Source organism: Chionomys nivalis, chromosome 5 (assembly GCF_950005125.1).
Source record: "Chionomys nivalis chromosome 5, mChiNiv1.1, whole genome shotgun sequence".
Classification (NCBI taxonomy): domain Eukaryota; kingdom Metazoa; phylum Chordata; class Mammalia; order Rodentia; family Cricetidae; genus Chionomys; species Chionomys nivalis.
In genome coordinates, this window is record NC_080090.1 from 69863056 (window position 1) to 70439771 (window position 576716).

The window sequence follows — 576716 nt, forward strand, 5'->3', positions numbered from 1 at the left end:
AACTTCAAAGGCCTTGTGCTTGCTTCTGCCTCTCTTATCCTAACCCTCTGAGCAGCCAGCTTGGTCTTTGGTTCTGTCACAGTGGATTCCCTGAAGCTGCTGATAGCAGGATCGGGTTTGCAGATGTCACATTAAGAAGACAGGGAGGCTAAAAGGTGTGAATGTATCACCTTAAGTAGGTGAGTCATTGTGGAGGAGATAGAACTTTAGGATGTTTCTTAAACATTCAATGGATTTTTTTTTTTTAAAAAAAAAAAAACTTCATTGAATTTGGTCAGATTTGATATAAGACAGAAATACCCCGGAACTCAGAGCAACTTATTAGCTTGTCCTAACCACATAGTAAGTATGAACATTTTTATTGCTCTTGGAAGAAGTCTTATTATATGAGGACCAGCATGCAATTCACACCAAAACTACTTTTCTTTTTAAGTTCAAGTTTATTAAAAATTTCATTTGCAGTTTTATTCTGATACCCCATATGAGTGAACAGAACTAGCCGGAATCAGCTTCTGGAAATGGAGCCTCAAGTACCTAAGAACCAAGTTGTCCGATTTCATTGCACCACTGACTTTCTTCTTCAGAGAAGTTACTTTTGATGGCCTGGTTGTGCTCTGTCAAGAGAGGATAAATTTCTACAGGGATACAAAATAGAAATTTTACTAGAAGTGACCCAAGCGTAACTCCCCACCCCCAAACTTGCTTGTTAAAATGCTCCTCTCTGTTATTGTTTGATGGCTAACGTGCTTTGTTTTACTATTCATTTATTCTCTTTAGCTAAAATTTTGTCCATTGTGTTGGGAGTGCACACTCTGTGTTGCTGCAGGCGGATTATAACTTGCCCTTTTAACTTGTCTTCCGTTACTCAACAGTGACTCTTTTCTTACAGGGTGGGAAAGGGAGGGGGTAAAAAAAACCAAGGCGATTCAACTCCTTTCTCTAGTTCTGCTCTTTTCTCTTTCAGGTGCTCTATTTTGGCCAAACTGAAGGTGGCACGATCCTGGGATTTGAGGCGGCCTCAGTGACTGGGCAGTTTTTCTTAGGAGCAGCAAATTATTGAAAGATCATTCAGAGAAAGACATCAGAAGTAGCACAGGGAAAGCAGAGATGCTGTGGAGGCAGAGACAGTTGCTCCATATTCAAGGAGATTTGTTCTGTTTCTGTGTAAACCAGCCTTAGGCTTAGCTCTTTGTCATCAGAAAGCGCCTACTTCTATAATTACTTTTCTCTGTTCATCAGGGAAGCTCTCGAAGAGGAACAAGAAGAAGTAGAGCAGGGAGGAGTGCTGGAAGCAAAGAATAAAGATAAAGCCTGGGTCCTGTCCTGGTTCATGATCTTCTGTTGCTATAACAAAATACCCACGACTATGTAATTTATATATACATTAAAAAAGAAAGTTTATTTGGCTTAAAATTCTGAAGTTTTGAGGAAACCAAGGGTGTGACATTGGCATATGCTTGGCTTCTGGTCCGGTGAAGATTTTCTTGCTGAGGTTCTCACAAGGCAAGATAATCCAGAATGTGTCTACCTGGGTTTTATTTATTTTTATCTATGTATTGTGTCTCTTGTGGGGTTGTGTATGTATGTGTGTGTTCATGTGGATATCCACATGAGTGCATGTGTTGGTGGAGGTCAGAGGTCAATGTTTGGTATCATCCTCAACTTTTTCAGACAGACTGGCAACTGATCTTGAAGCTTATTAATTTAGCTAGTTTTTCTGGCTATCAAGCTGAAGGGGTTCTTTTGTCTCCTAGTCCTCCCCTGTGCTAGGATGCTATGCCCAGCTTTCTACTGGGAGAGGTGCTGGGAATCTGAACTCAGGTCCTTGTGCTTGTGTGCAAGCACATTGCTGAATTAGTCATCTCCCCAGCTCCTTTTCTCCTCCTCCTCCTCCTCCTCCTCCTCCTCCTCCTCCTCCTCCTCCTCCTCCTCCTCCTCCTCCTCCTCCTCCTCTTTCCTCTTCCTTTTCTTCTCTTTCTTCACATCACTAATGCCATCAGCAGGGCCCCAACCTCATGGACTTATCTAATTTACCTAACTCTCAAATACCCTTATCCAAATACTATCAACATAGGAGCTTGATGATTAAATTAACAACATTTGAGACTTCAGGGACTTGCATTTTCTGATTAGAGGGAATCTGTGTATAAACTTAAATGAGGTTTGTTAAAATCTAAGTTAAAAGACAATTTTATGGGACCAAATTGGTGACTTTGGTCAGTAAATATCACATTTTGGAATTTGTCATATTAAGACAAATTCAGAATTTCTGTGATCTTTTCCATGCTGTGAGAAAGAAGGGTCTTGGGCTCCAGTTTTGAACTGCATGCTTTACTTGACTAAGATGGTTGGAGAAGCAGATGAGACAGGACAATTACAATCAGTGCATCCATAATCAACTGTTTGTTAAAATTGGGTATCTACTTTGCTTTTAAACACAAACTGAGCTCATGGACCTTAGTGATACCCATTGCCTCCCTGACAGCTTTTCCTGGAAGTCCTATTGTAAACTTCTTGCTAGTGTGTGGCAGAGTTATGCAAAGCAGTAGTGTAAAATTTTGTGTATGACAAGTTCATTATTTATGACCAATTTTATGCCCATTTTGCCCAGTTCTTATAGAGTGATTTATCAACCATTACCTGCTAAGAGATAACCTGTTTATAGTTAACGTTTTTCTATGTTTTTTTAAAAAAAAGATTTTAAGTGTGTGTGCATGTTTGTGCAAGTGAGTGCAGTGCTTTTGGACACCAGAAGAGGGCACCAGATTCACTGAAGTCAGAGTCATAAGTGAATGTGAGTACCCCAGTGTCCATGCTGGGAGATAAACACAGGTCTTCTGTAAGAGCAGTATGCACTCTTGATGGCTGAACCACTTCTCCAGTCCTGTGTTTTGTCTCTACTTAATTTAGTTTTTTTTTTATTTAGCCCTTGAGAGTTCCCATGGTTGACTGAGAAGAAACAATTATTTTATTTGCATTGAGGAGGAATATGGTACACTTGTCCACCACAGCCAACCTTCTTTACCTCTGTTGTAAAGAATGAATCCACCTGAGAGTGTTAAAAACACTACTTATAAGTATTAACATTCCCTTTTTAAAAAAAAAAAAAACAAAACAAAAAAACAAAAACAAAAACAAAACAAAACAAACAACCCCCCCCACACACAATTTCAGGGGGATATAATTTTCTGGAAGGTACAGGGATCCAAGATCAGCAAGACTTTTATGGAAAGATGTGTGATCAGTATGAGACTAAATGATATAAGAAGGGCTGGGTATGGATGTAGACTTGGCACAGAAACAGCAGTAGACAGGTGTTGCCCACATCTTTGCATAGAATGTTTTTTGATGGTGTGGGAGTTTCTGATGAGAATAGCTGGCCACCACCGGCACTGGGAATACAGCAACGTCTGCACTGCATCAGAGAAGAAAACCTACAGGCCCAGCTGTTTCCAGTGGCGACTCGGAGTCTGTAAGCCCCGCAGACAAGAGCTTCTTCATCTTTTCCATTCCACTTACATTCACTGTAGCGTCTTGAATGTTCAAAATAAGCTGAGAGCTTCCCCGGAATTGTTAAAAACATCACCAAGGGCATTCAAGCTTGCTACAAAACCTTGGGAAAGTAGCTAATTCCGAACAACCCACCACATGCCAGTTGTGACTCACTGAGGGGGAAAATGAGCACCAGGACTCAGGACTTGGGTGTCTTAATGGGTAGACTGCAGCGCCCCAGGCAGCAGGAGAAAGCAGAATCTCAGAATGCAATGCCGGATGTGGAGACTAGAGGGCGCTGGTGAGTACAGAATGGCTGCTTCAAGGCACATCACAAAGGACTTTTGGACAAGTCAGAACACAAATTTCTTTCTATTCCCCACATCTGGCAGGTCTGTCCTTCCACTGTTCGTCCTTTCCTTCACTTTAAAATGGGAGTTGACGCGGGACAGAAGTGAGAGACTGGATGGAAGTGTTTCAAAGTCTGTAGCTCATTGATTGCAGGGAAGGTGGTATAATTCTCCACTTTTGCTTAGTTGGAAAATGACAGGCAGGGAAACAAAGCACCCGGCTGCCTTTTCCAATAACCTCCTTTGAAATCAGTAACAACTTTAAAGCGGCAAAACAGGGGCGGTTACACATACATGCTTACTCTTGTTCCTGGCAAGAAAAAGGAGGCTTAATACTGTGGACAAATAGTGTCCGAGCCACAGACTCTCTTTCTCCTCTTCTCAAAATGCATCCGAGGTCACGTTCACCTATAGTTCTGATTATAGAGAAAGAAATAAGGAATTTATCTGGGAAGGCAGAGAAGAAAACTCTGCAATATCCATTATGCATCAAGAATTTTCCAGAACACACATTTCCTTTCGTATCCCTAAGAGAAGGAGGAAAAAATATTTTATAGATGACTCGAGGAAGTGAAGTTTGCTCCCAATGCATAGCTGGGTATCAAAGCCAGGACTGAGATCCAAATCTCTTAGAGTCGAAATGAATACCTGCAAACAGAAGTGGGGTACCAATAGCCCCACAAATGCAAACGTCTCTCTGCAGACTACCAGCAGAGGGCAGTATTAGTTTTCGCACGTTCCTTATGCCTCCACTGGTCTTAAAACACCGATTTTGCAGGGGCTTGTTTGGTAGAACTCTTGGGCTCTGCAACATTTTTACTGTAGTCATCCAAGAGCAATACCACGAGCAGAGGAAAGACAGGTGGCAGTGAGGATTATTAAAATTCCAACATTTTGATAAGAATCAAGCAGATTGTATTTATGTAGTTTCTGTGTGATATATGCACACGCTCATGGGGGTGTTTATACATGTAGACAGGTCAGAAGTTAGTGTTGAGAATATTTCTCAGTCATTCTCCACCTTAGCTTTTGAGATACGGTCTCGCAGTGAACCTGGAGCTCACTGATTCAACTCGCTGGGTTATAGGTAATGACTGTCTGTACTTGGCTTTTATGCAGGTATGAGCGGATCTGAACTCGGGCTCCCATGCTCGCATAACAGGCCTTTCGCTAACTGAGCCCTCACTTCAATTAAGCTTCTTTATTTTTATTGCCAGGAAGGATCAGTTGATTCTGATGTTGCTGCAGAGTCCCAGCACTGAATAACTTCTAAAGTGCTTATTGAATGTGTGCAGTTAGTGGGGAGGCCAAGGGAAGGATGGAAACGTGCCTTTCTAGTCCAACGGGTCACAGGGGTCACATATCAGGTATCTGACGTATCAAATACTTACATTATGATTCACAATAGTAGCAAAATGCAGTTAAGTAGAGACAGAAATGAATTTTATGGTTGGGTTCACTAGTGCATGAGGGACTGTTTTAAATGGTTGCAGCGTTAGGAAGGTTGAGAACCACTGGTCTCATCTCATTTAGAAAGCACTTGTTTCTGCTCATGGTTTCACCAAATAATTCAGACAGGATCCTTGAGAGTGTTTTCTGCTCTTTCCACTAACATCAGGGCAGTTTGGTCTCTATAGCTTTGCCTTCAAAGAGGCGAATGCCATTGGTTGGCTTTCTATTGCACAGGCTAAGGCTTCCTGTGCATTGGCGACTATATTTGGCTAGACTGGACTTTTGAAAAGAGAAATGAAAACAATATTTATCAATTGTTGGTCGAGTTATATAAGTCACTTGACAAAACTAAAGTCAGGAAAAGGCTGCGATTTTTAAAATCTGAACTAGGAGAGACGTAACAGAAATTGTTACTGGGTATTTAAGTGTGTGCATGTGTGTGTGTACTTGTATGCATTGTGTATATGGAGGCCAGAGGGGAGCCTTTGGTGTTATTCCTTAGGCACTAGCCATTTTTATTTATTTGCCTTTTGAAATAGGGTCTTCCATTGACCCCAAACTTGATAAGTTGGCCAGGTTGCCCAGTAAGTCCCAGTGAGTCATATTCCTGTGACTGCTTCCCCGCCCCCAAAGGTTTGGGTATCCAACTCATGTCCTCAGGCTTGTAAGATCAGCACTTTACTGACTGAGCCATTTCCCAGCCCAATTAAAAAAACAAAAGCAAAAACTTATTTTTGTTGATTTTAAGTTTGTAATTATATCATTATTTTATTATTATTTTGTTACATAGGTTGATAGCAGCAACACTGGAAGCTTGCATTACTTGGCAGGATGCCTGTTTCTTTTCAACATCTGTTAAATATGTTTCTAATTCTATACTCTCAGTTTCAGGGTATAGCTAAATATTTGGCATTCAGGAATGCCCATCAGGGATGGCTGAATGGATTTTAATGCCAGCACCAGTTCACTGTGCGTTTGTTTTGAGAAAGTCAACCTTAAGGCATTAAGTACAACACGAGTGGGGAAATCCCTTCCCTAATACACTTCTGAAGTTTCCTGGTCACCCCCATCCCCTGCAGCTTATGAGTCTCAGCTAAAGAAATTAATGGAGGTACTTTGACTGTATATCACATTGTCTCCCAGTGACTTCAAGTGGAAGACTTTGGCTGAAATTAGCTAATCAAATCATGCTGAAGTTTTCTGACAAGAGCCATGCTTGGCTGCCTCTGCTTAGGTTCCATGCCTGGGGTCATGCTGGTCAAGTTCAGCAAGGAAAGAGCACCCCTCAGCTCCAGCATAAGCTGTATTGCTTACACAGTTTCTCTAGGAAGGGTTTGGGTCTATGCCGCTTTAGGTACACTTCCATGCTGCACTAACAGTTCCCAGGCAAGGGTTAGTTCTCAAATTAGATCCCAAGACCAAGTTCACAGCACAGAGGGACAGAGGGCAGGGAACAATAGACAAAGACAGGAGATAGAGGATGGAAGGGAAGGGGAAAGGAACAAGGGAGGGGGGGAGGAATATTTGGATATTTGTCCAGGGCAGGGGGAGGAGGCAAAGGACTACCTCTGGATAGAGAGGAGACAGATGTGGCTTACAAAGGTAAAAGGAGGTAAACCCTGTGTTAGAATGATGTGTTTAATTTTTGTCGGGCAAAAATTTTTGTCGGGGGCTTTAGATTGCTGGACTTCAGTACTTTGGTAACTGGATCTTGGTAGTCAGCCTCAGGAGGAGGAAGTGGCCAAATAAGAAACTAGACCTTGGTGATTAGCTTTAGGCTTTAGGAATGTAATCTATTTTTTTTTTTTTTTGCAAGGCAGAGGGAGTGGGGGAAGTGTTTGCCATACTTGGGCTGGCTAGAGACCCTTCACTGAGCAGAAACTTATATCAAATATAGTTGAACTAACTGAATTGCATGCTACTGACTTGAGTCCCATTAGCAATCTCTCTGAGTAAAACAGTTGTAATTTAGGAATATATATGTGTATATACACATATATATGAATATATTTAGATATAAATATTAGGAATTAGAAATATATTTATAATATGTATTAGGAATATATAGATATAGATATATAGATATAGATATACTCTCCCGCATCAACCATCACTTAAGAAAACTCAGCACAGCTTGCCTGCAGGCCAATCTGGTGAGGGCATTTTCTCAGTTGATGCTCCTTCTTCCCACATGACTCTTGCTTGTGTCAAGTTGAAGTTAAAATGAGCCAGTACAGGAAGCAATATTGATCCATCATCATTAACCAAACATTATGATTTATCTGTATTTTCTGTTTCGTATTTCATTCAGAGTGTTACATTGCACACTAAACTTCTTTAAACAATGATGAGAAGCCTTGGGAGTGTTCTTGGAAAGAAGACCAGAGACACTTTTTTCTACAATATCAAGAGGAAATACTATCAGGATGAAAATTCACTGCTGATTTTAATCTCAGTCATCTGTCAGAAGTAGCATTTGCTGGATTTCTCCCTTGAAGTATGGTTCTTCCTTTTTCTTCAACACATTATTTGGGAGCAAATCCATCTGTAGTGTACACTTATGGGGTAGATAGTTATTCCTTATCTTCTTGAGCAGGGAGAATCTTGTTATAATAGTTGGATTTTTCCATGTGGGAGATTTTTTTTCTAATTCATTTCCTAAATTTGCTAACTATTTGAGAAAGGTTTTATGTGGTCCAGGGTGATCTCAAAATTGTTTTCTAGCCAAAGCTGGCCTTGAACTCTTGACTTTGCCTGGCTTTGCCTCCTGCATTCTGGGATTTACAAACAAGTGCCACCATACCCGTTAGCTTTATTTCTATTATTTATTTATAATTTTGTGTTATAAATTATCTCATTAATTTTATAATTAAATGCTGTGCTATTCATTTGATGACTAGAAAGTCTTTTAATTTTGGTCTTTTTTCTTTCTTGTTTTGATGACCGGGAAGTCTTTTAATGTTTTTCCCTTGTGATGAACTCAATTGCATATAACTTTTAGAAAACTTTCTTAATTTCTGACCCTATAAGATGCACCAGGTTCATGTCATATGTTTCCTGTCCCAGCCTTAGAAGAAATCATTTCTCCAAAGATACTGCTTCCTTTCTCATCACAAACAAATTTTTGTCATTAAAAACCAAGGTTTGGACTCCTGGTATGCTTACTCATGTGGGGAATTTTTCAGCTGACTGAGAAAGAAAACACAGGAACATACTAATGTGCATGTGTCCATATAATTATATGTACCTCCATGAGTCCATACTTGTTGCAACATGGTCCAGGAATGGAGTCTTGTGAGGGGAATTCTGAGTGCTTGCGACAAAACTAGAAGAGAATAAGACAAGAGTCTTGTGACCTCAGTTTCTTCAAAACACGGACTTGTTCTCGGAGCGTGCTTTTGTGCCCCTCCCAGGTGTAAGGGATAGGAGTGAGGATGCTTTAGATTCTTCATTACGACAGGCTATTGCTATGTGTCAATACGCCTCCACAGGACATCTTTTTGCCACATGTGGCTTGTTCTTGTGATTGGACAGTTTACTTGTGCAACTCTTAGCTCTGAGATGTAAGTTTAGTGACGCTCTGAGTAAAGTTAGGCTATTGCATGAGACTTTAGTCTGCTTCATTTTCAGGCTTCACTCTCCCAGGTTCACACCCCATCCTAGAGCAAAACAGTAAACACTACCCACAATTCAAACTCCACTTAATCACCGCAGAATCATCCTTCTAGCTCCCTGGAGACAAGTTTTTACTTAAGTTTTTTTTTTGTTTTTAACAGTGTGGATTGAAAATCAAAGGGAGGGAAGGAGAGAAGAGCAGCCGGTCTCATGGTATAGTTCCTTATTTCTTCAGAGACCCCTGGAGTTATTCGCTGTCTTCATTAATGTGATTTAGACAGGACCGAGCTCTTTACAAAAAAGTAAAGGCAGTTGGGATAGCTCCAGCTCATTCCTCCTTTCATTAATTAGTATGGGGGAATAGTGCAGGCTGTAAGCATCTGTCATTTTTCTGAAAACAGAGCAAGAGGAAAGCATTTCAAACAGCCTTAGAAGAAATGCAAGGAAAGCTATTCTGATAAAGAGCTACCGAGAAGTGGAATGTAAGACACACAGGTAGGGTTTCTTCAGTTTTTTTAAGTTAGGCTAGGTTCCCTGCTGGCGAGAATAGAAGTATTCTGACTTTCCAAGCCCCTTTCTGATCACATAAGACAAGATTTTTGAGAACACGATTAAATTCTGAGTCTTGGAAGAACATTGTTTTGAAGACACAGAGGTAGGGTCTGCAGAAAGAGGAGAAAAGGGGGTTATCCTTTCAGAACATATTTGAATAAAGGCGTCGATAGGAAATGGGTTGTATACCATTGTATACCACTGAATACCACTTGAATTCAAATCACTTTCCATAGTGTTTAAGGAACAGTGAAGAATTCATATTGTAATATATTAATGCCTTTTAAAAATAGACCATGTAATCCAGAGGCAGTGGCATAGGTTGTAAGGATTTGCCCCTAACAGACAGGTCATGGGTTCATGCTATTCTTTCATTTTTCCTAAGAGCTTTCATTTTAATTTTAGTATATTCTGCTAAATTATTTTCACTTCCACAGCCCATTGATTATCTTCTTGGAGGTAAGTAATGAGGTTTCTCCTAAGCAAGGTAATTTAAGCAATTTCTCTGTCCTTAAAATGATCAACTTACTCTTTGGAGTGTTTGGCTTTACAGGAATTTCACAGACAACCTAATTATAAAGTCATCTTATGACAATGCATTGTTCCAGTGATCGTACTGAAAGGCGTGGGCTCTATTTCTGGCTGTCCACATAGCACTGATGCTATCTTGGCATCCTAAGCATTGTTTGTTTATATTCAAAATGGTTATAGAATTACTCATCGCACAAAGTTATTGGGAATATTTATGTATTTATTTTATATATATGAGTGTTTTATCTGGATGTATGTCTGCTCACCAGAAGAGGACATCAGATCCCATGGGACAACAGTTCCAGGTGGTTGTGACCTGCTATGTGGGTGGCCAGGAATTGAACTTAGAACCTCTGGGAGAGCAGTTAGTGCTCTTAACTGCTGAGACATCTCTCTAGTCTTGTTGGACATATTTGATGTGTTAATGTACAGAGTTACATTTATATCTAAGATGATGATTGAAGTCCTCACATGAAGTTATTATTGTCATTGCTATAAATCACAGTGAATTCAGCAATCTTTTAAACAACCATTACCGAATTCCTACTATGTTAGAACGAATAAAACGCAGCCCTCATTTCAAAGGAATTCATGGTGTTGTGGTCAAAAAATAAAATTAGCTTTAATTTATAATGAATAAGAAAGAGGACTCAGAAAAATGCTGAGCAAAAGGAAAGGTGCAAAGTCGAAGACCACTTCATGAATAATTTATACAGCAAAAGAAATTTAAAAAGGAGCATCGTTTCCTCCCGATAGGCTGTGATAGGGCATAATGAAGCCCTACAGTGTCATAACAAAGTGACTGTATATTCTAAGTTTCACCACCAACACTTTCAATTTTACAATGAAATGACAGGGACAATCTAGCCTAGAGGCAGGAAATGAAAAATGATGAGAAAGGCAAGCTGTGTTAAGTTGGGCAGGTGACCTAAGCACTCTATGTCCTTTTCTACTTTCTCTTATGCAGATTAGTATTGCGATTACCTCCTAGCTCTGGAATATAGAGGGAAAGTGGTCAAGTTTGCCCATGTATCAAGCTCAAAAATAGTGCCTGGGTTGTAGTTAGAATTTAACAAGTGTCCAGCAGTACTTCAGGGGCGGTGGGAGACTGACAGTCACTAGGTAACAGCAAACTTACAGCGCTGTCTCAAGTATCTCTTTTTGGATTCTTAGGCAAATCACTTTCTACACCCCAGTCCTCTCTCTGTTTAGTGAAGGTCCTTTGTTAGCTGTCTGTTGCCATGACAGAGCGTCTGAGGCAACCAATCCAAAAGGAGAAAGATTAATTTTAGTTGGCGGGCTTGTGGGTTTCAGTCCACTGTTGCTTGGCTCTGTTACTTTGGGCCCCAAGTGGTGCCACAGCTCATGTAAGAACACATAGAAGATACTGATCATCCCAGTGCTGCCAGGAGGTAAAAAAAGAGAAAGGAGAACCCAGATTCTCAGGAGCCTCTTCAAGGGCACCCCTTAAAGACCTAACTTCTTCCCATAATACACCACCTCCCGAGGTAATGCCACTGTAGGCTGGTGACCAAACTTTTAACACACGGGCCTCTTTTCCTCATTAGACATTGAATTAGGCTTTATAGGATTCTTCCTGAAATACTCTGAAAACAGCCTGTAGATCTGTTGGTCTTTATTTCCAGATGAAGGGAAGCAAGAGCTGAGTCCCTACAGAGCAGGCCGTAGCTGAAACAACCATCAGAGTCACAAGCCTTAGGGAACCAGGGTTTCAGTCCAGCCACAGAGGACAAGATTCCAGACATTTGCTCCCTCCCACCCTGAGCCCTTTCCCCATTCCTTGAGGCAGTACATTTCCTGTTCCGTCACTGGAGAGAAGAGTTTTGTCTTTATAAGGTCTGGAAGATTAGACCCCCTAGTGTTTCTCCCCTTTGGCCTGTTCTCCTCCCTGACCACAGACTTTGTGGCTTCATTAAAAAGAGTAAAAGCAAAGTGTTACATTCCTCAAAGTACGCCATGACATAGCTATTCTGTGCTTTCTTCCCTTGACATTAGTACCCAAGGAGAGCAAGAATGTAAACATCTGTTTTATATAAGCCCATTCCAGACTTATAACTTGATTAGTATAGAGAATATTTGATGTGATTAATTTTCCTGTTACAACACATACGATGGCTTTCTGTCCTTTTATTACCTTATTCAGGGAGACAAGAGAAAGACAATCCTCATTTTAATTAGTGTGTATGTGTGTGTTTGTGTATGTGTGCAGTGCCAGTTATAATCATTATGGTCAATACAAAAGTCTTCTATTCCTAATTCAGTGGTAATTGTAAGTGACTTACCTTGTAGAAATGTGCTAAAGTAGACATAAAACAATGCTGGGCCTCCTTCCATAGAGGAGAAGACATTTTGGGAAGGACCACTGAGGACGACATGAAGCCATAGTAGGGAGGTTTGCAAAAGGCCTGAAGACTCATTCACAGCTTTAACGAAGTCTCTACATACCCAAGTCAGGCTGATGATTCCAATTAGACAAGCATGTAAAAGATTTAACCACCAAGCAGCCTTGTCTGCTTCAGGGCATGCAGAACAAGCTCAAGAGTAAACCCAGAATGGGAGAGATCTTTGTATTGAGTCCTGTAAACGTGTATGACTCATTAAGAAAGTGATGCTTCCTCATATACTTTATTCCCCTCTCCCTCACGTAGAACGTAACTAATGAGAATATAGGGAAAGACCTTTGAAACTAATTTGGTAATTGTTAGCAAGAGACTGGCAATGGCCAATCATCTGCTGCATGTTCTGGCAAAATCATAGCTCATCTCCATTCTCACCCCTGCTTCTGGGACCTCTCAGAGGGTCTGAGGTATATTTAGGATAGATAAACTGAGACATCCTTTTTATTACTTTAAAAGCTGCAAATAATTTTGATATTGCTGTCATAGCCTCTCCTTGTATCATATATGACTTAATAGCTCATGTCCTCCTAAGATACCACCAGAGGGCTTGGCATAGGAAGTTGCCTCTCTATAACCTTGACTTAGGCAAGATGTCAAATTCGGCAGATCTTAATTTCTTGAGACAAAGGATGTTATTAATACTATGGGTGCAACTTATTCTTATCTTGAAGACAGATGCTAAAAAGAAATTCAACACTAGCTCAGATTTGAGTATAATAAAGAGTTATTTATTTAGGGGTAGACTCACAGATCACAGTCCTCTGCTCTAACAGGAACAGCAACCAAATCCCGCAGCCAGAAGAGAGTCCGGATGTGAGCTTTACATCGGCATTTATAGTATAAGAGGGCATGCCCACGTGGGCGGGTAACTTAAAGGCTACTGGTAGTAGGAATTCTTACAGCACATCCTCCTTTTGTTTAAATAAGAGAGTTCTAGGCCTAATACAAAATTATATACAATAAGAACAAATATCAGGTATAAAAATTAGAATTACAGCCAGCATAAACAGTATCAAGCAAGAAACATGTGATAAATGTTTCAATAATTATCCTAAGGAGTTTAAGTCTTGTATTATAAATAACTTGGTCAAGTCATGAAAGGAAAGTAATTACAACTATCTAGTCTTCAACCCCATCAAAGACCTGAGAAGGGATATTATTATATTACTTGAGTAAGCAGGAAGTGCAATCAAGCAACTTCCAAAATGTACAACAAATGACAGAGACAACTGGCTACCTGGGTAATCACCCAAAGTCTCATTTGCAACATTAGAACAACCAACTCTGGCTAAGGCCTAGAGTAATTGACAGACCATTTTCAGAGGCAGGAAAATTTTCAAAACCATCTTACCCTGTCTTGGGCAATATTTGACAGTTTTTTTTCTTGTATCCTGCTTGTCCTGTCTGGACATCGTGCATTTTGTCAGTGGTCAATGCATGGGCAGTTCCTTGCCCAAAGGCCAGTTTTGTCAAGAAGAAAACAAGCTCCAAGTGGAGTGTCTTTAGTGCTTAACATTCTCTGGGGAATAGAACGGTGCTGCCAAGAGCATCGTGTCTCATGTCAACAGAATCCTAAGTTATTTAAATTCCATATTCTACAGCTCTTTGCAGAGGTTGAAGATTACCTATCTATGCAGAATATAATCTCTGTGTATCTAAAGATCCTGATTAGTCTAACTATAAGTATGACAAACATGAATGACTATTGACCTATAATTCTTAATACCTATATAACTTAAAGACTAAGACTTCATTTATATTAGAATATTAAACAATCTTTAAAAAAACTGTGCAACAAATAAGGACAATGACCTCAAAATGTAAACAATGTATAAGTATCTTGATCAGAGGTAGAAGCATGCATGCATACAATATGACAAAATAACTTTGCCCAGATATACAAATATTATAGATGAAAATAGGAACATATTCAATATAATGTAAGTTTGTATCAATATACAAGAATCTATAGCAATGTAAATTGCCTATAAATCATAGCTCACAAGTATTCACTCTATTACTCACTATTATTATTATTGTAAGATCATACTAATCTATTATCCCATTCAAATTCCCCCTTTCCCCCAAAGAGATCCCTGAGCTTACATAATTTCCTCCTAGCCCCCAACCCTATAACAATTATAATCAAACCCTAAATGGTGTCCCTAACCCTGAGAAAAAAGCTTTTTTGGGAGAAGGGACGTCGTCTTCTAGAATTACTTCCAGCTGTCATGGGGGCGATATTCTTTCTACGGGATCCTGTGAAAGCAAAATGATGGTTAAGTTTCAAAATCACTGTCTGGTATAATTGCAAATAGTCTCTGAGTATTTGGTAGGATTTTTAAGAGGTTCCTATTTGGAGTTCTGGCCAGAATGTTGTAAAAAAAAAAAAAGTGCACCATTTTAGCTAACCAAGTTGGAACCATCTTGAACAGCTGGTACCCAAAACAGGTCTTATAGTAGCGCTCTCTGGACAATTATCTTTTCCTCTTTAGGCATCTAGGTCTCTTGTTCAGGGTCTCTTGACTTTTTGAAGATGAGTATTTTTCTGCAAAGACAAGAGCAGAGTCCTGCCCCAAGCCCTATGAGGTTTCCTTACCACCTGATTAGTTGTCACGTCTATGGATAAGCCGTTATTTCTCTTTCTCAAGAGATTTCTCTTTTTCAAACTGAATCTCTAATAATTTTGATGGTATCCATAACTTTTCTTCTCCTATTGAAACAAGAACAAAACTCCTTCCCCAACATAGCACATCTCCTGGCTTCCATTGTGAGGTCAACACATCCTTGAAATACACTGGCTGATTTAATTCAGAAGACTTTTCTATTATCCAATGTGTCTCTGCTGCTGTTGTCCCTTTATCATTAGTGTTAAAAAATTCAAGGTTAATAAAGCATTATGTAATCTATTTCTGGGAGTATTTTCCATCCCTTTCAGTTTGTTTAACATATACTTTATAGTTTGATTGGATCTTTCTATAACTTCATGACCTGTAGGATTGTTTGGTATACCTGTAATATGCTTTATATTATAATAAGCAAAAAACTGTTTCATTTTCTTAGAGACATATGCTAGATTATTATCTGTCTTTATTTGTGCAGGTATATCCATGATGGCCATAACTTCTAATAAATGTGTGATTACTGAATCAGCCTTTTTTGAGCTCAAGGCAGCTGCCCATTGAAAACCTAAATAAGTGTCAATGGTGTGGTGTGCATATTTTAATTTTCCAAATTCTGCGAAGTGGAACACATCCATCTCCCAGATTTTATTCTTTTGAGTACCTTTTGGGTTAGTTCCTGCAGGCAACAGTGTTTGGTTATAAAAAGAGCAAGTAGGACATCTCTTTATAATCTCCTTAGCTTGTTACCAGGTAATAGAAAACTCTTTCTTTAAACCTTTGTTATTGACATAATGTTTCTTATGAAATTCTGAAGCCTTCTATGCACTTCCAATCTGTAATCGATCAATTTCCAAATTACCTTGGCTAGAGGACCTGGCAGACCCATATGGGATCTTTTCTTTTGTTCTTTTTTTGAGACAAGGTTTCTCTGTAGCTCTTATAGACCAGGCTGGCCTCGAACTTACAGAGATCTGCCTACCTCTGCCTTCTGAGAGCTGGGATTAAAGGTGTGTGCCACCACTACCTGGCTTCAAACTCTTTCTTAAAGATATAATATGAAGAATAAAACTGAGTCCTAATAGTCAATAAATGGATGTATCACAATAACCATACAAGCCTTGCAGAATACAATCTATAGTATTAGCAAAAAAGTTACTAAAATTTTCAATGGTAATGTTGTCAGCAATTATATAACTTTTAAGTTTATTGATTTATTTATTAAAAATATTTACCTGTTATGAGGTCCAGTAAATTGTTTTAGGTGTAATAATCTCTATTGTCCAGCAGGTGTCGTTGTTGCAGAGTTGTGACACAGTCCAGCACTGCTTGCTTTGGTGCTGGTTAAATACTGAGAAATATGCTTTGCTTGACAAATTAAAAGCAATTAAATAAATTCCATTCATGGAACAAGAAGCCCAGAACTCATGAGCATGGAGCACAAACCAGAAGCTGTGCAAGTTGCCATGTGGCAGGGAACACGGCAGTGGCTGAGGAAATGTGTGCGAGTTTGGAAATTTCCAAGTTGCCGCTCACACTTTGCTCTGCTACGGTGGGTGTTTTACACAAAAACTGCTTAATAGGTAAAAGCAAGTCAGGCGGGCAGGGGTGAGGGACTTTCTGAGCTGTGGACTGGTTAGGCCTTTAAGCTGGTCCACCCAGTATGTGTGGAGTTTGGGTCCATGTGGGTGCTATGGATGCTAAAAAGACAGATGCTAAAAAGAAATCCCACATTAGCTCAGACTTGAGTAAAATATTTAGGGGTAGCCTTATAGATCACAGCCTTCTGTTGGAACAAGAGCAACAACCAAATCCCGCAGCCGGAAGAGAGACGGGACATGTGCTTTACATTGGCATTTATAATATAAGAGGCCACACCCACATGGGTGAGTAACTTAAAGGCTACTGGCGGTAGGAATTCCTACAGCATTATCTTTTTTCTAATTCATGTCTCTTATTCCATCTTTCAAAATTTGAGTAATTTGCTCAAATCTGATTAAATATTTGTTCTTTAGCCTGAAGTCCTTCAGTGTCTTTATATGCCTTCAAGATGTAACCCAAACCTTCACAGTTGATGCTCGATGCTGGGATTCCTGTTGCTATTGTCTCACATTCCAGTCAAATCTATAGGAAACGTCATGCCCTAACTGATGCTGGTGATTTCTACACTTTCTCCACATGCCAGCCTTTGGGACAGCTGTCTGACCTGCTTTTCCTAAGTCAGGTGCCTGCCTGACACAAAAACTGCTGGATTTTATCTCTCAGAACATCCTATACTTTTCTCTTCTATACTAGACTGTTAAGTTCCTTGGGGACAGGGAATGGATATTCTTTGTCTAGTAGTTTGCATGAGTGTGCACAAATAACAACTTCTAATGATTTTCATTTTTTTTTCTGCCAAACAGCCCCCCCCCCAAACTAGGTAGCTCAGGATAACCTTGAATTTATGATGTATTTCAAATTGGCCTCCAACTCATTGCAGTAATCCTACCTCAGTCTTTTGCGTGTGAACCATTATGCTTGACTTTCAATAAATTTCTTGACAAATGGATAAGTAAACCACCAAATAAAACCAAATAAAACTTAGAGGCCATAGACACAGAGCTAGGTTCAGGCAGTTTACTATGCTGTCAAATAAAGGATAATATTGGATAATATCCAAAAATTCTTTGGGTTAGGTCATCTTATTGGTCACCTCTTACCATTCCTTTTATCTTTTTGGCTTCATCTGACTTCCCATGGTTCTACTCAGGGTCTGATCAAGTTCACATAGGTATACTTTGACAGTTATTTTTGTCTCAGCCTTCATTATAAGCTTATTGTACCATCCTGTGGGAGTCCCCTCTGTGTGCTGTGATTGCCATTAATGTATAAAGAAACTGCCTTGACCTATTGCTAGGGCAGAACTTAGGTAGGCAGAGAGGATTGGACTGAATGCTGGGAGAAAGAAGGGCAGAATCAGTAAGAAACCATGGATCCCCTCCTGGAGACAGACATGCTGAAACTTTGCTGGTAGGCCATGACCACATAGTGATATACAGATTAATAGAAATGGGTTAAATTAAGATGTAAGAGTTAGCCAATAGGGAGCTAGAGCTAATTGGCCAAGCAATGATTTATTTAATACAGTTTCTTTGTGATTATTTTGGTTCTGGGTGGCCCAGATGAACAAGTGGTTTCTTGTAACAATCCCGAGTTTGTCTGTGATGACAATATACTGCCAGTTCTTACCAGTTCCATCATTCACCATCAGGTCACATTAAATAATTTCTAAAACTATTTTAGCTTTCCTAGTCCCTGAGAATATCACTCAAAGTTCCTCCAAAAGCAAAACAAGTTGTGGTAGGCAAAAAGTACAGAGGAACAAAGCAAGGAAGAAACCTATATGTCCCTCAAAATAGCCAGGTATCTAAAAGCCATTCTTGAAGAAGAAAGGTAAACAGGTAGGGTAAAAAGGTGATCTATTCTCGCTGATTGTGATTTGTAGAGTATTGGGCAAAAGACAAAGATCCTTTCTTAGTTACAGGTAATGATTAGTTCTAGACTGAAAACTGTTTTCATTATATCTAAAAAGTTAAAAAACAAATTCTGGAAAAGATAAAACTGTTTCTTAGCTCTGTCCCACAACAAAGTTCAGGAATTGATGTGGGATTCACTTCAGTATATGTGTTGCTTTTATTAGTTAACAAATAATGAAGCTGCTCTGGCTTGTGAGAGGGCAGAATAAAGCTAGGTGGGAAAACTAAACTGAATGCTGGGAGAAAGAAGGCAGAGTCAGTGATACGCTATATAGCTAGCTACCTTAGGATACAGATGCTCTGGAACCTTGCTGCTAAGCCACAGCTACACGGCAATACACAAATTAATAGAAATGGGTTAATTTAAGCTAGAAGAGTTAACTAGCAATACACCTAAATGATGGACCAAGCAGTGTTTCTGTGTGATTATTTCGGGAATCTGGGTGACTGGGAAATGAATGAACAGCCTCTGCCAACAAGGAATAGTTACGGGAGTCCTGAGATGCCTAGAACCCACCAAAGTAAAACTCACAGTGTCTGATATCTCAGGATGCTGAATCCTGAGAAACCTCTCCCTGAGACAGGTGTTAGGGTTACCAGCTACTGTACCCAAAAAGTGAGACATCAAAGGCTTTAAAAGGATCTTAATCAAATTCCTGGAGATGGATGAAAACTGCAACACTCGAGAAGGACCACGGGTGTATCAGACAGTAAAGAGCAGACTGAGAAAAACCTGAAGAAATAGTATAGAAACTTTCAAAAAGTGAAACCAGGAAAAAAGTAATAATTAAAGAAATGAACAGAATATTAGTGAGCAGTGGAACCAACTTCAAGTGTTTCTTGTACATGAATCCCTGGAGGTTCCCAAAGGAAGGTGAGCTAGGAGACAGAAAAAGTAACAATGTTCCATAATAACCAATTTGATGACAAGAGATGGAAGAAGTTTAAAACCTCTAAGTACAGGAAACACAAGACAAACAGTATCAAGGCACATGATCAGAGTTATAACAACAATGATAACAATAACACAACTCTTAAAGTCACCAAAAGGAAAAGACCTTGTTCATACAGATGAGCACATATGAAGATGACAAAGATTTCTCACTGGAAATAGAGAGAAAGAAGGCACCAGAAAAAAAAAAAAACCCAAAAAACAAAACAAAACAAAACAAAAAAACAACCAAGGATAGAAAAAAAAAACCCAAAAAACAAAACAAAACAAAACAAAAAAACAACCAAGGACTGGAGAGATAGCTCAGTGGTTAAGAGTATTGACTGTTCTTCCAGAGGACTGAGGTTCAATTCCCAGCACCCATCTGGTAGCTCACAACTGTCTATAATTCCAGTTCCAGGGGACCCAACACACATGGCTAAAACATCAATGCACATAAAATAATAAATAAATAAATACCATTTCAGCTAAGAAATTCTACATTTTTATGTTTTTCAAAAACAAAAGTTAAATAAAGACTTTCAAACACACAAAAGTGAGACAATCAATTTCTAGTTGAACTATATCATAGAATCTACTGTGGCCGGGCGGTGGTGGCGCACGCCTTTAATCCCAGCACTTGGGAGGCAGAGGTAGGCGGATCTCTGTGAGTTCGAGACCAGCCTGGTCTACAAGAGCTAGTTCCAGGACAGGCTCCAAAGCCACAGAGAAACCCTGTCTCGAAAAACCAAAAAAAAAAAAAAAAAAAAAAAAGAATCTACTGTGGAACTTAAAAAGTACCATTTTAAATTAAAATAGGCACAATAATAGCAAAGTAGCCAAGGATGGGTCTCTCTCTCTCTCTCTCTCTCTCTCTCTCTCTCTCTCTCTCTCTCTCTCCTCTCTCTCTCTCTCTCTCTCTCTCTCTCTGTGTGTGTGTGTCTGTCTGTCTGTCTCTCTCAAGTGCTAGAGATCAAAACCAAAGCCTCCCACATGTTAGGCAAGTGATGGAGGAAGGTCATTGGTTAATTAATAAAGAAACTGCTTGGCCTCATAGGTTAGAACATGGGTGGGTGGAGTAAACAGAACAGAATGCTGGGAGGAAGAGGAAGTAAGCTGAGATGCAGGGCAGCTCCTCTCAGAGCCAGACGCCATTTCCTCTCCTCTCTGGGGCAGACACGATGAAGCTCCGACCCAGGATGGATGTAGGCTAGAATCTTCCTGGTAAGCGCACCTCGGTGCTACACACATTAATAGAAATGGGCCAGGCAATGTTTAAAAGAATACAGTTTGTGTGTTGTTATTTTGGGGCATGAGCTAGCCAGGCGGCCGGGAGCTGGGTGGCAGGAACGCAGCCCGCAGCTCCTATTCAACAGACAAGCACTCTACTTCTGAGCAATTTGCCCAACCACAGTCTGAGGTTTTTCTATATGAAGTAATATGTAATACGCTTGAAGGGAAACTGTGATCAGTTAAAGATATGGATTAGAAACCCTAAAGAAACTACTAACCAAAAGACAATAGTTAACAATCTAGCAGTGGAAATAAAATGAAAGTCATCAGTCAATCCAAAATAAGGTGGAAACTAGGGAAAAAACCAAGCAAATAAGGATAGACACCAAACAGAAAGGTGATTGTTTTAAGTACAACCATATTGTCCATCACACTGAATGTAAATGGACTAGCTATGCTTATAAAAAGGCATAGATTATGCCGGGCGGTGGTGGCGCACGCCTTTAATCCCAGCACTCGGGAGGCAGAGGCAGGCGGATCTCTGTGAGTTCGAGACCAGCCTGGTCTACAAGAGCTAGTTCCAGGACAGGCTCCAAAACCACAGAGAAACCCTGTCTCGAAAAACAAAAAAAAAAAACAAAAAAAACAAAAACAAAAAAAGGCATAGATTGTTGAGTTGGAATTTTAAAAAGACTCAATTTGTGGTGAGTACAAGAAATACATTTTACATAAGGCACAACTAAGCTAAAAATGAGGGAATAAGAACATGCACTATGGCAACACTAGTGAAAATAAAGTTAGAATGCTTGTATTAATATTAGTATAGCTCAGAGCAAAGATAGTAATGCCACTGAAAATGAAGCTTGCTTCATAACGCTAAAGATATGTTTACCAATCAAGAGGACATAATACCAATTGCATTGGCTACAAAGCTTCAAAATGTACAAAGCAAAAACTCACAGAACTCCGAGAAGACAAATCCACTGAATCCTCTATTTCAGTATCTATCTGTCAATATCTATCCTCAATAACAGCTCGCAAGTGGGCAGAAATCAGTAAGGGTATAAAAAACCTTGAACTCCATTAAAGAAATTGGTTTATCATTTTTTAGGTTAATTTGCCCAACAGCGCTTCTTTTTTTTTCAAGTGCATCTGGAAGATTTATAGATCATTTAATCCCGATTAGATGAGTGCCATCATTTCCATTTACAAGTGAATAAAAGAAGGCAGGGAAAGGGTAGGTAGCTTGCTAATGGCCACAGCTATTAGGCATCATGCAGGACTTAGCACTCGGCTGTACTCACCCACCTCCCTGAGCACCTGGAATAGCTCAGGTCTCTATGACCTAGAATGAAGTCCTTTTAAAATAAACAAAGGAATGGACTACTCAAATAGCATTCAACATTCTCTAAATACTCCTTGGAAAGGAAACACATTCTTCCCCCTCCTCATATTCCCACCCAGCCCAAATGGCCCGTGTGCTTCCTTTAAGTGACATGACTTATAGGTATCATAAACTCAAGTTCCACAGCTGGTGGGTCTGAAGGGGAAGACAGTTACGGAGCATAGCATAAAAGGCTGGTGGGACTGGCTCTTCCTCAGGCTGCCCTGCTGTTGGAGGGTGGTCTCACACACACTCTGTCCCAGTACAGAGCTGCTCCTGTGCTCTTTGTGTGCTCGCATGCAGACTATGACCCCTTTTCCAGGAAAAAAAAAATGTATTTATTAAAGCTCATGACTGGTTTTCCTTGCTTACCTTCTTAAATCTGTTAATACGGCTATAATGTATATAATGATTACGACTTGGAAGAACACAGTAATGTTTTCCACGGTGAAGTTCCCTTAAGTATTGGCAAGAAAATGCCATGGAAGGGAATGACGTTTTTGTGGATCTTTGCTTGAGATCTGACTCATAGTTGTACAAGAGGATATGTGAAATGGGGGATATTATTCTGCATAACTATGTTTCGCAGTAGGTTTAGATAGCTCAGCAAAGTGAATCTTGATAATGAAATTACATCTCCCCCAGGTTTCTAATATGCATTCAGTTATGTCTCGCTTTTTTTCCCCAGCCACTCCACTCTTTCTGTTGGACGTCAATGCTTTATTGATACCCAGCTTCTTTCTCGAGTCCCTCAGCGTAGCTAGTGAGATCTTGATGTTGCTCACTTTCCTTCCACCTCATTGAATTTCCTCTTGCCTCCACAGCACTCCTTCCCCGCCTTCCTCTCAGCTGAACACTCCCCAAGGGAGATCAAAGAAGCTTCTCCTGGCGGCAGCCCGGAGGAGAGAATTTTCCAGCTCCCTCTTCTGGCTGGGCTGAATGGTGGGTTGAGGGACTGGAAGCTGGGTTGGGGCGTCTCAGCTTCTGGGGTTGGGGTGGGGTGAGGTATTATGAGAGAAGTGTCTGAAACAACGTTGCACACTTTAGGAAGAAAAAAAAGTACACCAGTTCCCTTCGTGCTAGCTAATGCGATGCCCCCGAATTTGGTACTGGGCCACACATTCTTGAAAACCATTGTTTAAACCTTGGGATTTTGGAAGTTGGGGCTAGCTCTGAAGAGAACACAGGAGCTGACACAGCCAGCGCTTCCCCGGTACCGCAGTGATTTGGAACTCACAGTGGGGGAAAGTCGCCCTCCTGGGTGGGGGCTCCCGCAGAGGAGGGACGGCCGCTGGCCAATCAGAAGGCGAGGTCGAGCCGGGCTTCGCTGCCGAGGGGCTAGCTGTGGAAAGTTGGGAAGCTCAGTCGCTGGCTTGGAGCGCGGCGGCGGAGGCGGCACCGCAGGCTCGCAGCGTCCCCCGGGGCATGGACCCCGCGCTCTGCCCGCGCTAGGCTACTCGCAGCGCCCTGCACGCGGCTGCCTAGAGCCCGCGACCTACCCAGCCGGACAAAAGGCGCGGCATCCCTGCGCTGCCCAACCCAGCCCCGGGAAGCAGCCGGGCTCCGGGCTGGTCCCCATCTCATTCTCCGCTCCAAACTTTGCGTTAGTTGAGAGACTGCAAAAGGCTGATGAGGCACCAGAGAGGAAGTCCTCTGCCTGCTGTTGAGGAGTAAGCACAGTGCTTAGGAGCTTGGGGCAAAGAGCAAAGCAGCGAGCAAACAAGGGGGAAAATGATTGCCTGGGAAGTGGTCCACACAGTATTCCTTCTGGCTCTTCTTCGTTCCTCCCTAGCTGGAGATGGGACCCCCGAGTCGGAGAGCAGGGATGAGGAGATTCCGGAGGGGGCATCCACGTTGGCTTTTGTGTTTGATGTGACTGGCTCCATGTATGATGATTTAGTTCAGGTTATTGAAGGGGCTTCCAAAATTTTGGAGACGTCTTTGAAAAGACCTAAGAGACCTCTTTACAACTTTGCTTTGGTGCCCTTCCACGATCCAGGTAAGGGAAACGCTCTGTATTTGTTGTAATTTATTATTACTTATGCTAGGAATTTGTTTTATTGTCAGAAAGTTTCAAAAGCGTTTTAAAAAATATGCAGCTGAATACAATTGTAACAAAGAATTGCTTGCTGGCATCTGGTTTTGCTCTCATACCTTAGTGCTCTGCTAGGCTTAACCATGGAGTAGATGACTTGTTTAGGGAGCTTAACCAGTGGTGCCCTGACCTGGAAATGTGGTCCCCTGAAGATTAGACTCGGGAATCTGCAGCTGCAACAGCAGCAAAAGCAGAGTTAACTGGTTTGCATTTTAAAGCTAAAGGCAGACTGGGACAGGGACGTGGAATTCCACAGCAGGTCACTAGATGTTAAGGGCAAGCACACTCTAAGGAAAACCTCACCCGGGAGGGAAACAAACCTGCCTGCCGAGAGACACAAGGGCAAGTCTGTAAATAGTAACTAGGCGTGGAACTGAAGGCATAAAAATGAAAGACAGAAGCCATTCATTTCTCAACTGGATCTATTCATCTTTACACCGGGTCATCATTAGTGAGGTTCACAGATGTCTGTAAACAGTATGTCCGCGTCTCAGGCGGTACAAATGCATGCAATTTGCTATGTCTGTGCTCTTGAAAGGTAGTTGGCGGAAAAATAACTTTATGTTGTGCCCTGAGGCTGTGGGTTTCTGCTGCTGCACTGTAACGTGATCCTATTTACTTTTTCCAGTTTCTTTCTAAAGCAGCACCTCTCTGTGAGGCTCCTAGGAGTCCCCATTGTCATTGGTGAGGGTAGCATTACAGGGGGAGCCCCGAGGCTTGCTGTCTTGTGTCCACCTGAGTTTCATTAGTGCAAGTAGCTGCTCAGTGGAAGAAATAAAACAGTGGTTTCTTAAAAGCCCTCCCCCACTGCTCTCCCACATCCCCCCTGCCTTTGAAATGCTCGCTACACTAGACTTTGGCATAGCCTCTTTCACAATGAGAGCATGATGCTGAAGAGCTCAGTTTTTTTCTCTTCCTTGTGCAGCTACCAAACGTATTAAAACCATAATTACTACTAGTTATTAGATGTGGTATATTTCAGCTATTTAGAAAGATGTCATTGGGATAAACTGAGAGGGAACTAGAACTTTCTGGAATTGTCTTGTTCTTCAATGACCACATTAAACCATCTCTCCTATAGCGCACACATACATTTCAACATTGATTCAACCTGCTTTATCGTTTGAATCCAGAGTAAGACAGTCCTTTGCTGTGTCTCCTGTCTCAGTAAGACACCTCAAATGGCATGATGTTTCAATTTATAAGATGCCACTAAGGATGCAGTCCAAGGTTTTTGTTATTTTGGAATAGCCTAAATATATATCTTATATAGGGATGAGTCTGAAGTTGGCTCAAATATAAAGTAAAAACTAATTTTGCTAATTTGTACCACAATTTGTTTGCCTCCATCCAAAAGACATTGTGATTTTATGTTGCTGAGAAGCATATAAAATATGTTTCATTGCATAAATGGAAGCTGAACTATCATAGTTTGGAGTGATGTGGAAACATTTTGTAACAAACTGTATGATGTGCGCTGCCTCCCAACTGTTATGCAGTGAGAAGGTCTGCACACTGTTGTAGCTGATTTTCCTATAGTTTAGCAATTGGAATTCAAAGTGGGGGAAAACTTGGAATGTTAATTGCAGATTGCTAATAAAATTAGAGCTTTATTGAATTAAATTGTATGAGAAAATAATTAGTAGTCTAAACTTGTTTAATAAAATTGTGTTTATAACTCGGTATCCATATTGATTATATTTCCATTATGATTTAAAGTGGAGCATTGTCAATAGTTTATATTATCCAAGAGTATCTAAACTTCAAATTCACTTTAGAAGATTATTGCCATTGTGTAATTTTCCTGATTTCTTTTGTGTGCGTATGCGCGCGTGCACACATGTGCGTGTGCATGCACATGTCCATTGAGAATTTTTGTTTCTCTTTCAGTTGATGATCAGGATGTAATGACAGAAAGGACCTTGAATGGGGATTGATTATTTTACTGACATTAGGGAAATACCAGTTTCCATTTTTTGAAGATGAGTTTCAATATCAAAGTGAGAGAACTGGATTTGAACATACCTAAGGACACTTCTAGTTGTGACATTTTGTAATTCTCTACTTTGCATGTGGCTATTATTTTTGTAGTATCTAATGCCTATTTGTACAGTTGAATGAAGCAACTAATGTGGAGAGAAATAACATATAGTACTGAACCTAAGTGACGACACTAGAGACCTCAGTGCTTGCTCTGTTGATATCGACCACCCCGTGTAGCTAGATTAAATAATGGGTGAATTTGGGTACATGGTCTGAGGCTTTTGAATAAAGCCTTTAGGTCTTTGAAGATGATTAGTCTGTGGGTCCATGTAACAATTCAGGGAAAGGTGTGTGCCTCCAGGGGGCGATAGTTTGAAAACACATGGGAAACATAGATCCCAATCCTGGCCAGTGTAGTAATAAAGCTCATTAGAAGGTATTTATGCAGGAAAGGGCAGGAAAGATCCAGTAACATCAGATGTGCTTGGGGGAAGGGATATAGCTTCCCTAGAATGCCTCAGGTCTTGGAGGCAGAAGCCAGCCTTTTAATGATAATTAACTGCATTGAAGGACTTTTTTAATCTCCAAAGTCATGTTTCCGGTATTAATTTTAATTAATTAATTTGCTTTTGAGACATGGTTTTTTATGTAGCCCTGGTTGACCTGGAATTTACCATGTAGGCGAGGCTGGTCTTGAACTTGTGGGTGATCCTCCTACATCTGGTTCTTTGTGCTGGGATTCCAGGTGTGCACCGGGACACCTGCCTGCTGTGAGTTGGACATAGCTTTGTTGAGAGGCACTTTCTTTACCTTTGTCATGTATAACTTAATGATTTCTATCATGTTCACTGATAGATGACACTGTCAATTGGTTTTAAAATATTTTCCTTACCCTCAAAGAAGTTGTTTACTGCTGGGCAGTGGTGACGCGTGTCTTTAATCCCAGCACTGAGTTCAAGGCCAGCCTGCTCTACAGGGAGAGTTCCAGGACAGCCAAGCCTACACAGAGAAACCATGTCTTGACTCCTCCACCACCACCAAGAAAATGTCCTATACCATTTAGTTGGCAATTTCCTAGCCACTGATTAAAATTTTCTTTTTCCACGTAACCCACCTTTCCATCTCTCTGGTTCTCCTGTTCTGGATTTATACATTATAGATATTGTTTATAATCCTATATGATCTTCTGTGACTGGATTCCTTAGGTCAGCATAATACTTTCAAGGTTTATTCGTATCGAAGCACGTGACAGCTCATCATTTCTTTCTACAACCAAATTATATTCTGTAGTATAATATACAACTTATACTGTATGCACTGGTCCACAATGGAGATTTAGATATTGCCTACTCTTTTGAGAATAACTTATGAATACCCACATACACATTTCTGTATAGACATGCTTTTCTTTATTCTGAGTGTATTATTTAGACATGGGACCTCTAGGTCATGAAAACCACATGTTTAGGGGCTGGAGAGATGGGTCAGCGGTTAAGAGCACTGACTGCTCTTCCAAAGGTCCTGAGTTCAATTCCCAGCAACCACATGGTGGCTCACAACCATCTGTAATGAGGTCTGGTGCCCTCTTCTGGCCTGCAGGCATACACACAGACAGAATATTGTATACATAATAAATAAATATTTAAAAAAAAAAAGAAAACCACATGTTTAATTGCTGAGGGGTGGCAAGCTACTGTCCAAAGCAGTTATGACATTCTATGATCCCACTGGCTGATGAGTGAGATCCAATTTCTTCATATCTTCATCAACATGTTATCAGTTATTAGAATATGTATTGATTTTTGCTATTTTTAATACTACCCAGATTTCACTCCTGTTTTCCTCTGAATGAACTGGGGAGAGCTGATGACCTTTCCTGACTGAAGGCCCTCTGGTCACCTGGTGTCTTATTTCCCCCTTCCTCTGTGAGACAGGAGGAGTGAGAATGGGCAGTGTGTTTTAATGAGTCGGGCATCCCCTTCTTCTCTTGGATAATTACATTTCACCCTCTGGAATATCTGCTACTGGGCTGCGTTCCTTGACCACTTGCTCATTCTTTTTCAGGCATTACTTAATGCACTGAGGAGCCAAAAGAAAATAACACCAAAGAGAGGGCTCCTGCCATTATAGACCTTGTTCTACTGTGGAAAGGATAACACTGGTGATAAAGGATGTGACTAAAATGCCTATGGTTGCTATGGAGAAAACAAAAAGCAATAAAAGGGCATGCGGTGCTCAGGGTGGATGTGAGGGTGTTAGAATTTTAAATATAGTGACTGGGGTCCTTCCAAAAGAAGAGATTTCATTTTGATAAAGTCTTGAAGGAGGGAGCATTGAGCATATCTTTTATAGGCAGATGAGCAATCAGTAAAACATTCTTGTAATGAGAGTATCTTGACATTTTTAATGGCAGTGAGGCAACTGAGTGTCTTTGTCACAGAAAGTGATAAAGGGGAATTGGCAAACGAGGCCTGACCAGTTCAGGAAGGAATTCATAGTCCCCCTAAGCTTTGGTTTTTACTGTGAACAATGTGGAGAGAGGCTTTAGAGTTTTATTTATTAATTTATGGATATTGGTGTTTTGTCTCCATGTGCACTATCTTCAGGGCATTGAATTCTCTAGAACTGGAGGTATAGATGGTTGTGAGCTGATATGCGGGTGCTGGGAATCAAACCCATGTCCTCTGGAAGAGCAGCCAGTGTTCTTAACCACTGGGCCTTCTCTTCAACTCTCAACTCCAGAGTTCTAAATGAGCCAGCGACACAATCTGGCATACATGCCTTCAGCATCATTCTATCATTAGGTAGTAATGGAAAGCAGATAAAGAGTAGAAATGGGTCAGTAGAAGAATGTGAATTCCTTGTGTGCAGTCGATAGCTACTGGTGTTTTGAGAAACAGTGTTTGTTTATATTTTGAGTAGGAAACCAAGAAGACTTGATGAGTCACTGGATGTGAATTACAAGGATAAAACCAGAAGATGAAATGGGTTCTGAGAACTTGGCTTGAGCAAATAGACATGTGGCAGGTGGAGAATTCTGAGATGGAGCAAAATAAGAGAGAGAGAGAGAGAGAGAGAGAGAGAGAGAGGTTTCAGAAGGTTTTCGTTTTTGAACACGTGTAAACTTGAGATACCTTTTGATATTGGTGGAGATGGAAGAAGACAGTCATATAATATATATGACATTCAAGTTCAAGGGGAAAAGGCAGACTGAGAGATATGAAATTCAGACCCAAAGGCATACATGAAGATGGTGTTTAGGGCTGTCAGACTTTGAAACTATTGAGGGACTGATTGTGCTTGGGGAAGAGAGAAGGTCTGAGGTCTCAACATCAGTTGCAGAGATGCTTGACTAGAGAGGTGACAGATAACCAGCGAAGCACCCAGGGAAACTTAAGGCAGAGAGGCTGAAGAAACTATGTCTTAGGGAAGCAGACCCATCAACTGACAGGAGCTTAGCAATGTGGAAGCCATTGACGATCCAAGAAGACTATTCCAGTGAAGTGAAGTGATGAAAGCCTGTTTGCAGAGAACTAAGAGAATGGAGAAGAGAAATTGAAAATCTTTGTAACTGTATTTCTGTGTCCAACTACTGGAGTGGTTGCCTTATTCGTGAGACTAGATATGAGTCTAGTTGAGATAAATTATTCAACTGTTTTTTTTTAAATGTAAACATCATACAATAGAATGAACATCCATTTGGTAATGGAAAACTTATGTGCCTTTTCTTATTTTTGTCACTGAAGAAGATTGTTTAATAATCTTGACAGACCTCTGTTTTGCTGTCTATAAAATTAATGCATTGTCATTACCAGACAATGAGTTTGACTATAATTTTTTTGTCATAATACAGTGAAAGGTAAGTGAGTTTAAAGAGACTAGAAATAGAAAGGATTTTATTCATTAGCAGAAATACCAACATTGCATGTCTCATATTTAAGAGTTTCATGTTAATAAAACCTATAAACCTTCAATGACTTTGCATGGTTTGGTCAGACCTGTGCAGTGTTAGGAAAACACCCCAGGACTTTTGTAAGATTCTTAGAATATTTTTCTGGCGAGTAGCAGAATTACTGTAAACCATAATGAGCAGGAAGATTCTTCGAAGGAAAGATAACATACATTAAGACCCTAAAAATTTAGTTGCTCTTACATGAACTGAACCAAAAGTTGAACGGTTTCCATTTCAGTGAGTATAGGAAAACAAGAAGCTGCGAGCCTCTAATACATTGTGAGGGCAAGGATTTTCATGACGGTTAGGAAACACACACACACACACACACACACACACACACACACACACGGGAGAGATAGATCTGATGAACTGAGGAAATTGCACTAACAGTTAAGTGAGGGTTTTGGTTTTTTTCCCTTTTCAGTTCTGGTCACCTAAGACAAATCTGTTTCTAATCTCCACTCCTTAGCCCAGAGTGAGGGGCTTTGAGTGAACAATGGCAATTTGTTTCTCAGAATACAATGTTTTAAGATGAGGTAATGGACCCTGCTTCAGTGGATAGTGTTGAGATAAGGAGAGATGCTTTTCCTGTGCACAATGAAAGCTCCCACAAGAAGATAAAAGAGCCTGGGGCTGGAGACATTGCCCAGTGGTTAAGAGTTCCTACTTCTCTCACAGAGGATCTAGGTTCAGTTCCCAGCACTCTCTGTCTGGCGGCTCACAACCTGCCTTTAATACCATCTCCATGGGATCTGGAACCATCTCCTGGCCTCTCTGCGCACCAGCATGAATGGGCTCATACCCACACAGAGGCACATATCTGTATATACATAGTTAAAATCTAAAACAATGGAAAGGATAATAAGATAAAATGATAACAGAGAGTAGACTTTGATAAGCAAAGGATTTTCTCAGGTCACCGCAGAATGATGGTATTTTACTTTTGTTTTTGGTTAGATCTGAGGACAAATCTTTTACTTTCTTGCTAATAAAACAGAATTGGGCTCTATTTGATTTGTTCCTGATCAAAACATAATTTTTGGTGTTTTCCACCTAAGTGCTTCATTTATCCCATAGCCCCAGCAACTCAACAGATACTTGGGAAATATTTCTTCAATGGATGCATGGATGAATAAATGCATGAATGTAAAGAACAGATGATTTCTCTGTGTACTTTTAGCCTAGCCAAGGAAGCAAGTGCTTCTATGAGTATTTAAAACTCGCCGCTCACATCTGTGAGTCTATTTTTAAATCGCGTTACTAATGGGACCAAAACTTCCAGCATATTTACTTGTCAATTAAATCTTTCAATGATAACATAGCTCTCTTGTAAGCTTTACTAAGAAAGAATATTGTGATCTAGAAAGCATTTGATTCTTGGGTGGTTATTGAATGCTTGCATACGCAATTGATTAGGCTGGGGTGTGTGTGTCTGTCATGTGGAATGTCTCAGCGACATGGCCTCAGGCAGCCTGATCACTCTCCAATTCCTGCTGGACCTACTGATGGAGTGTCAGAGCAAAGAAACTGATTTCCAAGGAGCACTGCACAAACAAAAGATCCACACCATGTTTTTATTTTCACAAGTCTACAGGGTTTTCAACTTCAATTTTGTCACTTATGGTGAGCTCTGCTAGGATTTTCTGACACTGGCACCGTATCAAAGTGCACTATGTCAGCTCTCTTCATCCTAGTGACATTATCTTGGTTAAATAAAGCAGTACTTATGTAATTGTCTTAGAAGCACTACAGAGGGTCGACAAGATGGCTCAGCAAGTTAAGGCATTTGCTGCTAAGCCTACCGTGAGTTCAATCCCCAGGCCCTAGATGGTAGAATGAGATGACCAACTCCTGAATGCGGTCCTCTGACCTCCACACAAAACCATGCCTCACCCCTTGTAAATAAGTAAACAGATGTAATTTTCAAACACCCAATTTTAACAATAAAATGTACTATAAAATGAATGTCTCAAAGCCACATTGCTTTGTAAAAGCTGAAGGAGAAAATGAAGTTTCAGGAGAAGTGGAGCAGTGTTTATATAGTAAGAGGAGAGGACTAAGGGATGTCTGCTTGATGATTTGGCTGCAAGTCAACATACAGGCCAAGGACAATTCAAACCAGTCCTGCCTCAGCTCCATTCTGTTAAACTGAATGTTTGAGACACATGAGCTCTTTGTTGCATCGTTCCCCTGGTCCCACACCACTAACATCATCACAGAGAAAGCTGCAAAGAACTAGAAATACTCCATTATCAGCCTTTCTATTGTTACTCATTCACTAGCCAACAAGCTTGTCATTGTTTACTAATATCAAGGATCGTGGTAGGCGTGTTGATTCAAAAACAGTGAGACAAACTCCAAAGAGGCTTATGGTCGATGGGGAGGGGTGCAAGGGAAATGATTATATAATATACTAAAGCATATTCTGTAGTGGAACGAAATGCAAAGTATTCTACTCTAGTGAATTCAAGCAGGGGTGGCTAGCGAAGGTTTTCTGGAAGAAGTGTCATCTGGGCTGAAATCTGAGGAAGTTCATGAATACAAGCAGCTTAATCAAAACGTATTAAAGGTATTTGATTTCACGATGAAAGCTCTTGGGAGCTGGAAGGGTTGCAAGGATTATCATGGCATCGCTGCGTTTCCAATTTAGAATTTTATCTCTTGGCACAGTAGAGCAAGGGAGTCTTCAGAGCTGGGAGATGAGAGATGAGGCCATGTTAGAAATTCAGAGAAAATCCTGAGGGCCCCATGAGGAGACCTGGGCACCAGGAGAAAAGGATAGATTTCTGAGTTATTAAGGAAGCACAATGGACTTGAGTTGGTCCTGTGAATATAGGAAAAATAAATATAATTACCTACTAAAATTCCATGCAGTAGGAGAGAGGAGATACGATGCAATGTTTCCTCCCAGAGACAATGTCATTCCTAGGGTAGTGAGTCTTGATTGCAAGCACTTCATAGATTCACTTGTCTGAAACCAACATCGACCGAAGAAGTTCATGGGTCAGCAATGAAAACTCATTACAGAAACATATTTGAGCAGTGTCCAACCAAGTTCTAACTTGGTTATAAGATAAATTCAGTGTATTAATTTATGTTACACTTGAGTGACCGGGATTCCACTGTGGTGATGGACTGTTTTTCCTTATAACTATGAAATGATGTCATTACACATTAGTGCCATACAATGAACTGTCCTTGTTCTGGATGTACCATTTAAACAGTTCTCTGATAAAGTAACCTCATGTCATTCTTTATGGGGAGAGAACGCTCCGGTCAGACGGACACATACATCAGGTTCAGCAGACAGTCATGTTCTTTGTGGGTAACTCATATTTTGGCATACCAGTTGTATACATCAGCCTTCCTTGTTTAAAACACTGTGACAGTGTCATGCTCAAGTTTCTGAGCTTTTAAAATCTGAGAGCCAGTGATGGCGAATTTATCACAGTCCATGTTTCCCTGGTGCGTCTGTTTGGGTGGCCTGTCTGTCTCCAGGTATCACTCCCAGCATTCCTAGCTGTCAGTGTTAGCTGGATGTGCCAAGTTGCTGTTCTAGCCATTTGAAGCTTGTGCAGATGACAGTGGAAGCCATCAGAATAAGTGAGATCACCCAAGGAGAGTGCAGACTGAGAAAAGAAACTGGACAGGGCTGTGGGGTATGCAAACATTGAGAGAGCAGAAGAAAGCAAGCTCATAGGGGATTCCGAAAAAGCCCATGAAAATAGTAAGCACCAAGATCAGAGGTTGTAAGCAAGCTTTTAACTCTTAACATTTATGAAATTATTATTATTGTTATTCATTATCCACGAAGGTAAAGGTCAAATAATGTTAAGGCTATTTTTAAAGACATCTCATTGGACTCGTGGATCCAGAAGGTAAGAGAACGAATCTAGTGAGTATAGGTGTTTCTTTTATTATTATTATTTTTATTGAGCTCTACATTTTTCTCTGCTCCCCTCCGTCCCTCCGTCCCTCCGTCCCTCCGTCCCTCCGTCCCTCCGTCCCTCCGTCCCTCCGTTCCTCCCTCCCTCCCTCCCTTTCCCAAGGTTCCCATGCTCCCAATTTACTCAGGAGATCTTGTATTTTTCTACTTCCCATGTTGATTAGATCTATGTATGTCTCTCTTAGGGTCTTCATTGTTGTCTAAGTTCTCTGAGATTATGATTCATGGGATGGTTTTCTTTGCTTTTTTATCAGACATGACGCAGTAGGCTTTGAGCTTGATTTCTAGCTTGGAAGCCTGGCTCTTCCAATGGTTTGCTATATTACCATCTCTGTCCTCAATCTGATGTGCTTTTTAAGGTTTATGTGAGGGCTAACTATAATAAATGTCCAAAGTTTCTTACACACAGTAAGTTCCCAGCAGACGTTGGGTATTGGATCTTGGGGTTGTGTAAAGATGTTTTGATTTCGGATGGTAAAAAGGAAAGAACATTTAAGTACAGGTGAAAACTTACCCACAAAGCATTGCAAATGACACCAGAGAGACTAGGCAGCGCATGGAACCAGAACTTCAAAGACGCGAGAAGAGATAGATTGCAAGGAAGGATCAGTTGTTGGCAGGTAAAGACCTTTAATTCAGTACGAGAAGAGAGAAGCAGAGCACAGACAGGCAGAGTTACAGACAAGTGGTACACGAGGATACAGGATGTGGCATTCTGTGTCATGGATTCTTTTCTGTGCCTTTGTGGGTAAAATGGCAGCTCTTTATTTTACATTCCATGTAACTAAGGCTTATATGACCTCACAAACTATGCTATGTTTTTTGAAGAGAAGCAGAAGCAGATTTTGACAAGCTGTTTTTTTTTCATGTTTTGTTTAGATAAATGTGTGAAGAAAAGATATGCTCAAGAAGGCAGGGCAAAGTTGTTTCCTAGAGAGCTTGTAACAGTCACGTGACTTGGTGACTTGAAAAATGCAAATTTACCACCACGGTACTGAAGGCTGGAAGAACAATATTCCAAACTAAGGGGTCAGTAGGGTTGTTTACTTCTGAACACTGTGTGAAGTCTGTGCCATGTCTCTCCTTAATTTCTTGTGGTTTCTGGCAATCTTAAATAGTCCTTAGTCCTTAGTTTGTAGATTCATTAGCCAGACCTCTGCCTTCATCTTCATGTGATATTCTTTCTGTCTCCCACTTCTTTTTTTTTTTTTTTTTTTGAGGACACTAACTAGTCTTACTGGATTTTGGCCCACCATACTCAAGTATGATGTCATTATAACCAACTATTTATGCAATGACCTTATTTCCAAATACGGTCAAACTTGGAATGTCAATATGGTCAATTCAGAAGGATTTCAGCACAGGACTTTTTGGAGGACGCTGTTCCACCTTTAGCGGATTTTTTTTTTTTTTTTTTTCCGAGACAGGGTTTCTCTGTGGTTTTGGAGCCTGTCCTGGAACTAGCTCTTGTAGACCAGGCTGGTCTCGAACTCACAGAAATCCGCCTGCCTCTGCCTCCCAAGTGCTGGGATTAAAGGCGTGCGCCACCACCGCCTGGCTTTTTTGGTCTTTTTTGAGACAGGGTTTCTCTGTGGTTTTGGAGCCTGTCCTGGAACTCCCTTTGTAGACCAGCCTGGCTTCGAACTCACAAAGATCCACTTGCCTCTGCCTCCTGAGTGCTGGGATTAAAGACATGCACCACCACCGTCCGGCTACCTTTAGCAGATTATCCATCAATTAACATTAAAAATTTAAAGTACCTCAATGTGTTTTTTTTCTAGTGACACTCAGTTTGTTCTATAAATTCCTTAAACAACTGTTGGCATCAGAAGGCATCTTGGACTCTAGAGTCTGATCCCTTTTTGGATGTGAGCAGAGTCCTGATTGGCAGCTGTGGAGGGAAGCAGTAATCACGAGCACAGGATTGCTTAAACCCTTGAAATAATTTTCATTAAGAAGGCTGTGATGATTTTACTTGTAAACCATGACATTTAATAAAACTTCTTTTGATCTTTTATAAACAAATTTTAGAAATTTAATTTTGAAATGGTGAAGGTGGTATAGGGGCTAGGCGTTCTGGGAATTGTGGGTAGACCCCCAGAGTATTTTGAGTTTGTATAACCCCAGATCTCTTTCTTGGAAACTCCAAACACACTAATTGGAATATTTTGCTCGTGTTTTGTTTTTGCATTAGTACCACATCTTGGAGAACTTCCTTTTAACACTGTTTTACAACAGGTAGGAGGATTACCTGATGTTTCAAGGCTGGCAGGCAGATTGCCACCGAAAATGTCTCAGGGTGGCCCATAGCTGCTCTTACCGAGATCTGCAGGGAGAGGCTACTTAGATGAGCCTTTGGGTGCTGGGTAGCTACAGACATGGGAGATGCCACCCAATATTTAATATGTTTGTTATCAGGTAGGAGGTCCAGAAAGCACATCATGTCACCTAGCATTACAGAGCAAAATTCTAAGCACAAAACTGTACTGTGTTGGGAAGTACATTTTTGAGATTCAAAGTAGAATCTGCTTTGCCTTTTGTTTAGTTTGTTATTTCTGGTTCACAGTCTTTTGCCAGAGCACATAGGAAACCTCAGTTCTATTGTCTTCCTGGTCCCCAGAGGCCCCCTCCTGCTCTTCTTAGGTGTATATTCCCATTGCTGCCTTGATCAGGTCCTTATATTTTTTGCCTTGAAGTTTTCTCCTTAGCCACATCAGAGAGACAGTCTCACAGTCTCCCCTACTTAAGGATTCCCCACAATTTCATGTCCCTAAGGAATCACCCTGGAGTATTAGCAAAGGGTATTTCTTAATGTTAAAATACTTCTTTATATTTATTATATCTACTTTGCCCATAACAACTTCACTACTTTTTATTTCTTATACGGTATAAGGATAAGGAAAATTAATAGGAGGAGAAGATCAAGAGTGGGGGTGGGGGCTAGAGCAAACTGTGCCTGGCAAGTGAGAACAATAAAGGAGCCATCAGCTAGAAGTGAAATAAAAAGACCATCAGAATGGAGAGCTGGAAACCTGCCTTTGGATTTAAAAGGATCCTTCTGGCAGCTCTGGGGAGAATACTGGAGGGACCAGTTAAAGTGTCTCAGGCTACAGGACATCAAAAGGCATGAAAAGTAGCCAAGTTATCTCACAAACTAAGTCCAAGAGATTTTGTGAAGGGATTATATGCGGGGTGTGAAGAAAGAGAAGTCCTGGGTAGCTCGAAGGGCTTTGCCCAAGTGACTAAGAAAATCCTGGTGCGTGTACTGAGATGGGAACACTGGAGAAAACAGAAACACACGTGGGCTTAAAAGGAGGTGCTGGTAATTGTGAGATGCCTGCTGGGGGCCTTATGGAGGTTTAGGTAACTGTGAGATGCATATTAGGTACCTTTTGGAGATTTAGGTAACTGTGAGATGCCTACTGGGTGCTTTATGGGGGTTTATGCAGAGAGTACCTTCCTCCTGTCTCATTGTGTTAGTGCTGATCAGCATCTCTTGGTGTTTGCTGTTTAGATTTCCCAAAACTGTCATTCAGTGCTTTTGCAATCATGGGGCCTTTCTCCATGGTCTCTGCTTCAGTTTCTGCTCTAGGTTCCTGCTTGATTGAGTTCCTGCCTCAGTGTCTCTCAGTGATCGACTGTGACATGGGCCTGCAAACCAAATAAACCCTTTCTTCACCCAAGTTGGTTTAATAAAGATTTTATGACTTTGTTTCCTGAGGCTCTCAATAAATGTTAATGAAAATTATTTCATTAATATTTTGTATTTTAGTTAAGTAGCAGAAAGCAGCCTAGGTACAAGTAGGAAATCGCTTTGTTTTTTATTTGATAATTTTGAATAGTGCCTTAATTCTTTTAAAAAATCCTCTTATATAATATATTAACATTTATATTAATGTATACATTCAGAGTCATTGCTTTTTAAAAGCCTGCTTTTCTCTAGCAAATTACATGCAATAAAAATAAAGTCCTCAAATTTTAAGTGACATATTTGATGAGTGTGACAGATCTCTGCAACAACAAAGTACATATCTTTTTTGTTAGGCCTTTCTATAGCTTCTCTCTCAGTTAATCCTCCTTGTTAATGCTCTGACCCCAACCCCACCCCACTCTAAGCTTCTTTTACTTGGAATGATGAGTTTCAAACTCATCTTTTTTTTTTTTTTTTTTTTGCATACATGCATTGGTACTTCCTTTTCCTTCTGGGTAGTTCTTAATGGTCACAATTTCCTTATTCATTCACTTGCTGTTAATGGATATTTGGTTGTTTCCAGTTTGCAATTGTTAAGGATGGAATTGCCCTACGCATTCACCCAGGAGTGTGGCATGGACTTTTCTTCACTCCTGAGTTAAAGAAATGTTTAACTGTATAAGAAACAATTGAATTATGCTCCAAAGTGGTTGTATCATTAAATACTTCTGTCAGTAACTTTTTAGGTATTTTAGTGGTTCCATATCTCACATGACTTGACACTTTTAGCCTTTTTAATTGTGACCAATCTACATGGCATGCAGCAAACACTTCATGTTGGTGAACAGTTAGCTGTAGAATGCTGAACTTCACATACTTGTTTTAAAACTTTTTTGTTGTCTTCCCTCAGGCTAATTTGATTATTCCTTTTAAGATAAGCTACAGTTTCTCTATTGTTATTTGTTTGTTTCTTTGTCTTCATGTTTTTTTTGCAGCTTCTCTGTGTGTAGACATAGACTTGATTTTGTTCTTTCTGCTTTGTCTTCCTAAATTTTCATAAAATTCTTATATTATGTAGATTTGCCACAAATGCAAATAAAATCCCCAACATTGTGCTTTGTGAATTCAAATATATTTGGACCATGTACTTAAGTCATTTAAGGTTATTTTGTGATGACTTTTGTGGTTTTGTTTTGTTTTGCTGTCTGGACCTTAACAGTCAGCTTAGTGTTGTCTTATTTCCCCTTCCTGTGATGCCTCGGGTAGGAGTTTCTTTCAGGGCATAACATTTGGAAATGTATTTATTACTTGATGTGCCTGATTATGCAGAATAACCCTCGATTCACTGTGCTTGTCAACGACTTGCCAATGCCCTCCATGGGATGCCTACTCTTTCTAAAGCAGAATTTGAGCAAGATGTTAATTTATTTGCTTTAATTTTTAACCTGCTTAGAAAACATTTTAAATGTTTCTTTCCTATTAATATAACGACTAATTTTGGGAAATTTTTGATTCAGTTAACAACAAAATGTACTTTTTAATTTGTTAAAAAAATTCTTGAGGTTCTCTTTCTTCTTTTTGGTGGTATCAGAGGTAGAACCCAGGGTCTTTCTTGTACATGAGTACACACTAGATAAGCATTCTATCACGGAGTTCCAGACAATTCTTATCTTCTAAATATTTCCTTTCTTGTTTCTTTGTGATGCCCCCAGTATAAAATCCTGTTGCTTTTGGATATTGTTATTTTATTTTCTAAGTTTCTTTACCTTTCTGTGTATTTTCCCCCTTTTCTTCTTCCTTTTCCCCTTTGCTGAATTCTGGGTGATTTCTTTAAAATTTTCTTACACTTTGTTTAAGTCTGTCCATTTTTTTTTCTCTTAAAGATTTAGTTTTATGCATGTGTGCACGTGTGTGTGTGTGTATGCACGCATGTGTGTGTGTGTGTGTGTGCATTTCTGTGTGTATGCTATATGCATGCAGGTATCTGAAGAAGCCAGAAGAGGGTATTGGATCCCCTGCAGCTGAAGTTGCAGGCCATTGTGAGCCTGACAAATTAGGTACTGGGAATGGTGCTCAGGACTCTGAAAGAGCAGTCAGCATCATTAGCTGCGGCTCTTCAGCTCCCTCTCGTCTTTTCTCCGAGTCACCCACCGAGTTTTCAGTTTCTATAACCATTGTTCTTTATTTGTGCTTCTTTTGCTTTTCACATCTTTGTTTTGTTTTTTATCACATGCTAATCAATACTATAGTCTATTTCATATTGCTCTGTTGTTTTTGCTTCTTCAGAATAGGCGCTGATTCTCCCAGTTGTTGGGTATGCTGCTGTTTCCTTGAATGGCTGCTAAGTGTTGACTGTAAATGCAATCTTATCAAGGAATTAGCGCAGCCTGGATGGCTCACTGGACCGCTGTCTCTGTTATACAGTTTACAGACAGGATTGCATTTGCTTTTGAAGGCATCCTAAAATTAGTTTGTGGGCTAATTGTTTTGGATAATGACTCATGCAACACACAGGATTTCAGTTTTGCTTAGGAGATTTTGTTTTTCTTTAAAGACTTGGGCAGGTGCCAAGTTTTCTTGCCGATTTTGTGGGCTAGTAGGAGGAATTTCTGCTGATCCCTATCTTACCGGTAAGGTTCAGTCTTAAAAGGATACTCTATAATAGCTCTCTGACCCCGAGAGGCCGTGACCATAAAAACTGTACCCATGTGGACATTAAAATGTTAGTAGCCAAGTCTTGTATCAGGTTTTTGTGCTGCCATGGTAACAACTGGTGTTTATTTCTGGCTTGAGTTCCCTTATTATTTCTGGCATCTGGGAGATTTCCCTTTATTCTTACCATCAAACTTGGCTATTGATTAAAAAGAAAAATTTATATTTTGTCTAGTGTTTCTGTTTGGTGGAAGGAAGATCTTTCATGTCCTGTAGTCTGTCATAACACCGAAGGCCATGCCTTACAGCTTTGCACATTTCCTTGCGTCTGTATTCGTTTCCTATGCCCAAATTTCTCCTATTAAAAAAAGATCTTTGTTGTAAAATATCTTCCTGCAAAGCAGCCCCTAGGCCCAGATGACTTCTCAGGAAAGCACAATCAAGGAGAAATAGTCACGGTTTTACAGAGGTATTTCTTGGCACTAGAAAAGAAGGGAATGCTTTTCATGAGGCTAGCATAGCTCCAGTGTCAGCTTGTGATAAAGGAGACTACGGGAAGAAAAGGCCCTTCATAAATCTGTATGAGCGAATCCTCAAGTGAGTTATAGCAGGCCAATCATACAATATATAAAAAGGAGCTTGTGCAGTGACTAGGTTGTTTTATCTTAAGAACCAAAGATGACTTGACACTGGAAAGAAATAATTGTATTTTAATATTAGTGAATAAAAGGAGAATCAGTTCAACACACACACACACACACATGGATATATATATACATACATACATATATATATATATTATTTGGTATAATTATGGACATTGATTAGCACACAAAGCACCAGCAAAATTAGGAATGCACATTATTGGTTTGATCTGAAAAATACCTCCAAAACTCAAATTAATCATAATATTTAATAATTAATTATTTTGTAGTACAGTGAGGATAAAACACCTTGTGAGGAATAAGCAAGTACATTGAAATAATGTCTTAGGTTTTATCTCTTCTATTATTTGTGTTTCTCTATTCTCATGAGCATCTTAGCTTTGTTTTTCAGTTTTAAGGAAACTTTGTGAAGTTTTTTTTTAGTCATCTGATTTTTTTTGTTTTCTATTTTAAGTTTTGCCCCTAAGTTTTTATTGTTTAGCTGCTACAGTCTTTAGTTTTTGTCTGTTGTTCCTTTTTAACTTGCAAAAGTCAATATTTTTCTTTCTCATTGTAATGCAATGTAAGGCTTCAGCTTTAACACGCTTATTTTCATGATCCATTTTAGTTGTAGCTTAATGATTTCAATATCCTGTATTTGTGTTATCATTTACTTCTAAATAGTTCATAATTTATACCATAACTCTATTTCCATGATCTGCTCATAAGCATGTTTATTAACTACAGTAAGATCTTTTTACACTTGACCAAAGAGCTTTTATCAAAATGATGAGAGATAACATGTCTTGGTGAAAATATGGAACAAAAGGAACTTCTGCACAATTTGAAGGCAAAAAATAGCCTAGTCCTTCATGAAAACTATGCTCCACAGAATTACCATGTGTTCTAGCAATCTTACTTCTAGGTTATTTGTCCCAAGGATTTGAAATCAACACATTCAAAAGACAGTTGTGCTTCCATATTTCATTCAGTATTTCTAAAAGGTTACTTATAATAGGAATATTATTTTATATTATATATAACTTGTTTATAATATGCTATATTTGCATATAACTATTGTTATGATAAACAACTTATCTATAATTTCAGCATTGTCTATAATATTTCATTATGTTAAGTGAAATAAGCTGTGCACTTAAAAAGAAATACATAACTCTTAAAGAGGCAAATTCATAGATACAAAGAGTAGGGCTGGAGGGAATGGGCAGACAATGGTCAAATGCTACAGGGTTTCAGTTATACAAAAATATTAAAAATATATTTTTGATTTTTAACAAACCAGGCCATTTAAGTTAAACTTCCTATCTAAAAATTGCTATTTCAATAGATATTTATTTGAAAAACATTGCTTTTAGATTTTAAACAATACTTATTTAAAAAATAGTCAGGAGGCAGAGGCTGGCAGATCTCTGTGAGTTCAAGGCCAGCCTGGTCTACAAGAGCTAGTGCCAAGACAGGCTCCAAAGTTACAGAGAAACCCTATTTTGAAAAAACAAACAAACAAACAAACAAACAAAAAATAGTTGAGATTTCTTAGGTGTGATGGTGAGTTTTGATTGTCAACACAATCTTGAATCTCCTGGAAAGAAAGTGTCAGTGAGAGATTGTGTCAGTCAGACTGGTCCATGGGAATTCTGTAGGGAATTGTTTGACTTCCAGTGATTGGGGTGGGAGAACCTGTTCACTGTGGGCGGTGTCATTCCCTAGACAAAAGATCCTGAACTGTGTGAGTGGAGAAGGCAGGCAAGCTGAGTGCCAGCACACATACATCCATTCTTTCTCTGCTCTTGATTATGGATCTGACTATCTCCTTCAAGTTTCTTATGCCTGCCTTCCCTACCATGACAGAGTGGAACCTGGAACCGAGAGCTAAAATAAACCTGTTGGAGATGGCTTAGAGGTTAAGATCACTAACTGCTCTTCCAAAGGTCCTGAGTTCAATTCCCAGCAACCACATGGTGGCTCACAACCATCTGTAATGAGATCTGATTCCCTCTTCTGACCTGCAGGTGTACATGCAGGCAGAATACTGTATACATAATAAATAATAAAGAAAACATTAAAAAAATAGATCTATCCCCTCCTCCAAGTTTTGAGATCTATTATCTCAAAACAGAAATGAAATTAAGGCAACCAAGAAATCAGTTTGGCTAATTATCAGTTTATAAACATGTTGGTTATATTTGAAAACACATTAATTTTCTAAAAAGTGCATTACTTTTTCTGAAAAGTAAACAAGTGTCTTTTCAGTCCAGATATAGTACTAAGGACATCAAGAAACAATCAAAATTCAACACAGTGAATCAATATGTCTGTTGAAGTTTATTATAGGAGCATGGGTGAGAGATTACTTAGAGGAGCACCAGGTGACTCAGAGATCAAGTAACATAGTTTGTTAATCATATTGCACAGAGAGGTGACATAATAATAGTTAAGAACACAAGCTCTGGAGATAATTGCATAGGTTTTTTTTTTTTTTTAAATACTTACTGTATAGTTAATTTGGTCTGTAAATGTGAGTTTAACCTGTCTTCCTTATCTGTTGAATGTATATTCTGATGGTATCTCCTCATAGAATATTTTTTCAGGTTTCAGATTACTAGTAAAGGACTCAGAACAGTGTTTAGAACATACTAATGGCATATAATATCTAAATTGCCATTTCCCAATCCATATTTGTTTACTTTTATTTTCTTAATGCATTAGTTTGTATATATTTAATCCACTTACTATGATATGCTTTTTAATTGATCTTTTAGTTCACTTTTGTTAACTGTGTTTAAAGGTGTAATGTGTACATATAGTTATAGTACTTACTTAGTGTATATTCATTTTGCTATTACATGCTAATATCAATAGAATCCCAGGCCTCTTCTTAATCTGTGTGGATATATAAAGTCTTATTTTTTACTACAAGCAACTTGTTTTGTAACCTGCTTAGGAAGCTACTCAGTACAGCTTATGTATCCCAAGACATCCCTGGTCCAGGGTGTGTCTGGAAGGTTGTCTTTTCTCAGCTCTCTACTGTGGTGTGCCACTGAATCTCAGGATGTAGTGAGTGCTAAGGTAAGGCTCAAAGAGAGTTTAGCTGCTGTGAGACTACTGTGAGCGACTGGGGTATTCCTGTAGCAGGCCAGGAAACCTAGATGAAAAGCTTCAAATATTGGCTCATTAGCTGTCTGAGTAGATCCAGCTGTTCCAGAATGTACATCTGGAGTTCAGGTGTGGGCTGAGGAATTTGGAAGTCAGGCATACCTGATGAGATCAGAGGGTATGGAGAATCCTCAAGGATAGGGCTTCTGAAACCAGTGAAGCTCCAGGAAGAAGGAAATGTGACTGAAGGTATTTCTCACATGGGGAGCAAAGGCATCCAAAATTCTGCATAGTCCAACAGCCTTAGAGAGCAAGGGCTTTTCTAAAGTATTGCACAAGATGAGAATAAAATTCTCATACAAAGTCAACAAGGTAATGTTAACAAGTTGAGGTGGCAAAGCCTGGAGAGACTCTACAAGTCAACAAGTTCACAGGGTAACCTTGGTGTAATTCTGGAAGCAGAGAGAGTTATTAAAGAATGCAGCAGGTTAACTTCTAGTGAATTCCCTCTATACTTGTAGTCTTCAGTAAGACTGACTGACCTCAAAATCCTGTTCCATCCCCAGCCTTTCTTAGGGCCCAGGGAAAGAGCATAAGTCAAGAGATGACACAGCTTTGAGTGAGAAGAAGCCAGATCTGGAGTTGTCATCACCAAGTAGGGACTCTGTGGGAAATTCGCTTACTCTCCTCTCTATGGGTGTGTCCATCTGTCTCAATTTTACCTCTGGAGCAAAAGGATAAAGGGAAGGGCACGCACAGCATACTTTTCTGTAAGCTGTGGCAAGGTTTAAGAGAAATAGAAATACTGACAGCATGTGACCAGTAGCTATCAATTATTCTACCCCTTTCTTCTTTACTTCTCTTCTTTATTACTTCTCTAAATTTTCAAGGCCAACTGATTTCAGCACACACACACACACACACACACACACACACACACAGAGAGAGAGAGAGAGAGAGAGAGAGAGAGAGAGAGAGAGAGAGAGAGAGAGCTTTGTTCTTTTTATTTCCAAGTCATATGTTGAGTAGGTCCAATCCTGAGTCTCTGCTACCATTTCCTACTTGTCACCATTTTCTTAAATTCTGCAATTAGCTTTTCTCTTGGTCTCTGCCAATCTTTCTTTCATTGAAATAGTCACTATGGATATCTAAAAATATTACCTACAAACTAGGAACCTTTCAACAGCATCCCATAAGTTTTGAGTTCACATGAATTCTTCCCATGAGAAGTCCCATGTGATCTCTCCCCTGAATACCCTTGTATGCTCTCTCTCTTTCCTTCATTCTAGTCTTCTTCTAAATGCTGTTAGATGTATACCATTCTTGCTACAAGACCTTTGCACTTGGTCTTATTCTTTTTACAAGAGTGCTTCCAGGTTTTAGCTCAAATGTTAAAAATTCAAAAAATCTTTCTTGTTCAGTTGTCTGAAGTTACCTGTTCTACCTCCAAATTGTTCTTCACTAGTTTACTTATTTTAATTTATTAAAAACATTATAATGATCTAATTTGTTGCCATATATGCTTAAGCATGTATGTTTAATTGTTGTTTTCTTCCTTTAGAGAGTATAAATTTCATCTCTTTTGATCATTGAAGTGTTTCTAACTTTAAATAATACTTGACACATGAGCAAATATCAAAATATATTTACTTAATGCATGGATGAATAAATGAAGAAATAATTTCTTTTGGTCTTTTGGAGGTCTTTTCTGAGTACTTCAATTCCTCATCTTTGAAATCTCCATTTTATTCAGAATGCAGTTCTTTTAATATTATCATATTCCTGGCTTTTTTTTTTTTTTTTTTTTTTTTTGGTTTTTCGAGACAGGGTTTCTCTGTGGTTTTGGAGCCTGTCCTGGAACTAGCTCTTGTAGACCAGGCTGGTCTCGAACTCACAGAGATTGGCCTGCCTTTGCCTCCCGAGTGCTGGGATTAAAGGCGTGCGCCACCACCGCCTGGCTGCCCTGGCATTTTTTGTATATATTCTTGTGTATGTTTTACTAGACTATAGGATATTAGGGGACAGAATTAGAGAACAAGTGTTCATTAAATATTTGTTGAACTCATGGGAAAATCACACATGATAAAATTCCCCTGATCTATTAAAATACAGATAGAAGAGACCACACTAAAAACCTTGGCTCACTGCCACTTTTCCACATGTCTTGACAGTTGTAGTATTTGGATTGAGATGAGGTTTTTGAAGACTAGGGATGGTTTCTAGGACTGTCTCATGTTATCTCAGCTCAAGGTTTATAAAGAGAACTCATTCTATTTTCTTAGAGACAGCACTTCAAGGAACCACCAGGCAATAACTTGGAGAAGGCTGCGGTAAGGGTGGTGAGCTTTTGAAGCCACATCACATTTTTCCCATACTCCATGACTCAACAGTTCTTCCATTGTCCTGCAACATTTCCTTTTCCTTTACTCATTTCCTCCTTCTTTCATTCTTTTTTTGCCTTCTCCTATTTTCCTTCCTCCCTGTTGTCTCACCTTTTGTGTCTATATTTGCTCATTAGCTTTCTGTTATTTTTTTTCTTAAAAAAGTTAACTTCCACACAAAATCTATTAACTAACTGTATTTTCTGTCTTCTCCTCACTCCACCCACCACTACCAGAATGACATCTTCATTTTATTTTGTAGGTATTTAGAGAAATTCAATACTGAATCCATGATCTCTGCAAGTGATGGAGATGGGAGTCATATCTTCTTCTGCTCCCCATAGTGTTGCTTGAAGTTGTTTTACTATGCAGAACAGACACCATTCTGATAGGCCTAGTTACTGATTTAACAGAATGTCCTTTTGAATATGTCCTATGTACATTTAAGGAGATTTAATAGAAACAATAAATTCTATTACTTCAGCAACTTTTCTTCCAGGCCAAGTAAATAGCACTCTTAAGGTGAAGAGCATGCTTATAACATTATATTTTTTATTTCAAATATATGTTAACTTAAATTTTAAATTGCTAACCTGTGCTTGTGAAAGCATGGATTATGATTTATTCATTTTTACATATTTAACCTTTATACTAGTATATGGAAACCACAGGACCAGTGAAATTTTTTATAACAACTATCTGTTGTATCATCTTTCATAGGGACTGCTGTATATCACTCAATGTTTGTATCATTCAATGTTTGTATGAAATGTTTTCTGTTAGATGACAGAGACAATGCTAAAGGATTGTGATTGGAGAAGATTCTTTAACATCAAAGAAACCACACAGGGAAATGATCATTACTATACTAATTTAAGTCATTACTAACATTGGTTGTTATTGTATTCTTATAAAGACAAAATTAAAAACTAATAAAATTAAATCAGATCTTCAGATTTTTTCAAAAAATTTTATGTGTATGTGTATGCCTGGTTGTATATTTGAGAATCACGTGTGTGCAGTACCAGCAGAAGTCACATGAGGGCATTTGATTACTTGGAACTGGATTAATAAGTGGTTGTGGTTGTGAGGGACTGTGTGGGTGCTGGGCACTGAACTCATGTTTTCTACAAGAGCAGTAAGTACTCTTAAGCAGTAAGTACTCTTAAGCCCCATGATATATTTTTTCCTTAGATCTACGACATTTATAGGCAGAGCTATTTTTGACTGCTGTATTGCTGATTTTCTTACTTATAGATGGGGATAGGTATAGACTACATTTTTAGAAGCATGTTTCTTTTAAGTGGTAAGCCAAGAGAAGAATATTTCTTATTTCCTAAGTACACAGTAGTACAAACAGTTCTGAAAACAAGTCCAGACATTCAGTAAGTATAAGAATCATGTAGTTTAATCTAAAAGCCAACATCAGGTTATAGAGAAGATGTTTTAACAGCTCATTCAAGTAAACTATCTTCAAGGGCAGTGCACAGTGGAACTCAGCATGGAAGAGAGGGTGGGGAGCCTCTAGAGCAGTGGAGACCTAAGGGTGTGAGTGGAGGATATGCCTGCCACCAGGGAGTGGGGTTGTAAAGACACAGAACCCATTCTTCCAGTGGAAGAATAGAGCTATGATGAAGGTAACAGCATTAACAGTGTTTCACTTATTCTTCTGTGCAAACACAGCCTTGGTAGAAGTAAGACTTCTCTAGTGGTTTGGCTGTTTTATTTTTCTGATCTTCAACTTGAACCCCAATATCTGTCTCTGGGTTTTCATACTCGTGCTACAAAGAATAGTGCTAAATAAGAATTCATGTCTGAAATTGCTATCCATTTTTAAAATGGACCACATATAACACTGGTTTCCTGGCCTGTCACTGCGTCTAAACAGACTTGCAACAGACATTCTGGCTCTTCCGCTGGTTAAGCGAGCAGAAGAACTTTAGCGTACTTTCTGTAATTTGCTCACTGGCAGATGGAAAGGAGAGGAATATTTCAGAACAACGATTTCCTTTGTTTCTAGGGAAGGTCTTACACTCTGCCCTCCTTTGTAGTGCTGCTGGGAAGGAATAACGGACATTATTATTAATTTTCAAAAGGGGCTACTTGTATAATTTTAAGCCAGAGCTCCCTGAACTTTTGAGGGTTTGGAAGAATTATAAACTATAACCATTTGTATTAATGAAGCTGGACCTTCATCCAAAAAAGGATTCAGAAGTTATGTAAGACTTTCATTCATGGGTACCAGCCTGTGTTTGATGCACATCCACTGATGCTGATAACTTGCATGAAGTTTCACACTTTTCTTGGGCTGGCCATAGAAGCCAGTGATGGCACACACCTTTAATCACAGTACTCAGGAGACAGAGGCAGAGGACTCTTTGTGAATTCAAGGCTACTCTGGGCTACATGAGATTGAATCAGTCTAAAAGACAAACAGAACCAGGCAGTAGTGGCTCACACTTTTAATCCCAGTACTTGGGTGTCACATGCCTTTAATCCCAGCACTAGGAAGGTGGAGACAGGAAGGGACATGGCTGAGTGGAGAGAAGAATATAAGGCAGGAGGAGACAGGAGCTCATGAATTCAGTCTGAGATTTTGTAGAGACAGGAACACCTGTGTAGTCTGAGGATTTGGTAGAGCTAAGAATTCTAGTGACTGGGCTGCTCTGCTTCTCTGATCTTTCAGCTTTCACCCCCTAATGTTTGGATTTTTATTTGATAAAACCAATTAGAATTCATACTACAGTGGAGAAATATGGATGTATCACCAGGCTAATCAGAGAAAGAAGCTGTGTCCTTCTGAGTTATGAAAATCAGGTAAAGAAGGTGACAAGACAGCTTAGATGGGTGGCTCGCAACCTGTGGTCAACGACCCCATCACAGAGGTCATCAAAGACCATCCTGCATATCAGATATTTATGATTCATAACAGCAGAAAAATTGCAGCCATGAAGTAGCAATGAAAATCATTTTATGGCTGAGAGTCACCACAACATGAGGAACTGTATTAAAGGGTCCCAGCATCAGGAAGGTTGAGAACCACTGGGCAGACTGACTTTAGCAATACTGACCATAAGCATAAGCTACGTCATCAATGGATCCGTTTCACACTGACTGTAATAACAAATGTATCACTTACCAACTTGAACTAAAGGCTTTTAGTACAGAAGAGAGTCCAGTGTTGCTTAAGATCAAAGGTTGATCATAGGCCTTTTAACACTAAAGATACTTCTCAAATGTTTGCTGTTTGTAAAATACCTTTAAAAATATATGCTTGTCTAATCCTCTTTTTGTCTTCCTCAAATCATAGATGCATGTTCCTTGACTAACTTCATGTCCTTTCATTTATACTCCTAGAATTCAGAGGTCAAGAAACAAGGTCAAATGTTAGAAGGACAGAGATCTATGCTGTAGGTAGGAATGCCTGGAAAACAGCACCGATTCTAAGTGCACTTAGGCTCCCAAATAAGAGGATGCTGATGTATTGGTCATGCCTGTATTTCCTGTCTCAGAGCCTTGATGAATTGAAGCAGACACTTGAGATAGGCAGATGAGCACAAAGATGAATTGAGGTGTCAGGATATTCCACAGGTAAAGTTGGTAGTCAACAGCTCACAGGAAGTACAGAGAAACAAAGTATGACTCCAAACACGAGGCTTCAGTGATGGAAAAAAATAGCATCAAAATAATCATGCTGAAGGGAGAGACATAAGGATTTTTTTTTTTTTGTCCAAAGTGACGTTCTTTACTGTTGCTCCTTCTCTGGCCGAAGGCTGGCTCTATTATTGTAGGGACATCATAGTATCTCCTCCTAAAAGCACATTTTATAAGACCCTGGCACCTATTATGTGTTATAGACAAAAGGAACAAAGCATCCATTTCAAAATCCAAACCCCAGCCAGGGGCTTATGTCCATCATCTTATTTGAGTCTCATAATCTTGTTACAAGATGGGCAGTATCTTGTATACCCATTTTATAGTTGAAAAGATAAGGTCAAGAAATTATATGAATCACCTAAAGTTATTCATGCTTTATTTTCTCTGTTATACAATGATTTGGGCTCTGTTTTATGTGCTATAATATTTAAAACACACTTAATTTACACAATATGATCATCCATAATATGAATACCTATAGACAGTGGATCATGCAAGTCATTTACTCCGGTCAGAAATAGAAGGAATATCCTCTTAGACCACTGAGACTGCATGTTGATCCTGAGATAGGTCCATGAGGATGTGAGTTCATAGTCATGATGGAAGGAGCCAAGTGTCCTGAGTGGAGAGTAAGTATCTTCATTTCAAAATAATTTATAACTCCCTTAACTAACTTCTGGATCAACATATAGAATCGAATACAATAAACACAGGAAAGGAAAGCATATTCATAAGCAGTGTGCCAAGGGACATTTTGAGAAGGGAAATATCCAATTGTCTACTTCTTTGCACTGTGAAGTGGAAGGTAAGGGGAAACACTGCACCCATGGATGATATATTTCAATGGTACAAAAAAGGCTCAGTAGAGATTTCATCCTACTCATATGAATTTATAACCATTATTTATGGAAGAAGTTGAGATTGTGGTAGCTAATATTTCAAGATGATGCTTTTAAAAGCACACATTTCTATAGAATTATTATCCAATGCCATCTTTGGAAAAGATTGTCTACCATCTTGATCTATTATTAATATTACTGTGCTCTTCATGTTTATGACACAAACTTTCTTCTGAGCACCACACTGCTGAGAAGTATATATAAATTATCCCCTCTTTTCTGTTTCCTGACTGATGGGTCTAATGTTAGCATAAAAATATTTAGTCAAATTTCATTCTACAGTGTGATGAATTCCCCACCGTGGTCTCCTACCACTCACTTACAGAAGTGCTGTGATACTTACCGCTGACAGGCTTCCATGATCTGACCATGTGTGAAACACATAAATGAGAACTCAATCATGTCTGATTAAAGTCTGAATGAGTTATATGTAATTTGATACAAGGGGATTTGATTATGACATTTAGCTCTAATGCAAACAGACGAACAATGTTTATTTTTCAGACCTACAAGCAAAGCTCATGGATGTGTCAGTCATGGTATCTACCCCCTGCTTAGAAATCTCTAAGTGAACCATTCCTATTCATAGACACTTCTGGAAGACAGCTTTCTGCAGCCTCTTTATTCCTCTTGCTTTCCATAAAGAACATGAGCATTGCTGATTGGGCAGAGCAGATGCCTCAGGCCTAGGGAGGCAACTTCATGGGCTGCTGGGTGATCTGTGACTTGGCATTATACCAGAGGACAAGCTGGGCTACTCAACTTCATGGGCTGCTGGGTGATGCTGTGGTGACTTGGCATTATACCAGAGGACAAGCTGGGCTACTCAGGTTGTCTTTTGGCAATTTATACTGAGAAATATTGACATAATTAGGGTACCATAGCCATTAATCAACTCAAACGATTGGAAAGAGATAATCCATAAAATAAAGAGAGTTATGGTAGAGCTGGTGAGATTAGCCAATGCATACTGTGCTGGAGTATTTTAAGCATAAGAGATGGTGGAAAAGCAATAGGGAGAGAGATATGGGGGGGGGGACTGATAGTAATAACAATAATAGTGGATACCACCAAGTGTTTTAAATACTAGACACTATTCAAAGAATTCTACAACTCCTAATTTATTGAATGTCAACTATGATGGTTAATATTGATGTCAACTTGGCAGGATTTAGAATCACTTAAGAATCATACCTCTAAGCACATCTGTGAGGAAGTTTCTGTGTTGGGTTCACTGAGGTAGGAAGCCTCATCTTAAATAGAAGCATCATCATCCTGTGGATGGTGATCTCTAAAAATAAAAAAGGAGAAAGGGAACAGACACCAGCATTTATTCACTCTCTGCTTGCTGCCTTTGGACAAAGAGTGACCAGCTGAGCTCCTGCTGCTGTCGTCATAATCTCCCTGCCATGTGGACTGTACCCCGGAACTGTGAGGCAAATAAACCCTTTCTTCAGTTGCTTAGTCAGATATTTTTTTTTTCTCGGAAGTGAGAAAAGTAACTAATACATCAATGTACCCCTTGAAGAAAATCCTGCCATTTTCCCAGTGAATTAAGTGAGGAGTCTGTCTCAACAGGATGAGGAAAATGAAGCAGAAGATGCTGTGATGACGCATCTAAGTTCACATCTGTATCAGGTGGATTGTTAGTTGGCAGCTCAGTAGTAGGACTTCAGAACCTTCTTAAGCTGTGACGTAGAAGAACATGCCTGAAAGCCACCATTTACACCAAGTTACAACTCATTATGAGCAAAATTTATAAGCCCTGCTTAAGTCTTGGAGTGGAGCCCTGCAGTCTATGTTAACAGCCCTTCAAGTAATTCTGACTTTACCATCCTACCACATGAGTGCTGCAGCCTCTGCCATTTCCTTCCCTTCCTGTCACTTTGTGTCCCTTGATAAAAAGCACCTACTCTTCTAGTAGCTTGGAATTTTCACCTGTTTCTGCCATTTTCTGCACCCACATTCTTCCTCCACCTACATGAGTGGTTTGTGCTATGCCTGTTACTTGAAATTCAGACAAGCACTGAATACTTGTCATGTGTTTGCTATAGAGGCTTATTAAACCAAGGCAAGTGCTAGTTTTGGAAATACAAGAGGCTAGCATTCTCAGGCCAATCTTACTACTGAAAATGGCTGAAAAATCTGGACTGAAGATATATAGATATATCAAAAGCAACAGAAACCAAAAGCCTGGTAATAATCAGAAACCATTTGGCCAAAATCTCAGAGTAAAGTAAGAAATCATAAATCTTGGAGGAACATATTGAAGCCACTTTTGTCAAATATTCATTTAGTTTGCAGAGTCTGGTTATCTCAGCCAAGGGCTTATTTGGAGTCTAAGAGGAGACATAATCATTGAATAAAACTAGGGTCCTAATGGCTACTGTCTGAGGGTGAGACAGAAGTGCAAGGCAACCCTTCTTCCCTCCCATCCTCATGGGACTGCAAGAGAAACCACTTTAGTAAGCTGGGTGTGGACATACACACTTTTAATCCCAGCACTTAGGTGGTGAAGACATGTGAATCAAGGCTAGTCTTGGATACCCAGTTTGTTCAAGATCAGCCTGAGCTACATGAGGTCCTGTCTTAAAAACAAAAGTTATTCTAGCGCTGAATAGAAGATGACACAAAAATCATACTAAATGAAATAAATTATTGGGAACTTTTAGCCAAATCCTGACCCCTATGTGTGTTTGGCAGAGGCAAGTGATAATTCTAGGCATCCAGTAACTTATAAAGACAGTTCTGTTGACAGAGGTTTCTGTCCTGCCTAATATCACAGCTGTTCAGCCCCAAAGAATCACACAGAGGTCTACATTAATTATGAACTGGTTGGCCTATTAGTTCAGGCTTCTTATTAACTCTTACATCTTAAATCAGCCAATAATTCTTGTCTGTGTTATCCATGTGGCTTGCTACCTTTTATAAGTGAGGTGTTCTCATCTTGCTTCCTCTGTATGTGGCTTCCTCTGTGTCAACTGTAGACTGAACCTTTCCTCTTTCCAGAATTCTCCTATTCTGATTGCCTGGCCTATACTTTCTGCCTAGCTATTGGTCAACGAGCATTTTATTAAACCAGTACAATTTACAAAACTTTACAGAGTATAAGACCACTGTCCCACAGCACTCTGCTTTTCTGCCCTCTTTTTTTTTTCAAAACAAGAACTCTGAATGGACTTTCCTTTGTTTAGTTTTTTTTTTCCTGACCATTATCCATAACAACTTGCAACCAACATTCTAAACAAAGACAAACATCCATAATCCATTTTTTTTTTTGAGAATGTGGACATAGTTTTCTAGGCTACTTCCTGCTAATTGGAGGTGCTGATAATATCATGGGGACCTAAAGAAAATTGAGAATTATGATCAAGTCCTGACTGGAGTATACTGTGAGGCGTGATCATCTCAGGTAGCAGTCTTGAAACTGTTCTAGATGTAGAACTTAGACATCTGGGTCATATGTTCCTATCGGAGATTTCTCAGGGGGTCTTCCATGATCAAACCTGATTTTTTTTAACCCAGAACAAATCCAAAGCCTCTCATTTCCTGTGGAAATAAAAGCAAAACCTCTTCTCTAAAGTAATATACCTTTTTACTTAAATTTTGAAGTCAAGGCATTTTCAAAATATATATTTGGATTAATCAAGCAGCATTTATAATCAAATGTATTTTAGCAGCTGTTGCTCCTTCCTCAGCCATCAAACAATATAAAGACAACACAACAACATATAATATTCAGGTTCTCTGTATTTTTCATCTTTATGTGGCTTTATTTTAAACTCTATTTTTTTCTTTTATTTTTAAGTTTTGGGTTTTTTAGAACAGGATTTCTCTATGTATCTTTGGCTGTTCTGGAACTCACTCTATAGACCAGGCTGACCTTGAAATCACAGAGATGTGCCTGCCTCTGCCTCCCAAGTGTTGGGATTAAAGGTGTGTGTAGCCAAACCCAACTACTCTCTTCCTTTTTTAAAGGACTTTATCTTTTTTCTTTTCTCTCCAAAGCCTACATATATTTTAAACACATTGTGACCCACTTAGATGTTTTCATCATCTGAATCTATCTTTATTGTATATTTCTTTTTTTCTCGCCACATGAGTCTTTGATCTGCTAAGTGATATGACTAGGATTACAGCTGTGGCTTTGACACCTGGATCCAGCTCATTCCTTAGCTTTCAGAGAGTTTAGCTGCATGAGGGAGGTACTGGCTGGAGCCATATTTATTGCCACAAGTCTATGGAGTTTCAAGGTCTTTGCCACCACCAAAAAGCATGTGATCAGCTATTCATCAACACCATTTTAGTGTTTTGTGGCAGGGCCTCTTAAAAGAGCTGCAAAACTTTTGCAGCTAAAGCTAAATCAGGAAATCTCTCTCAAATGAGACATGCTTGCCTCTAGCAAACAGAACCCACCCAAGAAAATGCTGCTACCAAGAAGTCATGGTTAACTCTGTTCTTTTGTGTCTAGAATTACTTCCCAAGCTTTCTCAGGTTTTATGTGGATTAATTAATTTTGGAGGGATTTCAGCAAATAGATCACAGGGAAGTATCCCATACCTGGTATTGGGATTTTCACTTAAAAGCTTGTGGTTTCCAACTGGGCGGTGGAGGTACATGCCTTTAATCCCAGCACTCAGGAAGGCAGAGGCAGGCGGATCTTTGTGAGTTCAAGGCCAACCTGATCTACAGAGTGAGTTTCAGGACAGCCAGAAACTGGCTGATACACAGAGAAAACCTGTCTTGAAAAAACAGAAAAACAAAAACAAAACAACAACAAAAAACCCTTGTGCCTTCTGGGGGCCCCATTGTCAAACAATGCAGGTTGTAATGTTCAACCATCAACTTTTTGAGTAGAATTTTGTGAGGTATAATTTATATGGTTACCTTTAAAATTCAAATTTGTTGGACATAATGGCATACACCTATAGTTTCAGCTACCCAGGAGGTAGGAATATGAATTGAGGGATTACAATTTTAAGAATGACCTGGGCTATAGAGAGATCCTCTATCAACATTAATTATAATTATAATTAGTTAATTATACATTCTAAATTGCCAATATATAAAGATAATTTCAAGTGCACTAGACATGCAGTATATTTGTCTTATTTGTCTTTCCATATCCACTTGAAATATAGACACAGATAAGTAAACTGAGCAAAAGCTTTTAGCTTGTTGGTCTCTATGTCGTGAATGCTTGGATTTTGAAGGTGAATATTTTAGTCAAGTGTTGTCAGTCTTCTGTCTTATTTTATGAGCTCCAAGTGTTTGAAAGGTATACATAACTTTGGGAAGAACACAAAGATAAGACAGTAGAAATGAATTTGGAAAGGTGCATGTAACACACTGCCACTCAACCCGTGCCTCTGGAAAATCACCTCAGTTTTCTGAACTGGTAAATTTTCAGCTGAGGCTGAGTATGGGGGAAGGACAGAGCCATTGTGTTCTGACTATGAGTGAAGGTATCTGCAGATGTTGGCTATGCCATTTCCAATTCATCCCTGGAGATGCTAATTATGCCTTAAGAATGTGGTAATGAGGTGAAACACACTACGTGCCAGCAGGCCTAATAGATCATATTTCCTATCACTCATTTAAATCAGTGCATTAATTTTCATTACAAGATAAAGTCATGATAGAAGCAGAGGCAAACTATGGGGAAAGTAGAGCCTAGCAAGTACAGGCAGCAAACCACACAATAGTTGGCTCTTGAAATGCTGATCTCATTAACTTGTAGCCAGACTTGCTGAAAGATGGCTATCAGAAGAAAAACAAAAATCCCCTGGATGGTGCAATATTCGTGTTACTAGCTTTTAGCAAGGAAAAAACATACAGTTCAAGTCAAACGCCATAAAGGATAATTCCTTTGAATGCAACATTAAGCCAGAGGGAGGAGTTACAGTTTCCACTTTTTGCTTGATTGTTCCTCAATATTCATTTACTGAGCGCCCATCATGTCGAAATAGAAAGGAAGAGCAGACGTTTTTCTGAAAGCTTACAATTGGTGTGACTCAAGGCCTGGGTGGATTGGGGGGATCTTATAGCTGGTGGAAGGTGGCCTCTTAGACCTAACTACCTAACGTGTTGGAATTTTGATTCCCATGCTTTGTCCCTCTCTGTCTACTTCAGCTGTTGGTTAGAATACAGTCTGGAATACATAAGTGGGTTTAGGGGAGATAGCTGATTTGTTCTCCAGGAAAATACATACGTAGGAGAGCAGCGAGGAACTGGTTTGACCCAGTCTTATGACCTCTGAGATGGGGAAAGTGTCAGAAGGCAGAGCTTGAACATTGGCATACCTCTCAGGGCTTGAGAGTCGGTGCTCGAGAAAGGGCTGGGATGGAGCGCTGCGTTCTTCTGCCACATCTGCCACTTGAATGGGTGGATGAAATAAGGAAACACTTAAGGAGTTTGCTCTGCAAGTCACTGCCAAACACTGAGCTGAGAGTGTTAGGAAATAAAGGGAAGTTAGTCACATGTGCTTGGGCGACAGTGCGATTGAGACAAATTTTAGTGGGGAAAACCAAAACAAACACCTCCCCTCAAAGAAAAAACCACCACAGGCTTTATCATCAGAAAGAAATGAACTTGAGTGCCACCTTCGAGAGCCACCGACTTTTGACCTTGAACACTATAGATCAAGTCCACTTGAGAAAGTGAGAGGGAGTGGGCAGATGTCGGGGTGGGGGGAGGGCAGGTAAAGTGCCTGCCGTGGAAACACAAGAGCCTGAGTTCAGAGCCCAGAAGTCACATCAGAGCTGGACGTGGCCTTGGAGTGCATTTTGGAGAGTGGAGAAAGGTAGATCTTGAGGGTTTGCTGCTGGGAAAGATCAAAGTTCAGTGAAACACCCTGCTGAATAAGGAAGGAAAGAAGGGAGGAAGGAAGGAAGGAAGGAAGGAAGGAAGGAAGGAAGGAAGGAAGGAAGGAAGGAAGGAAGGAAAGGAGGAAGGAAGGAAGAAGATGGAGAAATAATTCAGGAAGATATCCCAGTATTGACTGTTGTCATGGATGAGCACCCCCCCACACACACATGTTATACACCACATACGTACATACACATGCAAACACACAAATGAAAAGAGAGATAATTGCAAAGTGTTTGACACATAGTAGCTTATTATCTTGAAGCGATAGTAAAGACTTATTTCAATATTATATGATTGTATTAATGTTACCTTAAATACTTTATTATTGGGGAAATTTCACTCTTTTGATATTGTATCACTTTTTCAGAGGGACAGAGCCAGCAGAACGTAGGAATAATTAAAAGAAGAACTTTATTGGATTGGCTTATATGATTACAAGGTGAACGATCCCACGTCTGTAGGCTGGAGTGCTGGGGGACCTGTAGCTAGTTCAATAATCTGGAAGCCTCAGAACAAGAAGGACCAATGATGTAGCCTCAGCTCAAGGTTGAACTATGCAAGCCCCATGACTGGTCTTGGTACAGCTCTGCTTTAGGGACTTAAGAATCTGGAGTCTGATATTTGTGGGCAATAGAAGCAGGGAAAAAATAGCAAAATAGAGTGTGGTGTGAAAGTGGAGGGTCCCTCTTCTTAGTTGTTCTGTCTGGGACCCCAGCCTATTGGATAGCAACGCCTGCAATTCAGTGATTTCTCCTGCTGCTTGCTGATACACACGCTGGTCATTTATGGAAAAGACCCACCTTCCAGAGAGCATGAATATTGGAGCCATTTTCTTGCAGTGTTCTAAAGCACATTGTCTTAGCGCACCGTGGAGAAGGGCCCTGGAAGGTGATGTGTTTCGTGGCTGGACACTGGAAAAGTGATCAACAAAGAGTTAGTGTTCCTTTCAATCAAAATGAGTCATTTAGTTTTAAGGTTTAAGCTTGATGAAATATTAAAACAGTTAGCTAACAATATAGAAAAGCTCAGTGAACTACAGGAATATGTTTTAAAATGATTTTTATTTCATTTATTGATAGAGAGAGAGAGAGAGGGAGGGAAGGAGGGAGGGAGGGAGAGAGAGAGAGAAAAGAGAGAGAGCCTGTTTTGCCTGGCAGACTGCCTGTGTGTGATAACAGCATGGAGATATGCCTTATCCGTCCTCAGAATTTATACTCTATGTTTCCACAGGATTCATTTGCTTCCACTGTGGAGAAATCATTAGTGGGGGGTTCAATTATTCTATTCCAGTTGATTGGCAGGGATCAAAAATAAAAGACATAGTTACTGTAGAACCTTGTAAGGTGATGTTTGTGCTCGGCAGCACGCTAATCAAAGCACACAATGACGCCACACTCTGGCCAGGCCCTCTGACCTACTGTTTCCTCTTTCTCGGTGCTTGTAGCAGGTTTTGCCATTATTGCTGAGAGCTGATCCTGGACTGTTGCTGGCAAACAAGGCTAAATAGAAACCCAGAGTGCAGAGAGCTCAAGGCAGTACAAGGACATCCATGCACAAATATCTCACATTAGACACAACATTTAACAATGTGGTTGAGGCACTAACAATGCCTGTAATATCGAAGAGACTGATTTATGTGTTCTTAAAATGAAGAAGTCCCTGGAACTAGAACATTCTGGATTACTGACTCTCTTGTACCTTGGCCAATAGGCTAATATGTTTAAGGTTCCCTATGGTAGTCCAGAGGGTATGTAGGGTGTGGCTCCTGGCTCAAGTACTTTTCACCCTGTTTTGATAAGGTAAATTGTCAAATAATAGGGCTTTCTTCATGTTGTGAGAAGCAGCACGTTTTAGATATTTTAGAAGTCAAGCCTCAGAAACTGCCGTAAGATAATCTCTGTTCTTCAAGATAATGCCGATGAGGCTAACAACTACAATTGTGAGTTGAGCTTTGAGCTTGTGGGACTTCACAAGAGGGCAATCAAACTGAGCCAAATGCATCTGGCCTGCTGTGTTGGCCCTTCTTTGGTAGCAGTGTGCCCAAACAAGGGCGTTCTCTGTAGGGTGGCTGCTTATGCCCAATGCATGTGGAAATGGCATTCATTTGAAACACTTCCTTTCTTGCATGCTTGCTGACTTGAAACAAAACTCTAAGCAGGAAACCATGATGCAGAAAGTGTGGAAAATAACTAAGAGGTACAAGATTTAGAGATTTCTAATGTTTTAGCATAAATCTCACCGAGAATATTTTTTGTATATTTAGGTAGTGCCTTCCCACAAGTAATTTTTCAACTTGTATAATTATAACAGGAATACAATTTGCTAATATAAACATTTTAAGTGTAACTATCTATGTTTTCATAGAGACGCTGCATAGTTTTCAAAAATTATCCTATCAAGTAAACATAAAAAAGCTGTGCTAGTCTTTCATGTCGGACCACAGGTCATGCAGAAACATCTTGCATACTTCGTTTGTCTTTTGATTATTTGTCTAGCAAAGATTTTCAAATGGAACCTTTGTGACAAAGAGAACCCACATCTCTATGAAACAACACATCAGCTATCCACGAATTGCACATTGTTTTCCCAGTTTATAGATAGCCTGTGCCTTGAAGGATATGGAAACAGACTAAAAGCAGCATGCATCCGCTAGTGACACTCCCCAGATGGTCTATGCACCTTGACCTGTTTATTTTGCATTCAGTTTCTCCTCTGGACTGTCAGTTTGTGTGTGTGTCCCCCTGCACAGACACGTGTGTGCCCTCGCAAATTCCCCATTTGTCTTTTGGACATATTGCCTTGGCTTAGTTTCTCATATCTGGTTGCATCTCTTGTTTGTATCTCTCAGGTCTGGAGGTATTCCTACAGCATCTCCTATTCTCAGACACTTCCACACACTGTTTAATACTGGAGAACTGTCTGGAGCAAGCTGCACTGTGTCTAGAAGTACACAAGTGTAGTAGCCCCTGAATCATGCAGAGAACTGCAGATATTCTGGCTACAGTGGTGATGGAGAGATAAAAATCACTGGATGTTTTATAGTCTGTGCTGGTCAGAGCTGTTGATGTCTGGTCACAGGCAATAAAAAAGCATCAAGATGACTCTAGAGATCTTAGGGCTCATGAAGTATTTAGAGAGAATTAACTGATAACAATCTAGAAGAATAAATATCCTTTTTGTTTCGACAGCTTAGTAGTCAGTATTAACTACTGATCTTAAGAGAAGTCCATTTGTGTTGTTTAACAGAATGAAACAGAATGAATGCTTTATAAGAACAGGCATTTCTTTTCTCAGAGTGTTGGAGGCTAGGAAGTCCAAGGCCAAGGTATTGGCATCTGGTGAGTGATGTCTTGCTGTTTTCTCGCATGGTAGAAAGCAGAAGGACAAGCCTGAACAGACACTGCACACTAAGGCAGAAAAGGAAGACAGAATATCTTCCTATTTGGCAGTTCCTTCTTTAGGGACAGTAATCAACTCATGAGAATGAAGCTCTCTTGACCTAAACAACCCCCTGCCAAAGGCCCTTTGTCCCAACACTATTGCTCTGGGAATTAAATTCCTACATCTGAGTCTAAGTCCATAGCAAAAACTCTCATTTCTATAAGTAGGGTATGTTATTAGCAGGTAACACAAAGAGGTCAGAAAGTCCCTATACATCTATGTTGCATGGCATAACCCTCCATGGCAGAGTTATCTGCCCCCAACTGTCATTGGTTATAAGTGTAGAAAGCCCACTATACCGTAACTATAACAGTCACATTTTATTTATTAATACTTGGTTTGGAGATAAGCATGGATTCACATCAGTGGGGCTTCTGTAAAGAATTTCTCTTAAAGGAAGCAGTGCATTTCTTTCTTTGGTTGATGCTATCTCTGAATACGGACACATAGAACCATTATATCCATCTTGCCACCATCTTGAGAATGAAAGAAACATACAGACTAAAGAACCAAGAAAAAGGAAGAGAAAAAGGCGCTGAGCTTTGATGCACATCTGAACAGTGTCTATGAGCTGCTGTAGTTCTTCTTAGAGGAACTGCAAATTCATACATGGCCTGAAACAGAACTCAAAGTGTTTTTCTATCCCTTGCACCCTAAGACATCCTATTGGAGAAGGTCACTCTGATTCAAAAATGAGAACACTAAATAAGGTGTTTGAAGTGCATACACCCATTGATAGGTGTAGCCATGGCACTGATACTCTACTTCAGATAGAGGGGAGAGAGCAAGAGGGAAATGCAGGAAAAGCAGAACATTAGAGTAAGGCTGTTGAATTGTGAGACTGAGAGGAGACATGTTGAAGGATCCACTTAAAGGAGTCAGGCAAGCTGTGTGTGGCTGATGGGCAGTATGGAGTTCCGGGCAAGGCGCACTCTATGAGAAAGTGCTTTCTCACTTCGCCCTATAGAGTAATCACTGGGATGAAGTCGCTTGACTGCATTTTGTGGATATCTCTAACCCTGAGAACTTGGGAAGCTTGAGCATAGACTCTAAGAGTCAGGAGCAGCAGATCAACATAGTGGAAGACCACATTGCTAAGGGAAATCAACTGAAGATGGCTGTTTGGAAGGGCATGAAAGGCTGCATTCATTGAAAGGATGCAGCTTTTGAAAGAGGCAATCCTACTACCATTTTGTACAGTGTAGGCAGCAAGACAGGAAGGATGTATATGATATAAAAGAAAGGAGAAGCTGAGGGCTGCATACCGTGAGGCTTTCTTTTCTTCTGAGGGTTGACTGCTGAGGAGGAGGCATGCCAAAGCAGGGAGTCTAGTGCTTGGGGTGAGTGATCAAAGCTGGAATAATTATGTTTAGGCAATTGAAAGAGGAACAGGAGAGAGATAAATAAATGGGTTGCTGAGCAGCTGGAGTTGAATCTCATAAATTTGTGATGGAACTAATTAGAATATTTATGTGATTTTTGTCTTGGCAAAAAGCTCAGAGACCCTTTAAAGGAAATAGGCAGTTTTGCTAACTCTAACTGGGATTTGAAAAGAGGCAGGAAGCAGAAGGTGAACTGACAAGGTAATTACTGAAAGCACTGGTTAGAAGGCTGCAGAGATCACTCAGCACTACATGGCCAGAGAAATACACTCAGGTAATCTGGAAACAGGAGACTGAAGAGAACACTGGATAGTTAGACTGGATCGTTAGCCATCATTTAATCTTGTTTGGGGAAGGAAGCCTAAGTGTGAGTACGGACTGAGAACTCACTTAAAATGATAGCAATACTGAATAAAGTATGTTAGAATGTCAAATCACTTATCTCATGATTTTCATAGTTATTCATATATATTTAAATATTATTTTATTTGTTTGTATACAATATATTTGAACATATTTACCCCCCCTAAGCCATCACTTCTTCCAAAACCTATCATACTCCCTTCCCAACTTTATATCTTGTTTTTTTCCTTTATAACCTACTGAGTCCAGTAATTGCTGCTATATATACATAGGTGTAGGGTGCACTGGACCATGGATAATGTGGTGGAGGCCCAATGTGGGATGCCCCTCTATATGCTGTGAATATGTTTTATTACCATTGAATAATGAAGAAGCTGCTTTGGCCTGTGGCAGGGCAGAATATAGCTGGTCAGGAAATCCAAACAGAGACACAGGAAGAAAAAAAGGCAGCATCAGGGAGATGCTAGTAGCTGCCAGAGAAACAAGATGTGAGATAACAAACCATGAGCCTCGTGGTAAAATATAGAATAATAAATATGGGCTAACTTAAGTTGTAAGAGCTAGTTAATAATAAGCCTGAGCTAATAAACTAAACAGTTTGTAATTAATATTAAGCCTCAGAATGGTTATTCAGGAACTGGTGGGTTGGAGAGAAGTCTCCAGTGACATTTGGCACCCAACATGGGGCCTGGGTCCACATAAGACATAAAAAAGCTTTAAAAAGATTCTAAACACACACAAATGTAGCTGCACTCAGTTTCCTAGTCTCTTATGCTGACTGAGGTGCAGAGACACATCTCTGGATAGCTGCCTATGAGATTGAGCCAGCCACCAAACACCATGAGTTAAGCAACATGGCAGATTCCCATAGCCTCTTAAAAGGGCCTCAGTACAGAGAGGTTTTCTGAGCTAATGCCTTTGGACTTGAGCTGTGGGCTTGAGAGCACAGTTACACACTGCATGGTAGACTCCGTTGGTCTCTCATGGCCACAGTACAAAATGACTTCTCCCACCCACTGCCTGTGAGCTTAAGAACACAGCCTCAAGCCTAAGAGCACAGCTTTACACTACTTAGTACTGCATCCCAGACTTGGGGTGGTGAGCATGACTCCCAGAGCTGGCAGTGAATGTACCTCTACCTGTTGAAAAGCTGAATAGTGTAGAGCCAACAGTCAAAGCCGTGACAGCACTGATCCTAGCCCATGCCCATGCAGCATTTTAAAATTTCTCCTGGTCAGAAAATGATTATAAATATGCAATAAAAGAAACCTGTAAACGGTTTACAGTGTTTAAAAAAATACATATAGGCTTAAGAAAGAAAATGGGTATAGGCAATTATAAAATAAATAGATTAAAAAAACAAAGTATTTAAAGAGGCAGTAAAAGTAATATAAAAAAACCACATGAAGATGGAAAATACAGAGAATCTGGATTGTGTATACTATTGTGTTTTCCTTAAATTTTTTGACTGTTGAGCTAACTACAGAGAGATATTTGATTGTGGAGGCTAGTAAGCTAAACCAACATAAAGGTATCTTGACTTCAAAATTTGGGTCTAGAGATATGTTTCTTTGGAAAAAAAATTCTGCTTTTGTTTCTACCGAAGATGAGAAACTATGTATTCCTACCAGGCTAATATGGTTTGATCATCTAAGACCCCTGGAAGTCTACCATAGAAGCAATGGCCAAGGTGATCCAGTATCCAAAAGAACATCAAGGCAACTGGCTGAGATGATGTAGTTTTATGGGCTACTACAGCCAAGATTTAACCATAATTATATTTTTTCTTGGGATCCCCCTAAGATTACCAGTGCTCCCAATCAGCAGGAAGAAGTATGGAAAATTATACCCAAATTCCCCAAATATTGTTTATGAATGTTTGTTTTCATTTAAAGAGGGTTGGTTATAAATGATTAATGGTCATAGTCAATCTCTTTCAAAAGCAAAACAGGGGATATGATATGGAAATGAATATATTGGTATGAATTTTGATTTACTGATACAAATTTAAGGTCAATTTTCTTATAATATATACATATATATAAGTGTATTTCTACTCTTGTTTAAGGTATTATTTTTATGTAGCTTATTTAAAAATGTAATATATAGTTATAAATACAAATTATTAGTTATCTATAATAGTCAAATTTATAGTCATGTTTGGTTTTATAAATATGCAGAGATATATTTCAAATGGATAGGTAATCTTCTAACACTTCAAAGACCTACAGAATTTGGCACTTAAAATGTTTTACTAACTTAGACTTTTCTTGACATAAGACACATCTGCTCCTGACAGCACCAATTACTTCAAGAGGATGATGGACATTGAAGAAACTCCTTATGGAGTTCGCTTTAAATGTGGCAGGCTAGCCATTTGGGCAAGAAACTGTTCTTACCTGAACTGCTTGATAATATGCTGCATAAACTTGACCTGCAGGATGCACAGGAAAATGACTGCTGAACTTGCTACAACAAGGTGGACAGTCCTTCAGGGCTCCTGCTTCATGAAATATTTTGTCAGACATTCTGCAGGGTACAGAAGAAAGCTACTGATAAATTTTGCCAAAATAGGTGGGACAACCCTTCAGATTTCTTGCTTCACTGAGAAATCTCTCAGACACTCTAGGTCTGTTGGCTGAAGATGGATGCCCCAATATTATAGAAGAATTTTGGCTTAGGCAGTCAGATATCTCTGTCATTTCTAGAGTTTTGGAGGTTGCTTACAATGCACCTATTATTTACTCAGGTAATAGTATATCTTTCTGGGGTCTTTGATGGAGTTGAAGACTAGATAGTTATAGTTTTCCTTAGTTATGATAAAAGGTCAATTAGATATGAAACTTTAGACTCACAAATATAGAATAGGTGATTGAGTATTTTATTTTGTCAAATACAAATGATAGATGATTATTTGTATTTTGTCAGATACAAATAGACTATTATAACTAATTCTTGCTTGATAATTGTTTTGTTATATGTAGTTTTACTATGTTAAAGTTAAAATCTTCCTTTTTAATTAGTTAGAAAAGGGGAGATGATGTGGGTTGCTTCTATGTATGCTGTGAATATGTTTGATTACCATTTGTTAATAAAGAAGCTGCTTTAGTCTATGGCAGGGCAGAACACAGATAGGCAGGAAATCCAAACACAGATACAGGGAGAAAGAAGGTGGGGCCAGGGAGATGCCAGCAGCTGCTAGAGAAGCAAGATGTGCGGTAATAAGCCTTGTGGTAAAATATAGAATAATAAAAATGGGCTAATTTTAGTTGTAAGAGCTAGTTAATAATAAGCCTGAGCTAATAGGCTAAACAGTTTGTAATTAATATTAAGCCTCAGAATGGTTATTTGTGAACTGGTGGGTAGAAGAGAAGTCTCCAGCTACAGAGGCCTCATCCTTGAAGAAAACTTACTTTCCCTTTCTCAGTAGCCATCAGCTGCCAATTTTTCTCAGGTAGAGGTGAGTTTCCCTACTCTTATCTATGCTAAATGTTGACTGTTTTGATCTTGTGAGGTGTTGGGAAAGCAATCACAATTGCTACGAGTTTATAAGTGCAATGGCCCTATCATTTTCAGAAGACAGTATTTTCTTGCAACCCATCTTGATCACTGGCTCAGATACTATTTCAGTCCCTTCTTTCACGATGGTTCCAAACCTTGGGAGTGTTGTTGTTGTTGTTGATATATATGTCCCATTTGAGGTTGACATGATTACTTAAATCACCCACTGTTATGGTTTGGGTATCAAATGACCCCCAAAGGCCTTTGTGCATTAGTTGCCTGTTGTAATATTAGAACATAGTGGAACCTTCATTAGGTAGGGGAAGGATATTGACTCATTTGGGTGTGTGACATTGGAAGAAATTGGGACGCCAGCCCTCCCCAAATTCCTGGTACCCATATAGAGAGTTGACCATCTTATATCTCGATGTTCTGTGTCACCACAGCCTCAAGCAACAGGACCAAGACATCATGAACTGAAGCCCCTGAAGCTGAGTTCAGTTGAGCTTACCATCCATGAATTTTGTTTACTTAGGATATTCGTTACAGTGAAAAAGAACTAGCAACCAGCATTGTAAAGAGAGAATGTATATTCCAGAGGTGGTAAGAACAGATGTTAAGGTCAGATGGTCATTTTAGTGCTATCTAGATTAGAACCAGGATATTTTGGTTCTGGGCTGATCATGTAGTTCTGAGATGTGTGAAAAAAAGTACTTTGTAAAAAGGCAATGAGCAAGAAAAACGAACCTCCTCAATTAAGTGAATGTTTTATGAATGCCTTCGTTGGTCTGGGGAGTTATTCTGAAGACATTTCTCTATTCACCGTATTGTGGAGAATCTCTATGACTGCCTATTGGCTTCTAGGAAGGCCATGCGTGTAGGGAATCTGGCAGAAAGCCAGGTGAGGCAGTTGTTTAGGAGTCAAATAACAGAGTGATAAAAAGTCACTGGAGGGAAACAAAAGGGGGTTTGATGTAACTAATTGATTGTGAATGCCGTCTGAAGCATGTGTATTGGGGGAGACCTTCACAGTCCACTGAGCCAGGGGATGTTTTAATCAAGAGGTTAGTGTTCGTGTGAGTCCTGCTTCTCTTTTGAAAGGGGCTTATTCATTGGGGGAGTTATTGAGAACATGTGTTTATTGGGCTGCGATGGAGAAAGCTCTAACATTGTTGAAAGAGATCAGCCGTACTTCTCAACCACTGCTGTACTATGTGGTAGGTGACATTGCCACTAATAGGAAGTGATGGATAGAGAGGTTGTGGTTTTTCACTTGAGGTTTGATTGACAGTTGTATACGGAATGTACCACTCTGAAGTCCGAGTTTCTTTTTATGTGGGACTCCAGTCACGGCTCAGAGTATGAGGTTTACTGGGTGATAAGCCATTGGTGTTCATTTTTATTATTTTATTATTATTGATTATGTATTCTAGTTTACTATTTTCTTATTTAAATACAATCAGATTATTCTCATTTTCTTCTTGGAGATTTCAAAATTTTAAGTTTTCTCTCATGCTCAATTATGGAAGAACATAGATGCCTTTCTGTTTTACTTCACTTGGGCTCTGTGGGGCCTTTACTTCCTGGATGAATGCCATTTGTTGTAGTTGAGCTTCCTTACACACTTCAGGTGGTGATTAATGTTCACTATCAACAATGGTTGTATAAGCTTTTTTCCTCTGGGCGAAGTATTAATGAAAATAACCACATAGTGATGTGGACTAAGTTCAAGTAACTATGTATCATTTTTTTAAAAAGCAATTATGTTCTCATGACTTCCTTTTTCTGTAATTAAAAATCTCCCTAAGTTAGTTGCTTCACTGGGTTTCTGACAGTGATAAACTGTTCTGAAATCTTGGTTAACTAATTAGGGCCATTGTGAGAGAGGGAAAATATAGAAGCATTTAGCATCCATAGGTACTTCATTGAATTTATGACAGCTGAAAGCTTGAATACGTAACAGGCATACCATGAAGGGCACATTGCTTTTGGATTTGCCTATTTAGGCAATTGTTTATTTGGGTTATTATTTTTCTTTCATGCCCTTTATGATTGTACAGATTCTCTTTCAATGACTGCTATTTTCACTAGGTGAGCTCCATCTAGTTGTTTGCTAAGACTGAGTTTTGCATTGCCTTTGAAATGAACTCAGCTAAACAACAGCCACTACAAAAGAACGCAGCCACAGTGTGCTTTACCCTTTGGATTTAACCATTTACGTGCAAAAGTGAAAGCACTGGATCAATACCAGACATCTTAGTCACTGTGCTGGATAGTTTAATGTCAACGTGATATTAGCTAAGGTCATCTGAGAGGAGGGAACCTCAATTAAGAAAATGCCTCCCTAAGACTGGGCTGTAGGCAAGCCTGTAAGGTATTTTTTGATTAGTGATTTTGTGGAATGGCCCAGTCCATTGTGTGTGGTAACATCCCTGGGCTGGTGGTCTTGGGTTCTATAAGAAAACAGAATGAGTAAGGCATGGGGAACAAGCCAGTAAGCAGCACCTCTCCAGGGCCTCAGCTCCTGCCTCCAGATTCTGGCCCTGTTTAAGTTCCTGTCCTTACTTCCTTCAATGATGAACTATGATGTGGAAGCCTAAGCAATAAACCCTTTCCTCCCCATCCCACCTTGGGTAATGGAGTTTCATCATAGCAACAGTAACCCTAATTAAGACAGCTACCATAGCTTATCTGCTTGGTTTTCAGTGTTCAGGAGCTGCTGAAAATTTCAGCACCTCTTTCCTTCCCTCCTTTCTGTTTTCCCACCAGTAAGTTGTGTAAGGAAATATACAAGAATGAAGAAAAGATAATGTTTTCTGCTAATTCCCCTCCATCACTGTCTGTTTAAAGACATAAGCACAGAACATTTAAACTTCTTATACTTGGATTAGTCATTTACTGGTTATACTTAACCACTTATGTTCCATGTGCCATAATGTTACAAAAGAATCTGCAACTTCAGATGTCTGGCCCAATGGGAAGGTTGTATTATTAATTTACTGGGATTCATACTAACAAAAATCCTGAAGCCTGACGATGTTTTTCCAGGTACGATTTTAAGTGAGATGTAGGCAATTCTGTTGTCATCTAAGGTATTACTGATGAACTCTTGCCTCTAGCTGCTTTGAGGTCTGTCATGCCTTTAACCTTCCTGTAGGATTCAATGCATTGGATATTCAATATGCTTTAGTTTGTGATGACATCATGTGGATGGGGGAGAACAGAAGGTCAAATAGGTTTCAGTGATTGGACCACCTCTGTTTATCCAGAAGCCATTAACATGCAAGAGGGTCTTATGCTGCACTCACTTGGGGACTTTCTTATTCCTGTGGGTTTCAGGAATGCTCTGGAATCAAGGTCTTCCTTGTGGAATCTTTGGAACGTTCACTGCTTTCAAAGGCAACCAACCCCAGGTGTTCACGTGCTGTGATTTATCTGGAAGCTTTTGTTTTTGTCATCAAGGGGAAAACCGTGGGTTTTGTCCATAACCTGTGAAGAGGCGTGGAGGCTGCCATAGCGATCGGTGGTGTATTTCCTGCTGAAAGCTGCATGTTCTCTTCAGTAACCCTGTCTGATTTTCATGTTCCTTTTTCCATCTCTCAAATCACTGCTCTTTATGGCTGAATGTTTGGTGGGTTGGTTTCAGTAGTTCTGCCTTCTCATCTTAGCTTCCTTCTTGTCAGCAAAAGATGAATTGGATAGACTCAGTGGGAATGTCTGAACGCGTGACATACTGCGGTAGAAGGAAGGATTTACTACTCTCTGAGAGTTTCCATGTCTTTTGCCTAGACTGTCTACTTACCCTTTTAACCTACTGTATATATTTATATGTAACAAAATTTGCACATTTTAACGTATGATACATTTGACAAATGGGTACACTCCTGAAGCTCAAGCTAATGATAGAGAATATTTCTGTTCTCTGACACATCTTTTCTATACAAGGACCCATTGCTTGATATCAATTACCAAGGATCAGGTTTGCATTTAATCAGAGTCATGGACTTTACATTTCTTTGTGTCTGATTTCTCTCATTCAGCTCAATGTTTTACCTAAATTAATTTCTTTTAGTTACTACTAATCATTTTATCAGCATGTCTCATTTGTGTATTCTTCTGTTGAGGGGTATTTAGGTTGCTTCTTGGTTTTAACTATTGTGAACATTTTTGAATGTATATTTTTATTTCTCTTGTTTAATACCTGGGAACACAATCACTTGGCTATTTTTAGATATGTTGCTTAGCCTGATTCTGAAAAAAAGCAACTGGGGATATTGATAGAAGATCTAGGAATTGTATCCACTTTTCTTTTATATTCTGATATATATAGAATATATATATTCTAGTATAGACCATATATATATATGGTCTGTCTTGTGATAGCTTCTCCTTCATAGAGTATTATTTTTATTATCTAATGACTTTTTCTTAAGAAATTGATGTTAGGATTGCACCATATTCTTTACTTTTGTATTTTTATTGATTAGTTTTGCTTTGTTGTTCATTTCTACTTTGGGAGCTAATTAGGGATTCTGACAACTACGATGGGATTTTATTAAGAGTTTTTAGGAGACCTATATTGTTAGACTCACTATAATTATCATTAAATAAACAAATCTTGGTTTAGTTTTGAGAAATCTTCACTAGTGGGATGTATAAGGCTCATTCTTCCTAAGAGATTTTGAGTGATTCTCTTGTGAACAACATTGCTCCTTGGACAGAGGCATGTTGCATAAAGGTGGTGGTCCAGCATGAGGTCCTGTCTCCTCATCTAGAGTTGACAAGCCATTGTTCTTTCTGAGTCAAGTCTGCAGTCAGGGAAAGGCTGCATGAGCATCTCTGCAGATCAACAGAAGGATGTCTGTAAGACATTCCAAGATAATCCAGAAGAACACAATTAGATTTTATAACATCGTGTTGATGTTGTTATTTATCAAGCTCCAAGGAGGCCTCTTTTAGTTTCCTATTTGAAGGCCCAGAAATAATTTTCCCTATCGTGAAGGCTTCCCATGGAAATTCAGAAATAGCATTTGGAACATAGCATTTGCACAATGCACATTCTTTCATGTTCTCTGTGTGAGCCCATAACTTTGTATTTAGCCTGATCTCCACCCCTCCCCTACCCAATTGTGTCGATATCCCTTCTGTTGTTTTTTATCTTTGGAGGGCTCTCACTATTTGGGGATTTAGAAAAAATACATTTTTTTTTTTTTTTTTGTGGATGATAATACATATAGACAAAGAGAGGCTGGGCTTTGTATTAAACACGGCACCTTGCCTCTCTTTGCCTCGACTGGGTTCCCCTGGTATCTTGGCTTTCTTTAACTTCTTTGGGAATCTGTTCTGTGGCTCAGCCAAGTTCCAGCAGGTGTCATGCAAACCCTTGCTAGCTACAGATACCCTCTTAAAATGTATTTAATCACACATTTAAATCTGCAGTATTAATGTTAAAACTATTTGAAGACACATATCCCTAATTAGCTCCCAAAGTAGAAATGAACAACAAAGCAAAAACTAACCAATAAAAATACAGAAGTAAAGAAAATGGTGTAATCCTAACATCAGTTTCTTAAGAAATAGTCATTAGAGAATAAAAATAATACTCTATGAAGGAGAAGTTATCACAAGGCTACAAAGCCAACATGGAACTTTTACACAAATAAATATGGCAGAACCAAACTAAAACTCTTGAGTTTCCCTTAGTCTCTATGTTTGGGTCATGGAAATTGCCTGATATTTGATTTATAGTTATCATCATTATTTTCTATATTACATGCCAACATTGCATAAGGATCCTTTTTGCTCTTGAGGCTTGCTCTAAACCAAATAAACAGTGAAGAGACATACTTTTTATATTTGTCTTCAGTATGAGATAACTCTCAATGCTCTTTATCCATCTTCCCCATCTTCATGCAATTTAACAAATTAAATTGTGTTATTTAAAATCTGAAGTTAAGTTAAATGTGTTTTGTGTGGGTGGATATACACGTGTGTGTGTGTGTGTGTCAGAGTGGGAGACAAAAAACTGAGTGTGCTACAGTATGAGTTTTTGTGATGAAGAATTATTCAATGAGAGAGATGGAAAACATGTACCTTTTGGAGTTCCTTCTCTACCAGTAATAGATGGGGTTAGAATGAAGCTGGACTTGACAGCAGAGAATGCACTTGGTAAGGGTTGGGAGAATGAGAACCAGCAAGTGCAGCCGCAATGAATTAGAATCTGGAGAGGTTGGCAGGAGCATGTCAGGCCTTCGGGATGCCAGTTGATGAAGGCGTGTTAACATTGCAAAACCCATTGCTATGTCGCCTGAAAGTTCACAGCAAACTGTGTGAGGAAGGGAGTCACTATTGTGGGAATGATGAGCACAAATGCCCATAAAACTCCAAAATACTTCCATCATCACTTTCCAGCTTTTCCTGCCAAGTCTCTTCTTCCTACAGCACTCAATTAGTAAAGTGTAAAGAACTGGAATATGTTTTGGTTCTACATCTCAAAGTAAAAGGAGCAATTCTGGAGAGGGAGATGGAAGGGACACCTCTCAGTGCCTCTTCTCTTTATGTCCTTTAGAGTTATTTTAGAGATTTACTTTTTCTTCTATTATATTAATATGTCAATGTGTGTATGTAATATTTAGTTTGTGTTTATGTTTATTTTCACACATTATTTATTTTTATTATATTACCAATAGTAGAACAAAGTAAGAAATAAGCTAAGCAGATAAGAGAGAGTCAGGATTTGGGATATGTGCTTGAATTAGTGTGTACTATATCTTTCTCTTCCACCTGCCCACTTCCAAATACTGATACTCTGTGAAGTCCATTTGTCTAAATAAAATTTACTTTAGTTTCTTTTTCCCCCATAGTATAAAACTGTTAGTTGATAGTGAGTTGAATTGGTTTTCAGAACAGCAGTTTAGCATATCTGAGATACATGGATATTATTTTATAATAGAATTTTTGTTTTTAAAAGATATCAGGGTTGCTGCAATATTCTCACATTTCTCTAATGTCAAAACAACAGACACAGAAAGAGGCTGTGGTTTCACCAGCACTTTTATTAAGTGGTTTTGCAAACACACCCGGTTTCACACATCCTCACACGTATCTGTAAGGTGTTGTGTTCAGCCTTCTCCTGCTGTCTTCCGAGACAAAGCAGAAACCACTGAGAAAGGTGTTGGGGTTTGGGTAGCATTGCATTAGAGCACACCAAAGTTTCTTTTTGTTTCTTTCCAGGCAATAAAACATGTGGGTCTAGGAACAGCAGAGAGGAAGGGAGGTCCTATTGACAGATAAATGCGCAGATTGGGCTTTAAATGATAGGCTTTTTAAATCTGTGCTTGAGGTTGGTTGGAGTTTTGCCATATTGTTTAAATTAGCCCAAGAGATGAGAAGAGGCTCTTACAGGAAGCCATTGTAATTTTCTGCCCTTAGACACTAGCATTTTTATGAGCTGAAGTTAACTGTCTCAAGGGACAATGGAATCCCTCTGAAATGCTTTCTGAGATTGTTGAACAGTCCATTGGTATTTCCTAGCCTGCATTTAGAAGAACAGGGACTTTATTTCATTTTGTGATGACACGGCGCTGTCCCTAAATGTCATTTTTCTTTACTGTGATTTTTTTCAAAACAATATTCAGAAAAAAATTCTTCAACAAATTTCTTCAGTAGAGGTGTTTCATGATGACTTTGAAAAAAATCATAGACATTTAACTATTACTTGGTTATTAATACCTATGTAACAAAGCAACAGATTAAAAAACTACTAACACTAGAACTTCTATGATATATAGAAAAGTATAATAAGCATTTTGAGATAGATATGAAAACATGAATTACATTTGTTTCTATTAAAAATTATTTTGTTACTTTTTACAAATTTTAAATTCATGTGTAGTGTTTTTATAACTTTACCATCATTGATATCTATAAAGCAATTTTCTTTTAACAGTGGGGCTTTGTTGAATGTGACTTGATAAACATTCAGTGTTCCTTGCTTCTACAGTTGGGTCAAATGACAAGCAGGGTGGAAGGCATTGGGTGTGAGAAAACAGGATGTTGTTGCGCTCACATTATGTCCATGTGATTTGTGGGGTTGCTCAGTAGGAACCATTGAGACACTGGTGAATCAAACCAAAGAGTTATGATGACAAAGATTTCTTTCCTGTCTGGTCACACAGCCATTCAATCCCAAAGAAATACATAAAGGTCTACTATATTAATTATAAACTGGTTGGCCTAGTAACTCAGGCTTCTTATTAACTCTTATAACTTATATTATCCCATAATTCTTCTCTGTGTTAACCATGTGGCTTGGTATCTTTTTTTGGCAAGGCAGTCACATGTTGCTTGCTCTATGTCTGGCTTCCTCTGTGATGACTGCAGACTGACCCTTTCCTCTCCCAGAATTCTCTTGTTCTCCTTGTCCCGCCTCTACTTCCTGTCTGGTTGCCCCGCCTATACTTCCTGCCTGGCTACTGGCCAATCAGCACTTTATTAAACAAGTATAATAAACAAATCTTTAAAGGGTAAAACGATTGTCCCACAGCAAAGTTAGCATGACATACTATGGAAATAGTGGCAAATAGCTCAGCAGCATTTGAAAAGACCACAACCTTGCTATGATGTAATAAAGAACGAATGTTGGGTTGCTAAGGAAGCATGTCGCATATTGACCACACTGCCACTTTTGTGCAGCATAAATGTTCTTATTAATTTTACCTACATTTTGCCACAAATTACAGTAGGCTCAGAGAAATGACAGAGGACACGGCTCTCCTCTCTGCCACATGCCTCACTGAGTTCCTTTCTGTCACTGTGCTAGAATGCCCTTGTGACATCTCTGAGAATTCAAGTGCCTCTGTCCTGACTTCTGTCAGAGGCTCCTGCAGTCATTCCTTCTTTGTTCTTCTTGCTCAGATGCAGAGTGTTTGTGCCAGGGTCACAGCTGACTATCAGCTTCCTGCATCTTGGAGCAGGCCTGAGGGCTGTGATTCTTTTCCTCTCCTCTCTGAGCTTCACCTGGGCAGAATGGGAGAAGTTGCTCAGTGTCTTGGTGTGTAAAAACCTTCAGCACTTGAATATTCATCAGATTTCTTCCCCGAGTGTGTGTTCTCCTTCCATTCTTTTGAGACACTTTCCCTCAGTCAGTCTTGATTGGCACTTGCAAAGAAGTTATCACGTTATTTGTGAAAGGCACATACACACATGCACAAACATGTATACACGCACACTCACATGCACACGCATATGCTCTCTCTCTCTCCCTCACACACACACACACACACTCACATGCGCGTGCACACACACACACCATACAGCTTCTCCCTTCAAATAATCTCTAAAGTAGACATAAACAATAGGGATACATATTTGCTTCAATAACTTAACTGTCTCATCAAAGCAACATGCATCCATTCATTGTCAAATTTACTCGAAGTACATATTAAGTCTACTTGTAATCTATAGACCCAACCAGTCTTACATGTGTACTCCTGGTGATGGAGGTATGACTTTTCTACAGTTGCTGCAGGCCCACACCGTGATTGGTCAGTAATTGTGTAATTGTTTTTTGTTTTTTTTTTTGGCAGCCTGTGCTAACCACTCAGTTCTTTCTAAAATGCCATCTCTGTGCCTGGATTTTCAAAGTATTGCTTTATTTATTATCTATTATCCTTATTTATTATATTTCTGTTCTTTTCCCTTTCACCTCTGAGCAATATAATAACAATGATAATAATAATAAAAATAAAAACCATCCAATGGATGGATCAGGGCTTTGCAATTGGACTTGGTATGAAACTAATTGCACCTTCTGCAAACAGTACCTTACTGAAGCTCTGAGTCTCTGGCTCATGAGACACTGCGAAAAGAATGGAGAGGAAGTGTTTGATGCCACAAGGCCTAGAGCAGTGTGTTTTATTCAATGGAGCCTTGTTAGTATAGGGGTGGGACAGTTCTTCCCAAGAAGGGATCTCCCAGGCACTGCAGGGTGCTCTGCATCCCTGACATGCAGGCATTGACTGCTGGTTACATCCTCCATTGTGCCAGCCCCAAACTGATGCACACAGTCATTCCCAGATGTTCTGTACAGGGCTGGCGCACCCCTGTGTTCAGAGGTAACTGGGGGTTATACACCTTTCCTCTGATGCCATTTATCCTTCATCATTGCTATTATTTTGAGAGAACAATGTGATGTATTCATTCTGGTGTTGTTTATGTTAACCCATTCCAAAGTGCACATCTCCCATTCTCTATGCCCTTAATCATATGTTTCCAAACAATTCTTCCCCCTTCCAGGGCTTTGTTGAAATGAAACTTTAGTACTTAAAGAAGCTCTGTGTCACCTTTCAGAATCAGTTCAGACCTAAACCCCTGGGCTTCTAGGTATAAACCATCTCTATGAGCTCCTAGATGCCTGAGCCACGGTTATCACATTGCAATGCACCGTGTTTCATGTCTACCGTTCAGTACATGTGAGAAAAGTTACCATTTTGATTGTGCCAACAGCAGTGTGTAGCACGTAGTAGATTGTCAAGAAATATTTGCTGTTGTTTAAACAAGAAAGATGAAAGGTATCGTTAAGGAGGGAAACACTTAGGAAAGTAGAAACATTTTATGTCAGCTTGCCACACTGTAGAGAACAGTGCTTACTTTAGTCTTCCTGCGTGGGGCTAATGTCTGTGCTCTCTTGTGCAGACGGTGAGGGACAGTTGACAAAGAATAAATGGCCTGGGTTAGCACAGGTGACACCTGAGGTTAGAAAGAACATTTGTTTTCGTCAACTTTCTACTGAAAAGATTGTCAAAAACCCGAGAGTGAGATTGAAAGGTGACAGGATTATGATTATTGAAAATAATTTCAGAACATTTGGATCGGGGAAGGATGCAAGGTTGAATTCCCAACAAGAGCAAAGTCAAGGACTAGACAGCAAGTTATACCTCAGCACAACTGATAAAAGTTGAGAATTTCATTAGCTGAACCACTGAAGAAGCTTTCTAGCAAACTCCAAGTTTAGAAGGGCTTTTTCTACTGTTTTCAGCAGTCTTATGAACAAGGCTCTAGTTCTCTTTCCTTCCTTCCTTCCTTCCTTCCTTCCTTCCTTCCTTCCTTCCTTCCTTCCTTCCTTCCTTCCTCCCTCCCTCCCTCCCTCCCTCCCTCCCTCCCTCCCTCCCTTTCTTCTTCCTTCCTTCTGTCCCTGTCCCTCCCTCCCTGCCTCTTTTCTTCCTTATTTTCCTTTCTCCCTCCCTCCATCTATTTCTCTCTCTCCCTTCTCTTTATTCCACCTCCCCCTTTTTTAAACAACTTCTTACTTTGTAACCTTGGCTGGTCTGGAACTGACTCTGCAGATCAGGCTGGCCAAAAACTCATAGAAATCCACCTGCCTCTGCCTCCTAAGTGCTGAGATTAAAGGTTTGTACCACCAAGGCTAAGATTTTGTTGCTGTCTTTACAGGGTCTCAGTGCATAATCCTAGCTAACCTGGAACTCACTATGTAGGTCATGCTGGCCCTAAACTTGCACTAATCTCTTGGGTGCACACCTTCCAGCTTTGGGATGACAGGCTTGCAGTACTGTATCCTTCTCTCTCCATTCACTTTAACCTCAGCAGTTAGTGCTAGTCACAACATGATCTGCATGATCTGTAGGCAGCTTTCTGTGCCCCTGAAGGGAGAGCATGTGTGCACCTGCTGCTGTGCCTCTGGCCTTAGACTGCTCTGTCGGTGCTAGTGAAGCTCTCCCGAGGGTCAGGAGCCAGGAATATGATTCGTTTTCTCAGAAGTTCTCTATCATTTGGTCATTGACAAATCACTGACCAGAGCTCTTTGTAGTTTTCTCATTCTGTGGCCCAGGAAGTTGGAAAAAAAGATGCTTACTTTGGTGTAGTCTTGCTCATTTTATATGGATGGATTTTTGTTTAAAGATAATCTTTTAGCTAAGCCTTAAAACCAGAAGAGATCATTTTCCCCTTAATGTTTTATTTGATTTTATTCAGTTTATTGATTTGCCCAAGAGTACATTTCTGACTTTGTTTATTAAAAAACAAGCAAAAAAGACATAAATAAAAGTCTACCAACCAACCAAACAAACAAACAAAAAACTGCTGTGTTCAATTGCTGGTTGCAATTGATTATAATCAGTAAACATATTCAAGTTAAATGATTCAAGTTTTAGCCTGTCTCAAATGTGTGGGACAGCCCTACCAACTTGGATAAACCCAGGCAGATTGTGAGCTTGTGAAAGGTGATTTTCCTGCTCTTTGCTGCAAGATTCGCTTCACTCATTTATGAGCCAAGATAAGACCGAGGGTCTGTGTAGGTAGACTAATTGGAGAAACAGCCAGGATGTAGAGATAGAGGAGACAACAAATATTGTCCTCAAGAGATGAGCCATCTGGAGGAGGAGCTAGACACAGCTGCAATAAACAATGCTCAGGACATTGTAGAAGGGGGCTCTGAGGGAGGGTTAAGGATAAGAAGGAATGGTTTGCCTTGGTACCATCACTGAGCCAGTTAATGGGATTATTTGTTCTCGAACAAAGTGCATAGCGTTCGAGGACTCCAGAGCTATAAATGGTGTCTCCAGTCACAGCCTTGTGGTGAGTGAGATACTGAGGGAGAATTTTGATGGACAGTGTGAATCCTTAGAACTATGAGGAAAGCTGTTTCAGTCATCTGTCAAGCTTTCGCTGGGAGTTCAGTGTCTTGTGAGTGAAGATAGTTTCCCCAGGACATGCAGGGCTGTGTAATCAAAAGACCTGTTTCATGCCCACGTCTTAGCACCAGAGGATACTATGTCAAGCATAAGCTGGACCCACCCAGCCTCAGTCGGCTTTGCACGTACTCTGAGAAATCATCATGTTCACCAAAGAATGCACTTATGGAATGTTCTTCTTTCTTAATGAAATCCATGACTGTAATTTTATGAGCTAAGATAATAAAATTTTCTGTCTAGCTCACTATCAACTCATGATCACCCCCAAGCTGGATCTCATATTGTTTCATACTAATTCATGTTAGGGTGCCGTGCTACCACCCACAAATCATCAGTAAGCCATCACCCTCATATTATTTTGTAACAATTTCATAATTTTTTCTTTACTTTCTAGTTGATAGATTCCATGAAAATTCTGGCAGAGCTCAATTTCTTAATTCTGGTCATTTCCTATCTGCATTGCCAAATTGCCACAAATTTAGTGTTCTCAAAAACAGTCATTTGTTATTTATTTGTTTTGAAAGTTAAGGTCCAAGTATCAACATGTCCAAATACAATAGCTACCCTTTTTCTGGAAGCTGCCACGATCCACTCCTAGCCTTTTCCAGCTGTTGATCCTTTCCAGGTTGCATTGTTTTGATACAATCCCTTCTTTGCATTGTCCCCAACTTCTGCTTTTGTGTCTATTTCCCTCTCTGACTTTCCTTCTTTCTTTTGTAAGTTTTTTTTGTGTGTGTGTGTGTGTGTGTGTGTGTGTGTGTGTGATTAATCTAGTGTCTGGGCAATTCTTCCTATCTCAGAATACTTCTGGGATCTGGGTGGTATGGAAGTCCTGGGCGAGGGTGCCTAGTCTGTTTCTGGGGGGGGGGGGCGCAGATGGAAACCTGGATGTGGATGTACTGGGGGAGGGGTACCTGGTTGTGGATGTACTGGGGGAGGGGGACCAGGATGTGGATGTACTGGGGGAGGGGGACCTGGTTGAGGATGTACTGGGGGAGGGGGACATGATTGAGGATGTACTGGGGAAGGGGGACCTGAATGTGGATGTACTGGGGGAGGGAATCTGGTTGTAGATGTACTGGGAGAGGGGATCTGGTTGTGGATGTACTGGGGGAGGGAATCTGGTTGTGGATGTACTGGGGGAGGGGATCTGGTTGTGGATGTACTGGGGGAGGGAATCTGGTTGTGGATGTACTGGGGGAGGGAATCTGGTTGTGGATGTACTGGGGGAGGGGATCTGGTTGTGGATGTAGTGGGGGAGGGGGATCTGGTTGTGGGTATACTGGGGGAGGGGCACCTGGTTGTGGATGTACTGGGGGAGGGGGACCAGGATGTGGATGTACTGGGGGAGGGGGACCTGGTTGAGGATGTACTGGGGGAGGGGGACATGATTGAGGATGTACTGGGGGAGGGGGATCTGGTTATGGATGTACTGGGGGAGGGGGATCTGGTTGTAGATGTACTGGGGGAGGGGGATCTGGTTGTGGATGTACTGGGAGAGGGCTCATAGTCTGCTACTCCCAGGTGCTTTCAGTGACTAACAGTTCCATTATTATAGCTAACATTTTAAGTACTTATAAGTGTACAAAAGATATACAATGTTTCCAAATATCTGAAGCAGGAGATGGGCCCCCATCTTGAGAAGCATCCAGGCTTCAGAGGGTACATTTGTGAAGTAGTATGAGCCCCTGAAATTTTGCATGTGTTCTTTGTGAGGGGTAAGGTCGCAGCATTGCTATCTCCCTGAATCTGGGAAGACAGAATTATAATCTACCTGCAGTGAGCGGCATGGGAGATTGCGATGCCTTGTGTAGGTGAAGCGTGCAAGACATAAAGAGCATCTCTGGGCCAGTGAATTCTTTGTTAACTATAAGGAGGTCTGTCCACGAAGGGTCAATGTAGGCTATGCCCCTTTCTTTCAAATGTCAGTGATATCGGACTTTACCCCCAGGGCTGTCCCTGATTTCTGTGAGGCTCCTTGGTAAGTGGGAAGCTCTGGGGAATGTTACAGCTCACTTAATTATGCAGTATCTGACCTTTACTTAATTGCTTCTTTTGCTTTTTCTTCCTCTGTGTGAAAAGACATATCTTTAGAAACATTGTTGAAATCGAGAGATGCACACTGACGAGTATAAATGCAGCACATTCTAGGCCCCAATTGCACAGTTAGCTCAGTGTTATAGAATGGATGCGAGATACTAGTTTAAAAAACTGTCGTAGCAATATTGGCAAAACACAGATTTTATAAGAAATTGAGCCTCTATATTTAGAGCGTTTCTACCCCTCACTAACATTTCCTGTCTCTTTCTGGGAACAGAAGAATGTGTGTGTGTGTGTGTGTGTACATGTGTGTTTGCGTGTGTGTGTTTATATGTATATATATGCACAAGCCTGTGCGAGAACCTTAATGAGTTCTCTGGGGATTGTGGAACTTCAAAAAGAGGCTTATGTTGTCGATTCAAGTGCTAGACTTTAAAGATAGTCATAGTTAAGCTTATGGGATTCCTTTCCCATAGTAATTGGCATAGCTGACAGAAGCACTCGTCCCTCTGATTTACTCATTTCTTTCAGTTGCCAACTTAAATATTTCAGTTGCTCAGCTGTCCAAGAAATATACATTTTTATATTATTATTTCATATAATCACTAAGTCCTAAAAAAATAGTCATTTTGAAATCTCTTCCCAAGAAATGCCGCCTCCCCCACCCCCCGCGGCCAAAGAGTTGTATGTTGAGTCAATTGGGTCCCAACCCATCAGTTTCTGACTGTTGAAATGACCTCGTAGAAACTCACTAGCTTGGTGCCCTCCTGCCAAGGACGCAACTCAAGGAATTGCGATGAGACTTCTGGTGCCAAACTGTACTTAGCAACTCCTCGAGGGAATGTCCTGAATGTACACACTTGTCCTGAGAGCTGAACCTTCTCAGGAGCAGATGTGATCTGTTTACACTGGGAGGTCATGAGGAGAGCCATGTCCAGGCTATGAGAAAGAGGATTTTTTTTTTTTAACCACTAATCCTAGACGATAGTTACTTAAGGAATCAGCCATGGGGTTTCCTTTTTAAACTTTGACGCTGCTTTATTCCCACATGGGGTTCAAAAGATGTAAATGACGGTAAACGGCTGTTTCTGTGTTGTTCAGTGTTGCATCCCACAGTCTAACACATAGTAGACGCTCACTAAAGAAAAGCTGATTAATTAAATAGTATTTGTGGTGCTTGTCCTAGTTATGTTGCCTTTTTATTTTATATTTAAGTTTACTTTTAAGCAATAAATAAAATCAAAAACAAATATGGCACACCACTGTAGTACACAGACACCTGTCTACAATGCACAGTGTAATTCAGACTAAATACATCTATGCTCTCGGCAAACATTTATCATCTGTCTGGGAAGTTGTCAGATACCACCTTTCTTCTAGCTCTTTTGGAATGCACAAACATTGTTGTGCTCTGTAGACACTATTCTATGCAACAGTTCACGAGAACTTACTCCTGACTACAGTTAGGAGCCACTGACCTGTGCTCGCTCTTCCTCTCTGCCTCCTGCTCTCCCCGGCCTCTGATAGGCGTCATTCTACAGTCTCTATGACTTCAACCTTTCCTATCTATCTATCTATCTATCTATCTATCTATCTATCTATCTATCTATCTATCTATCTATCTATCTATCTACTTTTGAGACAGGGCCTCCCTGTGTGACCCTTCATGTCCAGGAACTCATTAAACTCATTATAGACACCAGACTGGCCATGGACTCTCAGAGATTTGCCTGCCTCTTCCTCCCAAGGGCAGGGAGTAATGGCATATACCACCATGCCTGGTGACATCAGCTTTTGAATCCCATATACAGGTTGAATGGGATTATGTTTTTTAGTCTGGTGTAATCTTATTTGCCTGCTTCCGCCTTTGTTTCCTGTGTTTTGTGGGGGGCCTCACCCCCCTGTCCATTCCAATGTTCTCAACTAATCTTCCTGTGTTTTCTTCTGTTGCTTTCATACGTTCAGGTCTTCTTCCATCTATGTTTCTAATCCTTTTTTTTTTTGTTTTAGCTGCTCTTTATAACTAATGTAAGCTGGGGTCCCGCATCATCCTGTGCCTGGAGATGTTTGGCGTCGCCCGTGCTGCTTACTCTCCAATGACTGCTCTCTCTCCAACGCCTGTTCTTAGCACCTTTGTTGAAAAATCAGGCGACTGCACCACATTTATTTTCCAAAGATCCACACAGAAAAGGCCTCAAGCCTTGTTTTAATTCCAGCCACCTGCTGAATCTTTCACATTTTCAAGCCTCAGTGTCCAACTCTGTAACTTAAATAAGTGTAAGTTGTTTCGAAGGCTCATGGTAAACACCTAATATATAGGATGTATTTACTAATTCGTAATTATAGTTATCAGTGAAGCAATCACAATCATTTCTAGTTTAAATTGTCTTATAGATGGATTATATATTTTAATAGAATTTCTGTATCTACAGTTATTATGTTAATCATGAATCAGTTTATGGATGATATTGACTATGAATTCTTTTGTGAACAGAGAGAACAAATTCATGCTGTAGGGAGTATGTAGGATACACATGAGACACAGTAATTTGACAACAGCTTTTCTGTTTTGTTTATGTGGAAAGTATTTAGAAATACGCACTTGTGTGTCAGCTAGGAAAATCAATGACTGCTTCCAATGATTTTTATTAAGAAATGATATCCACTCTTTTTGGGTCACTGCTCTAAACTTCGAGGGGTTTAAAAAATTGTACAAGGTAAAAGGTGAGTTACTTTTAAAAAGTAAAATAAATCTACGACAATGTCAAAAAATATAAATATGCTCAGTTATATAGCACCTCTTTTTCCTCCTCTTCTTCTTTCTCTCCTTTTCTTCCTCCTGTTTTACCAAGTAGGACAACATACTCCTTGCCAGAAGAAAATTGTACACTGCTCTTATGAAAGGTTTTCATAGTTAGGGCTTAGTCAATAATTTAGAATGATTCATGTTAGTGATGAGTGCTGAAGCAGAGAAAAAAGTCAATTGGCTAGGATATTATCACTTGTGTGCTAAGAAAAATAAATGTTCTAGAAAAATAACAGCCCAAAGGACTGGATACATTCTTCTTTTGTTTCTTTCATGGGGTCTCCAAGAACTGCAGGTTGTTGTAATGGCTCAGCACTCTGAGTTTCGAGTTCCGTCACGTGCTCCTTTATTCAGCAGACCCTGAACTTCTGCAATGTGCTAGGCACTCACTTGGCACTGTGGTGGCTGAAAACGAAAACCAGATGTCGTTCCTCCCCCCTTTGGCTAGCAGTCTGTGGAGAAAGAAATTGATTAAATAGTCAAATTAAACAGTTGAAAATATAAAATGTAGCTTGGAGAGTATGAATTAGTTGAGGGAGGCAGGCAAGGCTTCTTCACAAGGAGGGAAGACGAAACTAAAAACCTGGAAGAAACAGAAATGAATCAGGGGAACGGCAAAGGAAAGACCAGCTTAGGAAGAGACGCAAAGAACATCCTATGGGATAAGAATGTGCAAACCAAGTAAGAGAAAAATAAGACAGTGAGTTTTTAAACGTGGAAACCAGACTGTGTAGGCCAATGTAGCCTGTGCTTTGGAGTTTTATCCTAACATCGGAGGGATCTAATTGGTTTATGATGTAATGGTGCTTACGTCCACTTTGTTTTCAGTGAGCAACGGACTAAAGAGAACTTCATAGTGTCTTAAGAAGGGACTGTCAGGGTCTCCTCCCATAGTCTGGATTCTTTGGAAACTGAGGAAATGGAGGTAGGATCAAGGCTGTAGTGGAAGAGATGAGAAGGCACTGGAAATATTTAAAAAGTATTTAGTAGGTAAAATGGGTGTGGTTTGGTGGTGGTTTGGGTATGGGAGGAATGTGGATGAATGTAGGTTGAATAGTTACTGCCTACATTTTGAATTTGGCTAACTGGATGGACATAGATACTCTTTTCAGAGATGACTGACAGGTTCTAAGTAAGAAAGAACCAGATTCTAAGGTAGGAGGAAGAGTATGCACTTTTTGTTTTGATGTATCATTGGAGACAATGCAGGACACTTTAGTAAAAATGGACCAGACACCATGACAAATGATACCATAGTGAAGCTGTCTTAGATGAAATGTGTACATGTGTGAGGCCCCATGGTGGGACATGAGGTCTACCATTGTAGTGACTATTAACTGAAGGCTCTGCCAAGGACGAAATCACACCGGAAAAATGCGACTAAGGGTGCCTGGAAAAGATCCTCTAGGAACTACAAGATCTTTATTGACTCAGCGAGGAAGAAAGAGTCAGCCATAGAGAGACCCAGACACCACCATAAAAGAGGAGGGGGGAAGCCAGGATGATGCACCAGCAAGGACAGAGACCATTTCCGGAAGAGAGTCTAGTGCCAAATGTTGCTGGAGATCACAGAGATGGAGACAGAATGGCTCTTGCTTGGTGTAGTGTCAGGAAGGTCACCCGTGACTGACTCTAAGCAAAGTGTTGAGTGCCGAGGCCAGATTTGACACCAGTTGAGACTTTCACGTGAAAGAAGAGGAGCTGATCATAGACACATAGTTTGATGTTTGTGCAAAGAGGAGACAAGAGAAGGGGTGACAGAAAGGAGAGTTAGAAGAGATGTTCTGTTGTTTTACTGTCGTGTTGTTAGGTTGTAGAATCTGGAAGGATTTGAAAACTAATAAAAAGAGTAAATATGCACAGTAGAGAGGTCCTGTCATCGGAAACCAAGGCGCCAAGCATCAGGTGTGTAATTGGCCCTTCCCTTTGCTTCCTATATTCCGACTATTCTTTTGTACCAACCTGTCAGGAGAGGGATGCCAGGATTCTCTGTGAACTTCTTGGCTCCCTTCCACAGTAACTGTTATTGATGAAAAAGAGTCTTTATTAGTGTTTCTATTGAAATCCACAGAACCAAAGTCAAAACAAGGAGGTTAGGACTTCGGGAAGTAAACACAGGTGAGAAACTGTAGTAGGAAGTCTGCTCGTTTGTTCCGGGCAGCTCTGTCTCGAAATACACAGAAACTATTATTCACAATATTGTTTGACCTATTAGTTTGTGTGTATTTCTAGCTCACTCTTATATCTTAAATTAACCCATTTTTATTATTTTATATTTTACCACGAGGTTCGTGACCTACCCACAATGCTCCTGCTGGTGGCTTGCTTTTTTCTCCTCTGGCAGCTCCATGGCTTCTCCTTGACTCTGCCTTCTTTCTCCCAGAATTCAGTTTATCCCGCCCCCACCCCAAATTAGCTCTATTCTGCCCTATGCAGCCCCCAAACAGCTTCTTTATTAACCAATGGTATTTACAGCATACAGAGGGTAATCCCACATCAAGAAACATCTTAATTTCGTTCTCTGGACTCTTGCGTAGTTACAGCCTCTTCATAAACTCCCCTAGTAAATCAAGTCTAAAGACACAAACATGGGTATTCATCTGTGGTTTTCGGCCCCCATGTGGTCATGTAAGAAGAAAGATTCATTATGTTTTGTCTAACAACATTTTTTTTTTTCTGTCCTAGTCAGTTTTACCTTTCTAAAGGATTTGTGGTGGCAGGGAGATGGAACTGAAATGTAACTCTCTAATGAACAATGTTCTTCCAACATTAAAAAGGGGGGTGGGACATGAAATAGGATGAGATGAAGAAGCAGTTTGGGAAAATGCTGCCTGCTTAGGAAGAGAGAGTCCGCTCAAGCATAGTCCTAGCTTTTTTTTTTCTTTTTAAATCTCCTTATATACATGTTGGATATCACCTTTTAATATGCGCTTTTCTCTTTGGTCTCCATTAAAGTTTTCTTCTTGTCTCCTGTAAGAGTAAATTGTGTAGGCTTGCTAGAAATCAGCTCCCCAGTTTTGCTGCGTATAAGACAATGTGATTAGAAATATTGTATTCATATTTTCTTCCTGATTTAGAGTTCAAGGATTCAGTAAACTTTGGTCATTTGCTTGCTGGTTCTCACTCTGTGGTCCTCAAAGCAAATCCTTGTGGATTCCTATGTTGTCAACAAAAATATACTGTATTTATTTCTCGAGCATCCACTTAGAGCCCCAGATGTATGAACTGATTCAGAGAAAAGAGAAACTGACTGTAAGCCAGGAACCTAAATCTCTTCCTTTCATACCTCTAGTTAGTGCTTCACTGACTAAATGAAGCAAAAACAGAAAGAAAGAAAAAAGCCCGATTTACCTCAGATTTACACAGTGGAATTTGAACCTATTTAAAATCTTAGGGTGATCAATAGTCTCACACATCACTAGCTTTAGGAAATTTTATGAATCTTTAAGATTTTTAGAAATAATTTTGGGGCTTTCAGGTCAAAGCCTTTGCGTATTCAAATATACATTCTCTTCTTTTAAATTTAAATTCAAGGTGATACATAACTTTGTCATAGACCAAGCAACTGAACCACACAGATACAACTTAGTCAACCTGTATTTCACCATCAAATTAAGAAAAAAATCATCATAAGAAATGCATTTTTTTCTTTTTTTTGCATTACAGATAACACGTTTCTCCAAACCCATTACCTAAACATATGCTTGTTTCTGACACCATCAGGACTTTCTTAACTATGTCTTCATTTGTCATGTTTCTGTGGAGACTCTTATTTATCCTTAATTGTCTCCTGTCGTGACTGTAGCAGTTCTCTTTAGAGTCTTTTAAATCCTCACCTGTTAAACTTCAGAGGGGCTCAGAAGGTCCTGGCAAGACCATGGTCACTGTTGTTGTAGTGTGCCTTCTTTTGAAGCAAACTGTAAGGACACAGTGTGAATTTCTCAATAAATGCTGCTGTCTCCCTATTGACATACTGCAACTGCTTGGTTAGAACACAGTTGAGATTTGCTTTGGGAAGGATGGCACAGCTGAAAGATGCAGGAAACATACCTTGCATCATTTTAAGTAATTTGAGGGCAGATTTTCTGTACGTTTACGGTGGTCATCTATTAAAGGTTCATGCAGTTCACTTTAGACAGGGGACATGATACGCTTTTGAAATGCAATTGCTTCTTTTATATTCTGAAGTCCTTCAGATGCTTTTCACACTTATGATTATAGGGACATTTATCCCCTTTTATATTATTTCTATAGTATTTTTGTATTGGTCACGCAATTCCCAAATCTTTATAAAAGGAATATCAAGTTTTGCTCCCAACCCATGAGTTATCAGGTGAAGAGGCTACAAAGTTCAAATATTTCCCTTCTGGAAATATTAAAGAACTTATAATCATACAATGACATTTATGTAGAAATGACACCTTTTTACTGTCAAATGAAATTCTGATGGGATTGGGATTTCACTCAGTGTTAGAGTCCTCCTTTCGCAAGTGAGAGGTACTGAGTTTGGTGAGGTTTGGGATTTGATCGAGACATCTGGATTTTGTGGGACATAATGTAGAGCTTTTATTAAACCTTATTGTAAGCAAAGGAGAAACTTTGTGTCTTCCTCAAAAAAATCTTTAAGCAATCTTGTTTTTATGGAACAAATATTTTAAATATTTGTTTATTTATTTATTTATATTTGCAAATTTACTCTGGAAAGCAGGATATTGCTGCAGCACACGCTTCCTCTCCCCCTCCCCTTTACCCTCTGCCACTGTCTCTGTCTCTTTAACGTATGTCTAATACTGATCTTTGAAGCATAAGTTCTTCTGGGGATTTTCTGGGTAGCATAGTATGTCAGCCCGGTGTTCTGCCTGAAAGGCTCCTAAAGGGCCAGGACTTCAACTGATTGTGGGGCAGGTAAAACACAAGCTCTAGTCAATTCTATTTGAGGCTACATTTATAGGTGGGGCATGGCTCATAGTCTACCAAAAATGGGTCAACAAAAGAGGATCCATCCGTTTTCTTCCTGGAGAAAATGTTTCTCATTAGAGCAGGCATGCGAGCTGAAGAAAATAAGAGCTGACTGTCCAGTGAACCCAAGCGTGTACCAGTGACATATTGATAGTATTAGCAATGAATTGATTTTTATTAAAAGACTGTCACAGCTCCAGATGCTTTTGTTGGCTAACGCATTAAATGTGCCATGATCTGATGAAGTAGTTCTGATATTGCTTTTATTTTACTAATGAAGAAACTGTTACTAAGGAGTTAAATGCTTAGACAACCAAGAAGATACAGAATTGAACGGTCAAACGCCAGAGCCCGCATTCTTAAGCAGGAAGCTCTCCTGTCCCCAGTGCAGAGGGCCTTTCTCCACTTGGCCTCTCATGCTTGAGGAGTTTTATCCAGAAGCATCCTTACAAACGTTTTACAAAGAGATGTCCTTTTTTGGGGGGGAAACATCTTTTAATTTGAATTTAAAAATTCAATGTAACACACTGTAAATATTTGTATTGATCTGATATCATGAGAGCAAGCATAAATTGCCCACTGTGTTTGGGTGGTGTTTAATTTATTTAATGCAACTGAATGTAAGTGACACACTGAGAAGGTTTAATGAGCCTGGTTCTGAGGCGCATACCAATCTCATTTCTTGTTTTAGAAACATTTTTTTCTTAATTCGTCAGTGATCAAGATAGAGCATTTCTCAGTTATCGAAAATATTTAAAATTATGCTCTTTACATTATTAGTGTTTTTGAAATATGATTGTCACAGCAGTTATCAAAAGGTTGAACTGCTTTTATGTTGGTAATTTAAAAATAAAGCATATTTCCTTTTGGAGTCTTTAGTCTATTTAAGAATATTCCAAAAATCTTGAATGATAGGAAAACATTTCACATTTAAGCATGATTTTCCATGTCAAAAGCTATATAAATCTTGAAAAAAAACACAAAAGTCATATTTTAGACTCAAAGTATCAGACTTTGTATGCCACATTTCTTGTCCTATATAATATTTTGACTCTGCAACACATTCTTCATCATTTAATAGACAGTTTTTAGAACATGCAGGAGACCACTTTCTAAATACAACCCCAGTAGCACAGACACTGAGAGAAACAATTAATAAATGGGACCTTCTGAAACTGAAAAGCTTCTGCAAAGTAAAGGTCAACAAGACAAAATGACAGCCTACAGAATGGGAAAAGATCTTCACTAACCCCACAACAGATAGAGTTCTGATCTCCAAAATATACAAAGAACTCAAGAAATTGGTCATCAAAAGAACAAATAATCCAATTTAAAAAGTGGAGTACAAACCTAAACAGAGAACTCTCCACAGAAAAATCTAAATTGACTGAAAGACACTTAGGAAATGCTCAACATCCTTAGTCATCAGAGAAATGCAATTCAAAACAACTCTGAGATTTCATCTTACACCTGTAAGAATGGCCAAGATAAAAAACACTGATGACAGCTTATGCTGGAGAGGTTGTGGGGAAAAGGGAACACTCCTGCATTGTTGGTGGGAGTGCAAACTGGTAGGGCCTCTTTGGATATCAATGTGGAGATTTCTCAGAAAATTAGGAAACAACCTTCCGCAAGACCCAGTAATACCACTTTTTGGTATATATCTAAAGGATGCTCAATCGTGCCACAAGGACATGTGCTCAACTATGTTCATAGCAGTGTTGTTTGTCATAGGCAGAACCTGGAAACAACCAAAATGCCCCTTCACCGAAGAATGGATAAGGAAAATGTGGTACATTTACACAATGGTGTACTACACAGCAGAAAAAAAAATGACATCTTGAAATTTGCAGGAAAATAGATAGAGCTAGAAAACATCATTTTGAGTGAGGTAACCCAGATCCAGAAAGACAATTATAATATATACTCACTCATAAGTGGCTTTTAAACATAAAGCAAAGAAAACCAGCCCACAAATCACAATTCCAGAGAACCTAGACAACAATGCGGACCCTAAGAGAGACATACAGGGATCTAATCTACATGGGAAGTAGAAAAGGACAAGATCTGAGTAAACTGGGAGCGTGGGGACATGCAAGAAGGTTGAAGGCAAGGGGAGAGGCAGGGAGGGGAGCAGAGAAAAATGTGTAACTCAATAAAATTAATAAAAAAAAGAACATTCAGGAAAAATATGATTGAGGAAAGAAAGCTAGTAGCTTCATTTATGAGCTTGTGCACGTGTGGGAACACATCTGTACACATGTAGGTTATTACTGTACACACACCCACATTCACACACTCATAAATACAGTATACACACACACACACAAACACACTACTCATGTGCTCAAATACACACATTTTTTAGACAGACCAATTCTGGCTCACAGCTTCCTTTGGCCAATTTTGGTTGGTGTTGAACTTCTTGAAAACAACCTTTTGACATTATTTATAACTTGTCATAATGAGCCATGCATTCCTGCTCCTAGGATCACGTCCTGACTATTTATAAATGATGTATTTCTGCTTTGGATTCTTTCTGAAAATTCTTTTATGACAAGAAGATTTCTTTTCTGCGCAATCTGAAAGATAAGAGATAACAAATTAAGTGGTATAGCTTACTAACTTTCTAAAATGGAAATATTTTGGAAACATTATGTTCAGTAAAGCAAGTGAAAAAATATCGTCCTTTAAAAACATTTAAGACCTGGAGCTTTCTGATTTAATTTTGGGTGGAGAGACATAGTTCCTGCTTGGTGATGAAATTTCCAAATAATTATAAAAATATTTAATTAAAAAATAGCATGAAGCCTGCCAAATTATCTCTGAGTTGCCTTCCTTCTCGTATTGTCATAAAGTGTGAGTTTTTTTGAATGGGTTGTGGAGTTTCACACAGAGTTTTCTTTTGTGGGGATAAATCTATGACTGTGTTTCATATTATAGTTTGATCTTTATAACTTGATAAGCTTCATGAAATAAGGATTTCTTTAAAGATATTCCATTTTCCCTACTCCCCAGGCGTCTGCATGATATGAGAGGCTAGCTATTCCGTTTTCTTGGCAGATCAATATTTCTCTCTTTGACTGTTAATGATGTGATGGCATCCAACATGGATCTGTGGGCAACTCTCACAAGACTCAGAAGAATTCAGAAGGGAAATAGCAACAGGCAGTATGTAATGGATCAGCTCTTTGGAATAGAGAGCTATTAATTTATACCAGACCACTTTTTTCAAGGTTTTTACCGACCTTCCTCTGTGACCCAGAGCCAAAGGATTCTAAGGGGTAATTATCTTTTGTCCAACTATGTTTTGACTTACCTTACAGTATAGAATTTTATCCCAAGAGACATAAATGTACTTTATTATTATGTCTCTTATTTTTAATATATGTGTAAGAAGGAGCTAGGAGCCAAGTATTTTCATTTACCATAGGAAAACCCCCATTTTCCAGACAGTGCAGTGAGTACTAGACTATATTCTGGAAAAATTTGTGACAGTTTTTCCAAATCATTTTAGTTTGAAAGACTTTGTTCTACCATGATTTATTAATAAAATATTTTAAATACTCATAATTAAAAATAGTTTTTATTTTGATACACTGAATTAAAATAAAATAAATACATATGAGATTGTACACATATAACCTCTATAAATATCTAAGAATTATGTACTGAAACATTATATACACTGAGCAGGCTATATTTAAGAACATATATGTATATACATATATTAATGCAATAACAATTAGTGAAGGAAAGCAAAAAGAAGTATGTGGGGCATGGGAGGGAGAAAAGAAAAAAAGAGAAATGTAATTATAATCACAAGACAATTTTACATATATGCATATTTTTCATAATTTTATCTGTCTACCTTTATTTTGTGGGTTGATGAAGACAAGAAGATAATGTCCATAAAAAGATGAACTTTTCTCATTCTTAGGCAACAATTCTAGAGGTCATAATAAGTAGAACACAGGTTAATTTTTGGTATTGGAATTGTAGGGTCATCCAGGCATGAAGCACCCAGAGACTAGTTGCATCTACAAGATTTAGTGAATTACTTTGCTACTGATCACCCATGAAGGTTATGATACTTCTTAAATCTGAACACGCATCTCTGTCTGTCAGAAACTTGAAGGTTCTTGTTGCAGAATTTAGGTCCTCTTTATGGAGTTGTCCTGTTTGGTATCAGCATTTCGTTTGCAATCTGGGATTCCTCTGGCTCTTCTTATGGACAGTTCTCTCTAGTGAGAAGATGAACAGCAAGGAAATCATAACTGGACCAGGCAAGCACGGTGGCACTGTTTACAGGGATGATCAGTTTGCAAAGTACTTTGACACTTCACACTATATTGTACACTTTATTCAAGAGAAAGGACCAGATGTATTTGAGCCTTGATCTTATTGCTAAATAAAGGAGAGACACACTCTACAGTTAAACTTTTATACATGAACCCTTCTCATTTATCATGATGAGATCACTTATCTCTTCCTAATACAAAGAGTAACTTTGTCAAATGAAATTTAGATTATTATCCCTTAGCAATTGAACAGTTCCAGGCTGTTCTAGAATTCTTGGCAATCCTCCTATGACAACCTGTCAAATGCTGGGTTACAAATGTGTGCTATCAAGAATGGCAGATCAATTTTGCATTTTGTTAATTATGTAAAGATGGACCCAGACTATTGTATATAGTAAAATAGACTATTGCATCCATAATTAGTTTACATGAAACTTTATACTGCTAAAGAATGATGACAATTGAATAAATCCCAATTGTATGTGTATATCTTAGATATACACTACATGGAAAGATCATGAATTCTTCCCATAACTATTTAAATAAAAACATATGGGAAAGAAATAAAAATGTAACAGATACATTGATCAGAAATATCAATACATAAATTCATTAACAGTAGATTGGTAAATTCCAGTTTTCAAAGTTCATCTGGGTGGTGATTTCATGAAAAAATATTCAGACATTTCAACATTGTTCGCTTATGGAAAACATTTGGCAATTGTGTTAGCAAAGAGCAGTGTCAAAAATCTAAACGTTTTCCCCTCAACATCTGCATTTGTTTATTAAAAAACAAATCCACCCCACGCCCCCATCTCTCAAACAAGTTTAGTTTGTCAAGGAATGTTCTTCAATTGTCATGAAATTCAATCCCAGATTCTTGTATATGTATGAGGTTAGTTTATTTGTTTATTTCATTTCCACATGTCCTGACATCTGAGACTTTAGATAGGAAAGTCTTATAGCATTAACTAAACCTCACAAAACTAGGGAAAAAGAGTCACTTAGAGTTTCAGTTTGAAGAAGGGCTATTAGAGAAACTGGAGCGACTATGCTTTATAGTCGTACCAAGAAGCGTGTATCCTCTGTCCTCCTGAAGGTGCTCCAGCAGCTGAATTCAATGCATTTATTTAGTGCACAGCATATGCTACACTCTACACCCCAGTCTGCTTGAAGTGGAGAAGCATGTTTTTGGTAGAACTATACGAACATGTGCTTGTATAACCTGGTGTTCTCATTAAAACTAGATGACTGGCTAGAGAGAAGGCTACTGCTCGTTCTTTCTTTAAAAACATACAGGTGCATGTATGTTTGTGTTTTCACTAACTTGTTTTAACTTTTGTCTAAGAGAATGGTGAATACACTGTAACAATTTAACTATTTCTTCTTGACATTCTTTTGTAGTTCTTCATTTTAGTCACTGAATATCTTGAAGTTGCCTTAGTTAATGGCACTAAGTATTTTCTAGGGCATTTCCTTGAAAGGTGTGAAGCAGAAGACTAGATGTAAGCATCAGTTATGCTCATAAAGGCCATCCCCTTTCTTTTAAGGTGAACCCTGTCGACTCGGACTTCATAGAATTTAGCCAGTAGCAAAGAAAATCAGCACCTGTGCTACATGCGGTTGTTGCAGGCAGGCAGTTTACATCTGTAGTGCAAATTTCAGGCCTCATCAGAGAAGCTTCTGTGTGTGGTGGGAAGCAATGAATATTGAGACTCAAAGATGGACAGCATGCAGATAAGAAGTGGCCATGGGGTGTTCAGCCATAACTGGTACATCCTTATCACATCTCTCCCCGAGGCTCAGGGACACCAAGGGAGTGGTGATGGAAGATGGATAGGAGTCAGAGGTCATGGGGGACTGCTGTGAGTCTGTTGTCTGGATGTGACAGAGCCATCACACTCATGAGCTCACAGCAGTTCTGTTTACTTGCCCAAGGCCTGCACAAGATCAAGTGGGTTGGCACTCTGGCATTGATGGAGAAGGGGCAGGCATGTGAGACCTTACTCCTCACGGAGGGCATAGTCACAGTTGACAGCTAATGGGGAAGGAGGAGTCATTTTTCTTCAGGGTGTGGCCCCTGGTGGGTTATCTATACATCAGTGGATGGCCTCACTCTCATGCATATGCAGGCACACTAATTGGATGCAGTGGGTTAAAAACTAACCAACAAACAAAAAATCCAAAATAAAACAACAACAAAATGACTTGAAGTTGGGAGGAAGATGTGTTGGGGCGAGTTCAGGAACATCAGGAGAGAGGATGGATATACTCAGAATTCATAATATCCATCTACGAAACTCTCAAGACATAAAAAGTGCTAATAAATTTAATTTACTTAGTAACACTAATTTTTAGGGAGAAATTGTGATGAAAAACAGAAACAGCTTGCTGCACTTTGTCTAGGCTGTTTGACTAATTTCCTCTCAATAAACATCTTGTTACTGCAACACTAATGTTCGTGTTCCATTTGATGTGTTTTGAAAAATTTAGCACAAGCATACAATCATGTACTCCAATCAATGAGAACGTATAAAACACTGATTATCTTGAAAGCTGGTTGACTCGGGGGAAAGGAGTACATCCTAGCTCACTGTACTGTCTTATTAACCAAGGAAAAGGGACTTGCTGTGTGCAACTCCAAGGAGAGTGAGAATGATTTATTGGAAATAGCTTTTATGTTGTCATGCTCTTTGGTTGTCTGTTGACTATATGACACACAGTATTTGTAGAAGTAAGAACTGATCTGTTTTGCATTGGCGAAGAGAGCCACATGGGGAACTCTGGCTGTTGGAGTCCTGGGCTGGAACTCAGGCCTTTGTGCTCTCAAGAGCACCACTCCCGAGACACGGCTCATTTTGTGAGCGTTTAGAGTTAAATATTTAATACAGATATTAGGTTTTTGGAAAAAGTGCTATTTTTTAAATATAAAATAGGAACATTGAAACAGCTCACTAAATAATTGAGGGGGAAAGCATTGAACATGACTTTGGCAATTTAGCTGTCCAAGGAATTGCTTCTAGGTTCTTAATTATCCCCGACTTGACATTTGCTTGGAATCTAAATACATAGATTCACAAACCCACATGTCCATATTCTCTTCATTATGGGAATCACGATCAATAAGATGAAGTCTGGACTCCTCCCTTTTAATGTAAGAAAGTGTATAGCGGTTAAGTTTCCATGCTTGCAAGAGTGCGGTTTCCCAGGTCTCAGTATTGCACATTTTCTCCATAAATGTACATGAGTGAAATTTTCAAATGCTTTTCTTATGAGAGCATTTCCTGATGACTTCCTCACTGCATCTGATTGAAGTTTATAGCAACAACCTGAGTAGGCACGTGTTCAACTTTTCTCCATAACTACACTATAAACACTGCATCGGCCCTGTCAGCTCCACTTCCCCAAGCCCAGAATGGAACTCGACCCAGAGTAGGCTCTTAGCTGATATCTGTGAGCGAAAGATGAAGAGGTGACTACATACCTACTTATGTAGCTTTAATTCATTTATTAAAATTAAGAGAGTTTGAGGAGTAGGGTAAATTAATTTCTGGTGTTTTATTTGATGGTATCATTAAAAGATAAAAATATAAACTCTCTACATCGATATTCCTTAAAATTTTCTAGTTAGTAAATGCAAAATTATAGTTTGTGATGAACTTTTATCGAAGAGAAATTGAGTTCAATAGCAGATTTTCGCATAATTTTACTTTAAAAGATTAAAAAAACAACTCTTAATTGTTTCTGGAAAGTATACTTCTCAAAGTGGTTTTTGAATAAACAGTTTAGTAAGACTAACTGGCCTGGGAAAGGTTTATAACATGGATATAGAGGTACCAGCAGGTGGCACTGCATTCCAATACTGAATCAGAAATGCTGTCTTCAGAGGGTGGGCTCATAGGGGAAAACCAAAATTCTATCAATAATTTTATAAGAGAATTTGTATATCACGCTATGAAGCATGTCCATTAACTTCACATGTACTATAACAATCATTTGATATTTAATAGGAAATGGGAATGCTTTTTTGTCTTTTGCGTTTGTTTCTAGACTTCGCTCTGTTATTGTATACATAGGATATAACTTTACCAGAATATGTTTTATTTTCTTTCAGTGAATACCAATAAGACACACCAGGAGCTGTAGTTGGTATTCCTGCAAAGCCAAAGTTAGACTTGGCTTGGAGGAAACATGACCCATGGTGGGTGTATTCCACATAGATCAGTAGGGATCTTGACAGTGCATTTTATTCACCTGGAAATGGACTGTATATTTTGCTTTGAGTTATAAGTGGAATTCCAAAACATTACAAATGACTCTTTCATTTTCATTTTTTCTTTTCTTGATGAACTTGGAAGTTCATCAAGAAAAGTTTTGGATATTGATATATCCAGAAAATATGACTTATTTTCTATCTTCGTGGGATGAGTTACTGGTCAGAGAGGAAGGCTGAAGGCCTGGAAAGAAGAGCAGAGTTCGGGCAGCTCTGACAAAAGTCCATCAATCTACACGCTCAGCTGCCTTTGTAAAGTGAACAGTGTTGTCTTCTGCCATGTTAACATTTAAAGAGCAGTCATTGCATGTTGAAACCCCTGGCTGCCTGTTTCAGCCCTTGTAGAAATACTCGTTATGTATTAATTGACAAAAAGCTACCAGAATTTCATATTCCTGGGTCTGCATCCCAGCTTCCAAGCCATGATAGTGCACGTCCCCTGGTAGCTTCTGATGTATGTCAGTTAGCTGGATCCAGGCTAAGAGATTAAAACAGTTTATTCATCTTTACTTTATCCATCATAGCAGAAGTTTTAGATAATGATGTATGACTAGGATGCTCATGTCATCTGTATCTCATTAGCATTAAAGGCAGCTTGGACCATGAGGTGGAAAAACCAGTGGTCAGCATTGGGTAACATCCTAGCAGGAATGAGTCAGGACCACTACCCTGGTGTGTGGGTTGAAGTGCTTAAGTACGTCTTGTCTTAGGATTTTTGGAAGCGTCACTAGAGCAAGCACCTGGAATTGGTTTAAGCTGGGGAAAGGTCAAAAGACAGAAAGTGAAAAGTAGAGGGGACTTTGGCGCTGACACCATAAGGTTTAAGCGGAGGCTGCCGAGTGTGAATGCTGCAGGCTGTCTTTCTCATGTTGCTGAAGGCTGAGTCTCTTTTTGGTCTCTTGCTGAAACCGTCCATTCTACGTGGAGGAGTCACAGGGGAAGATTGCTGTTGTCATCTTATTTTATTTTATATTTTTGTTCTTTGTGTGTACATGTATGTATGTGTGTATGTGTGTATATATATATATCTTGCATTTTCAATGTCCAGGATGGTGAATAGTAAACAGTAGAAGCTTGGTAAATTTGTGATTACATTATTGAGATGAATTTTCAGAAAGACTGCTCTGTACAAAGTGTTTTACTAAGTGTGATGGGGAGGAAAATATAAATGAAAGACTCTACTTAGCCAGACAGATTCCAACAAGGAAGACATGTATGTATATAAAATTTATAGCAGAATATTCCCAAGGGCTGTGGATTCACATGGCACTTGAAGTCCTTCTAGTTGTGGCGAGGGGGTGGACTTGACCAATAGCGCTCCCCAGAGCTAATGAAACCTAGCTTAGATCTTAAGGAATATGGTCTATAATAGCATTGTGGTGTGTGTGTGGGTGTGTGGGTGTGTAATGTTGGGACATAATTATAAAAGATGTGGAGAGGGTGGACTTAAGGTAAGGTACGTTGAGGGGGCCATGGTAGGAGAGAACGTTGATATGAGAATCAGGACTGATCTATAGAGAGCAGGCAGGACCAGGGTAAGGCCGATTATCTTTTAGCCAGCAGTGATTTTTACAGAGAAATAGTAGTTTGTATATACACAAGAGTCTGAATAGTAGCCAATTCTGAAATATTAAAGGATCCTGATTTTGGCTTCTTTGCATGCTATATTACTTAGAAATTGCTGATTTGATTGTTTCAATTAAAATTCACAAGGGAATATGTAATGTTCTATACATGTTTCACAAAGAAGTCTAAGAAGGGTCCTCGCCTTTCATTTGTTTGCCAACATGCAGGTTTTTATTATTAGTATTTTCATTTAGCTTTTGTAACATGCAAGGGAAGATTTACAAAGTACTCATGGCCAGACTGTGCCATGAACACCAAAGTCGTTTTGGCTCCCAGAATCTCAGAAGTTGGGAGGAAAATTTAGCCAGCTTTAAAACTGCTAGTCTCTTGTCGCTGATACTTTCTTTCATGTTTGTTCTGTAAAGGTCTCACACATTTTCTCTGTCCCTTCTCTATCATGGGTCCATCTCCCATCTAGTGTTTTCTTCGGAATTCCAAGCATGTGTTCATTACCTGGGACTTTACAGAAACTTTTCTTCAACTCCCTGACCCTCACTCAGCCAGGGCACGATCCCATCTGCACTTGGTTATTCACGATTCTTTCAGAGCATGGTAGTTATCTTTTATCATAAGAAATGATCAATCACTTCAGCCATTGCTTGTCTCTATAGCACTGGTGAAATTGATTCCCTAAGCTCCCATATGTATTTGGAGGGATAGAGGGTGGGCTCATCATAGGATTATCAAATGTTAGAAAATGATTTATTGTATTGAATTGAGTTCTTTTTGCTTCTTTTACCCAGTGTGCCTTCTGTTCTTTTCCTTTGAGATGTCATGACTGTTTACACATAGTTACTTCATTGGTGATTTTCATATGAGTACTGACTTACAGATCAAGATACTTCAAGACCTAATAGTGCTTTTTCTATGGCTTCACTCCATTGAGCACTTAACTTTTATAGCCTGAATAATAAAACCACAAACATACATATTGGGGTTCAACCTGAACATTGGAAAAACAAAGCAGCCAGCCACTGGCTCTTACTGCTATCTCAGACTGAAATGGCGATTCTGCCTCGAGGAATCTCAGAATGAGACTGAGCTGAGAGCTGTCTCCTCCCATTTTATATTCCTCTCTAGGGCTGGGATTAAAGGCATGCACCATTACTGCCCGGTTTCTATGGCGAGCTACTATGGCTACTGGGATTAAAAGTGTGTGTTACCACTGCCTGGTCTGTATGACTGACCGGTGTGGCTGTTTTACTCTCTAATCTTTAGACAAGCTTTATTTATTTAAATACAATTGAAATATCACTACAAACTTTTCTCAGAATGTATAATTGACTGTGAATTTCTAAATGTGATTGAATAGATCTGAAATAATAGCAATGAATCACCGTCCCTGTACTTTTGGAAACTGAAATGTAAAATATACACTAACCCTAACAAAATTACAGTTTTAAAAACCTCTCGTTAGGCTAAAATTTCTCAGTCTCAGCACAAGAAAACTTTGTGTTTTTTTCCTCCCAAATCAAGTTACTTCATGTAACTCCTTGATCATGCTCCAAGGGAGCCATGTTTGAAAGAGATACATTGCTAATTTGATGTATTTTTGGGTTTTATTCACATGCTATAAGTAGTCCAAACTAGGCATCCTATTGAGTTTAAAATTAAGTTTACCAATTCTCTCATGGTTTCCCATATGTACTCTTAACTCCTTTGGGAAAATCACATTTTCATATCTACCTTTATCTATATCTCTTATAGAATACCAACTCGCTATATGTGTTCTACCAGATCTCCAGTATTACATAAATATGTGCCCTTTGGTATCTGTTTAGGAGCAAAAATACGGTTCAGTAAGAATTGTAGCTGGGTGGTGGTGGTGCACGCCTTTAATCCCAGCACTTGGGAGGCAGGCAGGGGGTTCTTTCTGAGCTCAAGGCCAGCCTGGTCTACAGAGCAAGTTCCAGGACAGACTCCAAAGCTACAGAAAAACCCTGTATCAAAGAAAAACAAAAAAAATGCAGAAAAATTATCTGATTCAAATTAGCTGGTGTTTCTTCCTGTCTTTTAAATGCATTTTAAAAGACCTACCTTACTGATTATAATGATTGTTTTTTTTTTTTTTATAGCTTTTGTAATTGTCTTTAACACTTCATCCTGAGAATATTCTTTCTTTGTTGCTTGGAAAGAAGTGGGAAATGGAGCAGCTTTTTTTTTTTTTTTGGTTTTTTGAGACAGGGTTTCTCTGTGGTTTTGGAGCCTGTCCTGGAACTAGCTCTGTAGACCAGGCTGGTCTCGAACTCACAGAGATCCGCCTGCCTCTGCCTCCCGAGTGCTGGGATTAAAGACGTGCGCCACCACCGCCCGGCTTGGAGCAGCTTTATAAAGAATTGCTCCACGTATTTCAAAACTAGAGAAATCCACAAGAAAGGGGTCCTACTGCACCACCTTGACAAGATCAAACAGCTCAGCATTCTGATCGTGAGCCACCATGCTGAAATCTAGTTTTAGTTTCCTAATGTTATTAATGAGTATACCATGCCTCATATCATATTTAACGTGACCTCTTAAAGATGTTTCTAGGCACAGTGAGAAACAAAACAGAAAGGGCCGGAAGCAGATAAAGGATTTCTTAGAAAGACTAATCACACTACAGTGCTCCCAAACCAAGTCCCCAGTGATGTGCACAATACTCCTAAATCAAGTCCCCAGCGATGTGCACAGTGCTCCTGAACCAAGTCCCCAATGATGTGCGCATGCTAACTAGTCTTGATTGGAAACTGAACAAGGGAGAGTGCTGATGTCATCATTCAAGTCGCTTAATCCTTATCCTCCAAGAAACAAAAGGAGTTTGGTGGCGTGGATCCCAAGTTACAGTCACCTTCCTTGACACTTTGCCTAGACCTCACCGGAGTTCACAATGCTGGATTTTGTGATGTCTATTTCATTACTTAAGACATTCTTCCTTTGCTTTCTCTAATCTTGGGTTTGCAACCAGGAAGCAGAGAGATCCCCAAATAGTAGATATCCTTAGCTGGTAGAAAGTGTGACCTGTCTGCACCAGACTAGTCAGGATGGATGACAGACTTGGTTCCCATGACTTCAGTTTCACAGGAATCATCTATCCCCCGCCCCCAATCCAGATTAAGATAGTTATTTTTAGGAGTCCATTAAGTCTATAAAAGTCAATTTTAAAGCATAATCTGAAGAAAATATTTAAAATTATGACTGATAATCTTTGCAGCTACAGTTTATGGAATGGTTATGACTCAGACAAAAATAAAAACACGTGGTGCAAACCTCCTGAACTGCCAGTGAATGCTTTGTAGGAAATCTTGTCAGTAAGATATATAACATTTCAATACTCAGCAGTGGTTTTGTGCTGACTGTGGAGCACTTGCCATAAATTTTGATTGAAATGAACCGTTTATAGCCTTCAGTTGGATAAATATACTTGCTTAGGTAAATATTGCATGCTGACTTTTACTTGTAAACATTTTACATAAACATTTTCTTCATTAGCCCTGACTGACAAATTTTATCTTTATAAAAATCAAATAACCTAATTGATATTATATTGAATGTAAGCCTAGAATAAAAATATATTAACTCATGATTCACATACATGCTATTTTTCCAATACATTGTTAGCTTTAAAACATAAAAATTGGGCTGGGTAGGTAAGGGTGCTGCTGCCATATCTGATCCTCTCAGTTCTATCCTCTGAAAGTCACACGGTAGTGAGAGGAAAGAACGGACTCCTGCAAATTGTACAAACACACACACACACACGTGTGTGTGTCCATGTGAGTGCATGCGTGTACACACACACATCAAATCAATATGGAAATCCACTCCAAATGATGCGTAATTGAAATAAATTGATACACACATAAATTTCTGCACACATTTATTTTTGTGTATCTTTTTGAGATTTATGTATTGCATGCAGTGTTCACCAATATAAAGGTTGCATCCTTTGGTGTAACATAATTAAATACGCACATGTTGGAAGGGATTATGAAAAAGTTAGCTTCAAGTTCTGTTTCGTCTCATTTAAACGCATAGCAACCATATGTCATTGACATTTGCTGGATCTTAGAAAACAGCTTATTTTATGAATACAAAGGTTTACAAAACATGTATACTCACTGTGTCATGTGTCAATCTAATCAAGCTAAGGGCAGCCTACTGCTAGCCACACTGACTTGTCAACAGCAAGGGATGATTTTGTTCTCCGGGATTAGTACATGTAATTTGCAAGCAAACTAACTTTCTAGAAAGCAATTCATTTATCAAATGTGTGAAAACCTGATGACAATTCTACTCCATGTCTGATTATGTACTAAATTTCGGTTCTGGTCTGTTTCAGCTTTTTCCGCCTTCCTGGGAGCCTTTGGGCCAACTTTGTTGTATTTTTATTCTTCGTGCTAATGAGAATGTTTTAGAAGCAGGGCCTAATCATGATCCTCCTTTGGTTGGCAGACTTGAGCTTGAAGAAGGATCTGGAAAACTAAGAAAGACAGGCAAGGAGAAAAACGCCTGGTGAGACCTACATGACTCTGCAGGGCTAAGAGTAGTGCACCCTGCTCTGCATGCTGAGTTGTTGTGAACTCATTGATCTGCTGTTAAGAAAAGTTGCATGATGTTTAGAGATCGTTAGTGCATACTATTAACTAAAAGATTTGTGCTATTTAGGAAAAGCCAAAATGAGAGAAAAATTAATAAAGATTGCCAGTGGATGGAGGTGGCAGACAGGGGAATCTTAAGGCAGTGACAGTATCCTGTATGATGTTGTAGTGGTAGATCCTTCTCATTACACACTTGTCAAAACTCATAGATGCATAACATTATGGGTAAGCCTTATGGGAAACAATAAACTCTGTATGGTTATAATGAAGCAACACAGGTTTCTCATTTCTGAAAAGAGCACCATGGAGGATGTTGGTAATTGATGAAGCTGGGACTATGTGGGTAAAGAGGTGCGGGGGAATTATTGGTATCTTTCCTGTGAACTTGAAGGAGCTAAAAATTGTCTTAGAAATAAAACAAGCATGCTTTCCATCCTGCAAGGGAAGCAGGAGGCCTAGATGTATAGAGACTGGGTTGTTATTTGCCTTCCCATCACTGCTATAGCAAATACATGAGGTCCTCAGTTTGCAGGAATAGTGAAGCCTCGGAGGCTCCAGGTCCTGATGGTGTGACTTCACTGCTGTGGATCTGTAGGGGGTAGGAGTGCATTGCAGAGCAGACATGCTCACTCATGACTGCCATACCAAAGGGAAACAGGAAGGGGAGTCCCATTGTGTTCTTTAGTTTAAGCCCCAGGCATCTAAACACTTTCTACTAGTCCATGCTTTCCAAAGGTCCCATAATTTCCCAATAGTACCTCAGTGGAGATCAAGCCGCTGGCTTTGTGAGGCATTCCAGACCTCTGTAGCTCCCACCTGACCAAAGAGCATTCCCTTGCAAGGCAGAGGTATTTGGTAATATCCAGGGTGAATGAATTGACTCTTCCATATAGCTACATTGATGTATGCAATTGAGTTTGCTATCCAAAAGTATATTCTTCCTGTCAGTAAGTGTTTGGGTCTAAAGGGTCAAAGGTTTAAGATGGTTTTGGGGGGTCATTCTACACTGGTCTCAGAGAGAGTCAATGGCATGGTATTAATGCATCCAAGGGAACAATTTTCTTGATGAGCACATAGTCCTTCCCACTTATGACTTAATATTATGAGAATTTGTAGAAATTTTTCTTGATTAAGAAAAGCAAAAGAATACTTCAGATTTAAGAAATTTCATGTGCTAATGGAAACAATTTATACTTAGGTAGAAAACTAGGACATTTTATAAAAGTGGGAGGAACAAACCCAAATGAGCAAATTTCTAACAGTCTCACTGTTAAAAAATTTAGTCCCTTCCCTATCATCCATCTCATTTTTACTTTGTGTCAAATGGTGATTATCTTGGATAGTTTATTTCATATTTTAATTTTTTTAATATATTGTACCTTAAAATTTTTCATAAGGCATTGACATCCTTCTAAACTTTAACAAAAATGATACACGTGGACCAACACATCACTTTTTCCAACATTAAAAATATTTTAAAATGTATTTTAATTTTTAATTACATGTATGTGTGTGTCTATATATGGGTATGTATATAAGAGTGAAGGTGCCTGTGAAGGCCAGAAGTGAGCCCTGGATGCCCTGGGCCTGGAGTTACAGCTTCTTGAGGACTCTCCAGTGTGCGTGCTGGGAACTGAACCTAGGTCCTCTGTAAGGGCAGAGAATGCTGCTAGCCACTGAGCCATCTCTCCAACCCCAAACTTTTTGTCTTGAGTAAAAATTTGATTAGATATGATTATTTTGGAAGCAAGTATTCTCATCTTGAGGGACACTATTCTATGGGAAAAGATAGCTATTTTCCCATCAATATTAACTAAACTTTAAGTCAATATACTGATCTTTCCATAATCTTTTTGTCATATCCAAGGCAAACAGGGAAAACAAGTGTCAGAGTGGAATTCAAGAGGCAGTGTAAATGATGTTTAGTGTGAATTCCATAGTCATACATCATAAATATTTCCTGAGATTTTTTTTTCTTTGCTCTGGTTTCCTCAATTGACTGCAATTTTGATGCTGCCTTGAATTTGAAGTTTCTACAGCTTTCTGGCAAGGATTCTTATTCTTATGACCGATGGGTCACAAGTCTCCCAGGGGTCCATCTCTTGGCTTTGTGCTTTTAGTGAAATCCAAGTTAGTACCATTGAGCGCTTCACATGACAGAATGCCAGAAGATAGAACTGAAATAAAATATCCTGTTCTGGAAAAATAAGTCACCCGAAGGACTTGTGTGTCTTTCTTTATTTCTTTCTGTTTTTGACTGAAAGCTAAAATGTAAGCAAGAAGCAATATTTTGAATTTAAAACTGAAACAATCCAGACTTCTAGACAGAGTAATTAGATTACATAAGTTTATGGTTCAGTCTAGTGTGTTTTATTTTTATTGCTTTTACTATGCTACTATTTCTGTCTTTTTATTTCTCCCAAACATATCTGAACACCTTGAAACTAATTGCAAATAAAATACATTTTATTTGTTTGACTACCATAGTCAGTCTCCTGTGGGAAATTGGGGCAGAATATTTTTCCTGTAAACAGAATCTGTGTATATAGATCTATCCTGTGTTTTGTGAGAAACTTAACTGACGTTCATGATGCTATCAATACTATATGTCCTGAATATTGGACTTTATGATGCGGCTGGATTACTTCTGAAGAAGCCCACAAAGGTATTTTTTTTTTAAGAGAGAGGCCTCAGAGGCTGTGTGGTGTCTTTTAGTATGAGGTCATAAATACTTGTGCATCAATTCCGACCATAGGCTAGGCCCTGCTCAGGCTTGGGGGTGAGAGGACATATATACTAACTATAAGGATAAGTAGAGCTGGAAAGATACATGGGGTTTTAAATGGAAATCCTCCTATATATGTTGTTTTATTTATTTCTCCCCATTTGATTCTACCCAGTCTGTCAGATTATTGCAAAAAAAGGCAAGCAGACTCCAAAATACAGAATATCTTCTTGTAGTTAGTACATGGGAAAGCCAGGATCAATATTTATGTTTGCTTTGTTCCAAAAAAAGGTATAGACTGGCTTTGCTTCCCAATGTTTTTATTCCATCAGAGGTCTTTGTTAAAGCACTAAAGTAGCACAGAAAGTTTTCTAACTTACTCTCCAGCCACCTCTTGCTTCTACAGTGGCCAGTGGCCCTTGAGAAAAAGCGCTAGTTTCATTACCACTGTTCAGTGAGGAACTCAATGCAACAGAAAGGGTAAGATGATAACTTTGCATATATTAGGAAATGTAGAACTAATTTTATGCAGGTTTAGACATAGTAATCTAATTACTATGTCTAGTAATTAGCTGCACAAAAATGAGGGGGGCTTCCTACCCAAGGACATATGTTACAGACATGAGAATTAAGTAACATCTCCAACTCTATACTATCAATAGTGTACGAGTGGAACACAAAACACAGGTCTTAATTAGAGTACAATACTCTTTCTGTTACAACTTGCTCCAGTGCTACCTTTAAAGCTTATCTGTGAAATTTTAATAAGACCTTATCTTGAGTGAAGAGAGTGTGTGTGTAGGGCTTACTTTGTTTTGAATGCTAAGAAAAGTGTGGTAGCAATTTCATTTCTATCTCTAACTCTCAGAAATGCTCAGTGTGTCTGGACTTTTTGTATATACAACCAGTTCAGCGTGTGCATGAAATAATTAAAATTAATCGTGCCTTAAGCAAAGCATTTATTTGTAATCTTGCTTAATTTGTAACTTGAATTCACATGTTTGTTCTTTATGTTGTGTTTATTCAAAGTTTATTTATTTATTTTGTTTTAGGTAGAGGATGTATCAGCATTCTTAATCTTTGTCAAGTTCATTGGCAGGCAAATTTATAGTAGTGTTTGGTCAGTTGCTTAGGGGACAGAAGCAAACAGCATATTGGTTGTGTTATGTCGGGCTTTGCGGTTTTACAGTTTAGGAAGTCCAGTCTTTGTTTAATAGCATGCAACCATTTTTGTTCCCAAAGTTTCCTTCTATATGGAACTAGTGGTTTAAAAAAATATTTGGAGAACATAATTCTAGACTCCAAAACAAAGAAATAACCCCATAGTGTAATCAATTAGGAATTATTTTGTTTCCACAACAACTAAACATTTAAAAATTATCTTTGGAGAACAGAAATCTGCTTGAGTGTGATTCAGAGTGAAGATCCTAAGCCTCAGACTCAGAGCAATTTGTGTGAAAATCTGAATTGTGCTTTTCACTGTTCGTTCGCAAGATGAAGAGAGTAACAGCCAAGGTGCTTGGCTGTCCTGAACAAGGTGCAGTAAGATCATAGATAGTATGGTGGGTGCAGAGATAGTAGGTGGTGAATGGTATTTCCTGGTGCTTCCAGCTCAGCTTCTAACTTCAAACACAAAGAAGACATGCGTGCTTTTAGGATATTCAACTAAGGTTAGAAATAAGAGTTCAGGGAAGGACTTCCATAGTGAATGAGATAGTTTAAAGCCACATTATCCCGTCCTCTCTCCAAAAATGATCACAGCCAACGAGGTGAAATGTCACACACAAGGTGAATAATGGTGTTTGGGGAAACTTAGCTGCTAAGTCTCAGCCTCCCCAGAAGGCAGAATGACTGCCCCAACTGCTGGCTACAGTAGCTTAAGACATGGAGACAGAGCTGACTTAGCAGATCCAGCTGAGAGAGCCATTTTCAACATGAGGGACATAGGAGCAGTGTCTGAGCTCTCTGTTTCTAAAATGGCAAATGGAATACGCCCCAGAGCAGCTTTCTTAGACCTGCTTTGCTTCTAGCAGTGATGAAGGAGTTGATCGTGTTGAATCAGCATTTCAACCAGCAACCAGATCCCACTGTAGTGGACGGACACACACACACACACACGCTCCTACACAGACGCCCTGTTCATCTGTTGAGGAAATACAAAACAAAAAGCACAATGTTACACATCATGAGAAAAATTGCTGTTTCTTGGAACATACCTCTAGAGCAATCGTCATATGGTCCAGCCACAGCTTGCTAGGGAATGAGTATGGACTTGAAAATTGAGGCTCAAGAGATGGCTCAGTGGTCCAGCGCTGGGACTGCTCTTGCAGCAGAACTGGAATGCAGGCTCCCGGGGATCTGATGACTTCCTCTGGTCTCTGTAGGCATCTGCATTAAATTGCATGTCCTTTCACACAGAGCCACACATACACACAATTAAAATAAGTATTTATATAAAACACAGAAAGTACCATATAATGCAGCCCTGATACTCTGTGTATATGCCTAAGACCCTAAGTCAACACATTCTGGAGATACTTACATATCTGTCTTTACTGTTGCATGATTTGATAGCCAGGGAATGGAACCAGCTTAGATGTTCATTAACAGATGAGTGATAGAAACTGTGGTCTGTATACACAATGGAATTTCATATAGTCATAAAGAAACGTGAAATAATGACATCTGCAGGAAACTGGTTGCAGTTAGGAAGCATTATGCTAATCCAAACAAGCCAGATGCATTAAAGAAGTAATACATGTTTTCTTTTATATGTAAAACTTAAATTTAAAAGTATGTGTATTTGTGTGCGCATGTGTGCACACGTGCACAATGTAAAAACAGACATTGTGAAAGGAAAGGAAGAGATCATCTGGGAAGGGTGAAGGAGAGGGTAATAGAATTTATGTGACATTGAAAAAAATGGGAACTTTTTATGGACATAAAGGGGAGAAGCAAGAGAGGGACAGCAGTGCAGAATGGTGTTCTAGTTTCACCCCTGTTGCTCCAATAAACACTCTGACTGCAACAAATGGCGAGGAAAGAGCTTCGGTCTTCTTTGGTATAGTCCATCACTGAGGGGAGCCAGGGCAAGGACTCAAGCAAGAACTTGAAGTAGAACCCATGGAGGAATGTTGCTTGCTGGCTTGCTCTCCTGGGCTCATGCTTACCTTGCTTGCTTGCTTTCTAATATTTTTATAATTCATTTTGAAAAATAAATTTTGATATGATATATCTTGATTATGTCTCCTCCTCCCCAATTCTTCCCAGATCCCCTACCTCCCTACCCACCTAAATTTATAGTTTTCTCTTTCTCTTTAAAACAAACACCAACAATAGCAAAACAAGAAATAGCCCTCCCCCAACAAAAATCACAAAGATTAAAATAAAAATAAACAAGCAAAAGATCAGCAAGACCAAAAAAAAAAACAAAAAACCCAAACAATACAAAGCATTATAGAAAGTCCATAAAAATACCATTGAGTTCATGTTGGGTTTTCCAATTATCCATGGGCATAAAGTGTGCCCCAAAGTATGATTAATATAGCCAGTGAGGCGAGGCTCCCGTGCGCAGGCAGGCCCAGGCGGTGGAGGCACCAGCAGGCAGGCAGGCCCAGGCAGCGGGGTGTGCAAGCCAAACGGCAGAGACACTGGCGGATGCGGGATAGTACAAGCATGAAACAGTGAAGCCCACATTGAGAGCAGATCGTCCCACTACAATTAAATCAAGTAGGTTTTTTGGGGCCTGGTCTGCAGAGGGGTAGGCCTTTTATTGGCGATGTCCACAGGCAAACGGGGAGCCTGGTCCTGTCCCTGAAGACCCCCCAGAGTAGGGAGAGTATGCTTGCCCCACAGCTGGACACAGGAAATGGAGCAGGAGGGCTGGTACCCTCTGCTGGAGCAGCTCCTCCTCTACTGCTACCTCTCTCTCCCTGACCCATCCCAGCTTGAGCCCAGGGGCCTCCTTCACTCCCCTTCCCTTCCATGGGGCCGCGGGATCACCCAGTCTAGCCTGTTTGGGCGCTGGGTTGGGAGCTCAGGGCAGAGGGCAGCAGGAGTTTCTCTGTTTTGGTGACTGACCTGCAGAGGAGTAGGCCTTTTGTGGGCAAGCTCCCTGGCTAACGGGGATCCTGGTCCTGGCCCTGAAGACCCTTCTGAGTGATGAGAGGGATCTTGGCCTGCAGCGTGAGCCAGGAAATGGATTGAGGGCATTTTATAAGCGGGGGGTCCCCTGGCCAGTAGGGAAACCTGATCCTGTTTTAAAAGACCCATTAGATAGCATCAATAGGAGGAGATGGGCAGACGCCAAGGCAAGAATTCACCCAACAATCTGAAAAACAACATGAAAACACCAGAACCCAATGATCTTACAACACAAGGACTTGAACACCCTAACAGAGAAGAAGAGGAAAAAATTGACTTTATGAAAGCAATAGAGTCCCTTAAACAACATGTAAAAAACGCCCTCATAGAAATGGATGAGAAGTATAACAAAAAGTTTGAAGAAATGAGTAAATACGTAAATGATACCCTGGGAAACCAAGAAAAAACGATCAAACAGGCAATGAAAACAGTTCAAGAATTGAAAACTGAAGTGCAAGCAAGGAAGAAAACACAAACTGAGGACCAACTGGATATGGAAAATCTAGGTCAACGAGCAGAGACTACAGAAACAAGCATAATCAATAGAATACAAGAGATAGAAGAAAGAATCTCAGATTCTGAAGACAACATAGAGAAAATAAACGGACTGATCAAAGAAAACACCAAAACCAACAAATTCTCATCACAAAACATTCAGGAAATCTGGGACACAATAAAAAGACCAAACCTAAGAATAATAGGGATAGAAGAAGAAGAGTCACAGCTCAAAGGCCCAGAAAATATTTTTAACAAAATTATGGAAGAAAACTTTCCCAACATAAAGAAAGATATTCCTTTGAATATTCAAGAAGCATACAGAACACCAAACAGACTGGATAAAAAAAAAGTCCCCTCGCCATATAATAATCAAAACACAAAATATACAGATTAAAGAAAGAATATTAAGAGCTGCAAAGGAAAAAGGCCAAGTAACTTATAAAGGTAAACCGATCAGACATACACCTGACTTCTCTATGAAAACCATGAAAGCCAGAAGATCCTGGATAGAGGTACTACAGAAACTAAGAGAACATGGATGCAAACCCAAACTACTATACCCAGCCAAGCTATCGTTCACTATCAATGGATAAAACAAAATATTCCAGGATAAGAACAAATTTAAACAATATGTAGCCACAAATCCAGCCCTACAGAAAGTAATAGAAGGAAAATCACAACCCAAGGAATCCAACATTGCCAACACTGCCTACAATAACTCAGGCATCTAGCGACCCTTCACCAGCACAACTCAAAGAAGGGAAACACACAAACTCTTCTAACAAAAGCAATAAGAATAACCGGAGTAAACAACCACTGGTCATTAATATCACTTAATATTAATGGTCTCAATTCACCTATAAAAAGGCACAGGCTAAGAGACTGGATACAAAAACAGGATCCAACATTCTGCTGTTTGCAAGAAACACATCTCAACCACAAAGATAGGCATCTACTCAGAGTAAAGGGTTGGGAAAAGGTTTTTCAAGCAAATGGTCCTAAGAAAAAAGCAGGTGTGGCCATACTAATTTCTAACAAGACTGACTTCAAACTAAAATCAATCAGAAGAGATCGAGATGGACACTTTATACTCATAACAGGAACAATTCAGCAGGATGAAGTCTCAATCCTGAATATCTATGCCCCTAATATAAAAGCACCCACTTATGTAAAAGAAATATTGCTAAAACTCAAGGCAGACATCAAACCACACACACTAGTAGTAGGAGACTTCAACACACCTCTCTCACCAATGGACAGGTCAATCAGGTAGAAAACTAATAGAGAATTAAGAAAATTGTTGGAGGTAATGAAGCAAATGGACTTAACAGACATCTGTAGAACACTCCACCCAAATAGGACAGAATACACCTTCTTCTCTGCAGCTCATGGAACCGTCTCGAAAATTGACCACATACTCGGAAACAAAGGAAACCTCCACAGATACAAAAAAATATCAGTGTCCACCTGTGTCTTATCAGATCACCATGGATTAAAGTTAGAAGGCACCAACAATGCTACCCCCAGAAAGCCAACAAACTCATGGAAACTGAACAGTCAACTACTGAACCACACCTGGGTCAAGGAAGAAATTAAGAAAGAAATTAAAGTCTTCCTTGAATTTAATGAAAATAAAGAGACAACATACTCAAACCTATGGGACACGATGAAAGCAGTGCTAAGAGGAAAGTTCATAGCACTAAGTACCCACTTAAAGAAAATGGAGAAAGCACACATTGGGGACTTAATAGCACACCTGAAACCTCTAGAAAAAAAAGAAGCAGACACGCCTAGGAGGAGTAGAAGACTGGAAATAATCAAACTGAGGGCAGAAATCAACAAAATAGAAACACAGAAAACAGTCCAAAGAATCAATGAAACAAAAAGTTGGTTCTTGGAGAAAATCAACAAGATTGACAAACCCCTATCCAAACTAATTAAACGACAGAGAGAGAACATGCAAATAAATAAGATCAGAAATGAAAAGGGGGACATAACCACAGACACAGGGGAAATTCAGAGAATCTTTAGATCTTACTACAAAAGCCTGTATGCCACAAAACTGAAACATGAAAAAGAAATGGGCACTTTTTTAGATAAGTACCATATACCAAAGCTAAACCAAGACCAGGTGAATGATCTAAATAGACCTATTAGTCGCGAAGAATTAGAAACTGTTATCAAAAATCTCCCTTCCAAAAAAAGCCCAGGACCAGATGGTTTCAATGCATAATTCTACCAGAACTTCCAAAAAGAGCTAATACCTATACTCCTTAATGTATTTCACAATATAGAAACAGAAGAGTCATTGCCAATTCCTTTTATGAAGCTACTGTTACCCTGATACCAAAACTACACAAAGAACCAACCAAGAAAGAGAATTACAGGCCTATATCACTCATGAACATCGACACAAAAATTCTTAATAAAATACTGGCAAACCAGATCCAAGAACACATTAGAAAAATTATCCATTATGATCAAGTAGGCTTCATCCCAGAGATGCAGGGCTGGTTTAACATACACAAATCTATCAGTGTAATCCACCATATAAATAAACTGAAAGAAAAAAAAAACCATATGATCATTTCATTAGATGCTGAAAAAGCATTCGACAAAATTCAACACACCTTTATGATAAAGGTCTTGGAGAGATTAGGGATACAAGGGTCATACCTAAATATAATAAAAGCTATTTACAGCAAGCTGACAGCTAACATTAAATTAAACAGAGAAAAACTCAAAGCCATCCCACTAAAATTAGGAACACGACAAGGATGTCCACTCTCTCCATACCTCTTCAATATAGTGCTTGAAGTTCTAGCAATAGCAATAAGACAACATAAGGGGATCAAGGGGATTCATATTGGAAAGGAAGAAGTTAAGCTTTTGTTATTTGCAGATGATAAGATAGTATACATAAGCGACCCCAAAAACTCTACCAAAGAACTCTTACAGCTGATAAACACCTTTGGTAATGTGGCAGGTTACAAGATCAACTCTAAAAAATCAGTTGCCTTCCTATACACTAAGGATAAGGAAGCAGAGAGGGAAATCAGAGAAGCATCACCTTTCACGATAGCCACAAATAGCATAAAATATCTTGGGGCAACTCTGACCAAGGAAGTGAAAGATCTATTTGACAAGAACTTTAAGTCTTTGAAGAAAGAAATTGAAGAGGACACCAGAAAATGGAAGGATCTCCCCTGCTCTTGGATTGGGAGGATCAACATAGTAAAAATGGCAATTCTACCAAAAGCAATCTATAGATTCAATGCAATCCCCATCAAAATCCCATCAAAGTTCTTTACAGATCTGGAGAAGACAATAGTCAACTTTATATGGAAAAACAAAAAACCCAGGATAGCCAAAACAATCTTATATAATAAAGGATCGTCTGGAGGCATTACCATCCCTGACTTTAAACTCTATTACAGAGCTTCAGTATTGATAACAGCTTGGTATTGGCATAAAAACAGAGAAGTCGACCAATGGAATTGAATAGAAGACCCTGACTTTAGCCCACAAACCTACAAACACTTGATTTTCTATAAAGGAGCTAAAAGTATACAATGGAAAAAAGAGAGCATCTTCAACAAATTGTGCTGGCAAAACTGGATGTCAGCCTGTAGAAGAATGAAAATAGATCCATATCTATCACCATGCACAAAACTCAAGTCCAAATGGATTAAAGACCTCAATATCAGTCCAAACAGAGTGAACCTGATAGTAGAGAAAGTGGGAAGTACTCTACAACACATGGGCACAGGAGACCACTTCCTACATACAACCCCAGCAGCACAGACATTAAGGGCATCATTGAATAAATGGGACCTCCTGAGACTGAGAAGCTTCTGTAAAGCAAAGGACACTGTCACTAAGACAGAAAGGCAACCCACTGACTGGGAGAAGATCTTCACCAACCCCGCAACTGACAAAAGTCTGATCTCCAAAATATATAAAGAACTCAAGAAACTAGACCGTAAAAGGTTAATCAATCCAATTATAAAACGGGGCACTGAGCTGAACAGAGAATTCTCAACAGAAGGTCAAATGGCCAAAAGACACTTAAGATCATGCTCAACTTCCTTAGTGATCAGGGAAATGCAAATCAAGACAACATTAAGATACCATCTTACACCGGTCAGAATGGCTAAAATCAAAAACACCAATGATAGCCTCTGCTGGAGAGGTTGTGGAGAAAGGGGTACACTCATCCACTGCTGGTGGGAATGCAAACTTGTGCAACCACTTTGGAAAGCAGTATGGCAGTTTCTCAGGAAATTCGGGATCAACCTACCCCTGGACCCAGCAATACCACTCTTGGGAATATACCGAAGAGATGCCCTATCATACAACAAAAGTATATGCTCAACTATGTTCTTAGCAGCATTGTTTGTAATAGCCAGAACCTGGAAACAACCGAGATGCCCTTCAATGGAAGAATGGATGAAGAAAGTATGGAATATATACATATTAGAGTACTACTCAGCAGTAAAAAAAAATGATTTCTTGAATTTTGCATACAAATGGATGGAAATAGAAAACACTATCCTGAGTGAGTTAAGCCAGACCCAAAAAGAGGAACATGGGATGTACTCACTCATATTTGGTTTCTAGCCATAAATAAAGAACATTGAGACTATAATTCTTGATCCTAGAGAAGCTAAATAAGAAAGTGAACCCAAAGAAAAACATATAAGCATCCTCCTGAATATTAACCTTCATCAGGCGATGAAAGGAGACAGAGACAGAGACCCACATTGGAGCACCGGACTGAAATCTCACTATCCAAAGGAGGAGCAGACGGAGAGAGAGCACGAGCAAGGAACTCAGGACTGCGATAGACAATGGGGATGTTCTATTGGGAACTCACCAAGGCCAGCTGGCCCGGGTCTGAAAAAGCATGGGACAAAACCGGCCTCGCTGAACATAATGGACAATGAGGACTACTGAGAACTCAAAAACAATGGCAATGGGTTTTTGATCCTATTGCACGTACTTGCTTTTTGGGAGCCTAGGTAGTTTGGATGCTCACCTTACTAGACCTGGATGGAGGTGGGTGGTCCTTGGACCTCCCACAGGGCAGGGAACCCTGATTGCTCTTTGGGCTGATGAGGGAGGAAGACTTGATTGAGGGAGGGAAATGGGAGGTGGTGACGGGGAAGAGACAGAAATCTTTAAGAAATAAATAAATTAAATAAAAAAAATATATAGCCAGTGAGACTCCAGTGAGGAGAACTTATTTTTCCTTGTGACCATTGATTTTCTATGCTGAAGATCACCTGCCCTGTATGGTCTTAACTAATACTGAGCTGGGCCCTCCTACATCAGGTAACCCCATCCCCACTGTCAGACATGCCAATCTGATCCAGGCAATTCCTCAGCTGTTGCTTTTTTCTCAGATGATTCTACGGTGTGTCAAGGTGACAATTAAGCTAAAAGGGAGATAATGACACATAAGTATGAACATGCCATAAAGAAATTCACTACTTTGAATGCTAACTTTAAAAAAAAATGAAAAAGAGAAAATTTTAGGTCATTCATATTAATGCAAATAACTTCTGAAATCCTAAGTAAAATATTGACCAACAGAGTATATAGCACATAGTAAGAAAAAAACACCCGAAACATCCTGATTAAGGGTATTTGTTGCAGGATCCTAAATAATTGTTGAATAAAAAGAAATCTGTTAAATATACTTAAGAAGAACAAGTGAATCTATTAAGGTATATAAAAGGAATTTAACAAAATTTAAAATTTATACTTGATTTGAATAGGAAGTTGCCAATGCAGTATTAATAGGTGAATATCTTTGTAACCTGATAAGGAGCATGGACTAATTCCCCAACCGAAAACAAGCAAAGGCACCCATTATCACCATTAATATATAACATTGTTCCAAAGTACTAACCAATGCAATTAGACAGGGGGAGGTCATTGCATGCATCGGGGCAACCTTAATTGGTATCAGTAGGTGATATATAAACAAAGAAGAGACTATGAAGTTGTGTATGAAAGGATGTGGAAGTTGGAGGGAGGGAAGGAGGGGTGGATCTAATAAAAATAAATTGCACTTTTACACGAAATTCTCAAATAATAAACACACTTAAAGACACAAGGTAATAATTATAGCTTCCACGATCATATATCATGAAGACAGAAACATCAGCTGAAATATCTTGCAGGTAGAGTTCTGGATAGTGGTGGATGAAAAAAGAATGATAAAAGATCAGTAGTTTTAACATATACAAAAAGACATTCAGAAGACAAAGCTCTACCATCTCTATAAAAAAGAGAAAGCAGTTATCATTGAACCTACCAATAAATGTGCAAAATCATATATGTAAAAGCAACTTAAAACCTTGGAAAAGCTCTGAAGTTCACCAAAGAATGCTGTAATAACTGAAATAATGCACCATGGCATTTTCAACATGTTGTCAGGGTCTCTTAATTCTTTATATAAATTTATACCATCAGGAAAAATTTGGATCTAGATAGGCTGCTTTTAAGTTAATATGGAAAAATATGCACACATGAATGGCCAGGAAAAATCATCAAAAGGAGAGTCAAGATGGGGGGCTAGCTCCACCGGATATTAAAACATACTGTTAACTCTGAGTTATTAAGAGGATTTAGTCTGGGCATGAAGTGAAGATTAGTGGGATAAAATATAGAATACATATGTGAATCAAAGTAGCCTGTAATATGCATGGGAAAATGTGATTTTTCAAGAAGGTGTCAGCCAGCAAGCTGTCTTGAAAATATAGATCCATGCCTCAGACTTTACACTAGCATAATTTCCAAATCGGACATAAATGAATATGTAAAACATAAGCCATAAAAACCACTAGAAGACATCATAGAAAATTCTTTTCAGTGTTATCATGAAGAAACGCTTTCTAACTATGATTAAAACCAGGGACCGCAGAAACTAGCTAAGTCTTACTACATAAAAGAAAACCATTTTTTCACAGCCAAAATCACTATAAGAAACACCATGGAGATTCCTTTCTCTTTTTTTCCAGTTTATACTGAGCATAAAAACTAACCTACTTACTATATTTAAGTTTTCAACACTTTGATATAACAAAACTAAGAAAAGGTTCTGCACATGTATTTTACACAAAGGAAGTAAGCTAGCGTGTCTGCCTTGTCTATGTCATGTGCAGCAGTGACTTGCCCCATTGTATTGGAATTGATAGTCGACTTATTTCTTTAAATTTTTGAATGAATCCTTTGGGGTTTTTATACAATGAGCTTTGATCACCTTCATTTCCCTTCTCCATCTCTTCCATATCCACCCTGTTTTCCCACAACCAACTTGATCTCTCTCTCTCTCTCTCTCTCTCTCTCTCTCTCTCTCTCTCTCTCACCATTAAAACCAATTTGCAAGGCCCAGTTATTTTTGGATATGTGGCCCAGAGATTTTTGGATATGTGGTTGGGCATGGTCAATTTGCCATGAGTCTACACTATCAGATAAAACTGACCTTCCCTCTCCCAGCAGCTAGCAATTGTAAACAGTTCCACAACTAGGGGTGGGATTTTAGTTTCGACTTCCCTTGCAAGCTGGGATCTGGCCTCACTTGGGTCTTCACAAATGGTTGTGACTTCTGTGTGTCCATATGTACAACTTCCCTGCTGTATCCAGAAGACACAGCTGCCTCATAGTCCGCTACTGCCTCTGGTTCTTAGGGACTTCCCAGTCCCTCTTCTTCAATGATCCCAGAGCCTTGGGAGGGAGAGCTGCAGGGTGTATTTTTCATGTGGGGATGAGTACTCTGCAATCCTTTCTTTTCTGTAACTTGGCCAGTTGTGGGTGTCTGTGTTATTTAACATCTATTGCAAGCCGAAGCTACTCTGATGAGGCTGAGAGGTGTATTAGTTTATGACTATGATAAGTCATCAGGAACTGGTTTAATACTGTGCCTGTCTAGCAAGATAATGGTAATAGGCTCTCATCTATGGTGTATGATCTGTTTAGGCCGTAGTTCCTGGTTTGATGCCAGATATACATTTAATTTTGTGAAGTAGGACTTAAATCTTAAACTGCCCTTATACTTTGCCTGGGCAACACAGTAGAATTGGCCCCCAAAGTGTAGGTGTGGGACAACTCACCCTGAGGATGTGAAAGTAGGGGAATTGACTCTGTCCCTCACTCTTTGCTGCAAGAGATGAGCTAGCCAGGACAATGCTGGAGAGCTCGCCCTGGTCGTGAAGACGGGAGTTCTGGAAGGCTGACCAACCCTGCAACTACCCAGGCCCAGAACCAAGGTTAGGTGTTGGCCTACCCCAACATCCACCCTATCTGTGTTCTGCTAGAGCACACGTGTGTGTGTGTGTGTAGTAGGTCCTGCAGACCCAGTGATGAAGGATTTCCAAGACACAGGGCAACAACAGGATGTCAAGGAAGAGTCCCAGTGAGGGCACAGAATCAATGGTGTAGCAGGGACCAGGGGCCTTGAACCAGACCATGATTCTTTGCCATGAAAGCCTGCATATAAAAACGCATAGATAAGGGGTTTATTGCATGACCAGCTATGTCACACTGCAGCTTCCAGGATGAGGTTTTCCCCTTTTCCCTTTTTTCTTTCCTTTTTCTCTTAAATTTTATTTTGTTTTTTCCTGGGTGGGAGAGATGGGTGGGATCAGAGGCGTGATGTGAAAGACACAAAGAAAAATAAAAAAAGCAAAAAAAAAAAAATCATCCATGTAGATCAAACAAATTTATTTACTGAGCTCCACAGATGGATTGATATTACAGAATCAACAACAAACACATTCACCAAGGAACTGGGCTGCATGCAGTATGAACCATCTTGAGGCTTTCACCAGCTTCAAGCGCAGGACACAATTACCTCATAGGGATTTGGAAGTGGTTTATTGAATTAAAAGTATTGGAAGAAGAATGCTTGCCATTAGAGATGTCAATTTTTCATTTTTTCTTTGGCAGGGCATAGAGCTTCATTAATAACTTCTTCAGAGTTGGGAATGCAGTTCCAATTGCTTTGAACTTCCTTTGCTTCTTTCATCTGTGTCTTTGATTTTTAAACTTAATTAGCATGATGAGATGCGTAGGGTTCATTAGATATTATATGAATGACTTCAGTATCCTAATAATATTCTCTATTTCTCTTAATATTTTTGGGATTAAGTAACTGGCACATTGTAAGAGGTCTTCTAACTGTGTTTGTAGTTTCCAAGTTATTCTTTTAATATGGCTATAATAATGATTTCTAATTTCACCACATACCAGTTTTCACTTCTTTAATTATTTCTTCAATGTTCCCTTCTAAAGACATTGCTTATGTGTCTGTATCTTCCTAATATAGTGGTCAGTTAGGTATACCCATATGACCATATGTACACATATTTTCTCCATTTGTAAGTTATATTATGACTTCCTTTCTAAATTGCTACAATGACTACCTTAAAGCAGTGATTTGTGTATGCTGTTCAATACAGTTCTCTGTGTCTGGGAGTTTATCACTGAGGGCCACATCTATTTTTGGAATCAAAATGTCACTGTTGCTTTCACCTGAGCCCTTAGTAACCCACTGCAAGAGACTGCGCAGATATGAATGAGGTCATCCGCTGCACATCATTTTGTATTTCAATACGTTTTCTAAAATAATTTCCAAGCAGGACTCTTTAAGAGGAGAAAACATTTATTACTGGATAGATTTTGTGAGGTGAGGATGTCAGCATAACTTCGTGGGTTCTCTGGCTCAGCATTTCTCATAAGTCTACAGGAAAGTTGCTGCCTGGACCTGCAGTCATCACAAAACTTGACAGAATAATGGACCACATCCCGATTTCTCATCTTTTTGTTGATAGGACTGAGTGGTCTGTGAGCTGCTGGACTGTGTACCTCAGGCAGCGCTGGCTGTTGGGTAGAAGCTGCCTTAAGTCTATGTCATGTGACTTTCTCTGGGTGGGTAAGAGGGTAGCTTGCATAGCTATTTCTCATGCCTGGCTTCCATCAGAGGGCAAGGATAGCTCACACAGCTATTTGTCATGCCTGGTTTCCATCAGAGGGTCAGAGAGGGAATACAAGACAGAACCCATGATCTTTTAGTACCCTGGTGTTGGCTATGGCATCACTTTGTCCTATTCCATTAGAAACAAACGTCCAGATCCAGTCCAAAACTAGTGGAAGCAAATTATCCATGGTATCCATGTATCCACGGAGGTGGGTACTACTGGAGACCATTTTAGGCGCTGCTAACCGCACCTAGGAAATCCTCTGCAAGTAGCTCAGAATTAATTCAAAAGAATGATCTTCAGTTCGGAGAAATGAGACAATCTGGAGGGTTGTCTAGATGGGTTATGAGTTGAACCATAATGGAAAGTTTGGTAGGTAAACGAGAAAAGCAGCCTGTACAACAAAAAATATTTTAAACAAAAGTAAAGGGGTAGCCATTTTCTACAGGGCATTGAAGACAGCAACATAAGACATAACTGCAAATGCCCATTGAGTTTCTAATTCTGCTGCTCTTGTGCACAGTGAAAACACTATTTAGCAAACTCAAGTCAGATGCTGATTTTTGCTACATGGTTTTACTTCCTTCCTGCTTGAGTATTTCTGATATTTACAAATATAAAGTATAAATGAAAGATCAAGCCATAGTTGTGAAATGCCTTATCATCTAATGTTAAATTAGAAGATCTGATTCAGTGGCAGGCTGGAAGATGGTTTACTGCTTAACAAAATTCATTTTTATGAAAGCAAGAAGCACAGTTTCATTTATCTAATAGCGCCAATTGATCACAGTCTGCACTTTCCCCCTCTAATGTACAGTAAAAACGTACATTTTTTTTTCCTGAATATAATTTTCCTACCTCTTTTCTGAGTTAGAAATTGTAATTCAGTAAATGCTCTCAGGCATTAGGTAACAATTTTTCTAGCTCCAGAAGTTAAGGTCCCCCCCCCCCCCCCCCGATATGCTGTAGACAGTTACTCAGGAGCTATAACACCATCACAACACCTTCCTGTGGAAACTACTGGAAGCTACAGCAGCTGGAGCCGCACTTCCACCATGCGCATGCGCGCAGTCTATCTCGTCACCGCGCCACGCTCTCTCTCTCCTCACTAGCGCTCATGTCAGCCCTGTGGTGTAGATGCAGCGGTTCTCAGGTAGGAATACTAGAAGAAATTTGACAAAACTTTGAAGCAAAATTACTTTGTGCAGGGTCTTGATTTCTACTGAAGTTGCTTAGATTCCAATGAGAGGATAAGCAATATCTTAGCTTAACTATTTAGCAAACGAGGGGCGGGGGAGGAGGCGGCCTGTGAGATATTGCGGCAAATCGTACGAGCTTTTTCGGTTGGATTCAGTAGGTTTCCCGTCAGGTTGTGCATCAGCAGCAGTCTAAGCCACATTTTTCAGTTTGGTTGGGAGCTTTTTTGGCCCACTCACTCTTTTGGTGTTGGGAGCTTTTTTGGCCCACTCACTCTTTTGGTGTCTCTGTTAATTGTTATTAATGGACGCCTGTGATGCATAAATTACCAGAGTTTTGTTTGAGTACATAGTGTATAAGGAAGAAAAGCATCTCTTGCTTTTCGGAGCACAGGTTTTAAAGGGATGGCTTGATAGCATCAGTCAGTGGGAATGCTCTTTGGCGTGAAGGAGAGAAGTGTGGGAACTGGGAGCAGAGGTACTGAAACCTTCATGTTCATTCGTATCGTTTGGTAGCAGAGGATCGATGGCTGTGATAGGAGAGAAAGGCACAGAGTGCCCCTTGTTTCCCCTCTAGAGCTTTTGAAAAGCCTTGGATATTCGCCACTGGCATCTGTGGGGACACGCAGGCCTCTCTCTGCCACTGTAGCAGGGTGTTTTTTGGTGGTTTAAGAGGACCTAGTGGATGTGTTCTCATTATCCCATCACGGTGACACTCAGTTTATCTTAGACTGAACGCCTTTGGAAAAGATTCAAACTAAGACAATGGAGAGTAAAAAGGAACAAAGTAATTAGCTTACTGACCTTGAAGAGACTTAGGCAACTTCCAAATGTGGGCTGTTTTAAATCTGCTAAGATAAATATTCTGAACCTCTTCATGTTAGAAGAAAAATTTAAATTTAACATGAGTGTTCATATAAATAATTCTGTTTTTAGTCAGTTTTTACAATTATTCTACCTATTTCATATTAACTATTCAATGAAGATACAAAAGTAAAACATCTGCCTATATAGACACATGTAACTGCAAGAATATGCAAAAAAAGATAACATGAAGGAAAAGAGCTCAAATCGGGTTGTGTTTGGATTTTGGTGTTCTAAACCTGAGTATTATTTTATGTCATTCCATCAACAGAAATTCTTTGTATTATGACCAGAGACTAAGAAGGTAACATTGCAGACAGGTGTGCCCTTAATGAGACAAAAGAGAGAAGTGAGGGTATTGGGAGAGAACACTGTAGCTTGAAAATGACTGTTCTCATTGAATTCTAAATATTTAAAAGGTTTAAACTCACTACTACTGTGGGATAAAGCTCTTGTACACTGTGAGGATTTGTCAGTCATATTAGTTTAATAAAAAGCTGGTTGGCCAATAGCCAGGCAGGAAGTATAGGTGGAGCAGCCAGACTAAGAGAATTCTGGGAAGAGGAAAGGCAGAGATGCAGTCTGCCAGCTAGACACAGAGACAGCAAGATGAGAATGCCTCACTGAGAAAAGGTACCAAGCCACGTGGCTAAACATAGACAAGGATTATGGGTTAAGTTGTAAGAGCTAGTTAATAATAAGCCTGAGCTAATAGGCCAGTTTCTAATTAATATAAGCCTTTGTGTGTTTCTTTCACACTGAATTGCTGTGGGACTGGGCAGGACAGAAACTTCTGTCTACATACAACTTTAACAAATGATGCCTCGAATTAATGCTTTCTTTGTTACCTTGCCTAATGCTGAGAGATATCTTTGAACTTTTCAATAATCATTATAAACAAATTAATAAATTCACACAGCTAATAGTCATAAACATGACCTCAGCTTGTAGCCAGTAAAGTGAAATCTCTGCCTTCTTAAGTTGTGAGTACAATGATTAGAAAACCTTTAATGTGTGTATGTATGTGTATGTGTGTGTGTGTGTCTGTGTGTGTGTGTGTGTGTGTGTGTGTTTGGTACAAGTGTCTATGTGCATGCATGTGAGTATGCAGTGCATGCATTTATGTCTGTACATGCTGAGCCCAGAACTACTTGGACCTGTGACCCCAGCACTGGAAGGTAGAGACAGGCAGATCCTGTTTTCCACCTTGTTTCCTTGAGTCAGGGTCTCTTACTGAACCAGTGGCACACTGTTTTGGCTAGTCTAATTGGTCAGAAAGTTATCTTCCTGTCTCTGCCTTCCAGAGGCAGGGAAGTCTTCCTGGGGCTCTAGGCCCAAGTACCCATGCCCAGCTTTTACATGGGTGCCAGCAATTTAAATTCATGTCCTCACACTTGCATGACAAGCGTTCTTATATTGAGCCATTTTCCAGCTCCTGATCAGAAAAATTTGAAAAGTAAAAAAGTATTTATTATCCTATCAACTCCAAGCATCTGTTTTGTTAGTGTTACCTTTCAACATTTATCCTTATGTCTCTGTGTTTTTGCAGATAATTTCAATTAACATGAGCAATTCTATTGGCTTTTTAAATTTCATAGATAAACATTGACTTGTGCTTCCTCATGCAACAATATGTAGTTACTGTCGACATTCTTCAGAAAACTGTGCAGTTTAATCACTTTTCAATTTTTGACCCTGCTCATTCATATCCTGATAATCTCAGTGTCTTTTTATTTCCAGTGAGCTATAACAGGAAAATGAGTTTGTTACAAGCACCTTGATGACTTATAATAGCTCTAATACACAAAAGAGTGATGGTAACTATACATAATATTACCAAAAGTACAAACATTCTAGGTTCATCATGACACTGGTTTGCATAATAATTAAAAAACTGTCTCCCTCTTGCATGATGTGTTTCAGACGTGCAGTTTGCATCCCGTTCACACTCACTGCATGGCAGTGTTGTTCATGTCTTCACTCTTAAGCAAGTCCTCCTTCCACATGTTTGTTAGCGTGTTGCTTCCTTTTATCAATTTGAACACTTTCCCCAGTGTAGAGTCTAACTTATTTTAACTAGTAGAAATGTTGTTTGCAAATTTTATTTCCATATCTTATTTTGGTTTTTAAAATTCATTTATTTTTTTAGGTATGCATATCTATAATTATTTCTCCTTAATTTATTATATTGCCTTGCAATGGAGAATGCAATTTTTCATATTCATGTATGTAGAATCTAGATATATATCCTAATTATAAATTCTAATTTAGATTTGGTTAAATAACTATAATGATTATTGGGCTGGAGAGATGGCTCAGCCATTTAAAGGCTAGGCTCACAATCCAAAATATAATGGCTATATTTACCCAGCTAATTAATTTAGAGATTATTTTGCTATATACTTCAAAATATAAATAAAAGTTGTAATTTAGAACAATTTTCTTTATTATGTATTTGTGGGGTGTGTGTGTGTGTGTGTGTGCATGCGTGTGTATCAAAAACACACCTGCCATGGCAGGTTTGTGCTCAAAAGACAACTTCCAGGAGTTGGTTCTTTCCTGCTGAGTTGGGGTTCCAGGTTCTGGGTGGCCAAGGTTTTTTGAAAGCTCCCTTATGCTCTGAGCCTCCTCACAAGTCCAAAGTTAGATATTTTGAAAGTGAAGACTTATTTTATCTTTGTATGTGCATTTACTTGTAAGCATATCCACCCTATCCCATAGTTATTTGAATGCAGCTTTCCTATCTTCTCACTTGTTGGCAGGTGTGATGTCCTTTTCTGTTTTCTTTGTTGGTTTCATTGATCTAATTGCCTTTCTGCTTTAAAAGTAAATTTAAGAGTAACAGTGATTTTTCTCAATTACAGCACAAAGTTCTTAAGAATATACACTTAATAATATACTAAATCAATAAAGTAACTTCAGAGTACAATACTTTAATATTTATCTTTCTTTTATGTTTTCCTCTTTATTAAAAATGGTTTATGCCTTTTCACTGGGAGTTCCACTTAACATAATTTCATGATAAACCTGGAATGCTCATACTATTGCTAGGATTATAAATGGTTTCGTCCTCAGCATTCCTTAATCTGGCTTGTGTTTGTCTCTTTTGGATAGCTGCAGACGACATCTGGGATCGGCCACAAAATATGAATTGTGTAATTTGAGTAAATCTGCATACCAGTTAAATGCTCTGATATTTGCATTTATTCCACAAAATAAGGATGGATGATAAAAAAAAACCATGCTGATAATTGAAACCAGATTTTAGAGGGTTGGAAGCAAAAAAGAAAGCCTGTACCTTCGGGCACAGGTCCTGCACCAGCAACCTGGTGCACATGGGTACTTCTGGGTTTAAGTGAAGCATCATATGACCACTAAAAGGTTCTTTATCATGTGGGATGCACTTGATCCATGGCATGTCTGCCATGTGAGGTTACCTCTCTTCCAAGCCTCGAGACCCATGTTCTGTACCTCATTTGTGCAGTGAGTGAAGCTGAGGCAGAGGTCTTTCCCAAGAGTCCCATCCTTTGATGAAGAGGCAACTCACAGCAGTCTTTAAACCTGGGCACCAGAGTATGTTTAGATCTGGAGTATGTGAAAGGCTTGAGGGAGCTTACTCTCAGCCACTGTTGGAGTTCTACCGATTCAGAGCAAGTTTTACATTCCCCATGTGCTGCTCCTTGGTGGTGCAGGGTGTTTGAGGGCCCTGAGGCTTGTGCTCATCCTGGTCCTGGTGGCGTTGAAATGACAGCTGGCTTGAGTTGATTGGGCGGCATAATCTGCAAGTAGAAGAGTCTGAGGCTGAGAACCTGCTCTGGAAGGTGGTGGGAAGCCAGACTCAGGCATTAACCAGGGCTCAAAGCCCTATCGTCTAAGTCCATTATTCTATCCAACTTCATTTGTAAAACGAGTCCAAAGACAAAAGTAATTTCAGAGCAGTGGCTGTAAAGCATTAAATTCTAGGGCGGGGCTCTGTTCAGAGCCAGGCTGTGTACAAATGCACTGGACATAAATCCATGCAGCTGCCTAGGCACACCCAGATATTTCTGAGCCTTCTAATCAAGACTTCCTTTAAATCATTTGTTTGCTTGTGCTTTTGCCTGACAGTTGAGCCATCCTCAAGGTTGTTGTTCCTATTGCTTGAATGGATATGAGCATTTAGGGAAAATCATACCCATCATATGCTAATGTATCTCCTGTATTTTTTAAATAAAATACTTGCAAATATGGGTCTGGATCACTAATTACATTTTTTTTCTTGAAAACACAATTGAAAGGCTGCATACATTTGCTTGATTGTTATGGAAGCAATCAAGACTGAAGTCTAGTCTATTCTTCCAACATGTGGAAATCTCAACAATAGGAGATTCTTTTGTAAAGACTTGAAAATGCATAGTTTTTATTCTTAACTGATGACTCTTTATTTCTTAATAATTTTCCTTTTCATTTACCTTTAGCTTATTTGTATATTTCTTTGAAAGGATGTAAATGTTAAATAGTTGTCTAACATAGCAATTTGTTGTTACCTTTTCTCTTAAAAATATTAGTTTTGAGAATTTCATATGCAAATATAATGTGTTTTGATCAAAGCCATCCTCACTTCTTACCTTCCAACTTCTTTCGCATCCCCTACCACTTTTCTCTTCCAGCTACAGTACTAATTAAGGCCACTGAGTTCATTTAGGGCTGCCAATAGGTACAGGGATGAGGGGCTAGCCATTGGAACATGAGCAACCCATCATAGCCTCATCCAAGCTCTTCTGACTTCCCGCATCCATCAGTCATCAGTTGCCACAGCTCCTCAATGAGAGGTGGAGGACTTTGTGAGCCCTTCTTCCCCCTTCATGCTGGGATGTGGTTATTCCGGTCTTATGAAGGCAGTCACAGCCAGTGTGAGTATAAAACATTCCTCTCGTGGCTGCAGAAGCCCGTTTCACAGCCGCCCTTTACTAGCTCTGGCTCTTATTTTCTTTCCACGGCTTCTTTCACGATGATCCCTGTCCTCTAAGGGGAGGAGGATGATACACACATTCATGGACGACTAGGCGCCCAAGGTCACTTATTCTCTCTGCCCTAGAACCTGCTGTGAGTGAGTCTCATAACTTTAAAATGAAATCCAGTCATTTTTGCAAAAAGTTTGTCCTCAATGAAATTTTATGTATCCAAAGAAACTCTTGACAGGAAAGAGACGACCTTTGCGGAGAGCACTATATCCTATGTGGGGCAGCAGATTCAAATGCAGGGTCTGCATGAGTCCCTGAAACTCAGCAACAGATCAAACAGCTTGTTTCAAAGATGTGCAGAATACCCGAGGAAATATTAAAATGTTTAAAATTTAAAATATTAAAATGTGCTAATGTCCAGTGAGTATATAAAAAAATGTCCTCAACGTTTAATTGTGGGCAAAATCAAATATTGTAAGATACCACCACACATTAGAATGGCTAATATATAGAATAACAACAAAAAATGAAAAACAATAAATTATGGACAGATTTGGAGAAACTAGAAAATTTATGTACAGCTGATAAAATGTAAAACTTGATAGCATTGAGGAAAACAGTATGGCACTTTTAAAAACAAGTAAAAATAGAATTACCATGTGACTCAGCAGTTCCACGTAGTTTTAGGAAATTTCCCATCTCTTTTCTTTCTTTTCTACTTTTATATTTTGTTTTTTTTCAAGACAGGATTTCTCTGTGTAACAGTCTTGGCTACCCTGTAACTTGCTTTGTAGACCAGGCTGAAAGCAATTCCCAGAGATCCACCCGCCTCTGCTTCCTGAGTGCTAGGATTAAAAAGGCTTGAGATACCACTGCCTGGCTCGCTCTTTCTTTCTTTCTTTCTTTCTTTCTTTCTTTCTTTCTTTCTTTCTTTCTTTCTTTCTCTCTCTCTCTCTCTCTCTCTCTCTCTCTCTCTCTCTCTCTCTCTCTCTCCCTCTCCCTCTCCCCCTCCCTCCCTCCCTCCCTTCCTTCCTCCCCCCCCCTCTTTCTTTCTTCTTCTCCCTCCCTTCTTTCCTTCTTTATTTTCTTCTAGCTCTGATACAGGGTCTTGAGCCTTGCTATGTAGCCCAGGCTATGCTCAAACTTGAGATTCTCAAGCTTCAGCCTACTTCTAGCGGTCTGCCCCCAACGAATTAAGATCACGATCTTGCCGTGTGTGCTGACATATGCTTATATTCTCAGCATTTCTGAGATTTCAATATAATTTAGTCATAGTCATCTTCTCTTTCTCCTAACTACTCCCCATCTCCCCATTCCCTAAAACTTTTTTTCTTCTTCGTTTTCAACCCACTGACTTCTAACCTGTGCTGCCTATATACTTAAAAACATGGGGCCATTTACAGGAGTATAGTTGACCTCCTGGAAGCTGCCAGCTGTTACTCCTCAGTTCGGGGTAGAGGCTCATGATCCCTCACAGATCCATACTAGAAGGTGGATGGCTTGCTCTTGTGTGGGCAACACAGCTGTTCATGAGTGCCAAGGTCCTACAATGTTGAGAACACACTCTTCTGCTCTGGTCCTCCCTGGCCTCTGGCTTTTCCAGCCTTCCTGCCCCCTCTTCCACAATGATTCCTGAGCCTTGGATGTGTGAGATAGATATCCCATTTGTGGGTGAGCACTCCACTGATGTTCTCTTCAGTTAGGCCAGTAGTGAGTCTCCACACTACCCACAGTCAACAAGGAACCTTCCCTGATGAGTTCTGAGATCTGCACCAATCTATACATAAAAGGTACAAATTTGGAGTTTGATACTATGTCCACTTAGAAAAATAATAAAAGTGTGCCTTAAATCCAATCAGCAACTGTTTGATTAACATCAGACTACTTGTGCCACTATTGTTCCTGTGGGCACGTTGGCATGATGCCATGTTCGTTGTTACTGAAGTTCATAGGGTTAATAGATGGGTAAGAAGGCTAATAACATTTTTTTCCACTAACCCTCCCAGCACTGGTGCTGTGCAAACCAGTCACCATGAAGGAAGCTTCCTGGTCAGTACCAAGTTGATCTCTCGTGTCCCGTGATCAAAGTGTATAATGTTTTAAGCAATGGTGACTTACCCTAAAGTTCTGATGGGCAACCAAACTCAGTGGCAGTAGCCTGTTTGTTTAGGGGGTGACTATATGATACTTGCAACCAACAACTCAAGGCATAATCACCCACACCTGGCACTGGGCTTTTTATTTGGCAACCTATGACTTCTGGGATGAGCATAGTCCTCTGTATAGGATAACTCCAATTAAACCCTTTTATGTGAATATACAGGTGATACAAAAAGGGAAAGCTGACTAACGGAGAGGGAGGTTTAGAGAGAAGAAAGAGAAGGTCTGGCAGAGGATAGGGCGGGTGGCTAACACTAAGCATGTTTCAATAATCCACATGGAAGCCTGTTTTTGTGTCACACGCACTCATATACACACACAGTCACGCATGCATACACTCACTAACAGAACAAACATACTTACATAATACTTACTCATGAATACACGCCCATAGCCATGCAGTCACTCATGCACACATACACACACACACTGATACACACACATACACTCACTCACAGACACAGGACTCACTTTTAGCACACACACTTACTCACACACACACAAGTCACTCATACATACACACACTAACGCAACATACATACTTATATATATATACTCACTCATGAACCCATACACCCATACACACTCAGTCACTCATGCATATATACACTCACTCACAGACACAGGACTCACTTTTAGCACACACACTTACTCATATACACACAGAGTCATATACACTCATACAAAAGATTTCAAAATTTTAATTCTAAAATTTAAGGAACATTTCTTTATAATAATATAGTTATTTAAATTTGAGAAGTATTCTTGGAAATGACATTTGTTTTAATTTTTGCTTTCATAGTACCTTGACTGTATTAGAAAAACTGTTTAATTAAATCTTCTTAAATAGATGAATTTAGACTATCTTATGTTCTCCTGTCTTTCCTTATTAACACACAGACATATTCAAGACAAAAGTCTATTTTTTTTGTTTAGAAATATATACAAAACTGAAAGTCTGAATTTTGTTTCTCTTAAAAAAAAAAATCCCACGGCTGTCTATACAAAGGTATTTGCTGATGCCCTGGCCAGAATCCAGTCTAAGCGATAACAACCTGCTCTGCATACCTCATCTTCCATGGCTGTTATGAAGGCATTCTTCTTTGCTTCCTGTTCTAAAGCACTGTGTAACATTGCTGAATTCATTGAACATTTTTTTTCTACATCCTGTTCAACAGCACAGGATGAACGAGCTGAACACATCTGTGCACTATATGCACGCTGTAGTTCTGTAAAATGCATATCCTGAAGGTTATCACACAGCCCATTTGTTCAATGGGTGCTCCTTTTGGAAAGTGGAACAGAATGCTGTTTAGTCAATGTTTAGTCCATGTTAGATAACCTGTTTCTCATGAATTCATCTCTGAGTCCAATTTTATAAAATACACCAAATGTGGCCAAAACATTCATTAAGGGTTGTTCAGTGGTCCTTACAGGTGCCTCTTCTAATGTGAGGGGGAATGCACGCAACTCCACAAGTCCTGAAATGTACTTGGCGCTAACTCAGCTCAAACTCCCATATCCGATCTGCTCTGGGCGATTCGATGCAGATTGTTTTAAAATGGCTCAAGACAGTGGTGGGGGGGACCTGGAAAGAGAATACCATGGTTAAGCTGAGTATAATTATTAATCCGATTTCTGCTGCATCTCCCAACAGGAAACATGGTTTATTTTTTATTCAGAAAACACGTTTAATGCTTTGAATGTGTATATTATACTGGCCGTTTTGCACAGAAGATCATTTAGAATTGATTTGTCTTAAATTGAGTATACAGTTTTTTGAAAGTGGATCAAGTTCTGTTTAGGAGGAGAGGAAATCTGAGGAGGCTGTCTCTGGAGGCCTAGCCCTCTGCTGTCTGTCTGTCTGTTAACCTGGCAGTCTCTTCAGGTTGCTGCTAAAACCAGGTCTCTTCCTGGTGCCTCCCCTGAGAGCTCCCCTGGAGTTCTAGGGTCTCTCTCAGATACGGAGAGCATTGCCTGCCGTTCTGCGCGTTATTCACTTGGCCCTTTTCGGTTGCTAGTTCAGACTTCTTTTAAGATGCTTGTTATTATTGTAAATGTCAACTGGAATCCGACTTTTAATTTGCCAGGACCTGTTTGGCACATATCGCTTTGATTCTTCTATAATGCTTGAATACTATTCGTTACTTTCACCTTCTTATTTGCAACTATCAACATAATGTTGAGAGAAAAAACACAAAGCATGATTGTAGCCGTGAAGTCAAGCAGACCCCCAGAAGGCAGCAGTGAGGAAGAGGTTCTCATTATCAAGAGACTGCTCTGAGCAAGGTGGAAACATTGCCAGGGCAGAAATCTGTGTGTGGAAAGGAAAAAGGAAGCGAGGAGCTGGATATTGATCTTGCCAAATGAAGCAATGTAAGAAAATATTACATTGTGAATTTCTTTCCATTATTTTCTCAAGTAGGTCCAGCAACTCAGATTAGGAGAACAATGGCTAAGATGCTGGGACAAAATCCAATGCCTCTGATAAAGCCCCTGGAAACAGGAAATAGCAAATTTATTGAGACAAAGCAAGTGCTTCTTAGGGTTTAAGATTTTTTTTTTAATCAAAAGGGGTCTTTAAAATTGTGACATTTTTACACATACTACAAAGATGGTTTGTTTGTTTTTTTTAAATAATCGTGTGGAAATTAAAATATTGGGTATACCATTCATTTACTCAATGGACAAAGCATTGTGGTTACATTGGACATGAGAAATCTTCAGTTGATGAGTCTGGTATCACTGATCTTAGCTTAGCAAGGAGCCCCCTGATGGACTTATGGTGCAAATGTGAAAGTTAGGCCTCCAAACCTTGGTTTAACCTTTATTATTTTCTCTCCTTTCCCTTCTCTTGTCTTTCAATACTTTTGACAGTCTACTAAGATGTTCACTGAGTTCATCCTCTCTAAGTGCTGATGGTTAAGACAAGGGGTACATAAAAATGGTTTACCAACCAGACTCATGGGGCAGATGTTATTGCAGACGCAATATTATTATGGCCCTTCAAGAGATTGGGTGGCTGTTTTATCATCTAAACTTCACTGTCTCTATCATTAATCTGCTCTGCCTATGTCAGGAGGCTGTTGTAGGGTTCCAAGGGAGATAGGTCTATGTTATGGTCTCCTATGATTATCCTTGCAAACACAGCCCTAGGTAGTAACTTACTTGAGTCAATATAGGAATTCATTAATGTATGGACTTAGAAAGAAGCTCACATTAAAAAGGATCTTATTTGGCCTGTACAAGTTTTCTTTTTCTGGATGAAATATCCCTTAGTTGTGTGTGTGTGTGTTTTGTATTTTTTTTTTTTTTTGGTGGACAAGGCATGGTCTTACTATGTAGCTCAGATTATCCTCAAACTTGAAATCCTCTTTCCTCAGCCTCCCAAGTGCTGAGATTATAAGCATATGCCACCACACTCAATTCTCTTAGGTTTTCTTCAAATAAAGTAATTTTCACAAATCAGTTGAGCTCCCACATGATCTTTCTCATGATTCTATTTGTGTACTTGCTACATTATAGCATAGTTATAATTCTACATTTTACTTTTCCTGCGTGATTGTGAAGATTTTGAGGGCCAAGTCTGTTTGTCGGCTACGATGGTGTTTGAAGTAGATTTGAGAAGCGATTTTCCAGTGAGGCATCTTTTCCATGTTTTTTTTTTTTTATGTTTGATTACAATATTTACTAGGCAACAGAGATAGTTTTCTACTGTTTATTAAGAAAATATCATGGCTTGCAATAATAAAGAATTCTTGGCATCCAGTTAGGGATTGGATTGGCATTCCAGTTAGGGCTCATCCCATTTATGGTTCAGAGTAAAGGAACACAATATTAGCAGTGGTACAATCATTCATAGAACACATGCTTTGCAAAAGTGGGAAAGCTGGTGAGCTGCATAGATTCATCAGTATAGGAAATATTAGCTGCCTTTTCCTCTTTTATTGGCACCCAAAATTTTCAGTTTCATCTTTTCTGCACCACGAAATGTCTTGTTTGTAGGATACAAAGATGAAACCAAGGGATTTTCACCTCTTTCCTAGCTCTGTAATTCTCCAGTGAGGTTGATGGTTATTTCATGTGTTATTTTTGTTGGGTTAAATTTTCAGTGTAAACCATTATCAATCTACAGAGTAATCCATTCTGCTAAATACTCACTTTTAGTCTTCCGTTGTTTTTATTACAATCAAATTATTGAGATAACATTAAAGGACATTAGCGAAAAGGCAAAACATTCAAGAGACTGAATTTAAATGAGGCCTTATATAGAAAGATCCTCAAGTAGATGAAGGTCAGGGAAAGACCTTGGGGATGGTGAGAACCTCAAAAAACTACTGCTAAGGGATGCTAGCAAAGTTTGAAATTTGAATCCCCAGAAAGAAGAGCTAGGGTTGTCTCTGAGGGCACCCATGACATTTTGTGACTAGTAAAGGACCACATTCGGTTGGGAAGAGAGGACAAAGTTGTACCTGCTGAACATCACTGCAAGTTTGGCAGGAAATGAAACCATCATGAGTGAAAAGGAAGAGGAAATTGCCAGTGACACACAGATGCAGAGCTCTGTTAAGTAAAGAGAAAGACTGGAATGAAAACAAGTGCTGTAAGGGAGGAGGGCTGGGTTTGCCAAATAGTCATATCATTCAGTGTTTTAAAAGTTGGAAAGGATGCTTCCAGCTGGAGGAATATGGCAGCTTGGCAAGCCGTTACCTCTCCTGAGCGTTTCTCATAAATGATAAAAGATTTATCTCGGCTGTCCAGAGTAGTTTGCAAAAATGTTTATTAATGAGCTTTAGAGCAGATTCTGATCTTGGTTGAAAACAGGTGTACATTTGACAGTCTCTGGGTAACTAAAGGAAGGCTAATCAGTCCTCTTACAAGAATAGCACCTCTGACCCCGATTCTTAAAGAAAAACACGTATGCAAATCCCTTTAGCTTTTGCAATTAGAGGGGCCATTTTTTCAAGCTACATTCCTTACTCCTTTCTCCCTTTGTTCTTAGATAGTTCCACCCCCACCATCTTCTTTGCATCCCTGTCTCCATTCTAGAATGACTTGAGTAGTATGCCATGCAGGAACACAGAAGGTTGGCTTGACACTGCTGTTGACAATTCGTCTGTCAGGGTGTAACTGTCTGGCATGCCCAGTCACTGTTTTGCATTCCTTTACAAAGTATGCCTTTGTTTAGTCTTGGGGGAATCGGCTTCCCTCATTTTTCCATACACTCAGAACATGGCTAATGGCCACTCTGCTTTGTATGGAATGCAGATGTTTGCATTTTCACACGGTTTAGCCAATCAGCTGTCCATTCCTTTTGCAAATTGCAAGGTGTCTAATCTATAGGGAAGGTTCAAGATACTTTTTCTTGTGGCATTTCTAAGAAAAATTGCACAGGTCATGGCAGAGAAATTGTGCTCTTTTCCAGTTTATCTCATTTATTTTTTAAATTCTACATCTGCTTTCAAGCCATATGTAGCATGTTATAGAAGGCCTGGCTAATTAGCTATTATCCTTTGAAGTATAACATCCAATATCCTCTGAAGCTAGAATATCTTTTATAAAAGCTAATTATTAAAAATATTTCTAATATTGTGTTGCTATTGCACATTATAATTTTGAATGCATCCTAGATCTTTTTTACATGAAATAGAAAACTTGCCATCTGCTCTGGGAACTTAAATGCTATGCATTTCTGCATGATACATAGATGAATTTTAATACTATTACTCAAATACACGGATGATTTCTCCAAAGGTGAATGGTATCTACACATGGGCACGGCACTTTCAACTATGTATTTTAAACATTTTTTTTTTTTAAAGAATAAGCTTTAGGCACTGAAAAGTATTTGTCACAATCATGTTACATTTGCCAATAGTAATGTGTGTATGCACATGTGCATGCATGTGTGTGCATGTGTGTTTGTAATCATCTTAATACAAGCTGGTATCTGGATGGCTGCTTTTCACTTGACTTAAACCACACGTCATGACTCTGCATGGAAAGAAGTAGCCCTGCCTTGTTCCTGTTAGAAGTGGTGGCTTACTCTGTCCATCAAGGAAATCTTGGAGGGAACACACCTCTGAAGGTGAATGTGAGCCGAGCCAGCTTAGAGGAATGGTGATAATGAGACCCAGCTATCCCAGTCACAGGGAAAGAAGTTGGAAGGACTGTTTCTTGTATGGCCAATGCTTTTGTATCTGTGCCTCTTGAAGTTATTAAGAAATCTTGCAGCCTGGGTGATGAATGCTCATTTTGTTTTTTCTTTTCTTTTCTTCTCTCCTCTCCTCTCCTCTCCTCTCCTCTGCTCTCTCTCTCTCTCTCTCTCTCTCTCTCTCTCTCTCTCTCTGTCTCTCTCGTTTAGCAGTTTTCTTTATTTTGAATTAACTAAAGTGGCCTTTTCTCTATAATGTAGAAAATTGGATTACAGGTTGGATGTGTAATTAATCCATTTAGGTATTAACAGTCACATATGTGCTCAGTATTTTCTGACTGATGAAATTAAAAAGAACTGGGTCTTGTGCCAGTTCTTATCCCCCTTGTATTCCCTAAAGTTAAAAAATACTGTTTTAGCTGTATAAAATCCATAGTAAATTATAAACTATCTCTGGTAGCTATAAAATGAGTCTTTGGTACTTTGCTTATTAGTCAATAATTATTTATTGTTATTTAATATTTTATAATTATTTAATGGAAAAAAGACATTTGCAAACATAGTAAAGTATTTAATGTTATTAATTACTGTTTATTAATCTATGCTATTTTTTTGTCTCCACAGAAATTGGTCCAGTGACAATTACCACAGATCCCAAAAAGTTTCAGTATGAACTCAGAGAACTCTATGTTCAGGTGAGTGAAATGGAAAACTGTGTATCTTTGGCTGACTTTCCCCACTTCTAAAATCTGAAGGAAGTAATTGTTCCCTCAGGGGACTCAAGACATATCATGTCCCCCTCCCCACATGTCTAGACTGAATCAACAGATGTAGAATATGATATTGTAAGTTCATTTGTGCTACACCGACAGCCGCCTTTGCCCTGTAACAATGGAGCTGAGAAGTTGTGACAGAGGCGATTTGTCTTCTTTACAGAAACCATTTGCTGAATCCTGTCCTAGGAAGGTCCCTTGCCTTTGATACATGAGAAATGGTTAATCTTTCTCACAACATAAAAAATTTAACCAAGGTAATTGTGAATCTCCTTCCTCTAAATTGTCCATATAGAATTTTTGGGTGTAAACTGCATGTGGTTAACAGGAAAGGCCAGTAGCGTTCACTTCAGGATCATTCTGAAAGCAGTATTTGGAGTAGGAGTTGGTGTGTATTGTCCCCTTCATGCTGCATTGAGATTATCCCTAAATCCATTCATTAAAAAAAGAATTTGCCTCTGTGCGGCTGGTTTACTACACTTCCTTGGTGGCTTCTCCTGCTCTCATCTATAGACGTTTGTGCCTCTTTTCAGCATCCATCTGGACTCATTGTTCATAGTTCCCCTCAGAACTATTGCCATGCCCAGCGATGTCCACGTGTGTTGTGTCGTATTCCACTTAAACAGCACCTCCTCACTCCTTGACCTGCTAGCCGTTCTCAGCGGACTCTAACTGCACTTTTTAGCCCTGAATTACCACAAACATCCTAAACCTCGCCACTATTTCAAGTCTTCCCTTTCCGCAATAACTAATTCAGACATCTCAGTCTCTTTCAGCACACGGCATCGGAGATGCTGATGCAGCTTCCTATGCAGCTTATATTATTTATTTATTTATTTATCCCATTAAAAAACTTACACTTGTCGCCGGGCGATGGTGGCGCACGCCTTTAATCCCAGCACTCGGGAGGCAGAGGCAGGCGGATCTCTGTGAGTTCGAGACCAGCCTGGTCTACAAGAGCTAGTTCCAGGACAGGCTCCAAAACCACAGAGAAACCCTGTCTCGAAAAAACAAAAAACAAAACAAAAAAAAAAACCAAACCAAACCAAACAAAACAAAACAAAAAAAAAAGATTTATGGAAGTTCCTTGTATGGTTGTCCAAACCTGGCCCTTAATCTTGGTCTTTGTCTCCTGCTTGTCAGCTTTGCAAATGTTATGGGATTGTGATTAGTCACCCAAATATTTGATTCATTGTTAATACACCTCTCACCTACCTCTTCTGTTAACATCAATAAGGTCTGCTTTTAAACTTCATAGATGTCTTTAAAATCCATTCAGTTTCTCTCTCCTGACACATTCTGAATCCCAGTGACTTTACTGAACTATGGAGAAAAGCACCTGCGTGATGTTTTTGAGTTTTCTCTGGCTTTTACTTTTCTGTAGATGAAAGTCTCAGAACACGTCTCTGAACTTTGACCCCTGCTAGGGCTTCATCACATAAAAAAAGTCTTATCTTGGATGTGATTTCTTCAGAGAGTCCTGCTCTTTCCTCCCGGCTTGTTCTTATCTCACTACCTCTCTGTCATAGAGCAGATGCCATATTTACATCTAAGGAACATATATAGCATCATTAAACATCATACGTTATTATCCAAAGAAATACCTGACGTGTAGAGCATGCTCACGTAGGAACGTGAGTGAGATGATGAATAGACATGGCAGAATATGCGTACAAGTCCAGGTCAGAGCACATTTTACAGTGTTAATGTTTAATTAGTTGCAGTGTTAGGTGAAGAGCTTGATTGGGACCGCGAAGGTCACTCTGTTTTGTGTGTGTCTTGATGTGCATACCGAACTGAGTGAGTTATCACTAACGGATATGTAAATGAACTTGCACAAGTACCTCTTGAGTAGTCTTGTTTTTGATGAATTTTCTCCTTTCCTATCAGTGATCCTCTGTCCCCCTGCCCTTATGGCACAGTGCTACAGTAGTCATTAACCTGCTACTTCATTCCTAGTCACTTTTCTTTTTTCTAGAGTCCTTAGAATAAAAAAGTCTTTAGATGTTGAGATTCTCCAGGGGGGTGTGGCGGAAGATCCTTATGGAACTGTTTGGGATTGTGACTTGAGGAACTCCATTTTCTAGGGGGCCTCAGTCTCCACACTCACTCATTCTATTGTGAACTCTTGATGATAAGAGCCTTGTAGTTCTCAGTGCAGCCTGGACACCTTCTGGGTGGTGATTTAGGAGGCTAGTGGGGTGTAGTTTACATCGCTGTTGCACAGATGAATGACAGTTCTTTTAAAAAATGATTGTTAGCAGAAACATTTATATCAGAATGATTTGAACTCACTGGTGCAAAGATATCTTAAAAACCCAATCCCAGTTTTCAGGATGTTGTAGAGACCCAGAAAGGTCAGGGAAGGGAACTTTCTTTTTTTTTTTCTTTTTTTTTGGTTTTTCGAGACAGGGTTTCTCTGTGGTTTTGGAGCCTATCCTGGAACTAGCTCTTGTAGACCAGGCTGGTCTCGAACTCACAGAGATTCGCCTGCCTCTGCCTCCCAAGTGCTGGGATTAAAGGAGCGCGCCACCACCGCCCGGCAACTTTCGAGCTGAGGACCTATTAGGAAGAGATTGAATTTGCCTGCACCTCTGTAAGAAGGCAGCAGAACTGTACTCACAAATGGCTGAACCGACTGCAAATAGCCGCATTCCAAAGAAGACCTGGCACCGCACTGCTGTTTCCTGCCGCTCCCTGTTTGCATTTTGAAGGATCTTCAGGGAGTGTCCGTGTCCTCCCTGAGCCATTTGTCTCCAGGGTGAAAGACCTGCTTCCTGACTCACACCCGTTGACTCTCTTGGCAGAGCTCAGCCTAGCACCCTCTGGAATTGAATCTGATGCCGTCAATATCTAGGGTGGTTTGATTTTTACCTCCAATTAAAAAAGAATAATTTCTCAGACTTGGAGCTGGTGTCCATGTCTCTGGACATTTGCTCTGGGCGAGGCACATCTTATTAATATTATTTATTGCTGTTTTGTTTTGACTTGTGTTGTCATAAGATCCACAAGGGGTCAATTAGAATATCTTGTTGAGAAAGAAATTAGATATTTAGTTTTTCCTTTCATTCAGCCCTGGGCGCTATTACAAGCATCAAGGATACCACGGGAGTATTTTAATTTGAAAATTTCTAGCAAATGCTTCTTTTTTTCTAATTAAGGCAAAAATTGTATTAAGTAAGGGTCAAATTAAAAAACAATCCAACAACTCTAGACTACTCCGTGTTTAATGTAAGAAATATGCACTGTTTTCTCTTTGTTCTTTGTGTGGAGAATATTTTATTATTTCATAAATGAGTATGAGAAACTAAGTATGTTATATATTCTATAAAATTTTTGTGTAGGATAGTAGATTTTATTTGGGGTATAATTTCTGGACCTCCCCTCCCCCTGCCCAATCACTGGCATTGAGCAAAGTAAGAATTGCTACATTTTTAAACCTTGGATTTGTGGAAAAGCAAACATCTGAAAACATTCCTTTCACATCTAACTTGATTTTGAAAATAAGAAAAGGGGATTCAGTTTGAAGTACATTAAATACTTCTCCATTAACACCGCATCCATCTTAGTTTATTTTCCCATAGAGAAATGGAATAAGAAAAGCAATCTAAACATTTCCAAGAAAAAAAAGGACAAAAGTTACTACATTTAAATCGTTATGTTTATTGCATTAATTGTGTTTTATTCCTTTTCATCTTGTTGACAGAGAAGTGAGTTTAAAGGCAAATGAACTTTCTCTCTGGGGACAAGGAGGGAAGGCAAAAGGACAACAAATGGTGTTCAGCGTGCACATGGCTTGGCAATTAATAAAGCCGTAAATATTCAGGGAAGAGTGCTGCCTGGGGTCACATTCTTTATAAGAAATTATAAAGCCTGTTGAGTTTTAGAAAATATTATTGGCACTGTTACGCTTTTAAGTATTTTATCCAAATGTTTTAAAGAACAAAAAGCGCATTAGTCAAACATTGGAAATAGCAAGAGAAAATTCCACAAAAAATAATAATCAAGAGATTTCTACATAATTAAATAGCACTCACATCTTTTGTATATACTGTTGATCCTCCCTCAGTTCCCACAGAACTTACTTTCTTTTGTAACATTTAATGGAATAGACTTTTTAAAAGCCCAAAATGTATGTGGGACAGCTATGTTCCCATAGCAGGAGGATAGAGTGTAAGAAGATCAGGGTGGGTTCTGATTTCTCTCCGTCCTTAACAGAAGCAGACGGATGAGCACAAGGCAGTACATGCGGTGGATGGATGTGTGAGGGAGATGTTTGGCTGTCCCAGAAGAATGGTTGACACTGAAATTCTTTGCCAACAGAGACCGTGAGACACTGTGGCTAAGCTGGCAAACAGTGTTCATAAATGGAGGCCAAGATAATGCCAGCTTTAGAAGAATTTGCAGTGGCAGACAGGAAGTGCTTTGTGTAACTTCTTGTGTTGTCACACAGCTGGAACAAGTGCGCTCCTTACTTCTATAGTAAGATGCCAAACAAAGAAACCAAAAAAAAAATGAAACCTGATTCAAAACCAAAAGAGAATGGGTTATACATTACCGTGGATGTAGATATGATGTAAATGTTTAGAAGATTTTATTTTTATATTTGGTGTTATAGTTTACATGTTTTATATTAAGAAGATTTTCCTTTTAACATACATATGACTTATGCATCTTATTTATATTTACTATACATAAAATACATCAATATATTTACATCTATCTGTAGTTACAAAATATAGACTCTAAAAGAATGATGTGTACTTAATTGTTTAACTTGAGGAAAATACTTTGATTGAAAAGTCTAATTTGTAATGCATGTGCAGCCTTCAGGAGTGAATTGTGGCGGAAGTGGTATCTACTGCCACTGCTCCCTGTAGTGTTTCTTGAAGGGACACACTCTCCACCTACTTAAAACATTAATTTGCATTAGTTATGGAATGTGTGCCCTAGGGTAAGTTTTGCAAGTGTTTCTAGGTCAAGTCACTACTTCAATTTAAAACTTCCAAAACATTACTAATTATTCTCACAAATGAATGAATACCAGTGTTGAGATATTACATAGCATATCTCACTTAGTTCCCCAAATTTTGAGCACCAAGACTTACCACATTCATATAGTCTCTCTCTTTCTCTGTCTCCCACACACACACTCAATATACATTTATACACATATACACACATGTGTATGTTTTCATGTGTGTTTATATACATACATTTTATATATCCATGTATATATGTATGTAACAACAAAGAAAAAGAGGTCATGAATTTAAAATGAGAGTAAGCTGGAGGTTCATGGGAAGACATGGAGGGAGGAAGAGGAAGGAGAAGTAATATAATTATATTATAATCTCAAAAAAATTATTAATCCAATACGTAGCCACAAATCCAGCCCTTCAGAAAGTAATTGAAGGAAAATCACAAGCCAAGGAGTCCAACAATGCCCACAATAACTCAGACATCTAAAGACCCTTCACCAGCACAACTTGAAGAAGGGAAACACACAAACTCTACTACCAAAGGAAAGAAAGAAAGAAAGGAAAAATGACCGGAGTTAACAACCACTGGTCATTAATATCACTTAATATCAATGGACTCAACTCACCTATAAAGAGGCACAGGCTAAGAGATTGGATACGAAAACAGGATCCAACATTCTGCTGCTTACAAGAAACACACCTCAACCACAAAGACAGACATCTACTCAGAGTAAAGGGCTGGGAAAAGGTTTATCAAGCAAACGGACCTAAGAAACAAGCAGGTGTGGCCATACTAATTTCTAAGAAAGTTGACTTCAAACTAAAATCAATCAAAAGAGATGGAGATGGACATTTTTTACTCATAACAGGAACAATTCACCAGGATGAAATCTCAATCCTGAATATATATGCCCCTAATATAAAAGCACCCACTTATGTAAAAGAAACGTTACTAAAACTCAAGGCAGTCATCAAACCACACACACTAATAGTAGGAGATTTCAACACTCCTCTCTCACCAATGGACAGGTCAATCAAACAGAAACCTAACAGAGAAATAAGAGGATTAAGGGAGGTAATGAATCAAATGGACTTAACAGACATCTATAGAACATTCCACCCAAATAGGAAAGAATATACCTTCTTCTCTGCAGCTCATGGAACCTTCTCGAAAATAGACCACATACTCGGTAACAAAGCAAACTTACACAGTTACAAAAAAATATCGGTAACCACCTGTGTCTTATCAGATCACCATGGATTAAAGTTAGAATTCAACAACAATGCTATCCCCAGAAAGCCTATGAACTCATGGAAACTGGACAGTCAACTACTGAACCTCACCTGGATCAAGGAAGAAATAAAGAAAGAAATTAAAGTCTTTCTTGAATTCAATGAAAACGAAGACTCAACATACTCAAACCTATGGGACACTATGAAAGCAGTGCTAAGAGGAAAATTCATAGCATTAAGTGCCCACTTAAAGAAAACGGAGAAAGCACACATTGGAGACTTAATAGCCCACCTGAAAGCTTTAGAAAAAAAAGAAGCAGACTCACCTAGGAGAAGTAGAAGACTGGAAATAATCAAATTGAGGGCTGAAATCAACAAAATAGAAACACAGAAAACAATCCAAAGAATCAATGAAACAAAAAGCTGGTTCATGGAGAAAATCAATAAGATTGATAAACCCCTATCCAAACTAATCAAACGGCGGAGAGAGAATACGCAAATTAACAAAATCAGAAACGAAAAGGGAGACATAACCACAGACTCAGAGGAAATTCAGAGAATCATTAGATCTTACTACAAAAATCTGTATGCCACAAAATTGGAAAATGTTATAGAAATGGACACTTTTTTAGATAAGTACCATATACCAAAGTTAAACCAGGACCAGGTGAACAATCTAAATAGACCTGTTAGTCGCGAAGAATTAGAAGTTGTTATAAAAAACCTCCCCACCAAAAAAAGCCCAGGTCCAGATGGCTTCAGTGCAGAATTCTACCAGAACTTCCAAGAAGACCTAATACCTATACTCCTTAATGTATTTCACAATATTGAAACAGAGAAGTCATTGCCAAATTCCTTTTATGAAGCTGAAGTTACTCTGATACCAAAACCACACAAAGACACAACCAAGAAAGAGAACTACAGGCCAATCTCACTCATGAACATCGACGCAAAAATACTCAATAAAATACTGGCAAACCGAATCCAAGAACACATCAGAAAAATTATCCATTATGATCAAGTAGGCTTCATCCCAGAGATGCAGGGCTGGTTCAACATATGAAAATCTATCAATGTAATCCATCATATAAATAAACTGAAAGAAAAAAACCATATGATCATTTCATTAGATGCTGAAAAAGCATTTGACAAAATTCAACATCCCTTTATGATAAAGGTCTTAGAGAGATTAGGAATACAAGGGTCGTTCCTAACTATAATAAAAGCTATTTATAGCAAGCCGTCAGCTAACATCAAATTAAATGGAGAGAAACTCAAAGCTATTCCACTAAAATCAGGAACACGACAAGGTTGTCCACTCTCTCCATACCTCTTTAATATAGTGCTTGAAATTCTAGCAATAGCAATAAGACAACATAAGGGGATCAAAGGGATTCAAATCGGAAAGGAAGAAGTTAAACTTTCATTATTTGCAGACGATATGATAGTGTACATAAGTGACCCCAAAAACTCCAGCAAAGAACTCCTTCAGCTGATAAACACCTTTAGTAGCGTTGCAGGATACAAGATCAATTCCAAAAAATCAGTTGCCCTCCTATACACAAAGGATAAGGAAGCAGAGATGGAAATCAGAGAAGCATCACCCTTCACGATAGCCACAAATAGCATAAAATATCTTGGGGTAACCCTAACCAAGGAAGTAAAGGATCTATTTGACAAGAACTTTAAGTCAATGAAGAAAGAAATTGAGGAGGATACCAGAAAATGGAAGGATCTCCCTTGCTCTTGGATAGGGAGGATCAACATAGTAAAAATGGCAATTCTACCAAGGGCAATTTATAGATTCAATGCAATCCCCATTAAAATCCCATCAAAATTCTTCACAGATCTTGAGAGGACAATAATCAACTTTATATGGAGAAACAAAAAACCCAGGATAGCCAAAACAATCTTATATAATAAAGGATCGTCTGGAGGCATTACCATCCCTGACCTCAAACTCTATTACAGAGCCTCAGTATTGAAAACAGTTTGGTATTGGCATAAAAACAGAGAAGTCGACCAATGGAACCGAGTAGAAGACCCTGATTTTAACCCACAAACTTATGAACACCTAATTTTTGATAAAGGAGCTAAAAGTATTCAATGGAAAAAAGAGAGCATCTTCAACAAATGGTGCTGGCAGAACTGGTTGTCAACGTGTAGAAGAATGAAAATAGATCCATATCTATCACCATGCACAAAACTCAAGTCCAAATGGATTAAAGACCTCAATATTAGTCTGAACACACTGAACCTGATAGAAGAAAAAGTTGGAAGTACTCTACAACATATGGGTACAGGAGATCACTTCCTACGTTTATCCCCAGCAGCACAGACATTAAGGGCAACATTGAATAAATGGGACCTCCTGAAACTGAGTAGCTTCTGTAAAGCAAAGGACACTGTCACTAAGACAAAAAGGCAACCCACTGACTGGGAGAAGATCTTCACCAACCCTGCAACAGACAAAGGTCTGATCACCAAAATATATAAAGAACTCAAGAAACTAAACTTTAAAATGCTAATGAACCCAATAAAAAAATGGGGCACTGATCTGAACAGAGAATTCTCAACAGAAGAAATTCAAATGGCCAAAAGACACTTAAGGTCATGCTCAACCTCCTTAGCGATAAGGGAAATGCAAATTAAAACAACTTTGAGATACCATCTTACACCTGTCAGAATGGCTAAAATCAAGAACACCAATGATAGCCTTTGCTGGAGAGGTTGTGGAGAAAGAGGCACACTCATTCATTGCTGGTGGGAATGCAAACTTGTGCAACCACTTTGGAAATCAGTGTGGCGATTTCTCAGGAAATTTGGGATCAACCTACCCCAAGATCCAGTAATACCACTATTGGGAATATACCCAAGAGATGCCACATCAAATGACAAAAGTATCTGTTCAACTATGTTCATAGCAGCATTGTTTGTAATAGCCAAAACCTGGAAACAACCTAGATGCCCTTCAATGGAGGAATGGATGAAGAAAGTGTGGAATATATACATATTAGAGTACTACTCAGCAGTAAAAAACAATGACTTCTCGAATTTTGCGTGCAAATGGATGGAAATAGAAAACACTATCCTGAGTGAGGTATCCCAGACTCAAAAAGAGGAACATGGGATGTACTCACTCATAATCGGTTTCTAGCCATAAAATAAAAGACATTAAGCATATAATGTGTGATCCTATAGAAGCTAAATAAGAAAGTGAACCCAAAGAAAATCATATAGTCATCCGCATGGAGAGGGGGAAGTAGACAAGATTCCAGGGCAAAAACTGGGAACTTGCGGGTGAGGTGGCATGGGGCAAAGGGGAAATGGGATGAGAAATATGAGAAGGGGAGGATGGGAGGAGCTCGGAGGATTGGGATGGTTGGGATATAGGAAGGATGGATACGGGAGCAGCGAAGTATATATCCTATCTAAGGGAGCCATCTTAGGGTTGGCAAGAGACTTGACTCTTGAGGGGTTCGCAGGTGTCCAGGAATATGTCCCCAGCTGGTACCTTGGGCAACTAAGGAGAGGGAACCTGAAATGACCCTATCCTATACTGATGAATATCTTGCATATCACCTTAGAACCTTCATCTGGCGATGGATCGAGGTAGAGACAGAGTCTCAATTTGGAGCAATGGTCTGAGCTCTTAAGGTCCAAATGAGGAGCAGAAGGAGGGAGAACATGAGCAAAAAATCAGGACCACGAGGGATGCACCCACCCACTGTGACAGTGGAACTGATTTATTGGGAGCCCACCAAGGCCAGCTGGTCTGGGACTGAATAAGCATGGGTTGATTCCGGACTCTCTGAGCATGGCGGTCAATGAAGACTGATGAGAAGCCAAGGACAATGGCACTAGGTTTCGATCCTAATACATGAACTGGCTTTGTGGGAGCTTAGCCTGTTTGGACGCTCACCTTTCTGAACGTAGATAGAAGGACCTTGGTCTTCCCGCAGGGCAGGGAATTTGGACTGCTCTTCAGTATCGAGAGGGAGGGGGAATGGAGTGGGGGGAGGAGAAGAGGAGTGGGGATAGGGGGAGGGAAGTGGGGGGAGGGCAATATTTGGGAGGAGGGGAGGGAAATGGGAAATGGGGAGCAGGTGGAAATTTTAATTAAAAAAGAATAAAAATAAATAAATAAGTAAAAAAAAAATAAAAAAAAAATTATTAATCAAACCAGAACAAAACTGGGGGCTTTTAGTGCCTGAACCAGCCCTTTATTGCTCTGTTACTGTCTTCCAACTAATGCTTTAAGTGACCTTGTTAATATAATCAAATTAACATATTTATTTACCAAATTTCTCCTTTATTTTTAGTTCAAAGCAGGAAAGTAGATAATCAAAGGCAGCTGGGAGTCTAGGGTTGACTTTATCCTTATCAAAATGAATTTATTTCTCAATTATTTTTACCTCTATTCTTGCTTCCCAACAGCTCTTGAGTAATTAGCTCACCTAAAATTTCCGATCAGAAAATGGGGAAGTTAATTGTAATTCGAAAGTTACTCTCTCTCCTTAGAAAATTTCTACTAAATTAGAGGGGCCACGTTTATTTAAGAGTGACTACAGGTACTTTTTATGTAGTTGGATGATGATGATGATGGAAGCTTTAGTATGATAACTGATCTGTGGCCAATGAAACATCGTGACAACTAGGTTGCTTCTAAGAGTTTTTGTTAGAGTTTCTGAAAGAGTAAAAGTCCCTCGAGGGACTGTGTCCCTGTGTCCTCAAAGGTAAATAAGAGAGACGTGAGAGTGGAAGACACCTGTGGAAATGCGTGACTCATTCTCAGCCACCCTGTCTGGTGCCATATCCAGAACTAAAGGAATGATTGATCTTTTTAAATGACCTTTTGGGTGAATGTCCAAAGACAAAGATTATAGAAGCATATTCTGCCTTTGGAAAACTGAATATACAGATGGCTAGAGCAGAATAGGTGTGGATGGGAATGGGAAGTTTCTCGATGTTTTAAGGATAAATACATAACGCTCTGCAAAATTAACACTCGAGGCTCCTGGTGAGAAACAGTTTGCTAGCATATGATGCACGATTCAGTCCCAATCTGCTACTTAACCCACCAAGGGGCTGTCCATTCCCCAGAGTAATGGAAAGATCTGGTTCTGTCTGCTTTTAGATGGTGGTTGGAAGTCAGAATGCTTCCTTGCCAAAGGGAGGTTTACCAGAGTAAAGTGACTACGTTTCTTCTAATCAGATCGATAGAAGGGAAACTGAGAGGTTTCTTCTCAGCCTGCATAGATCAGAAGCGTTTATTTCTCCAAGAGACCTTTAGTTTTACTTCTTGGGCCTTGTGAAAAATGGAAGATTAGTTGTGGAGCCTTGGAATTGAAACTGACTTTGAATATTGTCTTTGCAATTAACTGTCAGATGCTTGGCTCCTTCCCAGGGCGCTATCAGTACTCCAGAGCCAAACAACTTTAACTAGAAATTTCAGTCCTGGTTTTTGTCCGAAGATGACACCTGGGACCTGCACATAGTAACATCTGGGCGCCAACATCTGCTGATGCTGGAGCCCTGTATCTGCTCTTGTTGGCAGACACATCACATTAGTGAATAGTGGTCTAGTCATCAGCTAAGTCCCTTGGGTTTCTGCATATAAACTTTTAAACCAAGGCTCCATCTTTCTTTGTATGTGTTGATTTTTAATAATCCTCATTTGTCTACTGTATTGTATATGCGGTCCCCATTTTAGCAGATTGTTTTATTGATTAGTTAATGATCATGAACCCTGTCTATATAAAACTTCCTCATGGGAACATCTTCATAAATTATAAGCTTTCAAAATTAGTTTTATTAATAAAATGAATTGTACTAATCCACTTTTACAAAGTCATAAAAGTGTGTAGTATAAATATATATTTTATCATATTAAAGTAAATAGTCAATATTACAATCTTCATGGACTCATCTGTAATAAAAACACCGTCAAATGTACCACAAAGCATTAAAAATGTGCATGTGAGCGTTGAAACAGAAGGAAGAGAAACTTGGATAGACAGCTAGAAGTAGCAGGGAGGAACAAGCAGGGAGCAGGGGTTGGGGGAAAACTGGGCTGCCTGGAGCAGATTTTGACAGTATGAATACCTAGTATTTAGTGCAGCAAAAAAAATGGCTGCAAGGACATCATTGGTCCCGCCTGGCTGCCTTCTGGGTCTTGTCTTCTGAGCACACATGGCCATCTAGGAAGCATGATCAAGGATCCACACCCTCTAGAGAAGAACTCTTGTCTTAATTTGATGAGAAAAGAGTTCACAGTAAAACAGCACAGAGCCCTTGAAGAACAAAGGAAGACATTCTACACTAAGTAGATATAGCCGGGAAGAGACGGTGCCACCAGGATTAAGCTGGTATTACCATCCGATCGGTTTCACTTTTTGCCTGTAGTTTAGCCTGCGTACCTATGTATGCCTTCGGAGTGAGGTGGTGTCAGGTGGCACATATGTTACACTTGCCGGCCTTCATCCCATTGCCTTCTTCAATGGACTACTTTCTGTTACCGCTCTTGTGAAACAAGAAGAGGCTCCTGCCTGAAACATCATATATTCCCTATGAATATTTGAATTGTAATCAGAGGATTTTCTTCTGGCATTCAACAAAGCTTCACTTACTATAAAAGTGCCAACATGTTGGCAGGTCACTTGATGATGAGTTACCTTCTTTTTTTTTTTTTTTTTTTTTTTTTTTTTTTTTTTGGTTTTTCGAGACAGGGTTTCTCTGTGGCTTTGGAGCCTGTCCTGGAACTAGCTCTGTAGACCAGGCTGATCTTGAACTCACAGAGATCCACCTGTCTCTGCCTCCCAAGTGCTGGGATTAAAGGCGTGCGCCACCATCACCCGGCTGATGAGTTACCTTCTTGACTGACAGTTGATAACCAAGAAGCATGGGAATAATTATTGTTGTTTACATCATCCAACATAAAGATCAGCCACTGAGGCTTTAATTTGAAGCCTACCTTATGAAAACTTACTTCACCATTTCTTTGTAGCAAAGGTAGCATAGTACAAAGGTGACAGTCTTGGGTATGTGATGTTCCTGGGTATGTGGCATGTATTAGCATGATTTGGGGACTCCTACCAGGGAATGAAGGGCAGCACATGTGCCTGTGAACTCTGTCATTGGGCTGATTTATTTTAGCCTTGCTTTGGACACAGCTTAGAATGAGGTTTAATATAACCCGATCATTTCCACATGTGCATTATGTTCTCATGGTCTAGAGTCACTGGTGATATCCATACCTGAAGGCTGTAAAATATTGATTAATTGAAATTGGGTTTCACATCTAATTTCTCTGTAAAGTACAAACTGCACAACTAAGACCTTTTCAGCATGTCGATTCTGTGCCAGGCGACTCTAGCCTGACTTTGAGACCAGACTCAAAATTCAGCAGAACACAATCATGTTAGACTAACGGTAAGCATTGTAATTCCTATACAGAGTTCTTAGAGTTGTACATGGTGACATAGGACCGTAAATCCAAATATTACAGAGGCCCAGGCAGAAAGATTACAAATTAGAGGATAGCTCGAGCCATATAGAAAGACTCTTGTCTTAAAAATGAATTATTTTGGAATTTGTCAGTTTTTGACAGCTTTGAGTTAGAGAGAAAAAGAAAGAAAGGAAACTGAGGCCTGGGTCTGAAAATAAACTCAAAGAACAATGAACTGGGCTGATGAGAAGCAATGCAGTACGGGAGAGCGGCTGCTCTGTGGCTGGCTGGCCTCCTTCCTTGACCTTTCCTTTGATAACATCTTCCCTTTAGGGTTTGGAGAGAGTCCTCAAATTTCTCTAACTCCTCAGAGTTCAAGGGTTCAGTTTATTCCAGCTTCTTCCCACCCCGTCTTGTATTTAGAAGAGACAGCAAGACAATCTGTGTTTTATTGCTTCCTCCACTGATAAGATTTCCATTCATTGGATAATCTCGCTTTCCAGGAATTCATTATTGCACGCAACTGTAGCTCTGAGGCTGCAGCTTGTGCAAAGTTTATTCCAGAAGCAGCGTTTACTGTTCAAAGGTCACATGCTTCTATTTTTTTTTTCAGTAAATGTTTTTACATTTGAAGTATCTTCCACAACTTAGCAAACTGTAGCTCTCTGTAGAATTATAAAGATAAAATGAGTATCAGAAGACTGGGCAAAAATGTTCCTACTGATATTGATATTTTATTGATACTGATACTGATATTCAAAGTTCAAAGAAAAACTCCAAAGTTTATCAAATCAGACCCTCCCTATTACTTGCTTTGGCAATTGCTGAAGTTGTTGTATTATGTCGTTCTTCTTTATGCTATCTTTAATTTGTGTAGGTACATGTTTCTGTGATTTTGTTGATATCTTTAGGTACACAATCATGGTTATTTTCTCCTGTTTAAAAAAAACCTCACTACATACAAAGAGGGAAAATGGAGGGTGGAAAGAGGCAGAAAAGAGGGAGAAAGGAAAGAGGAAGGAAAAAGAGAGAGTGAGAAAGAGCAAAGATGGAAGAAGTTTCATATACTACTTATAATAAACATGTGTAGAAATATATATGCGTACATGTGCTTGCATGTATTTCTATATATGTATACACACGTACATATATGTTTATATATTTTACTTGCCTATTCATGGTTAAAGAACCACTTTGGCCCCTGTACTTTTAGAGGGTTTCTTCAGCTCTGGGATGCTATCACTTGAAATGAGAGAGGCTGAGTTCGAAGGAAGTGCAGAGGGAATGCAGCACTTGTACCTAGATTGTGTCAGCTGCTTTACACAACACCATCTGCTTGTTTGCTCACTCACATCCATCCACTCATGCTTCCATTCTTCAGACGACAGCAGAGCACTGCTTCGTTCTGTGGGGAAAAGGGAAGGGAGTATGAGTCATAATTAAACTAAACAAGATGGCAATCTATGCAGGAACAGTAGTTGGCGGAGCAGCCCTGAACAATGAGAATTTTCTTTCTCTGTTTTGACCATATCTTAGGCAAGCCTCTACTCTGTAGAACAGAAGTCAGCAAAAGTCTCCTCCCAGGCAGAATGGGGCTCAGTCTCCGCTTCTTCACTTGATATCTATGTCACTTGGGAAGGATTTTTCACCATTTAGTGTTTTGTCAATCAAATATGTTAACAACAATAAAAATGTTGATTAATTAATATAAAGAGTAAGCTATATAGTATATATACTAATATTGTCTCAGTACTTAATTCAGAATAGGTATTGCATTAATACAAGTAGAGAGTATTATTACAAATAAAAGGATTTTTTTAAATTAATGTAGCTTTTCATAGATCAAGTTCCATGCTGCAGATTCTTTTTTGGCGTGTCTATATTTTCTTGTGCTGCATTTTTTGACAAGGTTGTGCTATTTTTTAAAGAATTCAATAAAAGCCATAGGTGTCTACAAAGGAGTTTAAACATTGAGATGCTGGAAACTTATCACTGCAATTCATAGTGTCAACTTTCCCTCCTATCGGTTCCATGAGTCCAGAAAACATACACAGACAATTACTGATAATCTTTAATTCAAAATTTGAAGTGATTTATTGTATTAGAAATTGGTCAAAAGTAAAATTCATCTATCTACCTTTTGATTTAAGACAAAACTTTATCTTTTATTTTATAAACTTTATAAAATTAATGCAGATAAAAATAAATCACACACCCAAATAACTAGACCCAAAGACTATACAACTCAATTAACTTTTATACAGTTAGAGTGGTCATTTGAAATAGAACTGTGCAGCTTCTTACTGGATTTTATATTTTCACTATCAAATACATTTTATGAACGTTTCCACCACAAAAAATTAAAAACCACGACAGAGTTCTAACTAGAAAGGCAGTTGTTTTTCTTGCTGTGGTGTATCTCTTATGAGTTATCATTTTACATTTTCATACTTGTTATTGAGGTCAAAACACAAGCTGTAAGATGATTTTAAAGAACCAGTTATTTCAGCATCTGCTTCCATAGTTTCATTCCCATTTCTATGATCTTCACCTTTAAATCTGTACATATGTAAGTCTGAAACAAATCCTCGTAAACTCTCTAGACTTTCGAGTTTTATTGATAAAAATGCACAATTATAATAATAGATTTTTTGGGTCTAATTCTCCCATGCCCAAACAAAATTTAAGTATCAAAATATCACTTGATGTTTGGAAATGGAAAACCTGTAAATAAGCCAGGTAGTTAAACATTACCTATGTGTGCAACTATAGAAACAATATATATGGAAATACATATCTATAAACTTTGTATATAAGTTGATTAGCGCTATAAACTATAATCAAAGACATTTACTTATACTTAGCAAAATAAAGCAATTTGAATTTTGCCTCTTATAACTTCTGCTAAGAAATTTATGGAAGACTTTTAGGTCAATGCCCTTATCTTTTAATTACTAATTAGACTAAAGCATCCTTAATGAAGTTCAATAGCAGACTATTCCAAAGTTCTGCTGTCTAATAAATTGCAGTATGAAACTCTCACACAATTTTTAAAAATGTAGCAATGTAACTCAAAATATCTAGAGTATTATCATTCAAGTATGTCATTATTAAAAAATAGCTTCCCTTTAATTTTTAAATTTAAATACATATTAATAAAATGAAATCAATTCAAAATTTATTTGCTTGGTTTTATTAACCACATTTCAGTTGCTCAGCAGCCACATCAGGCTACTTAAGAGCTCTATACATTACAGAAGAGATAAAGCCATTCCTCTGTAGGTATCTTGGTGGTTATTTGTTATTTAAAATTTTCAAGAAACCAAACCTAAGTGTTAGAGAAGGTTTTAATATAGATTTCTTTTGGAAAACGAAGAAACTTATTTTTTCCCTTTAAGAGTACTATATCTACAATGAAATACTTCAGTAAGATATGAGGAGCTGCAAAGATAGCTCAGAGCTTAAGAGCACTGATTGCTCTTTCAGAGGTCCTGAGTTCAATTTCCAGCAACCACATGGTGGCTCACAACCATCTGTAATGAGATTTGGTGCCATTTTCTTATGTACAGGCACACATGCAGGCAGAAGACTGTATACATAACAAACAAACAAGCAAACAAATAAATCTTTAAAAAAGATATGTTACGAGATAGTATTTCCTTTTAATTTTCTGTTGTATATTTATAGGAGGATAATAGGTGTGTGGAAATGTGAAAGTTAGAGAAAATGTCATTTGAATTATAAAAGTGCGCTTACATCCAGGGCAGAAAAAATAAACTATAGTACATTCCAACGTATGTTACCCAAATATTTCCTTTATACTCAGTATTTCTAACTTTCCCGACTTCCCTGAGATTGTCTGCTAGTTCTTACAGAAACGTTTTCATTTCCCTGGAGCTCTGATGCTTGGCCTACAGAGAGAATACTCTTCTTGCTTTCTGATACCAGAAAACTAAGGGCCAGTTAATATCTCAGATATCAGTTACAAGTAGTGACTAGTTCTCACTTCCCAAGTATACACTCATTCAAGGTCATTTATTGCAATAAGAACCACTCAAAGATTGTAAGAAAGAAAATATTTCAAGTACCCTTAAAACACAAAGCACTTGGAGTGTATCTGAAGAGTGACTAGGCCAGCTAATCCCAAAGAGCAAGTTTGAAAGAGGGGAGGTCATGTTATTGTAACCTCAGGAAGAATAAAATTTTCCCCTAAGTACAGAGTTTTTCCAGTTCTGTATCAATTTATATCTTTCTCATCCTCTCCTCACAAAAGTGATTCATCTAGTAGCAAACTGTCAGAAAATAAAAGTAAAGAGTAATTGTTTGACCTTTAAATTCCTAAAGTCAATTAGGACAGAACTACCCATTTCTTCATGAAATGATTTCATCTTGCTTTCTGTTCAACAGGGTGGTGGCGACTGCCCAGAAATGAGTATTGGCGCTATAAAAATTGCCTTGGAAATTTCCCTTCCTGGTTCTTTCATCTATGTTTTCACTGATGCACGATCTAAGGATTACCGGCTCACCCATGAGGTGCTGCAGCTGATTCAGCAGAAACAATCCCAAGTAAGTAGGCATCGTCCCTAGACCTGCTTGTGGAAGGTTGCTTATCCCTTTTGATTACTCTGTGTGTGATAAATGTCAAAAGTCATAATCATTTAACCGCACATCTACCAACACAGTAGGTACATGTCGTCTAATTCTAATGTAGGAAATTCATACTTATCAATAGCATATTGATACTTTGGTTTTGACTACAAAGAAAAAATGATTTCAAATTAATTAAAGTACTTATTAACATCATACCCTATTTGTTCGGTCTATATTTCAAATTACACTTTATATGAAGAGTCTTTCCTGAGTTATTTATTCAGTATTATCAGTTAATTATTGCCATGTACAAGCAGCATTTTACTTCCCAATTTAGCACACTTTAGTTAACCTAAGCCACTAATGCTTGCCTATGAATGTTTAGGTGCTTTTGGTTTATTGGCTTTTCTTTTAAGATGAAGCAGGTCAATTTAGGCATGCCCTTCTTGTGGCCAGAGCAGAAACACCGGAGATTGAACAGAAATCCAAAAGGTGTCTTGAGCTGAAAGAGAGAACTTACAGAATGTTTTTCTCAGATGACCAAACTCAGATCCAAAGATGACAATATATACAATACTTCTTTAATAAGATCTTCAAAATTCTTTGCAGTGTGCATGGATACACCATAAGATGAGGAATTGAGGCCACTGGGTAAGCTAGCATAGCTGTGCTCTCACTTCCATAGCCAAACTCGCTCTGAAATCTAAGTAACTGTTTCTGCACAGGCCTGTGGTTAAACAGAAGATAAGGTTAATAATTACCATATTCATTTGCATTTTATAGCAATAAACAGTTACTAATAAATATATATTGATTTCTGGAAATCTATTAAACTCTCTTCTACTTTCACAAATCTCAGGTGGTATTCGTGCTCACTGGAGACTGTGACGACAGGAACCATATTGGATACAAAGTCTATGAAGAAATTGCCTCTACAAGTTCTGGCCAAGTGTTCCATCTGGACAAAAAGCAAGTGAATGAGGTCAGTTTAGTAAAGTAGGTCTACCTTGTTAACTACTCTGTCAGAGTCAGCTAGGCCACTCTAACTGTGATGAGTTTGAGTTCTGAAACAGCTACAACCTACAGATCTTATCCTTAGACCACACGTGGGTCAGTAACTGATTAACTGATGTGAACTGATGTGTGGAGACAGATTTATTTAATACTAAAACTAGCACTTGTAGACCAGGCTGGCCTCGAACTCACAGAGGTACACCTGCCTCTGCCTTCCGAGTGCTGAGATTAAAGGTGTGTGCCACTACCGCCTAGCCAGATTGAATAATGTTACAGTAACAAGTAACAAGACATTTAAGCACTAAAATTTCAACATTCACTTAGTTTAATAAAATCTCTTTGTATTTCGTGTTGTTTAAAAAGTTAATTGATGTTATTGACGAGTAACTTTCAGATAACAGGTAAGATTAGGCTTGATCTGTTACTGAAGTTGAATGTGAGAAAATTATTAAGCAATTCCAGTGAAGTTTGTTATCCAGTGTTAAAAATCTTAAATCTATGACCAATAACCATAGAATTCGAGAAAAATATTGGCAAGAATTTCTGTAAATCATTGTAAGAAAAATGTATTGTTTGAAAAATTCCTTGAAATGGACCTAATTGTTACGATTTCTATTTCTTCCCATCTGTTATCCTGCCTTGGCTTCACTTGTTGTAATAACAGTTTATTTTCCTATTAATTTATCTATTTGACTTCTACTTATGTTTCTAGGGACTTACCATGGAATGAATAGAAAATCACAACTTTTCAGAAGAAACAATTCAGTAAAAATACCTTTATCAGCTATTTCCATGACTAACTTGGATGGTTACTTTAAAAGTTTTCTTAGAAGACATGTCTGTTGAGGGGTCAATAATTCGAGCCCATCTTACATCACCATTAGGGATTCATATGCTCCTGAATAAGGCCTAACAACTACAAGGTGCTCCCTTGCAGTTAATTTGAGAAAAGAAAACAAAAGCATCCAAAGGAGAGGTAGGATGTCTAGGGAGGACCTAGGAAAGAGTGCAGGGCTCCCAGGAACTGCGTTTCTTGTCTCATCCCATACACTGTAATAATAGGATGAGAAAGGCTTGAAAGAAATGAAAAGCTTGCTGGTTGAAGCTGTTTTTAACTTAGATTCTGGAAGCCCTTAAGGCACATTCGGGATCTCCTGCACAAGGGGGAGAGGCGAAGAGTTGAATCGCCTCTCAGGTTTCAGTGAGGACACAGCAGCTTAAGGCTTGATGAGACTGTGAGAGGTGATCCTAATTTTTAAAATTAAATATTAAAATTTCCATTTTTATATATTTATTAATTGTAAAATAGAGTTTGATAGGAGCGAGGATGAGCCTTGTCTTCTCTGTCAGTCTGTGTCCCTCCAGTCTCCTTCAGGAAAGGGTGTGATGTCTCTTTTATTGTGGACCAATGAGATTCAAAGGCATTTTGACTAGGGGTGACTTGGGGAAAATCTCTGCTCCTGGATCTTGTTATGCATACTCCTGAATCCTGATCTGATACCGGCAGCTTGATACAAGTCTGCCAATCAAACAAGTGTAAAGGATACTGAACAACTAAGAAAGCCCAGTCTCTGGGTTCAATCTCCTAACTCATTTTAGTGCTAAGTGTCTGTAGTTAGGGAAATGATGCTTTTCTTAAGCCAAATGAGTAGCCAGTTACATAAAAGTGGATGAACCCAGAAATGTCATATTTCTTTGTGGCATGGGCTCTGTGAAGGCTAGCTGCCTTTTTCAGTAAATGGAGATAATAGAATTTCTATTTCAGGGGGTGTCCATAAATATTAAAAGAGAATGCAGATGGAATGTTCTGTACAAGGTACTGGGCAGGCTATGTGATGACTAAATGCTCACTGATATTGCAGTGACCCCCACTGGCTCATTTATTTGAATGCTTAGTCATTGGGGGCGGGTGGCCTTGTTTGAGAAGGCTTGGGAGGTGTGACCTTGTTGGAGTAGGTGTGTCACTGGGGATGGGCGTTGAGATTGCAAAAGCCCATGCTAGGTCCAGTTCTCCCCCTCTGCCTGTGGATGTGAAGCTCTCAGCTACTGCTCCAGCACTGTGCATGCCTCCACATTCCACATCATGATGATATTGGACTAAACTCCTGAAACTATAAATCAGTCCCCAACTGAATGCTTTCTTTTATAAGAGTTGCCTTGGTCGGAATGTCTCTTCACAGCCGAAGGACAGTGACTAAGACAGGGGCTCTAACCCTGTGGTGCTGTTTTGCCTTTACCCCGAGGGCATTGTGCCACCATCTGTTCTGGGGAAGTGACAGCTGGAAAGAGCCCTGAGTGGGAGGACCCAGAAAACACTGGTAGTTTTCTTTTTTCTGGTTCCTGAGTGAAGATATTATAAAGGGTGCTGAAATTGTCTAAATCAATATATCCCATAAAGAAAGTCACCAGAATGGAAGGTTTGTTAATAGGAAGCATTGTAGCATTAGCCAAATAGGACTCAAAAAGTTTGGGATAATAATTTAGAGATTTTTCTTTTCCAATTGTTTTAAATTCTTTATTCCTCAAGTGCTGTGAATTCTTAGGGAAATAGATGACTTCATGCTATGTACTCATTTAAGAACACAAAATCCAGACACTGAGTCCTTACGTTTTATTCATGAGAAAACTTTCATGACTCATTTTAAAGGAAACTTAAGAGTGTTGTGCATTTGTCTTCACAACTTACTAAATCAGTCTAAGAACCTGGTGGGAGTACAGCTTCAGTTCATTTGAAGTTTTCATTTTCTGTCCTTTTAGGAGGGATATGTCGAGGATCTAGGTGTCTTTCATCTATTTTTAACATAAAAGGAAACCCAAAGTGAAATTATTTGGCTGAGTACCAGTGACCTCTAAATCACCGTGTGGTGGGTTTTGTGTCTTGAAAACACAGGTTAAGAAACACATCTTAGTTAACCTTTGAAGACAGAACAGGAACCAAGCTTCACTGTGCCATTCCATTTACTGGGAAGCCGGGTGGTTTATCCTTCTAATTAATGCTGGCTTTGATATAAAAAGGGTCAAAGGCTGTATTCTGTGTCAGGGAGGCAAGCATGAAGAATACATTGTTAATTAGGTCACTCACCTGTCCTGAGTTCCCAAACCTTTCTCCACATTTCCACAGGCATAACCTCTACCATCTCATCCCCATTAAAAACTTCTTCCTGGACATCTCAGCCTGGTGGGCTTCTCTCATTTTAGTAAGAGTTAGAATTCCTGCAGATGTTATATCTTACTGACAGGGTTATTAGTAGCCATCACAGCAGAAGACATATGATTTACTTAAAGGGACCAAAGGTTGTTTAATGAATGACAGTATGCCACAGTCTGGGCAGGCCTAAAGGAAGCCATCAAGGAACAATGGAACATTAAGGATATAGTAAGGACTGTCTATCTATATTCTCCCTGAGCTTGAAGAGGAGGAGAAGAAGCTCATAACACTACCCAGCAAAACACAGACTAAAAACTTATGAAGAACTTTGGCTTGGGATCGGCAAACTGAAGCCCTGTGACTAAGTATCAAACCCTTTTATATTTCCCTAAATATCACTAGAGTGCAGAATTCTGGGGTCCTGTTGAAGCAGAGCTTAAGATCAGCATCCCAGGGCATGGAAATGGGTAAACAGCCACTCTGGAGGGACAAAGATGCAGAACCAACAAGCCCTGTGTAGCAGGTTCCTGACCATTGTTCATACCTCAGGCATGAGACCTTAAACAAGTTATGCAGTTTTCTATGTTTCAATTGTATTTGTAGCTGTAAAACGAGAAAATAGCATTAATATTACATTATAGGAGCTTCAGTTTAAAATGTATAAATATTAACTAGTTTTCTTTTTATTTAGTGATGCATTCTAGTTTAAATATTCTAGTAATATTATTTTTAAAGTGGTATGTCCCAAACCAAAGAAATATATACTGTGTGTTGCATCTGGGGTGAGAGATCAAAGGCGGCATTGGAAACTCTGGGGCTTTAGATCCAGAAGGACCTGAGTTTGAATGACCTCTCTGCCTCTGGCTTAGAAGGACACCTCTATGAAAAACTCTCTGCAACATTCTGAGACTATGGTCCCTCCTGTGAACAGGGCACAACCATTGCCTCATAGGACTATTGTAAAGATGAAAGAAAATGAGGAGCGTTTGTAGTGAGGTACATAGGATCCCATGGAGATGGAAACAGCCATCTGGTCTGGCAGTCTTTAAAGACAGTGGTTTCTCCTTTGTTCAAGAGAACAGCCACATTTTGCTTGGATGACATTCTTATCCTACAGAGTCATCAGAAGGACAATGCCACTTGGGAAGCATCATCTTCCCAGATAAATGCTTAAAGAGGAACAGACCCAGAACTGCGGATGAATCCTGCAAGACCCTTAAACTCACACAGTTACTTCACCTTTAAATTTTGCTTTACTTTCTATCATAGTTAATAAAAGTTAATAAAACTGTTAAAAGATGAAGAATTTAACTATTTAAAGAATGATAGCATCAATGATGTTGATAAAAATAATTCAGATCGAGGGGTTATTTTGTCCTACGCACTCTGATGAGTGCATTCCTTTCATCACCATTTGAACTAGATTGTCTTGGGAACTCTGGAAAGAATAAAACTCAGTCGCCCACAGTCTCCTGGAGTGGATGCCTGTAGGTGCAGCCATTGAGAGGACAGGAACAGGCGCCAAGCTATGGAGAATCTATAAGAGAAGCGAGGTGAAGGGCTGGAAGTGCATCATGGGCTGGACTGGACAGGTCCATGGTTTCTGTTATGGGCAGCAGACAGGACGATCCCCTCTCCTCACCATACCATGTACTGGGACCTTTCTTCAAAGGCCACATTTCCTCTGTCACCACTGAAGAACATCCGATGGGAAATGCGAAGTGATCTCACTAGGTACTTCAAGGAAATAACTACAGTGAGAAAAATGAAGTGACATTCTATGGAAAGTCCAACAGCCTGGCAACAAAATGCCTCACAGGTTAGAGATCATCTGACTTTAGTTTTCCCTGTTGGGTCAGCACTCATTTTCCCTGAGTTCAGTACTTAGACCAGAGAACCTATAAACGTTGCTAAAGCATTTGGCACAGCTGTTTCCTGCTCTTTTGGCCAACAGCTACTTTTGACTAGAATGTCGAGCAGCTCTCTTGACTTTGAGCTTAATTACGAGAAATGTTCAGGGTTTTGGATAATTAGAGATGTGAAATGAGGTATCCGCCATTTTGTTCCTTTCTACTCTGGATTTCACTTTGGATACCGTTTCAAAATTTAACCTTACTGCTGACCTTGAAAATGAGTAGAAACGAGTGTTTCCTCTGGAGTTTGAAAACATATCAGAGACAGCTTTCATATTCTAGAAGGTGACAGGAAATGTGTGGAGATGATGTGGAAACATTTCCAGCAACCCTTCTTTGAATTCACCTAATTAAACGTCAAAACTAAAGCTCAAAGCTCAGAGCTCATACATGAAAATGATATAGATACTATGTCCGTATCTGCAAACACATCAGAGAGCAATATCCACCCAGTGCCAATGTAATACTTCCCTTGTTCCGCTGTTGTGTTCAGGTTGACGTATGCTTGAGTGATTGTTTTAGGAACACATGTTCCAGGCACCTGGGAAAGATTTTATTGGTTACTAATATGGTTAAATAAAACCACATGTACATTGTGTTTCCATTTGTTTAGTTAGAACAAAAATTAAAATCATTAATTTATTATTAAAAGTATCCATTGACCTTAGTCTTATGAACATGTGGATTTTTTCATAATGACATTTAAAGTATACATAGTGCATAGTATTCATCAAAAATGATGGGAGGACGTGACTGTTCTCATCAGAGTCTCATTTAGGCTAAATACAACAACAGGGAAGCATACGCACCCTTCTTTGTGAGCAACAAGCGGGGGCAGAGGAGATGGGGAGTGGAGAATGTGTGGTTTAGAAGGAGAAGCCCTACAAAATGAGCCTCTGCCTTGCTTCTGGGTTTTGTGTCTTCTTTCTGAGAACTGTTTGAAGCTTGTGTTAGGAACTGCAGCCACATATCTGTAATGGTAATGAGGTTCCCGAGAGGAAACAGAACTCACTGCCTTTGAAAAGTAAGTTTGCACAGGAAAGTTTATCCCACAGTTCCTCATAGAGACAATCCTGACCTTATCCAAGCTCATAAAATGCAGAAAATAGAATGGATACCCCTCAGTAATTCATCTTATTAAGACATACATGCATGCACGCACACATGCACACATGCACGCACACGTACACACCAAACCAACAAACGAAAGAAAAGAAAGAAAGAAGGAAAGAAAGAAAGAAAGGAAGAGAGAAAGAAAGGAAGAAAGAAAGGAAGAAGAGCCATCTCAACACAGGATGTAGTTGACTTAAATACCTGGAGGGATATTTCTTAGAAGGGAAAAAGAAATGTTGTTTGAGGAGAAATTGGCCAGTGAGTTGCATGGTTTTAACAGGACCAAAACAAACAGGAAAAGAAATAAATCTGTCCATTTAGCTGATGCTATTTTGATTAGAAGCTAAAATAAACTATCAAGTTCAACTCTGTCAGAGCTAACCAAACCGAATCGATTTCTTGCATAGCTGCTTCTGGTTTACAAGAGCCCTTAACTACCACACTTACTGTGTCTACTTTAAAGTGTCTGAAAAATGCATTTAAACTCCATGTGGCTTGACGGAGATTAGCCATCTTCCCCATTTAGTGCCTTTCTTTCTTTTTAATTGGCACTGTAATGGAAAACACAGATTTGAATGGAGAGAAAGCTGTCACCCATGTGTGACATCTAGGATTGAAACAGCTAGTGAGCAATGACTCACTGTTGGAGAGTCAACTCATGAGAGGGCACAAGGAACTCAGAACAACAGCAGTGCTGAAACAAGTGCTGTTTTAATGAGCTGTTTTTTACATAGACTCAGCCATCTGGATACACCCTTTCATATTTTATATAATGAATTTTAAATGATTGTTTTCTAAAGTTTTTTGTTTAGAAAAAGCACACACCAATGGTAGAATAAAAAGTATTTTTTTCCTATGGTTCAACATAAATAAGAATGCCCACCATGGACAATCTAATTTTTGCTTCTTATTTTTCCATTGTAAAGAGGCGATGAAAGAGTTAAAATAAGAGATGTTTTATTTGAGGACTGTTCTGTGACCTAGGATAAGTATACAGACAGAGTCTATGCTTCATATACTTTCCCGGTTCCTCACGCATTCCTAGCCTGAACTGATGGTGTTGGGGCTGTGAAAGGAAAGGCATGAGGGGGATATGAATTCCTTAGAAAGAACTCCCAGGGAGCATTTGGGTTACGATTTGTGTTCGTGATGACAACTGCAAACTGGCTTTTCTCTTTTTTGCAGGAGAACAAGGCACATCAAAGTTGTAGAGTATGCTATTTAAGTAACTTTGGTGACTGAGTAAGGAAGGGAAACAAAAATCTTGTAAAGTCTTATGACTTTAAATAGACATGGTTTACTTACATTAAAGCATTGTTGGATCATTTCGTGCTTTATTATGAAATTTGAAAAAGATATATGGATTGGTTGAATTATTTGCAGTTTAAATATCTGTAATCTGTGAGATATAAGAAAGTGTTTAGGGCTGGAAAGTGGGGCTCACACCTTTAATCCCAGTCCTTGGGAGGCTGATGCAGGCAGATCTTTATAAGTTTGAGGCAAGCCTGCTCTACAAAGTGAGTTAAAGTGAGTTTCATAATGGCTGGGGCTATACAGAAAAACCCTGTCTTGAAAACAAAAACAAAAAAAAAATTTGGTCATGGTCTTTTTAATGATATTTATTAAACTACTTAATTAGTAATATAATAACTGATAAAATATAAATAACAGTAAATACAATTATTAATTTACACAATATTTACTAACATTTTGTATTTGCTAGGCTGCTGTTAAAATATTCATAATTTGATGCACATTCTTCTTGTAAGGAGAGGATTGTACCCAAACATGTTTCAATGGCAATTGTTTAAGGGTATAATCATAGATAATTTTAAAAATTTATCTTGTGACTCTGTTGTACACATACATATGAGTGTGTGAGTGTGGGTATGTGTAGGTGCACATGCATGTACATGTATATTGAAGTTACAGGTGCTGTGACGATACCTGGACTTTGCACAGGTGCTGGGAACCCGAGCTCAGGTCCTTTTACTACACAGCATGCACTTGGCAAACTGAGCCATGTTCCCACTCCCTTTCACGTGTTTGTGTTCTTTATGTTTAAAACGAGAGTTATTTTAGAAGTGAACAATGTTGAAAGCGTTTCCACGAAGAAGAACCCATGAACCAAACTCTACCTTGTGCTTTTTTTCTTTCGCATACTCAGCCCTTCTGTTCACCAGACTTTCTGAGCAGCGATTACTCCTTCTGCCCTCACAATACTTACAAATTCTGTAATCGTTGACTCCTACCCAAATCCAAATTGCTGTGCTCATGTGTTCCAAGGCTCTCATGTCAGCCTTGCCTTTCCTCTGTAGAATACGACCTTGTGAACAGCTCTGCTTTGTGAAACCCTCCTCCCCTGAGCAATCAATACCACGATCTTCCTCCAAACAACTCAGTCACTTCTCCTCTCCGTGCCGCCATATCCTACTTAGCACTAATTGCATGCATTAAAGATTTCTCTGCCCGCTAGAGAGCCAGATGTTTAGTGGATCTGAGATGCTTAATATCAATCAAGTGAGTAATTAAAGAAAGGAAAGAGGACAATGAGGTTTAAAATTTTTCCAGAGAAACTGTTATAAAATGTGTGACCTACCACAAAGTGTTAGTGTTTGGGGAATTGAAGAAGGGACTTGTGACGCAGATTGTTTTCTCATGTGTAAGGATGGCTTCTACCCAAGTATCGTAGGTACAGCATAACCTGGGATGCAGAGTTTATGCCTAAGACTGGCCTAGTATCTAGGTTCAGAACTCTCTGTAGTATTATTTTCTGCCATGGATTTGAAGGTTTTTTTTTCCAATGGAATCTATGAGAACCTACTGGAACTTTAACATAGTCACTTGATTTTGTCTGTACATCAAATGATATTGTCTTTCGAATACACAAAGCTTCAGTTTTTTCAAACAGGGTTTTACCATGTAGCCCTGTCTGGCCTGGAACTTGCCATGTAGACCAGACTGGCCTCCAACTCATAGAGATCTGTTCTCAGGTCTGGGATTCGCACCATCATGCCTGGCTTTGAGGTTCAGTTTTCAAGGCTGTTTCTGCCACTGGATGCACTTTTCTCTTGGCTTGAAGATTCCTTACATTTCCTAAGAGGATAATGAATAATGCTTAGAGACATCACATAGAAAACAGACATTTGCTACACAGATTACTTCATGTACTGTAATGAATACATGATGAGGAAGGAGTCATTGGTAGTGGTAATGGCATTCACACAATTTGTTAATCTAATGGGAGAAAGCCAGTGAACAAACTGGCAATGTTAAACACTTTTAAAAAAATACTAAGTAGTACTGTCTTATACAGATAGTTATGTAAAGAAACGATGAGTAGGGAAAAACCCAGAAACAAGGTTAATCTGATTTTGCTGATGAGTTGAGTTTTCTTTCTTCTCGTCTTTAGGAGATCAATGTCATGTATTCAAACATTTTGCTGCAGGACAAATGTAAAAAGCATAGATATACTGATCCTGGCATCTGGATTTTAATTTTGACTTGTTTTTATAGTTTACTCAATTTTTATTATAAATTTAAGATAAGACATAGGATCGAGTACATTAATTTAGATAAAGACTCATTTATGAATTCAATCTGTAAAATTAAACAGAATGGCATTCATCTTCAGATATTGTTTCCAAAGTAAGCTCAATAGAAAGAGCTAGTTTTTATAAAATATAAAAAAGCTTGTACTCTCACCTCCAATTTACCGTGGCACTGTGTGTTTCTGTGTTTTTATAACTCCGAGGATATTTGTATTAAATCTTTCATATTTCTTTATTTCACCCAGTACTCAATTCTTAGCCTTCCCCTCTTAGATGAAGCCTGGGAATTGACATTCAGAATCTATAAAAAAAAATTTAATTCATTTTGAAGAGTCCAGGGAAGACGAGTGGCGTTATTGGAAAACCATTCATGTAGAATTTGGGTTTTAGTCTGAATTACTTTTCCTGGGAAGTTTATATCAGCTGTTGTAGAAGATTTGCACACAAATGTACTCTAAAAGGCACATCGACTCCCACAGCCGGCTGTGCCAGCCACAGTGGACTTCCTGAATGTTCACAACGGGTGTGCAGCTATGAGATGAAGCCATGCTAACAGACTGATTGAGCAGCCACAGCTTTTCTTCCCTGCATGATAGAACTCTAGGGAAAGAATCTGCTGTCTTAGGATATTCTCCTCTAATTAAGCAGCTTAGTGAACCTGGGCAGCTCTCGGGTCTTTGAAGGTGACTCATGTGCAGCTTCTATCAGAATAGTTTTTTTGTCAACTGTTTTTCTTGTTAATGTCTGTGGACTTTCATGGTATCCTCTTTATTTTCTGCTGTATATTTGTTTTTAAAGAACCCTGAAAAGCATTGATGTGGGTAGGTTGCCATAGGACACTTGTTTTTTTGGAATTAATTTACGTAAAATCATGTCCCATTTTCCCATGTGAGAATTAATGACAAAGACCTAGTAAAATAACATACATTCTTTGAAATTGAAATACCAACTCAAGTATAGTTTGTGGATATTTTATGTTGCTGACACTCATACTAATCTACCATCAGTTTGGATCGCTAACCATAAGAAATAATTATTTATATTATATTCAATATTTCAATGATTATAAGAGTAAAATATTTGCTTGATTTGACATAAAACCACAAGGATTTTATACACAAACTCCCCCCCTTTTTACATACATATATATAAAATGTCCCCCACAGGCTTCTGTGTTGCTGATGCCTTGAGCCCTCTTGCTGTCATTCATGTTTGGTAAGTCCTAGGAACTTCAGGAGGCGGGGCCTTTCTGGAGGAAGTAATTACTATTGATGGGTCCCTTGCCCCTTCCTGTTTCCCTTTGCTTCCTGGAATCCAGGAAGTGAAGAACTTTCCTCACCTGGCCTCCCCCAGCAGTTTCTGCTTTGTCACAACCAAGTAGCAATAGAGCCAGCCACGCACACACAGATCCTCTCCAACCATGGCTAAAACAAAGTTTCCCTTCCTCCAAGTGTTCTCGTGGGGAATTTTCCCTCTCCTGCAGGCTTGGAGGTCCCACCAACACAGCAGATGAAAAGGAAGCTTTACAAATATGTGGGAAGGTGGTCTTCCTTTATAGCTTCCTGTGCCCTTGAGTTCCCGTCTGTCTGCTCTTCGTTATATTAGAAGATTGTGAGCTTCTGGAGGACAGAGAGATAGGAAATTTGATTTAAACACTTTCATCATTTTATACTGCTATAACATTCAATTACTATACTTTTTAAATAGCAAAGGATTGAGAAAATGCAATATATATATGTATATGCACTTATGTATATGTATGTATATGTGAAAGGATATGAATGTGTCTGTGTATGTGTGCATCTGCACATGTATGAATGTATGTGTGTTTGTGTTTATACATGTGTATGTATGTGAATGTATCTATGTATATATGTGAATATGTATGTAGTTCACCTCATTGTAAACACAAAGGAAAGGAAGCATGGCTATAACACATGTTTCTTTGTAATTTTTGTTGTCTAATCATATTTCTATACATGCTATATATTCTTAAATATAAATATTTATATTTAATTTATATAGATATATTCTTAAATATCTTAAATATTAAGATGTATTTATGCTAAATGTACATTTCAATGAATTTTGAGAAATGTATACACGTTAGTAACCATTACCACAGTCACAAACAATAAAGACCATTTCCTTCAACTTTAAAATGCCTCGTGCATTGTACGCTGTCCAGTTTTCCAGTCTGTCAATCACCTATTTGCTTTCCATTGTGTAACTGGTTTACTCTCTTCTAAAATTTCATGTGAATGGACATCTTTGAGTGTAGAATTTTTCTAGCTTGACACTTCTGGGAGATGCCCATGTTGTGTATGTTTTTCTTGATTTCATATACTATCCACACTGTTGCGTATTCCTTTTCTTCAGTGCATTTAATTTTATATATATTTAAGATCTATTCCTTTATTCTTGTTGGACATCTCAATCGTCTCAGTGTTTGCTTATTTTGGATTATAGCATTTATAAGCATTGCTGTATGGTTCTTTGTGCAGACACATGTTTTCATTTTTCCTGAGTTTGTAATTACAAATAAGTCTGATGGGTTAAATGAAAGAATCAGTGTTTTCCAACGTGATTATACCATTTCATGTGCCTACCAGCAGTGTATGAGTTCCAGTTGTCTGCATTTTTACTAACGTTAGTACTGCCAATGCTTTAATGGCTAGCTATTCTGATAGGCTTTTCCATTTCATTGTGTTTTAAATATACATTCCTCTAGAAACTAGTGATCTTGAGCACCAATGGTGCCATGTCTACCATATCTGTCATTTGGTGGTCATTTCAATTGAATAGTTTTAGATCCCATTTCCCTGCTGTCATGGTTATTAGCCTCAGTTGTCAGCTTGACACAGCTGGGAAGAGGAAATCTCAGCCAAGGGATTACCTCCAGATGACTGGTCTGTGGGCATGGCTGTGGGACTTTTATATTATTATTATTAATTTATATAGAAGGGTCTCAGCTTACTGTGGGAGTGCCATCCATGAACAGGTGGACCTAGGCTGTATAAGAAAAGAAGTTGAGCAAGTCAGGGGAAAGAAGCTAGTTAGAAGCATTCCTTCATGGTTTCCTCCAGTCTCTGCTTCAAGCTTCTTCCTTGAGTTCCTGCCTTTCAGCTTGATGATAGATTATATACATTGTAAGTCAAATAAACACCAGCCACTTTCTATATCTAGTGATTTTGGATGGTAGACTGGTCATTCATTGTTAATGTTATATTTATGGGAGTAGTGTACTTTTTTGTATTTGTAGAAACTTCTTTAGTTGTCCTATGACATGGAATTGAACTACTTATGAATCTGTTAAATTTTCATTTGATTGTGGCTTGGACTTAAAATTCTTTAGAGTGGTTGCCAAACACTTCCTCTAAGTGTTGCTAGATGCTGCTTATGAAGTGTAGGCCTTATGCAGTCTCTACCGACCTCACTACGTATTTGACAAGGAATCTTCGTTTTCATTGGAAAGAAGGCATACATTATTGGATCTGTGTGGGTTTTAGGGGTTTTGTATTATATGTCTCAGGTACGTTTTCCTTTGTGGACAGAATTTCTGTCCTGACTTCAGAAGATCTAGCTTCTGCACATAAAGATTGCTACTCAGGCAAACATGGCAACGCCTCCAGGACGCACATTTGCATGTATTTGCTTTCACAGCTCCTTCATCTACTCTTGCACCTAAAATTGAGGTGTTTCCTTGTTTACCAACGCAAATCCTCTGTTTCTTCAGTTTATACAATTTCTGGACTAGACATTGCCTTCTGACTTTGTCTCAGTTTTCATCTCTCCAGGGTATTGATCCTGCGTTATCAGCTGAATTATGTTAAAAAGCAGTTGTTTTTCACATTTTTTTCTTAGTAAGTTTTGTCATTTGTTGAAGAATAATAATAAAAACTCAGAGAGAAAATTGGGGTTCAACCTGAAGATCCCCAAAGCAAAACAGCCAGTCACTAGCTCTTACCTCTTCCTCAGTCTGAAAATGGCAAACCTGCCTTCAGGAATCTCAGAATGAGACTGTGACTGAGGGCTGTCTACTCCCATTTTATAATTCTCTCTAGGGCTTGGATTAAAAGTTTGCACCACTAGGATTAAAGATATGCACCCCTCTGGTTTCTATGACAACTAGTGTGACTATTGGGATTAAAGGTGTGCATTACCACTGCTTGGTTTGTAAGGCTGACCAGTGAGGCTGTTTTATTCTTTGATCTTCAGGCAAGCTTTATTTATTAAAATACAAATGAAATGCCGCTACAATTTGTATGTGAATAGTTTTAAACTTTGTACATTCTCATGAACTATAACTAATTTGGAAGTATCTATAGCATATTTCCAAACTAATCAACCAAATACTATTACTTATTTCAAAAAGCGTTGTGCAGGAAATGTGTTACAGAGAACTTCTGTAGACAAATGAACAGAAAGGACATGGCACCTTACTGGCGGTCAGAGTGGCTGTCATTTATCTTATTGTATATTCACCATTCTGAAAAATGTAGCTTATCAAATAGCCTTTTGTGTTTTAGAAGATTGATTACTATTAATTAGGGGAGAACAATATAAGTTCTTATGTTCAAATTAGTCAAATAGGGTGATCATAAATGACTGAAGAGCCATCATCTATAAGTGTTGAGAAACTGAATATAATGTCACACTAATATGGAATATCCCATCCTTAAATAAGCTTTTTTTTATTTTCTGTTTTGACTCATTTATCATGGGAACTGTGGAAATTTTAAAGGAATTCAAGAGGTGCAACCATTTTAAAAGGAATTAGGAATTTAGTATATAGGAAAACTAAACATGCTCTTTAAAAAATAAAGATAGAAAAATATAGATGTCTCAATTGAAGCTGGAATAGCTATAGCTTTCTCATATGTAGACAATAGCTATAAATACGATGATTAACAGTATTTGAAGGTTATTGGCCATCATTTATAATCATCCCTACCAACATCCCTGAAGGAGAGAACCAGGCAGTGTGGTCCCATTTTCTTTCTGACATCATGTCACATAGGTAAAAAGTAGGTCTTTTATTGTTAACCCTGCTAGAAAAATTTTATCATTTATTTAAGAGGCCAAATTTCTCCAAGTATTGTCTTTTTTTTTCCTTAAGCCACTAGCATGATTACGCTATCTGACATTAATGTAGAGGACTGTACTGTGCCCAGATATAGTTCTCTGAAATACACTTTTAAGACCTTAGCTTAGTACCTCCTACTCTGTAAATAAGGCTGATAAACACTTAAATGTCTGTAATGGTGGGCACTGTAAGCTGTGGATGACTAGATCATGCTGTTGCTCAGTGCCAGACATACGATTCCTTTTCATTTTCTTTCCTTCAAGTTCAGGGAAAAAAGCCGGTCTTCACTTCACAATCTATAAAATTTACAAAGAACACTGGGTTCCAATAGTCTCTCTTACTATATTAGAGCACTGTGATTTTCTTGTATTATGCTCAGGGGATGGATTCCGTGGTATATGTTAGCAAGATCAATTTTTTTTTTTTATAAAAAAAAGTAAAGTGCCTTTACTTTTTAAGGGACCAGGAATGCAAAGCATTCCTTGTAAAATACAACAAAAGCCTAAACTCGTTGTCTTTGTGATTATACCCAGAATAACCATTTGCATAACTCAAAAACAAATACTGATTTACCCATTTCTCTGGGAAGCCCACTTTGCCAAATATTTCAGTTAATTAATTCAACAATTAATTTATGTGTGTGTGCGCACACATGTACATGCATGTGCTTGTAGGTAGGTGTGTGTGTACACATGTGGAGACCACAGAACTTCTTTCAGGAAGTTCTCTCCTGGGGATCTGCAGGTCAAACAGATTGTCACACCTGAGCGCATTGCCTCTGTGTGTTAGGCTGCTTTGCCAAATGGTTTAATATTAGTAGAAAGGTTGTTATGTCTAAGGGCCTGAGAAGAAAAAGCACAGAGGGAGATGAGAGTGGGGGATGGATGCGGTCATCTACATGCTCTGATCCCTGGTGCTTCATCATCTAAACAGTGGTAGAACCAGGGGCACACCGAGCAGGTGGGTACTCTGGAGCGCCACTGGTTAGATGAATTTGAAGAGAAAGTGAAAAAGGACACCCTTTGGAAAGCCTGGGGAGAGTTATCCATCCTACACTTGAAAACGTGTTATATCGCTGTATCAAAATTATCTTCAATGTTCCAATCTTATTTTAAAAATTGTGATTTTTGGACCTTGAGATTTCAGTCCGGTGCTCCAATGTGGGTCTTTGTCTCTGTCTCCTTTCATCGCTTAAGTGTTTTTCTTTGGGTTCACCTTAATTAGCTTCTCTAGGATCATGCATAATGGGCTCAACGTCTCCTATTCATGGCTAGAAACCAAATATGAGTGAGTACATCTCATGTTGCTCTTTTTGGGTCTGGCTCACCTCACTCAGGATAGTGTTTTCTATTTCTGTCCATTTGCCTGCAAAATTCAGGAAGTCATTGTTTTTTACTGCTGAGTAGTACTCTAATATGTAGAGCAGGAGACAGAGCACGAGCAAGGAACTCAGGACCGCGAGGGGTGCACCCACACACTGAGACAATGGGGATGTTCTATCAGGAACTCACCAAGGCCAGCTGGCCTGGGTCTGAAAAAGCATGGGATAAAACCGGACTTGCTGAACATAATGGACAATGAGGACTACTGAGAACTCAAGAACAATGGCAATGGGTTTTTGATCCTACTGCACGTACTGGCTTTGTGGGAGCCTAGGCAGTTTGGATGCTCACCTTACTAGACCTGGATGGAGGTGGGTGGTCCTTGGACTTCCCACAGGGCAGGGAACCCGGATTACTCTTAGGGATGATGAGGGAGGGGGACTTGATGGGGGAGGAGGGGGGAAATGGGAGGTGGTGGCAGGGAGAAGGCAGAAATTTTTAATAAATAAATAAATAAATTTTAAAAAAATTGTGATTTTTTTTTAAAAAAGAAATTTACGTTTATTCCATCAAATTTTGTTGTCTATCTGGAATGTATCCCAGATTTATTTAGTACACTCCCGCAATGTCAGCACCACAGCCCAGGTTTGTATCACGTCACACCTGCATTTCAGCAATCATTTCTTTCTTGTCTGCTCTTCCTGATGATCCAAAACTTCCTCACGTTTGACTTTCACCTTGCCTCTCCCCTGTGCTAAAAACTGACCCTCACAGCCAACTGAATGATATCCAAATTGTTTTTCTCGGAATCCCAACCATGCTGTGATCTCTCCTCACCTTGCCATCCAAACATATCTCCAGGTATTTCCTAATACTCCGTTCCCTCTCCAATTAGTCTTTCTCCTCTCTGCCTCCACACAGGAGAGGCACACTGCTGCCTCTGCACTTTTCTGCCATTAACGCTTTTTTAACAAGAAATGGCCTTGCCTTCCAGCTTTTAAGTTCTTTCACTTTGTCCTTCAAGGATCACCTTTTGTCCCCCATGACACATAGATTCTCCCCACTGTGTATAGACAATGGTTAGCAGTCATGTAGATGCTGGGCATCGAACCCAGATCTTCTAGAAGAGCAGCCAGTACTGCTTAACTAATGAGTCATTTCTCCAGTCCCACAAGTACTTTTATGAATTATTATTAATTTCCTTTTATTTCAAACTTTCCATTGAAGTATTCTAAACATACAAAAATGCACGTGGCATTCTACATACAACATTAATTCAAACCAAAGTTCCCTGGGGAACCAGCACCCAGAACACTGCATGACCTCAGAAACCTACTTTCCTAGCACCTTTGTGTCACACAGATTTATTATTATATCTCGCTTTTGTGGTTTGAAAAATAGATTAACTTGTTATGTTTAGCTCTTTGTGTAAATGAAATCGTCAAACGTGCGCATTTCAAGTGAATTTTGTGTCCATATTCTATTTCTGAGCTTTGCTGTGACCATCCATGCAGTCATGAGTTGGTTCTTCTCACTGATATATATTTTTTTATCTTATGAACGCAAGCCACAGTCAGTTTCTCTGTTGTTGGTGTATATTTGGGTAACTTTCACTTTGATGGACTGTAAGCGCTCTGCTTTTGAGCATGCCAGGGCATGCCACCCCTCAGTCATATATCCTGACTTCTCTTGGTTACAGATCAATGACTGGGTCCTAGAGTCTAAGTGATTCACTCCTAGCAGATGCCACCTCATTCTGAAGCTGTTTCCAACTCATTCTCGTAGACCAGCTGTCTGCAAGACCCGGCTGTTCTTTATCTACACCCTGGTGTTTTCTGTCCTGTACATTAGCCATTTGGCCTAACATGCATGTGGTCATTCGTTTTTATAATTTAATTACGCATGGGCTTTTCCCTTTTTTATTGTATAGATAAAAAAATGATCAGAAAAAAATGAGAATTGATTCCTTCATTATGTGGTGACAATTATGGAACGTAAGCATTTTAGAGTGAGCTGCAGATGCGCATGGAAGTGTCTAATCCAGTTAGCAGTGCTTAACTATGAGTGATTTTTCTTGACACTGGTGATTAGGCCGTTTCTGGTGATGCCTTCCTGTTGACATCTAGCTGGAATCACTGTTTTCTTCGTGAACTCCGCCAGTCGTTTCATTTCATCTCTGGAGTTATCTAACTCTTGAGTTGTGGATTAAGTTATGCTAATGCCTGTGAATTGGGGATACTTCAGTTTGTATCTTACTGGGGGCTGCTTTGGAGTAATATCGCTTGATTGTTTTTGCACACTTTGGGTTAGCACCGGCATCATTTATTGGTGAGAAGTCAAGCATTTGAGTCCTACCCATACCCGTTGTGAATATGTGCTGCAAGCCAGAGAGTTTGAAGTCTGTGTAAGTCTCTAATGGATTAATAGTTCTGATTGATTTCTCACAAGCTTCCAAGACATTCTATGTATTTAAAGTATCAGATAATTAACCTCTAGTTCCATGTCTCTCCCCTGTGGTTGCTGAAAGAAACACTGTGGTCATTTTTTCTTGCCAGTATTTTTTTGTTACTCATGATTAGGCCAAGACATTTGGTTTCTTACTGAATCATGAAGCTATATGCTTTTAGTTGCTATAAACTCAAAGACGATGATGTCAGTCTCTTCAGTTCCAGAAGTTTGTACAGACTATATTGTTAATTACAATAAAAATTAATTATGGCTTAGAAATAATAAAGATTTATTCCCTTTTACAAAACAATGCCTTAGGAAATGAGCCAAGGGAGCAGTGCAACAGGTTTATGGAACCGTGAGGACTTCCAACTATTTCTTTTGTGGTCTGGGAACTCTTGAGTGCTGTGCTCCTCAGTCAATGATGAACTGTATGAGAGGAGCATCTTCGCATGACTGTATGAGAGGAGCATCTTCGCATGACTGTATGAGAGGAGCATCTTCTCATGACTGTATGAGAGGAGCATCTTCTCATGACATGGGGAACCCTCCCTCCCAGTGTTGTCAGATGAACACCTGCCTCAACTGTGCTTTTTCTACTGCTAGATTGGGTATTGATTAACTCAGAACTTAGACTATGCTGCATTTGGTTAGTCTTCTATTGCCAATGTTGAGTCTGCTTTTATATTCTCATTTCAATGTATTCAGGAAATGAACTTCATCTAATTTCTTTGGCATTCCCAAATGTCCCCTAAATGGGTAAAGCAAACTAGAAATGTTTTCTTCAGGAACTAGAGGAATTTTATTTACTTGTTTGATTTTTCACTTTCTATTTTTTTATATTACATATTACTGATATGATGCATTTTAATAAAAATTTAACTTATATTGGGTACAGAAATAGAAAGAGTCAAGGAATTTATCCCTCAAAGCTTTGGTCATCCTGAATCATAGAGCTAGTGTATAGGGAAACTTGCATTCTTCTGATTATTCTAATATAAAATCATGTACTAGTTGAACTAAACCATTAAACTTATCTGCTATCTGAATTTGTTTTTATCACATATAATTTTTTAGATTTTTTTTAAAAAATTTGTTTATTAAAGTAGTCTTTTCTCATTTTACATTCCAGTCCCAGTTTCTTCTCCCTTGCCTTCTCCCACTCCCTGTACCTTCCACCCCATCCACTCCTCAGAGAGGGCAAGGCTTCTCATGGGGAGTTAACAAAGTCTGGCGCATTACTTTGAGGCAGGACCAAGGCTCTCTACCCCTTTATTTAGGCTGAGCAAAGTTTCCCTCCAAAGAGAATGGGCTCCAAAAAGCCAGTTCAAACACTAGGGACAAATCCTGGTCACACTGCCAGTGACCCCACAGACTGCCCAGCCACACAACTGTCACCCACATTCAGAGGGCATAGTTTGGGCCTCAGGTTCCCTTACCATCTGTCAAGAGTCAGTAAGCTCCCACCAGCCCAGGTTAGCTGTTTCTGTGGGTATCCCTCTCATGATCTTAACCCCGTTGCTCATATGATTGCTTCTCCCTCTCTTCGACTGGACTCAGGGAGTTCAGCCCAGTGCTAGCTGTGGATCTCTGCATCTTCTTCCATCAGTTACTGGATGAAGGTTCTATGATGACATTTCAGATAGTCATCAATCTGACTACAGGGGAAGGCCAGTTCAGGTACCCTCTCCACTACTGCTTAGGGTCTTAGCTGGGGTCGTTCTTGTGGATTCCTGGGAATTTCCCTAGTACCAGGTTTCTTGATAGCCCATAATGGCTCCCTCAATCAAGATATCTCTTTCCTTGCTCTCCCTCTCTGTCCTTCCCCCATCTCAGCCATCCATTTCCTCATGTTCTCCTCCCTCATTTCCTTCTTCCCTCCCCCTATGCCCTCCCTCCCCCCACTCCAAATTTTCTCAGGAGTTTTTGTCTATTTCCCCTTTCCAGGGGGATCCATGTATGTCTCTCTTAGGGTTCTCCTTGTTACCTAGCTTTTCTGGGGTCATGGACTATAGGTTGGTTATCCTTTTGCTTTACATCTAATATCCACTTATGAGTGAGTACATACTGTGCTTGTCTTTCTGGGTCTGGGTTACCTCACTCAGGATGGGTTTTCTAGCTCCATCCATTTGCCTGCAAATTTCAAGATGACTTTTTTTTCTGCTGTACCACATTTTCTTTATGCATTCTTTGGTTGAGGGACATCTAGGTTGTTTTCACATTCTGGCTATTATGAATAATACTGCTATGAACAGAGCTGAGCAAATATCCTTGTGGTATGAGTGTACATCCTTTGGGTACATGCCCAAGAGTGGTATTGCTGGGTCTTGAGGTAGATTGATTCCAAATTTTCTGAGAAACTGTCATACTGATTTCCAAAGTGGTTGTACAAGTTTGTATTCCCACCAGCAATGGATGAGTGTTCCCCTTAGTCCACATCCTGTCCAGTATAAGCTGTCATCCCTGTTTTTGATCTTAGCCATTTTTGCTGATGTAAGATGATATCTCAGAGTTGTTTTGATTTGCATTCCCTCGATGGCTAAGGATGTTGAGCAGTTACTTAAGTGTCTTTTGTCTATTTGAGATTCTTCTGTTGAGAATTCTCTGTTTAGATCTGTACTCCATTTTTAAATTGGATTATTTGATAATTTGATGTCTAGTTTTTTGAGATCTTTATATATTTTGGCAATCCTCTGTGTGACATGGGGTTGGTGAAGATTTTTTCTTATTCAGTTGGCTGCCATTTTGTCTTATTGACTGTGTCCTTTGCCTTAAAGAAGGTTCTCAGTTTCAGGAGGTCCCATTTATTTATTGTTGCTTTCAATGTCTGTGCTACTGGTGTTGTATTTAGCAAGTGGTCTCCTGTGCCCATGCATTCAAGGCTACTTCCCACTTTCTTTCTGTGAGGTCCAGTGTGGCTGGATTTATATTAAACTCTATTATACAGTAATGAAAACAGCTTGATATTGGCATGAAAACAGACAGGTGGACCAATAGAATCAAATTGAAGACCCCGATATTAATCTACACACCTTTGAACACCTGGTTTTTGACAACAAAGCTAAAACTGTACAATGAAAGAAAGAAAGTACTTTTAACAAATGGTGCTACATAACTGGATGCCAACACATTGAAGAATGCAAATAGATCCATATCTATCCCTATGCACAAAACTCAAGTCCATGTGAATCAAACGCCTCACATATAGTTTTTATTGTGATCATTTATAATAAGTGCATATGTGTGCATTATATGATGCGTATAAGATATAAGGTCTTCCACTTGGGTGTTAAACTAATCTCACTTATCCCATTCACTTTTTCTCTTCATAAGTATTTAATATTGCATAAGACCAATCATCCATCCATTCTACCTATTTTTCCAGTTTGATGAATGCAAAAGTGACAATGCTAGCTAAAATATAAGGTGACATACTCTTTTTACTAGAATAAAACCCCAACCATTAAAAAAGATTTCCAAACATCCTGGAAGATGGGCTGTACCTTGTCAGATGGTCAGAGTCTCAGCAAGTCCTCATTCTATCATGCCTTTTCAGTGCCTATGTATAAGCAACAAATGGTAGGTTTTAGTCTAGAAAAGAAACATGAAAAGAAAATTCTTTAATCACAAAATTGTTCACAGCTCGGTCTCTGCAGTGCTCTACATATCTTGTTAAGTCCATTTAGAGACCAGCTGGTTCTCAAAATAGCCCTTGGGCATTACCATTCATCTCTCAGTCAGATAATGGGATTATATTTTAAGTGGTTATTAAGCAAAGAATATAGTAAAGTCACTGTTGATCTGTATTCAAGGTACAAGAAAATATTGGCATTGATGATTAAAATTTGTTTGGTGTAGTATGTGGGTAAATGTTGTATGACTTTTCGTGTGGAACCAATCACAGGTCAAAGTAGCATTTCCACCAAAGTCTAATGTGGCAAACATATTACTTGCGTTGTTTGCAGGAATATGGGTGAGAGATTATTCATAAAAACATGGACAACTCAAAGATACATGTATCAACAAAAAGCTCCCTCCAGTCCGTATGATGCCTCATAAAAGCTGCATCCTTGGAGCTCCCCGAATGATTTTCTGGCAGCTCAAAGATCAGAGAGTATCCTCACTCCTATGTTCTTATTTCTTATACAACCTTATGGGGTAGCGTTGTGTTATGTCTCTTGTAAATTTTGGACACTTCCTGAGACTTTTAAGTTTTTTTGCTTTGAAACCTGTTTCATTGACTCCCCAAGTCTTAATGAGCTTCCCTCCAGGTTGAAACTTTTCAACCCTGAACTTTTTGACTCTTCAAGATGAATTGAACTGAATGTTTAGTTTGGAAGAAATTGCTACACAAACTTCTACCCTTTCCTTAGGTTCTTATATTCTTTCTGCCACTTTTCCACAAATTTTGAACGGGAAGATACAGATGCCTGATTATTTTCCCCCACTAAAGCCTGTATACTAGGCACCTCTGCCGTAGCAACAGTTACTTATAGGAACTTGACCAATTTTGAGTCTCTGAAGTATATCTCCCATTGCAAAAAGTAAGTTTCCTTCTACGACCAGTTGTTGCTGACAGCACAGTGATTTATGGGAATAAACACAAATATTTAAAAGGCAATTTGGCAGGCATATCATCAACCATGTAACAAAACCATAAAAATAGTCTTCCCAATAAGAACTATGACATCCCAAACCATGAACTTTTGTCCGAGTTACAGTACTAGATGTGAGTTCCCACAGACAATTCATAGGAAAGCAGTTGGTTGCACCTATAACAGACATACCTTTGTGGCATTAGTGTGGTGATTACCTGGTATGTTGGGTCTATAGCATGTGTGGTTCATATTTTAGAAGGAATGTTGGTGACAATTCTCCATAAGAAGTTCGCATGTGAGTTGGAGAGGTAGCTCAGTGATTAAGAACACTGACTGCTCTAGCAGAGGACCCAGGTTCAATTCCCAGCACCCACATAGCGGCTCACAACTGTTTGTAACTCCAGTTCCAAGGGATCCAATACCCTCACCCAGATTTATACGAAGGCAAAACCCAATGTATATGAAATTTAAGAAAAAGAAAAGGACATTTAAAACCAGGTGGTGAAAGCATGGGATAAAACCGGACTCGCTGAACATAATGGACAATGAGGACTGCTGAGAAGTCAAGAACAATGGCACTGGATTTTGATCCTACTGCACGTAATGGCTTTGTGGGCGCCTAGGCAGCTTGGATGCTCACCTTACTAGACCTGGAAGGAGGTGGGAGGTCCTTGGACTTCCCACAGGACAGGGAACCCTGACTGCTCTCCGAGCTGATGAGGGAGGGGGACTTGATTGGGGGAGGGGGAGGGAAATGGGAGGCGGTGGCAGGGAGGAGGCAGAAATCTTCAATAATTAAATAAATAAATAAATAAAAATAAATAAAACCAGGTGGTGGTGGTGTATGCCTTTAATCCCAGCACTTGGGAGGCAGAGTCAGGTGGATCTCTGTGAGTTTGAGGCCAGCCTGGTCTACAGAGCTAGTTATAGGACAGTTGGGGCTGTTATACAGAGAAATCTTATCTTGAAAAAACAAAGCAAAACAAAAACAAACAAAAACGGAAATTCACATGGTGTTTCATTGAACTATAAAAGCTAGCCAGCAGGCACATAGTTTCCAGTTGAGTCCAAGTTGGGGTTCTCCATGTCCTTCAACTAGTGTGTGGTATCTTCAGTAATAGCGATTTACCATTTTCTTCGGGCATATAACCAACATCAGTGGTAATAGCTTTCCTAGTTTGTGAGTCTTTAATTGACATTAAGGATCACACATGTGTTCTCAAATTGCCCTTTCTTTTATACGCATTTAAATTCCTAAAGTTTTGTCTTTTAGTTCTTTTCTGTAGTATGCTCAAGGTTAACATTATGTAATAAAGTATGGGCAGCATTTCAGAAGTCTAACTGAAATCTATTCCAAGTAAGTGCAAGTTTGTTTTAAATAGTTAAGGGAGTGCTGAAAAAGTAGTATTAGCAAAGTTTAATATGCCACAAAAAGATCTCGTCACTCGTTAATTGTTTTATCAAAAAAGCAATCTTAGATACAGTGAAATGTATGGGGGATACTACCTTATATTTCCATGATCCACATACATTTCCCATGTGCTATCTAGTTTATTTGCTCTTTCTGTTGTTGTAGCCAGCTCCTTAGTTCTTAGGGATTCCTGCCATTCAGCAATGTGGCCTTTGTCTTTCTATCAGCCATAACTTTCTGCTGAACAAAGCTAGGCTTGGGTGAACCATCCTGCCCCATTATAGTTGATATCATACTCTTTGTGGGAACTAATGCCCACCCCTTGGTCAAGTTTAATCTTTTTTATCTGCATTATTTTGTCCCTTATATGTGTTCTGGACTGTGGCTTAAGATTAAAAGCTTTATGATTACTCATAAACACAGCATTTAACTTCATTTTGTTTTTTTCCTAGCTGCTCTGGCTCAACACAAATATTGACACATTCACTTTTAAGTCAGCTGGAAAGATTCTGTTTTTCTGATTTGCACTTTTTGTAAAATTGTTTTACTACTTTATGGATCTGATTTGCATGCTGGACCCAATATATGTGTTAATTCAAGTCATTCAGATAAACCATGATCTCACAGAGATCATGCCACAGCAAGAGCTTAGCAAGCTGCTGAGCCCAGTAGTTCTAAGGTCCTTGTTGAATCAATCTCTTTGTTAATTCTCCTGTGAACACAGTTCTATCTAACACAGTGATCTGGTGATGAAACACTGTCTATCTTATGCCCTCCTCCCTCCACGTTGTCTGCCCTTCCTCTGTTGTTTTTCAGTTCTAATCTTCATGGGGAACCTCACCTGTTGATAGCCAACTGTTCCTAGTAGGTCCTACAAGCTGGTCCACCAAGGACTAATTCTTTCTTATTTACCCAGTGTATCTAGCTTTTGTCTAAAGGAGGAATGGGTAATTCTATTACTCAGTTTCTCTGCTTCAATGTATTCACATCCATCCCCTCTGCCCTCATTTCCCACAGCCTTACAAGTTAGGCCAAGAGTGTTTCTTTTATATATTAAAAGTCTTTCCTACATAAAGCAATTTAGAAGCAGATTATCATGTCTAACTATTGTGGTTCTTGCACTAGACCATTATGAAGGCCTTCATCCCCTTCTTGAATTATAGGTTTTTCAATTGCACTCCACTAATGTTTAAGCCAGATATGCAGCTTCTATCATCTTTATCTTACTCCTTCGCTGTTCAGCTCTTCTCATATGTTCCATGATTTTGGATTCCAGGAGGTTCTTCTTAATAATGATATCATTTCTACTCTTTTTCTTTTAGCTCCCCAGGCATAGAAAAGTGGTAAACTAACATCTCCATTGCTTTCTCCATTTTATCTAATTGACCTTTCAAATAAGAGGCTAACATAAAGAACACTAGATGTATGTCCCTTTGCTATTGTAATTCTACCTTTGCATAAGTTTTCTCTAGGCAGCCATTCTGGCCTCAGCTTCACCTCTTGTTATGCTTAGCAGCATCTATGCAATGTCTGCAACAGCTTCCTGACAATCAACTCCCATGCTTACCACTCCCAGGGACTCAAATGTATATTCCAATCCTTCAGTTGTTTCCAGATTTTACCCATAATCACACAGTGCCACATCTCCTAAATAACTGAGCCAATACATACCACACAGAAACAGTCATCTTAGGACCCCCCCCCCAAAAGGATTGGCTGTCTATCCTATGACTGATCTCGGGGAACATGCAACCACCACTATATCAAAGAGTTATACCATTCATGCCACATAGAGAAAGGTAACTACATTGGGGTTAGTCCCATGGACACTCTACCCACATACTGACCAAGCTGTTTTCGTTACTGTAGCTCTGTAATAAAGCTTGGTATCAGGGATGGTGATGCCTCTGGAAGTTCCTTTATTGTACAGGATTGTTTTGGCTATCCTGGTTTTTTGTTTGTTTGTTTTTCCATATGAAGTTGATCATTGTTCTTTCCAGGTCTGTGAAGAATTGTTTTGGGATTTTGATAAGGATTGCATTGAATCTATAGGTCACTTTTGGTAGGATTGCCATTTTTACTATGTTGATCCTACCTATCAAAGAGCATGGGGGATCTTTCCATTTTCTGGTATCTTCTTCAGTTTCTTTCTTCAAAGACTTAAAGTTCTTGTCAAATAGGTAGGTCTTTCACTTCTTTGGTTAGTGTTACCCCAAGATATTTTATGTTATTTGTGGCTATTGTGAAAGGTGATGTTTCTCTGATTTCCCTCTCAGCTTCTTAATCATTTTTATACAGGAGGGATACTGATTTTTTTTATTTGATCTTGTATCCTGCCACATCACTGAAGGTATTTATCAGATGTACAAGTTCTCTGGTAGAGTTTTGGGGATTACTTATATACTATTATATTATCTGCAAATAATGAAAGTTTGACTCTTCCTTTCCAATTTGAATCCCCTTGATCTCCTTTTGTTGTCTTATTGCTATGGTCAGAACTTTAAGAACTATGTGAACAGCCTTGTTTTGTTCCTGATTTTAGTGGAATTGCTTTGAGTTTCTCTCCATTTAATTTGATGTTGGCTGTTAACTTACTGTATATTGCTTTTATTATATTTAGATATGTTTCTTGTATACCTGATCTTTCTAAGACCTTTATCATGAAGGGGTGTTTGATTTTGTTGAATGCTTTTTCAGCATCTAAGGAGATAATCATATGTTTTTTATTTCAGTTTATTTATATGATAGATTACATTGATAGATTTTTGTATGTTGAACCAACCCTGCATCTCTGAGATGAAGCCGACTTAATCATGGTGGATGATTTTTTTGATGTGTTCTTGGATTCGGTTTGCCAGTATTTTATTGAGTATTTTTGCACCCATGTTCATGAGTTAGATCCTTCTGTAATTCTCTTTATTGGTTGAGTCTTTGTGTAGTTTTGATATCAGGATAATTGTAGCCTCATAAAAAGAGTTTGACAATGTTCCTTCTGTTTCTACAATGTGGAACACTTTGAGGAGTATAAGTATTAGCTCTTCTTGGAAGTTCTGTTAGAATTCTGCACTAAAACCATCCTGCACTGGGCTTTTGTTTGTTTGTTTGTTGGGAGGTTTTTGATGACAGCTTCCCAGCTTCTATTTCTGTGCATTTTATAGGTCTATTTAAAGTGCTCACCTGGTCTGATTTAATTTTGGTATATGGTATCTATCTAGAAAATTGTCCATTTCATTTACATTTTCCACTTTTATGGAGTACAGGTTTTTGTAGTATGACTTAAGGATTCTCTGAATTGCCTCAGTGTCTGTTGTTATTCCCCCATTTCATTTCTGATTTTGTTAATTTGGATGTTCTTTCTCTGTCTTTTGATTAGTTTGGATACAGGTTTGTCTATCTTGTTGATTTTCTCTAAGAACTAGCTCTTTGTTTCGTTGATTGTTTGTATTGTTTTCTTTGTTTCTATGTTGTTGATTTCAGCCCTCAATTTGATTATTTCCTGTCTTCTACTTTGCCAGGGTAAGTCTGCTTCTTTTTGTTCTAGAGCTTTCAGGTGTGCTATTAAGTCACTGATGTGGGCTTTCTCCATTTTCTTAATGGTGGTACTTAGTGCTATGAACTTTTGTCTTAGCTGTTTTCATAGTGTCCCATAGGTTTGGGTACATTGTGCCTTCATTATTGTTGAATTCTAGGAAGTCTTTAATTTCCTTATTTCTTCCTTGACCCAGGGGTGGTTCAATAGTTCACTGTTCAATTTTCACGAGTTTGTAAGCTTTCTGAGAGTAGTATTGTTGTTAAATTCTAACTTGAATCCATGGTGATCTGCTAAGACACAGGGGGTTACTCCATTTTATTTGTGTCTGTGGACATTTACTTTGTTACCGAGTATATGATCAATTTTACAGAAAGTTCCATGAGGTGCTGAGAAGATATATACTTTTGTGTTTGGGTGGAATGTTCTATAGAAGTCTGTTAAGTCCATTTGATTCATGACATCTGTTAGTTCTTTTATTTCTCTGTTAAGTTTCTGTCTGTTTGACCTGTCCATTGGCAAGAGTAGAATGTTGAAGTCTCCTACTATTAGTGTGTGAGGTTTGATGTGCAATTTAAGTTTTAGTAATATTTCTTTTACATATGTGGGTGCTCTTGTTTTAGGGGCATAGATGGTCAGGATTGAGACTACATCTTGATGGATTGTTTCTGTTATGAGTATAAAGTGTCCTTCTCCATCTCTTCTGATTGATTTTAGTTTGAACTCTATTTTGTTAGATATTAGGATAGTTATACCCACTTGTTTCTTAGGTCTACTCTGAATTATTGTCTGTTTTTGAGGTTAAAGTGTGTTTCTTGTATATAGCAGAAGGTTGGATCTTGTTTTTGTATCCATTCTCCTGGCCTGTGTCTTTTTTTTTTAATTAAAACTCTGTTTGGCCCTTTAGCTCTAACTTCTTATTGGCTAACTCTTATATCTTAGTTTAACCAATTTCTATTAAACTGTGTATCGCAACATGGCAGTAGCTTACCAGGAAAGATTCGTCATGTCTGTCTCTGGTGGCTCCATAGTGTCTCTTATGTTCTCTGCCTTTCTTCCTCCCAGCATTCAGTTCTGTCTTCCCCGCCTACCTAAGTTCTGTGCTATCAACTAGGCCAACTCAGTTTCTTTATTCATTAACCAATGAAAGCAACACGTGGACAGAAAGACCTCCCACACCATTTACCCTTTTCTGTTTAAACAAAAAGGAAGGCTTTAACCTTAACATAGTAAAATTACATATAACAAAACAGGTATCAAACAAGAACTGCACTTACAATACTTATATCTACTTCATCTTTTATTGTAACTAAGGAAAACTATAACTATAAATTCTTCAACTCCATCAAAGACTCCAGAAGGATATAATATTATCTAAGTAAACAGGGAGTACATTGTAAGCAACTTCCAAAACTATAGAATTGACAGAGACATTTCACTGCCTGGATAGTCACCCAAAGTTCTTCTGTACCATGGAGCATCCATATTCAGCTTACAGGCCCATAGTATCTGGCAGATTTTTCCATGAAACAGGAAATTTTAAAGACAGTTCGTCACTTTCTTTTGTATCCTGCAGAATGTCTAGCAGACTCTTTCATGAAACAGGAACCCTGAATGCTCATCTCACCTGTAGGTATGTTCAGCAGTCATCTCTCTGAGGGTACTGCATGTGCAGTTAAACAGTACAGGCAAGAGCAGGTTCTTGCCCAGATGGCTAACCAACACCATATTTAGCCTCTTTGATGTCCATCTTCTTCCTCTTGAAGTAGATTGGTTCTGCCAGGAGCAGATGTGTCTCATTGTCATGAAAAGTCTTAAGTTTCTTAAGTTCTTAAACATTTTAAATGCCATATTCTGAAAGTCTCTGAGAGATTTGAAGAATACCTATCTAACTAAAATATATCTATATACATCTAGAAAATCTAACTAACATGACTAAGAGCTTGACTATTATAGATGACTGTCTATTAACCTATATTTCTTAATTATACATTACATTTTTAAATGAGCTACACAAGCACAATACCTTAATCAAGATCAGAAATACATATACATATAACAAAATTGACCTTAAATTTGTATCAATAAACCAAGATTCATACCAATGCAAATTATTCATATCTATATGATATCTCCTTTTAAATGTAAACAAACATTTATCATTTATAAACAATATTTGGGAATATGGGCATAGTTTTGTCCATACTACTTCCTGCTGTTTGGGGGTGCTGTTAATCAGGTCTTTAATAGTGTATCCTGTATGCTAGGTTCATCTCAGTCAGCAGTTGGGTGATGTAATTCTTTGAGGGTGTTAATGGCAACCTTTCAGGAGGGTGTGTCTAGAAATATTCCACAGGTTCTCATCTTCTGTGGAAACAAAAGAAAAACCTCTTTTCCAAAGCAACATATCCTTAGACTAAAATTTTGGAATCAAGACACCTTTAGAACATATATGCTAGTTTAGCTTAGCAGCCCATATAATGAAATGTCTCTCTGGACTTAGCTCATTCACAGTCAAAAAATTCAAAGAAAACAAAATAATATACATAATCCAGACTCTCTGTGAATTTTCCATTTTTATGTGGCTTATTTTTCTTTACTCCTTTTAATCTATGACTATCTGTACTCTGTCTTTTTAAAGACTCTATCCTTTTTTTAAAAAGCATTAAGTTTATTTTGTCACTCTCTATAATCTTTTTCTTCTCTCTTCCAAGCCTACATGCATTTATCCAACACTGTGACCCATTTAGAGGTCTTTTATGTCTGAATTTGTCCTATTGTGAATCTGTAATTCTTTACAGGAAAAGTTTTGCTTTGTGCTTTTAAAATGCTAAGTGCTTAAGAATCTAAGCCGCAACACTACTAAAGGTCAAATATGGTATTGCCTGCTTGCCCCACCCAGTCCAGCGTGGTGGAGCTGCTTGCACCTCTGAGCTGTGCACAGTGCCCCAGTTCCAGGCACACAGCCAGTCCAAGTTGCCATCAAGCAAACTGTAGCAGTATCCTCACAAACTCCATCCAAATGCTCTGTCTCCAGAGCCAGAGGCCATGCTGGCAGCACAGGCCAGAATGCCGGCATTTCAGAACAGCCATGTTTTTTTTCTGCTGTGACTGAGTCAGGAAAATCTCTCTCAAAGGAGTTGCAGCAAGATGCCACAAAACAGCAAAAAGCTGTGTCAAATGCTTTTTTTTTTAATCTAGTATTTTTAAGCTTTTAGGCTTTACATGGATAGTCGATCACGTTGGAGCACCAATTGTTGCAGGGTGAGGGCCTGCTTGTTTGTCCCAGCTGCCCGGCTAGCTTACACCCAAAATAATCACACAGAAACTGTATTAATTAAAAAACTGCTTGGCCCTTTAGCTCTAACTTCTTATTGGCTAACTCTTAAATCTCAGTTTAACCCATTTCTAGTAACCTGTGTATCTTCATGTGGCAGTGGCTTACCAGGAAAGATTTGGCATGCCTGTCTCTGGTGACTCCATGGTGTCTCTAGCCTGTGTCTTTTTATAAAAGAGTTGAGTCCATTGATATTAAGAGATATTAATGATTAGTGGTTGTTAATTCCCATTATGCAATTTCAACACTTTTCTCTCCCTGCTCTCCAACTCCTTCTATGCCCCTCCTTTTTTCTTTCACAATCTCTTCTTCAATTTTTATTGTTCTACACACATATAACCTATGGAGTCAATTGAATGTTTTACATATGCGTGTGTATTTAGGGCTGATCACTTGGGATTGGATAACTTATCAGGGCACTCTTCCTTGGAAAAGTGGTTTCTTTCTCTATCAAAATCCATTCATTACCTGTAGCTTTTCATCTATGGGTGAGGCCCTGTGAAATCCCCCACTTATATTGGCATTCACCTGGTGTTATCATTAAGTAGGTTTTGTTAAAGCAACTATATAACTGAGATTTTATAGAACAGTATCCCTGTCATATCTATAAGACACTATTGTACAGCAAAAACCCTGGTTTATGGCTTTTACAATCTTTATGTTCCTCCTATCATATTTTTTTCACTAATCTTAGATATAGGGATTGAATTGGATGGTGGTAGTCACCCCATTGTTACCTATTCTCTATATTTTGACCAGTTCTGGCTCTGCTATCTGTAAAAAGAAGCTTTTTGGTAAGGGGTGAGAACCATACTTATCTGTGTGAATAAGAAAAAGTATTTAAAATATGGTTAGAAATTATATTGATTTAGTTAAATGCCAGTAAGAGGTTCTCTTCTAAGATCCACAGCTACTCCAGCCTTGGGTGCTTGACCAGGTTTATTAACACCAGACATAAATTCCTTCATATTGAATAGATCTTAAGTTTAGTTAGACATTTATTGGTTTTCTCTATGGTAAAAATGCCTCTATTGCACCATTGGAGATATTTTGTAAGGCCAGTCATTATTGAAGTTCATAAACTCCATAGCTGGTAGGAATATTGATTGTTTTTCTCCCTTGGAGTTTACATAACACTTTGTAGGAGGGGGGTCCTGCTTGTTTGTCCCAGATGCCCAGAACTAAAATAATAAAACAGAAACATTATTATTTAACTCACTGCTTGGTCCATTAGCTCTAGCTTCTTATTGGCTAACTCCTACCTCTTAATTTAACTTATTTCTATTAATTTGTATATCACTATGTGGCAGTGGCTTACCAGCAAAGATTTGGCATGTCTGACTCTAGCAGCTTCATGGGGTGTCTCTCTGACTCCACCCTTCTTTCTCCCAGCATTCAGCCTAGGTTTCCCTCTCTACCTAAGTTCTGCCTTGCTATAGTTCCAAAGCAGTTTCTTTATTCATTAAAAGTAATTACAGCACACAGAGGGGACTCCCATATCACCTATCCTTTTCTGTTTAAATAAAAAGGAAGGTTTTAACTTTAACATAGTAAAATTACATAACAAAGCAGATATCAAACAAGAATTAGAGTTACAATATTTATGTCTATTTTTATCATAAATAAGGAAAACTATAACTATAATTTCTTCAAATTCATCGAAGACTCCAGAACGATATGATATTACCTAAGTAAACAGGAAGTACATTGTAAGCAACTTCCAAAACTCTAGAATTGAAAGAGACATTTCACTGTCTGGACAGTCACCCAAAGTTATTATGTACCATTGGAGCATCCATCTTCAGCCTACAGGCCAATAGTATCCAGCAGACATTTTCATGAAGCAGAAAATTTCAAAGACAGTTCTGCCTATATTGGCAGTTTGCTAGTTGCTTTCTTTTGTATTCTGCAGAATTTCTAGTAGAGTCTTTTATGAAGCAGGAACCCATTTTATTAATCTGTATATTGCCACATGGCAGTGGCTTATCGACAAAGATTCAGCATGTCTGATTCTGGCAGCTCCATGGAGTCTCTCTGACTCTGCCCTTCTTCCTCCCAGCATTCAACCTAGCTTTCCCTTCCTACCTAAGTTCTTGCTATAGGCCCAAAGCAGTTTCTTTATTCATTAATGGTAATCACAACACATAGCGGGGACTCCCATATCAAAACTTTCTGTTTTGAAATCATTGTGGACAATTCTAAAAAGGCTAAAAGTAGATCCAACTGCATCACTCTTTGTTATATACCCAAAATTTTGCATATCCTATTACTTTGATATGCTTAATGTGCTACTCTATTTACAATAAAAGAAAATTATAAGCAGAGATTGTTCATTCATTTCCCCATTGCCCAGACCCAAATAATCACACAGAAACTATACTAATTACAGCACAGTATGGCCTACTAGCTCAGGCTTCTTATTAACTAACTCTTTTTTTTTCTTTTTTTTCCGTATAATTTTATTTTATTTATTTATTTTTTTTATTAATTAATTTATTTAATTATTAAAGATTTCTGCCTCTTCCCCGCCACCACCTCCCATTCCCTCCCCCTCCCCCAATCAAGTCTTCCTTCCTCCTCAGCCCAAAGAGCAAGCAGGTTTCTCTGCCCTGTGGGAGGTCCAAGGACCACCCACCTCCATCCAGGTCTATTAAGGTGAGCATCCAAACTACCTGGGCTCCCACAAAGCCATTACGTGCAATAGGATCAAGAACCCATTGCCATTGTTCTTCAGTTCTCAGTAGTCCTCATTGTCCATTATGTTCAGCGAGACCGGTTTTGTCCCATGCTTTTTCAGTCCCCAGCCAGCTGGCCTTGGTGAGTTCCCGATAGAACATCCCCATTGCCTCAGTGTGTGGGTGCACCCCTCGCAGTCCTGAGTTCCTTGCTCGTGCTCACTCTCCTTCTGCTCCTCCTTTGGATCGTGAGACTTCAGTCCAGTGCTCCAATGTTGGTCTCTGTCTCTGTCTTCTTTCATCGCCTGATGAAGGTTAATATTCAGGGGGATGCTTATATGTTTTTCTTTGGGTTCACCTTCTTATTTAGCTTCTCTAGAATCACGAATTATAGTCTCAATGTCCTTTATTTATGGCTAGAAACCAAATATGAGTGAGTACATCCCATGTTCCTCTTTTTGGGTCTGGCTTACCTCACTCAGGATAGTGTTTGGCCTACTAGCTCAGGCTTCTTATTAACTAACTCTTACATCTTAAATTAACACATTTCTATTATTTTGTATTTTTCCACGAGGCTTGCGGTTTGTTACCTCTTGCTTCATGGGAATCTTCATGACATCTGCCTCCTTCAGCAGCTATATGACATTTCTTTGACTCTGCCTATTCTATATCTCTGTTTGGATTTCCCTCCTGCCTTTACTCTGCTAAACTGTTGGCCAAAACAGCTTTATTCATCAACCAATAAAAGAAACACATATACAGAAGACATCCCAGATCAGAAAATGGAAACAAACTAAATGTCCTTCAACTCATGAATGTATAAAGTAAATGTGGTACATATACACAATTGAATTTTACTCATCTCTAAAGGAAAATTAAATCATGAAAATTTCAGATATTAGATGAATCTGGAAAATATATTAGTGATGTAATCCAGGCACAGAAAGGCAAATGTCATGTACTCTTCCTTGTTTATTGGTCCTAGTCATGAATCTAGTTGTGAGTATGTAACCTGTAGTAACTGCAGAAGCCAAGAGAGTGAAAAACAACCACAAGAGGATGTAGAAGAAATGAGCTCCACAGAGAGGCATAGTAGGATATAATGCTGGCAGGGTGGGAATGAGAAAATGGCATGAAACCCACCATCTCCCTCTTTTTGCCCAGAATTATTGTGAGCCTCTGTATTTTTAAAACTGAGGTCGAGTTTTCCAAGGGGGAAACATGTAAAGTGTTGCTTGTTAGTGCCACTATCTCTATCAACATGTCTCCATCAACATGTCTCTATCAATCAACATGTCTCTATCAACTTGTCTCTTACATTCACCAGCACTGGGATGACTGTGTCTATATTTTTGGACTAAATTTTCTATCTATGTTACAAATGACAAGTTCAGATGTATATGAATTTTGACATTTCAGATAAGAATTTAAAAACTGTTAATATTAAAGACAATTTAGAAACTTAATACTTTTCATTTTTTTTGTAGAAAGAACTACCTTTTTGCACATAGACACTCAAAGAGTGCGCAGCAAAAAAAAATTACAGAGAAGATGTTTTGTCAGACTTCCATGAGATAATGATATCAAAATGGTTATTACTTTATGGTATATAAAATCTGCAATATTTTTAAGCTACTAAAAGTTTTGAAGTATATGTGAACTATTTTCTCATTTAACTATTTTTGAATCTACTTTCAAATCTGGGTTCCGCATATCCCCCGCCTGTGCCTGAATTAGAGGTATTTGGTTAGATATTTATAGGCTCTCACTTACCTTGCTTTTCAATTGGTTGTCTGTAACTGCCCACCTTTCACAAATCTCACATTGTAAGAGCAAATCGGAAAAAAAACTATACTTTAGTTACTTTTCTCATGGCTGTGAAACATTAATCAATAAAACCACTTAAGGAAGGAAGGGTTTATTTTGGCTCAATGTTTCAGGGTACAGTCCATCATGGGAAGGACATCACCTATGCATATTTAGCACAGAAAACAATATTTGGTTAAAAATGACTCTATCTACATGCTTATTCACTTAATAAAACACCATTGTATAGGCTAATACATTGTGATAATTATTTTTTAAATAAACAGAGAGAATGTTGATTTTAAAGTCCCTAGTAGGCAATTATTTGAATTTCTTGTCTTTTATCTCTTCTCTTCCCAGGCCTCTTCAAAATGTTTTCCTGCCTCTGTACCATATTGTTTTAAACCTTGTTTTTCTTACACATACAGAACAGATTTTGTTGTGCTGATTAGTCTGATTTTTAATTTGATCGATTACTTTTCTTTACTTCCAAGCTATAGATTCTTATTTTACCAATCTCTTTTTACCTTAGAACTTCTAAGGTCCACGTATTGTTTTCCATGATCCTCTTTGAAGTGATGATTTAGTTGTGGGGAGCCATAAAGTTTTGCTGTAATTTGCTAAAGATGTTTGGCAGCTGTTGAATAGTCACCTATGTTAATGCTAATACTACCAATAAAATTTAGATGGTCACATAAATTGAAGGGTCTTTTCTAAGGTTGGAGTGAGTCTGGAAAGATTTAGTAAGATTGTTTTGTATGGTGCCAGATTTTAAAAGCTGTGTGGTGTTGCATTTTTTTCATTCCCTATAGAGTTTCCTGATGATGATGGTTCTACAGTGATGGCTCCTCTCCTGGACTGCCTGAAACGCACATTATTCTGTTATTAATGCCTCAAGGAACAAGTGAAGGGGCTGGATCTTAATGTCCTCCAATTATTCATATTACCCATGTATTCTCTGCTGGGTGGCATTTGAATGTAGACTTCCTAAAAGTCCTTGGCTTTGAAGATGTTATTCATTCATAAGGCCTATTTAGAAACTATAGGAGTAGGTGTCATTTATTTATTTATTTCTTGGAATACAGGGTTAGGTTTTATTTCTTACCTATGTATGACACCGACAGGCAAGGATGTTAACTTGTATTTTTGGTATTTCAGTTGTTAATAAGAGCAAGTCAAGTTACCATGCACAATAAACATCAATAGTCAAAAATATGAAGTGATTTATTTCATTTCTATTATTTATTATTTAAAACAATTTAAAAAAATAAATGTAAGCAAGGTGGTGGTGGCCATGCCTTTAATCCCAGCACTTGGGAGGCAGAGGCAGGAAGATCTCTGTGAGTTCAAGGTCAACCTGGTCTACAAGAGGTAGTTCCAGGGCAGGCTCAATAGCTACAGAGAAACCCTCTCTAGAAAAACCAATATATATATATAATGTAATCAGATGTGTAGATATTGTGAGATTTTAGCAATTTCTCTTTAAAAGTCAATACACGTCATAACAGAGGCATATGAAAGTATAATTTTTAATGTGAAGTATCTACATAACAGTGAAATTCTCCTGTGACTTGTGTATGCAAAAATATTCTGAAGAGTATGTTAGTCAGAGTATATTCACATCAACCTGAAAACTTGAAACAGTTAGATCATTGCTGCAGATGTTTGTAGTGCCAATCAAGCTCTGTCTAAGATGAGGGAGCCTCAATCAACAGAGTAGGGTCTCTTTAGTCTTGTGTGACTGTAATTAGCAATGAAAGAATTCTAGTCTATTGACTAATTAGATTTTCCATCTCACTAATAAGAGCACTTCTGCTGTGAATTTGAAATTCTATTAAGTGTTTAATGCACCTAAATAATGTCCTCTATCTTGTTTCTGAACTCAGTAAACACATAAGAACAAAGTAAATTTACATCTTAAGTAGAGATAATTGGAAAATTGCATAAGCAAAATTATGCTAATTTTGTTGCACTATCTTTAAATTTCTAGACTAATCGTTTGTAGTTCAAAGCCCAATAATTTGTTTTCTTTCGTAAGACTAATGCATTTGTATCTCAAAACCCAATAATTGGCTTTCTTTCTTCCCACCCTTTCTCTTTCTCTCTTCATTTTCTTCCTTTCTTGCTAGATTCTAAGATTTTTTTCAAAGGTAGAAATAGAGTACAATGGGTGCACAGAGAACTATATCTTTGTTAAAATGCATAAAAAATTAGCTACTATGCTGCTTTGAAATCATATTAAAAATGTATTCCTGAAAATGGAAGCACCAAACTTTCAGCGCGTAAAAAACTGAATTACAATTTATCACATTCTGAGACTAGAACTTGATGTGTAAGTGCTATTGAAGGGATGGTCATGAGACTAGAACTTGATGTGTAAGTACTATTGAAGGGATGGTCATCAAAACAATAGCCCACTTATGACTTTGATTCTAGAGTCCAGTGAGAAGTAAGTTTCCTGATTCAATAATGATCCCTCAGTAACATGACTAGTCTTTTGAGGAAAACACATTTCTACTTTCTTCCAAAGAATGAATTTTCCTTCCAACTAGATCTATTTGGTTGAATTTACTTTCTAAAGTTAAGGAGCAGATTTTAAATGTTCTTGGGAATGAAATCTGCATTTTGTGGTATTTGGGAAAGATCTTGCTAAAGTTTATTAGATACATGCTGTAAAGGACCATTTAGATTTCTACAATATCAAGCATGAGCAAGGCAATATTTTATTGTAGTTTCTGTATCAGTTACCTTTGCATATTGATGAGAAAATTGTCTAAAAGAACAAGTTAAAAGAGCAAGATTTTAATTTGCTCACAGGTTCAGAGGGCTGGGTCTTTATTTGCCTGGCTCCATGAGCTTGGGATGATGAAGAACTTCTTGCTGTTTAGAGCTTAAAAAGGAGAGGGAGAGGAGTGGGAAGAGGAGAGAGAGGAATGGATGCTGGAAGGAAGGGGAATGGTGTGAGGGAAGGAGAAGTGGGAGGGATGGATGGAGAGATACTGGCTGGGAAGGATGGAGGGGAAAGGACATAGAGAGAAGGGTGGGAGAAGGAAGGTGGGAGAAAGATGGGAAGGGAAGAGTGGGGGAGGAAGGTGAGGGGGTGGGGGAAGAAAGGAGAAAGGGAAGTAAGGTGGCTGTGGGAAAAGAAGAGGGAGATACACAAAGGAGAGTATATAGAAAAGATAGAACCAGAGAACACCTTCAAAGGCGTGTTCTCAATAGATAACTTTTTCTAGATAGGCTTCATCTCCAAAGATTCCTCCTTAAGCACCACCAGTCAACGACCAGTCATTCAGTTAAAGAGCATGCAGGGGACTGTTGACATTCAGACCATGAGTTTCCTTCCAGTGATAGTTGAGGAGTAGACAGAGCAGATCAGAGTACATGAATATCTGCTTTTCTGGGTTATTATAAATACCATTTATTTTAACAGTTTGCTTTTTCTTTAACTCATAGTCATCTCTCTCTATCATTGACTATAAGTAGTCAGTTAACAGGGACTTGTACCCATTTATTTGAAGAGAAATTCCTTTGCCAAGTGATTTCACACTATATTTACCTATTTTACATAAGGTATTTAGATACTTTAAAAATACAAAGTTAAGTTTGGTTATGTAAAACATGGCTCTGGAGAGGAGCTACACATTTGTAAATTATTCTTAAACATCCCTTCCTATCTCCCTGGATCAATTATAAGCTGTCTTTCTGTCACATAAGTGTATAGTTCTGCATGTTATTTCAAAAAGTTTACAATTGCCTCTGAAGTCATGCATGGGCTCCAGATTAGTAATTCCAAATTGACATGGCATGGCCTTTCATGTGTTTCTATGCATTGTGTGTGGTGTGTGTGTGTGTGTAGATGAACAAAGAAGGTGAAATAGAAAGAGCCTGGGCAAAGAATCTGCTGTAACTTCAATAATCCTCAAATATTTTTCCTACTTATTACTTATAGAGAGCTTGACTATTTATTTATTTAGATAATTTATTATCCACAAAGAGCCTGAATTTCTACCTGCTTTAAGGGTTTTCAGTAAGGAGAGTCTAACTGTATATATACGTTCTATTAATTCATACATGCATGCAGATTCACACACACATATATCTGTATGTACATGAGTGTATCTAATTATGTATTTACAAATAATTTTCCTTTGAAAATCAGTGAGAGTGAAAATAGGAAGGCTGAACTCTGACCTTTGCCTACTTTAGACAAAATGATTTAATGGCAGAATTATATGATAAAGTCAATTTTCTGTATTTTATTATTTTAAATAAACTATTTTCTGGCAAACTAAGCTTCCTTTATCATCTCTAGCTTATTAAAACTGTGACACAAGAATTTTATGAAGATAAATTAGTGAAATATGCTGCGATCCTTTTTAAACATAGCTGGTGGGAATGGCTTCACTCCGCAAGCATGTCTGAAGTGCACTTCTGTTTTGTCAGCTGCCGCCCGTTACTGTGGTTTCGTCATGCAGGAAGTATGGCAGCTTTACATAAGATTCAGTTGCTCACTGAGTTGAAGTCATCTCCAGAGTCCCTACTGAGTCCATGTTTAAAAGAAAAAGAACTTTATTGAGATATGATTCAAGCGTCGTGAAATTCATCCAAGTGAATTCCCAAGCGAGGTACACATCCTGAGTTCTTGTATGACCCGAGTTTCCAACCAACACCATAGAGTTTTCAACGCCTCTGTCCTCTCTTCGTTTCTGTTGCCGTGATATAACTCCCTGACCCTCCCTGCCCCCACCACCCAAAAAAAGCAGCTTTAGGAAGAAAGTGAAAGTGTCAGAAACTTCAAACAGTCATATCCCACTCCCAGCCAACAGCAGAGAGAACTGTTTGCATGCATGGTTACCTACTAGTTCACCTTCTCCTCTTTTACACAGTCCATGACCCAAGCTCAGGGAACAATGCTGTCCATACTTGGCTGGGTCTTTCCACATCAATTAATGTAATGAAGACAATTAATCACCCCAAAGATGTGCCCAGAGGCCAACCTGATCTACATAATCAATCCCTCATTGAGATAATTTCCAGGTAATTCTAGTTCATGCCAAGCTGACAATTAAAACTGAACATCACACCTTTCAAATTAACAATCTTGCTCTAGCTTTGTGAACTGGATAAAATTTTAGTCGTACCATAAAACTTTTTTACAATATTCTTTTCCCACCCTTCTGTCCCTCCCGCCTCCTGCTCTCTCTCTCCTTTCTCTCCCCTATCACTCTCTTTTCCTTATGTGGTTTATAGGGAATCCAACTTAAGTAACTATCCTTAGCATCATGTGCCTCTATGTACTGATCCATCTCTCCAGTCCACAAATTATTTATTTTGCCTAATGCCATTTGCACTGAATCGGCAACTATGCTTGTTCATGGCACTTACTGTCAAAGCTCATTGTAAAATTTTCCAATTTGAATGGGAGCTCAATACATGAAGGATAATATAATTTGGCATTGACTGTAAAAGACCTCAATACATACCATTGTTTTTTGATGAACTTACTGAGGTCTCAACCTGATATTGATTTTTTTTTTTTAAATCTTTCTTGGAGACCACATCCTCAAAAGTAGGCACAAATTAACCAAACTCTCAGAAGTGCTGTATAAAGTCCGAGCATCGTTCATGTACAGTGATCTCCTTAGTATACGTCTGGACATTCCTGGGGACATCGGCAGTGCATTAGCTGTCTATGGGCATGTGTACGTGCAGGGCAAATCATGAGCTGAAAGTTTCCTAGAATCAGAACAAAAGGACTACTCCAAAGTTCAGCTCTGAGCCATTATGCAGCAATCTCTGAAAGGTGTGTTCAGAGGATGACATACACCTCCTCCCCTACCCCAAGTTCCTGGTGGAGTGGAATGCAAGCAGAACATGATGGTCTTAGATTTTAGGATATGAACTCGGTCCCTCTAGCCGCACTCGGGTCCCTCTTTGTGATTGCTGCCTCCACACATTGAGTTTTCACATGAATTTTGATTAGCTCTTTAGTGGCTTCTAAGAAAATTTTGATCATGTACTCCATGGTATACTAGAGACCATAATTAACCTGAACCCAGATCAAAGGAATCTCTTGGTTACCCAGAAAAGCATATCTTTCTTAGGTAGATCAGAGGTGGACCAGTGAAGCCCACCAACACTGCAGTATAGAATATCAAGAAAATAATACTCTTAGACTATAAGAAGTCTTTCTTACACTAAGCACAATATTGATATGAAGGCTTTAATATTTTTAAGTTGTTCAAGTCTTGCCTGTTTACTGTTAAAATGTGATCAAAATATACACCAATTAAGTCATTATATTCTGTGTGCCGTTTGTTTCAAAACATTTGCGCTAATTTTTCGTTTTCACTAGCTGTTTTCCTACTCCTCCCCTTCCTTCTTTCTGATTCTCTCTTGAGAACTGCTGTTTTAAAAACAGAATAGGGAAGGTAAGAACACTGGGGCCAAACAGCATGTGTTACTTTGTTTCTAATTATGTGACTTACAAACTTTGACATGGGTAACTTACTCTTATTCATCTGTAAAATAGAGATAATTGTGCGTGGAATTTATGCCCATGGCCTTTTGGGGTATCTGCATGTAATAACTGCAGATATACTTGGTGCTAACTAGTGGTATTTCACCAAGTGTCTCTCAAAAATTTCCTAGATCAGACTGACCTGTGAACACGTCTCTTGGGGAGTGTGCTGATTATTAACTGATACAGGAGGGCTCAGCCCACTGTGGGCAGCACCAGCCCTAGGCAAGTGATCCTGGGCTGGATAAGAAAGCAAGCTAAGCATGAGACTGAAGTGAGTTGGCCAGAAAACAGCATGCCTCTAGGTTTCTGCCTTTGAGTTCCTATTCTGACTTCATGTCCACGATGAGCTGAGACCTAGTAGAGCCTAATAAATCCTTTCCTCCAATATGCTGCCTCTTGTCATTGTTCTATCACAGTATCAATCATCAAACCAGGACACATTTCGAAAAGCTATTCAAGTTCTGCTCACCAACATGTTCTCAAAAATTCACTTTCGTCGCCGGGCGGTGGTGGCGCACGCCTTTAATCCCAGCACTTGGGAGGCAGAGGCAGGCAGATCTCTGTGAGCCCATGGTCTACAAGAGCTAGTTCCAGGACAGGCTCCAAAACCACAGAGAAACCCTGTCTCAAAAAAAAAAAATTCACTTTAGTTCCTGCTTTATATTTCATCACACATAGCAACACAAGTCACTTTCAAGCAGCAGGGCCTTGTTCCAGAGTTAAACAAATGTGTGAACTTGGGCAGAAGTAGTGATCTTTGTCTAAGCTGTAAAACTCTCTGAAATGCAAAAGCATCTTCATGAACACAAGGAATTTGAATAACAATGTAGCTGTTGAGCCAGAATGAGTTTGAGTAGCTGAAAACAATACAAGAACATACTTTAGATATGATTTTTTTTCTCATCTATTAAATTAAGGCGCTGGATTCATTGGTTCATCTCCAACATCCTTTGTACATATAAATTATTAGAAATAGCTAACCCTAACTTTTTAGCTATTTCTTTTTTTGCATTAAAACCTTTCAAGTGCTCTCAGTGGTTCCCTAGTGGCTTGAGAAAGCATTGTGTTGATAGCAATGCACTATCACTTTATTCTAGTTTTATCTCTTTTGTCATTACAGTAGATCATTCTCAATCTCATGAGAATGTTACCCATTGTCAGACAATTAGTGAGGTTCTCCCCCTTATATCTGGCAACCTGAGAAGCCAGAAACGCCAGGGCGCATTCTGAAGCTCGCATTGATGTATTTTTGTTCACATGTTGATAGTATCTGTAGTTGCTCATAAAAGGAGTCACATCTGTTCTCAATTAGGTTTTTCTTAGGGGCGGATAATGGAGTGATTTGAGGCTCCTGATAGAGTCTGCAATATGTCTTTCTCAACAAATATTGATATGATACAGGATAATGTCTTTGTGAAAATCCCATAAATGTTTCGTTGATGAATTGGAAGTGATATTAAATGTGTCTGATATCCGATTATGTTCTACAGCATCTGAGCATATTTTCCCTAGGAAAATGCTTCTGCTTTAGAAAGGCCGCCATTTTCCAAAGAATGCTTAGGACTCTGATATGTCTCCAGTAATGTATAATCTCACTACATTGTATTCCAAAGATAGATATATTTGTGGAAGCATACGGAGATAAACTGTTAACCTACTGGGGGATATGCATAAAAATGATTTTACTTCTGTTTCTACTTAATGGAATTACTTCTTCATTAATCTTGAGGTGCAGTGAAATGTTTTGGTTTTGTTTTGTACTTCGCTAAAAATATTTCTTAAACTTAGCGTGTAAGAAAAGGGTTTCATTCTGACACTGTCTCATTCACCATGCTAACACCATCTCTTGTCCCTACTCTCCTCCCACTGATATCCCTTTCTCAATGATACTGATTCTGATAGAATGTCTTATGTGAATATACCTTAACTCTGATTTTTCATATGAGAATTAATGCATGCCACTTATCTGTCATTTCCCGTTTCCTCTCTCATTTCACTCTCCCATTAGGTCCTTCCTTCCGTCCAAATAGTCCCCTTTTTACTTCCATGTCTTACAGGCTTTTTCTTTTAAAATCTAGATTATATGTATTTATGATTTCACTTGGTATGATTTCACTTGGTATAATGATCTCAAGTTATAAACATTTCCTTGTCAATAACTTTTTTCACCTGAAGAAGATTCCAGTGTGCATAAGTACCACATTGTCTTTATCTATCCATTTTCTAAATGGTATATAGGCTTGTTATAGAGCATGGTGATGGTGACCAGCGCTACAATGAGTATAGATGTCCAGGAATCACTGAGATATGCTTATTTAGATTTACTTCAGCTATATACTTAGGAGTAGGCCATATGGTCATTAGATCATATGGTGGTTCTATGTTTTAGGATTTTTAAAAAAGAATTGCTATGCATATTATATATATTATATCTATTCATGTTATATATTTAAAAGATATTTATAGAGCCTAACTGACTTACAATCTCCCCAGCACTCCTTTTCCTGCCTCCTTGACAGATGTGAGAGAATTTTAGTGGTACTTGCTTCCTAAGCCTTTTCCACTTTTCAGTTGAGAACCAGGCATGATCATGCTGGTCTTTCCTGTAGCATAGATGTTCTGATGGTTTGCCCATCTTTTCCCCTTGTTAGACTGTAGATAGGTTTTTATTATTGCTTAAATTTATTGATTGCTTTCCAAGACACTAAATCAGTCCTTTGTGTTTGCTGGAGCAAAGCAAATCTTTATGGCCCTTTTCATAAAAGTGTCAACACTGATTATTACCTCATCTGTTTTAGAGATGTCAAATATTAGTTATAATTGGCCTGGTTTCTGTGGTCATGTGGGGAGTTTGATGAACAGACCCAGTTCTACCTTCATCTTCATTTATGAAAGATTGCTAAAGACTCTTAATATAGCAGTATTTGCTTCTTTGAAAACTTGTGTTGTTATATTTATAATTTCATATAAAAATACAGGTGCTTTATGAGGTTAAACATGAAGGAAATATATTATTTGATTTATGGAACACATGTTCTTTTGAATTCATTTATGATAGCATGACAAAGTTTTCTCTGAAATATGCCACTTTCACTCCTCAAGAGGAGCTTTGTGAAGAAATCCAAAGGTCTTAGCTTAACTTATGAACACATATTTATGAGGGGCTTCCAATGTCACTGTTCTTTTACATTTTTTGTCCATCCTTTTTATTTATTTGTTTCTTCTATGTGACTTTTACATCATGGATCTTGATCCCATTCATTCACTCTTCCTCTAATCTCCCCTCTGCCGCTGAAACCCAGCCCCAAACAAAACAAAATTCAAGAGAAAAAAAGGAGGAAAATAAAATGGAAAAAATAAAAATAGAGAAGAATTTTAAAATCTCATATTGGAAGCTGCAGTGCAACCCAACAAGTCACGTTGCATATCCCCTTGTTCATGCATCTCTACTTGCAAGTGTTTATTGCAAAGAGTCATTAGTCTGGTTGAAGGCCTCTGGTCTCCACTACAGGAAGATGTCAGGCACCCACTAGAACTCTTCCTGGACATCCCACTGCCACCCTATGTTGTGGAGATTCTGCAGCATTGGGTCTGTGGGTCAGGTTCCTTCACGTGTTCCAGCAGATCATAGATGGAGTTGATGTTGACAATCCAACATCATAGCTCTGGGTCTGGGTCTTGGCAGCTGTAGGGTTGGTCTACCACATGGGAAATGGTGACGGCTCTTTCATGGTCACAACTTCAGGGCTGTCTCTCCCACACCTGTGCTAACAGGGTTGGCTCTATTGTGCTGCGCAGGTGAGGTTGCAGGGCCTGCTCTCCTGAGTGTTGCAGCTGGTGGGGGTCAGGGATGATGCTCTCCCACTTGCCACAGGTGTCGATGAATGGGAGTGGCTCTCCGCTGCCCATGCTGCCCAGATGGGTAATGGGGACAGATCTTCCAGTTCTTTTACACTTTTATTAATGAACAAATGAACTGTTTTAGTGGTGTATATGCATACATACAAACACACACACATATGTATGGACACACATACATAATTGCACTTGGTTCACAAATTCTCACTCATGGTCTTCCTATTTTTTCCATTTCCTCTCTTATTTGTCTTTTTATGCCCCTTATAGGCTTCTTTCTGCTTTTCTGTCATATACACACGAATGTGTGTGTATTTAAAACTAGAGTCTACATATGGAAAAACAATCAGTATTTGTCACTCCTTTCTTCATTATCCTTTCTTCTCATTTCCATCTATTTTTATTCATCAACTGCTTAGACCTTCCATTTTCATGCAGTGTGTGTGTGTGTGTGTGTGTGAGAGAGAGAGAGAGAGTTTGCATACACGTGTGTGTATACAGTATACATTACTAGCACATATGTAAGCATGTGATATTTGTCTTTAAATTTGGCTGATTTACATTACACGATGATCTTCCAGTTCCTTCTATTTTCTTGAAAACAGCATAATTTTAGTTGTTTTACTCCTGAGTAAAACTCCATTAGGTATGCATAGTGCATTTTCTTTTTCTGTTCATCTGAGCTACAGTGAACAGTATTGCAATGATCACAGATCTGCATCATCTCTGGTATGTGCTGCTTCGGATTCTTCAGCTGATCGTTTATTTGAACATTGCCCTAGATGGAGTCACTCCTGTTCTAGTCTATCTGTAGTATTTTTGTACATTTGCTCATACCCTTCCTGCTACCTAGTATGAACTTGCCTTTTTTCTTTATTTATTGAAACCACATGTCTTTCATAGATTGTTTTATTTGCCTATGGCATTTTTATTGAATCGTAACCAGAGAAAGGAAAGAATATTTATTTGGGAGAAGAGCAAGCTAATATTTTAGTGTCAGCTATGTCGGAGTAGTGTGCGGGTGCTTCCACATTTCAGCACGCATACCTTGTCTCCTCCTGCATCCTCTTATTTAAGAAAAGCATCATGCTGGCAGTGGTAATGGCATGTTCATAATCCTATCATTTTGCAAGAGGAAGCGGAATGATCAAGAGGTATAGCAAGACTTAATTCTATAGTAAGTTCAATTGAGACCGGGATACCTGAGACATTATTTCAACAAACAAAAGACATAATTTTTATCATTATATTGGTTATAGCCAATCTCTTTACCATTAATACACAAGCCACCTTTAATATTTGTATCACACACCACCTAGTTTTAGATACAAACAAAAATATTTGTGATTTTTAATTATGGAGCTGTAGCATGTGTATGTGGGAAAAATAAATGATTTTTAATAAAATCAAAAATTCAGTAGATACTAGTGCAGAGAATAAATATTGAATAAAATTAAGTCCACCAATACAAAGTACCCAGGAGAGAACTTTAGACAGCATACATTTTTTTTAGAATGAACATAACTCTCACGTTGCTAATTATACTAATATGTCTTTCTCTTTTTTTTTTTTTAATACTTTTTAGGGGAAAAAACAAGGAGAATGAAAAGGATGTTATAGGAAATAAAAAGTGTTCAGTATCGATGCTTGATTAGTTTACGACTACTTGCACTGAAATATGAGAAATGTTTTTAAAAACTTCCAGTGCTTTATCTTTGCTTAGGAGTTAGTTCTGTTCAGTCTTGTGCCTAATTACAAGGAGGTCTAAGACATGGAGGGGTATGTCAGACACTGATATGATGTAGATAAACGTGACTGTGGCTGAGAACTGATCGAATTAGGATTGGTTAATCAGTACCGAGCTAGGCCCACAGCATTTGTCTACTGGGGGATTGTGCTTGTTGTTAGACTAGTAGGACCTACTGGGGCCACTTTAATACTGTTTACAACGGTAAGGCTGCCCAAATTCCGTTTGGCAGTCTGCTGCACTGGTGTAGTTTCCAAACTGTGCCTAGCATGAATAAAATCCTGAACAAATCAGTTCTTTTTAAAAACAGGTTATCTTCGTTTCTCTTCACATTCAGAGGAATATTCCTAACGCCCCTATGGGTGCTTCGTCATGGTGTTTAACCCTGAAGTTTAACTGTCAATACCAATGCAAGATGGAAATCTTGGCACTGGAATGCAGGTTAAACTAGCGTTTTGTTTTGGGAGCACAGCACATTGAGGTAGAGGCAGGAGCATTTTTTTAAGATGAGCAGTTAGCTAAGCTTCATGCATGCGCAGGAAGAACCTGCTTCCCTGAGCCCTAGCTGGGGTAACCTACAATTGTCTCAGGCCGCCATTCACGCCTTTCTTCTCCTCTCCTAGGTGCTGAAGTGGGTGGAAGAAGCAGTGCAGGCCTCCAAGGTTCACCTCTTATCCACCGATCATTTGCAGCAGGCAGTAAATACTTGGAAAATCCCCTTTGATCCCAGCCTCAAAGAAGTTACCGTGTCCCTGAGTGGTCCTTCTCCCGTGATTGAAATCCGCAATCCCTTCGGTGAGATGAATCAAACGCTGAGTATTGAATACGAAGAACGGGGACGGATGGTTTTTGCACACTTTTTCAGTTAATTCTAGCTTTATAAATAAGTTCAAAGCGTTTGTAAGTGACTGCAGATGTCTGAAAAGACAGTGTTATTAGTCTTGAGTGTTTCTGAATTAACATGAGAATTAACAGGTTAAGATTTCTCATATTTAAGCCGGGCGATGGTGGCGCACGCCTTTAATCCCAGCACTCGGGAGGCAGAGGCAGGCGGATCTCTGTGAGTTCGAGACCAGCCTGGTCTACAGAGCTAGTTCCAGGACAGGCTCCAAAGCCACAGAGAAACCCTGTCTCGAAAAACCAAAAAAAAAAAAAAAAAAAAAAAAAGATTTCTCATATTTAAAACAGTTACAGTCTTGAAATTTATTGTAGCTAAATTAGCCACATGAAAAAAATATTTAAATACTGTATTATAGTGATTTATGTAACACTTTATATAATAATATACTAAGTATCATTATTTCAGGACTGGAGGTTGAGCCCAGGATCTGATACATGCTTCTTTAGTGCCTTACCTCTGAAATATGTCCTCAGGTCAATGTTTTAATTTGTATATGTTTTATAGTAATTTTCTGTAAAATTTAACGTTCTATGTTAATTTTTTTAATGAATCACTAAAATACCGATTTCTGAAAATAACTTTTCACTGTCATTTTCTAGAAAGGTTTAATCTTAAAGAACATGGTACCTGAAAGTCAAGTTTAATGGCGAGAGAGATGGCTCAGTGGATGATGTGCTTGCTGTAAAAGCACAAGGGCTTGAGTTTGAATACTTAGATCCTACATAATGAGCTCAGTATGGTAGCACAGGACTGCAACCCCAAAACCCCCAGGGCAGGATGCGAGGCAGAGAGGAGAACACCTGAAAACCAGGGGGAAGGGTATGGGCAGCGGTGGCAAATAACACGAGAGACCCTGCATCAAAATATCAAGGGGAAAGACCGGGGCTGACACCTGAAGTGGCCTCGAACTCCATTTGTGTGCCTGTGTTCACATCAGACACATGCACATACATCACACGCACACACACACACACATCACATACATCACAAACACCCTCCACATACATCTCACATACACCACACACACCTATACATCTCATACATCCACACCCACATACATACCTATCACATGCATACAAATACGACACACATACATATACATACATCGCACACACATGCACAAATAAATAAATTCATAAAAATTTAGGCTAGTGTTAAATTTCAGTGGCGGAGCACTTGTCTAATCCGTATAAGATTCTCGCCTTAATCCCCAGTGCTGCCAAAAGAAATTCTATTCTTAGTAAGCGGATGAAAGTTTTAAATTACTTTTCCCTCACTTGTACTTTCTGATGAGATTTTCCTGGTTCTACTGCTGGTTGAAAACGGTGAGACTCACACTAAGGAAGCAAACCTGGAAATGAAGGAAGCTCAGCTTCCCTCGCATTTGAACTACGCGTACCTGCTGGTTCTCATGGTTTTCTTTCTATGGTAGCTTTGGTATCCAGTGTGTGTCTTTTCTCTGCTCATGAGTATTTACAAAGGCAAAGGAGGAAACCGTATTTTTATTTGCACCATAGAAGCAAGTATTCTTTTAAGAGTGTGAAATAATCCCTGTAAGCCTATGAAATATTGCCCAGAGTCCCTCACCCACACTAACAAACACTGAAATTTACAAAGTAAAACCTCCTTTTCCAGGCTTGTGGAGAGCTGGCCTCAGCGGTGTGTTTGCCTGCCGCAGCCGCATTCCGCCCACTGTAATAGCTCCCATGCTGCCCCAGAAAGCTGCACGCATTGCGTCATGTTCCTACTGCTTTAAAGATCCTCTGGGCTCACAACGATAGTCAGTCGTTTGATTATTTAAAATACATACCCGAGTAAATAGACCACTGGGGAGCCAGAGGTGAAGACCTGGGCCCCGTTCCATTCTATTTCTTTTCCTTCTTAGATCCCAACTAGTAGTTATTGGGAGTAAATTTGAGGCAGAACAAAGATGCATTTTGTTACAATGCTATTCTTCAATTATCCTTCGAAAGACAAGTCTTCCCCTGCACCAGTGGAAAACTGGTTAAGGTCTTGCACTTTGTGTAGAGACTCGCTCAGGGTGCTCACATTAGTAATTGACCTCCAGAAAGACCGGTATCCTGGTTCGTGTTCTGCCTCTATGCAATCTCTGTGTCTCTGGTGACTGCGTGTAAAGTCTTAGTAACATTGCAATTGTGCTCTGGGCTGGCTTTAGAAATAGATGACAGTTTATCAAATGCTATTCTCACTTTACTAGCAGACACATAACAAATGTTACTTCAGTTGCAGTGTCCAGATGCCTACAATTAATTATATTTTGGATACAAATAAAAGAATATTTTGAGCTATGGACACAGATATCTGTTAAAAAATATATGCACATATTTAGTAAAAAAATCTTTGTGTTATTTGAAATCTGATTATACTCTGAAGCTTGTTTATTTGAAATTGCCTGATTTCTTTACCAGGAAGAAAAATTACACTTTCTACCTTGGTTTTGTCTTTTAGGGAAGCTGATAAAAAAGGGATTTGGCTTGAATGAGCTGTTAAATATCCATAACTCTGCCAAAGTAGTGAATGTCAAAGAGCCAGAAGCTGGAATGTGGACAGTGAAGGTACTGTTACTACCCAGTCTGTTTGCTATTTTATTTTTAAGTTGGCATGCTTTATGAAGTATATAAAATAGCTTATTTATATATTCTTGCAATCATGAAGAACACTTTTAATGAAAGTCCACGTGTGGGAGGTCTTGAGCACATGAGCTGGGTAGTGTTGTTTTGATGGCTATGAACATCAATGATGTTCTGGAACAAGAATTAAAGTATTTGGGCAGTTTTCTTATCACCAAATCTGTGGACTAATGGTACCATCCATTTCTTGCTTCCAAAATCAGCAGATGTACAGCCAGTGGAGAACAATAGGGCTGTGGTCTCTGGTTGGAATTGCCTGGGATTGAGCAAAATTCACAGGCTGGACTGCTAGCAACCAGAACTTTGATATTCTTTGCAGTCCTCCTCTCTCACATGAAGGTGGTAGTTCTATACACTACAGGATTGGCCGGAGATGAAAGTAGGCTCATATATAAGAAATAGTGCACTTTCTCTTACAAGGCTGCTACTGTTGATTAGATATACAGTCATTATTTTCTTTAAAAAAAAAAAGCATTTGTTTTCTTGAATTATCGGAAGGGATATATAGTCAAGGTGGAGGTAAGAAAGTAACGTACAGCCAAAATTTGGGATACTATAAATCAGAGATGTGATTTGTTTTTGTTGTGGGTTATGTGTGTAACTGACTGTGGTGGGCAATCTGAGTGATTGCCCGTGTTTCTCAGACTTTTCATTATGTTCTGGCCTCCTTCTAGCTCAGGTGTCTGTGTTTTTATGTGTGAAAGGCTCTCCCTGAAAACAGGAAAAGGTTGTTCTGCTGAGGCGTTAACACGTCTCAGAAACAGCTTTCGGACTAGAAAGGCATAAAATCACTGCAAACGCTCACCACAGGAGAGGGCTTAGCAGAGTTCGCCTCCTCGGTGTGTTTTCCTGCACACTTTTCCCTCCATAGTCCTTGTGAGCCTACCTACAACAATGTTTTTCTCTTTCTTCACCTCAACTTCCCTAGCTAATAAAATGAACTTCACGGGACCCCCAAATTACAGGGTGCTGTGAATGTACAAGCATGTTGGGTGGAGCAGCACAGGATTTCAAGGAGAACTTTCCATGCCAGGCAGATTTTTGATTTTCAAAAAATATGTACATTAATTTTCTCCTTGTAAGAAATTACATTTTGTAGGGTAACTCTCTTAAAGTGCCAGACTTTTCTTTATTCTCAGAGAACTATGCCCTGCAGGGATGCCATAAGGGGTAGAACAGATTTGGGGAATAGACAATCTTGAGTGAGAGTACACAGGCACAGGCAATGTAAATACAACCTAGCACTATATCAATGAATGGGTCATAAATGGTCACACCTGTTCTAGTTACTCAGTTCCTTGCACACAGTAGGCACGCAGTATATGTTGGATTCCTTGATGTCAGCAATGAAGTGTCTTTCTACTGTGGTATTTTGAATAAACATAGCGTTATTTTGATCAATGTGCCCAAATCATGACTCAGGTTGAGTCTTTTTTCTTTCCACAGTAGGAAGAGCTATGAGAATCTATCTAGTCTCTGTATCCCTCAATTGTTTTAATTTAAGCATGACCTAAGCTAGCAGTGCCCTAAGTTGGCAGTCAGGTATTCTGTTGCCACTTTCTGAATCATAACAATAAGCTGTCCGTTGTTGACTGGGAGATATATGCAAGTGATACCAATTTATTAGGAGTTTATTCTGGGGCATTTGAACTTGGTTCCAGACAATTTGGATCGCTACCAGTGGTTTTTCCTCTAGTAAATCTCTCGCCTAGAGGAATGATCCGACATGACTGCAGTTAGTCTTGTGCTTGACATGTCTATTTATTCAGTCGTCAATTTTTAGTGTTTGCTTTTGGCCACATTTCATACTATCTGCTCAGTGTGCCTTATGAGCACTTAATTGATCATTAAAACGGGGGCGTTCTAAGGGTTATCCTGTAAGCAGGGAGAGGGAGAAGAAGATGACGAGGCAGTGAAGCCTCTGTTTAGACAAGTGTCTATGCTCAGTCTCCTATCATTAAGGGAATGCTAAAAAGGCACGGTTATCTATTATCACATTTTCCAAAATTTATTCTAATTCTCACAAAAGAACCTCCACTGCTGCTCAACACCATTTCTGGTTTACAGTTAAGCAAAACATAAGCCTTGAAGTGCAATTTACACACAATAAAATTATTCTTCTCCTATGTGAAATGCCAGGAGAATGTATCAGCATGATTAAAAATAGACTTATATCTACTGACATAAATATTACTACTGACATTGGGTCTCCCTTTTAGACAGCTGGTGAATGACAAGCGTTCTACATGTGTGCTTTCTCAAGAGGAGAACTGAGATTAGATAGTGTATCCTGCGTGCTATCTCCTTCGCACTATGCTATCTGGAAAATGTCTGCTCTGTCAGGCAAATTAATAATGACTTTGAAATGTTTCAAATAACACGTTAGTCCAAGTATGAAAAACAGTATGTTTTATGACCATAAGATGTTGGAAGACCTTATGGTTTGGCCTCGACCACTCTTCTGGTTATCTTGTATCTCTTACGTTGACCCTCCAGTCAAATTTAATTATTTAATTCTAAGCTGCTTCCATTATTCCCACCTGGCTGTGCCTCATGCTTTTTGTTTTGTTTTGTTTTGTTTTCAAGACATGGTCTTACTACATAGGGCTGGCTACCCTGGCACTCACTATGTAGACTGGGCTGACCTTGAACTCATAGAGGTCTGCCTGTTAGGATTCTTTAATCCTCTGTCACTGCAACACCCTGCTTTTTTTCTTTCCTTTTCTTTCTTCTAGCAGTTTCTTCTCCCTAGAATGCTGTTCCTTTCATTCTGACTTGTAACTATCCCCCAAGATTTGACTCAGATGCCAGCACTTTCATCAAGTCTTGTCAAATGTGCCCTAAAATACCATCTTTTTACTTATGGCTGTCTATACTTCTCTTAGATTAATTTTTCTATTATATCATATTTATTTCTGTAGAGATTTTTTCTCTCTAGTTATTGTAATTAGAGTATAATCACCAGAGAAGCCACAGTACCCAAAAACTATATAAATATTTATGAATAGAAATTAATATTTACTCTGATGGTATCTAAGAAAGTGGCAGTTTAGTCAGTCTACAACTCATGAATTGGGATGGAGGACTTTAATGTACCCATTCTTTAAATGCTACTGGAGTGGCCTTTTCATTTCTTTTGTTCTTTATCATGCAAACTCTACTGTGAAGTTTTGGGGCACATTTTTTCTTATTAAATTTTTTCATTTATTTTACCTATCAACCACAATGCTCCCTCCCTCTTCTCTTCCTGTCCCCTCCCCCACCTTCCATCTACCCCTCCCTCCAACCACTCCTCCTCCATTCAGAAAGGGGCAGGCCTCCCATGGGAGTCAACAAAACATGGCATATCCACATTGACTCTGGAATAATAAGATCCTCATTGGGTTATTACAGAAAAAAATTATGGCATATCAAGTTAAGGAGGTACCAAGCTCCTCCCCCTGCAGCAATACTGAGAGAGGAATCCCAGCATACGGAATAGGTTCCAAAAAGTCAGCTCGTGCACCATGGCCACGTCCTGATCTCACTGCTAGGGGCCCCACAAACAGATCAAGATACACAACTAACATCCTCAAGCAGAGGGCCTAAGCCAGTGCCACGCAGACTCTCAAGCTGTTGGTCCAGAATCTGTGAGCCCCTGCAAATTTGGGTTGGCTGTTGCTGTGGGTTTCCCAGTCATGATCTTGACCCCTGCTTTGCTCATACAATCCTTCCTCCCTCTCTTCAACTGGACTGCCAGAGCTCAGCCCAGTGCTTGGCTGTGGATCTCTGTGTCTGCTTCTGTCAGTTACTGGATGAATGTTCTATGATGACAATTAGGGTAGTCATCAATCCAATTACAGGAGAAGGCCAGTTCAGATGCCCTCTCCACTATTGCTAGAAGTCTTAGCTGGGGTCATCCTTGTGGGTTCCTGGGAGTTTCCCTGGCCCCAGGTTTCTCCCTAACCCCAAAATGGCCCTCTCTATCAAGATATCTCATTACTCTCCTCGTCCATCCCATCCCCAACTCAACCCATCCAATTTGGGGCACTTTTTTTTTCACAGACAATGAGTCAATTTATTTGTCTAATCATATGAATGATGCAAATGTTTTAACTTGCCTCTGATGTAGGTAAAACATTCTGAACAGAAGTAACTGAAAAGAACACAACATTTTATTAAAAACAGGAGAGAAAGCTGTTTTATGTCCCCAAGTTTCCATTTATATGGAAACTACAAGTCCTGTATCTTATTTCTGAAAAGCAATATGAATTTTCCATTCAGACAGCTGTAGCTAATATATAGCTACATAGAATATAAGTCTATTACCACTGAAATTCCCCAGGCCAAGTTTTGTTTCCTTCTACTTAAGGGAAACTCCCTATGACGATATTAAATAATAGATTTAGATCAAAAATGTTTCTATTAGCCTAGGATTATCAGTGTAATCATTTGTAATTTAACACATCCCCTGGGGTATGTTTTCATTAAGAAAATTTGGATAAGCTGTCCCTAGATAATCCCCTAAATACAGAAGAGAATATTCCATATCACATGGCTATATTGAGATTCTAGGACTGGAAGAAATATTTTGGTTTAGATAGTTATATTATTTTTCAGTGCACACTAATGCATTTTCTACAGGATAATATGGTTGCCTAAATAAGACACGTACAATAACAACACCAGTTCACAAGGCCCTACCCCTAGATGAAGAGCTAGAGGCAATAATGTCTGTTGAAAGAGGGGACTCAGTCTTCTCTAGGGATCAGTTCCCTAACAGGGCGGACAGCTATAAACACAGTTACAAAGGAACTCAAGAGACTGTATTGATATCTACACACATTTATGTTTTTGAAAATCCAAAATTGTAGAGTTTCCTTTTTGTTTTCACGAAACGGCTTAATAACACTCCCCAACTCTTTTAGCAGAAAGGATCATTAGCAACCTATAAAAGCTACAGCCCAAGACTACCTAGAAATTTTTTTCCTAAACTCCTAGCTGTGATCTTTGATACTTTCGAAGGAGCAGTGAACTTGGAATAAATGACACTTGTGTCTACTGAGTAATGTTCTGTCTGTAATGGATGTGCTATGTTAGCATCCTGGATGGGCCTTAAAGGTAGGCAGGTATTTAGCAAACCATCACCCTTAAACCAGGTAGATTCACCTGCAATCTACTCTGAGTGGCTAGGAAGATCTGAGTTTCAGTCCTAGGAGAAACTCCCCACCATTCGGGAAACTCTTTGTGGTCCTTGCTCTAGTGCCCTTCAGGGTCTTCCTTCATTCCTAGTAATCTCCCTTGAATTCTCCGGTCCACCCGTTCCTTCATTTTGCCATATTATCTTTTAAAGGAAAGGTTACGTATTCACAATTTGCAGAACCCTGGTCTGTGTTTTTTTTTTTTTTTTGTTTCTGTTTTTTTTTTTTTTTTTGCATCAAGCCATCTTTACCAAACACAGACCTTGCTTCACCTGTCCTGGATGCTGGTATAAGAGATCCGTGAGGCTCCTTTAAGAGAAACTCAGCAGGAAGCAAATATTAAATCTTAAGACAGTGTCACGCTGTGGTGAGAAGCCAAGATTTGGCCACTGAATTAGAGTTCTGTCTCTGCAGTTAGCAAACCTTGTACATTTGGGAAAATTCTTTACCAACTTCGCGCCACAAAGTTGTCATCTTTATCCTGCGGATGGCTATGCTTTCTTTAGAAGGTCACAATAAAATTAAATAAACCATTGAAATTGGATATACCGAGACCACAGGAAAGATCCTCTGAAGCAGTATTAGTATCTCACCCTGGGAACTAAGTCCAAATTATTTATTATTTATGCACATGCTCATCACTTTAGTGCTTTATTTTATCCAGTATTTAACAGCAGCATCCCTTTAGCTGAGCAGGCTAACTCATCTTTCCTTTGTTTATTTCCATCACCGTGTTTATTGCATTAAATTAAGCATTCCCACTTCTCCATCTCTCTCCCCCAGTAGCCAGTGTGTGAGCTCTATGCTTTTCTCACATTTATATTTCAGCCCCAGGGACCATTGCTAGAACGCTGCGAGCTGAGGGTGCCGGACGATTAATATCTGGGAAATTGTCAGCTCTTGTGCTTAGTCTGGCAGTGATGTCACAGAGGCAAAGAAATGGGAGAGTATATATATTCTAAATATATAAATGCATTCTGCTCAATTTATATAATATTATTATTATATATATGATTGAGAAAAAGGAGGCCACAAATTTGAGAGAGAGCAGGGAGAGGATACATGGGAGAGGCTGGAGGGAGGGAAGGAAAGGGGAAAAATTTTATGTAATTATATTTTAATTTAAAATTAATAAAAAAGGAAAAGGAAACATCTTCTAGAATTGAACTTGAGTGTGTTTTGTTGGGGAAATTTTAGTTTCTTATTTCATTGGTGTCTGTTGAACATCTACTAATTGAAAATAGAGAACAAGGAAGTCCAGAAATTCGTGGAGCGTTTAGATTTACTCTAAGCTTCACTTACTAGCAACTGAAAATTACCGTACTTCCTGAGTTATACTTTAGAGCAGTCTACATGAGACGTGAATTGTAAGCTATGCATTTCTGAATGGAGAATCACAACTAGGTTGAGACAGAGTGCCTCAGTCAGAGCCGTGACTTGGGCACGTCAGTGGTAAACACTCTGTGGTTTGCCACACCAATGGCGTTGGCTGTTACCAGCTGTTGACTAGGCTTGTCCTTATACGTTTTAGACCTCCAGCAGTGGAAGACACTCTGTTCGCATCACTGGTCTCAGCACCATTGATTTCCGAGCTGGCTTTTCCCGAAAGCCCACGCTGGACTTCAAAAAAACAATCAGCAGACCCGTGCAAGGTTAGTATGTACGTGGCTCTTAAATCGGTGTAAGGAAGAGCTGTGCCTCAGCTGGAGGGGTGACTGTGTAGGTCTGTAGTATTCAATCCTGTTGACAAGGGCAGCATCTTTCTTTAACATGACTGTGGTTATTTCTTTGGTCCACTTCATATTTTGCAAAGTACAATCTAAGACCAGTGAATGAGCTCAAAGGGTTTTTTTTGTTTGTTTGTTTGTTTGTTTTTTTGTAAAAATGAAGACTCCCTGTCCCTGCTATAATCTTCTCAGTCAAAACTGCAGAAGTGGGGGCCTAGGAACATGACTTTTAGGTGAGCCCTCCAGTTGCCTCTAAGACTTAATTACATTTAGAAAAGCAGTTAGCGAATTTTTAATATTAATAATTTATAAACTGCTTGGTCAAGATGAAGTGCATATATTGCTAAAAATTAAAGGTACTATGATTTTTTTGTTTATTTTTGTTTTTGTTTTTTCGAGACAGGGCTTCTTTGTGTAACAGTCCTGGCTATCCTGGAACTCACTTTGCAGACCAGCCTGGCCTCGAACTCACTGAGGTCCTCCAGTCTCTGCCTCCCAAATGCTGGAATTAAAGGCATGAACCACCACTGCCCGGCCTCTATGTATTATTTTATTGTCAAAGATGACTCTTAGTGATTTTTAAACCTTGTTCTTATACCTACTTTATTCACCCATTATGGGCAAAGCTCAGGCCTATTGTGACCTTCAGAATTTTGTTCGGATGGTTGTTAACTTGTCTTTATTGCTCCAGTTTTAGTAATGATTAAAAAAGTGAATTCTTTAAAAGAAGCCACATAATCAACTATCACATAATATTCATAGTTATGAGTCGTACAAGAACAGTGAAAATACTGTGAGGTTATTGCCTAGAATGACCCAAGCATCTGTCTTGATGCGGGAAAGTTCTGCAGCTGGACCCTCAGTTTCGGGGCAGCGTGCAGTGCTCATGCCTACAGTGGGTATATGATGCTGGAGGAGCGCTGGCACTTTTTTCTCAGGTACCCCCCCCCAATTGCACACGTTTGTAAATGACAATGCATTTCTCTTTCAGGGGTCCCCACCTATGTGCTACTGAACACTACTGGAATCTCCAGTCCAGCTAGAGTAGATCGCCTCGAACTTCTGAGTATCTCAGGGGGGTCTCTTAAGACTATTCCTGTTAAACATTACCCAGATCGAAAACCTTACGGCATCTGGAATATTTCTGACTTCATCCCACCAGATGAAGCGTTCTTTCTCAAAGTGACGGGCTATGACAAAGATGGCTATCTCTTCCAGAGAGTGTCGAGTGTTTCCTTTTCCAGCATTGTCCCAGGTAAGACAATGTTTCACTCAACACTGGAATGTCGATAGCTTAGGAAGGCTATGCCATAAGGAAAAAATGAACTATAAAATAAATGTTAATATACTCATGCAGTAGCAAGGTTGGTGAGCATTACATGCAGATATCTTGGATTTTCTTTACTTTGATTTTTTTAGTCTGGCATATTATATATATGTTAGTATTTATGAAAATTAAAAAAATATATAAATATATCACTGCCCCTTCCTTTTATTTCTTCCAATCCTTCCCATGTTTGGCTTTACTTTTTCTTAAATAGATGGCTTCTTTTTCTTTGATTATTATTGGTACACACAGAAATAATAAATATATAAATACCACCTCTGAATCCATTTATTGTGCCTTTGATTTGTGTATATGGTTTCAGAGCTGACCCCTTTGTATTGTCTGGAGGGTTGTCCCTGGGAAAGACTGATTCTCCTTCTCTCAGAAGTCATTAGCTGACTTTAGTTTTTGTCTTGGGATGAGATCTAGTGAGACTTCCCCTTCTGCATTAGCATGTCTATGGGTATTGTCTTATTCAGGTTTTGTAGGCAGCCATACTGTTACAGTATCATGGACGTAGCTTTTCTGTCATTTCTAGGAGATACAGTCTTACAGCAGACTCTTTGGTGCTCTGAGTCTTACAGTCTTCCTACCCACTCCTTCATGGTGTCACGTGAGCCTGGGTTGCAGGCACTGTGTGCTTCCGATGTATTCTTTGGGGCTCTCACCCTCCATTCATCTTTACTTTACATCCAGCTGCGACTTTCTGTAATGGTTTAAGTTTGCTCTGAAAGAAGCTTTGTTTTTGTTTTATGTAAACACTTTTCTTTTATTTTTGAGATAATAATTCAATTATAGGATTTCTCCCTTCCCTGTTCTCCCTCCAGGTCCTCTCCTGTGGCCCTCTTTCTCTCCTTCATATTCATGGCTTCTTTTTTTCACTATTTGTGATTTCATGCATATTTAACTTTTAAGTAATACTTTCAGAGTTCTGTGTTAAGTCTTACTGATTATAGATTCCAGAATTTGGTAACTTTAATTAATGGGGAATTGTAGTACCCTTTCTATCCTCTGTTATCTAAACTGGCTAAACACTTACATGCAATGATCAAGCTCCATTTATCCCATGCATAGTGGACTATGGACAAATGGTGAGGACTCTACATTAGGTTAGTTGGTTGGTTAATTACTAAACTAGTTCCTGATGTATCTCCCATTACCTAAAGATATGGTTACTAGGCCATGGTAATAATGACTTGGAAGCATCAGGTTTCTGTTTATCTCTTCGTGAGAGACTTTAAATTGTTCCATTCTAAAACTTTAGACATGTAGCTTCAATCCTGCCCCACAAAAGTACAGAGAGATTGTTTACAAAGCTGGGCAGGAGCCAGCAACTTATCTTTTATGTATGAGGCTGAGATTTGGAAATCCAAGAGCTATTGTTTAATGACTGTACAATTGTGAGCACAGAACCAACCTTAAGATTTCTTCATGTTAGCATTCAAATGAGTTGACTTCATCCCTGTACTGAACGCATGAAATTTGTTGGATTCTTTAAAAAACACTTCTCATTATCCTCTTTAGGAAAAAAATGTTCTAAGATATGTGGATTCTTCTAGTATTTCTACATATTTGGAAAAAGAATTTCTTCTACAGTTAATGATATAATGTAGCTCATTCGATATTTTCTTCTAGCTTGGTAGTGGAGATAACTGTATATTTTAAAATCAATGGAGTCTTTAATGGGATGAGTATCATAGTGAGGACCTAAGGTGATATTCAGAAATGAATCTGCTTTGCATAAAGATAGTTAAACTAAATTTAGCCATTCAGATTCATTGTAATTCTGACGATTTATCAGAATCACTCACGTGTAACACTCATGGGTGGAGTCACAGACAATATGCACTATCGCTGTGACTATCTTACCTGTGTTCTTTCTTCCTAGATGCTCCCAAAGTCACAATGCCCACGAGAACCCCAGGATACTACCTGCAGCCAGGCCAGATCCTCTGTTCGGTTGAGAGTCTTCTGCCCTTTACTTTGAGCTTCGTGAGAAATGGAATTGCACTGGGAGTGGACCAGTATCTAAAGTGTGTGAATATTCCTTTCGGTAAAAGTGTGGAAATGTGATTCTGTCCTCTTTCCCTGACAAATCTCTTCTTTCCTGTGCCAACTTGGGATACAGCACTGAACAGGATGAACAGAAGCCTGGGCCCTTGATGGATCTCATGTTGTGGTGGAAGAAGACAGGAAACAGATAATAAATATACTATAATGATATAATAAATTCTAGAATACATTCCATATAACTCAGGTTTTATAGGGTCTGGTTTTTATATAATTTGAAGGTCCCAAGTTAAGCCAAAAAATATGGAATTATGAACTCAACGTTAGGTAGCTGACATCAGAGGACACTTTGCAAAGGAGAGCTCTGAAAACTTTAGCTTCATTGAATTTGGGCTAAAAATGTCTATGGCTTTTATTTAAAGTATGATGTAATAAGTGAACCTGATGGGTGTTATGACAAAACACAAATTAATAAATTAGAAATAGTAACACTTGGTAGGTTATTAACATGTAGGTTTTTAATTTCAAGTAGCAAATTCAAAACTGGATGAGCAGCTAGGAGTGTCAGAGCACATCTTTAATCCCAGTCCTTGGGAGGCAGAGGCAGGTAGATCTCTTGAGTTTGGGGCCAGACTGGTCTACAGAGTGAGTTCCAAGTGATCCAGGGCTACACAGAAAATCTCTGTCTGGAAAAGCCAACCAACCAACCAACCAACCAAATAAACAACAAGAATAACACAGGGTGAGAGGCATTTGAGCCTCTAAGAATGGTGAGAGAGGTCAGATCCTGGGAGAGAGATCACATATCCTGGGGAAATTTCACACATTAGCAAATGAAAATGCACTGAGGCCAAGTAGACTGGGCCAAAAAGGGAAGGCAGAAACGGGACCATTGCGTATGGATCCCAGCCAGCTAAGAAGAGAAGGGTGGAAGACAAGGACTGGGAGTGAGTCCACTGCGTGCTGAGAGTAGACTGGCAAGGCTCGCCAGGAGCAGGCACAGGAGTTGGCTAGAAGGTACCAACTCTGCCTTCTGAAGCTGCATGACCTTTTTACATAATAAATATAAATAATCTTATTGAAAATGTTACATACATCTTGGAAAAATGTTAGAAAAGTTATTGCTGGAAAATATATTGCCTTTGAGTTACTACAAAGCCTGACTCGATGTGGGAGTGAAAACTTCAGCCATCTTTTACACTGTTGATGCAATATTAACATAGCTCTATAAGATGTTAACTATTTGACAGTCTTCATTTATATAACCTCATTTTAAGCAATGCCTGTGGCTGAAAAGTTTCCCACTCCTACCAGCTGTCTGCTCCATACAGCACCTCCTGATGATTTACTAAGTTGCCTGTTTTATAACCAGCCACATAACAGAGCAGGATAGCAGATGATGGGGCCACATAACTAGCCGATGAAATAAAATAACTCTGCTTCCTGTTTAAATAGTGACAGTTTTCAAAGACACTTGAGATTCTTTATAAACATTAACTCATTGATTCCACACAAGTCCTGGGAGGTAAGCCACAAAAATTCATTTTCTCGTGTTTCCAGTGCTGTGGCCCTGAGATGGGGTAGGCCTTGCTGACATGTATTAAACCGTGAGTGATGATAGACTGATATTCTAATCCCACTTCACTTGCACGCCTTTGCCATAGATTCCCAGTAATATAAATTATGGGACTTAATCTTCTTTTGTGTCAGCCACTTTGGCCGTCGGAGAATGTCAGAGAAAAGTCAGCTTGCATTTACAGTGTACATATCTTCTGGACAGGCTCTTTGCCCTGTTCTAAAGTCTGTGTCTAGAGACCCTTTTCTTTATTTTGTTGTTTAGAATGTGTATGTCAACCAAGAAGGCTACATTGAAAAGAATTACTGAGTTAAACACATTGGCACGTGCCTTTAATCCCAGCACTTGAGAGGCCGAGGCAGGAGGACTGCGTGTTTGAGTCTGGCTTGGGCTACATAGAAAGACTATGTCTCAAAACTGTTGCTTTGCCTTCTTGTAGCAGGTTCCTAAATAAGAGGACTGTGAGTCAAGTATTGCTATGAAGAATATTCTTAATTAGTAAACTGGCTATGTACCCTTAGACAGAATGATTGTCATTCAACTTTTCTTTTAAAATGAAGGACTTGGGGCTAGATGAATTTTCATCTTCTGTTTCAAAATTTCCATAAATCCAAGGTTTGATGAATCCTAATATATGTTCAGCTCTGAACTAGGCATTGCACAGAGTACCTAAGATGTGAACATTCCAAACTATTACCTTCCTACGAGTAGATCTCCTAGAGAAGGGCATCTGTAAATCTGCACTTGGTACCTTGCTGTAAAGTGTTTGAGACCCAGTTTGAGTGTCCAGGGCAGTGCACAGTTAAGTGAGACTCTTTTTCCCCCTCTAAAACTAGAAAAAAGGACCATTGGTACACAGTTCGCACAGAGTGGACAGGAAACATTAGCTCAAGTATCCTAAGTTACGATAGTGCATAGAACAGTGGCTGTGTAGGTATCCTCACATTTGTAAATTACCTTGTGCCATAGTTTTGAACAGGATTCTCAACTCCAAACTGAAAGGTACAGGGAACGGGAGAAATTTCGTCAGTGTTTGTCAACTCAAGTATGTCTCTATAGCCAGAAAAAATATACTAAAGATGAATTCCCATTGCTACCAGTTATTGTCTCTCGTATATTTTTGCTCAGAATAGAGAAGCCTAATTATGTTTAAAATATAAAAGGTGTGAAATTTTAAGTTCAAATTTAATCTGTGGTTTTCACAACAGATTTTGTTTACATCATTCACTGGAAAAAGTTATTCAAAAGCAGATCATTGATCACTGCTTTCAGCTTTCTCTTCTTTGACAGATATTAAAAGCTTTCTCTTTTCCTGTCCCCAGAGAATCTGCTAATGTGAACTGGGATTTCCGAAAGGTCACGTTGTCTGATGAAGGCTTCTATGAGTGTATTGCTGTGAGCAGTGCGGGGACTGGACGGGCACAGACATTTTTTGATGTTTCAGGTAACTGTCCCCTGTCTAAGAGTGTCCCTATGGAAATGAGATGCTGATGGACTCCTAAGTTTATCCATTTCTCTTCATGATTATTTGTGATTATATATTTACTTTACCACATTGTGAACTCAGGTGTTGACTTCCCACCATTCTGCCTCTGTATCTTTTCCTGTACCACTCTTTACGGACTTGATTGATACCTTAGTTCCCTAACACTAAAAGGATAATAGTAGAGGAATGTCTATCCTATGGAAGACTGATCAATGTTTGTGGTGCATTCAGGGAGCTTAGAAGGTAGCCTGGGATGTAGAAGCCCTTAATAGATAGATAGTTATCATTTTTATCATTTAAAATTTTATTTTTATATTTTCATTATATGTGGGGGGGGGGAAGATGGGTGTGTATGTGTGTGTGTGTGTGTGTGTGTGTGTGTATGGAGTAACATGCAGTTGTGAGCCCCCTGATCTAGGTTCTGACAACCTAATTCTGGTCTTCTTAAACACAGTGCATGCTCTTAACAACTTAACCACCTTTCCAGGCTTACTGATGTTATTGCTGTTGCTGTTGCTAACACCATAGTTTATTTGGGTTCATGGTTCCAGAGACTTCTGGTGGGGAAGCATGTGTGGTGGCAGGGCAGGTGAAAGCTCACTGAACTTGTAAGCACACAGCAGATGGCAAACCTGAAATGACAAGAGTCCTGTAGCTCTCAAAGCCCACTCCCAATGACACACTGCGTATAACAAGCCCAGACTTTGAAGTCTCCTAAAACAGGGTCCCCAAGTGGGTGCCAAGGCTTCTGATATGTGAGCCTGTGGAGGACATTCTCATTCAAATCACTTCAGTAGCCACATGGCATTACCCTTAGGAAAAATGTTGTTTGGAGAATTGATCGATTCTGAGGGTAACAAGAGGAATAAGCGTTTTCTTTCTCTCATGTGTGCACATGTAAGCAGTGTTTTTGTCGATAGATTCTGACTTCCAAATTGCCATGATGAAACTGCAAATTGTCTGGGAACACAGAGCTTTATTGGACACAATATAGGGTAAAGAAGGACAAATGTGATACCTGTGATTCTACATTCAGATAGCCAATTCCTGTGAATAGATGGGAGGCACAATATGTAATATTTTATAGGGTAAAATCTGTTTGTAAAAACATTGCCTTTTAATTTTTCCAGAATAATTAGGAGGAGAAAACTGTGATATATAATCAATGATCAGGATCACATCAGTTATAACTTTATTATATATATATATATATATATATATATATATATATTTGTGATTGGAACCAAGGTCTCACATAGGCAAGCACTAAGCAATCACTCTGCCCGTGAGCTAAATCCAGAGCTCAGAAATTTAATTTTAACTGTCTTGCATTGCTCTGCACTTAATAGTATCCTAGTCTGACCCTAGCTTAGTGTCATGGCTGCTGAAGCCGCAACAGAGCCTGTTTCTGCTTTCAGTGTGTATTTCCTGATATAATTTAAGACAGAAGAGATATTTTAATTAGAGGCTGGTTTAGAATCCTAGGCTTGGTTGTGTCTAAGCTTCACATGGAAAGAGACTCGCGTAAATCAGGCAGGCCTGTTCTTTCAGCAAAATATTTGTATTCTCTTATTCTTTGGAAGAAAAAAAAAGATTGTCTTCTGAAGTAACTTAGCAAGTTGACATACATCACAAACGATTCATTTTCTTCATCTCCAGAAATTATGCAAAGCCCTGGAATTGTGTCAACATTCCTCAGCTTCTGGGAACGCAAACACTTGAGGACTCAAATGGTCTTCCCAGCAATGTTAATGAAGAGGAGGGCAGGAGGGAAAGAGGCTGGAGGGAGTTGATGCAAGCATCTTGCTAAGTAACTGGGAGACGCCATTAAGAACGTGTGAGCTGGCTGTTAGGAGGCTGGCTCAGTGGTGCCAGTAACTTCCTGTTGGTTGTGGCACGTGTCCTACTGCTAGTCCTCTGTGCCAGCCGGTTGGTGGCATAACTAGGGAGCAGGGCTGTTCCCAGGCAAACTTCCAGGAATTCTTTCCATTTAGTCACTCATTGAGAGAAGGTCAGAAAGCATCAGGAGTAGTGGCAATGGCTTTAAGAGTACGAGTAACAAACAAGGACTCGTTGGGGACTGAAAGAGTGGGCATGTATGTCAAGGATAGCGATTGCTGAACTTCCTGGTCATTAGCCTTTCCTACTTCTCAGTTTCCCTTTGCCTCTGATAAGGTCCCAGCTCAGCCACCATACTGTCGTTATTTATCCAAATCTTAGAATTAGGTGCTGATTAACTATCCAGCTTGGTCTTGTGTTTTTATAAAGAAGAATTATGAAATGAACATTATAGATAGTGATGTTCTCGTGACACCATAGTTGTCATATCCACTAGACATCTGAAGAAAAGTTAGACTTATACCAACAGGGTTCCTCATTTATTTTTTAGCATTTTGTTGTCTTTACATTTTCAGGAATTTGAGGTTCTTTTCTAGTGGTGGTTGTTGATTGTTTGAAAGATATGATAGGCATTTATTGTATCTTAAATACAAAATGGGCATTATGAATCATTCATTAATTAGAAATGGATATAATAATGACTAAAACTACACAAGTGTGCTAAACTCACTCCTTCAGAATGATATTTGGAGGTTAAATTTAATACTATTACAGTTACATTGATTTTCTGTATTGAATTTTTATTAATAAAAAAATCCACACACATACTAAAATTTTGGATTTAAGTGAAATTCTAAACAGAGATCCTGTCAAGGCATGCCAGCAAAAGGAAATATTTTTAAATTAGAAACACTTATTTGTTTTATTTATGTGTAGGTTGTGTTGGCATGTTTCTGCATGTGCCACATGCCTGTTAATGGCTGGGGAGACCAGAAGAGGACATTGGATTTCCTGGAATTGTATTTACAAATGGTTGTGGGCCACTATGTGTGTGTCAGGAACCCAGCCAAGTCCTCTGTAATAGCAGCAAGTGCTCCTCACATTGAGCCATCTCTCTGTCCCCAGCGAAAGTAAATCTTAATTTAAGATTATAGGATATTCTTTTAGAACAAGGAATGACTTGGAAACAATCTTATAACATCTTATCATTTATAGCCAAAGTAAGAGAAATCCAGAGGGAGCAATCGACCCATTCATGGTCAGACAGACACATGGAAGAGATACATGCAGAAGGGTACATTCGTGGTCACCTGATCTCATCTACATTGCTTGCTTTATACCCCCAGCCTATGCATGCTGTGCTTCCTGTCTCTGTGGCTGGGCTTCCTTCTCAGGTCATGATACCCCACCTTACATCCTGGTATTACTTAATGATGCATGTTCCTTATGTTCTAGGCATAGATAATTTCTAGTAATATATAGCTTTAGACTTCTCTACAAGCAGGTAAAAAATTTCTCATTAGTTTCCTGTCCCAATATGTACTTACATATGTTCAAATATGTTAATGTACATAATCTTCACTATTTATATATCTGTGCCCTAGTAGTATGATATTGCATTATTTCAAATTTCATTGGCTTACACATTCTATTTATAAAATGTCATTTCACTTGTTCTAACTTTTTTTTTTTGAAGTTTTTGGATTGTTTTTTTATTTTTAATTTTTTTTATTATTTTTATATTAATTAATTTATTTAATTATTAAAGATTTCTGCCTCTTCCCCACCACCACCTCCCATTCCCTCCCCCTCCCCCAATCAAGTCTTCCTTCCTCCTCAGCCCAAAGAGCAAGCAGGTTTCCCTGCCCTGTGGGAGGTCCAAGGACCACCCACCTCCATCCAGGTCTATTAAGGTGAGCATCCAAACTACCTGGGCTCCCACAAAGCCATTACGTGCAATAGGATCAAGAACCCATTGCCATTGTTCTTCAGTTCTCAGTAGTCCTCATTGTCCATTATGTTCAGCGAGACCGGTTTTGTCCCATGCTTTTTCAGTCCCCAGCCAGCTGGCCTTGGTGAGTTCCCGATAGAACATCCCCATTGCCTCAGTGTGTGGGTGCACCCCTCGCAGTCCTGAGTTCCTTGCTCGTGCTCACTCTCCTTCTGTTCCTCCTTTGGATTGTGAGACTTCAGTCCAGTGCTCCAATGTTGGTCTCTGTCTCTGTCTTCTTTCATCGCCTGATGAAGGTTAATATTCAGGGGGATGCTTATATGTTTTTCTTTGGGTTCACCTTCTTATTTAGCTTCTCTAGAATCACGAATTATAGTCTCAATGTCCTTTATTTATGGCTAGAAACCAAATATGAGTGAGTACATCCCATGTTCCTCTTTTTGGGTCTGGCTTACCTCACTCAGGATAGTGTTTTCAATTTCCGTCCATTTGTATGCAAAATCCAAGAAGTCATTGTTTTTTACTGCTGAGTAGTACTCTAATATGTATATATTCCATACTTTCTTCATCCATTCTTCCATTGAAGGGCATCTAGGTTGTTTCCAGGTTCTGGCTATTACAAACAATGCTGCTATGAACATAGTTGAGCATATACTTTTGTTGTATGTTTGGGCATCTCTTGGGTATATTCCCAATAGTGGTATTGCTGGGTCGAGAGGTAGGTTGAACCCGACTTTCCTGAGAAACCGCCACACTGCTTTCCAAAGTGGTTGCACAAGTTTGCATTCCCACCAGCAATGGATGAGAGTGCCCCTGTCTCCACAACCTCTCCAGCAGAGGCTATCATTGGTGTTTTTGATTTTAGCCATTCTGACCGGTGTAAGATGGTATCTTAATGTTGTCTTGATTTGCATTTCCCTGATTGCTAAGGAAGTTGAGCACGATCTTAAGTGTCTTTTGGCCATTTGAACTTCTTCTGTTCAAAAGTCTCTGTTCAGCTCAGTGCCCCATTTTATAATTGGATTGATTAACCTTTTACGGTCTAATTTCTTGAGTTCTTTGTATATTTTGGATATCAGACCTTTGTCAGTTGCGGGGTTGGTGAAGATCTTCTCCCAGTCAGTGGGTTGCCTTTCTGTCTTAGTGACAGTGTCCTTTGCTTTACAGAAGCTTCTCAGTCTCAGGAGGTCCCATTTATTCAATGATGCCCTTAATGTCTGTGCTGCTGGGGTTGTACGTAGGAAGTGTTCTCCTGTGCCCAGGAGTTGTAGAGTACTTCCCACTTTCTCTTCTATCAGGTTCAGTGTGTTTGGACTGATATTGAGGTCTTTAATCCATTTGGACTTGAGTTTTGTGCATGGTGATAGATATGGATCTATTTTCATTCTTCTACATATTGACTTCCAGTTTTGCCAGCACAATTTGTTGAAGATGCTCTCTTTTTTCCATTGTATACTTTTAGCTCCTTTATCGAAAATCAGGTGTTCATAGGTTTGTGGGCTAAAGTCAGGGTCTTCTATTCGATTCCATTGGTCGACTTCTCTGTTTTTATGCCAGTACCAAGCCGTTTTCAGTACTGTAGCTCTGTAATAGAGTATGAAGTCAGGGAAGGTAATGCCTCCAGACGATCCTTTATTGTATAAGATTGTTTTGGCTATCCTGGGTTTTTTGTTTTTCCATATAAAGTTGATTATTGTCTTCTCCAGATCTGTGAAGAATTTTGATGGGATTTTGATGGGGATTGCGTTGAATCTATAGATTGCTTTTGGTAGAATTGCCATTTTTACTATGTTGATCCTCCCAATCCAAGAGCAAGGGAGGTCCTTCCATCTTCTGGTGTCCTCTTCAATTTCTTTCTTCAAAGACTTAAAGTTCTTGCCAAATAGATCTTTCACTTCCTTGGTCAGAGTTACCCCAAGGTATTTTATGCTATTTGTGGCTATCGTGAAAGATGATGCTTCTCTGATTTCCCTCTCTGCTTCCTTATCCTTAGTGTATAGGAAGGCAACTGATTTTTTGGAGTTGATTTTGTATCCTGCCACATTACCAAAGGTGTTTATCAGCTGTAGGAGTTCTTTGGTAGAGTTTTTGGGGTCGCTTATGTATACTATCATATCATCTGCAAATAATGAAAGCTTAACTTCTTCCTTTCCAATATGGATCCCCTTGATCCCCTTATGTTGTCTTATTGCTATTGCTAGAACTTCAAGCACTATATTGAAGAGGTATGGAGAGAGTGGACATCCTTGTCGTGTTCCTGATTTTAGTGGGATGGCTTTGAGTTTTTCTCCATTTAATTTAATGTTAGCTGTCGGCTTGCTGTAAATAGCTTTTATTATATTTAGGTATGCCCCTTGTATCCCTAATCTCTCCAAGACCTTTATCATAAAGGAGTGTTGAATTTTGTCGAATGCTTTTTCAGCATCTAATGAAATGATCATATGGTTTTTTTCTTTCAGTTTATTTATATGGTTGATTACATTGATAGATTTGCGTATGTTGAACCAGCCCTGCATCTCTGGAATGAAGCCTACTTGATCACAATGGATAACTTTTCTAATGTGTTCTTGGATTCGGTTTGCCAGTATTTTATTGAGAATTTTTGCGTCGATGTTCATGAGTGAGATAGGCCTGTAATTCTCTTTCTTGGTTGGGTCTTTGTGTGGTTTTGGTATCAGGGTAACTGTAGCTTCATAAAAGGAATTTGGCAATGACTCTTCTGTTTCTATATTGTGAAATACATTAAGAAGTATAGGTATTAGCTCTTCTTGGAAGTTCTGGTAGAATTCTGCATTGAAACCATCTGGCCCTGGGCTTTTTTTGGAAGGGAGATTTTTGATAACTGTTTCCAATTCTTCGCGACTAACAGGTCTATTTAGATCGTTCACCTGGTCTTGGTTTAGGTTTGGTATATGGTACTTATCTAAAAAAGTGTCCATTTCTTTTGCATTTTCCAGTTTTGTGGCATACAGGCTTGTGTAGTAAGATCTAATGATTCTCTGAATTTCCTCTGTGTCTGTGGTTATGTCCCCCTTTTCATTTCTGATCTTATTTATTTGCGTGTTCTCTCTCTGTCGTTTAATTAGTTTGGATAGGGGTTTGTCAATCTTGTTGATTTTCTCCAAGAACCAACTTTTTGTTTCATTGATTCTTTGGACTGTTTTCTGTGTTTCTATTTTGTTGATTTCTGCCCTCAGTTTGATTATTTCCAGTCTTCTACTCCTCCTGGGCGCGTCTGCTTCTTTTTTTTCTAGAGCTTTCAGGTGTGCTGTTAAGTCCCCAATGTATGCTTTCTCCGTTTTCTTTAAGTGGGCACTTAGTGCTATGAACTTTCCTCTTAGCACTGCTTTCATCGTGTCCCATAGGTTTGAGTATGTTGTCTCTTTGTTTTCATTAAATTCAAGGAAGACTTTAATTTCTTTCTTAATTTCTTCCTTGACCCAGGTGTGGTTGAGTAGTTGACTGTTCAGTTTCCATGAGTTTGTCAGCTTTCTGGGGGTAGCATTGTTGGTGGCTTCTAACTTTAATCCGTGGTGATCTGATAAGACACAGGTGGACACTGATATTTTTTTGTATCTGTGGAGGTTTCCTTTGTTACCAAGTATATGGTCAATTTTCGAGAAGGTTCCATGAGCTGCAGAGAAGAAGGTGTATTCTTTCCTATTTGGGTGGAGTGTTCTATAGATGTCTGTTAAGTCCATTTGATTCATTACCTCCAACAATTCTCTTAATTCTCTATTAGTTTTCTGTCTGATTGACCTGTCCATTGGTGAGAGAGGTGTGTTGAAGTCTCCTACTACTAGTGTGTGTGATTTGATGTCTGCCTTGAGTTTTAGCAATATTTCTTTTACATAAGTGGGTGCTTTTATATTAGGGGCATAGATATTCAGGATTGAGACTTCATCCTGCTGAATCGTTCCTGTTATGAGTATAAAATGTCCCTCTCGATCTCTTCTGATTGATTTTAGTTTGAAGTCAGTTTTGTTAGAAATTTGTATGGCCACACCTGCTTTTTTCTTAGGACCATTTGCTTGAAAAACCTTTTCCCAACCCTTTACTCTGAGTAGATGCCTGTCTTTGTGGTTGAGATGAGTTTCTTGCAAACAGCAGACTGTTGGATCCTGTTTTCGTATCCAATCTCTTAGCCTGTGCCTTTTTATTGGTGAATTGAGACCATTAATATTAAGTGATATTAATGACCAGTGGTTGTTAACTCCGGTTATTCTTACTGCTTTTGGTATAAGAGTTTGTGTGTCTCCCTTCTTTGAGTTGTGCTGTTGAAGGGTCGCTAGATGCCTGGGTTATTGTAGGCAGTGTTGGCAATGTTGGATTCCTTGGGTTGTGATTTTCCTTCTATTACTTTCTGTAGGGCTGGATTTGTGGCAACGTATTGTTTAAATTTGTTCTTATCCTGGAATGTCTTGTTTTCTCCATTGATAGTGAACGATAGCTTGGCTGGGTATAGTAGTTTGGGTTTGCATCCATGGTCTCTTAATTTCTCTAGTACCTCTATCCAGGACCTTCTGGCTTTCATGGTTTCCATAGAGAAGTCAGGTGTAAGTCTGATCGGTTTACCTTTATAAGTTACTTGGCCTTTTTCCTTTGCAGCTCTTAATATTCTTTCTTTAATCTGTATATTTTGTGTTTTGATTATTATATGGCGAGGGGACGTTTTTTTTTGATCCAATCTGTTTGGTGTTCTGTATGCTTCTTGAATATTCAAAGGAATATCTTTCTTTATGTTGGGGAAGTTTTCTTCCATAATTTTGTTAAAAATGTTTTCTGGACCTTTGAGCTGTGCCTCTTCTCCTTCTTCTATCCCTATTATTCTTAGGTTTGGTCTTTTTATTGTGTCCCATATTTCCTGAATGTTTTGTGATGAGAATTTGTTGGTTTTGGTGTTTTCTTTGATCAGTCCGTTTATTTTCTCTATGTTGTCTTCAGAATCTGAGATTCTTTCTTCTATCTCTTGTATTCTATTGATTATGCTTGTTTCTGTAGTCTCTGCTCGTTGACCTATATTTGCCATATTCAGCTGGTCCTCAGTTTGTGTTTTCTTCCTTGTTTCCATTTCAGTTTTCAATTCTTGGACTGTTTCCATTACCTGTTTGATCGTTTTTTCTTGGCTTCCCAGGGTATCATTTACGTATTTACTCATTTCTTCAAACTTTTTGTTATACTTCTCATCCATTTCTATGAGGGCGTTTTTTACATGTTGTTTAAGGGACTCTATTGCTTTCAAAAAGTCAGTTTTTTCCTCTTCTCCTGTGTTAGGGTGTTCAAGTCCTTGTGTTGTAAGATCATTGGGTTCTGGTGTTTTCATGTTGTTTTTCAGATTGTTGGGTGAATTCTTGCCTTGGCGTCTGCCCATCTCCTCTTACCGATGCTATCTATTGGGTTTGATTTAATTGTAGCGGGGCAATCTGCTCTCAGTGCAGGCTTCACTGTTTCTTGCCCGCACTATCCTGCATCCAGTGCCTCCGCCGCCCGGGCCTGCCTGCCGGTGCCTCCGCCGCCTGGAACTGTCTGTGCGCCGGTGCTTCCGCCACCTAGGCCTGCCTGCTGGTGCCTCCGCCACCAGGGCCTGCCTGCACGCCGGTGCTTCCGCCGCCTAGGCCTGCCTGCCGGGCCTGCCTGCCGGTGCCTCCGCCACCCGGGCCTGCCTGCGCGCCGGTGCTTCCGCCGCCTAGGCCTGCCTGCCGATGCCTCCGCCGCCCGGGCCTGCCTGCGCGCCGGAGCTTCCGCCGCCTAGTCCTGCCTGCTGGGCCTGCCTGCCGGTGCCTCTGCCACCCGGGCCTGCCTGCGCGCCGCTGCTTCCGCCGCCTAGGCCTGCCTGCCGGTGCCTCCGCCACCGGGGCCTACCTGCACGCCGGTGCCTCTGCCGCCCGGACTTGCCTGCGTGCTGGTGCCTCCGCCGCCCGGGTCTGCCTGCGCGCCGGTGCTTCCGCCGCCTAGGCGTGCCTGCTGGTGACTCCGCCGCCTGGAACTGTCTGTGCGCCGGTGCTTCCGCCGCCTAGGCCTGCCTGCCGGTGCCTCCGCCACCCGGGCCTGCCTGCCCACTTGTTCTAACTTTTATTGAAGAGGAAATAAAGTGAGGTATAGCACACTGCGAGAGTCTTATTAGAGCTCAGTAGGGAAAAGCATCTATAAGCAAGTGAGGGCAGAGGAAAGTCGTGAGCTGTGTTTGGAAGCTGGATATGATTTCAGGGTTGACCACTTTATATTGGATAACCAATTAGGAGACTCATCATGGGGGGAGGCTACTGTTTCATCTCTCAGTCATTGGTTGCTTGCAATTCTTTTTCCAGGGATGGGACCCGGTGATTTGTCCCTTCCACAATAACATATCTATCGATATTGCCATTGTCCAGGTTTTGTTTAGGCAGCCATATTGTTGAGGTATCATAGGTGTAGTTTCCCTGTCAATTCTTAAAGACACAGTCCTACGTCAGCCTTCCTGATGCTCTTAAAGTCTGTCCCTACAGTTTTCTAAGATGAAATCGCTCCTCGTCTTTTCTAGAAGAGCGTTCATCTTACTCTGCTGTCGTACTTTCTCTTCTTAGTAAGAGTGCAACCCATTTGAAAGGTGATGGTGTATCTTGCCATGTCTATCACCTGTTGGGTGCTATGTTCTTTAAATCACTCAGTATCTGTTTTTAAATTTAAACAACAAATAAATGCTACTTTTTATCAAAACAAATGAAAAAACCTGCTTCATTCTGTAATCCTAAGTACTTTCAGCCATGTTCTTTAGTTATGCTGATTCAACTCTCACATTTATAACTTAGAGATTTAAATTGGTATGTGCAAGTACCATTGCCTTCTAAAGTATCTTGTTACTAGATGATAATTTGGGGGTCTCTGTTATATACTGAAAATGCCTGACATATTTTTCAATACACAGTTTTTAAGCCCCATGTATAAGTGAGCTAAGTTGATTTTGGGTGTACTGATTTGAGTCTTCTGATTTCACACAGAGCCCCCTCCAATCATCCAAGTGCCTAATAATGTTACAGTCACTCCTGGAGAAAGAGCAGTTTTGGCATGTCTTGTCGTCAGTGCTGTGAACTACAATCTAACATGGCAGAGGAGTGGCAGAGATGTCCGACTAGCAGACTCAGCAAGAATTAGAACCTTGGCCAACCTCTCACTGGAGCTGAGGAGTGTGAAAATTGGTGATGCTGGAGAGTACCATTGTATGGCTTCCAATGAAGGTGGATCAGCAGCAGCTTCAGTTTTCCTCATAGTGCAAGGTACTGTGCTTCTAGCAACTTCTACTCGGTGGTGTCTTTCCATCTTCCTTCTTCATTCTCTCTCTTTATAAGGTGCCATGTAAGAGTTATAGTTTCTACCCAAACAGTTGTCTTTGGATGAAAGAATGCTTGGGATGTTCAGATGTTTAAAAGTGACTAAACTAGAAACTAAAATATCTCTAAAAAAAAATAGGTAGCATTACTGAAATAATAACTGGACCTGCTAGTGGCAGATGCCCATTTTAAGAGGCCATATAAATTTGTCCCTACGTATTTTGATGTTTTCAAGTTCTCTAGTCTATGGTGTGGATGTCAGACAAGATCAGGTGTTCTAAGGGTGGTGTGGTCTGCTGTATAGTGGCTTTCCAATTTCATACAATCCCATTTACTTGTTGATTCTTGGTACTCTTTTCTGCACTGTTGGGGTCTTTTCCAAAAAGTTCATGTTTATGATTATATTTTGAAATATTTTCTCCTAGAATTTTTAAATCTTTATTTTTTTACATTGTGGTCATTAATCTATTTTGAACTGATTTTTTCGTGAAGTGTAGGAAATAGTTTAATTCTTTTACAAATGGACATCCAGTTTCCCAAGCATATTTGTTGGCTGCCTTTTTCACAGTGTATGATTTTCACACCCTTGTCAGTGATTCCATAATGACTATAGCTATGAGGGTTCTTTTCTGGCTTCTCATTCTACTCCATTGTCTGCAAGGATGGTGGTGTTTTGTTAATCTGGCTCTAAAGTGTCATTTGAAGTAAATTATTTTGATGCTTCCAGTGTTGCTCTGAGTAGCATCATGCTATGTGTGGTCTTTTGTGTTTCTGTATTTATTTTAAGATTGCTTTTTCTAGTGTTGCAAAGAATGTTATTGAAATTTGACTGAAATTACATTGAATCTATATATAGATTACTTCCAGAAATATAATCATTTTTAGAGTATTGATTCTGCTGATCCAGAAGAATGGTGTATCTTTCCATGTTCTGAGATCTTCCTTAACAATATGTTTTAGTTGCAATACCAAAATATAATAAAAATAAAATAAGTAGAAATTCAAAAGGAGAAAAAAAAACATGAAAAGGTGGGGGTGAAGTATTGTTTTGGGGGGATCTTTGAAAACTGGCGACTGCAGACAGGTGTAGAGAGAGGTCTGCTCCGTTGAACTTCTGAATACTTGTTTCCTGTGATTTAATATGGTGCTGAGCCTGTATTGAACAAGCATCCAGTATCAGAACTGTCTTTCCTTTAGTACCATGTCTTCTTTGCTTACCAGGGGTCCCTGCTAGCCACTCTCAGCTTTGCTCTTTCTGGGATCATATGCTTTCCCACTGTCTAAGCTTCTCCGGTTTCTATCTCTTGAGGTCACCAATATATATGGAGTGAGTCTTATAAGAGCATTAATGAGTAGAAAAAGCAACCCCACCACTGAGTCGGTACATGGGGACCAGTCTTTGTGCTCTGAAAATTTATTCAGCATCAGTCACCCTGCTGGAGAAATGAGGGCTGGGGGCAACAAGCAGTCTCCTGGAGCCTCAGAGGTTTCTGACTCGCTGGGAGTGAAGGTGCGCAGTAGCTTCAGAGATCAGTCTGTCTGTTGCCCTCCGTCCTGGAGCTCTCATACCCTGGTTAGCCTTAGTTATTCAGGTCTGCACTAAGATGAGACGAACGTCCCCTGTATACACTTCCCTGCGTGTGCCTAATTTCATGCTGCCTGCATTTTAATCTTGTCAGTGGCCAGCCTTCACACTCTCTGTAACTGGTTCCTAGGACTGTTTCTCACCTTGGGTTTATAGCCATTGAATTAAAGCAACTTGATTTATGACTGTTCCCTGTTTCCAGGCCCCAAGAATAGCTTGGCTTAAAACAGAGGTTGCCCCTTAAGCTCTCTAGTCTCAATTGATCCATCTCCCTGGAGAAACCACCATTTCCACAAGCCCTACCACTGATTTTTGAGGCTTGTGAGTTGTAGATTTGCATTATGCGTAGGAATTTGCTGTGTGAGCTTTCCTGGGAAAGCCTTTACAAATGCATCTTCATCTTAGATGCGGCACTGCTGAGGGAGGTTCTGCTCTCCTTATGGGCCACACAGGCACCACGTGGCTAGACCGGTTTTCAACCTGACTTCTTGATGCTTTGCTCTTCTGTTTCCCTGGACTTCCTGGTTGTCTTGTTGTTTTTGTGGATTTCAAAGCTGGGTATTTCTTTCTCTTTGGGAGGCAGAATTCTTTCTTTTCTTGACATTTCATCACTGGGTTACATGGAAGCATCTTCTAAGTTGGCTGTCTTACAAAGAAGTCTACTAGTCTATATCTCGGTGTGAATACGCATGTATGAGTCACACATGTGTGCGAGGGTATGTGTGCATGCATTTATGCATGCATATGTAAGTCAGGCAACCTTTGATTTCATTCCCTATGTACCTCTTACCACTTATTTGTTATTATTTATTTGAATCAGGGTCGCTCATTGGCCTGGAACTCACTATGTGTGGTAGGTTGGATGCTCATTGAGCCCCAGGTACCCTCTTCTCTCCATCCACTGGCATTATAGCCCAATTCACCAGGTCTGACTTTTTAACAAGGACTCTAGAGACCAAGCTCAGCTCCCCAGACTTGTGAAACACACACTGTATTGACTGAGGTATTTCCCAGACCTCTACTAATATTTTTTAAATACAGCTTATTATAACTGTAATATTGATGAACTTTGTTGTAGTTTATTCAGATGTGTTTTTAATCTTATTTTTCTTGCACACACATACATGTACTCATAAGGGCAGTCATTGAAAGAAAAGTCTGCATAGACTAAGTGTTCAGTTCACTGATAATGAGTGTGTTAATAATTCAATTTAGTAATTTCTTTTGTTGTTGTTGTGGAGAGTCATCATATGAAGACCCCAAACTGCTCCAGAATTTCTCTCTGAGTAGGATTATTGGTACCTGAGTGTCTACAGACTTACTGAAAGTCTTTAAGTAATGAGCAAATTACTCTTGATAATTTTTTGCCATTAAGTTGAAAGAGGTGATTGCTGCCTGCATAGAATATTTAGCTTTAAATCCTAGATGTAGGAGACTGACTGCATCAGAATATGGTTTGGTTATTTGGTTGTGGTATTAGAAACAGTGTTATAATGTACCTGAAGTAAAGCCTCTGAACAGCTTTCTAGAAAGCTTATGTCAGAGAGCTGTCTTTTTAAGACTTAGAGTATTATTAAAGACAGAAAACTTCAGTGAGTTTATGAAAGGCACTCTATTTCTGACTATTGTTTTCTCTGTGGTTCTTGAGGTATCTTCTACAATTGGAGGGCGTATCTATTGTTAGCGAATCTGGAAATGCTTCTAGGGAGAAGCTGCTTTTGTAAAAGGTTCAGTGGATTTCTGCACTGATGACCCAGAAGATAATCTGAATCCATTCACTCAGCACTTGGGTTACGAGAGCTCCAGAGTTGTCCCAACACATTGATGGTTTCAGATAAAGTAAATGTTAACAGGCTTATGGAATTTAATATTAGTTCTGTATTTGAAATCCCTAGTAGTAGGATTGTAAAATAAAATCAAAACACTTGTGGAGAACAAAATTAAGAAAATAACATCATTTACAAGAACTACAAAAATATTTAGAAATATATTTAATCAAAAATTGAAAGGTCTTTGCAATGAAAATGACAAAACATTGATAAAAGAAATTATGGAACACACCAAAAAAAAAAGGAAAGATACCCCATGTTCATGAATTACTGAAATTAGTACTATGCATATGACAATGTTATTCAATGGAATTCTCATCAAAGTACCAGTTACTTCCTTCATATAAATAGAATATGAAATCTTAATTTCACATGTAACCACAAAAGGTCCAGAATAGCCAACGATTTTCATCTGAAAAACAAAAATCCAAACAAAGGCTGGAATTAATACAGTATTTGAATGCAAAACATACTATAGAGCTTTAGTTACTAAAATAGTGAGCTCTGGCATAAAAATAGATGCAAATACTAATGGAGTAAGAGCCAAGAAGTGTAACCATTTTCAATCTGCCAGCAGGTTTTTAACAACCGGAACACCCAGTTGAAAGAAAGTCTCTTCAGTAATTGGTTCTGGCAACATTGTGCAGGTGCAAAATGAAAATAGTTTCCTTCATTTCAACGTGGACACAAACCAACTCAAAATCATCTTTAGATCTAAAATTTAAAGCTATGTATGAATTATTGCAAAAAGAGAACTATTTCAAGACATTGGCATAGGCAATTTGTAGACAGGACACAAAGACACAGATAACAAAGGTGAAAATGGACAAATGTGATGACATAACCTAAGAAACTTGTAAAATAAAGGAAGCTCAGAGATAGCCTACAGAATATTCTTTTGTTTGTTTGTTTTGTTTTTTCAAGGCAGAGTTTCTCTTTAGCTTTGGAGCCTGTCCTGGAACTAGCTCTTGTAGACCAGGCTGGCCTTAAATTCGCAGAGATCTGCCTGTCTCTCTCTCTCCCAAGTTCTGGCTACAGAATTATTCTTAAACAACTCATATGACAAGGGGCTGCTGTCTAGAATATATATAGAAACTCAAAAATATTGATACCAAAACTGAATAGCAAGCAAAACACCCTATCAAACCAAAACCAGAAACAACTACTACACTTCCAAAACAGTCAATGAAAGATGTTCACAAGTAAATAGGTATTTCTCAGAAGAAGGAACTCAAACGATCTCCAAGGGTATAAAGAAATACTCAGCTTCATTAATCATCAGGAGATGCAAATCAAAACTACAGTGACACATCGTCTCATTGCAGTTAGAACAGCTATCATCAAATAGATAAAAATTCACAAATTTTGTGAGGATAAGTGCTGTTTTAATTTCAGCACAATGGCTGTGCTTTAATCTGACGCTATTTCAGTCAGCAGTTGTGCTCAGCTATTACCAGCCTCCTTCTCTAGCAGCGACCTTGCCCCTCAGGCCACAGCTTGGCTGGAATTCTGTCTCCACAGTTCCAGGTCCTATTGCTGCCACTAGAGGTAGCTTTAACTAAAACTCTATCATTCTATTTATAAATAAGACTCGAGATTCAAAGGTTGGGGTGAAAACCTGCAAGCTCAAAGAGGCTGAACTGCAACTAGCTAACACCCCTCTCCTTGCTGGTATCTCTGAAAGATCTGTGTTTCTGCTCCAGCAAACCAGGAAAAAACCTGTGCCGCTCTAAATCCCTCCCTACTACTTCCTGTGTCAATCTCTTTCAGATGTCCTCTGAAGCTCTATGGTTATAGTCTGTCAACTAGTTGCTAACTCAGCTTCCTGACCCACGGTTAATTTTATTTAATCAAAGCAAATTCAAGCTCGAGGTTCACAGTGTGATCGAATATCCCCCAACAGATGAGGGGAAAAGAGCTCTCTTGTGGACCATTGGTAGGGATGTAAACTAGTATGGCCATTATGAAAAACAATATTGGGAATCTTCCAAAAATTGAAAGTAGAATGCTGTAAGACCCAGTAATTCTATTAGTGAATATAAATTCCATGGAAATAAAGTCATTATTCCATAAAGATACTTCCGTGTTTACTGCACAATTATTCACAATATCTGAAGTATGGACTCAACCCACATGTCCTTCAGGTGATGAATGGATAAGGAGCTTGTGTCATATAGACACACAATGGACCATTATTCAATCATCAAAAGAGGGAAGCAGATTATTTATAGCAACCTGATAGACCTGGAAATACTATGTTAACTGAAGTGAGGCAGACACAAGGAATACTCCCACTCATATATGGAGCCACGCCAGTCTCATGGATTAACTGAATTCAGCAGTGCTCATTAGAAACTGGGAAGAGGAGCATGTGTGTAAGCACGGAGGCATGAAGTGAAGTTTAATAAAGGCTACCAAAGCACAGTAAGCCTGGTAGGATTTCTTCTAGCTTTTCTTAAGTATAATATCTGTCCATTAAGATAATTTATGGTAGATTTCAAAATGATTATAAGAGTATGAAACTCCAATTATATAAAATGATTAATGTTTGAAGAGACTGAAATGCTTCTTCTTATGCTGATTTGGTTATATTATATATGGTATATAAGCATTAAATTACCATAATGTACCTAAAAGAGATAAATAAATATCATGTTTCAATTAAAAGCAGAAGATGACTTGACTAATTGTCATGACATATACCCATATACTCAGGAAGCAGAGGTAAGTGGATCTCTGTGAGTTTGAGTCCATTCTGATTTACACAGTAAGTTTTGAGACAGCCGAGGCTATATACAGAGAGAGAGACCCTGTTTCAAAAAACAAATAAGAAAAGAAGATGAAAGGATGCAACAATATAACGGAAAATCTGACCTAGAAGCACTAATACTACATAAAAATAAAATTAGGGATATAGTGAATAAAACTGAAAAAAATTAGAACACTGAGATAAATACTTAATATTTTAATAGCAAGACTTTAAAATGGAAGTCCCAACTAAGATTCATATCTATTGAAGAGACACCATCAACTAAAACCAAAGAAATTATTATAAGAGTTCGGGGACAGGATGGTTTGGGGCTGTTCATGTAGTGAGAGCTTCATTGAGATACATCTTGACTAAAATCTGTTGCTGGTGAGAATCAAAACCTACACACACAGGCAAACTATGTCAATACATTGTAACCAGATGGCTCAAAAAACATACTGACACCAGACCTATCAAATACATTACAGGCTAGAAGATAATTGCAGTAAGTATCTTTCATGCAGTGTCTCTAAGGGTCAGAATACTTGCCCTCAATTTAGGAGGGGTTGCTTTTTATCTTGATGGGAAGTAGAAAACAAACGAGATTAGACACTACATTCCAGGTCCCCTAGCAGGCCACGTAATCGGATTCATATGTCCCAGTGGGGACATTGATTCTTACTTTTACTCTTGGCCATGTCATGGGATAGAGAATTCAGTGATATCAGAAACCAATGTCCCAGTGACCCTTCATCATCAATCTGAATGTTGGCTGGCTGAATTTCTTTGCCTTTCTTGCTTTCTACTTGTTGTGAAATCTCCTTCTGATCTTTAAAAACAAAACATGTACTTGTAATGAAATTCTTTAAAGTTAGTCCATGATGTTTTCTGCTGTCAGAAACTAAGAATTGCAACTGGCCCAATAATGGGAAAGATACGTGTGCTTTGGGAAGGAAAGATTTAATTCAAGAATTTATGATCTGGGTTAATTTGTCTGTCTTATAAAAGAGCACTCTGAAATGTTCAAGAGTTGAGGGAAAAAAAAAACAATCCTATTGTCTCCTTAAAATAATTTACTGAGGTGGAGCCGGGTGGTGGTGGTGCACTCCTTTAATCCCAGCACTCAGGAGGCAGAGGCAGGAGGATCTCTGTGAGTTTGAGGCCAGCCTGGTCTACAAGAGCTAGTTCCAGGACAGGCTCCAAAACTACAGAGAAACCCTGCCTCAAAAAACAAAAACAAAAACAACAATAAGGACAAAAATTTACTGAGCTGGGCAGTGGTAGCAACACACCTTTAATTCTATCACTCTGGAGGCAGAGGCAGGCGGATCTCTGAGTTCAAGGCCAGCCTGGTCTCCAAGAGTTAGTTCCAGGACAGGCCCCAAAGCTACAAAGCAACCCTGTCTCAAAAAACCAAAGTAATATAATAATTTACTGAAAATGAGAGTTGAATGTCCCAAATCTCTTTTTAAAAAAGCATAAGTCAAAATTGGGCATGTTGAGGTGTAACAGACTACTTTCTACTTACTACTACTTAAACACTTATCACTACTGAGTGTTTACTCAGCAACACTTAGGTTCGTTACTGATCCTTCAGAGAAACCTGTAATGTGTCTTAGTTGGGGTTACTATTGGTGTGATAAAACACATGACCAAAGGGAGTATGGGGAGAAAAGAGTTTGTTTGGTTTACACTTTCACATCTGGTTCATCACTGAAGGGAGTTAGGACAAGAACTCAGACATGGAAGGAACCTGGAGGCAGGAACCGATGCAGAGGCCATGGAGGAGCTATTCACTCTGTCTTTATTTGTGTCAATGGGAGTAGAAAACATAAATGAGGACCAGTGCGTTTTTCTTAGTAAAATGCTTAGTTTTAAGCAGTTTGTTGTTGAAGGGAAGTCTTCCTGAACTTTACTTGTAGGCAGTAATAGTTTGCCTAGAATTAAAGCTAGGACAGATGTTTTTGCCAGTGCATCCTGAGCTGCAGAAGTTCTTTCCAAGCGGAGATAGTGGAGACACTGTCCGTTCATGCTCGAGAAAGCAAAGAAATCAATTTCAAACTTACATGATTATATTAGCGTTGGAACTATCACTTGATAAAGTCAGCTGCAGAGTATGCTGCTGCTGCTGCTGAACGACTTTCATGTTTTCCTATGCTTTGATTTTGTTTCTCTTGTCATTTGAATTTGTCATACTTAAAATATTATAGCTGAGTTTTCTCTTCTGCTCTGTAATTTGTGAACTTTTGAGTCATACCTCTCAAATAATTATTTAGTAAATGTTCTATCACTTTACATCCGGGTGCTCATGAGCGCCCTGCATTAGTTATGATTGTGCTGCATCTTTCTCTTATTTGTTTGTTCGTTTTTGACAATTATAAAACTTCCCACCTCAGTCTCTAGAGCACTTGGCTTACGGTATACCACCATGCCCAGTTACACTGCTGTCTTCATGTGTTGGAGTAACAGGCATTCATATTCCTTGACTTTCGTCTTCATTAAAGCATAGCTATTACTCTGAGGGAATGTTATAAGATAATCCCTCTTTGAATTTTGGGAGAACTTATTTCAGTTAATAAAAGTCTACAATTATAAAAGCATGATTTTGGTAAATCTGGCTGATATGAATTTTAGTTCCTCAGAATTAGTAGTTGTCTTAGCTTTCTATAGCTGTGATAAAAGACCATGACCAAGGCAACTTAGAAAATAAAGCCTTTAATTAGGCTTATCGTTTCAGAGGGTCAAATTCATGATCGAGGAACAAACTGAAAGTACTCATCTTTTTTTAAAAAAAAAAAATCTTATTAATATATTTTGATCATATCCTTTCCTCTTCCCAACTCCTCCCAGATCCTACCCTCCTCTCTATCCACCCAAACTTGTGTTCTTTTTTCTTCTTAACCACCCACTTGAAACAAGGAAAAACAAAAATAAAACACACACACACACACTCACACACCAAATCTAAAGTCACACAAATAAACACTGATTCCATTTTGTTCTGATCAGCTATTTTTAAGGCCTGAGATCTGCCCTGGAGTGCTGTCGATATATCCAGCGATACTCCATTGGAGAAAACCTGGTTCCCTTTCCCAGAGGTCTCAATTGAAGAGAGTTTCTTGGCTGGACGTGGAATCTTGTGTCCATGCTCTACTCTCAGTGCTGGGATTTTGTTTGATTAAATCTGTTCATGTCTGTGCATGCTGTCACATTGGCAGCTCACATTTTGAGCAGAGGTGGGAGGCAGAGAGAGAGAGAGAGAGAGAGAGAGAGAGAGAGAGAGAGAGAGAGAGTCAGAGAGAGAGAGAGTCAGAGAGAGGTAAGAGAGTATGTCTGTATGCACTGGGGGTGGGGCATGCTTTTGAAACCTCAAAGACGTCCCCATGACACACTTCCTCCACTAAGGCCACATCTTCTAATCTTTACCAACCAGTTCCATGAACTGGGGACCAAGTACTCAAATATATGCTCCCATGGGAGCCATTGTCATTGAAGTCACCACAGTGACCACCTAGAAATGTGTTCATAAGTCTGCAGACTTTTCTTCTGTGAAACCTTTTTGTTTGTTTGTTTTTCAAGACAGGGTCTCTCTGTGTTGCTTTGGAGCCTGTCCTGGAACTAGCTCTTGTAGAGCAGACCGGCCTGGATCTGACAGAGATTTGCCTGCCTCTGCCTCCCGAGTTCTGGGATTAAAGGCATGCGCCACCACTGCCCAGCTTTTTTTTTTTTCCTGTGAAACCTTTTTAAAAAATATTAGGGGATTCATTTCAAAAAGTCATTTACCTGAAGGTTCTTGAGCTGAGTTTATTGCTGCACTTAGTGTTCAGATAAGATTGGTTGTATGGAGAAAGAACTGGAGAGTTTATCTTGTATCTACAAAACATCATATTCTATGTATTTTAAAATATCTATAATGAAGAATTGTTCATAAGAGTACCATGAAGCAATTAAATAAACAAAAATTCATAGTTGAAATTTTAAAGATAGAAAATTTTGCAGTACTGAATTACAAGCTAAGCTGCCTTAAATCCTTTTTGAGCTGAAAGTGAGGTCTACTAAACAGAGCAAATGCAGCATTTCAGTAGATAACTAAATTGGCTTTCTTGTAATAAAAGTTTAACATTCAATCTATCTGCTAAATGTAGTCTACTGTCTCCATATATCAAGTTTCTGTTTCAACACATTCCAGCTCCATGCATTCAAATGGCAAAGCTAGCATATGCTTCATATTCTAGGGCCTTTTATCTGAGGCGTCTACGCTCCGCGAAGATGTTAGGGGACTCTAATTCTAGATGGAAGAAATTATCTCTCTCTCTAAAACTTGAAAGGCAGAAATATTAAAGTGTCTTTAAATAGAACTTACAAGGAAAAGCTGAAGAAGTAGGTTTATTTAGAATGTAAAGCAAAGAGGATTTGGATGGTTTAGTAGATGTTCAAGTGTATAAAAAGTGTTTTAGAGAAGCTGTAAACAATGCACATTTGAATTGTCAGCAAAGAGGGTCCATGTGAAAATGACAAAAGCCCAGAGAGAGAGCTAGCAGGAAGGATACCCAGATGTTGGAGAGGGTAAGTGCTGGAAGAACGTGCTAGCTGGGAGAAAGGCTCTTCCTTCTCAGTACAATCCCGCCTGCTGTGAAGAGACAGAGCAGAAGAGGGGTCAGCAAGCATGTCCACTCACTGAATGATAGAATGGCTAATTCACACTGGGAAAGTGCTTGGAAAGCCGTGCCACCTAGTCCTCCTAGATTATTTGTCAGTACGGGTTCCCACTCACAGCACTTCAGGCACTGGGTATCCCCCAATCAAGCCTCCAGCTCTTTGGACATCAATATGTTCAGTTTTGATGCTGCTCCAGGTTAGCCTTGGGTGTGCAGGCCGAGGACTCATTCCCAGAGAATTCACGCATTTCAGATGTGAATCAACCATCAAAGCCTCCTGACCAACCAAATATGTGTCAGAAGGTTTTCATGGCCACTGGGGACTCAATATTTTGCCCACTGATGTGGGATTCCCCTCTGTATTCTGTGAATATCATTGGTTAATAAAGGAACTGTTTTGGACCTATAGCAGAACAATAGGGAAACAGAGCTAGGCTGGGAAAACTAAACAGAATGCTGGGAGAAAGGAGGAGGATTTAAAGAGAAGCCATGGAACCGCCACTGGAGACAGATGTGCTGAAACTTTGCTGGTAGGCCACGACCTCATGGTGATGCACAGATTAATGGAGATGTGTTAAATTAAGATGTAAGAGTTAGTAAATAAGAAGCTAGAGCTAATGGCCAAGTAGTGTTTTAATTAATACAGTTTCTGTGTAATTATTTCAAGGCTAAGCAGCCAGGAACTAACTAGTGGCCTCCCTCAAACAGCCCAAAAGCCAGTAAGGCACTTTCAAAATTAGTGATTAAGTAATACTAATAAATACTCTTCAGTAAATTTACAATCACTTATTAAGTGATTCTGATAAATGCTGATAAAGAAGAAATGCTCTGCGTTTGGTATTTTATTAATAAAGGATCTTTGCGCAATGAGATGAAGAGGTTTGAAAAGATCCTGAGCATGGCCTCTGGATTCCTGTGCACCCACTTGTCAGCATGTAAGTCATTTCCCTGAGTTCTGTCAGCTTCTCTAGCAAATTAACACAACTTGAGAAGGGTCTAATGTTAACCTTAAATTTCTATCTGGTTTCTCTGAAGTAGATAATAATTTAGCATGAATCTAATTGGTAGTATATATAGATAAAACATCAAACTAATTGGTCTTAATAATAAAAACCTGGAGTCAGATAGTTGGGGTGAAAGCTGAAAGATCAGAGAAGCAGAGCAGCCAGCCACTAGTTCTTACCTCTATGAAATTCTCAGAACCAGAGGGGCAAGATCCTGTCTCTACAAATCCTCAGACTGAACGCCTTCTCTACAACACCTCAAACTGAATCCTGAGCTCCTATCTCCTCCCTCTTTATATTCCTCTCTTGTGCAGCCACATCACTTCCCATTTTCACCTCTTTCAGACTGATTCAATCTCCTGTAGCCCAAGGTGGCCTTGAACTCACAGAGATCCAGCTGCCCGTCTCCCAAGTCCTGGGATTAAAGGTGTGTGCCACCACTGCCTGTCCTCTATGGTTGACTAGTGTGGCTGATTCACACTCTGATCTTCAGGCAAGCTTTATTTGTTAAAGCCCAAACAAATATCACCACATATGATGACAAATTTGTTATCTAAAATGGACAGTGTTCAGGCCTGGGCCTTTAACCTAAATTGGGGCTGAATTTCCTCCTTATATATGTGTATGTATGGTGATGTCTCTCATACATGATGTCAGAGTGTTATGATGATTGAGTGTGAGTGGGGGAGTGGTTTTTCCTCTTATACATACACCTCAGGGAGAGTCTAGTGGGAGAAATGCCTAAAGCCAAGTATGGAGGGGGAGGGAGTCTGGAGTTTCCAGGGTGGTAATGTGCTCCATGCACATGCATGCGAAGACTACACGAGAAGTGGAATGTTTAATCAGGAAAGCACTTATAAGTATAAAAGGTATATATGTCACGTGTACTAAAACTTATCTAATTCAAGTATTCCCCAGTATTGACTAATGTCTTCGCTGTCTGATTGAAAATCAGATTAGGTATTGTAATTTGTGACAGGAAAAACTTTATCTTTTTGGGAGGGGGGGTAGGTATTTGATTATTATGAATAAGGACTGTGTTAGAGTTAACACCACAGAGTAAAATGTTCTTTGCTTCAATGATGTGTTAAGAGCATCTGCCCAGTGAGAGCCAAGCTGCCAGAGCATCATGAAGGGCTTTGCATTCATGGTGAGACGCAAGGTCCTATCTCAGACTTACTTTGTAGTAGCTGTACTCTCGCTCACATGGAGCAGTGTGGACGCACGTGAAAGGCATGGGGTTAAAACCCTTGTTAGAATGAGTAGTGAGGATATTTTATTTGGTTATCTGTTTATATGTTTAGTTATTCGAGAGTTAACTATTTGGCAGTGCACCCCTTTCTGTAAATGTATTGGAGAAGAAGACAGCATATTCTGTTCCTCTGAAAGCTAGTAATGCCAGCAGGTTAGATACTGAGTTATAGATCACTTGACAGCATACACAAGGCTCACTTTCTTACTTTATCCCCAGCGCCTTAAAACAATGAAAACACACACCTGGAGACACACACACAGATACACACAGACGACACACACACACCTGCAAAAACAATGACTACATTGCAATAAAGGAATTTGAGAGAGTGTTTACAATACTATGAACTACACCAAAGTTTTCTAGAATCTTTAACTCTACCTTGGAACGCTGGATAGATTAAGAAGAGCTTGCTCTAGGAGATAGATGAAGCAGATGATGCTTATGGAATTCCTTGAAGAATAAGTCAGCTTTTACCAGGTGCTTGAAAAGCCTTTCTGAGTGGAGAAAAGTGCCTTGTTAAGAAGGGACCACAGAAATGAGAGCCTACGAGGGAGCACCTAGTGCAATGCAAAAGGCCACTCTCAGGGTGGTGTGGCTCCCCCTCCCACCTCCAGTGTCTGTAGCCCTGTTTATTTAATTTATTTACTCATTTTGAAGACAGGGCCTTGCTACATGGGCCTGGTTGGTTTGAACTCACAGAAGTCCACTTGTCTTTGCCCCCTACACACAGAAGTTGCCCTTTTCTTAGAGAATGAGAGGTGTCACTTAGGTTTGAGAGTTTATGGCATTGCCTCAGTAAGATAACAAGGCACCTAGAGGGATAAACAGCGGAGTGATGATGCTGGAAAAGGCAGAAAAGGGTTCCAGGTGTGTTCTACTATACTGGGAGATAAAGGAAGGGGAAAATTGCGGTTGTGATAAAGGTGGCGCAGGGAAGTGGGGGAGGGACAAAGTGGCTGCCTGGGAGGCAGTAACCCTCCTTCCAGGACAGAGAATCTTCAACTGCATGGTGGCTGCAACCCTGATAAGTGAGACCGTATTCGCCCACCAACAAAGTTGGCAACTAGGGTCTAAAGGTTTCTTCAATAAGTCCTATGGAGCTGTGCTTAGTTCCGTGATTCTTGTATGTTTGTGTGATGAGATCCATTTTTTATGTGCTAACTGATGTTTGACAGCTAAAGATGTAACCAAGAATGGGTTTAGAGACACCCGACACCTTTGTAAAGCCTAAAGCCTAGTGTGCCACAAAGCAATAATGGGCATTTTTATTTACTGTTCTTTAAAAGCCAAATGAAAATATAAATCTCAACTTTGACCTTTCTGCCTTATTTAGAAGTCATGTGACTTATAGAAATTGTTGAAAAGCCACCTCTAAAACAAAGACCCTGTCAGAGAAAGTTTCAGGACAACCAAGGCCTTAAAAAACCAAACCAAAGCAAGCAAAGACCTTGTAATATTCATTGATAACCATCATTTATTTGAAGAATTTACAAATGAGAGCAAATTTTCTTAAAACACAATCTCCCCTATCCATCATGTTTTTGTATCTTGCATATTTTGAATAATCAGCCCCAAACAATGCCTAAATAAATGACTTATTTTGTTAAGAAAAAAAAAACATTAAGTGGAAACATTGGCATTTAAAGGATTGCTAAGAAATAGTTAAAACAAATATCAAAGAAACTAAATATCTTATGGCATTCGATAATATAAAACGTAGATTTTTTTTCTATTTTTAACATTAAGATTCTATGATTAATATGGAATCTAGCTTTAATTTATCACTGAACGTATCTGAAACTATCGCCATTCTCTTAATGAGTGAATTTCATAATCACATTGGTATTTGACTGTGGATTTTTTTTTAATTTTTAACAAATTCAACATACACCTGTCAAGATAGATTTTGATTTTTGTGTGATTGTTGCCAGTGCGCCACCTGCTGGTAAATCAATGGATTGGCTGTCTGCCCTCTGTAGCCTGCAGCTGATACTCTTCAGCAGGAATGAACCCTCTAGTTGGTTACCAAATACCAAGCCATCAGCCCTAAAGACAGAGGTCATGAGCTTGAGAGGAAGCTGCAGGGGTGGGGATTCGTGTCTACAACATTGGGCAGTACAGAAGCTACTGTCTGCGGAGAGAAGAAAGGCAGACTCAGCAGTGAAGTTTCAGGAAACTTACTTCAACTGTCACTTTAAGAAACCATGACTCAAATTCACTTGGATTATTACCATTTAGGAAGTAATTTCCACTTGGGAGACATTATAACCACGTCGTAGTATTTCCATTGATGAGGAAGCATTTGGAAAGTTTACCTTTTGTAAAATTAAAGGCTGCGTTTCTCCCTAGTCATTTTATTGAAGCAGAAAGGTAGGCCTGTTTGTGTGTATTGTGTGCAAAGTACTGAGTACCACACTCACTTTACAGATTAAACTTTTTTTGTTTTGTTTTGTTTTGTTTGTTTTGTTTTGTGACAGAGTGTGCTATCTAACCCAAATCTTCAAGACTGCAGTTCTCTTACTTCTGTCTCCTGATACTAGGTGTGCTTCCATGCAAGGATAGGAATACTTCATTTGATTCTCTATCTTTGGGGTTTCAGTAGACAGGCTTCTTTTTCCAGGCAACTGATTTCTGATTTTGTTGACATTGCTTGTTTGGTTGATTTATTTTTTTTTTCTTTATTTTTTGGTTGTCAACCCCAGTTCTTTAGAAGGGATCCCTGGCCATTCACAGGCAAGGAAAAGCTTTGAAATATTGAAATATATCCCATTGCCATTTCTCTTAGTTGCAAATTAAGGATAAGTTCAGGGAATATGCACTTGTCTCTGATAAATCGTGCTTAGGGAGATTATGTCATTTTGGTTGTGCAAGCTTCATGCATTCAAATCAACACCAGCTCCAGTGGGGATTACTCCCCTGATCAGAGATGGAAGTCATTCGTTTGAGAACAGTTTCAACATGTTCTGAAGAAACTGATCTAAATCAGTAGGTCGATAAAGGTTTGTCGGGATGGGCCACAGCTACTAATTATGGTTTTTAGGAAATTCAATCAGTGGTCGTCATTACATAATGTGTTGAAGTTAGCTTTCTCCATGAGAAGAAATACAATTGTTCAGAAGAAAGATCACATTCTGTCAAATTCATTTTACAGTTGTACAATACAGTAGAAACCAGGTCTAGAAATTCAATGCTAATTGTTTTCCAGTTTCTCATGTAATGTTGTTTATGAGACCTCAGAGATCATTTCACAGGCTCACAACATGTATTATCCACAGATAGAATAGATTCAGGAGCACAATAAATTAGCTGATATTTTTCAAAACTATCATCAGTTGGGTGGTTTGGTTGAATGTAGGTCTTCATCATGGTGACGTGGGTCCTTCGTCTGACCTTTTGTGTTTCCTTGGCATCCAGTGCTTTCTTTGAGTCACGTCCCCAGTTTTAGATTTCACTATGTAAGTGTTTTCTTTTCCAGTTGTAGCACATGCCTGCACCTTACTGCTTACATTTTCAACCCAAACTTACGATATAATCTGGCAATTCTTTCATGAAAAAATGATGGAGCTGTTATTTTTAAGTATTGTTTTAATTAGCTCACCCCATCTTAGGAAATACGACACGTATTTTTGTAACGTTTTACAACAGGCTAAAGTGATATTTAAAAAAAAAAAAACAACTTTTAATATGATTCAGTTGCTGCTGAACTTACAAGTGCTTGTGCCATTCAGATTTATATTTTGTATTTCTATGTATGATGGTAGTTTTATAGTATTGTTTGAAACAGTCTTCTGCTTTTGAGGCAACAAGAATAGGGAGTCTCTTAGCTGCCCCCCACTCCCCAACAAGGACGCTTACTGCTGGAGAAGAACACAGAAGCCCGCTTTCATCTGCATAGACTTGGGGTAGCTGCAGCTGCAGGGCCACATGCTGCCATGTGGCAACCAGAGGGCCAAGCACAGCCTTTAGCTCTCCTCCATGCTATTTCTACAGGGCCATTCTGTGGATTAGCATGTTTTCTATAATGTTATAAAAGGGCAGGCAGGCTCTTCGCCTTCTTTCCTCCAGCAGGGTGGCAGCTCTCATCATGAAGGTCGAGCTGTGCAGTTTAAGCGGGTACAAGATCTACTCCGACACGGGCGGCGCTAAGCCAGGACCGACGGGAAGGTTTTCCAGTTTCTTAATGCAAAATGCGAGTCTGCATTTCTGTCTAAAAGGAATCCCCGGCAGATAAACCGGACTGTCCTGTACAAAAGGAAACACAGAAAAGGACAGTTGGAAGAAATTCAAAAGAAAAGAACCCGCCGCGCAGTCAAATTCCAGCGGGCCGTCACTGGTGCATCCCTTGCTGATATAATGGCCAAGAGGAATCAGAAACACCAGAAGTTAGGAAAGCCCAGCGAAAACAGGCCATCAAGGCTGCCAAGGAAGCAAAAAAGGCTAAGCAGGCATCCAAGAGGACTGCAATGGCTGCTGCCAAAGCCCCCACAAAAGCAGCACCTAAACAAAAGATTGTGAGGCCTGTGAAGGTCTCTGCTCCCCGAGTTGGTGGAAAACGCTAACTTGGTAGATCAGAGTTTTGAATAAAGTCCATTTCAAACTAAAAAAAAAAGGTGGGAGGCAGGCAGATATCTGTCATTCATTAGTCCATGTCACCAGAGACAATACTGCAATAAAAAGGAGAATATTTTCCAAGATGACTGATGAAGTAAATTTCTGATGGCCAGAATTGCTTCACTGAGTATGAAATTTACATGAACATAAACATGCTCACCGTATCATCATCACTTCTTTAACACGTCCTAAGTTACATAGGTATTGGTATGTTTTTTATGTCAGTAAAGCAGGTAAATGAATTTAAGTTTTTACTTAAACCTAAAATAAATTTTAAGTATTGAGAGACAATCCTAAATTTCATGAGAGGTAATAACCTTTACTTATAAATAGTTGGATAATCTAAATAGAATTTGAGTATACATGCACAGGTGTATTTAAAATTCTGTATTATTATTTTGTCCTGCTTTTCCTAATAATAAAAGATTAACAATTAAAGCAACGATTACCTAACATCTACTATCTGCCAAGAATTGCTCTGCTTTATTTATATAAAATAGTTGACCCACCATAACCCTCTGAAATAGGTAATGTTGTTATTTCTATTGAAGTATAGACAACATGGAATCAGCAAGACCCGGATTTATTCTAGTTCTATCTTTTAAAGACTTTGGACAAATTAAACTATTCTGAGCTTCATTTTTTTCACCTATAGAGTGAGACTTGCATTCAGTACTTTGCACATAATACACACAAAACTAAGCCGACCTTCCTCCTTCAGTAAATTGACTAGAAAGGAAGGCAGCCTTTAATTTTACAAACCAATGCATTTCTATTTGTGAGATATTTGATAGGATAAAGTGTTTGAAACATAGTAGGTTCTCAATAAATGAATGTTTAGTGAAAATAATGAAAACATACAGAAAATTTGCCAAAATACTCTAAATATGTCCATGGTCGCTAAATATTGTGAATACTTGCTTAGGTTGAAGCACTAGAATTAGCTGCTTAATTTGTCATTGGTGAGTAAGTCTTCTGGAAGATGAATCTCCTTAGGTGTGGTTTTTGAAATTTTCCCAACCAGTAGCTCAGAAACAGCCAACAACTTGCAACAGTTGGAATGCACACCTCCTAGTGCAAGGAAGATCCTCGTAGTGTCCAAGGGGTGATGAGATTTGATTTTAGGTTGCTAAAACATTTATAACCAATTTCAATCGCTCATAAAGTCACCCAACACTTTATGAACTCTTTGTTTGTGTCAAATGTGTTTACATTTATTTTGGATCATTGATGAGAAACTATTTTTAAGATGCATGCTTTAGTTCACTATAACTTAGAAATAAAACATCAGCGTTTCCTTATCCCACCACATCCTGTTCCCATTGCGTTGGCTAACAGTGTGCTGCTGTGGAAGATGGCAGCACATGGTGGTAGGAAAGCTGGACGAGAGCTGAAATGAGAAAGAAAACCTCAAATAAAAACCACTTAACCTTAGGGCCTCAGACTGGACTTTAGCTTCTGAATCCAACTTTGATATATTTTTCCTTAGAAAGTGGAACCGTCTTTCTCAGCAAGAAGATGTTGATTGGATTTGTTTGTGGGTTTAAGAGGTCATGGCACTGAAGAGTTAAATTACAATTCTTCTGTCATAGTCTTGCCCTATTTCCACTACTTTACTAAAAATGGGAATTATTCCCCGCTGGGTTAAAAAATTAACAATTAAAGTTATTATAGCGAGAGGTATTATGTCCTATTGACCTAATCAAAGACTGACTCATTTTCACCATCACTCTTGGTGAGCAGCCAGGTTTACCTCCCTGTGTTCTCTCCTGCCCTTTCTGACTTTCTTATCATCAGCATGGATAGTCTTCACGGGGCAATGGTAAATTTCTCACCTCTTGTGGGATGAAGTCATTCCATATGTATGTTCCATGCAGATTTATTTCATGACCCCGGGCAGCACCCTACATCCAGGCTTTATTTGCTCAATAACCTCTTCGCTCTCTGTATCCTGGTTTGAGTAACTGACATTTATTTTTACTTTGATATCTGAACCACAGAGCCTACCAGTGGGATTCTTGCTGGGACACATGCCAGGCCAGTTCTGGCAGCTTCATTGCAAGGCACCGAGTTTAGACAAAAGTCTTGAGAGCCATCTCAAACTCTGCAGCAGTCCTAGGCTCACAGGAGCTAGCCACAAGCAACATCTTATTTTAGAAAGGTGGGACTGAATAAATGTGAGTTGCCAAGAACTTGAAAAAAGGGACAAATGGCTCCTCTTTCTCTTCATCCCCTGAAGATTGTCAGTGACGCCCCTGTACAATGTGCGGTCCCCCAGCCTTTCAGAACTGATAGAGTCCAGATGGAATCGCAATGTGAACTCACTGGCTCTGGCCAGTCTGCCCTTGACCCCATGCATTTCTTTAGCTCTGTGTTCACTGAGAAGAATCTGTGGAATAATGAGGCTATCAACAAAGTCCACAGGCCGGAAAGGGCCTTTAAACATTGACTTCAAAGACGAGATCATAATTTGAGAACTGCAATGTAAACAGGGTGGAAAAAAAGGGTGTTTTTAAGCTGTTAGCAATTAAGCACCAATTAGGCTCTTCATTGCCGCCACCTCCTTTGAGTGTGAATAGCGTTTCCAGAGCCTCATTTCTCTTAGTGAAAGGCACCATTTGCACACTAACCCGCAGTAGAGTGATGCGCCATAAGCACACCCAGGTCTAGGTTGTTAATTGGATTTCTCAATGTCATCTAGAATAAAAGCTCAGTGAAGTAGGATGCAGAGAGAGAGAGCCACGCGTATCCAAGTGAGCGCAGCTCCTGATTTGTGTACAGAAACATGAGCAACGCACAAACAAAACCCAACCGAACCAGCTTGCTTCTCTCAGAATTGATGGGATCTTCCTGTTTCAAGCACGGTGAAAGAGAGTTTGTTTCCTTTGGCTCAATCAACTGGAGCATTTTTCTAAGAGAATTATTTATTATTTCTTAGGTAGCACTATCTTTGGAGATGAATTCTTGCAGCCTAACATACAGACATAGAAAGCAGGGGGTGAGCAGAGGAGTGTGTCAACATCCCAGTTATGTTTTGACAATAAATTGTAGGCTTCAAGTTTCAATTTCAAAAGTGTCTCTTTTTCTGCCCATACAAATAGCAAACATTAGATAATTTGAGTCATTGCCATTTCTTGTTATAGTGTGGTCTTGAGGCTGTGCATGCATGAGTCACGTGACTACTACAGCCGGGTTTTAAGAGAAGCTGGCAGTTATTATGATTGAAGAATGGCTGTTATTCCATCAACTGTGTGAAGTATCTTTTAGATCCAACCCACTGAAGATTACAGAATGTTAAATGCTATGGAAGATAATGGGAGGTGCATAGTATGAAAGATATCATCTCAGACTTTCTCTTGGAAAAGAAGGCTTGGTTTAAACAAAGCCGACAGTCTAACCAGGACACATTATATTTCCAAGTTTGCTTTCATTGTTTGGAAAGAACTGAAGGCTCCACTTGTGAACTTTTCTTGAAAAAAAAATTTAATGGAAAGTTTCAAAATAGCAGATAAGACCCAGAGCCTAGAAATGGGGAAAGGTAGCAACAGGGCTCATGGTAACCAGTGGAGACAGAAACATGGCATCAGGGTCAAATTCATTTTCTTTCCAAGGGAAGTTTGGTTCTCTGGCCTTCATTTCCTTTAGTCTCTCTTTTTTTTTTTTTTTTTTTTTTTTTTTGCTGATAGTTCCAGACCTGTGATGGGGGTGTGATGGAGTTCTCTTCCAAATAGTAAAGTGTGGGTGGTACAAGCTTAAACAACTTCTGATAAAGCTTCCACATCTCAGGTCAATATAAATGCGCATTTCACCATCAAACTATCATTTCATTTACAGAAAAACCCAAAGTCACTGTGATGCCCAAGAACCAGTCATTCACAGGAGGATCTGAGGTCTCCATCATGTGTTCTGCAACAGGTTATCCCAAACCAAAGATTGTCTGGACCATTAATGAGATGTTTATTATGGGTTCACACAGGTACTGGGTTTGTATCATCTTCTTGGTTTTTATTGAATGAAAAAACTTGACGAAATTCTGGTACCAAGTGAGTCAGACCCAAACTCTAGTATTAAAACTTGATGAAAATCTATGGCTTCATACTATTTTAAACAGGCTAGGAAATGCCAAAACATAATGTATATGGTGACTTTAAAAAGTATGAAGTCATTAATCCTTAATTTCAATAGTTAAGATAGAATATTCTCCAATCTTTTAAGTAAACATGACACCGTGCATCATTCTATTTCTAACTTGAATGAAATGGGATAATAAACTTTATTTTGGGGATAATATGTTATGGTTATAATCAATCTGTATAAGGAATTACCATGAATTCAGTGGGAAAAGTGAAAGACAGGGAAGACTGGAGGACACAAAAGAAGTTCCATTACAGGCCATAGATATTCTTGATAGCTGCTTCCAGTGTTACTACAGAACACTAATGAGCCTTTTATGCTACTGCATACTTCCTAAAGAGGCATTTAGGTTTAGAAAGCAATACATATGTGGACCAGAAGCATCGGGGCTTCTGGCCCTCAGGCTTCCATTACTCCTGGTTTGGTATGACAAGGAAGCTTAGATTTGTTCCAGCAAACTGAGCCAGATTCTATTTCCAGAAGCATCACAGACTCTGTGGATGATGTAGGGGCATTACATCTCTCAGGTTTGCATGTTGAGGAACCCTTTTCTGAGCAGTTCATCACAGGAGCCAAGACTACCTGGGTGCAAATTCCCATACCTCAGTTGTGAAACCTCTTCACACATCTGTAAAACAAAGATGCTTGCATTATCTGGGCCATTTGGTCATTGGGAAGATTGAAAGTTTTACTAACTAAAGAGAAGTCTTCCATAACAATCTACGGCATAAAGCTAATTCAGGACACATGATATCTATGATGTTCTGTCAACTTGACACCATCCAGAATCACCTGAGGAGAGGGTCAGTGAGGGATTGTTTAGATCAGGTTGTCCTACACATGTACCTCTGAGAGGTTTTTTATAACTAGGAAGATCCACTCTCCATATAGGCAGCACCATTTCAGGTGCTAGGTCCTGACCTGTCCAAGAGTGAACAAACAAGCTAAGCAGGAGGTATGCATGCATGCATTCTCTCTCTGCTATCGACTGTGCATGGGATGTGAAGAGCTACTTCAGGTTTCTACCATGGCTTCCCCATGATGATGGAACATAACATGAGTTTTAAGCCAAATAAGCCTTTTTTGTCAGGGTATTTTATCTGAGAAACTGGGCTCAAAAATAGGACAGCATCTATTATTATTATTATTATTATTATTATTATTACCATGTTATCATTATTACATCTTTCCTTGTAACATGATGCTCTTGATGATGTCTGAGATAAACGGAATTGTAACTCTAAAATATTTAAAGAGGGTACTAAAATGTCTTGCTAGTATTATACAATGTTACTGCAGTATTTTAGATTTTACTTTACTTTTTTTAATCCAAAGATACAGGATGACTTCAGAAGGCACTTTGTTCATCAAGAATGCAGTTCCCAAAGATGCAGGGACCTATGCTTGCCTGGCAAGCAATGCGGCTGGAACCGATAAGCAGACTTCTACTCTCAGATACATCGGCAAGTATAATCAGTTTAAAAGGCAATGGAAATAGGGCGAATGTCCCTGTTAGCGATGGAAAGATCCTTCCTGAGAACTAATGGTAAAGATCAGTTGTGCCTGATACTGTAATATCATTCATTTCACACATTGAATGATTCCTCACTAGACACAAGTGAGGAAATCTGTTTGTCAACAGAAATCAAGGAAGTGTACAGACTATGAAAGGCTTCTAGACTGTCCACAGAATTTTACCCTATCATGGTTTATTTTCAATAATATTTCATTTTCAAAATAAAAATTCTCCCTTCCAAACTTAAGGCATTTATTAAGGTGTATATAATGATATTATTCAAGAGCATATCTGTTCAAAATAAAAATTCTCCCTTCCAAACTTAAGGCATTTATTAAGGTGTATATAATGATATTATTCAAGAGCATATCTGTATTTAATTTGAACTTCTTAATATTAGTTGGAAGTATCATGATGTGTTCAGTGTCAGGTTGTAGATTGTGAATCCTTTATTTGGATAAATAAATAACCTGCCTTTTCATCCACTTCAACTTGACTCCAAACGCGATAACATATGAAAACCGTCAGTGTTGAGGAGAAAAGCATAGGAAAGCCACAATAGATACAGGGAATGAGTGGCGGAAGAGAAGTGTCACGTCACAGGAGCCTGGAAAAAGAGAGCACAAGACACATATAGAGGAATTATTTAAGGGAAAGTTGGTTTCAATTCAGAAATAACTGAATTAAAAATGTTCACGGAAAATGGGTGAAGACATAACCGAGGATGAGAATGTGGACTCAGTGATGCAAATAAAATTCCACATGGCAGAAGTAAATTTTGTGCTATTCACAGAGACGCCAAATATCCGAGTTTTCTTGCTGTAGAACACCCAGAGTATGACAAATTCTCTGCTGGAGACTGAGTGCTAACACAGAGACAACCAACCAAAACCGCACCAGTCCTTACTCTTTAAAGCTCCAATAATGGGAGTTGATACAGAAAACTATAAAAACAAAGCACAGACAATTACCGTGAGGCTGTGGGGGAGGTCAGCGGGGTAGAATGAATTCTGACTGGGGAATGTCAAAGAGTTCCCAAAGGAGATAGGATTTAAGTTAAATCTGAAAGAATGAGTGGAATCTGAAGCGCCTCTGTGGCAAAGGAGAGTTTGGGGAAGAGGGCTAAGGCAAAGGGAGGAGAATGAATAAAAGAGCAAAGAGCTTTGTGTTCGGGGCTCTCAAGTAGAGCTCTTTATCCAGTGATAAGCCAGCAAACCAAGTGCAGGTGAAGCTGGAAAGGCAACCGTTTATGGGCTTCGAAAGCCAAACTGTTGGAAAGCAGCAAGGATTGCTGGAGGGTTTTAGCATGGGAATGATGTGATATTTGAGGAGAAAACTCTTAGTTGTTTAAAATGATCTCAGTTGAAGTTACGAAGGTCTTGAACCATTTATGTAAAATAAAGTGTGTGAGTGAGCTAATGCCAAGGGATAAAGCCAAAAGCAACAAGAGAAACACAATGTATAATAAACATAAAGAAATAAATGCATTATAGGAATGGGCATCCATATTCAGCATTACTGTTTCCATCATATGCATTTGTACACACACAACACAAGGGTCTTTCTGCTTCTAAATGTAAAATGGGGATATAATACTGGGGTAATGTTCATTGTTTCACTCACCAACATAAAGTCCTTATGGTGTTTTCTAGACAGTGACTGTTTGTATCTTTGTGTTTTTCAGAAGCCCCAAAGTTGGTGGTAGTTCAGAGTGAGCTCTTGGTGGCCCTTGGGGACACAACCGTTATGGAATGTAAAACTTCTGGGGTCCCTCCACCTCAAGTAAAGTGGTTCAAAGGTACATTTCTTAAGTCTGGTCATGTTTGGCTCACTTCATTTTTTTTTTTCTTTAAAAAAATGATTTGTTAAAAATTTGTTTTGGTGTGTGACTTAGCAGGCCTATAAAATGTGTTTATGATCTCACTGGAGACAATAGTTCAAAATTCTGAACTCTGAATTTCAGGATTTGACATCTGGTATGGATTACAGGACTATGAAATCAAAGCAGGAGAAGTCTGCCTTGCTAACCCAGCTGAACATTCTCTTTGTTAGTTTAGGACTGTTTCCTGTCGAAAACTGTCCAAGAATATTCAGTTGATGTTTAAAATAGCTTCCCTGGTTTTAGTTCACTTTTCTTAGAGATGAGCGTTCACACTATAAAAATGCTAGATCCTCAAGGATGCCTTCTGCAAATTGCTCAACTGCAGATACCGAAGCTTGCAGGAAAACTGACAGACAGGCGACATCCCGGTCATTTTTAAGATATGCCCATCAGTTGGAGAATTGATATCCACATTTGAATGTATAGATAGACCCCTGATTCTACAAGAACACAGGAGTGCTCTACTGGGTCTTAATGTGGCGTGGTCTGTGTGAAGATGATGATAACCTGCCTCTGTGTAAAATCCCCTGCCTCTACTTCCCTCTCAGCTCATTACAATAAAAATAAAGAGAATGCTGTAGACTCTGTAAAGAGAGGTTGCTAGGATTATTGAGATGCTGTTTGCAAAATACTTTTTAATCTTCAGATGAAAAATGCTAAATAGCACAAAGCACAGTTGTTATGATTCTGTTTGTTAAATCATAGATGTTCCCATAGCAACAGGTTGATGTCATAATCACAAAATTATGTATTCACCTCGGGTTCAAACTTAGGGAACATGAGGTGAAAAGAAAAAGGCTTTATGTAAAAAGACAACAAATATTTTTTAAATAATTTAAATCAAAATCACGGAGGGAAACTAGGAAGTAATGCCATTTTTTTACTTTTCTAGCTCAAAGTTCTATGTTTGTATGTTTTCCTTGATTTAAAAAAAAAAAGTATTTCTGGTTTTGTTGCTTATTGAAGTTCCTTAATGAGTTCCTTATTTCAGTGACTATAAACTAGTTTCACTTATTAGAAATGCTTAACTTTTTGAATGTCCATTTAAATAAATATACAACTTCAAATTCAGATTGTGGTTAAATAGACATAGTTTTGCGCGACTCAGTAGTTTACGATAATAGTAGACTCCAGGATGTTATGGGTGGCTCCTTGTGTAAAATCACATGGAAAGTCTTGTTCACAAAAGGCATGCTTACCTGAAAAGCTTGTTCTTCATGTCAATCTCTGTTTCACAGAAAACAAGGAGGAGCTAGGGAATCGTGCAGCCAAACACATGGAACAATCTGGAATTCATTTGTTTCCTATCTCCACCATAGATATTGCAAATCAGTGGGTTCAATTAATAACATCCCAGTGGATTTTAACCCACAGGGGCATGATATTGATTGATAGTACTGTCAGGTAGAGTCAAATGCTCATTAACAGCATATATCCCAGAACCACGTATCAGACCATATCACTTATCCCAGTGGATCTCAGTCTACATGGGCATGAGATATTGATGCATCGTACCATAAGTCACAGTCCAATGCTTATGGACAACACACTTCCCTGAACTCCGGATCAGTCCAGCTCACCCTGCCAGTCACAGGCAGGTAATTTATTGCATCTCAAGAGGTAATCATCACCAGGAGAAAACTAGAAGCTAAAGCTTTCCTCGGGTTGTCTGACTCTAACATGAGGAGACGGAGGCACGTGGGTTCTTGTCTCCTGGGGACAAGGCAATAGGGAGCTCAGGAAATCTGACCTCATAGGAACCATAGAAGTAGAGAAGAATTCCTGCCTTAACCTCAAAGTAACTTTGCCATAAATGCATTTCCTAGGCAATTCTGCTTGAATAAAGTAGTGTTTAAAAACATCTCATTCAGATCATTGGAGAAAAGAATTCCCTTGAGGCAAAGTGTTCTCTAAGACTTTAGGTCTTTTTGTTGCTAGAAATGAACAGTATAAAGTGGTTTTAAGGGAAAATCAGGGACACCATTAAAATCTTATGAAAAGGATATTTGTGGTAAAATATAAAATTGGATTTATTTATTGAGATTGATGGTTCTTAAATGTAGTTTGAAATCTCTGGGGGTCTTTGAGGGATCCACATGCTCCAAATTATTTTAATAATAACACTGAAATGTTATTTGGCTTTTTACTTTCATTGTCTTCCGAGTGAGCAGTGGAGTTTCTGGAGGCTACATGATGTATGGTATTCAATAAAGAAAAGGCAAGAGCAAGTATGAGCACTCAGCTGTCTCCTATTAAGCTGGACACCAGAACTATGGAAATTTACAAAAACGTAAAACAATGCCACTTTTCTTACTAATTTTTCCTGGTTTGGGAAAATATTATTTTTATAAAATATTTTTATTATGCAAGAATCTCTATTAGTCTTGAATAAAATAAACTATGTGAAAGTTTTTAAATTTCCCAATATGATTTCTGAAATATTAAATACAAATGAATATAATCCTCACTAATAGCACATAACCCTGAACCCTGTATCAGACCATATCACCCATCTCAGCGGATTCCAATCCACATGGGCATGAGATATTGATGCAGTGTACCATAAGGCACGGTCCAATGCTTATGGACAACACACTTCTCTCAACTCTGGATCAGTCCAGCTCACCCTGCAGTCACAGCAGGCAGTTTACTGCATAAGGGGTCTGCATCACCATAAAGAAAAATTTGCTGAGTTCTTCAGTCATTTGTAAGAGGACACATGACGGTCCTCGAAACAAACGTTTCTAACAACAAGTTAATTACCATCAACTATTTGAAAAGTTCTAGTGTTAAACTTTATGGCTACAGAGTCCGGAATTGAATTGAGATGATAGCAATGTGAGGATTTTCCTCAGTAATAATGATTGTTAAATCCTAATTCAGCATTATAAGGTTTATTATCTTACTAAGTATGATGTTCTTTTAATTGTATTGAATATTGAAACTAAATAACACTACATCACATCTCTATCTGAGAGGAACTCCATCTATACTTCTCCGAGTTCTTAATAATTTGATGAATAATTTTCAGTAGAAATCAAGAAAAGAAAGACTACCAAAATGTGATCGAATTACAACCTCGATTAGACTTGTGCTTTCCAACTTATTTCTTCTTTCTCTGTCTTCTTCCTTCCTTCCTTCCTTCCTTCCTTCCTTCCTTCCTTCCTTCCTTCCTTCCTTCTTTCCTTCCTTCCTTTGTGGCTACTGTTTCTTCAGCCATTTTATTTGGAACAAAAGTGGCCAGCAGAAGGTCTCTATTTCATCTCCTGACACAGATGGTGTCTTTTGACATACAGGAATAAACTAAAAGCAAGTAAATTACAAAATTCTAAATTCATCTTAGTCCAAACATTCTAACGCTTGAAGAACAGCGAGGTCACACTGCATCCTCCTCTAGTAGGAGGATTGTTATGTCAACATCATCTGCTTCTGTTTATTAAAATCTCCCAGAGGCACTTAGACAAAGTTTCTGCTGCCTCTCTCATTTGCAAGTGGACTGTGTAGTAGCAAGTGTAAGGCTGCCTAGGGGGTTGCAATATTGAAATTCTGGAAAATACTTTGTTTAGGGCACTGACAGTTGCTTACTTATTAGAATTTTGTTGTTTTCAAATTGAGAGGTTCTTTGACATCCTCTCTTCAGAAAATTATACAACCAAAAGAGGATTGTCTACATGTTACGAAGTCTCATTGATTGATGCTGTTCACAGTATCCTCTTAGAGACCTACTTGCTTTCAGGCTCTTTGCCTATTTAATAGTTGCATGTGTGTTCTCAGTCCCAGGGTACATGACTGATGTGTGACATTTTAGAAAGTATCTTTCAGATTTGCAGAATGTCATTAAACCCTAAGATCAAGGGCTGCCAAACCTCCTGAGGGATTCTAAGAGCCTCACAACAAACGGAAAAATGTGTTAAATGGCATTATATATCCAGTACTATTTTTTTAATCTACTGGTCATTGTCATTAATTTCATTCTTTGATTAGGAGACAATTTGGGAGTTGGAGAGCATAGGAGAACATGCATAATCTTCCTTATGACTCTTTGAGGTGTTATGTCTTTTAATAATAAGTGGTTCTTGGAGGACCAGAAGCTCTGTTGGGACAAGTAGCATACAGAGGAAATCCAGATGTAGCCAGTCTTTCTTGTTTCATTCTCTTCTTGCCTTGAGATCTCTATCTACTTCCTCCAAACATACTATCACTCCAAATTCAAATTTTAATTAATGAGACTTCAGCTGAGGTAACCCAAGAAATTAATAAAAACTCACTGTTCTTTCAGAAAACTTTCCTTTCTTTTCCAAGCAGCCCTCTTCTTCAGTCATTTATACATTTCTCAACCCATTGTGGCTTATCGCAAGACGGACTATTACTGCTGCCATTCAATAAAGAATCACTCACTAATCTAATAGCATTGATAGCTCAGGCACTTCCAGGATCACTGAAAGGCTTCATGCTACAAAAATAATAGAAGCCCCTCATCAGCCCTCACCATCCTGCTCTGTTTTGACTGACCAAAGGCACTGTTTTGGTTTCCAGCCTACCCCTGCTTTCCATGTGGCTCCCAAGAGCTCACTCTTATTTGGATATTGGTAGATGGAGGAAAAGCAGTTGTATAGTCCATTACAGGACCAAGTTTTAGATCATAGAAAGTAAAGCGTCTATGTTGTGCAACAGGAATTTGAAGCATCATAATCATCTTTATTTAGAAATTTCAAAATCATATTAGTGGCAGAGTAGACCATGTAAATTTTTCCGTATTTAATATTCTTCTTGTCATTTTGATTTAGGAGATCTTGAATTGAGGCCCTCAACATTCCTCAATATTGACCCCCTCATGGGACTTTTGAAGATTCAAGAAACCCAAGATCTGGATGCTGGTGATTATACCTGTGTAGCCATCAATGATGCTGGAAGAGCAACTGGCAGGCTAACTCTGGATGTAGGCTGTAAGCTTTCATGTCCATTGGTTGCATTATTTTTCTGACACAGAGTTGTTATTTTCCATGTTGATCAACTGTGAAACAATTTGGTGTAAATATTTGTCAAATAGCAAATCCAGCATGGGCATTTCAGATGACTAACATCATAACAGTGGCTCGCAATTCCTAGGAGCTTCCAATGTACCATTCATTGTGCCAAGAATGTCGTATGGGTTGTCCCATTACCCTCTCACAACCACACTAAGAGGAGCTACTATGATTATGTCTTATACGAATATAAGGACACTAAGCTTATATAAGCTGAGTCGCTTGATCAGGGCTGCAGAGCTAGGGAGGGGCAGAGCCTGAGTATTTAATTGCAAGCTATCTGACCTCAGAGACTTATCGGCTTCACCCATACGTATCATCTATTGCCATTTTTCTGTCAGTAGTCATCCCTTCTGCCATCAGATTCCCAATTATTAACATCTGGAGGCTAGAAAGTAGAGTTTGGCCCTAGACCATAATCTAGAGATGTTGATGACAGCAAAGGTGACAGATTATTCTTTTGTTTTAGTTTAAAAAATCCACAAGGAGTTCCTCCCCAGTGTCTGAAATAAAATACTAACTACACATGTCGATCACCATGGAAAGATGCGATGTGCGCATGACAACTGTATTTGTGTTCTCAGGAAGTTTGGTTCCTACCTCATCAACTATTTCACATCTCCTAGAAAAAATAAACAAAACAAACAAAAGTCATTCTACACACAATGTGGTAAAGCTAGAAATAAAACAGAACTTGTTTTTCATGGAAAAGAATGGGGCAACTTAATTTTCACAGATAATTAAATATCTGTATCTCTTTAAACTTGTAAGTATAGAATGTCATTAAATTATATTTTCTTTTCTGTATGTTATGTACAAGAAATTTTTTGTCATGCTCAAGTTGATTTTTAAAACACGAATGAAGAAAATGAATCCTTTACAAACCATTTTAGTTCTATTATCTTAAGCCTTTAAGTGAAAATTATGGCCCTGTGTGCCTGATATTTTCTTTCAAAGAAACCAATTTTCTTCCCTCCTGAGACCTGTTCTGATTCTGGTCCTTTGCCCTTGGCTGTCTGCTGAACATGACTCATTCTTGCTAAATATGCCCTGAAAGTTTAATACAGAATTCTGGTAATGGCACAAAGATTGTTATAGACTTTGTCTAGGGTAGTGCAAGATGTCCAGGGTGGTGTTTTAACAATAACTGCACTCTGTTATTATTAAGATAAATACCTTGAAAATAATATTGGACCTGCTGGATAAAAGGAGGGTCTCTGATTCTCCTGGAAGACTTTCAACTATACTAATGATTTTGGAAATGTAAGACTCAAGTACAGGAGGTCATTAGGTACAGAATTGGTGTTTTTAAGAAACACAGTAAGGGTGAAATTCCAGTTCTCAGTACCTTCTGTTCTGTCTCTCCATGTTTCCCACGGAGATTTCTTATATTCACACAGCGTTCTTTTGCATGTTCAGCTCTAAAGGGGCAGAGAAATGGACTCAGTAATAAAATAGTGAAATGGACTTAGTAATAAAATAGTGACCCCTTAGACACACTACCAATGGTTTAGAAAGTCTGGGGACCACATGCATACTCCTTGCTTACTGACTGTTCCTACTTAGTCATTTTTTTCTTCTGCGTTGTTTAGATTCTCTCTATTGTCCAGAAGTGAAGGCTAGTGATTCTCTACTGTCCAGCAGTGCACCACATATAAAGGCTAGTGGTATCTGTTCTTGGTGTCTCATGGTGATATGTTAGTGGCTCTTCTCATTACAAAATACTTGAAAAGATGCCTTCAGGTAGAACGAGTTCCTTCAGCTCCAGTTTGAGCATGCATAGTCTATTACAGCAGAGTGTGAGGTGGCTGGCTCATCTCAGAGTGTCAGTGGTCAGGAAGAGGTGGTGAATGAGTCCTGCTGCTCAGCTTGCTTTTATCTCAATCTGAGACCCTTGTTCACAGATAGTGTCATGCACCTTCAAGGTGGATCTTACCTCCTCAGTTACACCTCTCTGGAAACATCCTCAGACATACCCAAGTGTTTGAAAATCCAGTTACATTGACAGGAAAGATTAAATATAACCAGAAACTTCCCCCCAAATATCTTCTTTTTATTCGTCATTCGGTAAGTGTAGATGAACTCTGTTACTAGAAGTATTCTCTGTCCTGTTGGCCCCCTGGACCGGTTTCTCTCGCCTGCCTGTTCCCAATTAACCAATCTGAGGTTTACTATCAGTTACAATTGTTTGTTCAATGACTTAGGCCTCTGACGACTGACTAGCTCTAACTATAAATTAACCCCTTTCCAATAGTTCATATGTTACCATGAAGCTCGTGGCTTGTCGGTAATGTTCAGACCTTTCTCCTTTGGCGGGTACATGGCACCTCTTCAACTCTGCCTACCCTCTCTGTAAATCTTTGTTTGGATTTCCTGCCTAATTTACTCTGATAAGATGTTGGCTGAAACAGCTTTACTCGTCAACCAAAAAAAAGCAACACGTATGCAAAGCACATCAGAGCTTTGATTAGCTCCATTATAGTCAAGATCCTTACCATTCATGACTCTTCTAAAGCAATGAGTTTCTCGGTTTTGATCCCAATGATTATGCTGAATGAACCATCCACAGAAATGAATTATCTGCTTGCTGCGATGTTGCCCATTGCTAATGACTGGCAAATAATGTTGAAGATGGCACCATTGTGCTTCTGTTGTTCCATAATATTCAGATTCTTCATTGTATCCTTCTTAGAGCTGCTCATAAGGTGTGAGTAGTCTGACCTGCCCATGGGAGATTGTGGTTTCATATGGTAGCAAAATGTAGTGTGTACATGCTACAAACCATGATTGTAGAGATGATTGTGGTTTTTAGTGTGAGGCTTAAAAGAAAACACACTGTGGATGGAAACTTTCTCCAGAATTAATATAGTGGTTAAGAAGATAGACACTTGAGAGAAAATGGGTTGTCCCCTGACTTTCCTTATTTTAAAGATATAAATGGCATTTATTTTAGAGGCAAATTAGAAAGATGAAATGAGATGTTATCACTTATATACTCTTGGTATGTTAACTATTACCTATGGGACTGATAAATGCAACATATATCTTGTATGTAACTTCATCTATGTTGTGATTATTTTCTTTCTCCAAGTCTCAAAAATGATATAGGAATGCCTACATAAAATGATACAGTATTCAAGATTAGAATTTGGCCTTTTAGTATGAAACTTATTGTCTCAATTTGACTCCTTTTTATAAAGGACTTGAAACATGTTAAGTACTAAGTTTAGCCGTGATAAAATTATTCATTCGAGTTACAAAATTATTAGGCATATTTGTGAGTTGCTTGTGACTTAAGAACAAAACATGCTTTTATCCATATTATGTAGTTATTTGGACTTTTAGATTGTTTTTCTGTGGGCCTGTTACCTCAAAGCAGCAATACTGGAACACACACACACAAAATAAAATAACAAAAGTACTGTTAATATTATTCTTGAGTTTGAGCTTCTTGTAGCAAGCATCCTTTTTCCTGTTTCTCATTATCATGGCTTTAAGTTATGGACATTTCAGGTCAACAGGGAAAGTTACCAATACTTTTCATCCCTTGTAACGGGGGGTAGTGAATTGTGAAGTCATTTGGAAGAAGAGGGGATTGGAAACATCAAACACAAAGTTGGCCTGGCAGTAATTTTTTAAAGCATTCCACACCACACAGGGTTTGAGCCTTAGACTGTGGTTTTGTGTTTTGTGGTTTGGTGGAACCAAAGCAATGTGTCTAGTCATTTTAGGAAAGAAAATCTCTGATTGACATAATGCAAGAGTTGCCACAGAGGGAATATATGTTTAACTGTCTAGGGGGTCAAGAAAAATAATTCAGAATAGAGTTTAGAGCAAGATGGTGAATTGGTTTATGACTTATAGTTTTAAAACAATGAATCTGCACAGTCATAGTTATCTCTACAGACAATAAACTGTGCTGTGGTGTTACCCCTGTGCATAGCTCAGTGAGCCACACAGATGCTCAGGAAATCACTAGGGATCAGACATTACCCTAAGAGAATGAATGAAGTACCAAACGTGATAGCAAACACAAATATCAAACTCCAGAACTCAGATCTAAAAAATTAACTCTGTAATTTTCATGTTTAATATATCTAGTATTGAGGTAGTTGCTTCATGCTACATTATTAGTAAAAATCATCTCTTTTGACAACTTGAAACATGAAAGCCTACTTTTCCTTTGTGTTCTTAAAGAAATTAAAACAGGGGAGAAGGGTGAAATGATTTGCCCAAGATCACAGACTATAAAGAGTGGAACTGCCCTTCGAATTCACTCTGTGGGTTCTTACCCTTCTAAGTAACACTCTCTTTTAGAAAAGCACCCTTGTGTACTCTCAGCAAGTCACTACTGCTCTCCTAGTCTCTAGTTTCGTGAATCTATTCGCAACTCACCCAGAAAAACCTCACTTGGAGGCCGTGTTGGCCACAGTTAGGAGGAGGAAGTATTTAAGTCTTCTTGGCTCAGCTAGGAGCTGCTTCATTTTGGAAGTTTGTATGTGGTGGACGTTGTGCTGGCTGCTCTCTCGGGCCTGGTGTTCTCATTTGCCTCTTGTTTTGAGACTCAGCACTTACGTTCCTTGCTCTGATGTCTTGTGCCTGATGCTTTTCTAGAATCTGCTTTGCAATGCATGACTTCTCCCATCTTGATTAGGTTTGTGGGTGTAACTTGAGTTTGCTTTTCTGTTCTGATTCCAGATTCCCTTCCTCTGTTACTTCTGAACTGTTAGTGTATCACTTTTCGTTGGTAATTATATTTTAACGTTTCAATAAAGGGAGATATATCCCTTCCCTCAAGTAGTTGGTGGACTTCAGTCTTCTATATATTTTTTTCTCTCATATGTTACTCCCTATTGCAGTTTCTCCTCCCTCTATTCCCTCCAATCTCCCCCTGACGCTTCCCTTCTTCCCTAGATCCATGCCCCCTTCATCTCCCCTCAGAAAGAACAGGACCCCCCCCCTAGGAACATCAATCAAACATGACAAAATATGCTACAATAAAACCAGGTACATACCATCACATCAACGCTTTACAAGGCAACCCATTAGGAGGGAAAGGGTCCCATAAGAAGGCAAAAGACTCAGTGACTGTCCCTGCTCCCATGGTTAGGAATCTCACACGATCACTAAACTACTTTGTTATAGCATATATGCAGAGGACCTAGGTCAGACTCCTACAGGCTCCCTGATCTCTGAGAGCCCCCATGAGTCCCAGTCTGTTGATTCTGTGGGCTGTGTTCTCCTGACCCTTTTGGTCCCTCCTATCCTTTCTCTTCCTTCTCCTCCTCATCTGCAGGACTCCCCAAGCTCCACCTAATGTTGGGCTTTGGGACTCTGTATCTGCTCCCATCAGTTTCTGGTTGAAGTCTCTCTGGTCTCTTTGACAAGGATTCTGCTAGACTCCAGTCCCAGAACACCCACAGCAGGACAAACTGTTGGTGGAAGGTTTTGTGTCTGTGTTAGCGTCTTAATGCCTCCACCTTGAGGCCTTGCCTGGTTTACATAAAATGGCTGATTCAGGCTCCAAGAATTCCAGTCTTTGCTAGGGTTATTCTCGTAGATTCCATGAAGTTTCCAGTAGGTTTCCACCTCGCCTCCTGAAATGTCCCCCAATTCCATCATTTCTCCCAGCATTTTCTCCCTGCCCTCACCAGTTGATCCCTCCTGTTTCCAACCCCACTTGCTCCCAGTCCTCCTGTGAAATCTATTTCCCCTTTCCAAGGAGATCCTTGTATCCCGCTTTAAGCCTTCCTTGTTGCTTAGCCTTTCTGGGTCTGTGGACCGTAGCACGATTGTCTCTTACTTTGCAGCTATATCCACTTATAAGTGAGTACATACTATGTTTGTCATTCTGGGTCTGGGTTTTCTCATTTAGGGTGATTTTTTTCCAAGTTGCATCTATTTGCCTGCAAATTTCATGATGCCATTGTTTTTAACAGCTGAGCAATACTCCATTGTGTAGATGTACCATATTTGCTATTTCCATTCTTCAGTTGATGGCATCTAGGTTGTTTTCGGGCTCTGGCTATTATGAATAAAACTGCTGTGAACATAGTTGAGCAAGTGTCCTTGTTTTAAGACAGAACATCTTTTAGGTACATTCCCAGGACTGGTATTGTTGGGTGTTAAGGTATATTGATTCTCAGTTTTCTGAGAATGTGCCATATTGATTTCCACAGTAACTGTATTAGTTTGTACTCCAACAAGTAATGGAAGAGTGTTTCCCTTGCTCTATACTCTCTCCAGCATGAGTTGTCCCTTGTGATTTTGATCTTAGCCATCCTGACAGGTGTAAGGTGGAATCTCAAAGTTGTTTTGATTTGCATTTCCCTGATGGCCAAGGATGCTGAACATTTCTTTCATTGTTTCTAGGATGTTTGAGGTTCCTCTACTGAGAATTCTCTGTTTAGATCTGTGTCCCATTTTTAAATTGGTTTATTTGGTTTGTTGAAGCCTAGTTTGTTTATATATTTTGGGTATTAGCCCTCCATCAGGTGTGGAGTTGGTGAAGATCTTTTCTTATTCTGTAGTCTGCTGCTTTGTCCTATTGGTGGTGTCTTTTGCTTTACAGAAGCTTTCAGTTTCATAAGGCCCCATTTATTAATTGTTGATTTTACTGCCTGCCCTATTGGTGTTCTGTTCAGGAAGTTATGTCCTGTGCCAGTGTTTCAGGGCTAGTCTCTGCTTTCTCTTCTATCAGGTTCAGTGTACCTGATTTTATGTTGAGACCTTTGATCCACTTGGACTTGAGCTTTGTGCAGGATGATTGCCTATGGATCTATTTGCAATCTTCTACATGCAGACATCCAGTTAGACCACCACCTTTTGCTCAAGATGCTTTGTTTTTTTCCATTGTATATATCCAACTTCTTTATCAAAAATTAAGTGTTCAAATGTATATGAATTTACGTCTGGGTCTTCAATTCAATTTCATTGATCAACATGTCTGTTTTTATGCCAATACCATGGGGTTTTATTTGTTTGTTTGTTTTTTATACAGTTTTTTTTTTTTTTACAGTTTTGGGTTTTTTTTTTCTACTGCTTGAAATCAGGGATGATGGTGATACCTTCTGAAGTTCTTTTATTGTATAGGTTTGTTTTATATATCCTGAATTTTTTGTTTTTCTATATGAAGTTGAGTCTTATTCTTTAAAGGTCTATAAGGAGAGAAACTTAAAGCAATTCTACTAAAGTCAGGAACAAGACGAGGCTGTCCACTCTCTTCATATCTGTTCAATATAGTACCAATATAGTATTGGAGTTCTAGCTAGAGTAATAAGACAAAGGGGATACAAATTGGATAAGAAGAAGTCAAATTATCGATATTTGCTCATGACAGGGTAGTATACATATGCCACCCCAAAAATTCTACAAGGGAACTCCTACAGCTGAAAAATAACTTCAGTGAAATGGCTGTATAAAAGATTAATTCAATTAAAATCAGTAACCCTTCTATATACAAATGCCAGATGGGTTGAGAAAGAAATCAGGGAAATGATACCCTTTACAATAGCCACAAATATAAAATATCTTGGTGTAACTCTAACCAAGCAAGTAAATGACCTATTTGATAAAAACTTCAAGTTCTTGAGGAAGGAAATAGAAGATATCAGATGATGGAAAAATCTTCCATGCTCCTGGATTTACTAGGATTAACATAGTAAAAAATAGCCATACTACCAAAAACAGCCTGTAGATTCAATGCAGTCCCCATCAAAATTTCAACATGTGTGTTTTACTGTTTTGAAATTTATTTTCTGACTATTGCTATATTCTTCTTTCCAAGGTCTTAGCCTAACACATATTGAGACTTCTAGACTAAACTTCCTTTTTTCTAGACAATATTTATATTTTAGAATCTTTTTAATGTTGTAATTACTACTACTATTATTATTTGGGGGCAGGTTCTTATTATGTAGTTCTGGCTGACCTAAAACTATTAGAACAGGCTGGCCATGAACTCACAGAGCTCACTCTACCTCTACCCCTTGAGCATATCACCATGCCCCAGCATGCTTCGTGTTTTAGATTAATTAACTACATTACTATAGGGGGAAAAGTAACCAAATATTAGGAATAAAGTGAGAAAACAATGAGTTACTTTATTAACTATATTTAAAATATGCTTATTTGTCATTTTTAAGTTGATTTCCAATGAATATGATTTCTAAAATTGTCTAAACAAAGATAAACTATTGTTTTCTGAGAGCATCTTTTTCAATTGTGGTTTTCATCTTAAATTTTATAAGTAAGATGGCCTTTGAAATTGTAATGTATCTTGCAAGATGCAAGTACAAATGTACTGGGTTGAGGTGTCTCCATCATATATTTGTACACATATTCTAAAGTCTGAATTATTACCATAGCTTTTCATGCTGATTTAGTAATTCATTCACTGGTATCTATTGGCCACACACAATGTACTACATAATACATTAGCTACTGTTAAGGGATAAAACTATAGTTGTCAACATAGGCTGTTTAGAAAATAAAGCAGCAGATAATCAAGTAATAGTTTGTTTTGGGAGAAATTATTCATGGATCTGGTAGAGAGGATTGTCTTAGATCTCTAAGAGGGAAGTGATGATTCCCATTTATGATAAAGATGACATCATAGAGGAATGTTTTTTGGAAACTGGGTTAAAGGGTTTTCAATATTTCAACATCATATCTTACCCTTGAAGGGGAGGTAATAACACAAGTTATAAAATGATGAAGGCCGGCTCTCACTTGAAGAAGAGCAAGGATAGCTGACCTCCAGAGGGCAGGCTTTGTGTGGTGTAGGAAGTAATGGAAACAGAGCTGCAGAGTGAGAGGCCGCCTAGTCCAGGATGAAATAAGAACCAAGCCTGCTGGAAGACATCTGTACATCCAGTCTGCAGATGTGGGATGAGAAGGAAGGAAGGAAGTGATTTCTACAGCATCTTTTGTAAACAAGACGACTAGCCAGTATACCCAGACCCAGTTATTAGAACACATGGAGAAGGAGAGGCTGATAAAATGACAGAGGATTGTGACTCTGAAATGGACACTAGCTTTAACCCTATCTTCCTCATTCAGCTCCATGTGACACTTAGCCAATCAATTAAGTATCCTCATACATAACACCAGGTGGGGTCATTCTGAAGCCTGAAAACCATTTGAAATCATTTGACAAAAGACTTGGCTCTCAAAATGATGACATACCACTCCTAGGTCGTTACCCAGAGGATACTCTGCCATACCACAAGGACACTTTCACAACTGTGCTCACAGCAGCTTTTTCCATAATAGCCAGAATCTAGAAACAACTTAGATGTCCCTCAGCTGAAAAATGGATAAAGAAAAGGTGGTACATTTACACAATGGAGCATAGTTTGGCTACTAAAAACAGTGACATCAAGAAATTTGCTGGCAAATGGATGAAACGAGAAAAGATCATCCTGAGTGATGTAACCCAGACCCCAAAAGACAAACATGGCAGGTGCCTAGTCCAGCTGTCATCAGAGAGGCTTCACCCAGCAACTGATGGAAACAGATGCAGAGACCCACAGCCAAACGTTAGATGGAGCTCAGGGAATCCTGCTGGAGATGGGGAGGAGGATTGAAGGACCCAGTTCTGACAAGGGACCACAAAAACACACACAGAACTAACCAACGTGCACTCATAGGGGCTCACAGAGACTGAACTGACAACCAGGAAGCCTGCATGGGACTGATGTAGGCCCTCTACATACCTGTTACAGTTGTGTAACTTGGTCTTTACGTGAGACTCCTAACAGGGAGCAGGGGCTGTCTCTGACTGTTTTGTCTGCTTTGGGGACCCATTCCTATCATGCTGTCTCGTCCAGCCTTAATAGAAGAGGAGGTGCCTAATCACACCGCAATTGATATGCCATGGCTGACCGACATCCATGGGAGGCCCACCTGTATTTGCAAAAAAACAGTGGAGGAGGAGTGGATGAGGTGGGGGTGGGCAACTGGAAGAGGGGAAGCAGGGGAAACTTTGACTGGGACTTAGACAAACAAACAAACAAAATAGTTTTGTTCACACACACGCACACACACACACATACGCACACACAAATCGAGCCAACGAGATTTTGAAAAATACCAGAAATATCATAAATAACTTATTTAGGAGAATATAAGGTTTGAGCACCATAAAATATGCTCATATTGAAAACAAATTCCTTTCTATAATAATTCTCTTTAAGATGATCTTCATATCACCTACAACTTTACTTCAAGAGCTTAGTGTTCATTCTAAATGTTCATTCATGAAGAAGAAAATACTTCTGTCATATGTCAGACAGGAATAGCTATAGGGTGAATTTGCAATATTGTATGAACAATGACTTGTTACAAATTCAATCTGTTGATAATTTAACAAGGTTTATTCTTAATGAGTACACATCCTCTACAAGTGACATTTTTGTGTTTTCTATCTTCCAGCACCTCCAGTTTTCATACAAGAACCTTCTGATGTGTCCATGGAAATTGGCTCCAATGTGACATTACCTTGTTATGTCCAGGGTTATCCAGAACCAAAGATCAAATGGCGAAGACTAGACAACATGCCAGTTTTCTCAAGACCCTTCTCAGTTAGTTCCGTCAGCCAGCTGAGAACAGGCGCTCTCTTTATTTCAAGTAGGTTAAAGGGTATGCGTGTGTGCATGTGTGTTAGCATGCGTGTGTATTTGTGCACTTGTTTATATATATTCTTTTGTATGTGTGTATTTCTTGTTTTTACATAGTTCCCTTTTTGTTTTTCTTCTTTGAAGATAAAGATTCAGTATGGTAGCTCAGAAGGCCTTTTGACCTCTGTCTTCTTTTCTCAGCCTCCTGTGTGCCACTAGGCCAGACTCTATCTACAAATATCTATGTTCATAATTTGCTAGTAGATTGAACTGGACACACTTGGTTATAATATTTATAAGATTAAAATCATTCCAATATTTAAAAATCTCATCTTGGTTTCCTTATTGTTTGCAAGCCAAGAACTACCTTTAAAGGCTTGAACATCAGCCTCCTGACCATGCCTTCCAGATTGCAACTAATGCTACCCTCCTGATGCTGTCTTTAATTGTGCATCTTCTATAATGCTCTTCATGATCTTGGAAAACAGTTCTATGTATTTGTTATGATAGCATAATAAAAATTGCATTGTTATACAACATGCAGTAAAAAGGAGGATGAGAAAAATAAATTTGTATTAAAAATGTGTGTTTTTACATGTGAATACTTGGTGTCTCTACAGTATGTGGTCCTTCACTAAGGACATCAGAACTCAGCACAGAGTATAGATAGCATCTAGTAGTTTTCCTAGCTAGATGAATAGCTATGACTTTTCCTATACAGAGTTAGGCTTGCATGATTATACATACATCAAATCTACAAATTTCTAGTGGAGTCTTCATAATTCTTGCCAGACTTCGGACACTATTTATTTCTCTATGAATCTGCTCTGTGTATTTTCTCCCTAGTTTTTTATTCCCTAAATGTAAACAGGTTCTGCCCTTACTGACTGGGGCAACGAAACACTGACCCCCACAAACAGCAGAAGTGCACCCCGGGTGGCTTACCATTCTACTCTTTGAAGAGATACTTCAAAGATCTTTCTTCAAGCTCTGCTTTTGATTTATAATTCTCCATAAGTAGACGGCTCTTCCTATCTACTAGCTACTCTTTTTTTTATATATAATTTTGGAGATTATAATTTAATTAGGACATTTCTTTCTTCCCTTTACTTCCTCTAACCCCTCCCCCATATACCCGTTTCCTCTCTCCTTCAAATTTGTGGCCTTTAAAAAAACTAATTGTTATTGCATGCATATATGTGTGTTTATGTGTGTGTGTGTGTTCCTAAATATAACCTTTACAGGCCATATAATTCTGCCTGTATGTATATGTGGCACTAGACAACCAGTTGGTGTCTCTTCCCTGGAATCTATCCTGTTTCCAGCTTTCCTCAGTTGCCTGTAGCTCCTTGTGTACAGTTGAAGCCTGGCAGGCTTTTCTCTGTGCAATTTGGCATGCTCACTGGTGTCACCCTTATTCAGCTCACATTTGGGCCGTTACGTTGTTGAGACTTGATGTCCAGATGCTCTTTAAACTACAGCTGGGATCTTACCTCTGCTATGAATTCCTAACTCCTCCACATACAATCAATTCTTCTTTCCTGTCTGTGCATCCACAGCTCACTGTATAAACATCATAGAGAATTTGTTACCCTGCTGTGATGTCTGAGCTTGTTCGCTCCTTCCCTAGAAAGCAATGGCCAGAAGGTGCTTATGTAATTTCTGTCACAGATCTCAGCACTGTGCCTGGTGCAGTATCAAGATTTCATGGTGGTCCTGAATGAATAAATGAGTTCTTCTTTCTAGATTTATGGGCAAGTGATAAAGGAACATATATCTGTGAAGCTGAAAACCAGTTTGGAAAAATACAGTCACAGACAACAGTAACGGTGACAGGACTCGGTAAGATTAATTAACTTCAAAAACTTCGAACTTCTTTGATGTTGATGATATCATCCCTTGCTTATGACAATATCTATTTATTCTAGAGCCAGGTAGAGGTTTTTGTCCCTAAGCCATATTTCATACAATGTTACAACTATAAACAATTTAAAGAACATCTGCTTCAGGCTCCGCATCTTCTGTTGATTATTGGTCATTCTAAAGCACACTGACTGATTAAACTATTCATTTATTCCCAGTATGGAAATTCTCATACTGAAAATAAATAAATTCTTTAGAATTGTTTTTACATAGTATTTTATAGTTCAAATTATTATAACATTAAATATTTTACTGCATGTATCTCATTAATACTGTTTTATAGAATTTTCTGTGTGTCTTCATTTGCCTATCTCTACCTACATTTTTTGAGTTATATCTTTTAAAGATTTTGTGCTCATTCGTGGTATTGCTTTGTTAATTTCTAGGAAAGCACATTCAAGTTCTTTTTCATTCTTATTTTAAATTCTGTTCCTGAAAGCTCCAGGTTTAAACATGATTTGTAGTCATCTTGCTTATAATAATACCACCACCACCCCTGTTCTGATGAAGCTGGGTCTTCTTTCTTTGATGTAGTTGCCCCGCTAATTGGAATCAGCCCTTCTGTGGCTAATATTATTGAAGGACAGCAGCTAACCCTGCCTTGTACCCTGTTGGCTGGAAATCCCATCCCAGAACGGCGGTGGATGAAGAACTCAGCTATGGTAAGAACTTTTATTTATTTTCTCCTAAGAATTAATGAACTATGTCACAAACACTAAAAGCCTGGTTTTGTAAACATGTTTTATAAGCATGCCAAATCTTTTCTTGAAAAAAGATTTCTCATTTTATTTATTTGTCCAGTGTGTGTGTGTGTGTGTGTGTGTGTGTGTGTAGGTAGGTAGGTAGGTAGGTATCACAGTTCAATAGAAGGTATCAAATCCTGTGGAGAGGACTTAGAAGCAGTTGGAAACCACCTGAGGTGGGTGGGTCTGGAGAACTGAGCTCAGCTGCCTCTGCAAGAGCAGTGCCCTTAACTGTGGATCCATCTCTCTATCAAAAAGGCTTCCTTTTTATGTTATTATGTTTATGCAATCTATATTATTTGGAGCTTTAAGTTTTAAAAAATAATTGGTAGTATAATTTTTATAATTTTACATTAAATTTGATGTTACTAATAAACTATTTTCAAAATATGTAAAATTTAAGTTAGTATTATTTTCTTAGTACTTAATTACTTTATACCCTTTTGTTTAGAATGTTATGAAATATTAGTATTCCTTTAAAATCTTCCAATTCATATATTACCCTTTTTGTGTTGAGCTGTAAATTTCTTTTGTGATGGATTAATTTAGGAAGGTAGATCCCTAGCATATAACTGAATATCAGCATATAATTTTTAATTAGGAAAGGATATGGGCAGCATTTCAATTCTATGAAAATTTTCCATAAATGTGTACTCTATTGAAACAGAACTTCATCTAGTGCAGACCACTTCCCCTGTTTTGCAGAGAATCTAGACTCACTGGCTTCTAGAAGTACTCATTAGAAGTGAATTGACTCCATATGAGGAATTACAAGCGTACTTATATTTATATAAAAAATTTGAAAAAAAAAACAGAATACCTCATGGACAAATAAATACCCTTAGATATGAAGCTAGCTTGACACTAACATGTAAAACGGTACAGGTTTAGAAACAATCCCTTGAATACTAAACTATTGTCAGGCTTCTCTGACATGGTTTCTGGATCATACTGTGTCTGTATTTTTTGAGCCTGGCAACAGGCAGGAGTGGGTGCTAAGATGAAGTCACACTCCCTTGGCATAAAGAAATACCTATGTGCCAGAACAAAAATATCAAAGAGCTTGCTAGTGGTGATGAAACCTTCCTGGAAAGGACAATTTCAACCAAAAGAAAAAGCTACTAGTGAAATGCGAGTCCTTAGCAGCAGAACTCAGAGAAACACAAGGTTGGTGGTATCTCTTTTATCCCCTTTCTGGGAGTGCATGACTCTCTGATAGAAAATCATAGGTATAATTCCGGAGAGATATCAGGATTGAATATGATTGATAAATTTTTAGGAACATTAAGGAACATTAGGAAATATTGGTTATTTTTTTTAACATAAAGAATGCTAAAATCCCAATTTGCTCTATAATAAATTTGATAATTCAGCTAAGAAAAAACAAGCAGAACTGATTTAGGCTGGCTTTTCTAATTAAAAATAAATGACTCTTTATTAATTCCTTTCGAAAGTTGGTACAGAATCCTTACATAACTATGCGCAGCGATGGGAGTCTCCATATTGAGAGAGTCCGGCTTCAGGATGGAGGCGAATATACTTGTGTGGCCACTAACGTTGCTGGAACCAATAACAAAACAACCTCTGTGGCCGTGCATGGTAAGAGAATCCTGATATAATTGTTTCCAAACCTTGTTCAAAACAGGACTCATAGGTTTTAATCAAATAACTCTGTTCCTCTAATTGCAAGAAGGAGAGACTTCTCCTGATTGTTATTTTATATTTCTTGAACAAGCTCTGCATTGTTACTACTGTTTCCAGATTTCCTTTCCCTATGTACACAAAGACATTCTAGGGAGTCACCAGCCACGTCTGGCCAAGAGCTTTTGTATGTGGTTTCTTAATTGATAAAAGTCAATTCAGCTCTCAAAGAATCATGCTTAAAAATACACTTTAATTTCAGGCAGGCTGAACTTATTGTTCTGTCCAAATTGCCTTAAATTTCCTCTTCTTTTTTTTTGGATTGTGCAACAAACATGTCCTTACTAATGACCCCTCTGTGTTGGGACTAAAAGTGACCCAAGCTTTGCTAAAAGTCATTTCATGTGTCATGTGTTCCGAGCAATCTTTTTTGCATGATAAATAATTTAAAGGTCACAAATAAGAAAATCCAGAGGCATTCTTTTTTTTCCACTTGTAACAATTACCAGGCTTTTTTAAAAAAAAAAAAAAACAATTCAATGATAATGTACACCTTCATAGTTTGAGGAGTTCTCCTAATATTTTTATAGTTGTCTTTAAGAGCTTGTTATATTGCTTTTATAATGTAATATTGAAAACAGATATATACAACAAATGAGTTTCTTAGGAAGAAAGTAGCAAAAGGTCAATAGAATACTTGGTTTCATTCATTTACTCAATTGCTATTTATAGCATGAGTTGGGAACACTACTAGCTTACACATTTTGTTTTGTCTGTTGAAGGTTCCAGAGGCGGTAAACCATCTCCTTCTACATGCCTGCTCCACCACCTCCTCCAGCTTTATGCCAATAGCTATCAACATCACTTGACATGTCCTTGAGAGGGTTCAAAAATACCCTCAGATAACTTACATTTAGTTATAACCTGAAATAATAACGGCATGTCGGGTTGTCTGCCCTTGTGTGGATATTTTTAAAGGACAGAGGATAAGTTTCGTGGAGGGTGCTGTGGACTGGCTTAAGGATGCTGCGTTGGAACACCCTCATGTTGTCTCCACCTTTTCTCCTAATGATCACCTAGGCAGAGCCCGAATTTTCACTTGTGGGGAGGAGAGATAAGATCAGTCATGTGGCCAGGTGCTGGTGGCACATGCCTTTAGTCCTAGCACTCGGCGGGGCAGAGACAGGTGGATCTCTGTGAATTCTACAGAGAGAGTGCCAGGACAGGCTCCAAAGCTACAGAGAAACCCTGTCTCAAAAAATAAAAAATAAAAATATATCAGTCATGTGTTTGCTGTCGCAGAAAGGCGAAAAGACAGACAGTCCAATGACCTGATTTACTGGGACATAAGACATTTTAATGACTAAAAGCTAAGAGGTCATTTCCCAACAGTTTTTGCTCCATTTTAGTCCAAAACAATCAACTGGTTTGGTCTATAACACCACCAAACCTGGCACAGCACAAAGTATGGCCGCTTCGTGCCTGCTTCATGTTAATGAGTTCATTCTTTGTTGTATCTGCTCTCAGGAATACCTATGAAAGATGTTCAACCAATTCTAAAAGGAAAAGATTTTTAAAAATGAAGAAATTCGAATACAAAGTCAGACAAAAAGGACAAAATCTAATTGTCAGATTGATTTACATAGACTCATGATCTGGAGAGAAGCTGCTCCTCCGTACCCAGATGTCAGCAAGCCTCAGAACTGATCAAATTTGCAACTTTTCTTCACTACTGTCTAACTTAATATGGCTTTAAAAACATGGCATTCCCTTATGTTGCCACAAATTGACAGCATATTTGAGAGCTGCGTATTCTGTCATGATCCTGGAAATTCAATTTCTCGCTTTCATGAGTAGCTCGATGTTCTTGTTTAGAGCTGGAGACTTGCTGCCAAGTCTTTAAGACAAAATTAGTGAAAGACTAATGCCAGCCATGGGAAAGTATGAGTGCATAGGATACATCATTCCAGCCTTCCACGGAGTTTTTGCACTTGGGGGGGTCTGTGGTATCTTCTGTTCTAGCAAATTTCTATTCCAGGGTAGTATGACATTTCTGGAAAATTCTGACTTTAAGCAAGAAATGTGGTAAGCAATTGAGCTCCAGGGAAGAGTTCTAGTCTCATCTTCCCACAGGATGCAATGGAAAGGTCTGGAAACACCAGGCTTCCATTGTGCTCCTTTTGTTAGAAATCATGCATGTGTGGAAGCCTTCATTGGAGTTGTTATTCTGAGGATATGGTGTGTTGGTCATTTGGGTGCGTTTCGGTTCTGGCTAAGAACACGGAGCAGAGCAAGCCCTCGGTCTTCCTTTCCTTTCATGGCTCCTCACATACTGTTGGCTTTCTCTGGCTTCCTAAAGGCAAAGACACGCTATTCTTAACTGGGAAATGTCTTGTCCTTTATTTTATCGCTTAAAGGTAAATTCCCAACATCTCTCTAGTTTTACTAAATTCCTTTTAAAGAACCATCCTTTTTATAATTTAAACTTAGTAAAACACTGAATGGCTCTGTGGACATGGATTTTGTTTAATAAGTGGTGGTTAAGCAGCTCATGTATTTAAAGGTGGGCTTACATCAGCTTACTGAAGTTCAACAGGTAGTGGACCGTAACCAGAGAGCTGTTCTCAAGATATATGTATAACCATTAGACTATAATCTATCTTGAATTTTTGGGAAATAATTGGTTTTATTCAGTCCAATTGTGTTTTCTTTAGAGAGGTCACCGTATTAGACATCACTTAACACTTGGTTTTAAGCTTTTATTAGATCCGTCTAGCTTATACTTATTGTATTTTTGCCATGCGTTCCCGTACTAAGATTATGTTAAACTGATTTTTCACAAACATTAAGAATGTATTGAAAATGTTCAATTTGAAGTATATGATACTAAATGGGAGCAAAGGTACTCAGATGTCCCCCTTCCTCCTGTCTCCAGTTCTGCCAACCATTCAGCACGGACAGCAGATACTCAGCACAATTGAGGGCATTCCAGTCACGTTACCCTGCAAAGCAAGTGGGATCCCCAGGCCATCTATCACCTGGTCAAAGGTAAACCATTGATCTAGTGGCAGTCCCTGAAATACAGTATGTGGGAGTATTGCAGAGTTACATCCGGGGGCTCTGGCAGGACAGTGAGAGAGGGAAATCAGTCCTTCACTGAGCTGGCTTCCTCTGCGGATAGCGTGAAAGGTTTCAATGTGCTGGATATCCTCCAAGGAATCAGGTGAATGTGTCTCAGATGGATCTCCCTGATAAAAGATGGCTGTAGTGGTGCCATTCACCTCTGCTACAGTTATGGTATCCTTGTCCTTAGGTAGCTATGCAGTGGAGGAGGAATGGCTTGGGATGGAGGAATGCCATTCCAGTGAATCTATTTGTCTCTTCTCTCTCATAAACAACTCCCTTCTAATTAGCCCTTTGCAAATCTTTTACCCCTTGCAGGTATTTCTCTCTCTCTTCCTTTTCTAAATAAAGCTATTCCTTTATATTACCTTTAAAAATATATACAAAAACATTTATGCTTTGTTATGCCTATAGAAAGGAGAGCTGATTTCAACTGGCAGCGCCAAGTTTTCTGCAGGGGCCGATGGGAGTCTGTATGTGGTGTCACCGGGAAGCGAGGAGAGTGGGGAGTACATCTGTACAGCCACCAACGCAGCTGGCTATGCCAAGAGGAAAGTGCAGCTGACTGTCTATGGTGAGAGCCACCCAAGGGAGGTTTGCCTTTGAAATAGCCTAACCATACAGATCTCACAATTTCTTCCTTAGTCAGGTACCCGAAGGTGGTGGCCTCAAAGTGAAGTTCCCTCCTAAGCTGACATTGTAAAAACAAAAGATACACTTTTATTTTCATTGCCAACCAAAACCACCTCCGCTTAGATTCTGATTTGTGGGAAAGTAATTGTATAACCTTTTGGAAAACTTCCACACTATTTTCCCAAGAAGTATGCTTACTACGTCCAACTTTTTGCAGGAACAGCAGTTAGTTAAAACTCCATGTGAAGCTAAGTCTTGGGTAGCAGCCTTCTGTTCTGGGGAGTACAGCTCCTCTGGGCAGACCTGAGGCCATCTCAGCTGACCTCTCCATGGTGTGCCGCAAGGAATGACTGAAGCTTGCTCCTCATTTCCTTTTAGCTCTTGCTATAAATGTATTAATAGGAAGTTTTAGGTATACCCCAAACCTTGGGACTCAACATCCTCTTGCAAGTGACTTAAGAACATTGGAAGTCTATGACTGAATGTAAATGAAACTGCTTTGTTTTCCGTGCATTATTTTCCCTTCCTCATCCTGTGTTTATTTTAGTAAGACCCCGAGTGTTTGGGGACCAAAGAGGACTGTCCCAGGATAAGCCTGTGGAGATCTCTGTCCTGGCTGGGGAAGAGGTGACACTCCCCTGTGAAGCTAAGAGTTTACCCCCACCCATCATTACTTGGGCCAAAGATAGTCAACTCATCTCTCCGTTTTCTCCAAGGTAAGAGGTCCAGGGTGAAGATCAACACAGGGAGACGTAAATTACTACATGATGTCCGCTAAGGCCTGCAACTGTATCAAAATATAACTTTACAGCTGCGCTAATTCACATGCACATCTGAGTTATGTATACCTTACACATCATTTCCAAAGGTCGTAAATGCTATGACGGCTTTGCCACAGTTCCCACTGGTCATTTTACTAGGTAGTTACTGAAATGGTTTGTGTGTGGGTTTCTCTCAACCCCGTGTGCAGAATTCCCTGTGTGCAGTAACAGAATTCTGTTACTCCCCAGAGGCAATAAAACACAACAGGCATTGTCGTATATAAGACTCAACTTTCATTAGCTGGTTTTGTAAATCTTTTTGATTAAACTCATCCATAAATAAGGTCCATTGAGATGATGTAATTTATAGGCTAAGTGACACAGCGTGAAGAATGCCAGGGCTTTAGGACACAACCATTGCTGCCTTCCAGATATGAGTTTAAACTCATCTTTGTCATATACAGCTTGCCTAAATGTTTGGCACCTTTTCCAGGGGACACTTTTGAATTTATGTCTTTTATTTGTATAGTGGGATGATACTTACCTGGGAGATTTCTATGAGATAATGGGCCAGAGAGATGGTTCAGTGGTTAAGAGCACTTGCTACTCTTGCAGAGGACCCAGGTTTATTTCCCATAACCCACATGATGACAGCTCATAAGCATCTGTAACTCTAATTTCAGGGGATCTACCACAAACTTGTGACCTCTGTAAGTGTTAGTGCACACACACACACATGACCATGTTATCATACACACATATGTACATGATAAAAAAAAACAGGAACAACTTTGCATAATTTTAATCTTTGAAAGAAGTTTACTGAAAATTATAAAGTAAAACATAGAATGTTACTTATAAAGCAATTCCATCGCATCCTTCCCCAGTCGGGATTTCTTTCCCTCCTTCGCTGTGCAACCCTTCATCCTGGAGAAGTTCAGAAAATTGCTTTTATGGTTTCAATTTTGTTTTTCTTGTCTGCTTTTAATTTGCTCTTCTGAAAAATATTATTACTATTTTGCTCTTTGCTTTATTGTATTACATGCATTCGGCACTACACACATGGAGTCAGCGTGTTCAATTTAACTGGTCTATGTGTCTTTTACTTCGTATTTAACCATTACTCTCCTTGGAGATACCGTGGTCTGCTTCTTGTTTCTTGTGAATTGCTTTCTTCTCACAAGTCTTTTCAGTGAAATTATGTCTGTTTGTGTGCACAAGCATGAGTTTTTTAGAAACTGTAACGTTGAACTATGCTTTCTTGTCATAAAGAACTCCTCCTTCCAGTCTTGCAGGCATTGCCCAGTTGCTCTCCTAAGGGGCGGAGGTGTCTCATTTATTTTCCACTCACACAGTGATTCTCAGCCCTCCTAATGCTGTGACCCTTTAGTACAACTCATGTCATGGTGACCCTCAACCATGCAATTATTTCATTGCTGCTTCTTAACTCTAATTTTACTGTGTGAATCATAATGCAATATGCATTATGCAGGATATCTGAGATGTGAGCCAATGTAAGGATTGTTCCACACCTCCTCCAGGAGTCATGACCCACAAATTGAGAACCACTGCCCTCACAGGATGCAGTGGGCCAGGCTTTACTTCCTAATAATGTGAAGCTTTGACTGGTTTAAACATTTCTGCAATTCAGTGGGTGTGAAATGGATATTTGAGTGGTTTTAGTTTTCATGGCATTGACTTCAAGTGAATGTGGACATGTGTGGCTGTGTGCTGGTTACTCATGCTGTCTGAACTGCCTCTCCATACTGGCTTCACAGGTTTATGTTGACTTCTCTCTTTCTTACTGGATGCAGATGTTTGATATTTGCTTTTGATAAGAAACTTGGGCCTGTCATATATATTGTCACCTGTCTCAGTCAGTCACTACGATTTTAATTTTATCTAATAACGATGTATTTGAGGATAAGTTTTTAATGCTTCTAATGAGCTCAAAGAATTAACCAATTCTTTGTAGATTTGTAGTCCTTGTATCTTTTTTGAGATTATATTCAAAATATTAAATATTTAAACCCTTTTTAAAGATTTATTTCTCATATTTAGACTACTCCATCTGAATTTTTATATTGCATATGATATTAAGCAGTAATGTAACTTAGTTTTTTTTTGCATTTGGAAAGTCAATTACCCAAGATCATTTTGAATAGTCAATTCTTACTTTATGGTGTGCATGTGTTTGTTTTCTGGAATGTATAAGGACTTTTTACATTCTAGATGAACATTCTACCATTGGACTACATTTCCAGGCCCTTTCTGCATGTTTCTCAATATTCCATCTAATATCGATTACAACGTGTGTTCTCATGCATGCATGTCATTTTTGATGTCTCTGTTCTTTACTATAGTTTGACTTAGCTCTAATAAATCTTGATATTAGGTAGATCTCTGTGGCTCTGACAGTCTCTCAAAAGGACTTTAATACAACATTAATAATACTTAATAACATCTAGTACATCATTATTTAGTGAGGGAGCTATTAAAGACAAATTTGAAAAGATGTACTTTCTGTTTGCCTTTACTGAAACACACTCAATTATTTGGGAAGCATTGAAAAAGAATGTTACAGTCATGAAGTCACTGGTAAGTTGCCAAATGCCCCTATTACCCTATTAAAAAAAATTATACCCATGCTCCTGTGAGTAACCCTAGATAACTCATTCTCTCTCTCTCTCTCTCTCTCTCTCTCTCTCTCTCTCTCTCTCTCTCTCTCTCTCTCTCTCTCTCTCTTTCTCACACACACACACACACACACACACATGAAGGTTGAAGAACCACTGGTTGAGGAAATGTAGGGTGTCAGTGGAAGTTGGAGAGAATAAGAGAATTGTAAAGGGGGTAAATATGATCAAAATACTTTGTATAAATATAGGAACATACAATAAAATGCGTTCGTGTTTTTAGTAACATGTGCTAATAAAAACTGAAAGGAAAAATGCTCAAAATAAGTTGAAAAGTTTACAACACACATTTGCTTTGTGTAGCAGAAGCCTATTGAAGCACAGAGATGGACAGTTGTTTGGTGACAGAATACAAAAGATAATTATGAGAACCTTGTTTCCATGGCCCATGGACCTGTGGGACGGTGGAGAGGGCTGTTTCAAAAGTTATTTGCAGCACAGTTGTGTAACACTGATGTGCGACTATGTGGGGGTGTTTGTTTTCTCTCATTCTATGATCTGATGTGTGGGTTTTCCTCCTAGACACACGTTCCTCCCTTCTGGGTCAATGAAGATCACAGAGACTCGCATTTCAGACAGTGGAATGTATCTTTGTGTTGCCACGAATATTGCTGGGAATGTGACTCAGTCTGTTAAATTAAGTGTCCATGGTGAGTATTGAAAAGATGACCTGGGTAGCTTTGTCCACTGTCCACAGTGAAGCCCATTTGATTGTGAACCTTTATGTTGTGTGTAGACCAAGAGTTCTGAACTATAAGAACATGGTTTTCTTCTATTTCCTCTGAAAAGTTTGTTGTCTATGTGTAACTCTCCCCTTTCTATTTTCAGACAATAATTGGACCTTGGTTTTTCTAGATGTCTCTATTGTTGTTGATATACAGTAGGGGAGGGAAATGTGTTCAAAATGTTGATATCTGATTGTATTCTCACAGAAGAACATTTTTGAAGAGTCACATTTGACATATAAAGAACTCAATAACTGAGAAAATGCTTCTTTCTGTCATTATTTGAGGTTCTCACACTTCTCTAGCGGAAGTGTTAGTTTACCACAATCCACCAGTTATTCTTCCCTTCAATGCTGATTATCCATCTCCATGGCAGATATGGAGCTAATAACAGAAACCTAAACATCATAGGAAAATGGTCTGAGATGGCATTAAGTTGGCTTCATTTCTAGACCAGTCGTGACAATGGCATCCCATTGAACTAGACTTTTTTTTAAAATTTATTTATTTATTTATTAAAGATTTCTGCCTCCTCCCCGCCACCGCCTCCCATTTCCCTCTCCCTCCCCCAATCAAGTCCCCCTCCCTCGTCAGCCCTAAGAGCAATCAGGGTTCCCTGCCCTGTGGGAAGTCCAAGGACCCCCCACCTCCATCCAGGTCTAGTAAGGTGAGCATCCAAACTGCCTAGGCTCCCACAAAGCCAGTACGTGCAGTAGGATCAAAAACCCATTGCCATTGTTCTTGAGTTCTCAGTAGTCCTCATTGTCCGCTATGTTCAGTGAGTCCGGTTTTATCCCATGCTTTTTCAGACCCAGGCCAGCTGGCCTTGGTGAGTTCCCGATAGAACATCCCCATTGTCTCAGTGTGTGGGTGCACCCCTTGCGGTCCTGAGTTCCTTGCTTGTGCTTTCTCTCCTTCTGCTCCTGATTTGGACCTTGAGATTTCAGTCCGGTGCTCCAATGTGGGTCTCTGTCTCTGTCTCCTTTCATCGCCTGATGAAGGTTAATGAACTAGACTTTTGACATCAGAAGAGGGTCCCATCATTTACCAACTCTCAGGCACTCGGTACATTACCTAACCTCTCATGTTTAGTGTTCTTTTTTCCCAGAATGATGATAACAATGCTTTTAACCTTAGAAGGATTTGAGACTGACACCCTGAGAATGGGCCTTTTACAGAGCTGCATCTCATGAATTCAAATTAGACTCCTGCCTCTATAGTGCACAATGTAAAGGTTTTTCTCTAGTGTTTAGATAAAGGTGCATCAGTATGTTCTCAAAAGGAAGATGCATCTGGGGAGACAATGTAAGCTATGTGTAATGTTTGTCTCTGAAATTAGAAAAAAAAACTTTAAAAGCATTTCTTAGTACCTACCTTCCATAAAGGGCATACAAACTGACTGTGACTGTAGAGAGAGAATTCTGTTTTGCTATGATATTATAGAGGTTCCTGAGAGGACTTTTGACCTTATGTTACTTATAAACTAAAGGAAACTGACTGTTGTTAAATGCTTCCTATTCATGAAGTTTGGGATTAGAAGTATTGTGTTTGTCATTTCCTATAGTCTCAGCAGTATACTGGTACTACACCTGTACATTTAATTCATTTTGCCTGGATTGTTAAAGAAATGTGCCTCAAGAGGCTCCCTAGCACACCCTACATCCCACAGCTAATAAGAGATTATTCTACTCTTTGTGTGTAACTTCTTGGTAAGGCATTTTCATTCAGAGTGAAAAAAAGGATTTATAAACATGTGATGATTAATGCTCAGTTATAATTTCCAGTTCCTCCAAAAATACAGCATGGAATTAGACACATAAAAGTCCAAGTTGGCCAGAGAGTAGACATCCCATGCAATGCCCATGGGTCTCCACCTCCTGTGTTCACCTGGTTTAAAAGTGCAAGGCCCGTGCCAATTGATGGGGTGCAGCTTCTTAGCAATCCAGATGGAACTCTGAGCATCGAGCAGGCTGTGATCTCAGATGCAGGCACATACACATGCGTTGCTACGAACATAGCCGGCACTGATGAAGCAGAGGCGACACTACACGTCCAAGGTGGGTTTTGACGTAAGAAACATATGTCTGGTAGAATGAGGGTGAGAATAAACAGGACTCCTGGGCTCTACACAGGATGTGCAATCATGGATCTCTTTAGGGAGATGACTACCTAAAACTTTAGCTTTGAAGGGCGCATTATCCAGAAGCTAATGTATGAACTGTTGCTAACCCCAAATGAAATTTTTATGTTTACTCTTTAAACTAAAGTCTCTGGTGTACATAATGGAAATGGTCCTAAGTAATGGGCCACCCAGCTTTTCTGGTTTGGGAGAAACTGCAGCTGGAGCTATTTGGAGTAGCATTTCACCTCATACCTCACCTCAACTGATCCCTGAGAGGTCATGGCTCGCTGCTTCTCTATTGTTGTTGGCTTTATTGTGAAGGCTGTTACTGAGGTTGGGCCAAGTGTCTGTCATGTTCTAGGCAATGGTGATGTTGTAGTGACAAATGCCCCTGCTTTCCTGAGCTATTCTAGTGTGAGTAGCCCTAAAACAAGTAAAGAAAGAAACAAGGTTCGTAGCTGGGGAAAAGTAGAGTGAGTAAATTAAAATAAGGTTACTGTTCTGGAAATTGACTACTTCAGGTTGGGGTGCCAGGTAGGAATTCTGTAATCCTTTAAAGTAGCATTTAGTTTGAGGGCTTCCTGGCTGGCAGGAACACTAATCACTAGAAGTGTTCTGTCTCACCCTGCCAGAGGGAATACCATACAAAGGCGGGAAGTAAGCATGAACAGTGTAAAAATCAGTGTAACACTTAGAACTTAGTAAATGGGACATTATAATTGCTGGGGAATGAGTGTCTAGGATGCTAGTGGGGAGCATATCTAGCTCATCTATTTGCTCAATAAACCTTACTAAGTGCACATGTTTAGAGTAAGAGGAGAAAAACAGCCATTTCTACTATTGCAAATCTCAGCAGTACATCACTACAGACTGTACACAGAGGTCGCATAGAACATTAATCCTAATGGGACTGTATTTGATAACAGTATACCTACAAGAAACCTTTAACATGGGTCAGAGAGCATAAAGATTTACATGGGAATGTGAGGAGAGGAAGCTAGAGATGTGGGAACATGCATGGTGCTACATGTTCGAACAACAGACAGAAGTGCCTGTTGGGAGACAGGAGAAGGGCAGAAAATTAGTAGGTGACTGAACACAGGCATCAAAGACTAAGGAAATCAGAATGAGAAAGTGTCCAAGGAAAATCAGAGGCAATGTATTTGTTTTTGTACTAGAACCACCTACAGTGGAAGACCTGCAGCCTCCTTTTAACACGCCATTCCAAGAAAGACTGGCCAATCAGCGCATCGCATTTCCATGCCCTGCAAAAGGTATGCAACACTTAGGGGTACAGGCGTGGGTAACAGGTCATAAGTTTGGGATATGGCTAAATTTCTAAATTTCTATCTGAAATTTCTGAAATTCCACCTGCCAGTCCTTGCTATAACATTTGAATATAACGGAAACTCTCCTCCTCCAAACAATTTTTTGAATTGGTGTTTTTCCATCATTCATGTTTTATTTCTCTCAGTAAAAGGATCTCCCAGTCATCCAGGCTTGTCTAATCTAGGATGTTTTCCAAAATTTTTCAAATCTTTTTTTAAAAATTACTTTTCATTTTATTCTTTCTAGAAATGTTTTCTTGTTTAAAATGTTGCATTTATTCTGTTCACAATATTCCCTGTAAATGTCAGTTAGGAAGGGGTATAAATCAGAGCTATCCCCTGTCTGAGGCTCTTTATTTTAATCCTTTTCTACTCCTCCAGGTCTACTCGCACTGGTAATTCTGGGACTAGGTTGTAAGAAACATGTATCTCAGTGGGTTTTTTTAACCCCTCTTTAAAATAGGATCACGTTTTCTGCCAGGAGCTGATCCAGTCTCCACAGGGGTGTGTGAGAGGACCATTGTCTCTGCTATCCTTGCTCTGGTGCCAAGTACATGCTGAAGACATTCTCTCCCATAGGCATCCATTCACAGTAACTCAAACTGCCCTGTGGTAGTCCTAACAAAGTCCAAGCAGGGTTCTTGGTCTGGTTCAAAGTCTGGGCAGGGCAGGAGGGCTCCAGACAGCTGCCAGCATCACTGTCCCAATGGGAATCTCTCCTTAGTTGTCCCCGGAGGTGGCAGCAGTTAAAGCCATCGAGCTGCCTGGGTTTAGTAGCAACCACTCCACTCTTTCATCCAGTATTTAAGAAAGATAGCTTTAACAGATTTTTCAGATATCTGAAAATTTATCAGTAATAGTTCTCAGAGCCATTGAGAACCAGAGAGGCAAGACCTAGAGAATAGGCATCTTCAGAATAGCATGAGTTCATTTAAGTCCTGTGGTGTTTGCTGCCCTTGACCCTACCTGTGGCATAGCTGCTTTTCAGTCTGCTTGGATCCCTTACTCTCGTTAGCCTTCTTGACTTCCCATTTCCACAAAGTAACCATCTTTTCTTAGGTCCTCATGTCCTTTTGAAATAGAGTTCTTGGGTGCATCCAAAAGTAGTTAGATGATTTTTCCTTGGGGTGTGTGTGTGTGTGTGTGTGTGTGTGTACACACCACTTTGAGGAGCCGGGTCTCTCTGCTCTTCTGGGGATCAAAGTCAGTCTTCAGACTTCAGAGCAAGGGCCATCTCATTGGCCCACCATATTGTAGTTAGATGTATTCTCGGTCCGCTGGTACCCCGGACCAGTTTTTCTTCACCTGCCTGTTCCCGAAGCTGCTTATGAAATAACCACTCTGAGACTTATTATCAGTTACAATTGTTTGGCCAATGTCTTAGACTTCTTATTGGTTAGCTCTACCTCTTCAGTTAACCCATTTCTTCTAATCTGTGTATTGCCACTAGGCTGTGGCTTACTGGTGTGGCATGTTACTCCTTTGCGGCTACATTGTGTCTCTTTGACTCCACCAACTTTCTCTCTCTCTCTCTCTCTCTCTCTCTCTCTCTCTCTCTCTCTCTCTCTCTCTCTGTCTCTTCAGATTCCCTACCTGGATTTACTCTGAAAAGCCATTGGAAAAACAGTTTTATTCATCAACCAATAAAAGCAACACATATACAGAAAAACATCCCACATCACCTTTTTTTTGTTTTTTCTCTTTTGAGACAGGGTTTCTCTGTAGCTTTGCAGCCCATCCTGGGACTAGTTCGTCAAGTTTTTAGGTGTTTGGAATAGTTCCACTTACATTTTTTTCCAAATAAAACATTCACAGCACAGTTGCTACTGTCTTTCTATCTGTAATATCCCCTCTGGCTTTAATATGCATTCTAATACAGTTTTTATCATTTTGATACATAAGCATGTTACTTCCATTTACTCTGTTATTCATAAATAAATCCAGGAAAATATTTTTTCTCATTGCATTGTTTAATTCTTTTAAAGGCTTGAACTCTTGTCTTTTGATGAACAGATAAGATATTGAAAAGTATACCTAGGCGGTGGAAGCCTTTTCCCAAATTAACCATAGGCCTCATTTTCTACACACTCCTTACACACTCTATTTGGCTGGGTGGGTTCCTGATGGGTTCCTGTAGCAATGCCACATCTTTACTCAGCTTTTACTTCACTCCCAGTCTTCCTCTATATCTTGTCAATTTGATGAATGAACTTTTTTTTTTAATTTCACTTCTGGTCACTGTAGTGAACTCATCAGGAAAAATGTTTTGCTTATGCTCTGAGTTTGCTGATTAAAAGCAGCTTTGATCAGCTAGAAACCACAGGTCTGAAGATTGATCAGTAATTAGAATCATTAACTAACTACTATTAATTGTAGTCCCTTCACGTTTATCCTGAAAGTGTCAAATGCCTCAGGATACACATTATGGTTGTAGCAGGAAGTTTATCTGTTCTTGATATATTTGATTTTTTCTTTACCATATTTTTAAATTTTGTTATAAAAGGGCTTTAATTTCCTACCTAGGTACTCCTAAACCAACCATCAAGTGGTTACACAATGGTAGAGAGCTGACGGGGCAAGAGCCTGGTGTTTCTGTCTTGGAGGATGGTGCACTGTTGGTGATTGCTTCTCTCACACCACACAACAATGGCGAGTACATCTGTGTGGCCATCAACGAAGCTGGGACCACAGAAAGGAAGTACAACCTCAAAGTTCATGGTAAATGTAAACTAAAATGTGAAAACCAAATAGCTAAAAATATTGCTTTTCCAAACTTTTTCATATTTAAGTCATTTAATCAATATATTATGGCTTAATAATAATGTGAATATGTTACTATCAAACAGAAGATAGGAAACTGGCTTATATTTATTTATTCTTCAAAATTTCATTCAATTTTTGGTTGTGGCTTTACATCTCTCGAAGTTCAAATAGGAGATAAAGATGCAGCAAAAGGCCTACTCACCAGATAGGTCTCATTTGCATATATTCTCCAGAGGGAAGCAGCCAGTTCACTCACTACGTGTATGACTTCTTAGAGATTGTCTTAAGGCACCAATAAGTATGAAAACCTTATGAAAAGAACATGTGTGATGGAATATTATGCCCACTCTCTAGACCACGGTTATTGAGCAATCTATCTTGTGAATTAATCTAGGTCCTTAACTGTTATCTCTAACATCTCATTGGATGAGTTGATATGATGTAGCCTTTCTCTGCTGATGATAAATATTCAGATTGTTACCAGATATTTACAGTTATTTAAACTTTCAATGAAAACTGTTTACTTGCATCACTTTATAAGGATATAGGATTTTTAGATTTTGCTGTGAATGATTTCCATAGACAGTGACATTCACTTTCACCAGTCGAATAGTGAGTACTATATATCTTAAATTAACCCCCTAGACTTTCAATATGTGGGATGTTCTTTCTTAGAGTTGTCCTAAATTTCATCCTGAACTTAAAACCCTGACAAAAAGCAGTACATAGGGTTTTTTATTTATGGACGTGTGAGTTGACACATTTCCTTTTGTAAGGAAGTTTGTGCTTGTGTGTCACCAGTTTTCAGCCCTCATTTGCATTTGAAGCTTCTTTCTAGTGGGCTTTATGGAGAAACTTGGAAGCTACTGTTGATTATAAGGCTATTTAGTCATGACTCCTTGCTTTTGCAGTTCCACCAGCAATTAAAGATAAGGAACATTTGACAAATGTGTCCGTGTTGGTAAACCAACTGGCCAGTCTCTACTGTGAAGTAGAAGGAACTCCCTCACCTGTCATCTCGTGGTATAAAGACGATATCCAGGTAAATGGAGATGGCTGTGCACAGTATGCTTAGTACCCAGCCTCTGTGCCTGAATAAATCATGCAGATGTTAATTTCTTCTCAGTAGTATCAAATGTGGCTCTTCTTTCTTAATGGCGGAGTTTTATTAGCTTTGGAAATAACAATAGTTTGTCTCGTGCAGGTGACAGAAAGCAGTACTGTTCAGATCGTGAACAATGGGAAGACACTAAAACTCTTTAAAGTATCTGCAGAGGACACGGGAAGATATTCCTGCAAAGCACTTAATATTGCAGGAACTGCTCAGAAGTACTTTAATGTCAATGTACTAGGTAAGGAAAACTTATAAAACAAACCTACAAGTTAGATACATTTCTTACTGTATAGCAAAACAGAGAGATAAAGAAATAAATTGATAGGAGGAAATACCATTTATGGTACTCATTCAGTATGTTGCTTTTAATTTTAATTATTTATCATATAAAGATAGCTTTGACTTATATACCCCAAGGTGTCATTGACTTAAAAGTGGCGCAGTGTTTGTTAAGAGATGCTTCTCTAAGCAGTAGCTGCAGAGAGAAGGGCTTAGGTACATGAGTAGCTGTGTAACAGAGTGCAATGCAATTATGATATGTACATCTCTTGAAGCTAGCAGGATGAACTGGAAAATGGTCAGGCAACCATTTCCACTGTAATTTAATTAGCTGCAAAAGCCAAATAAGCTCTGGTTAATGTCAGAGAAAGAGAATTCTGAGAGTATGAAATGGACTTTTCAGGAAGGAACGGAATTCTGAAAGTAGGTACTCACTACGCTAGACTGTGATACAAATAATTTTAACGGTGTCACTAATTTTTTAGTTGCTAAAGTTATAGTTGACATTATAAATTCACTTTGTGATAAATGACTTCTTCTTTTCAATATTTTATTATCAAAGTAGGTATATAATTGGTGTTTGTAGTGAAAATGAAGCCTAGATGCGATGTTTTCATAAAAATTAGCGTTAATCAGTACAAAAATAATCAATTTACTTTTCTCCACCAACTTGAACTATATTATGTTTCTTTTTCCTAAATTTATATTTATATTTAACCACAGGCCATTTAAAGAAACCTCAACAATTTTTCTATCATCAGTCTTGACATTGTTTCTCCTGACATGCCTCCCCTCCGTGAAGTCCATCTGTGTGCTGATGATTCCCAAATGCTCAGCTCTAGCTTTTAGTTCCTTGAACACTAGGAAAAATACTAGTTTTCACCTCACTATCTTTTCATGCTTGTTTATACTTCTTAAACTTTTATGTTATCTTAAGAGAGTCTCACTAGTATCCCAGGCGGCTTCAAACTCACAGTCTTTCTGCCTTGACTCCAAATTCTAGGACTATAGATGTGTGCTGTGATGTTCATATATCCTTAGCATGCTGGCTTGAACAGCTTCTTTATGTGTTATTGAATATCTTGGTGCTATATCAAACTGAAAGATGCTAATGGCATCTGTCTCCAGTCAATTGTTGGGGTCTCTGAGTCACCTGGATTTCTAACCTTCCCCTGCTTTCTCCAGAGCTCCTGAAATTTACCCATGTTCTTCTGTGTCCACTTCCTAATTATCTATTTCTTTCTATTCCATGGTGAAGGTGTACTTTCATTTATAGTAGCCCCTTAACTTCCTTTCTGCACACACTCTTCATCATCTGATCCATTCTTCACTCAGCAACCAGTGAGGTCTTTATATAAATATCTTATTATGCTATACCTCTTCCCCATTGACACCTTGTACTGTCTAATAATTTTCTGAAGATGAATATCAGACCACTTAATTTGATACAAAAGAGAAGGTATATAGTGAGGAAAACATACAAGAACCCTTTCATTTGTATATTCCCAAGGATTAAGAATGAGTATATTCTTTTTTATACTATATAACATACTCATACCAAGTTTTGTATAGGAATTCTTAAAAAAAAAAAAAAGACTAAGGTAGATATGACATGGTGTTAGGATTTGAACCATATGAAATTGACATCATCCATCTGAAATTGTCCACCATCTGAAATGCACATTAATAATACATTGGATCATATGAACTTTGCACTCAATTACATTCCATGAGTCTCAAATGACTTCTGCCTTATTATACGTGTAGGTTATTGTCCTGCTAACAACATTTCATGAAAATATTCCTGGACTTAAACTGAACATTTGGACACATAGTGTGACATGAAAGGGAGCTATTGTGGGATATTTTATTTATGACATTATTGTTGAAATGCTTTGATAATCACTAATTGCCTGTTTCTTCCCAAGGTCTTTTTGCTAAGTTGTGTATTTTATGATAAATGTCTTTGTTCAAGTTCCACCGAGCATAATAGGCGCCAGCTTCCCAAATGAGGTCTCGGTTGTTCTTAACCACAACATCACCCTGCAGTGCCATGTCAGAGGCTCTCCCTTCCCTGCTATCCTCTGGTTCAAGGATGGCAAGTGAGTATCTTGTCTGTATTTGTTTGAGAGTGTAATTCATAAGAAACAGCTGTGCCAGTGTGTAAGCTTTACCTCCCTTTTAACTACCTTAAAATTACAACATTATTAAATGACTATGAAGGAGAAATAGTGTTGCTTTTAAAAAGTCTTATAATATCTTTAATTTTTTTAAATAATAAAGCTTTCTATAAATTTAGGGATTTATTATAGAAACAGATTGATTTGTAATTATTGCATACAAAAATCCTGTACACAAATATTAACAATAAAAAACAAATTTAAATGAAGAGAAAATTACATAAGCTATTGAGAAGGAAAATGTGCTGAGACAATATAACAGGGACTAGTTCTCATCTGAATGAAGTGGAATTCACAGAGAGCAATTGCACTTCCCAGAATGGAAGCGTCAAGGGCTTGCCCACACCAATACGGCTGCCGTGACCTAAAGTGGTTTGAGATATTACTTCTCACCGTGTCTGTATGTCTGAGGAAAAGGGATCTAAAAATCACTAAGTAGCAGAGAGTCTAGACTGGCCATGTATAAAATATAAGAATCCATTTAAGCTTCCCAGAAATTAAAAAGACAGACAACTCAGAAAAATGAATTAGGAGTAGAAATGAACAATTAAAATACAACCACACAATAAATATTTAAAGATTCTCATCCTCTGACCCCAGGTAAGACCCTAAGCAATATTGGAGAGGGTACCTGAACTGGCTGTCTCCTATAATCAGATTGATGACTACCTTAATGGTTATCATAGAAACCTCATCCAGCAACTGACTGAAGCAGATGCAGAAATCTACAGCTAACATTGGACCAAGGTCCCAGAGTTCAGTCGAAGAGAGGGAGGAGCAATAATATGAGCAAAGGGATCAAGACCATGTTGGGGACACCCAAAGATACCGATTACCTAAACTAGTTGGAGCTCACGGACTCTGGACTGACAGTGGGGGAACCTACATGGGTCCAAACTAGGCCCTCTGAATGTGGATGATAGTTGTGTAGCTGGGGCAGTCTGTGGGGTCACTAGCAGTGGGACCAGAATTTATTCCCAGTGCTTAAACTGGCTTTTTGGAGCCCATTTTCTTTGGCGTGATACCTTGCTCAGCCTAGATATAGTGGGGAGACCCTTGGTCCTGCCTCAAAGTGATGTGCCAGACTTCGTTGACTCCCCATGGGAAGCCTTACCCTCTCTGGGGAGGGGATGGGGTGGGAGTTGGATGGGGTGGGTGTAGAAGTGGGAAAAGGTGGGAGTAGCAGGAGGAGGGGAGGAAGAGGGAATGGGGATTGGTATGTAAAATGAGAAAAGATTGTTTAAAATAAATAAATAAAAAGATCTAAAAAAACACAAGAAAGATTCTCACCCTCAACAATCCGATGAATATACATAAAATAAAATTTTGTTTCTCATAGGTCATTTTTAAAAACAAAGGTTTGGAAATGTCAAGGGTTGTTATAGTACTGGAGAGAATGTAAAGCCATATCCTTAGAGGAATTTGATGTGTTAGAATGGCAGTGCTCAGATGCTGTGACGCAGGTATCATATCTCCACTCTACAAGACAGGACGAGGCCGTGCATGTCCAGCAGGAAGCTCATTTGCTGATTCTCTGCCACACTGTCGTGGCAAAAGGGACTTTAAAGTAATGATCTTGGGGAGATCGTAGACTTCACTAATTAAGATTTGTCAAGTATTAAAACAACCCTGCTGCTGATAGCACAAAGTGAGCATGTTACAGAAGTAGATAATGAATCTTAGAAACAGACTTCCCTGGAAAATGTATGTAAGCTTCTTTGGGAATAAATACTCTCAATATGTATGGTTATATAGCATTCATATGCGTTCCACTTTTTAGGAAGATTGGCATAGTCAGCATCATTAGCAAGTAATAACATCACATTTTTATTAACCCTTGCTCTGAGGTTCTGATGAAACATTATCAAACTCTATCTACTTAATCGTAGAAATTTCACATTAAATCAAAAATCTCAAATGAGTAGGAAGAATAAGAGTGGAAGGGTGAATGCAGCAAATGACAATCCCTCTTAGTTCATAATGCTGCAAATAAAGATTAAAGACCGAAGGGGCAGCGGGTTCCATCTCAAAGCAATAGTTACCCAGTGCCAATAGTAATATGGCTTAATGCGTTTAGTTTTTGAATAGGAGTGCTGATCACACTGTATTTTTATAATAAAATCTGCCTCATATTTTAACCTCATACTATGTAATAGTTTTACCTCATACTATGTAATATTTTTGTAATTAATAACAAAGGAAACATGAGGAAATTAAAATGGATCTATGAAATAAATTTCTTTCTAGGCCTTTATTTTTGGGAGATCCCAACATTGAGCTTTCAGACACAGGACAGAATCTACATCTGAGGAATGCACGGAGAAGTGACAAGGGGCGCTACCAATGTGCCGTGTCTAATGCAGCGGGCAAGCAAGCCAAAGATATAAAACTGACTGTCTATGGTAGGTGTGACTTTTCCCATGGTGTTACCATCAGAAACGGAAAGTAAAGTTTTTATGTCCTTTCCTTCCTTATTGAATACTTTGGAATGCTAGTCAAATAAAGAGAAGGAGTTTACCTTTATGTTTTATTTTTTTTTCCTTTTTTTATTAATTAATTTATTTAATTATTAAAGATTTCTGCCTCTTCCCCGCCACCACCTCCCATTCCCTCCCCCTCCCCCAATCAAGTCTTCCTTCCTCCTCAGCCCAAAGAGCAAGCAGGTTTCTCTGCCCTGTGGGAGGTCCAAGGACCACCCACCTCCATCCAGGTCTATTAAGGTGAGCATCCAAACTACCTGGGCTCCCACAAAGCCATTACGTGCAATAGGATCAAGAACCCATTGCCATTGTTCTTCAGTTCTCAGTAGTTTTAAACTATAACAATGCATTCAGCTTTTTAATGCAATTTATCCTTACCTGTGGATTTATTCAGATTATGTAGTAGTTTTGATATAGTAAGGCATTTCCTAATTGATTAGTATAAGCATAAATATAATGCCTATGTCCTTGAAGAATTAAAAAAATACTTTAAGAAGTGTACAAATACACCTAAGCAAATAGTATACCAGCAATTTGATTGCTATCTATTTATTCATCTTAGTTTTTATCCTGACAATGTCTTTAATACTATGTGTTGTTCTATTTTTCCCATTTAATCTCTACTAGAAATAATATGTCTTAGTTATTGTTCCATTGCTGTGACAAGATACCACTATCATAGCAACTTATAAAGAATATTTAATTTGGTGCATACAGTTACATGATGTGACAGCAGGCAGACAGTGATAAGAGCTCTGGAACAGAGAGGGCAAACTTGAATAGCATGGGCTTTTGAAACTTCAAAGTCCACTCCCTGGGACACACCTCCTCTAAGAAGCCATGCCTCCTAATCCTTTCCAAACAGTTCCCCAAACTGAGGACAAAGCAATCAAATATTGAGCCTATCAGGGCCATTCTCATTCAAAGCACCAAATAATGTAAGCCTAATTTTCACTAACAATTTCACCCATCAATTAAGGTGGCTGTCAAAGTCATTTTCCTGACTGGAGTCGTTAGGTAAGCACATGAATGCTATGCCGTGACACACACAATGACGTCCATTGTAGACTAGAATAGAATTTTATGTTAGTGGTTCTTAGCAATGTGTTGCAAGGCTCAACTCACTGCAATATCACCACCCTTTTTCACACAGTGTAGAGAACTCAAGGACAGATTCATGTATTTCAGGACTGCCTCTGCACAGGACCTTCTCAATCCAAAGCACTCACTTCGTTTTCATTATGTTATATTATACTGATTCTTCTCTTCATATCACTTATCACTGCCTGATGTTTGCTCAGTTAGAAGGCTTTGCTTGTTAGATATTTACTGCTAAGGATTCTAAACTTCATAATAACAGAGTTCTATTTTGCATGCCTTCACTGTGTTGTCTGATATAGACAGCTCTAAAGACATTGTTTAAATGACTGAAGGATCTGTACTAAACTATAGTAACCAGTAGTCCATAAGAAGTTAGTGAGTAGTTAGTCCATCCTGAGAGGTACTGTAAGGATAAAATGCATACCAGGTATCAATAGTGGTATAAAACCTTACATAAGATATCCAGTTAATAATTTTATGATTTATTCTAAACTTATATTTTAGATATATTGGACTAAGTAAAATATATTCTTAAAATTAACTTCCTTGGTTTCCATATTTATTTTCAATGTGGTCTTTAGAGAATTTAAAATTACATATATGGTTTAAGTTATGTTTTTAATGAATAGCAGTTTCAGTAATTAACAAGAATATTGTATCAGAGATAGATAAACTTGTGTTTGGACCCAAGCTCTGCCACTTACCAGCTTTGTGGCTTCATGTGGATTTTTTTAATGTATTTAGTAACAGTGTCCATATAACACTGTAACTCTGAGGATAAAATGCTACAAAAGTTTTATTTGGCTTTTAGTAAGAGTTCAATATATGCTTTTCGTCATTGTCTATTAACAATACCATTGCTTTAAATCTTAAAATATATATAGGATCTAGCTCACTTCCTTCCTTCCTTTTCTTTCTTTGTTTCTAACAGGGCTTCACTCTTAGGCCAAGTTTGCCTGAAACTCATGGTGATCCTCCTGCCTCTGATTACTAAGTGTTGAGATTGCCACTGTGTGCCATCACAGCTGCCTCAAATATAGTTTGATTCCTACTTAATAACTGCATTTAAAATCATAGTTTTAAAATATTGGTGCCAGGGCTGGAGGATGGATGTGAAGGGATGGGGAAATGAGTGGAATTTGATACATGATACAAAAGACACATAGAATAAATTAAAAGAAAGTAAAAAAAAAGGAATATTAAAAATAAAATAAAACATAGATGTGTCTATTTCAAGTTTTAATATCTCTTTTGAATCAAAGATTTTATATTTAAAGCAGATTTTTAAATCACTTATGTGTAAAACGGAAGCCTGTTGGGAAAATCAGTCATGAAAAGACATGTTCTCTATGTAAGTGCCATCACTGAAGATTAGCTGTGTAGACGCCAAGTTAAACAAAAGCGTTATTACTGTCAGTGCCATCCTGCCAGAGCCAGCCATAGAAACAACAAGCCCAGTGCCTTGTCAGGCTGTTGTATTATTGCCAGAATCTATTGTGAATACAGTTTGGAACTTCAATAAGACTCCTATTTCTGTGGAGCTTGGATTTATTCATTTCGGATCCTCATGTTCACTCTGCGTGATGCCCTCAGGCACCCAGAAGAGAGAGCTTCTGGCATTGTCTGATTGAAAGGCATTGTGGTATTGAGAGGCTCCGAGTATTCTAATTTGCGAAACTGTATCCTTTTTTCTCTAGCAAGCTGCCCTATGCCTTCAAGTGGGTAGCTTTACGCTTACTTTATTTCATTTGTGAAATGGTGACTGTTACAAAATGAAAAAAAAAACACAAATGTTGGACTCTAGATAACTGTGAATAATGCGTATGCAGATTTCAAGTTGAGAGTATATTTTATGCTAAATTTGATTGTTTTCCATATTTACATGCTTATATCATCACATGAGAATGAACAACAATACAATAAACAAAAAGAATGAGGGCATGTAATTTGAAAATATCATATGGAAACACACTATTGTAGTAGCTTTCTAAGATATTATTATGCATATATAAAGAGGGAGTTACCCTATAATAGTAGACAATGCCCAACTGAACACATACTAGCAAATACAAGTCCTACTTCCAAGAATGGGTTATTGCTTTTTGAGTTGTTGGTCAGTGGATTATCATAGAACCCCAAACATTACAGGTTATTGCTAATGTTCTTAGTTACTCTCCAAAACTTGATGATAAGACCCTATTGCTGAAGACACTTCATACTTGATTCATATAACATGGATGAGTCAACCTGGTACTGACCTGGAAGCCTTTGTTCCTACGAGCTATCTTTCATGATTCTGGAAGATGCTATGCATTATACCAGAGGAAAAAAGTAATTATTAATGTCACCCAGTTGTGAACCCAGACAGCTACATTAGCAACTGGCCTAACAAGATATACCTATCCACTGTGCAACAGTAACACAACCATTATTGGAGTAACCAGTTAATTGCTTTCTGTTTGGATCTAAGCCCCACTCTTTGCAACGGAATCCAATCCTATTCTACTAAATAGACATAGTATTAAAACATGCTAAACCCATAGGCCAATACATTTCTCAAGACTCCTCAGAGAAACTTCTTACAGTAGGTGACAATTAATAGGATGAACATCAACAGGTCAGCACACAGAGAATACAGACTGTGGGGTGCTCCCCACTAAATGAAATGTATATATCACATGAATAGCTTCTAAAAACAATGTTTTCTGGACAGAATAGAGCAGTTGCCCTATTGAATACACAGCAGTTGTGATAGCATGCACAAGGTCTGCATAAGGTCAAGCCAGACAAAAATGTCTTGCGGGGGGGGGGGGGGTTGGAGAAGTGATTACAAAATAGACTATTTTCCCTGTCATCCAAATTGATGACATTCATATGTTACTACTGGTGATTGGTAATGAGACCTTTATCTGTTGTATTTTTGAAAATGTGATTCCCATAGATAGGTTCTGCTCAATACAGTTATTAATTTTAACATGATTTTTACTGAGTATATTCATTTCTAGGAAAGCATTTATAACATTTTATCACAGTCTTTTTTAATATTTGTTTTTTAGTATGCCATTACAAATAGACAATTAATTAATTCTAGTTAAAAGCTATATGGAAGGATTGGTGCAAGGATAAATGGAATGTCTTGAATCTGGAAGCTTACACATTTATATCAAACATTGTAGAACAGTTGTTTGGGTACAAAAGATAGAATAAAAATGTGTGGATGGTCTTGACCTCTTTGCTCATATTCTCATTCCTTATACTCTTCAACTGGACCTTGGGAGCTCAGTCCAGTGCTCTGATGTGGGTCTCTGCCTCTGTTTCCATCTGTTGTTGGATGAAGGTTCTATGGTGATATTTAAGATAATCATCAGTCTGACTTACAGGGCAAGGCCAGTTCAGGCACCCTCTCCTCTATTGCTTAGGGTCTTAGCTGGGGTCATCCTTGTGGATTCCTGGGAATTTTTCTAGAGCCAGGTTTCTTGCTAACCCCATAATCACTCCCTCAATCAAGATATCTCTTTTTCTTGCTCTAATATCTGTCCTTCCTACATCTCGACTATCTCATTCCCTCAAGTTCTCCTCAACCCTTCCCTTCTTCCCTCCTTTTCCCCTTCTCCATGAAGGGTTCATCCACTGAAATAGTCTACCTGAGCTAATGGGAGCTCATCAATTCCAGCTGGACTGGGAAGGAACAAGCATAGGACCAAACTAGTCCCTCTAAATGTGGGGTGACAGTTGTATGTCTGGGGCAGACTGAGGGGCCATGGGCAGTGGCACTGGGATTTATCTCTACTGCATGTACTGGATTTTTGGGATCCTTTTCTCTTTGGATGTATACCTTGCTCAGTCTAGATGTAGTAGGGAGGGCCTTGGACTTTCCACAAAGCAAAGTGCCTTACCCTCTCTTAGTATTAGATGGGAGTGGGGTGGGAGGATGTGTGGAGGGAATGGGAGGAGGGAAGGGAGTGGGAATTTGGATTGGTATTTTTTAAAAATATAATTTAAAAAAGGAAAAAAATGTGGGTGAATAAAGGCCTCACTTCTAGTTTGAACTTCTGGCAATCTGGGAAATGTGTTAAGTAGCCGTATACTATGTGAGTTTGGAAGACTCTAATAATTGTTAAAATACCACTTTGCATATTAAGTGTCTTGTGTTGTAACTTTAAATTGAACACACCATTTGAAGCAAAACAAATTCCACAAACTCTGCAATATTTATTAATAGTATTTAAGCATAACTCTTCTTATTCAGAAAAAAAAATTCAGTCACAGCCCTGAACTTACTAAATGAACATAAAACTATACCAATACTCAAAAGTACAACTCCGTCTCAGAAATGGTCTTGGGACTCATGGTACGCATACCTGTAACAGCAAGTGCAGCACACTAGGTGCTCATTAACATACAACTGTCCTGCACAAAGCACTTGCTGAGAATACAGTCATGGAGCACATGTTTAAACATCACATCTTCAAGCTCTGTATACTTCATTAATTCTTTTCTTACTTCACTTATTTTTTTGCCCTCATCAATTGTGACAAATCTTAGCAAATTCTACATCAGTTAGTGTTGCTTGGACTTCACTGAGGATATATTTTTTATCAGTATTTGTTGTACAAAAATTATTCTTAGAAACTAATTCTTCACATTCATGAAACTTTTCATTGACCTCCCAAATAAGCCCAAACAGCTTAGTATTGGTAACATCTGTCAAGAGTGTCAAAGGCAAGAATATTTGAAAGAATAAGTTTCCCTTTAAAACTGACTATTCTTATTGCCCCCAGAGTCATCAGTTCCTGGCTTATTCTCACTGAAGATCTAGCAATCATCAAAAATCTATATTCTCTGGATATATTTCTTCAGCTGATGTAGTCATAATTAATTTAATTATACCACCATTGAAAAATGGCCTTCTTTGCTGGCGAACATGCTACTTAGAAACTTCCTTTGTTTTAGTCTCCTTTTTTTATCTTTGTGATTTTTTGTTAAAAAATAATTGTTAGGCTAAAACATCCTATTTTGCATATTTTAGTATTTCAAATGTTGCCTTTCTTTGACTTAGGGATATAGGTATAGGTATTTAGACTGTTGATGTTTGTGCCATTCCAGTGTATGCAGTGCTCAGCCCTCTTAGAGCAAGAGAGGCCACGTCACACTCTGCCACTCCTCTCTTCTTGTTGTGAGGAACATACGCTGGTGATAAAATTAAACATGTATTAATACTTTAATGGCATTGGAAATGCTGACAAGATACAGATATGTCACTAGATTTATGATACACTGAACAGCAGTCGAAGCAATGAGCACACCGCATGAGTAACTATTTGCAACTCCTTTGTTGCAGTGAAAGTAGCCATGGCCAATACACAAATGAATGAGTGACTGCGTTCCAACAAAACATTTAACAGTCAGAGTTACTGCATCCCCTGGTCTGTTTGAAAGTTGTATGGTCCCTAAGTTCAAAGTGAACGTACTTATAGGAAAATCATTCCACTTTCAACTTCACCCTTAAATACTGTAGACCATGACTTGGATTGTGTCTGTTACTCTGAAGTAATTCTCAGAAAGATTACCAAATAATGTGAAGCTGTTCTATTAATACCAGAATCTTATTTTCCAATCAATATCTGTCTCTACTAAAAGAATCCATGGTTCCTTGGAGAAATAGTTAACTGTATAGATGTGCAGAATTATATGAGATAAATGCAAGGTGAATAGTAAAACACTCTATTAAGGAAGTGCAAAAATAAGATGAAGTGGGTATATCAAAGGAGCTAACTAAGAGGGCTTGGGTTGCCCAAACTGCCTAATTTAATGTAGTATTGGTTATATACCCCAGTATAAGTTTATAAGTTTTTATGGCTTCATAACGATAGAAATAAATGAATTTGATATGTTGAGTAGGTAGGAGAAGTGATGTCTCCCATATAGAATTCCACAGCTGCTGCCAGTATTGGTCCTGAAAGCACTTAGGAGGTGCTTCTGTGTTTTGGGAGTGGAGATTGTGTCACATCTTGTTGTGTGAATTTTTACTCTTTTGGTTTTTTTGGGGGGGAGGGGATGGCACCACCCAGCTCCCAAATAAATCACACAGAGGCTCAGTTATGAATGACCGGACTTAGCTTGTTTCTTACCAGTTTTTCTTATCTTAAATTATCCTATTTTTTGCCTCTGGGCTTTTATCTTTCTCTATTTCTGTATACTTTTATTTCCTTATTACTCTGTGACTGGCTGGGTGGCTGGGCAGCTGAGTGGTTGGCCCCTGATGTCCCTTTCTCCTTCTTCTCTTGCTTCTTCTGCCCTTCCTCTCAGATTTCTCCTTCTATTTATACTCTCTACCCGACAGCCCTGCCTATTCTCATTCCTGCCTCACTATTGGTCATTCAACAATTTATTAATCCATCAGGTGTTTTAGACAGGCACATTAACACAGCTTCAAAGAGTTAAACAAATGCAGGGTAAACAAAAGTCACACACCTGAAAATAATATTCTCCAACAATGTCTGACACTTCCTATGGCATGACTTTTGAACTTAATGTGCCTATAAATATGGCTTTGGTTTGGATCACCTTGTTTGTTGGTACTAACTTGCTTAGTTGCTCCAATGTGATGTATCCCATGAGCTGCTGAAACTGAACCTGTGACTTGACTGTTTACTGAATGCTGAGACTGGAAAAGAAGGTGCTAGAGACTGTGTGGACCAGAGGGGGAAGTAATCATCTGTAGAGGACACAGGCTTTTCTGTCATTAGTATGCATCGCTGTTAAACTAAGAATTTTAGTAACTATAGTATTTACTAGCATGACGCAGATGCTAAGCTTGTGTTTGCTTTGAAATCTTTTGTAGTTCCACCAAGTATTAAAGGAGGGAATGTTACCACAGAAATATCTGCGTTGCTCAACAGCATAGTTAAGCTGGAATGTGAGACCCGAGGGCTTCCAGTGCCGACCATTACCTGGTACAAGGATGGCCAGGTAGTCATATCCAGCTCACAAGCACTTTATATTGATAAAGGACAATTTCTTCACATTCCAAGAGCACAGGTCTCTGATTCAGCAACATATACATGCCATGCATCCAATGTTGCTGGAATGGCTGAAAAATCATTCCGTGTTGACATCTATGGTAAGGATACACAGCTTATTTTACCTGAGTGCCTTTCTGGTGTGTTGACATCCAGCTTTGTCACTCATGAAAGCTGGGGGAGGGGCGGTTTCCACTGTATATAGATAAGAATATGAAGAATTTGTTATAATTTGGAAAAGGTATTTACAAAAGTTAAACATAGTTCAATCCTTAACCAGCTCTTCCCCCTTGGAACTTGGAGCTTCTCAAGTATTTTGTTTATAGCAATAAAGCAGTGGTTAGTAGTAAGATTAGTCTTTGATCTTCATCTTTTGTTAGCCTGATAGTCTAGAGCACCTCAGAATAATTAGAATAATTATAGATTGGTTGAACCAAGAAATTCTTCCCTCACCAACTTAGAGGGAAACAGACATGTAGGAAATTCCTCTAGTTAAAGCATATGAGAGAAAGGTTCCCTTTTATTTACTTAAGATGTTCTTTTATGGCTCTGAAAAGAATTACCTGAAATATTACTATTTTTTTCTCCCTAGTTCCTCCAATAATTGAAGGTGACTTGGCCACACCCTCAAATAAGCAAGTTGTTATTGGTCAGTCATTGATCCTGGAGTGTAAAGCTGCTGGCAACCCTCCTCCCGTTCTCACATGGTTAAAAGATGGTGTACCTGTGAAAGCCAGTGACAACATCCGCATAGAAGCGGGTGGGAAGACACTCGAAATCTTGAGTGCTCTAGAAGTTGACCGGGGACAATACATATGTGTGGCTACCAGTGTGGCAGGAGAAAGGGAAATCAAATATGAAGTTGATGTCTTAGGTAAGTAAGGATAGCACTGCCTGGGTTGTCAGATTCACAGCATTGGATTGTTGAACACATTTCACAGTATGTAGTAATGTTGGAGGTGGCCATTTGTTGGTCCCAGCTGATGAGCTATCTTAGATCTGAAATAATCAGACAGAAACTGTACAATTAAAACACTGCTTGGACCATTAGCTCTAACTTCTTATTGTTTAACTTTTACATCTTAATTTAACCCATTTCCTGTAATTTGTGCATCACCACGAGGTCGTGTTCTATCAGCAAAGTTTCAGCATATCTGTCTCTGGTGACTCCATGGCATCTCTCTGTACTTAGCTCCTTCACAGTCAAAAAATTCAAAGAAAATACAATAATATACATAATCCAGACTCTCTGTGAATATTCCATTACTGTATGACTTATTTACTCCTTTTAATCTATGACTATCTGTACTCTGTCTCTTTAAAGACTTTACCCCCTTTTTAAAAACCATTTACTTCTTTTCCAAATCTGTATACTCTTTTTCTTCTCTCTTCCAAGCCTACATGCATTTATCCAACACTGTGATCCATTTAGAGGTCTTTTATGTCTGAATCTGTCCTACTGTGTATCTGTAATTTTTTACTATCCAGAGCAGTTCTTAAAATGCTAAGTGCTTCTTAAAAACTTAAACTGCACCAGTAATAGGGTATATACAGTAACATCTGCTTGCTCTGCCCAGCCCAGCATGGTGGAGCTGTTTGCTGCCTCTGAGAGTCATGCCCACAACTCCATTCTCAGGCACACAGCCAGTCCATGCCATTCTTTTTTTTTTCCTTGGGACTATTCATTTATTTCTTTTTTTTTATTTTTATTCTTTTTTAATTAAAATTTCCACCTGCTCCCCGTTTCCCATTTCCCTCCCCTCCTCCCAAATATTGCCCCCTCCCCCCACTTCCCTCCCCCTATCCCCACTCCTCTTCTCGTCCCCCCACTCCATTCCCCCTCCCTCTCGATACTGAAGAGCAGTCCAAATTCCCTGCCCTACAGGAAGACCAAGGTCCTTCTATCTACGTCCAGAAAGGTGAGCGTCCAAACAGGCTAAGCTCCCACAAAGCCAGTTCATGTATTAGGATCGAAACCTAGTGCCATTGTCCTTGGCTTCTCATCAGCCTTCATTGACTGCCATGCTCAGAGAGTCCGGAATCAACCCATGCTTATTCAGTCCCAGAGCAGCTGGCCTTGGTGGGCTCCCAATAAATCAGTTCCACTGTCACAGTGGGTGGGTGCATCCCTCGTGGTCCTGATTTTTTGCTCATGTTCTCCCTCCTTCTGCTCCTCATTTGGACCTTAAGAGCTCAGACCGTTGCTCCAAATTGAGACTCTGTCTCTACCTCGATCCATCACCAGATGAAGGTTCTAAGGTGATATGCAAGATATTCATCAGTATAGGATAGGGTCATAAGCAAGCTGCAGCAGTCTGCTCACAAACCCCATTTAAATACTCTGGAGCCGGACCTCCTGTCTGAAAGAGTCATAGTTCACACACGTTAGACGCCAATTTGTTGGAGTAGGCTGCTTGTTGGTTCCCAACTGCCCAGCTAGCTTAGACCCAAAATAATCACACAGAAACTGTATCAATTAAATCACTGCTTGTCCCATTAGCTCTAGTTTCTTATTGGCTAACTCTTAATCTGAATTTAACCCATTTCTATTAATCTGCATATGTCCGTGTAGTAATAATGCAGTCTAAGTTCAGGTGCGGTGGGCTTTTCCAATCTGTTTAAGTGGTGGGTTTCTCAATAGGGTCCCACTATCTAAATCTAAATCTCATGCAGCTCTTCCATGGATTTTAATGGATGCACTTTGTTCTTTCAATGGCATGCTCATAACTTTATGAACTGCTGGCTGCAGGAGTCAGAGGTGTTCTTCTGTCATAAGCACTGTGGTAGACTACAGGAAATAGTCTCTAGACTTTGAGGAATCATCTTGCCACCTTGAGACTCTGTATTTGCAGCCAGAAGGTTCTTAAATGTGTGTTATTTTGAAAATAAACAATATAAAATGTGGATAAGCTTTACATTAGCATAGCATTTATGGCACCATAGTGTGTGTCAGAGAAAATTCCCAGTGACTGGAGGACATTATCATGGCAAGTTCTTAGTATAAAATGCATTGACAATTTCAAATCCCCTTGATTATTAAATTCCCATGAAAAACATCAATTTTCTAAGTTACTACTGAGATGTCAGGATGGAATTATTCCTGCAAACACTTCTTTGCCTGTTACCTTCTGTCTATTTTTTTTCTAGTACCACCAACTGTGGAAGGAGGAGATGAAACATCTTACTTGATTGTGATGGCAAATAACTTACTGGAGCTAGATTGCCAAGTCACAGGCTCTCCCCCACCAACTATCATGTAAGCGTTTTGGTATGTCTTCTAAATACCTCTCTCGCTTTTTAATATAAATGTTTTGGAGTTGTCCTGGAGGATTTTGACATTGAGGAGTATCAGTACAAAATCATATTCCTCTTGGAAAATATGTAGTCTATATACAAGGCAATTGGTACTTGGTACTCAGAAAGCAAACATATTGGCACAATTGGAGAAAATCCTTTATATTTTTTTTTAGAAATTATCTTTTCAGACAGAAGATGTACACTATTAAGCACTATTAATGTTAGACATCCCTGAGGCACTGATATGTGTAATAGACTATTAAATAAAAAGAATAACAGAAATTTTATAGAGATGTGAAGGTTAGCATGATTATAGTTTTGTCTGGTTGGTCTCCCTCCTACATTGTTGAGGAAGCATTATTGAATATACAATTTTCATTTTCAACATGACATGAGACATGTAAAATAGTTGGTTGACTGCAATTCACACATTATAAAGTGATAGCCCACAAAACCATAAAACTCTGATTTTAATATTTGATTTGCAAACATTGGAAGCTCATTGTATTTTGTTGGTTAATATGATTTAAATACTACAGTGAATAGTATCATTTGTCCCTTTCTGTAACCTAAACTTATTAGAAGGATAATGAACTCATTACAGAGTTTTGAGTGCCAGCTGTTTTCCAACCTCTCTGAGGGACCATGTTTCCTTTTTACTTCTCTTCTACATCCTGTTTCACAGAGTGATTAATTAGGATTAATTAGGAGATTAGGTGAATGCGTAGTAGAGAATAACACACAAATAACCTCTAGGAAATTGCTCATTTGCAATATGTATCTAGATTTCTCTTTGTCTTTCTCTGTAGGTGGCTAAAAGGTGGTCAGTTAATTGATGAAAGAGATGGATTCAAGATCTTACTAAATGGACGCAAACTTGTTGTTGCTCAGGCTCAAGTGTCAGACACAGGTCTTTACCAGTGTGTGGCAACAAACATTGCCGGGGACCACAGGAAGGAATTTGAAGTGACGGTTCACGGTATGTGAAGGAAGGGATGGTGTATTGCATTTTAAACTATTCTGGCTTTATTCATTGTCTAATTCAGAGAGGAGCAGAGAGAAGTCTTGAGTTGTGTAAAGTAGTGAGAAAAGGGCCACCGTAGTTAAAAAAATAATAACAGATTTACATTGTCTTCTGTTGCAGAGACTTACCCGAAGTATCGTGTGAATAAGATTAGGTGATAGTGTTAGCGAGTGTGTTCTAGATGGTATCGAGGGTGAAGACGGAGCTAGACTATGATAGAAGAGGAAGGCAAAAGCTTCCAAGGGAATGGGTTATGTCAACCTTTAAGGATTTGACCCAAACAGGAATGCCTATGAAGCGTGTTTTCCAGAAGCAATGCTTAGGGTATAATTGTGGGATCCAGGAACATAAGCGCATTCACAGAACTGGTACATTAAGGTTATGACCACGAATCTAATGACAAGAGCACATCTCTGCCAGGACATTATATGTCCCACTTGCCAGCAGAACTTGAGAAGGAAGGGACTGGAACCAGAAACTGAAGAGCCATTTGGAGTGCCCAGGAACAGAATCTGTGAAAATCAACTACATTCTTCCCTCTGTCTCTGTAGACTCTCTTTCAAAATTTGTTTTTTCATGTCCCATGATGGAATGCAGACAAATCTAGTTCAGTTTCGATTCCAGATTCTTGAGAGAGAATCTGGCAAGCCCAGCTTCTATCACCTTATGACCCCAGGTCCAGTCAGCCTTACTAGGGACAAAGTCATGTGCATAAATACTGCTTGAATCTGGCACTAGTTTAATGAGGCCATTCCAGAGAAATGAATGGTAATTATCAACTGAGAAAATAAACCAGTGGGTTTGAGCCAAACATACATGTTAGGTTGCAGTAACCATATGGACATTTTGGCTATTCAAATAACTAAAAACTCAGAACTAAGAATGAGTGTTATCTAAAATGAATAAAAAGTATAGATTAAACACAAAATGAAGTTGTTTCCTTGTTTATGAAACACATTACTTTTTCCTAATTTTATGGTTTCAGTTCCCTTAAACTTACTTAAAATATATTTTTATTAATCCTTTGAGAATTTCATATATGCATACAATATAACTTGATCATACACACTCCCATTTTCTCCTTCTACCTCCTCTTGGATCTACCCCACACATGCATCCCAACTTTATGCTCAGAGTTTCTTTATATAACCCTGGAGTCCTTTTCTGCTCCCATTTAGACATGGGTGCCTCACACATACTCTTAGGTCTGGGACATCTTTGATTGTGGTTTCATTCTGTCCCTCCCTTCTTTTTATCCAGTTCCCCCAACAATCAAATCCTCAGACCTTCCCGAGAAGACTGTGGTGAAATACAAGCCAGTCACCTTGCAATGCATAGCCAATGGTATTCCAAACCCATCCATTACATGGCTGAAGGATGACCAGCCTGTGAACACTGCCCAAAGAAACCTCAGAGTGAGTATAAGACCCTGAACCCAAATTAAGACAACATGTAGGTCTTGCTAACTCTATCATCTTATTATTTCCTAAGTATTGTTTTTCTTATAGGACAGATTTGGCAGAAATTTAACTAAAATGTATTTTCCAATGAAATTAAAAAAAAAAAAAACCCTGCTGATTTAGCTCCTAGGATAGGGGTTGGTGTATTTATTTTGATTTATGCCTTCAAAAATTGTTGCCTTATGAGTTACTAAAAATCATTTCTGTCTCACATGCTGACTGTGCCCTCTGACATTTAATTAATTTAAGAATTAGAATTAGGAACCTAGTAAACAGATGAATAGATGATAGATTTCTAACCTGAGTAACCTGTGTACTTAAAAATCATAAATAGCCTGACCTGATGGTATAGTTATTTTGGAGACTGAGGCAGGAGGATTGTAGTTCATACCTACCTTGACTACAGAGCAAGATTTACCAAGTTTTAGCCTAATCTAGGCAAGTTAGTGATTTCATATCTCAAAATAACAACATACAGAAAAGGCTAGCGATGCATCTCAGTGATAGGGTGATGTATAGTATGCACAAGGCCCTGGTTTCCATCTCCAGTACCATTAAAACATATAGAATTAATGTATTTTTCTAGTAGGATCAAGTTAATTGACAAATGTTGCCTTGAATTTTACTTGTATATTTTCAATATGTAATATGTCTTTAGTTCTTCCCCTAATAGAAATGATCTAGATATCTGTTTGCTATTAGTTCTAAGATATGATCTCACACCTCTGTACAAAAGAAAAACTCAGTAAACAGACTTCAAATACAGTGCAGGTGAAGGATTGCTTACCTTGGAGAGAGAGATTTATCACGTGGTCACATAAACATAATTTAAAATTTAATGAATATATTAAAGATGGAATATAGAAACAGGACATGTGAGGAAAGCCTTTAAGAAGAGTTCTGAAGAATGAATAGGGTCAAGTAGGAAAAAAATAAGCAGTTCCGGGAGTGTGTGGACAGCAAACACGTTCTTTAGAGCATGTGTCCTCTCAGGGATCTGAAAGCAAGGCAGATGTCTGAGGAAGAGAAGAAAAGCAGAGTGGTTATTGGCATGCAGAGGTGGAGGGGCAGTAATAAGCACTTTCACGATACTAATTATTTTATTGTTGCAAAGACAATTGGGAGATAAAAGAGTTTTAAGGAAGGCGTGCCATGACCAGGCTTACATTTAAATATAGTTGTGAGCCGGGTGGTGGTGGCGAACGCCTTTAATCCCGGAACTCGGGAGGCAAAGGTGGGCGGATCTCTGTGAGTTCAAGTCCAGCCTGGTCAACAAGAGCTAGTTCCAGGACAGGAACCAAAGGCTACGGAGAAACCCTGTCTCGAAAATCCAATAAAAAATAAAATAAATAAATATAGTTGTGTACTACTTTACAATGAGGATACGTAGCATAATTCAACACTTTCATCATTGTATAGACTTTACAGTACTCTTCCACAAACCTAGATGGACTAGATAGTAAGTGTCATCATTCTATATGGTCTGTCATTGGCCAAATCACTACTATCTGGTACGTGACTGAAGTTACTTGCATTCTTTCTGAAAAATTAAGTTGGAGGACCAAGAGTAGATATGTAAAACCAGTTAGAACCAATATGAATTTCTATAGGAGGCAGCGGTAGAAATTCGGTACTATATACTAGTTTCAGAAAGGGGGATATTTTGGTCAAGTCAAGTCATTGTAGATTGATGAAAGATAGTTTATTAAAGATGATGGTCGTGTGTATAAGGAAAACTCCTGAGACTTTAAACTACATAATTATGTGAATGACACTGACCGCCAGTGATATGGGACACTCTGGAAGAGCATAAGGGAAAGAAAGTGCTGTGATTTTAATTTCAGGCTCTGGAGTTCACATCAGTTGGAGATACGCTGGTAGAGATGGTGAGCATGTAACTAGGTTATTGCAAATGACCACGGAGATCAACAGAATGATATGGCTAGAATTTTTGGCACACTGTTTATATTTAAAGCTTTTGGCACAAATAAGTTAATCCAAAGAGTAAAGAAGTAAAGGGTAAGATGAAAGAAGATCAAGTTAGTCCTGAGTATCAAGAAGTTGTGGCATCAAAAGCCAGGTGCTAAATTGTAGGGATGAAAATAAATGCATGGATATGTTGCTCAGCATGTTTAGTGCAGTTTGACTGGAAAATAGGTTAGCTAGGAATTCACTCGAGACCGTGGAGAGATCATTTGGGGTCGAAATGTGGTGAACCTGGAGGCCTCTACTGAGTTCAGATTTCTTCCTGGGCAAAGTGGGGAGCCTTGAGTGAGGTTTGAAAGGGTTCTGGGGGAAGGATCAAGTTTCCAATCCTAAATAAATTATTCTGGCAACAGTGTGTAAGATAGATTAACAACTGGGGAGGCTGGAGACACTGGAACATCAGTTAAGAAGCCATCATAATCCCACAGTGGTGGTGGAAGTGGAAAACAGGGGATCTGAGAGCATGGCTGTGCTGTAATTAATAGAAGTCAAAGTGGGCGCCAAAACCCCGATGACTGGAAAAATCATGGGCGCCATTAAGCAAGACTGGGAAAATGCAATGGCTAGTCAATTTTAGGAATATGAGGAAATAATTTACAAACTTAGTTCTGGATAGTTCTTGTGTTAACCTGTCCTAGGACCATGAGTGTAGAGCTCAGGAGACCAGCAGGAGCTGAGGCTGTAAATTCAGGTTTGAACTTAGGGTTTTTCACCAAAGTTATGGGATTGGATGGAAACTCCAGAGAGTTAAGTTTCCTGTTTGTGTAGCAGAAAGTGGAAACAGGTTTTGTAATGTAATATACTCCCAGGGAAGCCTGGGAGTAATGGCTGTAGAATTCTCTCTCTTTAACACCCTGTGAGCACAGACCATCAAGAGGGCAGGACACCCAATGCTGTGTATAGTAAGAGAGAGTATGAACTTAACTGCAGAAACTACTGGGCAATGTGACTGGATGTTATTGGTGACTTCGAAATAATCAGTGTTAAATAATGACTTTTTATTCACCCAGTTGCAATGGATTTAAGAGCAAAATAAGGAGAAAGCAAGAATTTATCGGCATTCCTATTATTCATATTTTATAACTTTTATAGTTTTACTGGCCCTTGTGACAATTTCATCAAAAAAGTTTGTTGCCTTAAAACCATTTATGAAGTGTTACATAAATGTGGTCATGTTTTTTCAGAGAGTTTAAATTTTCATCACATGCTTTATAGTCCAGTGTGAATATCTTTTATTCAATGGGGTTTTATGAATATACCAGCAGGCCAGCCTTAAGTTATTTTATTTTCTATCTTCAAATGAATAAGAATGCATTTTTAAAATCAAATTAGCCTATTTTCTTATGTACAGTGTAGTGATCTGGATCTCAAATATTGAGTTAACTAAGATATAAAACTACAATTAAACATTATACATTTAAAACGAACTTTTCTATCTCAGCAAATGTTTTTAAATCCAACCCAAATACTGCCATGCTTTCTGTTCCCAATTAGATACAGTCTTCTGGTAGAGTTCTCCAAATTTCCAAGGCTCTTTTGGAAGATGCTGGCAGATACACATGTGTGGCTACCAATGCAGCTGGAGAAGCCCAACAGCACACTCAATTGCATGTGCACGGTAAGAGTATCTTTATTGCTTTCTCTTGCATGTGTGTATCATGTGTGTGAGTACATGCAGGCGGGTGCACATATGTGTATGAACACACATATGTAGGCCACAGGTCAACTGCCATTATCATTTCTGCTGTACCATCAATCTTATGGGTTTTTTTAGTTTTTTGATTTTTTTGAGAATTTAATACACTCACTAGTCTTACATTCACATAAACATTCCCCTCCTTCTCCTACCTCCAACTCCTCCCGTGTCTTCTATTTAGTGGGGCTTTTATGTACCTCCTATTGCCATTTTCCTAAACTGCCTCGAAATTTGAGGTAGAATCTCTCACCTGTCCTGGTACTTACTGATTAAGCTAGGCTGCCTAGTCAACCAGCTCTAGAGATCTGCTGTCTTTGCCTCTCAAACAGTAGGATTACAAGCAGTCATTAGCATTCCCACTTTCATGACTCTCTTTAATTGGTTGTGGGGAAGCATAGAAGGGAAGGAAACTTAGAGTAATTACAGGTATTTTTTTTATAAATATCTTCGGTTTTCAAGTTATTAGACAGTATACTCAGATTTTTATGAGTGTATACATGCGTGTGGTACAAATATATATGCATGTTCACATGTTTAGAAGCATGTGTGTGTGTCCACATGTGTGTAAGCATGTATGCCATATGTATATATGTGAAAGCACAAAATTGATGGCAGGTGTCATTCCCAGTTGCTCACTACCTTATATGTTGAGATAGGGTCTCTTCCTGAATCGAGAACTCACTCTTTTGACTAGTCTGGCTAGTCAGTTTGCCCTGTAGGTCCCTGTCTGTCTTCTGCCCTGGGATGTCCACAGGCTGCCACATGCATGTAGCTTTTACATGGGTTCTACAGAGCCAAACTCGATTCCTCATCTTGCAAGGCAAATTCTTTACCCTCTGAGACATCTCTCCATTCTCCAGTGTTTTCTAAATGATTCATATCACCTTTATTAATAATCTCTGCAAACGATTTTATTGAAAAAGACAAAGTCTCAGGGTCATTCCTCAACCTGGTCTATAATCTTACATGTTTTTTATTTGTGAATTGGGGGTGCACTTGACTTGGGATCTTCTATGTGCTTTTGTAGAGTGTCTGAGTGGCTATGGAGCACATCACCAACATCACAGTTTTACTATAAACTTGGAAGACATAGACTTTGAAAAGAAGGCATGTGCTCTCCAGAGGTTTATCAGAGCAAAGTCTGGCCTTTTGCAGGACTCTGACATCTCCATATACACATTATTCACTTTGCTTTATTCATGTGGTTCTTGTCCAACATTTTATTTCTTTAGATATTAATTATCCATATATTCATTCCACATTTACTGAGGAATCCAGCCTAGAATAATATCCCAGGACCTAACTTAATTCCAGGTACATAGGCAGTTGAAAATTTTGACATACGAAAGAGTAAACAGTGATTTTAAAAATGCCAATGGGTCATTGGATTCTTCTAATTTGCTTCTTTTCATATTTTATTTTATTTGAATGAACCAGTTAAAATGAATTTTTCCTTAAATGATTCTCATAAACCAATTTATTCTGTTCACAAAATAGTAACACCCAATATGAGCATATTTGCACATATAAACGTGTTCCTTAGCAGTAGTTAATTAGAAGGACGCTATTTGGGGTTGGCTCCTTGTCCTAGAGAGGCTGAGAATGCACAGACACTGCTATCCCTCACTGCCTTTAATTTCCTCTGCTTCACACAGGTCTATCTGCCTCTGTCATCTGAGTGTTCCTTGACAGCTCTCTCCAGCAACTCCTCAAGTTTCCGCTTGCGTCTAAGAGTTGCCAAATTGTGTGTTTCCTGTAGTCTTTCCTTCCATCTTCCTTGCACATTAAAACTGTCGCTTCCTGCAACAGTCTCAATTCTTCTCAAACAGTGTCTCTGATTCCACCCATGTGGTCACCAGTATTTGGAGAAATAGTGAGTCAAACATTGAAGACTCTTATGATGCTGAAAACTAGAGTCCTGGAAAGAAATTAAACACTTCATCAAACAAAATAAAGCACAATGGTGCATATATGTAAAAAAGTGAAAGCCATTATTAAGTACCTCGTGAAAAACATTTATTTAAAGTATAACAAAAAGCAACAAATGAAAAAAAGTACAAAAGGGAAAATCAAGTCTCTAGATGTAGAGTCTGAAGATGGTAACAAAATGTCAGCAGTCAGAAGACACAGTTGGGTGTTCATCTACATGGAAAATCATCAAAGAGAAGGTAAGCAAGTGGAAAACATCTGAGTTCATGTGTAAAGAAAGAAACAGAGCTTAGTCTTTGGGAGGACTTAGTGGAGATGGCCAAGTGAGATGGAGAACACGATGCTATCTCCTTCACACAAGTCACAATGCAGAGGTAAGATCTAGTAAGAGCTTAAAACATCCCATCTGCTGCGGTACCCATTTGTCTGGATAACAGCTCATCTCCATGACAGGAGAATGATGATGAAGTGGGCTTGTGATAATTAACCTGGAGTAAGCAGTTGGCTATATGTTTGTGACTGGAATCTGGACAAAAGCTGTCTCCTCTTAGCACTGAGGACAGCAATGTCCCATTGGAAGCCTGAGGCTCCAAACTCGAAGTTATCTTCTAATATGCATACGTTAATACTCCTGATAATAATAAGATATGTGAAAATATAAAAATTTCTAAGAAATTGATTAATTAAAGACTTTGAGTAGACCTCAAATGTTGAGAGGAGAATCTTGAAATGTGAAGAACTATGTAAAGTAGGTCTTGAAAGAAATTATTGAAAGGTGCACGTATTGAAACAATTGCATATTATTTGGACTTGGGATCTACATGAATATTGTAAAAACAAATTTGACTTCATAAATGTATCAGTCACGGAAGTTAATGCACTAGGGATAATGGAGAAATGATACCCTTTCTACTTTTACTCTCTGGGTGCCTTTAAAATACTTTATGTCCAACTCTGATCATAACCAATTTAAAGACGAATTGACAAAATATATAGAAAAGTAACCATTTAGTTTCATTCCATTATTAACTTATATAACAATAGTCACTTTCAGTTATGGTTTGTTTAGTCAATCTTTATGGATGAGCATTGCATTCTGAAAGCGAACATTTATTTCAGCTGTCACCTGAAATGTTCAGTCTTCAATATTAAGTATTCTAATTTCTCCATGCTGTCATTTCCCATACAAATAAAAATATCTTAGATAAGCCCATTCTTCTCCACCATTGTAAAAAAAATTAACGAGTTGAAGTAAGTGTAGGGAGGATGCATGGGCTCTTGGACTCGATCACCAAGCTGTGACCATGAGAAGAGTAACATTCTCATGGAATTTTCCAGGGAGGGATTCTGCCTGTTATAAACAGCAGGAGCCCTCAGTAGGTGGTCTTTTTTTTTTGATAGTCAAAGTTTCATAATTCTGGAAGTTTTTGTTCTCGAGACCAAACTATGAAGTTATATCTAAACCCCAAATATTTGCCAAGTGAGACAGATGTTTCTACAAACAAGTAGTTATTTGAAGTCTAATAATTCAAGTATCCATTTCATCTGCACATAATTACCTCCTATTTAAAAATGTCATCCAAGGTGATACACCCAGAAGACATAGAATGTTGTAGTCTAAAAGGATGGGCTTCAAATTTGGGTCTTGTACAGTCACTGAACATCTGTGAGACACTAAGCTTAGATGTGAATCTTCTTAAGGCTAAGAAACCCCATCTGTAAGGTAGGAGAGATAACAATAATACGGATAGTCACAAGGGTTGTTTGAGGTTTAAGTAAAATACAAGACGGGAAAGTCTCAGCCTCGTGCCTGTCTCCCAGTCAGCATCTGTAAATGGTAGCTTGAGGACTGGTTTTGGCAAAACACATGTTTGGCTCCTGGTCCTTCTCACTGTACTCTTTGAACAAATATGCTACAGGCCTGCTGCCTTTCCTGTTGGCTGGGAATCCTCTTGTGTCTGTATTAGTTGTCTCATAAAAACATTAGAAGGACTCCTTATTTTTATTTTATATTTTAAAAGTATTTGCTTGGCTAACATCTGCTAACACCCACTCAAACAAGGTTTCTCTATCATTTCTGTGTTTTGTTTAATAGCTCGCCTGTGCCTTGTGGAGGTTTGGGGGTGTTCTAGGGAGCTGCTTTGTTTCTTTCTTCATAGCCAAGTTGAGGTCAGGATTCTACTGAACTATGTTTTCAGTGAAGATTAATTTATTTCCACTATTTTCAAATACTAGTGAATAAGGTAGATTAACTCTTGAAAGTCACTTTAGCATCAGTTTTAACTAACTCAGACATAACTAGGATTTGATAGGGTCTGTTTATGCCCCAAATGGCCACAAGATTAGACAGAGTTGAGCTCATGATGTTTCAAGAAGGTACTGTGGTTTTGGCTTGATGTGCACATGCAGTGTTTGGAAGAAGAAAAAATGAAAAAAGAGCAGTAAATTGAAAAACACTTACCTTCACACCTAGGGAATTCTTACATATTACGATTGGCATGAAATGGCGTCTCCTTATTGATGACATACACAGAGCAGTGGCCTCCTAAATCATTTAAATGCTACAAAAGAACCATGTTTTTTTATATTTTATTTACCTTTATCTTCAATATTGGGTAAAGGTTTTCCTTATAGATATTTTACAGATTAGTGATGTTACTGTCACCTGAGGTAATGAACCATCCCAAACTTCTATGGACAGGCTTATACTTTCTCATGGATATAATCAGACAAGATCAAGCGTGTTCAGAATGGTATGGCTCTAGACAAAAGACAATAATCCACTCAAAAATTTGGGGGATTTCCGATCCATTTGCTCTTGTCAGCCTGGGGTGCTAACTACACCCAAAGAGCATACCTGGCTAGGAGCCTTTAGGCTTCAGCATTCTGAGTGTGTGTGTGTGTGTGTGTGTGTGTGTGTGTGTGTGGTGTTTGTGTTTATGGTGTTTACATGTATGTAAATACATGTGCAGGTCTCCACCTGTATGCATATGAGGTAGCCAGTGGTCAACTTTAGATGTCTTCCTTGTTTGTTTGTCTCCTTATTTTTGTTATGTATAGTAGGATAACAGTGTCTCTAATTTTTATGGATAATTTTTCTTTTCTCAGTGCATGTTGGGATTCTGTTGTATATATATACATTTATAATTAACATGTATTTTTGAAGTAAAGTTATGGTTTATTGTAAGATTTTAATATAGCCATAAGATTGGATCTTAAGAGAAAGAGACATGTAAAAAGAGATTTCTTGTTCTTTTCTCAGATGCCTAGACCTGAAAAATTACACAGAAACTTTTTAATTACAACACTGTTCAGCCAATACCTTAGGTATATTCCTTAACTAGCTCTTACATCATAAACTAACTCATTTCAATTAATCTGTGCATCACCATGAGGTTGAGGCCGACCAGTAAGGTTCCAGTGTCCTTCTCCTTTGGCAGCTACATGGTGTCTCTGACTCCACCTACTCTCTCTATATATCTCTGTTCAGATTTCCTGCCTGGCTTTGCTCTGCTAAGCCATTGACCAAAACAGCTTTATTCATCAACCAATAAAAGCAACACACATATATATAAGGACATCCCACATCATTCTCTCTTTTCTATCTAATTAAGAAGGAAGGCTTTAACTTTAACATAGTAAAATTACATATAACAAAACAGTTATCAAGTAAGAATTACAATTACACTATCTAGTCTATTTGTATTAGAAAAATAAAATATTCCATCATCTATCTTATGTTTTGAGTCTAAAGTTTCATATCTAATTTATCTTTTATTATAGCTAATTAAAACAATAACTATATATGTCTTCAAATTGATCAAAGACCCCAAAGAATATAATATTAACTAAGGAAACAGGAAGTGCTTGTAAGCAACTTCCAAAACTCTAGATTTGACAGAGACATCTCACTGCCTAGACAGTCACCCAAAGTTTTTCTGAAATGTTGGGACATCCATCTTCAGCATATAAGTCCATAATATCTGGCATGCTTTTCAGGGAAGCAGGAAATTTGAAGATCTGTTCTTCCTTATAATGGCCAAGTTTGTCAGTGGCTTTCTTTTGTGTCCTGCAGAATTTCTTGCAGTTTCCTTTGTGAAACAGGGACCCTGAAGAACCATTCCATCTTTTGGAAAGTTTAGCAGTCACTTTTTTGTGGGTCCTGCATGTCCAGTTCATATAGCATGTCATCAAACAGCCAAGACAAGAGCAGTTTCTTGCTCAAATGGCTAGCCTTGTCACACTGAAGGCAAATTTCATATAAGTTTCTTCAATGCCCATCAACCTCTCTAAAATAACTAGTGCTGCTAGAAGTTCTTAAAACATATTAAATTCTATATTTTGTAGGTCCTTGAAGTGTTGAATATTATCTATCTAACTGAAATATATCTCTATATATCTAGAAAACCCCCCTAACATGACAAGTTTGACTATTATAAATGACTATTAATCTGTAATTTTTAGTTATACATTACATTTTAAATGAGCTGCACAAACAAAATACCTTAAACAAGAGCAAAAAATACATGCACAGTAACAAAATCAATCTTACATTTGTATTAGTAGACCAAGGTCCATACCAATGTAAAGAATTTATCATTATATTATATCCCCCTTTAAATAAAAACAAACATTTATGAACAATCATTATGGGTATTTGGGCATAATTTTTTTTCCAAACTGCTTCCTGCTGTTTGTTGAACAAAGTATTTTTAGGGTTCATGGAGACCTTTCAGGGGCTCTTGTTCCATCAAACCACATTAGCTTGGAAGGAATCTCTAGGTTTTCATCTGTGGAAACAAAAGCAGAACTTCTTTTCCAAAACAACATATCCTTAGACTCAAATTTTGAAGTCAAGATACCTTTATGTTGGTTTAACTTAGCAGCCCCCAGAATCAAGTGTCTTTCTGTAGTAAAAAAAAAAAAAAAAATCCAGAGAACACAATAACTTAAGTAAACCAGACTATCAGTATATATTCCATCTTTATGTGGCTTATTTTTTCACTCTGTCACTTTTTACTATTTAATTATATTTACTCCTTTTGCCGGGCGGTGGTGGCGCACGCCTTTAATCCCAGCACTTGGAAGGCAGAGGCAGGCGGATCTCTGTGAGTTCGAGACCAGCCTGGTCTACAGAGCTAGTTCCAGGACAGGCTCCAAAGCCACAGAGAAACCCTGTCTCGAAAAACAAAAAACAAAAACAAAAAAAAAAATATTTACTCCTTTAATCTATGATTTTCTGAACTCTTTCTTCTCTCTCATAAACCCATGTACATTTGTCCAGCACTGCAACCTATGAGACAGCTCAGGGAAATAGACATTTTTACACATAAAGGGTATGGGCTTCTCAGGTATATATACTATATATATATATATATATATATATATATATATATATATATATATATGTTTTATTTTTATTGTATGCACCGAGTGTTATAACCAGCATCTAAAAGAATAATGTTTAAAAAGTAGTAGTGTTTTTCAATTAATAGTATTTTTAATTTATTTGTGCATAATTTTGCTTCCCAGTAACTTTCCCCCTTCCTTTTGGTCAGTGTCTGTCTTCTCCCATTATCTGCCAGTCAACCTAAGTTGCTATTATTGCTTCATGTTGAGGTTTTTAATCAACAAGGAAAGAAAGTCTTCCAAATTGACTGTATTTTATCTGTCTTGTTACTTTTACCAGTGTCCCTAATTTATTCCTGCATATTAATTGCTGCCCTGAAAGTTTTGTTTTAGCATTTCTTCTGGTACATGGGCTAGCACTGAGTTGTTGGGTTTTGTTTTGTTTTGTTTTGAGGCTTTGTTGTTTTGATTACCCAGGGAAATCCTAAATGCCAAAGGACAGATTTGTTGGCTAGTGACTTCTTTGTTGATAGGCACTTTTTCTCAGTGCTGTTATTTGTTAGCCCATCATCTTCAAGTCTCCATGTATTTTGATGAGAAAACAGCTGCTGGACTTCCTGAGGATCCTGGTCCCATTTTTCTCATGCTGATCTTAAGATTTTTCTCTTTCACCTTCAGTTTTAAACAGTTTGATTATATTACAGGTTTCTTTGATGTTTTTCAACTTCGAGTTTGTTAAGTTTATCAAATATGAAAACTAATGTTAAGTTTATCAGATGTAAAAGCAAATGCTTTTCTTCTGACTTGGAAGGTTCAACCACTCTCTCTGTTTTTCTTTGATTGTTTGATTGATTTTTGAGACAGGGTTTTTCTGTGTAGCTCTGGTTGCCCTGGATCTCGCTCTGCAGACCAGACTGGCCTCAAACTCAGAATGCTGGGATCAAAGGCCTGTGGCACCACCACCTGGCTCACTCTTTCTTCATGTAACTCTTCTGAATCATTTTCTTTCCTGTTCTCAAGAACTCCATTATATTTAATAATGCTCTATACACCTCAAAAGATCTGTGCATTTTTTATCTTTCACATTTTTTTCTTCTAAAACTAGGTTCTCACTGTATTATCTTCACATTAACTATTTCTTCTCCCAGTGTGCTTCCCAAAGGTGCTGTTGAGCCCTTATTTAATTTTTGGATCTCCAGAGTTCCTAGTTTACTCTTTAAAGCAATTCCACCCCTTCATTAGCCCTCTGTGTTTCATAAAATGCTATCTTTCCCATTCCTTTAGCTCTCCAAGCAAAGCTTCTGAGACCCTTGGAGAGAGGGGACTTAGGAGAAGACAGAATAGCTGGTGTAAAATGTGGCCTTGTGAATCCAATATCTGGACTTCCTATTCTGCATTTTGCTCCGTGGATGGCCATGCTCTATTTTCCTTCTACATCTTAGTTTTTGTTGAAAAGTCATTTAAAATAATGCACTGTGACAGTTCTTACAATCCTGTTCTCCTGCCTCCATGGTTCGTATTGTCACTGCTGAGACTGTTCTGGTTGTGCCTTGTTTATGTAGTGAGTGTGTAGTTCCTGATAGTCACCAAAATGGCCATATTCTGATTCTGGAAGCTGAAGGGGAATTAAGTTGGAAGACCAATTTTGGATTATTAATCAGATTTATTTTAAGTGGGAGATGTATCCCTGATTATTTGAAAGGAGCCAATGTAATCATGAGGATCGTTAAAGGTAGAAGAATCATGTATAATCTCCGACTGGTATGACCAACTTCAATGAGAGATGAAGAAGGTCACAGCCAAAGAATGCAGATGGCCTCTAAAATTTGGAATAGCCAAGGAAAAACTTCTCCTCTCATACTTCCCCAGAGAGGAATTCAGCTGTGTTGGCACCTTGGTTTATACCCAAGGAGGCTGTGTTGAACTTCTGACCTGCAGTTCTGCATTGCTGTAAGCTAGCAAACTTACCACGATTAACTGTAGAAGCAACAGAAAGTAATTTAGTGGCCTCTCTAAACAAATCAAATAAAGTCTGTTTATAAGGCCCCTGAGAGGAGAAGTTTGCACTAGGAGAATTCTAAGTCTAGTTAAATAACAAATCCTGCAAATGGTTCCCAGGACAAATGATAGCAGCTGTCTTGGAAAGATAGGCTTTAATTTTTGTATTATTTTATGTGTTTGGGTGTTTTTCCTACATGTATGTCTGTGCACCACATGTGTGCCTGAGTTTCCAGATCCAGAAGAGGGTATAAGATTCTCTGGAGTGAAGTTACAGATTGTGAGCCACTATGTGGGTGCCAGGAATGGAACCCGGAATCCTTTGGAAAAGCAGTTGGTACTCTTAACTGAGCCATCTCTACATGTCCCATAAGAAGTTTTTAATTGGCTTCAAATTTATTCTGCCCACTTTGGTATCTGCCCTCAGTTTTCACTGAGATGGTGGACTCTTTGTTTCTGGATTTTGAAAGTTGTGACCCCTCTTTTTCATTTTGTGTTCGAGTGTTTTCCCTGCATGTATGTATGTGCACCACGTGCATGCCTGGTACCCTTGGAGGTGGAAAAAGAGCATTGGAATCCTGTGGAGCTGCAGTTAGGGGTGGTTATGAACCACAGTGTGAGTGACGGGACTCAAGCCTTGGTCCTCCTAAGGGAAAAAATGCTGTTAACTCTTGAACCATGGCTCCAGCCCAGACTAATTGTTCTTAAGTTTGGATGAGGTGTGTTGAGTGGTGAGGCTTGGGTGACACAAGTCCACCATCTTTAATGAGGTCAGCCTTGTTTGTTTTTCTTTTTTATTGATTTTTATTGAACTCTACATTTTGTTTGTTTTTCTTGATTAAACACCTCACTTTTGAGTGGTTACACAACTTTGGTTAATTGTTTGAATTCTGAAAAGGCTGATTTTTGATAACTTTTCCAGTGTTATTATTTCTATAATTGAGGAGTGGATCCTCTGTCATTCTTGCTGGAATTCAATCTTTTTCTTTTTAAGCAGTCTATTGATGTGAGAACTATCCAGGCCACTCCACAGCCCTGGTGCTTCTGATTCCCACCGTAGTGTTTTATTGTAGCAGCTGTGACTGTCAAAGTCGTCAGCCAGCACTTCTGTCCAGAAGGCTTTAAGCAAGTGTTTTAGTGAGTGTGTAAAGAATGTGCCATGCACTGGCTATTATTATTCTTTTCACAGCTGGAAAAGCCAGGTAGCCACGGCAGCCATATTTAGGGCTTCGTTCCTTCTTAAACAATAAGTTGGTAAACAGAACCCAGTGTACAAAACAGGAAAAAGCACAGAGCTAAACAGGAAGGGTTGAAACACTAAACCACATGAATGTCAAAGGAATTGTGGGAGTGAAGGAGTGAGTTCTAGGGTGAGTTTTGACCTCCAGAAAAACAGACATCTGCCTCACAAAGAAGTCTACCTCTGATAACAGACTTTATTATCAACTTATCAAATAATAACTTTGAATCTTATTGTCTCTCGATTTTTGTTTTTCTTTGGTGGCAGTCCTTGCTATATGCTTTATTATGATAGATTAATTATAATAAATTAAGAGGCTAGAAATTAAGCCCCTTCGTTTACTGTGTTGGTCTTTTCCTAGGTTTTGCGTCGAAAGCTTAGAACATTTATTTCCATTATAACGTATTTTTGGAAATACATTAATTAGAGCTTAAGAGTTTGCTTATGCTTATGGTGACAGCAACAGCTTCCAATAGTTGACTTCTTTCTGATTGTGTATTTTCTCTAAACATATTAAGTTTGTCTTGATTTTTCTCCTTAATGCGGTTTTATCTCATGTACATAGTTTAGTGCTTTTGATATTGATCCCTGTTCCTTTCACCGTAACATTAAGTGTAAATCTACTGGCCACTATTTTGTGACCTAATGCACTAGAGGCATTTGCAAAGAATGCTTATTATTTGGCAACTTCAACTATGTACACAGATGCATAAACCCGCATGGGTAATTTGATTTTTTTAGTCTTCTATAACTTTATTTTTTGGGCATTATTCAGTTGATTTCTAAATTTTTTTTTAATTCTGCATTAGTTTAACCCATAAAACATTGTAATTATGAGGGATTGTTCATGAATAATAACATTTTAATGAATATGAAGCAAGTTGCTTTGTCATACTTAATGATATTTGTTTTATGTGCTAATTTCTCATATTTTAATATCCAATTATTGTCCAGCTTTTTATTTTAATGTCTTTTGAGATGTGTGTGTGTGTGTGTGCTGCATTCACCTGGAACAAACTGAAAGATACCTTCAACTTAAAAGAGATAATTTAAAAACCAAATTTTTAATAATAAAAATTGAAAACCAGGCAGTGGTGGTGCACATCTTAATCCAAGCCCTATGGATGGAGAGGCAGGTAGATCCCTGAGTTCAAGGCCTACCTCGTCTACAGAATGAGTTCCAGGACAGCAAAAGCTGCACCTAGTCTTAAACAACAAAAACAACAAATATTTTTATTAGTTAAAAACATATTTAATTCAGCTTTGCAATCTTGATTTATTTCTTTGTTGGGTTTTTACCTCCAACATTGTATTCTATTCTGTTTCTTTTCTTCTATACATTCAGTGCTAATATTTATCAACAGTTTCATTTCTGAGTAAGAAGAGATCTTAAGATTCTCACCTTGGCACTCTTCCCACAAACCTTGAGTTATTATTGGAATGCCATACTGATTTTCCAAGTTGTTTTTGCAAATTCCTGTTTTTCCATGAATACAAAAGGACAACAGCAGCATTAGTAGTGATTATCTAAAAACTGGATTTTTTATTTTTATTTATGTAAAAAAAACTTTTATTAGCCTACAAAAATTATTCTGATTTTTAAAAATGGATTAGGGAAGTCTTCCACAAAATGAAGTTGGATATTTTCAGGCACATTCAGTCTTTCATTGGAAGAGTTCTTGTAGGTAAATTACCTAATTACAAAAGTAATTCATTCTTAATTCAGTCAGTTGAGCTAATCTGAAAATTTTTACTTTCAACTTTGTTTCTTTTTCTTTTATTCTTGGGATTATAACATAATTATATCATTTCTTCCTTCCCTCTCCTCTCTTGAGACCTTCCCATATACCCCTCCTTGTTCTCTTTCAAATTCATGTCCTGTTTTGTTCTCTAATTGTTGCTATATGCATGTATGTGAATGTTACTTGTATATAGGTTTTTCAAGGCTGATAATTTGGTCCTGGATAACCAGCTGGTGTGCTTCCCTGGAGAAGATTGTTCCCCTATCTCGGCATTTCTTAGTTGCCTGTAGTTCTTTGTGTAGGGTTAAGGCCTAAAGGCTTTCCCTTGTTCACTTTGGCCTGTCTATTGCTGGTATCCTTGTTCATCTCAGGTGTAGACAATCATGTTGGTGATAATTTATGCATGTAACTTCTGTCACAGCCTCCCAGCAAGTTCTCTTATCCTCCCAGTCTTCTTTTACTGCACTAGTAATCTATATTTTCATGCTTGCACACAGATGTTGAAGGAGCTGCGGGCTGCGTTCCTGCCACCTGGCTCTCGGCTGCCTGGCTAGCTTATGCCCTGAAATAATTACACGGAAACTGTATTCTTTTAAACACTGCTTGGCCCATTAGTTCTAGCCTCTTAATGGCTAATTCTCACATCTTGACTATCCCATATTTAGTAATCTGTGTAGCACCAGTCTTACCGGGAAAGATTCAGCATGTCTGACCTGACGGCTTGCTTCATCACGTCTGGCCTGGAGAGGCAAGAGGCATGGCGTCTGCCTCACTTCCTCTTCATCCCAGCATTCTGTTCTGTTTACTCCACCCACCTATGTTCTAACCTATCAGGCCAAGCAGTTTCTTTATTAACCAATGACCTTCCTCCATCACACAGAGAAAGAGATAACCCAGAAAATCTATAAAATCTTTTATCTGGTTTTCAATTCTCTTTAATAGTATACTTTATTTTTGTTCCAAATGGCCACAACTATATGAGGAAGAGAGAAACATATAATTTGCACCAAGGAAACAACTTCAGTTTAAGTATCATATTCGTGTGAGCTGATTGTATGCTTGGGCCTTGCAGAACCTCCCAGCCTGGAAGATGCAGGAAAGATGCTGAATGAGACCGTGGTGGTGAACAACCCCATTCGGCTGGAGTGTAGAGCAGCAGGCAATCCTCCTCCTGGTTGGTTTACATTTAACATTTCTGAGAATAGAAAAATCGCTGTGGGTGTAATGTACCAATTAGTAACAAAGAAAAGTGGTAGAGTGCATTTCAGGTGATAGGATAATTAGGGAGATGATATTTTTAAATTTTCAGTAGTCTTTAATTGCATGAAAGAATCTTTCTACTTGATGTAAAAACATGGGAATTCCTTGATCGTCCTGTCTGTTTTGTGGGCACACCCTTGCATTTTATGTCCATGTTTTTTTAGAAAAGATATCGTAAATTTTGAAAGGAATATTAAGAGAGTTGGATGAACTAACTGATTCTTAATCACAGTCATTCTAGTGACCCTGTCACTTTTCCCTGTATCTCCCTATCACTGGGAGGCTCTTTTTGTGAGCTGATGACAATGTAAAACATTGTATCCAATATTGCACATGATAGATGGTTTTCATTAAACATGTCAACAATTTTGTAAGAAATACACAATAAAATAAACATAATAAACTGAAAATCTGCCATCAAGTAATATTGACATATTAGAAACAATACAGAGAATACCTTTTGCTGATTCAATTCCTGAACTCATTGATTGGATTCGGTAGTTTTCTTAGGATTATCTTTTCTTAAAAATCAACCATCAAGAGATATTTAAGCCAATTAAACTCAAACAGTAAGTATAAGAATAAAGCATTTTAGTTAGATACCTCTTAGTATATTTATTTCACGTCGAACTTAGTGTATTGAATTTTGAAAGAATTTTTACTGCTCCCCTTCACCCTTCAGTTATTACGTGGTACAAAGACAACCACCCACTCTCGGGTTCCACAAGTGTAGTCTTCGTGAACAGAGGGCAGATCCTTGATATTGACAGGACTCAGATCTCAGATGCCGGCATCTATAAATGTGTAGCCATCAACTCTGCTGGAGCTACAGAATTATTTTACAGTCTCCAAGTGCATGGTAAGTGCTGTATCTCTCAGATTCCTCCTGGGTTGAGGACACATGCCCAATGACCAAATGATCCTACAATATTCTAGTGTGATAATTAACAGAATATGCTGTTGATGTCTTTACATAAAGACCCAGATAAACCTATTAAAATGCCCAGTTTTCACATGCTGTTGAACTTCAACTTTAGATTATTTGTTGAAATAAGCAGTAATGTTTTTGTCAACTAACAGCTACACCATCTTTACCAATGCTCTAACACTCAGGAGTTTTAAAGAACTACTTCTAAGTAATTATGTCATGGTAAACTTTTTAAGAGGCATTGATAATTTTAATATGGCAGTGGAATCAATGGAGAAAGATACGTGTACACATACACAAACACACATATACACTTTTGGAAATCACTAACTCAATAACTAAGAATTCACTCAGGGTCAGTGAGATAGCTCAACAGATAAAACCAATATCCTGAATTTGGGTGAAAAAGCCTGATGTGGTAACAACCGATTTATTATCTCAGCACTCCTATACCAAGATGGGTGTTAGAGATCGGAGAGTTGTTCTGAAGCTCAAGGGCCACTGAGCATGGAGTACACAGCCTGGCAGAAGCAAGAGAGACCTTGGCTCAACAAGGTAGAAGGAGAAAACAGAGCTCCCCAGAATTGGCATTTGACCTCCACATATGCGCTGTGACACATACACAATGATGATGATAATAATAATAATACATTTAAATAAACTATAACACTAAAAACTAACTTCTTACACCAAATAGCATCCTTCCTATCCTCAGTTTGTCTGTCAAATTGGGAAACTGATACTTGCTCTATATCCCTCACAAAAATACTGTGATTAGATTTCAAATAATATGTGAAACACTTGGCCAAAACAAATAAGGAAAAAAAATAATCTGTAAAAATTTATTATGGAAATTACATCTGGCTTTCATTATCCTCTGGTGATAACATACTTTTTTTTCAGTGCCTCCTTCCATCTCAGGTAGCAGTTCCACAGTGGAGGTGGTGGTGAACAATCTAGCAAGGTTAGAATGTGAAGCCAGGGGCATCCCTGCCCCTAGTCTGACCTGGTTGAAAGATGGGAGCCCTGTCTCTAGCTTTGCTAATGGAATACAGGTATCTTTTATGTTGTTTTAATAGCTAACATGCACAACACAAGATACTCAAACACATGAAGCTGTTGAAAAGATTTGGAGAACAAGACTTAGCAAATGGTATATTCGAAAAGAGTGTGTACACAATCATCCACAAATGCCTGTCACAGATACATACTCACAACTATATATATCCATATATCCATATATATCCATAGTATCTAAGAGTTCTCATCCCTCACTGGTGGGTAAGTTTAACCCTTTACATAGCTGTCTTTCTTGCCTATGCCTGTTTCTTCTCCTGGCATATGGAATACCCACCAACAAAAAACACAGGAAATTTCTGGTAGGATTTTGTTTAAATGAAAATGTTGAATCTGTGAGCCACATGAAGCATCAAAGAATGAAGTAGAAAAGATCATAATGGAGATATTATGAAAATGAAATTTGATAATCTGAGCCTCTGAAAATTTTTAAAGGCAGTCCATTAAAATACACACACACACAGAGGCACCCTGAGCTTCAAGTCAGAGAAGCATGGACACGGACTTTTATTTCATCCTCTTTTGCAGATGTTGTATTTTTGGATTTTTTGTTTCTTTGTTTTGGTTTTTGAGGTTTTTTTTTTTTTTTCAAATTGAAGCTTTGTGCCAGCTGTGCATTGAGTAAGTCTCTCAGCCCCTTTCCTTTTAAGGATGCTATAAAGCAAAAAAAAAAAAGAGTATTTAATTGGTAAATATATACTTTGCTTTAGATTTAATTCTATTTCAGCCTTCATAGTCTACAGGCTAGTATAAACAACACATTAATACACACTGAGGAGCTGCAATTCTGTATGACTTGTTTTATTACAATATTTTATTATTGCAGCGATCTGAAGCTGAACTCAAAATAGCTCTAATAGGTGTTCATGTTGATATAAAGTTTGACCTGTTTTTCCCAACACAAAATGCAGTTCTGACAGTCTACTTTTAAACTCAGAAGTTTGGAATTAATAATCATAAAAGATACAAAGTTTATGTCAATATAAAAATTGTGGGATAATATGATAATGAGTGTGACTAGTTGTTTTAGTTAATACTGTTGTGATGTCTATTTTATCCAAGAAAATTTCAGAGAATGACCTCTTTTTATTCCTTCTTCTCTTGGGTATGCTTTGTCATGCTCTCCTCTATTAAAATTTGTATAAATGATAAAAAGAATACGCCTACTATTCTCGTGGGTATATTGGTCAACTGGCTTGTTTTTATTGGTAGGTTCTCTCTGGGGGTCGCATCTTAGCGCTGACCAGTGCACAAATGAGTGACACAGGAAGGTACACCTGCGTGGCAGTGAACGCTGCTGGGGAGAAACAAAGGGACATCGACCTCAGAGTATATGGTGAGACAGCTGGCTATGTGCTGAAATAGATGTTACGGGAGATTGTTGACAAGAAGGGGAAATAGATAAAATGATGATTTGGTTAAAGTAGTTCAAATCAAGTTCATTTCTACTTTATGTTTGAGTTTGATTCATTTTAATTCTTTTATGTTCCTAGATATTGGGGCTGGGTAGAAGATTTGGGGCATAAAAGTAGTGTAAATATGAGAAGTTAAGCTTAACTCTCTGATACCCATGTTAAAAGCTGCATGGTCTTATATGCTTATAACCCAAGTGTCGGGGGCTAGAAACAGGGAGCTAGCTCCCAGGAGCTCTTTGGCCAGCTAGGCTAGCCAACCAGAGAGCTCAGGTTCAATGAGAGACCTGTCTCCAGGGAATTAATAGAGAGTGATAGAGATACCTGACACTCTGTTCTGGCTTCTGTGCTCACATACGTATACCCCAGACACATATAACCACACACAAAGATATATGCATATACCCCAGACACATATAGCAACACACACAGCTTATATGGATATACCCCAGACACATATAACAACACATATTGCACACTCACAAAATAAAATTTTAATTTTTATGTCTACATCACCATAGCGTTTTCTATAAAGCATTCAAAAGACCATAACAACACCTAGCAGCTCTACAACTAAGGAAACAATTTAACTACAGTCAATGTCTGTTGAAAAAGCTCTCTTTATATCTTCTGCTCAACACCATATTTCATTGCTTTTAATTATGTTTCTAAAACCTATTTTGTTATCAGCCCAATATCCTTGAGTCATGGGCTATTTGAGAAATAAAACGTAAGCTAAACATGAATTCAAATAAGATTCATGATTTTCTCTGCTCACAATGCAGTTAGATGATTGAGAAGGGGATAGTATTTGATTATATCTCAGAATAATCCCCCGCCCCCTGCAAGAAGAATGCTGGGGCTTCACTGGTCCAGTTCAGAGATGGTACTTGTCATTCTACATCGTGGCATACCTTGATGTTTAAACCAGCCAGAAAGAAAGCATGCCCTTCTAACATTCTACAGAAAACCCAAGACAAACATACATAGTCACAATCATTTTTATTCAGCAAGGCAGCATTAAAATTTGATCAAGCTGTAGAACTGACCATTCTATATACACATTCCTATGAATGTGTCTGTTTTCATGGGGTCTTACAGTGCCATTAAATGTATCTATTTGCTACTTCACAGTATTCTTGATTTTAAACAGATTGTCCGTACGTCTTTACCCAAGTGTGTCGCCTCTAAAACTCAATCCCACTGTTTCCTTGTCCTAGAGGTGGCCTTCAGCTCACTGTGTGTGCTCACTTTGTGTGATGCTCAGTGAGAGGAATGTCACAGATCCCTGCACAGGGGTCACTCACCCTAGGCTGCTCCAGGAGGTATTTTCTTCTTGACAGTCCATTCGTTCATGGTTTGTTCCAGCTAGAGATAGCACACAGATGTACCCCTTATTTCCCAACTCTTTCTCTCCAAAGCAATCTGGTAACAGAGAACTCCGATGGCCACAGACACAGAATGTTGGTAGTCAGTCTACTACACAGATCATCACTCTACCTCCTGCTGGGGTACTGACCCAGAAACAGTTGCCTTTAGGCTGTAATAATATTCTTTGGTACCAAAATCTTTTTTCTACCAAATCCCTGTAGGACCCTGATGAATACAGGCAGATTAGTTTTTCCTATCACCTCAAAATCCAAACCCAACAAAAACCAACTATGAACATAGTCCCAAGTGTTTAAGGAGTTTAGTGAGAGTTCCCAAAGGAAATTCTTCTCTATGCTTTTTCTGGGACTGCTTTGTAGCAGCCCTGGTTTCATTTGCCATTTTCCTTTTCTGAATATAGATATATACAGGCCTGAATGATTCCTTGGGGAAGTATGGAGCCTACTCTTGACAGAGCGGCACCTAGGCCACCCGAGAGAAGTTATTTCCAGCACACTCAAGGGAAGGGGATTCTTTCAGCTTCTGTCTGAACACATGTTAGCACCTGACAAGTCTTAGAGCCAGGAGAGTCTAGCTTTGATCCCATTGAAATTTCAGCAGTTATGAATGTGTTGTACAGCTGGTCACTGCTTTAGTCTCTTCTCTATCATATGAGTTTCCCAACACAGCCTTTCCAGCCATAGAAAGTTGGTGTGGCACAGAAGAGAACTCTAGATGGAAATCAGTAGATTCTCAGCTTTACCACTAGCCATAGGATTTTGTGTAAACCCTTACCCATCACCTAGTTTTCATTTTCACACTGTGAAGTTGGGTGTTAGAAGGGTAGTCATTACATTCTCTTCCTGATACTTTGAAAGATGTTGCCTTGATGACTATGAAGCTTATTTCCTTTGCAAAAGATGCAGATTAAGTATTTAAATACTATTTTCTTTTCATTCATTATTGTTTCAAAAATATTTCATGGGTGATTTGTTGTTTTGAAAATCCTGAGGAAAACCACGTAACTGGTGAGAACTTTGAGTTGCAAAATCTCTTGAAAATGAAAAATGAGTGAGTAGACTCTCTGGTCCTCATAAACGTATTGATCAGTTAGTTAACATTGACTGAATAAAATAAAGCGAGTAGCGTATACAAGAATGATTGTGCTCTTCTATTAAAAGGAAAAAAAGAAAACAAAAATATAGCTCACCAGTGTGTATCTTGTATCTTGATGATTAATGGACATTAATAGTATGCTGGCCTTTTTTATTCTAAAAAATACTTGGTTTTTCATGTAGTTCCACCCAATATTATGGGAGAAGAACAGAATGTTTCTGTCCTCATTAGCCAAGCTGTGGAGTTAATCTGTCAGAGCGATGCTGTGCCCCCACCTACTCTGCTGTGGCTAAAGGATGGCCGCCCTTTGTTGAAGAAACAAGGCGTCAGTATCTCTGAAGATGGAAGTGTACTAAAGGTAAGGCTATAGATTTGTCTCCAGTTCCCGAGCACATGGTTTTAGTGTGACATCTGTAAGTTTGCTGATCTTTTACAAATGTTCTAGTGTCATCTAATAAAATTCTAGAAACTCTTTATTAACTACATTTTATGCTAATACAATTTAAATATTTAATCATCCATCCATACTTTAGCCATAAGCTATCTCAAAAGCAAACCTTCAGAAAACTGTTATAAAAATACTCTAAGGAATTCCTTACGTATTCAACCAATCAGCAACAACCCACTTTAGGTGCTCTGGATAAGGCTATGAAAATTAGGACACATCTCATATTTTCAATATTTTGTAAGCTTACATAAATCCATGAAGAGTTAAACGTTACTTCATCCCAGATATGCATAACTACTATAAGTGTGAACTGATGAGTAAGAGGGTGGTACAGCATATTTGGAGAGGGATAGCAAAAAGTGAGGCTCTGCTTACGTGGAAAAAGGTTAGGAGACAACCTAGCTTTATAGCTCAGAAGGGAACAAAAGTCCTGATTAAAGAGAGCACGTAAGTTAGATTGGAGTTCTCCTCCAAGATGGAGAATTTCACAAAGTAAATGTTTGAAATAATGTTGATAGAAAGTTCATCCAAGTGAAATAAAGCTGGCATTGGAGAGAGCACAAGGGTTTGGCTAAGGAATCCAAAGCTCTGAACATTCATAACTTCATTGTGTGCTTGTAAAATTCTGCTAATAACCCAATGGAGAAAATGAAAGAATAGCCAAACAATGTATCCAATTTCCCAAAGTCATAGATTGAATTAGAACACGGTTATTATAATTTGGAAATCTATGTTACTAGCTACGTATGGCTTCCTGATTGAGGAATACTTAGGAGGGCAATGAGTGTCTGCCACATGGGAAAAGCAGCCATCTAAAAAGATTTCCCAAGGGAGACGAAAGCAGCAGGACAGCATGAAGGTGTGTGCTAAAGAAAAGGGCTGTGAAGATGGGAACCATGACACTGCAGTAATGGAGACGGTAATGGAGAAAGGAAAAGGAAGACCAGACTCACTACCAAAACAAAGAACAAATAATCCGGTAAAAAAAAAAGGGGGGGGGGTACAGACCTGAACAGAGAACTCTCAACAGAGGAATCTAAAATGGCTTAAAGACACTTAAGGAAATGTTCATCATCCTAAGACATCAGGAAAGTGCAAATCAAACAACTCTGAGATTCCATCTTATACCTGGAAGAATGGCCAAGGTCAAAAATACTGATGACAACTTATGCTGGAGAGGTTGTGGGGTAAAGGGAACACTTCTGCATTGCTGGTGGGAATGCAAACTGGTACAGCCCCTTTGAATATCAGTATGACAATTTCTTAGAAATTAAAAAACAACCTTCCTTAGGACCCAGAAATATCACTTTTGGGTATATATCCAAAGGATGCTCAATCGTGCCACAAGGACATGTGCTCAGCTATGTTCATAGCAGTATTGTTTTTCATATCCAGAACCTAGAAACAGCCTAAATGCCCCTCAACTAAAGAATGGATAAGGAAAATGTGGTACATTTACACAGTGGAGTACTGCACAGCAGAAAAAAAAAATGACATCTTGAAATTTGCAGGCAAATCGATGGATCTAGAAAACATCATATTGATTGAGGTAACCCAGACCCAGAATGACAAATATCATAATTACTCACTTATAAGTGGCTTTTAGACATAAAGCAAAGAAAACCAGCCTACAATCCACAATCCTAGAGAACCTAGACAACAATGAGGACCCTAAGAGAGACATACATGGATTCAATCTACATGGGAAGTAGAAAAAGACAAGATCTCCTGAGTAAATTGGGAGCATGGGGACCATGGGAGAGGGCTGAAGGGAAGGGGAAAGGAAGGGAAGGGAACAGAGAAAAAATGTATAGCTCAATAAAATCAATAAAGAAGAAGAAAGACCAAACCCACTAAACAAAGATGGATAAGGCAACTGAGCTATAAATGCAAAAAGGAGGGGGGAAGATACATGCACAGAGGATGAATCTATTCTAGAAAGCACCTGGCAAAATCTCAAAGCTTAGATGTGGCTAAATGACAGAGGGAGGCATTTACATGAACATAAATTTCCGTGGGTGTAGGTGTTCCTTTCTTTAGGTAATGGTGAATAAATCCTTAGATCTGATCCCTTCCATGAACCCATGCCAGACACCCTGGGATGTACAAGTCCTCTTGGCAGAAATAGAGAGAAGACCCATACAGTGAAACATTCAACAGAACCCAAGCCTCACTGGTTAGTTAATACTATCTTAAGAACATACCCAGCATTTTTCTCACACTTATTTGACTAAATTAAATAATGGAATTTTAGCATTTTATTTGCTAAGCATATATGATGCACTCCATTAAATGTTCATCCCTGCTTTCCAATCTACCAACCTTCCCATTCCAAAAACTTTTTCTGAGCTCTACACTGTATTAGTTACCTTTTCCTTACTGTGCATACATAACTTGACAGAACAACCTAAGTTTATTTAAAAAAAAAAAAAGATCTAGGCACGTCATTTTAATATTTCAGCCTGTCATGACATAGAGGGCATAATAGATGTCGCTGGATTATGTAACAGAGGTTGTGAAGAATCAGAGAGAAATTGAGCCACCTAGGGCCAGGTATTGCCTTCAAGTGTGCACTCACAGTGAACTGCTTCATCCTGAGACACAAACACATCCCAACACAGATTCCACAACCATCCATGCTAGCACTGGGAACTGGTGAGAACACATTCAGAAAGGAGCTTGACCTCAAAAAGCTCTTGTCTATCTTATGGTGCAAAATGTCAGTCCAACTTCAAGTCCACCGATCTTAGATTCCAACACTGTTCACAATCCAAGTCCAAAATCTCTTCTGAAGAGAATGCAGTCATCTGGTGGAGAGCATTCCATTATTTTTGTTTTATTTTTCGAGACAGGATTTCTCAGTGTAGTCTTGGTGCCTGTCCTGGAACTCGCTGTGTAGACCAGGCTAGCCTCGAACTCACAACGATCTGCCTGCCTCTGCCTCCCAAGTGCTGGGATTAAAGGCGTGTGCCACCACTGCCCGGCTTTTTCATCATTTTTTTAAAGTGATATACTTTCAAATTTATGACAAGGAATAAACAGTCTAATTCTAAAAAAGAAGAATGGAGATATAAGAAAAGATAGGGCAAAATAAGAATAAAATTCAGGAGAGAAAAGCATTGACTCCTGTGGTTCCATGCCAAACATCTGGGGTACATGGCTTCCATAACATGAGCTCCAGAGGGCTTGGGAAACCCCACCCTTGTTAATTACAGCCTCATGGGCTAGATTCATTCATTACCTGCAGGTTTCCTCAGGATGCTCTTGGCACATCCAGCATCCTGAATCCATTGCAATGCTGGCTTCACTCCCATAGCATCTTGTAGTACCCTGGAAATGGGCTTATCCAGGAAATCTAAGCTTGCTACACATTGCCTGATCTCCCAGTCTTTTCTCAAAATCTTTGGTGCAAACTTTTTTGACTCCATAATTCATACCTTCTGCATGCCTGCCAAACTAAACCCAAATGGACAACACCAAGTTCTACCAAGCCCTACCTTGGACCATGGCTGCAGCAACCTTTTAGTGCCTGGCTTGAACCTGGGAAAGCACTTCCTCAGGCAACTCATTAGGGTAAAGTACTGTCTTTCTGAAGGAAAAATCTTTCAATGAGTTTATAGTTTTATACACTAAAACCTTTGTTCTGTGGAATAATCCTTCTGTATACTGTGAATATGTATTACTCTGATTGGTTAATAAAGAACTGACTGGCTGATAGCCAGGCAGGAAATGTAGGCGGGACAACCACGCTAAAGCTGCTGGGATGAAGAAGGGTGGGATCAGAGGAGATGCCAGCAGACAAAGAGGAAACAGGACATGTAGAAAATGAGATAATAAGCCATGAGCCATGTGACAGAGCGCCAATAAGAAATATGGGTTAATTTAAAATGTAAGAGTTAGCTAGTAGCCACTCTGAGCTATCAGCTGAGCATTTACAATTAATATTAAGTTTCTGAGTGTTTATTCGAGAATGGCCGCTAGCACAAGAAAACTCCGCCTACACCTTTGGTTATGGATTCTTATTAATTTCTGAATGACCTCAAGGAACATTTTGTATTACCCCAATACAAATTGCTTGGTTTCTTTTTAGAGGTACTGACATGTTTAGCAAGGATAGCTACTTTGTCCTCAGCTTTCTAAGGGATTGAGCTGCTTTTCTGGCTAGATCAGTGGTTCTCAAACTTCCTAGTGTAGCGGCACAGTAGTACAGCTCCTCGTGTTGAGGCGATTCCCAAACATAAAATTCTTTTCATTGTTATTCCATAAATGTAATTTCACTATTGTTATGAATCATAATGTAAATATCTGTTTTTTCTGATGGTCCTTGACCAACCCTGCTAAAGGGTCGTCTGACCCCAAAGGGGTTGTCACTCACAGATTTAGAACTGCTGGGCCAGCCTATACATATTTATGTTTCTGTGCCAGTCCTTGCTGCTAATTCTTACTGCAAACTGGACTAAGACCAGCCATCAATTACCACACCACAAATGCCAGTGATATGGCTCAGCAGGTACGGCACGTGCCGCCAAGACTGTCCAACTGAGTCCAGTCCCTAATCCCACTTGGTGGAAGGAGAGAACCAACTTCCCCACTCAAGGTGTTCTCTTACACACACACACACACACACACACACACTATAAAAAAAATAAATATTTAAAAAAAACTAAACCATTCCACAGCCTGAATGATCTGCTGCTGTTTTGTCATTTCTTTTGCTGAAGTTATTAGTCCATTACTTTTTCATTTGGCCTCACCCAAATTGTCAAAATATAAGCAAGGTAGAAACACATTTTCTGACGAAGTATAACACAAATAGGCTGCAGTCCAGCTCCCAATGCTGCACTGATTCCCATCTTCAATGACCTAAGTACAGTCCTTACTGCCTGCCTTTCTCCTAGTGTTCTAGTCTTCCAAGATCCCAGTAGACTTATCCATGACAATTGTATTTACAGGATTCAAGTCTTCTCTGCTTACGTCCCCAATCTTTTCCAAATTTCTCATAATATCCAGTTCTAAAGGCCTAAGACCCATATGGTCACATTTAGTCACAACAATGAACCCATTTCTGTGCTTGTGATTTACTGTGTTACCGTTACCATGACCGCAATGCTGCTCAGAAACAGTTTACAGGCTTAAAGGTTTATTTCAGCTGTGGCTTCAGAGGGCCTCAGTCTTCTTCATCATGGCAAGGAAGGAACATCTGGCAGGCACAGGGTGCTAGAGGCTGTTCACAAAAAAGTACAGAAGCAGAGAGAAAATGGGGAACCAGAGCTGGAACTCAACCTTAAAGGCCTGTTCCTAGTGAGTGACCAGCTCTGTCCCCTCTGTGGGTTCCATAGCCTCTCAGAATAGTGTCGTGGATTGAGAAGCACATATTCATAGCATAAGTAAACTTGAGGGAGGACACACAAAATTCAAACTGTAATGTAAGGTCCATGCTTACTTATTTTCTAAGAGTGGGTAGGTTGCCACCAGTTGTGTGATTTTTGGTCACATAGAGCTAAGAAATGAACTTAAGTTCCTCTGTCCTTAAAATGAGAAGGTTTGGTGTCAAGTCCTCTTCAGTATTCCACCTAACTCAAGTTTGGCTTTAGTTGATTGACATGTTTATTGACTGTGTGCCCTGGCTAAGCCAAATACTCTTGTCAATCACAGGAACTCCCATCATACTCTTTTGGAGTCCTTAGAATCTTCGGTGGCGAGCTTATATGCAAGCAACAATTCAATGTGTAGTGTCTCTGATCTTGTGTAATTTTGCCTTGTTTATTAATTTATTTTTATATTCCTCATATGCTCACTAAAATATATGCTCAGAAACTATGAGGAATTATATGATGCCTTGGATCTGTTTACATCTCCAACCCAATACAAGATTTGTGTGGGGTTTGTAGAGAGGTACCAATACTTTAGAGCATTGTTGATCTTCCAGAGGACCTGGGTATGGATTCTAGGCACCAATATGGTACCTCACAGCCATATTTACTTCAGTTCCAGGAGATCTGACACTCTGTTCTGGCCTCTGCCGATACCAGGCACACATGTGATTCACATACACATAAGTAGGGAAAACACTCTTATAAATAAAATAAATAAATCTAGACATTTTTAAAGATTTAAATTATCATCTGAGTAATGCAAAGTTATGATGAGTGAGTGCTGACTCATGCTGCATATACATGTATGAAAATATTTTACTAAAACTCAATTATCTACTAACTACTGAACTGGGAAATGGTTAAGATTAAGACTAATTGAATTTAATTTTTTTCTGTTATCCTTTATTGTTTATTTATAGCTTGATTGACTCTTCGTGTCAGATAACATTCTATAATTTTTAACAACTTAGAAGTTAAACATGAGTTCATCAGATTTTACATTTCTGACTACTTAATACTGTATGAAGTGTATGGGGAGCACATTCACTTCCTATTTCCATTGCCATTACTGCCTCTGACTCCTCTTACCTCCTGCTGCCCACCCTTTCTTTTTCCTATTTCCCTACTACTTTTACTGTTTGTTTAAATCTCATGGTGTTCACTGCTCCTGTGTGTTTATGGTGTAACACCCACGATACAACTTATTTCTGTTTCTGTCTCCTGGGCACTTTAACAGAATGTGTAGTGCTGTTACATGGCACATTGTATAAAGGACAATTAGGTTGTTAAATTCTTCTGTAGTCATTAGAATTTTATGTTTGTTTGTTCTAAGTTTTCTTGAAAAAAGTGAGTTAATTTCTTCAAAGACATTTGTGGATTTGACTATTTCCCAGTTCATGTTTGTCTTGCATTTGCAGAGTGCAACTCTATTTGTTTTATATACATCAAGATAATTCCTTTTGGTGGACTGATCCTTTTAACAATCTATAATGCTCTTTTTTGAATTTAATTTTTTGACTTAAAGATGTTGTAATATGAGCGGCAGGGCTGCTTCCCACTGCCACCCGGCTAGCTTTACCCGAAATAATTACACGGAAACTGTATTCTTTTGAACACTGCCAGGCCCATTAGTTCCAGCCTCTTATTGGTTAGCTCTTACATATTGATCTAACCCATTTCTAATATTCTGTGTAGCACCATGATCTGGTGGCTTACCAGGGAGATCTTAACCTGCGTCTGTCTGGAGTGGGAGAATCATGGCGACTCCCCACTCGGCTTCTTTCTCCCAGCATTCTCTTCTGTCTACTCCACCCACCTAAGGGTTGGCCAATCAAATGGGCCAAGGCAGTTTCTTTATTAGTTAACCAATGACCTTCCTCCATCATTTCCCCTTTTTCTGTTTAAACAAAAAAGAAAGGCTTTCACTTTAACATAGTAAGATTACATATAGCAAAACAGTTATCAAGCAAGAATTACAGTTATAATATTTATATCTATTTTATCTTTTATCATAAGTAAGGAAAACTATAACTATAACTAACCATTCTTCAACTCCATCAAAGACTCCAGAAGGATATAATATTACCTAAGTAAACAAGAAATAAGAAACTTCAAACTTTAGAAATGACAGAGACATCTCGCTGCCTGGACAGTCACCCAAAGTTCTTTTGTACCGTTGGGGCATCCATCTTCGGCCTACAGGCCCATAGTATCCAGCAGACACATTTTCATGAAGCAGGAAATTCCAAAGACAGTTCAGTCACTATCTGCTGTGTCCTGCAGAATGTCTCGCAGACTCTTTCATGAGTCAGGAACCCCAAAAGACCATCTCACCTTCAGGCAAGTTCAGCAGTCCTCTCTCTGCGGGTTCTTTGCATCCAGTTTATGCATCAGTCCAGGCAAGAGCAGTTTCTTGCCCAAATGGCTATCAAACTCCATAAGGAGCCTCTTCGATGCCCATCTTCCTCTTGAAGTAGATTGGTGCTGTCAGGAGCAGATGTGTCTCATTTTCATAAAAAGCCCTAAGTTATTAAAACATTAAATGCCATATTCTGCAGTCTTTGAAAGATATGAAGAATGCCTATCTAGCTGAAATATATTTATGCACATCTAGAAAATCTAACTAACATGACTAAAAGCTTGACAATTATTGATGATTATCCATTAACAACCTATATACATTACATTTTTAAATGAACTATACAATCACAATATCTTAATCAAGATTAGAAATATGCATATACATATAACAAAATTGACCTTAAAATCCACACCAATGCAAATTATTTATATCTATATCATATCCCCCTTTAAATGTAAAAGAACATTTATAAACCATATTTAGGAACATGGGCGCAGTTTTTCTCTCCAAACTGCTTCCTGCTGAATGGGGGCGTCGTTAATTAGGTCTTTCATGCTATAATCTCTGTGCCAGGGTCATCTCAGTTGGCAGTTGAGTGAAGTAATTTTTTTGAGGGTGTTCACAGTAACCTTTCAGGAGGGCGTGGTCTATCATACCATATTGGGATAGAAGAAATCCACAGGGTCGCATCCTCTGTGAAAACAAAAGAAGACCCTCTCCAAAGCATCATATCCTTAGACCCAAATTCTGAAATCATAATACCCTTGTATCCATTCTGGTTTAGCTTGGCAGCCCATATAATGAAATGTCTCTCTGCAGTTAGCTCCTTTACAGTCAAAAATTTTAAAGAAAACACAATAATACAAAGAATCCAGACTCTCTGTGAATTTTCCATTTCTACGTGGCTTATTTTTATTTTTCTTTTAATCTATAACTATCTGTACTCTGTCTCTTTAAAGACTTTACCCTTTTTTAAGACATTAACTTTATTCTTCATATATATATTTTTCTCTCTCTTAAGCCTACATACATTCATCCAACAGTGTCTGAATCAGTTCTATTGTGAATCTAATTTTTTTACTATCCAGGAGCACTTTGTTTTGTGCTTTTAAATCGCTAAGCACTTAAGAATCTAAGCTGTGACATTCCTAGGTCAAAAACAGGTACTGCCTGCTTGCCCCGCCCAGTCCAACATGGCGGAGCCGCTCGTGCCTCTGATCCTTGCACATTGCACCAGTAGCATGGTGGAGCTGTTTGTGCCTCTGAGCCGCAGCACAAAATGACTTCCTTTTAGGCACACAGTGAGTCTAGTTGCCATCAAACAAATCGTAGCACTTTACTCCAAATGCTCCATTCAAAAGCTCTGTCTCCTGCAGGAGCCAGACAGAGATCGCAATGGCGGCACAGCCCAGAAAGCCGGCATTTTAAAACAGCCAGTTTTTTCCTGCTGCTGAGTCAGGACAATTTCTTTGCGGCACGCAACCCACAAACAGCAAAAAGCTGTCTTAAATTCTCTCTCTCTCCTTTTCAAGCCCTCTCAGGTTTTACGTGGAGTTCATTAGCACGTTGGGTGCCACTCTGTTGTAATATGAGCGGCGGGGCTGCTTCCCACCGCCACCCGGCTAGCTTTACCCGAAATAATTACACGGAAACTGTATTCTTTTAATCACTGCCTGGCCCATTAGTTCCAGCCTCTTATTGGCTAGCTCTTACATATTGATCTAACCCATTTCTAATATTCTGTGTAGCACCATGATCTGGTGGCTTACCAGGGAGATCTTAACCTGCGTCTGTCTGGAGTGGGAGAATCATGGCGACTCCCCACTCGGCTTCTTTCTCCCAGCATTCTCTTCTGTCTACTCCACCCACCTAAGGGTTGGCCAATCAAATGGGCCAAGGCAGTTTCTTTATTAGTTAACCAATGACCTTCCTCCATCATAAAGAAGCGTACAGATCCAGTATAGAAGGAACATATGTAATAAACCAGTCACAACCTTATTAAGTTACGTTCTGAATTCATACGGATCATACAGTGAAAAGCTGAATGACTTTATCAGAAAGTGATATTGTTTTTGTGATTATTGTTTTTGCTATTTTATCTAAATTTTATTTAGATCTTTGTATTGTTTAACCGGTATGAAATGGGTTAAGACAGAATGTGGTGTAGATGAATATTTTTAAATTTTGGTAAATGTTGAATCTGGGTGGTGGGCATTCATTTTTACACTTTATCCACTTCTGTATGTTTAGAAATGTACAGAATAAAAATAAAAATAAGAGACAATGCTGTGCATTAATATACAACCTTAGTTCAAGCTGAGCGTGGTGGCTCCTGCCAGTAATTAATCCCAGCACTAGAGAGGCTGAGAAAGAGGAACTGATGTGATTCTCAGGCCTTCTTGAATAATGGCCTAGCGAATTCTAGGCTGCAGGGTGAGAATTTGTCTCAAAATAGAAGAAGAAAAAAAAGGAGGGCAAAAAAGTAGGGTTGGGAAGGTTGTTGCTGGTTTCCAAGCATGACTCTCATTTTTTATTTCAGATTGAAGATGCTCAGGTCCAAGACACTGGTCGTTACACCTGCGAAGCAACCAATGTGGCTGGGAAAACTGAGAAAAACTACAATGTTAACATCTGGGGTAAGTATAAGGAGCATTTGTCAAGCAAAGCAGCCAGCCTACGGTTTGCTTTTATTGACTGTGTCAGTTTTTAAAGGGGCATCCGTCCATCGTGCTGCGCAGATGGACACAAGCAGTTTCCCGAGTAGCAGCTCAAGGCACAGATGCAAATGCATAGCAGATGGACGGATGCCCTGAGCCTAAACATGTCGTCATTGCAACTTCAGTGTGGCATGACTCCCTCTTCTGCCTAGCATCCCTGTGGCTCTTACAGCCAGGCTTGTACTGATTGGACTTCCTCCAGAACTAGTGGTGCTTTGTCCAGTGAGAGTACATTTAAAAGGCCATGGTATACTTGCAAATTGTGTTCACGCCTGTAAGGAAACGGAGATTGCCGTGCTAATATAGAAGCTATTACCACTTGAAACGTTTACCATTTGTTATTAAGGTAATACACAATACCTTGGCTGTGGCTATTTATTAATTGTTTTAAAATTTTCCCTCCTCCAAAACTTTATCATTGTTTTAAATAACACTTCGGATCTCTTTGTGACATAAAATCTCAACTTTAATAATTTGTTTAAACTTTTCAATTACTGAAATAATGAAGAGTGAAATTTATATTTGACTCACTTGAAAATAACATTTTCAAATAAAAAGATAAGTAGAGAAGTTACCTCTTAATTAAGTTTTCTCTCAATTTTGATGGGCAAGTTAATCTTAAAAGCATATATGTGTGTGGAAATAGCTCATTAAAACTAATTTTCATTTTAATAATTATTACAGTATAAGGAAAGCTATTCCTCACTCTGTAAGAAGATGAGTTTGTACTTAAATGCTACAATTTGCCATATAGTAAACTTACATTTACTACATATGAATTATGCATCATCAGTTTCCATTTCTAGCTCTTTCTACTCTCCCTCCCTCTCCATTTCACCTTCTATTTCTTCTTCGTTTCTTTCAAATGAGAAAAAATATTTTCATATCTCTCAATTTTTCCAAGACATTTAGCTAAAAATTATAAAGTAAAGATTAAGGGGTTGGCTACAGGTGGGAAATTAGGAGTCATGACCACCTCGGAAGTGAGATGAGAAGAGAGACCAATGTCACACACTTTCCCTCAAATGTGGAAGCCAAAACCAAAGCAAACAGAAAACATGAAAGCAGAAGGGGGATGGACTAGAAGAAGGAGAACTAGAGGAAGGAGAAGGAGGACGGCGTAAAGGAAATAAGGGCAAGAGCAGGAGGAGGAGGGAGGTTGAGGCAGACATGAACAAAAGATGATGCAGGTGCAGTAGAGAACCCAGGGAAACCCATAAACAAAATAAGTGAGGCGGAGACCTGAAGTTTTTGTCTATGGACCAACAATGTGAAGTTGTCCCCATGCAGTCAGAAATGCAAACAAGATTAAAATTATAAATATATGTAGATAGGAGCTGGGGTTCCTTAAGGAGATAAGAGATGTGTCCAGTAGAGTGCAATACAGAATGGCTACCATTGCTATCTATATAGGGATACAAAAGGGGGCTGGATGAGGGAAACTGAGAAGAAGCAGTCAAAGAGGAAAACCTATTAAAAGTGATGGCATAGAGCTGGTCCCACCCTTTGTCAGCTCTGGGATAGCAGCATGCCCCCCATGACCCTAGCACTGTAGAGTTGATCCAGCCCCTCATAGGAGGGAATGGGAGATCTGGCTCCACTCCCACCTGTGAGAAATGGTCCCAGTGGTCCTGACTAATCAGCTCAGCTGTCTATTCAGTCACACATCCAGGGCTTTGAGTTGGCACATCCCAACATCTACCCCATCTTTGACTTGCTTCAGTAAGTGTAGGAACTGGTCCTGCGAAACCATAGCTGCAGGATCTCCATGACTCCAGGCAACAGCAGAATATCCAAGAGGAGTTTTGGCGAGGGTCTAGTATTGATGATGTGCCAGAAGCCTTGAATTTGACCAATAACTCATTGCACAACGAATATTTACAAGTAAAGTTGTTAGGACAAAAGGGTCTACTTTGACACACTGCCGCTCCCAAGGTCACTAGGATGAATGAAAATGATGGAAAAGTGGGAAAGACAGAACAGCGAAATGTTTTTTGTTTCTTTAATATTTTTATTTGTATATTCTAATTTTTATTTTATTTTTCTATTTCTTTTTAAATGATGAAGGGTGATTACAGAAGGACTGGGAAGTGAGTGGAATTGGGGTGTGTGATGTGAAGTTCCCAAAGAATCAAAAGAAAATTAGGTTTGAAAAAATGATGGCTTGGAAACTAAGAACAGTGATGTCCCAGAAAAAAATGAAATAGGCAGTGAATAAGCTGTACATAGATGGATGGATAAGTTAATGGGTAATGTTATATATTGCATAGAAGTCACTGGACATAAGCTTTAAGGTGTCCCTTACTAATATATAAACTAATGCCTCTGAAAGAAGAGATTTAACAACAAAAAGCAGAGTGCAATAAATATAATAATGAATGGTAGTGGAAAATTTAAGATGCCAGAGATAGGATCACTTTAAAAACATGCATTCTTTACTATGTTTGATTACTATTTCCTGTGTAGTGTAGTGGCTAATGAGAAAGATGAAAATTCCAGGTTAGAAAACTCCAAATGTTTCCATCTGTTTTTGGACAAAGGTTCTATGGTGATATTTAAGATAATCAATCAGTCAGAAAAAAAAGATAATCAGTCTGACTAAAGGGCAAGGCCAGTTCAGGCACCCTCTCCTCTATTACTTAGGCTCTTAGCTGGGTCATCCTTGTGTATACTGGGAATTTTTCTAGGGCCAGGTTTCTTGCTAACCCCATAATGGCTCCCTCAATCAAGATATCTCTTTCCTGGCTCTCATATCTGTCCTTCCTCCATCTCGAATATCTTATTCCCTCAAGTTCTCCTCAACCCTTCCTTCTCCCCTTTCTTCTACCCCCTGCCCCCATGCTCCCAATCTTGTCAGGCAATCTTGTCCATTTCCAATTCCCAGGTGGGTCTATATATATTTTTCTTTGGGTTCACCTTATTACTTAGCTTATCTAGGATCATGAAGTATAGGCTCAATGTCTTTTGTTTATGGCTTGTATCCACTTAAGAGTGAATACATACCATATTCATTTGGGGGGGAGGTATGGGTTACCTCACTCAGGATAGTGTTTTCTATTTCCGTCCATTTGCATGCAAAATTCAAGATGTTATTGTTTTTTACCACTGAATAGTACTCTAATGTGTAAATATGCCACCCTTTCTTTATCCATTCTTCAGTTGAAGGGCATCTAGGTTGTTTCCAGCTTCTGACTATTACAAATAATGCTGCTATGGAACCACATCAGAGCACTGGACTGAGCTTCCAAGGTTCAGTTGTAGAGTGGAAGGAGTGAGAATATGAGCAAGGAGGTCAAGATCATGAGGCGTTCACCCACTGAGACAGTTTGCCTGAGCTGATAGAAGCTCACCAACTCCAACTGGACTGGGAGTGAATGAGCATGGGATCAAACTAGTCCCTCTGAATGTGGTTGACAGTTGGGGCAGACTGAAAAGCCACTGACAGTGGCACTGGGATTTGTCTCTACTGCATGTACTGGCTTTCTGGGATCCTGTTCTCTTTGGATGTATGCCTTGCTCAACCTAGATGTAGTAGGGAGTGCCTTGGACATGCCACAGGGCAGGGTGCCTTGTCCTCTCTTAGGATTGGAGGAGGGAGGGGTAGGAAGGTGTAGGGACAGAGTGGGAGGAGGGGAGGGAGTGGGAATTTGGATTGGTATTTTTTTTAAAGTAGTAAAATTAAAAAAAGAAAGAAAAATGTTTGTCTGCCAAAAGTAAAAGAAAAAGAAAGAAAGAAAGAAAGAAAGAAAGAAAGAAAGAAAGAAAGAAAAAAGTAAACTCCAAATGGTTAAATTTAAATGAAATGTCTGTTTTAGGTTAAATAGAAAGATATATTGCTCACTATTGGCTTGTGTGGCGCAGTGGAGAGAAAGTGTGTGGTAGAAAGGCACAGGGGATGGATTGACAAAACTTCTATCAGTGCATTTGATTCTAAGTGCCTCAGAACACATTAAAAATTTTTAAAGAAGAACCTGGGTGCCTAAATACATAATTTCAAAGAAAACAGCTATACTCCAGATGTGTTTAAGAAACTGAATCAAGATGAGCAGAGGCTACATATCTGTGTTCCCCAGTCAGCTGGGCTTGTGAGTGGTGGTGTCTCCCATAGAGAAGGAACAGGGACTGTTGTGTTCAATTCTGGACAGACCAAGCTCGGCAGTGCTTCTTGAGAATCATATGTAACATGTGAAGAAACAATTTGCTCTAAGATCTAGATGGAGTCTTCATTAGATTTGTAACTACTTATACTCCTGGAAACACCCAGAAGTAGCTGAGGCTGGAGTTGAAAGTGGAGATTATGATCTTAGAGTAGTGAAGTCTGTGGTTGTGTCATTTCCTTTTGTGTAACTCAATGACTTGATGGCAGTAGTGATAAATAAGAAGGGCAAAAAGTCAGACAATTGAGATTATTGGCAAATGAGACATTGAAATTATTGATTATGAAATCTAAGGTGCAGAGGGGTCAGTAAACAAGAAAACAACAGAATAGAGACATTTGAGAGGTGAAAACATTCAAGATTCAAGTAGGATGGTGAGTTGAGAGTTTGGACTACTTGAGAAGAATGAAAGAAAGGAGCAATTATCAAACCGTGGCTGTATTTATGAACATGTAGGAGGAATTTTCTAGATGACATAAAGGCCATTGTATCATCTGTGGATAAGGGGAAGAGCAGACAGAAGAACTGAACGTATGGTATTAAAACTAGTTATTCATGTAGATACTGCATTCCTACAGAACAATGGAAGGACTTGGTATGAAGAGCAAAAACAAGTTCAGTAGCCAATCAGTGAGCAGATGAGTGACAGATTCGCAGATGTGATAGGGAGAAATGAATTGGTCTAATGAGCTTCAGAAGAATAGAATTGTTTGCACAGAGGTGGTTGAATAAGGACTGAAACTTCAGTGGGGCATGAAAAGGATTCTATGACCACTCATTCCCCGGAGCTTGGAGGAATGAGTATCTGTCCACGGGATGATAAGACAGTTTCCTAGGGGAAGTGAGGGGGAGTATAGTCATTGTCTTTAGGCTGCAGCCTCTTTGAGAGGAGCTTGATAATCAAGACTCACTTGGACAGCCCCCTGTAAAATTCTACAGAGCAATATAGGACAAGGTGTGCAATCTAGAATAAGTGAATGCCTGCCTCTTGAGTGAAGCCTCTTGCCTTGTCTTTCATTGGACATTGGGTGGCTATTGTACTCTACTTCTAGTGAGCATCTGAGATATCAAAGCTGGCTGGGCATCAGTGTCTGGGTTAACTTTCCATTTGGTAGGTATCAGCATTCTCACACCAATGCCTAGATATCTATAATAAATCACGCCATTTCAACTTCTTCAACTACAGAATTTCTATCTTCAGCTGTAGAATTTCTATGGTAGTGGAAAGGTCTTTTTTTAATGTCTTTTTTTAATTAATTAATTTATTCTTTAAAGATTTCTGCCTCCACCCCACCACCGTCTCCCTTTTCCCTCCCCCTCCCCCCATCAAGTCCCCCTCCCTCGTCATCCCTAAGAGCAATCAGGGTTCCCTGCCCTGTGGGAAGTCCAAGGACCACCCACCTCCATCCAGGTCTAGTAGGGTGAGCATCCAAACTGCCTAGGCTCCCACAAAGCCAGTACGTGCAGTAGGATCAAAAACCCACAAGGCCAGCTGGCCTGCGTCTGAAAAAGCATGGGATAAAACCAGACTCGCTGAACATAGTGGACAATGAGGACTACTGAGAACTCAAGAACAGTGGAAAGGTCTTTTACTAGGAATTGGTTGTGTTCTTTAGATGTGGCATTCAACCTTAAGTACTTTTCTCTTTCATTATTTGGGTAGAAGCTATTTCTACTATGTGTAAAGTGTTAGGAAAACTACATGACACAAAAACTGTAGAATCAATGTTTTTCCTTTCCTTTCAGTACCACCTAGTATTTATGGATCTGATGAACTTGTGCAACTTACTGCCATTGAAGGGAATCTCATCACTCTGCTGTGTGAATCAAGTGGAATTCCACCCCCAAATCTTACTTGGAAGAAGAAAGGTCAGTTTGCATTGCTAAAAGTTTAAATGATAGAGAGATGATCGATGATAGAAAGGTAGATAGGTAGATAGGTGGATAGATAGATAGATAAACAGACACGTAGATGATAGGTAGGTAGATAGATAGAGAGAGATGAATAGGTAGATAGATGGATAAGACAGAATGATTATCTTTTGTTTGGCTAACATACCAATTTTTTAAAAATATAAAAATTCAACAACAGAAACCTTTACAGGGGTTTTCATGCTAAATGCATAAGAATTGCTTTGTATTAACCTTCAGCATTCCAAACTTCGATGTTATCTCACTGAAGATCATTTTCAGACTAATTGCTCACCAGAAAAATCAATTTTCTACATTATGTCTTGCTTTGTATCAAATGTATTATGAAACATTTATAATCACCAAGAGCCTACCATTCAAAGAATTATTTTTCTTACAAATGTCTGAAAAGGGGTTTTCTAAAATAAATACTTTGTGCATTTATGGAAGTTTTGCGACATATATTAGGATTAAAGCCTGTAGTTGAGTAGATTTTCACTAGCAAATATTTATCCACACCCACTAAACATAAAAGAAAACATTAAAAATTGTATGTCATCAAATTCTTTATTTTGCCCACAAGAAAACAATGATTTCACAGGGCTGTCTACCTTTTAGATACTCAAACTAGTAAGTAAATAAATAAGTTCTTGTCTGGCCATGTACATAAAACCTACTGATTTTTGCCTCAAATGCTGCGATTTGGGTTTCGTCGCAGGCTCTCTGGTGTTGGCTGACTCTGCTGGACGAGTTCGCATTTTGTCTGGAGGCAGGCGGCTACAAATCTCAGTCGCCGAGAGAGCTGATGCGGGACTCTACACATGTGTGGCGTCCAATGTGGCCGGAATTGCGAATAAAGACTATAATCTGCAAGTCTATGGTAAGCTATTGACCTCCTCAAACTGCGGGCACCATCTTCTTCCAGAGATTCCTCTATTCCCTTTCTGCTTCTCCTCAGAGCTGTAAGGTTCATTCATAGTACAGCTATACTGTGGTATAAATTGTTCTGACTTAACCAGAGAGCAGTTACTTCCTTCAGGCGATTATTTATTCCAGAAATACAGCTGTTCATCCCATCTTCCCACCAGTAAGAGACACATCAGGTGGTCACAATATGCTGGGTGGGGTAAATGTGTAGAAAGGGAAGAGAGGTGATTATGCTTTATAGATTTTGATGTTGGTGGTGTTTTGTTGTTTGTTTGTTTGTTTTGATAAGTTCGCATGTAGCCCAGGTTAAACTCAAACTTGGTGCATAGTTGAGTGGCCATTAGCTTCTTATCCTCCTTCATCCATCTCCTGATGCTGGCATTGCAGCCATGTCCTCGCATACTTGCCTCATACATGCTAGGCAAGGACCACCCACCAACTAAGCTACAGTCCCAGCCCTAGAGTGTATTTAAAAAGCATAAAATGCTTTATTTTAAAAGAATATTTAGAGTATAACCTGTGCAACATTTTAGAGTGCTTGAAAGTATGCTCTGTAGTACTTAATCAATCTGTACATGCATCTCTACATGAAGGGAAGGGTTGCCTCTATCAGTCACACATGGGAACTCAAACTCAGAGACTTTTCCATGATTGAACAAGGTAACGTGCCTTTTGTACGGTAGATCTGTCGCTAGAACCCTAGTTTACTAACACTGGCCCATGATGGCCTTGTTCTAATTCTTAGAATCAGTTTCTGTTAGGTAAATTCAGCTGCAGGGAAACAGAGTGACTGGCTGCTGGTGGCATGGCTGGCAGTTTACCTCCTCACGTAAGGAGACATCCGAGGCTAGATGGTTTCTGGAGATAGGCACCTCATCATTCCAGCGATATGGAGGCACTGTGGTTTTCTAGCCCTACTATGGTGTTAGGACGATTGCTACATCTGTGAGAGCAAATCCACACTGACGCAAGACAGGAAAAAAGGGTGTTACTATTTTGCTTTATATTAAGATAGCCCAGCCCCCATAGAGTCTCTCTTTATACATTAAAGGTTTGAATTCTGTAGAAATAAACATGCATGTCCATCTCATGAGTATACAGATTTGCCCTTGTCTTTAGTAATTGGTAAAATTACAAGCGTACTAAAAAATTATTTTAAAATAAGTTTATCATTTGTTATCAGTAAGCATTTGATTTGTAGATCTGTTTTATCTGTATATCCAGTGTCATATATCTTATCAGGTGAAGAGGAATCTCTAATGAAATAAGAAGCTCTAAGCTACCACATCCATTATAGTACTTGAACACTTTTTGTAAATCAGAATTATAATTGATAAGTTCAATTACTGTATTATTTCTCAAAAATGAGTGAATACAGGATTCTTTTCCTCCTTGGTCAATAACTTTCTTTTAGATATTAACCCACTTAGAAAGAGATGAGATCTACCTCTCAATATGCTGACAATATGTTATGTTATGTAGTCTGCTGTTTTGAGTCTTTTTTGTAACTAATATATTGACATAACAGTGTATCGTGGGACTGAGGCTGTAACTCCTTTGATAGTGTTTACCTAATGTGCACAAGGCCCTGCCTTCCATCTCCCAATCACATCGCCTGAGTGTGGTGGTGCATTCCTTGTTATCCTTGCTCTTTAGAATCAGAAGCAAGAGGATCAGAAGTTCAAGGTGAAAACTGCTCTCAGAAGTGAAGCAAATGTTTCCTGTATTGTTTCTCATTATGTCTTTTCCCCCCAAAGTTCGACCATCTATAGCCAACAGTGGCAGCCACCGCCCTGAAGTGATTGTCATCCGTGGGAAGAGCATTTCCTTGGAATGTGAGGTGCAGGGTATTCCTCAGCCGACAGTGACCTGGATGAAAGATGGGCGCCCCTTGACCACAGGAAAGGGAGTGGAAATACTGGATGAAGGTCGCATCCTTCAGCTGAAGAATGTTCATGTATCTGACACAGGCCGTTACGTGTGTGTTGCTGTGAATGTGGCAGGAATGACTGACAAAAGATACGACTTAAGTGTTCATGGTAAGGAGAGAGGGAATCAATCACCTGATCTGTTCACAGGATTGTTGTGCAATTTTTTACTCTTTTGGCTTTTTGGGGGGTCTGCCACCCAGCTCCCAAGTAAATCACACATAAAGGCTTAGTTTTAGTGGTGAATGCCTGGCCTTAGTTTGACTTGTTTCTTGCCAGCTCTTCTTAAATTATCCTGACTATGTTTTGTCTCTGGGCTTTTTCCTTTTCTTATTTCCATATATCTTACTTTCAGTCTTACTATGTTACTGGCTGGGTGACTGGGTAGCTGGGTGACTAGGTGACTGGGTAGCTGGGTGACTGGGTAGTTCAGTGACTGGGTAGCTGGGTGACTAGGTGACTGGGTAGCTGGGTGACTTGGTAGCTGGGTGACTGGGTGACTGGGTAGCTGGGTGACTGGGTAGCTGGGTGACGGAGTAGCTGGGTGACTGGATAGCTGGGTGACTAGGTGACTGGGTGGCTGGGTGGCTGAGTAACTTAGTGACTGAGTGACTGGGTGGCTGGGTGAGTAGGTGGCTGGGTGGCTGGGTAGCTGGGTGACTGGGTAGCTGGGTGACTGGGTAGCTGGGTGACTAGGTGGCTGGCCCCTAGCATCCTCCTATCCTTGTTCTCTTGCTGCTCCTCCTCTTCCTCATTTCTCCTCCTATTTATTCTCTCTGCCTGTCGGCCCTACCTACCCTTGGTTCAGCCTTGCTATTAGCCTTTCAGCTCTTTATTAGACCATCAGGTGTTTTAGACAGGCAAAGAATCATCTGCTTCACAGAGTGAAGGCAGCAGAAACAAAAGTAACACATCTTTATATCATTAAACACATGTTCCACAGCATAAACAATAGTAACACACCTTAAAATAATATCCCCCAGCACAGGATGATACAATCGAGTATCCTGGGTGCATAGACCTCAGATCTGAAAGTATTCTATTTATAGCCCATCTTTTTTTTTTATTCTTTGAGAATCGCATGCATATATACATGGAAGTATGATCATTTACACATCTCATCATCCATTTGCCCTCCAACTCTACCTGAATCTCCCCCAACATCTCTCCCTCCTAACTTCCTTTTTTTTCTTTTTAATATATTACTAAGTCCAAACGGTGCTGCCCATTGAGTATGTGTAGGACCATGAAGCAGTGGGAAGCTTCCACTGCCACACCCTCCAAAAAGAATGATTCTCCCTTCCCCAGGAGCTATTGACTAGCAATAGCTCCCAGTAAGGAGGATGGCTTGGGGTTATCTCCCTCGTCTGGATGAATTTTGACTGGTTTGGTGATGTATAGTTCTTGTGCAGGTAACTACAGAGAGTGTGAGATTGTGAGTGCAAGAAGACAAGTGTTTCACAGAGCCTACCCTATATTCTACATATGTAAATATGTTCTACATATTTACTGCATCCCTAGTCTTATCATACACTTGTCATATAACTTTCTACACCCAACTTCATGTTACTTGCTGAGACAAACTCATAGAGTGTTCTTCTGAGGATGCACATAATAAAGCAGAAAAAATTAGGATACGCCCTTACCATGCATTCGACTGGACTAGAATTCACTGTGTAGACGAGGCTGATGTGAGTCAACCTCCTTTGCCTCTAGTGCTGGGGTTAAAGGCATGCACTACCACATCTGGCTAACTCCTTTTAGAAACAATTTTCAAATTAAAGTCTTAAATAAGACTATTTTAAACTTTGCTGCCTAGTATCCCTTGGATATGAGTTGTATTAAAGTCAAATTTAACATTCTAACGAATAAAGTACATATTTGTGGCAAAAAGAAACCAGACATGAACTTATTCAAAGTCAACTGTTTACATACGGGCAATCTGATGCATGAATTTTAAATCTCTAGAAGCAATGGGAATTTTAATGGATTCAAATTTTACAGCTTGAATGCCATTAATGAATGAAGAAATCTAGTTCTGCTGATGTGTGTCTATAATGCCAGAACGTTTGAGGCTGAGTTTGGAAGGTTACGAGTTCAAAGCCAGCCTGACTCAACAGGGAGTTCCAAATTAACATGAGTTACAAAATGAAACTCTGTTTCATAACAAACAAAAAGAAGATGATTGAAGCTTAGTGTTAATCTCTCATGTTTGTAGCCTGTGTGTGTGCTAAAGATGAAGGGAACAGGATTTAAAAAGGAAAAAATTAATATTGAATATCTCTGTTAAATTCATCTAATTTTAAGAGCATAACAATTTTTACAGAATAGTGTTTATAAGAAGGTTGTGAATTTATGCTATAAATCTGTAAGAAAATAGGACTAACTCATCAACTAACTCCCTAATCCTGGAATATATATCAAGCCTAAATTGATCAAAATTGGAAAGCAGTGACATATACTTTTGTTTTCAGAGGTGGCATTATAATGATTGATTGTTTTGATTACTATTAATGAGAAAATGGAGGGCTCTTGCTAGAAACAAGCAAACTTCCTTTCTATTTCCAGTCACCTTGGTTTTATCTTACAGCCCCCCCAAGCATCATTGGGAACCAAGGAGTCCCCGAGAACATCAGTGTGGTAGAAAAGAGCTCCGTATCCCTGACTTGTGAAGCCTCGGGCATCCCCCTGCCTTCCATCACCTGGCTGAAAGATGGCTGGCCCGTCAGCCTTGGCAGTTCTGTGAAAATCCTCTCAGGTATTCACAATTTGGATACCCTGATTATCTGGTTACCTTCATGTGAATGTTGCTTCTCTTCAGTTTTTTTTTTTTCATTTTCAGCATTTATGTTGCTTCATTTTTCTTTCTGATCTAGGTTTTTATTATGTTACCCACTCATCATATCATACAAACATATTTAAAACACAGAAGGGTCAATAAGTATCTGGAAAATCTTTCAATTGAAAGATAAATTAATCTCCTAGCTCCTGTGTTAAAAAAGAGTTGGCATTGTCTTATCAGCACCATATAACATCCCCTGTACTAAGTATGCCAACTGATGCGTGACTTGTCTGAATGGTACTTATATTTCTGGGAAGGGAGTTCCCCGGATGCTCTGACTTTATCACTAGTTCAGCTTCTGATAATTTTGTAGGAAGACCTGAGTATCTTACCATTCCTAGGTGAATATGAGCCTGGAGCATGGCACAAGAAATCTACATTCGCCCTATTTTGATAATGGCTGTCACATAGACCAAAAAGATAATCTTTCTTCCGCTCTTGAGAAAGTTTCGTCTCAGCTTGTTAACCTTGGCAGATTCTGTGCTCTGTGTTTTTTATTAAACTGAAGTGAGTTTATATCACGTTAAGCTATTAATACAGTGCTTGCTAAAACACCCAGTATTAAATCCATATCTTGGGAAACTCCCAGAATCCTTTCTGTGTGCTATGCTGCTTTTCATTTCATAGGACTCTGTCTCCATGTCCTTACGAAGTGGAGAGCAGTGGCAGAGATATTTTTACAGTCTGGCTACCAAAAGCCTGAGCACATTATCTTCTCGACTCAAAATTATCTTCATTTCTTTTTTTTAAAAGTAGTTTCAGCTCTGGAAAGTTTGAGTTTATTAGATGCGATAACATCAAAGATTGCAGAAATGAAAACAGCATGGCAAAGCGCTGTCGGCTGGCCCCTTATACATTTGCAGGCGTGGTGTTTTGGTTCTGTTTAGCTTTGTTTTGATTGACCAGCAGCGGGAGATCCCTGAGCACAGCACATTAAAAGTATTTCACCTTACGACTGCCAAACGACTCATTCAGCTCTACAGTCTGGATGTGTTTTGTATGGCGCATAAATGAGAAGCAGATGAATGGCATACGACTTGCTCGCTGCTACTCTGTCTGCCACACACTTCTGTTTCGTGAAGACGACTCCTCCTGAGGCTTGTCTGCAAGCAGACTTTGGTGACGGCCCTATCCTTGTCACAGAACAGATAACTGACGTGAAAACATGAAACAAGAGATATCTTGATGTACATCGCTGTCGTACTCATTTCAGGTTTTTGCGAGATTGTGTGAAGGATCAGGAAGCAAAGAGAAAAGAAAGATGTGACCCAGTTGACTGAGCTTTGGAGACCCAGAAAGGACTCATTAAAGTTGTATCACATGAATATCCCTCAACTGGAACCATTTTATGGTCTCAGTAATCTGAGCTAGCCATGAGTGGGTGGCCCTTTTCCAAACTGACACAAGTGTTTAAAAGGAAGACCCTGTTTGTGTTGTTTACCTCTGTTTGGCTGGGAAAAATAAAATTCAGTTCAAGCAATCAGCTTTGGTTTTCTCAAATAAGATACTGTTAAATTCACCTTCTGGTGAATTGAGGGCAGACAAGTTGCTGGTTGGACAATCAGTACTGGCTTGTCTCTATGTAAACTAAAAGCAGACAGTAGTTCTTAGTCAGAGTCAGGTGACTAAGTGGGAATTTTATGTGTATACATTAAAATTTTTAGTACAAATCCAAGGTGCTAAGCAAAAAAAATGCCTACCTAAAAATTATTTATAAATCTGAGTAGTACCTACTATTTCCAGTGTGTCGATTTCTTTCCAAAAGGCTTTGCTGTGTCTTACATGCTGACCCTCTACCTTTGTCCTTAAAGGGAATTTCTCGCCAAAGTTCATCTTTCAGGATATCTCAGTTTATGTGCATTTCCTCTTCAAGGAAAACACAAATTCAAAAATATGGAAATAAGCCAAGGTAGCATTTGCACCCATGCCTGAGACCGACCCTATAACCCTGTTGTTAATGATGCCAGGATTTCTAAGAAGCTGACCTGATAGTTGCCAGTCAGTCCATCTTCATGGTTTCATCTCCCTTTTATATCAATGTTATCCAAATCTGAGTCACCAATCTAGTCCTCTTGCTGGCATTCCTGTTCAACCTCATTGCATGGTCTTTTCCTGAGCTTCAGGTCAGCCCCAACTTGTGAAAGCACCAATCAGATCGTGACCTTGTTTTATGCACATCACTCCCCCCCACCCTCAGCAAACCCTGAATTCCTTCACCCACCATCCAAGGGCGAATCTGGCCAAACTCTATCCAGCTCCCCTCTCGTCATTCCCCACACCTATTCTGCTGTGCATACTCCTGCCTTCTACTGGATAACTTCACGCTTAGCCGCAGCAGTATTTTACCTTCTCTGCAAGACTCCATTCCTCACTTGATGTCACCCAGAACTGCATTTATCTTTTCAGTCATCTGGCGCTTTGCTTTTCCAGGAGGCAGGATGCTGCGGTTGATGCAGACCAGACCAGAAGATGCTGGCCAGTATACTTGTATTGTAAGGAATGCAGCTGGTGAAGAAAGGAAAACGTTTGGACTTTCAGTATTAGGTACTTGTGGACTTTGCAGTATCTAAGGGGAAAATCCAATTGGCCTCAATGCATTCTGGACACAGAGTTCAAATTTATTCACAGCTGGAATTTATACCTATGTGATCTTTGGCCCCTGAACTATGATTCTTGGCAAGGTTTCAACATTACCATTGTTTGGAGGAAATGAGTCTGACTCCACTGCAAAACTTCCCTGTTGTGCCAATTCACAACTGCTCAGAACCGTCCTAAGACATGGTGTACCTTGCTTCAAGTGAGAGAGTTTACTCATGGACTCTTCTGTCTTAGCTTCATTGATGTCTCTGTGATAAAGTCACCCAAAGTAACTTAGGGGAGAGATGATGTATTTCCAACACAGTGTGAGGTCACAGCTCATCACCACGGTGAAGCCAAGGGAGCAGACAGTTGAAATCATTCACATGCACAGTCAAGAACAGAAAGAAACGAAATGCTATTTGCATAGACTCAGCTGGTTTTCTCCCCCACAGAGTCCAGGAGTCAGACGGAGAGACTAGTGCCATCCAGAGTGGGTGGCTCCTCAGGCTCAATACCCATAATTAAGACAATCCTCCACAGACTTGTCCACAGCCCAGCCTAATCCACACAGTCCTTCTTTGCAGCTCATTTCCCACAGGATTAGAGGGAGTGTCAAATTAACGATTAAATATGACTATCAGGCATTTTATTCATATTTGTTATTTAAATTACAATTTCCTCTGTTAAAATTGGATTTGTAACAATTTTAAAGTATAATGGTAGAACTGGTAAAAAAAAAAAAAACAACACTTCGAATTCAAATCACTAAATAACGAAAAGGATTTGTTTAAAGTTTAGGCACTTACATAACAGCCTGGCTTTTAGAGCTGTGACTTACTTTTGCTATACTTTTGTTTATTTATTTTAGTTCCTCCTCATATTGTGGGTGAAAATACATTGGAAGACGTGAAGATTAAAGAGAAACAGAGTGTTACACTGACTTGTGAAGCAACAGGTAAGGAGTCAGTTCTTTTAATTCTGGAACTTGCTGCGCCTGTAGAATCTCTCTCTCTCTCTCTCTCTCTCTGTGTGTGTGTGTGTGTGTGTTGCGTGGCGGGGGGATGTCCTTCAATCCCCTGGGGAAAGTGCAGCCACTATAATAGGCATTCAGAATTGAATGGTGGAATAGTGTACCTGGGTAAAGGGCAATAGGAAACCTTACAGATTCAATAAAGATAAAAATAAATAAATAAAAACACCTAAAAAGAGGAAAGAAGGACAAGAGGAAGAGAAGAAAAGAGGGAGAGAAGCAGAATATTCTTTTTTCCTAATCAATAAGGTATTTTTCTAATTAGGTTCATACTTAAGTACATTCTTTCTTTTTTTCTTGCCAACCCCTTCTATTTTCTCTCTTCTTCCTTGTGCTTCTGCTTAGTTTACTTTTCTTGTTTTCGTACATTTTACTTTAAATAAATAAGTAGAAATTTGATTTGACGTTGAGGAGTGAGCAAGAACAAAGCTATCACCTTTGCCGGTGTGTTTGCGCATTGCAAATAGAATCGATGCTAGGGAAAATCAAGACTCAAAAGCTAATATTACAATCTTTAACCAACAAATGATTTGTTGCATGGAATCAAAATAAAAAGATTTGTGAAAAAGACCTAGGAGGCATATGTGGGAGTTTGGGCAGGAGGAAGGGGAAGAGGAAAAGAGAATAATTATATTATAATCTCAAAAGGAAGATAAATTTAAAAATAAATTAATTGAATTTTTAGAAGATATCTAAAAGAACATTTCAAACTCCTTCCCTTTTTGTTGCAAATAAATGGTATTGCAGTTTTAGATGATCAAAGTGATAGCCCAGAACATTGTGTGGAAAAATAGAGTTTTAAGAAAGGTTTGAAAAGCTTCTTATTTTACTACTCGCATGCCTTGTGTGAGTCATAAACCGAGATGAGGAGATGCTCTAACAGAAGTAGGAAGAATGACGAATGCACCACCAGCCTTTCCTTTATCACAAACTGTTGGGTAGAGAACAGTGTGGTTAGAGAACAGCTTTATCTCAGGGCAAGAAAGAGGCATCTGGTCTTCCCTCCTCCTGCCCTGCACTGCTCCCTGTCCCTCCCTGTCTTTGCCTAAACTTCACAGCATTCTTTGTTTAAGCTTCTGGCTTTAGGAGTCTATTCTAGTCAGCTTTGTTAACACGATGTACTTTTGTAGTTTTTAAATTGCAGGAAGTCATCTGAATCATTTTAAATATTTAACACGTGTCTCCATTATAACTTTCTAAAGTGTTCTCCACTGGCTACAAATATTGAATAAGTGATTATTTTAGCTATATCTCCAAACTCTTGGTAATAATCAAAATATAAAACAAAATGTTAGTAGAATTAAATGCTTTAGTTTTACTGTTTTGTATCTAAAGAATTAAAAGGTTTTAATATGAATTAAAAGGAATTTGTAGTATTTTAAAATTACATGTGCTCCATTCTTTCAAAGAGTAATTTCCTGTGTGCTTCGTTTTTTTCAAAGAGTAATTTACAGTGAAAATAATTATATGAGCTAACTCACTTATAATTAAACACAGAGGCCAGTTTAAACATGGAGACCTGTGCTTAGAATTATTTACAGATAAAAAGCAAACCTACATTTGAAATGATTTCTATTTTTATATCTTTTTCACCCTAATGCAATCACTGCTACATTAAAGTTTCATTTTCGACACTATGTCACAAAGAACAGCCATTTCCTTGTTTGAAGAGTGGGATATAGAAAAGAAAGCAAATGTGTGAAGATGCCTTCTTTGCATGTCGGTCGTTGAAAGATATGTGATATTGAGCTGCACTCGGAAAAAAATGGCTTTTCCTTAACAGGGAACCCTGTGCCACAGATGACATGGCACAAAGATGGACAGCTTCTCCTAGAGGATGAAGACCACCACTTCATGTCTGACGGCCGTTTCCTTCACATCACCAGTGCTCAAGTATCACACACAGGACGATACACGTGTTTGGCCTCTAACCCAGCGGGCGACAAAAGCAAAAGTTTCAGTCTCAATGTGTTTGGTAGGTGTGAACATCATTGTGTGTGTGTGTGTGTGTGTGTGTAAGTGTGTGTGTTCCTATCATAGAATTTCATTCTGTAAAGGATACCAGCACTCATGTATGTAGACTGTTTTTATTTCATTCTTTCACTGATGCAGAATAAACTATGTTCCGGGCAGTGTTTTGTGCAAGAAATAAGAAGGATCAAGATAGACATTTAAATATGCAGTGGTGGGGGGGAAGTTGTGCTGATCAAGGCGTCACAGGGAAGCAGTGAGTCTCAGCCTGAGACTGTGCCTTTCTTGGAGATTGTGCTTATTCCAGTCTCTGTACCCTGGGTGTGATTAAACACCTGTATGCATTCATGCGTAAACATTGGTTCTACAGCATCCAAGTTATGTTTATGCCTCAAGCATGTCATTGAAACAGATTCTAAGTTCCTACTGTTTCTCAAGTTTAACATATACCACCTAAATGTATTTCATTTGAAGACTGATATTTAAAAACTCACACTAAACTCAACTGACCTATATGTGAATATACAAATATTCAGGTTTTTAAATTATTTTTGTAGTGACTCCTACATAAATTCTCTCATATGAACAAATACTTTCATACTCCCACTTAGAACAGGAACCTCTAAGAGAGGTCACAGTCTAAATGGACCATATGTATATATACAAGAAAGATCTACCAAAATACCAGTTGATGTGAAGGTCATCAGGTAAACAGCAGTAGGTAGTAGCCTATATAAAGAGTACATCGTGTACCAGACTAAAGCTTTCTATAGGCGGAACTGACATAGTTTTATACAGAAAGACACATATGAATGAAAGTTGGGCCTGGGAAAGTTGTGTTATGCTTACCACAGTATGTTATTATCTCTTCTGTATATGTCACCTTTCTCCTTTATCCTGTGACATTTTTCACTGATTCATTATAGAATAAACTGATTAGTTATTTTGTAACTCTTAAAGCCTGGCATCACATAGATAAGCACAATGGCAGTTCAGAAACACATATCTAGGAAAATTTCTAAGAATGTTTCTTTAACAGAACTTTAAATCTTCTCAGTATCTCCAACAATTGCTGGTGTAGACAGTGATGGCAGCCCTGAAGATGTCATTGTCATCCTTAACAGCCCCACTTCGCTGGTCTGTGAGGCATATTCCTATCCACCAGCTACCATCACCTGGTTCAAGGATGGCTCGCCTTTAGAGTCCAACCGGAATATCCGCATTCTTCCAGGTAATTGGTCGACCTCAGATAACCAAGCTGCATTTGTACCATGTGCCATTATAGAAAAGAAGAGCTATGTGTTATTTTTCATAAAAGTGCCTGTGTTTTAGTTCTGGAACAGTATATTGCCATCTTACTATCTATGCTTTTGGTATATATCTTAAATTTTTAAGTACCCCAAAATTACTTTTTGAAAGACTCAAAAAACAAACTCAAGCAAAGAAACTCTACAGTGCCACTAATTGCTAACATATATTGTAATGTGGAATGTCACAAGAGATATATATTTATTTTGAAAGAATTTAGCCTTGAAAGAGTTTATTCCTCTTTAATACTTGGCAATATGCATGAAATAGAAAGAACTAAAAACTATAATTATTATCTGTAAGACATTCAACCTTCTGTGGAAGAGTGGTAATGGAGAAAATTTTACTACCACCATGAAGTTGAAAACAACCATTCATTTTTAATGGAGCAGGGCTATAAAAAAGTGTGGTAGTGAGTGACAAGTTTTATAAAAATTCAGGAGACAACGTGACCATTGTGAACTTAAATGGTAAGAGAAATCTCCACTGCCTAACCAGAATGTGGTCCTTGTTTTTTTAAGTTCTCTAATTTGGTTGATTGGTGATAAGTTGGGAGAAGTTTTGGCTCCATCGAGATGACTAGTGAACAAAAAGCAGCCAGTGGGAATGGCAATGCCTGGTGCAGTCACCACTTCTGGGGAGTTGGAGGCAAAGCTGAGCATTGTGTGGACCCCTGCATTAGTTTAACTTCATACCTTGAACATTTGAGAACTATTGACGGTGTTTATAAAGACTCACTTCATATCCATTTATGCAAATGTGTCATGGAGGGAATGCATATACATGTGTGTGGGTGCCTGAAGAATCTAGCAGAGGGTATTGGATCCCCTAGAGCTGAAGTTGTCAGCAGTTGTGAGCCACCCAACATGGGTTCTGAAAATTGAACTCAGGTGCTTTGGAAGAGCAGCAGATACTTTAAACGATTAAATCATATCTCCAGCCCCTATCAAGTCTTTAGGGAGAAAGGTGCCATATTCAAAACTGTGTTTTAGCAAAGGTGATCTCTGTAAGTCAGGTCAATCAGAGGAAGATAATAACAGAAGTGGGATCTTCTTATGAAACTATGAAATAGGAAATATGGAGCCTTCCTTTTCCATGCTGACGACTGCCAATTGCTCTAGGGCTAGGAGTGAGAGCCCAACTTCCCCTCTTTGCTGAAACTTGTCCTGATTTGGGCTTGCGCAGGTCTTGTCCCCGGTGAGTCAACTGCAGTCCAGTTGGAAGACCACACACCTAAAACTAGTTTAGTTTGCACGAATTGGTCCTGAATGTTTTTGAGATTTGCTTTTGTTTTTTCCCAAGGAAACAAAGTTGGGTGGATGAGTAAGGTATGTGGAACAGAGAAGACTTATGGAGGAGATGAATATAATCAGGACACATTGTACAAAGCTGGAAACTCTCAAAGAACTCATTGAGAAGTGTGAGATAAGCTAAAGTCCTTACCTGGAGTGCTGTATAGGGGCATGGGAGCGTCAGAGAAAGTTTGAGAGTCATTGCCACATAGAGGAAAAGGGGAGACTTAGAGACCATCTCAGCTACTATGTAGGCCCCATGTGTATTGTGTCTTATTTTATATCAAATACCCACCACTAAGTCTATTCATAAGAAGCCATGTTTAGCCAGGTGGTTGTGGTACACATCTTTAATCCCAGCACTCAGAAGTCAGAGGCAGGTGGCTCTCTGAGTTTGAAGCCAGCCTGGGCTACACAGAGAAATCTTGTCTCAAAAACCCTAAAAATGAAGAAGAAGAGGAAGGGGAGAAAAGAAAAGAGAAAAAGTAAGAAGCAATGTTTACAGTAAAAATAAAGTCCCAGCTGTTTGTTCGTTTCCTGGCTGACTTCTTTCATGTTCCTCCATGTTTTAGGAGGCCGCACTCTGCAGATACTGAATGCACAAGAAGACAATGCAGGGAGATACTCGTGTGTGGCCACAAACGAGGCTGGGGAGATGATAAAGCACTATGAGGTGAAAGTCTACAGTAAGTTCCAAAAGAACACTTCATCTCACCCCTTCCTGAAGATTCCTAGCTTTCTCAACCTCTTTTTTCATTACTTTTCCTAATGGTTTACTGATCATTAAGGACTTTACTTGTCTAGCTTGCCTCATCGAGAATGAAAGTTGTATTAAGGATCATGCCCATGGCCTGAGTTGCTTAGATGGATCAGTGACCAACATGTTTGTTACACAAACATAAGGAGCAGTGTTAAGCTCAGAAGTCGTAAATGTCAAATAGTTATGGCATCCTGCCTGCAGGCCCAGTGCCTAAGAGGCAGACAGGAAATGCCCAAAACACACTCACTAGCCACTCTAGTCAAAACAGTAGGCTCTGGGTTCAGCAAGAGACCCTGCCTTAAAATATAAGATAGGGCACAATTGAAGAAGACACCTGGAATCAACCTTGGGGCTACAAAAGCATACATGTGCGCATGTTCCTACACACATACACACACACACACACACACCATCACACATACATATGCAAACAACATTTGCGAAGAATCCGTTGGATCTACTTATTACCTACCTGTTGGAGCGTTGCTTACATGCAGGTGCCTATTCCAGAGCTCAAGAGATGATCAACAGTGGTTTGGGGTTACCACAACATAAATCAGCCAATAAGTTAAAAAGGCAAAACTCATACTGTCATTATTAACAGGGGCCACATTGTTAAGGTCTTCATTCTTACTTTTTTGCTTTTATGTTACAAGCAAAATATGTTCTTCTGCTTGTCAATTTTCCTTTGACTTTGTGCCATAATAAACAATACAGTGTATTTTATGGGTCATGGTTGGACTATGTGAGCCTGGATCAGATGAAAATGTAAAGCACGTTGGCTCCTCTAACAGTTTTATAATGAAGAAAAGATAACAATGTTTTTCTCCATATGATGTATCTAAACACATCTATTTCCTGGGGTGCTGAGGTCTTTCATAAAAGGTCTATGAAGAGAGGACCTTGTTGATTGTGCCTCACTGTGATTTCTATGGTAGACTTTTATATTTAAAACAACCAATGTTTAACTCTTTAATATTTATTTTGTGCAGTTCCACCTATCATCAAGAAAGGAGACCTTTTAGGGCCCGGCCTTTCCCCTAAAGAGGTGAAGATCAGGGTGAACAACAGCCTGACTCTGGAGTGTGAAGCTTATGCCATTCCTTCTGCCTCCCTCCGCTGGTACAAGGATGGACAGGTCAGTCACAACTATTTTTTGTTTGCTGATTATTTCTTAAAAGATTAAAATACCATTTTAACAAAACAGGTAGGGGTGATGCAGAGACTGACCCCACCTACTGTGATATTAAAAGTAGTCAATCTCGTGCTCCTTCAGTCTGAAACTGCTTGAAAAAATAAGTGAAATGGAAAATACCCATGTTCAGTAACTTTGGAGTTGTTCCATTCCTTGGAGGTAAGAAAGATTGGTTTTGTGTACATTAGCACTTGACTGTGAAGATCTGGCTACCCTCCCGCTGGAGAATTAGAGGAATGGTGTTTTATTCAAACAAGTAGATTGTTATAGAGAAGAAACACATGCATGACCTAAAATGAGGACTAAATTTATTCAGACCCTCTTTAAACATCTTGAACTCCTTTACAAAAGATAACATTTTTTGATATCCTAAAACGTGAGAAAATTAAAAGCTACAAAGGCACACTATGATTACCCTAGGGCAGTGAGAAAATAGCAAATGAAAAATCAGTGTGAGAGTGAAGGGGCAGACATGGTAGGAGTTGGAGGGAGGAGTTCTAAATGGAGAAGTGAAATAATTATATTTGAATAAATTTGCTTTCAAAAACTCACCCCTTACATTATAAAAATCAGATCCTTCTTTTTATAATGTAAGTTTCAAATCATATACCCTATTCCTCACTCGGTTCCTAATCCCTCTCACACGCCATAAGCACACATGTGCTGATGCTTGGGAGCCAAAAGAGAATGTGTAGTTGCTGTTCACACCACTAAATACAGATGTGAAACAGCGAATCTGTTCTTTATCCTGTTCTACACATAATCAGCCAAATGGTCAGTTAAATTCCAGTTGCAGAAGTTTAGGTCACAGTATGACTTAAGAGGCAAAAAAGATGTGGCTGCGTGGTTTTCTTCCAGAGCCCAGATGGATTCTGCTGTATCAGCAGTAGGGGTGTGGAAATCTTTTCATGCAAAAAAAGCACGTATCATCTGGAAGCCATTGCAAAAGAAAAAGACAGAACTCCCACCATGCTCTGCTTCTATTGGCTTTCACTGTGCAAGCACACCATGAGATGTGCTATCAGTTCTATAAAGCCTTACTTTCAAACAAATAAGTTCCCTGTCCTCTGAAATTATATCATTAATTTGTTCTTAATTTTCTATAAAAGCCTTTTCATCCCTTATGTTACTACACATAGAGAGAGCCACAAATGTAAAAACACCTGAATTTAAATAGAAACTAGACTGCTTTCAAAATTCATTAAGAATTGTTAAATTACAGTTTCAAATTCAGCCTCTCAAGTTAGATTAACTGAAAGCTTTAATTTATTTTAATGGTTGGGTTTGTTTCCTAGAATGTGAATAAGAATCCGTATTTTCAATGAATTCTTTTCCATATCATTTTTCAGTTCCTATTTAAATAACCAAAATTTAATAAAATAGTATTAAGTTTTGAAAAACCACCAAAGGATATTGACAATATCAGTTGTAAAAACTTTGAATAAAATCCTTACATGTTATTTATCCGTGCCCTGAAAATTATATTTAATACAGGAAATTTAAGCTGTGGTATGTTTATTTGATATAATATTAATAATGGTTTGTTGAATCCCAAATTATTTGAATCTCAACTGTTTGCTTGGCATTATTTATGTATAACAAATATAAATGAGAAAGAAACAGGCCAAAGTCTCTGCACACATAAATTTTCAGAAATTAAAAAAAACTAAAAGAATTAAGTCAGTAAAACAGAATGTGACAGATGAGATAGAAAAGTTAGTTGGAGAACACACACAGCTCAGCTCACAGCTGCCTATAACTCCAGCTCCATCTTATGGCCTCTTCTGGCCTCTGCATGCACCTTGACTCACGTATGCGCGCGCGCACACACACACACACACACACACACACGACAAGAGGCACATACGTAGTATATGTCTGCCTTTTGGAGTAGAGGAATAAGAACTGTAGTGACTCAAAAGACAAAAGGGGGAAAACTATTTCAAGATAAAGAAAAGTTACATTACATCAAATACCACCAGAAATAGAAAACAAAGACAGTACTGAATGTAAGCACAGCCACTTGGATGTCATGGGTGACCTTCACTGTCTTTCTTAGCAAGTAGAGAAGACAAAGATTTGATTGGATCAGATTCAAGGACAGATAAGAGGACAAAATTTGACACTATACACATGGAGAACACTTTTAAATGGTTCGCTGCAAATGACCTCAGGAAAGGTGGAGGCCACAAGAACCATCCCAGAAGACTGAAACTATCTAGTGAGATGAAATGAATTGATGCTGGTGTAGGTAAGAGAGGAAGTCAAGAAGTTGAGAGAACATGGCTTTGATTGAGAGTAAACACTGAAATCACTAAGATTTATGAAGGACGTATCATTAGAAAGAATGCCAGTGAGTGAGGAATACAATCTTCAAATAATGAAGGGAAACCTATAATGCTCATTTCAACCAAGTGTCCTAACATAGCCCTCGCTTAAACAAACCCTAGCTTATGTATGAAGGATATTTCTGAATGAATAACAATAATTTTAGATCAAATCATATTTTAATAATGTTCTCAACTTCTAGTGAAGTTTTCTTTATTATCGTTTTCTATGAAACTATCAACAAAACACACTTTTTAAATACTCAGTAAGATTGTTTGGAGGCATCTTTGCTTATGTGGATAAATGGATATGGTGCTAAGAACACGTTTTCTGCCATAAAGATACATGACTGTATCGCCCAAAATTATCTGGCTAATGTGAACATTATCAGCTATAATTTTCAAGAGATAAAAATTGGATTACTTAGAAAACAACTTGATCAAGTTAAGTTAATTACTGCTATCTTGAATATTTTACATAGTTCTATTTGTTACAGAACCATAATGCCCATAATTTTCAGGGTATCTTATCTTTATTAGCATACTCAATGCTGACATTATTATAATTGAATCACAGCCCCTTAAATCAGATGATCATGTTAGCATCGCTGCAAATGGACACACTCTTCAAATAAAGGAGGCTCAAATATCAGACACTGGCCGATACACTTGTGCTGCGTCTAACCTTGCAGGTGAAGACGAGTTGGATTTTGATGTGAATATCCAAGGTAATAAATACTACTATGCTTGGCATAGATTGATTTCCATCCTCTATTAATGTAATAGAAAGGAGATTAGACTCGGTTTATTTCAAAATTTTTTCTTCCCATAATAATATAAATTCATTATGAATTTTTAAATAAGAGATAAGAGAATAATCCCATGATCCTATTGTAGAGTTTTATTTTTATTTTATATTTGAGTGGTTGCCTGCATGGTATATATGTTCACCACAAGTATGCCTGGCGCCCATGGCAGAGGGTGTTGGATCTCATAGAACTGGAATCATAGATGGTTTTGAGCCACCATATATGTTCTGGGAACTGAATCTTCATCCTCTACAAGAGCAACAAGTGCTCCTAACAGCTGAGTCACCTCTCCAACCACTGTCATTCTTATTCTATGTATTTCCTTCTGGTATTTTAAGGGACTATTTCATTTCCAAAATTAATAATGGACTATAGCCTTCTCTTATATTAGCATTGCCCTAACATTATATCATGAAGGTTATGTATCATACAGCATGTTTGTGTAAAATACAACGAATAATTATGATAAATATAAGAACATTATTGCATAAAATGCAGAATAATGGGATTTAGAGTAGACACACTTTGAACTGGATGAGTACACCTATAATCTTTGTGTCTTGGACAAATTAGCAAACTATTTTAAGTCTCCATTATTTCTCTTTAAAATTAATGCATCGTAGCACTGCTGAGAATAAGGAATGAGGTAAGGCACCTAAAATGATTGAGAAATAATAACTGTTATTGGTGGTATTGTTTTTCTGGAAGTTACCACTATCTGGCTGAATTATTTTTGCCAGTTCTGGGGATTGAATCTAGGACCTTATTCATACTAAGGAAACTCTCTCTGAGCCATGCCCCAGCCCGCAACATAATTTTTAACAACTTTGCCTGTTTCATTATTTGTATACTCCAACATTAATATTGCTAGACTCCTAAAGATAAATGTCAAGGTTGTCTCCAAGTTTTTATTATTTATTGTTTTCATTATTTATTAATAATACTATACTTAGCATCTGGATACATAAAATTTTCATACATCTTCAATTTTTTATATGATTCTAAAACTTGAAAATTCTTGTCATACTCACACACTCTTGTATGCAAAGGTAATTTGTCTCTGATAAAACTCATGCTTGCTGTCAGAAAAAAAAAAGTGAGGATGTCCTATTTTTGAATAGTTTAGTCCTGATAGTTTATCTTACTTAACTTCCTTAGTAAGACAAGGAAGTTATTGATATTGGCATCAAATGAGCCCATATTTGTGTGTGTGTCCGCCTCAAAATTAGCTTTTTTTCTACCACTGTCCCATTTCTTGCCACATTCCTCCTTGAAAGTGGGTCCTGAATATGCTCAAGTGACAGAGCCTTTTTAGAAGAACTGCAAAGGCAAGTGCTGACTCTGAGCACCACAGTCCTTACTCTTCCCCCTGAGAACCAACTCTCACTGATGGCTGCTGTCTGTCTGGCTGCTGTTGGAAAACATGCAAGTATTTAAAATGCTTTCCATTGTCTATTTTATCAAATGTGCATACCATTTGTCAAGATCTGGCCAAACCTTTGTCTGATGTGTCAGTAGTGACAGCCCACTGTGAGCAGAAGTCATGCTTCCCTCCACAGTTCCTCCAAGTTTTCAGAAGCTCTGGGAAATAGGAAACACGCTAGACACCGGCAGGAGTGGTGAAGCCAAAGATGTAATCATTAACAATCCCATTTCTCTGCACTGCGAGACAAGCGCTGCCCCTCCCCCAACTCTGACATGGTATAAAGATGGCCGCCCTCTGACGTCCAGTGACAGAGTATTGATTTTGCCAGGTGAGTGCTACCACGTTAACCATGTCTCTTCTCATTGATCAGGCCGGTTCACTGTAATTTAGCCAACATTTGGGTTGCTGAATGATGTGTGGTTCATCTACCTTGATGAATTGACTGTAGAACACTTTAACCACTTTCCCGATCTGTTCCACAGTTGTTATCATTTTATCCAAGTCTTGGGCTTCCTCCTTTTCTGTATTGATGCCTTTAATCAATCTAGTCTCTATGCATAATTAATACAAATTCTAATGTATGTTTGCAAATAGTTATTGTTCAATTTATTAATTTTGTTGATTGTGGGTTTTTTGTAAGCAATGGTAAAGATTTTTAGTTTCAAATACTTTAATTATTACATGGTTTGATCACAGAAAGGATGCTTAATTTGGGGGGAATAATATTTTTGAGGCTTCCGTATGCAAACATCAGGGTTTGTTAAAACTCATAAATTGTACCTTTAGGGTTCATTACGGTCAATGAAGTACATATATATGCAAAGTTAACTCAAATTAAGTGAAATAATATCTTTTTAAAATAAAAAAGGAAAAGCAAAGAAGCAGACATGATAGCTCTATGTAACCTATGACATTAATTGGGTATAGGTCTAGTAAAAATGGCTATAAAGTGGATATTGTAACAATAATCTAAAAAAGGCTATAAATTTAGTACCAGTGATTTTTCAAAACTCTAAGTTTCCTGAGTTTTGGTTGTTGTGTTATAGTTTGATGATGGATTATAATTCTATGAAACTGAGATCTGTGAGTACATAGTTTCAAGAAGTCTTCAGGCCTCCAACTTACTAAAATGGCTTAGGTAAATATTCTATCATATGATACAAGAGATAAATAAAATGATATACAACATAAATAATTGGTGAATATAGATGCAAATTTTATTATGACTGTTACAACTATTCTCTAAATCTTATTGGTAACATTAAAAAGTTGTCAAATACACAAAGCAAATTGAACAAAACAGATAAGGTAAAGTAGACCTTACTTTTTTAGATTCCTAGATATATGTCTTTAAATGAGTTTTTATAGGCAACATTGAAATTGATAATTAAAAATACTTGAAAATAGCAAGAAGAAAGCAACACTGCACAGTAACATTCCATCCATCCAGACCATGATGAAGGACACGGAGTAACCTTTTCCCCTCCAGGAAAACTGACACCAACTCCTCATTTCTCCAAAAATCCCACTTAAGTTACAGTATCAGATCACTTTTTAGCAATGCAATACCTGCTGTGAAAATTAATATTATCTAATATAAAAAAAACCTGAATAATTAAAGAAAGTGGTAACATTGACAATAAATAAATAAATGTTAAGTCTTTAAACCCGGGGGCGGGGGGGAGTGTAACTGTTCGTGATGAGTGTTCGCTCTAACACTTGGAGAAGTAAGATGCTGGGATGTGTTTTCAGGAGGCCGAGTGTTGCAGATTCCCCGGGCTAAGGTAGAAGATGCTGGGAGGTACACATGCGTGGCTGTGAACGAGGCTGGGGAGGATTCCCTTCAGTATGACGTCCGTGTACTCTGTAAGTTTGCTTTCTTTTGTCGATTAAGCACTTTTCACTCCGAAGTATTTTTCAGTGACTAATGTTTGCGAATTTACCCTAGGCATGTTAGCAGCTATAAAGGTAACTGATGCTTCTTCCTAGGACCTATCGTTTTGTGAGCAAACTGAGAATGTGTTAGTCTATCAGTCAGGACTTCTAAGATCTCAAATAACAAAATGGGAAAGAGAGGGGAAGGAGGGGGAGGGAGAGGAGGTGGAGAATGGACTACTGATTCATAAATATAAAAAGTCCCAGAGCACAGTAATCTGCAATAAGTCATTTCTGACTTCGTTGGCTCAAAAGAGGTCTAGGTTATCCAGATTTTACCTTTCTATTTCTCTTGATTTCTTTTTTATTGGTATTGTTATTGTCATTCTCAGACAGGCGGTTCCCTTTGATAGAAAAGCAGATCTTAGCAGCTCTAGATTTACTTTTTCTAGGTTTCACATTGAATGAAAGTTTTCCTGTCTAATATTTATAAGTGAAGTCCTAGAATTGACTGTTCCTCAGCCCTGTGTGAATCACATACACAACTTGGAATCCACCACAGACACCAAGAGTGATGAGCTCTGATTCTTCTGCTCTTGAGCTGGAATCGTCTTCTTCTGATATATGGCCATTAAGGAGAAGAAGTATTTTTTCCTTAAGACAAGAGGTGTTATTAGAAGCAGGAGTATAATGGCAGAGGCTAAACTAGTGAAGTGCCCATGAGGATATTCTGGTTTGCTTTCTATTGTTATTATTAAAAACCATAACAAAAGCAGCACAGGGAGCAAAGGGTTTATTCAGCTTACATATCCCTACTTATGATCTATTGAGAGATGCTAAGGCAGGAGCCAGGAGGCAGGAACTGAAGCAAAATCTTGCAAGAATGCAGCTTACTGGGTTGTTCCTTATGGCTTGCTCAGCCTGCTTATTTACACAACCCAGGACCACCTGCCTACAGGTAACACTCCCACAGTAAACCGGGTTTTTCAACATTAATCACCAATCAAGAAAAATGCTCTCTCAACCTTGCCCACCGTCCAGTCTAATGAATTCTCAACTCCTCAGTTGTGGATATTCCTTCCCAGTTATGTCTCAGTTTGTGCCAGGTTCACAAAAACTAGGCAACACACAGTCAAAATGAAAGATTTTTATTTAAAGATGTTGAAGTGGTATGAGGGATTAGACACTTGTCTCAGAGTATAACTGAGACTTTCATGCGAGGTGATTGAGTCAGAGATAACAAGGTTAAGAAAAGTAGAGATCCTGGGAAAACAGTTGGGATTGGAAGGAAGAAAGGAAGTCAGCTTTGTTTCTGGTGTGCTGAATCTTGCATGATTCTAGAATGCTCATGTAAAAGTGTTGACCAGACATTTAGGAAGAAGGAACTGTTACTAAGGACAAAGAACTAAACTAGACTATAGATCCCACAGCGGCCCACAGTCAAGTGATATTTAAAGACAAGATTTCCAACAGAAGAATATTAGAGGCAAGGATTTGTAGATAAGAGGATAACAATAGAAGAGGACAATCACGGAATGAGGGAAACTCACTAGACAGCTATGCCCAGGCCCCAGCTGTTAGAAAACTTTGTCAACCAATGGGTTTTCAGTGCTGAATGTTAAAATGAGTTCAAGAAAATAAAAGGCCTTTGGCTTTGAATCTTTAAATCTGTTGGTGAAGTTCAAAGGAACAATTTAGGCCACTTCAACGCCACGGAACAAGGGTATTTTGTTGAGCATGCGTTAGACATAAGGAAAGACAATAGACAAGAGGTGGAATGGAGTTGGCTGGAAAGAAAAAATTTGAGAGATTTGAACTTAGCCATAGACCAAGGTCAGGAAAACTGAATGCATACAGGCCCATTAAAGTTTCAAGAATGTGGATAGCATAAGTGTCAAGGGCATATATCAAAATAATGGAGCAAGGAACTGGGAGGGCAATAAGCCTTTGGGGGAGAAGGAGAGATATTGGAGTGGAAAGAAAGGAAACATGACAAAAATGTATATCAAATATATTTATTTAGCAATTGTGTTAAGTACGAATGTAAAACAAACGGGGACAGGCTTGCAATGCCAGCCTGTACTAAAGAGAGAAAGTCAGCAATGCCTGTTATGGGGATCTGATGACTATAGTAGGAACATTTGACTCGGTGATTGCTTCCAGTCGTCACCTTCAGAACCCTAAAGACAGAAATATTTGTATATATTTATACATACATGATGGTGTGGCCTATCTGGAAGTTGAAGCAGATGTCATAGGTACACACTGTAGGGACCTGGCAACAACAGAGCTCCAAGTACCAGCACCATAATGCATAGTGACCCGCTGTGAGGTGTGGACTGGGAGTGAACAAAGTTGCCTGAAGAGAGACTGATGGGCTGAAGGTGGGAATACTAGAGTTTTCTATGCAAAGAGCAGCTGGAAAAGTCAAAAAAAAAAAAAAAAGAGGTAGAAGACAGAAAACATTAAACTGAAAATGGTATTTATTTGACACAGATACCTATTGATTGCTCAGTGTGTGTGCTGGACGCTGAGGGTCCAGCATAGAAGACAGTGGCTATCAGTAGAATGGTGTGACTTTAAATGTGAATGTTTGCAAAATAACACTGAAGTTCCGCCATGTACGTTGTAGTACTGATTATTTTCTTTAGAGAATTTCAACTTAAGTGTGAGAGAGCCAAATCCCATAAGGCTAGGTCTACATTAAACATGCGCTGGTTGTTGAAAACCTCGTGTGTTTTAAGAGAGTGTGACAAAAATTAATCAAGCTTGACAGTGATCGGTTACTTTGAAAATAAATATATGGTTTTACAAATGTTGCCAACACCATCTCCTAATTTACTGAACCTTTCCAGATTCTATTCTGCAGACAATGTGTGACTTTTCATAAGTGTAACGAATATAAATTGTAGGGCGCTGTTTTAAATGTGTTGGGAAATATAGTGCAGAACTTCTCAGATCTCGATGTGCTGGAGAGGTTTTTCAATCATTCATTCCTTGTCCCTCCTCAGAGGTGGACATGGAGGAGGTGTGGGTGAGGTGCAAGGATGTGAGCCTAACTAAGCTCCCAGGTGATGCTGGTGTCCGTCCCACTGGTGCTGATTCTGGGAGCTTGGAGTAGCCCAAATTATTCCCTTACAAAGACTAATTCTTAGCATCACAAATGTATCCAGCTTGTCCTCATGACAACGTGGTGTAGCATGCCCTATTAATAAAGCCGTTGTCCCCCATCAGAATCTCTTTGTTGCAACTATTTCTTAGTGCCGCCAGTTATCAAGGGAGCAAACGGTGATCTCCCAGAAGAGGTCACTGTGCTGGTGAACAAGAGTGCAAGGATGGAGTGTACATCCAATGGTAGCCCAGCACCGAAAAATTCCTGGCAGAAAGATGGGCAGCCCTTGTTGGAAGATGAGCATCATAAGTTCCTATCTGATGGCAGGATTCTTCAGGTAAAAGAAAAAAATCTAATTTTACAGTGTTTTGGACATTGTGATAATTGTCCTCTAGATTGGTAAAAATATTAGTTTATGAACGTATTTATCTATAACTGTCAAGATTGGTTTGGTAGTGATCATTACCTATCAAGAGCATACAGAATTATTCTCTACACTGGTCCCACAATTAGAAATGACCACAGTGACATTTTTTGTGTAAATCTGCATACATACACTCCTAAGTTTAAGAACATAGTTTTTATTTAAAAAGAACTATTTTTTGCAATCTTCCCATTCCATGTATACAATGATAACATTCTAAGTGGTCAAAGGTATCCTACAGGTTAGATCCATCCTGTGTTGGCACAGGCAGTAGGGAGTCATAATGTGAACCACATAAATATACTGTACTTCTGTTTGTCAATTGATATGTCCATCTGTCTATTCAGATGTCCTTAAAGAAAGTTGTGGTGTGTAGAGACGTAGTAATTATTTTGTTAGGATAAAGTGCAATTAAATTACTGGTGTACTTAATAAAAATATTCCTTTGGTTCATAAATCCAAGCGTAAAAGCAAATCTATTACAGGGCATGTGTCACAAAGTTCTTTTTTAAAAAATCAAGTTCACTACTTATAAATAAACTTGAAATTTAAAGCATTATATACACTTGAGTATATCTATTTGATGACCATACAGACTATACTAAAATGCCTAAATGTTTTTGTGTCTAGGACTGTATATGCATAGATAGATAGAAGTCTCTTCATAATAAACATTCTTCTCTATATTATCTAACTACCAATACCTAAACAAACCCCTCCAACACCTAATGACTAAGAACAATCAGAATTTATTTAGCTTTTAAGGCCACTGGTTCTGTAGGTGATATTTCAGATCTCAGCTGGGCTTCTTCAAGTGTCAGAACTGTGGGTGGAATGCCTGCTGGGATTGTCGTCTGCCTGGAATTGTAGAAGGCACTGCAGGCTGATTTCTGTCCCTCATGATCACACCCTCCGGTAGTTACGCCATGCTTTCCGGGGGGTGGGGGTAGTGGCAGAATTTTCGATAAAGTGAGCAACAGTGCAGACATTCTCGATTAACTGAAGTGAACAGCATCATTGCCTTAATTTCTACAGACCAGAGGCATTCCTAATCCAACTCTTGGGGTGGGGAGCTTCAAAGTTACTTTTCAGACAGGGAACTGGGAAATGATTTGGGCTAATTTGTAGTCAAGCTCCAACAGATGTGTGGAAAAATCACCTTTTCTGGTTGTTTTATAAATAACTATGTGTGTGCTTGACTTTACTAATTGAAAGCAGCGCCATAGAGGGTCTGCACTGAGTATTCATGTTTTTAATGCCCATTTATATCTGGCATTCTCTATAAAGAATGCACCTTGTAGTCGGGCAGTGATGGCGCACGCCTTTAATCCCAGCACTCAGGAGGCAGAGGCAGGCGGATCTCTGTGAGTTTGAGGCCAACCTGGTCTACAAGAGCTAGCTCCAGGACAGGTTCCAAAGCTACAGAGAAACCCTGCCTCTTGTTTGTTCTAAATGGTCAAGTATTGCACGTTCCTTTATTAACAATTTATTTTAGTTGCCGTTTCTTCATTTTCCCTTAGATTCTAAGTGCTCAAATAACAGATATTGGGAGGTACGTGTGTGTCACTGAGAACATAGCTGGGAGTGCCAAAAAATACTTCAACCTCAACGTTCATGGTAAGACCTCAGTGCCCCAGACATCTGTTCGGCTCCTTGTGACAAAGCTGGGAAACTGGGCTTCGGAGTCTGCAGCCTGGGTTCTGTTTTTAACTTGATCGGTGTGTGAAGCCTACATTCATTCAATCTCCTCTGCTTTTCCTCCTACAAAAGTCAGAAGTAATTGTAGAGTACAGATATTCTGAGCCCATTTTTGTAGCATTTTTATCCTCAGGAGAAAACAATTAGGCCAGCGTATGTGAAAGGCTGCGTGTTCTTGTGAAGGCTGAGTCAGTGGTGGGCCTTCTGCTCATAGGTGTGTCTACACCTGCTCCTGTCTTCAGTGCAGAGGTCGCATGCAGTGTGCTCTGTGAAGAAGAGAAGGCCACCTTGTAGAGTTAAATAATTCCTTTTAAAAAGCAAGCATACAAAAAAGTGTGTTAAATTTAAGTTTTCACACATAATAGAAACTCCATAAATATTGTTTTTACTAATGAAAAGTGTGAGGGGAAATAGATGTCAATCATAAAATGGAAATTTTTATGAGGTACAGCTGTTTCCAAAGTATATAATTAGAGTGATGAAAATTATTATAAGATCCACTTTGCATGAAATACTAGTTCATCTTGGGAATATCTAAAAACGATCATTTTTTAAATCGTTCCACAAAGCTTTCATTTGGGACTGGAAGGAGGGCTTGGGGATGAAGAGGGTGAACTGCCTTGTAGAGGACCTGAGCTCAGTTTTCAGCACCTACATTGGGTGGCTCACAACTGCCATGCATTGCAACACCAGCTGAATCTGATGCCTCTGACCTTTGCAGACACCCACACTCCTGTGGCCTTCCACGTGCAAATATGCAGAATTAAGGTTTTTGAAAATTTTTCTTCAAAAGTTTTTATTTGGCACGATAACATGTTCTTACGTGGTGTGATGTACACAGCACATGGTGATTGCGATTTGTGTAATAAATAAACAGTTCTACCTTTATATTCTACATACTTATAATACTGACACACTATAAATACTTTTAGATATTTTAGTGAACAACTCTGAACTGGGCAAGTTCATTTTTTTTCCAGTGGTAGGGACCAAACCAGGAGCTTTGAGCACACTAGGCAAGTGTTCTACTTCTGAGCTAGACCCCTGATCTTGTATTTTACCTAAACAGAAGTAAGTATGACTTCTCAGGAAGCATGGATTAAACAAATATGGTTGTTATAAAAGTACATGTTCTAATCTATATAGAACAGCATAGGTTTTATTTATTTTTTATTTTTAATTAAAATTTCCACCTGCTCCCCGTTTCCCATTTCCCTCCCCCTCCTCCCAAATATTGCCCCCCCACTCTCCTCCCCCTATCCCCACTCCTCTTCTCCTCCCCCCACTCCATTCCCCCTCCCTCTCGATACTGAAGAGCAGTCCAAATTCCCTGCCCTGCGGGAAGATCAAGGTCCTCCCACTTCTATCTAGGTCCAGGAAGGTGAGCATCCAAACAGGCTAAGCTCCCACAAAGCCAGTTCATGTATTAGGATCAAAACCTAGTGCCATTGTCCTTGGCTTCTCATCAGCCTTCATTGTCCGCCATGTTCAGAGAGTCCAGTTTCAACCCATGCTTATTCAGTCCCAGTCCAGCTGGCCTTGGTGGACTCCCAATAGATCAGTTCCACTGTCACAGTGGGTGGGTGCACCCCTCATGGTCCTGAATTCCTTGCTCATGTTCTCCCTCCTGCTCCTCATTTGGACCTTAAGAGCCCAGACCGTTGCTCCAAATTGGGTCTCTATCTCTATCTCGATCCATCGCCAGATGGAGGTTCTAAGGTGATATGCAAGATATTTATCAGTATAGGATAGGGTCATTTCAGGTTCCCTCTCCTCAGTTGCCCAAGGTACCAGCTGGGGACATCTCCCTGGACACCTGCGAGCCCCTCTAGAGTTAATTTTCATGGAACATCAATGCTCTATCTCCTTTATCCCACAGCCCCTCAAAATTTTGCTGTGTAAAAGTCCCAATCCTTAAATAGTTAAGTGGCAGCCTACTAACTGCTGGATTGGTACCAAGACTGTCAAGTGGTTTTTACCCATTGTCTCTGGTAATTATATCAGTGACTTTCAGTCATTTGTTGCTTTTGATTCCTCTGTCATAGATGGCAGTGTAAGGACCACTAAGCTTAAGAAATGTGCTCCAAGTTATATCATTCACAGATGCATAGCCAGCATTCTACACAGTCAGTTTGATTCAAGATCTTCAATAATTGGTTGCTCTCTATTTGGGGATATTCTTTTATGTGTGATAAATGCTGAATTTCACATCTGCACTGATTCTACACCAAGGTCACTACCCATGGCTGAAGGAAACCTTGGCTGTCCTGGTAGACTAGACTGACCTGAAACTCACAGAGGTCAGCCTGCCTCTGCCTCCCAAGTGCTGGGACTAAAGGTGTGGGCACCCTGCTGAGACTCTTTCAATTAGGAAAACATCTGATAGACATGGGTTTAAAGATGTCATTAGAGATTCCAATAAAGATCACTAGATATTTAGCAGAATCATTTTCTTGTTACTTTTACAGACCACAAAGAGTTGGAATATGTGTTTCTGATACTGTCAAAGTTCACTTTTAATATTTATGCATGTACTTTCACAGTTCCTCCAGGTATCATTGGTCCTACCCATGAACATCTCTCAGTGGTGGTGAACCATTTTATCTCTTTGACCTGTGAGGTTTCTGGTTTTCCCCCGCCTGACCTCAGCTGGCTCAAGAATGAACAGCCCATCAAGCCAAATACAAATGTTCTTATTGTGCCTGGTAAGAAGCTTATTATTCCCATCATGTGGACCACACATGTCATTTTCTCCCATTTTAAAACAAAAGATCATTTCATCCTAGTCTCTTTCCAAAGTCACGTCTCACTCCCTTTGTTTGCACAGTACCCAATTAGAACCATTAGCGTGTAGACTTTGACCACTTTGGTGGAAATGTACAATAAATGTACAGGGATCTTTTTTAAAAATTATGAAATTAAGGATCAGAAAAGTGTGATCCTGAGTGCAAATGGTAACTAACCACTGTATTGATATGGAATTCCCCTCTGTATGCTGTAATACCATTGGTTAATAAGAAATCTGCCTTGGCCTGTGATAGGGTAGAGTATAGCTAGGCAGGAAAAACTCAAGTGAATGCTGGGAGAAAGAAGGTGGAGTTGAGAGAGAAGCCATGTAGCCCCACCAGAGACAGATGCCAGAACTTTACCCAGTAAGCCACAGTCTCGTGGCAATACACAAATGAATAGAGATGGGTTAAATTAAGATGTAAGAGTTAGCCAATAAGAAGCTAGAGCTAATGAGCCAAGCAGTGATTTAATTAATACAGTTTCTGTGTGATTATTTCAGGGCTGGGTAGCCTCCTACAACACTGTATAAACTTATTAATTGTTTTCAGTCAGCCCCAGTCTTCTTGAGTATAAATGATAGGAAGTTAAATACATAGGTATAGGATACACATAGGATAGAGAGTGAGGACCAGTAAGATGGCTTCAAGGTTAAAGGCACTTGCTGCTGAGACTGACCACCTGATCCTTGGTACCCACATGGTGGGAAAAGAGAAACTGTTCCCACAAGCTGTCCTTTGACTTCTGTATACTGTAGCCTACATCCTCCAGAAAGAAATTTGTAAATGAAAAATACCTTTTTAAAAACATAGACAGTGAACACTATGCACTTGAATGGACAGATATAATTCAATTGTCCAGCACACACATGTATACACACACAAATGTGCTAACCATGCACATGTATGCATGCACGTGTATACACATACAAATGTGCTAACTGTGCACATGCATGCATGCATGTGTATACACACACAAATGTGCTAACCATGCACATGTATGCACACACGTGTATACACACACAAATGTGCTAACAACACATTTCAAAGCAACCTTTATCCCTATCTTTACATTGCATTTGCCCCAGGTGGTCGAACTCTACAGATTATTCGGGCCAAGGTATCTGATGGTGGCGAGTACACCTGCATCGCTATCAACCAAGCTGGAGAAAGCAAGAAGAAAGTATCCCTGACTGTTCATGGTGTGTTTTCACTCTCTCCATAAAACAATTTCATTTCATCTCATATTTTCTACCTAAGCAACTCAATGAAAAAAAAAAAAACATTTGAATATTCTGTTCTTGTTTCCCACCTCAGTGCCCCCAAGCATTAAGGATCATGGCAGTGAGTCTCTTTCTGTAGTTAATGTGAGAGAGGGGACCTCAGTGTCACTGGAATGCGAGTCAAATGCTGTCCCTCCTCCAGTCATCACCTGGTCCAAGAATGGGCGGACGATAACAGATTCTACTCATGTGGAGATCTTAACTGGTGGACAAACGCTGCACATCAAGCGAGCCGAGGTGCATCTTTGGTCCTTGTCTGAGGGTTGTGCCTCCATGGTGGGGTTGTGGAAAAGATAACTGGCAGCAGCCTACCCCTCTTACTACAGTGAACAGTGCTGTTCGTGGGAAAGTGCATGGTCAATACCACTGAACTTATTTTCATTTTTATTTTTTATTTATTTTTTAATTAATTTTTTATTTAATTTAATAAAATATTCCACCTCCTCCCCTCCTCCCATTTCCCTCCCACTCCCTCTCCCCCTCCCTCTCCAATCCTAAGAGCAGTCAGGGTACCCTGCCCTGTGGGAAGTCCAAGGTCCTCCCCCCTCCATCCAGGTCTAGGAAGGTGAGCATCCAAACAGACTAGGCTCCCACAAGGTCAGTCCATGTAGTAGAATCAAAACTCAGTGCCATTGTCCTTGGCTTCTCAGTCAGCCCTCATTGTCAGTCACAATCAGAAAGTCCAGTTTGATCACATGCTCCATCAATCCCAGTCCAGCTGGCCTTGGTGAGCTCCCATTAGATCAGTCCCATTGTCTCAGTTGGTGGACACACCCCTCACAGTCCTGACTTCCTTGCTCATGTTCTCCCTCCTTCTGCTCCTCATTTGGACCTTGGGAGCTCAGTCCAGTGCTCCAATGTGGGTCTCTGTCTCTATCTCCATCCATCACCGGATGAAGGTTCTATGGTGATATGCACGATATTCGTCAGTGTGGCTATAGGATAAGGCCAGTTCAGGCCCCCTCTCCTCTGCTGCCCACAGAACTAGTTAGGGAAATCCCCTTGGACACCTGGGAACCCCTCTAGAGCCAAGACTCTAGCCAACCCTAAAATGGTTCCCTTGGTTAGGATAACTACTTCCCTGCTCCCATATCCACCCTTCCTTCATCTCAATTTTCTCATTCCCCCAAGCCCTCCCCAATCCTCCCCTACTCCCTTCTCTCTCCCCATCTCCCCTTTCCCCCAATACACCCCCACCCCCTCCTCATTTTTAAAAGAAACAAAGAAACAGGATTTCTGGAGGCAACTAGAAGTGGGGCAGTTGAGCGTACAGATGACTGATGATTTATTTAATCTACTCGAGAACCTTGTGGTTGGTCATCTATCACCTAATGGAGCACATACAATAGTATCTTTTTCTTTTAGGTGTCTGACACAGGCCAGTATGTATGTAGAGCTATAAATGTAGCAGGACGAGATGATAAAAATTTCCACCTCAATGTATATGGTGAGCATTTGCCTCTAATACAACTCTCTTTCCCCTAGATATGCAAATGAAAGACCTTGTCTTGAATGAACTTAATGAAGGTGTGCAATCTGCTTCTGTCTTCTTACAGTGCCTCCCATTATTGAAGGGCCTGAAAGAGAAGTCATTGTGGAAACAGTCAGCAACCCAGTGACATTGACATGTGATGCCACTGGGATCCCCCCTCCCACCATAACATGGTTAAAGAACCACAAGCCTATAGGTAACACACTTGAACATTTTTGTGGTTGCCTCGTTTTGCCCTTGATTTACTACATTTATAAAATAGCAGATTTTCAGATTTTGTGTTCATGGCTGCGGTTAGTTCAAGAAAGCCTAATATTCTGAAATATAAACTTATCAAGTGGATTCCTGACTAAACATTTGCTTTGTTGGGGTACTGCACATTGAGGCTAGGACCTTGTGCATTCAAGGCAAGGCCTCTGCCTCCGCAGTGTACCCCAGCATTTCCAAGAGTTTTGATTTTGAGGCAGGAGCTGGCTAAGTAGCCCAGGCTAGCCTGGAACTTTCCATACTATTGACTCTGCCTCTCCGATATCTGAGATTATAGACCTGCACGGCCCATCATAAAGGAATACTTTTTAAATTTTTCATGTTTCAAAAGTATTCTCATTAAAAATACAGAGGGAGAACTTTTAAGGAACGTATATTTGTTTTGTAAAAAAGAGTGGCTTTAAATGTTCTTTCTTTCTTTTTCCCTCTTTATTTCTACCTGTAGAGAATTCTGACCCCCTCGAGGTTCACATTTTGTCTGGGGGAACCAAACTGCAAATTGCCAGACCTCAGCGTGCCGACAGTGGAAACTACACCTGTGTTGCGTCCAATATGGAGGGAAAGGCTCAGAAAAACTATATCCTGTCCCTTCAGGGTAAGTTAAATGCACTGTGGTCTGTCCTTTCTTTGTCATATTCCATCTAGACTACAAATGGTCTGTATTAAAAGAGACTCTTGGTCATAGACTATGATATCTATATGTCACTGAAAATATTGACACCTTTTTGTATGCATTTACCAGTGGATTCTATTTTCATGGAGAAGCACATAAATACGGGAGGAAAACACAGCAGAATTTAGTCTATCTACCTAAATTTGCTTTATTTTTAATGAAAACATTTCATTATTCTGATATAATCTATGGAACTGTTATTTTCTATTTGTTATAATTTATGTTCATACTAAGACTTTAATCTGTTCTTATTTTTATAGATATGTAAGATTTAATTCATGAGATTTGCTATTGCTTAATCACAGGTGAAAGAATAATTAAATTTCAAATGATGATTAGTCTTGCACAGTTTTGTACTGAAAGTAAGGAAAATTAATTCACCTGGTAAATATTTATTTATCCTTGTTTTAAATTGTGGCATAGTGTTAAGGAAAACTTGTTGCTTTTTTGATTTTCAGTAAACCTCTCAGTGATATATTTGATTCAAAATGACATAGAAGTCTCACTTCCTGATTTCATTACCATTGCTAAAAAAATTCTAATGAATTATACTCTTGATCTTAATATATCTGCTGTTGCTGTGTTGAAGCTAACACCCTGAAAATATAGACAAAAAAAGTTTGATTAGTGATCTCTTTAATAACCTCTGATGCTTTGAGATTTCCGAGACAGGAAGGGGAAAGTGGTACTCAGTGATGCAGTATCTTATTGGGGCTGGCAGGATGTCTAAGTCATTGCCTAAGTCAAAGACATTGGCCATCAAGTCTGAGCATCTGAGTTAGAGCCTATGGACCCACACAGTGAAAAGAGGGAACCAACTCCCACAAGCTGTCCTCTGACTTCCACACATGCACTGTGCCACACATGTGTCCACATACATACAAACACATACAGAAAGTAAACAAAATGTAATTTATAACTAAAGAAAAAGAAATAAATTGCATACTGTCTTATGCATATGCATCAATAATAAATTATATAAATCATAAAGTATGTGATGTTATGATGTGACCAAACTTTCCTAAAATTTGTTTTAATATATTTACATAATGTCTTAAAACTAAGGATATTACAAAATAAAGCAGTTAATTAAGACAAGTCTCATTAGTGTATCTAGTGACAATTTCTTTAATACCCTAACTTCTGCCAAATTTTTACAATATCCCTGGTTAACTAAAATGACATTTAGAAGGACAACACAGTGCTGTGCTAGTAAACAGTTAATAATTAACTCTCCAATGAAAAAGATCCTGATACGTAGCCATGATGTGTCAATTTCCTGGTATGTGTATGCCTAGCTTGGTCTATTTCCAGCTGTCATAATGGCAGTGAATATGGGGTAGGGAAGTCTTGCCACATGGGTTCCTGTGATCAAATATGAGCTGCTCCTGGAACATCTCTGTAATTCTAGAACAGGAGCTCAAAAGTATTCCTTTCTGACCTCTAAAGAATTGTCTTACAGTGTATCATTTTACCTAAGGGTATGTCTGCACCACAGGCATGCCTGGTGCCCAGAGCCAAGAAGACATTGGATCCCCTGGAACTGGAGTTACAGGTGGTTGTGAGCAGCCATGTGGGTGCTGGGAATTCAATTTGGTTTTCTGATTATTATCAATATATTTAATATACACTAAGGATATCTAGATAAAAAGAACAGAAACTATTAGAGACTTAATAGCATAATATGTACATCAATTTTTCAGAATAAATAGTAAAGTAGATAATAGACAAGTAATTAATATATAACCTGACCTGAGACCTTTATGCCAAAATGTTTTAAAGGTTGATTTCCTGAACTACATAAATTACAAACAATCCATCTGAGACTTAATCTGAGGATTATTCCATTAAATTACGCAAAAGATCAATCTGTCACCCGTTCCTATGACTAAATAGTTTCAGGACTATCAGAAACATTGCAGTAATTTGGTGCCTTTATTTTTCTTATTTAAAAATAATTTATGAAGGTAATAAAAGGCCCGCACTAACCTTGGAAGAATTCTGATTTAGAAATGACATGTTCTGAGCCAGTGAGGTGGATAAGCAGGTAAACATGCCACCAAAGTAATGACCCGAGTTCAACCCCTGAGATCCACAGAGTGTAAGGAGATAATCAGCTCCCACAGGTTGCCCTATGTTCTGTGCATGCATGAACACACCAGAAGGCAACTTATGTGCATGTACACACACACACACACACACACACACACACAAGTGTTACAACAACAAAAAAGAAATGATATGTTCCAGTATTCTGTCACATTCATGAGCGCTTATATCCTTATACTTTGCTAATGAAAATCTTAATTCTCTCAAGTTCCCCCAAGCATTGCTGGTGCTGAAGTTCCAAGTGAAGTCAGTGTCCTCCTCGGAGAAAATGTTGAGCTGGTCTGCAATGCAGATGGCATTCCCACCCCACGTCTTCAGTGGCTTAGAGATGGAAAACCCATAGTGAATGGTGAAACAGAAAGAATCAGGTATGTTTAAAATAAATCTTTGCTTGATAAATTGTACGATCTTTCACGGTGCTCTATGCTTCACATTTTACACGAATAATACTTGCTGCTGTTACAGTTTGTTTTCGACTGATGTGATAAACACCAATAATAACTTCGAGAGGGAAGAGTTTGTTTCATTTTACAGCTTATAGTGCATCTCAAAATGAAGTCTAGCCAAGGCCAGAAGCTGGGGGCAGGCACTGAAATGGAGACCATAGAAGAATGTTACTTACTGACTTGTTCCTCATGGCTTGTTCATTCTGCTTTCTCATACCACCCAGGACCACCTACCCAGAGGTGGCACTGCCAACACTGAACTGGACCTTCACACATCAACCGTTAATCAAGAAAATGTCCCCACAGAAATGTCCACAGGAAAATCTGATGAAGGCAATTACTCTATTAAAGCTCCCACTTCCTAGATATGTCTAGGTGTGGCGCCTGCACCACCTGAATCTGTGGTTGGGCAAGGGTCTGGGGATTAAAGAACACACAGAGACATGGGCTACTCTTGAAACAAGAATGCCAATTTTATTGTATTCCAGGGAAGCTTATATAATGTTCTCCTTGATTAGTGGCCGCGCCTTAGCTCTCAGGATTTTCTACTGCAAGCCCACCAGAAACCACTTCCTTTTTATCAGGAACTCATTAGGAACTCCAAGCAGCTGCAAGCAAAGGAAAACAAGTTGTTTACTCTGGCCGGCAAGGGATCATAGAAAGTTTAGAGTCTGAGGGTCTGCAGCCCCTAACAGCTCCTCCTTTTCAATATAATTAGACCAGGCTTGTCTTAGGTTGCAGAAGCACAGATTCACATCTTACCTGTCCCCAAGAACACTTGCCTCAGGACGCAACCTCTGTCTTAGGTTGATTGTGACAGGCTCCTGTCTTACTCATCTCTGGCTCACTGGCCTTCTCGCAGCATGTTGACCCATAGTACACTCGGAGGAAGCCCGCTTACTTGAGCAAACATTAATTTCTTAGTAGTGATATTACATCACTGCTATTGTTGTTGTTGTTGCTACTGCTGCTGCTGCTGCCTGTTATAAAGGCAGAGCACTAAAAACCCTCAAGCAACGAGAGTTCCTAGGGCAACAGTCCCAGACCAGCTTTTCAGCAGTCCTAGGCTATAAAGAATGCCCTTAGTTTTGTGCAAGGTGATAGATATGGGTCTATTTTCATTCTTCTGCATCCAGTTATGCTAGCACCATTTGTTAAATATGCTTTTTTTCCATTTGATATTTTTTGCTTCTTTGTCAAAAATCAGGTGTTCAAAGGTGTATGGATTAATATCCAGTCTTTGATTCAGTTCCATTGGTCCTCCTGTCTGTTTTTATGCCAATACCAGGCTGTTTTCAGTACTGTAGCTCTATAGTAGAGTTTGAAGTCAGGGATTGTAATGCCTCCAGAAGTTCTTTTATTGTACAGGACTGTTTTGGCTATCCAGGGACTTTTGCTTTTCCATATAAGGTTAAGAATGCCCTTAGTCAGAAAATCTATGAGAGTGGGAGGAACACAAGCCTCATTAATCTCAAGAGACACAGTAAAATTAAGAAATTGTGTGTTCCATGGTTCCTTAAGAATTCAACTGGCTGACAGTAGCACTAAGTTCCTGACGGGCCCCAGGCATGACACAAATATGATGGAAGAAAGGGAAACAACTAACCATATGCAAGTCCCACAAGAAACCTAACTGCTCTTGTCAAAGGGTGGTCTGTAGGGTAAGTTGAAAAATGCCCTGGTGAATATGCTCATTAAGGGAATGTTGGGTCTCTAAGGCAGTGGCAACCTGTCTGGCTAGGGAATCAACAGTGCTAACCACAACTGCCTTCTGGCTGATGGCAATTCCAGCTGCCATGGTGGAGGCTTCAGCAGTGACAGTAGCGGCCACTACAGCTGAGGTGATCCCAGCTGATTCATTAGGACAGTTGCCAAGCCTGGAACCTGGACCACAGCGGCAGTCTTCTTCTTCACCCAACAGCTGCTTAAATGGCATGAAACTTGAGAGCAATTAAGGGTAAAATCATTCAAGGTATGGTTAGTTAAAAGAAAGAAAAATGGCCCTGACATACAGACAGTTGCATGAAAAGTCGTATTTTGACTCCGGTTTAACTGCAAGGTATTTTACTTGGGGCATTCCATTTTGCTGTGTCTCATACAATTCTCTTGATAATCAGACATCCAAATGAAATAATCCCCTCCACTAAGCACTGCCCTACAAAGCTGCATACAATCACTAGGAATCAAATTTTGATCCCTGTAGGACCAATGCAGCAGTAAAGGGAGCTTGTGACCCATAAGTGGTTACGGCCTCTTTATGCTGTCTTACATCCGTAAACTGAAACTGCTGATGTAGCCTCTGCCTATTCACCTGAGGATCCCCAGGTTCCATAACAGGGAAAGCCTGGATATTTCTACACTTAAGTTCTGCCAATTGTCTCTGCAACTCTCCTACTTCCCTCTCACTAGCTTAAAGGGCAGTTGTTTGTAAAAGGGATTCTTTCTCCTGGGGCGGGGCAAGAGAGTAGACGCAGTCCTGAGAGATGACTTGGAATCACTACTATCTGAGGTCCAAGTCTCCTCAAGCTCCTTCCCTTTGGATCTCCTTTGCATGATGCCAGGGACTCTCCATCCTGGACATTCTCCAGCATCCCAACAGCTTCCCCAACCTGCTCCTCAACCCCACAGCCTTCAGTATGTATAGACTCTTCAACCAGCCCTCATAGGGAAAAACGTGGCAATTGAGACAATCATTTAGGAATTTAGACATAGTTCTCTCCAAACCGCTTCCTGCTTCTTATTGGGTGAAGTATTTTTGTGAGATTTTTATGGAGACCTTTCAGGTGGTCTTGGTCTATCAAACCACATTAGTCTGGAAACAATCTACAGGTTCTCATCTTCTGTGGAAACAAAGAAGAACGTCTTTTCCAAAGCAACTTATCCTTAGACCCAAATTCTGAAGTCAAGATACCTTTATGCTGGTTTAGCTTAGCAGCCCAAACAATGAAATGTCTCTCTGTACTTCACTTCTTCACAGTCAAAAAATTCAAAGAAAAGCCGGGCGGTGGTGGCGCACACCTTTAATCCCAGCACTTGGGAGACAGAGACAGGTGGATCTCTGTGAGTTCAAGAACAGCCTGGTCTACAAGAGATAATTCCAGGACAGGCTCCAAAACCACAGAGAAACCCTGTCTTGAAAAACAAAAAACAAACAAAAAAATTCAAAGAAAACACAATTATGTACATAATCCAGACTTTCTGTATATTTTCCATCTTTATGTAGCTTATTTTTCTGTACTCTTTTACTCTCTTACTTCTCTCTCCCAAGTCTATGTACATTTTTTTTTCTTTTAATCCCGGTATCCTGCTTTTTTTTAGTAGTACTTGCAATTCCTCTACAAGAACAGACTTGGAAGAATCTGCCCCCATTCTTACAATTCACCCTCACCTTCTCTTTGTTACGTACCTGCTGGCCAGCCTTTTGGAGGGTGTCCCTCAGAGGTGTCCCTAGTTCCCAATCCCAGTGGGGCCTCCACTTGTGGTGCCTGCACCACCTGGAACCGCAATCAGGCAAGGGTCTGGGTATTAAAGAACACACAGAGACATGGGACACTCTTGAAGCAAGTATGCCAATTTTATTGTATTCCAGGGAGGCTTATATAGTGCTCTCCTTGATTAGTGGCCACACCTAGCTCTCGGGATTTTCTACTGCAAGCCCACCAGAAACCATTTCCTTGTTATCAGGAACTGATGAGGGTTTTGTGCTCAGAGCAGCTGCAAGGATAGGGAAACAAGCTGTTTACTCTGCCTGGCAAGAGGTCATAGAAAGTTCAGGGTCTGAAGGTCTGCAGCCCCTAACATTTAAGCTTATGTGAAGCTTTCAAAACCAATCACTACAATTTGTATGTCATTTGACCTTAAATATTATTTTATGTAAAAAAGAAAAGATAACAATTTTTGAGTATTGAATATGAAAATTCTCTTCAGATAACACTCTAAAATTTATTATATCTGTATATATGAGTGTGGTGGGGTGGAGAATAAAGGGGAGATAGGGATCCTTATCATCAATTCTGTATTATAAAATCTCAGACACCCATTCATCAAAATGTTATAAAGCTGTCATAGAATATATACTTTCAGTTCTAGAATGTCCACAAGTCCGTGTCATAAAATAATTCTTTCCTATTAAGTCAAACCAGCAGCATCCCACAAAAGAGTCATCAATACCCTAGCTGTAGGCTTTTTATCTTAAAGTTATCAAACTGCATACATGTAGGGCTAATTTGATAGTAATGGGAAAAGATATAATAGCGTTATAATCCAGTTTGTCTTTATAGTGCTTTGTTCACATACCACCTTTAGCTTATCCTTATTTCCCTTTCTACAAAGAGATGAATAGCAATGCAATAGAAGATTCATGCAACTTAAGCAAATTCCTTCAGATGAACAATCTAGAATCTCATAAAGACATTTCAACACAAACATATTTACACACATATACCAGAATAATTATATGCATGGGTAGGCATAATATTGTTTAAATGTACTTTAAATATATAATTTTAACTAATATTTTAAAAGTTTAAGCATATTCTTCTAGTCAATGAATTGAATACATGCAACAAATACATATAAGCATAACTTTCCTTGTGTTTGTTTTGTATTAAAATTTAGGTATTTGCTTCTTTACAAGATTGGGTAAGCTGCCAGATAATATTTTCAGAAATATTGGGCATTTTATTTCTTTTATGTGAACATATATTATTAATTAACAAGTGTTTAGTTTTTTTTCATTCAGTGGATATAAGCCATCTTACAGATTTGATGGGACCTAAGGCCCTGAGTTTTGTACCTGGGAAGTTGAAACTTTAAATTCCTAAAGTTACTTCTTGTTATCTCCACTTGGCTATTGACTTCATCACTGTCTCATGGTGCTATAGATGTCTAGGTAAAGCAATTTATCAAGGTCACCTTTTCAAAATCACCTTAATAGCTTTGACTATGGCAGCCTGCAATTTTAATTTGCAATATATTTAAATAATGGAACTTTAAATATCACATTTTGAGAAAAGTACCATATTCAGATGTTATATTTTCAATATATGTATCAAAATATGATATTTAATAGTACACTCTAGTAGAATTTCACAGTCAGAGGTGCTGTTAAAAACCACTTTTCTTAGAATCATTGTAGATAATATTTTAAATTTCTTCCTAAAGTGTAGGAAGTTGTGCTTGGTAATTAGTGGTATGTGAATAAAATGAATAATAATCTTAACTTACATATATTTTATTATCTATTTTCATGTTTATCATTTAATTTTATGTAATTCAAAAGAAACACTTTGGCCACTTGAAAAAATTAAAAATGCATCTATATATGTAACGTCATCACCATTTAAGTAAACTATGCTATTTTATTCTTTTTCATTAAAGTATAATTAGGGTATTTGCGGTTTATTTTTGTTTATAATTTCTTCACTTGTTGTGTTCTTCAGTCTTTGTGCCAGAATTTTCAAATTTTCATTTGACTTGATAGCTCATATCAGTCACTAAGAATATAACATTCTAAAGCTGAGAGAAAGGCACCTCTGCCTGTCACGTCCCTCATCTGACTTTGTTTTCTTTTTCTTAGAGGAGGTGCTGGATATGAAAATGGTTTCCATATAATATAAGTTTTCTGAGATCACCATCCATTCCTGTGGATCTGAATTCTTTGTTTCCATGCAGTTGTGAAACAGGATGGAATCATTCCATTCCAGATGAAGGCACTGTGTTATGATGCTACATATTTTCAGAGGACACGACAAAGTTGAATGAGTTTTACAGACCCTATCCCTACATTAACATCTCGGCACTTCTGTCATGACTTTTTCTACAGCGTCACTGCAGAGGGCAGCACATTAAATGTCTACAGAGCTCTCACATCTGACATGGGGAAGTATACGTGTGTTGCTACTAACCCTGCTGGAGAAGAAGACCGAATATTTAACTTGAATGTCTATGGTAAATATGAAAATGCTACCAAGTTATAACTTTGCTGCTTTAAGAATCCATTAACGGACCGTGGGTGAAATCTAATATCTGATATTTCCTTTTGGGATGGAAAACAGAAGCGGAAATGATTTACAGGGCAACTGATCTGAACTCATACATCTTCTCTCTCACTCTGTGCATTGTATAGTTCCACCTAAAATCAGAGGTAATGAAGACGAGGCAGAGAAACTGATGGCTCTGGTGGACACGTCAGTGAATATCGAATGCAAGGCCGTGGGCACACCTCCACCGCAGATCAACTGGCTGAGGAATGGCCTTCCTCTGCCCCTCTCCTCCCACATCCGCTTGCTGTCAGCAGGGCAGGTTGTCAGGTTAGACTACATTGTGTATGATTTCCTCAGCACTTATGGCAATGGTCATTGTCAACTCTTCCCTCACCTACGCGACATTTACGAAATGCTTTTCCCTAAACTTTTACTACTGTTGTGCCACATGGTTCAGTATGTGTTCCGAAGAGGGAAGATGAGGAATGAAGAGTCAACACGGCTTTGTATTCTTATTTAAGCACTCATTTTTTAGTAAATGTGTGCACAACGGATCTTGAGAGGTGAACTGTTATCAAGTTTATATTTCTAAGAGTTATATTTTAAGCACAGGGTTACATGGTAGCATAGGAGAATATTGATAATGTTCATGTGACTTTCATGCTATCATTTTTCTCCTTTAGTGTGTTTGAAAAATCTTCCCTCTGTCAGTTGTGTTGGTTCTTAGTGGCTTGTCATTACTGCACAGTTACCTTTATACACACCATTGCAGATTGAGGTGTCTCCATTTTGTGACGATGGCCACCAGCTTTTTATCTAAAAGAAATTTCAATATAAATTTTATTGAATGCTCTGTGTATAAATCATAATTATTTGTGTTCGTTGAGTGGGATTGAGTATGAGATTCTGAGTCCTGTTTTGCAGGATCGTGAGAGCTCAGGTGTCTGACGTTGCTGTGTACACTTGTGTGGCTTCCAATAGAGCTGGCGTAGACAGTAAGCACTACAGCCTTCAAGTCCTCGGTACGTCACAGAAACAATTCTCCTACTTTGCTTCAAGTTCAGTAGCATTAAGCAACATGCCATTAGAAACTGACTTCCTCTCAGACTTGTAAAGTCAACTCTCCACTGTTAAAAAGTAATTGGTGAGAAGTATCTTGCTATTAGGGAAGAATGTGTTTTCTCCACCACCATCCCCATCCCCAGAGTATATAGTCCTGGTCCATTCCGTCTGTCAAAATTCTCTCCTAATACAGAATGAAGTCAGATGTAAAGGCTTTGATTAATTTTTTACTATGTCACACATTTTCATAACACATACTGACCACCCTCATACACCACCCTCTGATGTACCCCATCACTGCCTACCACTACCTCTTCAAAATCTCTTCCTCATGTTCCTGTCTAATGTTTTGTGACCCACTGACTCAGCTAAAGCAGGCTGTGCAATTATGAGGTAATGATACAACTATTATCTTTAGTTGTATACTCACTGCCTAAGTCCACCAGGTTTCCCTGGATGGATAACTTCAGGACACAGTGGGCTGGACCTTCTTACAGCAATCACTAATCAAGGAAAAGTCCCACGGTCATGCCCACAGGTCAATCTAATGGAGGTAATTTTCTCAATTGAGTTTCCCTCTTTCCAAGTGACTATTTTATGTTGCCAAAGCTAACCAAAATAAGGCCTCTTCTTGTGCAGTGCTCCCAGATGTTAAGGGGAGTTGTATAAATGACTTTTTTAGTGCTGAGCTCTAATTTATTCTCAGCAGCTTGGGAAATCATGAGTCTCTGAATTCATCACTTTTCACTGCAAGGACAGGCTTCTTTGATTTGGGTTAATGTAACTTCTGTCTATGATATGGTGATAGATATTTAAAAGGCAGTTTGATGTAATTTAATTAAACAATGGTAATAAGTTCTCCATTTGAGCTTACAACCTCCTCAGTCAATACAATACCAGATATGAGCTTCTTCTTAAATTTAATCCAATTGGTTGGTAAACCCTATGCCAGTGTTGCATAGGTTGCTCCTTGCCCAGCAAGTTGGCTTTTCAGTTTTGAGGATGGATTCACAGCTGAGTAAACCACCTGCTTCCCTTTCTCCCCTAGCAGCCGGCACTATACCTGCTAGAACACTAAAAGCTAGCCAGTGAGGAGGACACTTGCATCTCATCTGTAGTTTGCTTTTTCTGTGTCGCCTGTAGCAATATGATCTTATACTCTAGTTCTGGTGGGCTACCAAAGGGGCTGGCAAGAGCCTAATTGTTTGCGAGGCCATGGAGCCTGCCTGACCAATTACTGTGGTGGTATCTTACTTCTGGGACTGGGAATTCTGCTTAGTATGTGCTGTTTCTAGGAGCATCATTACTTAGCCATGCAGGGTAACTCTATTTAGTCTTTCTTCTGTGTTTTTTTTTTTTCATTTAGATTATAAGATAGTAGCTTTCTATATGACTTTCTCATACACCCTTCATGTTGGCTCATCTACCTCAGCTGTCACTCTCATCTCTCCACCCCCCATCTCCCTTTGTAATGTGAGGGCCTTCTTGTTGGGGTTTCTGTTCTGCCCAGTTCCCACAGCCGTTTAGGTCCCAAAGAAATCACACAGAGATCTACATAAGTTATAAACTGATTGGCCCATTAGCTCAAGCTTTGTATTAGCTCTTATAACTTATATTAGCCCATTGTTCTATTATATGTTAGCCACATGGCTCAGTACCTTTTCAGCAGGGCAGGTCACATCCTGTTTCTTTGGTGTCTGGTCAGGACTGGGGAGGAATGGGCTTCCTCCTTCCCAGAATTCTCCTGTTCTCATTGACCCACCTCTACTTCCTGTCTGATTGTCCCACCTATACTTCCTGCCTGGCTACTGGTCAATCAGCATTTATTTAAAACATAATTGACAGAATACAGACAATTGTCCTGCACCACTCCTGCCCAAATCATTCCATCCTTAGTATTCGCACTCTGTACTATTTCTCCCCACTTAAAGAATGCCCTATGCCACCTTCCTAGTATTGTGGCTTCATGTGTACTCCATGTCAAACAAACACAACTAACATTTCAAAAATAGTATTTAAATCCAGACAGAGGATTTTTGGTTCATTCACACAGAAAAAAAAATTAAACATATTTTTAAATAATATTAGCAATTCATTTAGAGATATAAAATTTGAGTGAATGTATTTGTATTTATGAGATGCTGTGGATTACTATTTCATGTTTCTCAATTTGTAATAACATTTTAGAACAACCCTGATAACCAGGAACTGCAATTTGTGATGTATATAAAGCTTAATCTACTACTATGTGCTCCATAAAGTCATTGAAAATATACTTTCGAATTACTACAAGAACTACTGTACATGAGAACAAATTAAAGAAATAATGCTACCTAGTTGAAAATGTAAACAAATTATAATACACATTGAGTGTATATTCAATAGGAAAGCAATATTCAGGCTTCTTTGCTAATCTATGGAAGATTAATAATTAACCTAACCATTAAATAGGTTTACAATAAATCCATAAACTTATTCTATGCTATCTTAAAACACATCATTTCCATGAGTGTAGAGTAATACAGACTTATTTAATTACTGTTGTATAAATTCATTGCAAATTGTAATGAATATATCAGTTTTACCTGACTTATTTTCTATGTAGTGCCACCAAATATGGACAATGCGATGGGAACAGAGGAAATCACCATTGTCAAAGGCAGTTCTACCTCCATGACGTGCTTTACAGATGGAACCCCAACTCCAAGTATGTCTTGGTTCAGAGATGGCCAGCCTCTGGTGCTTGATGCTCATCTGACCATCAGTACTCAAGGGATGGTCCTTCAGCTCATCAAGGCAGAACCTGAAGATGCTGGAAAGTACACCTGTGTGGCCTCAAATGACGCTGGAGAAATCAGCAAGCATTTTGTCTTGAAAGTCCTAGGTACATAACTATCCTGATAAGTACAGAACATTTAAGAACTCAGTGGCAGTCAAGACTTGGATAACGAGTCTTAGAATCATTCTTTGTGGGACAAACTTTAATGAAAACTTTACTGCCTTTCTGTTTCTGTTCTTTAATTCTTCTAAAGTATGTTGGAAATGAATGCTGAGTTTTTGTCTTTGTCTGAAAATATAAAAACTCCTATTTCTAAGAATTTAGTCATTGGAAAAGCATGATACTCTATTAATATCAGGCATTTTAATGAGTGTCAGTTTGCCTGTTTGCACATGCATGTGTGCAGTGTGGAGGTAAGTGTGTCCACGCAAAGACCTGGAGTTAAGGTTAAATATTGTCCTCAATTGTTCTCTACTCTATTTTTTGAGGCAAGATCTTTATCTGTACCTGGAGTCTTGCTGGCCATCTACTTACTAGGAGATCCCCCACTCATGTCTTCTGAGAGTTGTGATCCCAGGTGCCACCATGTCTACCCTGCTTTCACGGGGGTTCTGGGGATCCTGACTCTAGTCCTCATGCTTTCCAGACAGCCAGTTCACCTACTGGCCCATCTACCAAGGACCTGGTAGATAACTTCTGAGCTTTTCCTAAGAATTTAAAGCACATTTGATAATGGAAATTGGATTAAATATGATAATATTTTTTACCATTGTCCCAAATAGTCTTAGATTATCCAATTTTAAGACTATAGTCAAACAATCAATTAGAATAGCCAAGTTTTAGTTACTCGTGTGTACATTGAAAGGAAATACTTTAAGTTTATAACCCAACATCTTACCAGCAAAAACAATCATTAAAACAGATTGCAGTTTTCCTGTGTAAGGAACATCTTGACAGTGGACAGAAAAGGAGAATAAATGAAACTACCTATTACAATAGTCAAAACTTTTTGTGCTCCCCCCCACTATGATGTTGGGGAATTGCCATACTTCTTTCATAGCACAGACATTTTCCCTACTGAGAACAGCAAAAAAGAATTTTGGCAGGAGCCTTGGATAGGAAAGGCTAGCATATGTTTTCAGAGTGTTCTGTAATCTTTCTCAGGGCACCTATTAAAATTCAATTATTTATGTGACTTTGAAAGTTGTCTTTATCCCTAGTTAAATTTTATGATGGTGAACGCAGCATGCATCTTACTCATTGCTGGTGCCCAGTACCTAGTATGACGTCTAACATGCCAGAAATTCTTAATATGTCTTGTTGGATTGAATCAAAGCCAAACTAGATACTTCTGAGCTGTGCTAATGGGAGTTTTAACTGTAGAGGGAGGCAGGACAATCTGTAAATAAACCTAGTGAGATGCTAGACTATATCTGCATCTTCAAAAGGGAAAGGTGACGGCAGAAGAAATTTTTCTAGGCTATTTAGAAACCTAAAACAACCCAAAATTGTTTGGAGTTGTACACGTGAGCCAGACAGGTTACAAATCCCTAGATAGCAGTTTGCCATCATGAATAACAATGGATGAGATAATGTGACCTCTAGCACCAAAACCCACAAAAGAACAAACAAAAACTTTTGCTTTAAAGGGGCAAATAGGTGGAACAATTACAGATGTCCCTTAAAAATCAACCAAACAAAAAGGCTGAGCCTATGTCTAATGAACTACTGTGCATAGCCTGGGCAATGCAGAGAACCATCTGTAAAAAAAGAAAAAAAACACATGAAATTGAAAGTTAAGGTGTAGGGGTGGGTATGGAAGAAATTAGAGAGGAGGGAATAGGGGTCTATTTAACCAAAATATATTATACATTTGTCAAAACTTCTCAAACTATAGATAAGCTAAATAAAATTTAAATGTGTCTGTAAACCCTGAAAGCTTCAGTTTTATTTTCTAAAAACTTGAAACCATTCCAGGTTGTAGTGAGTTCAATAACATAGGCAGACCTTTAATTTACAAAGAGCAGTCTTGCAGTAAAGAGCAGAGAATGGATTAAGTCGAGAATGGATTTGGAGAACAGTGTGTTATTAAGAAGTGGGGGGGGGATGGCACACCAGCAGGGCGGTGGTGGTCCACGCCTTTAATCCTAGCACTCAGAAAGCAGATACAGACGAATCTCTGTGAGTTCAAGGTCATCCTGGTCTACAGAGCAAGTTCCAGGACAGCTAGAACTGTTACACAGAGAAATCTTGTCTCGAAAAAAAAAAATGTGATGCTGGCTATGGATATGGTGACACATGCCAGACCAGGTGTGTCATTCTCATTCCCAGGCTTGTGTGAATATGACAACTTCCTTAGTTCATTCTTCATCCTGTCACTAGTGTGATTTTTCAAAACTAAACCTGATTTTAATATTTCCTAACTTAATGTTTATCTTGGATTTTAATAAGATCTGGGCTTGTTTCTGCGTTGCAGAGGCGAACCCAGGGCTTTGAGCATGTTATGCCAGCACTGTGTCACTCTCTGACACCCCCAGTCCTACGAAATCTTGCTTTTCTCCTTAAGGGAGATGTCTGGAGGGTGGTGGTGTTGCACTGGGTGCGCACTCGAAATGTTTGCCCTTCTCTTGAGACCACATCATGGTCACTCTATGACCTTGCAATGTCTCCTTACCTCCAGCAGAGCTCAGCACTAACTAGAGCAGGACAAATAGGAAGATAATCACCGAGGAGCTGTCTCTTTATAGACTGTCTTAATAACTGAAGCTTATTTGAACTTGCTTATGGATTTCATATGTGGAGTTGATGTGACTGTATCAAGGATGTCCAGACTATGTGACTAAATGATTAGTAGCCCCATCACACAAGTGCACGGAATACTGAGAGAGCAAGCAAAGCAGCTGTTTGAATGCCAGCTAAATCTGGAGTGTTTATGTAAAGCATAGACATGGAGCTGTTTAGCTGATGATAGTATTTATTGTTTTAGGGATCAAAATTGGGATTTATACAGGAAACAGAGATTCTTGAGTAGTCTACTGTAATAAGAGCAGCGGGCTAAGTTCCTGGCGCCCAGCCGTGAAGGGCGGTGGGCTGCGTCCCGCCACCTGGCTAGCTTTACCTGAAATAATTACACAGAAACTGTATTCTTTTAAACACTGCCTGGCCCATTAGTTATAACCTCTTATTGGCTAGCTCTTACATATTGATCTAACCCATTTCTAATATTTTGTGTAGCACCATGAGCTGGCTTACCAGGAAAGATCTTAACCTGCGTCTGTCTAGAGTGGGAGAATCATGGCGACTGCCTGACTCAGCTTCTTTCTCCCAGCATTCTGTTCTGTCTACTCCGCCTACCTAATTTTCTGTCCTATCAGGCCAAGCAGGTTTTTTTATTAGTTAACCAATGAAAGCAACAGATAAGATACAAGACCCACCTCCATCAGTAGTCAGAGTGGGGACAGTTCCCACCTTTTCCTGAGTATAAGATATATGGGAAAGTACAAAGTAAAATAGTTAACCTTCGTCTAACACAGGTAACATCTGCAGACTGGAGTTTGAAGCAGTAGGAACCATGCTGCTATTGTTGCTGCCCTAACCTGGTGACCATAACCCTTTCAGCAGGAAGAGATTCCTAATGACTCTTTTCTGTCTATCTGACTGGCATGTAGCAAATAATAAATAAGAATAATTAAGGAAAAATTGATTTTAATCAACTAGAGAGCCAAATTAGTGCTTTCACCTCTTAGAAGTAATGTACTATACTATGAAGCTGAAGGTGAGCAGATAGTTTACAAAACAAAAAGCTTCTTGTCACTCATAGAACCTTGATGATACCTCAGCACACTCAGGTAGTGGGTGGTGTTGACTGCGAGAAGCGTCAAATGACAGGGCCAATTGAAGGAGAGGAGTAGCCTAAGCTGAAGCCTAGGTCTTTTATAAGTATATTAAGGTAGATAATGTTTCAGGCTTTAGAAACCGATTTTCATTTAATTCAGTTAGCTATATAGAGAGTCATTATAATTATAATCTTTTAATCAGGAAACCATAGATCAGTATTATAATACAAGTAAAATAGATTTTGACAGTCATAAGTCAGATGGGTTGAAGTGTAAAAGGAGAACCTCCAGAGTCACATGAGTCTGTGTGTCTGTCTTGTTCCTAATCGGAGTCAGAGAGTCAGGAAAAGAGGGAGGGAGGGAGGGAGGGAGGGAGGGAGGGAGGGAGGGAGGGAGGGAGGGAGGGAAGGAGGGAGGGAGGGGGGGAGAGGGAGCAGAGAGAGAGAGAGAGAGAGAAAGAGAGAGAGAATTTTCTGTGTTCTTTTTCTAAATAAGAAAATAAGGCTAACAAAAATTTAAATATAAAATTTCAACAATAACATAAGATGTTATAGTAAAGATAGTAGTGAGTGCATCTTTTTAAAACATTAAATTTAAAATAAAGCATGCATAAGTTAAAAGCATGGAGGGTCTCACTGAATCTTTATGATGGTCTAAGGTATCTCATGATGCCTGTCTTCCTTCTGAAGATTTGTCCAGTTCCACTGACCTAACTCTTGGTGCTCAATTCAAAGTCAGTCTAACATCAGGACCTGTGTTGTGAGTCAGATTCTAAACTGTGTGCCTGATTTAAGACAAAAAGACAAAACCCCTCAGCTCTCCCTCGGAGCTGTCCAACATCTGCTTGGACTGCCTTCAGAACCCCAAAGCCTAAAGCCTGAGCTAGGAGAAAACTTTCACTGGAAACTTGAGTGATCACTGTAAGAGAAGTCCATTTTAAAAGGATTAAATTTGAGAGTGGTTAAGCCACGGATCCTTACTGTTCTTTCTCGGTGTTTAGACTCTTTAACTTTTTCTGGAGGAAGGTAATTTTAGAAGTATAAATAGAAAAAAAAATAAAGAGAGAAAGAGAGGAAGAAAGAAAGAAAAGAAAGAAAAGAAAGAAAGAAAGAAAGAAAGAAAGAAAGAAAGAAAGAAAGAAAGAAAGAAAGCTACTCCTGCCTAGACATAACAAATACTTTCTCTGCAGAAACCGCTATCCCCAGGCTTTTGGAATCTTGCCATCTAGGAATGATCATTTTAGTTTCTATATTCCAATTGTTTTATGTGATAGGCATGTAGATCTGATTCTATCTGAGCTTTTAAAATCAGGAATATTTTGTCTGACAACTAGTTTCTTTTCCTGTTGTCTGATTCCATGTCATTAGAACCACCTCACATCAATGGATCTGAAGGACCTGGAGAGGTATCAGTAATTGTGAATGACCCACTTGAGCTGACCTGCATGGCTTCTGGAATCCCTGCTCCTAAAGTCTCCTGGATGAAAGATGGTCGGCCTTTTGTACAGACAGATCAAGTACAGATTCTGGAAGGAGGGGCCATCCTTCGAGTATCCAGTGCTCAGGTAAATGTCACCATTCATATGATTATTTTATTCTCTTTACATTGTTATTCCCTAGTGCATGATAACTATTGATTAATTGCATCTGTGCCTCTGAATACATCAGTGATTTTTGCCAAAAGTAGATGGCCTCTATAATATCCACGACTGGGGAAATGAGTAGGAGGATGATGAAGAATCTAATAAAATGTTTTGAAGAAAGCAAGATACCTTCTCATTAACTTGAGCGTGTTTTCAAGCTCCAATGTTAGGATGTTTTCTGAAGCTCTTACCTCTTTCTATGTAGTTCTTTACTAAGCAAAAGAAAGCAATCCAACATATAATATATGAGATTCAGACTGTACTTTTCATCCCCAAAAGGAACTAACCAACGTGGAAGGCTGGAGAAATGGTGTTTTAAATTACAATCTTTCAGTAAAATTCAATGGTTTTTCTGGTTTATGTTTAAAAAACTGATCAGAAGCCGGGCGGTGGTGGCGCACGCCTTTAATCCCAGCACTCGGGAGGCAGAGGCAGGCGGATCTCTGTGAGTTCGAGACCAGCCTAGTCTACAAGAGCTAGTTCCAGGACAGGCTCCAAAACCACAGAGAAACCCTGTCTCGAAAAACCAAAAAAAAAAAAAAAAAAAACTGATCAGAAATATGAACATATTAAAGACTATTCTGTGATATATTGTAACATTTTTCATATTAATAATAAAGGTGAACTTTATATCATAAAGATTCTTCATCAGAGCCCTAATGCCTTCACTTGTAAACTTCAGATAAAATAACAATGAAATGAATAATGACAATAATGATGATGGTGATAAAAATCAATTTTATATTCTGGGGAGTTCAAAGGCAGGAAACATAATATGTTTGGGTTGGTGCCATAGAAATACATTACATAACAGCAAAAATTAGGAAAAATAATTCAAATTCTGGCTACTGTTATAATCATCATTCTATATGACTTAAAATAATAAATTACTTCTCTTTTTCACTTTGAAAAAAAAGGAGAGGGGAAGCGAACTGGATGAAGAGGGAAATAAAGATGTGTTTTCCACTCTGTTTGTATTATGTTAGGCTTGGGGCTCTGTCATACTCTTCACACTTCTGACCACTCTGGGAGGGAAAGTCTTCATTTCCAACGTATAATCTTGACAGAGGCACAGCAACTGACCATAGTGAGTAACAGAGCCAGTAGACAGCACAGTTCACCATCAGTGTCCTCTGGAGCATATCCCTTCTTCTCCTTTCATTCCAAACATAGCAGAAACCCAGAAAGGTCTGGTTAAACCTTCAAACCATGCACTGAAACAAAGCCCTTCAAAAACTTCCCCTCTGCCTCAAGAAAATAAAACTTCCTGCAAAAGCCCACCCTGCTGCTGGTGTCGAGATTTTTGCCTTAAGCAAGTGGTAAGTTGAGTAAAGCAGAGGACAGGTTTGTTTTTGTTTTAAATGGGGGGGGTCTTCTCCTGCCTCTAGAGTTGGGGTTCCCCACAACAGATGGCCAGATGCTGGTTTGTGTATAGAGCTGGGGATCCAGCCCCAGGGTCCTGGTTTTTATGGACTGAATTCAGGCAGATTATGTTTTTCTGCAACACTGCAGGATATTGTCTTTTATAAGATGGGCAAGTACATCTATTTTTTTCAGTTCTTTTTTGAGAGACAATCTACTAAGTTTATATCTCAACCTGGATTCAGTAGATCCAGCTGGTTAGAGAAGTGACCCTGCATGGGCAGGATAATAAAGAAAGACTGTTGAGTTTGAAAAAAAAAGATTCCACTAGATGTGAGACAAACAAACCACTGGAAACAGCATTGAGATGGGACGGGAAACAAGACCAAGTCTCCAGTTCGCCCTGCTTCTGCTGTTCCTGTTGTGTTGTCTTGGTATTTTGTGCACGGCTGCCACAGCACTGCCGAGTAATATGGGAAATCTTAATGATTTTATAGTTCTGAATTTTGTCTTTATATGTACTTCTAAGCTATGTATCATTATGCCTAGCACTTAATAGCTGCTTAGCAAATTCTGGTTTGAACGGTATAGACATTACTTTCCTATATTATCTTCCATCATTAAGTCTGTGACTTGCTCCAAGACAAAAGATGCCCATCCTATAATCAAATGCATTTATCCAGCGTTGTCACTATGCTTTCTTTCTGAAGCCTAACACTTGCCAACAAAGTTTCCAATGCATCTTCTTACCATATTTCAAACTGTTATCAGAGAAGCACACTTTAGCCAGCAAATATAGATAGTGACTCTGGGGAAACAGATGGAAGCAAGTTGTTGGGAAATTTTTCCTGGTGGAAGCAAAATTTGAGTAGGCCCCAGTGATGCTTCAAATTTGACAAACTGAAGACAAGCGAAAGGAGTTTTATTCATCTAGAATGAATAAGCGTTGACAGAGAAGAGCTAAAGGATTTAAAGAGATGATCAAAAAAATTAAATTCTCTAGAAAACGATCTATGTGTCTGTGCAGTGTATCTGTATGTGTGTGCGTGCATGTGCACTAGTGTGTACAGTGTGTCTGTGTGTGTGTAACGCATGTGTGGGACTGTGCAGAGCATGTAGAGGCCTGTGTCAGATGTTAGATGTGTTCCTCTCACACTGTCAACATTAGTGACTGCAGAAGTGTCTTTTACGGAGCTGTGGGCTTGCCTTTTCAGCAAGGGTGGCTGACCAGAGGACTCTCGAGATCCTCATAGCTCGGCTCCCCGATGCTAGGTCACAGGCACATGCAGCCCTGTGTGGCTCTTTAAATAGCTGCTGGGATTTGAACTCAGTCCTCACGCTGCCTAGCTAGCACTCTTCCACACTGAGTTCTCTCTCTCTCTTTCTCTCTCTCTTAGACAACCATTTTCTACTTCTTAATCAAAGGCTTATGTGAACTTTTGTCTAAAGTATTTTTAACCGTTTTTCACTCTAGTCTTAAAGTTTTTCAAAGGAATGTGTACAACCTAACAAAAAATCTTTTTCATAACCTATAAAGTCAGTTTGGACTATAAGAACTTTTTAAAGCCAGTATTCTGAGAATGTTTAAATAGTAAAAGAAGTGAGATGGCTAGGGCTTTCTTACATTATAAAATGTGGTTTTGGTAATAATAAGGTAACCTGTTTACCAGAATAATATCTCCAGATGTGGTGTCCACATAATGTCATACAGATGAAAACCAACCTCCCACATAAAACATTCATGAAGATTTTAAAATAATTGCTTTGAGTTTTAGTCAAGTAGATTCTGCTGTCAAGCGACATTCTATCACCATATATCTCAATGACAGTCAAGATGTGATATTAATTTGTTTGGTTTAGTTATCTGGTGTTTTTTTAATCAGCTGCTTTTATAAATACACTACATTTCCTTCTGAAAGAGTGTAATTGAAGTTTATGATCTGCAGCTTGAACCTGTGAATGTTTATTTCCTCAGATTTAATATTAAACATCTGATCTACCATATTTGGCACTAGATCTTTTATAAACACACATAGACATACACAGCTATATAATTATGTATGCCTTTTCGATATTTTTGTTATCAGTTTCTAAAATTCCTTTAAACATGGTTGTATACATAACATATATGTCAACCAATGTGCAGTATCAAGACATTAAGCATAATGAAAACTTTTGTTTTTTTCTGTTGTACTTCCTCGTGTTATTTTGCCTTTATTGGTAGTCTTACTAGTTCTAGTGAATTTGCGGTCCCATCAACAACACTAGCACGTTAATCCTGTATGATTTCTTTGTTTGGGTTTTGTAGGTGGAGGACACAGGAAGATACACATGTCTGGCCTCCAGCCCTGCAGGGGATGATGATAGAGAATACCTAGTGAGAGTACATGGTAAGTGTCATGATTTATGTGTGACCCACACACAGACCTACTTAGGAATGATGTTAGGAATGATCAAGCCATTTCACAGCACATCATATGTCTATAAATTGAGAAGTATATATTTTTATGAATTTTATTGTTAATAACTTATGTACTCTTTGAGTATAGTTCAGCGAGGTTTTTTGTTATTTATCTTGTTTTCAAACAAAAACATTCAAATTTGTTATTTTAAAAATAAAACAATTTGAATTACAATAAGGAAGAGAATAAAAATAATTCTTAATTTCACCACACAATGATGCAATGCTTTTCAAGTGAACATTTCATTGCAAAAAACGTGATGATAGCTAGACATAGTAGCACATAGCACCTAGGAAAGTTGACGTGGGAAGATTGCTTAAATCTAGAGTTTACAACTGACTGCGGAAGCAGAAAGGTCCTAAATATCAAAAATAAAAAGTAATAATAGAGAGCACAGAATTTAATTTGCTTTATATCTCACTTAATAGTTTGATGAACATCCTTATGTTAATACAGTTTATAAGATCAGTTTTAGGATTGCATGTTGCCCTATATCTTCTCCCACATTGGAGGATATTTAGGTGATTTCTGCCTTTTAGACATATTTTGAAATTTTTCTGTAATACACTTATTTGTTTACCCGTGCACGCATGAATACATATACACTTTTGAGGATTTTGGAAATCTCTAGAAAGTTTGTATTAACTAGACCCTTTTGAATATTACTTTTATATATAAATTTAAATCATTCTTCATGGGGAGGATTGTTTGAAGACTAAACAGATCTTTAATTTTCAGAGCCTAAATGACTAGGAATGCAGATTATCTGGAAAGTATCCCTGCTATTCCTATTCAAAATTTAGACCTACCTAAGTAAATTAAAAATATGATTTACTAAGAAATATATCTGTACAAATCAATAAAAATGGATAGATTTCTTTGTATCATGGTGGACAGTTCCTGATTGGGTAATTTTTAATACTCAGGTGTTTCCCAGTATTGATGCTGGCTGAAGGACTCCTGTGTGCTTCCCTTTCCTATCACCTGTCAGTCAAATGGTGATAATGATATGTTATCCTATTATCCATGTCATTGTTGGGAAGATTTCATTATTTAATTGACAGCAGTGCTAAATAATAATGATCCAGTTTGCTTATAATCTGCACCATAAATTGAATGACTAACAGTTGAAGTTCATGCCTTTTATTGTATAAAAAACCTGTTGGTGAACACTGACAGATCATTTACCCCCAGTTTATCAAATGCCCTTGATATTCTGTTCCCACGCTTAGTGCCTCCCAATATTGCTGGAATGGATGAGTCCCAGGACTTCACTGTGTTAAGGAACAGACAGGTAACATTGGAGTGCAAATCGGATGCAGTGCCTCCACCTGTGATCACGTGGCTCAAAAATGGGGAGCCGTTACAGGTAAACCTTCTGCTTGACTCCACAGATCATTTGTAAAAGGCAAAAACAGATGAGGAGCCTTTGCTAAGTACCCAAACGCCAGTCATTCCCTACACTTAGGTGATGCCTACCGCCAACAGAGCATCAGGTCAGGATCCTCACCAGCCGTTTGCAGCCAAATGAAAGCTGTCTCTGAAGGCTTTGTTTATCCTAATTCTGGTAGTCACTAGCTTCCAGGAAAAGTTTTAAAAAGGACTGAGAATGGCTTGATTTGAATCATCCACCTTGTCTTGCATTTCCATGTTTAATGGAATTGGAGGCACTGTACTCTTGACTTAACCAGAATCACTGAAACAGAGAAAGGGATCTTAACTATTAAAGCAAAACTAGTCAGACGGCAGGTCTCAGGTTCGTTCTGGTGATTTTTGCTGTTATAAAATATTACTTGGGGTTTGGAGAGATAACACAGTATTCAGGAGTGCTTGGCTCCTAGTACCTTACAACCATCTGTAACTCAAGCTCCAGAGATCCAGTAATCCCTTCTGGCCTCCACTAGCAACCTCACACACTTGTACATAGTACATATACCCCCTTACACACACACACACACACACACACACACATCAAAAAACTTTAAAATAAATAAGATAATGTTTTATTTTATTTCGCTAACATTTTGGTGATGTGTTTTACTTTCTGAATCCAGGCAACACCTCGAGTAAGAATCCTGTCTGGAGGAAGATACTTGCAAATTAATAATGCAGAGCTGGGAGACACAGCCAACTATACCTGTGTTGCCAGCAACATCGCAGGAAAGACTACAAGAGAATTTATCCTCACTGTAAATGGTAAGGAAAATGACTCTTTCACAATTTGATTGTTTCACCAACACTATTAGAATAGAATAGATGATAATGTTTTTCAGGAGCTTATTAAGTGAGTCCTTGTGGTCATGCTATTTACTTGGACATTGTTAGATTGATATTAGACCTATATTGCAAATTATTTCAACTCCAAAATGTAGATCTAGAGGTATATTTTAATATCATAGAGGATACCACACACACACACATGCACACACACACATACATGCATGCACACACGCACACAGGTACACCATCCATACCCCACAGACACACACACATATGCGTGCAAACACGTGCACACACAGAATTATTAGCAGATCCAGCTGAGAGGAAACCATCGCACTGCATCTGTGCATGACAAATGGCCCATCACTTAGTTTGCCTTGATTGGTGGTGACTTGGTAGCACACTGTACATATGCACAGTGTCACGGTTTTCTCAAACACCATCATACTACTGTGGTTTTCTTAAATACGCACATCTAGGTGCCAGAACTTGCCAGTGTTCAGGAAGATATGTAGATTTCTCTCCATAACAGTCCCTTTGGATTTTAACACAAGAAATTTTCAACATACTGGATGACCCACACAGCTAATATCTCTAATACTAAAATTAAAGTTCAGGCTGTGTATTCCCACATGAACTCTATGATTAATAAAACGCCTGTTCTGGGACTCGCATGATTAACCACAGATGTGCTTTTCATTAAAACAGCCCACTTTCTGTTCTTTATTTAAAGCGAAGCTGTTCCAGCATTAACATTCTTTGACCATTATTTGGCTAAAGAGAAATAAGAAATATCAACTTTAATTTGCATCAGACCGAAGCTGAATTTTACTCACGCCTCTCTCACAGAGAGCCAGATTTAACATACCATCTCAGGGATTTAAATTCTCCCCCTTTATTCTTTATTTTCAAATGCAGGCTGTCTTGAGTAAGACTTCAAGCGTTAGGCTTTAATTCTATTTATTCTAACCTAGATTAGTGTAGACAAAGTTAATCACTTCACCTAAAGTTCTCCTTACATCTCCAGATTCTTAGTGAAGGCTGTGTTATTTGTTTTAACTAGACTCGTGTTTGTTTCTTGTTCAGTTCCTCCAAGCATCACTGGTGGTCCCCAGAGTCTTGTCACTCTCTTAAATAAGTCAGTTGTGCTGGAATGCTACGTTGAAGGTGTGCCAATCCCAAGGATAACATGGAGAAAGGATGGGGCTGTGCTAGCGGGGAGCCACTCAAGGTAACAGTGCTAAAGAGGGAAGAGAAATACCGTAATAAGAAATGGAAGTGTGAGTCTTCAAATATTTTTTCTAAAGCCATGATTTTGTTCTTGCTGTGTTTAGAATTAATATTTTCATTCTACAATGGGAATCAAAATTTAGTATTTCACAAGCATAATTCCCATGATTAAAATCCATCAGGACCACAAGGCTGCTGCTGCTGCTGCACACCTTCACTGCATCTAGCACTCCTCTAAGGGTCCTGTAAATGTCACCTGAAACAGAAAATGACTCTCAGTAGATTATGTCAAGTCTAATGTTTATCTGAGTCACAGTGTAAATCACTGAAAAGGATGGATTCAGAAAGATGTATCTGTAATCTTTTTTATAGATACTCTATCTTGGAAAGTGGATTTCTTCATATTCAGACAGCACACGTCACAGATACTGGTCGGTATTTGTGTATGGCAACCAATGTGGCTGGAACAGACCGTAGGCGAATAGATTTACAAGTCCATGGTAAATACACATTTACAAAAACCTCCAGGCTTTTGGTCAAGTGACTTTTGTTGCTGTTGTTGTTTTGTTTTGTTTTTTGTTTGTTTGTTGTAATGAAAATGAATGCACTAGTGAAGACCTGCACCTCATAGTCTAAGTAAGAGTATTCCACTGCAATGTGAACAAGGCAAGGCCCATAATACCTCTTTACTACAAGTTCTATGACCATCGTGTGGTTTGTGACACTTGACTGTGGCTTAGTTACATGGCAAGTTACGAATGACAAATTTCAGGTCATCAGAAATACTGCATGTAACTTCCTAGTTGCTGAGTATGCTTCCCTCTAATGTTCTAGTTCCTCCTTCTATTGCTCCGGGTCCTACCAATGTAACGGTAACTGTGAATGTCCAAACTACTCTGGCTTGTGAAGCTACTGGGATACCAAAACCATCAATCAACTGGAGAAAAAATGGGCAGCTTCTTAATGTGGATCAAAATCAAAATTCTTACAGGTACAAATAATTCATTTATTTTAAATGTTTTTTTTTTAATTCCAGCTGACACGAGACTATTCAAAGAAATTCTGTCTCAAAAAACCCAAAAGAAAGAAAAGAAAAAGAAATATCCAAACTGACATTTAGAAACATTTTTTTAAAAAATAACCAACATTTTAACCCCATCAGTGGGGCAGTAAATATATAACGAATGAAGGATTAGCCAGTAGGTAGAAAATATTTCCCTTAATATGGAACTTAATTTTCAACCTATTTTTTTTAATAAAAGGTGCAAGTTTTCTATACACACGCCCTGTGAGGCTGTTGGTGAGGTCTGTAGGTGTGTTCATCCCAGTGATTGTTTAGCACCCTTTACAATTTTATATTGGCAATGGATAGAAACATCTTTTGCGTAAAAGACAAACTATTCTGTGAAAGTCAAAATAAAAAGTTTTAGTTGTAAAATAAAAAAGCAAATTTTATTCCTTGAACTATAATGTACATATTTGGCTGATTGGATAAGGGGAAGCAAACGGCGTTTTCTCCGGGGCTTACACTCTTCCAGCTTTCCTCCAGACCTTACAATACAGCAGTGTATGGTTATTAAATGGTAGACTTTAAGTCACGGGGAAATTCTGATGCTTTAAGAGAACAACATCCCTTTACCTCAGTTCAACTAACGGTTAGTTACCCCATCAATTGATCTGCCAGAGCCCTAACACCAAACGCTGCCATAGTGATACTTTGACAAGAGTGATTTTGATTTAGGAGGAAATATGAAACCAAGAGTAATTCCATTGAAAGTCTGTCAGCTTTGCCTTTCTCATCCTTTTCATGTTTTGACTTTGAACTCAGTCTACCTTGTATGGAAAATGTACAGGAAGCATGTCAAATATCCTTCCATTAAACCAAACTCCCTTCTTCTTTCTTCCATTTCAAGTGTGCATGCATACATGTGTATAAATGTGTACACATGTATTTACATGTATCAGAGTGCATGTGGGGGTGTCCCAGGATGTCAGGAATTCTCCTCAGTTGCCATTTTATCTTATTCACAGTCAAACCCACTTACCACTAGCAATTCTTGCTAGTCAGCTTACTCTGGGATCCCCATCTGTTCTCAATAGCCAGCTTACTCTGGGGTCCCTGTCTGTTCTTGCTAGCCAACTTATTTGGGATCCCTGTCTCTGCCTTCCAAGTCTGGAATGACAGGTGAGCCACTGTGTCCCCTTGGCAATTACGTGGCTTACTGTGTGTGGATCTGAACTCTGGATCTCACATCTGTGAAGCAAGTGCTTTAATCATTAATCTCCTCTGCCCCACACCAAACTATTTCTATTCCAGTATTGCAGTTTGAAGAAGACAGATTCTTTAATTTAAACTCACATTAAGTCATGTGTGAATATTTCTAAGCCTCTCAAACATTCATTTTTATGTTTAATTATAAATTAAGGAAAATTTACCAAGATATTTACATAGCTACACATATTATACATGTTAAATATAAACATTATATATGCTACATGGATTACTGTTTATATACATGTACATATGTGTGTATGTATATGTATACACATGGTACATCTCCAAAGTAGCCATGGCATGTAAAGAGGTGTGGAAAGCAGGGGAAAGAGTGAAATGAACAGATCGCTACTTACTTACATGTCATATAACTAACCAAATACCCACCAGCAAAGTTACTGGTAGATTTTAAGATGCTTTATGTGAAGCATTTCAAATGGAGCCAGGGACACATTCTGTGCTATTAAACCTCTGCTGTCAATCTACTTTGTCCACTAGGAGAAGTAGTGTGATTATGACCCATGTATTCAGAAAATGCAAGGTTCAGTGTTCAGGCAACTGCTTCTCACTAACAAAGCTCAGATTTGTTACCATAGAGTTCAGTTTTGACATGCAAATTTTACATCAGATAACGATGTTCATTTAACACTCAGCTGCTCTTGGTACCTTACTATGCTGTCTGCAAAATACTTGGAAGCTAAAGCATCGACTCTCACATTGGAATCTCTCTTCTAGGCTCCTTTCTTCGGGTTCCCTTGTCATTATTTCCTCTTCTGTGGATGACACTGCCAGTTATGAGTGCACCGTGACGAGTGACGCTGGAGAGGACAAGAGAACAGTGGATCTCACTGTCCAAGGTAGAGCTAGCATGGAAGCAGGCAGGACACATGCGGCGGTCTTGTCATCAGACAGCCTTTTTACGCCTACGTGACACCCACTCTCTGAGCACCAGGATGAAGAGGGACAAAACGGCTTTGGGAATGTGGAGGCAATGGAAATGTCTGGTTTCTGTTTTTGCTGTTTCAGTTCCGCCCACCATAGCTGATGAGCCTATGGATTTCCTGGTAACCAGACAGGCCCCAACAGTCATGACCTGCACTGCTTCCGGAGTGCCAGTTCCCTCAATTCACTGGACCAAAAATGGCATAAGACTGCTTCCCAGAGGGGACGGTTATCGGATTCTGTCCTCAGGTAACAATAGTCTGTGAGTTCACACTCACTGACTGGAGTCATTAGCAATGGGCAGGCTTGCCCAACCTTTGTTACAACATAAGGAAAAAGAAAAGAAAAATAAGCCTTTATTCCTAAAATGCAATCATGATAAGAAGGGGAAGGTTTTTAAAAGGAAGCTAAAAACAAAATAACATGTAATAGCTAAAACTTATCTAATAAGCATGGTTACATGTTCACTAACTGCAGACTTAGAAATTCTCTACTTACCTGAGAGTCACACTTTTTCTACTGAGCAAATAAAATGCTTATTTAAAAAACATGTTATGCAGAAGACAGAATTGGGCTTTCTTGAGACTATAGGACTAAACTGAGCCTCTGGTTTTTAAGGTTCATGTAACTTAACAAAATGTTTGGGCACTAAATATTATAATTTACTTTTTGACCATTATAATAGCCATGATTTGTACAATTTGTAGTACTGAGGGAAAAATAACTAAATGAAAATACAGGTGACTATCACTAAAAATAGATCTTATACTAGGTAGATATATCAAGGACAGATTGAGTAGCAACTCATGTCCTTAGATTTCAGGTGTGTGTGTATATTGTTCTAAAAATATTTATGTGTTTCTTTAATACACAGGAAACAATAGGACATCAACACTCAGCATATAGCTTTGGTTTTAAGGCAGAAAATTTTGGTTATCTCTCATGGATAAGTAGATTGTTTAAAGTTCTATCATAAAACAGAAAGTGGCTGCACCATGTAATCACAAAGTTCTGTGCTAGAAAACGGTGTAGAACTTTCTTTGGATGATGCATAGAGTTACCATAAATTTGGCAGCCCCATCCAGGGTCTCAGTCCAAGGCCCATGAAATCCTGTCTGCACACAGGCTCCCTTAGAGATGCTCATAGAGTCATCCACAATAGCTAAAAAGGAGAGCCGTTCAGATGCCCACCAGCTGGTGAACAGATATACAAAAGTGGTATTGTCCACAGGGAGGAAACCTATTTGGCTGTAAAAAGGGATATGATATTGTGCCTGCTAAAATGAATGAATCCCAAAAACATGCTTACAGTGAAATTGATCAGTACCAAAAGCAACAAATCAGAGTATATGATTCCTCCTTGATGAAGCACTAAGAAAAGGCAAACCTGTAGAGATAGCAGGTAGATGGGGTGTGGTTCAGAGCTGGGTCTGAAAGCTGGAAGTGACCACAAATAGACACCAGTCTTCTTGAGATGTTTCTAAAATTAGGTTGCTGTTAATGAACTCTGCAAATATCAGAAGAAAAAGTCATTAAATGGTATACTTGATGGCCTTTCTAGTGAGTAAAATGTGCATCAATAAAGCTATGACTAATTAGGTGCTTGCTGGTGACTTCAAAAGAAACATGAGAAGACATACTTACTGAATTAGGACAATAAAGATGCAGTCTATATTAAAACATTCTTTCCTGTGGGAGACAGAGGCAGGAGGACTGTAAGCGCCAGGCCAGCTTGGCTAACATACAACGTTTCAGGATGGTCTGAGTTCTGAAGCAAGACCCTGTCACAAAAAAACAAATAAGGAAAAAAAAAACACTTTTTTCCCTATTAGGAGCAATTGAGATATTTGCCACCCAACTAAACCATGCAGGAAGATACACTTGTCTTGCTAGAAATGCAGCTGGCTCAGCGCACCGACATGTAACCCTTCGTGTCCAAGGTATGGAAGGTTGTTTGTTCACTAAAACTTTTCTGGGTACATGGAGTTCCTCTCTAGCATGTGCAAAGCCTGGAGTTTGCCCCAAGCACCATACACTAAAAGTGTGCAGATCGTGGAGGTAGGGATAATTATTTGTGTTCTTTTTTAAACAAATAAATTAATTAATTTAATTATATTTATGACAGAATTGTGAGATCATTTGTCTAAATGATCAAACCCTAACATTCTTTAGGTGTTATAAGTGGTTCTTTTTTATATTAAATTTTTTATTCATTTTACATACCAACCACAGTTTCCCCTCCCTCCCCTCCTCTTGCTTCCTCCAATCTTGCCCCAACTCCACCCAACCCATCCACTCCTCAGAAAGGGTAAGGCCCTGACATGTTTAGTTTTAAAAAATGGTATTATGTCATAGTAATGCCTTGGGAATATGTAAACCAGGAACATATTGTTCAATAGATGAAAACTACCCATAGATGACAAACCACACAAAACAACCTAAAAAATATGTTTCTCCTTTGGTTTTTGTGATCTCTTCCAACACTGGTTTTTCCACCAGAGTTCTTTTACAACAGCTGGTATACAGAGAGATCTAAAGAACATCAGAAGGCCAGTCATAGCTTTTCTCTTATACAATCAACTCACTGCTGTTTGGGGATTGCGGATTTAGCACATTGAAGCTCATCACTCTCACAGGCCAATGTGCTTCATAATAAACAATGCCATTCTTTGTGGTGGTTGACTTTTGCAGAACCTCCAGTCATTCAGCCCCAGCCAAGTGAACTGGATGTCATTTTAAACAATCCTATCTCACTTCCATGCGAAGCAACAGGGATACCAAGCCCATTCATTACTTGGCAAAAGGAAGGCATCAACGTCATTGCCGCAGGTACCTACCGTGATTTCAGGGTAGATTAGTGCAGTCTAAATAGTGTTTGTCATTCAGGGATCTCTATGACTTTTTATAAAGCAAATATAAATTTCTTTTCTCTCTGCTTTTGGCTATGATGTAGGCAAAAGCCTTGCTGTTCTTCCCAGTGGCAGCTTACAGATCTCCAGAGCTGTTCGGGAGGATGCTGGCACTTACATGTGTGTGGCTCAGAACCCTGCTGGCACAGCCTTGGGGAAAATCAAGCTGAATGTACAAGGTACTTGAGTAATTCATCCTCTTTGCCCTCAAAGATGTGTATAATGATATATACTAATTGTTGATAGGCGATTGCTAAGCTTGCTCCTCCCCACAGCTCTCTTCCCTCTTAGCTTGTGGAATTGTACCTTTTCCCCTAGAACTGTCCTGTAGAAGATGGTGTAACAGGTTCTTTTCACACTGTGTGAGAAAACTAGGAAACCCATCCTATCTTTAACTTCTATGAAACTCTACTTGATTCGATAGCCACTTCTTTATGGATTTATTTTTGTGGCTTTAGTTGCTTACAGTTAAACAGGCTTTTACAATATGAAACGGGATATCCTAGAAATGAACAACTTGTAAATTTTCATTTCTTCTAAATATAATCAAACCTCACCTTCAGTGTGAAGTATAAGTCTAACTGGCATAGCCCTGCTCCAAACCGAGTCTCCTAGGCCCAGCATCAGATCACCTGTCGCAGGAGTTAGCACCTGTGTTTGGTCCCCCATCTTTACTTCAAGACAGCCTCAGGCTACAAACGTTGTAATATTGACAACTCACACATGTCGCCAAAACTGAATGGTGTTTCCTGTGAGTGGAAAGTGTGAAAGTTTGGCATTTTTAGAGAGAATGGGATGGCACAAGACCACAGTCTATCAATTGTCCTGCTTCATCTTGGGGCACTATTAACCACTTATTGTACCCAAGTTATAAATTAAACTTCATCATAAGCATATAGGGAGAGAAAACATAGGGGGTATGGAATTCTGTAGAATCAGTTTTAGACATCCACTGAGGGTCGTAGACTATATCTACTATGAAGAGAGAACAAATGTGTTTGTTCTTGTTTGTGATAACATATTTAATAAGATTGTTTTAGATTTATTTCAGTTTTATTTTTGTGTCTTTGTGTGTCTTTCTGTCTGTCTGTCTTTGTCTCTGTTTATCTGTCTGTGCGTATGTGCACATGAATACACACAGAAGCCAGAAGAGGGTGTCAGAACCCATGGAGCTGGGGTTACAGACCGCTCTAAGCAGTCCAGTGTGGGTGCTTGGAACTAATTCTGGTCTTCTGCAAGAGCAGCAAGTGTCCTTGCCTACTAAGGTCACTTATCTAGCCCCTTTAATGGGATTTTTAACAAGAAAAACAACCTGAAGCTGTTGAGATGGCACTTGATTAAATATGCTGATCACCAAGCCTAATGACTGAGTTTTCTGCCTTGGAACACATTATAGAAGGAGAGTACTCACTCCCACAGATTGGTCTCTGAGCTCCACACGTGAGCTGTGCAGGGTGAGGGCACGCACACACAAAGAATGGTAATAAAATATAATTTTTAAATTACAATAAAGCTCTACATTGCTACTTTGGTTACACTGAAATATGTGTAGTGTCATCTTTAATAACTGCAACTAAACTAACTTGATGAAAAAGCAGGAATTATGCATGTATGTGTGTGTGTGTATGTGTGTGTGTGTGTGTGTGTGAGAGAGAGAGAGAGAGAGAGAGAGAGAGAGAGAGAGAGAGAGAGACATAGAAGGAGAGAGGGAGGGAGAGAATTTTTCTTATTAAACTGGCAGATTCTTTGTCTTGAATGGAGTACTTTCTAGAATATGAAGTAAAATGGTGATAGGTTTCAATATACTGAATTTTAGTGAATTAATCCTGAATTTCCTCAAGTGTGCTTTTTTTTCCTGTAGAGAATTAACAAACACAATAACTGAAGCTCACATTCCTGTTACTTGACACTAATAACTGTCTTCAGCACCAATAACTGGAAGTCCGTTAAACATTACAGACACGTGTCTTCTCTTATGCTTATTGTATGAACAAAGAAGGAAACATAAACAACTTCTAAATGGAATGATGATTAATTCTAGTCAGTTCTGTGCAAAAGAAACCAAAGGCTGGAATGGTGAATAATGTAAATAGGATAAATTGGGCCATTTTCTTAGGTCAGTGGGTATGACTCTTTGGCGTGATAGATAATAAATCAACAATGAATAAAGACAAGCCATCTTGTTAAAGTGTCTGTGCTGGTGTGACCAGAGAGTGGTGAGCAAGGAGAGGACAGAAAAGCATGAAAGAGAGTAGACCCAACTAAGGAGGGACTGGGCACGCTGTCATGGGGTTGGCATTCATTCTCTGCACAATGGGAAGGGTGCAGCCAGGACTAGACATTTTTAAATTTATTTATTTCTTTATTAAAGATTTCTGCCTCCTCCCTGCCACCGCCTCCCATTTCCCTCCCCCTCCCCCAATCAAGGACTAGACATTTTTATGTGCTCTGTAGATAATACCTTTGACAACAGGAAAGAGTGGAGTTGGAAGAGTGGTTAGACATGTCTAGTCCAGGTACCATGGTCTGAGAGACAGAGCCAGGCTATGAGCTGCCCCAGAGTTAGGAGTTAGGAGAGATCATTATAGATGTCTTTGGAAGCGTAAATGTCAAGGTTGTAGTTTTTTTGAAGATTAGAAGGAGAGTCTTAGGTTTCTTGGGCTTCCAGTTTGAGCTTAAGGGACTGGAAATGCCATGAGGAAACACTAGGAGAAGGAAGCTATGGGTTTTTTTTGATCACGTTGAACGCAGAAATCTTTTAAAAATTCAGATGCAAATGTCAGCTAGAACATTGACTATGTATTAGAGTTCACAGCAGGTGTGTAGTGTAAGATCAAAGCTCATACACAGTCAGGGTTAACTCCAGAGACTAGCTATGAGTCCCCAAGGAGAGCGTGGACAGAGAAGACTAAGGATGAAGTTCTAGGACAATGCATTGCTTTGAACTCTGGTAAAGGAGAATACACAGGGAGGCAGGGGAAACCTGGCTATAGGCTGGAGGAAAACAGTATTGAAGAAGAGAGTTGTTTTGAATGCGCTGTAGTTACAAAAAGACAGGAATCAAAATATTCATTAGTTTCAGCAAGATTGTGGTCATAAAAAAGAAGCTTAAGATTTGAATTTTTCTTCACTAAATGGTTAAAATGGTTGAACAATGAGAAGACAAAGGCACACATTAAATATTAGATAGTATTTAAGTACTCCGCAAACAGAGAGAGATATCTGTAGACCTCAGAGGCTTGAGGGGTTCTAGATAGGGTCGTCTTTGTAAATAGAGTGTGTGTGTCATGGCAGGCAAGCATTCAGCCAGGTAATATTAGGCGCTATAAATAATCTTAGCACGGACATTTGTCAGTATTTTTATGGTGGATGATTTAAGTCTTGGTAAAGGATCCTAAGCAGTGACTGTTGGGAATCCTTGAGAGGGAAATACTTAGCAGGTCTGAAATAGGGGAAAATGTCTATATAGTTATTTTCTATAATCCATTTGTCTGCGCATTCATTTGTGAATACTGTACTGTGCTGAGACGTCATGATAAGCTCTCTGGAAATGCATGGGCGAAAGTGTCTTTGAGCTGGGTAGCATCTCATGATGCTTGAAGGGCTCCATTTTAGAAGTTTAAGTACTCAAAGTGAGTCATAAACTCCGCGTATGTTTAGATATTTCTCTAGACCCTCATGAGTCTCAGTTCTGACAGTCTAGAACCTCGCAGTGTTCCTTTACCGCAGCAGAACCATGGGAGGTGATCTACACACTCAGTTTGAACCTTTTGTCTTTTAGTTCCTCCAGCCATTAGTTCTCATCGGAAGGAATATGTCACTGCTGTGGATAAGCCTGTCTCTCTACTGTGTGAGGCAGAGGGCTTCCCACCACCAGACATCACCTGGCATAAAGACGGGCATCCACTTACCGAATCCCTTCGCCAGCGCATCCTGAGCTCAGGCGCTCTGCAGATAGCGTTCGCTCAGCCTGATGATGCTGGTCAGTACACATGCATAGCAGCTAATGTGGCAGGATCCAGCAGCGTGAGCACCACACTCACTGTCCACGGTAGGCTGTTTAAAACTCTCTATTTCCATCTGTTGTATCGCTGTGACAATGGAAAAGATCACCAAGAACAAATGCCATGATGGTCAAAACCAGAGTGTGTGGAGAATAGTGCCTGTGTGCTTGACCTTCAAGCCTGGGTTCTGTAAGCTGTGTTTGCTTGTGTGTGCACACATCTGTGTGAGAGATGGCATCAGTGTTTCTAGGAAAATCACCCCCTTTATTCTGTGACTGTTTTATGTGGTGACCATGTACATTTTGTGACTCTTCTGTTTTACTTCTTGAAAGCATCGTCATTTTGGCTCAAAAATAATCAGCATATGACCCAGATAACACATGCAGTTTAAACCTTATAAGAACTAAAAATTCATTGTTTTAAGGCAACACAGTCTTTTTTCTTTTCTGTATGACTTTTTTTTTCTTTCTTTGTATTAAGACGTTTAACAAAATATTTTAAAATCAGCATTAATGAGCTGGAGAGATGGCTCAGCCATTAAAAGCACTGCTGCTCTTCTCAAGGACCCTGGTTCAATTCCCAGCACCCACATGGCAGTTCAAAAAAGTCTGTGATGCCAGTTTAGAAGAAACAATACCTTCTTCTTCTGGCCTCCTTGGGCACTAGGCACAAACATACATACATGGATGAAAAATACTCAAGCACATAAAATATATCAAATATGTTTTAAAAAGAAAATAACTATCAGTATTAAAATGGTAGTTTTATTGTCTATTTCAAGATTAATGATAGGATCTCCGCTAATGCCACTGGTAGGAAACAATAGCAAATTAAACTTTCTGTAACTACTGTTTTTGGGAGTAGCTTTTTGTTGTTGTTGTTAAGTGGCGTTTGCTTTTTACTTTATTAAAAATTTGTAAAATCTTTATTTTTCAACTGCATCTGACTCTGCTTCACTTCACAACAAGAATGATTATTTCAAGTAAAATTCTTTTTAATTAAATGAGTAGTATACTCAAGTTAAAAATCATCCTTTATGGGGCTGGAGAGATGGCTCAGAGGTTAAGAGCATTGCCTGCTCCTCCAAAGGTCCTGAGTTCAATTCCCAGCAACCACATGGTGGCTCACAACCATCTGTAAAGGAGTCTGGTGCCCTCTTTTGGCCTGCAGGCATACACACAGACAGAATATTGTATACATAATAAATAAATAAATATTTAAAAAATCAGCCTTTATAAGTTTTCCAACTAGATTTCTTCTTTTTATTAATCCATTGAACTAGTAGTTATGCATTTAATTTTTATCTTCAAGAAAAAAGTTCTTCTGTTCAAATGTTTGCAGACATTTTATCAAAATTTCCCATGTGTCAAGTAACAACAAAACCATTAATAAGTTTTTTAAATGTAAGGGTAAATACCTGTGTGCACCAAGGTATACAATAAGAGCAGACATTTTTTAAGGAACCATTAAAACCAAAACCCCAGTCATAGACAATTAAAAAGCAAACAAAAAACACTTCTTCTAGCTAACAATTAGTTCTAATGTATGGTTTATTTTTCAAATTTTTTATAAACTATTTCTAAAATGAGGCCTAGATATTAAAAGTACCATGTTTGGCTAAAGCTAATGTCACCTATAAAGTCATAGCCTTATTTTTTTTTATTTCAAATAAATAAAGAACTAAAGGAAACCTACTATGAACAAGGTATGGTAGCCCTTTAAAATTTGAGCACTTGAGAGGCTAGGCAAGAGAATTAAGGGTTCAAATCCTTGACTACCAGTAAGTTTGAGACCAACTTGTGCTATAAGAGATCCAGTTTTACAAAACAGCAAAAAAGTAAACAGGTGTGTGACTGTAGCCCCTACAAGAGTGGGATCCACACCCAGTAATCAGCCAACACAGACTGAATTCCATGAAGTTTTTCTTCTTGTCTTTGTTAGTTTTGCTTTGTCTTGATGTTTTTTGAGGAAGAGAGAGCATCAAGTTGGATGGGTAGACAGGTAGGAGAGGATCTGGCATGAGTTGGAAAAGGGGGATGAATATGATTGAATATTTCACAGATTCCAAAAGAATAAATAAAATATTATTTTAAAACAAAATAGTGAATGACCAGCACAAGAAAAAGTCAGTTAAAAATTCTAGCATAGGTGAGGAACAGCTACTAAACTCTGCCCCAGAGGAGGCGCCATTAAGAGTTGATGGCTGCAGGGAAAGGAAAAGTTAATTTTCTTTGGTTTGGTAGCTACTGGTGGGTTGCCCATGTCCCAGAGAATGCCCTTGTCAGCAACTATAAACTCAGTGAGTTAAAAATAATATTTAGATAGATAATAGGTAGATGATAGATAGATAAACAGACAGACAGACAGACGACAGACAGACAGACAGGTAACTTGTGTATAAGAATCAGAGGGGATGGAGGTCACCAAAAGAGCAAGGCCTTCTAAATCAACATGACCAAAGCTCGTATAAACTCGCAGAGACTGAGGCAGCACGCACCAAGCCTGTATGAGTGTACACTAGGTCCACTTCCACTTTAGTGTTTTCATGGAATTCCTGAATGTGTGAACAAGTGGGTCTCTGATATATTAAGTGAGAAAAAAATCTATTTTAGTTTTTATTTTTGTTTATATTTTAAAACAACCTTTCCTCATTTTACATACCAATAATATAAGGAAAAAAAGAGGACATGAAGTCTGGGGAGATATGCCTGAGGGATTTTGAGGGGAGTTAGTTGTTCGGGGAAGAGAAACGGACCCAATAAAAGATACATTGTATACACGAGAACCGACCCAATTAAAGATACATTGTATACATATATGAAAATTTCAAAGAATAAAAAGAAATATTATTTAAGAACTTGTTGCTTTCATACAACAAGGGACTATTTCATAGTGCCTTGTTTTTGTCGTATTCCTAGTAAAGTCACCCTCAAAGGGCTGTTTTATGTGCTGATTTTCAATGTGAGCTCAATTTTCTGGGTGACTGTCTTTAAATTCTTCATAGTGCCTCCGAGGATCCAAAGTACAGAAGTACACTACACAGTCAATGAGAACTCCCAAGTTGTTCTCCCGTGTGTTGCTGACGGAATCCCCACGCCTGCGATTCACTGGGGAAAGGACAATGTTCTGATAGCCAACTTGTTAGGGAAATCCACTACCCGGCCAGATGGAGAGCTCGTCTTGGAAAATGTTGTGGTAAGTTTAGTGGATGTGAACACGCACGGTAGAGCCAAGCGATTAATTCTCCTCCCTCTTCTTCTCATTTTAGCTCAGCAGTATTTCCTTACTACCGAAAGACAATACTCCTGTAAACTCAACAAAAGATTAATTTCTCTTACATTTCACTTTGTATCATTGGAATTAGAAACATATTTAACAAAAGAACTAAAACCATTAAGTGGCCTCCTCCTAAAATGGTTGTTTTAGTTTTCTGGAAAAAGTCTAAGTGGTTGTGCTCTTCTCGGCGCTTATCATTACGTGTCAGGATGAGACGCCAGACACTCCTGTGCATGTCTGAAGAAAAATGCCAAGAAAGTGTCTTTCTCCATGCAGGTTTTAAAATAACCCTTTCTAATAACTGACCTTAAAAAACTAAAAAACAAAAACTGGAAACTTGGGGGCTGGAGAGATGGCTCAGTGGTTAAGAGCACTGCCTGCTCATCTAAAGGTTCTGAGTTCAATTCCCAGCAACCACATGATGGCTTACAACCATCTGTAATAAGATCTGGTGCCCTCTTCTGGCCTGCAGGCATGCATGTAGACAGAATACTGTAATACAATAAATAAACCTTTAAAAAAAAAAAAACTGGAAACTTGGCTGTGCATGCCTTTAATCCTAGCCCTCTAGTGGCAGAGGCAGGCGGATCTTTGTGAGTTCAAGGTCAACCTGGTTTACAAGAGGTAGGTTCAGGACAGCTAGGACTGTAACACAGAGAAACCCTGTCTCAAACAAACAAATAACAAACCTGAAATTCTAGGGAACTATGCAAATGAGGCGTTTCAAGCCCTCAAGCACCCTGGGGTCTGTAGAACAATAGCCTGCAAGCAGAAACAGCTTGATTTCCAGTGTGTTGTACCTAATATGTCTACTTTTGGATGTAATCACTCTTCTAGGTCTTGAGGAAAAAAATGTTTAAAACCTATGAGACAGTGCCTCAGATACATTTAAAGGATCCCATCAATAAGGCATCTTATTCATAGTAGACAGGAGGCTTGGGAAATATGTAAAATTTTATTACTGAATGATATATATGAACTAGATGTTTTAATACTTTATTTCCATAGAAACAGATTTTTAACTTACATTGTCACAACTTGAGACCATTAGTGGTATGTGGGTGGGGGAATGTTAAGTTTTTATTAAAGAAAAAAAAAGCATGCCACCAAACTTAGATTGTTTTTATATATACTGAATGGTGATAAATTTTATATTTCCAATTCTTTGGAGTTTCAGGCTAAAAAATCTTAATATTTTAGGCCAGGGTAAAAATATCAGTAATACATACATAACCTCAGTGCATTTAGACACATTCAGCTAACTCATCTCACATTTATTAAGCACCTTCTCTTTAATTGAGCAACTTGATTTATTTAGGCACTGAGACACATCAAAGAGCTTAAGTGACAATGTGCCAGGTATGTTTGAGAAACTGGCAGCCGGTAATAGCAAGGAAAGGCATGAGAAAGGAATCAGAGGAAATTGGAGGTCTCTCCAGGTACCATCAGGGAGACAGTAAAACAAGGATTCTTCCTACTCATGGTGAAAATCAGAATTCCTTTCAGGTTTCAGCTGGGGAATGATATTATTTCCTCTGTCTTTCTGAAGAATTAGAATCAGTCATTGTCTTGGTCAGAGTTACTATTACTGCTATGAAACACCACAACCAAAGCACATTGGGAAGGAAAGGGTTTATTTGGCATATCCTTCCACTGTGCATCATCCAAGGAAGTCAGTACGGGAACTCAAACAGGTCAGGATCCTGGAGGCAAGAGCTGCTGCCCAGGCTATGGAGGGGCGCTGCTTGCTGGCTTCCTCATTATTTGCTTGCACAGCCTGCTTTCTTCTAGAACCTAAGACCACCAACCCAGTGGTGGCACCACTTCAATAGTCTCATCCCTCCCCCACTCAATCCCTAATGAAGAAGATGCCCCACAGTTGGATCTTATGTGGCATCTTCTCAATTGATGTCTCCTCCTTTCAGAGGGCTCTAGCTTGTGTCAAGTTGACATGAAGCTAGCCAGCACAGTCATGGTGATGAAAAGGTACAGCAGGGATGCAGGGTTAGAAGCAGAAGGGTGTAGGAAGAAGGTCAGAAGTCAGATGGCAGAACTCATGGCTGAATGTTAGCAGAGTAAGAAGTTGGGGTTCTGCACACGCTTTGAAGTCAGCACATTATGGGAGATTTTTTGTTAGTGTTGGAGAAGGTGAAAGCAAAGGAGGACTCAAAAATATGAGTCCAATAGTCTGAGCAATGGGGAGGCTAAAACAGCCATCAGTGAAAATGCAGATGACGGTGAATGGCAAGAGAAGGAGCAATGTCAACCCCCTGGCCTCCCCTGCTGCACCTGCAGCCAACAGATATCAGCTGGTTATCCAAGCAGAAATCCTAACAAGTTCGCTGTGACTAGAATTTTTAAATAAAATCTGGGTTTGAGAAGCTGGAAGTCATCAGCATGTGAGTGGTGTTTAAAGCCATGGTACTAGATGAGATTTTCAAGGGTCTGAGTGCAGGACAAAGCTAAAAGAGAACCAAAGACTGAGTCCCTCTCAAGTGAGCATGAAGACATTGATGTTAAGGGGAAACCACAGGAATGGATGGAGAAAAAGCAAGCCAGGTGTTAGCTGGGAAGCTATCGGAGAGATATCCAAGGGAAGACACTCAAACTCAAATTCAGTACTGCCCACATGTCAAGTATAGTGAGCACAGGACTCAGCGAGGGAGACTCCAGAATCACAGAAAACTTGGCCTTCATCCCACCGTGTCCTCTGATGGTTTTGGTCTCTGATCCCATTACCCAGAAGGCCCACCATGTTATCAAGATGCCAACCACCTTTTAGGGTTCTTTCTCCTTTAGTACATTGCAGAGCAGCAGACCTTGTGGTGTTTTCTAAGATCTTATGAAATAATTGTTCTACTTCTGTGTGGTATGGGTTTTATGCTTAAATGCACACATTTCAAATTACAGTATGCAAAACCTCACTTGGTGGTTTATGCTAAAAGATGGAAATTTAAATTGCCATTAGGTAAGCACGCTCCTTGGGGGAAGAAGTGCTGAAACTGTATTTTGTGCGGGAGGTTGTAATGCATTAACACTTGGAAAACTTGTATTTATTTAGCTGGAGGACTCTGGCACCTACACATGTGTTGCTACCAATGCCGCTGGTGAAGATACACACGCTGTGACGCTGACTGTTCATTCCCTCCCCACCTTTACTGAACTTCCTGGAGACCTGTCATTAAATAAAGGAGAACAGCTACGCTTAAGTTGTAAAGCCACCGGCATCCCATTGCCCAAACTAACATGGACCTTCAACAACAATATTATTCCAGGTTGGTGGTTTCATTCTTCCCATTTGAGTGCATGCATCCACTCAGCAGCGTGGCCCAGTCTCTACATCCTCTTGGAGGTCATTGAGGGGCTACATTCTAGGATACAAGGGAAACTTTTGACAACAACAACACAACCATCTCCCCCAGAGGAGACAGTGTTGCATCTTAGGCTTCTAAACTTACTTCTGAAGGACCCCGTGCATTGCTCATCAGTGGGTTAAGGGGCTGCTGCTAGAGACTTGCACATTCACTTACCTTACAGAACACAGTACCAGTGCATCGCATTGTGTGAATTAACCTCAGAAAAGAAGAGGTTAATCGACACAGCAAATGTGTAGCCGCTGTGTATTCTGGTGTTGTTGGTGCCCAGACCACTCATCCCTGGAGGACACATGGCTATTTACCTGTGTGGACTCTTTTATTTTTGATATTATAATATAATTACATGATTTCTCCCCTTCCTTTCCTCCCTCCAAACCCTCCCCTATACCGCTTCTTGTTCTCTTTCAGATTCAGAACTTTCTTTTCATTGTTTACATGCATGTATGTGTATATATAACCTTGTTTGATTTTATCACGGAAGATGCTTGCAGTAATGAGTATAAAGATACTATCAGAAATGAGTAGTTGTCCGTCCTCTGAGTTCTGGCCTGCATCTACCAAATGCCTTGCTAGGGAAGCAGTAGCATAACAGCTTGAGATTTTTCTGTCATAATGAATTATGTGAATGATTGGAATTCATCAACTACATCAGCTTAGTAATAGCATGCTATGCCTTGGTAAAGAAAAGCAATGTCTAGGAATCGGAACGTCTTTCTCCAGGTAAATACTAATTCTGCTATTTCCAGTTTTAAACCTGCTTTCCCACCTAATACAGTTGGATGAGTTCTTTAAAGCTAAGTGAGAGAATGCCCACAAGGTAGCCATACATAATCAGGCGGCAACTTATTTGGTATGGGCTGTTTCAAGATGGGCATGCTCGTATAAAGTTCTCATCCAAATATTATAGCCTCTTTGTAAATATTTACATCCTCAGCATGTATGATTTATGGGGAAGTTTAAGTTGTTTTAGATTTGATCATGATGTTGTTATTACCTACCGGGGATATATTTTCATGACTTCCCACAACCTGCCAAGTCAGTTGAATTACAACTAAAAAGGGGTGCCCACCGTTGATGTAAATTGTTTGGGAAGAAAACTGGTGGTGAGATAAATGGAATGGAAAAGGCCGTATTTCTGCAGGAAAGGGTTTTGAAGCTCAGAGCCATCGTGAGCCTCCTTTAAGCAACAGGCTGAGATGAAAGGGACACTTTAAAATGCTTTTCAGAGGTGTTTGTTTTCATTCTCTCTTCCTGTTCCTTGGGCTGTTTGGGTTCTTCAAACGAGTGTCTATAGACAGAGTAAACAGCTCGAGGGAGGCTGTGTGGCAAGGGCTCTCTTGTCCGGTTACGGTTCAGCTGCTGACTGGCCCATAAATCTAACCTGAAAAATATTACGCTGCTGTGACATTTTCCTAGGTCACTGAGAGGCATCTGTGTTGTTTCCTAATCTGTTTCTCAGCCCACTTTGACAGTGTCAATGGACACAGTGAACTTGTTATTGAAAGGGTGTCAACGGAGGACTCGGGTACTTACGTGTGTACAGCCGAGAACAGCGTTGGCTTTGTGAAAGCGATTGGATTTGTTTACGTCAAAGGTGGGTAAAAGCGGTCCATGGTCGCTTTGTGATTTATTCATAATGAAAGTTTGTTTCCTCACTATGAAGTAATACAACATAACTGCAGTTTATTATTCCAATGTCACAAACATGTATAGATTCATGAGGGTAAAAAACAAAAACAGCTCACAGGCAGAAAGGGGCTGGGGAGATGTTTCCGTGGTAGAGTGCTTGCGCCTCAGGAATTAGAATGCATGCATGTTTGGATGCCCAGAACCCATGAAAAGCCCAGGCAGATGTGTCAGGCACCTACAAGCCCAGCACCCAGGAGACAGACAAGAGATCAAGAGGAAAGCTGGCAAGGAGTCCAGCTAGGATTGGTGGGTTCCAGATTAAGACAGAGATTCCGTCTCAATACATGAAGTGGTGTGTGGTTGAAGAAGACCCATGACGTTAACTTTGGGCTGCACACACACACAACCACAAGAGCACCTTTACACGTATGTTCACAGACACACACGTGCACAGCACACACCAAGTAAGAAAAGGGTAAATAAGGAGGTCATTGGCATGAAGTGGTCTGTCCCTGTATGAGAACTGAAATTGATAATATTACCTGGGGATTCAAATGAGTTATGGTTCACGAAAACCCATGACAATTCAAAGTAGCTTTCCCCTCAGTGCTAAATTATATGGCTATGTGGGTCAAAAGTCACACAGGAACTCAGCCCCAGCTTTTCTCTCCTGCCTGTCTTATGGTGTTTCCCAGAGCCTCCAGTCTTCAAAGGGGACTACCCCTCTAACTGGATTGAACCACTTGGCGGCAATGCGATCCTAAACTGCGAGGTGAGAGGAGACCCTGCCCCAACCATCCAGTGGAGCCGAAAGGGGGCCGACATAGAAACTAACCACAGGATCCAACAACTGGGTAATGGCTCCTTGGCCATCTATGGCACCGTGGTAAGTCTCACTGTAGTTGTTGACACAATCTACATTGCTATGTCTTGTGTCAGCGCCCTTCATAGGTGGGCATAGAGAAGAGAAATTTCTTCTATAGTCCTGTGCATGCCATGAAATCTAAGCTAGTGTATTCCTTCTTTTAATTTGTTAATTAAAATTAAGTATTTGGAATGCATGTTCTAACATATATAAGAATAAAATGTACCTATTAATAGCATAGCATGAGGTGTTTCAATCTGTGTATATTGTAAAATGTTTTAATTATATTAAACATTTATTAGATGCTGTGATGGAGATCTTTAAAGCCCTTTCTTCTGGCTTTTTGCTTTGTATCTGCATTTAGCTTACTGTGCAATAAAACACCAGAATTTTTCATGTTTACTAATCATAACCAGTACCCATTCATCCTTTTTTTCCCATCACTTCCTCCTCCTCACTCCCCCAGCCTCTGGCAACCACCATTCTACTCTCACTTTGTGAATTCCCTCTATGAGTGTGATCACACAGTGCTTATTTTTCTGTACCTGATGTGTGTCACTTATCGTAATGGTTTCCAGTTCCATCTGACTTGTCACAAATAACAGGAATCTAGCCTTTATTATGGATGAACAGTGTCCCATGATATGTTTAATATTATTTCACCCAGAAACTAAACTCTTTTGAAACAATAAAGCAATAATACAAGTTGATGCTGTTGTTCTTTCAAATAAATATAGGCAATATGATTATTTTGTTGCTTTTTCCTAATCATTGATCTAAACTTCTCAAATCTGTTTTAGAACAAGAAGACTAAAAATTTATAGACATGGTTTATAAGTAAATTACAAGGTATATTTTATCAGGAAACTGATGTGGGATGTCCTTCTGTATATGTGTTGCTTTATTTGTTGATAAATAAAGTTGTTTTAGCCAATGATTTAGCAGAATAAAGCCAGGTGGGAAATCAGAACAGAGACAGAAAGAAAAGGTAGGCAGAGTCAAAGAGAAGCCATGTAGCTGCCAAAGGAGAAAGACACCAGAACAAAACCTTACCTGGTAAACCACAGCCTTGTGGGAATACACAGATGAACAGAAATGGGTTAATTTAAGATGGAAGAGTTAGTTAATAAGAAGCCTAAGCTATTGGCCAAGCAGTGTTGTAATTAATTTAGTTTCTGAGTGATTAATTCAGGTCTGAACAGTCAGGAAAGAAATGAGCAGCCTCCACCTACAGGAAACTAACACATATATAAGGTTTTGATAGTGCTTCATTATTCAGGAAAGGAATGTAAAGAAGTGATTCGTCTAAATATTTTAGAGTATAAACAGTTCATTAACTCACACCCGGTGAGCCCTTAGATTCTGTTGAAGGAGCAGCAGGCTGCATTCCTGCCACCCAGCTCCCGGCTGCCTGGCTAGCTTATGCCCCGAAATAACAACACACAAACTGTATTCTTTTAAACACTGCCTGGCCCATTATATCTAGCCTCTTCTAAGCTAATTCTCACATAATAATTTAGCCCATTTCTAATAATCTGCATAGCACCACTAGGTGCGCTTACCGGGAAAGATTCAGCATGTCTGACCTGGCGACTGGCTGCATCGTGTCTGGCTCTGAGAGGAGCTGCCCTGCATCTGAGCTCACTTCCTCTTCCTCCCAGCATTCTGTTCTGTTTACTCCACCCACCTATGTTCTAACCTATGAGGGCCAAGCAGTTTCTTTCTTAATTAACCAATGACCTTCCTCCATCAAGATTCTTTCATTCTTAATTAAAATAACAATTAAAATACATTATTACCTAGTCAAATGGACCTTTCTCAAGCTTTATTTCCTTATTTTTACATATTAGCTGTTGTTGGTCAATACTTCAGTTTTGAGGTTTTTCTTGTTTGGACTGATGTCATATTAAGTCTCAGTTTTCCTCATTGGTGCCTTTTCCTTCCACTCAACTATTACTATTTCTCAAGCTTTCAAGACTACAAATCCCACTGTTAATGTTCTTGCAAAGTCTTTCAGTTATACAACTTCATAGTCCTAAATATGCAGCCTCAGCCCTGAGACTTCCAAGTCCCATTTCCAGCTGCCTACTAGAAACTTCCATATAGATAATATATTGAAACTTCAAGATAAGCACCTCTACTTATTTACTGAAAATAAGTAAAATCATGCAGTACGTGTTTTCTGTATCATATATATATATATATATATATATATACACATACAAATTTATGGAAGTCTGTGATGTATTATTACATGTAAAGTCATTTTTCACTTTCCTTAATTTCAAACTCCCTAGGAGCCCAGCTTGATACATTTTCAAAAACTCAAGTTAGAAAGAAGTCAATGTTGGTTCGTTTGTACTGGCTGGTTTAATGGATTTTAAGATGACATAACCATCACATTTACATTTCTCCTTCATGATTTTAAAGAGGTGGTAACAAAATGATGCTATATTTACTTTGATTTCCTAATACTCAATATTGTATGCAAATTTTTTTTTTTTTTTTTTTTTTTTTTTTTTTTTGGTTTTTCAAGACAGGGTTTCTCTGTGGTTTTGGAGCCTGTCCTGTAACTAGCTCTTGTAGACCAGGCTGGTCTCAAACTCACAGAGATCCGCCTGCCTCTGCCTCCCGAGTGCTGGGATTAAAGGCGTGCGCCACCACCGCCCGGCTGTATGCAAATTTTTAAGTTTAGAAGTTCTCTTTTGTTCCCCATTCCTCTTTTTCCTCTTGTTTGTCAGCCTAGCTATGAGCTTAGACATAGGTGAGGTTGTCTATTTTCTTTAAAATGCTTTCCCTTAGCTGGGATTTCACATGAACTATCGCACTGAGAAAGTGGCGAGCCCTGCAGAGCTCTGTTCTCATTGTCACACTTATTCCCATAGAATGAAGATGCTGGCGACTACACATGCGTGGCTGCCAACGAGGCTGGGGTGGTGGAGCGCAGCATGAGCCTGACTCTGCAGAGTAAGCTGTTTCTTATTATTTCCAATAATAAGAAAAATATGTATTAAAATAAAGAGTAATTTAACGAAGCTCAGAAGGGCTTCAAGGTGAACTGGCGGCTAGTGTTATAAAACACTAGCATATAAGTATTACAACAAAACATGTTTGCTTCCATTTTTGTTTTACACTTAGATAGCAATGCACATTTCTGTATATAAAATAGGCCGCCGCCATGCCAGAGTGTCATTGAGAAGTCTGCCTTCTCCTAGCTCAGCCTCCCCATCACTGTGTGGTCACCCCATGGTCCTTGCTGCCCTCCACTCATTTGTTCAGCTGCAAAGGCACCAAGATTTCCTGGGGGAAAGAGAAGCATAGGCTTTAGCATGCACTGAAAACTTTGTGAATGACCACCCCACTCCCTGGGTCAAGCATCTGGTCATAGAAATACCAGCTCTATCTCCACCAAATGGAGGTATCTTCTCCCTGCTGAAATGATCGTTCCCAATTTTCAAAACACTGTTTGAGATCTTCCTCCCTAAATTAAGTTTTCAGGCATGTAGAATGATACAGAGATAAGCATCCTGCCTGCAGCTGCATTCAACTCCTTTTATATCTGGTCCTTTCCAGGACCTTCACTTGGGTTTGCTGTTCCTGCCCAGATGCTGATAGCTTCTCCCTCCTCCCGAAACTCCTTCCTTTTGTTGCTAGGATTCCTGTTTCTTCTCCATTGATTCCTTGGTGCTCAGTTCTCTGTATCATTTTCAAAGGAGCCTTCTGCCCATCTCTCAGTGCCCTCATATGCTTTCTGTGTCTTACCATCTTTTTACCATGTCACCTTCTGTTTTGAAGCCATCTCATCCAATTATGAAAGACAGATCCACATTCCTCACCAGCATCTCAGTTTTGAGATTTCTATGTGAATACATCTGAATCTACCTTCCATCTAGGCCTGTTTATGTGAGTGTCCCACAGACACCTCATGGTCAATGTCCTAAAAAATAGACAAATCATTACCCACCCCCCACTGCCTCCCATCAGATCTTCTTCCGTTTGTGTGTTATCATTTATCCAAACACAAACCTTATTGCCCAACTCAAAACCCCACAACCATCATTTCTTCTCTTTAGTTTATACTACTAAATGTCCAAAGCCCTATCATTCTTTCCAAACTAAAGTCACCACATCTTATAAGATAAAATATTAACATAGCCGCTTCACAACTAAAAGCCACTATCTACTTTCCTCACAGGTCCTCCCATTATCACTCTTGAACCCATGGAAACTGTTGTGGATGCTGGTGGCAGAGTCGTATTGGACTGTCAAGCAACCGGTGAACCTCAGCCAACCATCACATGGTCCCGCCAAGGGCATCCCATCCCCTGGGATAACCGAGTTACCGTGCTGTCTAACAGCTCCTTGTACATCGCTGCTGCTCGCAAGGAAGATACCTCTGAATATGAATGTGTAGCCCGAAACCTGATGGGTTCTGTCCTTGTCAGAGTGCCCATCATAGTTCAAGGTAAGTAGGAAGCAGAACCTGAGACAGCTCAGATACCCAGTCTCCTTATGATTTATCAATGAATGAGATTTAAGCAACACAGTTGAGAGTCTTCAAGTGCCATGCTAATCATTGATAATTCATAATCATTCATAAGGTAAATTTTCATCCAAAACTAAGCAAAAGCTTTCAGAAAAATATGTATATGACATATATGTGCATATGTATATATATCTTTTATTTTTCCCATAGCCATGACTACATGAATCAGCAGAGGATCTAAGAGGGAATCTAACTGATTGAGTTATTCCCTTATTTCTAGATATTAATTTTACCCCTAAAGGAAATCTTCCATAGCTGTTCCCCAGCAATCACATGCAACTCTACATGCAGTGTGTGACTTCAATGAGATTAGACTTGCAAACCTGGGACAATGCAATGTCTTCTTTGCAGTGCATGGTGGGTTTTCTCTGTGGTCTGCCTGGAGGCCCTGCAGTGTCACGTGTGGAAAAGGCGTCCAAAAGAGGAGCCGACAGTGCAACAACCCACTTCCAGCCAACGGTGGCAGACCATGCCAGGGGTCAGACTCAGAGACAAGACACTGTCAAAAGAAGTTGTGTCCAGGTATGCTTCCATGGGTGTTTAATAGACTCAAACTTCTGTTCCCTACCTTTGGGCTGTCCCTGGGGTTAGTGCTTGCCATTTGAATTTTCCTGGTGGTGTAACGGTTTCACCTTCCTGCAGTGGATGGTCACTGGTCAGAATGGAGTTTCTGGGAAGAATGCACAAGAAGCTGTGGGCATGGCAACCAAACCAGGACAAGAACTTGCAGTAACCCGTCGGCTCAGCACGGCGGGCGGTCATGTGAGGGGCATGCGGTGGAAACCATCATGTGTAACATTAGGCCTTGCCCAGGTGAGGACCCAGCCTTGACACCAGCCAAGTTTTTGCACATTAATTCCTATCCTGGAGTTAAGATCCTTTCTTCCTTCATTGGGAAATGGTATTATGTCTTCTGTCTTTGGGAATATGTTCACTCTTTGTGTTCTTTTCCTGCTTCACACAGAACCTTGTGAGGAAATGGCTCTGTTGCAGGAAAATATCTCCCTTCACAAAGCAGGAAAGTGGGGCTCTGCACCTGGAGTAGTTTTGATCATACACAGAAACTATATATATATATATATATATAATCAACTCATAAATTTAAAAGATGCTGGAGACTTCAGGTGATATCTAATCTAGTCATCCTTTTGCAAGTGAGGAAATGAGCTAAGAGGAAATGAGCTATTTGCCAGCAAGTGTGATGATGGCGAGGAGCCTGCTTACAGCTTCCCGTTAACCATCTTATTCGTCTACCTTGCCCATGAGTACCATGTCATCTGCTTGGTGCTCCTTTTGTTACTGATGTCGTACTCCACGCCTCTCTGAGATTCAAGTGACAGAGTCAAACTTAAACAGAGGATTCTTCTTTCAGATATAATTGAATGCAAGTATTTGGCCAGTGCTTCTGCTGGTGTGTTTTCCATCTCTGATCTCCACTGTTCTTCTCTTTGGCTTAATTCTCCATTAAATTCTTCCCATGTGTGGAAAAAAATGACCGCAGGCAAGTAGTGGCTCACAGAGGCCTTGTAATCTCCGACCTCAGAGGGAAGAAGCCTCTTGGAGGCTCATGTCAACTTCTGAGAAATAACTATGAGTTTGTCACATGTATTTGTCTTAACTGAGTCTAAAAGGTGGGCACTTCAGTGGTAGCTTGGGTGACATGCTCATGGAGGTAGTCAAGGAGACTGGATCCAGAGGTCCTTGTTGTGAACCTCGTAGGAAACCTTCTCTTCAAGTAGAAGAGGGGAAGGGCTAGTAAGAACTCACTCGCTCATTCTAGACTCTTGGCCATGTTCATTATGTACTCTCATCTGAAGACATTTGAATTTCTAAACCCTTGATTGGATAGAATATGAAATTTTCTATTGACTATAAAGAGACTATTAAGTCAAGAGTAATTTTAACATTGATAAACGTATTGAGTAAACTCAAAAGAGAGTATTGGTGGGTCAAAACTGAGAGAGAATAAACAAAAAAGATAGAGATCACTCAAAAAAAGACAATCGTTAATTTATATATTGTGTCTTGTTAGGTACATGAAGAAAAATTTAGAAAACCGTGGGAATTTATTAACTAACTCATTAACTAAGCTTGCATAGTTAGTAAAAGGGAATTGAATATTTGAATCCAGGCTAAGGTGATACCCAATCCTATTTGCTTCGATCAGGGATACTTTACCAGGAATTTGGTTTTATTTCTATTGTATTTCAAAAAAAAAAAAAAAAAAGGACTGATCTGAGCATGATATAATCTTATATATAATCTGAGCATTACAACAATCTTCCAAAAAAAATTGTTAAAAGCCAACTTTGACTGAACTCATACGTTCCAGGGTAGGAGCGTGAGGATTAGAATTATTAAGCAAAAGGAATAGAGATATAGGAGAAATAAGAGTCGGAAACGTAGGCCAGCGTCGAGAGGGGCTTATGGTGAATACTGAACTCACCTTGTTTACCCTTCCACATGTTTGTGTATTTCACTCCAAAGAGGAAGGGGGAAGGCAACAGGCTTCATTAGCACGACTCAAGGTAAATAGACTTGAATTCTCCCACCTTAGGTCCAGGTGGGGCGTGTCTACTTCAACACTCAAAATACTAATTAACCTCAGGTAGGTCAGAATCTCTCGTTTGTAACCACACCCGTTGTTAACAACTTTGCGAGAACAAAAATAAGCTCAAAGTCTCTGACCTCCAGACAAGGTGGAATGGGCTCACAGCTGCCTGTGACCAACAAAAAAAAAATTAACAGGCAGACAAAGCCCACTGCCCTGAAGTCTTTAACAGGAGTAAAACATCAAGTGTTTGCTTTAGTCTCTAAAGTAACGGCATTGTTTCAAAACAAGAAGAAATGTCAATATCTAATTAGAGAGTTTGTTTTCCATTGTCAGCTTAGGAAATTATGAAGTGAAAGGCTGAAGGTTGTTAATAATTACTGTGTTAAAATAAACATCGGTTTTCTCTCTATGTTCAGCAACTATTTATTTACTCTTATTTTGCTCACTGTTTTATTGGTTTACTGTTTGGGGGGCCTTTCCTTAGTTATTCCACTGTCTGTAAGCCAACTGAATTTAGCTATTGTTTGGGTATGCTGTTAGCAGTGCACTCTGTAGTAGTGAGACAGTGAATGAGAGCCCTGTCTCTTCTCAACTGAGTGCTTAGGGATGCCACCCCAGTAGGTAGATGCCAACTATGGAGGCAGTAGAGACCACAGAAACTAGCAGGTGCTTATTTCCCCTTACAGTACATACATGTAGGGATGCTTTACAACTAGATAAACATTTTATTGGTCTTTCCCCACTAGTGCTGACATCCATTTGGTTATTTCTTGCATCTGTTACTCATATACTTCTCATAAAATACTGATTTTTTTTGTTGTATCTTGCACAGCTGTTATCATTTTCTATTGCAAAGGACTTTTATTATTTATTTATTGACATATCAACAAGGACTCATTATTCAGTAATGAAATTACTCAAGTACAATTCAGGGGGTTTATAATACACCATTAATTTATCTCTTGTTATGCTCAAAATATTCTGGGTTTGGATTTTGAAGATTCAGTGCACCCTAAGTATTGAAGTTTAATACACAGAAACCAAGCCAGGGGCCCAGGATTGCACAGGCCCTAAGGACCTGCTGGCTCTGGGTCTTCTCAAGAGTGGTTACTACTAACCCAAGCCTCCGCTGCTCTTCACAGAACTTCCACATATTATAATGAATGCACTGACTGTGGTTTGAAATCTTACTTAGCAATTCCTCTCTATTTGTGTTTTCTTTATGGATTAGCTTGACTGTTTAGGAGGTTTTTGGAATCTTCCAAACATCATGATCTTGTATGCTTTCTCTGGTTTACATTATATTTCTTAGTTTCTTTTTCTTTTTTGTTTTGTTTTGTTTATCTCTCTATTTAAAAGAAGTTTTCAATTCTACTCCATCTTCTGTCATGAAGATCAGTCTTGGTTAGGGTTTCTTTGTGAATTAGAAATAAAAAGGCAAAACAAAACACTTTCAAGGGGAGTTTTCAAGCCTCTATTTGTGTAGAGTAGAAAGAAGACGTATATTACATAAACAAATGCCAGTCAACCCTAGCCTCTGCTGGTAATGCATCTCTATGTCGTCAGAGATTTGGACTTTGATTAACAAACATCCTTGAATATCCCTTTACCTTTCCTCCACCCCTCCCTCCATCCACTCCTCAGAGAGAGTAAGGCACATTGCTTTGGGGAAGGCCCGAAGCCCACCCCACTATATCTAGGCTGAGCAAGGTATCTATCCAAAGAGAATGGGTCCCCCCCCCAAAAAAAAAGCCAGTACAAGCAGGAGGTATAAATCCTAGTGCCACTGCCTGCAGTCCTGCAGTCTGCCCCAGCCATACAACTATCACCCACATTCAGAGGGTCTAGTTTGGTCCTGTGCTGGTTCCTTCCCTGTCCGACTGGAATTGGTGAGCTCCCATTAGCTCAGGTAAACTGGTTCAGTGGGTGTCTCCCATCGTGGTCTTGTCCTCTTTGCTCATATCCTTATTCCTCCCACTCTCCAACTGGACTTTGGGAGCTCAGACCAGTGCTCCACTGTGGGTCTCTGCCTCTGTTTCCATCAGATGCTGGATGAAGTTTTTATGGTGATATTTAAAATAGTCATCAATCTGACTACAGGGCAAGGGCAGTTTGGGCACCCTCTCCTCTATTGCTTAGGGTCTTAGCTGGGGTCATCCTTGTGGATTCCCAAGAATTTCTCTAGAGCTAGGTTTCTTGCTAGCGACGTAATGTCTCCTTCAATCAAAATATCTCTTTCCTTGCTCTCATCTCTGTCCTTCCTCCATCTCAACTATCCTTTTCCCTGAAGTTCTCCTCCCTCTCCCCTTTACTCCTCCTTTTCCCCTTCCACTCTCCCTTCTCTCCCCACCCCATGCTCCCAATTTTGTCAGGTGATCTTGTCTATTTCCCCTTTCCAGGTGGATCTATATTTTTCTTTCCTTAGGGTTCACCTTGTTATTAACTTCTCTAGGATCATGGACTATAGGCTCATTATCATTTGCTTTACAGCTATTATCCACTTATGAGTGACTACATACCATGTTTATCTTTCTGGGTCTATCACTCAGGATAGTTTTTTTCTAGTTCCATCCATTTGCAACAGCATGGTGATTTTAAATGTTCCCTCCCGGCTTCTTAGGGTTAGTCAAATATTGTCTTAGAACAAATTCTTGTTGAGTACAATAAGTTCCTGTGATTGTGTTTGCTGCTGTCTACAAAGCAAGAGAATAAGTAGTCACCTTAATCAAAGATCAATAATTATGAGGAAATGCAAGATGTTTTACTATTTCCTTTAAAATCAGAAAAATGATAATCTCATTGGTTAATTTTAATACTGCAGTTTCTTAGAAGTTGTGTTGAGAATACTTAGATACAAGTCTTAACCCCACTTTTGGTTCATACATCTTGGCAAAGCTAGTGATCATAGAAGCATGCTTTATGATCACCATATCTAGAAAGCTCTCTGAGGAAAATATAGCCTGATGCTGACTCTTGCATGAGGGAACCCACAGAGCTGATTCTCAGCCCACGCACCTAGGAGGAAGCGGTGGGCTGTTCCAGTCCTGTGGTCTGATGCTGTAATGTGTTAGCTGCCAAAAGGAAGTCCTTAATTGCGCTTTTTGGAAACTGTGGGTCAGTTTTGTTTCTGTTATTTAGCAAGTAGGTGAGTGTGTTATTCCGAATTTCTAATTCATGAACATTATGTAATGGAGAAAACTGTTCAAAGGCTTAGACCTGTGCAAATCACCCTGTTGCCGGAAGATCCAAGAACAGAACATGGTTAAGTGAGAAGCCAGGCCACATTTAGGGATGCACTCCTGCAGTCCTGGGTCCAAAGCAGCATTGTTGAAAATGTCTTCTTACCCACAGCTATCTACATCTGTTAGGCAGACTTGTTTAGAAGCTCCTGGTCTCTTCCACTATCCCTAGAGTACCAAATGTGCACAGACGCTTAGCTCGGGCTTGAACACTCACTCAGGTTCTGTTTACATATGGTCGCTTGATTAAATTTGATTTTAGTAAAATAGCCTCCTTTGAATAATTGTAAGCATTTATGTTGGCAGTCGTTAAGCCTTCTGAGTGTCCCTGGACACAATTCCCTCTGAAAACCAAACATGAGAGAAGGAGGCCATCATTAGTTATATTTCTTTTGGTGCAATTTTAGTTATTTTAGATTGTGGGATTTTTTTTAACTCACTATGGAGTTAATTTATTTGCATAATTTTGTTTTTTAAATAAATACGGTCCTGTGGCTTGAAACTGCCTCTGTTGTTTGTAGTTCATGGAGTGTGGAGTGTTTGGCAGCCTTGGGGTGCATGCAGCAAAAGCTGTGGAAAAGGCAGTCAGACGAGAACAAGACTTTGCAACAACCCACCACCATCATTTGGTGGAGCCTACTGCAGCGGAGCAGAAACCCAGATGCAAGTCTGCAATGAGAGACACTGTCCAGGTGAGACAAATAGAGTTCACACACTCACCTACTGACACCTACCACTCACCCAACAATGGCATTACCCCAACATGGCTCATGTTTGTTGTTTTTTTTTTAATTTTTCTTTATGCTTGCTTTGTGTGTGTGTGTGTGCCTGCCACACGTGTGTGTACCTCTAAAAGTCAGAAGAAAGAGACAGATGTGTTACAGTTACAGGCAGTCGTGAGCTAGGCTCATGTGAGTTTGGTGCTGAGAACCAAACTCGGTCCTCTGGAAAGGCCACACGCACTTAAAATCTGAGCCACCTCTCCACCCAAGACCTTCTGATGATTTTTTAAGCTGATCATTTTCAGGTACTAACTGAGCACATATGATTTTCTGTTACTACAGTTGACGGCAAGTGGGCGGCTTGGGCCAGTTGGAGTGCCTGCACCGTGTCCTGTGGCGGAGGTGCCCGGAAGAGAACGAGGGCCTGTTCTGACCCCGCGCCACAATATGGAGGAAGCCAGTGTGAGGGGAGTGATGTCCAGAGTGATTTTTGCAATAGTGATCCTTGTCCAAGTGAGTGTTGGAAACAGTGAGTCGACGTTACCTCCTTAAATGTTTTGACTCCAAACATTAAAGTTACAGTTTTTTATTGCTTGCTCTTCAACCTTTAATTTAGGATGCCAAAATGTTTTGGATTAGTGTGTTCAGAATGTTACAGCCTCTGCTCAGCAAGAATGGAGGCTGTGTCTCCCATATTACCTTTAGCTCGTGGGACAGCTTAAATATAATATCAGAGCGGTTGAAGGGAATTTCATCTTCACTATAGTATCTCCTCTGTCTCCAATCAAAGCATCACCTAAGTCACCTGCTTTGGAAAGATATCCATTTATTGATTTGAATATCTGTTTATTTCTCGAAGGGTTTTCCTTGATTTGGGGATGAATGCCATGGGTTGTTTTTTTTTTTTTTACTTCTCAGCTTTAGAGTCCTGTTTCATGTCAAATTCTTGCATGTTGCAGCCCATGGTAACTGGAGCCCGTGGAGCGGCTGGGGTACATGCAGCCGAACTTGCAATGGAGGGCAGATGCGAAGGTACCGCACGTGTGATAACCCACGTCCCTCCAATGGAGGAAGAGCCTGTGGGGGGCCAGATACCCAGATCCAGAGGTGCAACACTGACATGTGTCCTGGTGAGTCTCTTAATTCCAGTCTGTGGGATGAGCAGACCTATCGCTTAGTGATCCTTGTTGTCACCCTGTCGCTGGTATATCAGGAGTGTCCCAAGTGAAGATTTTAAAACTGATTCCTTACCATTGGTCCTTCCATTCTTGTTCACAGTGGATGGAAGTTGGGGAACATGGCATAGTTGGAGCCACTGTTCTGTCTCTTGCGGAGGAGGTGAAAGGATGAGGAAGCGGCTATGTGACAATCCAGTGCCATCCAAAAGTGGCCGTTCCTGTCCAGGAGATGCCACTCAGGTATCCAGATGCAATACACAGGCATGTCCAGGTAAGTGAGCTGTGCTTTGGCGGGACCATGGCTAGCTCAAGCCTAGAGTGTTCATGCAGATCAGAAAAAGGTGCCATTTGGACCCCACGATAAATGAAACAGTGCCAGCTCTGGAAGAGGGAGTTATAAAAAGTTGCAAAAGTCTATGCCCCCTGTAACAGTGCTTACAACTGGATGTTGGCCTCTGTTTGCTCCTTTGGGGCTTCTTTGTGTCAGAGGACGTGTTTCTAATGATTGACAACTGCATATCGCTGATGGGAAGATATTGTTGGACCTTACAAAGCTTTAAAGTTTTCCTCAGAAATAAAATGTCCCTGAAAACCAAGAAGGCCCCATTTGCAGGGTGAGAACAATTTAGGTTGAGTGATTTTTACATGTAAGTAGACAAACTGAAAGACCAAGTATCAAGCACTCAACTGCACAGCAAACATGCCCTATGCATCAATGGTCATGGAAGGTTTTAAGACTCCTTCCTAAGCAAGAGAACAGTTCTGGCTTTGATTGCTGTGTTTCATTGTTTAGATAGAAAAACAGCTTGAGTCACAGAATCTGACAAGATTTCAAAAAACCCAGCCACGTAGCCAGATTGAGGAAATATCTGTTCAGTGCTAGGACTCAAGCTCCTCAGTTAAAATAGAAGCAACACCCATCAATAATCATTCAGATTGAATGATTTGCAAACCTGCCTACCAGCTCCCTCATTCTCCTGCTTAGGACCAAAGAAAGAGGGACTTTCCATATTTGTTCTTTAATCAAATTGTTTTGGTATGAATTTTACAATGCTGTCAAAATTATATTTCTCAAATTTCTCCCATGTTAATTATCATCAGATAGACAAATACAATAACGAATGCATTAACTATAGCTCAAGACTGCTAAGACCCCCATCTCCAAAGGAACTAGTGCATACATACATGCATACATACATACATATAGGTATGTTCATATGCACACATGTGCACATACTGATCTAGATTGTACAATATACCATGTTATTCAGACAGTGACCTGCAACAAAGATTAGATGGTATTTTGTTGGTGAGATCTTTCCTTGTTGTAAAGAAGGAAACAATAGATAGAACATGGTTAATATTATTAGCAATAATGACTAGTTCTACAGATGATATGTTTAAATTCTTCCCCCTTCGTAACTTTGTAGCCTTGACCAGTATGTCTCCAAGCCTCCCTTCAGCCTTTGCCCCTGGAGACCTCTGCCCTACTTTGTCTCCTTCCATGTTGTTTCTACATTCTCCATAATCATACAGGATTCTGCAATGAAAAGAGAACAGATGTTAAGTATTGTCCCTCTAAAAACAATAGGTATAAGAAGTGACAGATATGCTAATTAGTTTATTTCACCTGTCCCCAAATGTATACATATTTTAAAACAACGCATTATCCACAATAAGCGTACACAATTTTATCAATTTCCAGAACACGTTTTAAAGGCAAGAAGATAATGTATTCAGCCCTATCTCTCTAGACCAGTAATGATGGTAGCGCTACATTATTTCTCTGAACTTTGTTTGACCAGTCTGCAAACTGTGTCTGTTTAAAGCTTCCTCTTAGTACCATCGATAGAATCAAAGGAGTTAATGCATATGAAGTGTTTACTACCACACGTGACTTTCTCTGTAAACTCACGGTAGTCATGGTTTCATCACCATCAACAAACACATGCTTTATTTGGACTGTGAGAATAGACATACTGTATTCTTTGGCTTAGGAAATAGTCTCTGAGGTTCACAGATCGGAAGGATACTAGATTTATGGGGATAATGGGTGTTATGTGAAAGTGGAATGTTTTAAAAGCCTATTAATTTGGCTTTCAAATTTGAATGCCCTGGGACTCTTTTGATGTCTGAGGAAAGATTTGTAGCATCTCTGAGTGCTGGCTTTCCTTTCCCTCATGGAATGTTGATGGAATTGATTCCTTATCCAAGAATTTTTTTCCTTCTCCCAATAGGTGGACCTCAGCGAGCCAGAGGGAGTGTTATTGGGAATATTAATGATGTTGAGTTTGGAATCGCGTTCCTTGATGCCACAATAACAGACAGCCCCAATTCTGATACAAGAATAATACAAGCCAAGATTACCAATGTGCCCCGAAGTCTTGGTGAGTAACTTTATTTATTGAAGTTTGAATAAACTTATTTATTACATTTAATTAAATACTTAATTGTTGTTTATTTGTGTGTACATTCACGTGTGTACCATGGTGTGTATATGGAGATGAGAGGGAAGCTTGTGGGGATGAATCAGTTCTCTCCTCCCACCACATGGGTACCAGAAATTGAACTCAGGTCATCAAGCTTAGCAGCAAGCAACTTGATCCACTGAGCCATCTCATCTGCCTTCATAAATTTCTTTTTAAAACATGCTTTATTCTTTATTTTTCTGTTTTTACCTAAAGATTCTAAGGGATGAAATCTTAAGTCACTGATCTAATACATTGTTTGTCCTTATCCCAAAGAGAAAGGACCTGGCTGGGGAGAGGGTAAAAGTGCATTAGTACCTGTATGAAAATGTTTTAGTGAATCCAGTATTTTGTACAGCTAGTATATGCTAATGGAAAAGATACACAAGGATGCATTGGCCATGCATTAGTCAACTTTAGCATCCACCCTTGTGAATAATATACTACGATAATAATTGACAGTTAAATTTTGCTCTGTAACCCCGTTTATCTTTTTTTTTCAGGTCCAGCAATGAGAAAGATCATTTCTATCCTAAATCCCATTTACTGGACAACAGCAAAAGAAATAGGAGAAGCAGTCAATGGTTTTACCCTCACTAACGCAGTGTTCAAACGAGAGACCCAAGTGGAATTTGCAACTGGTTAGTGTCAGGTGAACACAATACTCTACTACAGACAGATATAGAAGCATAGATACAGATGCATGTGTTAGACATAGATAGATCACTGTAAAGCTGGGCGACTAAGGAAAACATGGTGCATGCTCTCGTGTAGTTACGACAAGTTTGTGGTGCATATTACATGAGTAATGGAAGAAAGCAGGTTTATGGCTTTCTGTCCGTGGATGCTACTACAAGGTCTGTAAGGCACCATGTGTTATCAAGAAGAAGAGTAATTCTATGACCCAGTGCCTTCTTTATCTTCCTTTCTGTGCCTGTTGTCTTTAAACCTTGGAGAGGATTTAAAGCACGAATAAGTAGGTGAACATCCAAACTGTCTAGGCTCCCACAAAGCCAGAACATGAAGTAGGATCAAGCCCTGTGCCATTGTCCTTGGCCTCTCATCAGCTCTCATTGTCTGCCATGTTCAGAGAGTCCGGTTTTATCCCATGCTTTTTCAGTCACAGTCCAGCTGGCCTTGGTGAGCTCCCAATAGATCAGACCCACTGTCTCAGTGGGTGGGTGCACCCCTCGTGGTCCTGCCTTCCTTGCTCATGTTCTCCCTCCTTCTGCTCCTCGTTAGGACCTTGGGAGCTCAGTCCGGTGCTCCAGTGTGCGTCTGTGTCTCTGTCTCCATCCATCGCTAGATGAAGGTTCTATGGTGATATGCAAGATATTCATCAGTATGGCTTTAGGATAGGTTCATTTCAGGTTCCCTCTCCTCAGCTGCCCAAGGAAATAACTGGGGACATTGCCCTGGCACCTGGTAGCCACTCCAGGTTCAAGTCTCTTGCCAACCCTTAGGTGGCTCCCTTAACTAAGATATGTGCTTCCCTGCTCACCTATCCAACCTTCCTTCATCTCCAATCATCCCGTTTCCCCAAGTTCCCCCCATCCTCTCCTTCACACTTTTCTCTCCCCATCTCCCCTTACCCCCATCCCACCCCACCCCCAAGATTCCAATTTTTTGCCCGGCAATCTTGTCTACTTCCCATAGCCAGGAGGATAACTATATGTTTTTCCTTGGGCTCACCCTCTTATTTAGCTTCTTTAGGATCACAAATTATAGACTCAGTGGCCCCTATCCACGGCTAGAAACCAATTATGAGTGAGTACATCCCATGATCTTCTTTTTGGGTCTGGGTTACAGTTTGGATGTTGACCTTCCTAGACCTGGATGGAGAGGGCAGGACCTTGGACTTTCCACAGGGCAGGGAACCCTGACTGCTCTTGGGGCTGGAGAGGGAGGAGAAGAGGAGTGGAGGGAGGGGGAGAGGGGTGGGAGGAGGGGGAGGGAAATGGGAGGCGGGGAAGAGGCGGAAATTTTTTTTCAATAAAAAAATAAAAATAAATAAATATACAGCTATAAAAAAAGCATGAATAACAAAGGAAAATCATTTTCGTTATGAGTTAGAGCCTTGTCTCTCACCACAAATCAGCTCGTTTATGGTGATCCTCTTACCTGACAGATGGAAACAAGGCTGAACACACTAATGCTTTCTGCCCCGCTTTTGTCCTGATCATCGTGCATTAGCCCTTTGGGACCCTTCCTGTCTTTGCAAAGAGTCATGCAAAGCTCTATTTCAGCCTCCTTGGAGAGGGCCAGTCTCAGTGGGATTGACCTCTGAGGAAGAACGGTGAGGGAGGGGGCCTCTCCTTAACCAGTGTTTAGTCAGCAGAGGACCGGTGGACCATTTGATATCCACCCACATAAGATGCTGAAGCTCTGGCGAAAGCAGAACCCTGTAGAAGCCTGTGGACATTGCTGGTCCCTGGTAAAGTTGCCTGGCCCATAGCATCAGCAGGGATTTTGCATAAAAGGTTGATTATTGCTTGAGTCTAAAGTATGGAATCTTCTGAGTAATTAAAAGTTATGCTTTTGCCACATAGAAAGAATTTTGGAAGACGATTGAGAAAGGCTGACTTTTTAACAGGGAATCTGTGAAATAACGCTATTATATTAGATCACTCTTCTCTATGCTTCCACAAACCATATATAGAATGACAGTAATAACTGTTACTATTATTGCTGTGGAAATGAATGCAATGCCATTCTTAGGAGAGGTCTTGCGGATGACACACGTGGCGCGGGGCTTGGATTCTGACGGCGCTTTGCTGCTCGATGTCATCGTGAGTGGTTACGTCCTGCAGCTCCAGTCACCTGCCGAAGTCAGTGTGAAGGTAATGTTCCAAGATCTCCATGGTTATCAGTGTAACAGTGAGGAGGCCAAATGAAAGTCCTGTGGGCAGAGCACAGCGGTCCTCGGTTCTTACCGTTTGCTCTGCAGATAAATCACTGCTCCAGCAAGGTCGTAAATAACCATCTGGTCTTTGCTTAGAAATCTCCAGGGGCTCAGCTTTTAAATCTCTCTGAGTGTTTTTATTACCTAGTATATCAGAGCCAGAATAGCTGCTGTGCTGATCTAAGCCACTTGTTGAGTTTTCTCCTGAAAAAGAGAATGGATCCCTATAAGAGGTTTTTATGTACTATCAACAAAGAGGGGGAGAAAGGGAAGGGGAAATGATGTAATTATAATTAAATTTCAAAAACAAAAATTCAACTTGAAAGAAATGGAAAACGCTTTGTGAGCTTCCAGAGTGGAGAAAATAGCCCCTCAGACAACTTGCTTTGTTCGTGACCTACAACTTCAGCATCTTGTTAAACCACAAATTGTGACAGTAAATTACAAATCTGGTTGTAATGAAAAGAGTCAACCTAGGAATTACTTCCAGAACACTACTGTGCTGTTGCAGCTCTATTCAGAATTCCACTGTTAATCTCCAAGGCTTTTCCATCTCCCTCCGAGCACTCTTCATAGCACCCTAGGAAAAACACCAGGTGCCGTGTTGACCTCCAAGTCCTTTTCCTTAGGATTATACCGAGGACTACATTCAAACAGGACCCGGGCAGCTCTACGCCTACTCAACCCGGCTCTTCACCATCGATGGCATCAGTGTTCCCTACACATGGAACCACACCATTTTCTACGATCAGGCCTGGGGGAAAATGCCTTTCTTAGTAGAAACACTTCATGCATCTTCTGTGGAGTCTAACTACAACCAACTAGAAGAGACATTGGGTTTTAAAATCCATGCTTCAATTTCCAAAGGTAATATGATTAAAGAAAGACCCAAATATCTGTGCTGCCATCTTTTTCTTTTTTTCTTTCTTTCTTTTTTGATTTTCCTTTTACTAATTATTTAATTAATTAATTGTTTTTTATGTGCATTTGGTGTTTTGCCATGGGTGTCAGGTCCGCTAGAACTGGAGTTATAGACAGGTGTGAGATGCCATGTGGGTGCTGGGAATTGAACCCAGGTCCTCTGGGAGAGCAGTCAGTTCTCTTAACCGCTGAGCAATCTTTCCAGCCCCCTTTCTTGTTCTTTTAAAAAGGATTTAAAGACAGCTGCCTTGAAGCCATTCAAAACAGTACTAAGAAGGCCCAGACCTAACATGCTAGAGTTAGTTTTCCTTGTGTACTCTTTCTTTGTTTTTGTTGTAGGTTGGCCCTCCTGTGTAAAGATTGTTCAATTACATTCAGTTTCCTTAGATGCCTCATCATAGCACCTGGTAGGATTGCTGTTCTAGTCCGTAATCTTGGAAAGGATTAAAATATATATTATCCACCTGAATGTTTTTTTCTTTAGATAATAAAGTTCATTTTTGAATAATGTATTTATCAATGAGTTTTCAAAATCTCTGAAATATCGTGTAAAGTATGTCACAGCTTAAGCTAACGAGCAGAGTCTCAAAGCCGCTTTCTTTTAAGCACTTTATTCTCTTTATTGAGTACATTAATGTTGTCATTCAGGAAGGCATGGATCAAGCAGAGATACAATGCAGAGAAAAATGGGAAAATAAAAGAATTCATACTGACATGTCTTAACAGCCACTTAGGACTTAAATCAATGTGGCCATAAAATTTATAACCCACTCCTGACTCCTGTGAGAAAAGGACACCATAATGACATTTTTCAAGGAAAACAAACAAGAAAACATACAGTCACCTTAGGTAAACGCAGCTTCCAAAAACTGTGGAGAATTGTTTCAATACCATTCTCTCTCATTCCTGGAGACTGCCGTGTAATACATCACTTCAGAACCGCTTTCCATTTTCTGTAGACAGCCCTATACCCTGAAGAGATGTGTGCTCTCTGCTGTGGCGTGGGCTTTTTTGGAGTGTCTGGTCCCCAGTGTTCCTTCTCAGCCTTCAAGACTACCACAGCTGTCAGTTTCATAGCCTGTGGCATTTTGAAGGTTTGTTATTGATTTTTTTGGTAACGTCTTTGTTCTTTTTCAGTATAAAGCTATCTTCATACCCAGGTAAAATGTTCACTATTCCATGTGAGTTTTCAGCTCTCCTCTGCTGCATGACATAGCGGTAGACAACAAATGCTGTTTATTCCTCTGTTATTTCACTCAGCCATTCCCTCAATGTCTACGCAGCTTTCCTTGGTAGTTGTCCTATAGCACCCGTGCTTGTGACGGATCGCAAAGATCTTGATCACAAGCTTTGTAGAGGAATAAATCATGTTGCCACGCCAAAATGTTGGACATGCCTTGAAGAAGCCAAAGTGTTGGCTGAAATAGGCACATACACTTCTTACGTGTTAGGCTTGAATGTTATATGTTAAGCCTAAAGCCACGTGAACATCTTTTCACCATCTGAGACTGTTACTAAACAATCTAAGTCCCAGAATATTTAAACACATTTGAAGGCAATTAAATTCCGTTGCAGGCCTTGCATGTGTGATTCTATGATTCGTGTGTTGAAAGAGTAGCTCTGTGAATTTCAAGTTGTGTGCCTGCAGTTTCTCAGTAGCCACCAGGGGGCAAGCTTGCACGGTTGGTTCTTTAACAAATGTTGATGCTCTAAGTCTGTCCTAACAAAATCACAGAAATAGCCCAACATTACGATCCTAGCGGTTTCGCCTAGTGTTCTTTGTAATAGAAGAATTAACAAATAAACATCGTAGAAGTCGGACATGATATGAAAATATGACACATGTTTAATAATCTCTTAAAAATCATTGAAATACTTATCAAGAAATAGTTAATTCATTTTTTCCTAACATTCGTTGAGTGTCAATTATGTATTAGACACCATTGTAAGTTTACACAAGTGAAGAGAACATTTATGGTGTAATACTGATTGAAAAGAGCAGTATGCACTGTGATAAAGCCTGCATTTTCCACCCCTGGGTGATTGTGTGGCAATAGTCATACTATTAAGAACAAATATATTTGTCTTTTCCTTGACAATTATTATATCAGATCAAAGGATCTACTGTGCACGTGTGTGTGTGTGTGTGTGTGTGTGCAAGCCCCAATGTCACTTCACACGTGTGGAGGTCAGAGGAAAATTATCAGGAGTCATTTCTCTCCTCCCACCATGTAGATTTCCAGAGTGAGACTGCAGTGTTAAATGTTAAGCCTAAAGCCATGTGAGCATCTTTGTACCATCAGCCCCGGGTAACAAACTTGTGTCTTCAAGCTTGGCAGCAAGCACCTTTACCGGATGAGTCATTTCCTCAATCCAGAATCTACATTTTTAATAAGATTTTTTATTTGTAAAGCTTGGCAATTATTGGTCAATATTTTCATACTTAACCCATTTAGTGTGGATTAATTAAAATGGCTAGAAGGAAAAACACTAGGTGTCAATAAACTGAAATTGTTTCCACTGATAAAGTTATAGGGAATTTTACTATAGACTTCCAAATTTTCTATTATTAGAATCCACTATTAGAACTATAAACAAATACTTCGTTGTCTTCTCCTATATTCAAATTAAAATCACAGCCATAATTTAAAATAATTTGCATCTACTGTAATGTAATGAAGAATGGTGGCAGATGAGATGGCTCAGTGGATTATGGTACTTGTCACCGAGTCTGATAACATGAAGATCCAAGTTGGTCTAGGGAGACATCTCAGTGGACAGAATGTTTTCTATGCAAGTAAAAGGACTTGAGTTTGTATCGTTGGAACCCACTTAAATGCCACACACAGAGGCACATGCCTGTATCCTCAGCACAGAAGAGACAAAAGGATCCTGGAAGCTTCCTGGCCAAATAATGTAGTAAAAATGCCAAGTTTAGGGTTCAGTTAGAGAGAGAGAGGGATACTTTGTCTCAAAAAAGCAAGGTGGGTAAGCAGAGGTTAAGGAACGACATCATAACATCAACATCTGGATTCCACACTATCAGGCGCAGACAAGTATACCCACACCCATGGTGTGCAAACACATGTACACTCCACATACACGTGGAAAGAAAAGAATGAGCAAAGGAAAATAATTCATAATGAAATATCTTGATTTAATATGAGAATCTTTAGATAAAGAAAACTAGCCATTTGCCTAACCTGACCTATAAAATCCTGCTGTGCTTTTTGCGGAGGGAGGTAACTTTAAAGAATTCTTTATTACATTCTGGATAAAATGAAGGAGAGTAAGATACAAATTTACAGGATAGCTGAATTCTAGAAAATCCATTATATAGTTAAATCATGTGAAACTGTTTAATATGTAATATATCATTAAGTTTCTATCATTGCAGCCTCCTACTTACATCAAAGGTTTTCAGAGCAAGAAATGCTCAGGACTTTTTCCACATTGCGGAATTGTTGAAACCTGTGCCTGGGCTTTCCCCACTCACTGGGTTTTTCTGTTTAAAACTTTCCCCACTAGGAACTTCCTGTCACAGCCTGGACTGACCTTTAAACACACCATCTTCCTTCCTTCCCCTTTCAGATGCTAGGATTACAGGCATGTGCCACCACACCCAGCTCCATGCATGAAATTTTAATAATTTATCATTCTAGCAAACAAGGAAGCGCCTCCTGCAACATCTCCGAAATGCTGCCTAATAAAAAATATCTTTCCCAATTATAGCTCAAAATGCAAAGCTTCTATATGAGAATAATGAATTCTGTTTCTATGGCATGGTTTTTCTTTCACAAGTACATCACCAACAATGTCTCCTACACACGTACTGGTTAAGTTTAAAGAATGCAGGAACAGATGACTAACTGAACATAAGTCACAATGACCAATTCAAAAGGGCTTGCTTCTTAAGGCTGCCCACTCGAGCTTCTGCTCGTAAGCACCTTATGAACTGTTGTTCTCAGACGCCTCTTCTGAAAACCAGGTATCCTGAATGACAGTAAGGATGTCAGGTTTGAATAAAATGAAACAGAGAGTAACCTTTAAGCCAGTGGCTCCCACAAGTGGATTGGACCCTTTTGGGGTCAAACGACTCTTTCACGGGGGTCACTTAAGACCACTGGAAAGCATAGATATTTATATTACAATTTGTATTAGTAGCAAAATGAAGTAGTAATGATATAATTTTATGGCTGTGGGTCACCAGAACATGAGGACCTGTATTAAAGGATTGTAGGTGGATCTTTCTGTCTGCCAGCCTGCTCCCAAATAACCACATAAAGACTTATTATTAATTATGAAAGCTTAACCGATAGCTTAGGCTTGTTTCTAACTAGCTCTTATGACTTAAATTAATCCGTTGCTATAACTTATGTGCTGCCACATGGCACATGGCTTGTTACCTCATCTCCTACATGCCATGCTTTCTCCACGGCTCCTCACGGCTCCCTCTTTCCAGCATCCTCTCTGTCCCCAAAATCCCACCTAGCTGTTGTTCGTTCAGCTTTTTATTAAACCTACCAGAGTGACACATATTCACAGTGTACAAAAAGATTATTCCACAACAAAGGGTCGCAAACCCCTGAAGCTATCATATACTACCAGCTCCAGGTGCTTTTGCTCCACCCCCTCACTCCCGCTCTCTCGCCCACGCTTTGAGTGCTCTCAGGAAAGAGATTCTTTCAGTGACCTCTTTCCTGACGTCATTTTCAATTTGTTCTAGCTCAACCTGCCCACTTGCTTGGCTTCAACTGCTCAGAACAGGAAAACAGTCTCACGCAAGAATTTCAACCAAGAGTCTCAATACTGCAAACGGGTAACCCCAAGAAATGGGGGTTCCTGCCTAGAATGTTGATTTTCCACTAAGGCAAAGCATTTCTGTTGTTGGCCCTAGCAAACGTCTGAAACAGCATCTTTCCTCTTCGTGAAAGTGCACGAGTGGTCGGGACAGCAGGATGCACCTGTTGCTGTGCCTGGCACACACAGTTATCTTGGATTCTCTTTAGCTATTACAGAATAACTTATTTTGTTTTCTTTTTATTCCTGAACATAACTTAAACAGAAAATTTGTTTTCAGTGTCAGCTTGCCAACAGCCTCTGGACTAGTTCATTTAACTCTTGGTTGAAAAAACATGAAGTTCTCCATTCTTGTTTGTTTCCAACACTGTGTGTTTTTTTTTTCCATTGTTTCTTCTTCGACGCATCTTTCCAGGGAAGGCAATACTGGGAGTGGGTGCCGGTGTTCTAACAGACTAGTTAATTGTGCTTTTCTCGCCTTGGCAGGAGAACGCAGTAACCAGTGCCCCTCTGGCTTCACCTTAGACTCACTTGGACCCTTTTGTGCTGGTGAGTGTAGGAATGAATAAAATATTTTCATTTCATATAGTGTCAGCAACAGGTATCGTTCCTTTACATTTGTTTATTTTGTGTGGAAGGGGCATGCAGTGACTCACGACAGTGCCGTGGCTCGTGGCAATTCCGTGGCTCATGAAAAAGCCAGAGGAAAATTTGTAAGAGACAGATGCCTCTCTCCACTATGTGATTTCAAGGAATCAAGCTTAAGTCATCAGGCTTGACAGCAAGCACCTTTGCCTGCTGATTCATCTCTCTGGTTCAGCCAAAAATTATCTTTTAATCAGCTGCTGCTGCCATTCTCCTAGGTATTTAATCATCACAGCTGCCTAGGAATGTTCCTCTTGATAACTAAAGAGCGGAGATGTAGAGAAGTTAAATAAACTGAAGATTGCCTGTTATCAAATGGCAGGCTACACTTGAAGTTAAGTGCGCTGATGAAGCCCATGTGCCTTCAATTTAGCCAGAGTCTAGTGTATCAGAGATGGTCAGCAAGTACAGAGTGAAGTGCGCAGAGAAAAGCAATCTCCATCCAACAACTCAATGAATGTGAACTCTCAGTGATCCAACACAAATTAGCCTAACCATGGAACTGCTCGGTCATGGGTAGGATGGAATAGTGGGCCCACAGGAACTGTGAATCCAGCTCTGTCCCACAGGTACCCTTGCGAGAGACTTCTTCACAGGGAGTCACAGTGTAGTAAATGGCTGAGGATTTCATGTTAGCCTGCATAGTGCTGCTCTTGCATAACGTAGTGGGCTAGAAGACATGGTGTTCAGACTGCCTTCAGGTCTCTGCTCTGGCCTTCACAGCCTGATTGGCTGAGAGCATTCAGTTAACCTCTGTTCTCCAGATTTGTCATGCAAATTAGAGTAGTTTCCTAAAAATTCCATCTCTGAAGAATGCTTTGGAGAATGAGTTGCAACTGATAAGGAGCCTTTAGATTACAGCAAATACAAATATATTTTAGCTATCACTATCAGCAATGACTTTGAGATTTCAAGTTAATTTTTCCATAACAATTCCATCCTGTGTTACTTAAAGTATTCTCTGTTATATTTGATCCAGTTCCTAGGCATCTAAACATGATCGTTTTCATGGACTTGAACAGCTCCTAGGAAGCAGGAGTTTTGCACACTGATGGTCCTTTTTGTTTTCTCTTTTAGATGAAGATGAATGCACAGCCGGGAATCCCTGCTCCCACACCTGCCACAATGCCATGGGAGCCTATTACTGCTCCTGCCCCAAAGGTCTCACAATAGCTGCAGATGGAAGAACCTGTCAAGGTAGTTTCCGAACTAAATCCAGTGACCAAGACACCCTTACCTAGGAAAAACATGGTAGGCCAGCCATCAACCAGTTTCCCCTGCCCACAGCTTTGCGACAAACAGAAAAGTCCTCATTGCACTCAGAAAGTAAGAAAGAGAATACTGGCTAGCCATTGCCTTTATAAGGACACCCAGAAATTAGGGATGCCTGGCATAGCTCACTGAAGATCTCAGAGAGAGCAACTCATTTGTTAGAAGTCACATAATTTATAAGTAGTCTGATCCAGTGACCAGCTTACCAGTAGATCACAGCACACTGCTGTGAATTTATTAACTTTCTAACTCACTTTAAATGACTGAACCAAAACATGAAATCTTTCTTATTCTTTGATATTTTCAAATGTTTTGTGGTTTCTAGTCCTTGCATCGCAACAAGTTCTTAAGTTGCTTGTTTTTCAACTCACCTCAGTGTCATGGCTCCTTTTGTTGTAGACATTGATGAGTGTGCTTTGGGTGGACATAGCTGTCATGCTGGTCAGGACTGTGACAACACCATTGGATCCTATCGTTGTGTGGTCCATTGTGGAACAGGCTTCCGAAGAACATCTGATGGGCTAAGTTGTCAAGGTATACTGTGTGTGTGTGTCTGTATGTGCTATGGATATGTCTGTATGTGCTATGTGTATGTGTGCTTATATATGTGTGAGTGTACAGTTGGCTATGCACATGTGTACCCATCTGTGTGGAGCCCAGTGGTTGACCTTGGGTGTCTTCCTCAATTGCACAACACTTTAGGTACTCAGGCAAAATCTCTCACTGAACTTGAGCTCTCTAATTTTGTTGGTATATCTAGCCGGCTAGCACTGGAATTAAGTGTAAATTGCCACACCCACCCATGCCACACCCATCCACGCCTGGCTTTCATATGAGTGCTGGAGATTCAAGTTCTAGTCCTCGTGTTTATGGCAACCCCTCTATCTTTTGAGTCAGCCTTCCAATCTCGAGCTTTAGACTTTCTGAATCTTTTAAAGGGGCAAATGTCATATAAAAGGGAAAGAACTGGAACCCGTAGGGCTAATGGGACTCCACTCTCTCAGAACTTAGATATGGATAGCCACAACTTGGATGTCTTGAAAGTGGAGTTGCTTGACAAGTTCTTATGGAGATATAGTTCATAACTGTTTATAATATTTGTAGCACAGTAGTTTTGAATACCATTTGCTTAACACCATTTAGGTCAGCAGGTCATGCAACACAACCTAATTGTATCTGTTCCTCAGCGCCCCACTGCAGAAGACTCAGTGTTGACCAGGATGTTCATTGTTCTATTATTTTAATAGGGCTTTTGTTTTTAAAGCAGTGTGATGTTTAAATCAAGATTTAGCAGAAGGAATGGAGAGATGGTTCATCTGTTGAAAGCACCTATTGCTCTGTCAGAAGCTGTGAGTTTGGTTACAGCACATTGTAGGGCAGCTCACAACCTCCTGGAGCTCCAGCCCCAGGGGCATCTCTCTTGTTCATGTACCCACATGCAGTTGTACACTCCTAAACATAAATAAAATTTTAAGTAAATCTTTTTGACTCTCAGAAAGTAGAGTTTCACATATTTCCTGACACCCTCTTCACTATGTGGATCCTCTCCACTATAAGCTTCCTGATGCACCATATTGTGTTTGTTCCATTTTGATGAACTGCATTGAGTCGCCACCACTGAGCATTCATTCACCCTTTGCATGATCGCTCACTCTCGGTGTTAGACATTCTGTGCATTTCCACAAATTTATGCTGGTATAGTAGTTTCATGATCCCCAATACCCTCTGAACCCCATGTGCCCCTGTCTCTCCAACCCTCTACACCCCATGTGTCCATATCCGCCTCTCCAACCCTGATTTATTTACTGCCTCCATAGTGTTTCCTGGTCTAGACTACTATACTGTTGGAATTCTTCAGTATATAGCTGTGAGACGGGCTTCTCTTCTTTTGCTTAGTAATTAAGGTCCTTCATGGCTCTTTGCATGGTTCACAATACATTTCTTTTAGGGTCAAGTAACATACCACTGTATGAATATTTCGCACTTTATTTTTCTCCTACTGAAAGACACCATGGTGGATCAAGGTTTCGACAATTACCAGCAAAGGTGATACCAGCATTTTTTTGCAGACACAAAAAGAGTAGATCCTAAACTACAAAGCAGGAAGAGGAGAGAGATGATGGCCTCTACACCATCAGCCATTGTGCAAGAATGAGAAAATCAGGCTCTAAAAAATCATATATAAAATATATAACTTGTATAAAATAATGTGATTAGAAAACAAGGAATAATTAAAGAAAGTAGAGGTATAGGTATGCACATAGAAGAAATACATTATTTATTTCTGATTGTTAATGACATTTGCTTTTGCTGGCAAGCAATGTGAAAAGAGATAGGTGCATGCAAAAAAAAGAAGAGGAAAGGAGGAAACACACCAAGAAAAGTGTTTTGAAGTATTTGTTATATATATATATTGTTTATATAAGTTCACACACTGTGCCTTTCAAGAGCTAAATTAGAGGATCTCAAATAAGGGATATTGGCAGTTTTAATTTTTAGAGTAAAAAGCCTAAATATAGCAATTGCTCTTCTGGAGGATTTGGATTAGAACAACAGAGAAGAGAAAGGAATTGAGATATATGTGACCTAGCAGAGAGGTTGTGTAACCACAAAGAGGCTTGATTATGTCTAGAGGCAAAGAGAAAGATGGGACTTCAAACCTACACAGGAGGAGTGACCAACTGACGGGCTATAATCCCCATGAGAAGGGAAGGTGGACTTCAGAGGGGCAAAACTCAGAAAGACTTCTCTAAGGAAAGAGGGTTCTCTCTCTCTCTCTCTCTCTCTCTCTCTCTCTCTCTCTCTCTCTCTCTCTGTCCTCTTTTTCTCCTCCTTCTCCTCCTCCTCCTTTTTCTTCTTCTTTTTCTTCTGGGACTGAGGAAGAAAGGGTTCAAAGTGCTAACAGGCACAGCGGCCTTGCATTCTCCTCTTTACACTGTGAGCCAAGTCATGTTGGGATTCGTTTGGCAATGACTGGAGAGAGGGAAAGAGTTGCTGAAGCTGCTAAGTCAGACACAGTGTAAAAACTTGGTCAGGAGAGTAGCAGTCAGATCAGGGAAAGGAGGCCACTGGCCAAAGGCCCTGCAGCTGTATTAGTTTGTTTTGTTTTGTTGTCTTCCATCTTTACCCCAGTCTTTCAGCAAAATTCCAGGGCTAAAACTTTCCTAGAAACAGAGGTGGAGACTGCATGGTAAAATACTTAAATCGGGCCAGAATTTAACCAACAGAGTTCTGAACCATAAGTAAATATCTATGTTTGGAAGTATTGGAGGAAGAAAGCCGTTTCGAGCAGCTGATTGTATTAGCTGTGTAACAGAGGCTTCAAGACTCCCTCAATTAAATTAGTCTGAGGTCTTGAGCATGATCATCATCAAGATAAGTAAAGGATTAAACGTTTGGGATGGATTTACTCAGCTTTTCTGACAATGTATACTGAAAGTCTGGTTGTGTTTGACAGATATTAATGAATGTCAGGAATCCAGCCCCTGTCACCAGCGCTGTTTCAATGTCATAGGAAGTTTCCATTGTGGATGTGAAGCTGGCTATCAACTCAAAGGCAGAAAATGCATTGGTAAGTCTGACTTTGAATTCACTGTGATGATGTTGGTGTAACTCTGTGGGAGAGTGTGTGTGCACATGTGCAGAGTCCAGAGGACATCAGTGACCTGGCCTATTACTCCACAGCTTATTCCTTTGAGACAGCATCTCTCACTGAAACTGGAGTTCACTGTTTTTCAGCTAGACCAGGCAGCCAGCAAGCCTCAGCAGTTCTCCTATCTCTGCCTTCCTACAGCACAGAGGTTAGAAGTGCACATGCAGCCACACTCAGGTTCTTACATGGGTTCTGGAAATTCAAACCCCAATCCTTATGCTTATGTATCAAGCACCCTCACCCACTCATCCATCTCTCCAAACTCCTAATTTTTCAGTGTTGAATTATCTAAATCCTATATGCAGTGTCTTAGTACTTATTCAAATATAGGCTACCAGTCATGCCCATGCTTGTAATTTGTACAAAAAGCAGAATCAAATGATATTTGATAAATGCCATGTTCCATGCTTGGATGATAAAACCACTAGGGTCTTACAACATAATATATATTTATGTGTATGTGTGTGAATATATATGTATATATGTGTACACATTAATTTATATATACATCTATATGTATATATGCATATTAAGTTTATATCATATATAAGGATATCTACCAACTCTGTGAATCAATACTTTCTCATTCTGATTTAAAGTAAAATGAATTAATATACCTTGTTAGACTTAATCCCTTTTACCAAGTGCAGCAATTGTGTTACACACATGTATATTAATTTATAATTGCCTTACTAAGGAACCTTTTCTCCTCCAGAAAAGTGGAATCATTCATTTACTTTGTTTGTGTTACTGTTGTTCTTTTATCAAGATGTGAACGAATGTAGACAGAACGTGTGCAGACAAGACCAGCACTGTAAGAACACCCGTGGTGGCTTTAAGTGCATTGATCTTTGTCCAAACGGAATGACCAAGGCTGAAAATGGGACCTGCATTGGTGAGTGCCATGCTAGTTCCCTGACAGAGAACTTTTTAACAACAACAAGTTAAGGAAGGCATCTACTCTAGAATAGGATGATGACATAAACTGATTTAACAAGAAGGTCCTTCTCCATCAGTTTCCCTAGGGCCTGGCATGTTTGAGCTCCAGAATCCCCACATCATGCATACAAGGGAAAGGAAGCTCATTGTGTGAACTTGCAACCATTTTAAGCTCCCATCCATCATACATTTTTTTACAAAGTTTAGTGTCTACATGGATTAGAATTAACTCATGCCATTTTTAACTTTAAATTTAGCATATCTTCTTAGAACTTCACAGCAAAGCTCAAGAAAAATATATTTGTAGACATTTATTTTAAAATATAATCATTCTAGAACTGTTTTAAATATTAAATCAAGAGGAAGAAAATATACAAATTCTATTGACCTCAGCTTTATTTCTTGTCTATTCCATACCAGCTTACAGAATCACCAGATGTCATTGATTTTCAACTAAGAATATAAAATAAGTTTTGCTTCTTCTAAGTTTCTTCTTTGTTTATCTATTCTGTACCAGCCTACATGAATCAGTAAAACTAAAAACTACAGTAATTAATAAAAAACAAGGGGGAGAGGGAGATAGATCAGCAGGTAAAGAGTCCTATAATCAAGCCAGACCACCTGGATTCAATCCCTGAGACCCACGTGGTGGAAGGAGAGATCTAACTCTCAGAAGTTGTCGTCTGTCTTCCACGTGTGTGGTAGCATGTGGAATAAGTAAATATAATAATAAATAAAAACAAAGAGTAAATTTGGTTTACTCTCCTATAAAAGAAAATAGGCGGGGAAGAATTCTGCAATACAAGGTAAAATGAAAATACCATAAAAGGTACAAATGAAATTGAGCAGTGCCCAAGAGAGCAATCGTGCTATCATATGTGAGACTATCAAAAGCACCCTGGAAGTTATGGCATTTAAATTTCAATTTGACCGGACTGTTAACTTGTGATGAAAGGGAAGGCAAGAAGTCCCTGTATTCACAAGAAATAACTAGATATGGAATACCGACCTCTTGTTGCTAATTGAGGTGCAAAGAAGGTTTGTAAACCTAACAACTTCTAGGGCCCAGTATTGGACCGTCACCTTCCAAATACTTTGTAGCTCTAATGCTGTGCAGATAGCTAACTGAGTGGAGCAGCAGCCCGTTCTGAGCATCACATGCCACAGCATCCACCAGTGTCTGGTTTTAGGAGTATTGACTCTACAATTAGGTCTAAGGTTTTAGAAATGACATGGACTGAAATACCAGAATAAGAAGCAACAGCAGAAGTCTGGCTCAGTGAGAATGTAAATGTGGAGATCTATGGCTTCAGCTGAAGGCTACCGAACTGCCCAGCTGCAAAAATAACTTAAAGATGACTCTGAGACTAGCAGCTATGGTTGACTCCGAAGGAACGCTGTTGCTGTAAAGGAGAGGGTAAGGGTAAGAGTGGAGCATGCTGGCTTTGCAGTGCAGCTCAGAGAGGAAGTGGCGGGTGTCCAGCTGGCAGCTGCAGCTGTGGGACTGGGGACCAGAAGCCATGTAGCTCTATGACTCCAAATCTGCCTACACAATGACCTTTGGAACAAATAAGAGGGCCAAAGAAATTGAAGTACAGTAAAGAAGCAAAATCAAAAACAAAGAACAAAACTCTTCCCACAGTAGGAAGCAAGGGGGTAGGGAGGGCTGGTTAACAAGGGGTAGGGAGGGCTGGTTAACAAGGGGGTAGGGAGGGCTGGTTAACAAGGGGGTAGGGAGGGCTGGTTAACAAGGGGTAGGGAGGGCTGGTTAACAAGGGGGTAGGGAGGGCTGGTTAACAAGGGGGTAGGGAGGGCTGGTTAACAAGGGGGTAGGGAGGGCTGGTTAACAAGGGGGTAGGGAGGGCTGGTTAACAAGGGGGTAGGGAGGGCTGGTTAACAAGGGGGTAGGGAGGGCTGGTTAACAATGGCGGTGCTGAGAGTTGAACCCAGTCCTTGCTGACTCCCAAGTCCTAAGTCCTAATTTAACACTCTCAGTGATCAGTGAGAAACACAAACTCTAACCATCAGCAGAACGTGAATCCTAAGTATGATGACTTGAGGTTTGAAGAAGAAATGTTGCTTTTTATTGCCCCCATGTCTGTAGACATCGATGAGTGCAAAGATGGGACCCACCAGTGCAGATATAACCAAATATGTGAGAACACGAGAGGCAGCTACCGGTGTGCATGCCCAAGGGGTTATCGGTCCCAAGGAGTTGGAAGACCCTGTATTGGTAAGTTATCAAGACAATTCCAGAGTAATACAGCTGCTGATAGGGTTACCCGACCTTACTAGACACATATGGTCAGGCTCTCTTGCTATACCTAGTGGATGTGTAAGTTGTAACGTAGTGTGGTTACTGCCTCAGAGACTTCACATTGAATTTAATTTATTTTGGCATTTCAAGTAATATTATGGCCATTTCCTGAGTGCTTCCTAAGTAATGTATATGTCAAAGTGAACTTCCAATATAACAGCCATGGCAGCTTGATTCTTGTGATTATCTTATTACTTCTCTATGCATGTGACATAAATACATTTTATAAGTTAGGAAATATATGTATATGTAGTATGAAAGTTTAGGCATAAGATATTAAGACATGAACACTCAATTTAAGTGAACCGGTAATTATTACATTATCTAAAATATGTTGTGTTCACTGTATGCCATTCTATGAACTAAAAATATCTCATTCAGTTCTTCCAAGAGTCAGTTTGTTTCCATCTGAGTCCTGCTGGACAACAGAGTAAGGCAGTAAGCCTATCTTTCTGGGAAATGTCTGGAGAAGATAACCATGAGCTGGCTCAGTGGATTAAAGTGCTTGCTTGTGCAAGCCTGGAAACCTGAGTTTGAACCCCTAGCTCCCATTGGGAATTCAAAGAAAAAAAAGAAAACCAACTGCACATGTCCTTGTTTGCCTATAAGCTTAGTATTGGGGAGCAGAAGCAGGTGAGTGCTGGGAGTTCACTGGCCAGCCAGCCGAGCCAAAACCATGAGCTTCAAAGTCTTTAGGCCACAAGGCAGAGAGGAATAGAGGCCCCTCTCTGTCTTTCACATGTGTGTACACATGCATGTACGTGCACACACACACACACAATAACCACATACTTTTTAGAAATTAGTACATGTGTAATCAAGAAAATGAGCTATTAAATCATTCCTTACCATATTATTTAAGTGAAGTAAAACACTATATAGACTTTAAACTAATGGTGTTTTGATATTTGCTTTGGGGTCTTATAATCTGTTTTTGCAATTGGTTGCCTCATTTTTCTATTAAACAATTTACAAGCAAATCCCTCTATAAAATCTCAGTTCATCTGTTTTTATATTGGTCTTAGCATAGTACTTTGCACATAGCAAATGCTCATGCCAGGACCACTTTTAAAAATTATTATATTAATGGGAGAAATGTGTAACAAATCATTTTATCCTTCTGATTAGAGATTAGAGCTTACATTATATAACACATAATGTCTGTCTAGATCTTGTAATTGAATGTCTTGAATAGCCCTTACACTAATGTATGAAGTGGAATGTTTATTTGTTCAGGACTTGAATCAGTAGTTGCAAATCTAACATTGTATTGAGGAAGAAAGAAAGGCCATCACCCTGAAGAGTTTAAAATGTTCATTTTAATTTTTGCTTTCTAGAATGGGTTTTAAAACAAACTCTTACTTTTAAACATTTTCTAATATTTTCCTGCCACTGTAATAATGGATTGAAGAATTTAGTTTTGTTTCCCGATTTTCAGCTTTCAGAATGAGCTGCGAAGAAACACTTCATTTGTTGACATATAAGTAAAAAGGAAAACATTTCTAAATTTTCAAAGATATGATGAGTTTTTATCTTAGTAAAATGTGATTCTGTGCCTTCGTTCCCTTAATATCTGGGAAGAAAATGAATGTGGCTTAACTATTAAATCAGAATTAATAATTGGAAACAAAAGCTTCCAGCTTGTAGTTACCGCAGAACGCATGCACCTGAAACTTTGACCGCAGGAAAAGTAGTGAAGATGGTTGAGTGCAAACCTGACACATAATTCCAGCCCTCCCTGGACCCACAGAATAGCGATTCCTTCAGCCTTTGAGCTCAGGCTTCTCTGCACCCCAGACACAGCTCCTTATATGACACATTTTGTCAGTGACCGGACTTGGCCAGGCACCAACACCCACTGCTTCTTTATTTCAAGAAGAGTTTACTGAGCACTTCGTTTGTTCTGCCTGGTGTTCTCGGCCGTGGAAATTAGCACTAAACACTGAAGAACAGGTTTCTGTCCTCATGGTGTTTACCTTCCATGGGGAGAAAGGGACTTCCAGGATAAATATGAGTACACGTTTAGACTATGATAAATAATCTAAGAAACTCAAACAGGGCCGGGGAAATAGTACTACAGGCCAGGGTGAGTGGCACTTCACTAGAGAGTGGGCTGAAGGGGCAACCAGTGTGTGAAGGTTTAAACAGAAGCTAAAGAGAAACAGGCCACACAGCCTTGCAGATGGGGTCACACTGCTCACATGCAGAGGGGTCTACAGGGGCCTGGGATATTAGAGCACAGCTGGGCAGACGACAAAGAGGCCAGAGCAAAGAGCTTAGATTTTCCTCAAACTGTAATAGGAAGACAAGGAGAGGCCTGTGTGAGGTAAGTTTCATTTGGAAATGGGCCCTCCTGCCGCTAGGTAGGGAATCAGTTACTAGGTCCACGATCAATGTGGAAAGACAAACCTCACTTATTTAAGAAAATAAATAAATTTTTAAAAAATAAAAAATGTATTCAACAAAAAAGAAAATAAATAAATGAGCACACGGATCTTTATAGAGCCATAAAAACTAGATCTAAGCCCATGAGTGCTTCCCACAGTGCCAACCAACCAGAAAAGCTAGAAGTATATTTGAGGGATATGTTAGTCAAAGGAGAGAAAGGAAAGACTGGAGAGTGGTTCGGTAGTTAAGAGCCAAGTTCAGTTCCCAGCACCCATATCAAGTGCCTTCAACTCCAGCTCGAAGGGGCCTATACCCTCTTCTGGCCTTTGAGGGCACCCACAAACACATGGAAAAAACACACACATACACATGAGTAAAATAAGAATAAGATAAATCATTATAAAAAGAAAATTTTTGATGTATATGCATATCATTTTATTGGGACATACACAGACATTTAAATAATTTTGTTTCATTATAAATTACTCTACTTTAGATTTCATCCCTTTTGCATCTTACTCTCAAAGGAAGATGAAACATTTTTAATATTGTAGCATGTCCCTATCTAGTTTAATTCAGAAAGCTGAGAGTGGGGTTTATAATTTTTCCATAATTAAATCCATTATGGTATTAATAGCCTAAAATAAGATGAAATATGTAAATGACAATCTTGCATGCTACATATAAAGATGTGTGTCGGCTTAGCCCAAATAGATACACATCCAAGCTTGGATTTACTTTGAAGTCAAGAGGGCAAGGCTGAAACTGCCGACTGGGTCTTAAAGCTATAACAGTAATGGAGAGGGAAAATGGATTCCCAGAGCTAGTGTCTGGAATGGTTGTTTAAAGAAAATGTGTGCATAGGAAAAAAGCTCATAGGAAAAGGCACAGATTCTTTCTAAGTATGCATAACTGAGTGATTAAAACCTTGGCATTATCACCGAGAGTAATGTGATGTCTTTAGTTTGTTTCACAGACTGATTGTTTTGTGTGTATATATGCTTTTTTCTCTCTCTTTTATGTATCATGGCACACGAGCAGACATTAATGAATGTGAGCAACTACCTAAACTCTGTGCACATCAGTGCTCCAACAGCCCCGGCAGCTTCAAGTGTGTCTGTCCACCAGGACAACACTTGTTAGGGGATGGGAAATCTTGCGCTGGATTGGAGAGGCTGTCGGATTATGGCACTCAGTACAGTAGCTATAACCTTGCCCGGTTCTCCCCTGTGAGAAGTGACTATCAACCTCCGCAGCATTACAGACAGCACTCCCAGATCTACAGCTCCTACTCTGAGTATAGAAACAGCAGAGCGTCTTTCTCCAGGAATAGAAGGACTCTTAGGAAAACTTGCCCTGAAGGCTCTGAGGCAAACCATGAGACATGTGTAGGTAAATGTCAGCCATATTGCATTTCCTTTCTGTGAGCTCACTTCTTGTCCAGAGTCTAAGCATGTCTGTAACACCTGTGTTTGGGGCCCTGAGCTACATTTGATCTCAAGTCTGGGCGGACTCAAAGTTTTAAGACGTTTATGCTGGCACCTATGGTGATCATAGACTTGATCTAAATAAATGTTGTATTTGCATGTGTGCATTCTAATAATCTTTTGTGTTGTATTGTTTCACTTTCTGACCACTCTCTAAAAGTGTTACTGAATTAAGTCCTACATACATATAAATGTCAGTGTTGTTCATAATGTGAGTTTTAGGACGCTACATATGTTGTCACATAAGATGAAGCGATCAGATGGTAGGTTCATCTGATGCAAAACCAGTGGCTTAGATATGAAAGTTTTAGTGACTCAGTCGGGTGCTCTGCCTAACAGCCAACATCCTCACAATGGAATTCCTCAATTCGATTATTTTGGATGTTTACGAATAGAAAGATAATAGGATCCAGAGCAAGATTTGTTTTCATTTGTCCAGAATATGTGTGCTTAGTATCTTTATCTAAACTCATAAGTTGGTAACTTAATTTTACAAACATTAACTGTAATTTTCCCCTGAAAAACTGAGACTTTCTTTTCAGCTAAGTTGTAAACATTGCCATCTGCTGTATATTTAACTCAAGCGTTAGTAGGCAGCTATAGTTTGCATGTCAGTGAGCTAAGGCATCAAGAAGGATGAGCAAATAGCAGTTAGCACCACTGTTTTGTTAGATGGCAAAAGAGAGCAAACAGGAAAAGAAGGCAGCGAGGAAGAAATCCTGTTAAAATTCAGAGACCATTAGCCCAGCCGCACAGCTCTCTTCACACGCTCTACACGTTGCTTCTCCTTTGTGGCACGAACTTTCTGTTTAAACTTTTTAGTGTTTTAAGGTTTTCTTCTCCTTCTGACTTTTTTTTCATTTCTTTTTCTACTCTTCTCCATCCTATTATCTTTTCTGACCTGTTTCCTTGGTCAGCTTTAGGTAGACCCAGATTCTCCTATTGACTGGGCTAAGCTATATCTTCCAGATCCTCTAAAACCGTGAGCTTCATACTCGGCTATTGCATTCATGTTTTTCCAATGCTTTTCTTTCTAGTTATCCTGGTGTACTTAAAATTTATGATTATGGTAATAGGAACTTTGTTCTGTGATGAGCTTTCCAAAACTGTAAACACAGTCAATGGCAAATGCTTCAAACGTCAATGCATTCATTAGCAATGCCCTACATGTGGTCCCGTGGGAACAAATACCCCACAGCCACTAATTCTCTGTGTCTCACATCATTTTGAGTGTTTGGCTGCTCTCCACACTTACAGTTCTGAGCTAATTCTTGTCTCTAGTGAAAACTTTTCACTCGTCATTTAGTGACATATTGCCTTCCAGAATGTCTTCTGACCAGTTATTCTTACTGGTGGAATTCTATAGCCTGCCACCATTCCACTTTTGTCTTCATTTTGGACAAGTTCTTATTTTCTGTTCTATTTTTATTCTTTCCTCAAAATCATTGCTTGTGTCCATGCTTTAAGTGAACTAAACCACACCCTCACATCATGCATCACCTGATTGCTGTGCTCTAACATCTGAAGGTAAACAACAGTATTAGAAAGGTTATCATAGTAACAACTCTGTCCTTTCCATCATTGCCTGTAGCTGCATCCCCACATACAGAGTCTAATAGCCCAACTCCCTCCTTTCCATCATTGCCAATAGCCACAGCCCCATCGTTTAGAGTCTAGTAACCCAGCTCTCTCCTTTCCATCATGCTGAGACTAATGAAGTTTTTCCTTCTTGATGTTTGTTTTACACCAATAGTATGTGCATCAGAATTATCTTCCTTTGATAGGCATACATTGTTCAAGACTATTTTAGAGTGAATATATCAGTCATGGAAAATCTAAAGTCAGCTTTTATAACTCAATAACCTATGAATCTTTCCACTTGCTGGGGAGATAATGAAGAAGTTTGGATATTTCCTAAAATATGGTGAACATTTTATTGGGGCTAATAAAGATATTCGCACTGGGGCTGCAGACAGCTCTGGAATCATCTAAGAAAAGCAACTTACAGCAAACACAGACTGCCTTTAATTAACCATCTGGGACAGACAAGTTACAAAAGGATTAAATTGACCCTGTGGAATCTTGTGAGATTTGAGAAAATTTTAGTTTTTAAACAATTGATCATGAGGCTTGACAGAAATAATGAGCTTTGCTTCAGCTGTGAAAGCAGAAGTCACACTCGGCCATTTTAAAATTCATGTTGTGAAGCTCCGTGTTAACGACTTCCAGTTCAAAATCATTTGAATTTCTGTTGTTGTTTTAGATTAAAGCAAATATTCAAAGAGGAAAGACAAAAATAACTCACACAAATTATGAAATGAATATTTTGTTAGCTAAAATGATGTATCAACATGGGAAGTGAATATTTGCTGAATATGAATCATTACCAGATTTTGAATCATTACAATTTCTTTTCAGCATGCGCAAAGCACACAACGAGAGCAGATCCATGCTCTGAGACATCTCCCAGGCCTCACTTTGTCTTATCTTTATCCCTACACTTCCGCACTCCTGCTCCCACGTCATCACGTTCTTCAGTGTTCCATTGGGTAGTGTGCACTCGGACCATGAGAGAGATGATCCAAACAAATCGCAATTGGAATACAAAAACAAATGCTAAACTTGAATTATCGTCTACTTTCACTATACTTTCAATTGTGTGTGTGTGTGTGTGTGTAATATTTATTGATTCAATGATAACACCTCCCTGGTGGTTTATAAATGTTTTCCCACTTGTTGCAGTGTAAGAATCTTCCAACAAACCCAAGCAGAATAGGTGGTCTCCATGTTCCCTTTTGGCAGAAGAACTGACTGATATCTCGAGACGTTAAAGGGCTGCCCAACTTAGCACAGCTATAGACATGTACTTGCCACTGATACTTTGCCATTATATAAAGAGATTGAGAACTGTTTCTCACAAATATGGAAACATTTTCACTTGAAAATACCTGCATATGGGAAAGCTATGTATAGACGTCAGGAGAAGATGCAGAGAGAGAGAGACTGATGTCTAAAGTTTACATGAAATAAAAACAGGGGCTGGAAAGATGGTTATGAGTTTTGGCTGCTCTTCTAAATGAGCTGGGTTTGATTCCCACAAACCATCTTGATCCACAAACCATCTTGAAACAGTTTGTAACTCCTGTCCCAGGGAATCAATTCCTCTTTTGGACTCCATATGTAGTGCACAGCCATGATACACAGACATACATGTAGTCAAAACACTCATGCACACAAAATAATAAAATAATAATTTTAAAAATGGATACCTCTTTTTCCATGTAATATCAAAAGAAACTTCCAGGTAAATTTTCCTATTCTAGCACAAGGTTAGTTCTTTGGTGGTTTAGGATCTTATACAAATCTGTCACCCCTATCATTTTAATACAACTTAGCAACAACAAAAAAAGACAAAGTTGAGGTTTCAGTACATATAGGTGCATGTATGATGATAAAGAACTGTTTGTACATTATAAAATAGTATGGTGCATATTGTAACAAAATTAACATTTATATCACTAAAAGCATACTCTGATGAATAATAGCTCTAAGCATGAATGTAAAACTGGCAGGAAATGTATCTTATGTCAGCCAATTGTATTGATGGCTCTGCTATTGATTCTGCATACATTTGGCATCACTATACACTCTGTTTTCTTTCTGAACAGATATTGACGAATGTCAGAACAGAGATACTTGTCAACATGAGTGTAAAAATACCATTGGAAGCTACCAGTGTGTCTGCCCACCCGGCTATCGACTCATGCTCAATGGGAAAACATGCCAAGGTGAGAAGAGCCTAGAGTGTTCATTGCTCCAGTTTGACATTAAAAATGATGGTAGAAGACATGAGAAGATTTTGTAAATAATTATTCTCCTGGCTGCTCCTCTTCCTCCATACTCATTTGTCAGATGTGAATCTAAGCAATACTTCTGGGAGGAAGAAAAGCAAGAGAGAAGTGGCTCCGTGAAGGAAAGTAATTGGGGCACATACTTGGTGTTGTCTTCCTTGAAGAATCTTTAACCCAATTCATATTAGAGATCTTTCTTACTTAAAGGGAACACGTCACATCTTGCCAAAAAAGTTTTTGCACCATTTGGCAAGGGCGGAAGGGAAAATGAGAAGAGGAATTAGTACACTGACTACTGACAGGGTGAGGGACCACTCTGTATTCTCTTGTTAGATTTGTTTCCAGGGTGATCAGTAAAGAAATGGTGATAACCTCTTCATTCTTGGAGTCTACAAATGAAGACTCACTCACGATCATATACCAGTTCCGCTGGAGGTAAAGGATGAAAACAAATGACTTGGTAGTCATTCCCTTTAAGAGCTTGCATTCTAATGCAGACAAAAGTAAATAAATCCAAATACTGATGTATAGGTTCCATAGTGAGGTCGAGGGAAAAGCATAGTGAAAATAGGAGGTAAAAATACCAATCACCAGATTTCCTTGGTTTTTTTGTGGAAAACAAAAAAAGAGTACTTTTGTGGTTTGTTATACTGTAATATACTTAGATTGAAAAGAAATAGCCTATTACTCTCTTCTGAGAACCTCCCTCAATTTTATGAAAAAAAATCTAAGCATGATGTATGTCACTGAGTTTTATTAATTTCCATCCTATACAAACTATCCTTTTGAAAAGTATACCTGTAAAATCTTTAAGAGAGTATTTTGTCAGTTGCAATAAAATTGAGACTGAATTTTCCCTTTTTCAACTTCACAAAAGACTTGCTTGGAATGCAGTTTGTAGATGTGCCCTGGAAACCAAGACCTGTAGCAAGGATGGCTTTACCTGATGTACCAAGAGGCATTCTCTTCCCTACTCGTAATACTGTCTGAGGTTACCCATTTAGGTTGTTGGGGCTGGAGAAGAAGTCTGAACTCAGTAGAGCCTTTGCTCTCATCCATCAATCACTGAACATTATTAAGAATATACCTTACACAATAACTGGAGTCAGAAACATGCATATGATTCCCAGACATGTATACAAATAAAACTACTACTTAAGATGATTGTACAAACCCCAATATCCTAGTGCAGTCAAGACTACACCTCAGATTGTATATTCTGGAATGCCCTGTTATTTTTTCTACGGTGCTGTGAACACTACAGGCAGTTTACTCAGGAGCAGGAACTAGAAGTGATAACTCTCCGTACTCTAGAACTGACTCAGCCCAGACACCTTTCTAAAAGAACGCCGGTGTCACTGGGTTTGGTGGCAAATGCCTTTTCATCCCAGCGCCCTGTAGGCAAAGGCAAGCAGATCACTGTAAGTTTGAGGCCAGCCGGGGCTGCATAATGAGACCTTGTCTCAAACTTTAAAAAAAAATTAAGAGCACCAGTACCCAAATTACAACTACTCTTCCTACAGCTCTCTCAGGCACCAAAGGATGCAGGGCAAATACCAAGGCATTTAGAATTATCAACTGAACCACAAAATCCCTTAAGCAAAGTTAAAGGGTTATGTGATACACTCATTAGAGAGACTTCTCCTCTTTCTAAATCATGCCATTTTTTTTAATTGCCTTCATTTAGTTCAAAACATTTTTTCAGTTTTCATTTGAGCTACAGAGTGGAAAATGCTGTGAACAAATCAGAACCAGGTGTCAGGGAAGCGTTTGCAGTGGAAATGGGGTTACATACTTTTGTGGTTTTAAAAAGACATGAGAGAAAGCAGTTCTGCCTTTTAGAGAATTTTTTAAAGAATCGCTTAGGGGTCTCTTTATAGCTTTAGAAAGTGTTTGAGGCATTTACAAGGAGCAAGAGGCTGTTTTTCATCCGGGAATTTTTTTAAGCTTTATACTGTGGTAATGGCCTTGTCAGTAAGAGCCAGGAAATTACAGTGGACAGTATCATAGGAAACAAAGACAGAGAATTCTGTCAAAAGTGGAAGTCATCGGCTATAAAATTAAAAATTACAAAAAGTGTGACCAATCAAGATGTGACTAAAAATCAACAAGGACAAACTAAAAGAACCTCAGCCAGACTTCATGCACCACAAATATCAAAAAAAGAAAACTCAAATAGACTTTTATCCATGACAAATAATGCTTAGTTTGAAAACTATTAAAAAAGGATATGCTTTTTAAAAGAAAAAAAATATTATATTGACAGTGCATTTGAAAGGAGTTCTGACTTCTACATTTTTGTTTTGGTTTTTTTTTTTTTTTTTTTTTTTTTTGAGGGGTGTTCAAGACAATTTTTCTCTGTAGCTTTGAAACCTGTTCTGGAACTTGCTCTGTAGATCAAGCTGGCCTCCAACTCACAGAAGTCCGCCTGTCTCTGCCTCCTGAGCGCAGGGATTAAAGGCGTGTGCCACCACTGCCCAGCAGTCTTCTCCGTTTTTTAAGACATAATGCATGTTTATCAAGAGTCCAGGTTACTTACACTTTCTATAATACAGATGTTCCTAGTATATTATCCTGGATTATTTTTAATTATTTAGAAGCAATTGCTTAGATACATCATATTTTCTAATGCTGTTGATATGAAATCTTTATAACTCATGCCATTCTCTTCATGTAGCAGGGATATTTATATTATTGCCTCCACTTCAGTTACTCCAATAATATCCTTGTGGTGTTTATTAAAAGTCAGATATCATCACTTGGTTCATTATAGAAGACATGAGTATTGTTCCTCTAATTTTTCTTCAAGACAAGGTCTCATTGTTTAGCACTAGCTTGCCTGGAACTCCCAGAGGTCCATCCGCCTCCGCCTCCGCCTCTCCGCCTCTCCGCCTCTCCGCCTCTCCGCCTCTCCGCCTCTCCGCCTCTCCGCCTCTCCGCCTCTCCGCCTCTCCGCCTCCGCGTGCTGGGATTAAATGGTCCACCATCATGCCCAGCTTTATTTCTCTATTTGTGTTTGTCCTTTTGGTTGTGCTTTGTTTTGCCTCCCTTTCTTAAGAGCAGTGAGGAGAACCACAGACCACAGATAGAGCAGGTCACCTGCCTCACAGCCTGGTACTTACAAAGATCCCTGTGAGAAGCAGACATTCTGATGGACGAAAGACAGATGATTTTTTCTCAACATAGACTACAGTCCTGTCGGCCAACAAACCTTCTCATATTTGCTTGACGCATCCAAAGACCTCTTCAAAATGCAAACATTTATAAAGTGATATTAAATTTTGACTGTTTAGACGGAATGTATAATGTGGAAATTTTTAAATCTCATGTTTAGGAAATATTTTGATATTTTTAAAAATATTTTTATTAATTTAGTGTACAAAATAATGGTTTCACTATGATGCTTTCATGAGCATATATTATTGTACCTTGCTCATATTTTCCCCTCCATATTTGCCCCACCCCTCTTCCTTTTTCTTCACTGGCTCCCCCTCCCCACAATAGTCCCCTTGACTTTCATGTCAAGCTCATGTATTTATAAGTTCTTGTACTTCTTTATAGACCCACACTGAACAAATGAAACTCAATGATACTAACGACTCTTATCATACACACACTGCTGCCATAACACAATTCTTGTGGCTGCCGCAGGCTACTAGCCTCCCTGTTTAAGCATTAGTTCGGTGCACAAAGTTAGAGAGAAAGGAAGATTTTGAAATTGGGGGAAAAATTTAAGAGAAATTAGGATAATGCTAACTGAACTTCTTTCACATTTTCCTCCATGTCTTTTTATTTCATCTTTAAGACAACCTCAATTTGTCAGAGAGATATAACATGTTCATTGGGCAAAAAAAAAAAAAAAAAAAAATTAGAAATTGACTCACAGGTAATAGACAAATGACGGCTGACATAGAAGTGTGTTTCACACTGGGATTCTTTGTTGTAAGGAAACAGCTTGTAAAATAAGGCCAGGAGCAGAGACACCTCATCAATGTCTGCACAGAGCAAATAACTAGAAAGTCAAGACGTATGGGACCTCTGAGTGCCAGCCTCGGTGTTCCCTTCAGGCTCAGAAGATCTGAGGAGAAATGAACTCTCCACCACGTACTTTTCTGCACCAGTGTCTTTACTCTGCTCCTGCTGTTCTCCCAGTCTGTAAAGTTTCCAGTTTACATACACACGCAAAACAAAGAATTCTCTGAGCTTGGACGTCCCTTTATCTTTGAAGGTCCCAATGTGATCTATACGAAAGACTCCTTTCCTGACTGCATGTCCTGCCAACTGGAAGACAGCTGCAGGGAGGTGGCTTCTAATGTATCTCAGGGAACAAAGCAGACATTGGGAAGCAAGGTTATTAACTGTGTGACTAAATTTCCTACTGGAGGTCCCACAGAGTTGGGCAGGGGGAATGACCCCATATACCAGTACATGGGAATAATTATGCCCAATAATCCATACTCCGTTGAATCTTGCACCAAGGGAGAATGCTTATGGCTTAACAAGATATGTACTGTAAGAATCAGCCGGCGTACAAAAGGTGGAAGGCCCAGCGCCTTACAAGCTGTGTTTATCTCCATGAGAATGCTATCATTCTGTGGTCAGCCTTCTGCTCTATCAGCTGAAATCTCACTCATGATTCTGTGACCTGCACCAAAGATTCTGATCACGGCTTATCTCTCTAGACACTATTTTTTTACTTTATGAATACTACTTCTAAATTGTAAATAATCAGAAACAATATGCATGTAATGAAATCTAAAGTACCTGTTTTAATACAAAAATGCAAGTGGTAAAAATTCAGAATTTGATGTGGGTCATACATGACTGATACAGTGCCTCACGAAATCGCCACTGCCTTCTCTAACACTGCTCCAAGTAGTTTAAGAGTTCGAAAAAACACTTCACAGATTTAACCCAAGTCCCTACTTCCCTCAGAAGGAGGGATGGATGCTCTACATCCCATGTGCAGGCAGCTGACAAGGCCTTAGCCTTCCCTCTCATGATGTCTGGTGAACCGCTAGGCCCAGCGCTGCTACTTAAATCATCGAAAGGGGTGTCAATCCTGTCCCCATTTAGGATGCACCTATGCTAGATAGATTCCCAACAAAGGTTTGCAACTCAGATTTAACTCTGTTTATTAGAGGGAGATTACCACTATATAATCAAATATTTACTCATTGTCAAACCAGTCAGATTGAATATCAGAAAAAAACCTCAAAAGCCTTATTGTTTTCAAACTGAAATCTAATTTTAAATTGCTAAGGTCATGGGTTTGTAGTCATGATGTTTTATGTCCATCAATATGCAATATCGCCGTGTAGTATGCTCATGTTTTTCCTAGGATTCACGCGGCCTTTCTCCGGAAGGTAAAGGAAGGTTGTATAAGAAAATCTCAGACCATGAAATTCTCAGGCAGATTAATGTGGGAAGGGTGAACTTGGGAAATGGTAACGTGGAAATTGTTTACCCATAATGCTTGCTGCCTTCACACTGGTGGAAATCCACGTGTACCACCAGGCAGGTACAGGCTGCCACAGTGAAAAGATTAAGCAAAATAATAACTGTAGGTTCTCAAAAATACCTCAAAGTGTTTATTGGGTTTTGTGGACACTCAATCAGAAAACTCTCTCAGTTCCAGGCCACACACATCTCACCCTCGGAGCCCAATTATCCCAGGATTAAGAATTATGGCACAAAAAACGTTTTCAGAAGGCTTGAAAGTTTCCTTCAGTCTTGCGTTTTATTTTATTACACTGGGGTTTCCATTTAATAACTCTGTGAGGAAACCACAAAAAAGAAGAAACAATGTCTTTTACTTGAATACTTCTGCCCTGTTTTTGCTGTTGCTCCAGAAAGCATCCCCATGACACTCTGCTGGGGGCGGACTCAGCCGTCAGAGCAGTTGGGTTCTGCTCAGTTTGATAAAACTTGGACCCTGGGGGGGCCAGTTATTTGGTCTTAGGGTTTTCTTTTTACAGTCAGTCTCTCTCTCTCTCTCTCTCTCTCTCTCTCTCTCTCTCTCTCTCTCTCTCTCTCTCTCTCAGATCTGACTTACCTAGCAGTGTCCCATGAGTTTGCAACGTGAATCCTTTAACTTTCACTATCTTCCTTCGCTCCCCACAATTTGAACTTATAACACAAAGATTGTTCTTACTATAAAAAGGAAGATTCTTCACTTTACAAAGTATTTACTCATCCCTTATTATTTTTCCTTTTGGCTTGGTCAGTGTGTATCTAAAATATTATTTAATATTATTTCCTTGACAAACTTATGTATGTTCTGCTTTTCAAATAGAAGAGACCTGTGAGAGCTCCTAAAATCTGCCCTTTCACTTCCGCAGCTTTTAGTTTTCTTTGGACTTTTAGCATCTATCAAAGAGACATGTCCTCAGAGCAATCGGGGAAATAACTAAACCAGGAATCCCGCTCCCATTTCTGTGGCCGAAGCTTGGCTATGACAAACAAGCTCATTGGAGGACCAAGATCTGAGAGCTGCCTCTATATGCCAGTGAAATACCAGTGACTGCTACAATGGTGCCTAGTGACCCCAACTAATGTTGCCTTGTATCCTTGTGTGGTCCCTAGATGTCGATGAGTGCCTGGAGCAGAATGTACGCTGTGGGCCCAATCGCATGTGTTTCAACATGAGAGGCAGCTACCAGTGCATTGACACACCGTGTCCGCCCAACTATCAACGGGATCCTGTTCTGGGGTACGTTTCACTTTCTTATCCCAGACATGCTTCTGGGAACCCTCTCTTTGACCAACCTAAGCCTTGTCTATAGTCACGTGTCACTTACAGGAAATCAGTATTGTGTGGGGATGCAGCCTGTTCCTTCTATAAATGGACAAGAGGTGAACTCATTAGGCAGCTCCCGCTGTAAACCAAACCATCATTTGTGATTGCCAACCTTTCCTGGGTGAGGCTTCCCACCACGGAGTCACAGTGTGGCATCCAGGGCTCTTCCATAGCATCAAATGCTTTATGGCGTTGAGAGCCTGCCTTTCTTTTGAAAATCCCTCATTCATTTGTACTGCCTCAAGCTGGTAAGTACTGTCAGCAGGTAAACTGTTCCAAGAAGTACTTTTTCTGTTGCTATGGTGACTCACCATGGAGCAAGAGATGAGAGAAACATGGGTGAGTTGATAGTCTGCCCATCGATGATGTCTTCCTTACGTTTGCTGGTGTCTGGCAGTCTTCTTGGTGCTGGATAAACTGTTCTAATTTTTTCCCCATGCTGTCCAGGTACCAAGCTAACTGGGATGATTGAAAACAAGGGATAATGTTTATCTTAGATGGTCCCTGCTCATTGCCAGATGCTCACTGAAGCTCACACTTTGTTTTCTTCCTAGTAATGCCTCAAGTTACTGTAGCATGCATGTGTGTGTGTGTTGCGCAAAACCCTCCATAAACCTGTTTGTAATTAATATCATAGGAATGGAAAAAGAAAAGAGAGGATTAAAAATATAGATGTTTACAATGTATCTAAAAATACTATGACTAAAGAACCCATGTTTTTATAAAATAGTCCTTTGTGCGTTTTTCCCCTCTGGATGTCTAGAAAAATAATTTAAATGTCATTATGACCCAGCGTGGGTTATGAAAGGGGGAAAATCATTTTTAATGTAAAATAATATGAAACAAAGATTAAAAAGGAAGTCATGCCCCCGACTAGAAATCCTAAGTCACCTCTAATTGTTCCAAGATAAATAAACCAAATAACTGTATACCCTATTTCAACCTTCAACCAGCATTAGGATACATGTTATCGTGTAGCTTACAGTCTTCTTTCTAAGAAGCCCTTGTTTTCAAGAATGTGCAATGCTTTTGTTTGTAAAACTGACTTTTCATTTTATGGCCAGTGCTCTTGAGATCTTGTTGGAGCTGTGCTAGACTATGTATTTAGTATGCATAAGGCCCTCATCCAATCCCAGCACCCCACCAAAAAGAACTGAAGTATTCTTGCTTACTTCGGAAATTCCAACTCTTCTGGTTTTAATGGAGCTGGGATATCGATACTTGAATGTAGAGGGTTATTCTCTTAGCTACCTATCATCTCTTTTGCATTAGTGATCTGGGACATGGGGAGAGCCACATTTTGTAAGTAAACAAATCACGAAGAGTGACCATGAATAATGACCACCTGTGTCATATCCTGCTCCGAGGTGTATAACCACGCGCATCTCATTTATTTTCTAACCTTAGGTTCTGCCTTAAGAACTGCCCAGCCAATGACTTGGAATGTACCTTGAGCCCATATGCCTTGGAATATAAACTTGTCTCTCTCCCGTTTGGCATAGCTGCCAATCAAGATTTAATCCGGCTGGTTGCATACACACAGGATGGAGTAACGCATCCCAGGACAACTTTCCTCATAGTAGATGAGGAGCCAACTGTTCCTTTTGCCCTAAGGGATGAAAATATGAAAGGAGTCGTGTACACTACACGCCCACTACGAGAGGCAGAGACCTATCGCATGAAGGTTCGAGCTTTATCCTACAGTGCCAATGGGACCCTTGAGTATCAGACCACATTCATAGTTTATATAGCGGTGTCTGCCTACCCCTACTAGGAGGTACTCCAGAACCTAGTCCGAATATTTAAACTGCATTAATCATGGCAATCGAGGACCCCTGCAGTTAACTCTCTCTTGAACAGTTGCAATCTTGGCAACTTGAAAATGGTGCTGTACTCTGTAACCTGTTTGTTCCTTGGTACTGCTGAGATGTCTGTCTGATCCACTTTGCTCATGTATCTTTCAGTGAGGCCTAGAAGAGTCCTTCGTTATTTTCTTTATTTATTACACTGGAGCAGTTCCTTCCCGAAGATTATTCTGATCAGCTCATAGGACATGTCATTGATGTTGTATAGTAGCATAGCAGATAAGAATATTTTCATGGAAACAATATTAAAAAAAACTAATTCAAATAGATTTTTCCAGCATTTGGCTATTCTTAGAAGAGTAAAACCAGTTATTATATGTTTTGATAAAAGCTTATGGCATAATTTAAGATTTTTTTAAATATTAATATACGACTTAGACATCTCCTTTCAAGGTTTTTTTTGTCAGTTTTAAAGTTAAAAAAGAAACCCCACTATTCTGAAATAAAGTACAGATGTAAGTTTGTTTGATCCTTGTTGGAGCTTAGCATGATCAAATACTCAAGATACATTCCCAGTGGTTTCTTGAAATTATCTGAACCTCTCACTATGTTATCAGGAAGTTACCTCCCCTTTAGGCAGTCACCCATGGCGTGGGTCTTTGGCATTTCAATATAACCTTTTATTCACTCAGCTCCATAACTTTTACATTCCATATTTTTTAATTTTAAGACATATCAATAGAACAGATTTCTTGAATATTTGTAATCATGTATGTTCAAGTTAACATGTTAAACGTCAATACACTGTACATGGTGGTAACAGACTCTGTAAGCAATTGTCAAGATGTATTCTATTTTTATGAAGTGTATATATTACCTTAGTGTGTATTTTCTATATAATATCTTGATGGACTCTTTTATAAAATTATTTTATAAAAAAAAATACAGTGAAATCAGCCTAAATAAAATTTTCACATCTTTTTCTTAAGAACCCAAACTGTGTTTCCTTATAGATTGTATTAATTTCTTCTCTGTTGCTGTGACAAAAATACTCTGGGGAAAAGAAGTTAAGCGAGAAAGGGCTCATTTCAGCATCCAGTTCCACAGGAAGAAAGCCCGCCATGGCAGGGAGGCTGTGGCTACAGCAGGGATGGCATGGAAGCTTGTTGATCACATTGCATTCACACTCAGGAGGCAGAGAGAAACAAGCTGGACCAGATCATAAAACCCCAAAGCCCTCCCTTGGTGACAGGTGCCACCTAGGGGTCCTGGAGGTGTTGGGGGAGTTGGGGTGTTAGGAGTGGGAGTATCAGTTGGTGTGGGTGCTGGGTAGGCAGGCAAGGCAGAAGTGGTAAAGCAAGGTCCTGGCCTCCCTGGAGCGCAGACCCTCAAGGTCAAACGGAGTCTCCACTTCATGGAGGGGGGGGTTCTAACCTAAGGACATCTCAGCTGAGGGCTCAGACATCCCCACTAAAGGTGGCAGTGGTGTCATTTGGTGATTTAGTGGGATCTTTGGACTCTGGGAAGGGGCTAGACAGTTCCATAACCTTCCCAAACAGTGTCACCAAGGAGGAACCAAGGTTCAAACACAAGAATCTATGAAGGACATTTTACGTTTATACCACCACACAGCCATTATAAATACTGAAGTTTTAGGGATGAAAATAAACGTCCAGTCATCACAACAGCCCAAGATACATGGCATTATCTTTCATATTTTAGAAGGCCTTGGGCATAGATAACTTGTGCAACTTAAGAGCACTCAGTTAGTTAATGGCAGAAGTGTCGTTCCTTCTGTACTTAACCTCACAGTTTTCTCATCCATCTGTAGTCTCCTTACATCTCAGCTAATGAGTAAATCCCTTAAAGAAATATGAGAAAACACACACAGTGGAAGGAAATAAATAAAACAGTTCAAGACCTGAAAGTGGAAATAAAATCAAGAAAGGAAACTCAAACTGAGGGAAATCTGGAAAAGAAAAACTTAAGAACTTCAGAGGCAGTCCTCATCAGTAGAAGACAAGAGATGAAGGCATTGAAGACCTGATTGAAGAAATAGATACCTTAGTCAAAAAAAAAAAAAACCACTAAATCTACAAAAATCCTGGTATAAAACATCCAGGACACTACGAGAAGACCAAATCTAAGAATAATAAGAGTAGAGAAAAGAAAAAAAACAGGTCAAAGGCTAAGAAAATATTTTCAGCAAAGACATAGAATAAAGTTTCCCTAACCTAAAGTACTATACACCTATCAAGATACAAAAAACATAAAAAACATCAAAGAGACTAGACCAGAAAATAAAGTCTCCTCTGCCCATAAATATCAATAATTATCAAAACATTAAACCCACATAATAAAGAATATTAAAAGCTGCAAGGAAAAAAGATGAAGTAGAATATAAAGACAAACCTACTAGAATCATACATTATTTCTCAAGGAAAACTAAAAGTCAGAAGGGCTTTGACAGATGTGCTGCAGACTCTAAGAGACCATAGATGTCAGCTCAGACTACAATACCCAGAAAATCTGTCAACTACAACGGAGAAAATAAGACATTCCATGAAGAAGTCAAGTTTAAAAATTACCTACAAATCCAGCCCTACAGAAGGTGCTAGAAGGAAAACTCCAACCTAAAGAGGTTAACCATATCCCTATGAAAGGGTCATTAGACCACAAAGTGTCGCAACCCACGGGTTGAGAACCATTGACCTAGTACCTCTTGTCACTACATAGATAAATTTCTATTTCTCTCTTGTGTCATAAAATAGTTTTCTTTATACCATATCAGCTTAGGGAAGCTCGAAGAACTTTTTTTCTTCTCTACATCATTCAAACGATGGGCCACAAGGGATATTTTGCATGGATTTGGAACGATGACTTAACGCTGTATCCATGGAGCATTTACATTTGGAAGGTCACTACAAGTGTCATTTTAAGTCAGGGACCTTGTTGTTAGCTGTTAGCTCCTCTGTTTGGTATTCTATTTTCCTCTTTTCTACCTCCCCCTGAATCTTTCCTTATTGTCAACAATCCATGGCTCCAGGTATAGATCTATTTCGTTGACAAAGAGCCTCAGTTTTTCCTGCTTAAGACCTGCATCACTGAAGACTGATGGGGAGCAAAATTGGTTCATGATTGTTGTGGGCTGAATTGTTCTCTCCTCTAAATTAACCTGGCCAGGCCATAACCCCAAGTGTGAATGTCTGTGGAAATGAGACCCATGCAGAGTAATCACAATGGAATGAAATCACAAAAGTGGAGCCTCCTCTTACCCAGTTAGTGTCCTTGTAAGAAGAAGACAGCTCCATCTCTGGCCCAGCAGCACCACCACAATATGAGGAAGTGAGAGACAGAATTTGTCTTCATATCAGAAAGTCCCCAAACAGAAACCAAACCTCACCAAATCTTGATCTTGAACTTTCTAAGCTTCAGATCAGTGGGGACACAAGTTTCTGTTGAACTAAGAAATCTGGTGTTTTCTTTATGGAAGCCCAAACTGACTAATTTGGGGATCCACACAGGGGTTCCAGGACATATTTGTGGGGTTTGGTTTTCTTTAGTATTAGTTAAAGTGTAGTACGTGTTAGGATTTCTCGTCTGAGTCTAAACAAGTATAGTAGAGAGCTGAGAGAGAGGAAATAAGCTCAGGGCCTTGTCCCATCCAACAACAGGATGAGCATTGGTCCAATTGCAGTGTCAGAATTCCTGGACACCTGACAGTCTAATTGTGAGTGTCAGAATTGCACCACAAATTCAGTTCCCCATCTCATGAAGGTCTTTGATGTTAAATCTGTGACATCGATTAAAACAGAAATGTGACCCTAGCTTTGGGACGGAGACTTATAGAGAAACCATATGAAGCTGGGAACACTGAACTCATCTTTCGGACAGCAGGAACCCCATCCCATGTCTGAGAAGACTGGTGTCTCCTTTGTCTAAATTGTCTCTAGTGACTTTCTGTGAAGTCCCTTTAAGAGACTGCTGACTCTCCCTGAACCTATGCATAAAAACTGTTCTTCCCTCTAAAATCAAACTGAGAATCTGTAAAAACAGAAAACCAACAACCAACACTGTTCCATTAATTTTTCTGGGGGAAATTTGAACAAGCATCTATTTACCCTCGGTGGGGTGAAATGGGAGGTCACATCGACAGAGAAATAGACTTCCAGGTAAGTACGCCCTAGACAGAGAAGGCTGACACAAGCATCCCTGTCATCCAGGACTCAGAGGAAGCTTGCCTACTGTCATGTCTCAAGGGTCACGTGTTAACCATCTGTATTCACCCCACAGGTCACATCTCACAGACCTCATAGTAAGCAGGCCCGTTTTACTATGTGTCTTCCTCTTCCTCCCCCACCTTTCCTACCTCATGGGTGTTAAATCTTTACTCCAGACTCCAGTCTGCTATTGGTGTTAATAAACATCTTTCCTAAATGACAGTCTGATTCCACACCTCTCCATAGAGCCTCATCTCCTTTTCCTCCATAATACATAGCATTTGGTATTAAATCCTGGTTCACCTTCCCAACCTTTGTCATTGTGCCCTCCACATCTATCACCAAGACTTCTTGTCCTCCATTATCAGATAATTTCCCTCCAGCTCTGGACCTTTATCTCCTTCCGATGAATCTCCTGGCCTCACCAATCATTGGAGGGGAATCTCCTGTCCAACCCATTAACCATAAATCATACTTTAGTACTAGGTCAAAGGTTCTCCTGAATTTTACCCAGCTCTCCTGAGACTATGGTTGCCAAAACTCATGCTCAGTCCGCTGTTGGTGATTCAACCACTGCTCCAACAGTGTCTTCACCTGGCCCTTCTATCTATTTCTCAGGTGTGCCTTCACCTTCTATAGGGACTCCAGTCTTCTTCAATTAGAGTCCACCCTTACAACATTGTCTAAGCCACTCATTGCCTTCATAAACCTTACCTCAAAATGCCATCATTCTAGCAGCAGGACTTCAGTGTAGAAACTGGGCAAAAAGAAGGTGGTGCATAAAAGTGAAGGGCAGAAAGAGAAATGTGAGGGTGCAGGTAAGTATTCAAGGGTGCACAAGAAATAAAGCCACTTGCTGAGAGTTTTAGAGGTAAGAATGGGGATGAATTATAGTTCTAGTGGAAACAGGAGATTGGGAAAATTAGAGATATTTAAAGGCTTAGTGGAGATAATGCTGAATGGTAAAAATTTTTAATTATAGACATTTCTGCCCCAGTGTAGTTAGTGCCTAATGACAAGCCTGTGAAAACATGCAAACAAAAATCAGTAAAGAGATGATGATGTGCACGCAAAGAAAGATCTGCGCGATTCGAGAAAAGAGGCACACCCACCTAATTCAAAATGGGCTATGTGCAGTGACAGCAGTGTGAGAAATTAGCTAATCGTAACTGTGACAACAGAGAAAGAGTCTCTGCCGCTTCTGCTTCTGGGATGGCAAGATGGAACGAGGACGTTGACGAGGCGCTATTTTACGAAACCATGTAAGAAAGAGTCAGGAAATAAGCATCAGAAACACCCATGTGAAAACTGGCAAATGTTGAGGTTAGATACCTTGCACGTGGATTATTGACATGTCAGCTATTGATGTAGGGAGTGTGCATACTTCAGGTGGTTGCACACACTTTAGGGTGGGTTAAGTAGGTAAAGTGACCAAAGATGCTGAGACAAAGGAGCACCGGACTGAAATCTCAAGGTCCAAATCAAGAGCAGGAGACAGAGCACGAGCAAGGAACTCAGGACCGCGAGGGGTGCACCCACACACTGAGACAATGGGGATGTTCTATCAGGAACTCACCAAGGCCAGCTGGCCTGGGTCTGAAAAAGCATGGGATAAAACCGGACTTGCTGAACATAATAGACAATGAGGTCTACTGAGAACTCAAGAACAATGGCAATGGGTTTTTGATCCTACTGCACGTAATGGCTTTGTGGGAGCCTAGGCAGTTTGGATGCTCACCTTACTAGACCTGGATGGAGCTGGGTGGTCCTTGGACTTCCCACAGGGCAGGGAACCCGGATTACTCTTAGGGGTGATGAGGAAGGGGGACTTGATGGGGGAGGGGGAGGGAAATGGGAGGTGGTGGCGGGGAGAAGGCAGAAATCTTTAATAAATAAATAAATAAATAAATGAAAAAATAAAATAAAATGTCATGGATAATTAAAAAAATCTAAAAATCTAAAAAAAAAAGAAGTTAGTTGATGGGACTACGAAGAGGTATAGGGTGGATTCTAGGCAGAGGTGGGGAAAGGAATTAATAATGGATGAAAAAAGTCATTAACATTCTCTTTCCCCTTTTACAGTATTCTTTGGGTGCGTAATTTTAAAACCTTGTACTTTGCCTGTTTAAAGGATAATATCCAATGATTAGCAACTTACAGAGCTAAGTAAATTAACCATGTAATTATAGCCATGACATTATCTGGGAATGTTTCCATCACTCCCAAAAAATCCATTTGCAGTTATTCCCTTCCTTCACCCCTAGCCCTAAACAACCACTAATCTGCCTTCTGGTTCTGTAGATATTCCTTTTGGTTAAATATCTTTTTTAAAAGATTCATTTATTAATTATGTATACAGTATTCTCAGTATTCTGTCTGCATGTATGTCTGCAAGCCAGAAGAGGGCACCAGATCTTATTACAGATGGTTGTGAGCCACCATGTGGTTGCTGGGAATTGAACTCGGGACCTTTGGAAGAGCAAGCAGTGCTCTTTACCACTGAGCCATCTCTCCAGTCCCAAGAAATGTTATCTTTGAGGTTCATCAACATCATCAGTATTTCCTTCATATTGCTGAATACTTATCTCATTTTGTGCTATATCGTTTTTATTTATTCATTTTTCTTTTTCTCTTTTTAATTTCATTTTATATTCCAACCACAGTTCTCCCTCCTACCTCTCCTCCCATTCCCCTTCACCTCCGCCACAGCCCAACCCCATCCATTCCTTTCAATGGGTAAGGTCTTTGACTGGGGAGTCAACAAAGTCTGATACATTAAATTGGGGTAGGACCAAGTTCTCCCACCCCCCGCATTAAAGCGAGTATGGCATCCCATCATAGAGAAATGGGTTTCAACAGTTAGCTCATGCACCAGGGATAGATCCTGGTCCTATTGCCAGGGCCCCCTCAGATAGTCCAAGCTTCACCACTGTCTCCCACATATGGAGGGGCCTAGTTCTGTCCCATGAAGGTTCCACAGCTGTCAGTCTAGAGTTCATGAGTTTCCACGAGCTTGGTTCAGCTGTTTCTATAGATTTCTCCATCATGCTCTTGACCTCCCTTGCTTATATATTCCGTCATCCCTCTCTTGGACTAAATTCCTGGTGCTTGGCCCTATGCATGGTTGTGGATCTCTGTATCTGGTTCCATCAGTTATTGGATGAAGGCTCTGTGATGGTAGTTGGGGTTTTCACCAATCTGATTACAGGGGAAGGCCAGTTCAGGCTCCTTCTTCATTATTGCTAGAGTCCGAGCTGGGGTCAGCCTTGTGGATTCTCGGGAATTTCTCTAGTACCAGGTTTCTCGCTAAGCCCATAGTGGCTCTATCAAGATATCTCTTTTATTGGTCTCCCACTCTGTTACTCACCCCCCCCCTTGTGTGATGATTTGCTCTTTTGGCTTTTTGAGGGGGCCACTACCCAGCTCCCAAATAAATCATACTCAGTGGCTTATTTTTAGTCATGAATGGCTGGCCTTAGCTTATCTTGCTTCTTGTCAGCTTTTCTTATTACCTTTTGCCTCTGGGCTTTTATCTTTCTTAAATCTGTATATCTTATTTTTCCTCTTACTTTGTGGCTGGCTGGGTGATTGAGTGGTTGGTCCCTGATGTCCTCCTCTCTTTGTTCTCTGCTTGCTCCTTCTTGGTTCTCCTTCTAATTCTCTCTCCCTGCCAGCCCCGCCTATCCTTGCTCCTGCCTTGCTATTGGCCATTCAACTCTTTATTAGCCCATCAGGTGTTTTAGACAGGCACAGTAACACAGCTTCATAAAGTTAAACAAGTGCAGTGTAACAAAGTCCCACACCTGAAAATAATATTCCCCAAAACTCCTCCTCAACCATCCTGTTCGCTCACATTCTCATCTCCCTTCCCCTCCCTTTTACCGCCCCTATTTATTCAATTCTTTTTTTTTTTTTTTTTTTTTTTTTGCGCCACAGCAACGTTTATTGAGAACGGGGAGGGGATCAGTCCTTCTTGGCCGCCGCGTTCCTCATGGCGGCCAGCACGTTGCTCAGCTCCTCCCGCTTCCTCTTGGCGCGTATGTGCGTGCCCACCCGCTTCTTGATGAACTTGAGCGCGCGCTTGTCCTTGGACACCTTGAGCAGCTCCATGGCGCGCCGCTCGTAGGGCGCGAAGCCGCACACCTCCCGGATCATGTCCCACACGAACTTGGTGTGCTTTGTGAGGCGCCCGCGCCGCCGGCTGTGCCTCGGCTGGCTTACGTTCTTCGTCACCTTGTGGCCCTTGTTGAGGCCCACGGCCATGGGGTAGCGCAGGTCCATGGCTGCTCCTCTCCGATGGCGGCCGCGACAGGAAGCTATTCAATTCTTTCAACTAAAGAAAACTGGAGTTACCTCCAACTTTTAACTATTTTGAGCAATTTATCTATGAAAATTCACATGCAGTATTTTGTGTAAAAATGACATTTCATTTCTCTTGAAACAGAATCCTATGAGTCAAATTTGCTAGCCCTTTGATAATTATTTTTTAATTTAAATTGCTCAAATTTAAATTTGAGTTTCCCAAAGTGACTGTAACTGTTGTTTTCACTTACCCCCTCAGTTATGCACAAGAATTCGAGTTTCTCTATGTGTTAACCAGTATTTACTTTTTATAGCTGTTCTGGTTGATCTGCAGGGCGCTTCATTTTCATTTCTATTTCTATAATGAATCACAATGCTAAGCATCTTCTCTTTTGTGTTTTGGCCATTTGGGTGTTCTCTTTGGTGAGATGCTTATCCAAAGAATTTGCCAACTGGGAGCTGATTTGCTTGTCTTCTTGCTGCTGTGTTATCATGGTTCTTTATATGCTCTATAGAGAAATGCATTACTGCTCATATCTGATTGGGAAATACGCCTTTGCAGTCTGTGGCTTGCCTTTCCTTATGGTGTTTTTTGAATTATAAAAGTTTTAATTTTAGTTTCTTTAATTGCATATGTGCTGTTGTGACTAAGTAAGCTTTGTCTAACTCAAAGTAATGAATGATGCCCCCTATGTTTTCTTCTAAAGGTCAGAATTTTTTTTTTTTCGAGACAGGGTTTCTCTGTAGCTTTGGTTCCTGTCCTGGAACTAGCTCTTGTAGACCAGGCTGGCCTCGAACTCACAGAGATCGGCCTGCCTCTGCCTCTGCCTCCCGAGTACTGGGATTAAAGGTGTGTGCCACCACCGCCCGGCTTAAAGGTCAGAATTTTAATTCTTACACTTAAGTTTAGCTTATACGTGGTTAAATTAAATGTTTATACTAGTAAAAAGTAAGAGTCTATAAAGTTGTTCATCCCGTAGGCATTTCATTTCAACGTGCTTTGGGAAGGTCGGTCTTTCACCATTAACTAACTGGCCTTGGTGTCACCATAAACCTCAGTTGACCATTTGATTGCTGGAGCTTTATGGGAAACTGTATAAAGTCTAACCTCTCTTTTTTACAAGGCGGTTTTTCGATATTCAGTTCTTTGCATTTCTACATAAATTCTAGGCTGAGCATATAACTGTAAAAAGAGGCTGTGAGTTTCAAAGAAATGGCGTTGAATCTATCGGCAAATTTGGGAATATCACAATGATTGGAAGTGGGAAGTGTGAGATGATCAACGGTCATGAGTAGCTCACTGCTGAGAGCAAAACCACGCAGCTTCATCTCTCCAAGCCTCCTTGGACATTATCCTTCCTGTCTTGAAAGTGAAGATCTGAAGAATACTACTTTTACCTTCAAAACAAAAGACATGAGTCCTTACAAACCCTTAAAAAGGTGCTTTTGTTAGCTACTACTTTCATACTTTGCTCAGGTTCTATCTGCAGAATGGTGTAGACCTTAGAGATAAAATGCTACAAATTGAACAGTTTTTGTCTTTGCATTGTTCCAGGATAATAAAGCAGCTAAGTGGAGGGGTGATGGAGAGCAGGGAAGGTGGTATTAATTTAAAAAACAAACAAAACAAGCAAAAAAAAAAAACCTATGTACAAGGGAAGCAGGGGGGTTGACTTTACTTTGCCAAAAGAAAGAAGAAAAGAAGCAAGAAGGGAAGGAAGGAAGGAAGGAAGGAAGGAAGGAAGGAAGGAAGGAAGGAAGGAAGGAAGGAAGGAAGGAAGGAGAGAAGGGGGGGAGGGAGGGAGGGAGGGAGGGAGGGAGGGAGGGAGGGAGGGAGGGAGGGAGGGAGGGAGGGAGGAAGGGGAAGAAAATTGTGACTTGTATTCATTCGGCCTGTACCCTAGCCCACTATATGTAGAAAAAGAGAAGAAAAACAATGTCTTCTTCACCCTCCCCTTGAGGTCTGTTTTTGTGTGGAAGACTTAAGTCACTTTAATTCTGCCTCACAGAATGCACACGGGTCTGCAGATCCGTATGGAGAAATTGTGAGCAAGTGCATTTGACTCAGGCCCCAAGGAGAAGCCTTTGTTTTAAAAAGGTTCTGGATGGCTGAATGCCCCAGCCAAACAGCCATTTGTTGTCTTTCCTGGTGTTCTACAAGAACAACAGAATAACCCAAACGTTTGCTTCCTACATGACTTTCTGGTGCTGGTGGCTGTCATTACAAGCTCTTCCTGAAACTCTCATAGTTAAGGAGACTCTGCGCCTTAGGGAGGCCAAAGAGAAAGGCAGGGGAAATTGTGGGGGCATGAGAATGGGAGGAACCCCAACCCTGGAATCTGGTTGGAACCCTTCACCAGCAGTAAAGCGAGACGCCCAGCATTAATTAACAACTACTTAAGGCCTTGTAAGCTTCCTTCCCAGCTATAAGCCTGCAGTTTTGTAGGGCTCTCACCAGAAGCCTCATTAACAGTGAAAGCCATGTCCTGAATACTCTGTGTAATCCTAGATGGTCCTGGTCTTTATTCTAGTAGATAGTATTCCCATCCAAGGCAACTCCAGAGCTAACCTGTCATCCGTGCCTGTAATATCAATTAATGAAGGAGAAAGAGGGGAAGGGTGGGTCCTTGAAATGAAGGACCAATGGAGGAATGAAATTCTCAGATGCTCCCATAGTCCTCCATGCCATCCTCCCTAGGACACTTTGCCCGTGCTCTCAGGTGTGCCTTTCTTATCTCTATCAGTCCAGTTCTGCTTCACAGTGGCTTTAGCATCAAGGCCAAGCACCTCAGCACGCTCAGTCAAGGTTTCTAAAAGATTAAGGGAACACCTCAGGCTGCTGAGGCAGAGAACACGCAGCTTGGAGCTGTGGCTCTGTCCCTCACTGCTTATGATTCCTTTGGCTCTCAGACTTCTGAGACAGTACGTCCCAAGGGAGTGATGTTCCTCCAGGGGTCTTGTGCCGAGAGAAAACGGAAAGGCTGAAAACTCATTCCAACCGGCTGGCTGTCTTCCAGAAGGAGGTTTCTCACAGTCCAAACACCTTGTCTGATGACCTAGCAGGAGTAACTGGAGTGCAGAGGAGGATAACGGACACTCTGTTGACCATGAACCTCAAGGCCAGACCCCAAAGATGGCTTTAGAGGGTCAATGGACTCTTTGTTCGCATTCCCAATGTGGCCAATCTTTTTCTGTTTTTCATTATTATTATTTCTTAATTGGCCTATAGAGGATGGGAGACTGGGCCTCGGATGCCAGGGCATCAGAGTCCATGCTCTGATCCTAATAATGTGGTTAGCAGAATCCCTTTGTCCTTGTCCAGTTGGCTTGCGGGCTCCTGTGGTGTCTGTGAATCTTTTAGTCCACAATGTCCTGATGCTTCCAGGCACCTCCACCTCTGAGTCAGATAGTGGGATAGAGACCAGCTCCTCGTAGTCTGGCTCAGGCCCCTACACAAAGTACTTCCATGTGTCCAGGCAGTGCCTGACATGGCCCATTGGCCACAGGCTACTCCAACTCTGCAGGGACACTGAACGATGTACCAGCAGACTTGCTTGGGTATCTTAAAACACATTTTCAAAATGTCAAGTGACCCTCAGTGACCAGCCTGCTGAGTAACTGCTGTGTTCCAGGGCTCCCTAGTGAAGATACGTTGCAGCCAACGTTTTCGGAGTGGGATCACCTCTCCACTGAGTCAGAAAATTCCCTGCCAAGCAAGCAGCAGTAGAGCGTGTAACTGCTCAGGGTGATTGTAGTTTTCCAATCCCCATATTCTGCCAAGGCTCTGTTTCAAATTTTCTGTTCTCAGAGATGCAGTCTGAGAACCTGCAAGCGGATCTTGGGAGAGCTCTGCAAGCCCCTTCCATTGCCTCTGTCCTACCGCTAGCCACTCACCTCAGCCACATCCGCCTGCACCTCCCCACTCCTCACCTCACCCCGGACTCATCTTCTGTTAGGATTTGCTTGTTTTCCTTGAGGCCTGTAGCAGTGCTTGTTGAGGATGTAGACATGATACAAAGCCAGCGACCAACATCTTTAATAAATTTCTTGCCACTCAACCCATTTCTGGAGAGACTAGATCTGAACATTAGAGAAATAGCTGATCTATAAGATGACATTAAAAGTCACTAGTGCTGGGCATGGTGGCGCACGCCTTTAATCCCAGAACTCAGGAGGCAGAGGCAAGCGGGTCTCTGTGAGTTCAAGGCCAGCCTGGTCTACAAAGTGAGTTCCAGGACAATTAAGGTATTATACAAAGAAACCTGTCTCAAAAACAAAACAACAACAACAAAGTCATTAGTGTGGGTTTGGAGGATTTTGTTTACTGAATTTACTTATAAGAAGTTGAATAACTTTCTCCCTTCAATTGCTCTCAAAACACCAACTCTAGGAACATATTCCACTGCAGTCTCAGACAGCGAAGGGGCATTATTGAAATCCTGGGTCCAAAGGTCAAGGATTTTAGCTTTGTTTTTGCTTCTTTCCTTTAGGTCCTTTCTGTATAACAGGCCAGGTGGGCCCAAAGTGTCCTAGATAGATAGATAGATAGATAGATAGATAGATAGATAGATAGATAGATAGATAGATAGATAGATAGATAGAGATATATACCAAGCATGTTAAAAACTCACTTCTTTTTAAAAAATATTTTAAAGATTTTTTTTTTAATGTGTGTAAAAGTTTTGCCTGCACATATATCTTCACCATTTGTGTGCCTGGTGCCTGGGGAGGCCAGAGGAGTGTCTCATGATCCCCTGTAACTGCTGAGTCATCTTTCCAGCCTCAGAAGCTCACAAGAGCTGATCCCTTAGGAGCAAGAGGACTCAGTACATACTGCACATTCTTTAATGCTGAGCTGAGTCATTCCCGTCTGTCTTTCTTAAAATCCTATCTCCAAACCAAAGCATCCTTCTTTGTTCTCCTTCTTTGTCCACACACAGAGGACTGACTGTAGGCTCATCAATGGTCGCATTCATTGTCTAGAGGTGTCATAACAAAGGGGCACAGATTGGGTGGCTTAAACATTGGAATTTATTTTTACATATTTTTGTAGGCTAGAAGTTCAAGATCAAGGTTTCTGCTTTTTCCTAAGGCCTAAACCTACGTGCATGTGGTACTAGGATGTGAGCCTGTCCTCCACAGGTGAGTGGTAAAAACTCGTCTCCCAGCCAGCTCAGCTAGTTTGGGAAGTACTAAAAATGTTAGAAGACAAGAGGAGAGAACCAACAGAATGCCCCCTTCTCTCTCCTCTCTCCTTTTTCCTCTGTCCTCTTTCCTCTCTCTTCTCCCTCTCTTTATCTGTGCCCTGCTTTCTGGTCACTGTGGCGTGAGCAGCTTTGCTCTGCCCTGCCATGCCCCTCACCCATGATGCTTTGCTTTACCACAGCCCAAAAACAATAGAGCCAGCTGGCCATGGGATGAAACCTCTGAACTAGAAGCTAAATTGAACCCTTCCTCCTTTAAGTTGCTACTGCTGATGGTGCCAGGTACAGGCCCTGACTCTCAAAACCCACACATATCTGAAATCTTTAAAAATCCCCCGGGATTTTGAGGACAGCAGTTGGGTTGTAAAAGGCCTACACTAATGTCCTTATTGTAACTTAATCAACTCTCTAAAACCCTAGCTCCTAAAACAGCCACCTTCTGTTTAACCAGGGCTTTGCAATCCAATGCATGAAGCCCTCTGTATCTGTGGGAGCCAGGGAGGGTACACAGGAAGATCAGAAGTTCAAGGTCATCTTTTGTGACACAGCAAGTTCAAGGCTGGATGTGTAAAGACGTTGAGATGCTGTGTCAAAGAAGCAGGAGGACGATATGAGTGCTTGTCTTCTGTGTTTTTCCTGTCTGTTCAGACACAGACCAATGTCTCACTCTTCCCTCCCAGTACATCAAAGAAAAGCACTTACTTGCCTTCAGAATATTGCAGCTGCTAATATATTCTATGTGCAACCTTTGACCTTTCCAATATGTGATTAATAAATTAAAAGCAATGGTAAATGATTGTGGTAAGAGAGATACGCCTGTCAAGGCTGTGCATACAGCATCTATAGATCACCACTGGCTGAGTAGGGAAGAGGCCTTTGGGCGAGAGAAAATTCTATCATAGTGAACTCGGCAAAGTCTGTGTCTTTTTTGCATAGGAGAATTTGGTAAAGAGAAAAAAGAGACAAAGAATGGTCCGCATGTCAGAGCGGAGCATCTCCTATTTGTTGCAGTTAACTGATGTGGGAAGAGAAGTTCCTTTAGCCTGGAAGGGAAGGAACAGAATGTCCCACAAACACAGCTTGCATCCTCTCATTCCAAAACATTTAAGCCCTATCTTTCAAGGTCAATGATTTGAGGCTTTAAATATAATTTTTTAAGTGACCAGAAGAGTGCATTTAGGAAATTGAAGGGAAGGGATGAACTTTCTCTTTGGGACAGGACTATCACTACCTATAAACCAGATCACTCCAGTTCATGTCATTGGAGCCTTCTTTCCCAAATGACAACATTGCATGCTAAAAGACATGATGAGGAAAAGAACAAGGTACAATTAGGCTACACAGAAGGACACTAAACCAGGTCTATTGTGTTCATGGGAAATACGACAGCCAAGCTAGGGACTGAATCCTCATAGCCTTAATTGACCTACATTGAGCCAGGCACGGGCTTTACATGCACAACCTCTGTTAGCTCATGATCTGTCTCTGAAATAGGTACTGCAATTTGTCCCCAGGTTACAGTAAATAAAGCAGGGATGTAAGTGTCTCAAAGTTAACAAGGACAATGTCAGAACCTTCATATAAAATCAGTCACCTTTAGCTTTTCGTCTTTGTGCTCTACGGTGCAATGGGTGGTCAATTGGTGCACAGGATGCAAGGAAGGGGAAGAGCCTGAACAAAACAGTCATGGAAACGATCATTCTCTAAAGAAATAGCTAAACTCATAGGTGAGTGAGTAGTTCCATATGGCTAAATGTCGGAGAACAAAGCAGATAGAAAATACAAAGTTTTCCATAAATTGTTTTAGGGAGTTGTAACATTATTTCCAGGGTAATGTGAAACAGAATTTATTTCGAGAGTCTGGGAAGACTGAACTCAATGAGATCAACCCCAATTGAGGGTGTTATAGGAAATTTCGGAGTGGCGAGTTTTGCGGTTGAATAGTTTTTTTCTTTTCTTTTTTCCCTAAAGCAAAATGACTGAGTGTTATTATTTCAGGCAGTAAAGGCTGGTGAGTTTGAGTCTCCATGTTGCTAAGTAGGATTATAACAGGAGCCTTGTCAAAGGGTCTAGGAGAGCAGAAGAGGACTTAGTGGCACCAGAAAACCTGTACTGTGTGGCTCAGGAATTTGATTCCTCTTAGTAATGGAGATTGCCCAACCGCTGCTTCTTGGCACTGAAAGCCCACATGGTCCATGCCCAATGGATGCACAGGCTGCTTATCTTCAATAGAAGTTTTTATTTCTGGTTAAAGGCCAACATTACCAACAATTGTAGAAAAATTATACAAGAAAAAATGCTTTGGCAGCATTCCGAAAGCCAATGTAATTGGCAGGTAAAAATCTTACATTCTACTAAGCAAGTTAAAAGCTTCTGTAGAACTTCCTTAATTGGCATTATCAAGTTAAGTGTGCTCCCGCTTTAAAACAAGAATTTCAAGTAGCTTTATTCCCAGATAACACAGAAGCCAGCTTCATTCAAAACAGACAATAAGAATGAACAAAGAATCCTTGTAGGCATTAGTTTAGTTCTCTGTCATCAGGGCATTTATTATTCCTTGGACTAAGGTAAGACATGGACACTCTTAAATGTTTCTTACACTTTGGAGCTTCAATCTCAAAAACCAAGTACCACATCTGGTTTCTAAGCAAATGAAGTGGGCCCTTCTTATCCTTTGCCTAAAACAGGCAGGGACATGCTTCTGTCCTCAGTTGACATAAACCCAGCCCAACCCCTGCAGTTCACTGGCCATCTGTCATTGCTCCCTTGACATCAAAATAACAATATCTGGCTCACTGGATCAAAGAAGGGCATGTGTTTGATGCAGGGCTGTCTCTGTGTTCTTGAAGACAACACTTTGTTGTCTCTATCGCTTTGGCAGCGTGGTATAGAGATGGGAAAATAGGCACCTTTGGAAACAGTGGGAACAGTGACCAGACCTAGAGGCGGACCTTGGCTGGGTGCCTGATGGACTATTAAACTGTGGCTTCCACAGCTCCCCTGCCCTTTGGAGGTGGCTGCAGACACTTGATTTGAACAGACTGGAAAGTGTGAGCCAGAGACATGGCAGGCGGGTGTTGGCGTGTTCACTACAACAGAGAAATAAAGAAGCAATGTGGTTTAGGTTCTGGTCCCAGTGTCCCTGACGTGAGAGCTTGTTTCTGACTGTCCTGCTATCTGGCCCTCATAGTCTGCTTCAGAACCTGCTGGATCCTCCGGTTTGTGTACATGGGTTATCGATTATGAGTTGATTTTCAAGTCAGGGAGTACAGAGCTCATTTTACACAGAAGGAAGCTGAGGTTTGAAAAGGAGGAGTGATGAACAGGCAGACAGACTGAGTGTTTAAGTCCCACATTAAGATGAACACCAATTTTTCCCTTTTCTAATTCATTTGTCCATTTCAAATCCTATGTTAAGTCATCTATGTGTTAAAAAATTGTTCATATTATTACTGCTAAAGAAAGATTGTAAGTTTTAGGAGTTATAGGTGGGGTAGTTGAAGGACAGGTGGATATGGGATGGAGTAGAATCAAGAATACATTATAGGGCCATGAGATGGCTCAACAGGTAAAAGCTTGATGATCTAAGTTCGATACTCTGTACTCATATGGTAAAAGGAGAGAACTGACTGCTACAAATTGTCCTCTGACTTCCACATTTGCACAAACATACACAATAAATAAGTCTAATAAAACACTTTAAATATTTTTATTTTTTTGAAAGTTCCATATATCTATATAATGTATATTGATCATATTCATTTATTATTACCCCCTTTCAACCCTCCCTTATTGCCCCCACTCTATAGCCCTCCCAAATTCACATCCCTTTTTTATTTCCTTTTTTGGTTATTAATACACCCACCCAGGCCCAGTTAATTCTGTCCATGTGCACATGAGTGTATAGCCACCCACTGGGACATAAAGAGTCTCCAAAGGAGAGTGGCTACTCCCTCTCAACAGCCATCAGCTGCTAAGAACTCCTCCAGGAGGGATGCCTGGGAGCCCTTCCCCCATCCATGCTGCAAGTTTGACTGCCTTGATACTGTGCAAGTCTTGTGCAAGTAACAACAGCTCTTGAGAACTGGTGTGTGCAGCAGTCGTGTTATGTCCAGAGAGCTGGTGTGTGCAGCAGTCGTGTTATGTCCAGAGAGCTGGTGTGTGCAGCAGTCGTGTTATGTCAGAAGTCAGCATTTCACAGCTCTCTTTGCCTTCCATCCATTCTTACACTGTTTCTCTCCTGCTCTTAAGAAGTTCCTTGAGAGTAACCCCAGCAGCACAGACATTAAGGGCAACATTGAATAAATGGGACCACCTGAAACTGAGAAGCTTCTGTAAAGCAAAGGACACTGTCACTAAGACAAAAAGGCAACCCACTGACTGGGAGAAGATCTTCACCAACCCCGCAACTGACAAAGGTCTGATCTCCAAAATATATAAAGAACTCAAGAAACTAGACCCTAAAAGGCTAATCAACCCAATTAAAAAATGGGGCACTGAGCTGAACAGAGAATTCTCAACAGAAGAAGTTCAAATGGTCAAAAGACATTTAAGGTCATGCTCAACTTCCTTAGCAATCAGGGAAATGCAAAGCAAGACAACTTTAAGATACCATCTTACACCTGTCAGAATGGCTAAAATAAAAAACACCAATGATAGCCTTTGCTGGAGAGGTTGTGGAGAAAGGGGTACACTCATCCATTGCTGGTGGGAATGCAAACTTGTGCAACCACTTTGGAAAGCAGTGTGGCAGTTTCTCAGGAAATTCGGGATCAACCTACCCCTGGACCCAGCAATACCACTCTTGGGAATATACCCAAGAAATGCCCTATCATACAATGAAAGTATATGTTCAACTATGTTCATAGCAGCATTGTTTGTAATAGCCAGAACCTGGAAACAACCTACATGCCCTTCAATGGATGAAGAAAGTATGGAATATATACATATTAGAGTACTACTCAGCAGTAAAAAACAATGACTTCCTGAATTTTGCATGCAAATGGATGGAAATAGAAAACACTATCCTGAGTGAGGTGAGCCAGACCCAAAAAGAGGAACAAGGGATGTACTCACTCATATTTGGTTTCTAGCCATAAATAAAGGACATTGAGCCTATAATTCGTGATCCTAGAGAAGCTAAATAAGAAGGTGAACCCAAAGGAAAACATATAGGCATCCTCCTGAATATTAAACTTCATCAGGCAATGAAAGGAGACAGAGACAGAGATCCACATTGGAGCACCAGACTGAAATTTCAAGGTCCAAATCAGGAGCAGAAGGAGAGAGAGCACGAGCAAGGAACTCAGGACCGCGAGGGGTGCACCCACACACTGAGACAATGGGGATGTTCTATCAGGAACTCACCAAGGCCAGCTGGCCTGGGTCTGAAAGGGCATGGTATAGAGCCCGGTAGTGGACGATGAGGACTGCTGGGAACTCAGGAACAGTGGCAATGGGTCTTTGATCCTGCTACACGTACTGGCTTTGTGGGGGCCTGGGCAGTTTGGATGCTCGCCTTGCTGGACCTGGATGGAGGTGGGTGGTCCTTGGACTTCCCGTAGGGCGGGGAACCCTGATTGCTCTTAGGGCTGACGAGGGAGGGGGACTTGGTCGGGGGAGGGGGAAGGAAATGGGAGGCGGTGGCAGGGAGGAGGCAGAAATCTTTAATAAATAAATTAATTAATTTAAAAAAAAAACAAAGAGCGGTCGGAGTTCCCTGCCCTGTGGGAGGTCCGGGGTCCTCCCCACTCCATCCGGGTCTAGGGAGGTGGGCGTCCGGGCGGACTGGGCTCCCACGGGGCCAGATTGCAGTGAAGTCGGAGCCCAGTGCCGTTGTCCTTGGCTTCTCAGTCAGCCCTCCTTGTCCAACACGTTCGGAGAGTCCGGTTTGATCACATGCTCCATCAGTCCCAGACCAGCGAAAATCTGGATTCTTATAAAGATACTGGGCATGTAGTAAGGGCTTCAGTATCTCAAAACAGTTCCTTAGAAAACGTTCTGACTCCACCAAACTACCAAACATACCCAGAATGCAGGTCAACCAAATTAAAACCATTTGAGAGGCCTCTTAGGTAAGGTCTCCTATGGACACTCTTAGAGGTCAGCCAGCGTGTGTCTCTCACCAAGGAGGCCTTGGTGCGTAAAGAGTCAAGACCCAGAAGCCACTGGGCTTCTTACAAGATAGCTGAGCTATGCTGAGAGCATCAAACACATATATGCCACAGTCAGCTGTCCACCAGGGACAGCAGCATCCTCAGAGGCACACACAGTGGGCCAGCTTCCCTCTGATCTCTGCAGCAAGGGCAGCTGCTTAGTGTAAGAGTACAATATCCAAGGTAAAAAGAGACCTCATAAGGTCATGTATGGGTTAGAGAAGCCCTCTATGGTGGTATGAAAGAAAATGGCCCCCAAGGGGGGAAGTGACATTATTGGGAAGTGTGGTCTTGTTGGAGGAAGTGAGGCACCGTGGAAGCGGGCTTTGAGGTCTTGTATGCTCAAACTATGCCCATTGAGTTAGATCACTGCCTGTTACCTACCTTTTAAGATGTGGGACTTGCAGCTCCCACATTTTCTGCCTGTACAATGTGTGTCCTGGTTGCCCAGAACCGAAATAACCACACAGAAACTTTATTAATAAAATCATTGCTTGGCCCATTAGCTTAGATTTTCTATTAACTCTTATAACTTATATTAACCCATTATTTTTGTCTATGTTAGCCAAGTGGCTCAGTACTTTTTCAGCAAGGCAGTCAATCTTGCTTGCTCTGTGGCTGGGTAATGACTGCAGACTGTACTTCCCTCTTCCCAGCATTCTCATTGCCCCATCTCTACTTCCTGCCTGGTCAACCCACCTATACTTCCTGCCTTGCTACTAACCAATCAGCATTTATTTAAAATATAAGTGATAGGGTACAGACCATTGCCCCACACCACATGATGACAATGTACTAAATCTTTGAAAAATGTAAGCCACCCCAATTAAATGTTTTTGTTTTATAGGAGTTGCCATGGCCATAGTGTCTCTTCACAGCAATAGGACCCCAAGACAGAGGACTGGGGTTTTTCTGTGATGGGCCTAACCATGCTTTTGTTTGAAGGAATATGGACCTGGGGACTATGGATTAGAAAAGCAGTTGAATGTTTGAAATTCTGCTTAATAAACCATTCTAGTAGGAACATGGAAAAAAAAAAAAGAAGTTCCTTGGGACTTGGGTGATACAAGGTTGACACAGATGACCACCCAAGCACTTTGACCAGTTATGTCTCTGCAGTCAGCACTGTTCACAACAAGGAAGGAAGGAAGGAAGGAAGGAAGGAAGGAAGGAAGGAAGGAAGGAAGGAAGGAAGGAGAAAAAAGAAAGAAAGAAGAAAAAAGAAAGTTTCTCTGGCCAAAGCTGAGAGTAGCACAAATCTATGGGTATAATTATAATCTTAAAAATCTAATTTTAAGAAATTTAAAACATAAAAATAAATAGATTTCAGAGAAAAGCTAAGTAATATAAAGAACATATAAAGTATTGGTATGCCTTGAGCTACACCCTCTCTCTGCAGTTGCCTTTGGCTTACGGATGTCACCTTCTTTGGAAATTGTCTTTTCAGATATAAGCTAAAACATCATTTGGGAGGGCACTGATAATATGACTGATGTCTTATTATGATGTCTTATAATGTAGATAGAATGACACACAGGGAGATACCCAGTGACAAGAGGCAGAAACAGGAGTGGTGCCGCTCTAAGCTGAGAAGTGTCGACATCTAACAGCCCCATAAGAAGATCAAAGATAAGGGTGGTGTCTTCCCTGCAAGTCTGAAAGGAAGTGTGTCTTGCTTGCATCCTGATTTTGAACTTCCAACCTCCAGAACAGGGAGAAGATGGATTTCTATTATTTCAAGACATCCAGTTTGTGGCATCTTGTCATGACACTCTCAGGAGACTGATCAAAAGGGGCAGAGTAAACTTGATTTATCGTCTTACCTGGTAACAGATAGAGTTCAGGGGATTCAGTCTCTGTTCGAAGCCTAATGCTTTCAGAATCTTCTTTGTCTTTCTTAAGACTGAAATCAGTCTTTACCGTACTGAGCTGGGCAGTAAATCTCTACTTCTTTCTCAGAAACCTCTGAAGCTGACTTGACAGTTTCACTGGCCTGTTCTGTCAGCATCCCAGAACTAGATCACTGACTTAACCCAGCAAGGTCATCTTTACAACCATCATGCTAGCCTTTCATCTTTACAACACTCTCGCTTCAAAACTAGCCTCGAGTCAACCTGGTTAGGTTCCTGTGAGCTCAGATCTGCACAGCGACTACACAGCTCCTCTCCCCCAACACACTGTGTGTACTGTTGCTGCTCCACAATGATCATCCACAGCCTCTCTCCAAAAGTCAATATGAGGAGAACCCATTTCTTGCCATTTTCCTGTCTGGAGCCTTGCACAGAACTCAAGTCACATAAGCAACCTAAAGGCACCAAGATTCAGTAGGACGCTGTCCCAGGTTCATCGGTGGCGCGGCTATGCCAGACTACAGCTTCTACGCAGGGGTGACCACTATTCGTCTTCTTTGTTCCTTATTTTTCACCAGCATCCGTTGGTCTCACTAAAGCTTCCTCTGCACCCGTCTTTGTCACCTAAACGATTTCTAGATGCGGGATTATGAGCTTCCTGAGACCTAGCAACACATCACCCTAAGAAGAGGCTGCACCAACCCACACTGCCAGGAAAGAGCCACCCAACTTTGGCAGTATCACAGTAAATTTTCACTCGTACAAAATGACAATGTGTTCATTTTATTATAAACTTACCTATTTATAGCTCTATCAAGAAATTAGAAACTAAACAAGGATAATTTTGAAGTCAAGCTGTTCCTTACAGCTTGCCACTTAGACTCTCTAGGAAATAAAGTGGATTTGATTCACCGCCATACTGGCATCTCTACAGCTCCTAACACATTGGTGAATAATGTATAGTCTAATTAATGAATTTGAATTAATGGCTAAGAGACCTTATGGAGAATAAAAAGCCTGCAGAATTATCATTTTTTTTCCAAAAATAGAAATTTTGTTAACCAGAAGCAGAACAAATAATTCAAGGAAAAACTACACTGTCAAGATTTTGCCAGACAGCAGTTTAATCTCTTCTTTGGGATAAATTATATACTAATGAAGAAAAAAACTACAAATGACATATACAAAAGCCAGAAGTCAATGTCCTTCCCATGCCTGTCCAGTGCCCTGCTTTTCTTCCCTGGAGATAACTATGTACAGCCAAGCAACATTTTTTAATGATTTTTAATTCTCTGAGGGGCATTCTCCAAATTCCTTCAATCAAGGAACACCATTCTTATAGATAAAAGCATCCTTATTGGGGCTTTCCACAATTTCTCTTTCTCCTCTTGGATGCAAATGTAGCCAGCAAAGCTCTATGGTGAGGAATGTCATCTGGAGACCAACATCTCTTTACTGACCTCCAGGAGAGTGGTGAACATCTGTGGAGTGTCTGCGGGCCTCAGCGGAGCGTGCCAGAGCAGTTTGTGCGTTCTGACGGCGACATCTACTGGTGACTAACACAACTGCATGTATCAGGCCTGAGAGCGGCAAATGAAAAAAAATTTTTTTAATTATTTATTTATTCTTATTTTGTTCTCATTGGTGTTTTGCCCGCATGTATGTCTGTGTGAGTGTGTCAGATCTTGGCATTACAAACAGTTGTTAGCTGTCAAGTGGGTGTTGGGAATTGAACTCAGATCTTCTTGAAGAGAAGCCAGTGCTCTTAAGCACTGAGCCATCTCTCCAGCCCCAGATGAGAACATAGTGTTTATGCAATACTGCTCTATTTCTAAACATCATGGACAGAATGCCTACTTTGAATACCGGAAGAGAAATGACAGTCAAGACCAAATTTAGGTAAGTCATATAAAGGAAGCAAAATATTTGCTCACTATACCACAGATAGTATTTAACATCAAAGACTCCCACAATTCTAGAAACAATGAAGACAAAATCATGGTTCCACCCTAAGGATGCTTTCAAACAAAAGATTGACAAAGCCTAGACAGACAGAACTCGACAATGGTGGCGCATGACAAATTCTGCTGCCAGGTCTCTAATTGTCTAGTTGTATCATTTCGGCTCAACAATTTGAACTGCTAAGAATTGTTTTCACCAAAATTTCACACATCAAAAATCCAAGGTCAAGGCCAGGCAGTGGTAGCATATACCTTTAATCCTAGCATTCTGGAGGCAGAGGCAGGCAAATCTCTGAGTTTGGGGCCAGCCTAGTCTACAAAGCGAGTTCCAGGGTATCCAGGGCTACACAGATAAACCCTGTCTTTAAAAAAGAAAAGAAAAGAAAAAAAAAAGAAAAGAAAAGAAAGAAAAGAAATAAGCCAAAAAAAAATTCAAGGTTCAGAGAGATCAAGGGACTTGTACAAGATTCTGTAACAGTAGCTGTCTGGATCCAATTTGGCTTGAACCCACAGTCCAGGCTTCCAGTACCACCTAATGTCACCCACCAGCAAAACTCACAGATCTAGAGCAACACTGGCTGCTTGTCCAGCCTTTCTAGCCAGAGTCTTAGCTTGTATTTCAGAAAGACGAAAGACATATCTAAGCCTGGAAAGATAGCTCAGGGGTTCAGAGTACTTACTGCTCTTCCAGAGAACTGGATTTTCTTCTCAGAACTTACATTGGGCAGCTCACGACCACTTGCATCTCCAGTTCCAGGGAATCTGATACCTTCTTTTGGCCACTAAGAGCATTTGTATGTACATGGTACACACAGGTCAACACACACACACACACACACACACACACGGACACACAAGCATGAACACCCAGACACACACATAATTAAACAAATTAAAATTTTCAATTAGTCAAAATTTTAAAAATAGATCTCTATCATGAAACCAATTGAGAGCCACTGTTCCTAAAACTGGTATCAAGCAATAAAACTATGACTCCATAGCAAAAGAACTCTTGAACGTCATCATCATTAGCAAAGCATTTGTTTCTGCTCAGATTCTTTTTATTTTCCCTTCACTATCAGCAGTCTTGTTTTACCTCCTTGTGAGCTAAATTCTCTTAACGAAAGGAATTCTGGCTACAGTCGTTGGCACCCAAACACATACAAATTGTATGAGTGACATTTTCTTCAAAAAGTAAATCCAGCTGTGGTTAGGTTTTCAAGAGTAGTGTATTCTAAGTATTTAACTACATGTGATTATAGGCACTGGGAAAACACATTTAATTGCTTCCATTTTTTTTTCAATATCTGGTGCTGTGTCTGAGGTCAGAAAGAGTGTGGTGTTGGGGGGGGGGGTAACTGTGAATTGAAAAAGAGCAATGACCCATGTTGGTCTCCTGCAACCTCCTATCCTCTAAGTCACTGGTGTCAATAGCCTACACGTAGCGGTTATTCTTCACCATTAAACTAAAACTGCGCTTGGTTTCGGTAGAGAAACCAAGGAAGTCTTGGGAGTTAATTATGTCAAGCTGCCCATGCCAAGATGAGCAGGCAGATCCGGGACTATGTATGTAAGCTGCCTGCTCATCCAAGTATAACAAGAATGTGACTGCTGCCTACAAACCGTCTTCCAAATGGTCTACAAAATGTCTTTTGTGACCCACACTAACCTGGAACTCTTCTTTGAAGAAAATTAGGAAATGTGGCCCAGTTTAAATAAATTGACACTAGAAACACAATATAGACCAAGAACTATTTTTTGAGATCAGTTTTTTCTTCTTTAAGCCATAGCTAAGGCCAATCTTAACTGACTTAGTTAAACTATAATATCAATTCTAACCTAGTAGTCAGATAATCGCTAAGGACATGGGCTTTCATTTATACAAAACTGAATAAACATCTTGTTGTATTTTACCTGATAATGATTACCTAATGGAGAAATGGAGACAAATGCCTTACGCGTTCTAAGAAAACCCCCAAATTCTTCAATAACGTCAGTATTCACCTGAGTTCTTCCTGTGTCGTCATACCCAAGAGTTGAGTATTTTAATCTACATGCGGATCAATGTTGGAAGTTTAGTCATTTTTAAAAAACAAATGTAACTGTTGCCCGCATGAGATTCGGTCAGATGGTGGGTCTATAAAGCTGGAAACTGAGACTCCATTTATTCACTGTGAGTATGTGGTGGTGGTGGTGGTGGTGGTGGTGGTGGTGGTGGTGGTGGTGGTGGTGGTGGTGGACAGGGTTTCCCACCCACTCTGCTTTGGTAAGGCTACAGCCAATGATCTTGAAGGCTTGGGAAGTTAAGAAGCTACTCCTCAGGAGAGCTTAAGGCAGGGCTCTAGTGGCCCAGGAATGTGTCTCTGGTCTCTACAACACATCCCTTCATATTCAACCCCTTCTAAACACTTCACAGAGCCAACGGATCAAATAACAACCCTTAACTGATTAATCAGAAACAGCTGGGTTTCCATAAAAACGTTCATGTAAGCACAACTTTAATGTTGTTTTGGCATAAATTAAAGCACTAGTTATATAGTGTTCTGGCTGCTGAGTAATTAAAGACTGGGGTTATCAAATTCTATTATATTCCCATTTTTTTAATGCCAGCTTCCAGAATGTATCACATGACAGATTAAAAAACTGTCAACCATCTGTAACTGTGACTATTTAAAGTAACGAGATATCATACTCTTTCGTAATCTTATACTGCAGCGGGTGGGAGACCTATGGAAACCAGTGAAAAATTCTGCTAAGCCTCACCACACGCACTGAACCCCACCATGTGCATCCAGATTTAATTAGGCTGGTGGCGTCATTGGCTTTTGCATTCTCTGAGTTAAAACATTTAAGACAGTCAGCCTTTTAAGTTAATTCTGATTGCTTTAGAGTCAAATCAAATATTGGGTTTGCTATTTTTAGAGTGTGTGCACAGTAATCTATGCTCAATGCAGGAGACTAAGTAAAGCAACAATTTTTCTTCCACATTGAAACACTAATGACAGAAAAGAAACCCTGAAAATTAGAATTAGTCCTCAGAGAGGGTATGGGTACTATGAAGTACATTGCATACACATGTAACATACCACAGTGAAGGCCATTACTGTGTGCACTAAAAAAAAAGGAAAATATATAATCATTGCAAAATATGCCAGTTGGCATGAGTGGGTGGCCAGCCAGCAGTGTGCTGCTCATGAACATACAAAGCATGGCTCTGTTTTGGCCAATAGGATCCTCTGTGCAGAACATGTGTGTTTGCATGACAGACAGAGCCAACTTCCCATCAAATAAATATTCATGCATGTTGCATGAATCGTGCTATGATGTGATTAAAACTCCTGCTTAAAGATCTAAAAAATAATGAAAATTGAAGGATGTAGAGAATAATAAAAGCCTTAGACAAATAGGCACGTGGTGATATTCCAGTGATAATCACATAAAGGAAAAGCTGCAGAGTGAGCCCATGGAAGACCAGCACCAAGAAGACAGAATTCTTGTATGCTGCCAGTGGTTTTTTGGATTTTTTTTATCTGTGAGGCAATTCAAGCTCCTTTAACCAACTGAAAAGAAATTTCTTCCCAGGGTCCGGGTCTGAGCAGAGCTTCACGGCCTATCTCGCCTGGCAAGCATCTTTCCCAACAACACTTGTCTTTCGTATGCCTGACTCGACCCCACCACCCTGGGTCATGTTTAAAGTCAGAGCTGGTTTTCTGGTCAGAGTGAGACTTGCACCCAGTAAGTGCCGAGCTGGATATTTTTCTTATAGCAATATTTTTTTTTCTTTAGCACAATCCCTATCTGCAAAGAAGTTGAAGCCCCAAGGTGAACTAACTCTGTTAGAGCTGGTTAAGAAGAGAGAGTCCAGCTGACTCCCAGGTCCCTGCTGTTTGGACTCACAGTCTACTGCCTTCTGACCTGGGCTTTGCTCAGGTGCTCCGTTGGCCCCCACACTTGTATGCCAGCTCTTGGTGTGTAGCCCATTTCAGATGCCCTGGGGACATCTGGATGCTCAGAACACTGTCACCTCTCCCAGACAGAGCCTTTTCTTTTATTTTCTTTTTTCCCCAGGGACACAATCCGTTGCCAAGTCCCTCACTGAGACTCCCTCTGTTCTCAGAACCGCCTGGATGCCTCACAGAACTTTTCCTATGGGACTTTTGGAAAAAATAAAAACAAAAATATGGGGAGCAGCGCCGCAGGCCACCCCCTGAAGCAGAGAAGAGCAGAACTCCCTGTTCGGGTGGATTAAAGGAAAGAGGAAAACACACCATGGGAAAGTCTGAGTTCTGCACACAGCACTGTGCGGGGACCTGCACCAGCCTGCTTTTTAGGATCCTCGCTTTAGTTGCAGCGTGGAAACTAAGGAGGCATAAATCCGAACACAAGCAGACCAGTTAGTGACCCAGGCAAGTGCCTCTAAAGGACAGTGACATTGCCAACGGAGAAGTAGAAAATATACCCAGGGGGAGGGGGGGAATCCAAAGGTGGAATAGCTAGTGTCATCCCAAGCCGCCCCCATACGGCCATCACATCCCCAGATAGCCATCAGAAAATAACTTTTTTTCCTACATAAAAACAAATGCAAAGAGAGTGTATGTGGACTGTGGGGACTGTGACACAAAGGGCAGAGAGCTTGTCGCCACAGGAGGGTGGAAATTTTTTCCGTAAGGGGACCACTGGGACTCTAAAACTTACAAGACTCTAGGAAGGGTTATTTTAAAGAGTGTTGTTAATGGGTCTAGGAAGAACCAGATGTGAGAAAGTGGGATGAAGAAGTAGCCTAGGTAGGCAGAAGGACAAAGACTGTTTTACCCTCAGGAGGGGTGGACCACTGGATTAAGTGAGGCTAAGTTTGTGGACCTTGGAGAGAAAATAAGTCACAGACAAAATGTAGTTAACCAACACTTCCACCCCATTGATCAACAGAGACAAAAAAAGTTCTGCTAATGGCTTACAAAGAAGAGAATTTGGAGGCTGTCGGTCTAAGTTTCCCATGAGAAGACAAGGAAGCACAGAGCTTCTCAAAGACATGGAAAGAAAAGCCGTTGTTGATGTGAGCACACAAAGAGGGGAAGGCTTTTCTGACAGTCACTGTTTCACAGCCTCAGTTAAAAACCAAGATTATTAACACATTTGACCATGTTTTATCTGGGCACATCTAAACAGCTAATGGATACGGACAAGGGTTAGCATCCCCACTGAAAGAGTAGACACCTGTTATAGAACACTGGGTGGAACTGCCAAAAAATGACAGTCACCCTCCTCACTGGCTCATGGAAATGTCTCTCAATACCCTCTTCTTAAATGCACATATTCTTGGAAAAGCAGCTGAGCTAAAAGTCATGGTAGTCTTTCATGGGACTTCAGAACGGAAAGCAGCTGATATTTTCATAAGATCCACTTTGAGCCTAAGCACATTAGTGCTATTCATTCATTTACTTTCTCATACAAACATATTTAATGGCCCTTTACCTTGTGCCAAGTGCTCTCTACACGGCACGAATTTAGCCATGAAAACAAACTCAAAGCTATACCCTCTCAGATCCCTCGGCCTACTGGAGAGTCATTGAAACAAGATATAAACACATAAATCACATCATCACTCTCCAAATTGAAGGCTATAAAGAAAATGAAATCAGGTTCAACCGTGGTTGATGAATGCCCCCTACTATGTAGGAAAGTTCAAGAGGATCACCTCAAGGGCTGGTGGGAAAAAGGAAGCCATTTAAAGACAGAAGAAAAATTACTCCAAGCTATGCAAAAGGCTCCCCAGTCTCGATGGGCTGAGCGGTTTGGTGAATCTAGAGAAAAGCAGTGAGCACTGATGCAAAGATTCAAACCGAAAGAAGCACAACAGACTAGCTAAAAACCAACTTTCCCACCTCATTCCTTCTCTCGTTCTCTTTTTCCCTCTTTCCACCCTTACTCTCTCCCCCCTTCTCTTTTATCTTCTCCCTTCCCTCCTTCCTTTCTTTCTTTGCTTCTTTTAATCCTCACAATGACCCTCACCCAGAATAAAAAAACATAAGATTCAGAAGGGCTTGGGTCTTCAACTTCTTAGGTAATCAACATGCATTGTAATTTGACCGTAGCTTGGGGTCTAGTTTTCAAACCCTAAGAAGAGGCAAGCCATGAAGTGAAACTGACTTCTAGGCCCTTAGTGCTTTTGTAGGACTCATCCTGACCCCAATGGGATGTCTGAAGGCACAGCCCCAATAGTAAGATGAATACCACAGAGTTTTATCATGGATAGACTAGGTGATTCCCGCTGGGCGTTTCTTCTAAAACAAAGCACCTTGTTTTTATGATGACAAGATTTTCAAATCTCTTTGGATGCTGTGTTTATACATTTAAAATCTTGAAACTATCTGACTGAAAAAAAAAAAAAAAAAAACAACTCTGGGGCTGGAGAGATGGCTCAGTGGTTAAGAGTACTGACTGCTCTTCCAGAGGACCCGGGTTCAATTCCCAGCACCCACATGGCAGCTCACAACTGTCTGAAGATCAGTTCCAGGGGATCTGACACTTCACACCAATGCACATAAAATAAAGTTAAATAAGCCATAAAAATATTTTTAAAAACTCCAAAGATTTATTTTTATTTTCTGCTTTCCTTCTTCCCTCCTTCTTTCCCTCCCTCTCTCCTTTCTTTCTTCCTTCCTAACTTCTTTCCTTCCTTCCTTTCCTCCTTCCCTTGAAAACTGATTAAGTCAACTATGTCAAGGCTGGGCAGAGGTGGCGCACACCTTTAATCCCAGCACCTGGGAGGAAAAACAGGTAGATTTCTGTGGATTTGAGGCCAGCCTGGTCTACAGAGCTAGTTATAGGACAGCCAATGCTACACAGAGAAACCCTGTCTTGGAAAAAAAGAGAAAAAAGAAAAACTAAGATGTGATAGTACCTCACATTCATTGAGCTCTTTTAGGATCTAAATAATGTGTATAATTTTATTTAAGCTTCAGAGTAGCATTTCAATAAGAGCCTTATTAAATCATTTATTGATTACATCATTTATTGATTCACCATTGGGAAAGCCTAGGATCTGAAAAGTTGAAAAAAAAAAAAGGGGGGGGCTGGAGAGATGGCTCAGAGGTTAAGAGCATTGCCTGCTCTTCCAAAGGTCCTGAGTTCAATTCCCAGCAACCACATGGTGGCTCACAACCATCTGTAATGAGGTCTGGTGACCTCTTCTGGCCTGCAGGCATACACACATACAGAATATTGTATACATAATAAATAAATAAAAAATCTTTAAAAAAAAAAAACTAGGTCATTGATAACCAGTGATACCTCCCAGATAGTGAAACCAGAAGGTGAGAAGACTGGTCCTGAAACCCAGAACTGTCCAAATTTTCCAGACACACTCATTTCCTTTCCTATGTCAATCAACGCTTAAGTTACAAGCCTTCAGTCTCCCTCAGCAGCAAACTGTGGAATCCCCAATTAAAGAAAGCTCTCTAGTGGATATCGAAAAGAAACCACTAGAGTGTTTTCACAGCCCTGCAAGTGTTTCTGTGAAGTGCTCCCTCTCTCTCTCTCTCTCTCTCTCTCTCTCTCTCTCTCTCTCTCTCTCTCTCTCCAGAGCCCTGCATGTGTTTCTGTGAAGTGCGCTCTCTCTCTCTCTCTCTCTCTCTCTCTCTCTCTCTCTCTCTCTCTCTCTCTCTCTCTCTCTCTCTCTCTCTCCTCTTTCTGAATTATTCAACAAAGACAAATGGGATAAATAATAAAATAATATTTAACTTTTAAAACGTCCAGGGATGACTGAACTTCACTTTCTCCTGTGGTTTGGATAGAGTTTGCACTGTAAAGGTGAATGTATGGTCCTTAGGTGGCAGTGTTGGCATGGCGGGACCTGTAAGATGGGTCTGTAGGACATTAAATAGGGTAAAGGTTCCACCTTTATGAATAAATTAACTCTGTCTCCTGGGAATGGGTCAGGGCTGGTATTCGCAGATTAGTTGTTATAAACTGGAGGAGCCTGACCCGCTTCTTTCTCTTACTCACTTGGCCATGTGCGTGCCCCATCCACACGTGTAAGCTGTTCCTTTCACCTCTTTTTCCATTTTCTGATGCGGCTAGCACACCATTTGGAAGTTTCACCCCGCGGAATCGTGAGCCACCACCTCGTGATAAACCTCTGCTTATAAAGCACTCAGTCTCAGACGGGCGGTGGTGGTGGCGCACGCCTTTAATCCCAGCACTCGGGAGGCAGAGGCAGGAGGATCTTTGTGAGTTCGAGGCCAGCCTGGTCTACAAGAGCTGGTTCCAGGACAGGCTCCAAAGCTACAGAGAAACCCTGCCTTCTCGAAAAAACAAAACAAAACACAAAAAAAAAAAAAAAAAAAGGCACTCAGCCTCTGGTGAGTTGTTATAACAACACACAAACACATAAAGACACTGCTGGTCGATGTCCTAAGGAGAAGCTGTGCCCCCAGCTAGAAATCTGTGCTGAGTTTATTCTGTAATCCCTTGTTACTCAATAGAATTGATGCTCGACAGCCCAGAAAAGATCAAAACCTTGGGAATCTAAGCGTGTTCAGAAAAAAAAAAAATTAAAGCAGAGCAAAGATGGTCTTAGTTTATGCCATTGGGTTGGGTCTAACGCTTCTCTCTTGCTGGCCAGTGACTTAAAATTCCAATTCCCAGATGCCTCAGAAAGTGAGATCCTGATATTTTAAGAAGGCAAGAAAAGGAGGAGAAAAGAAAACACCTTGGAGGTCTGCTGTACAAAGAACAAAAGAACACTAACATGTCAAAATGTGCCTCAACATTCAGAATGAATTATCTCAGAAAAATTTTCTTGTGAAACCAAGCTACAAGGGGGAAGGAGAGGATAGGCTGCAAAGATGAAGGAAAGCAAGGGTTGTGCCCCTCTAAAGAAAGACAATGTTATTCTTGTTACACAATTGCTGCATTGTTATTGTCACACCGCTGGAGGAAATTCCAGGTGATCAGCAAGACTCTCATCCGCAGGAGAACTGAGAACAGCTAATCAATTAACTCTTGTCTTCTGGCATCCCAGCCCTTCTTGTTAAAGCAAGTTCTACGGGTGAAACCCAAGCTCCTCCTGTCTCTTCCACCAAGGCTCAGAACATGCCCAGTTCAATGTACAAATCAGAGCTTTTAAAACACTGTGAGAGAAGGTCTTAGGAACATAATCTAGAGAACCAGCGTGTCTTGAGGACAAACCAGAATCTAAATTCTGAGTCTGACTTTAAGCTGTTAAGCTGTTGCACCTTGGGCAGGAAAACTCATCTTTTTGCTCCCCAGTTTCTGCAGGCGTAGAGTGATGAATATAAATAATATTTGCCTTCACGAGCAGTAGTGAGAAGCTCAGGGAGCAATGTAGGGGACTGGGGAGATGAGTCAGTTACTAATATGCTTGCTGTGTGAATATGAGGACCTGAATCTGGACTAAGGCTATGCCAGTGTACATCTGTAATCCCAGCTCTGGGGGGGGACAGTCAGAGGGATCGCTGGGGCTTGCTGGTCCACCTGTCTAGATGGATTGGTGAGCTCCAGGTTGAGAGAAAGATCTATTCTAAAACAGACAAAATGGAAAGAAGTGAGAGAAGATGCCTGGCATTGACTTCTGGTCCCCACATGGATGTATGTACACATGCATGTGCATCCCGCCACCGACAAACACACATGAACATGTGTACACTCAAAGAACATGAATACACACAAAGGAAAAGAAAAAGTAGGGGAAATCATCTGCCACGCTACCTAGAATATGACAGGTGTTTAACAGAACTGTTATATAATTACAATCAATTAAAAAACAAAAATAAGTAGCTATTTTTCTTTGACTAGCACAGTATGTTTGATAACTTCAACAGCTAGAAAAGTTGTCTAGTTATTTGAAATTAACAAATTCACATATTGTTTTTGCATCATTCTGATTTAGCATGCTAATTACTTTCTCTATATTCCCCTTTAATGCTTCTTTTTAAAAAAGAAAAGCCTGCTCTGTAGAAATCAGTAGGGAGGTTCAAAAAATCTACGTAGAGCCGGTTGGTGATAGCGCATGCCTTTAATGCCAGCACTCCTGTGGTAGAGGCAGGTGGATCTCTGTGAATTCAATGCCAGCATGGTCTACAAAGCAAGTTCCAGGACAGCCAGGTTGTTATGAAGAGAAAACCTTGTCTCAAAAAAAAAAAAAAAAAAAAAAGGAGAGAAAAATCTAAGTAGAACTACCATGTTATCCATCTATGACATTCCTGGGCATGTACCAAAGGTCTCCATGTCCTCCCACACACATAACTGCACAGCCATCTCTATTATATACCTGCACTACTCACAGTAGGCAAGATATTTAAACAGCCTAGACATCCACCAGCAGATAAACGGATAGACAAAGTGTGTGAAGAAAAAATACTAAGACATCCACAGGAAAATTGGGACTGGACATTATCATGTTACATGAAATAAGTCAGATTCAGAAAGATAAGTATCACATTTTCTCTCCAATGTAAATGTTTATTTAAATATATATAGTGGGGGGCTGGAGAGATGGCTCAGTGGTTAAGAGCACTGCCTGCTCTTCCAAAGGTCCTGAGTTCAATTCCTGGCAACCACATGGTGGCTCACAACCATCTGGAATGAGGTCTGGTGCCCTCTTCTGGCCTGCAGACATACACACAGACAGAATATTGTATACATAATAAATACATAAATAAATATTTAAAAAAAATAAATATATATAGTGTAAATATTTTTACAACATTAAAATATAAAGGAGAATATGAACGTGGAGACAGGATCCTAAAGGGGGAGAGATAAGAAACAAAAAGCAGTGCACATGGATGGAACTAGAAAACACCATCCTGAGTGAGGTAACCCGGACCTGGAAAGATGAACATGGTATGTACTTACTCATAGTAGATACTAGCTATAAATAAAGAATATTGAGGGAATAGTTCATGATCCTAGAAAAGCTAACAAGGTGAATCCTAAGGAATATATATATATCCACCTAGAAAGTCGAAATAGACAAGATCGCCTGACAAAATTGGGAACATAGAAGTGGGGTGAGAAGGGATGGTGGAAGAAGAAGAGAAGGGGAGAAGGGGAGGGGCAAGGAGAACTTGAATGAACCGATTAGTTGAAACAGAGGAAGAACAGAAATGAGAGCAAGGAAGGAGATATCTTCATTGAGGGAGCCATTATAGGGCTAGCAAGAAACCTGACTCTAGAGAAATTCCCAGGAATCCACAAGAATGTGCCCAGCTAAGACCCTGAGCAATAGAGGAGAGACTGCCTGAACTGGCCTTGCCCTGTAGTCAGACTGATGAATATCTTAAATATCAACATAGAACCTTCATCCAGCAACTGATGGAAACAAAGGCAGAGACCTACATCAGAGCAGTGGACTGAGCTCACAAAATCCAGTTGAAGAGCAGGAAGAGTGAGAAGATGAGCAAAGAGGTCAAGACTATGATGAGGACACCCACTGAGACAGTTTACCTGAGCTAATGGGAGCTCACCAACACCAGCTGGACTGGGAAGGAATAAGCATAGGACCAAACTAGTCCCTCTGAATGTGGTTGAAAGTTGCATGGCTGGGGCAGACAGAGGGGCCACTTGCAGTGGCACCAGGATTTATTCTTCCTGCTTGTACTGGCTTTTAGAGAACCTATTCTCTTTGGATGGATACCTTGCTCAGCCTAGACATAGTAGGGAGGGCCTTGAACCTTCCCCCAAAGCACTGTGCCTTACCTTCTCTGAGGAGTGGGTGGGGGATGGGTGGGGGAAAGGTGAAGGGAATGGGAGGAGGGGAGGGGGTGGGAACTTGGATTGGTATGTAAAATGAAAAAAAGATAGTTTCTTTTATTTAAAAAAAAAGAAAAAAAAGAAACAAGAAGCAGTGTGGAATGTGTAGGTAGTGGAAGCTGGGGAGGAGCCACATGCAGGGAGGAAAGGAACCAGGAAGCATGGTAGAAGGGCTTTGTGGACAAGGGCAAATGAGAACAAAATATAATCATGTATATGTATGAAGAGGGCACATGAAACTCATTTTTTGTGTTTTAACCAAAACATTATTTTAAAAAAGAAGTTAAGTAAGATTGGATGTGGTGGCATATAAGAGGCTAAGATGGGAAGATGTTAGCTTAAAGCCAACCAAAGCTTTAGTGAGTTCAAGGCCAGTCTAGGCTACGCTGAAAGACTGTCTCAGAGAGAGGTGGGGGATAGGAATAATGAGAGAGAAACAGAGAGTGAGAGAGAAGAGAGAGAGGAAGAAGAGGAAGAGAAAAAAGAGAGGAGGGAGGGGAGGGGAAGGCATGGAGGGGAGGGAAGATGAGAAAAGAGGAGAGGAGGGGAGGGAAGGAGAGGGGAGGGAAGAGGGGAGAAGAGGAAAGGAAGGGAGGAAGAGAAGAGAAGAGAAGAGAAGAGAAGAGAAGAGAAGAGAAGAGAAGAGAAGAGAAGAGAAGAGAAGAGAGACAGGGAGAGAGAAGGCAAATGAAAGGAATGGGGAGAGAAAAGGGAGATACAGGGAGAAAGGGAGAGGAAGATGAGAAGGAGAAAAAAGCAAAGAAAGGGAGATGGGGAGGGAAAGATGAAAGATGATCGTTCTTCCCAATTCCTTCCTGGTACATCATGGTGCCCACTGATGTCCATAACTTTGGTAGCATCCTATGGGTAGCGTCAGGGCCTCTATAATTGATGTCCTCTTCTCTGACCTCAAACCCCATCCTATCCTTTCACGGCCTATTATAACTCAAGAGCATCTCGTGCCCTAATATATTTGGGTTTCCTCACCCCAACATGTCTGGATCTGTCCACTACTATAATGCCAGTAGACCAGTACTTTATAGTCTGTCTTCATACAGCCACCCAAAACTGAGGGGGAAACTTCAGGAAACAGAAGGTGATATACAATATGCAACATATCAGAGGTAAATCTGGCATAGACTTGATATCCATGAATCTGACCTTTTCAGAAAGTTTCTATCACTGGTGAATCAATTCGAAGATGTTTATGTTCTAATTCCTGGGCCTGCAAATATGTTTTTTTATATGATTAAGAAAACTTTGTGAGTGGATTAAGTCAAAGATTTTAAGTTGGAAAACTTATCCAGAATTAGCGCAGTGAGCTCGCTGTAATCATATGGTCTGCACGAGGAAGAGAGAAAAGTTAGGAATACAAATATCTCTCAAGGCTAAGGATATTGAAGATGAATGTAGGTGTGAATACATGAGGAACAACTAGTACAGGACAGTTCTGAAGGCTGAAGAGAATGAAGGATGACGTCATTCACAGGGCCCTCGAAAGGCATGGGAGACTAACGGCACTTTGGTTTTACCTTAGTAAAATTCACTTCCATCTTCAGAACTGTAAGAAAATCAAATTATGTTTCATGATTTGTGGTGACTTCTTTTTTTATAGTTAGTTTTATTGAGCTATATATTTTTTCTGTTCCCCTCCTTTATCCCCTCTCCCCTTCTACCATCTCCCATGATCCCCACGCTCCCAGTTTACTTAGGAGATCTTGTCTTTTTCTACTTCCCATGTACATTAAATCCATGTATGTCTCTCTTAGGGTCCTCTTTGTTGTCTAGGTTCTCTGAGGTTGTGAATTGTAGGCTGGTTTTTCTTTGTTTTATGTCTAAAAGCCACTTATGAGTGAGTACATTGATATTTATCTTTTTGGGTCTGGGTTACCTCACTCAGTATGGTGTTTTCTAGATCCACCAGTGGGAAGATATTGCAATTGCTGTATTTAACATTTGCAGCCTAAACAACCTAAACTTCCTTTTGGAGAAATGGTGTCCATATGCAGTTTACAAAATTAAGGAAGCTGAAATAAGGAGCACTCAGTTACTTAAATTTCAGGTGATCAATAAATATCCATTACTGTTGATACATACCATCTCATCTCTTGGGCAACCTAAGAACGCATTAATCTTTTTATCCATAATTTATTTAACTGAGCAGCCTGTATTTTATCTTGCAATCTGATGTCTGTACATTGAGTATTGTCTAAGTAAAGTATGTGTTCCCTTCATCTTAAGCCTGCTTTTGTCGAGCTTTGAAATCTCTGCCTAGAACCAGCATGTGGATATTTAGGAAGTCAAACTTTACCTTAATTGCCTCACCTCTGGCTGGTGTTTGTTTTCCACATCTTCATAATGAAGTTCCTTTTATGCCCACATGGAAAACCCCTGGTCCTTCTCACCTGACTCCTTGGTCAGGGTCCATTGGTGTGAGTCGTACATGGGACAGGACAACGACAGTGAAATAGCCTAACCATAGGCTGTAATGATAGAGCATATGAAGACAGTGTGTTCTACGTCTCTCCATCACACAGTGTGCCTCAACTTCTGCATCCCAGAGTACAAGCAGGATCAAAATAAAGTTCACCATTCCCCCTTCCTACCTCTCCCATATCCATATCCTTTCTTCTAACTTTCACTCATCCATCGATCTACCTACTCATCCATCCATCCATCCATCCATCCATTCATCCATCCACCTACACACCTATCCGCCTATTTACCCAAAGTGTACTGGAACCTCCTGTCTTATCTCACTCTGTCTTTTACCAAAAAGAGAACACATTACTGATCTTTGTTTGTATCCAAGCTATAGCGTAGAACCAAGCCCAACCTAGACCAAGTTAACCTTGTCTGCTTGCCCATGTGGGGGGAAAAAAGCTAGTTGTAAAAGACATTAACAATTTGGGTTTGCTATTTTAAAAAATAACTAAACCATTAAATAAATAATACTTAATTTTCATTTCAACTGAATGTGAAAAAGACAAATAACCATTGTTGATGTGTCTTTTGCAAAGATCTTGGAAGTTGAGAGTATTAAACCGTTCTCTCTCTCTCTCTCTCTCTCTCTCTCTCTCTCTCTCTCTCTCTCTCTCTCTCATAATCAGCACACAGATGTCACTGTTGATAAATGATTCCCCATGACAGCATTTTCCTCTAAGCTGATGGTGTCACTGCTTCAATCCTAAGTGTGTCCACTATGGTCCAGCCTTCCTAGCTACAGCTGAGGCTGGCTAGCTGAACTAGTCGCATTGCTTGTCCTCCCAGTCACAAGCACTACTGGGTTCACTTTTTATTAAGTTACCTACAGTCATGAGTATTGTGGTGGGGGTGGGGGTGGGGGGAGGATGGAGGACTCTCCTTAAGTGACAGAACAATATAATCTAAAAGGGTTTGTTGTAGGGTATGAACACACAGTCTTGAAGGCTGGGCAGTCCAAGGTCTACAGAGACCATATCCCAGTTTGATTCTGAAAATCAGTCAGCTGCAGCAGAACCAGGAAAACCCAGTGTCCCAGTTCTAAGGCTACTGATCAGGAATCGGCTACATTTCAGTTCAAAGGCTCGCTGGCAGGAGACTTCTCTTACTTGGAGAGGAGTTCACCATTTTGTCCATTTGGGCATTCTACAGATTAGATGAGATCCAGCTACATCTCAGATGGCAACCTGCTTTGCTTAGAGCATTTATTTGGGTGCCAACTTCACCCAAAAACAGCATCAGAGAAACACTAAGAATAAAGTTTGACCAACAATCTGGGCACTCAGTGCCCCAGTCAAGGTGACATAAAATAGCCAGCACATCATGTAACTGAATCGCAGCCAATACAAAGAGCATAGTGAAAAGGAAATGTGGGAAGCCAAGTTGGAATTCTCCCTCACCTTATCCTGCAGGTGCTTTCCCAATCCAAGGAGAACTGATGTGAACGAGATGTAATGTCTGATGCCTCTTCACTTTTGAACTACCATGTTTGAATGCAAATGTTTAATTCCACCTTTCTTCTGGAACTAAAAGGTTTCTCCCATCTATTCCAAAGTGGCTACTAATCTGTTCTACGCTATTCCTAGTGCAGATGTAGTCAAACAAGCCCCAGAAGGAGACAGGTTTCATAAAATGACCCCTCAGGTCACAGTTGCACTCCATAGTAACAAAGAACTGGATGACTGATGCCCACAAAACACCACCCTTGTCACTGAACCCAAGTTATCTGCAAGTGAGCTTAAGGAGTTCTCACATAAGGCAAAAAACATACTTTTTTCAGTCACGTTGCAGTGTGTGTGTGTGTGTATACGTGAACATGCCTGTTGCGTGTGTGTGTGTGTGTGTGTGTGTGTGTGTGTGTGTGTGTAGGCAAGAAGTCTGTCTATTCGGATGTCTTCCTCTACAATTCTCCACATTATTTTTTTGAAACAGGGTCTCTTCCTGTACCTGGAGTTCACCATTTTGGCTAGAATGGCTGGCCAGCAAGCCCTCAGCATCCATCTGTCCCTGCCCAAAACCAGCACTGGGATTATAGAAACCACTCTAGCCAGATTTTATGGAGGTATAGGCTATCTGAACCCAGCCTTCACGCTGTACAACAAGCACTTTAAACTTTGAGCCATCTACCCAGCCACCACGCTATGACATTTTCCTTTCCTTCTCCTTCTCTTGTTTTAATGTTTAAGATCTATTTTTGTTTATCTGTGTGTATCTGTCTGTGTGTGTAGGGGCACATGGAGGCCAGAAGAGGGTGTTGGATCCCTTGGAGCAAGAGTTAACAGGCATTTGTGAGTCTGATGACGAGTACTGGAACCCAAACTCTAAGCTCCTGATAGAGCAGCAATTGCTTTTCACCACCAAGCCAGCTCTCCAGCTCCCTCCCTGGTTTAGGGAGGAGGGGGAAACACAAGCCATGGCGTGCATGGAGGTCAGAGGACAACTTTTCGAAGCTGGTTGTTTCTATACACTATGCAGGTCCTAGGGGGGTCAAACAGTTCATTTGCTTTGGTAGCAGTACCTTTACTGTATCTAATTGGCCCCCAGTCTATGGTTTGTTTGTATTTTTTAATTAAAATATTTCAATATTATTTATTTCTATATGTCTCACAAAAGTCAAGAAGTTACCAATCATCGCATGCTCAGGAGAGCTTGTAGAAAGTGCTCTTTGTGTCTGTGTAACGTGTACTCTTTCCAAAGAGCTAGAACATGCCATTATGTGAAGCAGAAATCACACAGTTACAATAAAATAAGTTTAGTTGCCAACATTACATAAAAATAACAGAAAAATTGTGTTGCATCCAAGCATAAAAGGCTTGTCAAGATTAAATAAACATTGAAAATAGAAATACTTATGTCATCTCATAGAGCAATGGAAAACTAGTGAACTAGATTCAATGAATGAAAAAATCTGAGGATAACATAAGTAAATAATTATACATATTGAGATTTAGAAAGCTCAGTGACTATACACAGAGTACTGGACTTTTTAATGATTTTTTTTATTTTTAAATGATTTTTGACAGTATGATTATAGTATTTCCCCTTCCCTCTTCTCACACCAAGCCCTCCCATGCATCCCACCTTGCTGTCTTTCAAAATCATGACCTCTTTTCCTTAATTGTTTGTACATTTGTGTGGTTTTGGTGTTGCTAAATACATAAATACTATGTGCTCAGTCTATATAATATTTATGTTATTATACAATAATTGTATATGATATATACATATATATATATATATATATATATATATATATATATATACTGTAAGATCCTCACCCCTTATTCTTAAGGGGCGAGAAGGAATTTCCTAACAAAATGTTTTTAAAAAGAAACCCAGACTTGCTTTTTCCCAGGAAGATAGTGGCCTTCCCCGCTCCCACCCAAGAAATTATGCCTGCCCACCTGGTACAGGCTAATAAAAGGGTGGCCTTGCTGTAAGAACAAATTATTAACTGACACAGCAGGATGGGACAGAGCAAAAGACCTTGCACCCGTGCAAAAGCAACTTCAAAAAGCCTCTTTGTAGTTACACCTTTAAAAGCTTACCCCGTGGTGCGCACGCCTTTAATCCCAGCACTCGGGAGGCAGAGGCAGGCAGATCTCTGTGAGTTCGAGGCCAGCCTGGTCTACAAGAGCTGGTGCCAGGACAGGAACCAAAAGCTACGGAGAAACCCTGTCTCGAAAAATCAAAAAAAAAAAAAATAATAATAATAAAATAAATAAATAAAAGCTTATCCCACAGAGGATTTACAACTCCCTACCTCACTGCAACAGGATTGGAGATGAGTTCCAAACATGTTTGTATTATGTTAATTAAACCTTGCTTATTACAGTCTGGGCCTCTCTGGGGGTCTCTCTCTGGGGGTCGTAATCTGGACACAACATATACAATACTGTATATTATATCCTGTCCCATCTTCCACAATGACCTCTGAGCCCTAGGTGCAGGAGTGGGGCTATATATGCATTGCTAGACCTGAGCTCCACACTCAACAGTTTCATTGTCTGTGGTGTTCTGTAACAGTCTCTGTCTATTGCAAAAAGAAGTTTCTTTGATAGAGGGTGACAATTACACTTATCTGTGGGTGTAATGACAAATGTGCAGAATGTAGTTGGGAAGTATGCTCGCATAGTAAAGTGGCAGTTGTAGGTTTTCCTCCAAGATCCATGATTGCACTAGCCCTGGGTAGTTGGATAGGTTTCCAGTACTAGACATGAGTTTCCTCTTGTTGAGTGGGCCTTAAGTCCAACTGGAGAGCTGATTGTTACTGCCAAGGTATATGCGCCACTGTTGGAACCCTTAGGGATGTCTTGTAACTCTGATCATGGCTCATAAATATCATAGTCAGGTAGGACTTTTGGTTGCCTCCCTCTTTTGGAAGCTTGTTTAGTGTCTTTCGGTACCATGAAAGCTAGACCTCTGGAAAGAGTGCATCTCAGGTCCACTGGGCTCTGTGTCCAGTGTACACAGTGTCTTAAGCAACAAGGACTTGCCTCCTACACCTGGAGGGCAACCATAGGCAACAGCAATAGCCTAATATTGTATATCGCCCTCTTTAGACCCCCATCCTGGGTTCCTATTTCCACAAACACTGTACTATTAAACTCATCCCTAACGCAGGACTCATCAGCCACTCTATCCACTCTTTGTATGGTCTGTGTATCTATTGAATAAATGAACAACTTACACCCCCAGAGATACTCCACAGCATCCCTCAAGTCACACCACATTCTTCTGGTTTCTGCAGAAGCCTTACTGAGAGGGGGTGGGCGTTCACAAGGTACAAGCTCATCTCTAATTTTAAAGTCCTCTCCCCCTTCAGTAATAAAGTACAAGATGTTCTTCTGTGTTGAAAATCTCTGGAGACTGGGGGAGGGATTGGAGAGGGAGCTTGTGTTTTCAGAAACAAATCATTAAAATTCATGTTGCCAAGTCAAGAGCTCACAAATGACGGGTGACTGTATTCTAAATGTCCAATACAATCCTGAAGTCATCTTCCTTGTGATTCATACATTTTTAAATTAAAATTGAGAAAGAAGGGAAAGAAGGAAAAGAGAACACAAGAGTAACACACCCAGTCATAACCGAGGGTACTGCCCCTTTTCTACATCTGCCTTCATGAAAGAGTGTCTGCCTATGTTTAGCATTGTTTGAGACGATATATTCACAAATACATAAGATCAAGAGTGTGCAATTTTATAAGACATATCACTTCTATGTCTATATCTAAAATGTTGCCCTAAACTAAAGGCGTCCACTCACATTTTTGTCACCACCACCACCAGCCTCTGATTTACTTAACATCGTTAAAGTTTTAATCATCCCCGCTGTCCTCTAAGATGCCACTTCTGTGATCCCAGGGGACTTTCAAGGCCCCCCAGGAACACATTTGCTCTCCATCACAAATATTTTGCCACATGTTTCTGTTATGACTGGCGGAGCATGTGGTGACCATGATTTAATTAGGGCAAGATTTAACCTTCTGAGCTGTGTCTCATGTTTTCTAGATCCAGCCATTCGCAAGTTTTCTCCTAAATAAAGACCACAAAGGCCACCGTTCTCCAGTGACACAATTGCCACTCAGAAGGAGGGGAAATTTTTAATATTCTCAAGTCGTATATTTGCACAAATAATTTTTAAACCCAGGACATCTGTTTTGGAAAATAAAGAAAAATGCCCGTTTCTCTATGATAATATATTTGTGCATTTCCAGCTGACAAGATTGCATCATGGGTATATTTAACTGTGATTTCTAATTCAGGACATTTGATTAAAATATGTCAAATTAAATTACTCATCATTATTTCCAACCTCATGCGAATTCCCTCCAGAAGTATTTTTATAATTAGCTCCATTTGTTTCATTTTCCCCTCAGAATATTCTTTGCTTTGCACATTCTGTTTGGTTTATAATTCTTCATAAATAAAGGAAGTCCGTGCCTCCTCCTAGTGATTGTGCTGTGTGCAGAATTCATTTCCTCAAAATGGTTGCCAGCCAAAATATCGTACACTGTGATTTAATAAAGATCCAGGTGCTCCGGCCGAGGCAGGCACTGGTCCAGGCACTTACTAACTTAACCCTCATAACAGCCTTGGAGGAAAAGGAACAAGAGTGACCCTCGCTTTACCATGAGGAACTAGAGGCATGGAGAAGGCAATTCACCGTCTAACATGTAAGAGCAGGTTTTCTCACGCAGCCTTTCTCTCTAGATCACCAGCCTGGCTGCTGTTGCCCTGATGATTATTTCAAATATATCAAAGTTACCTGTCATCTTCCGGTGGATCAGGTACCCTGATACATCCCGCTAACTGAAGCGTCTGTAACTTTACACACCACACACCACTTCACTGAAAGGCATTTATATTTGTATGAGTCTCTATTTTGCAAGGGTGGGAAACTATGGGTTCTGCTTATTTGTTTGTTGCCAAAAGAACAGAATTTTTCACTCTTTTCTCACCACCTTCCCCAACTCCTCCCACATCTGCCCCATTCCCTATCTGCCCAATTTTGTATCATTTTTTTTACCCATAAAATCCTTATGGTGCCCATATATCCCTGGCTATGTGGTCTTCCAATGGAGTGTGGTCAACTAACTAGGGACAACATTTCTTTTTCTTTTTCTGTTTTTTTTTTTTTTAAGATTTGTTTATTTTATGTGTATAAGTATTTTGCCTATATATATGTGTGTGTGTGTGTCTGTGTCTGTGCGTATATCTATATATGCATATGTATGTATATATGCACATTCTGCATACCTGGTGCCATGGAACTGGAGTAACAACAGACAGTTGTGAGTTGCCAAGTAGATTACTAGGACTTGAACCCAGGTTCTCTAGAGGAGCCGTCAGTGCGCTTAACCACTGAGCCATTCCTCCAGTGGAAACCTTTTTAAGAAAACTGACTCTCCTTCTCTCAGTGGCTATAAGCCAAAAAAATATCTCCTTGACTAGGGGTGTGATTTTTATGTCTGTCTCCCCTTGTCCATGCTGAGATTTGGTCCGGCTCAAGCTTGCCCAAGGCTTTTGCCTGCTGTCACAATCATTGTGGGTTCATATGACTAGCTCCCCTGTTGTGTCTGGAGGTTACCATTCCCCAATATTCATCTCCTGTCTCTGGTTATTATAGTCATTCTGGCTCCTCTTCCACAATGATGCCTGGAGCCTTGGGAGGAGGGGATGTGCCATAGACTTCCCAGTTAGGGATAAGCATCCTGATATCTCTTATTCTCTGGACCTTGGCCGGTGTGGGTCTCTATGCTAATCAGCATCTACTACAAACAGAAGCTCCTCTGATGAGGGTTGAGAGAGTCGTTCATCTGTGGACGTAATAATAAGTTATTAGGAGTCAGTTTAACACTGTCCATTTAGAAGAATAACAGTATCAGGCTCTCCTCTAGTGACTTAAACAACAAGAATAAAAACGTGATTCCAGTTACAGTAACTTTCATTAACTGTGTGTGGTTAAGCTCATAATAGGATTCATTAAATCTTTGTATTCCACCAGGGTTATTGAAGAATACAGGGGTCGGGTATTGTGAGCTGAGATATATATATATATATATATATATATATATATATATATATCTTTTAAAAAAAGATTTCATTGTTCTCAGGATCTGCTACTGCCCTGGTCCATCTAAAGTGGAGACAGGAGTGGGGTTCAGGCATCAATGTCTTGCTTGATTCTTTTGGATTTTTTGCCCTCTTACATTGTTGTAGAAAATTCAAGTCCTTTTAAAAACAGCGTGAAGTTGAAGAGTTGAGAATCAGCTGATTTCATCCTTTGTCAACTGCTACACTATCCTGTACCTTCATATCCATGATCAATTTCCCCTGACCTCCTGATGATCTCTAGGCAAGCTATGCATGTTACTTCATCTCTAAGTATCGCAGTATCTTTGAAAACCAATAAGCTAAAAGCTTATTTGGTTATTTCACAAATATTAACTTACATACCACAGGGGAGCAGGGCAAACACAAGTCCCTGCTGCCCTGGAACTGGCAACAGTCCTTACGTCTCAGCCTCCAAGACTTGGGGTGGGGGAGAGGAAGGATGATGAGCTGGAGTCACCTTGCCCTGCTTCAATGACTTTAAAACAAGATGTAAGTCTGCACTCTGAAATCAACGAATATGGTTTTCTAGATGCTCCTAATTAATGAGATCACCTTCCCTCAATCTTTTTGTTTCTTTTTTAATTTTTTATATATTTATTTATTGGTGGTAAGGCAACATGGCATATGTGGAGGTCAGAGGGCAACTTAAAGGAATCAGTGTTCTTCTCCCATGTGGTTCCAGGGATTAAATTTAGGTCATCAGACTTGGCAGCAAGGGATGTTACTTGATAAGCCATCTCATTGGCCCTGCCCTTACTGCCTGTCCACCCTGAAAAAGCTTCAGGCAGACAAATCGGGATAAATCCACTTTTCTCATTATTTGCTCCCTTCAAGTTAAGAGTTCACTAAAACTCCAAAGTTAAGTGCTGAAGTGTTGCTTCATTCTTTGGCAACGCAATGAGCTTGTGATTGCAAATATGACTGATGTGTTGTTACCCCACTGCTACATTATAGCTATTGATAGGAAGTATTAATAACAGTGATACCATCTTTTGCCAGCAGGAGACTTCACAGTTACTATTCAGTTTCTTTTAGATAAGATCCAAGAGAAATTGAATTGTTAGTCCTGTTATATTGCTTTCAAGAAAAAAAAAAAAAAAGACAGTTCACTTTCATGAATTCTCTGTCCCAGACCTGGAATCTGCTCAAGAAGCCCTGGTGGGTTTTAAGGGGAAAGTGTATTGAGAAGTGTATGATGATAAGAAGTGTATAATAAGAGATTAATGGCCATTGTATTACGACCATATTAAAGAAGCAGGTGATACTTATTTTAAAAATAAAATGCATCATGAATTAGTATATCTAACTCCAGTTCTGATTAGGGATTGCCACAATAGTCCAGGTGTATATTTTAAGATCCATTTGGAAACAATTTGAGATTGCCTAATAAAGCTAAAGAGGCATGCATTCTTAATCCAGCTATTCCTTGCTAAATGTGTCCTTTGCTGTTATGTATCAGAATATAAGCGTACAACAGTGTCTAAAATTGCACCATATGAAACAGATAAAAACTGTAGTAATGTAGTTGTTCACAGGTGAAATAATGTGGGAAACGGCAGAAGGTCATTCAAGTTGTCTTTCTGTGTGCAGAAAGTTATGAAGATGTTCTCAGAGGGATGCACTTAACATGCCAAGGCCTTGCCTAGCAGAGACTGTTGATGGGACCTGAACGGACAAACTGAAGTAATCCTTAGCTTCCATGCAATTCTACACACTACCACCATGTATCCTGTATAATAACATCCCTAAAATTTAGTGTCGTTTTAGGTATTACCAGTTATCCTGGTAGTCAGGAGCCAAGGAATAACTAGCTCTGAAGAGAAAGTTATTCTGATAGTCAGGAGCCAAGGTATACCTATAACTGTTACAGCTCTTGTGGGGAAGATATCCTGGCAGTCAGGAGCCAAGGAATAACTAGGACTCTGAAAGAAAATGTATCCCAACATAAGGGTTGCAGCTCTGTTCCCGTGAGGGATGGTTTCCCCAGCATAGTGTTATAGTCCTTGCTCAAGGAAAAGTTTCCCTAATGCAATTCAAACAACTTTGCTCCAGCAGGGGAGGGTTTCCCCAGAAAGGTGGTTACAGCTCTCCTCTGCTCTGTTCTAGAGAAGTGTTACAACTCTGCTCAGCTTCGCCAGAACGGAACAATTTGGCTCCAACAAGGGAAAGTTTCCTCGCCCAAGCTGTTACCATTCAGCTGTGCTCTGCTCTGCTCTTGCCAGGAAGAATCCAGGGGAATGGCAGCCCCAAACTAAACAGATACAAGGATTATATAGGGTTTCTTAGGGAGTCGAGCTTTCCAGAATGGAGATTTTTCAGGGTGGGGATTGGTAGGATCTCAATTCCTAAACTTGAGACAAGCTCAAAGATTGGTTGTTTTTTATGCTCAGGGACTGGTTGGGTTTTTTTTGTTGTTGTTGTTTGTTTGTTTGTTTGCTTGCTTGCTTGCTTGCTTTTTGGGCTCAGGAACTGGTTGGATTTCAATTCCTGAGTTGGTTAGGGGCAGGATATATTTCCTCTGGTGTCTTGAGGCCAGGATGTTCCTTCACTAGCCTTTCTTACCCTACATCCTCCAGCCTTTTGTTTATAATTAATAAACAATCAAGGTTTATTAGTGTTATCATTAGACTTCTTCCTGTTGAATGGGGGTGTCAAAGTTCTTGGAGCAATCCTGATAATTGTCATCATGATGTAACCAGGTGTGTCAGGTCTCTGCTTCCATAGTTAAGGGCTAGTAACCCTGTAACAGTAATTGGTTAAAAGTCTGGTTAGAAATCATTTGGATCTGTTGTTAAAGAAACCTAGACAAGAGGTTTATGAGGCAAGTCACAATTAGTAGAACTGAGAAAATGAAGAGAAAGAGGTTAAGAAGGGAAGCATCCAGTTCCATATCTGACTATCAGTGATTCATTGGCCAGAGGTATTGTTTATGCTTTTGTTTTGCTTTGCTTATTTTTTTTTGAGGGTTTCTATATGTAGCTTTGGTGTCTGAACTAGAACTCCCTCTGTAGACCAGAGCTGGCCTTGAACTCACAAAGATCCTCCTGCCTCTGCCTCCCAAGTGCTGGGTTTAAAGGCGTGCACCACCACCACCTGGCTGCTGTCCATCTGCAGTTGTTGGGTTTTTGTCTTTCACTATACCTGTCTGGTTAACATAGAAACATCATTCTTCCCCAAGGAAAAGACAAAGATCACCTCTCTCCTCTGTTAGTAAATCTAATCATCTTCTATTTTATAGTACTACAGCAGCCAGCAAGTCTATTTGGCCATGAAGGGTAAGGATAGTTTGAGCCACCCTTTGGAAATACTGGATGAACTGCAAGAAAAGCCAATGGTAAATAGGTAGGCAGGTGGTCATCCCTGATGGTCCAGGGCTGTATGAGCCTAGTGATGGGAATTGGCAAGGGTTCTTCACCCGTACCACCCCTAATTTAAGAAATAGGAACACCAGGGCACAAGTTTTAGACCACCTAGAAGGTAGGCAGCAATAAACTTGAGTGCCACAAAGAATAGAGGCATTGTGAACGTTTGGACATAGAGGGGCTGGGTGGTAGTACTAAGGATTATGGTATTATTGCCGTCTGCAGAACCCAGGAAGCCTACAAGGTGTGTTCCTGAAGAGTTAAAGCAGTCTGTGATACCGAAGACAGAGATGTGAGAGAGATAAGGGATGGTGGTGATATTTGGCTCTGAGCAATTAACAAGTGGTAAGGTGAGAGAATCTAATAAGACAATGGGCAAGGCAAGACAATGGTGGACCCAGGAGGGACACACAGCCAGCATTCTCCAAAGTGGTCAGGCAGAGAGTTTTTCAATAGCTGATATGAAGAGGTGAAGGTCTGAAACAAGAGATGGTATTACAGGGAGGAGGGATCAATATCATCAAAAAAGGGGGGGGTAATATTAGGGATGCAAGAAGCTTTGAACCATTTCTTCTACTGTGTCTATACCTAGGGGTCAAGAGAGTGGGATGTGCACCCTCTGTATTTTGAGCATGCCTGAAGGGTGGCTGTGATAAGTGCTATAGTAAAGTTTACCAATGACTCCCATCTGGGTGCTGTGGGTCCTTAATTAGGATATAAAAGAGTTCCCATTCCTCATAAAAGACAGAGTGCCTTCCTAAATATACATTATATCTTCTACAGGACAATTAAGGACAGCCTCCATAAGTTTCTGGCCACCATTGACAGTAACCTCTAGTTAGATCATAGAGAAAGGAAGCACAGGGGACAGATGTTTTAGAAATGATTTTGATGCTGTAAGGTAGTTGAGGAATTGAGATGGGTTTCCATGTCTTTCCTGAATGACCTCTTGGACCTTCTCATAATTTACTGCTTTAAGGGTGGCCTTGTGAAGACCATCCAGGAAGCAAGTTACAAAGTGATCCCTAGCAAAGATGCCCTCTAGCATAGTGTAATTCTATTTAGGGTCCTGGTCAGGGACTGCCTCAGCCCTGACTGGGTAGGTAGCCTGTTACTGAGCAGGGAGAAAGGGATACTAGAGAGGCTGAAGAGGAAGAGTAGAAAAATGTGGCTTGAAACCAACAGGAGGAGTCTTGTTAGTGTGATGGAAAATAGTGAAAGACTCATCTGGTTTGGACCTCACAGCTAGGAGGAGTTTTAAGCTATTGCTGTAGACAGAGGACACTGTGGGATGGAGCTGAAAGATGCACCAGCCAGTGAAGGGCTTGTCTATGGTGTGTGCAAGCTACAACTGATCTCTTCCTTTGCTTTCTCCCCATCCTGCTAGGTCCAGCTCCTGGCACTCACGTTACAACAAACTTAGAGATCCATCAGAGGTAACTTAAAGACAGGTTGTTTACAGAGTGCATTGGGGAGTGGGAGACTAGATAAAACAGGGCTTGAAGCAGAGAAAAGAGAAATAAGGAATGGGGACTCTCTTTCCACTACACCAATCACTCACAATATTTGTAAAGGTCCCGAGTAATGGCAGGCTCTAAGGTGACATTAGATGGCCCTTTGGATTGATTATCTAAGGCATATTGAGACCAAATTTTCCTGCAAAGGCAAACAAGTTTAGGGCCCTTCAAGTCTGGTGTGGAGTGTAGAGGCTGGAGGCTTTCTAAAAGGCTTTCCAAGGGAGAATAGAAGGGTATGGAAGCCATCATCCCCGTGGATGAGAAAGAGGAAAGAAAACATCACTGCAGTCTGTAGTTGCGGATGTCCCCAGGACTCAGGGAGGACCAAATGAGGACCAAGCCTTTCAGTGGGTCATCACCACACTACACAGGGGTCACGGGTTTAGCCTGGCTAAGCCAGCGGAGAGACTCAGTGCCTGTCACCGGAGCTTTCTTGGAGGTGAGATGGCGAGAAGGAAAACTGAGTTCTAGGAGGAAGGGTCCCATTCACAGGAAAGGGTGGGGAAACGGATCACAAAAGCCCCGAGGGCCTGAAGGAACTGTCGGGGTACGAGCAGCACCAGGGAGAAGACAGGAGAAGAAAGCAAGAAGTGGGAGCTAACCCAGTTGGGTCTAAGGAAACTGCCGGATTGCAACTCGTGGGTAAGGGAATGGGGCCAGGTGAAGAGGGCCAGTCATAGCCTTAAAGCCTGTGGCTAAGGGAACCTCCACTTCCAAGAGTACTATCCCGGCCAGCGGGATGCGAACTGTGGTCCCTGATAAACCTAGAGGAGAGGAATGAAGGGGCAAGAGACATGAGAAACGACGGCAAGACTGGATTTCTGATCAAGCCATCCCGTTTATTATTTCCTCAAGAAGCTGTTATATAGCAAGTGGGCAAAGTGGGGAAGGGAGAGGTGTCAGGGGGAAGGGAAAGGGTGTCAGGAAGCTCAGGTCTGCTGCAATTCAGGCCCCAATTCAGGCCCGGTGACATCCCTAGCTGATTAGTAACTACTGAGGGTCTGTGATTGTTGACTAACAAAGGAAAATGCTAATAGATTCCGGAGCCTGGTGCTTGCAGGTCTCTGCTAGGAGAAAAGATGCCAGGTTGATTTCCTAGACCCTGCAGAGGGGATAGAGGTAAATATTTTTCTTAACTTGGGAGCTTAAGATGGCTGTAAACAAAATGCAGTTCTCAAAATACAGGTCTTTGCTTCCGGCAGAGTACTAGAGGGATGCTGGACACTCAATGGTAACTTCCTCAGACTCAGGGAAACATTTACACTGATCAAAAAGGGGAGCTCACCTCATTGCCTCTGGTGGATGGGATGCTGAGCAATAGGCGAGCCGAAGTTGAGGTTATTGCAGGTGGACTGGAGATGAGGGATAAAGTCCCAGTGGAGCTCACACCACAAGGGGGAGCACACGCACCGAGGAAATCTATCCCAGTTACTGCTCTGAAGGAAAAGATATCCTGGCAGCAGGAGCATAAATGCTGAGGGAATGGGTGGGGACAAGTGACTCTCTGGAACTCATCGGCCTGCCAGCCTAGCTGAGTCAGTGAGCTCCCAAGGTTCAGTGGGACACTCGGTCTCAAAATATGAGGTGAAGAAATTATTGAGGAAGACAGCTAGTGTTGCCTTCTTGGTTCTATACGTGTGTACATACATCTACATGTACATATGCACACACTTGTGCACACACATGCAACACACATAAAGTACTTAAGATCATTCCTTGGTTATTTCTTTGGACTTTACTCTTTTGTAAAGATCTTCATGTGTGTGGAAATTCAATAAAACATGTATGCTTGTATTTTGTTAGTCACAATTTGCATTCATTGGGGTTGTAGCTGTACCGGAAGATCCCATGTAAGAACCAAGGGGTTGAATGAGACAGCTAACGCTGTGCAATGCCCCATTTCTTCTGATCGACCACATATTCTTTCCTTGATGTTCTAAATCATCTTTCAGGAATCGATTCCAGAGGATGACAATATTTTCTCTTTGCAGTATTTTGTTTCTTTCTTGTAAAGAATATGTCATAATATTGATAGTTATTTCAAGTTCAAAGATCATAAATCATTGTAAGTTTCATTTTCACACTTTTCTGTGCATTGGATATCTCATTTAACAAAGAATAAGGAAACACATCAGTCAATGGGCCAAAGACAGTACTAGACAGTGTAGTCTAATATGACAGAGACAGTGGTTAATAAGAATCAGACAAGACTCGGTGCCAGAGTAAGGTAATGCAAATTAAAGCAGACTGTTAGAATGGCCAAACAGGAACAATGGTCGTGCCACCTGCTGGTGAGCATGAGAAGTAACAGGAAGTTTTGTTCACTGGAAACACAGGAAGGTGGTGATTTCAGTTGGCTCAGGATTTCTTAATCCTTGTTGCTCTTGCAGAGCACCCAAGTTTGATTCCCAGCACCCGTATGATGGCTCACAACCATCTGTAACTCCAATCCCAGGAGATCTGACATCTTCTTTGGGCCTCCCGTATACACTTGCAGGCAAAACACTCATATACATAAGACAATAAAATAAATAAATCTTACAAAATGTATAACCATTTTACCACATACTCCAAACAGTGAGCTTCTTGGCATTTTACCTAAAGTGGCTGAAAACACAAAGTGCCCCAGAAAAGATTGTATGTAACTATTAATTTCAGTTTTATTCCTAATTATTAAAAGTAGCCAAGAAGATGCATTACAAAGACATTGTATTTTCTTCTCAAATTTTCTGTGAATTAAAAACTTCACAAAATAGTCTAATAAATTTTCACATATTCTTTTCTAATGAGAGACAGAAAGGGACTTGATCCGTATGGGAGAGGGGGTGGGAGGATCTGGGAGGCACAGAGAGAGGGGAAACTGTATTTGAATTATATTGTTTGGGGAAAGAATCTATGTTTAATGAAAGGGAGTAACTTTTTCACATATAGGGCTTCACACGTATACAAAATGGTATTTTTAATACTTTTATTAATGTAAGAAATACACAGTTAATATCTGCTCTGTCTAGACACTAGGATGTGTTCATACCCAAGGCTGACCTGCTCTCTGCTCTCTCAGGGCTTACATTCAAAAAGAGCAGACAGAAAATAAACAAGAAAAAAAAATCCCCAAGGGTTTGGATTTGGACAGTGACAGGAAGCAAAGATTCAGCACGGTCTGAACGCCTGAGGATATGATGTCATTTGTTGAAGAGGAAGAAAATGTTTCGGGTGAGGTGGACGCATTGAGAAGTTACTGTGTAAGTAAGAAGTGTGAAGCACACACAGGAAAAGTACCGCTGGGTCATGGTAGAAGCAGATTGCAAAGCAAGGTTAATTCCCCATTTCTCTCCAAGCCGTGAAAAAAGGAGAGCCTTCATGAAAAATTGGGCTTAATTGGTTATGCATTGTTTACAAAGAAAAAGACTGGCTTCTGAAGGATTCTGAGATTCCATGGTCTTTTATAACTTCAGGTTTGCATTTCTTAGCAAGCCTAGAATGCTGAACCCTGGGGACCCTTAGAAGCTCCTGTAGATCTCTTGGCTGAGTTCTTTTCACTGTTTGTTTTGTTTTAATAATCATCTCTTCACAGTACCCGTGCCAGGATGATGGAATATTCACTTACCTTTTGCTTTGGAGACTACTCCAATCTAAGAAATAATTGATCCTTTCCAATGTTTGGCTAGCACCTTGACACTGTTTGTTAGTGACTTGAGATTGAGATGACATTATTAGATGACAGTTTATTGCAGTTTATCAATACTAAATAGGCATGTCATATTTACATACATGCCTGGGAAAATTACCTAAATTAAAATACAGAAAACTGTCAACAATACTTGTGTGACAGAGTTACAAGAGTCTCACTTTAATTTGGTCCCTGCCACCTGCTGATTTATTGCCTTCCCCATCTGGTTTTTTGCCACTGTTTCTCCTATTGACAGCCATATTTCACAGCCCATTTTAGGAGCATCTCTCACCTACGACCCCTCACTGATGCTTTTTTGCCCCATTGCCAGATTAGGTACCTCTGTGCCTTCCGCTCCCCAGTAAAGCCTCCACCATCTGTGTTCCCCTCTTTCTCTCACGCTCCCTTCAGAACACACAGTTGCTTCTGTACAATGTTAGAACTGAATTTGACTTTACATCCTCTACAGCCAGTAAAATCTGTCTTCAGCATTTTAACCCATGTCCGACCGTGTTAACGTTTGGCAGTGGGACCAATATAAAGTTGTGCAGGTCATCTAACAGGAAGATGGAAGGTCTGGGAAAGAAAGATGGGATAATAGAAGCAGAAGATGGAGTGATGCAGGAAATAGGAAACCCGTCTCCAGAAACATGAAAAAGGGAAGTGTTCCCCTGGGGCCTCAAAGACAAACACACTCTGCTGAGACCTTGAGCAATGCAGACCACTGAAGACACCCAACCACCAGACTCTGTGGTGCTAATTAAGTGTTGCATTCGCCACTGTACTTAGGGTGTCGTGTCGTTAATAGCACCCCAAAGCACCATCTGCGCTGTATGAGTAGAGCAGCTCCACTCACTTATGTAACCACACAAGATGGTCTTCAGTTGGTCATCCATGTGGTTTGTGGTGACTGAGAACGATCACTTACTTGTCGCGAGTTCATCCATGACTCAGGGTCAAATGCCTTTTAAGAAAACATGTAATACTAAATGTCAAAGTCCTTGAAAAAGACTAAGAAGAGTTATTCATAAATATCTAAATGTGCTAAAATGCATAATGATTTCCCTTAATACTTTTTGCAAGACTGATGCATCTTTACTGAAATAGATTCACCTTACAATTTTAAGGGGACTTTTTGGCGACAGGATGATAAACTCCTTTTTCATTTGCTTCTTTGTTTTTTTCAAGACAGGGTTTCTCTGTAACCTTGGCTGTCCTGGAACTCGCTCTGTAGACCAGGCTGGCCTTGAATGCACAGAGACCCACCTGCCTCTGCCTCCTAAGTGCTGGGATTAAAGGTGTGCGTCATTACCACCTGGCGATGATGAGTTCTTTTTTTTTTTTTAATTTTATTTATTTATTATGTATACAACATTCTGCCTCAATGTATGCCCGCACACCAGAAGAGGGCGCCAGATCTCAGTAAAGATGGTTGTGAGCCACCATGTGGTTGCTGGGAATTGAACTCAGGACCTCTGGAAGAACAGCCAGTGCTCTTAACCTCTGAGCCATCTCTCCAGCCTGCAATGATGAGTTCTTAACTAGGTCTGTTCACAGGGACACTACAGGAAATGTCAGTCTCATAACTCCCCGACTGGCTTCTTACAAAAACCCTAAAAGGCTGCCCGTGTCCACTTGGTGTGCTCACCCGTAGGGAGGAACCAACAAAGACTCTTCTCCCAAGCAGACTGAAGAGAAGAAGCATACAGCAATCACAATTTCATGGCCTCTCTTCTGGAGCCTGTAAGTGATTTTGTTTTCTTTTTCTTTTCTTTTCTTTCTCTCATCAATTAATATATAACAATTAATAATAATTTACATACTTATGGTGACTAATGGTATTTCAGTATGTGTGTGCAAAGTGTAGCAGTTGCAGAAGGGAAATAGCATTTCTAGTGCCTAATCACTTCTTCAGAGCTTTCAAACCCTCTTCTACTTCTCCGTATAATATAGATTATCCTATCATACACTATAGTATATATAGAGAGAACATTAGAGCATAATCCTCCTACCTAACGGCATTGTTACCTCTTATCCAGCCTTCTTCTACCCACACTCCACTCCAGTTTCTAGTAATTACTGCTCATTGTCTTCTACTTTGCAATCAACTTCTTTACTTCTGTGTATGAAAGGAACGTTATGGTATTTGTCGACCTTATTTTACTTCATATACGCTCATACAGTTCTGTTTTGTCTGCTGAAAATACTACTAAAGACTTTGTTCTTTCACGGGTAAATAATACTCCACTATGTATCGATGACAGACTTTCCTCATTCATTCATTCACTGGTGGGTATTAAGGATGATTCCACGTCTTGGCTATGGAAAATAGTATAATAAGAAACACAGAAATGGATATGATTTCTGTTTGGTAAAATATTTTTTATAAAGCTTAGACTGACTATAGACACATTTCAAACTTTTTAACGTAGAACCAGATCTGCCCCTTCTTTCCTGTTTCTCATTTACTTTTTAAATAATGCCTATAGTTAACATCTCCTTAGCTAATACTGTTCACAGCACGGCATCTGCTCTGTTTGCTCAGTCAGTAAGGTGGCTGTGAACATTCCAATTAACAGCATATCTCTCAGATACTCTGAAGTGTGTCCTGTTTTGTGCCTATTTCTAGTCTGTTGTGTTTTGTCTGTATTAAGAAAAAAATACCTGAAAATCATATATTTTTTAACACTTCTGATATTGGTCTTGATTCAGGACTTACGATTCAAGCTGGACAAACACTGGTGGCGAGCAATAAAAATCGCACTTTTCTGGGAAGTTCTGTTTTGTCATCATGAAGCCACACTATAAAACGGTTTCAGATTGGAAAGACTCCAGCTTTGCTACATCAGTCCCACGGTTCCAAGTGGTATTTTCCTTCACACTCTAAGTATCTGTTAGCCTCGTTTAAATCTAAATTAATTTCACTAGACAATTGGTAAAGAAAATTATATTTCAACTCTAAGGAGGGAAGTGTCTATTGTTGTGCCCATTTGGGGATTTTATAATGGGAAAATGACATTGGTTCTATAAACAGCCCTTCTTTCCACCAATGTGCACAATGACACACATGGTTTAGGGAAAGGAAACCAGTTATGGCCTCACTTCCAATTGTAATGAAGTAATGTCTCCAAAATTACCACTAACATTCTGCCTCCCTTGATGTCAGGCTTGCTAAAATGAAGACTAAGCAAGTAACTTGGTATTTCAACTTGGGGTGCTTCAGACCTGGAATTTCTTCCCATGAGTTCCTGCATGTCTAATTAATTAAGAAGTTAAGAATCACATTCTAGCTGGGCGGTGGCGCACGCCTTTAATCCCAGCACTTGGGAGGCAGAGGCAGGCGGATCTCTGTGAGTTCGAGACCAGCCTGGTCTACAAGAGCTAGTTCCAGGACAGGCTCCAAAACTACAGAGAAACCCTGTCTCGAAAAACCAAAAAAAAAAAAAAAAAAAGAATCACATTCTAAATTAAAGAAGATGAAAGTATGAGAAAATACAGCGGACCAACTGAGTTGTGTGGCCCTGAGGCAAAAAGTGAGGTCTGGGACATGGCCATTAATAAAATGTGAAATATTGTGCTTGAGTCCTTCCATTTGACTCCCCGTCAAAGATCCAGAAAGTGAGGTGCTGGATGACAGCCCATGCTTATGGACAGCAATCAGATGGCGTATCTAAATTACTAATGTCATATGACAACTTTAAATATAAGAGAATATAATTAATTTTTAAAAATATGTATGATTGACAACAATTAACTGTATATTTCAGAACAACTGGTAAACACAACTTAACCTGCCCAACACAAAGAAATTACAAGTGGTTAAGATAATGAATATGTCTTGCTCTGGTTATGTCATATTGTATATAGATATATACATATATACATATCATGTTATATGGGTACATAATTTCATGTCATGCTGCATATAGTATTATAAATTTAAATATTTTTAAATATTCTAAAGACTTTATAATATAGATTTGTGCTTTCAGGAATAATAGACCAGAATTTCCTCTGAAAACAATTAAGCCAGAAGACCTGCCTAAATTGTTGGCAAAAAAAAAATAAATACCTTTGGTCTGAGGAGATAGCTCAGAAGTAAAGTTTTGCCTGTCATGGTTGAAATCTTGGTGTTACTGCAAAGCACGGGAAGTCACTTCATGGTCATCGGATGATATGAGGGAAATAAGTGTACTCTCATTAAACCCATAGTTGAATGATGCTGGCATGGTGGTCAATCACATGAAAGCAGGCAGCCAGATTGAAGGGAATTTACAGGACAAGAGGAAAATGCCAAAGTACCAGACCAAGCATGGGTAGCTCTGCATGGATCCAGAGGTAAAGGACAGAGGAGAGCATTAAGAGCTAGTCCTGATTCAGAATGCTAGGCAGGCACAATCCAGTCATGGTGGCTTGTAGGAGCTGCATTGGAGTGAACATTGCTCCACATATTTTTAAGATTTATTTTTATTTGTGTGTGCGTGCATGCGTGTCTGGAAATGAGCATGTGCATACACACACACACACACACACACACACACAAATATATTCCACATATGCTCAGACGCCTGGGAAGTCCAGAAGAAGTCATAGAATCCCCTGGAAGTAGAGTTACAGAAGGTCATGAGCTACCTAACATAGGTGCTGGAAAACAAACTCCAGTCCTCTGGTGGAGTAGTAAGCACTCTTAACCACTGAGCGATCTCTCCAGCTCCAGTTATTTTGTGCTTTTATTTTTGAGAGTGCACCTATGGGATTGTCTGGCTGGCCATTTTCATCAGAGCCTGAGCCAGTGAGACTGAACCTTCTGAGGATGGAACTCCATGCTGGGATGTTTTAAACCTTCAGATGATTCCAGGATCACACAGGATTCATAATCACCAGTCTGTTGTTTCTTTCTTTGTTGTTGTTGTTGTTGTTGTTTCAGTTTTTCGAGACAGGGTTTCTCTGTAGCTTTGGAGCCTGTCCTGGCACTAGCACTATGTAGACCAAGAACCTACAGAGATCCTTCTGCCTCTGCCTCCCGAGTGCTGGGATTAAAGTTACCACCACCGCCCAGCTACACTGTTGTTTCTTTTTTTTTTTTTTTTTTTTTGGTTTTTCGAGACAGGGTTTCTCTGTAGCTTTGGAGCCTGTCCTGGAACTCCCTCTGTAGACCAGGCTGGCCTCGAACTCACAGAGATCCGCCTGCCTCTGCCTCCCGAGTGCTGGGATTAAAGGCGTGCGCCACCACCGCCCGGCGTACACTGTTGTTTCTTAAAGCAAACAGAAAACCTTGTTTAAGATAATAGGGAGATTTTCATGTCAGATTATAAATTCACGTATATTAACTATATACCTAAGCATGACTTGAATTACGATGTCTTTTCAATAGCCAAGATAAAGGTATCACTTGATTAGACCTGCATTCATTTACCTTATTCCTATAAGGCAGGCTTTGTGCACTGGAAACAAGAGCAGACAAAAGAGATATGGCCCTCCAACACACTAAGCGGTCATACAAGCAACATTTAAGTTAAGACCTTAAGAAAATGTCACCCAGAAGAGAAACAAGTACTCAGAGCATACAGAGGAGGCTTCTGGGGCAGTCCAAAATGTCAGCAAAGTCTAAACTCCAGGTGAGAAGTTGCTGAAAGGAGTATGTGGGAGGAGCTTTCTGTCTAGACCACCAATCAGCTCTGTCCCACCGGCCGTTCCCAAAGAACCACACAGAGATTTTAATATTAATTATAAATGTTCAGACAATAGTGTATGGTTGTTTTCAGCTAACTCTTATGACTTAAATCAACCCATTTCTATTAATCTATACGTCGTTGCCCCATGGCTCATTTACGTCATCGATGAACTTCCCACGTTGTTTCTTGTATTAAATCCTACATCCGCCACTTTTCTTTCCCTTGCTCACTCAATGAAGATTCTTCCAATTGCTGAAAATACACAATGAGTGGCAAGATAGATACTTCTTACTCATGTAGAACTTGTACTCAGCTCTTATTTCAAATGCTCCTCTTTAGAGGCAGAGCTGAACAAAAATTAGAGGCAGGGAAGAGGACTATATGAAAGAAAAGCATATTATCCAGCAATACAAAGGCCTTGATACCTCAAGCTTCCCTGATAAGCCTGTGCAGGAACAGTAACAGCACAGAAGTCAAGGAGGAGAGAGTGTGGGAAGCAGAGAAAGAATTAGAGGGAATCAGAGCCAGGGGATACCAGAGCCATGGGGAACTAGAGCCAGGGTGTGTGTGTGTGGGGGGGGGAATCAGAGCCAGGGGAGACCAGAGCCAGAGGGGACCAGACCTGGGGGACCAGAGCAAATGGGTACCAGAGCCGGGGGGGGGGGAACCAGAGTTAGAGTAAAAGATTTTGGCTTTATTTTCATTTTGATATGAAGTCATAGAAATGTGACATGAGCTGATTGATGTTTTTAAAGCATATCATGTGTCCAACAGTTGGGTCTGGAGGCACAGGGAAAATGTCCCCAAACTTGATAAAAAGCAAGAACCTGAGTGAAACCCAAATATTATCATCCCAGTGGTATAGCAGGACATCTTCAGGACTAGATATTGGTAAGATGTTAATGACAATAAAAAACATCACCCATAAATGAAATAGGTGATAGATAAATTGGATTTCATAAAAATTAGAAATGTTGTTGATAGATTCCAGTAACAAAATGAAGACTTAGGTCAGAAACAGGTAGAAAAGATTTGTAAACCACCAACCTTACAAAAGTTTGATGCTTAGAATATACAAAGAATTCTCAGGGCCAGCAAGATGGCTCAGCCAATAAAAATGCTTAGCACCAAGCCTGGGAGGCATGTGACTGATCCTGGAACCAAATGCTGAATGTTGTCCTCTGAGTTCCATATATAGCATGTGAGTGCTCCCATACAAATATACAATAAATAAGCATTTAATTAAAAAATTTTAAAAAGCAATTCTCAGCCAGGCATTGTGACGCAGGCCTTTAATTCCAGCAATGAGAGGCAGAGGCAGGTAGATCTCTGAGTTCAAGGCCAGTCTGGTCTGCAGAGCGAGTTCCAGTATAGCCAGGGCATATAAATAAAATTAATAGTAATAGAATAAATAATTCTCGAAATTCAACAGCAGACACTAATCCATTAGAAAATAGATAAATTACAAGAAAATATATTTTCTTGGAAAGAGTGCTATGCTGAGCAAAGGCTTGCTCCCTGATGTGTTCTGTCGTCGTGTTATGGGTGTTATATGTTGTTACTGTTTTAAAGAATGGAACTGCTGCCGGGCGGTGGTGGCGCACGCCTTTAATCCCAGCACTCGGGAGGCAGAGGCAGGTGGATCTCTGTGAGTTCGAGTCCAGCCTGGTCTACAAGAGCTAGTTCCAGGACAGTAACCAAAAGCTACAGAGAAACCCTGTCTCGAAAAATCCAAAAAAAAAAAAAAAAGAAAAAAGAAAAAGAAAAAGAATGGAACTGCTGAGCAGTGGCCATGGAGGATGCAAAGCCTCAATCCACTTTTCTGATCAGTAGGTGAGTACACAGGGAACATTTATAGGAAGCAGGGAGGGGGGAAGATGCACACTGACAAAAGAGAAGATTGACGTTTATCCCCCTCCTCCCACGTGTATGATGTCATTGTCCCTCTTCATGTGGCATGTGCTTCTTTTCAGGGATTTATCATGTTCTGTACAGGATTTCGAGCTTGTGACTCCAAAAGGTCTTCAGCCAGACACGATGGCTGCCGTTGAGCATTTTTTAATTGGAAATCTGGTTTCAAGCCATTACTAGCAGATTGTGCAGGGACTTCTGAAAACACACGGAAGCCTTTGGTTATTCATGGCCGGCCTAGGTCTTAGCTATTTTATATATGTAAAGGACAAGCAAACCTGTGGAAAGATTTTCAACATTATTGGGTATTAAAGAAACACAAGGCATAACCGCCGTCTGTATACGTCTGCTGTAAAAGTTAAAAAGTAGTGATAAGGTCAAATGCTAGTGTTGAGAAACTGGATGGCTTCGAAATTGTTTGCAAAACTAAAATTACATGAACAGTCTGGAAAATAATCTGACAATTTCTTGGAAAAAGAAACAACTCTAATTTATTATATGACCCAATAAGAATACATTCAGGCATTTACTCCTGAAAAGGGGAAACAGCAGAAAAACCTTCACGGTATTGTAATGGAATGTTTGTTTGAATTAAGGGGAAAAGGAAATAGAAGTGAAATTTTTCAACAAATGATCAAAGAAATAGCAGTACGTTCATAGCAGGCCAAACTCCCTAGCCTGAAAAAGCAAACAAGCAAGCATAAACCATTAAACTTATTGAATACATACACTTGTCTTCAGGGAACCATCTTGCTCACTCAAAGAGTCACATATGACATAATTTTATTTTTGCAATCTTCTTGCAATAGAAAAATTACGAAAGTGAAAGACATACACTGTATGTTCTCATATGCAGATCTTAGCTCCAAACCCCTTTTCTGTGTGTTTAATTGGAGCACATGTGGAAGCCAGAAAGGAGCCGTGTGTGTGTGTGTGTGTGTGTGTGTGTGTGTGTGTGTGTTAGGGTCAGGGGGAAGTGTTAATGGAGGAGAGAGAGTAGTGTGTGTGTGTGTGCGTGTGTGCGTGTGTGTATGTGTGTGTGTGTTAGGGGGACGTGTTAATGGAGAGGACAGAGTAGTTACCAGTAAAACAAGAGTAGAATGGTGGAATACTGGGAGTGGAAAGGCCCGAGCAAGGAGAGGTGCAGAAGTATGGGGGAACCCCGGAGATAAGGGGAAGGCTAACTTAAGAGAAAAGTATGAAAAGCTATATGGAAGCCCACTGCCTCACTATCCAATTAAAATCTACAATTGTATATAGTAGGGTGCATGTGATATGAAAAGAAGGGAACATACGGGGTTAAAGGATTAAGCAGTGATGTGATGGGGAAATCAGGGATGGGTTAACCAAAACTAAGGACGTCTGAAAAAAAAACTTTATTCAAACCTACTAGTTAGTAAGCTGATTTCAAAATATAACTTCTAAAAAGAGAGAGAGCTCAAACAGAATTGCCCTTTATGGGTGAGCAATGTTGCTTCCAAACTACAGGGTTATTAAATGAAAATCACTGTACAAAGTTTGGGAAATGTCTTTATGACCTGTTGTCCACAGAGTCCACAGAAGTCTCCAAAACAACACAAACAAACTACTGTTATTGCCCACCACAGCTCCGTGGGAAGACCCTATTTTCACTGCCTTGTGTTACCCCAAATAGCTCCATGGAAAGACCCTAATGCTGAAGATACCACACACTTTGGCTGGAAACTTCCTCCACGGCATTCCTCCACACCTTCACAGAGGTGCTACGCAAGCTTCTCGGGACAAAAGGCATCAGTGACTTACCTATCCCTGGGCCCTGCCTGCTGCAAAACTGACCTCACAGACAAGATTTGCCTACTAGTGCTGAAGGGTCCAGGAATAAAAATATAAAAATGCAGATTTCTAAACCTAAAAGAAATGGGACCGGACTGCCATCAGTTTTATCAGCAGTAAGAGATTAACTTTTAACAATGGCTTTTTGCCTGACAGCTAACATCTCTGTCAAACAGCCAGGGGTTAACTTTTCACAATAACCCCCTGCCACTTCAACTGGCAAGTGCCCTGGACCAAAGTGAGCTTTTAATAAAGATTTGTGTGAGAGCCCCCCATCCCATAAGCTTTAATCAAATGTCCTTTGTGACTTTCGACTTCACATTGTTTTGTATCCTTCCCTGCTGTGAGAAACCAGTTGGGCCAGAAAAGTTGTAGAGTTCTTTGCAAATACTATTAATTATAAAGGAAATTTGCAAGCTTATGTAAACATAATTTGACTGAAACCTTGCTGTTGAAAATTGTAAATCTTAAGATTCAACATGTCTCTAAACTTTAACCTGAAGACTGTAAAAATTCTTTTGTCCATGCCTAAGGCTTACTTCTGCTATAAAAGGGGGATTTAGAACCTGCCCCCATTGCCACAATTTCAGAAGCCTGAACTCTGGCTGTGGTCTCAGCTAGTGATAAGTCTTTTTGTGCCTTAAAGTGATGTGTTTTTTTCTTTTGGAATAAAGTTTGCTTCTGTTTCAGACTTTGGTGGTTTGTCCCCTACTACCTGTGCCCCCCAGACCCAACAGTGCAATAGCATCATGACTGGTATGGGGTACCTCACCGCTTTCTGACTGGATTTGCGAGCTGCTACATAGAAGGAATTTTCATACCTGGTACTATAATGATGGTCAAAAACCCGTGACTAGAGAAGTTGGAGACCATAAGGTAGAACCTATGATTGCTATTTTGTTCAATAGTCTTATTTTCAAACTGCCTTATAAGTATTTATATTTATAAGACCTGGGCTGCTGTCCACCTTTGTCAGAGTAGCTTCTTTCTGAAGTGGACAGAAGTCAGTGCAGAAATGCGTGTTTGGTCAAATGCTTAGAAGAGAACAGGAGACTGAGTAGTCAGCTGTCGATGGAGCATCTTCAACAAAATGACCATCCTAGTCTTTTATCTCTGCACACTGACCAGTTTGGGGTCCTGGTGTTGTCATGTACTGCAGGAATAAACGTCTCTGATGATTAGGAGTCATTCTAGCATGAAGTCCATCTAGCAAACTAACAGTAGCAGGCTCTCCCCGCGGGCCTATCGCCCATCTAACCAGAGGTTCTTAGCCCTTTTAACCGGGATAGTCATGGATTCCATCTCATGGATCGGATCTTAGAACAAAGTAGAGTACAGATGTTACTCCCATAACATTTGTACCACTATGGCGCTAGTTGGCGCATCTTATCAGGCCAATAACTACTGTAGCTCAAAGGGGTCACAGCTGGGTGAAGAAGCAAATGATTACTTTTATCTCCCAGGAGCCTCCATGTCACCTTCCCACATTATGGAAGCTAGCCAATACAGATGAAGCTTCCAGATGAGGACCAGCTTGATTTCCTCGTGATTTTGTTTGCTTCATGATTTCTTCAAGTATTTGCGATATTCAGCAACAGAATCTGACTGTCAAATCCTAGAGCTCAACCGAGAGCATTGGCAACATCTTGTCCTGTTGGGGGCGGGCCGTTGCAACTATGAGATCCCATTAGCCAACAATTTAAAAAGGAGTTATGAGTTCCTGATACTAGGGCTTTTATTTGCCAGCCTATGATGTCTACTTGGGCTATTATGTCTCATTATAATGTAATGCCATTTAAAATATGTGTGTATGTCTCTCTGTGTGTATGAATAATTTATATAATATTTTATATATATATTTCAAAGACGTATCTACAGTGGTATATTTCCACATGGGTTTTCAAAAGGCCTTTAATGCTATAGTTATCCTTCCCCATAATATTATCATAAAACTTCCTTTAAGTCTATAATTATTTTTAAAATTGCTCACTGTCATTTGACAGTCATTAAATTTGGAGGAGTTTTGCTTAGTTACACCATAGTGATTTGGCATAGCCCTCTGGGACATCCAGTTGAAATTGAAGTGAATTACCGCTAGATGACACCATTTATTGCATAACCAAGCCTTAAGAACACTCTCTAAGGTCAGGGCATTTATTTAAGCATCTATTGTTTTCAAAAAGCAAGGGGTTTTTAGAAATATAAAATATGAAGCCCATAATCAGACAAAAAAATTTACTCTGCCCATCTTAGAAACATTGTTTAACTACTATAAGCCTTATATTAATTATACCTTTAAAGTTACAGATTTTAAAAAATGATTTGCTTCCCCCCCAAAATAAATAAATAAATAAATAAATAAATAAATAAATAAATAAATAAAACCTTCTTAGACAAAAAAGAACTTTAAAGATTTATTTGGGATTGCTGGGATTTCTTTGTGGGTGGTGGAAATATCATTCAAGAATTCTGCCAATCGACTTGAATGTTAAGGCCAACCCTGTTATAAACCAACTTAAAATTAATGGTGATTGCATGGATCTTCCTGGCTGGCCTGCACTGATCACAGTCTCTTTTGTAAGTTTTCTGTTTTGTCATGTTTTTACATCTTAAAATCCTAATGGACTGACAGACAGTCCCTCCCAAGGCTAGCCTTAAATCCTCCCAGGAACCTAAAGAAGGCCTTTTAGCCCCGTGCCTGCAGGAGTCCTCTACATTAGCCTAATCCTGAAATCTGGCCCTTATTGCCTTTCCCAGAAAGGCCTAAAGAAAGCTGGAACCTAGACATTCACTCCAGCTACCTCCTTTTGCAAATAAAACTTCCATCAGTAAAGAAGAACTGCTATGGTTTGCACATGAAACATTCCCTACAGGCTGTGTGGAAGCCGAATCTGCAGCTGGGAAACTGAGGAGGAAGTCAGTCACGGGGCACTGGGCTCCTTCCTCCTGTTTGCCTTTGCCTCCCAGCCTCCTCTCTGCTCCATTACTCCTTTTCTGCAATGACATCATTCTTCACCTCAAGCCTAAGCAACGGAACCAGACTGACTGTGGACTGATCCTCTGAAATGATGACTCAGAATGAATCCTTCCCCCTTAAGTTGTGTCTCTCGGTATTTCTCACATTGATGAAAAGTCTGATTAACGCAGCATGCACTAATAAAAGGTTGAGATTTTGTTTTGTTTTTGTTTCCGTAGGTTTAGGAGTTTGAGCTAGAAAAGGTTGTCTCCATATTTCCAAGAAAAAACAGCTGATCGCTGAGTCAATCAAGCATTGCAGGTGTTAATTGTAAAGTAAGCAGGGGCCATTACTTCACGGGTTAGTTAAAACTCCTAACAGAAGAGACGAAAAGATGCTAACTAAAAGTAAGTGAAGCTAGACTTTTCCAGTTTTCCTCTGAGTTTCCAAACAAAGAATATGCTCTTTGATGTTGAAATTTTATCTGGGAGGAAGAATGGTCCAGACCCCTTAAAAGAGAAAATTTAAAACTGCACTATAGAGACTTAGTTACATGTGCATATACACAATTTAACACTTTTCTTTCATCAGTCTGTCTCAAGTTCACTTTATTTCTAGTCCAGATGCCTCCCTCATACACACAAACCCACAAAAAGCAAAACAAGCATCTTTTGAAAAGACCTTGAAAGGCAGAGGGAAGTCATTTCCCTCCCTGCCCCCTCAATGTATATTAGCAAGCTGCCTCTGGTATCTTTCTAACTATCTAAGTTCTGTGAGCAAACTATGACTGCTTGAGATCAATGACTTACCAGTTAAATATTGATGGCTTTTAAATAGATTTTTCAACTTAAACCAATTGTGCCAATTTTTAAAATCACATTCTTTCTAAAGGGCAGAAAGTGCCCAAACAGAGTAATTAGTTGTCAGTGGAACTAGTAAATTTATAGGAGAATTGCAACCTTTATTAGAATCTTATATTGCCTTTACTCTCTGCCAACAGAAACCAAAGCATTTAGATTTTAGCTTGTTATAAATACTAGCAATCCTTGCTGCAATCACACGAGGCTTTAATCGATGAGATGAGACAAGAACCAGTGCACTGGGGCCGAGACTCATAACCCACGCAGGGGAAGAGTTCGACCCCGAGTAACCGGGAGAACCGATTTTTAAGGGAAAAAAAACACAGCCCAGTGATCCGGAATTGGCAGGGAGTGTGTCACAGAAAATTTTGAAAATACCAGTGAAGATCACAAGGGGGCAACTCCCTGCCTCTCAGGACCACTCCCAAGGTCATAATCAGCTAGTTCCTAAAACACAGTACAATGACAATCACAAGGGGAAAACTCTGTTTCTCAAGATTATTCTCAAGATCACAATCTAACTTTATCTTCAGCTAAATCCTAGACTTTTCCTGCTTGGATTTTTGGCTATTTTCTTCCTGCTGGGGGGGAGGGGGGAAAACCTGGATTTATCCAGGGCTTTCTTTGGGGATACCCGGAGTTATCCAGGTCTTTCAAGACCATAGCCAGAGATGAGCTTGTAAGGTTGTGGCAATGAGCTGTTTCCAAAATCCCCTTTTTATAGCAAGAAGCAAGCATTAGGCATGAACAAAAGAATTTTTACAATCTCAAGGTAAAACTAAGATACAAATTGCCTTTTTTTTTACAATTTCCATTTACAGAGTTTTTCAGTTAAACTAGTGTTTGTATTTAGTCCATTGTTTTCTCCTGGCACTCCATGACAGCACTTACCGAAGCTCTGCACCTCCCTGCCACTGCCAGTTTCACATAGCAGGGAAGGGTATGGGACAATGCACAACCAAAAAGTCAGGTACATCCCATCATTTAAAAGTTATCTCAGCTCACATCTATTGCTGGTCATGAGTGCCTGGGGGGTTATCTAAAAGCAGACCCTCAGTTTGCAGAGGGCCAGCTTCAGCCTTGCAGACAAAGCTATAAATTGTAAAGCAAAATAACCCACTTAATAGTTAATCCTCAAGCTGCTGAGAAAGCTGCAGACAGTCTGCTCTCGTTCTCCTAGGCTTACAACTTTCTATTTCTTTATTTCTACATTTTTATTTCTGGAATCAATGTTTCTATGTTCTTATGATTGGACTCTTCAGAGTACAAAAGGTGTATTCCTTTTTCAATAAATGGACAATTTATTGAAATACGCTGACAACTATCCCAATTCACCCTCAGATCTTGTCTGTGTTGGACTCTAGCATCCAAACACCGAGGAGGAGTCGCCCCCAGAGACCACCTCACACACCACAGCCGATGTAAAAGCATGAGGATTTTATTAATTCTGTCATGACAGGGACCCCCAGCATTCGGGAAGCCGAGGGACCCCAAATAGATGGCACAGACTACTTTTAAAGGGGCCACAGAAGCAAGGGGGGTTGTTCTTTGACTATTTTGATTGGCTTATTCGAAAGGGCTATTATCAATAATTGACTGGAGAGCTGTTGCCAGATCAGGTGAGGTAAGAGGTCATTTTGACCCCGTTTCCCAGGGGACTGAATCAAAACATACGTATATGGGTAATTGTTCAGGAACTGAGTATGTGCGAGTGTAGCTGTTAGGTCCTTGGTTCCCAGGGGAGGAGAAGAAGCACTATGGCACAGAGGATTCAGAGTTGTCAAAATGGCTTCAGAATTGTCTTAAAGTCTTACAGTCTGTCTCCTCTTTTTCCTGTGCCATCTTCACACACCCTCTTTGGAACCTGAATTCGCACCAAAGCAGGTCTTCAGCAGTACAGCCTTTAGGAAAATATTTTCCAATACCTGGAAAAATAAAACAGACTGAGGTGTGGCTCAGAGTGAGAGCACTTGTCTGGCATGTGTAACAAACTTGTCTTTTGGGGCTGAAAAGATGGTCCATCAGTAACAAACACGGGCTCCTCTTCCTGAGGCCCTGAGTTTGGTTCCTAGTACCCATGCCAGGCAGTTCACCACTGCCTCTAACTCTAGGGGAGCCAACAGACTCCTCTGGCCTCCATGGGCACCTGTATCACATGATATACATATACCTGGATGCATATACATGAACATAAAAAATAAATCTAAAGAAGATTTTGTCTCTGATTGCTCATGGTGACATTACTCATCATAACCAAAACATGAGAACTCGAATGTTCAGTGAGGGCTCCATAAGCAGGCACAGTCATGAAAGGTATTCTTTAAGTAGTGAGAAGGATAGAAATACCGGTATTTTTACCAGACCCAGGTCTGGACTACTTATGGTTCAATCTTATGGTCAGGAGATAAGAGTTGATAGAAAGGAAATCGGGTTTATTCAATGCTGTGTATCCTGAAAGACAGAGGAATATGGTGATAAATATCAGTTGACTACCTGACAGAATCTACAATTGCGTAGGAGACAAGCCTCCACGCCATGCCTGGGAGAAATGATCTAGACTTGGCTTGCCTCTAGTCTTGCCTGGGATGGATTACCTACATCAGTTCATTGAAGAGGGAAGCCTCACCTTCACTGTGGGCAGCAGCCTTGCAAGGGCTGGGATGCTGGACTGAAGGAAACGGAGAAGGCAAGCGCAACACTAGCGTTTATCTCCCTCTGCTTCTTGATAGAGCTATAATGTGACTAAATGCCTCATCTCCGTCTGCAGTGACCTCCTCGCCAGGTTAGACTGTATCCTCAAGTTGTGAGTCAGAATAAACTCTTCCTTCCCTAAACTGCTTTTGTAGGGTATTTATTGACAAAGTAACTAACATAGGGGTTCTCATCTTCAAAGCTCCATCTTTAGAAGTGCAAAGGCTCTCAGGACTTGCACAGGAAGAGAAAGCAAGTACAGTGATCCAGCAGCAGGAAGGCTATGCACTGAGGTGAGTATTTGCTACCTGGAAAAATACCTCCTTTTTATCTCCTTTTCTGGCTGGAACACTGCAGTTTCTTTAAACAGACACAGCATTTTTTTTTTTTCTGCCAGTGTAATTTGTCAGTATTTTGTCAGTGTAATTTGCCGGTTGATGTTTGGAACAAAAGATAAAAGAAAGTGATTTACACTTTCTGATGTTTATCCGGAGGTCACTGGATGCCCTGTGTTCTACAAGTCTAAAGAAGGATTGTTTAGCAAGATCATTTAGATGCGGCTTTATGTCTTTAGAACATAGACTGCCAGGCAAGAAAGAGGTGGAATCGTTACCAAAATAAAAGTCTAGCAAGGGGATACAACTGTGTGGAAGGGCACACTCTCTGTGTGGAGACTACTTCCTACTTAAAATAAGCTACTTTTTTCTTAAGACTGCCTCCGCAGGACAGCTATTGAAGGAAGATGGACCAACCAGACATGCACAACTATGAAAGAACAATATTCTTAGACAGTAGAAGGATGTTCGGTGTAACAGACTTTCTTGGACCGCCAATCCCAAATCAGGACACAGAGATTTATTGTTAATTAGGACTGCTCTCCCTTAGTTTAGTTTTGTTTCTAACTAGCTTTTTTTTTTTTTCTTTTTGGTTTTTCGAGACAGGGTTTCTCTGTGGTTTTGGAGCCTGTTCTGGAACTAGCTCTTGTAGAACAGGCTGGCCTCGAACTCACAGAGATCCGCCTGCCTCTGCCTCCCGAGTGCTGGGATTAAAGGCATGCGCCACCACTGCCCGGCCCTAACTAGCTTCTTTTGTCTTAAATTAACTCATTTACTTTAATCTGTGTGCAGCCCTGAGGGATGTTTACCTCATCTACATACAGTTCATCCTGCTTCCCTGTTCCCTCCACATCTGTCGGTCTGGCCCTTGGCTGTCTGACCCCTGGCTGTCTGACCCCTGGCTGTCTGACCCCTGGCTGTCTGACCCCTGGCTGTCTGGCCCCTGGCTGTCTGGCTCCTGGCTGGCTGGCCCCTGGCTGGCTGGCCCCTGGCTGTCTGACCCCTGGCTGGCTGGCCCCTGGCTGGCTGGCCCCTGGCTGGCTGACCTACTCCCCTTTTCTTTCTGCTTTCCAGTCACACCTATCCCTCCTCATGTAGCTCTTGACCATTCAGGTTTTTTTTTTAATTAATTACTTAATTTAAAAAAATTCTTTTCTCATTTTACATACCAATCCCAGTTCCCCCTCCCTTCCCTCCTCCTGCTTCCTCCATCTTTCACCCCCACCCTACACGACTCCTCAGAGAGGACAAGCCCTCCTATCTATGGGAAGCCGCCAAAGTCTAGCACATTGCTTTGAGTCAGGACCAAGGCCCTCCCCAATATATCCAGGCTGAGCAAGGTATCCCTCCAAAGAGAATGGCCCTCCAGCCGGGCGGTGGTGGCGCAAGCCTTTAATCCCAGCACTTGGGAGGCAGAGGCAGGCAGATCTCTGTGAGTTCGAGATCAGCCTGGTCTATAAGAGCTAGTTCCAGGACAGGCTCCAAAACCAGAGAAACCCTGTCTCGGAAAAAAAAAAAAGAGAGAATGGCCTCCAAAAAACTAGTACAAGCAGTAGGGATAAATCTGGGTCTCACTACCAGTGAGTGGCTCCACAGAGCACCCCAGCCATACAACTGTCACTCACATTCAGAGGGCCTAGTTTGGTCCCAGCTGGTTGCCCCACTATCAGGCTGGAGTGGGTAGGCTCCCATTAGCTCAGAAAAGCTGTTTCAGTGGGTGTCCTCATCATGGTCTTGACCCCTTTGTTCATATTATTGCTCCTCCAACTCTTTGACTAGACCTTGGGAGCTCAGTTCATTGCTCTCTATGGATCTCTGCATCTATTTAAATCAGTTGCTGGATGAAGGTTCTATGATGACATTTAAGATAGTCATCAATCTGACTACAGTGCAAGGCCAGTTCAAGGCACCCTCTCCTCAATTGCTTAGCATCTGAGCTGAGGTCGCCCTTATGGATTCCTGAGAATTGCTCTAGTGCGGGCTTTCTTGATAGCCCCATAATGGCTCCCTCAAACAGGATATCTCTTTCCTTACTCTCCCTCCCTGTCCTTTCCCCATCTTGACTGTTCTATTCCCTCAAGTTCTCCTCCCACCTCCTTTTCTCCCCTCCTCCTCTTCTCCTGCCCCCCCCCTCCACACTCCAAATTTTCTCAGTAGATCTTGTCTATTTACCCTTCCCAGTGGGATCCGTGTGTATCTCTTTTACGGTTCTCTTTGTTACCTAGCTTCTCTGGGGTCATGGACTAAACTTGTTATCCTTTGCTTTACATCTAATATTCACTTATGAGTGAGTTCATGCCATGCTCGTCTTTCTGAATCTGTGTTGTAGTAAGGAGGAGGACTCTAGTTAGTTCCTGACCGCTTTAGCCCTGAAATAATCACACAGAAACTGTATTAATTAAATCACTGCTTGGCCCACTAGCTCTAGCTTTTTATTGGCTAACTCTTACATATTAATTTACTCCATCTCCATTAATCTGTGTATCGCCACATGACTGTGGCTTACCAGGTAAAATTCCATCCGATGTCTGTCTCCAGTGGGGGCTACATGACTTCTCTCTCTCTTCCCTTCTGTCTCCCAGCATTCCACTTAGTTTTCCCTGCCTAGCTCTGTTCCCCTATAGCTCTGCTATAGGCCCAAAGCAGTTCCTTTATTAACCATTAGTATTTACAGCCTCCAGAGGGAAATCCCACATCATAGATTAACTCAGTCAGCTCTACTATAGAGCTAGAGTAATGAAAACAGCTTGGTATTGGCATAAAAACAGATAGGTGGACCAATAGAATCAAATCAAAGACCTTGATATTAATCCACACATCTATGAACTCCTGTTTTTATGTTTTTTTTACAAAGAAGCTAAAACTATACAATGGAAAAAAATGAAAGCATCTTCAATAAATGGTGCTGGCATAATTGGATGCCAGCATGTAGAAGAATGCAAATAGAGCCATATCTATCCCCAAGTACAAAACTCAAGTCCAAATGGATCAAAGACCTCAATATAGATCCGCTACACTGAACCTCATAGAAGAAAAAGTAGGAAGTAGCATGGGCATAGGAGACCATTTCCTAAATATAACACCAGTAGCACAGACTCTGAGAACAATAATAAATAAATGGGACCTCCTGAAACTGAGAAGCTTCTGTAAAGCAAAGGATACAGTCAATAAGACAAAAATGCAACCTACAGAATAGGAAAAATATTTTACCTACCCTGTATCAGACAAAGGACTGATCTCCAAAATATACAAAGAACTCAAGAAACTAGACATCAAAATAACAAATAATCCAATTTAAAAATGGGGTACAGAGCTAAACAGAGAATTCTCAACAGAAGAATCTCAAATTGTGTTGGCAGTGGTGGCATACTTTAATCCCAGCACTCGAGAGGCAGAGGCAGGCAGATCTCTGTGAGCTTAAGGCCAGCCTGGTCTACAGAGACTGGCTCCATAGCTACTGAGAAATCCTGTCTCTAAATAAATAAATAAACAAATAACTTCTGGGGGTGGGGGAAGGAATCTCAAATGGTGAAAGACACTTAAGGAAATGTTTAAAATCCCTAGCCACCAGGGAAATAGACACTTAAGGAAATGTTCAACATTCTTAGCCACAAGGGAAATGCAAATCAAAACTACTCTGAGATACCATTGGTACAAAAACTGGCATCCAAATTTACAGCCACTAGAAATGAGGATCAGAACTGAAATTAGTGAAGATGTTGTGTTAGTTTGAACATAACTAACCTCCATAATCTCATAGGAAATGACCCTATAGAAGGTGTAGCTATGTTAGAGTGGGTATGACCTTGTTGAAGGAAGTGTGTCACTGTGGAGGTGGGCTTTGACTCCCTGTTCCCTGTAAGATAGGACTTTCAATTACTTCTCCAGAAACATTGTTTGCCTATATGCCACCACACTCCCCACCATGATAATGAACTAATCCTCTGAAATTATAAACAAGGCACCCCAATTAAATGTTGTCATTTATAAAGTTCCCATGGGTCATGTCGTCTCTTCACAGCAATAAAAACCCTGTGATAGAAATTGGTATTGGGAGTGGGGTATTGCTGATAGGCTTGACCATGGTTTTCTTTGGACTAATACAGACTTTGGGGGTTTGGGTTAGGAAGCATTAGAATGTTTTAAGTTCTACTTTATGGGCCATACTAGTAGGAACATGGAAGACACTGGTGCTGAATGGCATTTGATGCACTGTGGGAATCAAGAGGTTTCAAAGGAGAAGAATATTAGTATGTGGCCTAGAGACTGTTCTTTTGATTTTTTTGGTGAAGAAAGTGACTGCTTTTTGCTCTCATCCAAAAAGAGTCTGCCTGTAAACAGAAACTGCACTTTCATTTCCCATCTGTCCAGACCGGAATGATCACACAGAAACCATATTAATTATAACACTGTTTGGCCAATGGCTCAGGCATATTCCTAGCTAACTCTTACATCTTAAATAAATCCATTTCTATTAATCTATGTGTCACCATGAGGCTGTGGCTTACTGGTAACATACTTTCATATTTCTCCTTCGGCAGCTACATGGTGTCTCTTTGACTCCACATACTCTGTCTCTATCTCTGTTCAGATTTCCCACCTGGCTTTACTCTGTTAAGACATTGGCCAAAAAATTTTATTCATCAACCAATGAAAGCACCACATATACAGAAGGACATCCCACATCATCTGCCTGAGGTTAAAAGTGAATGTAGACCGCCTCGACGGGTTACTCTGTCTAGGGTTTGTAACCCGCCTGGCTGGTCAGTTATTCCAGGGTCACGGAGAGGCACCACCTGAAAGGCATAGGCTGATAAGGGGAAGGAGGCTAAGCATATTTGTCAAAGCCTCCCCTTATTAGAGTCATGGTTACAGCTTATATAGCCCCTGGATGAGGAGCTTGGGGGGCTGGGGCCTGGGTCTTGCCATGTGGTCCACGCCCGTCACGTAGGCCAGGTCACGATTCCTTGGTCAGGAAGTCACAAGGTGACCCACCTAGTTCTCTAGATAGTTTGGAATGTGAGGCAGGTTCCGTTAACAGATAGCTCTCTATTAGCAGTTAATTTGGGTGTGAGATAGGCTTGGTCAATAAGACTATTCTCAATACAATTGGAAAGTGAAGCCCTCTGCAAAAACTCCTCAAGGCGGTGCTTCCTGTAAATTTTGGGGGGACACGGCTCCTGACAAGTGAACAGTTTTGAATTAATTCCATTGGCAGAAAAAAAATCTCAAAACAGCCTATTATAGATTATGTTTTGTGGTTACTAGTGTTAACTCTGATTAAAATTTAAAATGAAAAGGAGCAAGCTGAGTAAGAGAAGATATTTGAGGGAAAAAAGCACACTAGAAAGTGGAATGGAGCTAAATTCTGTGTTCAAGGAAATAAACAGGATTAAGAAATGATTAAATAAAGGGAGTGGTGACCTCAGAACAAGACTCCACCCAGCTAAGTTTCCAACTTGTGAAAAAGAATATACAGAAAAGCTTACAGCTAGGTGTGGTGGTACACGCCTTTAATCCTAGAACTTGGAAGGCAGAGCCTGGAGGATCTCTGAATGTAAGGCCAACTTGGTCTACAGAGAAAGTTCACAGACAGTCAAGCTTAGGCAATGAAAGTAAATATCAAAAACTGAAGACTGATGAAGATGTAATTGAACGAGGAAGCCATGTTCTAGCCCCAGCAAGCAGGAGAACTTGGCAAATTTGGCCATGTGGTTCTGGCTTTAGAGTTAAGGACAGAAGCAACAGGTTGTGGAATTTGCCCCCCCAAGACTAAAGAAAGTCACTAAGGCCAGGCATATGTCAGGGGTGTCCCTGAATGGAGGCCTAGTAGAGATACCATTGTGTGTAACTGTTTTTAAAGTGTGAATTGCCTTGAAGAACCCAAGATATTAAAGATGTCAGAATCATGGAATACCTGCCAAGGAGAGCTGCTAATAGGGAGTGGAATCAGCCCAATAGAAAATAAATATGTTGTAATCAGCAAAGCTGAATAATATTGGAGATCTGAAGAGCATTTTAACATCAAACATGAAGATGCACAGTTTGAAGTTGACCCAGCTGGTTTTCAGTCTTGCTTTGGTCCAGTATTTCCTCTCTATGCTCCCTTCCCTGCGTTTTGGAACAGTAATATATATGCCATTATATGTTGGAAGTATGTGATCTGCTTTTTGATTTTGATTTTTATTAGCGATTCCAGTTAGGAGATTGCAAGAATCTCAGAAGAGACTTTGAACTTTGAACTTTATTTTTTTTTCTTCATTTTTTTTATTAATTAATTTATTTAATTATTAAAGATTTCTGCCTCTTCCCCGCCACCACCTCCCATTCCCTCCCCCTCCCCCAATCAAGTCTTCCTTCCTCCTCAGCCCAAAGAGCAAGCAGGTTTCTCTGCCCTGTGGGAGGTCCAAGGACCACCCACCTCCATCCAGGTCTATTAAGGTGAGCATCCAAACTACCTGGGCTCCCACAAAGCCATTACGTGCAATAGGATCAAGAACCCATTGCCATTGTTCTTTAGTTCTCAGTAGTCCTCATTGTCCATTATGTTCAGCGAGACCGGTTTTGTCCCATGCTTTTTCAGACCCCGGCCAGCTGGCCTTGGTGAGTTCCCGATAGAACATCCCCATTGCCTCAGTGTGTGGGTGCACCCCTCGCAGTCCTGAGTTCCTTGCTCGTGCTCACTCTCCTTCTGCTCCTCCTTTGGATCGTGAGACTTCAGTCCAGTGCTCCAATGTTGGTCTCTGTCTCTGTCTTCTTTCATCGCCTGATGAAGGTTAATATTCAGGGGGATGCTTATATGTTTTTCTTTGGGTTCACCTTCTTATTTAGCTTCTCTAGAATCACGAATTATAGTCTCAATGTCCTTTATTTATGGCTAGAAACCAAATATGAGTGAGTACATCCCATGTTCCTCTTTTTGGGTCTGGCTTACCTCACTCAGGATAGTGTTTTCTATTTCCGTCCATTTGTATGCAAAATTCAAGAAGTCATTGTTTTTTACTGCTGAGTAGTACTCTAATATGTATAGATTCCATACTTTCTTCATCCATTCTTCCATTGAAGGACATCTAGGTTGTTTCCAGGTTCTGGCTATTACAAACAATGCTGCTATGAACATAGTTGAGCATATACTTTTGTTGTATGTTTGGGCATCTCTTGGGTATATTCCCAATAGTGGTATTGCTGGGTCGAGAGGTAGGTTGAACCCGACTTTCCTGAGAAACCGCCACACTGCTTTCCAAAGTGGTTGCACAAGTTTGCATTCCCACCAGCAATGGATGAGAGTGCCCCTTTCTCCACAACCTCTCCAGCAGAGGCTATCATTTGTGTTTTTGATTTTAGCCATTCTGACCGGTGTAAGATGGTATCTTAATGTTGTCTTGATTTGCATTTCCCTGATTGCTAAGGAAGTTGAACACGATCTTAAGTGTCTTTTGGCCATTTGAACTTCTTCTGTTGAAAAGTCTCTGTTCAGCTCAGTGCCCCATTTTATAATTGGATTGATTAACCTTTTACAGTCTAATTTCTTGAGTTCTTTGTATATTTTGGATATCAGACCTTTGTCAGTTGCAGGGTTGGTGAAGATCTTCTCCCAGTCAGTGGGTTGCCTTTCTGTCTTAGTGACAGTGTCCTTTGCTTTACAGAAGCTTCTCAGTCTCAGGAGGTCCCATTTATTCAATGATGCCCTTAATGTCTGTGCTGCTGGGGTTATACGTAGGAAGTGTTCTCCTGTGCCCATGTGTTGTAGAGTACTTCCCACTTTCTCTTCTATCAGGTTCAGTGTGTTTGGACTGATATTGAGGTCTTTAATCCATTTGGACTTGAGTTTTGTGCATGGTGATAGATATGGATCTATTTTCATTCTTCTACAGATTGACTTCCAGTTTTGCCAGCACAATTTGTTGAAGATGCTCTCTTTTTTCCATTGTATACTTTTAGCTCCTTTATCGAAAATCAGGTGTTCATAGGTTTGTGGGCTAAAGTCAGGGTCTTCTATTCTATTCCATTGGTCGACTTCTCTGTTTTTATGCCAGTACCAAGCCGTTTTCAGTACTGTAGCTCTGTAATAGAGTTTGAAGTCAGGGATGGTAATGCCTCCAGACGATCCTTTATTGTATAAGATTGTTTTGGCTATCCTGGGTTTTTTGTTTTTCCATATAAAGTTGATTATTGTCTTCTCCAGATCTGTGAAGAATTTTGATGGGATTTTGATGGGGATTGCGTTGAATCTATAGATTGCTTTTGGTAGAATTGCCATTTTTACTATGTTGATCCTCCCAATCCAAGAGCAAGGGAGGTCCTTCCATTTTCTGGTGTCCTCTTCAATTTCTTTCTTCAAAGACTTAAAGTTCTTGCCAAATAGATCTTTCACTTCCTTGGTCAGAGTTACCTCAAGGTATTTTATGCTATTTGTGGCTATCGTGAAAGGTGATGCTTCTCTGATTTCCCTCTCTGTTTCCTTATCCTTAGTGTATAGGAAGGCAACTGATTTTTTGGAGTTGATTTTGTAACCTGCCACATTACCAAAGGTGTTTATCAGCTGTAGGAGTTCTTTGGTAGAGTTTTTGGGGTTGCTTATGTATACTATCATATCATCTGCAAATAATGAAAGCTTAACTTCTTCCTTTCCAATATGGATCCCCTTGATCCCCTTATGTTGTCTTATTGCTATTGCTAGAACTTCAAGCACTATATTGAAGAGGTATGGAGAGAGTGGACATCCTTGTCGTGTTCCTAATTTTAGTGGGATGGCTTTGAGTTTTTCTCCATTTAATTTAATGTTAGCTGTTGGCTTGCTGTAAATAGCTTTTATTATATTTAGGTATAACCCTTGTATCCCTAATCTCTCCAAGACCTTTATCATAAAGGAGTGTTGAATTTTGTCGAATGCTTTTTCAGCATCTAATGAAATGATCATATGGTTTTTTTCTTTCAGTTTATTTATATGGTTGATTACATTGATAGATTTGCGTATGTTGAACCAGCCCTGCATCTCTGGAATGAAGCCTACTTGATCACAATGGATAGCTTTTCTAATGTGTTCTTGGATTCGGTTTGCCAGTATTTTATTGAGAATTTTTGCGTCGATGTTCATGAGTGAGATAGGCCTGTAATTCTCTTTCTTGGTTGGGTCTTTGTGTGGTTTTGGTATCAGGGTAACTGTAGCTTCATAAAAGGAATTTGGCAATGACTCTTCTGTTTCTATATTGTGAAATACATTAAGAAGTATAGGTATTAGCTCTTCTTGGAAGTTCTGGTAGAATTCTGCATTGAAACCATCTGGTCCTGGGCTTTTTTTGGAAGGGAGATTTTTGATAACTGTTTCTAATTCTTCGCGACTAACAGGTCTATTTAGATCGTTAAGTGTCCATTTCTTTTGCATTTTCCAGTTTTGTGCCATACAGGCTTTTGTAGTAAGATCTAATGGTTCTCTGAATTTCCTCTGTGTCTGTGGTTATGTCCCCCTTTTCATTTCTGATCTTATTTATTTGCGTGTTCTCTCTCTGTCGTTTAATTAGTTTGGATAGGGGTTTGTCAATCTTGTTGATTTTTCTCCAAGAACCAACTTTTTGTTTCATTGATTCTTTGGACTGTTTTCTGTGTTTCTATTTTGTTGATTTCTCCCCTCAGTTTGATTATTTCCAGTCTTCTACTCCTCCTGGGCACGTCTGCTTCTTTTTTTTCTAGAGCTTTCAGGTGTGCTGTTAAGTCCCCAATGTATGCTTTCTCCGTTTTCTTTAAGTGGGCACTTAGTGCTATGAACTTTCCTCTTAGCACTGCTTTCATCGTGTCCCATAGGTTTGAGTATGTTGTCTCTTTGTTTTCATTAAATTCAAGGAAGACTTTAATTTCTTTCTTTTTTTTTTTTTTTTTTTTTTTTTTTTTTTTTTTTTTTTGGTTTTTCGAGACAGGGTTTCTCTGTGGTTTTGGAGCCTGTCCTGGAACTAGCTCTGTAGACCAGGCTGGTCTCGAACTCACAGAGATCCACCTGCCTCTGCCTCCCAAGTGCTGGGTTTAATTTCTTTCTTAATTTCTTCCTTGACCCAGGTGTGGTTCAGTAGTTGACTGTTCAGTTTCCATGAGTTTGTCAGCTTTCTGGGGGTAGCATTGTTGGTGCCTTCTAACTTTAATCCGTGGCGATCTGATAAGACACAGGTGGACACTGATATTTTTTTGTATCTGTGGAGGTTTCCTTTGTTTCCAAGTATGTGGTCAATTTTCGAGAAGGTTCCATGAGCTGCAGAGAAGAAGGTGTATTCTTTCCTATTTGGGTGGAGTGTTCTATAGATGTCTGTTAAGTCCATTTGATTCATTACCTCTAACAATTCTCTTAATTCTCTATTAGTTTTCTGTCTGATTGACCTGTCCATTGGTGAGAGAGGTGTGTTGAAGTCTCCTACTACTAGTGTGTGTGATTTGATGTCTGCCTTGAGTTTTAGCAATATTTCTTTTACATAAGTGGGTGCTTTTATATTAGGGGCATAGATATTCAGGATTGAGACTTCATCCTGCTGAATCGTTCCTGTTATGAGTATAAAGTGTCCCTCTTGGTCTCTTCTGATTGATTTTAGTTTGAAGTCAGTTTTGTTAGAAATTAGTATGGCCACACCTGCTTTTTTCTTAGGACCATTTGCTTGAAAAACCTTTTCCCAACCCTTTACTCTGAGTAGATGCCTGTCTTTGTGGTTGAGATGAGTTTCTTGCAAACAGCAGACTGTTGGATCCTGTTTTCGTATCCAATCTCTTAGCCTGTGCCTTTTTATTGGTGAATTGAGACCATTAATATTAAGTGATATTAATTAAGTGGCTGTTAACTCCGGTTATTCTTACTGCTTTTGGTAGAAGAGTTTGTGTGTCTCCCTTCTTTGAGTTGTGCTGTTGAAGGGTCGCTAGATGCCTGGGTTATTGTAGGCAGTGTTGGCAATGTTGGATTCCTTGGGTTGTGATTTTCCTTCTATTACTTTCTGTAGGGCTGGATTTGTGGCAACGTATTGTTTAAATTTGTTCTTATCCTGGAATGTCTTGTTTTCTCCATTGATAGTGAACGATAGCTTGGCTGGGTATAGTAGTTTGGGTTTGCATCCATGGTCTCTTAGTTTCTGTAGTACCTCTATCCAGGACCTTCTGGCTTTCATGGTTTCCATAGAGAAGTCAGGTGTAAGTCTGATCGGTTTACCTTTATAAGTTACTTGGCCTTTTTCCTTTGCAGCTCTTAATATTCTTTCTTTAATCTGTATATTTTGTGTTTTGATTATTATATGGCGAGGGGACGTTTTTTTTTGATCCAGTCTGTTTGGTGTTCTGTATGCTTCTTGAATATTCAAAGGAATATCTTTCTTTATGTTGGGGAAGTTTTCTTCCATAATTTTGTTAAAAATGTTTTCTGGACCTTTGAGCTGTGCCTCTTCTCCTTCTTCTATCCCTATTATTCTTAGGTTTGGTCTTTTTATTGTGTCCCATATTTCCTGAATGTTTTGTGATGAGAATTTGTTGGTTTTGGTGTTTTCTTTGATCAGTCCGTTTATTTTCTCTATGGTGTCTTCAGAATCTGAGATTCTTTCTTCTATCTCTTGTATTCTATTGATTATGCTTGTTTCTGTAGTCTCTGCTCGTTGACCTATATTTGTCATATCCAGCTGGTCCTCAGTTTGTGTTTTCTTCCTTGCTTCCATTTCAGTTTTCAATTCTTGGACTGTTTCCATTACCTGTTTGATCGTTTTTTCTTGGCTTCCCAGGGTATCATTTACGTATTTACTCATTTCTTCAAACTTTTTGTTATACTTCTCATCCATTTCTATGAGGGCGTTTTTTACATGTTGTTTAAGGGACACTATTGCTTTCAAAAAGTCAGTTTTTTCCTCTTCTCCTGTGTTAGGGTGTTCAAGTCCTTGTGTTGTAAGATCATTGGGTTCTGGTGTTTTCATGTTGTTTTTCAGATTGTTGGGTGAATTCTTGCCTTGGCGTCTGCCCATCTCCTCTTACCGATGCTATCTATTGGGTTTGATTTAATTGTAGCGGGGCAATCTGCTCTCAGTGCGGGCTTCACTGTTTCTTGCCCGCACTACCCTGCACCCAGTGCCTCCGCCGCCCGGGCCTGCCTGCCGGTGCCTCCGCCGCCCGGGCCTGACTGCCGCTGCCTCCGCCACCCGGGCCTGCCTGCCGGTGCCTCCGCCACCCGGGCCTGCCTGCACGCCGGTGCCTCCGCCACCCGGACTTGCCTGCGTGCCGGTGCCTCCGCCGCCTATGCCTGCCTGCCGATGCCTCCGCCGCCCGGGCCTGCCTGCGCGCCTGTGCTTCCACCCGAACTTTGAACTTTAAACCACTGTTGAGAGCATAATAGACTATGGGGACTCTTGAAGTTGGATTTTGTATTATGATATTTTTAAAGCTTATGGGGCCAGGGAGTGGAATATGTTAGCTTGAATATAACTGCCCCCCTTCCCCGTAATCTTATAGGGAGTGACACTACTAGGAAGTGTGTCTTTGTTGGAGTGGGTATGGCCTTGTTGGAGGAAGTGTGTCACTGTAGAGGGGGCCTTTGTGATTTCCTATGCTCAGGATAATGCCCAGTGTCTCAGTCGACTTCCTGTTGCCTGTAAAATGTTGGGCTCTTGAGCTACTTCTCCAGCACCATTGTCTGCCTGCACAATGCTATGCTCTCCACCATGATGATAATGAACTAAACTTCTGAAACTGTAAACGAGGCATCCCAATTAAATGTCTCCCTTTGTAAGAGTTACCATGGTCCTGGTGTCTCTTCACAGAAAAATCCTGAGACAGAAGTGCTGTAAAAGAGCAATGGAAGGAAGAACTGTTCTTTTAAAAGATAAGTGTGATACACTCTCTCCTATACAAACTGACCAAAGGCAGGAACATCCAAATTAACAGGCTTACAAACAATGAGGGATATTATAAACACATGAAAGCCAAAGCACCACTAACTTACAAATATCAATAATATCTAGCAGAAAGGAATAGCGTCCTAGACAGTTTTTGCTCTTTATCTGTGGCGCAGTGGCTGAACCTGATCTTATAGCTGCCTCACCTCCTGACTGCATTCCACAGCTGCTACCACTTTGCTACTGAGGCCAGGGCCCAGGGGATCCTTCACCTTCCACTGCCCCATATAGGGAGACAAATGTTGTTTTAACTAAGTATCTATCTTTTTATTTTACCAACAAAGACTTGGGAGCCAGATGCTGGGGTAAAAACCTACTAGCTCAGAGAGGCTGAGAAATCAAGCAGCTGACATTTCTCCTCTACCACTGCCTGAGAGAATTTTTTCCTATCCTACCTGAAGCAAAACTCCTCCAACCAGATGTCCCTTTCTTCTACTTCCAGTACCTCTCTCCCTCCAAACTTCTGACTTCCCTTCACTATGGTTATTTCCAGTCAACTGGTTGCTTGCTCTGCCTCTTGACCTATGGTGGATTTTATTTAAATAATGCAATCTCAGGGTTCACACTGTGATCAAATATCTTGCAACAGACAGCTAAGGCCAATCAAACAAAATTAAACAAAGAGGATATAAAAGCCTGAGGAGATGAAGAGCAAGTGATGAGATTGAATAGACAATCTAGAGCCTTTCAACAAAGAATAGCTCAGAATAAGATGGAATCATTGCTGACTTTAACAGATCTTTAAAACACTAAACCAGATTTTCCTCAAATTATTCCAAAAGCAGAAAGAGAGAAATTGTTTCTGTTTTAGTCTATAAATCCAGTGTTATTCTAATACTAAAACTAGGCAAGCACATAAACGAAAAAAAACTGTAGTCTAATTTCCTTGATGAACACAAGTGCAAAAATTATTTGTGATATGTACTCAACATCACAATAAAAACATCGTATACCATGATCAATTTATTTTATTCAAGGGCTACAAAAACAATTCAGTGTATCTTAATCAATGCAAACAATACAACATAAAATAAGTCACCTGATCACTTAAATGTATGCAGAAAAATTATTTCACAAAATTCATCATCCTTCATGATAAAAGTCCTGAAGATAATAAGTGTGGATGGATAGCAGTTCAACATAATAAATAATATACACCACAAATTTATGATCGTCAACATCATACTGAATGAGAAGAAATGAAAAGACTCTCGTCTAAAATCAGGAATAACACAGAGATATTTATTCATGTCACTGAGAGCCAACACAGTAATTAAAAATTAAGTGGAAGTGATAAGGCAAAAGAAGGAAATAAAAGGATTATAAAGAGAAAGGATAAAGTCTGACTACTTCTATCTGAGAATGATGTGATTCTGTTACTTGAAGACTCTAGAGACTCTGCCAAAGGATCTTTAAACTCGGTAAACAAACCCACCAAAGCAGAAGGATACAAGACCAACATACAATAGTCAGTAGCTTTCTTATATCCCAATAATAAAGTCCATGAGGAAGAAATTGAGAAAACCTCTCACTAACAGTAGCTCAAAGAGAACAAACTACCAAGGAATAAACCTAGCCCAGAAGGAGAAGGTCCTCTATTGTGAAAATGCTGAACACTAAAGAAAGAAGCTGAAGGTCAGCAGAGCGGATATTCTTCCGACAGTCACTTTACTGGAAGTGATCCTTCAATGAAATACCATCCAAATACCACAGGCATTTATCAAAAAACTATAAAATATCCTGAAATTGAATCAGAAAAGAGCTTCCATGCCCAAAGCAATCCTAAGCAGAGTGAGCAACCCTGGAGGTGTCACGAAGCCTTATCTCAGATTAACTGCAGAATCGCAGTAACAAAATAATACGATACTGGCGGAAAACATGACAGACCAACAGAATGCAATAAAGGGCCAAGAAATCAACTCACACAGTCACAGCCATGTGATTCTTGAGTCTTAGTCTCCAAGGGAGATGTCAACCTCTTTAACAAATGGGTACAACTGGAGACTGTTGTTAGACAAAATAATCCAGACTCAGAAAATGAGAATCCTGTTTTTTCTCTCATATATAAAATTTTGGGTAAAGGAAGGACATGGAAGGGAAAGGAGGACTATTTGACATATCTGAGCCTAAGAGAGAGAGAAATAGAGCAATGGAGGGAAAATGACATTCATATGTATATACAATGCCATAGGGAAATCCCTTAGTGTGTATAATTAAATGCTAATATATGAGAAAAATAAAAAATAATACGCAGGTATTACAGTGCATGCCTTTAATCTCAGCGCTCATGGGGCAGAAGGCAGGTAGATCTCTGTGAGTTCAAGGCCATTTTGGTCTATACAGGCCAGTCAGAGATGCATAGTGCAACCTTGTCTCCAATAAAGAAACAAATTTTCAAAAATAAAATTAAAACAAGAAACCAACCCAAACAGATATGCATGTTCCTCTGATGCCCAAATCCATAACACATTCTATTAGAAGACTGGGGCATGAATAATTAATGGGACACAATTTGAAGCAATAAAATACTGCAATTTTACGTTTCTTTGTAGTTGGAAATGGGCATTGTCAGGCCAGTCACATCATTTCCACAAGAAACAACCATGAGACTTGGGAGAATTTCAGTGGGTAACTACTGATTCTTAGTCCACACTTCTAAAACTGCTAATGGGGTTTAAATAGCAGGGGAGCGATAAATTCAGTGTAATGAACTTGGGCTTCAATTTGCTTTTTAGAGATCTGAATAATAGTTTGTGTACAATATATGAAGCAAGCATTCTCCAAAACGTTCCCTAGGCTTGCACTATCTGCTTGACCTGGGTGCTTGTCAGGAAAGTCTGTCCTTGCATTTCGTTCCAGACTGGGACAGCAATTCTGGTTTTAAGCTTTCTGGTGACCCAGAGTCATGCTAACGTTTGAGAGCTGAACACATCCTACCATGCACTGGAAATGCTTCCACACTTTTCTGCTTTTGAAAAGCCGTGCTACAGATTAAGCACAGAAAAGGCCGATGTAAACTGGCAGTAAAGGACCGTGATGAGAACAAAGGAATCCAGGGAGTCAGTCAGGCATCACATCACAGCCAGGGCAGTTTGTTGCAGTCCCGGAGCTACACCGTCACTGTAAAAAGGCCAAAACGGGTTTCATTTGTGCTCTCTTTTTGCTTTACAAGGCTGCTATTGGCCTTTATGTGGGGCACATCTGCCTGCACTACCTTTAATACGACATGGTAAAATGCTCTGCTCTCTGGTGAAGACCAGATGGCCTGGCAATCTTTCCCTGTGGAATGGCTTGATATTAAACTTTTTTATAGTAGAAAACCAGAGATGTGAATCCAACCAGAAACCAGTTGCAAGGACTCAAAAGTTGGCGGGGGTCGTTAGCAAAATTCTCAAGGACTGAAGGAAGCCAAGAGTGAGACCTTTATGTGCCCTTGCATGCTTCTTTTCTTACCTATCATTCACCCTTTGCACTTTAGTGCCCGCTCGAAATCAAGTAATCAGTTTAAGAGCAGAGGTTAGGATAATGATAGCACATTTAAAATAAACAAACTTGCTTCTCAGCCCCAAGCTTGAAACTCTACCAGAAAAATGACTCTGAAGAAACCAGCAAAGCCTGGCTCTATTACAGCACCACAACATTCTTTATTAAACCAATATTCCTATTTTCTTTTCTTTTTCTTTTTTCCTTCCTTTCTTTCTTTCTTTTCTTTTCTTTCTTTCTTTCTTTCTTTCTTTCTTTCTTTCTTTCTTTCTTTCTTTCTTTTTTTTTTTTTGGTATTTCAAGATAGGATTTCTCTGTAGCTTTGGAGCCTGTCCTGGAGCTAGCTCTTGTAGACCAGGCTGGTCTTTATCTTTCAGAGATCCGCCTGCCTCTGCTTCCTGAGTGCTGGGATAAATGCGTGTGCCCCGCCGCCCGGCAATAATCCTACTTTCTGTTCTCAAAGTCTAGGTCATCAAATCACGTCCTCTGACGGCTGGCACCATTTCCATTACATTGTCTACCTCTTGGGGTTTTGAACCACATTTCACTTTCAATTTGCATTATTTTTTTTTATAATCCCAGCACTTAGGAGGCAGAGGCAGGCAGATCTCTGTGAGTTCGAGACCAGCCTGGTCTACAAGAGCTAGTTCCAGGACAGGCTCCAAAACCACAGCGAAACCCTGTCTCGGAAAAAAAAAAAAGATCTGGAAAGAGAAGTTGACTCATATCTTCTCCTTCGTTCACGTATTCAGGTAGCCATGGTCCGCGCTTTGCCAGCCTGCTATTGGCCCTCATGTAGAGCACATCCGCCGCCTGCATACCTTTGACGGGACGTGGTACAATGCTCTGCTCTCTCTGGATAAGCCCAGATGGCTTAGCAATCTTTCCCTGGGGAAGGGTTTGATTTGTTCTTTTGGCATATTTTACAATCTAGCAAGTAATTTTTGAGCTTCTTTTGTGTCAACTCTGTGGTAGTCACTTTGTATGTACCAAATTAAGATATTGATTTTAGCCCCAAGTCTATGACAGAGTGCATAAAACTTCAATAGTGATGGATTTTAATGTGTTTAACAAAATGGGTGCAATAGATAGATATCTGGAAGGTGAGAACCAACCACCTCTTGTCTTGTGATCTTCGCCTCCTGACTGTGGCAAGTGTGTGAAATCCTATACACTCAACACACAAAATGTAAATTAATTAATTATAATTAAGCCTTTACATTTCATTGTGCAATTTAATATAAAAGATATGTTTTAGGTGACTATCAAGAGCAACACTCAAAAAACAAAATGTCAAAAAAAGTGTAATTTTAGGATAGAAGAGAATAGGAGGATGTGGTGGTTTTCCACATTTCTTTTGGTGATTCTTGTAGATACACTCCTTCAGCTACCAGGCAATTTCCTAAGTCCTAAGACCTGGCACATAAATGGGTATAAACAAGATTGGGATTCAGCTGTCAGAAATCCGTGAATGTAATGTGCATGTGTGCGTGCGCGCGTGCATGTGTGCATGTATGAATGTGTATGAATGTGTGTGTGCATGTGTGTGTGTGTGTGTGTGGTGTGATGCAGGGAGCCAGCACGTGCGGCCGCCATTACAAGATGGCGCTTGGCCCCTGCAGGGCTGGAGTAAACAACTCCATATAAGGTCCTAGCCAGAATCACTAACTCGAGCATGCTCAGTGCCCTCAGTACGCCGGACCAATCAGGGAGCCTGAAGTGCCTGCTGAAGAACCTGAGCCAATGAGAGGCCTGCACGCCTCCCTAGTTCCTATATAAGCAGCTGGAGCTGGGTGCACAGGGTCCCTTGCTTCCTGCTCACCCTTCAACCAAGAGGCTCCAATAAAGCGTGATTTGGGAAGAATCCTCGTCTGGTGGTTGTTTTTTCCTGCTGGTCAGGGAGTTCACCACAGTGTGACAGGAGCTGAGCTGGAGTTGAAGAATAAAGTGTAGTAACTGGAAGGTGTTGACACAGGGCTCTGGCAGTGCGTGGGTGAGCCTACTAAGCAGATGGCGTCCAGGTGGATGGGACATCTGAGGAGAGGTTGCAAAGGTCACATTACATATCTCAAGGCTCCAATTCCTTCATCCATCAGTGGCCTCATGGAGCTGCCTTTGCTCAGCCAACAAGTCGTGTGTAAACAGGAAAAATCCAGCTGTGAGAAGGGAACAACTACAAAGAAAGGTGCCACTAAGACAGAGTGTGGAGAGCTGGAGAAATCAGGTTTTCAGTGCAGATGGCAGGAAAAGGAGAGAGAGAGTGATCCCAGGAGGCGCGGCTGCAGGGTCAGCCAATACCAGAATGAGGAGGTCCTAATATTCCTCACGGGCATTTGGGCAGTCTTGAGGGGACATGGGCATGGGCACAGGGGTGGGGGGAGTTACTCTTTATAGAGAACCTTTTGCTTCAAAATTTTTAGAAGTTTGTCGTGTTATTTTAGGACTTTGTACCGGGGGCCATTTCCATCTCAGCATGTGATGGTGATCCTGTAAGTAGTGGGAAAAGGGCAGCTGCTGCCACCAGCAGCCTCCAGAGACCTTCCCACCCCCACTCTGCCTAATCCTTGATGCCCAGACACAAAAGAATTTCAGGGCAAGCTGCCTGAAGCAGAGTAGTGAGGTTGTTGATAAAGGGAGTTCAGCTTTAGAGTTAAGTGTGGTTTTTAGAGGAAGGCCATTAGGTGTCATTGCCATGGCTGCCACATTGTCCAGCAACACAGATTTAGGTTATGCCAAATGCCGCGTTTCAATGTATTAACAGTTTAAAATTTTCATAGCAACGGAACAAAGTCATAAATCAATGCAATTTTCTAGTTTGTTAGTCTGTACTCCAGGGAGGTACATTACAGCACAATGGGAAATCTCTGCTCAGGTCTTAGATCTCCCTGAAGTCAGTCTTAGCCTTTCTTTGGGTAATGGACTCTAAGGATCTGATTACGCATTCCAAAAGGGATTTACCTGCCAGTCACAAGGCTGTCAGGTAGCACACAGAGTGTGTTCAAGGGCTGAGATAGCCCAAGATAATTAGACTCTGAAGGTGTAATGTTCTAACAGGCCCTAATCCCTGATCTTCATCAGTCATCCAGGTCCTTCAGAATGTTTAACAGGGATGTTTGATTTTTTTCTGGGAACTTCAGTTCACACATGACATAGATATGATTCTGTGGGCTTTTTAAGTCACCTTGCATAAAAAGTGTGATTTCTAACAAGATTTAAAGGTTAAGTTTAAAAGTTAAATAAAGTTAAAAGTTAAGATAAAAAATTGCACAAATTAATTTATTTGTCTGGAATTTTCTTTGGTAAATGAAGTTGTTAGGTGACTTGATGAGGGGCCTGGTGCTGCCAGTAAGCAGCTTGTTTTCACCAGCTTTGTTTGGAACCCTTTTAGGAAGCAGAGCACGGTCTTTAAAGGCAATTTCAACTTTGTTCAGCTGTGTTAAAGTTGTAACTCAACGGTTCTCAACCGTCCTAACACTGCGACCCTTTAATACAGTTTCTCATGTTGTGCTGACCCCAATGACAAAATGATTTCATTACTACTTCATAACTGTAATCTAGCTACTGTTATGAATCATAAAGTAGGTATCTGATGCAGGTTGAGAACCACGGCTATAGATTCTTAGTTGGTGAGAGGGGTTTCTTCCCTTTTCCTTGTCCCTTAATTTTTCCCTGTCTTCCTACCCAACCCTCAAACTCAATTTGTTGAACCCTGTGAGAAGCTCCCAACATTAGATATACTCAAGATGGAGACCAAAGGAGTCTGCCAGGAAGAGTCCTCCCACAGAACACTATGAGTGCTAGGAATCTGTCCTGGCTCCTCTCTTCTCCCTTTGGTGTCAAGAAGTGGCTCTGCCTCTGAGCCCTCAGACCTGGTAAGCAGATATGTGTCACATCCTCAATAAAAAGGGATAATTGATCCTGGAAAATGGCAGTGCCTATGGGACGCTAACAGTGCACTCGCTCACAGTAACATTCTGAGAGTTCCGAACGTGGAAGTCAGCCGTCAGTTTTGGATGGTGAGGCTGAGAAGACAGCACTGCCCACACTGATTCAAGAAAACTTTCCATTCTGCCTCTTCTTTTTTTTCAGTTGCCACAGGCACTTCATAAAATTACTCATCAGAGATGGGAATGCTTTTCAGTTTTATCTCAAGGGTACACTCTACTTTACCGGAAAAGAAATAATTCACGGTCTACGGTGTTTTGGTTTGGTTTGTTCTTCCAGTACTGATCAGGTTATGGTAATTGCTTTAAAAAAATAATTCTTGCAGATTTCTGCAACATAATCAAAGCTTGTGTATAATCCGTTGTACAACCAATTAAGGTACCGGTTTCAGATGTAGATTGCCACCTTGTCATTGTGTAATGTCATGGCAGTAGACTGTTAGGGTGTTCTCAGATTTCCTTCCTGTTGGCTAAGGAACTAATCTCATTCATGGAAGGTCTACCCTGATGGCCTAAATTACCCACAAAGTCCTGTCTTTGGGCACCATTATACTGAGGGACAGAATTTCAGTGTATGGATGTGAGGGGGGAACAAACATTCCAGTCAAAACACTTAGTTTGTCAAAGCTGTCCACTGTTCATCCTGACTTAATACAGCAGGCAGGATAATGGGTGATGTGTATAAAACCCATTGCACATATTCCATAGGATCTCCTCATTTCATAACAGAGATCTTAGTTACTGAATCATTCGATTTACATTCTACTTAGAATAAGTGTGTGATTGAAGAGACTCTTATTCTGGTTAACCTAAAAATACATCTTAAACTTTATGGTGGCCAATACGACCAGTTACAAATTCTAGGATTTGGGGGCTTGTTGTTGTTTGCTTGTTTTGTTTTTTGACATAATGTGTCATGCTTTGTTTTTTATCATAATAGGTCATGGCAAATGGATGGTCAAGCTATAAAGACATATGGAACACTATTTAGAGATTATTGCAAAAAATAATCATTGTCACAGAATATTTGGGAAGGCTATGGAGAATGGAGAAGAGAATCAATGATTTGACTGGAGGAACCGCAACAACAAAAGAACATTCTTTAGCTGGCACGTGGTGGCGCACGCCTTTAAACCCAAAACTTGGGAGGTAGAGGCAGGTAGACCGCTGTGTGTTCAAGGTCAGCCTGGTCCACAGAGTGAGTTCTAGGACAGCCAAGGTTATACTGAGAAGAAGCCCTGTCTCAAACAATCAAACAAACAAACAAGCCTCCTTTCTATCCTAGAAAATTGTCAGGAAAATTAACCACGTCTCAGACTGATGGTATGGACCTGGGAGAGCTGGTTCCTCTCCTTGCCTGAGCGTGAGTGGTCCCCGCAGCCCAGACAGACCAGTTCAGCTACCACCCAGACCCACAGCCTTGGTCTTGGGTTGGCCCACCCCTAGCATCTGTCTCATCTTTGACCAGCTGGAATGCTTGAAGGGACTGGTACTGTAGAACGATAGCCACAGCAACTCCATGATTGGGCCAACAGCAGCATATCTGAGAGGATTTTTGGTGAGGGTCCAGTCGTGTACCAGAGGCCTTGAACCAGACCAATGACTGACTCTTTGTAATGAACATTTGTGGATGGGGCTGATTGGACAAAAGAATACAATTCGTGACACATCGAAGCTCCCAATACCACTAGGACAAATGAGGTCTTGGAGAGATGGGAAAGATGGAGAATCAAGGTTTTTGTTGTTGTTTGCTTGCTTGTTTTGTTTTGTGTTTAATTAAATTGGAGGAGTTCCTTCTGGAGGAGGGACACTGGAGTGGTTCGGGCAACTATGGAGGGACACTGGAGTGGTTAGGGCGGATGTGGAGGGACAGGGAAGTGAGCAGGATTAGGGTGTGTGAGGTGAAATTCCTAAAGAATCAATAAAGAATTATGTTACTTGGCACAGGAGACCACTTGCTAAATATAACCCCAGTAGCACAGACACTGAGATAAACAATTAATAAATGGGACCTCCTGAAACTGAAAAGCTTCTTGATGGAGGAAGGTCATTGGCTAATAAAGAAACTGCCTTGGCCCATTTGATTGGCCAGCCTTTAGGTGGGTGGAGTAAACAGAACAGAACGCTGGGAGAAAGAAGCCGAGTCAGGAGTCGCCATGATTCTCCCACTCCAGACAGACGCAGGTTAAGATTCTCCCTGGTAAGCCAGCTCGTGGTACTACACAGAATATTAGAAATGGGTTAGATCAATATGTAAGAGCTAGCCAATAAGAGGCCGGAACTAATGGGCCAGGCAGTGTTTAAAAGAATACAGTTTCTGTGTAATTATTTTGGGGCATAAGCCATGCGGGCGGCCGGGTGCCGGGGACCTAGCCCTGCCGCTCGTATTACAACAGCTTCTGTAAAGCAAAGGACATGGTCAACAAGTCAAAATGACAGCTTACAGAATGGGAAAAGATCTTCATTAACTCCACATCAGACAGAGGTCTGATCTCCAAAATATACAAAGAATACAAGAAATAGGTCATCAAAAGAGCAAATAATCAAAAAAAAAATGGAGTATAGACCTAAACAGAGAACTCTAAACAGAGGAATCTAAACTGGCTGAAAGACACTTAAGGAAATGTTCAACACAAATGTTCTGTCATCAGAGAAACACAAAACAACTCTGAGATTCTATCTTACACCTGTAAGAATGGCCAAGATCAAAAACACTGATGACAACTTATGCTGGAGAGGTTGTCGGGTAAAGGGAACACTCCTGCATTGCTGGTGGGAGTGCAAGCTGGTATAGCTCCTTTGGATGTCAGTGTGGCGATTTCTCAGAAAAGTAGGAAAGAACCTTCCTCAAGACCCAGAATACCACTTTGGGGTATATATCCAAAGGATGCTCAATTGTGTCACAAGGACATGTGCTCAGCTATGTTCATAGCAGCTTTGTTTGTCATAGACAGAATCTGGAAACAACCTAAATGCTCTTCAACCAAAAAATAGATTAAGAAAATGTGGGTACATTTACACAATGGAGTACTACACAGCAGAAAAAAATTAATGACACCTTGAACTTTGCAGGAAAATGGATTGAACTAGGAAACATCATTTTGAATGAGGTAACTCAGACCCAGAAAGACAATTATCACATGTACTCACTCATAGGTGGTTTTTAAACATAAAGCAAAGAAAACCAGCCTACAAACCACAATCCCAGAGAACTTAGACAACAATGTGGACACTAAGAGAGACTTACATGGATCTAATCTACATGGGAAGTAGAAAAAGACAAGATCTCCTAAGTAAATTGGGAGCATGGGGACCTTGAGAGAGGGTTGAAGGGGAGGGGAGAGGCAGAGAAGAGAGCACAGAAAAATTTAGAGCTCAGTGAAAATCAATAAAAAAGAATTATGTTACATACTTAAAATCAGTGTCACAGAGCAATGACAATGAATACTATCTAGCACTGATCAGTATACAGATATTATGCTAAGGTCTGTGTCTACAACCTAGGTGGGTCACTCTGTCTTCCTTCTATAGCAGGTGTTGCTGATATAAAGAAGTCAACCAAGTCCCCACGGCGAGCTGTTGTCCAGGTCTTCCATTCAGTTGTTGTATCCTAAGACTTTTCATACAAATATTCTCGGTGACCATGGAAAGATTTGAAATTAATTCGAATTGACAGCATATCAATTACTTCCCTGTTAGGGCACGATATATAGCCAAATAGCCTTTTAAGCCTGTATGGAAAAGCAAACAATCAAACAAATAAAAAAATACCTACTTCATCTATACTACTTCATTTTGTGTTATTTTGCTGGTTTGTATTAAATATGGCAAAATCTTAGATATCACAGAGTCTTCATATTTAAGTGATTTATTGTGTCTTCATTTACCTATAAGCATTATGCTGATGTGTTTTGTTTTATGATACAAATCAATAGCCACTTCTGAGGCTAATTCTGAGCCTTCTGTTGAACAGAAACAGGAGTGTATCCTGTCCCCAGAGCTTAGAGCCAAGATGAGAATTTGGGGTTAACAAATGCCCCAGGGAAGCTGTGTTAAAAGTTGTTGTATAGTTCAGCTTACACATCTCCAGGCATTGTGTAAATGCAGGTGACTTCTCTTTAGTTGAACATGTAATGTCCAAGAATGCAAATGAAGTCAACAGCAAAACAGCCATCAGATTACATAAGACAAACAGTGCTCGTCCTGACTTGAGACAGAAGTGATGGTCTGTCTGATGTGATTAACTGCTCCCGCTGGGGAGAAACTAAAATTCTGCTTGGTAGATTTTAGTGAAGATTGAGCCACCCTTTGCCCATCAGTCTTTACAGTAACATAATGACCTGCAACCTTTGGTTCCTCGAGGAGTCTAATGATGTTATGTTCTTCACTCTTGTTACCACAACCCACTGATAATGATGTGTGCTCTGCTTTTCTCATAGAAAATCTTGATTCTGACAGGAAAATTGTTCAGTTGGTTTTTTCAAAGGACTTTCGTTGCAGCAAGTTGGAAATAAAGTTTACTCCATATAATAATTTAACTGGAGAAATTGTCCAGAGAATTCTTTCAATAGGAGTTGGGTTTTTGTTTTGTTTTGTTTTGTTTTGTTTTTTTGATACTTGTATTAGACGGTGGGTGACAATACTTAATCTTATCAGTCATATTGCTCAATTTCCGCTTCCTCTTGCTAGAAATGGCAGACAAACTGTTGATAGGACAGCTACTAGACTGGGTCAGAACCTCTGAAGATTGAGGCCTACGGGGAACAACAGGCTTTCTTTTTTTAAAGAGGAAAAAGCAGTGCATCAATTAAAAAAAAAAACCCGCACAATTAGGAAACCCAGTATGCTATTCAATGTGTAGTATAGAATGGTCCAAATGGTCCTTCCTCAGTCAAGGATGAGTTGGCACAGTGTCTCTTAAATTCATGGAAGATAACTGATTTAAAGCAATTTCACCTTTAAAAAACACTGTGATTTCCCTTTGTATCAGTGCTTCAGGACTTTCCTTAAGAACTTCCCATGGACCATGTAAGGAATTATTAAGATTGAATTGACTCACTATTTTTTTCCATTTTTTTTTTTTTTCAGTAGAAAACCCTCTCTGGTTTTCTTTTCTGGTGGAAAGGTTTGGATCTCTCTTGCAGTGGTTGGGTGGGGTGTTTTTTTTGGCACCTCGACACAGACCTAGACATATCTGAGAAGAATCTTAACTGAGAAAATGTCTGCCTCAGATTGGTCTGTAGGCAAGTGTAAGGGTCTTGACTCATGAGTGATGTGAGAACACCCACTTCATTGTGGGTAGTACCATACCCATAGGTGGTCCTGGACTGTATGAGACGGCAGGCTGAGTGAGCAAGCCATGGGGAGCAAGTCAGGAAGCAGCACTCCTCCATGGCCTCTGCATCAGCTCTTGTTGTCAGATCATGCCTCAGTTTCCCTTCATAATGGACTGTGATCTGTGGTCAAACATCCAAAAGAATGACTTGGTCCTGTCTGAAAGACTGGCTTGTCTTTGTCATAAACTATGAAACTTACATTTTGGACATACTTATAGTTATTTATTTTAAAAACATTGGAGTGCTTATTAGCATTATAAGCAGTTAATCACTAAACTGTAACTCTGTAATACTGCACTTTGACCCACAAAATATAAAGTAATATCAAATTTAAAAGTAATAGATAAATAAATATGTACATAAACATGCACCTTCCCTAACTCCCTCTTATTTTCAAAACACAGACTTGTCATTTTTCAAGCCTGAAGGTATCCCTTCCTAGGCACCTAAGCTGACTTTCCTGGCCAGTTTGGTTCCAATCCTACTTCAAGGTCACTGCTATAGCTCTTGAACTACCAAAGGAGCAGGGTTGTGCCCGCCTCCAGCCAGGCAACGTGGGAGCCATCGCTTTCCTAGATGCAAGCCTCAGAGTGTGATTCGATGCCCCCTTCCTGAATCCTCATTCTGTGGTCATTACCTTTTTTTATATTGATCATTTTCCCTTTGGGGCTCTTTTTGGGGGCACACAATCCTACAATTGGCTGCTTTGGGACAAACATATATGTATACTGGGATTCCTCTTAGGGTACCCCCTCACCTGATGTCCATATTTCCCTGATCTTTGATTTCCATATATGCCGCTGGTCAGCCAGACTCCTAGGGTTAGCGTGTCAGGTTGTCCCAGCAAGCTCAGCAACAGCTGTAAATAATTAGTGATCACAACTCCTAAAAGGAAATCTGCAGAGAGGATGCCTGCCAACGGCTGGAAGCCTAGACTAGCAATTAGGTCACCCACTGAGTCTTTGATTCATTGGTTTGCTTCCTGTAAGAGGCGTTTAAAAGTCCGAGTGGAGCCCAACTTCCCTTGATCCAGTAAAGCGGGATCGGGATGTCCAGGTGAAATTCTAGAAGCAAAGGGAAAGGGCGGGTAGCTGTGGCCAAAAGATATAAAGCGACCCATTACCCAAAAGTTGCTGTAGCTTGTTGACGAACTTCCCATCATCGCTCCGGTGAGTCACTCTGTCCAGTAGACATGATTCCATTTGTGACGGCGCATCATTTATAAGAATCACTGACAGAAAACAAGGAACTGGACACAAGCCATGAGCACGCTGCTTTCTGCTTTAAAACACTTTCCATATCTCAAAGCTTTCACTTGTTACGTTGGGTGATAGATTATGCTCAAATATTGTTTTGCTTATAAGTGAGACGAAATATAAGCAAAAACTCAATTTGCTCTCTTAGGTTCTTAGATATCTTTACCCAGTTTCTCCAATCTCCTCCTGGAACAGAACAAGAGGGCTCGGCACCAGGAGCCTACTGGCCTCCATGCCAGCTTTCTCAGATGCTTGAGTTACCTCTCTTCTCTAAGGTATTGAGTCTGCAGGCTTTTAGCCTGACCCCTCCTCTGAAAGCAGGGTGTCCTTTTCTCCAGTGTGTACATGGTAGATGTCATCTCGCTACTCAGTATCCTTACAGTACTTCTTGCTCTCTTTTTGCCCATTGCTAACCATAACCGTAAATAAAATGTGTGCCTAAGAATCCACTTTTTCAGTGTTCATAATCTCCATACTAAATCTATTGATTTC

At 39.6% G+C, this 576716-nt stretch overlaps 2 protein-coding genes and 1 pseudogene across 2 annotated transcripts; 2 read left to right on the plus strand and 1 right to left on the minus strand.

Annotated features, from left to right (window-relative positions):
- Window positions 1-23830: 23830 nt before the first annotated feature.
- Window positions 23831-479918, plus strand: Hmcn1 (hemicentin 1). The gene is made up of 107 exons (XM_057769675.1): window positions 23831-24098; window positions 137259-137329; window positions 155477-155635; window positions 156519-156641; window positions 205362-205533; window positions 208109-208215; window positions 215002-215122; window positions 216189-216452; window positions 218413-218557; window positions 221433-221554; window positions 232364-232639; window positions 254222-254363; window positions 255857-255984; window positions 257722-257835; window positions 262707-262865; window positions 273381-273575; window positions 275312-275407; window positions 276023-276150; window positions 277686-277830; window positions 280808-280920; window positions 281410-281569; window positions 282176-282344; window positions 285608-285735; window positions 287595-287867; window positions 289111-289206; window positions 291784-291978; window positions 292935-293065; window positions 293228-293375; window positions 295392-295518; window positions 297844-297998; window positions 306022-306300; window positions 306792-307073; window positions 309347-309455; window positions 310306-310475; window positions 311781-311935; window positions 315461-315584; window positions 328993-329094; window positions 329863-330039; window positions 331012-331163; window positions 332398-332521; window positions 335264-335439; window positions 345806-345902; window positions 351887-352009; window positions 352770-352931; window positions 354736-355017; window positions 357497-357664; window positions 360179-360292; window positions 361197-361283; window positions 363142-363333; window positions 364387-364560; window positions 366502-366615; window positions 367682-367827; window positions 370789-370939; window positions 372580-372774; window positions 374199-374312; window positions 377583-377770; window positions 379378-379474; window positions 382099-382260; window positions 383430-383543; window positions 383659-383861; window positions 384990-385071; window positions 385181-385312; window positions 385829-385978; window positions 388374-388533; window positions 394436-394560; window positions 394739-394922; window positions 395520-395617; window positions 398263-398541; window positions 403640-403836; window positions 407585-407666; window positions 408971-409107; window positions 409793-409934; window positions 411045-411189; window positions 411561-411688; window positions 412023-412179; window positions 414199-414320; window positions 414490-414654; window positions 416238-416345; window positions 417097-417234; window positions 417359-417493; window positions 421096-421365; window positions 424323-424513; window positions 427656-427869; window positions 429431-429565; window positions 430296-430486; window positions 433351-433432; window positions 434661-434930; window positions 435363-435533; window positions 435654-435824; window positions 441326-441496; window positions 441869-442039; window positions 442486-442656; window positions 442805-442975; window positions 444942-445091; window positions 445676-445813; window positions 447891-448012; window positions 448704-448941; window positions 454282-454344; window positions 455518-455637; window positions 456112-456246; window positions 459170-459283; window positions 460134-460259; window positions 462408-462536; window positions 466050-466400; window positions 470164-470283; window positions 476932-477058; window positions 478553-479918. The coding sequence occupies exons 1-107, from the start codon at window positions 23831-23833 to the stop codon at window positions 478917-478919; spliced, it is 16908 nt and encodes a 5635-aa protein (XP_057625658.1). The 3' UTR covers window positions 478920-479918.
- Window positions 249858-250368, plus strand: LOC130874394 (60S ribosomal protein L24-like; annotated as a pseudogene).
- Window positions 479919-487102: 7184 nt separating the features above from the next.
- Window positions 487103-487460, minus strand: LOC130874904 (60S ribosomal protein L36-like). Its single transcript, XM_057770471.1, has one exon. It carries the CDS (start codon window positions 487449-487451, stop codon window positions 487134-487136), a length of 318 nt encoding a protein of 105 aa, XP_057626454.1. The 5' UTR covers window positions 487452-487460; the 3' UTR covers window positions 487103-487133.
- Between the last annotated feature and the right edge of the window lie 89256 nt (window positions 487461-576716).

Coding starts and splice junctions, on each gene's coding strand:
- Hmcn1 (XM_057769675.1), top strand. CDS start 23,831: ATGATTGCCTGGGAAGTGGTCCACACAGTATTCCTTCTGGCTCTTCTT. Junction 255,985..257,721: donor TTCTACTCTCAGATACATCG/GCAAGTATAATC, acceptor TGTGTTTTTCAG/AAGCCCCAAAGTTGGTGGTA. Junction 421,366..424,322: donor CACCACACTCACTGTCCACG/GTAGGCTGTTTA, acceptor AATTCTTCATAG/TGCCTCCGAGGATCCAAAGT.
- LOC130874904 (XM_057770471.1), bottom strand. CDS start 487,451: ATGGACCTGCGCTACCCCATGGCCGTGGGCCTCAACAAGGGCCACAAG.